Below are 422,101 nucleotides of genomic sequence, written 5' to 3' on the forward strand. Positions count from 1 at the left end.
TATTTTTAAATCTGAAGTTGAAGAACTTTTTATAAATGATAAAACTACGATCTTGAAGTGTAATCTATAATTAAAGTGTAGAATCATGGAAAATTGTGAAAAAGAAATCAATGGCGACCACAAAAATTATTGCAGAAAACCTTAAAAAAATCTGGAAAAGACGAAGAGATATTTACCAAAATGTCATTTATTAAAAAATTGAAAATAAACAAGACATGTACACGTTCATAGGTGTACACATAGATAGTAACGTGTATATACACTATTATATATGGTATTGTGCAGCTAGTAGTGATAGAAACACGCTCTCATATTTAACAGAAAACAATAATTTTCATATATCATTTGAGAAATTTCTCCAGGGTTTTTTTATTTGTTTGTTTTATTATATTTGTATATAGTGAGATAATACTTGTGTAAGTATTCTACGAAAACAACTGAAAAGTTACATTGGACCAAGATATCTTCGACGCAAGAGATAGAGGTCACATTACAAACCAGCAATACTCAAAACTAAACATTTGATTGGATCAAGATGGGAGCAAAATATTAGAACTGCAAACACCGCCAACGTGTACACATGTATTTCTAATTTGTTCAAGTTTCTACACGTGTACACGTCACAAGTGTACACACATGTCGTTTGTTATTATTGCTCAAAAACAAAAAAAATGGTGTTACATGTGAGTGTCTATGCATCGGTGTACACGTGGATACAATTATTCAAGTGAATCATTGTACATGATAGTAATATTTGTATGTACACATGAACATCATTTGGTTGTACATCATTTGGTTGTACACATGAACATCATTTGGTTGTACACATTTTGATGGTGTACATATGTACACACTGATGAATACTTTACGTAAGGTGGACAATCGTAGTCGTGTACACATGTGTACATTTGTGGTTATGTACATGTGTACAACCGTGATTATGTACAAGATTATATATTATTTATGTACACATAAGTTCGAAACATGCTTATTGCACATGTGTACTTTGTTTATCCAAATGTACATGAATGTTCGATATTCTGCATCTATACCATTTTATTTGTACATGATACACAAATTGAGTGATATTTCATGATTTTAATGTCATTGTACATGTGAATGATAAAAAAAACATCAGATATCATTGTAGAGTGTGTACATGTGTTTTTTTTATTATCCACATGTACAATGACATTAAAATCTTGAAATATCACTTAATTTGTGTATCACAAAAGCGTACACAAAATAACATGTGTACATTAAATAAGGTGTACACCAACATTAGAGATACACCTTCACAGATCTTAAAAGATAGATCGAGTGATGCATACAGAAGATTTCATAAAAAAAATTGAGAAAAGAAATTTAAGAATCAGATTTGAATTTTATAAAAAATAGAGAATGAAAGAGGAAGAAGACGAAAGAGAATGAAAGAGGAAGAAAAGAAAAAAAAAATATCTGAAAAAAAGAAGAAAATAATGAGAGAGAAGACATGGGTCCACTACTAATCATTTGATTTCAACTAGTAAACGTAATGAGAACACAAGAAAGTTAAGAAAAAGTGTCTCAGGAGCATAAACTGCTCTATTCTGTAATAAAAAATTTGAAACTGTCCTATGGTGTAATTGTTTCTTATACCTATTGGTTTAGGGTTACCGACATGGCGACATTGACCAGTGACACTAAAACACGCGATGAAGTAAAAGGACATTCAATGAGATAAACGGCTTACCGTAGAAACCGGTAAGAAAGTGAAAATTTAGAGCCGGGATCTTCTTTTACTTTTTGATTGGGTGGGACTCCATGCACATGCAAAACTCTAACTTTTGGATATATGATGCTAAATCGTAGTAAACAAAATATTGGTAGCTGTAAGAGTTAAACAGTGGTAACATTTTTAAAAATCTGTCTAAAATATTAAAAAATATTAGTAGAGGTTGCTTTTATCAGCGGTTTGATTAAAAATTACCAATGTTTTCACTCCTAAAATTTTTGAATTACAATTTCATAAAACTATATGAGTTATATATCTAAATTACTAAAAATGTACATAGAACTTTTATGATAATTATCTAAATACATTGGTAAAGCTTCATAAAATGGTAGTCACACATGAATCCTTAAAATATCAAATTAGTGGTGGCAAAGTTATTTATTATAATAAATTCATTTATAAGAAAAATAATAAATGAGTATTAAATTTTATAACAGTGAGAGTACAAAACTATAAGATGATTTCATTCTACCCATTCCGCCAGTTCTCTGAAATTTTCTTCGAACTTATCCTTTGGCTACTTTCTTCTTCTCCTTCATCTTATTGCCTGCGTACCCTGCAAAGAGATGAGTAGTGCGTTGGAGTAGTGTACCTGCCCAGTCTTAGCTAACAAAATGCTAGTTGTAGCCAGAGAATAAGTTGAATTGCTCAAAAAAAAAAAAGCCAGAGAATACGTTGAAAAATAATAAATGAGTATTAAGTTTTACAATCATTATTATATATATATATATATATATATATATATATATATATATATATATATATATATTATATATCCCTAATGCCTTTTTGGTTATTCAACGTTTAAAACACAAACTACAATTGGTAACAAACTTTTTAACACTTTGCGGTAACATATCATCGCTCTCTCCTCCGGTTATAAATAAGGAAACCAGATAAGTTCACAGAAGTAAGCAACAAGAGATCCAAGAAAGCATCTCAAAATGCTCACGACACGACCAACATTAGTCTCTGTCGGTTTCTTCCTCCTCTTCCTCTCTCTGCCTCTGATCTCCTCTTTCTCTCAACCATCAGTATCCTCGTCAGTCTACAACACATTCCTCAAATGCCTCTCGGAGAAGACCCAAACGCCGCAACACCAAATCTCCAAGATCGTCTTCTCTAAGACCAATCCTTCTTACACATCCGTCCTCCGCGCTTACATCCGCAATGCAAGATTCAACACTTCCTCCACTCCCAAACCGACCATCATCGTCACTCCTCTCACCTATAAGCACGTCAGCGCCGCCGTCGTCTGCTCGAAGCCTTTGAAGTTCGTCTTCAAGATCCGAAGCGGCGGCCACGACTACGACGGTCTCTCCTACATCTCCGACAAACCGTTTTTCATCCTCGACATGTCGAACCTCCGCCAGGTCTCCGTCGACATCGCCGATCAAACGGCGTGGATCTCCGCCGGAGCCACTCTCGGCGAGGTTTACTACAGTATCTGGGAGAAAAGCAAGGTCCTTGGATTCCCTGCCGGAGTTTGTCCGACGGTCGGTGTCGGAGGTCACGTGAGCGGCGGCGGGTACGGTAACATGATAAGGAAGTACGGTTTGTCGGTTGATCACTTCATCGACGGTAAGATTGTTGACGTAAACGGCGACGTTTTAGACCGGAAAGGGATGGGGGAAGATCTTTTCTGGGCTATCTCCGGCGGCGGAGGAGGGAGCTTCGGAGTCGTTTTGGGTTACAAGGTCAAGCTCGTTCCGGTTCCAGCAACCGTGACGGTGTTCCGGGTGGAGCAGTATATGGAGTCCGGAGCGGTGGACATGGTTCACAAGTGGCAGTTTGTTGGTCCGAAAACCGACAGGAATCTGTTCATGAGGATGCTGATCCAACCGGCGACTAGAAACAAGAAGAAGACGGTGAGAGCCACTGTGGTTGCTCTGTTCTTAGGGAGAGCAGACGACGTCGTTTCGCTGCTTAGTAAAGAGCTTCCCGAGCTGGCTCTAAAGAAGGAGGACTGTAAGGAGATGACTTGGTTCCAGTCCGCGTTGTATTGGTACAATTACTTAAACGCTACCGAGACCGATCCCAAAGTGTTTCTCGATCGGAATCTCGACTCCGCCGGCTTCGGTAAGAGGAAGTCTGATTACGTCCAGACAGAGATTCCAAGAAACGGGATCGAGTCTCTGTTCAAGAGGATGGCTGAGTTAGGAAAGATCGGGCTCGTTTTCAACCCTTACGGTGGAAGGATGGCGGAGATAGCGGAGGACGCGACACCGTTCCCGCACAGAAACATGCTTTACAAGATTCAGTACTCTATCAACTGGAAAATATCGTCTCCGGAGATAGAGGAGCGTTACTTGAAACAAGCCAGAGTGCTTCACAATTTCATGACCAGGTTTGTGAGCAAGAACCCTAGAAGTGCTTACTTGAACTACCGTGATATCGATATCGGGGTGAATGATCATGGGGCGAATAGTTTTGTGGAAGGAGAGGTGTATGGAAGGATGTATTTTGGTAAAAACTTTGATCGATTAGTGAAGATTAAAACCGCGGTGGATCCGGATAATTTCTTCTGGAATGAACAGAGTATACCTGTTGCTCAAAAAAAAAAAGAACAGAGTATACTTACATTGCCAAATAAGGTATATTATGATATGTATGAGACTTTATATCCGCCTATATTGCATGAGTATATGAGGAAGAATAAGGCTGCGGCGTGAGAGAATGATCAGAGTACAACTTCTAGAAGGACAGGTGGATGATCTAGAAGACTGATGTGGATAAAGAATAAGGAATAACACCTGGGGAGCAAAAGGAAATATATCACATGCTGCTAACGGTCTCTTAACCATGGGTGAGGAGCTGTGGTTGGCTAATGGTAATTTCCTATGTAAGCTCTAGTCTATCTTTGTAATATGTATCAAGTATATGATCAAAGTGATTGTAAGTTTCTCAGCCTTGTAATCGTTTGGATCTTAAAGAAGTAATCAAGGAGTAATTTCATGAGGTCTTTACTTTTACATAGAACTCGTAACAAAATTGGTATCAGAGCCTTGTACGTGACGGAAACTATATAAATGAAATTCATGCATATTAGCATATAAGATTTCAAAATTTGAAAATGAATGTTAGCATATATTTTTCTGCATTTCAATTTAAACAGTCGAAGGAAATTTTATCTTGATATTTTCTTATCTTTCCTGTCAACTTTTTAATTGTCCTCATTTATTATGACATGATCCTTTGACAAAAAAACCATATATTTTCCAAAAAGCAATAACGTAATAATAACCAAACAAATTATTAAGAAAGGATCAACGGCTAAACTAACGTACAGTTTATGAAGAAAGAGAAGAAAAGCAGTACTTTGGGTCTTATAACAAACCTTTTATTGAAGAATCGTATATTGAACAATACAATAACCTATAGGATCAACGGCTAAAAGAGAGGTAAGCTTGTAGGGAAACGAACTTGCATCCATTGCTTCTCATACGTAACCAAATGGCTCCAACCTAACTCCTCCAGCAAAACCAGTTTCATTTCGTACAGTTTCTTATTAGCTGTCTCGTTCTCATTTTGGATCATCTCCTCAAGTACCTTTACATATCATGTTATATTATCAATCAATTTTGTACAGTCATGAACACCGTTTGCAATTTTTCTTGGTAAATTAGAAGATTGGATAAATTTGTTTTACCTTCAATGCAGTCCCGGGTCGTGAGAGCCGTTTCTCTCTTAGAACAGAGAGAGTACAGAACTTGGATGATTTCACGTCTACCCATTTCGCCAGTTCTTTGAAATTTTCTTCGAACTTATCCTTTTGGCTACTTTCTTCTTCTCCTTCATCTTCCTTCTTACCCTACAACGAGATGAGTAGTGTAATTGCCCAGTATCAGCTAACAAAATGCTAATGACACATGTGTAGTTTCATACACACAAGCACCAACTAATGCATTAATATCTACAGTCAGATAAATTTATCAACAGTTTACGATGAGAGAAGTGAGATCAGTATTTGGTCTTGCCTTCAAATTCTCGAGTCTCGCCATGGCTAACCCTTTCTGGTATAGCGCTTCTGCCAGTTGGTCACGGGTCATCTCCATTTTCTTCTTTAAACTCTAATTTGAACAACAGGTGGTAATCAAGACGTAAATATGAATCTTTGTTAGAGGACGCAATAAATAAGACATCACACCTCTGCTTCCTCGTCTTCTGGTTCACTTTTTTGTAGCAAGAATCTCGCTAACTCGTCTACGTCAACGCTGCGTATTACTTCGTTTGCAGCATCTATAATCTGCAAAAAGACAATGGAATAGGATTTCAGCTTGCATTATAAATTTATCAGCCGTCTATAAACGGTAAAGAGATTAGTAATCTGAAGATTATATTTAATGCATCGGTAGAGAAAGTAGTGCATGATTTCGAGATTAGTAACTCATTTGAAACTTTACCTCTTCGTGATGGCTGATTTTGGTCCCAGCTTCAGACCGAGACAGCAAACTTTCTAAGATCTTAGCAAGCAATCGAGTACAGTTTGGGTATTCAGACTGCCAAGGAACATACGCTCACAGTTAATCTAAAAGCAATTTAGATTTGCATACTTTTTACAAAACTTTCGAGTTAAAGTGGCACAAAGCATTATTCCTAACGAAAAAGGCTTTAGCTCGAAAACCTTGAGACAAGAACACAACTTTCTCCACTCCGAACGATCTTCCTCAGTCTCTTGCTTTAGGTTCCCGAGAAATTTGATCTTTATGTCACGAACCTGATTACAAGGAAACGCTTTCGTAAAACAATAGTAGAAAAGAAAACTCACACCTTTATATTCACCAACAAGTACTCCAATCATTGATATAATAGGAGCATTTGACCATAACGTTGAGCAAGAGCCTATACGAAAAATGTTTCTGTAAATGATACCTCTTCTTCCAAGCGTTCTGAAACAGATTTACAGCTACTTGAAGCAGAAGCCGCTTTCTTATCTTCCTCAGGCTAAACAAAATAACAAACAAGTTCAATAAAACTGGAATACAAGGAAACAAACAGATTAAGCTAAAACAAAATTTGAGCTCTTGTAGCCAGATTTTCCAGCATTACTGCATCAAGTATCACAAGAGTATTCTAACCAGACAAGAAAAGATAGGCTTTTAAATACCTTATTTGGTGGAACCACATATGATATCGGATAAGAAACAGGATTATCCTTTGGATTCTTCCCTTCTTTATCATCAAAAGACAATTTCCCATATGAGATTTCTCCCACCAGCACAGATCCTTGTGGAGTATTCTGCAGGTAAAATCAAAATTGTACATTTGAAAGAGATACGATGGAATCAGAACATTAATTGTACAAACACTCTACTAAACCTTGGGTATCTTATCCTTTGTTGGTGGGCCCAGATAAAACGCCTCCTTCACCCTGCATGGTGATAAATGAGGAGAGGAACAAGTTCAGATTTCAACCAATGCAGCAGTCAGAGAAATATAAGCTAGTAAGTGAACCAAACGAGTACCCTGGCATTAGAACAGAAGACTTAAAGGCACCATTTCCTGTGACCGGACCATCTGGTTCAGAATGTAAGCTCAACCGAACCTCCTGCATCACCAGCAAAATCGATGGAATAATCAGCTTTTCGTGAATTCTAATGTTGCAAAAGTATCGTACATATATATATATATACACATCAGCTAAGCAAGAGTACTCCAACTTGGTTCTGTAGTTCTTCTTTCTTTCTTTCCCAGACAAATATTACATGTAACTATTCAAAACAAAGTATCTCACCCCCATATTTCTTTCAATGAACACAATGAGCTGCTTCAGTTTTTCCAGCAGCTGCACATTTTCATGCCTGGTGAAAGCAATTAGATTTTAGAATACGTAAATATGCACTGTGAAACAAGTTGTTAACCACATAATAATATCGTTTTAAGGAAGTTGTCAACCAATCATGTTGAAAAGATCATTTCTGCCTGGGGATTAATATGTACAAACTCTACCCTTCAATTTTTAAAATAAAGTGAAACCATCAAAGATTTAGCACAAACCTCAGATACAGCTGAAGTTTATATTCACCCTTGGGAAGTTTAGAAGACTCAGGATAAACGTCACCCATTGCATATACACGCTGAAAGTATGTCAGGACAGCGTGTTAAGGCAAAAAAATAAAATAAAATTAAGGCATAACCAAATTTGCTACACATGAAAGCAGAAAAGCGTGTTTAGTAGACAATGCCGATAATAATTTTACAAGCTTATTTATACTTCTACTACCTAGCGTTTTAGGTGGCAGTTAGAACAGTACCTTGTTGGCATCAGAGATCATATAGAATTGGGACTCAAATTTAGTGTCATATATGCGATTGTTCAATAAAGGTATATACGGTTTCACTTCAGCTGCATCCTCTAATTTGAACTTGTAGCTGCAGAAACAAAAGAGCTTGTTAACTTTAGAAGTTTTGATAAAGAGATAGGTAAGCAACGACAGCAAGAAACAAAAGTATAACTCACGTTAATGTCAATGCTAGTATCTGTTTGCCCGACAGTAGTCTATCGCGGCAAGTTGATAGAGTCTTAAGTTGTGCATCAACAGGTTGATAAGGAACTCGTATCTGCCGTCAAAACAAAACACTGTCCATAAGCAATTCTACAAACACTCACAAAAAAAAGGAGAAGATACCATCTCCAAATATACTGTACCTTGTTCAGAACAGCTACGGGAATGAGTTTTTCAGATGCCAATAGTGCTTCAGCTTCAACTTTTATTGGTGCTTCACTTCCATCAAGTATCAACTCTTCTTTATTGACACCAATTCCGTGGAATGCAATCTAAAATACCAAAAATAACTTGCATCAACTCATGTCTAGCAAGTCGCAATGTACTCAGTATAGTTAGAAGGCGTGAGCCACTTGAATATATAATTTCGTTCATAACATAGTTGGCAGCATGAATACTGACGAATAAGACACTTTTTATATATTCATCTTTAATTCGTTTCCATAACCATTCCTAAATGAGAATGCACTTGCAGGATTGATTATGGATACCAAAAACGTAACATCTAAAGAGAGGCTAAAACTGGTAAGGGAACCAAATTGCAGAAAGAAATAAGCAATGCGTTAACATGAACCAAAAGATACACTAGAATGATTAACTCAGAAACGTCAGGAAACCAGTAGGGGAAAAGGTGGGAACAAAAGACCTAAAATAATAACTTGGAGTTCATTATCTAACAGACGATGACAAAAAAAGACAAAACAAACACACAAATTTGATGTTAACACATACACGCACATATATGTATAACTCTGAGTTCCTACCTCAAAGTCAACGATAGTTGGTTCACGACTTCCAAGGCCACTGGACCAGAATTGAGCTAGAGCTAGTTCCATCGTTTGACCACTAACCACTGGAAACGCGAAGCTTTTCGCAGACGGAGATGCAAAAGTTGTAGCGTTCTCCCACTTGATAGGCCTTCGCAATGGGCAAATCTGCAAATCAGATAACATTAGAACCAGCAGCATCAAAGAGATTTGAATTTCCTTAAACGTGCCCTACCTGAAGCGTATCAATATAAAATCTCCGTGTAGTATCAAACCCTGAAGTTCGTATCGTAGCCTCAGCCCATGTTGCTCCAAGTGGTACCTCGATAAATCTTCGTTCAATGTGGCCTACAGTTGGAATTGTTGACAAAGAAAGTACCAAACATATATAACGGCTGCCATTTCAGAGGACGTGTTTGCTTTGTATATCACACATTACAAAGTTGACAGACGATAACCTGAGATGAAAGACATTTGTTGAAATGAAATAACTGGAGGTCGACTTTCCACAGTCTTGGGAATTATTATTGTTACTGGGATTCTGAAAACAGGACCACGCTGTGGAGCTTTGCAATCAATCCCATAAACTTCAAAGTAATGCACACCATCCTCCAAATTTGTGGGGTCCACAACAACGCTGAAAGGTGATAGTATATTCTTACTACAGAGATAATAAACCGAAGCAGATAGATACAGGATTAAGAACACTAACTTGAAGCTACGTCCGTTATGAGTGAGAAGGAGATAATCAGGAATCCGCACAACTCCTTCATTTGTGGAATGCAACTCGAGACATTCCTCAAACGGGACAAGTTCCTTTAAATTACTTGCACCTTCATGGAACTTCGGCTCAACTTGTACCGTCCACTGGGAAGTCAAAACGATGCTTGTTTCAGAATACAGATAGGAGAGATAGCAAAGTCTAAAAGTGAAATATACTACATTTGGTAGGACGTAAAGTTCACGAAGGAAAATTTTAACTCCATGACAGTGCATCTAAAGACCTTAATATTCCAGAGAAAAGGACAAAATGGCATGTCGTACGAAGATAATGATATATAATGAAAGTTAGCATGCATTTGAGTATATTCGTGTGATATAGCAACAGCTAACCTCAGTCGACTGTCTGGAAGCAGTAGCCTCCCGTAGGTAGATGCCCCGTGATGTTGGACCTGCGTTTTAAAGTTCATAACTCGTAAAAGGAAAGGTTCGTCTTTTATCCAAACACGAAAAATCAACCCCCCCCCCCCCCCTAAAGAAAAAGCAGGAAGGCCTTCAATATTAGCAGCTACACACACAGGAAGGCCTTTAATATAGCACTAAGATGCATTTGCAAAACGTATGATGGAAATCAACACATTTAGTTGTCCTGTTTATCTTCAATGAGAGCGTCAGGTTTCAGCAAGAAAGTTTCCAGTACACATCTACCTAGAAAACTTCAAAAATTGCTCAAGTTCTTTCTTGACATACTTGTTTTTCCCGAGAGATTGACCTTTGTCTGATAAAATACACATGGAAAATCCTTAAACTGCTTCAAGTATTCATATGCCCTGTCATTATAAAATAAATCAGAACTATCTAAAACATGGCGTTAATTTAATTACATGGTATAGAACCTTACTTATCAACTTGCATAAGCCCTTGTCCAGCAGATAGTTTATCTTCAGGTAGATCCCCTACAGGAGTTGATGTATTCTCAAGGGCCCTTCTCACACTGTATGGGCTAACTGGGATACCCTCAGCCTGCAGATACATTAAATCATTCCAGCAGCTGAAAGATGCGTGAATAAACGGGAAAGAAACAGATGAGGTAGAAGGAAAAAATAATGTCGAAGAAGAAACCTTCATCGCACTCAGAAGTAGCGCAATTGCTCCACAGGCAGAAGGAGATGACATTGATGTTCCATTCATGAGCATGCGTCTTTGAAGCGTCCATGTAGGAACAGGAGCAACAGCCCCACCAGCTGCACTTATGCAGACACCTAAATCTCCATCAGAGGTTGGCCCCCGGCTTGACCTACAATATAACAATAACTATTTCACGCTACCTATAAACTGCAACAGAATTAATCAAAAGAAAGGAAAAAGGTGAAAATACCAAGTATATTCAAGCCCTTCACAGGGAGGTTCGACTACCGAATGGGCACCAGCTGCCATTGCAGGAGAAACATATGCGCCAACACCAATGATACTGGAAGTTGTTCCACCAGGTGCACCAACTGTTGTTAATGCTGGGCCGTTGTTACCAGCACTACTTACAAATATTAGGCGTCTCTTGTTCACAGCCTAAAAATAGCAGAATGTCAACAAACGCAAGATTAAAAACATAAAACAAAAGCAACTAAGTGCTGCCTAACAAAGACAAAGGTTTGAATGATACTTCAGTAACAAGATCAACAAAGCGTCCGTAGTCTGGAAGTAATGCTGCCTCTCCATAGCTCATGTTGACAATATCACAATTATGCTGTGTCATTATAACAGAAGTCAGCGTACACACAAAAAAAATGTATTGACTTTTGTCAATGCAAAAGCAGTCACATATACTAGTCCACGCAGATATGAAATTCCTCCATACAAGCTGATGATGCAAAGTAGTTCAAGAGATAATAAGATACGATTTGCTTTGTTCAAACTTCAAAGGATATAACTTTAGGAAGTTACAAACAAGTTTTTGGCTAATGGTATGGTATACTACAATCAGTAAATAATTACCTCCAGGGCAGCTATCAGTGCCCGTGTCAAGCCAGTTCCGGTCTCCATTGACCCTAACCGCGAATCTCCAATTTTGCAAGATATAATCTGCGCACCAGGTGCCATCCCATTCAACAAGTGCTCCTAACACAAACATACCACAAGAGTTAATTGATTGCAAGAAATTATCAATATAAATAACTTATATAGTTGTGTTAGCACCTCGGGGTGGTGTGCGGTAGCTATCCCAGCAACATGAGTGCCATGTGGAGAACTATCAGTTACAATGCTTAGGACCTTTCCCTCATCATACACATTAGTAACAAAGGAGCAAGCATCTAGTCGGCTAAACACTCCGCACTTCCGCTCAATTCTGGTTTATATATTAGAATGAGATCAAAATAAGGTAAAATTTGTGAGCTCCCAAGCAAAAAAAAAAAATCCTAAATTTAATAAGGGATATATCCCTTAAGTAAGACTTGCCGGTAATTAGTCAGGGGTGTGAAGTCTGCTAGTTCCCCGCAATCTGGATCTTCTTCAAGACTCTGCGTATCAAGTGCAACCCTCCATACTTCCCCATCATGCCACACGACAGCATCAATAACAGGCCCTTTGTCTTCATAGTTCTACAGAAAAAAAAATGTATTTACAGCACAGATTCAAGAAAACAGCGGACACGTAAACAGAAATAATAAAGGAAATTATCTAAACTTACATCAGCTTGTTTCTTTAGGAAATCAACTCTGCTTTGGAGGTCTTCACGTGTCTTCTTCAGTTTCGTATCATCCACCTTGCTGTGCTTCTGGAGGCAAGAAATAAAAAACGAGGTCAAAATAAAATTTGAATAACACTGTCAGACTCGCAACATTCACCAATACAGGAAACCAGATTCAGCATCTCTGTAGTACCTGATCGAAGTCATACAGAATCTTGACAGCCTTTGCAATTTCTTCCTGATTCTTTTCATCCCAGGTTTTCTTTCTCTCTTTCTGTGTGGATAAAAAGACAGATAGAGGTCTTAGATTAGTTACGCAGAACTTCTGTGTGGGATTTTGAGATTTAATAGCTAATCCAACAGACAAACAAAAAGACCACAATTGCAATGGCTACCTTGACACGAGAAGTTAAGGTATCAGTAAATAGCTCGTAAACCAACTTGCAACCTACACGCCACTCTCCAGTGGGGTTCTTCCATGAAGAATTGACAACCAACGGTACCCCTGAAACAAATTTGTTTAAAAAAAAATAAAAAATAATAATCAACGTGTGTCAACAAGCCAACATGAGCGGGTAAACTCTCATGTGGAAATCCTAAATATCTCATTCTAGATCGATCAAATCAACAACCTGATGCTCCAGGAATAAGACCATCTTCATTGGCTTTAACCACTGTGGATGTATCTATATCCCCACTACCAGTGCTGAAAAATAAAAACAATATACAATCAGCACACAACCAGATGCATAATTCAAGTAAAGCATAAACATACCAGTCGATGACGTCCAAAACCTTGGGTTTTCCATCAGATGTTACATGCAAGCCAGCAGCAGAAGGATCAAAACCAGAATCTACAAAAAAAAACATACAAATCTCATCTGCTCAGTTCCTCGATCAGAATTTTAACAGCAAAACGTCTTCGAAAACGAAACAATCTCCCTATTGATCTGATCCAGTACAAACAATCTAACCAAAGCCTAATTGATAAGCATCCATAAACATAACAGACGATTCAACAAGTGAAGTGAAGCGAAGCAAAGAGAAGGCGAGAAGTACCAAAGATAGCGATGACTACGCCACGACCGTCGTACTCAGGATGAGCTTCGATGAAGCGATCCGCACCGATCTCTTTCTTAGGCATGAGAGAAGCAAGGAAGGTTGATTCGTTCAGCTTGAAATTATCAGTTCCAGCGACACCGCCTCCTCCTCCTCCTCCTCCGCCACAACCGACGCGAGAAGCCGTAAGAGTCTCAGAAGGCATCGCCGAGAAACCACTCCGTCTTACTCGAATTCGACGAGAGCGAGAGCAGCAGCTTCTTCGATGAAAAGTTAATGGAAGAGAGAGTGACGTGGACGAAGAAGCCCAATAAGAAGAAGAACACGACGGGCCTCCGAACAACGCGCCGTTAATCTGCAGACTCACGTCCATCTTCCAGATGTGTGTTTGTTTATTAGAGATAGATAGGGTTAATTTGGTAAATTGTCTGAGTCACTCTTGTGACTCGTGAGTGTGCTGTAGTATGTCAATGGAAGGTGGCCGTGGCTTACTCTCACTGGGTGGCTTTGCTTACTCTTAACAAAGATAACGAAATTATGTTGGGCTTCGCTTTATTTTCTTAGTTACATAGTTCGAACCATTGTGGTTGGTGACTTTAAATTGCACATCTTGGTTTTTCGCTTTGCAGGCCCCGAGATTTATAAAATTTAAAGCAACTCTTTGAGAGCGAAATATTTTGTACTTATGTATTTTAAAACATTTTTTTATAATTCGGAGATGTGCGGATCGAAACTCAACCAACTAATCCTTTGGAGTTTGTTTAATGGTACCGAATAGATTCGGTTGCTCGTAATTAGAATTAGATACTTATGTCGCTGTCAAATATCCACAAAATCTGAGTTTGATAAGTTTTGAATCCAGGGTGTTTAGTAATTTTCCAAACCACTTGATTGTAGTTTATTTTAAAACATTTAGAAACTAAAATAATTGATACATATTATTATATTAACTAGTAATTAATAAAGTCTTTTAGTCGGAAGAAAAAAACAACTATGAAATCTTGATGAGGATTAGGCACATGTGGTTCTGAATTTTTTTTTTGATGAATCTTTTATAAACAAATATGTGGTTCTGCAAAAAGGACAGTGGTGATGAATCTATTTATAAGAAAATAACATGAATTCACGTTTCACTAATAATTTAATGAAGAACAAAAACTGCTAAACCATATCATTATGGTCATCCTACCTAATTACTTTTAACCAATAAGAGATATCAGTTTACCATATAAGTATAAGCTTGTTCAAGATTTTTTCTCTTTATTGTATTTTTTTGTTAGGATATATAAATATCCAAAAGGTACGAATATTTTTATGATTATGTTCATGCGGTTATGACAACGACGGCGGATCCATTTGTAGCACTAATCATTCAATCTGGTGCGTCGTCACCAAAGACTTCCAGAACGTAAGAACCGGTGACACGTTAAGTATGACCGTAGAGTTGACATCAAGCCTAACGACGTTAACGCTTCGTTTCTTTTAACTCAACTTTATAGTTCTAAAAACAACTATGAAACCATTTAAAGCCCTTTATCAAAAACAAAAAAAAAAACTATGCAACCATGATAAGGATTAGGTACATGTGGTTCTGAAAAAAGTATGGTGATGAATCTAGTTTTGCTCTTCGTTAAACTATGAAACCATTATAAGAAAACAAAATGTTACACAAAAAAATCACGTTTCAAGTAACAACTTAACGAAGAGCAAAAACAATCACATCTTCGTGGTCATCTACCAGCTTGATCTAGACTAGCAGTTTTCCCTTTATATATATCCAAACAGCAAACATATACGAATCTTGATTATGATTCTGTGCATGCGGCTGTGACAACGAGGACGAATCCATTTTTAACACTAGTTATTCAATTCAAAGAATCACCAAAGACTTCCAGAAAGTAAGAATGATGACACGTACGTTTTTAGTATGCCGTAGAGTTGACATCAAGACAATGACGTTAACGTTTAATTTCTTTTTTAACATTATAAGAGTTCTCTTAAGACAAAATCAAACAATGAACAAAATATATGATATGGTCCATTATAATTTTTTTTGTCAACTTTATGGTTCATTGAATTCAAGAGTAACAAACGTTTACTTTTCTTTGTTTCACACTATAGCAGCTTTATATATTTTGGTTTAGTCCATGATTCTAGTATCTCATATATGTATAAACGCTTCTTATAAGCTTTTATCAAAGAAAACTTAGTATTTTAAACCTAAAATTCGTGGAACTGATCACACCGTTTACGTAGATTTTGAACTCAAGTCTAATTGGTCATTGTTAATTTAGAAGATCTTGTTATCCAAGAAGAAACACCGCAAAATAAGGCTATAAATTAGTAGTTTAATTCGTTTAAAACTTAAGTTTATTGTATTTAGGTAACAATATCCAGCTATACACCATGAACCTTGACAAACGACCAATCACTAGTCTTACAATATGGATATATAGCTGTAAAAGGAAAACCTATCAAAACGCTATTTTGGGCTTTTATTTATTGGTATCTTGGAGCCATGCAGGTATACAATAATGCGCAAAACTATTTTCTAGCAAGTAATATTATCTGTGTCTTATTATGTAAAATGTTTTAGATTTTTTTGTTTGTTTTTGTTTCATTTAGAACTAATCGGAAATATCTGGAAAAAAGAACTTACTAATCCTTCAAGAAAACAATACTAACATCTAGTATTAACTATTAAGTTTATTATTATTCCAATATTAATTTAAAAATTTATATTAAACTTTTTATTTTATGATACACTTTGAAATCCACTATTAATGAAAATATTATAAGTTCCCAGATGATTCTATAATGAATTTAGAGTGTTTTGGTAGAGTTTTTTAGTTAACAAACTAAAAATTTAAATATTATGATTTCAGATGAAACTTTAAAGTTGTTTAATAAAATTATATTATTTATTTAATTCACATAAAATTATCTAAAATTCACTAAAATCAAATTACTTCAAATCTAATAAATTGAATACACCTCTAATTTCTAACATGAATCAAATTCAGAATGATAAATTTATACCATGCCCCAAAGTAATGTCTATTACAAAGATATCACTATCTAGTTTCAATAACAATTATTGTCAAAGTATATACCCAGTATTTACAAAATTTAAATTTTGTATTTTTCTAGTAAAAACATTTTGTAAAATGGGAGGAGAAGAGAAGTACTTGACTCCACGTTTAGGAAACTGCAATATTTTGATAGAACGCGTAGTTCCCAGATATGGCTGTCACTATTCCACAATCACAAACTTTGAAAATGCCTACATTTTTGACTCTTGGCTTAACGTCTTAGTTTCAGCTACTCGTTAAAAATAATCTTATTAAATTTCTAGTGGCGTTTATTAAAATATTACATTCAAATAAACACCACCAAAACTGAAATCTATATAGTCTTCTTGATCCTTCTTCATTGCAACTCATCCAGTTTCTCTCAAGATCGCTCTCTAAACCAGACAGAGATCCAGAACACTATACTTCTTCTTTGTCTGAAACTTCAAACACAAGAAATAAACAAACATGAGAGACCTAGCTTTGTGTCTGTTTCTTTTCTTCTTAGCTAAACATGTCAGTTCTGTTCCCACAAAAGAACAGTTTCAAAGTTGCTTGTCGACAATCTCCAAAAGCCCTAGAAATCCCATCAAACACACATCAGATTCCAGACTCTACACCACCTCTTTGGAGACTTCATCTCCAGAGCCAAGCTTCCTCAACTTGAATTTCACAAGTCTGAAGCCTATCCTTACCCTCAAACCGAAATCCGAATCAGAAATCAAACAATCAATACTATGCAGCAAGAAACTTGGAGTGCAAGTAAGAACCCTAAGTGGTGGTCACGACTACGAAGGCCTCTCTTACCTCTCACTATCACCCTTCATAATCGTCGACCTAGTTAACCTCCGTACCATCAACATCAACCTCACTGAAGAAACCGCATGGATCCAATCCGGCGCAACACTCGGCGAACTCTATTACAAAATAGCAAAAGCCAGCAAGATCCATGCCTTCTCCGCAGGGATATGTCCAAGCGTTGGAGTTGGTGGACATATCAGCGGCGGAGGGTTCGGTACGATAATGAGAAAACACGGTTTAGCGTCTGACAACGTCGTGGACGCGCGTTTGATGGACGTAAACGGGAGAATCCTCGACAGGAAAACGATGGGAGAGGACTTGTTTTGGGCTCTAAGAGGAGGCGGAGCTGCGAGTTTCGGTGTTGTGCTGTCATGGAAAGTTAAGCTCGCTAGGGTTCCTGAAAAGGTAACTTGTTTCATAAGTCAACATCCAATGGGAGCAAGCATGAACAAGCTTGTTCATCGGTGGCAGTCCATAGGAGCAGAGCTAGACCAAAATCTCTTCATCAGAGCCATAATCGACAACAGTCTAGAAGGAGGTCAAAGGAGAGTGAAAACTACTTTCCAAGCTTTGTTTCTTGGTGGAGTCGATAGATTGATTCCTCTGATGAACCAGAAGTTTCCTGAACTCGGATTAAGAGCTCAAGACTGTTCTGAAATGAGCTGGATCGAGTCGATAATGTTCTTTAACTGGAAGTCAGGACAGCCGTTAGAGACAATGCTCAACAGAGACCTAAGATACGAGGATCTTTACTTCAAAGCAAAGTCAGACTTTGTTCAAAAACCAGTTCCTGAGAACGTTTTCGAAGAAGTAACCAAAAGGTTTCTCGAGAAAGAGACTCCACTGATGATCTTAGAGCCATTGGGTGGGAAGATAAACGAGATATCAGAAAGCGACTCTCCATATCCACACAGGAGAGGGAACATTTACAACATACAGTACATGGTGAAGTGGAAAGTGAATACAGTAGAGGAGATGAACAAGCATGTGAGGTGGATGAGAATGCTTTACGATTACATGACTCCTTACGTCTCCGCATCGCCGAGAGGAGCGTATTTGAATTACAGAGATCTTGATTTGGGAAACAACACAGGAAGCAAGACAAGCTTTGAAGATGCTAGGATATGGGGTGAGAAGTATTACAGAGGGAACTTCAAGAAGTTGGGTTTGGTTAAAGGGAAGATTGATCCAACCAACTTCTTCAGGAACGAACAGAGTATTCCTCCTCTGTTTTGATTTCTCATAAGACAAAACCAAATGTATTTATTTAGTAGATATGTACCCAAATAAACAGTCGATTAAAAGACCAAATTGAATAGCAAATAAACCAGTTTGATTTTAATTTTCTATGACCACACCATAAAACCGGTTCACACACCACTAGATATGTTCAAAATATGGTGATAGATCGTATACAACATCAGTTAAACAGTCATAAAATCACATGATGAATCAGAAGTGAGTTTTTGACACACTGAAAATGGCAAAACGATATCCGGTTTAGAGCTTCTTCTTCTGAGCAGCCTTTGTACCGGGAAGTGTTCCAAAGACTCTATCCCAGAGAGAAGAAGTGATTCCATATCCTTTGTCCTGGATTCTGAAGTGGTGGTTCAGATGGTACTTCTGTAAAGCGTATACCAAAAACTCAAATCAGAAATTCAAAGGAACAGCGACAAAAGAGATTTTTTTTTATTTATATGGGATTTGCTTTACCTTGAGATGCTTGAAGGTTGGTTCTTTAGGTTGACCGTGGTGTAGATAGAAATGAGTACAATCATACATCACATAGCCAAACAAAATGCCTCCAAGCATAGCAGGAGCTGTAGCAGGAGTAGCTATGAGGTGCAGAAGCTTCCATAGCTAAGACAAGGAAAGATGATGAACATGGATGTAAGTTCACATTTTGACAACAAACAAACGAATGAAAAGAAGACTCCAGATACTTACTGGAACCAAGAGGATTGCTGTTGCGGTGGGAGGGAAAACAAGACGAAGGCCGTCTTGTGGGTGCTTGTGATGGCATCCATGAAGAAGATAGTGTGCAGTGTTTGCCCTACAAAAAAAAAAAACAGAATAAGCTTCATGGAGAAACATGTTATGTTTATATTGCATTGATCACTGATATTGAACTAACCAGTAGCTCTTGGTTTCTATGTGGAAAAGGAAACGATGAAGTGTGTACTCGAGCAATGTCCACGTGAATACGCCAAATGCAACTATTAAACCCATCTGGGGAAATGTCAGTCCCCTCGCCGCGGAGATTGAAAGAACGTAGCAGACAACTGGAAGCCAGATAGTTGGGATTGCCCACCAAACCGTGCGAGTCAAGAACTGCTCAAAAGTTTCACAAAGAAGGATATATAAATCAAAAACATATACATTAAAAGAAGATGAATCTACAAAAAGAAGAGAGTTGATTGATACCTCCCAAAAATCACTCTGGAAAAAACGAGGACCCTCTACGCATACAATAGGTTGATGAATCCATTCCTGATATTCTTCCCCAAGATGACCAACCTGATGAGAAACAAAAGAGTTGATTTTTTTATCAGTACACTGATGGCTTTGAAGGTTGAAGAAAGAACGTAACGTCACCTCCTGTTTACTTTGTCTTTGATCAATGCAAATTAAAAAAGACTAATGACCGAAAAGAAGTGATAGAGGGGATCACCTGAAAGACAAGTGGCTTATCCAAATCGACAGTGAAGCGTTCTGCGACCATCTTTGCCACCCAACTGAGACTCTTGGCTAGAGAATAAAAGAAATGAGTAAAACTTAAATTTTTGCATACACATGTACTGCTGAGAAGAAACATAGAAGATGAACAGTATATAAATAATCAAAAGGTAAACCAAAACTCAAGACTACTTGTATTAAAATATGTAACTGGTAAGTCAAGGAAGAATTGGAACTGAAACTGCACTCTTTCAAATACAAAACAAATTGACGGCGGAAACATCACGCAAAACCCCTTCATTCATCTAACAAGAACATATAGAAAAAATAAGAACATATACGAATCCAAAGCTCGATTTACAGAAGTGAACACAAACAAGAATAGAATTTCATCTGAATGATCCAATTAAAAAGAATGTGTAATCGCAAGATCTTCCCTCCCTCATTCAACAACATACCTAAAGACAGAGCGAATCAACGAAAAAAAACAAGCTTGACAATGTGTTATTAAAAAGGAACGAAACTTTCAGAATAAGGAAACCAAATCAATCATCAGATTATCTCGGAAAAAAAAAAGAAACGCGTCAAATGAGAGGTGACGAAATCTAGAGGAGAAGGAAAAAGGCAACATTTTCCGGAATTTACGAAGAAAAATGTCCGATTTTTACGCGAGAAAAATGAAACGATCTGGAATCGAGAATGCGAAGAAGAAAGATCTGAGTAGCTTTTTCTTTACCTTAGAGGAAGAACAAACGCCTCTCTCTCTCTCTCTGGGATTGTAAGAGACTCGCTCGCTTGCTTCTCTCCAATGAGGGGGAAGGAACAACAACAACAGCAACACTCTGTCACACAACGATGGGTTTATTATGCTTCTTCTCTTGATAATGTTCGGCCCACGTTTTTCTCTTTTTTTTGCTTAATTTTCTTTTTTGTTTGTTCCATTTTTATCTGTCTAAATTAAAAAAAAAACGTTACAACAGATCATTATTGGCTGGCCAAAAAAATATAATTAAGGAATGGCTGAAAAAAGGATGATCATTTTAAGGAAATGTTGTATGAGATAATATTTTATGCTATTTTGTAAAACTTTTTAAACAAAATAGATTTTGACTGTATATAAAATGAATATCATTGGTTACTTTTTTAAACCATATATAAGGGAGAATATTAGTGGTTACTTTTTTTTGTCTGATTTTGTTAACCCCTTAATTAGATCTACTGAAAGTAGAATTACCGTAATAGTAAAATACAACTCACATGCCCATTGGTTTGTAAGGCAGTAGTTAGTTGGGGTATTAAATCTCTCTAAGTTATAAATAATGTTTTATATAATATTATAATATGAATATTCTACATGAAGTAAGTAATATATCAAGATTTTGATTTTCTTATTTGACCAAAAAAATGATTTTCAAAACAACATAACCTTTACAGAAAAACAGAAAAAATTATAAAAAATAAGGCTCATTGTTTTTTTGTCAATAAATAAGAGCATTTCCAATGTACACCTCTATATTTTCCTCTAAAATAGAGATTTTTATTATAGAGGTGGATTTGCTACAAATTTCACAGTAAGACATGCTAAATATTTTTTTTTATCTTTTACGTACAAACTATTGTTGTGAACTGAAATGCGATGAGAGAAGAACACGTTAAACTCTGATATAATCATATATAGAATATTAGGATATCATATTATATCAACCCTTCACAAACACTATACATGTTCGTCTCTCATCACTGCAATATAACCTATAAATCCATGATATGCTTCATTTGCATGCAGGCGCAATGCAATCGTTGCATCGTTGATTCGTAATCCAGACGACTTATGTGTGCCTAATTTTAATTAATCAAGCATTATATGTATTATTAAGTTCTTTACTTTGTTGAATTAGAGTATTGGTTAATTTTTTGTACAAGTCAACTTTTGTGTTAATCCAGACGTATTTATGATTTCTTAGAACCATTTGTCATCATCGTTTTATGTGTTTAGTTGCGATTACTAAGTTAATAAATACGAAGGTATCATATAATCCTTTGGCAATCATAAACTCATGCTAAAATAACATATATAGCAAATGTAAAGATACTATTGAAAAGAGTAAAGGGTCACTTATTAAACTATACAATACAGATGCTCCAACACACATTACCAACATAGTTGTGGGTATGATGTGTTGTTTCTAGAAAATAAAATAAAAATATACGCATACACATGGGGTCTTTAGACCCTCTACATTTGTTGGGAACTACTCAACTAGCAAGTCTATGTCTAATACATAAATTAATGAGTAGACATGACCACACATCTTAATGCTAGACATGATATAGCAACGAGGCTTTCAGCTATAAAACTATAGTATACATAATGCCCTTTGAACTAGGTTGAGATTTCAATCAATGCAATCCCTTCAAATAGCATTATACATATTTAATACTAGTAAGTTTTTGTATCTATAGCATGTTGTCACATTCTTGCGTATCTCGCAACCTATTTGTAATTTTTTGGGAACTACTCAACTATAAAGTACAGTAGACACAAATTAATGAATAGAAATAGCCACAAATCTTAATGCTAGACATGATATAGTTTCACCTACATAAAACTATAGTATACATATTGCACTTTAGACTAGGTCGACGTTTCAATCAATGCAATTCATGTGCTATTATATACTTTCGATTTTACAGATACGATTCCAAATAGAATAAGGAATCTTCTTCAGCATATAAAAAATCTCTCGATATATATATATATAGTTTCATAACCAAGTCATCTCTCTTCTTTCTCATTTTACTTTAACTTATAAGAATATAGTATTTGGAATCCGTATTACATGGAAATTATGTGAAAACTGTATAAAAAATGGAAAGAGCGCTCATGAACAGTTGAACATAGAAGAGTATAAAATCCTAAAATTAACACTTCTATTTTTAAATTTTGTCTTGTCTCTCCATCACTTTTGTATATGCACTTTTTAATTGTTGTATCTATAGCTGCATGTTGTTGAATTCTTGTTAATCGACCTAGCATATTTGTCTTTAACAAAGCAGTTTAAACAAGCTTTTCTAATAGAGATAAACTAAATGTGATATCTTATCCGCAAACTCGCTTAAAGATAAACATCAATGTTTCTTTTTTTTTTGGACGACTTAAATATCAATGTTTCTGCATCCCTTTTTTAAAAGTGTCTTCTTTCTAGAATGATTGGATCCAATATCAGAAAAGTTTAGCTTAGCAACTGTGGAAGACCCAAAAGAAAAGCTAAAGCCGCACGATGAACTCGTGAAGGAGACACATCCCATACATAACGCCATTATCAAAATCCAAGATTTATCTTGGATACATCGACTAAGTAAATTGGTCACGTCAGCACGTGGCTCCGTCAATGCAAAGCTTACAAAATTCTCTATCACAACCGTTCACAAGTTGCTAATGCTCTGTTTATTTTGGCCGACACCAACCTTAATGCTCTCTCTCTGCCTTTGGTTATTAATTAGTACTAACAACGACCCATTTCTCTTGAAAATACGAATTACGTTTTTTTTTCCTTGACAGTAAACAACAACTTTGACTCCTTGACCATCATATAATAATAACATATTCCTGTTAATAACATTTTTTAAAGAAAATTTACAGTTTCATAAGCAAAACAATTGTAGCTTCGAACTGCCAACCACCCAACCCAACAAACACTCCCGTCAACACCGTCAGTAACTAAACGGCGATCCGTAGGTCCCACCACTGCCACGGAACACAAACAAAAAAAGCAAAAAACTTACCAAAAGCAAGTTGTCAGAGTTCAGAGATAGAGAATTGTCAGAGACTAGTTTTGAGATTTGGAGCAGACCAATCTCAGAAACAGACAGGAAGAGACTGTCAGAACAATAGCTAAGACTTTCCCGCCTAACAACAACCCAGCAAGCGCAATCACCATCATCACCATCGCTTTCGTTAGATCCCCTTTTGGTCTTTCTTCTTCTTCCATCTCTTCACAGCTCTCCAACAATGGCGGATTCGAACCATTCTCGTACCTCTCGGAGATCTCGCTCTCCGTTACATCTTCGGAATACAAGCTGGATGCTTCCGTCATAGACGTAGACGACTCTTCTCCTTCTCCTTCTTCTTCTTGGAATATCTCAATCTCCACACCTCCCTCCGCTTCTTCTCTCTCTTTCATCTTCTTCAGCTTCTTCTTCTTCTTGTAACTCCTCAGCTTCTTCGGCACGATCTTCTTCACGATCTTCGATTTCAGCTTCGCGCTTTTGCTCTTCTCCTTCGTGAACGTCACGTCTCTTATCGTCAGCACCTCTCTCTCCTCCTCCTCCTCCTCCGCCACAGGTTGTTGCTTCTCCGGTGGTGGTTCAAACTCCTCGATGCAATCTCTCGGTTCTTGGAAGTTTTCGACGATTTCGAAGGAGACATTGTTTCTTGTTAATGGTGGTGGTGATGATGATTCTAGATTCTTTCCTATGAGCTTTCTGATCAATGAATCGAGCCGAGCTTGCGCGTCGGGGCAGAGATTGAGGAGCGTGAGGACACGCGGCACGGCGAGCTCGAGGAAGAGAAGCGCGAAGGCGGAGATAGTGATCCCCACGGCGAGTTTTTTCGTGCTCAAGGCGAGAACAGCCACCACGAAGACCTTAATCGCGACCACCATCAATACACAACATCCTCCTCCTCCTCCTCCGTCGCGATCACCGCCGTTTCCGTCGTCGGATGTTAAGCCACCGTCGCCACGGACGAAACTATCCTCGATCTTACTCTCCGGGAGGAGGTGATCCTCCGTAACCGACGCTGGATCGTGTTTCTGAGGAGGAAGGGGATGAGGAGGAGGCAGAGACGGAACACGTTGTTGTCGTGTCGGAAGAGGAAGACTCGGAGCGGTTTGTGTCGTCAGGGCCTTGTTGTTATTGTTGCGTTTAGAAGAAGATTTTTTGAGACGATCGCGGTTCTTGAAGAAGAGGTGGATAATGGAAGTTGGGAAGCCAGTTTCAACGACGAGAGACCCGCCGTGTTTGGGAGATTGTTGGAGGTCCGATACTAATTTGGAGATCCGACCCGATTTCGATCTCTTCCAAGGCAAAGGCATGGCTGAAGAGGCCAATGAAAAAGAAAAGGGGAGAAATGAATTAAAAAAGTTTTAAGCAATTAATGAGGGCTCTTCGAAGAACCCAGAGAAAGAGGGTTTGTCGAAGAAATAAAGGAGGAGATGAGAGGCATTAATAAGACATGGAGAAAGAAAAGGAAGAGAAGAACAATAAATGGAGAAGATGGACGCTTTTCTTTGCGCAGAAAGTGAAGGCGATTGAAAGAGATTGAGGGAGAGAGAAGGCGAGCGAGCTATATTATGAAGAAACTGCTATAAAGACATTTACACGACGACGCGTGCCTTAACCGATTATTTATAATTTTTTCCTTTTTTTATCTAATAACTTAGCTCACTTTTATTTTTTCATTATATGTCAGTGTGTACCACTCAGTACTACTAGTACTAGATGAACTGAACCAGTTGAAAAAAAAAAGGAAAAACTGAACCAATTCCAAATCCAAATTTAAACGAGTAAAAAACGAAAGGAAATTTATAATTAATGAGTTTATATATCTTTTCCTTTTAAACAAATGAGTCTAAATATCCAACTTAAATGAATTAAAAAAGCTTATAAAACTATTTTATCCAGTTCATTTTTACTTACAGTAATATATTTGTGTATAATATTTAATTCTTCTTCAATAGCTTTTCATTTCTGGTGTAAAGCACAAGCAAGTGGAACTGGAACCATTGATTAGAATTTCAAATTTTCAAAACTAATTTGTTATAGGAACTTTTAAAATTTTCTTTTACACTTACTAAATTTTCTTTTACACTTACTAACAAAAACATATAAAAATAAAATGAGCGATATTTTATAATATATATAATTTTTTATTTTATAACTTTGCTTATCGTTAGACGTTGGACAATGGACGGGTTCATAGTAACTTTCAAAATCATATTTTGTTTATTGAAATTTTTGTTTGTGTTTCCCAAACCCAAACTAAAAATCCATAATCAAGATTTTTTCAGACCATTTCGAATTAGATTTTGTTCAATTATATTAATCCGGACAGTATGTAAATGCGTCTAACTTCAACTAAACTAAATACCAAAATATTCATCAGCAAATCTGTAGTTATATATTTTATATGATTTTCGGACGTTGGCATGGTAGGTTGTAGTTATTTTAAGATTCTAACGGTTAGATATTTGTCTAACGATGAGTTATAAAATCTATATTAAGCATTTTTATGGGTTGGCAACTCTTGTCATTGGCCTGTAATCCATTTATTTCGAACTTCCATAATCAGCTAAGGTAGATTATTATGGGTGGATTTGCTTAATAAGTACATTCCTAAAAATGGTGTACACAGATTAATTAGTTCAAAACAGGAAAGGAAAATCTACCTAATCACACGCTAAATCGAATCTTCTAATCTTTAATTTCAATATCCAAGGAAAGAAAATGTAATAAAAAAAATTATAACTCAACGACCTAGGATACCAAGTGCAAAATAAAATAAAAACATTGTAAAATACTTGCCTTTATATTTTTTCACGAGACTTTCATTTCTATATTAATAAAAACAAAATATCTACACTAAAAAGATATTTTGTTTTGCCTCGGTGTCAAACAGCACATAAAAGAAACCAAATCGAAAAGAGAGGTAAAAACCATAAGGTACTATTTAAAAGATCAAGAAATATAAAGCCCCCATTACTGTAAATTACTAAAGAATTTTAACAAAAAGGGACGTAAACTATATATATACAGCAGATTACTACCCCATTCAAAAAGAATCCTTCCTTTTTACACCCCCTCCTCCTCAATCATTCAAAAACCTAAACAGAGAAGAAGCGAGTCGCCACATTTTCCCACATTTTCTCGAGAAAACACCTGCTGGAAAATTAAAAAAAAAATGAGAGAAATTCTTCACATCCAAGGAGGCCAGTGCGGGAACCAGATCGGCGCCAAGTTCTGGGAAGTAATCTGCGGCGAGCACGCCATCGACCCCACCGGCCAGTACCGCGGCGAAACGGATCTGCAGCTCGAGAGGATCAACGTCTACTACAACGAGGCAAGCGGAGGCAAGTACGTCCCGCGCGCCGTCCTCATGGATCTGGAGCCCGGGACGATGGATTCCCTCAGATCCGGGCCGTTCGGTCAGATTTTCCGGCCCGATAACTTCGTGTTCGGGCAGTCCGGCGCCGGGAATAACTGGGCGAAGGGGCATTACACGGAGGGAGCTGAGCTGATTGATTCGGTGCTTGATGTTGTCAGGAAGGAAGCTGAGAACTGCGATTGTCTTCAAGGTGATGAGATTTACGCGTTTGCGTTTAAGGTTTAGGAATCTCGTTTGCTATGATGCGGTTGGTGAGATTTAAACAGGCCGTTAGAGTTGACAGGCAGTTATTTTGATTAGTGACAGGCCGTTATTTTGATTGAATGATTGAAACAGGTTTTCAAGTGTGTCATTCATTGGGAGGAGGAACTGGCTCTGGGATGGGGACGCTTCTTATCTCTAAGATAAGAGAGGAGTATCCTGACCGTATGATGATGACCTTCTCGGTGTTCCCTTCTCCTAAGGTCTCAGACACCGTCGTTGAGCCGTACAATGCTACACTCTCCGTTCACCAGCTTGTCGAGAATGCTGACGAGTGTATGGTTTTGGATAACGAAGCTCTCTACGATATCTGTTTCCGCACCTTGAAGCTCTCTAATCCTTCTTGTGAGTTTGTTTAAAAAAAAAACATTTTTTCATCTTGTTTTTATGTGATTGTACTTTGACATTGTTCTTGTTTTTTAGTTGGTGACCTTAACCACCTCATCTCAGCTACCATGAGTGGTGTCACATGCTGTCTCCGTTTCCCTGGTCAACTAAACTCCGACCTTAGAAAGCTCGCTGTCAATCTCATCCCTTTCCCGAGGCTCCACTTCTTCATGGTTGGTTTCGCGCCGTTGACGTCGAGAGGTTCTCAGCAGTACAGCGCCTTGAGCGTTCCCGAGCTAACCCAGCAGATGTGGGACGCCAAAAACATGATGTGCGCAGCTGATCCTCGCCACGGCCGTTACTTGACAGCCTCTGCTGTGTTCCGTGGGAAGATGAGTACCAAGGAGGTCGACGAACAGATGATGAATGTGCAGAACAAGAACTCGTCCTACTTTGTGGAATGGATTCCGAACAACGTGAAGTCGAGCGTCTGCGATATAGCTCCCACGGGGTTGAAAATGGCGTCGACTTTCATAGGGAACTCGACTTCGATACAGGAAATGTTCAGGCGTGTGAGTGAACAGTTCACTGCTATGTTCAGGAGAAAGGCTTTCCTTCACTGGTACACGGGAGAAGGGATGGATGAGATGGAGTTCACGGAAGCTGAGAGTAACATGAACGATCTTGTTGCTGAGTACCAGCAATATCAGGATGCTACAGTCGGTGAAGAAGATTATGAGGAGGACGAAGAAGAGTATGCAGAGGAAGAAGCTTAAGAAAAACATGATTGATTACTACTTTTGTAAGGCTTCACACAAAAACAAGTCGTTGTCCTTTAATCGCTATTTTATGTTTGAATTTTCTTTCTTTTGTGCTTTGTGAGTCTTTTTAGAGAATCTGTTATAAAAAAAGTGAAAACTAAGATTTTTTCTAGTGTGTAATCCCTAATGCCTATGCTTCTTTGTTTTGTCTATGGTAGTATTTCATTGTCAAGCCTGTACAATTACTCTCACCAAACACTTGATAACTGGTACATTCTTAGATCCTAAACCTCTGCCTCTAAATCCTAAAACTCGTGCTCCCCAGAGATATTCCAGACCAAGAACGCAAATGCATTTTGCTAGGAAAAGTCAGCTTTTGAGAAGTGAGGACAATGACAACAAGTTCAGGGACTTGTATATAAATAAAAATACTTGCTGGGGCAAAAAGGTAATTCCTAACATTGTCAGTAGACTAGCCTAGAGACACTAAACAACATAAAGGTACCATTTTCTATGGTTAATAAACTGCAAAAGCACAAAAAGCAAGCTTTGAGGTTTTAATACATATCATCATACTGCTTGCAATATTCTCTAGTCCATACTCCCTAATCCAAAAGTAAGTTCCCATCAGTCTTTCTTTTCTCCACTGCCTTTCTTCCATTCCCATATGACTTTATAAGGCTGCATCGACCCTTCTGCAACATTCTCAACAGCCGAAGCTTCCCGTTTAAACACAGCTATCTGAGAAGCAAACCCTGGTTCCACTTCACCAGACCCACCAACACCGCTAAACTCAACGCTGTAGTTATGACGTTCCGCGAGTTTGGTAGCCCAGTGGTTAAACTGTTCCCTTGTCCACTCGAACTTGTGGTCATGGTTCCTGAATTTAGGAAGCTGCGGCTCAGAATTGGTTTCTTCTTGAGTGTCTGGTGTAGTAGACCGCTGGAGAATTGTGTTGTATTCGAAGTTAGGTGTTGAGACGATCAGGAGCTTCGGTCGGAACAAGCTTAGAACCTTTTCACCAAACTCACAAGCTTGCTCTTCTTCCATGTGTTCAATGACCTACATATTAGGAACAGATAATTTGTAACGCAAAACCAGACAGATAGCTTGTTGATGAACATGCACAAAAAATAATAGGAGGACCTCCAAGCAAGTGCCAATGTCAATGTCAAACAGCCTGGAGTCAAACTCGAGGATGGAACCATCATAAAGTGTCGCAGTGTTGACGTTGCAAGCTTCCTTGTTTAGTTTTACATGTAGCATCTAAAACCAAAAACACACAAGAGACGCACAAACATAAGTCAATCAACCATAGTCTCATCAAGATTAGTGCAAGGGTCTTGCTATTTAGAGCCAGGGAATAAGAAACGGTGGTTCATGATTTTGCATACCTTAGCAGCACGGGCTAGACCCTTGGGTGAGATGTCAACGCCGATAATGGTTTGAAGTGTTGTTGGATAGTCAAGTAGAGAGTCTAATAAACTACCAGAACCGCATCCAAAGTCAGCCTGCCACAATAATAGAGATTTAACAATATGAACAAATAGAGACTTAAAACTATCTTGAACAACCAAGAGAGCATACCAAAGTAGAAGCGGATGAATCTTTTATATGTTTCACCGCATATTCCACACGCTGTTTTGAAAGTGGCGGTTTGAAAAAAGCCGCCTCCATTCGCTCTTCACTAGGCCCTTTCACTCCCAACAGAATTATACTGTTAACAATTTGTGGACGTTCTGCGTAAAACACAAAAGGAAAGTTCATCTCTGTTGGCCTATTTACACATAGAATATAAGTGAGGTTCTTTAAGCAAGTCTTGGTAGTTACTATAAGACTATATATCAGAAGCATTACTTGATAAGAGGTAGCGGGCTCTCGCAGTATCGGTGGCAACAGCCAGAATCAAAGCTTCAGAAGCAGTACAGAGTGAAGTATTGTAAGAAGCAAATTCACCCACAGTCATCTGACTAACAGCTGATTCAATAAGTGAATCCATGGCTTTAGTCCCCATCTCAAACTCTATCTCTTCATGGCTTTCAATGAGATCTACCGAGTGCTCATAATCAGCATCCACCTCCGACTCCATATCTTCTTCGCTGACTTCTCCATCAGTTGAAAACTCAGGATCCACTTCCAAAGACAAAGAATAGCAGATGCTAACCACAGAACCGTTTGTTATAGTAGGAACACGCTTCTCTACTACTGATGGCACCACCTTCTCGGTCCCTGAGCTGTCTTCTACGTTTCCGAAATTCGGTGGGAATCTAAAAACATGAGTACCTGGAGATTTGGTATCCTCTTCATCATCATCTGTATCTGATCCATTCACATCCAAATCATCGAAATACTTACTAAACCACAAGAGAGCCTTCAGTGAAGCATTTTGAACGGCATCGTTTTCCTTCTCATAGAATTTTCTCGGTGAACACTCCAAAACCAAATCCTGAGACTTCGTAAGAACTTTCACTTCACATCTGAAACCATTCCCTAATCCTGGTGTATCCTCTTTTTCCTTACTCAAATTCTCATCATCGCCACCATCAGATCCTCCTGAGACCTTCAACTTCCTGTGAGATCTGTATATCTCAGCCAACGATTTCACAGGAGCCGTAGATATAGTGAAGACGGGGTCTGCTAGTCTATGCTGGTGGCAGAACATGGAGAGAATCTCCCTGGGGAATGGACCTCTCCAGTTAGACTTTGTAGTGAATGAAACAGGCAACTGCGCAACAAGTAGTGCTTGTCTAGAGATTTTGTAGATGCCATTGGGTGACATACCGCAACATATCCTGCATTACTTCAGAGTAGGTAGACGTAAGTTTTCAAAATCCTTATGTTAAAAAAGAAGATGCGAGCAAGAGTTGGTAGGTGGAAAGGGACCTGTAAAATGACTTTACAGTGACATCATCATAGTCAAGATCTTCGGACTTCCATCGGTAACCAACAGATGCCAAGACTGCATCCCCGTGGATCTCTTGACCACAAATGTAACTTGCTCGTGCATTCCGAGATTTTTCAGTACGAGTTGATTCTTCACTTAAGCTTTCAGAGACTTCCGAGGACTTAAACTTAGGAATAGGAGAGTACAATCTACACTCAGAGCCACATAAAGCTTTTCCAAAAGTCCTGTCAATAAACCAAAGATACTTTCATACAAAATTTACAACCGAGAAAGCATAACTTATTAAAAAAAGAAAAGCTAAATATAATCACCTGGATATCATCACTTGGTTGCCATCCTTCAAGCAGAGCCGTTCAGCAATACTATCCAAGTAATACCGGCCTGATGAAACATCGACAGAATCTAAGTCAACAATCTCCTCGCCTTTGCATGGTATATATGCAGCGTTGAATTTTCTGCTATCTAGGGAATCAGATACTTGAGTAGCTGCTAGTGCTTCTATGATTTCTGAAGGGTAAGGATTTTTCCTTCGGAGTGAAGCTTTATCCGGAGATGCAACAATGAAGTCCGGCAACTTTGAAGCAGCCTTCATGACATAGGAAATGACCAAGAAAGGATCCGATTCCACAGAAGGGTTGATGATTTTACAACGACTGTTAATCTTTGCATCAAATGTAGCAACGACGGAAACAGGAACGGAGCCGCAACAATCACCGTTCCTTCGCAGTGCAGCTCTAAGGTGAGCTCCCAGAGGATTTTCAGCTGAAAGAAACTGCAACCACAACACATTAATACCACTAACAACTTCATAAGTTATAATTTTATTTTGATATACTAACCTCATCAGAGAATATATACTTAATGCGTCCAACGAGGTCATCCCAAGCTTCATCCTCGGTAAGATCATCATTCTGAGGACGAATCCCTAGCTGCAACATGAGTAGTACTATCTTCGTTAACGCAAGAGATAACACATTAAAGACAGATTATATATTATATATAAAGAAAAAGCATACCTTGTCGAGAGCAAGCTCAGCAGCAGATTGTTCTGAATCTTTCTTCTTCTTACAGACATTTGAAACAACAGAAAAGTCTGGTAGCTGCAAGTGACATCTAAAGAGAGATGGACCTTTCTGAGGTATAGCCAATCCTGGACAAGCACTCTGAGAAGAGTCATGGACTTCCTCAACTGTATAGATTGCATTAGCACCAAACTTCTGATGTATAATTGCCTTTGGAGTAAGAGTGTGTTTCCCTCCACCCGCCATCACAAAAAAACGCAAATGTAGCTTCTTTCAATACACTGAGAGGAACAAAGGGTCAGTATAAATAGTGTCAAAGATCAGTAAAGATGGTAACTTTTGTGCAAAATATTGCAGGCTCCCTGTCATTAGGGTTCTATTTAAGATAAGAAGATAACAAATCAGTTACTGGTGGTGGTTTTAAAAGCACATGCGATGGAGAAACAGAGAGATCAAAACACACAAGAAACTGAGCAAAGGAACGATTTTTTGAGTATCGTTTTAAGACAAACGAATCGTCATGAACAACAGAAAGGATGAATAAATGAAATTGAATTTCAGGGAAAAAGTCGAGACCTTTGTAAGACAAAACACATGAAGAACCTAGAAATCAATTACATACCTTTTTTAACACTTCAGCGAAATGGCATGTAGAAAGAGAGAGCCGAGGAGAGAATCAGAGAACACAACAGCGAGAGAGAGAGAATTTTACCAAAAAAAAACAGCGAGAGAGAAAGAGTGTTGGGTTTTAGAGGGAGGAAAAGAGGGTGTTTTCGTCATTACATGTGCTGGAATCGTGCAAAAAGTCTTCTGTTTTTCTTTTTTTTGTTCCTTTATTCTTTTCTTGTATTAATTGTTCAAAATTTTAACATATTCCCCAATCCACTATCTCCTTTGTTCATGTCAAGATAGGAAAATTCATAAACTATTGAAGTCTCATAATCACTAAATATAAACAATACTCCTCCGTTTCAAATTAATCTATATTTTGAAATTTTAGTTTCTTATATATTTAAACCAATAAAATTTTGAAAAATGCAATTAATATTTTTAAAACACACATTTTTTTATTATTAATTGATAAAAAGTATATTGTAAATATGAAAAATACATTTTTTGTAAAACAATTTTTTTTCCTAAAACATCAATCTTTTTCTGAAACGGAGGAGTATACATTTGAGTAGTTCAATGGTTGAGTAGTCCTGATTGTTATCTACCTTCTTTTAAAAAAGAAATCCATTAGCTACTACTAACCTTAAAACTATCGAGAAGGTAGTTACAAAAAAAAATATCGAAAGTTTTAGACATTTAAGTTTGTAGGACATGTCCTGTCCATATGCTTGGACCCTTCTTTTTGATGAGAAAATAAAAAGTAAAGTAGCTTCTGTGCCCAACTTCTTCAGCTGATGAGTCTTTTGATAACCACCAGAAATAAAAAAAAGGACAAGCCGGTGCTAAGGGACTTTTTGGAAGAGAGATCAGAGACCAGAATGAGTTTTATTGATGAACTCAAAAGCCTACTCTGGTTCAATACTAGTCTTTATAAGGCTGCGAGGAACCTTCTGCAACCTTTTCAACAATGTTAGCCTTCTCCATTCGTTCCTCTGTTGGACCCTTCACTCCCAACAAAAGCACATTGTACTCCAAACCTGGATAATGGAGCAAAAGCAATTTCAGAACTCCCTTATCTTAGAGAGTCACATTCACAAATATATGTACTAATCAAAAGTTCATGCACTGTGTACAGTAGTGACGCTTTGTAAAAGCACAGAATAAACATTTGAGAAAAACCAAAACAAACAAATCCTACAGAACCGCAAGAGAGTTAGCAGAAGACTTAAAAGGTGTTGAAAGCAATACCTGACAAGAGAGTGAGAGCTCTCGCAGTATCATTGGCAGCCGCCAAAACCAAGGCTTCAGCAGGCAATCCAGTAGAGAAACGAACATGCTGACCCACAGACATCTGAGTAATGACTGATTCAAGATGTGGATTCATAGACCCATGCCCTACCTCAAACTCTATCCCTTCATTGCTTTCAATGAGTTCTTTCAACGATTTTCCCCTTTTTGAATCCTTTTTCAAGAACACAGAATAGCATATGCTCACCAAAGAACCGTTTGCTATTTTTTGAACACGCTTCCTTTCCCATGGCATACTCATGGACCTTGATCTATACAAATCTCCTTTTCTGATAATATCAGGGAGTTCATACACTCTACTACTTGGAAACGTCTCCTTAAAACGACTCCTCTGATTATACTGAATATCCAGGTCGTCATCTGTATAGCATGGTTCAAGTGATTCTTCATCCATGTCGCCGAAAAACATACTAAACCATGAGAGGGCTATCAATGCAGCATTCTGAACAGCATCATTTTCTTTCTCATACAACTTTTTCAACGAACAATCGAAAACCAAGTCCAGCGACTTTGAGAGGATCTTCACTTCACATCTATACCCTTTCCCTGATCCTGGCATCCCCGCTTGTCCTCTACTTGAATACTGATTATCTGACTCATCTTTTATCTTGTTGTAACAACTTAACACGTCAGACATAGACTTTGCAGGAGCTGTAGATATAGTAAAGACCGGTTCCGCTAGTTGTTGCTGGTGACAGAACATGGAGAGAATCTCCCTGGGAAATGGACCTCTCCAGTTAGACTCTCTGGTGAATAGTAAAGGCAGCTGTGCAGCAATCAATGCTTGTCGGGAGATTTTGTAGATTCCGTTAGGTGACATACCGCAACATATCCTGCACAAGCAAAAAGAACATGATAAGATACACAGAGTGGAAAATCCAAACATATAACAAAGCAAAAGTTGGTAAAAAGGACCTGTAAAATGACTTCAAGGTTACATCTTCATGTTCAAGATCATGGGACTTCCATGTGTAACCAACAGATGCAAAGATCGCATCACCATGAACATCTTGACCACAAACAAAACTTGCTTTTGCATTACGAGACTTTTTTAAATCACTGGAAGAGTTCAACTTAGTGATTGCAGAGTATACCCTACACTCATAGCCAGAGAAAGTTTTGCTAATCGCCCTGGATATCATCACTTGGCTAGCATCCTCCAGACCAAGCTTTTGAGCGATAACATCCAAGTAATACCTATCTGATGAGATATCAAGAACGACTGGCTCAACAACCTCTTCATCGCGCTTGGTACATTTTATATGTACAGCCTCAACTCGTATGTTTTCTACATGAGTAGCAAGTCCTTCTATAATTGCTGGAGGGTATGGATTTTTCCTTCCGAGTGAAGCTGCGTGCGGAGATACGACAACGTAATCCCATGACTTTGCAGCAGCCTTCATGACATAGGACATGACCAAGACAGGATCAGAGTCCATAGAAGGATGGATCACTTTACAAAGACTGTAAATCTTTGAGTCAAACGTAGCAATGGCAGAAACAGGAAGTAATCCACGACGTTGTTCACCATCCCTTTGCAGTGTTGCTCTAAGGTGACTTGCAAGAGGATGATCAGCTGAAAGAAACTATCAGGGAAACAGCTTAAAGACATTATTAATATAATGTATTTCAAAATCCCTGTTGAAACTAGTACATGGAAACCTGAATCTACTAACCTCGTTTGAAAATATATACTTAATGCGTTGAACAATACCCTCCAAACCTTCCTCCACGGTAATATGATCAGCATAATCATCATTCCGAGGCTGAATACCTAGCTGCAACATGAGTAGTATCGTCTTGTTCAACATAAAATAGATTTCAGAAATCTAGTAAACAACTACAGAAGACACATATAACAAAAAAAAAAAAACATACCTTCTCGAGAGCCAATTCAATAGCAGATTGTTCAGAATCCTGCTTTTCCTTGAAGACATTTGATACAACGGAAAATTCTGGAAGCTGCAAGTGGCATCGATAGAGACAAGTATTGTGAGAAGAAACATGGACTTCCTCAATCCTGTAACTTGCTTTACCACCAAACTGCTGGTGTATAATCTCCTTTGGAGAAAGAGCCTGCTTCTCCTCCCCACCCGTCATTAGAAACGCACGGTAGCTTCTTTAAAAACTGAGACAAACAAGAACCTCCTATTACTATTAGAAAGATGGTAACTTTTTTTGTGCAAACAGTTTATTTCACATAGTCCTGCCCACAAATAAGAGGTTTTTAAGAGATATACAGTAAAAAGATGACTTATTTAATCAGAAGGAAATTGAGTGAAAGCAACGATTTTTATTTCATTAAGAGTCCCAAACATATGAAGAAAACGTTACAATATCGAATTGTTATGAACAGAAACGAATCTATGGTTGAATGGAATCGGATTTCAGAAAGGAACCATGTAGATGAAAACCAAACAAGAACAATCGGCTACTTACTACCTCTGAGGGTTCTGTGAAAATGGCCAGCGTTGATACTAGTTTCAGCGAAAGAGAGCAGCAAAGACAGAGGTGGCTTGGGGGATTTTCAAATGGGAAGTTTGGAGGAAAGCAAGGGTGTTTTGGTCATTACATATTATGAAATACACCAGGATTGTTATAGCTATTAGGGTAAAGGAAATTTAAAAACTTAAGTAGGTTACATGATTCAAATTTTCAAAACAACAAAGAGTGTAATAAGGAAGAAAGATGGAGACTTTAAACTGAAGTAGCACAAACGAGAAACTAACAAACTTGTTCAAGAGTCAAGACTATTCTGGTTGATACTCTTTTACCAAAGACTAGTTCCTTTTCTCTCCCTCTGCTCTTGTCCACTCCCATATGACTTTATAAGGCTGCTGCATTGAGACCTTTTTAACTCCAGAGAAAGACTTGACTCTGAAAACAGCAATCTGAGAAGCAAACCCTGGTTCCACATTACCAGACCCTCCAACACCGCTGAACTCGACGCTGTAGTTATTGCTTTTGGCGAGTTTAGATGCCCAGCGGTTAAACTGTGCTCTTGTCCATTCGAACTTGTGGTCAGGGTTCCTCAACTTACACCGCTGTGACATGGATTTGTCTTTTGAGTGAAACAGAGAAGACTTATGAAGAATTCTGTTGTACTCGTAGTTTGGTGTGGAGACAATCAGAAGCTTCGGGCGAAACAAGCTAAGAAGTGTTTTCCCAAGCTGAAAGGCTTCATCTTCCTCCATGTGCTCAATGACCTACACACATGCGGAGCTGATTTATAAGCAAAGTCAAACCAGACAATGAATATAGACAAACTTTTTGACAAGACAAGAAAGTATGAGGGTCCTGGACCTCTAAGCAAGTGGCGATGTCTATGCCATGCAGCCTGGAATCAAACTCGAGGATAGAACCATCATAGAGTTTAACAGATTTGAGGTTGCAAGCTCCCTTGTTTAACTTTGAGTCTAGCATCTGAAATCAACAATATTTCATTCAACCATCTCTTACACGGCCTATGATTTGTGTAAATGCAATTATGATGGAACAAATATCAGGTTATTATATGCATTAGACTCATCAGGTTGTGCCTCCAAGTGGAATAATTACATGGTGGCGTGTGTAAGATTTAGCATACCTTAGCAGCACGGGCAAGAGCCTTCTGTGAGATGTCCACGCCGGCAATGGTTTGAAGTGAAGTTGGAACCTCCTCAAGTAAAGACTCTAGTAAACTTCCAGATCCACATCCAAAGTCAACCTGTAATAAAGTATATAGAGGATGGAATATTCAAAAAGAAAACCACAATAAACAGAAAGACAGTAATGATGGAATAAGAAACAAGAAGAGCAATCATCATACCAAAGTAGAAGCTGATGATTCTTTGATAAGTTCCACTGCATATCCCACACGCTTTTTCGTAAGCGGAGGCTTGAAAAAAACTGCTTCAACTCGTTTTTCTGACGGCCCTTTCACTCCCAACAAACGCACACTATATTCCAAACCTGCTGGGATTTCTAAAAGCAAAAAAAACAACACATCATCACAACTCCTCTAGCTTCGCTGGAATCTCTTATCTAAGCTCAGACAATGTTAAAGACTTACTTTCCCATGAATCATTATAAACATTTTACCTGATAAGAGTGAGCGAGTTCTCACAGTATCATTGGCAGCAGCCAATACCAACCCTTCCGCAGGCGAATTAGTTACAAAGCAAGCATACTGTCCCACGGCCATCTGAGTAACGACTGATTCAAGATGTGGATTCATGGATCCATTCCCTACTTCAAACTCCATCTCTACATTGCTTTCTATGAGTTCTTTCAAACATTTACCAGTCTTCGAAAAGTCAGAGTCTACCTCTACAGACACAGAATAGCATATGCTAACCAAGGAACCATTTGGTATAGTTTGAACACGCTTCCGTTTGCTATCCATATACATTCTCTTTGACTCAGACTTTGGCTGTTCATATCTTTTATTACTTGGAAATTTCCCTTTTATCATAATATTCCGTGTAAACATCCAATTCATTTGTCCTTTCGTATAGCAACATCCCTGTTCCGGGTCAGCATCCAGGTCATCGAAGAAGCTACTAAACCATGTCAAGGCTTTTAACGAAGCGTTTTGAACAGCATGGCTCTCCTTCTCGTAGAAGCTCCCTGGTGAACAGTCTAAAACCAAGTCCTGAGACTTTGAGAGGATCTTCACTTCGCATCTGTACCCACTCTCTAATACTGGTAGCTCCTCTTCGTCCTTGCTGTTGTAATGGTTGTAGGAATCATCTGATCCTGCGTACTCGTTTACACACTGATGGTTGCTATCATCTGACTCTGAGTCTTTCAACTTCTTGATGGATCTTAAGATGTCTGAGAGTGGTTTCACGGGAGCAGTAGAGACTGTGAAGACAGGCTCAGATAGTTGTTGCTGGCGGCAGAACATGGAGAGCATCTCCCTGGGGAGTGGACCTCTCCAAGTAGACTTCGTAGTGAATGAAAAGGGTAACTGCGCAGCAATTAGTGCTTGTCGGGAGAACTTGTATATTCCGTTGGGTGACATGCCGCAACACATCCTGCACAAGCCAAAAACAAAATGATAAGACAACAACTAAAAAAAGACATAAAAGAGAGCAAAATCTAGTAGTAGTAGTAGTAGAGACCTGTAAAAAGACTTTAGGGTTACATCATCATGTTCAAGATCATTGGACCTCCATGAGTAACCAACAGCAGCCACTATCGCATCACCGTGAATATCTTGACCACAAACATAACTTGCTTTTGCATTCCAAGGCTTATTAAAATGTGATGATTGATCTTCTTCATCAACTGGACGCTTTCCATAAGCTTTCGATGATTTATCAGGACTCAGTTTAGGAATGGCAGAGTATACTCTACATTCATAGCCAGAGGAAGTTTTACCAAAAGTCCTGTAACAAAAAAAAAAGCAAACAAAAAAGTTAGTAAACATCAGTTTAGTAAATAACGAGAAGGCTTCATTTAATAGATGACGATATAACCACCTACCTGGATATAATCAGTTGGCTGCTATCCTTCAAACCAAGCTTTTTAGCGATGATATCCAAGTAATACCGACCTGATGAGATATCAAGTGTGACCGGATCAACAACCTCTTCACCGCTAGTGGCACATTTTGTATACACAGCCTCAACTTGTATGCTTTCTCCATGTCCAAAAGCTTCTACAATAGCTGGAGGGTATGGATTTTTCCTGCGGAGTGAAGCTACATGCGGAGATACGACAATGTAGTCCGATAGCTTTGCAGCAGCCTTCATGACATAGGACATGGCCAAGATAGGATCTTGATCCACGGAAGGATTGATAACTTTACAGCGACTGTTGATCTTTGCATCAAATGCAGCGATGACGGAAAGAGGAACTGAACCACGACGTTCACCATCAGTTTGCAACGTTGCTCTAAGGTGACTCCCAAGAGGATGATCAGCTGAAAGAAACTGTAATTGGACATTAATATAGTAGCAAATAAACTTATGCTTGTTAACCATATAATGTAGTATCTGTATTAGTGAACTGACCTCATCAGAGAATATATACTTAATGCGTTGAACGATATCATCCCAAGCTTGCTCCACCGTTATGTCATCCTGAGGGTGAATGCCTAGCTGCAACATGGAAAGTATTGTCTTCTTTAGAAAACAAATACAGAAACAGAAGAGAGAGAGATGGTAGCAAAAGCATGTACCTTCTCGAGAGCCAATTCAGCAGCGGATTGTTCAGCATCATTCTTTGTCTTGAAGACATTTGATATAACGGAAAATTCTGGAAGCTGCAAGTGGCATCGATAGAGACCAGCGTTCTGACAAGGAACACGAACTTGTTCCGTTCTGTAACTTGCTTTAACACCAAAGGTCTGATGTATAGTTGCCTTTGGAGACAGAGCCTGGTTGTTCTCCCCACCCGCCATTAAACGTAACTTCTTCTTTTAATCACTGAGGCAAACAAAATGAACAACGTAATGCCTCAAAACAAATGTAGTGCAAAGAGATCAAGAAAAGAAAGTTTTAAACTTTTGCGCAAATAGTAAGCGGTTACCTACACATTAGGGTTTCTTACAGAGATATTAAAAAAGTAAATGACAGAGAAAAAAAAAAGTTTGACATCCTTATGAATCAAAAACGGTAAAATCAAAAGGGATAAATCGATTCACACTTTTACTACACAGATGCGACTGGCAAAAAAAAAGAGAGAAGTTGGTAAGTTAAAAGCAACGATTTTTTTGTGAGAATGAAATAGAAAAGAGTGTGTTAAAAGTAACACAAGGAAGAAACAAATCGTCAATAATACAAACGAAAAAGCCTTCAAGTAACGAAACGTATAGCAAGCAAAGCAAGAGTTGGCTACTTTTACCTTGGACTAGTGTTCTACGAAATGGGAGGAGGAGGAACAAAAAAAAACTGTTTAGTTTTGGACAAATAGGGGAAGATTGACTTCAAAACGACGGTGGTTTTGGTCACGATCCTCTGTTCCTAAAAGATTGTAGAGTATATTGTAATTTCCAAAAAAAAAACGATCAAGAATAATATCGAAACAAAAAAAAAAGGAAACTATTGATTGTCATGTTATTGTCAAAGGCAGTATAAAAATTTGATTCTGAGCTCAATGGGTCAATTGGTCGCTTTCAAAGCCAGGTCATATAGCGTTTCTCTCCATGGATGAATTTACAATCTTTTACTTCATGATACCACCATAATTATAGAAGATGTACATTCTTTTCAAACATTCAAATCCTAAACTAGTTATCTTGCAAAGTTTTTTTTTTGCTAAAGTTATCTTGCAAAGTTAATCAAATGAGTTATGAAAACAGATAAAATGGCATATTACATTACATGTCATGAGCAGTAAACCTTTAGTCCATTACCATAAATGCAAAGAAGAACATTTCTAAAAAAAACCATATTGGATAAACCCTTTGGCGTCCACCATGTCCACTCACTAATGGACTAAAACATGGCGGGTAATAAAAGAGAAAGAGAAAGACTGAATATTTCTCCCGCGAATCTTTTAGCCTTTTTACTTCTGAAAAGACTATGGAAAAAAGCAAACTATTACGTCTTTCTCGTGAATCCAACAAAAAAAAATTAAAATAATAATAATTTACCTCTCTTTACGGAGTCTTTGTCGTTCTCGTCACTGTCTAGCAATTGTTCCCATCTTTGCTTTTGTTTTAGCCTCCTTTAATTTGGTTCCTTCTTAAACAGTAACAGTGTGTGACTGACCCCACAACAAGTTTCTCACTTTCTCAGTGGCTCTCACTCACTCTACTGTGTCGAAGAAACCCAAATCCAAAAAAAAACTCCGTAACAGTTAGTGTGCATGAGCTAAGAAGGAAGAAACAGAATGATTCTGCTTCAAAGTTTTTGTCTTTCTTCTTCTTCAGCTCTGTCGGCATTGTTATTGCAGTGAAGCTTTTCCAATTTTTTTCATTCCGGTAAGATAAAAATCATTCCTTTTTTTCCTTTCTCTCTGCTTTGAGGTTAGGGTAGATCTTCGAATGGGACCCAACATTAAATTTAGTTTGTTCATTTAATGTTTCTTTCCAGCTGATTCCCTTCGGTTCAAGCTTGTCTCTTCTCTCTCTCTTTGCTACTTGCATTTCGTTTGATTGGGCTTGTTGTTCCTTCAAAGGTGAGATTTTTGTTCCTTCTTTTGTTATTGGTGTTCTGTTTTTTGGGGAAAGATTGAAACTTTCGTTAGTAACTTTGATGGGTTTTTTAACTTTGACTCATAACTTTTCTGTCAGATTGACTTGGGCTTCCATGAATGTTCTGTGTTTGTAGGTTGTTGAATTTCATCAAAAGACCGTAGCTTTGAGGGATGAGGATTTTGCTACTACTATCCATGTTTTTCATGTCTGCAATGGGGCAACTTCCTTCACAGGACATCATGGCATTGCTCGAGTTCAAGAAAGGCATCAAACACGACCCCACAGGGTTTGTCCTAAACTCCTGGAACGATGAGTCCATCGACTTCAACGGCTGTCCTTCTTCCTGGAACGGTATCGTCTGCAACGGTGGTAATGTAGCTGCTCTTGTTTTGGACAACTTGGGTCTGTCTGCAGATGCTGATCTCAGTTTGTTCTCCAACTTGACAATGCTTGTCAAACTCTCCATGGCCAACAACTCCATCTCTGGTGTCTTACCAAATGATCTAGGCGGTTTCAAAAGCCTCCAGTTCCTTGATTTGTCTGATAACCTCTTCTCTTCTTCGCTGCCTAGAGAGTTTGGTGGATCAGTGAGCTTGAAGAATCTTTCTTTAGCTGGTAACAACTTTTCTGGTGAGGTTCCGGAGTCTATGGGCGGGTTGGTTTCGCTTCAGTCGTTGGATATGAGTCGTAACTCCTTATCTGGACCGTTGCCAAAGTCATTGACAAGGCTTAACGAGCTGCTCTACTTGAACCTGTCTTCTAATGGTTTCACTGGGAAGATCCCAAGGGGCTTCGAGTTGATCTCCAGTCTTCAAGTGCTTGACTTGCATAGTAACTCGTTTGATGGTAGTCTTGACGGGGAGTTTTTCATTTTAACAAATGCGAGCTATGTGGATTTAAGTGGGAACAGATTGGTGACAACGTCAGGGAAGCTGGTACCTGGTGTTTCCGAGAGCATCAAGCACTTGAACCTCAGCCATAATCTGCTCGAAGGTTCATTGACTAGTGGGTTTCAGTTGTTTCAGAACTTGAAAGTCTTGGATCTTAGCTACAACGAGTTATCCGGAGAGCTGCCTGGTTTTAATTATGTCTATGATCTTCAAGTACTCAAGCTTAGCAACAACAGATTCTCGGGTTCGCTTCCTAATAACCTGCTTAAAGGTGACTCCTTGCTTTTAACAACGCTGGATCTAAGTGGCAACAATCTCTCAGGTATATGCTCTTAGCTCTATCTTCTACAGAGTGTTGATGGTGGCACCAAGAAAACTAAAAATCTAACTTCTATCGGTTTTTTTGTTTGTGTTGCAGGGCCAGTAAGTGATATCATGTCAACAACTCTTCACACCCTTGATCTTTCTTCAAATTCGCTGACGGGAGAGCTTCCTCTCTTGACTGGAAGCTGCGTCTTACTTGATCTCTCAAACAACCAGTTTGAAGGAAATTTGACAAGATGGTCAAAATGGGAGAATGTTGAGTACGTGGATCTCAGCCAGAACCGTTTCACTGGGTCGTTCCCAGACGTAACTCCTCAGCTTCTGCGAGCAAATCATCTTAACCTTTCCTTCAATAAGCTCACAGGCTCACTTCCAGAACGGCTTCCAACCCTTTATCCGAAACTCCGTGTTCTTGATATAAGTTCTAACAGCTTGGAAGGGCCAATCCCAAGTGCATTACTGTCCATGCCCACTTTGGAGGAAATCCACCTTCAAAACAATGGCATGGTAGGTAACATAGGACCCCTGCCGCCTTCTTCTGGTTCCAGAATCCGTCTTCTTGACCTCTCTCACAACCGGTTTGATGGTGATCTTCCTGGTGTTTTGGGAACTTTGACCAGTCTCCGAGTGCTGAATCTCGCAGCAAATAGCTTGTCTGGATCTTTGCCAAACTCCATCAATGACATGGTCTCTCTAAGCTCATTAGACGTGTCACAGAATCATTTCACCGGACCACTCCCCAGCAACTTATCTAGAAGTCTTATGGCCTTCAATGTTTCATACAACGATCTCTCAGGGACTGTGCCAGAGAATCTGAGGAACTTCCCACCATCTTCCTTTCATCCTGGAAACAGCAAGCTGATCTTACCTGCTGGTTCAAATGCATCAGAAAGTTCCAAGAGGAAGAAGCCAAGGAACTTACTTATTAAGGTTGTGATAATAGTTTCCTGCGCCATTGCTCTTATAATCCTCATCCTTGTGGCTATCCTCCTATTTTGCATCTGCAAATCAAGAAGACAGCAAGAGCGTGGTGTCACAGGTAAAGATATTAATAGGCGGACTCAAACAATCCCCTCAGGGAGTGGAGGTGGTACGGTTATCTCTGCTGAGGATCTCGCTGCTTCAAGAAAAGGCTCCTCATCCGAAATCCTCAGTCCAGATGAAAAGCTGCTAGCTGTTGCAACGGGCTTCTCTCCTTCAAAGACAAGTAATCTGTCATGGTCACCTGGCTCAGGAGATTCATTTCCAGCTGATCAGCAACTAGCACGGCTTGATGTTAGGTCACCAGACAGACTTGTGGGAGAGCTGCAGTTTCTGGATGATTCGATCAAACTGACTCCAGAGGAATTGTCTAGGGCACCAGCTGAAGTTCTGGGAAGAAGTAGCCACGGGACTTCTTACAGAGCAACGCTTGATAACGGAGTGTTTTTAACAGTGAAATGGCTAAGAGAAGGCGTTGCAAAGCAGAGAAAAGAGTTTGCTAAAGAAGTGAAGAAATTTGCAAACATCAGACATCCTAATGTTGTGACTCTCCGAGGATACTATTGGGGTCCTACGCAACATGAGAAGCTTATTCTTTCTGATTATGTATCTCCTGGAAGCCTTGCCAGCTTCCTCTACGGTAACACTCCTTTTAATAATACACTTTTCTAAATATCTTCACTATTTTTGAGTTTTTTTTTTCCATCAAGCTTACTGTTCTTGTTTGATTTCAGATCGACCAGGGAGGAAAGGTCCTCCTTTAGCTTGGATCCAACGTTTGAAAATTGCAGTTGATGTGGCACGTGGTCTAAACTACCTCCATTTCGACAGAGCTGTTCCACATGGTAACCTCAAGGCAACAAACATACTCTTAGATGGAGCAGAGCTAAACGCACGTGTAGCAGATTACTGCCTCCACCGTCTCATGACACAAGCAGGCACAGTGGAACAGATTGTAGACGCAGGCATCCTCGGTTACCGAGCTCCTGAGCTAACAGCTTCAAGGAAACCCTTACCTTCTTTCAAATCAGATGTCTACGCATTTGGTGTGATACTTATTGAGATCTTGACAGGGAGATGTGCTGGAGATGTGATCACAGGTGAGCAAGAAGGTGTTGATCTAACGGATTGGGTTAGGTTACGTGTTGCTGAAGGTCGTGGTGCGGAATGCTTTGACTCGGTGTTGACACAGGAGATGGGAAGTGATCCTGTTACAGAGAAAGGGATGAAAGAAGTTCTTGGGATTGCCTTGAGGTGTATAAGATCTGTGTCTGAGAGACCTGGTATTAAAACCATTTATGAAGATCTTTCTTCTATTTAGGAACAATGTTTTTTTTTTTACAATGTTTCGTAGGTTCCAGTGGAGTTGTGTTTATCTCCTTTGTCAAGTTCATGCTTTTGTTTATGGAGAAGCATGTTCTTTGGTTAAAGGAGGTTGTGTGTTGTTTCATCACATTTTCTTTGTAGAACAATGAAAGCTAGCTAGCTCATGTCTCATGAGTGGAATGCAATTTCATTTTAGTTTCTCTATTCAGTTACCTTGGAGTAAAGTTCATAGAATTTGTTGTTTTGAGATGAAAACTGTTGTTAGCTCTTCGAGACTTAGCTGAGAATGCCACTGCTTAGCTTAACTAAAAACATGGAAATCATTACAGGGAAGACACTAACTGTTGCCGTATACAGAAGCATTGATCAAAGGCTAATGGTGAAAAGAGTTGTTGTTGGGATGGTTATCGTTCGTATTAGCCGCGTTTGAAAGATGAAATGAAGGCTTCATCCATGGAATGTTAACAGGAAAGCCTTTACTCACCCTCACGTATAACGTTCATGGAGTGTCATCGACTGTTTTTAAGTTTTGAATATCTATCTCGCTGTTTTCTGGACAAGAACAGAGGGGAATATTAAACTATCTGTCACCACTATTTGATACTATATTTCTTTGTCTAAACTCTGTTTCTTTGGGTTTACTTGACTCTCTTTGTTCACTTTCTCTTTAAAGCTGACTCTCTTTCTTTGGGTTTGCTTGACTTGTTTTTGTTCAGTACGTAAACTTTGATATGTTTACTGATGATTCAAAACTCAGAGAATGTTTGAAAACTGATGGTTCAGGAAAGAACAGAGTATTTTTTTTCTCTTCTTCTACCATTTGACGTGACTAAGTCTATACTACTAGGTTGTAGAGTAGAGTGGGTGTAAGCCTTTCAGATACACGGTCTTATAATACGTTTTGCTTTTCTGCTTGGATACTTAGCCCGTTCAGGTTCATGACATATAAAAACTGGAAAAAAAACTCTTAACGCCCCGACCGTCCATAGGTAATGGGGTACCCACGTCCGTTCTTTCGGTTCGTATACCCCATTTCATCCGATCGATCTGTTAATTTTTTCAGATGTTTGAAATCATTGTTTACTGATCATGTAATCACCACATAATATTTTTGGTACTTTTCACGGTATCGTGAATCACTTCTCGATAGGTCACCCATCATTTTATTACTCTAGCTCAAATATGTTTAACTCTTGAGTTCTAAACAGTTGTGTGACGGAAAAACAAGTAAATTTTAGTGATATAGATAACTACATCAATTCTCTTAAGTTTTTTCACATATCACAACCGGAATGTTACAAAAACGTTGGCTATTTTAAGCTACCAGAACCTTAACGATGTGCAAGATCTGAATCCGTTGTCACCCCTCTCTTTGAGAAGATCCTGAGTGTAAGCGATGCTGGACGCATTGGGAGGATGGTGCTGCCAAAGGAAGGTGCAGAGGTAAATAACTGTTTTTGCATATGCAATTACAGATTATTAGCTCATACATGAGTGAAGAATTTGGGAATGTGACTTTCTGCTGCTTATATCAATTACCAAATCTACTAGTCATAATATTTGTACATTTTACAGTTCTCTCGACTTAACGAGGCATCTTTATGTAACAGGCTTTCTTGCCCCAATTGTGACTCTCACAGTACATGACTCATTTGGTCTTGCAACTAATATTTTTTTAAGTGTGAAAATTCCACAACATGGTTTGCTTTTATGAGAAACGAAGCGTCACGTTAAAACAGTTTCACATGTTGAAAAAGTGATTCAACAAACTTTTTATCTATGGTCTACATGTCTCAACCCAAGGTATCCCAACATGAAATGTTTTTGTAATAGGCACCTACTTACAAGTCAAAAGAACATATGCTAATTTTAAGGTATGTATTACAGAATGGGCAGTACCATCAAAATAAAAACCGATTGTTGATGTCGACTAAACACAGCATTTGACAAATATTTTGGATTTTTGTGGAAATAAAATAGTAATGGACAAAAAATAACTAATGGACAAAAAAACATTTTGTTAAGAGTATTGGATTTTTGTTGTTGAAACCAATCTGGAGATGTTCAACGAAAAGAAAATGTAAACAATTTTTTATTTGAAAATTTCTAAATTTCAATTTAAGATTTACAATTGCATAAATTATAATATTTATTTTCACATTTTGTAAACAAAATTGCTCTACATCTACATCCTCTTTTTTAATCCTCATTATTATTACTTTAAAAGTGTCATACTTACATAAGATGTAACCATACAACATAAAATATCAGTCTAGTGTGTACATAATAAAAGATAAAAACTTCCTAAAGATACATTTACAAATTGATTGGTGATGGGAACTAAATATTAATGAGCATGTCTGAATGTCGATTATGTTCGAGTGGTTCAGCAACATCCACGCATTGCCTTAGCGAAAAAGTTGACCGTACTATCCCCACCAGTCTCCATTTCATAAACCTTATCTCTCATCCTTCTTCTTTTTACATATATATAATACAATTTTTAAGTGTTTTCCCAATGATGGTATTCAGACAAAAATAATTTTTGTTCTACCGTGAGGAAATCATGTATGTGTTTAGATTCTGAACTTTTTGGTTACATAAAAGATATAAAATATGTCATATAAGTATGAACAATTATAGCATTTACATGTAAGTATGATTCACTCAACTTACTGGAGAAACCTTAGTAACTTCTATAAAACAAAATCTCAGTATACTATGTTGTGAGTTAATGTTCAAGCTAACTATTGATGAATAGATTCACTTATACTCTTTAATTATAAACTAACGTTGGTTTCTTTTTTGGTCAAAGTAACAAACTCTCATATAGTAAGTCAAGAATTATATTTTAAGACCATACCTTTTACTATATAACTATATGAAACATATATAATATAGTAAGTCAAGAATTATATTTTAAGACCATACCTTTTACTATATAACTATATGAAACATATATTAAAATAGTAAGTCAAGAATTATATTTTAAGACCATACCTTTTACTTTGTCTTACTTTGGTATAGATACCCCTTCCTTTACAAACCTTTTTTCACTAAACTGTTATTAGCACTAACTAATTATCATTAGGAGAAACGCAACTTAAACCAAGTAACTCCTTTCTTTATATATATATAATGTGTGTGTGTGGTTAATATTGATCAGTTTCATAGTATGTGAAACACTTTAAAAGAAGAGTAAAGAAACAATATGGACCAGAGGCGATCAAACGCAAATCAATCAAGATCTACAGATCGCAAAACGGTTGAGAAAAATAGAAGGATTCAGATGAAAGCTCTCTACTCAGAACTCAACTCTCTTCTTCCTCAAACTTCTAGGGTTTCTTCTTCTTTGTCCTATTGATCGATATGCATACATACATACATAGTCTTTGATTCCATGTTTAATATACAATAACCTTTTTCTTGTTTTAATGGTTATTAGGAGTCTTTAGCACTACCTGATCAGCTAGATGAAGCTGCAAACTACATCAAAAAGCTACAAGTGAACGTGGAGAAAAAGAAAGAAAGGAAGAGGAAACTTGTTGCGACTTCAGCTTTCGAGAAATTGAATTCCACTGGATCTTCATCGATGTCTTCGAGTGTGGACGTCTCTGTGCTAAGAAAGTTGCCAAGAATCGAGATTCAAGAAACTGGTCCGGTTCTTCATATCTTTCTTGTGACAAGCTTGGAACACAAGTTTATGTTCCATGAGATCACTCGTGTTATCACTGAGGAATCAGGAGCTGAGATCACTCATGCTGGATACTCTATTGTTGATGATGCCGTCTTTCACACTATTCATTGCAAGGTATTGTAAATCCTAGAAAAAAAATCAAAGTTTGCTACTGCTAGCTACTATGTCAAAAACAGGTCTAATCCACACTGTATTCTTGCAGTGGGAATATGATAAAAGTTAGTCAGTGAACTAATATATTCAACTTGGTAAAAACACACGTTTTTTTATCATTAGACAACGATTAATAAGTAGTTGTATATATACTTGCATATTATAATTGTATACTTTATATATAAATATACTCTTGGCAGACAAATATACATTGGTCCCATCTTATTGTAACTTGATTCCTGGTACTATCTATAGAAGTCCTTGGTAATATTCGTTGTTAACTGTCAATTATTATGTAATTTAATATAGCTGGAAGATTGTGATTATGGAGCTGGAAGTAGAATTTCAGAGAGTCTGAAGAAACTTGTGAACACTGTCAACTAATATTCTCTCTTGTGTACCATTTGGTCCTTCTCCTTGCAGCTTTTTCTATATTTTATTTTCTTTTTATTTTCTTGTTCCTTTTGTTGAATTTATCTTGTCATGTGAAAGCGATGTTTCTAATGTGATAATTTATCTTTTTATATCTCTACGATAAGCTGTGTGACATATATATGGATGTTGGGATAATGATATTTAAGAGCAAAGCCAAAAATATTCATCTAATTATATTCTCTTCAAAGATTTTTTTTTTTTTGCGTTTTCACGCATTTAGAAATACATATTAATATGCTAAAAAAAAGAAATACATATTAATATTTAATAGTAAATGTATTGTTTTCTAGAATTAACTGTACTAGTAATTTAATAAAAAATTGAAATTTGTTACATATTATTATTAACTAATAAAAATGCATAATTGTTAAAAACAGTTTTGTTGACAAATAAAAAATAATCTAAATATATGTTAAAACTAAAAGACATAAAATACCAAAAAATATCGTTAAAAAGACATAACGTTTTAGATTACCGAGTATTTGATCGAATCTCGAGTAAAAACTGGAATTGCCTAATACAGAATACTAAATTTTTTACCTGTGCGATCGCACGGGTATTAATTTTCACTTTTAGTTTTTATTTATTTATACAAAATAATATATTTATAATATTTGATCGTTTTATATTGAATAAGTTAGTGGTGGATATTTGGGTATCCACTCGAATTCGGTTAAAATCTATTCGGTTTGAGATTTTCGAGTTTAAAAATTCTAACTTTATTTGTGTATTTATAAATTTTGGTTCCGGTTTGATTTGGATTTTTGCGGGTTTGATAACCCGTTTAAACTATTTTTAAATTTTCAAAATTTATATATCTTTAAATATCTCTAAATCTAAAAATAAATAATATAACATGTAAATATGAGTAATGTAATTTGAGTAATATAAGCCAAAATACCTACATTAAAAATTAAAAATATGTTTAACTTGAATATTTGGATGAGAATAAATATATATTTTAAGTATTTTTGGTGTTTTGATTATTGTTTATCTATTTTAGATGTTTACTTTTGACTATTTTTTATATTTCAAATATTTTAAACAACTTTAAAATAGCTTATATCTTTGATATTAACTCTAAAAATAGCTAACATATTGAAGTATATAAATATGATTTAAATACATTCGAATATCCAAAATATTTCGTTCGGATCAGGTTTGGTTATGGTTCTCTACCAAAATGGTAAAAATCCGTTTGGATATTATCTAGTTTATCTTCAAATTTGGTAATATTTTTCGTTCAGATTCGTTAAATGAAAAGTTGATATTATAATTTCTATGAAAAGTTGATATTATAATTTCTATGAAAAGTTAATGGAGAAGTTAATGAAGTGTATTTAATTCAAATTTAATTTGGGAAAACACATTAATCTAACTGGAAAAAAACAAAGTATTAAAATAGTATTAAAATAGAAAGTATTATTTAATTGTGTATTTAATTTTGGGAAAACACATTAACTAAAGTGAAAAAGACAAGCATAAAAATAGGAAACTTAATTAATACTACAGTGGCATGAAGTGTAAATAAAAGTGAAAACTAAAGGGTATTTTTAAATGGGTATTTCTCTTTAATAAGATAGACTAGATATTGATCCGCCCTTTAAAGGGCGGGCATATTTATTTTTTATATTTATTCTAAAAATTTTAATTTTTATATTTATTTTTAATTATACTTGTGTAATATATTTTTTAATGATTATAAGAGACTTTAATAATTATATTAAAATAATTAGACCACACTTATATCAATATGTTATGTTCATGTTTTAATACTATTGATATATATATATATATATTTCAAATTTGTACACCCACATTTTTAGATAAGAAGTTAATGAGAAATCAGTTTTGAAAATATATTACAATATATGGAGTTTAATGAATAATTTTAAAATAACCAAAATAACTAACCTTAAAAATAGGAATGACATTTTTGTTAATTCTTTGAAACATCAAGGAGATGTCAAAATAAAGGCTGCTGTTTTAATTGTATTGATTAAAATAGAAAGTATTATTTAATTGTGTATTTAATTTTGGAAAACACATTAACTAAAGTAAAAAAGACAAGCATAAAAATAGGAAACTTAATTAATACTACAGTGGCATGAAGTGTAATAAAAATGAAAACTAAAAAGTATTTTTAAATGGATACTTCTCTTTTAATAAGATAGATGTATAGGCTATATCCTCCCAATTCCAGTTTTAGAGTGGATGATTCACTTCTTCGTCTTCTTTTTTTTCGAATTGCCATTTATGGTTTAATAATTTTGTTTAACGACTGAATATTTCTATATTATATATGTAACTCATATATAGGTTAGCAGTTTACATTCGTTTGTTCCCATTGAGAAAATGAACAGATATCTTCGCATGAGTAAAATTCATAATCAAGCATTAGTAGTGAGATTTTTTAAAAATATATTATATTTAAATATTATAAACAATATATATTTTGTTATCAGTAATCTTTTCTACATTTGATTATAGATTGGTATTGGGTACCATTTTATTGATTATGTTTTGTTCGGTTCAGATTTTTATGATTTTGATTCGAATCTTTAAAGGTTCGGTTTGGATTTAGGTTCGGATAACCCATTTTTAAAAAAATAAAGTTCATATACACTTTAAATTTTTCAAAATCTAAAAATAAAAATAATATATAACATATAAATTTGAAAACATGTATGCCAAAATATTTAAATTTAACATAAAATTGGTTTAGCTTAAATATTTGAATAGAAAATCAAAAGATACTTTAAGTATTTTTGGTATTATTTAGCTATTTTAAACATGTATTTTTTACTATTTTATATATTTCTAAGTATTTTGGACAATATAAAAACATGTTATGTATTTTGTATATTATTTTAGATATTGAATTTAAAAATAATTAATATTTTAAATACATAAATCTGGTTCAAATATACTCGGATACCTGAAAAATTTGAATTAGGATTGGGTTCAGTTCCAGTTTTGTAAATAGCAAAATTTTAAACCCGTTCGGATATGTAACTAATTTTGGTTAAATTTCTATACTACTTTTTGGATTTGATTTGGTTTGATTATTTGGATTCCGAATTTTTGCCCAATCATTAAAAATTGTTCAAGGCCCATTAAAGAAAAATGATGGGATGAACTAAGAAAATGTTATCATTGATCACAAAATTTTCAATGTGAGATTTTTACCTTTTTTATAATTTATAATCGTTTAAAAAAATAATTATAACATATAAGAACAAACTATTTTTTATTATATGCTTAGTGTGATTTTTTTTTTAATAATATAAAATCAAACAAAAACTTTTCCACATATGGTGTGATAAATGTAAAATCGAAACTATTAAAATATTATTACGAAAAAGAAAACTAAAAAAAAAATTTTAATAATGGCATATATGGGTAACATTTTGAATTTATAAAGGTTATGTTTGTAATTAAGAAATCATGTTATCTATTAATTGTTCTATTTTAAAATGTTTAGATATTTCCAATTTTTTTATTTATATGGTTTGTGATAAATATAAAAGGAAATAAAAATTTAAAATATTATTATGAAAAAATGAAATTAAATAAAAACTCTTAACAATGTTATATATATGTAAATTTTTTAATTTATCAAGGTTATGCTTGTAATTAACCACTCTTAGAATTAATATTAGCCAGGTCATTTTTCTTCTCGGTAAAAAATGTTCACATCGATTTACTGTTGAAACAGAAATTAGAAGACTCTTAACCAAATGTATCCAACTGTCTTCTCTTTTGTGTTTTTTACATCAATTTTTTTTTCATTTTTCCACCAAACTACTAACTAATAATCCAGCAATTGTAAAAACCATAAATTAACAAATCCCGCAAAGCCTCCTTATAAATATGTAATCCCTAAATCCCTCAATGTCCAAAACATACTCAAGAGCATTAAGCATTAAGCAAAATCAAAATCTCAAAAGACAAAAAAGAACAATAAAATGGACCAGAACACGAAAACAATTCTCCTTTTCGCGTTGTTCTCCTTATATTTATCTTTCTCTAACATTTCTGTCGCTGAAACACCTTATACGTACGATCAAAATCCAGATAATGGACCAAAGGGATGGAGCAAACTAGATCATCAATGGAAAACTTGTAACAACGGAAAACTCCAATCTCCGATCGATCTCACTAACGCAAGAGGTAGTCGTGTTCATAGTGAAGCATGGAAAATACACCACAAACCAGCCGAGGCTGTAATTATGAGCCGAAGACACGACATTATGGTAAGACCTTTAAGTTTATTTTCTTAACTATATTATCCTTATTATTACATTAAGATGCATGCTAGTTTCTAATAATAATTATAATATGAAACAAACAAAGGTATCATGGAAAGGAGATGCTGGAAAAATGATGATACATCGTACGGAGTTTAAATTAGTGCAATGTCATTGGCATTCGCCTTCTGAGCATACCGTTAACGGAACTCGGTTTGTGTTTTCATGTCTTCGTCTTCTTAACTAATGGTTCTTCTTCAGAATGTTAAAAGAATTAACTTTTATTTGTAAATGTGTTACAGTTATGATATGGAGCTTCACATGGTTCACACGAGTGCTGAGGGCCAAACCGCAGTGATTGCAGTTCTTTATAAATTAGGGAGACCTAATGAATTTCTTACAACGGTATAATATCAGTATCTATTATATATTTGAAGATCGTGTACTTCATAACCTTTCTACGTGTTATATTTTATTTTAAATGCAGCTACAAAATGAAATAAAAACAGTGGGGAAAGAAGAGAAGAAAATAGGAATCGTGGATCCAAGAACTATTGGGTTTCATACCGACAAATTCTATAGATACGTTGGTTCTCTCACTGCTCCTCCATGCACTGAAGGTGTTATCTGGACCGTCGTCAAAACGGTATATTTTTTTATGCTATTGTACATAGATTTCTACACATACTAATCTTTTCTATTCGTTACAAATGCATAATTTGGTAACTTTAGATAAGAAACTGTGTTTGTAATTAATGTAGGCGAACACAGTATCAATGGAGCAACTTGCAGCTCTGAGAGACGCCGTTGATGATGTAAGTGCTTGGAATGATTGCTAAATCGATTTCCTCAGCTGGTATAAATTTAATCTATTACTAATCATTTAATTAATTGAATAGGGGTTTGAGAGAAATTCAAGACCGATTCAAGACACAAATGGAAGATCGGTTTGGTTATACGAAACAAATGTTTGAGTTGTTGGATTGAACTATTTTGTAAGCTCCACATTGTATCGATTCATGTATTATGTTTTGAGTTTTTTCTTTTTGGGAACTTTATCGAAATTGAGAATAAAAAGAGTCAAGTCGCAAATAGTGAAATACAAAATACTCAGATATTACCAAGAATTTGAGATAATCTCACGTCAAAAGGGTCTATCATGACAAAAGCGCGAGTCCAGTGTTTGATTCACACTTTAATTTAGATCACTAGTTTAAAGTGATTTTCTTGATTAGGGGCGCGGATCTGAGATTTGGGGAGTTTAAAACATTTCTTAAGAAATCTAAAAAAATCTGGGGGTCAAAATCAATGTTTAAAAGTTAAAAAATCTATAAAAAAATATAAATTCATAATGTTAAGATGACAATGTTTATTAGTAAATCTAAAAATTAATAACTGTTAAAATAGTTATTAATTTACAGCTACATAAGTTATAATATGTTTTATTTTTTGTATAATAAAAAATAAATTTTCATAATTATTTAGACAACTAGATATGCTAGTTTTTCATGATTTTAAATAGGAATTCAATTCTTTTTATATTATAATATGATAGTTTTTCTTTCGTATCAAAATATTTTAAATTTGTACAAGCATTTCAAAATAAACTATATTGTAATGAAAAGCAAATAGTACAATTTTTCTGGATGTCTCGGCGGGCTCCCCAGCTATGCTCCGGTGGACGGTCATTGACGATAGTCGGATTCTCTCGAGGCTCCGGATAACAGGATCATCAAAAAAAAAGTACAATTTTTAATGAAAAGCAAATAAACTTTATAAATATCAGTTATTTAGTAAGAATTTTAATGGAAATATATACATAGAATTTTGTAAATTATTATTTTATCGAATTATAACATATTCTGAACCGATCTAATTTATAACATGTAAAAATAAATTAATTTATTAATGTATTAAATATCAGTTTATATTGTGTTTATTGGTCCTTGTCAGTCTTTTTATTGCTCATAAGTTTTAATAAAAAAAAGTATTTAACTAACCAAAATAAGAAAACTCGGGAAAACCCTAATCGCAAACATCCAATGGATTCAGCAACAAGCATCATACATCACCACCCTGAGGCGATACTGACGGAGATTCTAGCGAGGTTACCCTTAAGAAGCATCTCCAGATTCAAATCCATTAGCAAAACACTGAAAGCAACACTCGAATCTGTGTATTTCAGACGTCTCTTTGTGTCTCTACACAAGAACTCCTCTTCCTATTGGTCGTTAGGTTCACACAAAGGAGACGAACTGATAGGGTTCCATGGATGCAAGACATGGGATCTTCCAAAGTCTCTAGGTTCGTTCATCTCAGTGCCTCTTGGTTTTGAGTCTAAGGCTTCTTCCAATGGATTGGTTTTGATCCAAAGATATGATTGCTCCTATGTGGGCAATCCAGTTTTACAACAGTGGGTCAAGATCCCTAAGCCTCCACTTGATACTAAAGAGTTTGGTCTGGTGACTCGCGTGGACGAGGACGGCGTCGTTTTGGGTTTCAAAGTGGTTAGTATATCGAACAATGGTCCTCACTCCTATATCTTGGAGATGTTTGTGTATTCCTCTGAGACAGGGATTTGGACTTACAAGATTCTTCGATGCCCTTATCTAATCACCAAACTCGGTGCTAATGCTACGAATCTGAACGGTACTATTTACTGTGCCATTCTCCAAGTACCTGGACTAGTGTTAGCTCACGATTTTTATTCTGAGTCTGATCAATTCATGGTTGTACATTTACCGGAGCATTCCAACCACAGCAGCAGCAACAACGGAGCCTTGACTACATCCGGAGGGTTCCTCATGTATATGAAATCATTAGTTCAAAAGAGTGGAACTGTTTTAAAGGTTTGGAGATTGAACGACGATAAATCTTGGCAAATCTTGTGTGAGAATGGTATCTCGATTAGTGGTAGTTTTGTACCCATAGCGATGCATCCATTTGATAGTGATATTGTCTATCTATGGCACCAACAGAGTCCTCGTCATCTGGTATCGTGTAACTTGCGGACGGAAACACTCATCGATCCAGCTAGAGAATATCATGGAGATTTTTACATGAACCAGTCTGGTTTTGAGGAGTATATGGATTGGATTTGGAGAACAAGAGCATCAGATTTGTACGATATTGTTTCTACCGGGTTATTTCAATCCGTGGTCCCACGGTGGATGGAACCAGTGCCTCGTCCTCCCCAAGTTGAGATGATAAATACAACTTCACTACTTTCTCAAGTTGCATTGCGTGCTGCTTCACTCCACAAGAGAAGAAAGATGAAAAGATGTAGGGATATTGTCATTTAAATTCAATGATTCCAGTAGGGTACGTTTGAGGTTTTCTTCTTCTGTCTGTGGAATTGTTTATATAGCCATGTTAGCCCCAAACAAATGTTTAGGGTTTTATTTTGTGACTACTTTCTTGCTTCTGACAAAAGTTTTCATTAGACAAGTTGAAATGTGTTTTGTTAAAGTCGATAGGTTTTTTAAATAAAATTAATTAATAATAAGTAAATTGACATATATATATATGTTCAGTTTTCAATATGCCTTTTGTCTCTAATATGTTCACTTTTTGATCTATAATAGATCGATTTAAATTGCATGAAACAGGTTCTGATACCATATAAAGTAATTTATAACTGTATCAGATGATTTTATAATTTAAACAAATTGAAGATAAGTGATTTGAAAAATCTTTTATATATTATTAAAGATTTCTTACTACTTCCATGTACTTTGTCTCTAATATCTCAAAGTCATAGTAAAGTTTACATATTATTAGATGGATCAATAAGTAGCATGCATTTACAAAGTAGTAGATAAGATTAATAAACTCCTAAACATTTCATCTCATAAATATAAATCGTATTGCTTTGCACCGATGATAAAGTGCAACTAACAGAAATAGATCAACAACTCACCGTGTTACGTCAACGTTACTTAATACTGATACAGTCATACGTACGTCTGAACGGTTGGAACACATAAACATCTTTTTTTCATTACCGTGTACATGTGGACATTTCTTTACCATCCAATTAATACGGTTAATATGTTTTTTCTCCCAAGTGGATAATATTTTAACATTTCTCGAAACGCACCGTTCGTTGCCGCGATTACCTATTCGTTGAAGAAGCAAAACTGGTCACTGCAAAACACGTGTCACAATTTTCCGCACGTGTCACATACTTAGGCTGCCAGCTTCTGATATTGGATCCATAAGCTGCAACGTAGTAGAGAACCGACCTCTTAAAGACCCGCTGCAAAAAAGAGAAGAAAAAGGCATCTCGATTGAATTGAAAATCTTCATAGCAAACAAATCTCGAATATACGAATTGGAAGAAAACTCTTTTGTTTCTTGATTTGATGAATATGGCGGCCATGCAACTAACCAGAGCCACTCTCTTTGGACTATCAAAGGCTTTACCTGTTGTACGATCTCCCGCAACTCTGACTGCTTCGGCCCGGAGAGTCTCTCGCGTTTGCTTCGCCTCCTCTGTCAGCCATTCAGAGGTTACTTGCACAACTCTACTTCAATTTAGTCTCGTTATGAACTTTAGTATGTAGTTCTGAGGTTAACGTGTTGTACAAGTTATTAGCCCTAGTTTGAATATATACCTTGTAAAATTTGAAGTTTACGTGTTTGTTATTTGCCAGGGAAGAGATCCGGTAGAGAATGCCAGAGACTCTAGGGCAGATTTAGCTTACGGTTCTAAGAAGTGGAGGGAGGATACTGGAGAAAACTATGCACAAGCAGCCAAAGAAAAAGCTAACGAAGGAGCGAGCAAAGCTGCTGATAAAGCTAACGAGACCAAAGAGCAGGCAAAAGACACAGCCTATGAGGCAAAGGAGAAGGCTAAAGACACAGCCTATGAGGCAAAGGAGAAGGCTAAAGACACAGCCTATGAGGCAAAGGAGAAGGCTAAAGACACAACCTACGAGGCAAAGGAAAAGGCTAAAGAATACGCGGAACGGACTAAGGACAAAGTAAACGAAGGGGCCTATAAGGCAGCTGATAAAGCAGAAGATACAAAAGAGAGAGCCAAGGAGAAAGCAGAAGGTTTTAAGGAGACCGTAACAGGGAAGGCTGAGGAACTTGGAGAGAAGACGAAGGAGACGGTGAAAGGAGCTTGGGAGACTACAAAAAATGCTGCTAGGACTGCCACTGAAGCTGTGGTTGGTCCTGAAGAGGATGCAGATAAGTCACGGGCTGATATCGATAAAGGCGTGGAAGATCTAACCAAAAAGGCCGAGAAAAAATCTGAGAAGGAGAGAAAGGAGGATGAGTTCATAACATTTAACTAATAAGAGAGAGATCTATATGTTGTGTTTGGCTGTTCTAAAGTGTTTTATCTCTTTATATATTACTTTGTTGCTAGCTTATCTACGCTTCATCTTATGGATGTTAAGATGCATTAGTATATAAATAAGATAAACCTATGGTTTTGCCTTGAATCTTTTCATAGGGCAGTTCCTGTATCAATCTCAATTTCCAACAACATATTTGTTGTTTGGATGTCGTACTATTCTGTGGAGTTCGGTACTTCCATGAATCTATTTGTTTCCACAATATGTTTTTGCTTTCTAGCCAAGCTTGCTAACCGTTTCTACTTTTTGACTTCTCATTTAAGCTCTAAATGAGAGCAAGTTCATCCCCATCAGTAGTATTTCATCATTAAACAAATAAGATAAATATATGGTCTCTAAAATGTTGAGCTTGTATTTCTTCTATCAGTTTAAGTTACTACAGAAAACTGTTGAAGAGTTGTTTTGCGAGGATCATAAAACTAGATTACGCAGTGTGTTGTTCGGTGATAAATGTTTTTTGACCGTTTAGAGTTTTGTTGTGGCGCCATTTATCTAATATGGTAACAGAATAACCGTTATATCGGGGCGCCAACCCTTTTAATTGTGTGTATATTTTTTTTTTTTGACTAAAGGCTGATTGTGTGTGTATATGGGTACAATAGTATTCTATTTTTTCTTGTTCATCTGCAATTTGCAAATATATTTTGAGTTTCTATTCTTCCTTATTATTTCTCAGAGCTGTGATATCTCATTTGACCTCCCGGAGCATTTTTAATGAGCGTTTCTTATTTGTCAAACCATCTTAGTTTAATTTAAATAAAAGAATAAACATTACAATGTGGCGCGAACCTTCTCAGATAATATATAGACATTTGACTTTGGGTATATGTTCTTTGAACTTCCTTCAACACTCTTTGGGATTTATCTTGACTATAAATAATCATTTGTTAACATGCCACAGAGAGTGCTACGGAAACCTTTTGGTTATGAGTCTCTTTCTTTCGTGATACTCATTATTGCTCGCTACTCAGACCTTTCAACTCTCGCCAATAGTATCCATCTCGAAAATGGTCAATTGTTGTATACATAGATTTTCTGCTATTAATTAGTTTCTCACACGCATACACAATTTCATCCATTCTCTAAACAAATTACTACTGAAGATCTTTTTTTGTGTAAGTTTCTTGTATAGATTACTTATATGATATGTAAAAATATCTTGTTTTCCTGACTCATCACCTTCTCGCATCTTGGTACTTGGCATTGCAGTCTATTCTCACAAGATGTATCTTTATATATGCATGAAAAAATCTTAAAATATCTTTATATTAACAAATTCTTATGATGCGCCACTGCGCCATAAAACACACATATGAACCCACATACTCACACACATTGTATTTCTTCTTTAGCAAACCACAAACAACTGTTAATTAAGACTGAATCACTTAATAAATCCTTAGTAAAGTAAATTATCTAAGTGTTTTGTCGATTTCGAAAAATAGGAATTTCATATTAATGCTTAACTACATTTTTCTTTACATTATATAACTTTTTTCAACCAAAACATTTCAATGTTTTTATCTATTTAAAGATAATAAATCTTGTGAAGATTTTTCTATGGAAACAATTATTTTCCTTGCCAGTAAGACTGCGCGTGTAACCTCACGCGCACATATTCTCTTTCACAATAAACACCTATAAGATTCTATTGCTTTGCCTTTAACTGGCATTTCAATGACTCCTTGATCCTTTTTTATGTTAATATGACAACTCATTTAATCATATCTTCACTAGTGTTTAGTTTTCATATACATCCAAGAGTTAAGAGTAAGAGAGCCTTGGTTTTTGACTAATATTAGCCTAAGGTTTATTGTGTGGAGAGATCTTCGGATTTTATTAGTACACAACCTCTGACACGTTTTGCTCATAATCTGAGTCTTTTAAAAACAAAATGTATCTCTTCTTCAGTTTCCACGCACCAAGAATCTATATAAGTGCCCCTCCACAACACCAAAGAGTATAACGCCAACAATACACCAAAAGTAAGAAGAGCTCTTGAGAGAAATGAAAAACTTGAATGTTATCGTTAAGGGAAACCATCAAGTGAATGAAGAGAAGCCTCCACCACGAGTGTGTCCAAGGTGTAGCTCAGACAACACCAAGTTCTGTTTCTACAACAACTATAGAGTGTCTCAACCTCGCTACCACTGCAGGAACTGTCGCCGATTCTGGACTCATGGTGGAGCTTTAAGGGACATACCAATTGGTGGAAGGGCCCGCAAAATCAAGCGTAAAGGGATAGATCAGCCATCTGTTTCTCAGGTGGTTTCTGTTGTCCAACAGGTTAATAATCATCAACCTTTCTCACATGCTCAAGAAACCAACGAGTTTCTTGGAACTTTTGGTGGCTCTTCTTCTTCTGTTGCTGTTGTTGGGAACCATTTCAGTTCTTCGACTGGATCTAATGGTGTTATGGTGCCTCCAATTCGAAGTATTCCACCAATGGATGGCTTTGATGGATCGTTCAACCAAGGTTATTACGGTGCTGGATTCAATGATTTGGTTGGCAATCCTTTGATGAACCAATCATTTGGTGGACATGTTGGTAACTATAGCAGTTACTTCGTGAATCAAGAGGATCCAAACAAGGGAAACCAAAGCTTCAACAACAGCATGAACATGAATCATAATGCCAGCACTAGTGGAAGCAGAGGATACCCAGGCACTGATCACATGATCAACAACAACAAAGTCGGAAACACATGTGTGTTTAAATCCTCCTATCATTTGGAGAAGCATGGTCCTTGAATCATAACCATTTTACCCGCTTTCTCTTAAGCTATGTTTCAGCTTTTCGTTTATGTCTTCTGTTGGGTCTTTTTATTTAAGTTCTAAAAGTTTGCATCTTTGTATCAGGCATAAGTTATTCCGGTCTTTATATAATATATATAACTAGTTAATAATCACTAGGGGCGAGGCCCCGCGCAAGCGCGGGGTTGTATATGTAAGTTATTGTTCAGTCTATTAAGGAATAAGCCATGTTCGTAATGTTATTAAAGTCTGTTGGTGTGTTTCGCTGCACAAAGTTACATATGCAAAGGGGATATTATCAGCTTTGGTTTAGAGATTGTTGTAAAATGGTGTATGCAAAAGATATTAATAATGAAGGCAGTTAACATACGGGAAGTTTGTTGGAGACCGTGGAAAGCTTCTCAGCAGAAGATGTTGCCGTTGTGATTGGTCATGCCACCGTGTCTGGTGGTGTCCAAAATCTTCAGCTCCTTTGATGTAGCGACTTTGGATTATCTGACACTGTGTTTGGAGTGTGGCTTGGTGCTTAGGTTTCAATTTATGATTCTCAAAAGAAAAGATGGTTTGAGTAACCAAAATAAATAGAAAAAGACACCATTTCACAGCCCGTTTATGCTCTGTTTCTGTCATGTAAATTGTTAAACTTGTAGATAACAAAAAGAAAGTGAATGTTTCTTTTACCCTCACAAATAAAGCACTACTCTCTATTTCTCTGCTATTTTTTTCTCAGTTACTTTCCTTTGAGATGTAGCGACAACATCGGGTCTAGCAGCAAAATCATCCAATGAACTCCCTGCTTGCAAGTCATCATCTTCCATTTAAAAAAAACGAATTTCCTCGCACAAAAATGACAATATGGTCTTCATTGATTGACATTATAGTAACGTCTGTTGCTGATGGCAGAAGAAGGATTCCGCACCAAACTCTTGTTCTTCAATCCTTAATATTTTCTCATTTTTTGCATTTTGCTTATTTACGTTGCGGGGATAACCACGGTTCTTAGACTCTTTTTTTTTGCATTTATTCAAGAAATTCTGGTACATGAAAAGCATTTAAAGATTAAGGGAAATCTCAAAGCAAAATCTTTCTTTGAGTGTTTAAAAAGGACGAGGAATGAGGTTCACCTCTGGTTTTAGAATATCGATGAACAACTCCTTGGAGATGACAGAAAGCTATAACGTTAAGGATTCGTGAAAGCTCTGCTTTTGCATCATCTTCAGAGTATTTCCCTCCCCTAAAAGAAATTGTGACACAGTCAGACCAAAAGTTAATAAATTTCATGGCAAATGATTCTCTTTCTTTAAGTAGTAGACCTTGCTAGTAGCCTGTCAAGGATTTCACCACCTCCACATAACCAGAAAGTTCGAATAAAGTAACTGTTTACTCACAGTTCAACACAACTTTGAAGGAAGGCAAGTCAACAAAATAAGAATCTGATATGCTCTCCTAGTAGATTCTTACTCCATAATGATGTAGACGTTGGCATTGTCCTCAAACGCATATAGTTCCAACGACCCCACATCAATCTTATAGTTAATTAGCTCCTTCCTTTGCATCTTAATGCATCATCATTTCGGTGCTTGTCTTTCTCCTTTTCTATCTTCTGAAACAATATACACAAAATGAACATCGAGCTCTTTATTTTATAAACCGTCGTATTATAACCGATAAATAAAGAAAAGATTATGTGTAACTATCAACTGATAAACATGAGCTCACGTTAGTTTGAACATATAGGATCTGCTCACCGATAAAAGCTTGTTTTAATTGGAAAAGAATCATAACAGGTTTTGTCTCCACCGCGGCGATGATGGTTCTCGGGAAGGGCCGACAGGAGGGCTGTCACCGGAGGTGAATGATGACCAAAGAGTCGATTACGGCGAACCAGAGCCACCACCACATAATCATAAGTGGCTCCCATATCAACAGGACAACCAAAGGAGTAATCAGTGTGGATGCAACCACCAATCCTATCGCGTGATTCGAGAACAGTCGAGCTAAAAAAAGCTTCAGAGAGGTTCCTAGCAGCAGTGAGACCTGATATATCACTCCCAATCACGATCCCGGAAGGCTGCACCACATTGTTCTGCTTCTGGAAAAGCGCTAAGATCTTGCCTGCAAGACATGTTACAATGAATCATTCATCAGATCTCTTGCCAAATTAAAGGAAAAAAATTATTGTATCAGGCAACAATGACAATGACAAAATCAAAAAAAATATACACACCGGTTGTATAGCAATGCATAATCGCAATCACCATCAGGAAGATAATCGGTAAACGAAATCTTCTTATCCATTGAAGAAACTAAAGAGATTTCCAAAATTCGTGAGAAAATCAACTAAACTATCTGATAAAAGAGGAAATTGAAAATATGCAGTGATCGTAGCGAAGCTTATCAGATCAAATCATCGTATAAACGCGAGATCGAATTATTGAACACATTGATTCAAAAACGAATAGACCTTTGAGATTAGAGATCGAAAGACGGTAAGAGTGTATGGCTTCGTTACCACACAATTTCGTGATCGCTGCATTTAAAACAAATACAATGAACCACAAAGAAGATGAAGAGATAACAAAAGGAGAAGCGAAGAGATGAGACTATGGTTAGACCTAAAACTAATTTTGCAGACCAAACGCTAGAAACATAAATCAGACCAAACCCATAGGCCATTTAGACAAAATAAACCGGACATTTAATGGGTCCCACAATCTTAATGAAATGCTTACGTGGATAGCCTAAGGAGAGACTAAAGTGCCTCATTATATATATGATTCGTTTGTTGTGTGTTTCATAACTGATGAGTCAGAGAGATATTGAAGTGTTTATGTACTTCTCTGTTTTAAATAGGGCCTAATCACATAATGTGAGAAGTATTAGTGTACATATAAAGTGACTTCCAACCTAAAAACTAATTGGTGATAAATAAATTGATATATTCTTTTATATATTATTTTAGATCTTTTTAATTTCCGACATGAGATTGTCCCTAGTAGTATTTTTTCAGTCAATCAAATTTTACAAGACTGTTAAAACATTGTTGTTCGAAGGTCATAAACTTAAACTAAGCAGCCTGTGGTTCGGCGAGAAATTGCTTGGCCGTTTAAAGTTTTTTTTTTGTTTTTTAAAGAAGACCGTTTAAAGATTGTTTGAGCTCTTAATTTGTAAACCACCTTTATTTGATATGATTGTGGCGCCAACCCTTTCAAATGCATGTGGCTATTGTATTACTCTGTTTTCTCCTGTTCATCTACAATTTGCAACTATACAGTTCTGAGTTGCTGTTAAAAAAAAAGTTCTTTCATTTTACTTTTCGAATTTTTTTTCATTACCGTGGAGGAAAACTTGATAAACTCCTTATTGAGTGATTTATGGAGATGTATTAAAATAGGTTACTCGATATATCAACATTTTTTGGTGGTCAACTATATAAACTTTACTCTTATGGTGGAGTTTCATGTCTCCTTTGGAATTGATACCTTGAGACTACTTTTAACTAATGTACTTAAATATCAACAGCTTTACACACCATATAGAAAATGGAAGAAGGTAGAGAGCGAGGGGAACACAGCTTTAATGATCCTGAGCAGTTTATTTCAGTTTTTGATTGAGTGTTACAACTGTATTCCAAAATTGTGGGCCTTGTGGCTATATACACTGGACACATGCATTTGATTTTCAGACTCCATGTATATATACGCTACTCAATTCTCCTTGCCACCTCTTGGCTCTTGCTTTCAGCTTCACATTCCGATTTGGCCAAGGACGACGAGTGAAACAAGTTTGAGTAATTTGATGAACTACAGAGGTTGTTAAGCAACAAAGCACCAGTGGTCTAGTGGTAGAATAGTACCCTGCCACGGTACAGACCCGGGTTCGATTCCCGGCTGGTGCATTTCCTCTGAGCTATGAAGATAAATGGTTTAGCGAAGGCAACGTAGTTACGTAGCAAACAACATTGTATCCAACAAGAAAATGAATTAATTAAAATCTCCATGTTCCTTGAAGAACAAAGCAATCAAACTCACAACAACGAATTTAACAACATCAAACCAACACAAATCCAATCTCCATGTTCCTTGAAGAACAAAGCAATCAAACTCACAACAACGAATTTAACAACATCAAACCAACACAAATTCTTAGTATTGATAAATAATCGAAAGGTAACATATGAATTCTCAGCCTCATTTTAGAGTCTGCAAACCATCTCAGTTTGATTTGAATAAAAATCATACCCATTATATTGTGGCGCGAACCATTTGGAATAATAATAGACTTTTCTTTAACATAATAAAATAGACTTTTGAGTATCTGTTTTTGTAGAGATAGGTGCAGCTAGGGAATGGGAGATTGCACAGCAATTAGTAGAGAAGAAAGCCCAAGTCAAGGTCTCGGTGGCTTTGCCCCAGATGAAGGTAGTCGCTCAATCTGATGCGGCTTGGTCCAAATCATCACTCAATGCAGGACTAGGGTGGGTCGTTTCGACACCCGAGAATCACACAGAAGGAAGCAGAAGCGCTAGCTTCATCCCATCAGTGTTGATTGCAGAAGGACTGGCGCTTAGAGAAGGAGTTGAAGCTTGCCGTTCCCTAGGAGTTAAGGAAGTGAGATTTGAATCTGATTCAGCACAATTGATTAAAGCCATCAACAGGAAGGAACCCCCTTTGGAGATTTATGGTATTGTGTCGGATATCCTAGCTTTGTCTATAGAATTTGATGTTGTTGTTTTTGTTTAGAATTCTCGTCTGCACAATGTTGCAGCAGATGGTTTAGCAAAGAACGCCCTGAGTTTGTATGAACACCAGGTGGTTGGATTGGAGTTAATTCCCCCACCAAACTAGTTTGATTAAATGAAGTACTTTCGTGACAAAAAAAAAGTATCTGTTTTTGTCTTAAAAAAAAGAGTATCTGTTTTTCCCGCTTATTTCATCTCTATGAAATTAATCATGACTATAGAGATACATAACTCAAAGAGTGATAGAGGTGCTTTGTGGTTTTGCAGATAGGTTACTTGATATTGTGTTTTGTTAGCCGGTCTTGAAAAGTAGATGACTCTGACATATAAACCTTTTGTTATGAGTCTCTTGCTCTCTTGATACTCATTTGTTTGCTACTTAGACCTTTCAGTTCTCACCATTTGTATCCCTTTCTAATATGGTCAACACTATTCACAGACTTCCTGCTATAATTTAGTTTCTCACAGACATTTCTTTTGATTTGTTGGTATTTGGTATTGCCATCTATTCTCACAAGATGTTATCCATTCTATATATGAAAAACTCCTTTAATCATATCTATTCTCACAACAAAATTCTTATGATATGCCAGTATAAACATGTATGAACCCAGATACTCACACACATTGTATTTTTTTGGGAAAATTCCTTAAAAATACACAAACTGAATTTTTTTTTGCTGAAAAAATACACGAACTTTTTTGGCTTCCCAAAAAATACACAAACTAATTTTGATTGTCCATAAAATACACGAACTTTTGAATTTTGAAGGTTTCACACCTCGATTTTAACGGTGTAAACAGTGACTAACAGAATAGTAAGACGCCGTTAGACGCCGTTAACTCTGAATAAAAAGTTCATGTATTTTATGGACAACCAAAATTAGTTCGTGTATTTTTTGAGAAGCCTAAAAAGTTCGTGTATTTTTTCAGCAAAGGAAATTTAGTATGTGTATTTTTAAGGAATTTTCAAATGGAGTTTGGATATTTTATATCCTATTCAGATGCTAAATATCTGGATCCAATACAGATCCAAAATTTTATATTTGTAAACTTTCGGTTTGGTTTTGGACCGAATATTTTCGGATCAGTTCCGATCCAAGTTTTTGAATCCGGCTAAAATATCTAGACCTAATCTTGACATTTTAGCCGGATTCAAAAACTTGGATTGGAACTGACCCGAAAATATTCGGTCCAAAACCAAACCTAAAGTTTACAAATATTTGTTGGATCCAAAACTCTTCTACTTGAAAGAATTGAAACCAAAAAGAACTGATCTGAATAGACCCGGGCCTAATAAAATCGACACAAATATATTCAATCCGACAAGATCTTTCTGCTAACAATTTTGTTATTATTTTTGCAATATTTTTTAGTTTTGTTTTTGTAACAGAAACATTTTTAATTAATATGAAACTTTCAATGTAAAATTTAGAGTTGTTTGTGAATTTTTAGATATATATGATAGATTTCGACTAAATTGGACTCAACAAATATTTGTGAACTTTTGGTTTGGTTTTGGATAGAATATTTTTGGGTCAGTTCCGATTCAAGTTTTTGAATCCGGCTAGACATTAATTCGGTCCAAAATCAAACCGAAAGTTTACAAATATAAAATTTCGGACCTGCATCATGTGATAGAGAATGTGTTTTTTCAGGTCTTTGGGTCGGGTTTGGGCCGTTTTTTTTCGGATCTGGATTTTTCAGATCGAAATATCTGGTCCAAAACCAAACCGAAAGTTTACAAATATAAAATTTTGGATATGTATTGGGTCCAGATATGTAGCCTCTGAATAGTATATGAAATATCCAAACTCCATTTGAAAATTCCTTAAAAATACACATACTAAATTTCCTTTGCTGAAAAAATACATGAACTTTTTAGGCTTCCCGAAAAATACACGAACTAATTTTGGTTGTCCATAAAATACATAAACTTTTTAATCAGAATTAACGGCGTCTAACGGCGTCTTACTATTCTGTTAGTCACTGTTTACACCGTTAAAATCGAGGTGTGAAACCTTCAAAATTCAAAAGTTCGTGTATTTATGGACAATCAAAATTAGTTTGTGTATTTTTTGGGAAGCCAAAAAAGTTCGTGTATTTTTTCAGCAAAAGAAATTCAGTCTGTGTATTTTTAAGGAATTTTCCCTATTTTTTTCTCTTAATAAATGACAGCTAAATTATTAATTTAGTCTGATCTCTTAATAATTCACTAATAATCCCTACTAAAGTAAATTATCTAAGTGTTTTGTCGATTAAGAAAAAACAAGGACTTCATATTAATATTTGACTAAGTTTTTCTTCATATTAGATATTATTTTCAATTAAACATTTGATCGTTTTAATCTATTTAAAGATGGAAAATCTTGTGAAGATATTCATATAGAAAAAAATTATATTTCACCAATAAAACAGCGCGTGAGTTTACAAGCTCGCAGATGCTCTGTTTCACAATAAACACTTATAAATTACATTGATTTCCTTTAACTGGCATTATACACTCAATGCCCCTATATCTTATTATGTTTATATGACAACTCATTTAATCATATCTTAACTCTCTAATTTTCATATACATCCAAGATTTAAGAGTAAGAGAGCCTTGGTTTTTGACTAATCTTAGCTTAAGGTGTATAGTGTGAGGAGATCTTCAGATTTTGTTAATACACAACCTCTGACACGTTTTGCTCAAAATCTCATTCTTTTAAAGACAAAATTTTATCTCTTCTGCAGTTTCCACTCCCCCCAAGAATCTATATAAGAACCCCCTCCACAACACAAAAGATCACAACAACAAAACCTAGTAGAGCTCTTGAGGGAAATGGGTAAGTTGAATGTTAACGTTAAGGGAAACCATCAAGTGAATGAAGAGAAGCCTCCACCACGAGTGTGTCCAAGGTGTAGCTCAGACAACACCAAGTTCTGTTTCTACAACAACTATAGAGTGTCTCAACCTCGCTACCACTGCAGGAACTGTCGCCGATTCTGGACTCATGGTGGAGCTTTAAGGGACATACCCATTGGTGGAAGAGCCCGCAAGATCAAGCCTACAGAGATAGATCAGCCATCTGTTCCTCAGGGGGTTTCTAATGAGATCCAGCAGGTTAATCATCACGAACCTTTCTCACATGTTCAAGAAACAACCCAGTTTCTTGAACCATTCGGTGGTTCTTCTTCCTCTGCTTATTTTGGGAACCATTTCAGTCCTTTGCCTGAAACTCATCGTGGTATGGTGCTTCCAAGTCGAAGTATTCCACCAACGAATCGCTTTGATCTCTTTGATGGATCGTTTCACCAAGGTTATTACGGTGCTAGATTCAATGATTTGGTTGGTAATCATTTGATGAACCAATCATTTGGTGGACATGTTGATAACTATAACAGTTACCGCGTGAATCAAGAGAATCCATACATGCGAACCCAGAGCTTCACCAACACCATGAACATGAACCATAATGCCAGCACTAGTGAAATAAAAGGATATCCACACACTGATCCCATCAACATCATCAACAACAACAGCAACAAGTGTGTGTTTAGATCCTCCTATCGTTAGGAGAAGCATGGTCCTTGAATCATAACCGTTTTACCGATTTTCTCTTTTTATTATGCTAATAATGTTTCAGTTTTTTGTTTATAGTTTCTGTTGGGTCTTCTTGTTTTTCAGCTCTGTTGGGGTCTTTTTTTTTATTTGAGTTCTAAAAGTTTTGCATCTTTGTTTCCTTAAAGATTCAGACATAAGTTACTTGTCTGGTCTTTTTATAATATATATAATTAATCATCACCAGTTCGTTTTGTGTTTAGAAGAAATATCTATGTGTTTTCAATTATTTTTTTATTGTATTGCTCTGTTTTAGTACATACTCTGTTTTTTTATTAAACTCCTCACATACAATTTATGTTACAACCACTCAATAAAAGATGTATCAAAAAAGGTACAGTCCAAAAAGCTATTTGTCTTCCTTCTTTGACTCCAAAAACAAACATTAAACCCTTGCTTGCTCTTCTTCTCTGTTTCTCCTCTTTTAACGAAAGCAGAATATTTTCATTTTCTTTAGTGTAGTTATCGTTGATGTTTCTGGTTTAGCTACTTATACTCTGGAAATGAAGAAGGAAACTAGGGATGCGCATAATACCCGAAATGGGTGAGTTCGGATTAGTTTCGGTTCCTTTATAATACAATTCCATGTTACATCAAATATCAGGTTCGGTTCAGATAAAATCATATCTGAACCGAACTGATATGCACTTACAGCAATTAGAAGATGTAATTGGTAAACATGACTTAATCACGAAAAATAATAATTAAGTTGCTGGAAATTTTAAACTTTTGCATAATGAAAACTGCATAATAATTTTCTTGTAAGAAATGATAAACTATGCAGAATGACAAATACAAATTATATTGATCAAATATTTTATACATGATTTAATAATTACTAAAATTATGAAAATAAATTAAATTGTTTAAAATACTTCACTTCTTGGTATAGTTATTTAGCTTATTTGTATATGTTTTGATAAAAAAACAAAAGTAAATAAAAAAAACTCTTTTACAGAAGTTGTTTTGATTTAATAAATGTCTCTATAATAGAGTTTCTCTATATTTAGGGAAAATATAGAAAATGTTATTTTTATCCTTAAATATAAAGACAAAAAGTAAATTTTCCACATATTTTCTCTAAAAAAATCTGTTATAAAAATTATACATCAAAGCAAAATCAATTCATAATAGAAATCTCTATTTTAGAGAAAAATATACATTGAAGATGCTTAATTAACCATCCTTTAAATTTATTTTGAATAACATATTAACCATTATAATGTGGCGCGAACTATTTGAAATAATAACAGACATTTTTTAAACATAATATAGCAAACTTTTTGAGTATCTGTTCCCCCCCCCCCCCCCCCCCCCACCCCCCCCACCCACAACACTCTTTGAGATTTATCATGACTGCGGATGAACATTTTTTGAGATTAGAGGAACATTGGTTACACCCCTAAAAGAGTGATATATGGAGGTGCTTTGTGATTTTGGAGAGAAATTATTTGATAACGTGTTTACAAGCCTGTCTTGAAAAATAGTTTACATGGAGGTGCTCTTGCTTTCTTGATACTTGATACTCATGCTCCCTACCTAGGGCTTTCAGTTCTCACCATTGTATCCATTTCGCATTTGGTCAATTCTATACATATACTTTATGCTACAAATTAGTTTCTCACAGACACACCTTCTTGCCTCGTGGTATTTGGCTTTGCAGTCTATTCTCACAAGATGTATCCATATTATATATGAAACTCCTAAACATATTTACATCAACAAAGTCTTATGATGAGCCAGTAAAAACACTTATGAAAACCCACATACTCACACACATAGTATTTGCTCTCTTACTAACTTACAACTAAATTGTTAATTAAGTCTACTCTCTTAATAAATCACTAATAAATTCCTAGTAAGTAAATTATCTAAGTGTTTTGTCGATTTCGAAAATAAGGATTTCATATTAATGTTTAACTACTTTTTTCTTCATACTGGGTATGATTTTCGGACAAAACATTTCAACTTTTTATCTATTTAAAGATGACAAATCTGGCGAAGATTTCCTATTAAAAAAATTATCTTCCTCGCCAATGAGACTGCGCGTGAGCTTACACACTCGCACATATTCTCTTTCGTAATAAACACCTACAAATTACGATTGATTTGCCTTTAACTGGCATTATACTCTCAATGCCTAGATCTTTTTCTGTTTATATGACTTAACTCATTTGATAACATTATATATGATTCTTTATTTTCATGTACATCCAAGATGTAAGAGTAAGAGAGCCTTGGCTTTTAACTAATCTTAGCTTAAGGTTTATAGTGTGAGGAGATCTTCAGATTTTGTTAATACACAACCTCTGACACGTTTTGCTCAAAATCTCAGTCTTTTAAAAACAAAATGTATCTCTTCATCAGTCTCCACGCACCCACGTATCTATATAAGATACACCCTCCACAACACCAAAGAACACAACAACAACAACAAAACCTAGTAGAGCTCTTGAGGGAAATGGATAAGTTGAATGTTACCGTTATAGAAAACCATCAAGTGAATGAAGAGAAGCCTCCACCACGAGTGTGTCCAAGGTGTAGCTCAGACAACACCAAGTTCTGCTACTACAACAACTATAGCGTGTCTCAACCACGCTACAACTGCAGGAACTGTCGCCGATTCTGGACCCATGGTGGAGCTTTAAGGGACGTACCAATTGGTGGAAGGGCCCGTAAAATCAAGCGTACAAGGATAGATCAGCCTTCTGTTTCTCAGGTGGTTTCTGTTATCCAACAGGTTAATAATCATCAACCTTTCTCACATGCTCAAGAAACCAACGAGTTTCTTGGAACTTTTGGTGGTTCTTCTTCTTCTTCTTCTGCAGTTGTTGGGAACGATTTCAGTTCTTTGCCTGAAACTAATGGTGATATGGTGCTTCCGATTCGAAGTATTCCACCAACGGATCGCTTTGATCTCTTTGATGGACCGTTTAACCAAGGTTATTACGGTGTTGGATCCAATGATTTGGTTGGCAATCCTTTGATGAAGCACTCAATTGGTGGACATGTTGATAACTATAACAATTACCGCGTGAATCAGGAGGATCCTAACAATCAAAACCAGAGCTTCAACGACAGCATGAACATAAATCATAATGCCAGCAGTAGTGCAAACAGAGGATATCCAGGCACTGATCACATGATCATCAACAACAAAGACAGAAACAAGTGTGTGTTTAGATCCTCCTATCATCTGGAGAAGTATGGTCCCTGAATCATAACCGTTTTTTACCCGTTTTCTCTTTTTATTAAGCTAATAATGGTTCAGTTTTTCGTTTATGTTTTCTGTTGGGTCTTCTTGTTTGATTGGGTCTTTCATTTTAATCTTAGTTCCAAAAGTTTGCCTCTTTGTTTCAAGAGCAGAGATAAGTTATATGTCTGGTCTTTTTAATAATATAAATAGTTAATCATCTATGTGTTTTCGAGTGTTTTATGTATTGCTCTGGTTTAGTATATTCTATGTTTTTAAATGACGCCTAATCACAGAATGCGAGAAGCATTAGTATATACATATAAGGTAAATCTATGGTTATGTCTGAAATATTAAGCTTGTATTTCTTCTATCAGTCTTAATTTCTAGAGAAGTCTGTTGAAGATTTGTTGCTCGATGGTCTTAATTCAATTAAGCAGTGTGTGTTTCGGGGAGAAATGTTTTTTGACCGTTAAGAGTTTCACTATTGAGCTCCTTATTTGTAAATCATTTGTATTTATTATGATAACAGCTATGTTGTGGCGCCAACCCTTTCAAATGCGTATGGGTACTGTGGAACTCTGTCTTTTTTTTTTTTTATAGATATAGAGTTTTGAGTTTCAGTTCTTCCCTTTTACTTTTCAGTTTTTTAGTTATAAAGTGATTTGTGGAGATGTTTTAAAATAGGTTACTAGATATATAAACGTTTTTTCTTTTGTGTGGTAAACCATACAAACTTTACTCTTATGGTCGAGTTTCATGTCTTCTCGGCATGCCGATGCTTTGATAAGTATAATATTGTCAGCTAAAATGTCTTTACCATACCACTTTTTGTATCTATATTAAATACGGGAATCTTGTAACATATCTCTCGCTCTTTAAGAAAACTTATTTTCGCAATCTGTACGAACTTTTCCATTATCAATATTTAATTCAATATCTAGTACGTATAAATGTTTTTCGTTCTCTTCTGTCTACTTTGTATTCATTATTTTTTGTTTAATTAGCTTTTTCAAATTTCAAAATTTAAATTATTTTAAAGATATTATATTATAAGATTTATAATAATTGATTTATGTTCCATAAAGCAATGCATATACATATTTTTTTAAAAAATCAACTCTTCTTACTTTGTTACAAAAAAAAAATCTCTTCTTACTTTGAAAGTTATAGAAAAATCATCTAATCTATTAATTTAGGGATTATCTACTATTTGAAGTTCTCATTTAAATTTTGGACTCTTTCATAATTGTTGCTAGAATATATGATGTCTCCTATACAATGCAACCTACCAACTTAAATTAAACCAAATCTTAACCAACATAGATTAGTTAAACCTAACCAGTAACACTTTTATAATATTTTTGGTTAATCTCTTAATATAACTAGATCTAGGACTGGGCGTTCGGGTACCCATTCGGGTTTCGGTTCAGTCTATTCGGGTTTCGGGTTTTCGGGGTCAAAGATTTCAGTCCCATTCGGATATTTTTAAATTTCGGTTCGGGTTCGGTTCGGATTTTTACGGGTTCGGTTCGGGTTCGGATAACCCATTTAAAATGTTTTTAAATTTTCAAAATTTATTATATACTTTAAATTTTCAAAATCTATAAGAAAGATAATATATTACATATAAATTTTCATAACATATATGCCAAAATACCTTCATTTAACACATAAATTAGTTTTCTTTGAATATTTGGATAAAGAATCAATAGATATTTAACTATTTTGGTGTTTTCAGTATATTTTAGCTATTTTAAACATTTACTTTTGACTATTTGCATATATTTTCCGAGTATTTTGGAAAATTAAAAGGTATCTTATATATTTTTAATATTTTTAATATACATTATATATAAAATAATGTATATATATTCAAGTATATAAATTTATTTCGGATACATTCGGGTACCCAAAATATTTCGGTTCGGATCGGGTTCGGTTTCGGTTCTTTAAATACCGAAATTTTGAATTCGTTCGGATATTTAATCAATTTTGGTTCGGGTTCGGTGCTACTTTTTTGGATCGGGTTCGGTTCGGTTTTTCGGGTTCGGATTTTTTGCCCAGCCCTAATTAGATCATATAAAACTGAATCACTCTTAAATCAACGAGTTCTATATCATTCCAGACATAAGAGAAAAATATCCGACTCATTTTTAACGTAAGCATACAAAGACCGTGTATGCTTATGCTCATTGATCTTCCAAAAACCAAATAATTGTGGCATAGACCAACATAGGCTCATGTTCGTATCACTAACTTTACTTCCATATATTTACTCTTCACCTATATCATATCACAACATACACAGTTATACAAGAACATGATTTTTTTTTGTTCAAACAACCAAATAATGGTGGCATATGGTCAGTAGATTTTTTAAATATGTTTTTATATATTACATTTTACGAGACTATGTGTATACGTTTTTTTTTGAAAAAAATGCATAACTATGTGTATAAGTTAAAAGGTAAAAGGTGTGACAAGGCAAATTATTATACTAAAAATAAAAGAAGATTAAATACAAACTAATAACAAGTACAACACAAATTATAACACTATTAAATTCTATATATATTTAATAAAATATTATATATATGTCTAATATGTATATATATATATAAATGTTACACAAAATATATATAATATTATATACACATATTATATATACCATATATTATTAATTGAAATTTGACAAATCAATTTCCGACCTTTAGGGCGGGTCCTAATCTAGTTTTTCTTATTGCCAGGATTAGAGCGATTACTGATTTTTAATTAAATAATTTTACTTATAAAATTCTCAACTTGATATTTTTGTTAATTTATATTTTATCAAAGTTTCTATTAATTTTATTTTTGTTAACTACCTTTTGATATTTTTTATTTAACTACATAAATTGTGTATTTATATAATTTTTATCTTGCATAATTTTATTTTTTAAATAATTTCTCTGTTCATACATAGTACTGGTAGTTGATACTTGCAGTTTTTTTTTTGAAACAAGTTGATACTTGCAGTTTATGTTTATAATTCTGTATAAAATTGTCACTATTCACTCAATGTCTCCAGATTTTGTTTATGTTAAGCGACTGACTCATTTAGCAACATCTTGATTCTCCATTAATCATATAAGGACAAGAGTTAAGCGTAAGAGAGTCTTGGTTTTAACTAGGCACCCTAAGGTTTATGGTGTGTTTTATTATTACACAACTTTTGACACGTTGTTCTCAAAATCTCACTCTTCTAAACCCGAAACGTATCTCGTCTTCAATTTTCACGCCCTAATAGCCTATATAAGTAGACACCCCCACAACACCAAAAAATCATACCAACAACAAACATTATCATATAATTAAAGACTTGCATTAGAGAGATATGGATTACTCTGGTCTTTTTGTTCAAGATGACAATCAAGTGAACGAAGAGAAGCCTCCAGCGCGAGTGTGTCCAAGGTGTAACTCAGACAACACCAAGTTCTGTTACTACAACAACTATAACGCGTCTCAACCGCGCTATAAGTGCAAAAACTGTCGTAGACACTGGACTCATGGTGGGACTTTAAGGAACGTACCTATTGGTGGAAGAGGCCGTAAAATCAAGAGTACAAGGACTGATCAGCCTTGTTTTCCTCAGGTGGGTTCTGTTGAGAACCAACAGGTTAATCATCACCAACCTTTCTTACATGATCAAGAAACCAACGATTTTGTTGGATCTTCTTCTTCAGCTGCTGTTGTTGGTGGAAACCATTTCGGTTATTTGCCTGAGTTTCATGGTGATATGGCAACAAATGTGCCTCCATTTGGAAGTTTTCCACCAATGGAGGCCTTAAACATCTCTGATGTATCATTCCAACAAGGTTATTACGACTCTGGATCCACTGATTTGATTTGTAACCCTTTGGTCAACCAATTAACTGGTGGATCTGTTGTTTTGGGCTCTGATCAAGAGGATCCAAACATGTGGAACCAGAGCTTCAACAACACTTTGAACATGAATCACAATGCCAGCACCAGTGGAAGCAAGGGACATATCTCCAAGCACTGATGACATGAACGGAATCAGAAACAAGTACTATCATCTGGACCTTCAGTATCAACCGTTATTCCCGTTTTTCTTTTTCTTAAGCTAATAATGTTACAGTTTTTCTTATTGTGTTTTTCTAACTTTTTATTGTTTTATGTTGGGGTTTTCCTTAGTTATTAAAGGTTGCATCTTTGTGTCCAAAAAGATTCAGACATAAGATGTTTGTCTGATCTTTTTATATAATTATCTAGTCGTTACTTTGCAATCTGCCTCCTAAGTCTTGATCATATACCAAAGCGTTTTTCTGCTTGTTGATGTTGACCCAATCGTAAACTATTTCTTCAGAATCTTTAGCTAACATGCAAACTACGTCCAATATATATATAGATGTGTGTGAAACTCATGTAACCTCGATACAATATAAGTGAAACTCATGCATGCCACTTAACTTTTTTTTTTGAAAATTTGGATACTCTTACAACTATGAATGACCTTTTTAGCAGATATAATTGAGTTTCCATATACATTTGAGTTTCAGGTTTTCTTCTTTATTTAATGAATCCGTTGAGATCGAAGTTATGTTAATCTGGCTTTACAAATCAATTATTCGATGTGAATATAATGATAACCATAATTCAAAGCATGGTTAATACCTGAAACTACCATAATAATACTTAGGAAAAATTACAAATAAATTTTACATATACATCAAGAAGTCTACAAAAGTCAGTAAGTAAGTCCAAGTAAATTGTGTGTTTTCGTTAATTGATGACGAATCAATAAGGACATGACCTAATGATGTAATACAGTAAAATATTTGAAATAATATCATTTAAATATTAGAGAAATTAGCTTCTCTACCAAAGGGTTTTCCCATATTTAACTATCTACCAAAATTCACTATTCGCGAACTGTATATAATTCTTTATTACTCTGTTACCCCTATATCTATACCTCTGAACATTAAATCGAACATGCAGACAAAATCTATATTGATTTATTAAGATTTCATATGTTGTCAGCAAATTTTCTCATGCCAGACTAAATCTAAAACTCCCATATATCAATTTAAAATCTGCATTTCCCTTTTGCTTTCATCTTTACTATCCTCTCTGTTTTATCTCCTTATCCCTAGAAATTACAGTCAATTCATCCAAAAAATTGAGAACAACAACAGACGACCACCACACTGCCTCATCTCAAAGAGTTTTTCTTATTACGATATCTTGCAAGATCTCTACTTTCTTCCTTACCGGGTTTTACAGCCTATTACCTCATCTCCCTTTCATTTTGGATGATATTCTTGAAGCTTAGCTACATGATTAATGAAAAAATCATATTTTTTTTCTCAATTGCCTCTGTTTATAGATTTATAGTTGGAAACCAGACCTGTAAATGCTTGAAAAAAAGAAGATATTAATAAGTTTGGAGAAAAAATAGAGAACATGCTAAAAGCAAGGATGATGTTTCAAGTACTTATTTCAGAAGCTTCGTCACAAAGATAGATGATGTTCAATTCTAAGAAAACAATCATACCTCAGATCACCAGCTGAAACTCAAATGATGATAAAAATAAGGATATGTTTTTCACTTACACGGGTTATAAATAGTAAAACTGTAATGTAAATTATGTTAGCCGGCTACAATAATATTTTGGTACTATCACAAACCACAGTAGATGTGGTTAAATAAATTTATTGGCCAGGGTATTTAATGTTTATAGCTGGCTAACAATATTTGATAATTGTGGTTGTAAATAATTAAAAAAAAAATCAAGTCTATTAGAAATCTCATTGTAATGTAAATTATGTTAGACGGCTACAATCATATTTGGTATTGTCACAAACCACAATAAATGGTTATATAATTTATTAGCCATGGTATTTAATGTTTATAGCCGGCTAATAACATTTGATAAACGTGGTTGTAAATAATTAGCTTTATATTATAATAGCTATTCATATTCATATAGTTAGATATATCTATGAATTAGTTTTTTAGATTCAGTGTTAGTCGGCTAACATATTTAATAACATGTAACAACTTAGTGTTAGCCTTCTAATATATTTGATAACATTAAAATTCATTGTTAGACAGCTAACAATTGCAATAGGTTATAACAGTTTATTCACATATATATATCTATGAATTAGTTTGCGAGAGTCACTGTTAGTCGGCTAACATATTTAATAACATTGTTTGTTTAGATTTGAAATTCATTGTTAAACAACTAACATATTTAATAAATTATGACAATCCATTGTTAAACGGCTAACATATTTAATAATCCAATAGGAACCCCATAACCCAAACCTAATGTCTAATCCCTATTATGTTTAGGGTTCATAAATTAGACATTAGGATTTGGGTTCAGGGGTTTATCTTGGGTTTTAGGGTTTAGTATTTTGGTTTAGGTTTTAGTGACTAGGGTTAGAGTCTGGGTTCTGGAGTTCCTATTGGGTTTAGAGTTTAGGATTTAGTGACTAGGGTTTGGGTTCCAGGATTTCTATTGGGTTTAGAGTTTAGTATTTTGAGTTTTGGGTTTAGTATTTTGAGTCTATGATTTAGTATTCAGGACATTGAACTTTTTTTGTAGGGTTAAGCGTTTATTACCAGTATTCAGTGTTTGAATAATAAAATTTATTACCAGTTTACAAAACTGTTAACTGTAGATTTTATTCCATAAATGGTTAAAGAAATTATTATACCATAATAATGAATACTGAATAATTGAAAGTTTGGTTTCTCATTACCGTTAACAAACTATCAATCAAGTTACACATCTAACAACAAAAATGACAAGTTATTGTACTGTGCATGCCTATGCTTCTACTGTGCCAAAGATATGTTCCATAACCCATTCTTCGAAAGATCTTAATCATCAATTCACACTGAGAAGTTTCGAGACAAAATAACTCGTCATCTTTGACAAAATCTTTGAAGGAAAAAATGGTGGAGAAGAAGAAAAAAAGCTTCTTCCATTTTTACATGCTCTCTCTCTCTTGAGAGATCTATTAAAAATCTTTCAAGTATTTTTCCAAATCTCTTTGATATCTTTTTCACAATCTTTCACAATCTTTATGTTATCTTGCCAAATCCCACTCAATATATTGTGTCAGACAATAAATCCTAGATGCCTATAAACGGAAGATCGACTCACAAACCGTCGAGGGTAACGTTGTCTTTGTGACACCACTTTTCCTGCCACGTAGTATCATCTTTTCTCTCTTTGGTATATACCTAATATAGCAATCTTCTATTGTTTTTGACCTAAATAGCTCTAAATATTATTATTCAGTTCAGTATAACTCACGCGTAGCCTGAACACCACACATAGTAATATATACAGAATACAGTCTTCCATTTTCCTCCATTGCAGTCTTATCCAGGTAATGTGTCTAAAGCTAGTGAATATCATATCTCCAATTTCTAATGGTTGTTAAAAATGTGTATGTATGATTTTTAAAAAATGTAACTACGAGTATATGTAACTAAGAACTATAAATATAACATAACTTTGCCAAATAAATATAACAGAAATAGATAAAATAACATATATAGACCAAATTGTTCTCTCAGATTTCCTAGAGCCAAAAGGCCACTTTATATGACATTTTTGAAAAAATCTTTTATGAAAAATATGAAGAAAAAATCTAATGTTGACAAAATATGAGAATTTTTTTTTGATATTTAAGAAAATCAAAAACTATTACAAGGACATAGAAAACTCCCAGAATTTGCTGACCGACACGTGGATACGACCACTTAAAATCTACCACAAGTTTCAGACGCGGAAAAGCCTTGTTTTGTCAGTCATCGATTCCGACAAAACTGATATGACAGGTCTTCCACAGTTAATTTGACACGTTAAATCATCTATTTATTTATTTTTGTTAATATTTTTCTCTTTTTTCTCAACTTCATTATATATCCCCCTATAGACTAGTGTTCAAAAGTTGATAAATTCGTCACTATTTTCTATCTAGTTTCAATTTTCTTACTCTTTTTTTTTTGACAAAATTCAATTTTTTTACTTGCTATTGCTTTATTGCATGTAATTCGTGAGTAAGCAGTTAATCACACCTCATGAACGATTTGCTCAAAAAGAGGTTATAGAGAAATCCCGGAGTTTTGATTTTAAAGTTTTTTAGATTTTTTGAAACATAAACTAAAATCACTCGTGACAAAATCAATTAAGACATTTAGCAAAAAAAAACAATTAAGACATATAATACACGTGTCCATGCATTTAATAACAAAAGCTATTGACGGTACAAAACGTCAAAACAAATGCCCTTGGACGTGGGCAACTACACAGTAGTCATCTACATATATATGAGCTTCATATCTCAAGCGTTCTATAATTAAACCAAGAGATCTCAATCATTCCTTTGATTTCTTTACACATCGTTCTTGTTATATACTGATTAATCCAGCAAGATAATGGCTACTTCACGTCTAGCAAGGTTTGTATCAGAAGTGGCTCCGCCTCAATTCGTGACGGTGATGAGGAGACATAGAGCAGCGAAGCAGAAGCTGGACACAATCAAAGAAGAAGAGTATAAAGAAGATTGTTTCAGTGGTGGAAAGATGATGAAGATGTCTTCTAATAAGATGACAACATCGCATCATCATCATGTACATTCTTCTATCTCTGCCCCAGTTTCCAATTCTGGATCTACCTCTAAGAATTTTCTCGTTGACGTTCGAAGTTCTTTTTCTGTCTTTGAGAACTAAGATCTTTTATATACGCAAGACGGCAAGAGTTATATTATGTACTGATGGGGTCGATATTTTTGTGTGCACCCGGTTCTTTATACATTTTGCTTAATATGACCTTTTTATTATTATCTAAAAGGTCCAGATACATACATTTCACTGTTGTATTATTGTACCTCGGTTGCAACATTTCACTGTTGTATGATTGTATCTCTTAATGCTCAGTACATATTGCAAATTTCAATAAGGATGTTATTTTGTGGAGACGTTTACACACGCACACGCACATATATATGGTTTTCTTGGTTTTTTGACTTCTTACTGGATAATGATTATACTGTATAGTCCTACATATTCGAATATCAACTATAGTGTTGCAATTATATTTAAAATTGATTTTCCTAAAATACAACAGCACCGAATTTAAGTACTGAAATTTCCGATCAAGATTCCAATGATTGATTTTTTCCACAAATATATCCCTTTCTTCTAAACCGGCAACAAATGGAGACCTGGTAAGTCGAACCAGGTCAGATACTAGCCAACCATATATTGCTATCTACAACAACACTATTATTGCCTATCAACCACACAGATAGTGTTATGTACAATACCACTAGTGCCTATAGACTTGAAAGTATATCTCAATTGTATATCCTCAACCATATACATTATAATTCTCCAAAGTATATCCCAAATGTATATCCTCAACCATATACATTCCAGTTCTCAAATCGTATATCCTATATACAAATACATAGGTGTTCTTCCTTTCTCAACATAAATCACTATTAAGGCTCCAATAAATGTTATTGTTAATTTCAATAATAAATATTTATAAGATCTATAATAGATTAATATTTATGTATTTTGTCTAATTCAAATGAATTATTTCTTAAATGTGTTTATATTATGGTTGAACATCTACTTTCTAATTATCAATGTTGTTTCATATTAAGTTTGGTTAGTGGTTACCATTTATATAATTTTAGATTATAGAATTAAAAACAAAATCTATATAAAGAAATTTTATAAAGCGCATACGCGTGTGTGGATATTCTCTTTCATAATAAACACCTATAATTTATGTTTATTTTACTTTTTAGCATATCAAATTAAAAGTAAATTTTCATATTTTTTTATATGAGTTAAGCTCTGTTCTTTTGGAAGACGCAGACGCAGCTGCTTGCGGCTTAAAACTAAACATCAAAATAAAAAAAAATGGTAGAAAATTAAGCAAGTTGACGCTGGATTTATTTTCGCTAAAGTTTTTCGGTATCGTCACAGACGCCCTTAAAAGTAGTGGCAGTTACATGTTGCTGCGATTATTTTTGAAAGGCAAAAGCACAGCCGCCGGTATTACAGATCCAGATGCATGAACAAAAAACAGTTATAACATTTAACCGCAAGCCGCTGCGTCCGCGTCTCCCAAAATAACAGAGCTTTAACTCATTTTATCATATATTCTCTCTTTTCATTTACATCCAAGAGTTAGAGTTAAAAAGCTTTGGTTTTTGGCTAAGCTTAGCCTAAGGTTATGATGTGTAGATAGATATTCTGATTTTATTAGTGCAAAAACTTTGACACGTTTTGCTCAGTCTTACTCTTCTAGAATCCGAACTAAATTATAACAACAACAAGAATACTAATTGGTAGCTCTTAGAGAAATGGAGAACTTGAAATTTTTCCGTTAAAGGACACTCTCAATTGAATGATAGAAGCTTCCACCGCTAGTGTGTCCAATGTGTAACTCAAACAACACCAAGTTCTGTTCCAACAACAACTACAGCGTGCTCAACGCGTTACAACTGCAAGAACTGTCGCCGGCACTGGACTCATGGGAGAGTGCTAAGGAACATACCAGTCGGTGGAAGTGGCCGTAAAAGCAAGTATACGAAGAGAGATCAACCTTCTATTGAGATCCCACAATTTAATCATCACCAACCTTTCTTACATGTTAAAGAACAGAGTTTGTTGGCTTTTACTGTGATTCTTCTCTTTCTGGTATTGCTGTTGGGAACCATTTTGGTTCTTTGCCTGAAATTCATGGCAATATGGTGCTTCTATTTCGAAGTTTCCCACCAATAGGTAGCTCAGATTTCCATGATGGATCCTTTCAGCAAGATAATTTACGAATCAGTTGGTGGATCTCTTGTCATAACGGTTACCGCCACTTCTGTCTCAAATTATTTATGCACCATATTTGAAAAATATTAATAATATACTTGACGATGTATAGAGTAATGTTAAAAGTTAAACTCTATTTTAAAATATTTGACGTCTCTTTTGAAAATTTTCGAAATTATGTTTTTAAATTTAATAGTATATCTAAAATTTAAAGATTTAGATCATAATTCATATATTTATTTTAAAAAAAAATTCCTAATTTTTTAACTTAAATTTAAGTTCTGTTCGACCGCTCCACTTGTTCATACTAACAAAAAAAAAACATTAATTACTGCAATCTAGCTGATCAAAACTACTTGAACCAGAACTTCAACCAACACTATGAAAATGAATCATAGTGCTAGGCACCATTGGAAGCAGAGGATATTTGGGTGCTGGAAACATGAACAAGATCAACGCCAAAATCATAAATCCTTAGCCGTACTTACCCATTTCTTTTTCTTAATTTAGTTAAATACGTTTCAAATTTTTATGTGCTAAATATCTATATATTTATTTTTCTTATGAGTCGAATGACAGTAAGTTCAGTGGTATTTATTTAATTCTTATTTTAGTTATGATCACTTATCGTTATTATCTCTATAATATTATTTAAGAAGTCAGTTTCCTATGTGTCGCGCTCACGTTAACTCTCACGGCGGTTGATTACATTGATACCTTTAATAAATTTAAAATATTATATTTAAATACTATTATTTATTTTTTATTTAAATTTCTTTTGTAAGATTTTCCAATAACATGTATAATAAAAAGGAAATATTTATAAAGGTTATAAAGCGAATTTTAAAACAAAAACATATGTATAAATAATATGATTTCATTAAAAAGGAAAGTTCACCAAATAGTAATATTCTATTTAACAATATTTTTTGAATTACATAATATATACTAATAAAATACTTTCTTTATATTTTTCAAAGTAATATAGAATATTTTTACATATCTATCAATTTTTAGATGATTATATAAAATAATTAAGTAACATAAACTGATATATGTTTAATTGTCGAAAATAGTTTATAGTTAGTATTATTGAAATGTTATTTGTATTTCTTATATTTAGTTGACTATAATATCTTTCAATTACAAACAAAAATATCTATAAATTATATTTTACTTATATAATATGATTTCTCAGATTCAATCACAATTTTACTACTTATTTTTAAGAGATATTAAATTTTATGTTTTTATGTTTGTGCAACTTAATATAACCATATCAAAAGGCATACAATTAGTTAGAATTTATAAAAATATTTTAGTTATTGTAAATAGATGTAAATATTGATGTGTTCATGAGCATCTTTTTCTAACATATTTAAAAAACAAAATTTAATTTGGTATATATTATGAAAATACATGCACATTTAAACGATAAATAAAATTAATCTCACTTGACTTAATTATAATAAAAATAATTATACTTCAGCTTGAATTTGAAAGAATATATGTAACTTAATATACTCCCGACATGAGTGACTTGACAAATCCAACTTATATCTAAAATCATAGATTTAACTATAATAAGAAAATATAATTTTATAATAATAACAATTTAGTTTATAAATATAAATTATAGGATGACTCAAAACACATTAACATATGAAAATAAAATATTAACTAACTGTAACAATTTAGGTCTTTTGTAAAATTTATATATATGCATGAGACTTCAAAATATTATCTTTATATTTATTTACATAATTTTGATTCAAACACTTTAGTTTATTTTTTTTATTTGCAACAGCCAACCTAAATGCAAATAAGAAAATTAATTAAAATTTTAATAAATTTAGAATAAAAGATACTATAGTTTAATTCGTAGAAATAGATGCAATATAATATATCCAAATGATAACTAAATCGACTGTAAGAATAACAAAACCAACTAGATGTAACATATTTAAAATCATATTTTTATTAAAGTAATATAATATTATTAATACAAATTATGCATAAATTATAAATTAATTTAAAATTAAAAATAGCAGTCAACTATTATAGTATATATTTATTTTATAGATAGTATATATTTATTTTATAGATATTTATACCCGACGGGAAAGTCACCTAGTCTATCTATACTATTATTTGCGAAGTAATTTTTCGCAACGGAGCTCCCACGTTAAAAGTTAGAGTGGTTAATATCGATACTACCCTTAATGAATAAAATATATAACTAATCTAAAAATAAAAACGAAAATTAATTTATTTAATTAGATAATTGATTAAAATTACTAATAGTAAGATTTATCCAAAATCTAAAAATATATTAAAATATAAATATAATTCATATATGTATGTTGTGTTGTTATCTGAATTTGTTTTAAAAATATAAAGTTGAAAACATAAATTATATAACTAAATATTAATCAAATAATTTTTTTTTAATTTTGTATAATTGAAAAGAGAATATTAAGCTAAAAATAAAACGAAAATTAATTTATTTAATTATATAATTGATTAAAATTAATAATAATAAGATTTATCCAAAATCTAAAAATATTTTAAAATATAAATATAATTCCTATATGTATGTTGTGTTGTTATCTGAATTTTTTTTATAAAATATAAAGTTGAAAACAAAAAGTATATAACTAAATATTAAACGAATAAATTTTTTAATTTTATATATTTGAAAAGAGAATATTAAGTGACTTTCAAAATTTATTTCTATATAATAAATATGTGTACAAAGAAATTTCAAAAAAATATAATTAAAGTGTAAGAATTTTCAAATGAAATAAAATAATAATTTATTATCATAGTCTTTTAGTTAGTAACGCATATATTAATGAGTAACTATAAAATATTTAGTAATTATGATTTAATATAATAAAACCCAAACATAAAAATGAATTTAATCTTTATGAAATCAGATAACTCATTAAAACTGATATAATAAAAATATTATTAAAGTAAAAAAAATAATTCATATACATATTTTGTTATTATCCAAGAATATTTTTAGTAAAGATTAAAAAATGATTTCTATATATATATATATTATCATCTAAAAAGAATATCTTTCAATCATAAATAAAATTAGTTGCAAAAATATATAGTGAAAATATTTCTACTATATATATGAAAGCCTTCAAGAAATTAACGAAATAATGAATATATATATTTTGATACATAAATTTCATATATAAATAATTTGATATTCTATTAAAAAATTAAAGATCATAACCAATAACTTATCATGATATTTAGTTGGTAATTGTAAAATGATTAGACCCGCTTGAGCGGGCACAACACTTAGTAAAACAAATATAAACCGAAATCCATATTAAAAGTTTAACTTTTTTTTTTAGCAAATTTTTTTTTTAACTTTTGTTTGATTTATACATTGACCAAAATCTCATCTTACTATAACCAGATTAGGAAACAAATTATAACATCGATGATTTTTTCTGTTTAATCTCGAAATTATTATTTTTTTTTAAATTGAAAAATAAATTACCGAAGATGACTTTAGATTATAACCATTTGAAATATTTTTCTGTTTTCAAACTGAAATCCACTAAAAATACTCAATGAATGTTAGATAATGGAAAAAAAATGAAAGTTTGAATTAATTTTTGAATTTAAAAATGAAAAAGGTTCTTCCTTTTCGATATCTCCTCCATCCTCTTTTAGTGGGTTTGGTTCTCTTCTGTAATAGTTTGCTTCTATCCCTAGATTCAAGGAGATAAAACCGCTAAAATCAGATTTAAGATTTGCTTTCCTTCATATAGGCTTTAAAGCTGGTGACTTTCTCTCTGTTTCTTCTTCTTCTTCTTCTGCCAAAAGACTTTCGTGTCAAATTGAGACATCTGGGTTGATTTGATTGGGTCTTATAGACTCTCTTATCAATCTTCAGATCGTGCCAAGCTTTAACCTTTACTGTTTGGGTATTTCAAGCCGTTCTCTCTGCTGATTGGGTCTTATAGAATCTTGCTACATTTTAGATACACGCCATTTTTCAGAGTTTTGACTTGTAGTGAAATTAGCTTGACTACCTCAACAATGAAACGGGTGAAAAGCGAATCTTTCAGAGGTGTGTATAGTCCCAGGAGGTTCAAGTTGTCACATTTGTTGCTGGCTACAGCAGGGTTTTACTTGGTTTTCTTAGCGTTTAAGTTCCCACATTTCATCGAGATGGTCGCTATGTTGAGTGGGGACACTGCTTTAGATGGAGCGTTAAGGGAGGATAGTGGAGATGCTAGTTTAAGCGGGTCGTTAGATAGGAAGCTAGGAGATGAAGAGAATCAGAGTGGGCCTGCTTCTACTGCTCATAAGTTGCCACCAGAAGAGAAGATGAACGAGTCCAAACCAGTTCAGCAGCTTCCGTTTCGGTATGGTAGAATATCAGGAGAGATCATGAGACGTAGGAATCGAACTAAGCACATGTCACCTTTTGAAAAAATGGCTGATGAGGCTTGGATGCTTGGATCAAAAGCTTGGGAAGATGTTGAGAAGTTTAAGATAGAGAACATCGAAGAGAGTTCTGTGAACGAAGGAGTGGTGGTTGAATCATGCCCTCCTCAGATCTCAATGAATGGAGATGACTTGAGTAAAGCCAACAGGATCATGTTGCTTCCCTGTGGTCTTGCTGCAGGGTCGTCTATCACAATCCTCGGAACTCCACAGTACGCGCATGAAGAATCTGTTCCTCAGCGTTCGAGATTCACAAGAGGTGATGGAGTGGTTCTGGTTTCACAGTTTATGGTTGAGTTGCAAGGGCTGAAGACAGGGGACGGTGAGTATCCACCTAAGATTCTTCATCTCAACCCGAGAATCAAAGGTGATTGGAGTCACAGGCCGGTCATTGAGCACAATACATGTTATAGAATGCAGTGGGGGGTTGCTCAAAGATGTGATGGGACTCCATCCAAGACGGACGCTGACATGCTTGGTAAGATTTTTTCTTTGTGTTTTCTTTTTGTTCTCTCTTCCATCAAAGTAAATGTATATTTTTCCAGTTGATGGATTCAGAAGATGCGAAAAGTGGACGAAGAATGACAACATTGACATGGTGGACTCAAAGGAATCCAAGACAATTTCTTGGTTCAAACGGTTTATAGGACGTGAACAGAAACCAGAAGTCACTTGGTCATTCCCTTTTGCGGAAGGCAGAGTCTTTGTCCTAACTCTGAGAGCTGGAATTGATGGTTTTCATATAAATGTTGGAGGAAGGCATGTCACATCATTCCCTTATCGACCGGTATGTTTTCATCAGATGAGCATCCTACTACATGTTATATTCTTTATTTTTTTCATGTATATGTTGTGCTGACTTCTGGCTTCTCAGGGATTCACCATAGAAGATGCCACAGGGCTGGCGATAACAGGAGATGTTGATATTCATTCTGTTTATGCTACTTCTCTTTCAACTTCTCATCCGAGTCTCTCGCCTCAGAAAGCAATAGAATTTTCTTCAGAGTGGAAAGCTCCTCCACTGCCTGCCACTCCTTTTCGCCTTTTCATCGGTGTTCTATCAGCAACTAAGCATTTTTCTGAGCGCATGGCAGTGAGAAAGACATGGATGCAGCATCCTTCTATCAAGTCTTCACATGTAGTAGCCCGATTCTTTGTTGCACTTGTAAGTACTTCTTACCACCTCTTCTTATTGTTGAGATGTTATTGGAACATTGAAGTGGAGAGTTACTATTTTTGAAGAAACTGAGAAGTTTATTTGTTTGTGTAGCATCCAAGAAAGGAAGTTAATGCAATGCTGAAGAAAGAGGCTGAATATTTTGGAGACATTGTGATTCTTCCCTTTATGGATCGCTACGAGCTAGTGGTCCTTAAGACAATTGCTATTTGTGAATTTGGGGTATAGATACTTTCTCCTCTCTGATATGGATCAATCAGTACATCATCAGCTTCACCTCATTGTAGTTACCTTTCATGTGACTGATTGTGATAGTCTCTTCTCAGGTCCAGAATGTGACAGCTCCATACATAATGAAATGTGACGATGACACATTCATCAGAGTGGAATCAATCTTGAAACAAATCGATGGAGTCTCTATGGAACAGTCTCTCTATATGGGCAATCTAAATCTTCGACATCGTCCTCTTAGAACTGGCAAGTGGGCAGTTACATGGGAGGTACAGTGGCTTTGTGTTCTTTGTCTTTATACACTCTGTTATGTTTCACCAGCCAGATGCTAAATGTTGTCTGCTTATTTAACTGTAACAGGAGTGGCCAGAATCTATTTATCCTCCTTACGCCAACGGACCAGGATACATAATTTCAAGCAACATTGCTAAATATATAGTTTCTCAGAATTCGAAACAAAAGCTTAGGGTCAGACTCTTATCATCAGCATATCCTGAAAGTTTGAACTGACTTTGACCTAAACTATTTTCGATATTATTGTCACAGCTGTTCAAGATGGAAGATGTGAGCATGGGAATGTGGGTGGAGCAATTCAACGCCACGATGCAGCAGCCTGTGGAGTATTCACACAGTTGGAAATTTTGTCAATACGGGTGTACACTGAACTATTACACTGCACATTACCAATCTCCTACTCAGATGATCTGCTTGTGGAATAATTTGTTGAAAGGACGACCACAGTGCTGCAATTTCAGATGACCAGTAGTAGTCAGGAGATTTACATGATGATTACAGATTTGAAACCTCTTTTTGTATTATTTCCTCTTTGGTGCTAATTATTGTACACTTTACACAATCAGGATAACAGTTTCTTGTTGTACATTGGTGTCAAGTAATCTCAGAAAGAGTTAGAGATCTTTTGGCAATTAAACAAAAGACAACATTGACAAGGCAATGTCACTGTACTAGTACTACTCTGCAGGTCTTTGTGTTAAGCTTGAGTAATGATTATCGAGATTTAGCTTCCATCAAACTGCATTGGCTTGGTTATTTAGCATACAAGAGTCATGGATTGCTCAGGATCCTGAGCAACATTCATGAGCTGTGCAGGTTCATTAGCAGAAGGTCTTTTTTCTAAAGAAACTCAAAACTCATATTGCTTATAACAAGAAAATTGTAGCGCAAAAGATTGACCAACTGATCTTTTCATAATCAAATGGGTTTAGACAAATGCACTTTTTGTTTTTATGTATCACCGTGTTTAATCCTCACGCCAGACCTCATGGCCGTGAAGTTCTGATACACGGTGAGAATCAATCAATATGAGCAAAGAGACAAAGAGAAAAGTAGTTCGGTTGAGATGTACAGAAGCAAATACAATAAATACGTCACTTTTTGAGCCAGGAAGCAAAAACCAGAGCAAACATAAGAGCTTAACAAACAATGAGTCAGCAATCAAAACTCTTTCGCTTGATTAATCTATAAAGGATGCATCTTTCTTCGGACAGAACATAGCGGCGGCTGTCGAAGTTGCTTGAAGACACTGAGAAACAAGGGTTCTAGGTGGAAAGTTTAACATCTTTTTATATAATAAAACAATTGACGATAATGCCCACGCGAAACAGAGCTCAGAAACCTCTGTTCTTCTCCTCCTACTACTTCCAATGTTAGACAAATGCATAACTCTCTTGCAAAGCTACGGCCTTTCATCGCTCAAGAAACTCAAACAAGTCCACGCCTTTTCAATCCGCCACGGTGTCTCAATCACCAACCCCGAGATGGGTAAACACCTCGTGTTCTACCTCGTCTCTCTCCCTCCTCCACCTCCACCTCCCATGTCCTACGCCCGAAAGATCTTCTCCGCGATAGAGAAACCCATCAACGTCTTTATCTGGAACACGTTGATCAGAGGCTACAACGAGACTGGCGACTCCGTCTCTGCTCTTTCTCTCTACAGAGAGATGCGAGTCTCTGGTTTCGTCGAGCCGGATACTCACACTTACCCGTTTCTTCTCAAGGCCGTGGCGAAGATGGCGGATGTTCGGTTGGGAGAGACGATTCATTCGGTTGTGATACGAAGTGGGTTTGGTTCGTTGATCTTCGCTCAGAACTCTCTGCTTCATTTGTACTCTAACTGTGGTGATGTTGGTAATGCGTATAAGGTGTTCGATGAAATGCCTGTGAAGGATCTCGTCGCTTGGAACTCTGTGATTAATGGGTTTGCGGAAAACGGTAAACCGAACGAGGCGTTGGGCCTGTATAGTGAGATGGGTTCTAAGGGGATTAAGCCTGATGGGTTCACTATTGTTGGTTTGTTGTCTGCTTGTGCAAAGATTGGTGCTTTGGCGTTGGGTAAGAGAGTTCATGTCTATATGATCAAAGTGGGTTTGACAGGAAACTTACATTCCAACAATGTGCTTTTGGACTTCTACTCGAGATGTGGGAGAGTTGCAGAAGCCAGAACGCTTTTTAGTGAGATGGTGGACAAGAACAGTGTCTCTTGGACTTCATTGATCGTTGGTTTAGCTGTTAACGGTTTCGGAAAAGAAGCCATTGAGCTTTTCAAGGATATGGAGTCAAAGGAAGGGTTGTTACCGTGTGAGATCACCTTCGTGGGGATCTTATACGCTTGTAGCCATTGCGGGATGGTGGATGAAGGTTTTGAGTATTTCAGGAGAATGAGAGAGGAGTACAAGATCGAGCCTAGGATCGAACATTTTGGTTGTATGGTCGATCTGTTAGCTAGAGCTGGAGAAGTTAAGAAAGCGTATGAATACATTACAAAAATGCCAATGCAGCCGAATGTTGTTATATGGAGAACATTGTTAGGAGCTTGCACTGTTCATGGTGATTCTGATTTAGCAGAGTTGGCTAGAATCAAGATCTTACAGCTAGAACCAAACCACAGCGGAGACTACGTCCTCTTGTCGAATATGTATGCGTCCGAGCAGCGTTGGTCCGACGTGCAGAAGATAAGGAGACAGATGTTAGAAGACGGTGTAAGAAAAGTTCCCGGTCACAGCTTAGTAGAAGTAGGAAACAGAGTTCATGAGTTTCTGATGGGAGATAAGTCTCATCCACAAAGCGAGTTGATATACGCTAAGCTCAAGGAGATGAGTGATAGGCTGAGACTAGAAGGTTACGTGCCGCAGATAGCTAACGTTTACGTTGATGTTGAGGAGGAAGAGAAGGAAAGCGCTCTTGTGTATCACAGTGAGAAGATTGCTATTGCGTTCATGCTTATTAGTACACCGGAGAGGTCACCGATTAGGGTGGTGAAGAATCTTAGAGTTTGTGCGGATTGTCATATGGCGATTAAGCTTGTGTCTAAGGTTTATGGTCGAGAGATTGTTGTGAGAGATCGTAGCAGGTTTCATCATTTTAAAGATGGTTCTTGTTCTTGTCGAGACTACTGGTAATGTAGAAAATAAAATGATATGTTTTCAACGCAAATGTTCAAATGTACGGATCATATTTGAGCGGTTACTTAGCCCAACAAATTCAATCCAAAACCGAAATTCAAAGGGTCTAACTGGTGACCATCTCAGGAATAGTAGGAACAAAAAAGAAAAGAATTGATGGGAATAAAATTATGGGAATGATGAGGAACGGTTATTCCATATCAAATTTAGTGAGGAATAAATTTGTTCTTTAATTCTCTACAATAAAAGGAATGAGAAGGAATGAGAAAGAATGACTATTCCTAATGAATGGTAAAATTTGTTAGGAACATTAAGGAATGCATTATTCCTCTTCATTCCTTGGTCACCAGTTAGACCCAAAGAGTAGCAATATGTTACTGTAATTAAACCTTTGTGGGATTAATTTGTAAATTTATGAAGTAAGTGGGTAAAATCTGACAAACAAAACATAATGGGTTCAAATCTAAGAAAGTAATAAAATTTTAGGGGGTAAAAGAAAAACCTATGACCGCGTTTTGCACTTGTTTCTTTTGGCGCGGGACTGAAAAAATTGAAGTTGGCGGGGCTTTCTCATGGAAACGTTTTATCCACAAAAGCTTCACATGAAGGAGACACAGAGAGTCGCTTTCGTTGCTTAACGTATCAGATTGATTCGTTTCATTTTTCTCCGTTCAGTGAGAGGATCGAAAGCAGAGAAGATGGGAGACACAAGTCATCTGGAGAAGATGGGAAGAGAACTCAAGTGCCCTATTTGGTAAAAATCTCTTTCTACTCTGGGTTTGGATTACTCAACGTTTTTGTTTAGTTTTCTGGGTTTGGATTCAAAAATCGTGTCTCTTTGTGTAGCCTGAGTATTGGGTATCGGTTTCTTATTCTTAGATTGTAAATTTGTAAATGGATTCAACTTTTGTTTCAATTGCAGCTCGAGTCTATTTAGTTTTGCAGCTTCACTATCGTGCAACCATGTGTTCTGCAAGTAAGAACAGAGCCCCTCTCTCTCATGTTTTTTTTTTCCTAATCTTGTCAGTATTTTAATCGTGTCTCTTGATCTCTCAGTGAATGCATAGTGAAGTCCATGAAAATTGATGCTACTTGTCCGGTTTGTAAAATCCCATTCCATCGTAGAGGTATTACTTACTTCCCATGCTATTTAAAAAAAAAAAATTGATCTCAGTCTACTTTAATTTGCCCCTGTTCGCTAAACAAAGCTTTGCAATTGACTTAGACAACTACTTATGATGTTTGTTAGAGATTCGAGGTGCTCCTCATATGGATAGCTTGGTGAGCATTTACAAGAACATGGAAGATGCTTCTGGTGTCAACATTTTTGTTAGCCAGGATAACCCATTACCATCAGGTACTTATCAATATTAGGAACCAGACGTTATTATCATTCACTTCATTTTCTGTTTGTTAGAAGTTGACGCTTAAAAAGAGACAGTGGGATATGGCTTGGCCCAAAATGTTCCTCCTGATATGACAGTGAGTTAAGTGCCCATTTTAATGTGTGTTCTGTGACTTGTGTCTACAGAAAAAGAAAAGCATGTTGGAGATGCTTCCATTGAAAAGGCAAATGATAAGAATCATCAGGGATCTACTAAGGGCCGAACATCCAAGAAGAGAGGGTGTAAAAAAAACAACGACAAAGATCTAGATGCCCCTGGACCTATTGTTATGAAACCTTCATCCCAAACCAGGAAAAGGGTTCAGCTGCCGCAGAATCAATCTTCTAAATGCTTAACAGAATCTGTTGAGTCAGCTGAAAAACTCAAGGATTACACTGAGAAAACTGTGATTCGTTTGAAGGAGCATACGAGTCTGAATAAAGAAGATAATCTGGCACCTTTCTTTTGGTTGAGAGATGAAGATGATGATGATGGGGAGATCTTAAGTCAGCCAGCAGAAAGTGATCCATTTCTAGACGTTACACCTGTTGATGTTCCTTCTTTCAGCGACTTGAAGGACTCAGATCATGATAGCCCCTCGAAAGTGAGTACTTTCAAACCCAACAGCCTATTTAAATTCTGTCTTTTCAGTACTTAGACTGCAAAATATTGTTCTCTGATATTGCAACATGCTACACTTGCCCTTGCTTATGAGGTGTAGATTTTACTTGTGTTCAAAATGAATACTGCAATCTCCAAATCATCATCGTATCCTTTGATCTAACTTCTTTTTTCATGGTGGTGTTTCAGGCAGTTGAGCAAGAAAGGTCCAATCCAGGAGACATGTTTGACAGTGAAATGTTTGAATGGACTCAAAGGCCTTCTTCTCCAGAGATTCTACCTAGTCCTGTGAAGGCCAAGGTAAAGGAAATTCTTTACTCAGATACAGCCAGATGTTTGTTTTCTTTGATAGTTTCTTCAAGTCGGTTGAAATTAACTGAAAGATCAAATCAATTTGCAGGCCCTAGGTAGAGGTGAGAGTGATATTACTCAAAGGAATCTATCTAAAGGAGCATCATCCAATAAAAAACGCAAAGCAGGAACTGCAAGAAACACGGTTGCTAAACGGCGCGTTGGGATTTCCAAGGAGGACTATGTGGAACCGTCTGCAGTAGCAACTATTAGTGAGAAAGAAGAGGCTGGTGGGACTTCTGGTACATCTGCCATGAAGGATGAAAATGTGAAAGCTAAACGGGCTACAAGAAACAAGGGCCAGACTTCACGAGTTCAGGCTGGTGTAAATACACATGTGGAAGCTGAGGTAAAGCAGGGGACAAAGAGGAAACGATCTAGCGTTAAAGTCTCCCCGGATCCCCCAGTTGCTGAATCTAATGAGCTGTCACTTGGAACAGAAGATGTGGGAAAAGAGGATCAGGAACGAGCCCATGGTTCAGCTGATACACATCCTGAAAAACAAAGTCCCTCCGAGAAGTACTCTCTGAGAAAGAGAAGAAAATCCAGTGCATCTTCCTTACCAAAATGTTCTTCTGGGATAACTGAAAAAAAGACTTCAGAAAAGAGATCAAAACTTGATTCCTGTTCAGCTACACAACCGCGAGGCAAGAAAATCCTTAGTGAAGAGTTAAATCAAGTGGGAGATAGACAAGATTCAACTAACAAAAAGAAACCGTCTCTGGATAAAGGCATTGATACCATGCAAGTTTTAGAGAAAAGCTCAACGATGAACAAGCCCTTACTTGGAGCTAATGTACTTTTGCGACGATGTGATGGACCTCCAATAGAAAAATTCACATGCGCCTTTTGTCAGTCTTCAGAAGACACAGAGGTAGGATCGCTAAATGTAGACCTGAAGGTGATTTTTACCATTTTCTAATTGGAATGTTTATATTGACAGGCATCAGGAGAAATGGCTCACTACCACAGAGGTGAACCTGTCTCTGCAGATTTTAATGATGGGTCTAAGGTCATACATGTTCACAAAAACTGTGCTGAATGGTAAGAAATCTGAGTAGTAGTAAATGTGCATACATATTATTTTGATACTCGACTGACTGAATATAAGAAAAATCTATTACATTTTCAGGGCTCCAAATGTATACTTCAACAACCTTACGGCAGTCAACCTTGATGCGGAGCTGACAAGAAGCCGGAGAATAACTTGCAGCTTCTGTGGACTTAAAGGCGCAGCACTTGGTTGTTACAATGCGCGTTGCAAGAGTAGCTTTCATATTACGTGTGCAAAACTGAAACCAGAATGCAGATGGGACAATGTAAGTTCTGCATAAGTTATATAGACGCTCTATATGATAGTCCCTTATACGGCTCTTTTTAACACCTTTTCTTGTCAACAGAAAAACTTTGTGATGCTATGCCCTTCGGATGCATCCTCTAAGTTGCCCTGTGAAGAGACTAGTCCAAAAGGAAGAAAACGGAAGTGTAGGCCAGAGCACTCTCAGCTTAATCAAGTATCTCAAAAACCTGACATCACTGAGCTCCAGAGCAAGCCTTTTCACGGATCATCCAAGAAATTGGTTCTATGCTGTTCAGGACTTACAGATGAAGAGAAGGTGTGGATCTTTTCACTCTTTTATATCATGAAAACTTCTCCGCTTTAAAAATTAAATTACGTGGATGGCTTTGGATTGCAGAGTGTGATTTCGGAATTTGCTGAACTGTCTGGAGTTACCATCTTGAGAAAATGGGAGCCAAGAGTTACACATATTATTGCATCAATCAACGAAAGTGGAGCATGCAAAAGGACCCTCAAATTCATGATGGGGGTCTTGGAGGGGAAATGGATTCTAAGCATTGATTGTAAGTATTATCAATCTATCAGCAAGGAAACATGGATGTTTGTGATTGATCAAATCAACAATTTGTCGAACTGTCTGTATATCTTTTCTTGCAGGGATCAAGGCCTGTATGAGAAACACAGAATATGTAACCGAGGAGCCATATGAGATTTCCATAGATGTTCATGGAACACGACAAGGACCTTATATTGGGAGACAAAGAGCTTTGAACAAGGTTTAGCTTCGTTTCTCTCTATATATATATGTGACAACAGACTTGCGAATGCGTGCATCTAAATGATTTCATTCACTCATATGCAGAAACCAAAACTGTTTAATGGACTGATGTTTTACATAATGGGAGATTTTGAGCTTGCTTACAGAGGGTATCTTCAAGATATGATTGTGGCAGCAGGAGGAACAATTCTGCGCAGGCGACCCATTTCTAATGATGATAGTGAAGCCTCAACGATCATAGTGTTTAGTGTTGAGCCAAGCAAGAAGAAAAGTCTGACAGAAAGAAGATTTGATGCTGAAGCCTTGGCTAAGTCTTCTAGAGCAAGAACTGCAAGCAGTTCATGGGTCTTTGATTCTATTGCAGGTTGCCAAATTCTAGACTTGATATAATTAAATTGTGAGACCACATCTTTGGATATTTTATTCAGTATTATTCGTCTCTGGAGATGAAATTGAGTCTCATTGAATTTTGCATTTGAATTTGACACTCTAAAACTTGTTATTTGAATAATTGACCTTTAAATATTACTGTTTGGGTTTGCTAAAAGAGAACTTCTTCATGTTTGTAACAAAATCAAAACATACAATAAGAATGCTGCTAGAAAGAACCTTCTGACTTCTGAGTTACAACTTCCCAAGGTTTTATTGTAGTATGGTGTTTCTGATTTTAAACAAGTGTGTAAACTCGAAAACTCTTTCAACTCAAGTAACTCAACTAATAGAATACTCCCCTCCCTGTGAGAACACTTCGAAGTGGCTTAGTGAGGTTTTGGAACGAATCCATCAACTGCAAAATTCCTAGTGGCTGAAGGAATGGCTAAGCGTATTCCATCTAGCTCTGGTTTTGCTATGACTTGACATCCCAATCGCGACCTATAAACAACATTTTCAAGGGAACACATCAACAAACATTTTCAATGCAACCCAAGTGAAACCATTTAAAGAGTAAGAGAGAAAGAGAGAAAGAGAGAATGAACTGACGTTTCTGTTAACCCAAAAGCAAGATCCAGCATATCATTCTCTTCATCTGTTGGTTCTTCCAGTTTGTTGTAGTACTCCGTGTCCTATCCGTTGTTAATTGTTTAGTAAAACACACTTCATAATCAATCAATGTAGATGAGTAAGAGAAACTTTTACCATAACAATCACATGGCACGTGGAACAGGCTAGAGAACATTCACAAGCCCCTGAAGATAAGAGGAATACCAACCCACTCAGATACTTGGTTTAAGAGAAAAAAAAACATATGATCAGACAAAACAAAACAAAAAGAAAGATGAAATGAAATGAAAAGAGAATGGTGCCTTCGAGTTCGATATCGTTTTCATGAGCAGCTTCAAGGATGTTCATTCCAACTGGGACCTTAATATGAATCTCCTCTCCATCTTTATCAACAAAGATAACGTTTATCCTATATACAATTCTCGTGTTGTCAACATGATCTATTGTTTTGTCTGTCAGGAGTTGGAAATGTGTTTATGAGATGAATCTCAACTTACTTTTCTGTTTCAGAGACAGTGCTGAACGATGTACACCGATGATGATTATTGTTTGAGAAAAAAGCTTGCTGAGGTTGCCTCTGTAGTACAACAGCCTTATCAAAAACGAAAGAAAGAGAAGAGATGTCAAAATCAAGATGAAATTTTCTAAAGAGAGAAAAAATATGAAGCAAAAATCACCCTACTACTTTCGAAGCTAATTTAACTTGCGTAAGGCATAATAAGATACATAATCAAGCCTTTGGTCAGCAGCTCGTGAGAGCCAAAAAAACAAACTCTTTTAATCCTCTCTCACTCCGTAGCTCTAGTCAGCTATAATCAATTTTCACGAAAAGATAATATATCTAGAGTCTTTTCATAGTTTAGCTAGAATACAAAGCCAACATCAGTCTCAACAGAGCTTGTCTAGTTGTCTGATGAATAAAACAAGTAAGATAAGATGCATGGAGAACAGAGCTGAGACTAACCGAAGAAGATTGCAGATATTGAGCATAAGACCTTTGTAAAACCCGCATCCCACATACTGACAAATGCCTCTCTGCCCAAATAGGCATAAGTAAACAGAGTTAAAAAAAATCTCACATTAGCTTTGCGTCCATGACGAAAAGCAAAAGAGCAGAAAAGATAAATACCTCTAGGAAGCTGCTTAACAATGCGAGAGCCTAATCTTGATAGCCTATGGAAGAGCATGATTCTGGCGCCCACGAAAGCTCAGCTAAAACCTCGAGACCAATAGAAAAATTTAAACCAAAATGAGTGCAACCAATAATCTACACATCTGGAAAAGAGGAACACATAGAAGAAGAAGGAAAAGGTTACAACTTTATAGAAAATTCGACGAAAGGAAGATACTTTTTCTTAAGAGTGATTGAAGATTGATGGAGGAAAGAGGAACAAAGAGAGGACTTAGGGCGTCCTGCGTCGACAAGGACAACCTCCTCCTTTAGTTCGCGGTATCTCAAAACCGAACCAACCGAACCGGATCAGACCAGTTAATAACTTCAAATCAATCAGTTTGATTCTTTCAGAGCTATATGTATTAGTGCGTGCTTAATCAAAAAGCTAATGTTTATTACTTTATTTAATCAAATTCTACGTTGATTGTTTTTAATAGTTTTGAACTGGAGAAGTGTCACGGTTAAAAAATTTTTACTTCCAGTTGATAGTTTTTTTTCTGCTAAAAGGCAGAATACCAGAATGGTACTTTTCAGATGTCTGCTTTCTTATATAGCTATGTTTTTTTTTTTTTTGAAAACTAAATATATAGCTATGTTCATCATCTAACTATGGAAGATTTGTGTGGATGGATACAGGGAACAGGAATCTACAACATGTCTAATGGGCTCGGGAAGAAGGAATAAGCACACAGTTTCTCCTCCTTTCTTTTTTCTTATTTTTTTTTATTTTCACACTTTTGGAGGTTTCTCTATGTGTATCCTATGTATGGCATATAACATGGAAAGCAAACTGGTTTATTTTCTATTCAGTTTAGTCTTTGAATCGACTGTTATTAGGTAGATATCTACTAAAAAAAGAATACATTAACAAATACATATGGTTTGGTCTTTTGAGAAATCAAAACAGAGGAGGAATACTCTGTTCGTTCCTGAAGAAGTTGGTTGGATCAATCTTCCCTTTAACCAAACCCAACTTCTTGAAGTTCCCTCTGTAATACTTCTCACCCCATATCCTAGCATCTTCAAAGCTAGTCTTGCTTCCTGTGTTGTTTCCCAAATCAAGATCTCTGTAGTTCAAATACGCTCCTCTCGGCGACGCAGAGACGTAAGGAGTCATGTAATCGTAAAGCATTCTCATCCACCTCACATGCTTGTTCATCTCCTCTACTGTATTCACTTTCCACTTCACCATGTACTGTATGTTGTAAATGTTCCCTCTCCTGTGTGGATACGGAGAGTCACTTTCCGATACCTCGCTTATCCTCCCACCCAATGGCTCTAAGATCATCAGTGGAGTCTCTTTCTCGAGAAACCTTTTGGTTACTTCTTCGAAAACGTTTTCAGGAACTGGTTTTTGTACAAAGTCTGACTTTGCTTTGAAGTAAAGATCCTCGTATCTTAGGTCTCTGTTGAGCATTGTCTCTAACGGCTGTCCTGACTTCCAGTTAAAGAACATTACCGACTCGATCCAGCTCATTTCAGAACAGTCTTGAGCTTGTACTCCGAGTTCAGGAAACTTCTGGTTCATCAGAGGAATCAATCTATCGACTCCACCAAGAAACAAAGCTTGGAAAGCAGTTTTGACTCTTCTCTGGCCTCCTTCTAGACTGTTGTCGATTATGACTCTGATGAAGAGATCTTTGTCTAGCTCCGCTCCTATGTACTGCCATCGATGAACGAGCTTGTTCATGCTTGCTCCCATTGGATGCTGACTTATGAAACAAGTTACCTTTTCAGGAACCCTAGCGAGTTTGACTTTCCATGACAACACAACACCGAAACTCGCTGCTCCGCCTCCTCTAAGAGCCCAAAACAAGTCCTCTCCCATCGTTTTCCTGTCGAGGATTCTCCCGTTTACGTCCATCAAACGAGCGTCCACGACGTTGTCAGACGCTAAACCGTGTTTTCTCATCATTGCACCGAGTCCACCGCCGCTGAAATGCCCACCAACTCCTACGCTTGGACATGTCCCTGCGGCGAAGGCATGGATCTTGCTTGTCTTAGCGATTTTGTAGTAGAGTTCGCCGAGTGTTGCGCCGGATTGGATCCATGCGGTTTCTTCCGTGAGGTTGATGTTGATGGTACGGAGGTTAACTAGGTCGATGATTATGAAGGGGGATAGTGAGAGGTAAGATAGGCCTTCGTAGTCGTGACCACCACTTAGAGTTCTTACTTGCACGCCAAGTTTCTTGCTGCATAGTATTGATTGTTTGATTTCTGATTCGGATTCTGGTTTCATGGTCAGGATCGGCTTCAGGCTTGTGAAGTTCAAGTTGAGGAAGCTTGAGTCTGGAGATGGAGACTCCGACGAGGCGGTGTAGAGTCTGGAATCTGATGTGTGGATAGTGAGATTTCTAGTGGAGATTGTTGACAAGCAGCTTTCAAACTCTTCTTTTGTCGGAACAGAACTGACGCAATTGGCTAAGAAGAATAGAAACAGACACAAAGCTAGGTCTCTCATGTTTATTTGTTTCTTGTGTTTAAAGTTTCAGACAAAGAAGAAGTGTTTCTGGTTCAGAGAGTTTCTTGAGACGTGTTGACAAACTGGATGAGTTGCTGCAATAAAGAAGGCTCTAGCAGAAAATAAATATTTCAGTTTCAGGGGTGTTTATTTGAATTGAGAATTTTAATAAACGTCATTAGAAATATAATATGATTATCTTGACGAGCAGCTAAAACAAATGTTAAGCTAAGAGTCAAAAATGTACGCATTTTCAAAGTTTGATCTGATAGGTATAGTGACAACGCGTTCTATCAAATTATAGCAGTTTTCTAAACGTGGAGTTAAGTTTTTTTTTTTTTTTGAGAAGGGGCATTTTAATGATCTGGAACAGTAACAACTCGTTCTATCAAATTACATATTGCAGTTTTCTAAACGCGGAGTTAAGTATTTACTTGTTTTTTTTTTTTAAATAGTTAGTATTTTTCAAAAAAAAAAAAATATTTACTTGTTGACAAAAAAAAAGTATTTACTTCCTCTTCTCGTCACATTTTCACAAATAATTTTTATTGTAACATTTACATAAAACAAAACAATAATTTCTGTAACATTATGCATAATGAGACAAGGAATGATTCATTACACAAATTTATTTTGTTATAAAGAATAATTATTATGTTAAAAAAGAAATGAAGCGTTAACGTCGTTAGGATTGATGTCACTCTACGACCATACTAAAATATATGTCACAGTTCTTACTTTCTGGAAGTCTTTGGTGATGCGTTGAATTGAATGATTAGTGCTAAAATTGGATCTCTCGTCGTTGTCACAACCGGTTGTACAAAATCATAATCGATATTCGTATCTGTTTGGATAAGTATATATATAAATAACATGAACAAATACTTTTCAAGAGTTTTTCTACAATTAGCACTTCTCATAGAGCCGTTGGAAAAAAAGAAGCACTTCTCATAGAGTACTTTTATCCATTCATTTACATATAAGATCTCTTTATTACCATTTTGTAAACCATAAGCTTGTTTCTTAAATTTCATAAGACCGACCCATTTATTCTAAAAGCCCAACCCAAAGTCAAAAGAGGCTTATACGCACGACGTTGGTTCTTTCATCATCCTCCTCCTGAGCCGCGATCTCCTCCTCCTCCTTAAACTCCATCGTCTCTTGTCGATTATTTCTCCAAAGGTAAGATTTTGCGATTACCTTCGTACGCTAACCTTTGTCTTCTCATCTTTTCCAGTCGTGTGGTCTCGTTACTAAACCCTAAATCGTCTCCCTTTTTGTAAGATTCGTGTGGATCTCAGTGATTGATAGACCCCCAATTGCTCGAGGTTGTCTAACGTTGCGAGTTTTTTTTCAAAACTGTAGAGAAGGATGCCAAAGGTTAAGACAAACCGAGTCAAGTACCCAGAAGGGTGGGAGTTGATCGAGCCTACTCTTCGTGAGCTTGATGCCAAGATGAGAGAAGGTTTTGTTTATTCAGATGCTTAAAGTCTTTACCTTTTGAATTTTGATTGTCATCTTAAATATATTTATTCCTTTCTTTTGATGATGCAGCTGAGATGGATACACATGATGGCAAGAGAAAGTGTGAAGCTTTATGGCCAATCTTCAAACTCTCTCATCAGAGGAGTCGCTATGTGTACGACCTTTATTACCGCAGGAAGGAGATATCCAAAGAGCTCTATGAGTTCTGCTTGGACCAGGGATATGCTGATCGTAACCTCATTGCCAAATGGAAGAAAGTAGGTGCCTTGTAACCTCTCACTCTTTATATTCTTGAATTAGTTTAGATGATTGTCTAGTAGAGCACAATTGGTGGTTCTTGAAGCTGTTTCTCTTGCACTTGTGTGTCAGATAGACGTGTCTCTTTAGTTTGTTACTGAACTATATATGAATTCTCTGTGCTTTGTGGATTGCAGTCAGGGTATGAGCGTCTATGTTGCTTGCGCTGCATACAGCCGAGAGACCACAACTACGGAACAACATGTGTATGTCGTGTTCCCAAACACTTGCGTGAAGAGAAAGCGATTGAGTGCGTTCACTGCGGTTGTCAAGGATGCGCCAGTGGCGATTAGTCTCTCGGACTGTTTTCTTCACCACTGTCACTCTCTTGGATGTATTTCTATATATTTGTCAAATCTGGATTATGTACCCTGACTAATTTCCCTTTGAAGAACTTCTAATTGTCAAGTCTTTGTGTTGCTGTTGAGATTAGAAAGACGGTTTTCGGTTTGGTAAATAAAGGAATTATGAGAATGATTCTCGTTTCGATTCACGGCCTTATAAGAACCGAGAGATACACAAACTTGATTGGTTTACCAAATAGACTTAGTGAAAAAAATAATAGAAGAGATGCCAAAAGATAAATTTTAGCCATTAGGTAGACTAGTCTTTACATCAGCTTTCAAACTATGATGCTCCTTGGAGAATCGTTGTCTTGAAGCTCTAGGACTCTTGCCATTGCACTCTACGGGGTAAGAAGCTGCAGAAAGAAAATTTGTTGAGCTTCAAGCAAATTACTTAAAATACAAAGCATTTGGAATATATCCCCAGAAGCAGAAACAATATATCATCTCCTCCTAGATTCAACTCTGCAAAACTTCAGTTAAAACTACATTTATCATATCACAAACTAATACAAACCCCAATTCTCATATGAATTATAGTGATTGTTAGTCTTTATTGCTAATCACAGATCGCTTATCATCTGCAGAAGTTATACAAACTAGAGACCAAGGAAAGAGATATAAAAGAGCTAGCCAGAAACAAGAGGATGATTCCAATTATTACCAGTGACTTTCAAACTAAACAAAAGGTTGATCTGAAACTAACTCAAAATCTCAAAACAGACAAAAGTCGAAAAAGATTTAAACTTTATAAGCTTCAACTAGTTGTTCTTTTAATCAAAAGACAAACTCTCTAACCTCATTAAGATCATCTCAGCTTCTCTTTACTCGAACTCTTCTTATTAGCAGCATTCATGATCCTCTCCAGATACCCTTCAACAGGAGGCAACACCGTAGCCGCTCCCCGAATCACCGGAAACGGTGTCGTCGTATCACGCTCCAAAGCCGCCTTCTTCAGCTTCTCCGGCAACGCCTCCAACGCAGCTTTCCTCATCTTCACCAGACCAATCTCCGCCGCACGCTTCTCCCTATGCTCCTTCATAAGCACTCTGCTATACTCCTTCGCCAGCCTCTTCCCGTCCTCCACCGTCACCTTATACTTGGGCAACTCGTCCTCCGTGAAAATCCCCAGCGCGACGTAATCCAACCCCGCGACCCCGATCCTGATCGGCTCGTCGGTGACCCTGGCCGGGGTGAAAGGTCCGAGCTTTTTCTGGATGTCGATCTCTCGCTGCCTCGCCTTGCTGATCAGGCCGAGCTTCTCGCGCTGTGCCTCTCGGTCTCGGTCCTTGGGTCTGAGGTAACGAAACGGGTGAGGAGGGTTTATGCAGTGATCGGTGATCGTTGCTCCTTTCCCCTTACCGGCTTCCTCTCCTCCTCCGCCTCTTTTGGTGGTGGTGGCTTTGTGGCGCTTCAGGGCTTGGATTGTCTTCAGCTTGGACTTTCCCTTGGGGGTTCCGCTCGCGTGGCATTTCTGGAGAAGGTCGTGGCTTAGCGAGTCGAGTATAGGTTTCGTTCTTGTGAATCGGATCATGGCTGAGGTTTTTGATTCCCGTCGAGACCTCTGACCCTCCGATTGAAATGGAAGATGAAGTTTGAAATGAATCGGAAGGGGTTTAGGGTTTTTTTTAAATACGTCGCCGTTTAATCATAGTTAAAATTGAAAGTGAGGGTAATCGCCTGCCCAGTACGGTGTCGTTTAATAATAATAATAACTGGAGGGTAATATAAGTCGAGAAGCGAGGGTAAACCAGTCTAATCAGGTACTGTCATCAAGCTCCTCCCACACTCATTATTTTTTTTCAGCAGGTCTTCGTCTTCCTTTTGGTTCAAAAAGCCATAGATCGATCTCTCACGCCTTCCCTCAAACCTCAGTCTCCGTTGACTACTGAGACTCGCCAAACTGCTGGTAAACTCCCTTTTCCTATACGGATCTACTCTGATCTGTAAAAGATTAAGCTTTACGATCTCTCCGTTCGTAAATGCGGTGATTGTTTGAATTATTCTGATTTTTTGTGTGTGTTTTCTCTAATGCAGTGATGATGGCCGGAGGTCTCGTGCGATCTCTAGTTTTGATTCTCGCCGTAGCAATCTGCGGTGCTGCTTCAGTGTTTCAGCCCATCTCAGACTCTCACCGATCCGCGGCTCTCGATGTCTTCGTACCAGTCGATGGATCCTACAAAAGGTTGGTTTCTCCAGAAAACCCCACAATTTGATTTCGTTTCATGTCTTTTGCTGCTCGTTAAAGCTCAGGACTTGTTTGTTTAGTATTATATGATTTTTTTGGTACGGTTTTGGTTATAATCAGCTTGGAGGAGGCTTATGAAGCTTTAAAGACTTTGGAGATTCTTGGGATTGATAAGAAGTCTGATCTAAGCTCTGCGGCTTGTGAGAATGTGGTTAAAGTTCTTGCCTCGCCTTCTTCTACTTTAAAAGATGCATTCTATGCTTTGAGCGTTAATGGGATTCTCAAATGCAAATCTGGAGAAGATGTTCCTAAGGTTAACAATCGTCTCCTCCTCCCAGTAGTACCAAAAATTGTTTTGAACATTTTATGCGGCGAGAGTAACTTCATCTGTTCTTTCTTTTGAAGGACATTGTCTCTAAACTTCAAGCTGGCGTTAAAGATGCCAAGTTATTGCTTGACTTCTACTATTCCGTCAGAGGATTGGTGCTCGTTAAGGTAAATACGAGTAGACTTTTGGTGAAGTACTTGAGTGGGGTTGAGTATTAAAACTGTTTTTGCGGGGTAACTGTGATCGTGATAATTTTATTTTATTTTCTTCAATTCCATTGCTTTCTTTTCCTCTTTGTTGGATTCGGGCTTGACCTTGCTTTTTCCATATGTAGGAGCAATTTTCTGGAACTGATCTAAGTCTTGGAGATGCTGAAGCTGTTTTCCGTTCCGTTAAGGTTTGAACTTGTTTAGCTTTTCTAATATGTCGTTGCTGTTGAACTATCAGATGGTACATTGTATACTGTCTTTCTGGACTATCAATTATAGATTCTGGTAGAAGTGTATATCGCGCTGACATGTTTATATATACTCAAATTGTTTTTAGATTAATATTTGGCTCATGTAGTACATTTGTACCAGGCTCTTAGCCAGAGTGATGGAAGATGGCGGTACAGCTCCAGCAATCCCGAATCAAGCACCTTTGCTGCTGGTAAGTATTTCTTATTGGATTAACTTCCTACTTCACGATGCTAAACGTTAATAATGAACCTTTTAGATTATTAACCGTTCACTGCTTACTTATTTTGCTCTGTTTTTCCTTATTGCTTTCTTCTAAACATGTTTTTTTTTTATCTTCAGGATTAGCTTTCGAAACGCTTGCTGGAGTGATTTCATTAGCACCTTCAGAGATTGATCAATCATTGGTAAGTGAGATCTATGATATACAGTGTACTATAATAATGATTCACGAGAACATACTTAATGAGACATCACTACTATTTCTTAGTGCTGATTTACTTTTGGTTCTGGAGTCTCTCAGTAACTCTAATAACATCTATGTTTTGATCATTTTATATTCCAAGTCGTAAATTATGCATGTATATCTTCCCTTTTTGATCTGGTTATGCATTTTTGTCCTTTATTGGTAGTTTGTTGATATTACTTGGTCGTGTGATGATATCATCTTTCTTGTTTGTCATCTTGTAGATCCAGACATTGAAGACGGGTATCCTGAAGGTTTTTGACAATATCCGAAAATATGGTATGCAGTCAACTACTTGCTATATTATGTATATGCAAGAGATTTTCTGCAGTTACGTTGCATTTTTGTGGTTGATTAAATTTTTGGCCTTATAGACGATGGGACGTTTTACTTCGATGAAAGTGAAGGCCCGATCTCAACAACTGCATCAGTAATTAGAGGGCTCACGTCACTTGCAGCTTCAGATTCCACAGGATTGAACGTATGTAGTAACCATATTTCTTTGTATCCTGTATTTTGTCAGATGTGTTGATAACTCACCTTCTCCTATTCTCTCATGCAGCTTCCAGGTGATAAGATAGTTGGTTTGGCCAAGTTCTTTCTTGGTGTTGGAATTCCTGGTGATGCCAAAGATTTCTTCAACCAAATAGATGCCTTAGCTTGTTTGGAAGACAACAGGTAATGTTACTTTCATGCCCCCGTTATCCAATTCCTCTTTGTTTCTTAGACGAGATTTCAGGCTTTCAGTAACCTTTCAATTGAGTTGATTGATACTAGGACTTACTGTTACTTCCGTTCTTCCCTGCTAACAGTTGCTTTTGATAGAGGAAACTGTTTTTCTTTACACTTAAACATGTTCTGAAGGGATTATAGTTCTACATCCTATAATTTTGAACAAAATAATTGCGACAGAAATGATATCTGTAGAGAAGAGTAGAAGTTTAAAAGCTTGAACACTTGCGAAATTTGAAGCAGTTGCTCATTTGGAATGCTGTCGCTGAAATTTTGTCATGCTATGGGAGCAATAATATTTTCTATGATTTCAGGTTCTCTGTTCCACTGATCTTGTCTCTTCCATCTACTGTCATTTCATTGACAAAGAAAGAGCCTCTGAAGGTATCCCATCAAAGTTTTCATCAAGATGTGACTGGCATAGTTTGAGATGTTATTTTCTTTTATCTTCTGTTTTCCCGTATTATTTTATACGATTCCCTTTGGAGTTCTGACTGGTTATTTTAGAAAGGAAAATCTTCACAACCTTGAATTTTTAGCTTTTATTACGTGTTGGATAGTGATATTTTTAGTCGCGGTAGTCTTAAGTCTAGATTTTCTGGATGTACCGATTGGATATTGGATTTGTAGCTGGTAAAGATTGCTCAGTCTCATAGAGTTGCATGTTACTCGTAGAGATCTCTCATATTCGATAGCCACTCAATCATCTACTTTTAATATTTTGGATACTTATATTTTTTACTTTTGTATTCTCTTTGTCTGGAACTAGGTTAAAGTTGGCACTGTACTCGGTTCCAAGGCACCAGCTCTTAGTGTGAAGCTCGTTCAAGCTCTAAGTTCTGGATCAAAGGGTTCTTCTGTAATTAACAACCAGGTAAATAATGTAAACTCTGACTGTCTTAGCTCGCATTAGTGAATGTTCCCTTTTCTCTGCATTAAGCTGGTTTACATGTCTCCACTACATTTTTGGGTGCAGGAGCTTAAGTTCGACGCTGTCAGCGCAACATACTTTTTGGACTCCTTTCCCAAGAACTTTGATGTTGGAAAGTATACGTTTGTATTTGAGGTATTGCTCTCGTCAGTATATATTACACACACTTCATATACAGTGTATGTTAAAAACATGACAAGCTTCTTTTTCTGCAGATTTTGCTAGATGAGTCTGCAAATGAAAAAGCATACGTAACCGAAGCTCAAATAAAAGTTCCTGTAGCCACCACAGGAGCTATTACCATTGAGGATGCAGAAATTGCTGTACTTGACAGTGACGTTGGGAGCGTTGAATCCGAGAAAAAGTATGTCCCCTGTATCTTTGTACCATTTGTTGCTCACAATATATATATATATATTTTTTGCAACTTTCTGGTTGTGCTTATTATCATTCTGTTTCTTGGTTATCTTTTGCAACTACTGTAGGCTAGATTTAACTAAAGATGGAGCAGTATCATTATCAGCAAACCATCTCCAAAAGCTGCGCCTGTCGCTCCAGTTAACTACTCCACTTGGCCATGTGTTTAAGCCACACCAGGTTTGTTCATTTCTGCTTTAGTATAATGGTTATGCTCTGTTCACTTTCTTGACTTGCTTACTTCCATGCAGGCATTTCTCAAGCTGAAACATGAGTCACAGGTCGAGCATATCTTTCTCCTGAAAACTTCTGGAAAGAAGTCTGAATTAGTTCTAGTTAAGTTCCTTAAACTACATCTTGAATGGCTTTTGCCAAAAAAAAATTCTTTGATATATCTTCATTTTTCCATTGTCTAGTTTGGGGATCAATGATTACAATACTAATGGTTGATGTTATTTTTACCCTTCAGGATTTTCTTGGATTGGTTGAAAAGCTCTACTACCTTTCTGGCAAATATGAGATCCAGTTAACTATTGGAGATGCTTCCATGGTCAGTACTGTTCTTTCACGTCCAATGCAGTTATTTTCCGAAACTCTGAACAACGTTATTTTGTCCTTTCATTTCTCCAGGAAAACTCTTTATTGAGTAATATTGGCCACATCGAACTAGACCTACCACAACGTCCAGAGAAGGCGGCTAGTCCTCCTCTACAGCCTACTGATCCTTACTCAAGATATGGGCCAAAAGCTGAGATATCACACATCTTCAGGGTTCCAGAAAAGCTTCCCGCAAAGCAGCTTTCACTAATTTTCTTGGGTCTTATAGTTCTTCCATTCATCGGCTTCTTGATTGGGGTCAGTCTTCTTTCGCTTGTAAATATATCCAGAAACAACATTCTTCACAACTTACCGATCTTTTGTTTGTGTGTGTACAGCTTACGCGGTTGGGAGTGAACATAAAGAGCTTCCCATCATCGGTTGGAGCTGCAACATCCGCTTTACTTTTCCACGGCGGCATTGGAGCTGTTCTGCTTCTCTATGTGCTCTTCTGGGTGAAGGCAAGTTTTCAAAACCGGTTCTTGTTTTAAGATTATAAAAACCATTTGCATAAAAGAAAAAATCTAAAGCGCATCACAATAATAATAATTTGTTTTTTCTTTGCATCCTGTAGTTGGATCTGTTCACGACTCTAAAGGCACTGTCATTGTTGGGAGTATTTCTGTTGTTCGTTGGACACAGAACGCTGTCTCACCTCGCAGCAGCATCGAACAAGCTAAAATCTGCTTGAAGAATATATATATTATCACTATGATGGATCTTCTATGGGTTCATGTGTCTCTATGGAGCAGTTTCGTATTTCAGTTTTGTAGCAGTAACTTATATAGATTATGGTAATAAGACAATTCCAAAAGATTACAGAGTTTCAGTTTAGTCTTAAAGAGTTATCAAGAAGAGTTGCTTTCCTTACCTTTTTCGTTTAACTAACCATATTGATGAAAAGATTAAAGTAATTAGATCCATATCAAATAAAGCAAAGGAGATCCCACGTCATGGGTAAATAATCTAATAATTGTTGTTAGTTCATCTGAAAAGTTTGTGTAAGAATCATTCATATCTCTCTCTCTCTCTCCTCTGATTGGGCAATAAGACACATTCAAAGCCAATCTATATCTACCTATTCCAATTCCGTACATACTCTTCTTATTCCTTTGCATAATCTTTCTTCTTCGTCGGTTGTGTGCACCGTCAACTTTGAGCTTCATTCTCTGTAAGTTGTTAATGGTTTCAGGACTAGATAAAGATTCATTTATTGTTGTCTCTCGATTATTTTGGATCTCTTTCTCTATCTGGTATTGAAAAAAACGATATGTTCTTCTTCTTGGTGGTTCTGTGGTCGTGGTTTCTCCAAAATGTTTGGTTTTTGAAATCAGAGTTTTGATCTTTTTAAGAATCATGAAACTTTTGATTATTATTATTTTTTGTCTAACATTATTGTGCGTGATTGGTATATCTTTTGTTTCTGTGTAGGATCGTGTTTGAACGATTGGTAGCTTTTGATAAGAACAATGAGTTATTCTGCAGCCGGTAGCTCAGGTATATTGCTGGTTTACTTTATCAATCATTACTCTTTAAGGACTATTGAGTTTTCTTTTGTGTGTGTTCGTTCATAAACTTCACAAAAGATTTTGTGGTGTGAGGTTTATAGGTTTCTTCATGACTTGAGAATGATTCACCCTCTTTGCTTCACAGGTAAAAGGAGACTAAGTGATCTTTTAACTCAATCTGATAACCGAGTCTGCGCTGATTGTAGCGCTCCGGATCCTAAGTGGGCGTAAGTCCTTTCTCATAACGCAGCAATGTATCTGCATCCGTGTACCAACTAATGTTTAAAATGTACTATTACAGGTCAGCAAACATCGGAGTGTTCATATGCTTGAAATGTTGCGGTGTGCACAGAAGCCTTGGTACTCATATCTCAAAGGTGTTCTTCTTACAAACGCGATTGTGGAGATGTTACACTTTCATTATGGAAATAAGTAAACATGATCGTTAGGAATATAGTTTTACTCTTGCACAATCATATCTGCTTTCACTAAGTCTTCTTGACAAGAATCTTTTGCAAGTTCATTGATTCTATGGGGGGGTGTTTTGCAGGTCTTATCTGTGACATTGGATGAATGGTCGGAAGATGAAGTGGATTCAATGATTGAAATTGGAGGAAATGCCTCTGCAAATTCAGTTTACGAGGCATTTATACCTGATGGTTGCTCTAAGCCTGGACCTGATGCTAGTCCTGACCAACGTATGCAGTTTATCAGGTAGGTTTTGCTAAAAACCCTTATAACCTATTATTGTATAGTCTTAACATTAACTAATGATAATGTACATGGAGGAGTATTTATATACAGGACTAAACCGGATTACGGTTATGACTCAATATACAGACTCAATATACAAGTATTATATACAATAATATAACCAAATATTGTTAACATTTTATTGGAATCTCCATGTACTCAAATCTTTAATCAGGTCAAAATATGAACACCAAGAGTTTCTAAAACCAAGCTTGAGGATCACATCCGTGAAGGGCTCAAATTCATCATCATCACAACAGCCGGTAAAATACTTCTTTCCAGTAAAAACTCTATGGAACTTGAACATTGCTCTCTCAGTCTTTTGATGTCATGGTGTTTTAACAAACGGCAGCATCTTGAAGGCATGGTTGAGTTTATTGGATTGTTGAAGGTGACTCTTAAGAAAGGAACCAATCTAGCTGTCAGAGATATGAGGACAAGCGATTCTTATGTTGTGTTGACTCTCGGACAACAGGTAAAAAAAACCTAACTGAATACTTTGTGGATTCTTGTCTTAATATGTTCTTGTAGTGGTTGTTATGGCTTATCTCACTTGCTGATGTGTTTCATCATATTTACCAGACCGCAAAATCAACTGTAATGAAGGGCAACTTAAACCCGGTTTGGAACGAGGAACTCATGCTCTCTGTTCCTCACAACTATGGCTCAGTAAAGTTGGTAAAATGCTTGGACTAAAACATCCAAATCAGATTCTACTTTTAATGCAATATTCAATAGAAGTTTTGTTTTTCCAGCAAGTGTTTGATTATGACGCACTCTCTGCTGATGACATAATGGGAGAAGCTGGGATTGATATCCAACCTCTGATTACATCTGCAATGGCCTTAGGAGACCCTGAAATGTTTGGAGATATGCAGATTGGTAAATGGCTTAAATCGCGCGACAATGCTCTTATTGAGGACAGCATCATCAACATTGCAGATGGGAAAGTGAAACAAGAGGTTCATATCAAGCTTCAGAATGTTGAGTCTGGTGAAATAGAACTGGAACTTGAGTGGCTTCGTCTTGACCAATAAATGTAACAAACTCTGTGTGTTTGAGTCATTGCTTTTTGTGCACAAACAAAGTGAAATCTTCATTTAAAACCTAAGATAAGACGTTTGTATGATGCTAAATCAGGTTTCAACCCCAACTTCAACATTTCATCATGATACTTCATAGCTTTCTTCATCTCCTTCACACGACACAGCCCATGAATCATGATTGCAAAACTCCTGCTGTTCATTGTACTCATCTCTTTCATGTACTCAAACACTCCAACAGCCTCTTCCACCATGGTTCTTTGCCTCGTCATAAGCCTATCGAGAACCGCGTTATAAGCATTCACATCCAAGCTTCCTTTCATCTTCTTTATCTTCTCATGAAGCACCATCGCCTTCTCCAACTTCCCGGTTCTGCAATAGCGCTCCATCAGCAACCCGCACGAAAAGGAGTCGAAATAAACTTCCATTTCCATAACCGAATCAAGAAGCTTCTCTGCTTGGTTCCATCTTCTTTTCCTACACATAGCAGCTAAGACTTCTGATAGCTTTCGTGTACAGGGGACGTAACCACGGTTTATAACATCCACAAGCAGTTCCTCTGAGTTAGTATCATCATCATCATCATCATGATCTATGCATAGAGCATTTGCGAACTCGGTATAACAACTCTCATCATGTATCCAAACACCTTTCCGACAGATCATTCGGTATACATCAACAGCTTCTTTTCTTCTCCCGTTTCTAGACAGAGACTTCAACATACAACCGTACGTCTCATACCGCACTGTTCCAGCGTTACAAGCTCTGCGGAAAAGCATCTCAGAGGCAAACGTTTTCCCCATCTCGCAGAGCCTTTCGATGATCTCATCATCCACAATCGAACCATCTCTCTCTACCATCAGAACAAGAACCTTATCGATCAACTCGGCATCTCCAAATCTGCAGACATCATCCAACACGCATCCGTAAGAAGAGAAACTCAGCTCCAGTTTCTTGTCATCCATCTCGCGAATGAGGCCAAACGCCGCAACGAACTCCCCGTTTCTGCTGTAACACTCCACGAGACTGGTGTAGATCTTGCGGCTTTCAACACCTGTCTCCATCAGCTTAACAACACTCTTGTGTCTCCCGTGTTCACACAGAACCTGAGCTAATAAATCGTAAGTGAACCCATCGGAGACAGCCCCGTTTCGAACCATGGCACAGTACAAACACAAAGCCACTCCGAACTGCTTCTCTTTAACAAGAGAGTCGAGAAGAGAGTTATAAGCGCTAACCGAAAGCGAAAGTCTCAACCTTCTCATCGAGCTAAACACTTCCAAGCCGTTCTGGTAACTACTACTCTTTGAGACATAACACTCGAGAGCTAAGCTAAGAGAGACAGAGAGCGAACCTTCTTCACCTTCAAACCACCGCTGCATCGACCCAACGATCATAGACGCTGAATGGGTCTCAACCAGAGGACGCAAGAGAGCTTCTGCTCGCTCCAAGAGACCTGCTTCGGCGGCAACTTCGATGACGCGACAGTGAGACTTGAGATCAGGCTCGAAACGGAGATGGGTTTTGGCCCAGTCGAAGAACTCGAGAGCGGTTTTAGGGGAGTTTCGAGTCTCGCGGAGGATATGGAGGAACAGAGGCGGTGTGAGTGTCGCTCTCGGGAGCTTGGATTTGACGTAGCGGAGATGAGTGTTCCAGTTGCGTCGTTGTAAGAGGATGGAAGAGATCTCGGTGGCTGATCGGAACAGAGTCTGTTGGGTTTTCCATTCGGAAGCAGAGGATGTCGATGAGGTTGAGAATCGTTTGACAAGTCCTAAGCTTTTGTGGAGAAGAACCATTTAGTTGCTTTAGTTCTAGCATTAGCACTAAGGGTTTAACTAAGTTCGGTCAAGAGACAAAACCTTCGCTGACAAAAAGGACCAAACTTTTTAAACGCCACTTCTATTACCAAACACAAAAGGAGTAAAGGACCAAACTTTTTAACGGGAGCGATTGTGAAACGAACGATCTACTATTACCAAACACAACTGACATTTAATTCCTCTGGATCTTTGGTTTCTTTTAGTATTTATTTAAAAACAGTCAAATCTCATTACTCAATTTCCTAAACTAGCTACAAAACAATGAATGAATCATTGCCACACGTCGAGTTTTCATTGGTTTTGATGATTCATCTTCTCCTCGCTCCTTGATAAACCTCACTTGTTCTGTTCTTTGTCTTCTTCAATTTCGCAATTCGATTCTGAACTCAAAACGTTCTCTTTCTTTCTCAGTTACTGAGACTCAATTGAGGTAAAAAAAAAGTTAATTGCTTCCTTTATATCTTATTTGCTTCGTTATCGTTATCCGGACATGCAATCGAATTCCGGAATCATGTTTTGCTCTTGTATTCTCTTGATCTGTTTCATCTTTTGTATGGATGTAATGTTTAAAGATTGTTCCTTTTAATCAAATTTGCATGTCCTCATTGGCTGACAATCATGAGTTTTGATCTGAGGAAAACAGAACATGGGTTTTGATCTGAGGAACCTATCCTCATTGGCTGACTCTCATTTGTTAACGGAATAAAAATGGTTATTGCAATTAGCAGATTGAAAGCAAATGATAACGATGATTGATCTCTATTCCTTAGATTGTCATCAAATTATTACAAAGACCAATCTTTTTTTTTACCTGCAGGTTCTCTGATCTGATCTAAGAGGTCAAAAAAAAGATGGCAGAATCAGAAGAGAACGGAGTGTTATTCCCAATTTTCATTCTGACAATCATCGCAATTCCATTGGTGCCTTATACATTCGTGAAGCTAAGCCGCGCTTTTTCCAAGAAGCAAAGGAGCATTCATTGTCAGTGTCTTGACTGTGATCGTTCAGGGAAGTACAAGAGATCCGTCTCTCAAAGAGTTAGTTATCTTTTCTCTTTCTCTCCTCCCACCAAACTCCTTTTTAGATTAATGATTTAAACTATGTTCTTACTTACCTCTTTAAAAACTCGTTGGTTTCTCTCTTCTGCTGCAGGTCTCTAGCTTTACTTCATGTAGCAACTTGACGGTTGTGCTTCTCTGGTTTGTAGTGATCTTCTTGATTTCTTACACTAAGAACATCAGCCGTGAGGTAATGTTCTCTCTTCATGCTTACTCCCAGACTTCTTGTGGTTTTGCTTAATGCATTTTTCTTGGTGTTAAAATATCACAGAGTCAACTCTTTGAACCATTCGGTATACTTGGTTTGGAACCTGGTGCTTCAGATTCACAAATCAAGAAAGCATATAGAAAACTCTCTATTCAATACCATCCTGACAAAAATCCAGATCCAGGTCTTTTAGAATCCTTCCCTTTTAGCTCATTACATATCTCTTCTTGCTGCTTGTTGCTGATGTCTTGTATTATTAAACTATACAGAGGCCAACAAATACTTTGTGGAGTCGATAGCTAAAGCTTACCAAGCTTTGACTGATCCGTTATCTCGTGAAAACTTTGAGAAGTATGGTCATCCTGATGGCAGACAGGTGATCATCTCTTAGGCCTTACCTTTGGCTTTTGCACTAGTCTTTCTTGTCTCATATTGAAAACTGTGATTTTTTGCAAATGTGATTGATGCAGGGTTATAAACTGGGGATTGCTCTTCCTCAGTTTATCCTAGACCTAAATGGAGAATCTGGTGGCCTGTTGTTGCTGTTTACAGTTGGTTTCTGTATTCTATTGCCGCTAGTGGTCGCCTCGATCTACCTCTGGAGATCATCAAAGTACACTGGGAACTACGTCAAGCTCCAAACTCGTCAAGCGTATTATGAGTTAATGAAACCCTCTTTGACTACAAGCAAGGTTATGGAAATTTTCATCAAAGCAGCTGAGTACACAGAGATTCCAGTCCGTAAAACCGATGATGAATCTCTGAAGAAACTCTTTACCTCTGTCAAAAGCGAGCTGAGTCTGGATCCTAAGAAGATGAAGCAAGATGAAGCAAAGTTTTGGAAACAAGACCCTGCAGTTAGCAAGGTTGGTTTCTTTTAACACGTTATAACACAAAGTATATTGTATACATTTTGAAAAGATGCTAACTCTTTTGTTTTCCGTAACAGGCTGAGCTTTTGATACAGAAACAGTTAACTCGTGAATCAGCTGTTTTGTCTCCAGCTCTGCAAAGTGATTTCAGGCGTGTTCTAGAGTTTGCACCTCGTCTCCTTGAAGATTTAATGAAGGTCTTATATATATTCTCTATATTTTTATGGTTAGCACATTGTATTTGATAAAGTAAAGCCTGTTACAAAGTTGATGATGACCTGAACTTTATGATATTGTATCTTGCAGATGGCGGTTATACCCCACAATGAACAAGGGCATGGATGGTTAAGTCCTGCACTAGGAGTCATTGAGCTATCTCAATGCATTGTTCAGGTAATAAGCTTTCTTCAAGTATTTTTTTTACTTCTGCACAAAATATTTAAGATTCTTCAGTCTTGTTAATGTTATTGTTTGAATGCAGGCTGTTCCTCTTAGTGCGAGGAAGTCATCTTCAGAAGGCACTGCTCCTTTCTTGCAACTCCCTCATCTCAATGAAACCATCGCTAAAAAGATAGCGTTGCAGGTTGGATCATTCAAAGAGTTTCAAGACCTGAGCTTGGAAGAACGTTCTAAACTGCTTAAGGAGGTTGCTGGTTTGTCGGAAAGCGATGTTGCAGACATGGAGAAGGTGTTGGAAATGATACCTTCTCTGAAAATGGAAGTCACATGCAAAACAGAAGGAGAAGAAGGTATTCAAGAAGGCGACGTGACGACAGTTCAAGCTTGGATCACTCTGAAACGTCCTAATGGACTTGTAGGCGCTGTTCCTCACTCGCCTTACTTCCCTTTCCACAAGGAGGAGAACTTTTGGGTTCTTCTAGCGGATTCAAACAATGTCTGGTTCTTCCAGAAGGTTAGTTTCATGGATGAAGCTGAAGCTATAAGCACTGCTTCGATTGCTATTAGCGAGACAATGGAGAGTTCAGGAGCAAGCGTTGAGGCAAAGAACAATGCAGTTGAAGAAGCTGTTGAGAAGGTTAAAAGTGGATCAAGATTGGTGATGGGGAGATTCTTGGCACCTCGGGAAGGTACTTATAACTTGACTTGCCTCTGCCTGAGCGATGCTTGGATTGGTTGTGACCAAAAGACGTCACTGAAAGTGGAGGTTTTGAAAAGAACCCGTGATGTGGATGGTGAGGCTGGAGGAGAAGGTATGGAGGATGAGGAGGAAGAAGAAGATGAGATTGAAGAGGAGGATTATGAAAGTGAGTACAGTGAGGACGAGGAAGATAAGAAGAGAGGATCAAAGAAGAAAGTAAACAAGAAGGAATCGAGTTCTGAAGAGTCAGGATCAGATGAAGATTGAATAAACAAAAGGGAGTTTTAACTTTGATCTGAAACACATTAGTTTTTGCTTCAAAGCTCTTTACACAGTGATGATACTCAGAGTCAGAAAGATCCTTTGCTGAGTTTCTTTATCGTTTTGATATTACTTGGTGTCTTATTTGACTTTTCCTAAGCTCTCAAATCACTTTTCCATGCATGATCATCCAATAGTATATACAAAATCTTAAAGGCTCAATAAGTGAACACTTATAAGTCAAGAAGAATCCAAATGATCAAGACATGGTTCTCTAGATGTTCCAATCTGTCTTTGATTCGCGCCCAAACCTTCTTCTTCTTCTTCCTCTTCACTGTAATCATCACCATCTTGGTTTGCTTCCTCAACTGACAACATATCAGATTTACTCTCAATCTTGTCTTCGTCGCTGCTTAAGCCTCCTTCACCTTCGCTTAGCTCATTCAGCTGCTTTGCCTTGACCTTAACACGTCTTCCTTTGATATATCTGAACTCCCACTGCGGTGGAGGATACTTCTTCATCAGCTTCTCGTACTTATCATTCATCCCAAGCTTCAAAAACACTTTCCCAACCATATCCACAATCGCAATGTTAGGTTTCACTCCAAGCTCCTCCATGTCAGCAAACACCTGAGAAAAAAAAAACCAAGAATATAATAGTTTCAGACATCAACTTGTCTGAAAGAATACCTCTGCATTTTTACTATACCTCAAAGAGTTTGTGGTGCATGTCTCTCTTGTAATAGATAGAGATCATTTTGTTGAAGAACTTTCTTGGAGTTCCTTCTAAATGCTCCATGAACAATTTGTTCCACAGTTCCTCAGCTTCGTCAAGCCGGTTATCTTCAGCTAGAGCGTTTAGTAATGAGAAGTAAGTTCCCATTGTTCTTCCTTGGCCTTTACTCAGCATCCATTTTGTCACCTAAACACAATCCCAAAAGACCTTTTTCTTTTTATTCACCTATTCAGAGAATTAACAAAACAGCTCCTCTCTTGCTCACCTGAATAATCTTCTTCCATTCTCTTTCGTCTTCAAGAATAGCTAAAGCCTTCTTGACTATGACAAGAGGGAACTCTAACTCCCAGGCAATGAAGGAGTCAAGCGCTCCGTATACTTCTTCTTTAACGTTCGACAATTCTTTTATCTGCAGATGAAAAAACTCCACCATCTCACTCAGTAACAGCTATGAAAGAAGTTTAACCATTGACTCCAAAAAGAAGTTGTTATTACACAAGCAATCATCTTGGCAGACTTGGAGATACTTCCAATTCTCTTCCTTGTTTTCCATACTCGAGGAGATCGAGGTCTTGGACCTCTAGCCGCACAAACCTGAAGATTGATTGAGTTCAGACATTAAGAAGAAAAAAAATGTCTGAGAAAAGTTTAGTTGATTCCTTTGTTCAGATAGTTTAGCTAACTATTACAATACTAACCACAACATTGTTAGGCCTCTTGGAGAAGAGTTTAGTTGATTCCTTTGTTTGAGGAAGATACGGTAATGAATACCTCAAGCTAAGCATCCTCACACTGAGGAGAAGGAGAAGAAGAAGAAGAAGAAGAAGAAGAAGAAGAAGAAGAAGAAGAAGAAGAAGAAGAAGAAGACAGAATTTTAAAGCTTGTTCCTTTTTTCAGCAGACAGATTGAAAACTGAAGTTAACCACAAGAGTTATGTTGTGAATCAAAAGAAACCTAGTGTTGAAGAAGATACCTTTGGATTCGTCACAGTTAGGCAAAGAGTTGAAGATGATTCTTTTCTTCTTCGATGTCTGTCTGATGATATTTGCGCTTCTCTATCTCTGTCCCTCCAAGTTCCCTCCCTCTCTATGTCTGTCGGAAATCCTCATCCAGAAACATACGAAAACGCTGCGTTTCGGCCTAATGGAAAAGGCCCATTAGCCCGAATGTATTTTAACATCAGACGCATCCAAGTTTTTATCCGAAGAAAAGCTTTTCTAGTTAAATCATAGCATCATTAGTAAGATTATTTTTTAAAGAAAAGTTCTAAAAATGTTTCATGCAAATTATATAGATTATGAAAAAAAAATATTTATAAAAGATTTTTAGCATGATACACATAATGTACCATCGAACATGAACATAGATTTCATAGGATACCATCAAATATGAACATGAATTTCATAAGGGTTATTTCGAAAAATGGCACAGTCAAACATATATTCCTATAAAGTGATAAAATTGTTGACTTTATAATTGTCTACTTACTGTAATGATCTTAATCACTGTAATAGCATATTCATTAATTAGATGTTCAAAAAGACAAACTTTTGATGCGGGATGGCTTAGAAGTCTTTAGTCTAGAAGATATTGTTTAATTTGTGGTGACACATCTCTAGACTGTGAAAGCTCTACGCGATCTTTGGAGTCTCAAGCAGTCAAGCTCCTACCTACGCTCTTTCCTGCTCAGCTTAGTACACCTGGAATGGAGGTGGTACATATACAATCAACGTCTAGAGAGAAAATCGTTATAAATAATATTTGACATCAAAGAAAAGAATAACACTATGATTGATGCAAAGAAAAAAGAAACAGATCATCAGTTATCAGAAGAAAAGAAATGGCAAAGAGAGTTTAAGTTCAGTGTATTTAAGAAGAGATTTCGACACAACAAGTCTCTAAGTCTTTTTCTCTGCCTTCTCTCTAAGCGTTTTTAATCGGAGAATCCTGTTTCCGGCCGACGGATTCGGTTCTCCTAGCCGCCGCCGGTTCGGCCATCGTTTATATTTACCCTTTTTCCTGTTTTTATTAGATATCGGCCATGCATCTGTTTATTCGGTGGTGGGCCGCTCTAGCTTTTCCGGAAAACGGTGGACCTTCCAACCGGTTGTCGCCGGCTTTTGAATCTGGGGCTGTACCGTATCGTTGTCGGTATTGGTCGCCGGCTTTTGGTTCTCATGGATGCGATCGAGCTGAGGTTAAGAAGTTTCGTTCTGGTGGTAGGAAGTCAAATTCGGAGGAGATCGTGGTGTTTCCCGATCGAGTACCTCTGAAGATCAGACCTATGTGAATGACGCCGCAACCTATACCTCTAATACAGTTGTTGGAGATGGTTTCGGCGGTCGTGTGTCTTTGTCCCGATGAGTCTGGAGTTTGTGGTTCTGTTTCGTTCAGCATCGATCCCAATTGAGACGGAGTTGGTGATTCCAGTTACCGGTGAAGTGACGGTTTTATGGTCATGGCGGCGTGCTCTGGCCGTTTCGAGGCGAAGCTTCTGCGGTCTCCACGCGTCTCTGCGGTTTTGCAGCGTCAATACGTGGAGATGAAGTGTCGTGTGTGATCGGTGATGCTTGGATCTCTGGTTTTTCCGTGTTGGGCTTATAGCTCGTTTGCTTGTTTGGGTTTTTTCGGTTAGTATATTTCTGGGTCGGTTTGGGTCTCTTTGTAAAATATTTCATGGTTTATAATAATATTTTAGATGGCAAAAAAAAAAAAACAGATCATCAGTTATCTGTTAAACTGTCTGTTGGCACGTGGTTTTCGAACATTTCAAAGAACTATCTTCCAGTTACAGAAGTCATCAGAGAGAGAAGCATCGGGCAAAGATATGCATGTGCTTAAGGTAGTCACCACGTATGAACCGACAAGGTTTATGGGTAACGGTTATTTTGTTCGATTTTATTCTATATAATGACCACATGCTTTGTTTTATTTCTCTAATTCTATTGTCTAGGCTTTGTTTGGACCAATCGCTATGTTATTATATTCACATATAACTCAATTTAATGATCATACAACTCAGTTACGAGGCACCATATGGCTATTCTCTTTGAAACCTTTTTTTTTCCGTCTTTTGTTATTATAATAGAGGACAAGGTCCAAACAAGGTCCAGCCTAATCCGAAACAAAAGGCCAAACCGGCCCAGTTACAAACAAACGAAAAGCCCGACATAAAGGCATCTGAAACGGGCCTAACAACCCAAGCCCGAGCCATACGACACGTCTAAACGCCACGCGTCCACATATCATCTCCCACGCGTCCACGTGCTAACCATCACCGATCACACGAACCACGCGTCAGCCATCCACACCATCAGCAACCAAAGGTCGAGATCTTAGCCGAAGAAAAACAAAACGATAAAAGTTTCGCCGGAGCACGCCGTCGACAGATCACCGCACCCACCTTATCACCAATACTTTCACCGGAATCTCATCCGGGAATCACCACATCACGTCACGTCACTCACTAGACTCACGCTTCCAGCAGATTCAATCGTCTTCAATCGTCATCTTAAACAACGAGAATTGAAGTCAAGAGAGGAGAGTCGATTGCAAAGGGGAAGAACAGAAACGTCAGTCACCGAAATCGGGATAACCCCGGCGCAAAACCGCCGTCAACACCGAGAAGGCATGACACGGAATCAGAAGCCGGCGAAGCGGTGCTAAAGAAGCCGCCGCAACCCAGAAGCAAAAGCCAGCCGTTCGTCGTCGAAGGTGAAGACGAGAACGCCAGAAACAGCAACCGGTCAGATAAGCTTCAACCGGAGAACAAAATCCAGGAACTCTCTCACCCTCAACCGATCTCCCCTCTCTGAAAGATTTAAGATTGGTAAGAGATGCAGAAGAATCGAGAGAGAAAACCTCTCTCTAGGAGAGGAGAGAGAACCTTAAAATTTTCTCTTTGAAACCTACAATATAGCCTCGTTTGATTAAATCATCCGGAAACGGATCACTACACACCATGCTAATACTATGATGGTTAGGGTATCTCCAATCCAATTCTATTTTCTTTTTAAAATTGAGTAAAAATAAATATGAAATAAAAAATGTTTCACCCAACTTCATATCCCAGTCTATAATGAAATTTATTTTATAAATAGAATAATTTATTTTTTGTTTGTTTATTACTCCATTATAACAGAATAGAGTTATAATATTTTTACTTCATATTTACTTTTATTCAATTTTTAAAAAATATATAAATTTTACATTGAAGATGCTCTTAAACAGTTACACATTGTTCAAAAACAATATTCAAGTTCTATTTTAAAAAGTAATGATATGGTTTTAAAGTTAAATAAACTATTTATATATGTTTAATCTTTTAACTGGTATATCTATTTATATTAATTTTAGAAATATTTTTTTTTTTGCCAACTGAATTTATATTGATAAAAGGCCGAGGCCCAAAGGGATAAAGCCCATACAAAACTAAAAACAGTAAACAAAAGCCCAAACTAAAGGGCAAACTTAAAAACCGACAGGCCCACCACTAATCCCACCACAACACGCGTCAATTCAAAAAACTAAACCCATACATGCGTCGTCATCACACATACATGCGTCCAACCACGTGTCACAAATCCCACCATTACACCGCCTTGACTTCCTACGCCGGAGACATGATCGGCGATTCACGGCAAGCTCCATATCACACCGGAGACGAAACAGTTTCACGAACGTCCGTCATCTTTTCCGGCTTAAACTTCACCAAACCAAATAATTCTCCTGTCACCGGTATCACCGGGATCTCATCCACAACCACCACCACCGAAAATCCACCTCCAACAACTGTATTGGACGTATCGGATAATCTGAAGTCATAAACAGTGAGTTTCAGAGAACATCAATCGATGATCTTCGAGATCTCTCCAAACCCATACTCCTCTCTTCATAACCGCAGCCTCCAATCTAAACCCAGAAAAAGGTTCTCGGGAGAGCACCACCGACGTCTCCAACGGAACCACTTACTAAGCCGGATGATTTCACCTAGGAAAGCGCACAAACCACCGGAATCAAAAGCCAGCTGCACGGCGTCAAAGAGACCACCGTACACCGGAATCGATGTATGCTAGTAAGGGGGAAGAACAGAAACAGGGAACCACCGCGAGTTCTCCTTCTCTCTAGAAAAGTTTTAGGAGAGAGAAGAGAGAGAATCTACCATTCCCCGTGATTTCTCAGTCCAGAAATAAATTGTTTTAAGAATCAAAACCATAGAACATATTAAATTTAGAAATAAATTGTTAAGAATCAAAACCATATAACCATGTTCTATGGTTTTACTTACACGTGCTAAAAGACCATTTTACGTATACTCGCAGTAGTACGACGATTATTTGCAAGTAAAAAATTATTTCAGTGCTTCTCTTTTTTCCTTAGTCTTGCATATCGTGAGTTACAAGTTTGCAACCAAATCAAAATTTCTCCTATGTGAATATTTTTTGTTCATAGTAAATTTCAACACAATAGACAATAGTGCGAGAGGAAACTCTTTAAGATCATAATAATATATCACCGCTCAATATTTATAAGAGAAAACAAAAAGGTATATCTGATAGAATTTTACAGAAAAAGAGATAACAAATAAAGTCAATAGTTTCTTAAGAAATAATAAGAATACAGTGAGAAGACTGAAGAGCCTCCTCGTGAACAAGAACATCTTACGTCCATGTTCAGATTTTTTATAAAAAAAATTAATGATCAGTAATAATTTATATGCTTTCTGACAAAATATCATTTAAAAAATGTTCAGATTTAAAAAAAATAATAATAATAATCAGAAATAGTTTATATGCTTTCTGACAAAATATCATTTTAGTATAAAATAAAAACAAAAAATATTTTTATCCAAATGACGTTATTCTTTTAGTTTTGATGCAAAATTATAGAACAAAACATCAAACTTGATCATTTAACATTTTTAATATTAAATCTTTGACTAAATCATCAAAATTTATCATATCCACAATTAGAAGTTATAATCTATAAATATAACAGTGTATAAACCTGGATGGTGGTTAGACAAAAAGTTGTAGACTCTTGATTAGACAAGATTGTAGAGTCATCCTTTCTTCTTGTCTATAGAAGATGTAAGCTAATTTTCCTATTTATAATCACTAATAAATAAAAGTTTCCTGAACATAATCAAATTAGAATATTAAAATTGTATACTACCATCAAACACACACACTAATTATTTTTTACTTTCCATGATATATAATTGATATAAATGTTATATTACTACCTAATTTATTACATTTTTAGTTGGTTATGTAAAAAAATAAAAAAAAGTAATCTATTTTATGTTTATAGTAATTTCTTAACAAAAATGAGAATTAAAATTTAAATATAGTTATTCTATTTTTATAAATATATGATTTTAAATGTATAATTATTATTTAAAAAAATTATGGATCCTCAAAAAATTTAGATTATGTTTGACTGTTCCACAAGTACGTGATAAAAAATAGCTATGAACACCGACTGAGGCAGGATTTTTTTCTACTGAGGTCAATTTAATAAATTTACAAGGGTCAATAAGTTAAATTTTCGGTATTTCATCAAAATTTTAGAAGGAAAAATACAAAAATAAAATTTTCATATGGGTCAAGTGACCACTCTGGTTATATACCAGTTCTGCCATGGTTACTATATTAATTAATCAAACACGTAGACTATATACATACACATGAGATTATGGAGCATGGATGTTTTCCCAATCTGTGTAATAATGAACCCAGTATCCTCCTTATGCCCAAAGCACGTTTCCGAGATGTATGTGGGTCATCACTTCTTATTTCTTTTTTTTTTTCTTTTAGGTTAGACACTGATCAGCTAAGTCATAAACACTAATTACGGTGTAATTTTGAAGCTCCTTGAACGTATATACCGGATCGAATTTTATAGGAATGGTTCTAATTTAAAACTTAACACCAATTCTAAACACCACGACATAAAAAAATTAAAACATTAAAAGTTTGTAATATTTATGCGTCACGTACGGGAAAACCACTGGTCTATAGTGGCATAAAATATGTCCGACTCTGTAGCTGATCAGATAATCTAGTGCACAAGAAACCTGACACTATATGGTCTTTACCAAGCACCCACTGTTTAAATCTTACAACTTCGTGAATATATGTTTTTGTAATCTTGTCATTGTTTTGCTCATTCTCCCACTATATACCATGTCTGCCTTCTAAAGTTGGGTGAATAATAATGCTTTTGACGATTCTAATTCATTTTTTTGTTTAAAATCGCCAGATTATCTAGCTACCTTTTACTTCTATTTTTAATTGGTTGATTTTTTTTTAGCTGCATACGTTTTATACTTCCATCTTGGTTCAAGCTAAATGCTCTTTAGTTCAAAAATATCAGGATAACTAGCTAAGTACAACCCCTGGAGAATTGCCACTCACACGATCACACATTCAAATTAGATTTAACCTATTTTCTGTAACTACAATAAATGAAAAGCGCATTCTATCAACAGTGGTCGGCAGGCAAACTCATGGCGGTGGTTTGATTATAGATGTGACAAGTCGCACAATCGGCAGATCCCATTTATCCTAATTAATATACCTACTTACCAGTGCTGTTTTCCCATTTCGAAGTACATGATATTGATATCTTGACCGATCCATCTTGACTCTCTAAACTAATGGATATTTAATCTGATTAGACTGATTAAATCAAATCTTATGGGTTTAAAGAAAACTCGAAATCAAATCGTGGGTTAAACCGACAACTCTTGTTGAAAAAGAAGATTATGGGGTTATTGAATAGGAGGAATACACATAATAACTAAATACAGTTTTTTTAAAGAAACAAAATATAACTAAATACAGTGGTAAAATCTACATTTCGATTAGAATTTTATATAAAGAATATGCTTTGATCTGTTCATTTGGTTCTCTCTTTTTTGACGAGTTGCATGTTCAATTGGTTCTTGTTCCTCCAAGTCTATTCATCCTCGTCCGCAATACATATGCATATGCTACACAATAGATAAGGGACTCCCAATCCTATCTTCATCTGTTACATTTGCATATGTCTTCACATATATTATTAATTATTAATATATTATAATGAGGGAGTTCAAATGAAAACCAATTCATGAGCTGAAAAAGATTCACTTATATAACTAATATTATATTATGAGGAAGATAAAATGAAAACCAGTGGACAAAAGTTTCATTTGCACATAAATGTCATGTACCCACTGTGAAAGAATATTTTTTCACAAACAAAAGAAAATGATGAAAAAGATTTTAAAATCTTATCAGGCAATGAACTTCTTTTCGTAATTTGAGTGTCAAATTCCATCCAGATTCAACTCATGTTCATAAGTACAAATTTTGATATTTTTCGTTTCATAATAAATGATTTTTTTTTTAAAAAATGTTGTTTTAAAATAGATGTTGTTTAATATTTTTATGTTATTTTTAACTTTACCAAAATTGTGTAATTTTTAATCATTTATGTAATTGGTTAGATGTTTTTAAATTATATTATTTTAAATTATTTTTTACAAAAGAAAATTTTTTAATCTTCGTACATTAAAACAAAATATCAGTATCATGAAAAGGATGGACTATATGATTTTGCTAAGTTTTTCTTTAAATGGAATGATATTTTGATGAGATGAGGATGAAAACTAGGCACCACTCAAATAAATAAGCTAAAGTATAAAAACTGGTAGAGCCGACATCCGAGATCCTATGGGTTACATCAACATTATCATTGCGAACGATTGGACTGGTTTATCAATTTAGATGTCCGACTACTCATTTTACTTCAACCACATTCATATATAGATCTCACAATAACAATAACTCAAAATGATTGCAAGAATATCGATATTTATTATGATAAAAGACTTCAAGTCGAGTAGTTTCAAATATCAGTTAATAGCTGTGTTTGAGAAAAGAGGAAAGTACATTAGCGAGCAAAAAAACAGTACATTATTAATTGAAGGCCCAGTTGAGAAGTCGCGAGAACGAACCCGGAGGGCCCACGATTAACTCTGGAAATATCAATAAAAATAATTTTAAAATAATTTCAAGTGGTCCCTTTATAATTTGGTGCATGTTTAAAACTAAAAGACTTGGCAATTAGAAAACTGGCCGAGTAAACTCAGCGAACTTTTTAATTTGTTAAAAGTTTTTTTCTTTTCAATTATCTTTGTTTTTTTTGCTAAAATCAATTATCTTTGTTATAAACAGAGAGCGAGAAGTCGTTCAAAAAAAAAATAGAGAGCGAGTTATAAACTAATTAATGAAACATAAACTTGGAATATTGGTTTGTTAATTACAGTATGGTCAAATTGTCCAATTTCCTGAAATTAGATAATTTGGCTTAATTTGTGAGATCAAGTATAGGCGTCCTGGTTATCTTTTCTAATCCAACAATCTGCAACCTTTGTTTCTAGCCAAAAACCAATTAAAACACATCTGAGAATTCATTTTACCAACATTTAACGTGTGAAATGGCAAAAAAAAATTTTTGCTTCTAAACTCGTAAAATTCAAGGTCAGAATAAACAATAACTAATCTTCAAATTTAAAATTATGGTATAATCTTTTTGAATTAAAAAAAGTATTTTTAGTCGATGAAAAATTTTATATTTAATTTTTTTTTGTTTATAAGCGATAAATCTCTTTTTTTTGCTGCAGAAAATAATAATACCGGACTGAAAAAAATGATGATAATTTTTTTGTCTTTGAAGATGTTCAATATAAATAATAAAGAAAAATATCACAAAAATTATTGATAATCAAAAAGATTAAAAATATAGAAATGAATAGTGTTTAGATCACATAATTGGGTCAGAAGAAAAATAATTTTCTATTGGGATCTTAGAGCATCTCCAACCATGGAATGATAAGATGTTTCTAAAAAATATAATTAAAATAAATGAAAAATAAAAAAGTAAATGAATAGTGTTAAAACCGATTCTTGCGGAGGAAGAGTTTAGAACCTTTTATAAACTATATGCACATGACACTTGTTACTTTCTAATTGGCTTTAATTATTATTAGCAAAATAAAATACCTACACTTTGAACTTTAATTATATATTTTATATGATACTAAAAATATTTTTACATTTCTTTATAAATCTTAAAATACAATTATCTATGTACCAAGATTCATTATTCATAGATTAAAAAAAATATTAATACTAATTTAAAATGAAATGATTGAAATTTAATACAATAATATTATATTAGTTGTTTTTAATTAATATAATAGTACTATAAAATATAAATTTTGAAATTGAAAAATATATTACTAGATTTAAGATATAAAAATAATTATGTGTAATTATTTTTTACTCTATATATAGTTTTCATATTTAGATTATTAAATCTAATAATATTATCCTAAACAAACTTACAATAAAAAAAAAAAGTAATTCTATTGTAATGATAAGAAACTTAATGGATATCTACCATTGGAGCTAGTAAATTTAGTATAGTTCCTTAACTTAACTTTTACTTAAATTAGTAATATTATATTACTAAGATACTTAGTGAGTATCTTACCATTAGGGTTGCTTTTAGTTGTTGGATTTGACAGTAGAAAAGAAAAAAGAATTTGAAAGTTTGGTGTTCGAGTCTGATTAGAGAACAACCAATAAAAACATAAAAATTTGAAAATGAAACATGAAATTTCAAAATAGAGAAAAATGATGTAGTGTGAAAGATATTAAGAAACATAGATCAAGAGTGGTATTTGAACTAGGAGAGTGAAAAATATGTGAACCCTTATTTTACTGAAGGGATAATATTGCATTTGTAAAATTTAACATGATCTGAATTCGGATACTGAATCATGTTTTTATGTCAGGTCTCTCAAGTAGATTTTAGCCAGTGTATTCAATGATATTTTTTAGTTGTATATAGTTGCTGATTGACAAACTTTTATATTATTTATGATCATCTCTATCGCACAAACAAGCAGTAGACTGAACGCAGCATAAGCTTGACAATATTCTTGTTCTTTTTTAGTTCATTGAGAATTATAAATATGATGAAACTCTTTTTTTTGGTAAACTCAATTTGATGAAGTACATGTACACAATATGTAAAACTTGACATTTGATTATATGAAATATAAGTTTAAATAAGTATTGATTTTCGATAAACAAAAGATATTCGAGTATTTAAAAAGTTTAATCCGGATGAAAAACAAACTGCCCAATGATGATATGATATCAATAGAAATATAAATATAAGAGGATATGTTTTTGTTTTATTTGCTCACTCGAATATGACCTCTTACCACTACACAATCATTTTTATGTCAACTAAGAAAATTACATAATAGTATTTTTGACGTAACTCGAGATGTCTTTTTTTTTAATCTTTTCTAAAATTTGATTCCATAAACAAAGACTGTAGGAACCACAAAAACAAAGTCATGAGGAAATTAATTATCACTGAAAAGGATATGTGGACTAATCACCAAAGTGCCTTCCTCAGCTTACTTAAATCATCACTTTCTTGAATTACTGTTTGTCTTCACTTATCCACGTTTTTTTTTACGATAAACAAAATAGCATTGGTAATTACATAACCGCGTCCCCTTTTGGCTCTCAATGAGACAAATCAACGAGTTGTGCAAAACCCTCTTCTCATTTAATCAAGCTAACCACAAACTCCAGAACGTGAAAATTAGATGTTATTTACTCCCAAAACAAAGTAAACATGGCTCGCTTAAAAACTTCTAATCCTAAGAATTAATAACACAATGTTCTTGTATATATTTGTTTGGGTGTGAAAAGTTAATTTAGATGCTTGAATGAAAGAAAACAAGTGAATGTATTCTATTACATGTCGCGGCTGAGGTTTCTCACTTGTTATTTTTAAATGACTTTCATTTTGTAGCAGAATCTACAAAGATGATAATATAACTAATGCTGGACGGGTATATAGGTATAGAAGTTTTATACCTTGATTGGAAATTACTTACTTTTATGTTTAATTTAATTGTCGTTGTAAAATAAAATTTTTCGTTAAAACATGTGTTGTTTTATAATTTCAATACAAAATTTTGTTAGTAATATTTATTTATTTATTTATCTTTATTGGTTAAAATATGATTAGGTATATAAATAATAATGTTTTTAAAATAAAAATATATAAATTTAAATATTTTTCCTAGAATAAACCTAAGATAACAACTAAAACAAAACGGAAAAAGTTTTTCATTGAAATAATGAATCAGCTCTGTTAAGAAAAAAAAAACGTTACCAATGCAAATAGACGAGAAAGCAAAGTGAAGTCTTCGTGTCGCTTTGCTCAAGTAAAAATGAAAAAATAGCCGTGTCTCTTTTCTTGGACCCCAAGTTTCTAGTTTCTTGCTAGTTTATTTACATCTTCTAGATTAATGCATATTAAAAATGATTTAAAATTGCGGGTCTTATTAACTGATTAATACTGTAGTTGATTATGCTAAAAAATACTCAAAGAGGGATAAAAAATAGAAAACAGTACACCATAGAGGGAAGTGAAAAATAGAGAAACAAAGGACGGTGTCCAGACAAGCAAAAAAATTCAAACCTTTGAATATAAAACAACATCATGTTCTCCAAGACAGCCCCAACTTTGCTTAAATTATTCTACCATCACCAAATTTATTAATCTCTATTATCGTATTGTGTCCCCTATATGTCTACAAATATAGACATCATTCCAATATCATATTAAAAAACTTTAATTACTACTAAATGTTACATCTTATATATATGACTGTAAATATTGACCAAAATAATATGACCGTAAATATAATCTTGAAAGTAAAATTTTACTTTGATAAGTAAGTATCTAGTTTCCAATAATTGCTTTCCAAAATCATCATTTAGATGTTGAAGAAGAATTTGCATACTATATAAATGTATAATTGTCTACTCTTTTTTCTCTTAATTATCAGCTGCTTATTTAATGATACCAATTTTTGGTTAGACGAAACATTTTTCGAAGAACATTTCCATGTAACCGTATCTGATCTACACGAAGAAAATAACGTCTCTGATGCTTGTTCCTTAGCTAATCTATAATTGTTTACTAATTAACAATACAAAATCATGTTAAGTAATTAACAAGGTCAATGGGCGGCAAAAAAAATTTCATTTTTCAAATACAATCCTTTTTATTGTCAACATGGTATACAAAAAATCAAAATGTGAACTAATTGCACTTTTGCATACAGGTGGACGGGTATATAAATGTAAGAATTGTGTCTCTCATCACAACACGTATTTTGATAACCTTCACTTCCCATAATTCTCTCTAACTCTCGCTCCTCTTTATAGATCATTCTTGGTTGATTCTCATGGATCCACCGTTCAACGAGATGTACAACACCCTTTTATACAAACAGGCTACAAATACAGAAAACAATGTCCCCGAAGTACCCTTTAGCTTCTCTGTCACGGCCGTCATCGAAGAGGTGGAGCTTCCAGTTATTGACGTCAGCCTTCTGATGGATGGATCCGAGAAGGAGAGGGAGAAGTGTAAGGAAGATATTGCTAGAGCTTCGAGGGAGTGGGGATTTTTCCAAGTGATAAAACATGGAATATCAATGGATGTGTTGGAGAAGATGAGACAGGAACAAATTAGGGTCTTTAGAGAACCCTTTGACAAGAAAAGCACGTCTGAGAAGTTCTCCTCCGGGAGTTACCGGTGGGGAACTCCGTCAGCCACTTGTCTCCGGCAACTTTCTTGGTCGGAAGCATTTCATGTTCCCATGACAGATATTTCTGATAACAAGGACTTCACTACTCTCAGGTACACAAATATTGTTATTGATTAGACTTTTTAATAAGTAATATAATTCACTTATTCTGAATAATTTAATCGTATTCAAAATATATTTGGATAATATTTCCCAATAACATGACTGAAACCAAATTCTACCTAGTTTTCTTACTAACTTGAATGAGGTAGCTTCTAAAAACAAATCAAAGAAACTAGTTGTGTTTTAAGATTAATAATGTACTTTATGTTTACATATAATGAAATGCCTAGTGTTTGACAATTTAGTAACATAATACAGAGCAATCTAATTAAATATCCGAAGTTTAACATGGGAGACGAACGCTTTTTTTCTTAATTCAATAATATGGCGGTTTTATAATAGGGCTGCATTCCTATTTTACTAATATTATTTGTACATATATAAATAAAAATCCTAAGAATAAAGCAGTTGGACACTGGGTCAAAGATTTTTCTCCATCGCTCATGCGTTTCTATGTTTTCCCATTGTTTATTACTATTTCCGAATAAGTATATTTTTAGATAGCAAGTTGGCATGTGAAATACGATGATATTTAATAAATATTAATACTACTAAGCAAAATGAATAAAAAATATTATCTCTTTAAATATATATAAATTTAACATAGTTACTTAATTAACTTAGCTTGTTCTAAAAGTTATTTTGTTTTTATTTTAATTTATTTTTTTATCAGTTTATTATCGTTACTAAAATTTACGAACAATATATAACTAACGTTCGTTTTCATTGTTGGGCTCGTATTCCTAAGAATTTCTTCAACTTCAAAATGCACCAGCTGATACATTATGCAAAAATAAAATTGTATGTATGACTAATTGCTGTCATTTTATTAAATAAAACTGAGATGTCGACCAACTGATTTTGGTCGGTTTTTGTCGGAGATATCATCCAGAAAAATAAACCCTTTCTCAGAAAAATATATATCATCGAAAATCTTAAATCAACTCGTGGTTCGAAAAACCCACATCAACCAAGATTAAGTGACAGATCATCGAAAGATCTTTAACCATCATCCAAAGTACGTTTATACAAAAACGTTTATAAAATACGTTGATATATGCATGTGAATCTACAATACGTACACCGTTTTTCATCAATGATCAAATGTTTATTTTTTAAACCAAAATTCAACCATCATTATATATATTATTTAACATATCATATCTTCAGGCCCGGGTTAGCATGGAGTGCGGTCACTGCGACCGCCCCAGGGCTCACCTCAATTTTTTTTTATTTTAGTTTTTTTAATGATTTATAGTATACTAAATTTAAATTTATGTGGTATTATAAAATGTGAGTACAAAAATTTAATAAAAATTCAAATAAAAACATGCATATTAGTTAACTTATATAAAAATAACTTAAATATATTTCAAATTAGTCATTTTATTGAGCCTAGCTTTTTTTCTTTTTCAATATAGGGTCTAATTTATTTATTTTGTCCTAGGGCCCAACTTTTTTTTCTTTTTCAATATAGGGTCTAATTTTTTTTTTTTTGTCCTAGGACCCTTAATAGTGTTGAGCCGGTCATGCATATCTTAAGGTTATAACATTTTCCCCATGAAGGACAAAACTTCTTTTTCCTGTCAATGTTGATTAATTAATATTCTTAATTTCTCTTATGTGATATATATATATATTTACAAAAGAATTATTTTTACAAAACTGCTCAGAAACACTGACTAAGAATTTGTTATTTTTACAAAATTGCTCAGAAACACTAACTAAGAATTTGTTGACAAAAGACCATCTAAAACAGAAGTACGCTGCTTGAAACACATAGTACAGTTGATAATGTAAGTTATAGTACTATGAAGTGAGGAGAGAGGAGTCACGAGAAAACTGTATGTTTAGCAAGGGATAACGGAGAAGTACTCGAACATATGTACAAGGACATATATATAATCTTGTGATCAGTATGTATGTGTGCGCTGGAATCTGTACACATTCTTACATGTACTTGTATTTGCATGCATGTGGTTGTCTTACACATTTTATGCAGTTTCAGCTCATGTGTTTGTGAATGTGTACATATGTGACCACATCCGCTTGCCACCACCTTTCATAGCTGGCGCCTGGCGTCTCTTGATAAGGTCATAATCAGTTTACAATTTGACACCAGAATTTGGTCTTTCACTTAATAATTTCTCAACCGGATAAGTGAATAGTTATCATCGTTCTAATGATCAACGATGCAAATACAATGTATCCAAAAAGAGAAATAACATAGAAGACCCAAAAACTGGGAAATGGTCCCATGTTCCTAATAGGGAGGAGATATCTCTGTCATAGAGAACCAGTGGGTTTGACACGTACACGTACCTCTCTTTGCAACCTGATTAAACCATTTTCTTTTCCTTTTTTTTTGTGCACAAACCATTTTCTTTTCCTTTTTCTTCTTCTTCTCGTCTTGTTTAAAGTCTCTCCCCTGTCTTGGGACCCTTTGTTCATTATAACTAACATGCATGTCTCTGTCTCACAAACTTCCTGGCATTTCACATCCTTACATGTGAACTGCATCACGTTTCTTTCCCATCGGGGAAAGTACCTTATTTCTTTACTGTTGACTTTTGTACTTCACCAGTTCTGTCATGTAAGTTTTTTCAATGCATGCTCCAGCAGTATCATATACGCTAAGGTTTAGAATAACAGACACTTATACGGTTGTGTTTCTTGTTTCCCAAAAAATTATGGATTGTATTTAATGACAACAAATACTTTGTGTTGTGTCCCCTGGGTATTCTCGTTAATTGACGATGCAAAAGTATGGAGTAATATATATATGAAATAAATAGTCTTAGGTATTTTATCAAATCATGATGTCCACAATTTTCTACCAAATTGCGTCATTTTAGTAAAATAATAATGATTTATAATTTGTCATTACAACTTATGATTTCATGATTTTCAATTTTTGTGTTTAACCTACTATACAACCACCAATTCACAGGTTTTGCAAATTTCCAATTTTATTATTTTCCATTTCAAACTATTAAAACAACTTAACGTGGCTTATTACACGACTCTAGTATATATTTCACTTATCTATTATTACAGCTGGATCAGGTCAAAATGTTTATATTCTGTATCGCAGCTCAGCAATGGAAAGATTTGCTTCGGAATCGGAGGTTCTGGCACATACATTAGCTGAGATTCTTGCAGAGAAATCAGGACGAACATCAAATTTCTTCAAAAAAAACTGTGAAAGAAACACATGTTATATAAGGATGAACCATTATCCACCTTGTCCGAAACCATCGGAGGTGTACGGTTTAATGCCACACACAGACAGTGATTTCCTCACAATCTTGTACCAAGACCAAGTCGGAGGACTCCAACTCATCAAGGACAACAGATGGATTGCCGTTAAACCTAACCCTCGTGCTCTTATTATCAACATTGGTGACTTATTTCAGGTATAATTAAGCTATAAGAGTTCTTAATCATCACGGTTTGTTGGGTTTTAAGAAATATATTTATGTGGGTTTTGCTAGGCATGGAGCAATGGAATGTACAAAAGCGTGGAACATCGTGTGATGACGAATTCAAAGATAGAGAGATTCTCAACGGCGTATTTTCTATGTCCATCATACGACACTGTTATAGAATGTTTTGGTGATTGTCCTATTTACAGAAACTTCAGCTTTAGAGAATTCAGACAACAAGTTCAAGAAGATGTTAAGAAGCTTGGTTATAAAGTCGGCCTCCCTAGATTCATTAATCATGTATACTACTAATTTATATTTTTAATTTATTTTTAAATATTTGTAATTTTTTTTTACCTGTACTTTTTTCTTCTTCTATACTTTTATTGATAAATATGGTATTTTAGATTTTCTTTTTCTCCATTTGACCAAAAAAAAAGATTTTTTTTTTCCTCTGAATGATTCCATTGATTCAAACAGAACTTACACATGAGATGATTCTAAGCCAGCGAGTTACACACCCCTAGAGACTAAGCCAGCAAAAGACATACTCATCCTCTGGAGATAAAGGCCAGTAGAATTTATAAAATTCTCTAGAAACAAACATAAACACAACATATAACACAGGTTACCAAAAAGAACCAATACAAAATCTAGATCCATAAGAACAAAAAGCCCAAGTAGACAAATCGAACGAAGAAAGAAGGCATAAATAAGTGCACACCCTTAGACGAGCTTATTAGGGAAGAACCTGCATCTCAATATATTGCTCCACAAACAACCTGACGAGCCACGAGATATCACAGCGAACTATATCTAGGAGGATGAAGACTCAACATTTAACTTACATACCTCCAAGTCAAGGTGCAGAAAGAGCCGAAGTCTCCAAGTCCTTGAAAACGAGCCGGATGTACTTTCAACCCGAACTATATGGTATTCTAGATAAACATCTTATCTTAATTCAATCAAAATCAATTAGAAAAAGGAAGTTTTATTCGGTTTAGTTATAATTGAAGAAAGGAAAAGTAACTGAAATTAAACCCATAAAATCAGAGTACTATTGTAAGATACAAACTCAATCCGATTTCAAGAAAGTGTTTACGTATATCGAATGTACAATTTAAGACTTAAACCGGAATCCAAATTTTGATTAAAGTGATAGGTTAAGGTTTGACCAACTTGAGTCTTGCTGAAAAAGTTAAAGTTTCCAAGTAGATAATATGCGAAGGGACACCAAAAATAGCCAAAGATTTTTTTTTTAAAAAAATATTATAGAAATGGCCTGCCTCTCGGCGGTGAAGTTGCAGGGACGTCCACTACTGATCTCGTCCAGTCTCAACCCAAATCCCAAGCATGTAGGTTCGGATTCCGTTTCCTTAGACGTCCCCATACCTGACTCCGAACGAAAGCCTCGGAAATTCAGCTCAAGGCTGAATCGCTGGAACAGAGCACGAACCTTAAGATCCGGCGTGAAGCTGGACCGTACGATTAATAATGGATCAGACAGTACGACCGGTCCGATCGTGAATTTGAATCTCCCTGACAGTTCAACAGTGGAAAGTGACGTGTCATCAAGCGACGGAGATCACGAGACGGATTTCACGGCGGCGAAGTCGATTTACATAGTCTCTGACGGAACTGGTTGGACGGCGGAACACGCCGTTAACGCAGCTTTGGGCCAGTTCGATTATTGTTTGGTCGACCGTGGCTGTCCGGTTAATACACATCTCTTCTCAGGGGTACTCTCGACTTTCCCATCTCTCTTGTCTTAATATATTTAATTAAGTCTTGGCTATTGACCGAACCGATAAAAATCCGGTTTACGAATTAGATGACATATTATCCTGGAGGCTGTTTTTACTAATTTTAGCTAAACCGAACCGAAATCAATTTGGTTTTCTTTAAACCGAAATTGAATCATTTTGTTTGATGAATATGATTTGTGAAGATCGAGGATAGAGAGACGTTGATGGAGATCATAAAGCAAGCTGCAATAGAAGATGCAATGGTAATGTACACATTAGCTGATCCATCAATGGCGGAAGCAGCCATGAGAGCTTGCAAGCTATGGAGCATCTCTTCACTAGACATCCTAGGACCTATCACAGACGCAATCTCCTCTCACTTAGGAGCCAACCCTTCAGGTCTTTCACGTGGCGTCACAAACTCATCTCTCAACGAAGACTACTTCAAAAGAATCGAAGCAATCGAGTTCACAATCAAACACGACGACGGTGCCTTGCCAGAGAATCTTGAAAAAGCAGACATTGTTCTTGTAGGTGTCTCCAGGACAGGGAAGACACCGCTCTCTACTTACTTGGCTCAAAAGGGTTACAAAGTCTCTAACGTGCCGATCGTGAGCGGTGTGGATCTTCCCAGGACTCTGTTCGAGATCGATTCAAGAAAGGTTTTTGGTCTGATAATTAATCCGGTCGTGTTGCAAGGGATAAGGGAGGCTAGAGCTAAGAGTCTTGGTCTTGGTTCTGGTTTTGAGACTAAGTACTCTGAGTTGAGATCTGTTAGGGAAGAGCTTGAGCTTGCTAAGAGAATCTTTGCAGAGAACCCGTCTTGGCCAGTGATCGGTAAGACTAGATATGATGATGATTGATGAAGTTGTTGAAAAAAGGTGTTAATGAAAAAAATTGAATGGGTTTTGTATTGCAGAAGTGACAGAGAGAGCAATAGAGGAAACGGCGGCAGTGGTTTTGAGGCTTTACGACGAGAGACAAAGCAATCGAGCGATGCCTCGCATCTCTAAATGCTACTAAACTATTGGACGAGGAATTTGAATTAGTGTGGAAGAAGTTATAGAGAAAATATAGTTTATATAAAACCCCATTAGTCCATGTTATTGGGCCCAAGCTAAGTCCATAGAAATATATCCAAGTTAAAGAGAATTGAGTATTTTTCTTTCACAAACTACTAACATTAGAAATACGCAGATTGTGTAATATATGAAAATTTCAGTTTATTAATCATCAAAAATAAGATTTTTTTTCTATCAACTCTTAAAAAGTTGGATATGTAAACAGATTGTGTTACTTGTCATCGTCCAAAATTCATAAATGGGACACTATTACAAATTCGTAAACTATATCTCCTGTTTGTAATTATGTAATTTTATCACAGCCATTATCAGTACTTCTATTGAATGTTAGATATGCATGTTAGTAATATGAATACTAATAGCAATTGCAACAGTGTAGTTTTAGCAGTTGGTTAGTCAAGAAAGTTTAGGTGTGGTTTGACCAATGATACCATCATAGTTAAATCATTTGAAACGAATACTAGAAAATATCTAACTGACTAAAGTGTAAATATATTTTCTACTCTAAAACTCTGATTTTCATATCATCTCAGTTGTGATCAACTAATCACAACTTGTATAGGGGTTTTGGACCATATGAAACTCTAAAATCCACACCACAGCTTGTCTAGGGGGTTTGAACTTTGTTTGGCATCATTTCAACATCAAAGTTCTTAAATCACGTTTCAACTTTGGTTGTTATCAACAAATTCCTTGTATAATGTAAGTACATTGGCAGGTAATATACTCTTGCATTAGTGTGTGAAAAGGAGGTTTTACTTTATGACCCAGATACTTGAAGACACCTAAATATGGTAATAGCTTAGGTGAATAGCATGTGGTGATCCTTAGATGTTCCACGCTTGTGTTAGGTTCTAAACTTTAAGATGGTCCATATACTAACCGGAGTTTTTATTTTTTTTTGTTAAAAACTCAAAAGTACAGTTTGCTTTCTCTGAAAATGAATAAACAACGTTCATTAGAAAACATAAATAACACACGAGCGAAAACATAAACATAATGTTATACAACAAAAGAATCTGACCTTTACAATGCGATATAGATTTGAAGATAGCAAGGAAAATAATAGTGTTGCTTCTCTGTTAAAAAAGCACTTTGGAGAAAAAACTTGTATATTTTCTTCATATGCTGCTCTATGGTATTTGTATTATTTTATGTTTATTGTTTTATTGTTCTAACACGACTCAAATTAATTCTATGTGGACGGTGAAACCAAAGCAAAACTAAAAATCCTCACCAGTCACCACAACTGGTATATATGCACATAAAGAAATACAACTGATATATTACTAGGCAAAATACATTGAAAAAGAGAAATTAATTAAAAGGAACAGAAAGAGAAGATTCTCTGTCTTTGTCGCAACAGTCATAAACTCTTGTCTTAAGCTTTCTTTTCCAATATTCATATGATCTCGTGCGTGCCCACTTCCCACTTTCTCTTGATGTTTCCTTTTTCCATTTTAAAAATAAAAAGCATACAAAATAATTATTATCACAACCTTACGCTCTTTGTTTTTTTTGTAATGTTCTTCTGATTCATCTCCTCAAATGTAGGTCGGTGAGATTGTGGCATGTTCTAAAGCCACAAACTGAGGTCGGTCCATCTGATATATCTTCTTGTATTTTTACTATTATTCGAGAGGCATATCTCCGGGAGTGGACTTGCTGATCGAGAGAGTAAATATGATTAACAAGATTGATCCCATGCTTGACCTGTCACAAGAATTATCGTTCCATCAAACATATATTCGTCAAAAACAACTTTACTTATTAAATCGTGATAGATATTCCTGTTTTAAGTAGCATGTCGTATACCACATGATAGTTTAATATATTTCTGATTAAATCAGACTTTTAAACCCAATAGTGACTAGTGTTTCAAAAAAAAAAGTGTTTCAAAAAAAAAAATCCAATAGTGACTGAATCAAAAGAAGTTATTTACAATTTGGAGTAACAGAGATACTCTAAAAATGGTTTCTAAACAAAAAGCAATAATAACTAGAGATGTATCCATGTATTTTTGAGTACTATATTTTGAGACCTTATTGTGTTGTTAAACTTTTTTGTGTTTCGTAATGTTATCTTTCAGCTTGGGTTAACCGAATAAATCTCTCTTATTAAAACATAAATTTTTGCATCAACTGAACTTTGTACTACTACTAAATGTGTTTCTAAAAACACAATTACTAGTTTTGTATCCAAACAATATAAATTATTAAGTAACATTTTTGATAAATTTTTATTTATCTCTTTTTCAATGATTTGATTAAAACACTTAATTAATTTATTGAACAAATTCAAAATAAGTATTACTATCTTTCGTGGGTTTAGATTCTGTAAATAATTTTATTTAATATAAAATTAATTAGACTAATGGATTATTTTTTATATTTTTATAAATAAAAACTTGGATTCATTTAAACTTAATAAATTCCTTTTGTTAGATTCTTTTTCTAGATTCTTTTCATTAAGAACACATAAATATTCATGCGAGATTGTGCTTGGTTTAGTTAACATCAAATATATTTTATACAGATAAAATGTTAGAATCAATAAATTGACATTAACCAATTTTTATAATGTAAAATTTATCTTATAAATATATACAACATAATTAATCAAACCAATTACAAAGATTTCATTAAATATGTATAACAATCAGGTTGAAATAATTTAAAAACAAAATTAAGTAATATATAATTTTCATTTTTGGACACGTTATAATTTTCATATTTAGTATAAATACAAATAACATAACTATATAGTTTTCAAATACCTTAAAATTAAAAAATTGAACATTACTTGTAAAATATTTTAAAATATTAATTTTATAAGTTATATTTTGTTAAGAAATAATTCCGCGCTCAGAGTAAATTATTGAAAAAAAGAAGTGCTATAATTACTTACAAAGTTGCAAAGAAGAGGACTACTTTCTTGGGATCAAACAACCAAGATGTGTGAGAGCGTTTAAAACTCGATTTCCTCGCAAAACCAAATCTTCTTTCTCTATTTTGATCGGAGATCATATTTCCGGCGGTAGCCGCAGCCGTGGTAATGGTGATCTGATGAAGTGGCGAGGCTGAAACAGCGGTGGCTGTGGTTGTGGCTGAACCTGCATTATCCGTGGACCCCATGGAACTCATCTTTTCCGGCGTGCTTGTTCCTACAACTCATAAAAATGCCATACCACAAGATTTAGTTAATAACAGTAAACAAAGTTTCTTTTTCTTTATTTGATAAGGCAAAATAATATGGATCATAACGTATTCATTAGTAATTGTTATGCAGAATCTAATAATGATATGAGTGAGAGCATGCGGTGCATGAGAATAAAAAGTTGGAATATTGGTTTGTTCGTGGTCTGCATAAAGCTAAGTATAGCTAATATAAGTAGATATGCATGCAAAAAGAGAAATCAATAATAGAATTTCTCCTATTAATTGATCGATCGTCAATATAAATTATATAATGTGACTTAACAATTACATAAAATGTTTTACCACAGTTAGTAATATATATGGGAACAAGCTAATTTAAAGATAGATAAACCTTAGTTACGGTCTACAGCAAAGAACGCATGGGTTGGTCACATTAACTAAACCCCACCTAACACACGACCAAATCTTAACATAAGGCATAGACCGGTGAAACATTGGTTTTAGCTTCTAAAATTTTAGAAGTTTTCAACATAGTTATAAATTCCTAAATTTTGGAAAAGGAATCTTTTTACTTAAGCTTTTAATAAATGTTTCAAACATTCAAAATTGTAATTATACCTTCAAAAGAAAATACGATATATATTCAACTTTATTTAGATTAGGCAAAATTAACCTTCTTGCATTATTAAAAAGAAAATAGGCAGAAGCATTCCGCATGAAGATAGAGATTTAAAAAAAAAAACATTTACACCACAGAAAATAATAATTATTCGACTTGAATTATTAAAGTCCAAGATTTATTTGCTTTCATCCCAAAAACCCCACTAATTTTGTCAAATTTAAGATTTTTTATTACTCGCAGCACAGATAAGCACAAAACAAATTTATTACAAGAATCTGCTAGGTCCATTTGATTTTTTTTTTGTTCAACTATCATATTTTTATGATACTATGTCCATTTGATACTATTATTTTTATATTCTTATATCACATGGTAACAAAAAATGAAGATAAAAACAAAATGTACCAATGGTTTCTAGGAAAATGCATTTGTCCATATACGCGTAACGAAACGTTAGTTTAGTTCTTTACTTTATTGAAAACTAATCAATGTATCATGCATTAAAGGAAATAATAAATCAAGAATACGACATTTAATATATAAGTGTATATTAAAATTTATAAATTTGAAGAGTGATTTAAGTTTTACCTCTAAGTGGGGACTGAGGAAATGAGGTCTCGTTGTCATTACCATTTGCGTCACAATGGAGTTTTCTCTCGTTGTTGTTGCTTCTTGGAGACCCTTTCCTCGAACCACTTCTCTGAAGCTTTTTTCAAAAAAAAAAATCATTTTCTCAGTTACTTAATTTAATAATATAATGAGATCATTCAATTATTGAGATAAATATATAAATTAAACCATCTAAATTAGGCTTCCTGACAAATGCCAATTACTAGAAAAAATAACCAGATGATAAATCCCTCAGATGATAATAGTTCGAAGCAAGAAAAAAAATTTTTGATAAAAATCTGACACATAAAAGTCAACTTTCGATTAATTTTTTTTTACATTCATTTCTTTACTAGAAAAATAGTAAACGAAAAAGAAAAGAATTGAATCAACGTCACAAGAGTAGTTATAAAGGTTATGGGCGATTCTTCCATGATTCTCAACAAAATTAAATACCCAAAAGACAAAAGCAAAAAGAAGAAAAAAAAAACAGATAGGAAAATAGAATTATGGTGTTTCCTACCAAAACTCAATCTTGAAAACACAGTTCCTTAAACAAAGTTTAGATTGTGTTTCAGAAAAAAAAACAAAGTTTAGATTGTTTTAAAACTTACAGTAATTCTGGGACTTGAAGAAGAAAAGTCTTTGTTAAAAACAGGAGTGAAACTTTCGACATCGATCGTCACAAACCCATCTGGACTAACGGGCTTTTGATATCCGGACCCGGTTTCCTGAACTGGAACTGCTCCACCGGTTTCCATCGATCTTGGATATGAACAAACCTAGAGAGAAACATAGTAAGAGAGATGATCATCATGTTTATCAAGAAACATGGGTCAACTATTGTTCGTTTTGAGATTGTAATCGTAAAAATATATAAAAGAAGATGTGAGCAACTTACTTTGAAATCAGACAGAGGATTTAAGTGAGAGATTAAGACAGAGTCGAACGTCTCTGTTGTGTTCCCTGTTATGCTCTGTTTCACGATGACGAAAGGTTATAAAGGTTTGTTTGGCTGGAGACAAAAAGGGGAGAGACTCTGGGGAATGTCGAAACTGAAAGAGAGAAGAGAAGCCTTTTACTTTTTCTTTATGTGGCGCCTTCTTGTAAATGGGATGGTGCTCCTTTTTTATTTATGTATTTCTCAAAGCTAGTAGTAGTCACACGCACGAGAGATAGAGAGATAGACTAATGAGTAATTACTTATTCATAATCATCATTCCTATGTTTAAACTAAGATTAGTTGATCTTAGTGGGATGAAAGATGGAAGTATATATTATCTTTTCGGCTAAAATTTTATTATAAAATAAAAAGATTATCACAAAATTACATTTTTTTACATAAATAGATATGTGCGCATATGAAGATTACACTTCTGTAAATTACGGAAGAATATGTTATCTATTCTACATACGGTAACCTATTATTTTTAGTAAAATATTACAGATCATTTTGTTAGAAAATTGTAATATTGTTAGGTTAGAATTTTGAAGATCAAACTCTATAATACTCCATCAGTTTCCAAAAGATTTATATTCTGAAAAAATATTGTTTTTTAAAAAATGCATTTTTTATTTTTTTCAATGTATCATGAACAATTATAAACTTTTAAAAAGTTAATGGTGTTTATTAGATTTATTTTGACTAAAAAACTATGAAAATTGTTATTCACAAAAACTAAAGTATTTAAATCAAATTTTAATATATTTTCTTAATATATGTAAAAATATAAATATGTATATTTCTGAAACAGAAGAGTATATAATAATATGTGATTGAAGTACAATTTTGTGGGCGATTTCAAATATTATATCATCAGAAGTCCATCGTAGATCCCGTATGCTGTGGATTGAATTAGCCACGTATAGATAGAGCTTTCTTTTGGTTGTCACGGGCAGAATTATTGATGAGAATCAGGGTTTGAATTGCTAAATGATGTTATTTAATAATATGAAAACATAACTTTCTGTAAAAAAAAATTAAAAAAAGGAAAAATTTATGTAAAAGAAAAATAAAGTGTTGTTAAATTTGAGGAATATGCGATGACCAATCATTAAGGTGAGCAACTAACTTACCCATTTTATAATCTGCTTGCTTCGAAAGGTACTCTTTCTTTCTTTATCTTTTTCATTTTAACTCTACATAATTTTCTTCCTTGTATTTCAAATTTGTCAAACCCATTTTCCTACGTATAAGTAAATAATCTAAGTGTAAGCCATTTGATCTAGTGATTTGACCAAAAAATCATTAATATTTTATATTATAAATTTTCAGTTTCAATTCTAAAAACAATTATTTAAAAATTATAAAAAAAAATTTACAAAAATCTTCGACATGATCGACATGATGTAAATAAATTCGATTAAGAGTAAACTTTTATAGAACAATTAAATCTAAATTCTCATAAAACATATACTATTATCTGTTGTTGAAACTTTAATCTTTCCATAATTGTAATATCATAATAAATTAATGTTAAGAAACCTAAATAATTAATAATTCAAGAACAACTATTTTATTCAATCTGAGAATAACATTTTTGGAAAATATGGTAACTACGAAATCCACAGTAAAATATTATAGATGTTTTCCAACACCAACTTTCATTTTTTGCAGCCTAATAAGTAATTTTCTAAAAATTTGTAACCCTATAGAATATAAAAGTATGCATCAGAGTGTTAGTAGTCTAGTGATAATTTAAGGAGATTGATTTCTCTGTGTTCCGAGTTCAAACCAATTTTAAAACGGAGATTTATTAGTTATATAAAAAATTATTATATTTTCTTTTATGAACAAATCGCATGAAAAATACTATTGTTTACTGTTTTCCACCGGGCCTAAAGAATTACCGAAGTCTCTAAATAGTAAATTTCTCATAGAATGATAGAGTTTGCTGCTCTTCAAGATATTTTCTTTCAGAATTTGGGGTCTTGTGAGCGAAAAGAAAAACCTAAAACAAAAATGAGACACATAGGCGACAGGGAGAGGACTAGAGCTATATGACATTTTTTTGTATTAAAATCACAAATAATGAAATATGTTATCAAGTGTTTATGAGAATTTTTATGAGAATTGAGAAAAAAAATATCTGTTATCTAGAAGGCATATGGGCGTTAGATATTTTTGAAGGAATTGTGCTACTAGACATTATCTCCTCGCGTAATAGTTTCTTCCTAAACTACAAAGCAAATAGTCATGAGAAATTGCTAAAAATACCATTTTCATAGTACCACTTTTCATGTTTACACTAACCACTTTTACCATTACTTTTAATGAAGGGTGTAGATTTAAAGGTTTAGGATTTAGGGTTTAAATTTGATGTTTTAGGGTTTAAGGTATATAGTTTAGGGTTTAGAGTTTAAAATTTAGGATTTAGAGTTAAAGATTTAGGGTTTATAGTTTAGACTTTAGGGTTTAGGGTTTAGGATATTGAATTTAGGGTATATAGTTTAGGGTTTAGGGTTTAGAGTTGAAGATTTTGGGTTTAGGGTTTAGAATTGGAGGTTTAGGAATTAGAATTTGGGAATAGAATTTTGAAAAACATATAAAAACAAAGATATAAGAATCTTTACCATTTTAATAAATAAGGTATTATTGAAAATGTGTCTTTAGTGGTGGTAAAGATGAATAATGGTACCTTGAAAGTGGTATTTTTGAAAATTCCACAATAGTCATTTAGAAGACTTATGGGTATTTAGCATGTCAAAAGTGTGATATTGTACATTTGTACATCATTTATTTCTATTTTTTCAAAAGTATAATTGAAAACCAGTTGATTGGAGTTTGTAAGCGCAATGATTTATGAAACACTTTGAATACAAGTAAAAGGGGCAAGACATAGGCACTTTTTACTTGTTGGCTTTTAAATTTGGTTTGCACTTGTTATAAAAAAGTCTTTGATTGAATAAAATTTTACATTCACTAAAAAAAAATACAAGTAAAAGGTGCGACATATTTGAAATAATTTTATCGGTCTAATAATTTTGAGTCTCATGATTTAAAGTTGTTGATTTTTATCTCCGTAAAAGACATGTTATACAGAAAATATAGAAGAAGAATATATATGTTAATTGGTTTATAGCTTTATATGTTAACTTCACATGTTTTAAACAGGTTTATACTCCTGAAACAAGTAAACTATTATTTCTTTCTAAAAAAATTATTATTTCTGTTTTTCTCCAAAGTATTATCTAAAAAGCGGTTGAAGTATGTAACTACAATTATTTATGAAACGTTGAATATAAGTATTAATTTGTGACTTATTTGATTGATTATATCAGTCTAATTTTGAGTCACATGCTAAAAAATTGATATTTTTTAAGTACAGACATGTTATATAAAGAGAAGAAGATTAAAAGATATTCAACTGTTTAACACAGCACTTTTAGCAAAAATTCCATGGAGGTTACTTATCCACCCTGACTGTTTGCTGTCGAGGATTCTGATTGGGAAATACTGCCAAAACGCTAGCCTCCTACATGTCAAAGCGAACTCAGCTATATCTCACGGCTGGAAAGGAATCCTAGCAGGCAGAGATCTTCTATTGGAGCAACTGGGGAAGATTATAGGTAACAGTGACACCACTAAGGTCTGGGGAGACTCCTGGATATCTACCGATGCTCCCTTACGCGCTTTTGGACCTGTTCAGAATGAAGTCAATGACTTAGTGGTCTCGGACCTTATGTTTAGAGGATCAGGTGAATGAAATATTTAAAAGATACAAGAACTGCTACATGAACTTCTCGATGAAATCTTAGTCATCAAACCAAGTAAGACAGGAGCCCTTGATTCTTACATCTGGTATCCTTCAGCTTCAGGAGCATACACTGCGAAATCAGGATATGCTGTAGCGACTGAAATCAACCCTGAGAGACCACTCTTCCCAACCACAATCAACGCCATCAACTGGAACAAAGCTGTCTGGAACACGACCTGTCCCCCTAAGCAGAAGCTGCTTATCTGGAAAATCCTCCATGGAGCGATACCGACAGGAGAAAACCTTCAGAATAGGGGACTCCTCCTCAATACAAATTGATCTTACTGCGGAGAAGTGGAGACTATTGATTACCTGTTCATCCACTGTCTCCTGGCAATTCAGATCTGGGATCTTACCTCTCTGAGAACGGCCTTCTCGTCTACGTCATGCTCAGACTTCATCACTGCTCTCGAAATCTCCCAGCAATGGATCTGTCTGCCACCTACAGGTGTCCCAGAGAACATCTTCTTTTGGATTGTATGGACCCTCTGGACCTCTCGCAACCAGAGGATCTTCGAACATCGCCATTCAACGCCAACGGATATCATCACTAGAGCTTTCACAAACGCTCAGGAATGGTCTCTAGCACAGCACCAACTCATCACTACCGCCACCGCTCCGACGACTCTGCAGAGCCAACCGCCATTAATCCCTCCTGATACGATCCAATGTAACTCCGACGCGGCTTGGAACCATAGCACGAAAGCAGCAGGCTTCGGATGGCTGTTCTCTTCTCAAGACGCTCCTACACGACAATGCTTCAAAACCCATCTGCATGTCAAATCGGCGCTCCAAGCGGAAGCAATGGCGGTTCGTGCGGCGCTCTCACACGCCCTTCAACTCGGCTACACAAAGATATGGCTACGCTCAGACTCCTTAGGGCTCATCAAAGCCCTTGTTTCAATCATCAAACCGAAGGATATCTACGGGATCATTTCGGATATTGAAACTCTATCGTCTGCTTTTTTATTTTGTTATTTCTCTTTTGTTCCAAGAACTCTAAATGGGCCTGCGGATTTGGTGGCAAAATCTGCTCTTTATAACATTAACTCTGGATGGGCCTAGGCCTTTCTTCTTCTTCTTCTTTAATGCAAGTTTTAGTTGATCAAAAAAAAAAGAGAAGAAGAAAATAGAAGTCAATTTGATTCATCAGATTTATATGTTAATAATCTCAGGTTTGAAACATTTTATACTCCTAAGAACAAATAAATTGTTTATACGTTTTTCCTGATTAGGACACCTAAATTTTCTTGATTATATTACTATCACTAATTTATAAAAGAAAAAAGACAAAATAGTATCAAACCAAGTTTTTGTCACAAAAATAACATTATAAAGAGAAAATGACCAAAATAAGTTTTATTGAAGGGTAAATATGCATTTATTACCCTTGAATTAATTAATTTACGACTTAGGGTTTAGAGTTTAGAGTTAAGGGGTTGGGTTTTAGTAATATGTTCAAATATTTAAAAATAAAAAATAAATATTAAATTTTTCAAAACAAAAATGTGCTATTTTGGTCATTTTATTTTTTTGAGTGCTATTTTTGTGACAAAACTTTAAAAATGATATTTTAGAGATTTGCCCAATTTAAAACAGTAGTATTATTATTGTTTTGAAAATACAATGAGTTTACTTTTATTCTTGAGAAATTGCCAAAAATACCATTTTCATAGTACCACTTTTCATGTTTACACTAACCACTTTTACCACTACTTTTAATGAAGGGTCTAGATTTAAAGGTTTAGGATTTAGGGTTTAGATTTGATGTTTTAGGGTTTAAGGTATATAGTTTAGGGTTTAGAGTTTAGGATTTAGGGTTTAGAGTTAAGGATTTAGGGTTTATAGTTTATACTTTAGGGTTTAGGGTTTAGGATATTGAATTTAGGGTATATAGTTTAGGGTTTAGGGTTTAGAGTTGAAGATTTTGGGTTTAGGGTTTAGAATTGGAGGTTTAGGAATTAGAATTTGGGATTAGAATTTTGAAAAACATATAAAAATAAAGATATAAGAGTCTTTACCATTTTAATAAATAAGATATTTTTGAAAATGTGTCTTTTGTGGTGGTAAAGATGAATAATGGTACCTTGAAAGTGGTATTTTTGAAAATTCTCCTTTATTCTTTTGACTAATTTTCATACCAACCATATGCAAATTAACGGAAACGAAGCCAAAAACAGACAACCCGAGAGCAATAATACATGTCAACTAACTTTTAAAAGTTGAAATTTCACAATTTTTTTTTACAAAGTTCAAAATAAATTTAATTAATCGAGCTTTTATATATATTTTGTGGACTAAATATCATATGTATTTTCCCCTATCTTTTAACATCTGACCAAAATGTAGTTTTACAAATTGTTAAATATTTTCATTGACTTAACACATTTAGTCATTATGTAAGGTTACATTAATTCTTTTCAAATATTTACTAGGTGTTTTCCTGCACCATGTGCAGTAAAAGAATTTTAAAATATTTTTAATAGATAAATATAAATTATATTTAAATTTTTATTAATATTATAAGTTTTCTTTTTTCTTATCAATATTTTAATATAAATTTGATTTAACTGAACATTAAAATTAAGATAAATTTTTTTTTGTTTATTTTGAATTATATTTAAGAATATGCATGTATATATTTAAAATTATAATCTTAGGTAGATTTTTCTATCTATATATTTTAATTAAATATATTAAATAAATTTGTAAAATTGCATAATTGTCAAAAATTAAAATTAAACAATATTTATAAAATCTGTAGATATATATATAAGAAACTAATGATTTTACGATTTAATTTGACTTTATTATTTAATTTTATAATTTTCTAAAAATATGTATATATTTTTGAAATATTTTTAATTTAAATGATATTTCAAAATTTGAAATGCCATAATTGAATATATTTATTTTAAAGATGATTTATGAATTATTACCATATTTTTAAAAAATCCAAAAATATAAATCGACAATAAATATAATATATGAGTTATTACCATATTTTAAAAAGTTTACCAAAAATATAAATTAACATTAAATATAATTTTACATGTCATATTAATATATAAGACATGTCATCAATTTTAGTAGTCATGTCGCAATTATTAATCTAGGTGTTTTCCTGCACCATGTGTAGCTATGATTTTTTTAGCATAGCCATTCTTTGTATATCTTAGTTGAATAAAAAGAACACCCACTGTATATAACTTTCAGAGTTGATCAATAAATTGAATATTTCATCAGAAAAAGTGATGAATTTTTTAAAAGTTAAATTTTATATTTTAAAATATAATTTATTAATATGATATATTTTATTATTTTGACCAATAATTAATATAAATATCATTAATTAAGCATAAAATTAAGACAAAATATTTTTATTTTAAATTATATTTAAAAATATATATGTATATATATATAAAGTTAAAATCTTATATAAAAAATTATTTATTTCATTTGATTAAATGTATTAAATCAACTTGTACAAAATTACTATCATATAAAATTGTATAGTTATCAAAAATTAAGACTAAATAATATTTATATAATTTGTAGATATCTAAAAGAAACTAATGATATTACGATTTAAATTTTTTTAAAATTCAGAAAATTTAGAAAAGTTTAGATAATAAAAATTTTATAATTATAAAAGTAAAATTATATAATATTTCAAAATTCAAAATGTCATATTTGAATATATTTATTTTATTGATGATTTATGAGTTATTACTATATTCTACAAAGTTTACCAAAAATATAAATCAATATTAAATGTAATATATGAGTTATTGCTATCAACTTGTACAAAATTACTATCATATAAAATTTTATAGTTATCAAAAATTAAAACTAAATAATATTTATATAATTTGTAGATATCTAAAAGAAACTAATGATATTACGATTTACTTTTTTTAAAATTCAGAAAATTTAGAAAAGTTTAGATAATAAAAATTTATAATTATAAAAGTAAAATTATATAATATTTCGAAATTCAAAATGTCATATTTGAATATATTTATTTTATTGATGATTTATGAGTTATTACCATATTCTACAAAGTTTACCAAAAATATAAATCAATATTAAATGTAATATATGAGTTATTGCTATATTCTAAAAAGATTTCCAAAAATATATATCAACATTAATGTAATTGTCCATGTCATATTTAACCATATGACATGTCATCAATCTTAATAGCCATGTCACAATTTTTTTTGTGAAAACGATTGTAGAGAAGACATGTGGCAAATCACTTCTCAAATATAGACTAGGGGATTACACATCTTTACATTTGCATATGCTAGTATATTCTAGATAAATTGATTAAACTACCACATTGTTAATATCGTTTTTCATGTTTATCTCAAATATTTCGTGTTTATCTCAACAACATTTATTTTTAGTCGTAAAGAAGTAAAAATATACTTATATCCATAAAATCAACTAATATCAATTTAATTTTTAGATTTAAAGAGTGAAGTTAGGGAGGGTGAAGTTTATGATTTTTAAAAATAAACAAATATACTTATAATTCGTCTGGATGAACTCGGGTCGTCATGAATTCGCCACGTGGCAACTCTCTAGTGATCCGTTTTTTTTCGGAAAAAAGAAAAAATAAAAATAAAATTAAAAAAGTAAGAAAAAAATAAAGTTGTGAACCTCGTGGGGGTTCACTGATGTTGATGCTCTAATAAAAGTAAAAATGAAAGTAAAATCCTCCTATTACTCTATACGCATGCTTGCATTATTACATATTGTTTTGATTCGTCTTATTATTATATCAGTAGAAAAACTAGGATGCATCCAAGCTTTTGTTGTTCGAGATTTAATCAAAACTAAGATGACCTGACAGAACCTTATGCTTAAAATTGACTGCAAAACACTATAAGATATAGGTATTCTTATACTCCCTCAGTTTCATAATATTTTATATTCTAGAGATTTTTTTTGTTTCAAAAAAATTTTCAATGCATATTTCATTAACTAATTGCAAACTTAAAAAAATTGCACTGATTGAATTTCCAATGACTTAAAATTATGAAAAAAAATATTCACAAAAAATAATGTAAATTTAATGTGTTTTATTAAAATGTATGAAAAGTCTAGAATATGTAACATTTTGAAACGGAGGAAATAATAAATAGGAAAATTATGTTTCTTAATTACATAGTTTACTGAGGAACTAGTTAATTACCTTAAGTAAGATGACTTCTAATCACAAGTAATTACAACCATGTATTGTGTTTATCGAATTTGATAAAATTTCTTACTTTTAAGAATAAACCGGAGTATTGTTGTATCCACTAAACTATGGCTGTTCAATCCGCATTTCATGAGGAGGGTCATGTTGCTCTTTTGAAAATGTTGTTCAAACTGATTGAGTATTTTGAAGAGGTTCTATCATAGTTTATCTATAACTCTAGTAATATCATCAGACTTTTGAGGCTTATCTAAAATTAGTTTAAAGGTTTGTATTCATTATTCATAAAGTTGATAAAAGAGAATAGGTTTAAGGATACAACATTTGTCCAGCATCACTAACCCAAGACTCAGTTGAAAAAGAAATAAGTTAAACAAATCAAGCATCTCTATCTTAGATTATTAATTTTTGGACTGACCATCAGAAAAAATAGTATATGGTGACTACCATAACACCATGCAAGAAAGAAAAAGCTAAACATGGTGGACCGCAAATATACGGAAGAAGATTAGAGAAAATAGAAGAAAAGCCATTTGATTGATTAAGGCTTAAGAGAGTGTCATATTGAATTGCAGCCAGAGAAACTGCCTCACTAAAATAAACCCTTTCTCAAAAAAAAAAACTGTCTCACTAAAATACATTTGAAATTAATTATGAATAAATGCAACGCACACCCATTACGTATAGTCCCATACTAATAATACTACCAAATAAAATAAATATCTAACTTCATGTATTTAAATAAAGAGAGAGAGAATTATATTATGAACTTATATTATATAGGCTCAATAATTCATTTCCTGCTGTACTTTTAACTTTGAAGTTTTAAACCAGTTAAGTCGGCCCCGACGTTAAAAACAAAACATGTCCTTCCTTGAAGACATTCCAAACAAAACTACATTTCTGTCTTCTCTTTTCACTGTCCTTTCTTCTTGCATCCTCCTCAATATGAAAATCAGTAGATAATTCACACCAAATTTTAACTTGATAGTTGTTTATTTAGCTTTAAGCTTTGTGTTCTAACATTGATATCCGTCATCTTCGACGATTTTTTTTCATTAGGTTACTGATATATATGTATACTCATCATAAGAAACACAAAAGCATAATTAATGAAAACCCTAGTTAAAATTTACATGGCAAATACTCAGTTTTATTACCTCAGATTCATGATTCAGGTTTTCCTCTTGTTCTAAATCCTATATTGAACAATCCGCTTTCGCCACTAATGATCTAAAAGAAAGTTTCGTATCAGTTTCTTGGAAACCACTTTCTTAGCTATGTTTCAGTGATATTGTAACTTGTAACCACACAAAAAGATGTTTGCATTACCAAACCGCACCAAGAAACGCTTTTCGTTAAACCGGTTAAAACCTCTTAGTACCATGGATACAATGGAGACATGATCTCTATAACAGACAGCATCACGTCCTCCTAAAGCTACATAGTAACCAAATCTACGGAATATGTTTTTGACTTTTTGAGTCTTAAATTGTCTCTTTCACTGGAACCAAAAAGGTTCAGATTTTGTATGTTACTGAACCAGCGATGCCGACTTGACCACAAAGCAAGCAACAGTTTTCTATGATCACATTCTGACCTATCTGCAAAAGGAAAAAAAAAACAAGAAAGTAAATAATTGATCACCTTGTGACCTATCTCAATCAACGGTTTCTAAGATAGAGAAACGGTGGACTTAACTTCCAATACCACCACCGGTCTCTAACCCTTGATAACAATCTATCAACACAACCAACACTTAACGTGTAGACAATTTTATTACACTATAGCATCTTAAGACTTAGGTGCAGTAACGCACAATTTATTATTACACATTCATTGAACCTACAATTAAACATTTAACGTGCCGACAAATCTGTGAGAGAAACATCATTAACAGAAACCGAAAACGACGTTGATCTTCTGAAGAAACCAGGCTGTGATGGCTTTGGAAGTTGGAGAGACTCAGAGTCAGAGCTAAGCATGGAAACAACTGAATCCATTGTTGGTCTTCTTCTAGGATTCTCTTGAACACAAGACAGAGCAATTTCTAGGCATTGCATTGATTGTTCCTTAGAGTAAGATTCCAAAAGAACATGATCTATTAGATGCATTGGTGTTCCTTCAACCCAGTTTTTCCAAGCCTGAAGAAACAAAAAAATTAGAGACAAATATTACTGAACTAATCACTTTTTTAGATTTTGTTGATCCTTATTTCTATGTTTCTTATCACTTACGAAAGTTGGGAGATCTGTGTCTTCACTAAACCCTAATCCACTGTTTCTTTTACCTGAAATGATCTCAAGAACAAGAACACCGAAGCTGTAAACATCAGTTTTCACAGAGAATCTACCATGCATTGCATACTCAGGAGCCATATATCCACTACATAAACAAAGAAACAGGAGAGATTGATCCTTGTTTGTCTCCTTTTTGTTAGGTAAATTATGTTTTGAGGACTTACTAAGTTCCAACAACTCTTCTTGTTATTGCCTGAGTCTTATCGAAATCATACTGTCTTGCCATCCCAAAATCTGATATTTTTGGATGCATTTGTTCATCTAAAAGCACATTTGAGGACTTGAGATCACGGTGAATTATAGAAAACTCTACGCCTTCATGAAGGTAAAGCAATCCCCGGGAGATTCCTATGATGATGTTGTACCTTGTTTCCCAGTCTAATTGCTTCCCCTTGATGGGATCTATCATTCATTAGCAGAGTAAAGGAACTGAAACAGAGAAGTTTATAAGGACTAGTGCAAAATCATTGAAAGGAGAGACTATATATAAAATACCGAACAAGAACCGATCAAGACTTGTGTTAAGGATAAACTCATAGATAAGAAGTCTTTCAGATTCCTTGATGGAGAAGCCAAAGAGTTTAACAAGATTCTTGTGTTGGAGCTTAGTCATAAGGAGCACTTCTGTCTTAAACTCGGCATTGCCTTGTCCTGAATGTATCGATAACCTTTTCACGGCTATCTCTTTCCCATCTTGAAGACGACCCTGATAGATTTTAGTTTCATAATTAGTAGTATTGTTGATATGGAGATTAGAAACAGAGCAACGAAAGATTATGCTAAGACGAATCAACCTTGTAGACATCCCCAAAACCACCTTCACCGATCTTATTCGTTAAAGAGAACTCATTTGTTGCTACTCTTATGGTCTCAAAATGAAAATGCAATGAGTATGTACTGTCTATTTCATCTGCAGATCAAGAATAGGGTTTTAAGCACCATCAATTATCATTAAATAGGCTTTACAAACTTACTTTCAGTTTCTTCCATTAGAGTTTTCTTCTTATTCCTCCTCCTCATTAAGTAGATAAAGAGAGAAATAAGAACTAAAACAACAGTCACAATTGGAATCACTGCAAAGACTAGAGTTTTAGACCCGTTTCCTGCAAGTAACAACACAGAATCAAAAGGTAAACCCTAAACATCTAATCCTTTTCATGACATCAGCTTAACTTGTGTTACCTTGATCACTTCTTTTGGTGTCATTGTTAGGTGGAGAAAGAGGCGGTTTGTCTTCTGAAACAACAGAAAGATCGAAAAACGGATGATCTTCAAACCTAAAGTAGCAACTAGGATTCATCCACCATCCACCTGACTTGCCATCACAACAAGTAGGAACTCCAGCAAAGATCTGTGAAAGACAGATTCTACAATCTGATTTAGACAAATCTGGTGTACACTGAGCCAAGGCATAGATTGTCCCTTTCACTCCTGCTGCAAACTTAACCTCTTTGGTCTCATACGCATCCACTATTTTTGACCCTAATGAATCCAGTAGTTCACCTAACTCCTTGCTGAAACCTTCCTTGTCCGTCACGCTAACGTTGCTTGATGTGTAATAAAAAGGAACTGGCTCCATCAGACCTAATATAGTTCGACTTGTGTAACGAAACATGCATTTTTCTAGCCATATGTCCGCTTCCACGACGTTTGGACAGCTTTCTAAGAGCTGTTTTGCTGCGTTTGTTATGCAGTTGATGCAATCTCGATTTGGTTTGAGATCTCCTCTGCATAAAGCTATGGCGTTGACTTCGCCATCGATGGAGATATTGTAGAAGCCGTTGATGGTTGGAGTTAGATCGGGTTGAGAAGAGATCAAACGGTTGAGATTAATGGAATATGAAGTGTTGGATGTGAAGTTGCCTCCTTCGTAGAAGCAAAAGGTGTGAACGGTGACGTTTTGCTGAGCGTGAGTCGATAGAAAAGTCAAGATTAGAAAGAACAACACAAAGGAAAGCATAATGAAGAAGAGAATCATTGATTGAAAAGACGATGAGAACACATAATTAGAAACAGAGTACATATTAAACTATGACAGTGACAGTCTTGTTATTACATAATTCTCGAAACCTTTGACCAAATTGTATTTTTTTAAAGTATAAATTAGATGTCAACTAAAGGACACGTTGTGTCTTGCACTGGAGTCTGAAACGAAGAAAAAGTTAATCACATGCGTTTGTTACGCGCTGATGATGCGCGTCGGAAATAGTTCTGTGGAGAGTAAAAGGCTAAGCTATTTTAAGGCCCTTAACAGGCTTATTTCATAAGTTATTCTTAAGGCCCATAACAGGCCTAATTTACCGTTTTATTAAGGTCCAATACATAATGTATTAACTATTAAGCGCCCATTCGTAGATTCAATGTATTAATTACTTCTTTTGTTTAATTTATTTATAGTTTCTTACACTAATTTACTATTCTACTACAAATTATAAAAAATATTACTTATTTATAATCGGTAATTTTAATATTTTTAAATAAAATTCAAATATGATAGTTTTTACGTAGATATCTTATGAAAATCTACATTTAATGGTTTTACTTTCACTATATTAAAATCTTATGTAATATTTTTAATAAGTTTATATATTCCCTCCATTTCATTTTAATTTTTGTTTTAAAGTTGGACACACAGATTAAGAAAACATTTAATTTTATATATTTACTAGATGAAAAATCATTACTAATACACCCAACCACATTTTAACCAATAGAAAATTTATTAAAATACAAAGTCAATAAATTTTGCATAAAAATTATAAAATGCCATTTATTTTGAAACAAAAATTTTGTTTTACAAGGACAACTAAATCAAAACCGAAGGAGCAATTGTTAATAAATCATCTTCTCCTAATTTAAAATTTCAGATTTCAAGAGCATTAATGAACAAAATTTTCTGATAAAGAAACATTAATGAACATCAGTCAAAATATGGACTAAATGATTTTCACATTTATTTATATATAGATAGAAAATAATTGTTTGTAAATATTTATAAATGTATTTATAATTGTATCAATGTATGTTTATAAGGATTTGTAAATCATATAAAATTATTAACTTTCTCGACCATAACATATATATATATATTAGATATTTTTATCAATAACCATATATTGCTGATTAATATTTTCGAGATGAGAATTTCATTATTAACTTTCTCGCCCAAAACATATATATATATATATATATGTATTTTATTTTAAATTTTTTAAATTATACATAGATATTCTGGTCTCACACAAGTGGTCCAGACTAGTCACGTTTTGCTACGTATCGTTTTCATATTTTTAACGATACGGAAATGTTAATTCTCCAGTGGCTGTGATTCGAACCAGGAGCTAAGGAAGTGAGAGACATGTGGGGTCAGGTGATCCCAGTAAAATTTGAGGAAAAAATTGTTTGGTGTATTTTTAAAAAAAATCTATAATATTTAGCTAAAATTTAGTATTTGACCCCATTAATCTATGTAAAATTTTATCTGCCCCACTAGTTTAAAAAAATAAAAAAAAAAATTGTTATAATAACATAGAAAATCAGCAAGATATGGTTAATGAACTTGTAAATCATGTTTGCGGTTCTCCCATCTTTTGTTTCTCGTATGTAAAAATACAAACACATAAAAAATGGATTAATAATTTTTCAAAAATAATTAGTGGGTACAAAGTTGAAATAATCTATGATAGAGAGACTATTTATCAAAATTTAGTAAACTATATGGAAACGTCTAATACAAATGGTCTAACTCTAATTAACCACCACAAGAACACAAAGAATGAATAGAAAAAAATGAACGATAAAATTGTAGGAATAAAATGAGTAGGAATAAAATTGTAGGAATGATAATTTTTTATCAAAATTAACGAAGAAAAATATGTTTTATAATTTTCTACGATAAAATGAATGAAAAAGAATAGAAAGGAAAACTATTTCTCATAAATGGTAAAATATTTTAAAGAATGTTAAAGAATATAATGTTTCTTTTCGTTCTTTGGTCACCATTTAAAGTCAAATCTTAACTTGGAATTGACCTGACTTTCTCATCAAGACCCATCAAATACATAGTTCAGCCGGATATCAGTGAGCGAGTTGGTCCAAATAACTCGATCCAGCCGAGTTAGATCAATGGCGAGTTAAGCGTTTTGGGACGAGAAGTATAAAGAGGGAAGGAAGAGCAAAGGTGAGGAGATATGAAACCAAAAAGGACTAAAATCAGGGTTTATCATCAATAAAATGCAATTCTTGAAATCCACAAATCATTCTTAAAACTCCAACAGTCCTACAAAACACTGATTAAATATGTCTCATTAAATATTCTTCTTCTCCTTCTCTTATCGTTTTCCCGAGAAAAACTTTTCTGGTTTTGATCATCAGCGAAGGGACAATGGGGCAAAAGCAATCGGAATGGGAATTGCTGTATCAGCAAATGAGCTACCGTAACTCTCAAGGCATTCGAGCTCTTCATCGCGAAGGAGCAGACCTCGAGGTTCAATAATTGATTGTTTGAATTTCTCGTAAATTATGGGTTTTTTCGTAATTTGTGTGTGATTTGGTGATGTAGTGCATGGATAGAAAAGGCAGAACGCCTTTGATCATGGCATGCATGAAGGACGAGCTTTGTGACGTCGCCAAGACTTTGATCGAGTTAGGCGCCAATGTTAATGATTGTCGTCCTGGTACTTAAAGGATTACCTAGCATCAGAAAGAACGTTGAGTTATAAGCTAATGTGGTCTCTCTTGTTGGTTATCAGGTCGCCATGCAGGGACTCCTCTGCACCATGCTGCTAAAAGAGGTCTTGTGAACACTGTTGAGTTGCTTCTTTCACATGGTGGTAAGTGTTTGCTATCATCTCTTACATACAGCTTGTTGACTTTGAGTTTAATATCCTATCTTTTATCTGTTGCTTTTGGCAGCAAATCCAATTGTTCTCAATGATGATTGTCAGACACCACTTGAGGTCGCTAGAGACAATGGGTGTGGTTCTGTCGCGGGTGCTATTGAGGTATCTTCATTTTGTTGTTGCTGAGTTGTAAGCGATGGATATGTGTTGATTTGTGGATTGTTAACTATTTTGGGTTTGTAGAGACACATCTGCTTGTTCTCTGGTTATATGTGTCAGTTTTACGGCTCTGACGAACGTCGTTCAAAAAGAGTGTGAGTATCCGTTATACGTCATTTTTAGCATCTGTCTTCGCTCATACGTGCAGTTAACTCTGTTATTATGCACACAAAAATTCGAATCATCTCTAAAGCTTAATGATTTGCAGATGGGTAGTCGTCGTACCAACTGGTTCAAGAAACCTTACGGAGCCTTTGAAGTTGGAAGTGGTTGTATATGATCTTAGGCTGGTAAGATGATCACTAATATTAACAATTGAGAGAACAAGTTCAGGATGTTTAACTTTCAATGTGTTTTGATAGGGTAAACATGATGACCAGCCACAGACAGTGATGCCATTGTGGAACGCAAACGTGGCCATGCTCATTGACAAAGAACCAATAACGAACCAGACTGAAACTTCAGTGATGATCACTGTTTACGACTCCACAAGCCGCTGGAGACAAATACTAAAACGTAGGCATCAATTGGGTAAGTCTACAACCATCCTTTGTTCATATCAGAAACTTTTTACCTTGGTGACCTAAATAGATCATTCTATTTTATCTGCTCTTGCGTTGAAATATTTTGCAAGCTTTTTTCTCTTTTATTACAGAAACATATATTATACTTGGCCCCTCCATTAAAGGGGACGAACAACAACTTAAATGGTTTTGTGATGCATGTAAAGGAATTCCTCAGGTAATGTTCAATTTAATGTTTCATTTCATCTTTCTTTGTATCATATAATGAAACTCTCATGGAATCAAATATACAGCCAACACATCCTTCAAAATTTCTCCAAACAGCACCGTCTGCACCACCACTTATGAGTAAGACACCAAATAACAATCACCATTCATTGGGTGAAACAAGTTCCTCAGCTTCACCACCTCCACCTCCTCCTTCCTCAGGAAAAGCAAGCACCTCGGGTTTCAGTAGCCATGAAGGTGTTATTGTACATGAACCTTCACCATCAGCTCCTCCATTGACAGACTATGATGTAAAAATCCTAGAGGAAGGTCCAGTTCATTACCCAACAATCGATTCAACACCTGTCGATGTCCCATCTTCTTCTCCTCTACCAGCTTCAGCGGAGGGTGAAAAGAAAGATGACGGGAGCGCTGGACAGTGTTCTATATGTCTAGACGCTCCACCTGATGCTGTTTGTGTCCCGTGTGGACATGTCGCAGGATGCTTGTCTTGCTTGACTGAAATCAAATCCGAGAATTGGGGATGTCCGGTCTGTCGCGCCAAGATCGACCAGATCGTTAAACTGTACCGTGTCTGAAATAGACAGGTACTACATGGGATCATATCTCTCATTCATTGTGTTGTGAGATTAAAGCTTTCCAATTGAAACTATCTTTCTCTATTACTCAACCAAGATCAAGAACTCTTTTTCTCTGTTGTTGTTAAACAATACTTTTATACATTGAATTCTAAAACAATACTTTTATACATCGAAATGTTGGAATGAAAACCTTTGTTAAGATGGAGAAAGTGTTTAGAGTGTTTGAAGAGAAAGAAACTTTGTGAAGAAGAAAGCTTTTATAAGCTTAAAAAATGATTTCTCATTGCTTATGAGTTTTCTTACAAACTTTGATTCTTTCTTGATGATACAAAATGAGAGGAGAGTGGAGGTATTTATAGACTCCAACATACAAAATATCTCATATATTTTAATTTTAAATCTAGAAATTTCTAATATAATATCTTGATTATTTTATCCTAATTATCTAGATAATTCTATAAGAATATCTAGATTTTTATTCTAAGGAGGTGGAAGATTATTCTAGATATTGGGCTAAGTTTGGGATAAGCATGATTAGTGAATTATTAGCCCAATAATACTTGATCCAAATCAAGTTTATTTCTCAACACCTCCTCTTAAACTTGATTTGGTTACTCCGAGTAAGCTCCTCATCTTGATGAAATCTTCTCGCTTAAGTGGCTTGGTAAAGATATCAGCTACTTGATCATTTGTCTTCACATACTCCAATTGCACATCCATCTTAGTAACACATTCTCGAATGTAGTGATAACGAGTGTCGATGTGCTTACTTCGATCATGGAAGACTGGATTTTTCGCCAATGCTATTGCCGACTTGTTATCCACAAAGATCTTCGTTGGCTCCTTTTGTGGTAGACTCAACTCCTTTAGCAAGTTTCTTAACCAGATAGCATGGCAAATACATGAAGTAGCTGCCACATACTCCGCTTCACAAGTTGAAAGGGTGACTATTGGTTGCTTCTTTGACATCCATGTAAAAGCGGTTTCTCCAATGAAAAACACGAAGCCACTTGTGCTTTTCCGGTCATCTACATCTCCACCCCAATCGCTATCGCTATATCCAACAAGCTTGTAATCTTCAGAGATAGAGTAGTACAAGCCAAAGTTGATTGTACCTTTGATATAGCGTAGGATCCTCTTAGCTGCCTTGAAATGAGTTGTTGTTGGATGCTCCATGTATCGACTCACAACTCCAACTGCGTGTAGGATGTCGGGTCTTGTGCACATTAGATAGCGTAAGCTTCCAACCAGACTCTTAAAGAGTGTTGGATCCACACTCTCTCCTTCTTCTTCCTTTGATAACTTAACTCCACATTCCATTGGCGTGCAAACTGGATTTGAGTCATCCATCTTGAACTTCTTAAGTACCTCTTTCGCATAGCCTTCTTGAGTAATGAAGATTCCATTTTCTTCTTGCTTTACTTCAATGCCAAGGTAGTATGACATCAATCCAATATCAGTCATCTCGAACTCCTTTGTCATCTCTTTCTTGAAATCTTCAAACATAATCGGATTGTTGCCGGTGAATATCAAGTCATCCACATACAAGCATGCAATCAATATATCATTGTTTTGTGTTTTGATATAAAGTGCATGCTCATATGGACACTTGATGAAGCCTTTCTCCTTGAAGTACTTATCAATCCGAGTGTTTGATGCTCTTGGTGCTTGCTTTAATCCATAAAGCGCCTTCTTCAGCCATAAGACTTTGTCTTCTTCTCCTTTGACTATGTAGCCTTGTGGTTGCTCAATATAGACTTCTTCCTCAAGGTCTCCATTTAGGAATGCTGATTTGACATCCATTTGATGTATCCTCCAACTCTTTTGGGCTGCCAATGAAATGATTAATCTAACCGTTTCTAAGCGAGCAACTGGAGCAAATACCTCATCATAGTCGATCCCGGCTCTTTGACTATAGTCTTTTGCCACCAATCTTGCCTTGTACCTTTCAATTTCTCCTTTAGAATTCTTCTTTGCCTTGTACACCCACTTCACACCTATTGCTTTATGCCCATTTGGAAGTGAAGCTAGCTCCCATGTATCATTCTTTTGTATGGACTTGATTTCTTCATCCATTGCACTTCTCCATGACTTCTTTTCTTGAGCTTCTTCAAAGTTCATAGGCTCACAATCCGCAAATAGACAAAATATAGTGAGATTGTCTTGATTTTCAGTTACCTCGTAGATGTCTTGTAGACTTCTGAAACGTGGAGTCCTTTCACTTGAGCTTTCTTCTCTTTGAGAACTTGGTGTTGGTGAAGTTGGCGGTGTAGCTGGATCTTCTCTTGGTTGCTCCAAATTATCTTCTTCAAAAGATGGAAAGAAGTTGTAGTCTTCATTATTTGATCTCCAATCCCATTCTCCTTCTTCATCAAAGATGACATTCCGGCTGATGATTGTCTTCTTTGTTTCAGGATTGTAAAGCTTGTAGCCTTTGGAGTTAGCGTCATACCCAATGAAGACATACTTCTCACTTTTATCATCTAGTTTGCTCCGCTTTTTATCTGGAATATGAGCGTGAGAAATGCTTCCAAAGACTCTTAGGTGTGAAACACCGGGCTTCCTTCCGCTCCAAGCTTCTTGTGGTGTCTTTCCTAAAACACTCTTTGTTGGCGATCGGTTTGATATATAAACCGCACACGCCACTGCTTCTGCCCACAACTCCTTTGGTAGCTTCTTACTCTTGAGCATGCTTCTTGCCATCTCAAGTATTGTCCTATTCTTCCTTTCTGCTACTCCATTTTGTTGAGGGGTTCTCGGCACCGTCAACTGTCTTCGGATGCCATTATCTTCACAATACTTCAGAAACTCCTTGGACATGAATTCTCCTCCTCGATCAGATCTCATGGACTTGATCTTAAGACCACTTTCCTTCTCAACATGGGCTTTAAACTTTTTGAAATTTTCAAACACTTCTGATTTTTGTTTCAAAAAGTAAACCTATGTTTTTCTTGAAAAGTCATCAATAAAGAGAAGGAAGTAGTTACTCTTACCAAGTGAACTTGGTTTGATCGGCCCACATACATCTGTATGTATGAGTTCTAGTGGCTTTCTTGCTCTTGTCTCTGACTCCTTTGGAAAACTCATCTTGAATTGCTTTCCAAGTAGGCACCCTTCACACACTTGATTTGGATGGTTGATGCAAGGTAATCCTTTCACCATCTCTTTCTTGGAAAGTAACTCTAAGCCTCCAAAGTTGAGATGCCCAAATCAAAGATGCCAAAGCCAAGACTCCTCCTTGTAGCACATCTTGAGACACCGTGCAATGTCATTTTGAATGTTTAGGACAAACATTCTATTGCTTGACATTGGCACCTTTGTGATGAGATTATTTGCTTTATCTCTTAAAGAAAGGCTATTATGCTTCAGTCGAATGTCATAACCTTTCTCTAAGAGTTGTCCTAGGCTCAAGATGTTGGTCTTCATGCTTGGAATGTAGTAAACATTGGAAATGAACTGATGATCTCCATTCTTCAAGCGGATGAGAATATTTCCTTTACCTTTCACTTCCATCTTTGATTCATCTCCTAAAGCCACATCAGTTTTCACCGATTCATCGAGCTCCACAAACATGCTTCTATTCCCACACATATGGTTGCTTGCACCACTATCAAGGTACCACTTGTGAACCTCATTTGGTTCTTCCTTCTTGTAAGCCATCAATAGCATATCTTCTTCTTTACTCCTTTCTTCAACATAGTTGGACTTCTCTTCAACTCTATTGTTGTTTGGAGTTTTGCATTCAGAAGCATAATGTCCAAACCTTTCGCAACTATAGCATTTGATGCTTGATTTATCGTACCTTGATTTTGGATTTCCTCTTCCACGACCTCTTGATGAATTCTCTCCTCTTTGGTTGAAGTTTTCTTCATATGGTCTCCAACCTCGTCCATTGACACCACGACCTCGTCCTCGGAAATGACCACCACCACGTCTCGGATGATTTCGGCCAGCTTCTTCCTTTTGATCAATTTTCATTTTGAGAACTTGCTCCACAATATCTTCTTTCTTCTTCTTCTTTTCTTCATAAGCTTGTAGTGATCCAAGAAGTTGCTCCATCGTCATAGTCTCCAAGTCTTTTGTCTCTTCAATCACGGTAACAATGTGCTCGAATTTCGTATCCAACGATCTAAGAACTTTCTCCATGATTCTCACCTCATCTAACTTCTCACCATTTCTCTTTAGGTTATTAGTAACCGTCAAGACTCTTGAGAAGTAATCTGAGATGAGTTCTCCTTCCTTCATTTGTAATGCTTCAAATTCTCCTCTTAGAGTTTGAAGTCGTACCTTCTTAACTTGTTCCGCTCCCTTGTAAGAAGTCCGAAGCTTTTCCCATGCTTCTTTGGACGTTTTTGCACCAGCAACCTTCTCAAATGTATCTTCATCTAATCCTTGATAGATTAGACAGAGAGCCTTCTTGTCTCTCTTCCTTGAATCTCTCAAACCATCCTTTTGAGTTTGAGATAGACCACCATCATTCTCCGGTTCATTGAACCCTTTCTCAACTATCTCCCACACATCATGTGCTCCTAAGATAGCCATCATCCTAAGACTCCAATTATCATAGTTGCTCTTAGTGAGCAATGGAACTTGGAGGGGAACACCATTGTTTGCCATCTTCAAAAGGAACTTGTAGCTCTGATACCACTTTGTTGGAATGAAAACCTTTGTTAAGATGGAGAAAGTGTTTAGAGTGTTTGAAGAGAAAGAAACTTTGTGAAGAAGAAAGCTTTTATAAGCTTAAAAGATGATTTCTTATTGCTTATGAGTTTTCTTGCAAACTTTGATTCTTTCTTGATGATACAAAATGAGAGGAGAGTGGAGGTATTTATAGCCTCCAACATACAAAATATCTCATATATTTTAATTTTAAATCTAGAAATTTCTAACATAATATCTTGATTATTTTATCCTAATTATCTAGATAATTCTATAAGAATATCTAGATTTTTATTCTAAGGAGGTGGAAGATTATTCTAAATATTGGGTTAAGTTTGGGCTAAGCATGATTAGTGAATTATTAGCCCAATAATACTTGATCCAAATCAAGTTTATTTCTCAACACGAAATACCCCCGGTTGAAAGTTATGACAAAGGAGACAACTTCATTTTCCAAAAACGAAACCTTTTATAGTTGTTTTTACAATGGAAGTATGGTTGACATGTATGTTAGTCTTTGGCATGGTAGTGTGTCTCATAGTGATTGTGTTTGCTTTCCTTAAAGTGATCGGCTTTGAGTTTACCAAGAATTGTAACTATCAAATTCTTTTCAAGGTGGTTTACTCTTAAAGTCAAGTCGAAATTTGGAATAAAAATCCTAATAACTGATAAACAAGAGAAGGTGCAGACAAAAATAATGAATGTTGTCTATAAACAAGTTTTTTATAATATTCCGTAGTCAACGATACGTGATATTAATCTACATTTTACCCAATAAAAATTTGAAATTTATAAATTGTTACAGTTATTTGTTTCTTCTATTACCAAATAAATGGTGATGAATTAGGAGACCGACTGTAGTTCACCACAAACCAGTTTTCACACTATTTCGATGACGGTATGTAGATTTAATATTATTTTATGCTCAATAAAAATTAGATATTTATAAATCTATCAAATTATTTTATTCCTTACAATTGCTTACAAAATTTAATAATTTTTGCAGGTTTCCATGAATTTTTTTTCTTAATCGAGAATTGTACTTCTTAATTTATATTATTTATGGATAATATTTCAATTTTTATCATATTTTCTTTAAATATGTCACTGTTTTTTAAAAAAATATAAACATAAATATAATATTCACTTAAAATATACAAGGGCTCCCCAATATACAATTATAACATACTAGGTGGTTTACCCGCACATGCGGGTATAATCTTCTTATGAATATCTATTAGTTTATATTTTATTAATTCAATAAAAATCAGTATGATAAATTATTATTTATGTTTTTAAAAAGAATTAAATTAAACATCAAGTTATTTATATATGACAATTTTTTTATCTATCAAAAAATATATATGCTTATTATTGTGTTCAAATTTTAAAAACATTTACATATTAAACATATTTTAGAAAATATCTTTATATAAATGTTTTTGTTTGATTATTGTTTCACTATAAAATGTATTATATCATTATTTTTTTAACTTATATTCAAAAATATTGTTTTCAGATAATAACACGTATATCTGAGAATAATCTTACTTTTAAAATATATTTTTAACAATTTATTAAATTAAATTATAGTTAATTATCTAATATAACAGATAAATATAATATTAGTACTATAAATTATTTTATAATTATATAATAAATTAAATATAAATTTATTAAAGGTAATATTGATATTAACCACTTTAACTTTTAACGTGAGATTTTATAATAGAAAATATTATTTTCAGATAATAACACAGTATATCTAAGAATTATCTTACTCTTAAAAATATATTTTGACAATTTTATTATATGAAATTATAATTAATTATCTAATATAACAGATAAATATAATATTAGTAAAATAAAATTCTTTTTAACTATATATGAATATTCATTAAGAATAATATTAATATTAACCTTTCCAATTTTTAATATGAAAATTCTGAAATCACTTCGTAAATAATAGTATAGATATACGACACAATTTTACTTGTAATAGTTTAAAATACGTAACTTCCAAAACAATAAACTATGCCCGCATAAGGACCAGTCACCTAGTAAATTTATTATTTGACTTACTCATTCCTGTTCCATGAAGTTCACAGGGGACGCTTTCTTTCTTGTCCCATTCTTAAAAAACAATTTGAAAGCAAAAACGTATATATACTAAAAACAATATAAAACGCAAAGACATCTGTCTGAATGATCAAACGCATGACACAATTATTCACCACGTCAAATTCTCAAACCATTAGATTAAAATTGAAACAGTCCTTAACAATGTCACATGACGCATTCTCCAGTTTCAGACGACAACTGTTACTTCTTCTCCTACTTACAGAACTGTTCTTCATCTGAATATTTCCACAGATCACAGGTAAATGAATGAATCTGATCTTTTTATATCATTGTTTAGTGCTTAAGTCAATGATATTACTTGCAGCCTACTCCTCCGAAAGCAACTTGCAAAAATTGTAATGTGCTCACCACTCTTTTGAAACCTTCAATATAAACAACAACAATGCTTTCATTAGATCACAAGCAAAACAAGGATCAGTTTCAAGCTTTAAGACAAAGAGAATGAAGACCTTTTTCGTTTTCCTTCTCCTTCTCGTTTGTGCTTTGGCGATCAACGCGAATCAACAAGAAGAGAACCAACCAATAATAATATCTCATAAAATTCTCCACAGAGTCCAACAATGGAGAACTTCTTTGAAAGAATCAAGCGCTCAAGAACTCAAGCTATCTTCAGCAATCATCGTGGCTGGAGTGTTATGCTTCATGGCTGCCTTAATATCGAGCGCAGGTGGGATCGGAGGCGGAGGTTTGTTCATTCCAATCATGACTATAGTCGCAGGGTTTGACTTGAAAACAGCTTCAAGCTTCTCTGCTTTCATGGTCACCGGTGGTTCCATTGCGAACGTGATCAGCAATCTCTTTGGTGGTAAACCATTGCTTGACTACGATTTAGCCTTGCTTCTTGAGCCGTGTATGCTTCTCGGAGTGAGCATTGGTGTCATCTGCAACAGAGTTTTGCCTGAGTGGCTCATCACTGTTCTTTTCGCGGTGTTCCTCGCTTGGTCTAGCTTGAAGACATGTAGAAACGGAGTCAAGTATTGGAAAATTGAGTCTGACGTTGCCAGAGGGAAAGGACATGAGAGGCCAGAGAAAGGACAAGGCGAAACAGAGGAGGATAGTAAGTCTCTTAAAGCACCTCTCCTTGAAGCACAAGAGAATAGAAACAAGACAAAGCTTCCGTGGACGAAACTTGGTGTCTTGATCGTTGTTTGGGCGTCTTTCTTTGTCATTTATCTTCTCCGTGGTAACAAAGATGGAAAGGTAAATGACATATAACTCTATATATAGATTGATGTATCTTTATCAATTTTGTTACGGAAGAAGCTACTAATTATGTATAATGTTATGTGCAGGGGATCATAACGATAAAGCCTTGTGGTGTTGAGTATTGGATTCTGCTTTCACTTCAGATACCTCTTGCTTTGGTTTTCACAAAGCTTGCTCTTTCGAGAAGCGATAGTCTCCAAGAAAGATCCTCAAACAATCAGGTAAACGCAACAACAAGCTACATATCAGATTGAATAATTCAGACAAAATACTAAATATTATTATCTTATACATGGGCAGAAAGATCAAGAAGGTACAACAAGACTAGACCAGTCCACACGGTTTATGTTCCCGGTAATGTCATTTTTAGCCGGTTTGTTGGGTGGTATATTCGGTATTGGTGGTGGAATGCTTATAAGCCCTCTTCTCCTTCAAGCTGGGATACCACCACAGGTATATATATATAATAAAAATAAATCTTTAACCAACTTTTTGGTTTCTCCAGAAGTGTTTTGACCGAATATATATGATATGGTGCAGATAACAGCAGCAACAACATCATTCATGGTGTTCTTCTCAGCAACAATGTCAGCAGTGCAATACCTGCTACTTGGAATGCAAAACACTGAAGCAGCTTACATTTTCTCCTTGATCTGCTTCTTTGCTTCCCTTCTCGGTCTTGTTTTGGTTCAAAAGGCTGTAGCTCAGTTTGGAAGAGCTTCCATCATAGTGTTCTCTGTTGGAACGGTGATGTCTCTGAGCACAGTCCTTATGACTAGCTTTGGAGCTCTTGATGTATGGACTGATTATGTGGCTGGCAAGGACATGGGGTTCAAGCTGCCATGTTAAGACATTGTTTCTCATCCCAGATCACGAAACAATATCAACAGTTTTTTTTGTTGGTCTTTTTAATTTGTTTTCTGCAACATTAAAGAGGCTCTAAATTGCTCTCTATGTAAGAGGGAGATTTGGAGCAAATTGGCTATGTAATGTTTATATGTTTTTTTGTAAAATTTAATAAATTTGTGGATGTACCTATAGTCAAAGACCTTGACTGGAAACAACAGTTTATGTGTCGCATTTAAGTAGCTGCTCATGTTTTGAATCTTGTGTTAAGTGTAATGTTCGGTATGCAAATAAACAAGAATGATAACTTGCTCTTTGAAGAAAAAAACATTATATCCAATAGCAGAAAATTATGTTTTCTCATACCACATGGAGAAAGGTACATCGGTAAGACAGTAAGCTGCTCCACAATCATATAGTTAGTAAACCAGTTTTTAAGAAGTTATAATAAAAGAGAGAGAGTTGTGTCAAAACCACAAGAAAATATCTTTTGAGCATTGTTAGCCAAAACTTAAGCGAGAGTCAAGAAGCTTTGCTGGCACAGAGACTATCCAGAAAATGAGTAAATATCACCAAAATATATAAATTTCAAAAGCATCAGGTTTATTTGGACCGATGAACTAAAATAGTTGGCCCATATAGCCCACACTGTTTTAAGCTCAATCTATCATCTTTCTCTCTCAATCTTAAAAGCGATCGCGATTGGTTTTGACACCTCGTATGTTGCTGGTGCGGAAAAGAACAAGAAAGCGGCAGAGTGAATAGGAGGATCATTGGACATGTCAGGTTTGTGAGAGGATAGACTTGTAAAAATTTTATTATCTGTCAGAAATGGTATTCCCACAGCACGTGACATCGTTTTGTGCACCAGAGTCTTTCCACGACAGTTTTCTATCTCGTCAATCGATGAGAACCAACCAACAACTTCACAAGCTGCTACCGAAGATTATGGTATGAAAAAGACCAGATTTACTACAACCTCAAAGATCAAGGCATGACAGAAGAAGAAGCGATCTTGATGACGAGAATGAGGATGATGTACACTAGGTTTGACGATTATATTTTAAATCTTCATGATTCTCTATACATCCCCTCAAGCTCAAGACGATAATGAAGTGACAGCTGAAACTAGGCTTGAGATTGAAAGATAATAGAGCAAGACGTGGCGGAGATCGCAATGGTGGCTAGAAGCTTGAGGCGGAGATCCATTGACGTCAAATTATTCTTCCAATCTAGTTATCCATTCTTCTTGATTCTCTATATGGATCATCGTTCATATGCTTATTTTAAAATTTATTGTTTCTCTGCTTATAGTTTGATGTTGGTATCTAAAGCTTCAAATTTGTTTTAAGACCTATGAGCTGGTGTTGCGTCAGAAGCAATCAAAGTGGTCTCACAAATGCTGATAAATAAAGATGCTACGCTAATCAAAAAAAAATTAAGACCAATTTATTTCTGGAATTCATTAAGTTTAACTAATTTAAATTCAATCAAAGCAATTGTTTTAAATTTTCACATTTCAAAACTGATTAACCTGCTTTTATGTGTCATTTTCGCTTTCATCAAACTGCAAATATATCAGAATGTACAAAGGGTTTTGGCCGTCTAAAAGTATTAACTCTTACATAAACTGTATCAAGTAACCATAAAGCATTTAATTATTGAACTTGTAAGTTGTAATAAATCAACCTCTTTCTATATAATCTCTCCCATCTAAAATAATAATGGGCCCATATATCTAGCCCATACTGTTTTAATCTCGATCCAACATGGTCAGACACAATGAAGACCATGATATACGTGGCTGTAAACTAGTGGTTAAAACCATATCCGAATAATCGAAAGTGCAGATAAGGTGTTCTTTGTCTGAAAACGAAACCAGACAACCATATATTCACAACCAATAATCATCACTTCAACTTTCGTCTCTAAGAAACAAAAATAAAAATAAAATGGCTTCGATGGGTGTTGGCTTACGTGTCACATCTCCTGCCGTTCTCGAAGGAAGCGTGAAGATCAGCGGCTCTAGCCGTCTGAACGTAACCGGAAGAGTAACGGTGCCTCAAAGGTCTGGACTTGTCGTAAGAGCTCAGCAGAGCAAGGCGGCTCCGGAGACTACTCGAAGGTCTGTGATTGGGCTCGTGGCTGCTGGTTTAGCCGGTGGCTCGTTTGTTCAGGCTGTACTCGCCGATGCTGTCCCTATCAAAATTGGCCCTCCTCCACCTCCCTCCGGTGGTCTTCGTAAGTTCACTAAACTGATAAGTACTATTCAGAGACATCGAGTGATTAGGACATAGGCAGTAGATGATAACAATGTGTGTTATTGTTTGGTGAGCGCAGCTGGGACAGATAACTCAGACCAAGCGAGAGATCTGAAACTGGCGTTGAAGGAAAGGTTTTATTTACAGCCATTGCCACCGACGGAAGCTGTGGCTAGAGCCAAAGAATCTGCCAAGGAGATCGTGAATGTGAAGTCATTGATCGACAAGAAAGCTTGGCCATATGTTCAGAACGATCTCCGTCTCAGGGCTTCTTACCTTCGTTATGACCTTAACACAATCATCTCCTCCAAATCAAAGGATGAGAAGAAGTCTCTCAAGGCGCTCACTGGAAAGCTCTTTGATACCATCAACAATGTAAGCTTCTCACCTGACGTTCTTATTAATAAGGCCTCACTCACTGATAAAGCTTATTCAGTAGATTACTTGGGAAGCAAGTTTGTTAATGAGATTGATTTATATCTTGTATAGCTGGATTATGCGGCGAAGAAGAAGAGTACTCCGGATGCTGAGAAGTACTATGCAGAAACTGTCTCTAGTTTGAACGATGTTCTTGCCAAGCTTGGTTAAACCATTTCAGTGCTCTGCATTTTTCTTTGTAAATCTTATTGTCTCTTGATTTTTTTTTGTTTCCTGAGTACTTAAACTCAAATCCCTGAATCCGAATTTGTGTTTCAAGTTTTTTTTTTAACCCCAGAAAATGGCAATTTCTTGTGATGCATTAGCTTTGCCTCCACCAAATTAAATATTAAATTTAAATTGTTCCATCAGGGTTCAGCTATAAGATAGTTTTGTTTCAATATGCACAAATTGACGTTTTTATTTGGAACACTAGATTAAAAGGGCGGGTATATTTTTTGTTTTATATTTAAAAAAAAAAGTTCTTTTTTATTTTTCCTTTTTAAATGATTAATAAGAAGTTATAATAATTGTAGTTTTTACATTTAAAAACTAATTTTTCTATTTATGTTTTTAATTATATTTGTTTTTTTTAATTGTATAATATTTTTAAATGATTAATAAGACTCTTTAATAATTATATTAAAATAGTTGGATCACACCTATATCAATAGGTCATGTTCATGTTTTAATAGTATGAATCATATTTAATAAGTATTTTTAATCGAATAACCTATTCAAAACCCGTTAAACTGAATGAGTTGATATGAATATTTATTTGTATTAAAAATCCCGTTAAACTCCGTTAATCATAAAAAAGAAATATCATTAATAACCCGTTTCACCATTAATTAATTTTTTTTGTAACACCATTAATTAATATTAATATTAGTTATCTCTATTAAAATTTCATTTAAAACCCACTAAAACACATTTTAACATCATATGCTTTGTTAATCTATAAATTTAATGTATGTGTATAACATTTAAAATTTGAATAAATTAATGTCTAGTTAAATAAATCCTAAATTCTTGGCTGAGATGTAAATGTTGTTGTTATAGTGTGATAATGATTTTTGTATAAAATATATCAAAGTTAATTATAATCTTAAATTATACTGTAATTTTTGGTGGAAATAGTATATATTTTATTTTTAAATATCAGAGATAGAGAATAAAAAATGAAACTACTATAAATATTTTATTCTGTACTATTTTTAGCAAATATAAAGTGATTATAAGTCTTTTTACTTTTTAGCCGATTATAAGTAATCATAAGTTAACGTTAATAATCAAGCTTTCCTCGTATTTGTTTCTGCGCATTTGCTTAGAAGTGTAGTCTTCACTTGCTGAATTGCAGAAACCCAGTGATCAAACTGTCGGTAATATTTGTTCGTGTTTTCACTTGTTGGATTTGATAAACCCAAAAAGAAGGAACACTTATTATACATAAAATTTTCGGTAATATTTGTATTAGAAAGAAAAGGTGGTACCGAAATTTTAGGGTTAGAAGTTACAAATGATGTTTTGCCTAATAAAAAGTAATTACAGTTATATATTATTAGGTAGGAATATGTGTTGGTTACGTTAAGGAGACAGTTAAATTAAAAAAAAATTTGTATTGTTGAAATAATAATTGGACACAACCTTATATCAACTGGTCATGTTGAAGAATTAATAGAATAGATGGTACTGGATTGTCAGATTCAACGTTTAGTCCACTAATCCAACAATAAATTGTATTTATAGTGTTAATTAAAACACAAATGATATTTGTGTGTAGTTTAAACAAAGACTTTTTCGATGAATTTGTCTTACTTCTAGCTTAATCCTCTGTAATTATGTACTCAATGACAGTGATTTTAACTTTAATTGGGCCTGATTAGTGCGGGCTCATGAGGCCCATGTCTCATGTTTCTTTTCATATTCGTTTGTAAACTCTACTTCTTCGTCTACCCTAATTTCACCGCGCGCCATTTCTCCGGCCATTTATCCGTCGTCACTCACTAACACAGTGAGTTCCCCGATGACGAGTGTAATCATTATTCCTTAATTCTCCTCTTTTCGTATTATTCGATCTTCTGATCGGAAGCAGACACTGATTGAGCGTTTCTGTGTATCTCCTCCGACAATGAGTATCTCCTCCGTCGCTAAGCGGTTCTCGCCCCCAATCCGACATTCGTCTCAATTACTCGGAGAATCTCTCCCTCGTCGCCTCTCATTACTTCTACAATCCTGCTCTGCCCCAACCCTGCTTCGTCAAGCCAAGCAAGTCCACGCCTTTCTTATCCTAAACAGAATCTCCGGCGACGAGAGGATCCTGGGGATGTACGCAATGTGCGGAAGCTTCTCCGATTGCGGCAAAATGTTTTACAGACTCGATTTGCAACGTCGCGGTAGCATCAGGCCGTGGAACTCGATCATCACCAGCTTCGTTCGAGTTGGTTTAATGAACCAAGCTTTGTCCTTTTACTTCAAGATGGTGATGTTTGGAGTTAGTCCCGACGTGTCCACTTTCCCTTGTCTGGTCAAAGCTTGCGTTGCGTTGAAGAATCCCAGAGGGGTTGAGTTCCTTAGAGACACGGTTTCTCGTCGTGGAATGGATTGTAACGAGTTCGTGGCTAGTTCTTTGATCAAAGCTTACATCGAGTATGGAAAGATCGGTGTCGCGAGTGAGTTGTTTGGTAGAGTAGGGAAGAGAGACTGTGTTATATGGAATGTGATGCTTAATGGGTATGCAAAGTGTGGGGATTTAGATAGTGTTATGAATGGGTTTAGTGGGATGAGGATGGAGAAGATTAGTCCCAATGTTGTCACTTTCGATTGTGTTTTATCGGTGTGTGCCTCTAAGTCGTTGATTGGTCTCGGAGTTCAGCTTCATGGTCTAGCTGTTGTTTCCGGTTTGGATTTTGAAGGATCTATCAAGAACTCGCTTCTGTCTATGTATTCGAAATGTGGGAGTTTTGATGATGCGTGTAAGTTGTTTCGGATGATGTCTCGTGCTGATACGGTGACATGGAACTGCATGATATCGGGATATGTTCAGAGTGGGCTAATGGAAGAAAGCTTAGTTTGTTTCTCTGAGATGGTATCTTCAGGTGTCTTACCTGACGCTATCACATTTTCTAGTTTGCTTCCATCAGTCTCTAGGTTTGAGAACCTCGAGTATTGTAGGCAAATTCATTGTTATATCATGAGACATAGCATACCGTTGGATATCTTCTTAACGAGTGCTCTTATTGATGCATATTTCAAGTGTAGGGGTGTCTCAACGGCGCGAAAGATTTTCAGACAGTGTAACTCAGTCGATGTTGTTGTGTTCACGGCAATGATCTCCGGGTATTTGCATAACGGCTTGTATACCGATGCGTTAGATATGTTTAGGCGGCTGGTTGATTTGCGAATATGTCCTAATGAGATAACTCTGGTGTCTATTCTACCGGTAATTGGAGGTTTGTTGGCATTGAAACTCGGGAGGGAGCTTCATGGTTTCATCATCAAGAACGGTTTCGATAAGAGTTGCAATATAGGATCAGCTGTTATCGATATGTATGCTAAGTGCGGAAGAATGGATCTTGCTCATGAAATCTTTAGGAGACTCTCTAAGAAGGATATTGTTTCGTGGAACTCGATGATCACACGTTGCGCTCAGAGCGATGATCCAAGTGCGGCTATTGATGTTTTCCGTCAGATGGGAGTTTCGGGAATCGGTTTTGATTCTGTTAGTATCTCAAGTGTCCTCTCTGCTTGTGCCAGCGTAGCTTCGGAAAGCTTTGGGAAAGCTGTTCACTGTTTCATGATAAGGCATAGTTCACTTTCTTCTGATGTATATAGCGAGAGTACGTTGATAGGTATGTATGCTAAGTGCGGAAACCTTGAATCCGCAATGAATGTGTTTGAGAGGATGGAAGAGAAGAACATTGTCTCGTGGAACACCATCATCGCTGCGTATGGTAACCACGGGAGGCTAAAGGATTCTCTCCGTCTGTTTCGTGAAATGGTTGAAAACAACGGAGTACGTCCTGATCAAATCACGTTTCTTGAGATAATATCTTCGTGTTGTCACGCTGGAGATGTCGACGAAGGAGTTCGTTTCTTCAGATCAATGACTGAAGAGTACGGAATCCAACCGCAGCAGGAGCACTACGCTTGCTTAGTTGATCTGTTTGGAAGAGCTGGTCGGTTAAACGAAGCTTATGAAACCGTCAAGGGAATGCCGTTTGCTCCAGATGCAGGAGTTTGGGGAACGTTACTTGGAGCCTGTCGGCTTCACAAGAATGTGGAACTTGCTAAAGTTGCTTCGAGCAGGTTAATGGATTTGGATCCGGGGAACTCTGGTTATTATGTTTTGATTTCGAATGCACATGCTGATGCTGGAGAATGGGGAGGTGTGACTAAAGCAAGAAGTATAATGAAAGAGAGAGGAGTTGAGAAAGTGCCCGGTACTAGTTGGATCGAAATCAACAAAACAAAGCGTTCGTTTGTTTCCGGCGATGAAAATCAACCTGAGATGCATTCTTTACTAAATTTACTTCTTGAAGAGCTGAAGCTAGAAGGCTATGTTCCACAGCCTTACCTTCCAATGCATCCACATTCATCGAGAAAACTAAATCCAGCAGAGAAAGGAATGGTAGATGCAAACAACGTATAGGTATAATATTATATCTTTTAGTCAGATTTAAACATTGGGTTAAGTTTAAAAAAAAAATGTTTATTCAAGCATGGCCTGTGTGTGTCTGTTCTCGTGTTGAAGCAGTTGCAGAGATGTAGTAAGCAACAGCGAAAAGGCCGTGAATGAAACAGAGGATTCCTCCTATGGACAGAACCCGATGATGTGAAATCCCACAGCCTCTCCTCGATCTTGAGTTTGCCATTGTCCCTACGATCAACATGGAGAATGCAATTGCCAGTATGATCCTGAGAACACACAGATAAAAAAGGTCTTGAGTCAAATCTCTCTGCATGTTTCCTCTTCACACAAGAAGAATTTATACATTGTTTTGTATATGTAGTGTTTGGAGTTTGGACTAACCAGGAGAATATCAGTGAGGCCACAGCTAGCTGTCTGTTGGCAGAGGATTTTTCAAGGTCTTGTCTTGAGACAACACAGAGGCACCCACCAAGAAAATTAGCCGTTACATGGGCTAACACTAAAAGGATACATGCAGCTAAACCGTACTTGAAGGCTGTGTGACTTGGGTCTCTACACTCGAATATCCACATCTTCAAATGCTTCACCTGCACCCCCCAAAACAAACAAATTAGCTGAAATCCGCAACTACTATCTAGTTTTGGTGTGTGTGTGTGTGTGTAATGTACCTTATTCTGAGCTACTTCGGCTTCAATGCCGAGAATGCCAGCTGAAACATCCATGGCTAGGATCAAGAAGCAGATGAAGAACCCTACATTCCTCGACATTTTTCTTCTTACAGTTTTTGATCTGCAATGAAACAAGTTCTTACCAGCAAACAAAGAAGCAGAAAGGGTTGTTTTTGTTGTTGAAGTAGTAACTTGCACTTTGTATTTATAGCAGATAGAGTTTTAAGCTTTACATTCTCTAGGTTGGATGGAATAAGAATAAAGTGGAACATAAGTTTCCTCTCTTGCATTTTTACTAAAGATCATGTTAGAGAATAAAAGTTTAGCTGTGATTCTTGGTGTAAAAACTTCTTTTTTTTCCAATGATATTTTAACTTTTTTGCACTTTTGTTTGAAGGACAAACAATGCATTAAGCTTATTATTCATGAGATAATCGAAATGAATTGTTTTGAAAGAACAAACTCATATTTTAAAGGCATAATCAATGAAATTTATTTTGGCTAGTTGTTTAATTATATGCTTTTTAAGCCAGCTGCTTAACTGTATTTGTGTTCTTTATTCCTCCCTTCCATGTTCATGAAAAAAAAACTTTTTAATATTCGGATTCTTGACAAAGCAGCCAAGCAAAGAAGAAAAACTTTTGCGGTTTTGAAACGCTTTATTTCGCCCAATATTAGTGTTTTGCAGTTGATGTGCCCAATAAATTAAGATGGGCTGAATGGCCCAAATAAACAGGCTTCAAACAAAGCTAATCACGTCTCGTTGGCCATGTCGTGGCTAACGTCAAAAGCGTAACGGATTCTGCAAAGCACGAGAAGGCGGTGATGACATGTCTTATGTTATGTGTTTCTTTGATGCTTTATGAGACTATTGTGATATATGGCCTTTCTCGTAAAACTCTTAGAATGTTACAACAACCTAGTGATGTAGCGGAAGCTACGATAACACAATGAATCCTATTTAGTCTGAGAATACCTAGGATCAAAGTCTTCTTGATTCGTTGAGAACTCTCGAGTTCTAGCCGTAACAAGGAAACTAGATTTTGACCCGCGCTTCGAAAGCGCGGATATTATTTTTTACTTTTATGAAATATATTATTTGTTTGTAATTATTGAACATATTTATTTTAGTAAAATTTTCTTTATAATAAATTTGACACACATAGTGTCTCTGGTAAACTATGTGTTTCTCTGACTTTGTTTTATTCCCTCTCCAATCAACATATCGAAGCGCGGATATTATTTTTTACTTTTATGAAATATATTATTTGTTTGTAACTATTGAATGTATTTATCTTAGTAAAAATTTCTTTATAATAAATTTGACATATAGAGTGTCTCTGGTAAACTATGTATTTATCTGGCTTTATTTTATTCCTTCTCCAATCAACATATTTATTTGGCTTGTTGTTAAAATAAATGATTTTAGAACGCAACTGTTTACTTTGATATTTTGTTTAAACAATGTGACATATTTCTGTATTAATTGTGTTCAATTAAATATTTACATTGTAATTTAAATTTGTATACAAATCAACATATTTGTGTAGTTTGTTATTAAAAAAATGATTTGAATCCAAATGTAAGTACTCTTATAGTGATTTTTTCAGTTCATATAATTTTTTAAAATATATTTATTTCAACTGAACCAATTAATATTTTGTTAAATTGGCCCGTGAAATATATTTTTATACATCGATATTCAAAAGATCTGGTAACTAACGATACTCAAAAGATCTGGACCGAATCAGGTTATATGGTTATTTTTATTACAAATATCCGAACCCGTTTTAGATACATTGGTTATTTAGATATTTTTAGGTTCCTATACATCAGAACCGAATTCATCCAGATCTAGAATGATCCAACTCAAAATCCACACATAAGTTTATAATATTCAAGCGGGACTTGGTTACCAAAAAAAAAAGATACCCGAAAAGAACAACATGTACCAATAGACAGATAATGTTCATGTCTAAATGATTATATAAATTAATAAAAAACTGTTTTATGTGTTTTAGCCTTTGCTAAATTAAGTGAAATAGAAAGAGTTTTTTATCAAGTAAAATAATTATATGGAGTGGAAAATTAAGTGACAATAAATGTAGGACATTTTAAGTATTTTGATTTAAGTTATTATTTTATTCACAAAACATATTTTTGAACTATGTTTTTGGGTACGTAATTTTCCACCGATTGTAACTAAAATAAAAATATTTTAGTAAAATAAAATAAACCAAATATTTAATCATATGTAAAACCTAATTATTTAGCATTTTTGATTTTATAATTGGCACAAAGTTAATATTGATTAACTAATAAATAAAAATATGCACTATTATTATTATGGTAATATAATTAATGATGTAATTTATTATTAAGGTAATATAATTAATTAAATTGTTAAACTAAGTGAAATATGGAAATACAATTAATAGATACTACTATTTAAGTTTCCAAACACTCCATTTTTTATAGCTATAACCAAACACACCAAAAAATTTTATTAATCTTATCCAAGTATCCAAACGCACCGAATTTGTACTTCACCTTTAATAAGATAGATAAAAGGATTTCAAACCTCTCTTTATAAAATATCAATATCAATAATCTGAATACAAACGTAAGCCTAGACGGCTATATATAATAAAACCCAAAAATCCTAAATAATAAAGATAATTAGCTAATTAATAAAATCAATAATAAGATATTTGTAAATATTCCAAATATCTATCTACATCATTTTCTCCGGGTTGGAGAAGATTCGTCCTCGAATCTTGATCGTAGTCTTCGAATCCAAAACGTTTTCCCATGAAAATTCTTCCTCGAATCTTCAATAACATGTTTTGCACGATCTTTGCACGGATTTGCTTGTAACTCGAATCTTCATAAATCCGTTTTTTTACAAAATTTGCACGCAACAAATTATTAAGATCCTGCACAAAATCTTCATCAATATGATTCTGCCCTCTCTTTATAAAATATCAATATCAATAATCTGAATAATCTGAATACAAACGTAAGCCTAAACGGCTATATATAATAAAACCCAAAAACCTTAAATAATAAAAATAATTAGCTAACTAATAAAATCAATAATAAAGTATTTGTAAATATTCCAAATATCTATTTACATCACCTAGTAAAGTAATGTTGCTGTTCTTGGTATGATTAAGAGCTTCACTGACTGAGACATTTGAACAATCAAATAAGCAGTAGATTATCATTTAATCTATGAATACATGGCATCATTTCTGTAAATATACCCTTTACTATTCAGGTAAAACTTCTCATCTTTTTGATAAATATAGTAGTGATATAGATCTCTACCTACCATCATCAATAACCTAAATTTAACTAGATAGCCATAGTTCTCCTTGGACACTTAACTTGCATCTCACGAAAATAGAAAATTTTGTTCTCTCTCTGCCACCGCAACACACACATCATGATTATATTCCAGTTTTTTATTTGTAACTATTGTGACCATAGTTGTCATAACTACATTCTAATTTTATCTAATGCATAACTATCAGGACAATGACACCAACCTTTGTGCTTCGTTTTTATTTGCCGTTACTAGTTACAAAGTCTATTTTCTGTAAGATACAATCAGTATGTGTATTGGTTGGTTATTCGGACAGCTTTTGGAACCAAAATTTGTTAATCAGTTTATCTTAAACACATTGGAGATTGGTCTATAAACCCAAGAGAAAGGCTTGAAGAATGTTATCAAAGCAGAGTTTGTGAAAAGAACTCTGAAAATGAATGGTTCTATTAGATTGTGTTTTGTTGCTATAGCATTTGGTTTTGTGTTAATCATAAATGGAGAGCCTAGCTTTGCAACAACACCTGAAATTGCCGATCCTCCACAGACACCAATCGTGGCTGACTCTCCTGCTGAGTCCCCAGAAGGCGATATTATGCTAGATGTATGTAGTCTAATGGTTTTGGATATGTGAGGAACCAAGATTGTTTTAATTGCTTATCTGTTCATTAATTGCTTTCTGTGTTCACCCTACAGATGGGAGACGATATACCAGATGCTCCCCCCGCCCCACCACCTTTCGTCCCCGAGTTCCCGGTATGTAGTTTAAGGCCATCAGCATCTCTCTGTATCTCATTAAATGAACCACGTTACATCGCTGTGTTTACATCTGTTACCATATCTGTTCTTTTTCACGTCAACTGTTTCGATAAAAACAGGTTTATATATTTTACTTGGGGGAGAGGAAACACGATGATCCTCAGTTGGTGACTCGATCACATCTTGAAATCTTGAAATCGGTTCTTGGAAGGTAAATGAGTGGTTGCATTGAAGATTCTCGTGTATACAACTTTAGCTAACATTTTTGTTTGAATCTAATGTTACAGCGAAGAAGCAGCCAATAAGTCAATGATCTACAGTTATCACCATGGCTTTTCCGGCTTTGCAGCCAAGCTCAATCCAGCAGATGCAAAGACACTGAAATGTGTTATACATATCTCTCTCTTGTTCACGAGTTATGCAAAAGTTAAAACACCGAATGTGGTTTTGTTAAATTGTTTTTTTTTTCCTGTCTACCAGATCATCCTGAAGTTATTATTTTTATCGAAAACCGAAAACTTGTGATGCAAACAACAAGGACATGGGATTACTTAGGTCTTTTTTCAACTCCAGCTTCATGTGAAGGTCTTCTAAATGAGACCGACATGGGAAGTGGGGCTATTATTGGCGTTATTGACTCTGGTATTACATCAATCTCTATGTCAGTATTGTTACATTCTCAGATTTTCTCAGCAGAACAGTAACAATCTCGATATTATATGAGCAGGGATATGGTCAGAATCAGCCGTCTACAACGACAATGGATATGAACCAATACCAAAACATTGGAAAGGAGAATGCGTATCCGCGGACCAGTTCTGTCCTTCAGATTGCAACAAAAAGCTTATCGGAGCTAAATACTACATGCATGGTCTCAACGCAGATCTCAAAACAAGTATCAACAGTAGTGTGGAACATCTATCTCCAAGAGATCATAATGGCCACGGGACTCAAGTATCCTCAACGGTAGCTGGTTCTTTCGTTTCTAACGTGGCGTTTCCAGGCCTCCCACGTGGTTCAACCATGAGAGGTGGCGCTCCTAAGGCGCGTATAGCCATGTATAAAGCATGCTGGGACGTGGAAGGAGGATTGTGTTCGGTTGCTGATGTATGGAAAGCTTTTGATGAGGCCATTCACGACGGTGTTGATGTTTTGTCGGTTTCTATCGGCGGTGCAGCAAAGATCAAGTCTCTTGACGTTGAAATAGATATCGCGATTCCAGCGTTACACGCCGTGAATAGAGGCATTCCTGTTGTTTCTCCAGCTGGTAACGGAGGACCTCGTAGTTCGTCGGTTATTAACGTTTCTCCATGGATATTAACTGTGGCTGCAACCACCCTTGACCGCTCTTTTCCCACACTGGTCACACTCGGGAACAACAAAACGTTGCGGGTATATATATATTCACATTCCAACTCTAGATTTTCAACTCAGGTCGCAGTGAAACATTGGTTTTGTCCCCTAAAATTATAAGAAATATTTGTATGAATATAAGTTTTTTTCAAATATATTTTATTGAAGTTCTTAGTAAATTTTATAGTCTCCAAAATTTCAGAACCGATGCAAAGTGCAAAGATAGTTAACTTTCTTTTTTGGTTTGGTTTGTTTTTCAGGGTGAGAGTATCTACACAGGACCTGAGATTGGCTTCACTGAACTGCTGTTTAGTACGGATCATAAAGACATTACTATAGCCAAGGGTAAAGTTGCGATGTACTTTGAAGCAGATGGAAAGGTGCCTATGCCAGACATAGTTCAGGAAAATGGTGCTGTTGGTGTAATTTATGTGAGAAATATGAATGATCTTCTTGAATGTCCCGTCAACTTTCCATGTATCTTCATGGATTTCGACACTGCCTCCGACATATATTTCTACATGGAAACTACAACCAGGTTATCTTCACATCAAAAATAACATCTAATTTTCTCACATATGACACATGACATATGAGTATCTGACTTGTTGTGTCTTTGTTTGCAGCACACCCAAGATTAAGATAAGTCCATCCAAGATGGTAATTGGTGAACGTGTAGCAAGTAGAGTGGGAGTAACATCGGCGAGAGGGCCTAGTTCCATTTCACCTGCCATTCTTAAGGTTTTGTTTTCATCTCTTTTGGATCACTCCAAATCCTACATATTTAACAAAAAATTGATTCTTTTATTTTATTTTAATTTGTTCATACGTATTAAAAATACAATAAATTTTATCTGCTTATTAGTTTTTAATAAATTTAAATAAATAGTAATTTAATAAATTCAACTATTTAAAAAAAAAAGATTATGGTCTACTACTATTAAATAACATAATTTTTCTATAAAACATCTTAAACAAATTATTTTTCTAAAATATTTATCTTTGTAGAACAAAAGTAGTAATAAACTTTCTTTTTCCGTGTGATGCAGCCAGATATAGCAGCCCCGGGTGTGTCCTTACTAACACCTAGAATACCTACAGATGAAGACACAAGAGAGTTTGCTTACTCAGGAACATCAATGGCAACTCCTGTTATTGCTGGAATCGTAGCACTTCTCAAGATTATGCATCCTACTTGGTCTCCTGCTGCAATCAAATCAGCTCTTGCCACAACAGGTTTAGTTTTGTTTATATATTTATTTTAAACCTCTTTCTCAATATACGAACTCAGCAGTTGACCATACTCTCCATGTGTCAGCCACAAGAACCGATCCACACGGCGAGATTCTAACCGCAGGTGGGTCTGCCCAAAAACTAGCTACTGCATTCGATTACGGAGGAGGTCTTGTGAACATGGAGAAAGCCACAGATCCTGGTCTTGTTTACGACATGGACATCAATGGCTACGTACAGTACTTATGCTCCGAAGCTCTTTACACAGACAAGAGAGTTTCTGCTCTAACTGGAAACGTCATTAAAAAGTGTCCTTGCTCAAGTTCGTCCATTCTTGACCTCAACGTACCGTCTATCACCATCCCAAACCTCAAGGGGCACGTCACAGTGACACGTACCGTGACCAACGTAGGCAACGTTGACTCGGTTTACAAGGCCGTGGTCGAGGCTCCACTTGGATTCAATGTTATGGTTTCACCGGAGAAGCTAGTGTTTGACAACGAAACCAACAAGGCTGAGTTTACAGTGTGTGTGAGTTCGGGTACACATAGGGTGAACACTGACTTTTTCTTTGGGAGTTTGACTTGGAGTGATGGTCTTCACAATGTCACAATCCCAATTGCTGCGAGGACACGTTTCATCGATAATTTTTTCCTTTAAATTGTTATTATATCCTAGTTATTAATAAGATAATGTTCGCACATAATACATTTGTGTGTAAGAGGAATGAACAAATACCGTACATGAATATTGAGAAAAGAAGTTCAAAAAGAAAACAACGAATACAGTTTTAAGAGAAGAAAAGTTAAGAAGTTCTGATTTTCTTTAATAAGATGCTACCTTCAATCAAAAAGTATCAACTATCAAGCATCAGTTCACTGTATTGTTTGGTTTTAATTAGGGATGTTTTTTCTTTGTCACACTGTATACTGAGCATTTGGTACGAAGCTGTATTTTGAGTTCATTTGGTATCACTAAAGTTTGACGATTTATTTGTTGTTTCAAATATTAGTAAGATAAATGAAGATCATATATATATTTGAGAAATTGATTAAGATAATTGACCAACATTTTATTATAGTTATTTTACTACTACTATTCACCAAATATTCTATCATTAGCTACACCTGTTCTGGTTGGGGTGATGGGAGGAAATTGATCACCTATCCAAACATTTTTAGCGGCCGAAGCAGAAGCACTTTGATAAGCAACCATTCTATGGTTTTCTTGAATGTAGTAGAATCAAAGAAAAAATGCAGACCGGATTCATATGCCAATATCAAGTTATCTGCAAGACATAGTTAAAGTCTTTAATATTTTTACTTTTTCCTTTTGGCAGATTAGTAGAAATGCTGGTAGTGGTGTTGTCGAAGCTTAAATAATAAACAGAGACATGTAATTTTATTAATGAAATCTGTTGACGATAAAATAAAAGGATCATGTGCAATACTAAGGGCATCATTATCGCTACGAACGTTCACGAATTCTTAGGAATTTTTTTTTTAAATTTTGTTTTGTCTGGAAAAATAAAACCAATCGTACACTGACGTGTGTCGGTGGGGTCCATGAACAGTTGAAAATTCCTCTGAATTTGTTTTTTATTTAACGATTTTTCGGTTCGTTTTTTATCATTTTGTGGTCTTCTTGTGATCCCGCTCTTAAGAAGCGACGTAAGAACTTACCATAAGAAATTTAAAGAAAATTTTCTTAGGGATCATATTATGGGGATGGATTCATCAATTAAGAAATGGGGTCATATACTAGAGTGATGAACTATTTATTTTTTTCTAAATTATCAACTGCCTCTTTAATGAGCTATAAATAGCTCTAATGATTTTTGTAGGGATTTTTAAAAGATTATTTTCTTAATTTTATTTTAATTAATTATTCTGAGAAAAGGTTAAATTCTCTGCAAATCATTAACCTAAGCGACGCCTCTACCTATCCTCTGTTCTTTTCTTCTAGTTTCCACTCTTTATACATTGAAGTATTTGCTAGTTCTTTCATCTCTTTTTTCTACTCGCTATAGTATTTTGATGTATCTAATTTGCAAACGTATTCGTAGTTCCTACTTCCTACTAAGCCCTGATTGAGTAATTGCTAGTTCCTAGTTCCCACTACCAAGAGAACGAACGAACCCCACAAAAAGGATTATATCAAAATAATATCATCACAAAACCTGTCTTTTAAAAAATATATATTTTTTGGATGTGCAAATGTATATTTTAAAAAACAGAGATAAGAGATAAGATTTGTTGGAAAGAGCTGTTTTCAGAACAGCTAAAAATATAACAAAAACTTAAAATCAACAGGAACTACTACAAAACTGTTAAACCTATATATGGAGAGAGAACTATCACATTGGTCTGGACTTTTTAGTTTGTAATTTTAGTTAATTTTGCTATGTATTATGGTGATTGCTTTATTGTCAGAAACTACCAGCTAATTCATGTCTGTTTCTTGTTCTGTAAGTTTCTTGGAAGTCTATTTAAGCATAAAATGCAATTTCAATTAAAAATATCCCAAAAGATTAAAGAAAAACATGGGATCTGTGAAGGGAAGTTTCAAAGAATGTCTCTTTATTGGGGTCTTGTTCCTTCTAAATTGTGTCTTTGCTCAAGAAAGCAGCAATGAGGAGACAAAGGTTTGTAAAATGTTTTTCTTTTCCTTTCTTCTTATGTTCTTTCCTTGGTCATGTTATATTTGGTCGACTAATGAATTTTTCTTCTGATTGAGGTAGGCTTATATAGTTTATTTAGGCGAGAGGCAACACGATGATCCTGAGTTGGTCTCTGAATCACACCACAGGATGTTGGAATCAGTTTTCGAAAGGTATATTATAAAATAAACAGGTTCTTGATTTTGTTTTTTTCTGTTGATGATGATGGTGAATTTCTCAAATGTTTTCAAACTGGTGATTCTGTTGTTTGATTTTGATTTTATGAAGCCCGGAAGCTGCTAGAGACTCCATCATCTACAACTATCACCATGGATTTTCCGGGTTTGCAGCCAGGCTTACAGAGTCACAGGCTAAGAAACTTTCAGGTTTGTCTTTTTGAATTTTAATGTAATTTTATAAAGCAAAATAGTTAATAAATTCTAAGAGCATCAGCATTGGTTAAGAATCTGCATGAGTCTCTCAACTTTTATTTTTAAATAATGTTTAGCCACTAAAAATTGATGCATATAAAAAAAAAGTTTCTTAAAAAACATAGTCTCTCATATGAAAGACTATGAGAGCTCTTGTGAGGAAAGACTTTTGTACACTTCTTCTAACACATTATGTGGGTTTAATTTGTTTCATGTCATTATCCAGACCGTCCTGATGTTTTCAGCGTGGCCTCAAACCAAAAGCTAGCGTTGCATACCACTAGGGCTTATGACTATTTGGGCCTTTCGCCGATTCTTCCCAAAGGACTCCTGCATGAAAGCGACATGGGAAGTGAACTTGTGATCGGTTTTCTTGACTCAGGAATATGGCCGGAGGCTCGAGCTTTTAACGACGAAGGGCTTGGACCAATACCAAAACACTGGAAAGGTGAGTGTGTAGCCGGAACTAGGTTTGACCCAGCAAAGCATTGCAACAGGAAGTTAGTAGGAGCAAAGTACTTCCTTGGTGGCGTGCATGAGAAAAATCCAGGTGTCGAACTCAGTGGGTCTGATTTTATGTCAGCTAGAGCTATATCAAGTCACGGAACGATATCCTCTTCGGTAGCAGCCTCTTCGTTCGTGCCTAACGCTTCATACAAAGGTCTGGCACCTGGACTCATGAGAGGCGCTGCTCCAAAGGCTCGTATAGCTATGTACAAGGTTGGCTGGGTGATTGAACCTTATGGTGCTGCTATGGCCGATTTTGTTAAGGCATTTGACGAAGCCATCAAAGATGGGGTTGATGTATTGTCGATTTCCATAGGCGGAGACGCACCTCCTTTCCGTCCACTTAACGCCGTTGAGCAAGATCTTCACATTGGGTCGTTCCATGCGGTGACTAAGGGTATTCCTGTTATAGCTTCAGCTGGTAACGGTGGCCCTGAAGCTTACTCTATAAGTAATGTAGCTCCGTGGTTATTCACAGTCGGTGCAACCAGCATTGACCGTACTTATTACGTAGACTTAACTTTTGGAAACAACATGACCATGATGGTACGTAACGTGCTTCTTTTTCTTATATTTTTTTCTTCAATGGTGTTGGAAACTTACTGTCTTTGTAAAAACTGTATCAGGCTCAATCTTTGTATATAGGTGAGGGATTATTTGCTGAATTAGTTTACGTGGAAGATTGGGTACATGACACGTCTGATCTGAAGGGAAAAGTTGCCTTAACGTTTGCGAAAAATGATGAGGATGTGACGGGTGTTGACGACAAGTTAGGTTGCAAAGCGGTGATCATTGCACGAAGTTCTGATTATCTAACTGACGTTTTCGTTGATTCGTCTTCCAGCATCGCCGTAGACTATGAAGTCGGAACTAAGATTCTACAATACATCCGCTCGTCAAGGTGTTTCTTTTTACTTTTCGAGCAGCTTGGTTCTTGTGCATAAGTACATAAACATTGGTTCTGACTCTCAAAACTTAAAAAATAAAAATAATAATAAACCTCAACAATTAATTTAAAATTAATAAAGTTTTTATTAAATGTTTATGACCTCTAAAATCTCAAAGACGGTTGTGCTTCCTAGTCACATAGTAGTATGTTAAAAAAAACTGATTGTTTGTTTACTGTTATGTGTCTCTTCAGTTCGCCAACGGTTAGCATGAGTGTTGGTAAAACGTTCGTGGGGCGTCCTAAATCGACTACAGTTGCAGGATTCTCATGTAGAGGGCCTAGTGCACAATCTCCTGCCATTCTCAAGGTTTTTCTTTACTTCTTGCGAAACAAAGTTTTGGAATCTTGAGTACTGTCGTTTTCAACAAGGCTGTATGTTAATGTCGCAGCCTGATATCGTAGCCCCTGGTGTGCTGCTTCTAGCAGCTGATATTAATGACACCCTGAGATCTGATAAAGGTCAATCAGATTTCAGTATAACTCAAGGAACATCCGTTTCCGCTCCTCTTGTTGCCGGAATCGTTGTACTACTCAAAGCTTTACACCCTGACTGGTCTCCTGCTGCTTTAAAATCAGCTATCATGACTACAGGTTCTTGAAAACTAAACCCTCTTTCTCCTCACCATAGAAAAACAAAAATAATATTAAATCAGATGTACTTCTAACTTAAAACCAGTTAAAGCATAATTATCTGTTAGATACAGTGACAGTTTCTAACCGAAAAAAGAAATTAATGTTATATTTGTTTTGTTATATTTAATTTTCTAAAAACCAATTGAATTGCTAGTAGAATGATAAGTCCTTGTGGGTTTACAATCGATTCTTAAAAATACTTTTTTTTTATTTTTCTTACATGATAAGAACTCTCTCTAATACTGCTATTGGAGCTACTAATTTTGCGGTCTCTTGTTGTTGTTATAGCGTGGAAGACCGACCCATTCGGGGAACCTATGTTCGCGGAAGGGTTACCAAGGAAACTGCCAGATCCATTTGACTATGGTGCAGGACTCGTGAACCCGGAAAGAGCCAAAGATCCAGGGCTAGTTTACGACATGAACCTCGACGATTACATCTTCTACTTTTGCGCCTCTGGTTACAATGATACTGCAATCACTGTACTCACTGGGAAACCAACAAAATGCTCGTATCCGTTACCGTCTGTTCTTGACGTTAACTATCCAGCCATCACGATTCCAGAACTTGACGGAGAAGTGACGGTCACGAGAACGGTGACTAACGTTGGACCTGTGGACTCGGTTTATAGAGCCGTGGTCGAGGCTCCGGAAGGTGTGAAGATTGCTGTTGAACCGGAGACTCTAGTGTTCAACTCGAGCACGAAGAAAATTGGGTTCAAAGTTAGGGTTACGACGAGTCATAAGAGTGACACTGGTTACTTCTTTGGTAGCTTCACTTGGACTGATGGGACTAGAAATGTTGTCATTCCTTTGTCTGTTAGGACTCGTGTTTCGATGCTTTGATAAACAAGTTTCCTCAACTTCTTCATAAAATGTTATTATCTTTTTTTTTTTATAAATAAAATAAACAAATAATAGGAAATGTAATCATATTCTCTTTCTTTGACTCTAACTGAAACCACATCAATAATAACAAACTGAGACTAAAAGATTCCCTCTCTCTCTCTCTCTCCCACATGAGAAGCAACTATATAACTCATGTCTTTTAACCATTACAACATAAACAAGAAAAAGAGAAAACATTTGTCTGAAAATTATCAGAGAAGAAGGGAAAATAATGGGCGGAGGAAACAGATTCCAAGAACCAGTGAGGATTAGCCGTAGGAGACAAGTAAGGAAAGAGAAGGAAGAAGATGAAGTCAACGAAAGCTTCAAATCGCCAAATCTTGAAGCTGAGAGGCGTAGAAGGGAGAAGCTACATAGTCGGCTCATGGCTCTGCGATCTCACGTCCCAATTGTCACCAACGTAAATCCGAAATCTCAGTTTTTATTTTAATTTGTGTGTGTTTGTGTGTGTTTTGGTGATGATCGTTGTAGTTTTTGTTTTATCCAGATGACTAAAGCAAGTATTGTTGAAGATGCGATTTGTTACATAGGAGAGCTTCAGAAGATTGTTCAGAATCTTACAGAGAAGCTTCATGAAATGGAAGAAGGTCCTCTTGAGATTGATGAACAACAAACGGATCATATTATAAAACCTGAAGTTGAAACTATTGTTCTTAAAGAGGAGATGAAGAAATTGGGAATCGAGGTTTTTTTATTTCTCAGCCGGTTCTTGGTTCGTTTTTTTTTAAAAATCTTTCTTAATGATTTTTTTTTTTTTGTTATTTTGGACAGGAGAATGTGCAGTTGTGTAAGATCGGGGAGAGGAAATTTTGGTTAAAGATCACAACAGAGAAGAAACCTGGGATCTTTACTAAGTTCATGGATGTTATGAGTTTTATGGGATTTGAGATCATTGACATTACTCTAGCTACATCAAATGGTGCAATTATTATTTGTTCCTCTGTTCAGATAATTCAGGGACTTTGTGATGGTGACTCTGTTGATCTTCAACAGACAAAGGACTTTCTCTTGGAAGTCATGAGGAGCAATCCATGAGTGATAACATCTTGGAAAATTTCGAGCTAATAAAGATTTCTATTGATTTAAAAATTTTAATCCTAGTTTTATTTGAAATGATTCAGATGAAACAGAGCTTTATCTCATCTCATTTGTTTCTGCAAAATGTTGTTAATTATCCTCTGTTTCTGCCTCAGTCCAGTGTTGATTGAACCTTCTAGTTAGTACAGAGGCTTCTCTTTTCCTTTTCATTTGATGCTATGACGTGTGAGAAAACATAGATTGTTGCAATTTCTTAGAAACTTGTAGTGATCTATAAGTGTGACTAAAAAATTGAACTAAAGCAAACTTCTCAGAACAAAAAGTTTTAACAATATTCTAAGAATCAATCTAGGCAGCAGCAAAGCATCCCTATAATCGCCAAATCAGATATAAATAGCAGCAGCAAAGCATCCCTGTAATCGCAAAATCAGATACAAATGGAAAGAGTTTTTTTAGAATGATTTTTGAAAAAGGTTTGATGGTAGTTTTGGGTTTTTTTTATCAACTAGAAAGATAGATAAATGGGTTTTTAGGGTAAAACAAAATATAAGGAAACATAATTTCGCAATTGTTCAGGTAAAGAAAGGAAATCACCAGATAATTAATAATTTATATTACCATCCGACCCGAAAATGGGCCAAATTCGACAATAGGGCTTAATCATAATTGAGCTTTAAATGGGCCAAATTCGAGTTGACCCTACTTTATAAATTCCTACTATTTCAGGGAAGATTTGCCCAAGCGATGTTTACTCTTTTATTTTTAAAATTAAAAACACAACAGAGCTAAGGTCAACAGACAAATATAATTTGTTATAAAACACTTTTGACCTTCCTACTCCACGAAATATTCAATTAACAGTATATTTTTAATACTCCCTCCGTTTCAAATTATATGTCGTTCTAAAGCAAAATTTTTGTTTCAAAATAAGTGTCGTTTTCGGTTTTCAATGCAAAATTTATTGAAAATATTCTCTATTCTATTTTTATATTGGTTGATGTGTATTGGTAATAGTATTTTTATTTTGGAAATATGTAAAATTAAATGTTTTCTTAATCTGTGTGCAAAGACTTAGAACGACAAATAATATGAAACGGAGGGAGTATATATAACGTATACTGTTTACCATGGAACGAAAATATTACTTTTACAAAGCCAAATGACTTAAAACAGCAACAACTCTATATGCTCTTATGAATTTTGGTCTTAAGATTCTAATTCTATTGAGCTAAGATCCTATGAAAACGAATTTAAAATTAATTAGTTAAATGGCAAAACCAGTTAACGTTAATTAAATGATAGTTCTCATAAATAACAGTTTAATTTGTTGAACTCCTTTTATAAAAGGTGGTGCTTAACCTAATTCACTATGACAAGACAACAAATGCTAATATATATGTATGTTATGTGTCAACTAAACAAATAACTAAAATCATTGGTGGAGTCAAACCATATGACATGAGCACACATGTATGTGAGGAAAAGAAGATTTTGGGAGTCTTTCTGAAATTAAAAGAAGGTAAAAACTAAACAACGTCCCAAATAAATTCGAGTGGGTACCTATATATGGCTTATTTCATATAGTATATACATAAAAAAGATATACTTTGATAGTGGTCATATATACTGATATACCAACAATTCGTTAGTCATTTCCTGATAGAAACTCCACTTATAATCCAATGCATTACGATCTCTAACTATGTATATAAATATATTAGCCGGAAACAAGAAACTCCACTTTTGGTTTTTGTGTGAGCGAGAACCCTTTTTGCCAATGGATTTGGTAATGTTGACTTTCTTTTTATATATCTTTACCAATTTATGTTGTATGTACGTGTTCATATACCGAATACATCTATCTTTATATGTGAAACGGTGACATCATTTTTGTTAAGATTTATGTACAAAGAAGAAATTATCTAATTATTTGGATCATCAAACCCCCAAAAAAATTCCATGTAGGATGTATTCTCTTTTAATTTTGCAAGAAAAATATATAGAACACATCATATATGATTATTGATTAACTAGAAATACATGCACGTACAATTGAATAAAATTACAATATAACCTGTTTTTCTTTACTTTAGACAATTTCTTTTTTACTTTAGACAATTCTACATGCACACTAAACATTTTTTCGTCAAATACATCCAACCTAAGAGTACTACCATCACTCCAAATTTAGTAGCAATATAATTAGTTTAATAACTAATTGAAATTTTTTTAAAGTATTGTGTATGTATAATGGTAGAGAAATTAATATGGTCACTCACATTAGCATTATGCCTTGAATTACTAAATCAAAACTAAAAGTTACATTTTTTTTTTGCTAAAACTAAAGGTTACATTTTACGTACCTAATTTTGTGTCTTAACTTATTTGCTTATGACCTAATTTCCTGGCCGGTAAGATACCTAATTTTGTCGCATAATTATGGATTATGTAGATTTATCTATTATCAACTGAGTATATATATATATATATATAGACTTTTTCTTCACCAACCAATAGGAAGTTGTCATTTTAAATCTAGTATTTTTTAATTAAGGAAACAAAATAACTTGTCAAATTATATTATACTTTTAAAATAAATAAAAAGATTAAATAAATAAAAATAACAATAGTTCTAAAAATATTATTTTTAAAAAATATTTATTTATAAAATTTAGAGTTTAGTGTTTAAGATTTATAGTTTAGAATTTATCCAAATGTTTATTGTTTTTCCAAGGGTTATAGTTTACCCAAGGGTTTAGGGTTTACCCAAGGGTTTAGGGTTTAAGATTAGAGTTTAGGGTTTAGTGTTTTGTTGACAACATGTTTAGTGTTTTTCCAAGGGTTTAGGGTTTATCCAAGGGTTTAGGATTTAGGATTAGAGTTTAGGGTTTATTATTAGAGTTTAGGGTTTAGTTGACAACATTAATTTTTAATTCGTTTTTATATACTATTTTTATTTATTTTTAAATTTTATTTTGAAAATATAATATACTTTGACAAGTTATTTGTTTCCTTAATTAAAAGATACTAAATCTAAAATGACAATTTTCTATTGGTTGGTGAACCTTTAGGTTCACCCTATGGAGTGAACCCAAGAATAACTCATATATATATCGATGACGTATAAAATTACTCTTGCGACTCTTATATAAATAAAATATTCCCAAGTTTGTTGACTAAACCTCATCGTCACCTATAAATGCAAACCCATTATCGACAATCATAATCTTCATGCAAACTCCAATATTTCGAAGAAAATAAAAGAAACAAACCTAAACCAAATAACTTACTTAACCAACAAGACATGACGGAAAAATTCGAAACCGCTGGAGTTTGTACCGGAACATGGTGGAGTTTCCCCAACGGCATGTTCTCCGACTTCTCTCAGCCACGTTCTACTGAAATATCCATCGATATTGGCGGATTTGAATGGCATAACATTGATGATATCGATGTTGAAACCTATGACAAGAGCCATACTTCTACATTATCAAGCAGTGCAAATCTTGATTCCACCTCACAAGTCAATGTTTGGAACCAACATTATAACCAGTAAGTGGTTACTATATACACGCATATATATCAATATCTGATGTGATGCAAAAATCATGATTTTGAGTTTTAACCTTCTTTTTCCAGTCGTGAAGAAGAAAGATTCGATCCGATAAGTAGTTTCTTAGAAGGATTGTTTGATAACAGTGAGCAACTATCGGTTCCTAGTGTGAAACCAGAACTACTCGAAAGCTTTCACTTCTTCGATGACGTTTTCTTGGACGAATCAAGAACTGTATCAGTCTTTGATAACGAGATTGGAGACAAACATGAGGAAGAAATACAAGCAAAGAAGAGTCTAATTACTTGCAAAGTACGTAAACGTGTTTAGCTTCTTCTTCTTTTTTGTAACTAACGTGTTTAGCTTCTTTCATAATAGAAAATTTCCAATCTTTCCTTTAGATTTTAATGTTGTGACTATTTCAGAGAGCTAGTGAAAAAACTGAAGACCTCGAAGATAATGAGCCACTACAGCCATCAAAAAGGCCAAGACTCGAGACCCTATCACAGTTTCCGAGCTTCAAAGTTAGTAACAAAATTTATTTCACGCACAATTGCACAAATTTATTTGATCCCTTTTTCCTTATTTAAACTTTAGTTTCAGTTATTTATATAAACGCATGTAAAGACAAAATAAGTTTGGAAATAAAAAATAAATATAAGTACTTCATAAGAAAGATACAAGTACTTTGTTACATTTTAGTCTTTTCTAAAACCTTACTCTTAAACTTTATTCTGATGAACTATTTTGATTGAGAAGGTTCGTAAAGAGAAACTAGGAGATCGAATCACCGCGCTTCAACAGTTAGTTTCACCCTTCGGCAAGGTTGGTGTCCTTCATCATCAGTTATATATAGGCTTATAGCTTGTACTAATATTTGAATTAATTAACCACATATAGTTTTTTTTTCGAAAAAATGGCTTTTATAAAAACCACATATAGTTAAATAACATTTTTTAATCATTTCATTTATTCATTTATTATAATTAGTATTATTGATTTCTGATTATTTCTGCAGACAGACACTGCTTCTGTCCTACATGATGCTATAGAGTATATCAAATTTCTTCAAGAACAAATCACTGTAAGTTTATCTCATAATATATAAATTACTCCCTCCTTTTCAGATTAGTTGTCGTTCTAGAGAAAAAATTTCGTTTTAAAATAAGTGTCGTTTTCGAATTTCAATGCAAAATTTATTAACAAGATTCTTCTGTATATTTTTTTATTGGTTAAAATATGGTTAAATGTATAGATAATTGTGTTTTTATCTTGGAAATATATAAATTATATGTTTTATTAATATGTGTGCATAAGTCTAAAACGATAATTAAAATGAAACGGATGGAGTATTTGTTAACATTTAGACCAAGAAAGAATATATGTTAACTTTTATTTACTCTTGTATAGAACCTAATTATTGCCGTTTAATCATTTATAACATGAATAGGTCTCGAGTAATCCACATCTGAACTCTAGAGGATCTGGTGAACAGAAGCAGGTACTTAAGTTTTATGGTTAAACAACTCTATAATCTATATTTTACGTAGTAGTTTAATTTTTGTTCTTTTGCTTTACTGTTCTTTTGCTTTACTAACCATAAGATTTTTTTTTTTAATTCTAGTGTTCATACAATGACCCTCATGCCATAGACTCTAGTCCAAGACAAGATCTTCGAAGCCGCGGTCTTTGTCTGATGCCGATTTCAAGTACTTTCTCCACCTCTCCGCCGCATTTTGGACTCATCTAAGTTCTGAAATTAAACTCTTACAGTAATCCCAAACTATAATTATTACACACATGTCCGAACATAAACTTTGTTTTGGTAAGAACTGTAAATTAAGTTTGTTTAAGAAATGTGTTATATTGTTGGCTTACTTACTACGGTTTAGTTGTATCACCAGGAAAGAAAGAATTGATTTCGTGATTTCGAGGATTTTTCGTTACCAACCATGCTATTTTATGTTTAGATTCAATTATTCTGTCGTTTTAACGGCAGAAAAAACAAGAATGCGTGATACTAGTTAGGCTACTATTACTGTTAAGTGCATTTTTTCACAATTCGTGATTCCACTACACAAATTATTATTTTTCCACAGTCCGTGTCCGTGAAACCTGTAAGAATCTAGATAAGGAAATGGAATATTGTGGATATTTTGATAGACAAATAAAATGGTGTTTTTGTCAACTAAATTAGATAAGTTAGAGAATTAGCATTGATATATTTTTATAAAATATAATATTAGTATAACCTATTATTCAATTAAATTTTAAAATAAAAAGTTAGATCAATAATAAAGAGACAAAATTTCCAAGAATTGTGTGACATTTTTAATAGTATCTTTTAAAATATTTTAATTGGATCTTTAAATTATAAATCTTTCTCAATTGTTATCTCTTCTCTTTTTTTTAATCATTTTCATATATTTTATTTAATTTAATTTTTTGGAAAAGTTCATCTAGATACTATTGATCAGGATACCCTTAATATCTCAACGAAAGAGATTTTCAATTTAAAATTCTCTCTTTAATAAAGCAGCTCCTTTTGATGATACTCAAAGGACACAACTCTGTTTTGTTTTGTTTGTGTGCCCTCAAATCAAGGCATATGATTGAATAAAAAAACATACAACAATCATTTTTTTAAGCACTGTTTCCGAAGAACAAAAAGAGCAAGAGTCAACAGAAAAAAGAACACCTCTTTTTTTTATTTGTAGAAAGAAATCATTGCAGACGATAGACGATATGCTTTTGCTACGAGCACGCCACAATTTTAACTAAAAAAATAACTCCAATTCGAGTAGACAAGAATCATAAAGTACACTAACTGGTTTGTCTCAGTGACTGTTGCAGTACAAAGACAGGTTTGTCATGTGGAATCATCAACGTTCTTAGGATACTAACAAAAAAAAAGATTGGAGAATATGGTTTCTTGAATCCATGAATGTTTACACAAAACCAAATAGATCAATCAAGTGCTCAGAATAAATTGATTTGTAAGAACTAAGAAGCAATGATTGTCACTGTTTCTGCATATACCAACACAGTGATTCAACTAGCAAACAGTATGCACCCAAATTGAGTGAATCAAAAACCAAACAAAAGTGCAATAATCACTACTGTTGCTATTCATTAGAAATCATGTAAAAAATTTAGGCACCACGATACCTGAACTTGACCCGTTAAAGGCAGTCTCTGTCGGTTCATGTAAGAATAACTTGCAACAAAAGGGTTGGATTCAACATGGAAGGGATTAAACGCTATGGAAATGAAATGCTTCACTGATCAAAACATTAAACGTTTATGTAAGTAAGAAAGAATAGTTACAACAACTAATGGTTGGCAACAGAGAAGACACTAAACGCTATGAAAATGGTAAAAGATTACAATTTTCTTGAAAATAACTTAACTGTATGATCCTTTTATTTCTTTGAATGTACATAAAACGAAAACCTTAAGAAAGCATTTGCATTTTGCTTTGTTGAAAACCTAAGCCTTTTGTTTTGTTCTTCCTTTCATTTGTACATGAACTACAAGAGGAGAATCCAGCACAGCAAAAACCTCCCATCTTAACTCCATATTCAGACCAGACCAGACAAACAAAACAACACAACTTTAATCCCCAAAACCACCACCGACGATCGAAGACCTGATCCTTTAAACATTTTCCACACTCCCAAAAGTCAAGAATCCATTGGATTCCCAAGTAGAGTATGAACCAAGTTAGTAGCATTCCTCCTGATTTTCTCACTCTCATTATCCTCCAAACCAAAGCATATCTCAACCACACCTTCTCTCTTAACCTCATCAACGATCTCTCTGCTACAACAACACAAGCAGTTGAGGATAAACAGAGAATACTGAATCCCTTTCAAACTCCCATTCCTCAAAACGTTAACCAACACCTCAACAAACCCACTCACTCTACTCATCTCCTCTCTCCCACCTCTACACTTGACCAAAAGCCCCAACACCTCCACCGCTCTCTCCAGCCCCGAATCCGCCGCCTCAACCAGTATCCCCACCGACCCGCAATCCACAACCCGTTTCCTATTATCCGGAAACGAACAGAGAGCGTAAAGAGCCGTCGCCGACTCCTTCCTCTCCCGCTCGTTCCCGTCCCTCAGAAGAGAGACAAGAGCAGAGATCGCATCAGGGTACGACCCGATAGTCGCTTTGTTCACCTCCACGACGGCCAAACTAGTCAGCAGAGTCGCTGCGACCGCTTTGCAGTCGGGCGACCCGACCCGCAAAACCGCCACGACGCGTCTCACCACGCCGTCGGCGACCAGACCCACTTTGTTATCGTCTTCCAGACTGAGATTGAGAAGCAAAGACAGAGACTTTTCCTGCAAGACCATGTCCCCCGAGTCAACACAGTCGAGAACCGCGCGGACCGCTCCCGACTCGGTGACCTTCCTCCGCACGGAGGAGTCTCGCTTCGTGAGGCGGACGAGTCGGGTCAGCGACTCGAGACGCGACTCGTGGGAAGAGGATCGGGAGACGAGAGCGGAGATTAAGGAGTGGGATTGGGAGTGATGATCTTGATGCTGCTTAGGGGAGACATGAGCGAAGTTGGAGATTAAGCTCCTGAGGGCGTGGTTGGGAATCAGGGAAGGGTTTTCAGACAAGGGGAGCTTGGTGATTGGGCATGTCCGATTGCCGGAATCAATCCACTTTTGGATGGAGACCCGGTCGAAGGTGTGACCCGATTGGATGATGACCGGGTCGGACATGATCTCGAGGGAGATCGGGCAACGGAAGTCGTTTGGCAAGTCGAACGCCATTTATTCTTTAAAGGTGGAGCCTTTTTTTGCAGGGGTGTTTCGAGTGAGGGAAAGAGATAAGCTTTTGAAGAAGAAGAGACAGAGTTTAAGGGTTTATAAGAGATTCCCAGAGAGAGAGGGAGAGGGAGGCTCGTGTTGTGGACCGTGAAGCTTTTTGTTTTGCAGCAATGGTTTTTTTTTTGTTTGAGTTGACGATTTTGCCCTTTGTGTATGTTTTTTTCGGGTCAAAAATTTAGGCACATCACGTGATTCACGACTAATTTAAAGCATAGACTTTTTTTTCTTCTTTCTCAAACTATGTTTATATATATATATATAGGTTAACTTCTTAGCACTTTCCTTTATGTTAGTTCATATATTATCAAAAAAGAACTAGACTAAGTACAAACGAAAGTTTAAAGTTATAAATTAAATAATTGTGTAACTATTAACTCATATTAATTTTATTTTAATCATCTAAGAAGTGTGTTAGGAAAGGGATGAAGTAGAGTGCTGGAAAGCTAATCTTAACTGTGTTAATGTGATATAGATCCCCGTGAAAGCGCTGAAGGTACGGATCCTTGGCCTAATGTCCATAGGAGCATAGTTTTGTTTGCTTTACAGTGCTCTAATCACCTACCCTACGTTCGTTGTTATTTACCAAACCAGACACTTGTCTTAAACAGTTTGACAGGTCTATTCAAAAAGTTATTTGCCATTTCAGTTTAAAACGTAAGATGAATTTTTTTGAAAAGATGCAGGTTGATACAAGTTTGCATTGTTGTTGCATTTAAATGTTGTACGTATCACCCTTTTATACGAACATATACTCACGACTTTTATGTTTATACTTGGACAAATTACGTGTGTTCTTTGATCCAAAACCGATTCATGCATGAGACATTGTGAGTTGTCGAAAATCATGATTCGTTGATCAAATTGTAGAACGGAAACATATAAAATGAGTACAAATTAACTTAAAATGGACCACAAACCAATATGAAGCTAAACTATTGGTTAAAAGTTAAAGGAATTATAAATTTGAATCACTAAGAGATGTTTGTCTTCTAAATGAAAATTAATTTAACATAGTTCGGATCTAGTTCTAATATAATCTACTAGTCATTTTAAAATAAAAAGGAAAATTGGACCATGTAATCAATCTTTCCTATTGAGACATACATAGAAAAATACTATGCAAGTTACAAACAATGCTAGACAGTCGATACTTGTATCACTTGTCTTAATCATTTTTGACAATACAGATTGACTCAGCGACGCTCAGATCACCGAGGGTCAATGACCGATACAGTCATTTGGTTCACAGACCAAGATTCATCATGCCGCTGATTACTCGATGATGAATCAGTGTCAAGAGGACTTCTCCCAACGCAATAACCTGGCTGTTCAGGCTGAGGAATAGCCGTTGTTTCACTTCCTAGCATCATAACTACCGACGACATCGTTGGTCTGTCGCTTGCACGTTCTTGAACACACAAGAGGCCAATCTTAATGCATCTTAAGATTTCAAGTGGACGGAACGTTGATGGTGAAGAATCTAAGATGATTGGATCAACGATGTCTAGCCCTTTCCCTTTTTTCCAGTTCCTCCACACCTGTAGTGCACATAGATTGAATATATTTTTTAGGTTTAGCTTCAGAGTGCGTTGCAAAATAGGAGGACGCTAAGAGGTTTTAGATCTTACACAACCAAGAAGATTAAGGTCATGGTCAGAGTTGTAGAATCCTTTGTTCCTCTTGCCACTTATGATCTCAAGAAGCAAAACACCGAAGCTGAAAACATCAGATTTTGTAGAGAATATTCCATCCATCGCATATTCCGGGGACATATAGCCACTACATAACAAAGATTGAAATCATTTTTAAATTGGTTGTGAGAAAAAAAAATCTATTTGTTGTTTAGAGAATAATTACTTACTAAGTTCCCACCACCTTCCTCGTATTAGCTTCTGTCTCATCACGTCCAAAGATCCTAGCCATCCCAAAATCCGAGATCTTTGGAGTCATATCTTTATCAAGCAATACATTGCTCGCTTTCAAGTCTCTATGGATAATCCTAAACCGTGAATCTTGGTGAAGATAAAGAAGTCCTCTAGCAATACCATTCGTTATATCAAACCTCTTCTCCCAGTCTAGCTTACAGCTTCGAGTCTTGTCTACAACCAATCATAACCGAAAATGTGATAACTTATTTCAAAAGATTCGAACAAGAGCAGTAAGAAATTGTTGCACTAACCAAAGAGATGAGAATCGAGACTAAGATTCTCCAAATACTCGTAGATCAACATCTTCTCACTCCCATCGACGCAACACCCAAGAAGACGGACAAGGTTTATGTGCTGAAGCCTTGCAATGAGTTTCACCTCATTCTTGAACTCATCTGTCCCTTGCACCGACATCTTCGAAAGTCTTTTTACAGCGATTTCTTGCCCGTCAAGTAACCTTCCCTACTACCACACATGCTCATTAACGACAGTCTTTTTCACTGATAGATAATGAATTAAGTTTTCAATAATGTTTACCTTGTAAACTATACCGAAACCCCCTTGACCGAGCTTGTTAGCATTTGAGAAATTGTCAGTGGCAATGGCAACAGCTTCAAAGTCCATTAATGGCAGTTCGAGATCATCTGTTTTGTTTTCTCTAAATATATGTCTCCTACTAGGCATTACCACTTCGTTCATTAGCAAATCTTGGCTCCTCATTTGATCACCTAGTTCATCCACACAGAGAAGCAATCAGATATATAATTATCACAACAACAAAAAAATCATACAAACATAAAAGGAATTGAAAGTTATTGATTTACCAAAGGGTGTTTCAATTGCTATTGATCGCTTCTGCTTCTTTTTCCAAAGACGAAAGATGATGAAACATAAAAGAAGCAAAACGCTCACTCCAATGCATGAGCCAATGATTTTTGCATTTCGGTTCGTCGTGTCCTCTGAAGTAGAGAAAGAGGTACTATTGTTAATAATCCTATCATAGTTAACTAAAAGCAGTTTCTTTTTGGTATTGGATCTTAAACCTTACTAATAATATTGGGGGTAAATAAGTTTTTTTTTGTGAATTACTGTATATGGTAAGTTGTAAAATTGTTAAAGTTCAATTGACTCAGATTCGTGAATAATATGGTAAGTCCGAAAATATATTTATTAAGGTATGAACTATTATATTAGACTAAGCCAAGTTACAAAAAAACACTATTATATGGATTACAAAAGTCTACGCATATATGCAAGGACCAAAGACGTCAACATCTCTACCACGTTTAACAAGATGGGAATGAAAACACTATTAAACTAAAAGAATGTTTGGCTAAATTCAAAGTCTGTTAAACAATAACAATGTAACTTTGACTTGCAATATTCAATGCTATCACGCTTTACCGAACGCAGGAAGAAAAAACGCATTATTCACAAAAACTTAAACTTATTTAACTCTATCAACCGTTACTAAAAATGACAAATTATTTCATTCTATCAACCGTTACTAAGATATACTATATCGATTGTAAAAAATGAAAACCATACGTATATATTTGTACTCTTTTTTTCTATATGATTACCATCTTTTCTCGATGTATTATTTCCTATGAAATTTTATGTTCCACATCTATTTAGATAAAAGAGAAGGAACTAACCGAGATCACTAGCAGCCAACTTAACGTAAAGATCCTGACCACCCTTAGCATAATTCCGGGTATCAGAAATCTCTCCGGTCCACACAACGCAACCCGATCCACCACCTCGGATATCCGTATTAGCAAACGCCGTACAATTACAATCATTTTTGCACTTCTCTTCACATTCTTTAATACCTATTCCTCTGTCCACACTAGTCGCCGCAGTATCCGGCAATTTCATTTTCTTCAACCGCACAAACCCATCTCCACCGTCACAACTCAAGGCCGTCTTCCTCACGCAACCATCAGACCCATCCCTTAACCCCCACGCCTGTGGATTCCTCGGCTGAAACCCTCTCATACAGTTACAAACCGGATACGTGTTGGAATCGCAGTAACCGAAAGTTCCACACTCTTTGTACTCATCACATTGGTCTTTTGGTGCGAACCAGAACTGGTTCCAGTTCTGCACTGCTTCAATCCAAGTGAACCGTTGTAACAACCCCGTGGAACTCAAACTTAACCTCGAGTACATGTTGTTTTTGGTGATTTGGAATGAGTAAGTCACTTCTTGATCACTCGCTGTGAAGTTGAACTCTATGTAGTCCAGCAGCTGCATTTCCGGTACACCGCTAAACCGGATTCCATTCCACGGACCGCTCCGGTACACTCGCGTCGCTTTGTTCCACAAGAAAGCCTCCGGAAACCCTCTGGTCTCGAGTTTGAACGAGAAGTCGCCGCTTGATGGATCATCTGAACTTTTCCAAGATCTCAAGAACCGGTTAAACCCGGTTTTGAGATCCCAGCCGAGTTTCATCTCCGGGAGTAAAGTATCTGTCGGATAATCAAAACTCTGCCACAAAACTCCGTCTGCGTTGTCGTCGTTAGAGTATCTGAGAACGAAGTTACCGTTATCAAGAAGCTCTGCAACCACCGGAGATGTCACATCTCCTCCTCCGGTAAGATTCGTCGACCAAACAGCTGTGTCGGAACCATCGACAACGACGAGGTTACTGTCGGAGATTTTGAGAGTTCCGATGGAAGTGGAGAGAGGATGGTCTCTGTTTGCGACCCAAACGTAGGTTCTCTTGGAGATTGCCTTGTACCATATCCCGAGATACCAACGAGAAGACAAAGAGGGTTTGAAGAAACCAAGCTCGAAAATGTTACCAGGAGACGAAATGGTCTTGTTGCTTGAGATGGTTAGAGATTCGGTGGCCGACAAAGTGTTGGCAGAGAATGAGAAAGCAGGGAACAGAAGTAAGACGGAGAAGAGTACACCTCTCATGTCTCCACACAACATTCTTGTGTTCTTGTCTTTTCTCTCTCTCTCTTTGTTGAGAAAATTATATGTAAATTTTAGGATTTGTTTTTCGTTGGAGATATCGGACATGTTTCGTGTTAAATGCATGGACTTTTATTTACTGGTTCTATCAACATAAATTCCTTTCTGTGCCTTTTAAAATTTTCTTGGTCTTCCAGGTTTGAACATATCTGTTTGTAGTTACGTTATGTACTAATGTACAGTCGGATTCAGAGTTGACCTACGTGTTCAGAAAGTTTGTTTTATTTATTTTGTCAGGCTTCTTTTCATTTTCTACGCGTTATCTTTGTTAATAAGTTAAATTCACAGTTATTCAGTTAACATAAATGACTTTACTTCCTTTTCTGATTTTTTTCCCAGCCAATAGTCAGTCAACCGGTTTGTATGTGTCTGGAAATTATATAAGAGAATCCGTTACAATACAAACATTGTTTTTGTAATAAGTTCAACCTCGATGTCTAGAGACGGTATTGAATTTCTTAAAGTTAGAATATTTACATTTTAATTAATAACCGTTGACCACTAAAAAGAAGCCATGAAAGAGTTTCTAAAGTTTTAAAGCAAATTTTACATAAATGATAATTAAATGTTAATAAATCCTAAAAATATGAAATACTCGTTTAATATTTAATTGGTTTTTGTACTGCAATAGTTTTTTCGTTTTGTGACGTTTAAATGATCTATCAGAAATCTTTATTGGAGATGCTCTGAAGAGCTCTTTTTCGAGAGTTTTGTTTCCTTCCCAATGAATAGAAACCAAACTTTAATTTAATTCACCAAACAAACCAAACTTTAATTTAGTTCCGCATTCCCCGAAGACAAAATAGAAGGGTGTGGTTCCACGTTTACCTTGACTATTCTTCTCTCCTACCAGCCTCCATTTGGTTCCTTCCAATTAATTTTACAATGGAACTTGCTATGTTTATCATATCTGAACCGAATCAGAATAAATTTAAACCGAGTCCAAACCAAATTTTAAAAATATTCGAAAAGGCTAAATTTTCTACCTTAGAATAACTGAATTCCGATTAAATCTAAAACAAACCCTGTCGGATAAACGAACATCCATGCCTACTAACTACTTGGTCTGAATTATTTATAACCAAGAACACCCTTGTTCTATCAGATAATTTCATAAATTAGAGTAAATAAAGTCGTTGGGCTGGAACTTTGAGGAGAGAAAACTTATGATAAAACGTTTTTATGTCTATTGTTATAGATTTTATATAAATATATGAAGGCTCAACTAGTTTAGGTATGAATGTTAAGAATGAAGATTCGACTTTATATCATCTGTAAATGTTCACCAACCAAATAAACTTTTTTTAAGAAAAGAAGAATGTCGAAAGAGGGAAAACTATCGAAGTTAGGCGTTACAAAGTCTTGGCTTGGAACAGCCTCATGATTTTTTATTCCATAACAGTATATATATATATATTCAAATCACATTTTAATCAAACACAGAAGAACCCTGCAAGGTCTAGAGAATATATATTATTTTTTGTCGCAATGGTTATGGTGAACAACAATTTTACAAAATCTATATAAGGAACTGTTGTTTAAAAACAGTCGAATGGTGTGGTTCGAACGAGGATATCATAGTAAATCCCATCCATACATTTCACTTTATCAACACACATAAATTCAACCAATAACATTCTATTATCCTAACTAACCCCAGAAAAATATCACAAGAATTATATCAAACTTTACAAACTTGAAAAAAAAAAGAAGAACTCTATCGACCAAGAACAACGGTGGAAGTGATCTCATTAGAAGAAACAATATATTGTTGGCTTGAATCAAGAGCAAAGTTGACATCTATGGAGTTCCTTCTGGTGGAAGTAGTAAACGTTGGTTGTTTTGGCACAGATAGCGTCGCTGTGTCACTCTCTAACATCAACAAAACTGCAGCCATGTTCGGTCTCTCCGCAGCCGAGTCTTGAACACATAGCATCGCCACATGTATGCATCTCAAGGCCTCACGCTTATTGCACGTGGCCCTTATCTTTGGATCCACAAGCTCCTCTGATCTCCCATGTGTATACAGATACCAAGCCTACAACATTTTCAGTTTCCACCATTAATTAGACCATATAAACCAAACCAAATATGTACATATATAAACCGATTAAACCAAAATACCAAACCGAAATTCAAATAAAATTTAAGAGGATTAATCATTGACTGAAAGTGAGAAGAAAAAGAGTCTATACTACTTTGTTTTGGGAAACTTACATAACCAATGAGACTTCCATGTTCAGAAGATCTAAGACTTGTGTTTCTCTTCCCACTTATGATCTCTAACAACAAGACACCGAAGCTGTAAACATCGGACTTCACCGAGAAAAGTCCTTCCATAGCATATTCTGGAGACATGTATCCACTACATTTACATAAACCAAAAGTAAGTAAATTGTTAAGATCATGATTTCTCCACAGAATCTTTCTTGAGAATGTGTTGTTACTTACTAAGTTCCAACAACGCGAACAGTGTTAGCTTCATTTTGGTTACCACCAAAGATCCTAGCCATACCAAAATCTGAGATTTTTGGATTCATCTCTCCGTCTAACAACACATTGCTAACCTTCAAATCTCTATGAATGATTCTCAATCTTGAATCTCTGTGAAGATAAAGCAACCCTCTTGCTATTCCTTCAATGATCGCAAACCGAAGTTTCCAGTCTACCAACTCTTGTTTCGTTTCATCTGTAACATTCAAAAGAACAAAGAATAAGAAGAATGTCTAGAAACAAAAGACTTACTTCTTTAACAAGAAACATACCGAAGATAAAGAAGTCTAAGCTTTTGTTAGGCATGTACTCGTATACAAGCATTTTCTCTTCACCCTCGAAGCAACAACCAAGTAACCTCACAAGATTCCTATGTTGAAGCTTTGCTATGAGAATGATCTCGTTCTTGAACTCATCAACTCCTTGTCCAGATTTACCAGACAATCTTTTCACAGCTATCTCTTGTCCATCTTCAAGAACGCCCTAACCAAAAGAAAAGAAAACATTTTCAACACAAATCTGAAAGACCAGAGACTTAGACTAGAAACAGGCCTATTCAACCGACCTTGTAGACTGGTCCGAATCCGCCTCTCCCTAGCTCATTCTCTCTGCTGAAGTCATTAGTAGCTTTCACTATAACTTTCAAACAGAACACAGGCAACTCTGATGTGTTTACTGCTTTTCCTTCGATCATTATGTCCACTGATCCTGTAAACGCCGAAGTTGTGTCTTTGGCCTTGGTCATATCAACAACCACAACCGATGTATCGGCGTCATGACCACAATATGTTCCTGAAACATCTGTAGATAAACAAGATCAAGATCAACTAAACTAGCCATGCAGTTTCGGTTTATTTGGTCGGGTATTTGCAGTTTGTTTCGGTTAATTCGGTTTGGCCATAGTTTCACCGACTTAAAATGAAAAAGTTGGTTCGATTTTCGGTTCTAAATTCGAGTCCGGGTTAGATTTCTTTTATTTATAAAAAAAAGAAAACTGGATATTTCGGTTAATTCGATTCGCTTAATTTCTGGTAATTCATTAAAAAAACAAAATTGGAGCCAAAACCAAAGTATTTGCAAAACCTTTCCGAACTAACCACTCGAACTGAAACCGGAACCGAACTGAAAACCAAAAATTTTGATTAGGTTCGGTTGGCTAAACTAAACAAAGAAATCGAGAAAGAACAGAAGTTAGTACCTTTCTTTCTCTTGAATCTCCATAGAAGCAGAGCAAAGACTGCTAACAAAACCACACCAGCAAGAACAGCCACAATCACCACAATCTTGGTTTTCTTGCTCTCCCCAATTTCAGAATCAGCAAGACGGACATGAAGAGAAGATCCACCAGCTTCAAACTGCTGTAAATCAACTAAATCTTGGTTCCAAATCATGCATCCAATACCATTAACAAAAGAAAAAGCAGTGCAAGAACAGTTGTTCAGACACCTAGCTTTACAATCCTCAGGATCAGCAAGGCTATGCTCAGGAGTCTCAAAATCAGGCAGCTTCACAGACTTCAGAGTCAAGTACTCATCCTCTCCAACATTATTACTAACGTTCCTCTCGCACTTCAACGGTGTCCTCCTCCTACAACCTCTACTCCAGTTCCCTACGGAAACTGGCTCGTACCCTTTAACACAGCTACAGATTCCATTGTCTCCTCTCATGTTACATATACCGAAACTCCCACAACGGTTGTACTTATCACACTCGCTCTCTGGAGCAGACTGAAACTTAGTCCATTTCCTTGAAGTCTCGTTCCATCTCAGCTCCTCTTCGGTCCCGTTATGAAGAACCTTAAACCTAAGCAGAACCGTTGGGTCAGAAGGAACATACGTGAAGTACACGCTACCTGTTTCATCAGGAGGAGAAGAAAGCTTGAACCCGTAAAGATAGTTCGTCAACAGAGCCATGTTAGGTATCCCTGTGAAGATAGCTGAGTTCCACTGTCCGCTTCTCCATCTCCTCGTCTTGTTGCTTCCCCAGAGGACAATCTCTGGTGCTCCTGAAGGATCAACCCCCAACGAGAAGTTACCAGGAGAAGGGTCGTTCTCTGATCTCCACGACACGAAAGCTAGGTTATCTCCGGTTTGGGGGTTCACACGAACTCTCATGTTAGGCAAGAACGTGTCCGTTGGGTGATTGAAACTCTCCCAGATGGCTCTCTCTGAGCTAACTTCTATCAACTCGAAGTTCCCTGTATCACGTATAGCTCCGACTCTGTTGTTGTTGCTGGTCGATGTGATGTTTGAAGACCAGACAGTTATGTTTTGTCCGTTTAGTAACACGAGGTTACCGTCGTTGCTTATGGTAAGAACTCCGGATTGGTCTGAAATAGGGGTTTCTCTGTTTGCTACCCAAACGACAGCTTTATCTTCGATGTTTCCGTACCAGATTCCAAGATAACGACCAGTGGAGGATCCAGGACTGAAGAAACCGAGCTCGAACGTCTTTTGTGGAGAGACTAAAGGTTTGTGATTAGAACCGTCTCTAAGAAACTCGTCTCTTCTGATTGTATCTTGAGCCATGGAAGATTCATAGAGGGACAAGAAGATGAAGAAGAAGAGAGAAAGAGAGAGTGGAGTTCTGCTAGAGCTTCTCATTTTACTGATTTTAGCAGAAGATAACCCAAGTGAGGATGTTTGTAATAAAGGTTTTGGTTTCGAGGATATGCTTAGAGAGGAAAGGAAGAAGGATAACAATGGTGGAAACTTCATTGGGTATTAAAAGTAAAAGAGAGGTGACAAAAGGAGAATAATACAAGAAAGGGACGGTGGCTGTTTGTGCGACTTAACTGTTTAATAAGAGAAGTTTCCTTTTCTCGTTTTCAAAGTTTGAAAGTTGGACCTTTGGTCGTTGTCATCTATCATTCTATTGGGTAAAAACAATATAAAAAGTCAAATTCCTTGGATTAAAAGTCACCTTTTTAATTGCATTTCATTTCTCTTCTTTTTTTCAACGTTATACAACCTGCAGACATGTGTTTTGGGTTATGACCTAATTTCAACAAAAAGAAATTTACATCTAAGGTTTTTTAACAGTTGCAGTTTAGGTGATTGATTAGAGTTTAGTATGATTAGTATGAATTACATTATTAATATTTGGAAGAAAGTAAGAAGTGCCACACAAGTGGAGCAGGTCAGCTTTGTACATTAGTTTATTGCTTTATGATATTTTTTTAAAAGGCTTGTTGGTGTTTCCGTTGGCCGCCACATTGACTCATATGGTCAAATAATCAGCACATCGGATTTGGATGGTCTTGTCTCTATTTTATAGCACGTGAAATATTTTACTTTTACTTTATATTCATTCATTTAACTGTTGTTTTATCACCTAAACCCCAATGATACGCAAAACTTAAGATTCTATTTTTGCATGACGTTAAAACTATCTTTGCAAAAGAATATCGATGAAGCCAAACATCAAGTGGGATATACACTGGCAAGTGGCGGCAAAGCATATAATGATACAATGCCAGATCGTTTTTTTTTTGTGGAGTTCGCATTATTGATTAATTTTAGTGGATTAGCTGAATCAAAAGTGAATAAGGTTAAGGTTAAGGTTAAGTATAATAAAGAGAATGTGTCTACTAGGCTATACCCATTAATATGTATAGATATAAATACTCCAGAAGGGTCCACCGTCCACAATGCGGGTCAAGAGTTCTTATCATTACGTTATTTAGGGGTTTAGGATAAAGACGATTAAATTCACCAACACTGTTTTGTCTTTGATATAGACTTCTACTAACCTAAACGTTGTTTTACTCGTGATACAATTATGTATGATGTTCACATTTATACATATTTGATTGTTATACACGTACTCTTTTTTTTTAAAGTTATATGTTATAAAATTTCGAACCTAGTAAAACAATCTGTAATTGAAAATATAATATTTTCCTTTTCCTTCCTATTTTAAATAACGTTTAAGCTGCAGTGTTCTAGTAGAACCTTTGGGGACATATCCGTAACTCTAATTTATAGACATTTCTTTGAGAAATTGAAAAAATAGGATTGATATTGGCTTTGCAATTGTACTTCAAATTTTAAAATAATGTTGACTTAACGACTTCCTCAGTACTTCAGAAACAATTAAGGTTAATAATTTTTGATTGATATTGAAAATCAAGCCAGACTGTCTGAAAAATCATACAAACAAAACCCATTAAAAGACTAAAACAAAACAATCAAACTTTCTTTACAGATTGAAGCTTGTTAACGAGGAGATAACTCAGAAACAGTGACATCATTCGACGAACTTTGTAACCCTTCAGTCGAAGAAGAAACATTCAAAGGTACCACACTTTCCAACACAAAAGCAGGCCTCGAAGGTGTCGGGAGAGTAAAGGAGTTGCTATTGAGCATGAGAGCAACCGAAGCCATAGTTGGTCTAGTCGCTGCACTCTCTTGAACACATAAGAGACCAATGTGTATGCATCTCAAGATATCGTTTCTTGACCCCGTGGTTAAACTTGGATCGATCACGCTTAGTATAACGTCTTCTCTCCAGCTTCTCCATACCTTAGAAGACAAAAATGAACATTTAACATGATTACAAAAACCCGAAACACCAGTTTGGTTCTGTATAGGCTGTCAAATGGATAGGAAGACCATGGATCGTCTGTGTTCAAATCTAAACGGGTCAATTTGTCCATGGACAAAAGTGGGTGTGACTATGTACATGGTCGGTCAATTAATCTAAATTTTTTTGACCTAAATGAGATTGAAATCTTTTATTTTTTGCTAAATCCATAAAAATAAAATTTTCACCAAAACCATCAAAATCATACAATGAAAATTTTCACCAAAATCATAAATGAGTTTTTCCACAAAAATCGTGAAAATAATATATCTACCAAAACCGTAAACTCGGATTTCCCCGCAAAATGCAAAACGAGTTTTTATATCAAAACACCACAAAATATTGTAGTCTCTCCAAAATAATAAAACAAGTTTTCGAGCAAGAACTTCTGTGTACTTACCCAACTAAGAAGATCCTCTGCATCTTCATCATCATCACTTCCTCGACCATTGTTGTTTCTCTTACCTGTAATGATCTCAATGACTAACACACCAAAGCTGAAAACGTCTGTTTTCACTGAAAATTGTCCGTGTATTGCATATTCTGGAGCCATGTAACCGCTACAAAGATGAAATGAAAATAAAAAGTTTAAACATGTGTTTTTTACGACTTAATAAGCTAGCAAAGATTAAAATTTACTCCGTTCAAAAAAAAAGATTAATATTTACTTACTAAGTTCCAGCGATCCTGCTTGTGAATCGATGTGTCATGGTTAGCCCTTGGTCAAAAAGCTTAGCTAATCCAAAGTCCGCGATTTTCGGATTCATTTCTTGGTCCAAAAGAATGTTGCTAGCTTTAAGATCACGGTGAATGATACGGTAACGAGAGTCTTCATGGAGATAAAGAAGTCCTCTAACAATTCCACCAATCATTTTGTGACGCACTCCCCAATCCAAAACTTGACGCTTCTCAAGATCTGCAACGGTGTAAAGATCAATACAGAGGGAAACAACTAATGGTAGGGGATCATATGGAGGAGAGTAAAATATTATACCAAAGATGAAATGGTCAAGACTAGCGTTCTTGATGAACTCATAGACAAGGAGTCTTTCTTGTCCATGTATGCAGAAACCTAAAAGCCTAACCAAGTTCCTATGCTGAAGCTTTGCAAGTAGTAATATTTCGTTCTTGAATTCGAGGTCTCCTTGTCCTGAAGTTCCTGACAATCTTTTCACCGCGATTTCTTGACCATGAGAGAACACACCCTGAGGTATACATAGAGTCCTCCAAGTAAGCAAAAACCAAGGTTATATTGATAAGAAGTCTTGTCCAAGGAACTTTACCTTATAAACTGAACCAAACCCACCACGTCCAAGTTCGTTTGCTGGTGAAAAGTTGTTTGTTGCAGTCTTAAGATTTTCGAAGTCAACTGATAGAGAATCTGTGTTTGAGAACTCATCCTCAGCGACTGATCCGGACAGAGGTGAACTCCCAAGAACTGAATATGCGGACAGTAGTTCTCAGTAACAAGACTTTTACTTCTTAACAGCATAACATCAACAAAAACAAGAGCACTGTGTTACTATATACCTTTGACTCTATCTCTAGACTTGTTCCTCTTCCACTTCAAGACCAAACATAGACAAATAGCAAATAAAGCAACAAGAACTATTGGAATGACTATCGCAATAACGACTTTAGATCCACCTTTGCCCTTTCCTGCAATAAAAACATTCACTTACTTACTCTTAGAACACACAAGAGACACATTCAAACACTTCTATGTTACCTGTCTTCTCAGTTTTTGCAGCTGGTGTTGGTGAACCAGAAGTACCAGGTGGATCAGGCTCTAGGTCTGAGTCAAGCTCATAGAATCTCCACGTCTCAAACCGGAAGTTACAGCTAGGACAAGACCACCTTAGACCAATCTCACCATCACAACAACTAGGGATGCTCTCAAACCCATAAATCAAACAGTCATTACAATCCTCTTCAGACAAATCAGGCGTGCACTGCGCACTTCCGTAGAATCTCCTATACCCCGGAGAAGCCGAACTGTTCCCTTGAGCGTACTTCCTGTTCCCCCCACCACCAGCCGCAACCCCTTTGAGCCTATTCAGCAGCTCTCTCTGAAGACGCTCAAACTCGTCTCTGTTCGATGATATCGTCTCACCCGCACGAAAAGACAGCGTCGGGTCTGTTTCTTTCCTTCCGTAGATTGTTCTGTTAGAGTAACGAAACATGCACTGCGTGTACCACACGACAGCTTGCTTTGAACGTGGACACTGCTCGGTGAGGTTTCTTGCAGCTGTCTGGATACAGCTGAGACAGTCATCTCTTCTGACTTCTCTTCTACAAAGACCAATCGCGTAAGCCTTTTCTCCAGAGGATGAGTCTCCGGAGGAGAGGTTGTAGAAGCCATAAGGTTTTGATGTTAGCGAGGAGAGTGAGGAGACGAGGCGGTTGAGGTTTCCGGCAAAGGAGCTGTTGGCTGTGAAGTTTCCTCGGTCTACACAGTTGAAGTCTGGATCAAACACGTAAGTATCTACCTGAGCTAAGGCCGGAAATGGAACAGACGTTAGGACACAACAAGCAAAGAAGAAGCAGATAACTCTGACATGTTCCATGGAGAGCTTGAAGTTTTTTTTTTCTTTTTTTTTGCTGTAATGCGTTTAGATATGGTTAAAGCCGTAACGCTCGATCTTATTTGACCTTGCAGAGTGTGTGTTATTGGCACTATTTCAAAATCGGACAGCGGAAAGCACACAACTTGGTGATAAAAAAAAACATTATAAAATAAAAATACAGTGGCAGACACAAAGCGGACAAGGTTTGTGAGGTACTTGGGTCCCCCCCGCATGATGATAGATTCATAGAACTAACTATATAAAACTAACGAGTTGCTGCAGTGAATCAGCCAATCAAGTCAGCGCCTCAACGGTCTGTTAAAAAACGTTATTTAAATAAGAAGTGATTAAGATAGTTAATTAATCGCCCTAAAACGCTCTCAAAAAAGGGGATAGCAAAGGCGATTAGGGTTTCACCACCCTTTCGCCGCCGTTGATTTCGCCTCACGCTTATCAACGAGAAGCTTCTTCCTCTTCCCTTCCTTCCTTCCTCTCCTTCCATGGCGCCGCTTGTAGCAGGTCCAGCTTCCCTTTCACGCCCTCCCTCAGACCCACCAGATTCGAGTTTGAAGGTTGCTCTCCCGTTAAATCCTCCAGATCCGCCGGTTCCTCCTGACCCTCCGCCTGATACATTATTTTTCACGGGTTTCCTTCAGTTGTACGATCTATGGGTCGCAGTTACTTTTCCCCATAAGTTCTCAGATCCAGATCTATGTTCGATAATTTCATATGAACTAGTTTCGTTGGATCCGAGCTTTTCTGTGTTAGTTCCGACTGTTTCGGTTGCATTTCGTTATGCTGCCTCTGTTGGCACTTTTGTGGTCTATGAGTGGTCCTTTACTGCAGTATGCAGGTGTTGTCCATTTACTGCAGTATGCAGGCTTACTTCCACCTTTGCTCTAATGGCTTTTGCAATGATAAGGCATTCTCTCCTCTTGTGGCAGCTTGGAGTGAAAGTTCTTAAATTATGTATCCTTCCAGCAAATCTGGTTTGTTTGGGCAGTAATTGCCTTTATTTCTCCTTTAAGGAGTGTTTTGTCCTCCCACATCTATCACTTGTTATTAGTGAAATTGTTATAGGGAGTATTGTTTTGAAGATGGTTCTGTATGAAGCAGAAGCGAAGGTGTTTATCGTCTCTCGTTTAGATGGTGTCAACTGTCTGACCTCTTTGACCATGGAGGTTTTCATCTCTCCCCTTTATTGTTTCGAACAGGAATGTCAAGTTGAAGAAGTTTTCTTGTTTGACTGTCCACTTTCGGAGACAACGGTGGTTGAACTTGTGATATCACCTTTATCTTTAAGCTTTTATTTGAGTACTTGTTTAAGCTTTCTCAATTGCTTGTCCAGTGTATTGGTCTATGATTTGGTTTGTTTGGTTCCTTGTAGCCTTATTGTATCCTCCATTGATGGAGTTAAACTCTTTTAAGTTTCAATGAAAGTTGTTTGACCAAAAAAAAAAAAAAATAATAAGTGATTATTGCTTTCTTCTTTCCTCGTAAAGTGCCAATAATGAACTGGAATAAAAAAGAAACTGAAAATCTAACTTTAAATAGTTTTTCAAACCAACTAAATATTCAAAATAATCTTTACTATAGATAGTAAACGCAGTTATTAAAATAGCCCACAGACTCCATCAACTATCAGGCCCGGACCAAAGTCGAAAAGATCTTAAACATACTATATAACCGGGATAAACCGAACCAAAAAACTTGTCCAAGTAACTGTTCCTTCCACTTTTTAAAACTAACGAATGGGAACAGTTTGAAAATCCAGTTTCATTATTGTACAAAGCAGAAACAGGGCAAGTGTTTAGAAATGTCCGTTAGTCACATTGTTCAATATGTTTCGTTATGTCCGTGATCATGGCTCTATTGGAAAGAAGAATGAAATCTGATCATCAACTCACGTTTCGAATATTTTTCTTAATGGTTTTGACTTTGATCTGCTATGAGTTTCTTACTAAACGTAAACAGAACCAGTAATGGTTCCTGAGAATGTAAGGTAAACTCTGTTTTTCTCTCTTCTTTAATTCTTTCTTTGCTTGCACGTTTCTAAACCAGAGAGCAAAAAGAGATCCCTCCTGAAATTTAGGAGAGACGCCCATGTAATTTAAGGTATAGGACAAAAGTAGACATTACTGTTTCAGGTTTCTCAAGGTTTTCTTTCTTCATAGAAACCTCTTCTTCTTCTTCTTTAAATCTCTCTATTAAATCAGACTAATTTTTTTAACATTTCTGAGTTTACTGAATTCTGCAAACTTTCCTTCCCTTTCCTTTTTACTTAAATCCAGGATCATTCTTTGGTTTCCTTGCAAGGATCATTTATCTAACAAACCCTTCCTTTACATATTTTTTCTATTCTTCATTTCCAATCTCCCATAACATGATTATCTTATGCAACAGTCATGAAGATTAGAGCAGCAGAAACAAGAACCTGATTTACTCCAAGATTTCTTAAAATATCCTGCGTCATCAGCTTGAAAGACAATGCTAGCTTTCTCAAAGATAGCTAGGTTCCCAGGGTTGCTTCAAACTCGAGCTACCGTATTCTTAATCAGAAACTACCATAAACAACCTATCGAAGTTGTCTGGAAGAAACCAGAACACGGATGGACAAAGCTAAACTTTGATGGGTCAAGAAAACAAGGACAAGCCAGCATCGGAGGAATATTCAGGAACCACAAGGCTGAGTTCCTTCTCGGATACTCAGAACGCATAGGAGAGGCCACAAGCACCGTGGCAGAATTCGCAGCACTCAAAAGAGGGCTAGAGCTGGTCCTAGAAAACGGATGGACTGATCTATGGCTCGAAGGAGACGCCAAGATCATTATGGATATCATCTCCAAGAGAGGGAAATTGAGATGTCAAGAAGCAAAAAAGCATGCGAATTACATTAATGTGGTTATGCCTGGTCTTAGCAACTGCGTTCTGAGCCATGTTTACAGAGAAGGGAATCGAGCGGCTGATAAATTGGCTAAGTTAGGACATCAGTTTCAGGATCCTAAAGTCTGGAGACTTCAGCCCCCAGACATAGTCCTACCGATTATGCATGAAGATGCACAAGGTAAGATTGTTCTTAGAACAAAATGATCCCAAAACGAGTAAATAAATTGTGTGTATATATCATCAGATTTTGTCAATAACAAGCTAACAAATGTAAATAGTTATTCATTGTTGTAACATCAAGATATTTCAGACTTTTGTAACATGTAAATTGCAGTATATATCATTAGATCTTGTAGAAAGCAAGCTCAAATGTGTAAATGTTTTAAGAAAAGGAATCAGTTGAATATCAATGCTTCTTTATTATTCAACACCCGGCAACAATCTAAATGACAAATGAATCCCCCCCCCTTTTGCTTTCTTGTTTGTTTATTTCTATATATTTTTAACATCCTGCTCAATGGTCAAGAATCAAGATTTGGTACCTCTAGTTCTAGTTATAAATCTCGATGCAGCGCTTGAATCTGAAGATGTCCGCTCCCGGATTTCCTTTATAGCTTCGCTGACTTTATGGATCGCCATTTTCTTCACCTGGATTAAGCAGAGCAATACATATACATAAGCATTACTCCATTTCTATTCGATCTTGTTTAAAACCAAGGGGAACTTACCTCAATCTTGTTTGCTTTCGTTTTGAGGCTCTGGGGAAGTTGATTAAGCTCGTCCACTCGTTTGATAGATTCAGTAACGTGCTCAGGTGAAAGAAAATTCAGGACCGCATTTACGCAAGACTAGCAAAATATGCAAAAGCTGTGTTAAAAGAGAGTACTAACTTTGTGATTATAAACAAGGCAAGAGCATGCTAAGTGCTAAAAATACCGTGTTCTTTCTATTTTGGTATGGACATCCAGCAGGGACGATGACTGCTTCCCCAACACATTGATCAAAACTCCATGGTTCAACGTCTGAAGAAACAGAATAAGCGGCATGAAAGTGAGTAAGTAATAACACAATGGTAAGATAAAGAAAAATAGAAGAAATGAGGATGTGATACTTACCAAATTCTTCTTTAAGCCTTGCTTTGTGATACTCATCAAGGTAGTAACTCTGCTCAAGTAATGGATGACTTGCCTGCAACAATGATACATAAAAAATGAACGATTGTTATATTGTAGAAGTGTTTAAACAATCAACCCAAAAACTTACTTTTGTTTTGGTGGAATCCATGGATGCTAGCTCAAGATAATGGTTGTTCATATAGTCAAGAAGTTTAGAAACATCTTGCGTCCGGAATACATCCCATTGTGCACCACAAGAGTTGCTTAGGCTTTCGTCTACACAGGAGTCATTGGAACTTTCTCTTTCCTCTACCTGAAACTCACTGCCTAAACAAAGTTGTGAAGATTCTGAGTCAGAACTAGAATAGTCGTCCGGCAGATCCATCTGAACATATGAAGCGTCATTCCTATCTAGTCTGTTTCCCCTACCAAATCTGCTCTCCTTGACCTTTCCTGGGGTTTTAGATCTTACTCTTCCGATTTTTCTCATTAGCTTTCTTATTCTGCAGATCTGTTTTGTGGAAACTTCTGTTTCTGTGACATGCAACAAGATATCGACCTGCAGAGCAAATCAAAAGCTTGAGCAAAATACAACTAGATCTGAAATTTAAACAAAGAAAATGTACCTGACCTCAGTTTGCTATCAATGTAAATCTTTAATGTGTAAAGCTAAGAATTGTGACGGAAAAAAGGGAAACCTCAGCCAGAAATGAAATGACTCAGAAAACTTACCGTGTCACAAGTTTCAAAACCTAACTTCTTCACATAATCAGGCTTTGCATCCTCACCACTCCTGTAGGAAATACTGAGGCATGGACCTAGCTTGGGTGTCTGGATACTGTCAGGTAGGTCGGCAGCCATATTTAGTAGACCACACCTCGGATCCATGTAATGAGGAAGTGGTAATACTCTCAGTATTTCAGCATAATGGTTTGGGAAATGTTCTTTAAACAGAGAAGATGAAAGCCATCCATCCAGCTTCAGTCTCTCTTGACAAGTATTAGTCTCAGCCTTTCCTCTCAAAGACCCAAGAAAAACTTGCTTTACCCCAACTTCTACCTGTCATTGAATAAGAATCATGCCACAAAAAGGGTATCAGAATCCATAAAGAGAAAGAGCAGAGTTAATATTTACAGAACATAAGTCACCAACCTCAAACCAATCCATGCAATCAGTTATATTGCCGATTTTTCTATTGCTGTTCCTAAGATAGCTACAGAACATGGCTACTGGATCCCAGTTAAGGGTTGAGCCTCCCTTTAACACACTACGAACTATAACAGGATGCCCTTTGCTCCAGTGTGTCTGAAAATGTTCGAGATTGTTTTGCTGAAAACCCATCACTGTGGGATAGTACAAAAAGTTACCAGTCACGTCATCACATCTCCTGGATGCTTCTTTCAAATGGCTGTCAGTACTATTAGCAGATTGCTTTTCTCTTCCAAGACAAAATGGGCATCCCAAGTATCTATCTAAGACTTCAGGCAACTCATAGCAACTGACTATTTCCTCTGCACTGGTCTCTAACTTTCTTGTCAGCTCCAGAGAGTATAAACTTCTCAAGGAAAGGTTATTCCTGCGGCCTTTGACTTCTTTCAGCTTACAATCCGTTAGAGCTTCTTTTAGAGATTGATCCCAAGCATCAGATAAGGGTGGCTTACCAGATTCTATACCATTCGAGTATTTAACTAACCCAACCTTTCTGGACAAGCTCCCTTGACTCCTGTCTCCATCAGAACTCCGCCTAAGAACAGAGGAGCTGCAGGTGCAATTTTTTTGAGAATCCACAATGGCAGAGTCACAACTGTTTCAATTCGGACAGATATTAGTTGTAAGATAAAAGCTCACAGCAGATAACATGATATGAAAACCTTAGCAGTAGAAGAGAACAAGGTAAAAGAGGGAGCACCAGGGTTGTTGATCATCAGAGGTTAATTCAGAGCTATGGAATTGCCGTTCATCTAGATTTCCCCCTATCAGAAAATCAAAAGATAGGAGTGAATTTAATTTAAAAGAACCGTCGGATCCAGAATAAGAGTCTAACTATCTACACACCTTTCGTTTCTGTGCCATTTTCGACCTCTACATTGTCTTCTGAGTTGATTCCTTTCAATACTGGAAGAAGCATGCACACAGCATAGTGTAGATGCAAAACCCTGTCAATATCATTCCTAACATTCCGAGAATTCTGAAAACAATGTTAAAGAAGTAAATATCTGCAGGAAGACGAAAAATAAGAATGCAAACTATTTAAAGGCTAAATAACACACTATCAGATAGTCAGACCTTACATTCAGTGACTCCAGACAGAGTGGCTAAGCAAGACTTGCACCTACATGATCCACAGCATACAGGGCATTTTTTCTCAACTTCTTCTTTTGATCCCTTGTTCCTAGTTCATTCCAAGCCACCACAATTCAATAAAATGACTGATTACAGAAAAGAGTATCTGGTAATACATCCAAACGTTTTACGCCACTTAATTGTGGAGTAAGTAGAGACGAAATCTAAACAAGCCGGGAAGTAAAATACTCTCTACGCAAATAAAGCCTCCCTGTATCCCCTAGGTTAACAAAACTTATGGAATCTAGTGGGGATTAACCTTACCCCTTAGTAGAACTATTCTCTAATGCAATTCTTATTCTAGATGCTGATTCACAAACGCTAAAGAGACCATTCAGCAAAAACAAAAAGACCAAGGCTTTCTGTAAACAATACAAGTAAAGCAATCATGAAATGTACCTTTTCTCGATACAATCAACGCAAAAGAAGTTTCGTTCACAACTCAGACAGCTAATCAAGTCCTCAGATCCTCTGGTTCCACACCAATGACACCTCTTCTTTGCATTAACCAATTTACCCTTGAAAGGAACCGCCTTTACAGAAATCACACAAAACCCAAATAATAAGAATATATATATATATATGGATACACAAAGTGTAAAGCTTTCTGTTACCTGCATCTTCCGAAAAGGAAAACGGTCAATGTTCTTAGACCTGAATCTTCTACTAGTGATGGAGATAGCTTCTTGTCCTACTTTAACGTCACAAGGAGATGAGACATCGCTTGTAGTGGGAGAAGGTGGAGAGATAGACATAATGCCATTAGGTAGAACCTTCGTTAACTCTTCCCCAACAAAACCATTAAACCCTTTCTTCTTCTTCTTCTCCTTCTTCTTTGGTATCTTCTTTGGTATCTTCTTCTTGTTCTTCTTCTCAGCTTCTCTCTTCAACGCCAACCCTATCAAATCCAACTGCATCTTCCTCACCGCTTCGTCATCATCAGCCTCCTCTGCTTCTCGCTTCCTCTTCTTCGATTCCCCCAATTCACTATCCCTAATAATCCCTCCTTCCTTTGAAGACGCCGATTCGTCTCCTTTACTTGATCTAGCGAGCTTCATCGTCGACGACGCAGCAGCAGCAGCAGCAGCAGCTTTCTCCCTGTCCCGCTTCAGAGTGAGCTGAGAGGTGTGAGTCTCGCAGAGCTTCTTCCCTTCCAAAGCCCGTCTCTTGCACCGCCATTGCTTCCCGTCTGAGCGGTTGCACCGGAACTCGTCAGGGATCGCCTCGTTCGCCGACATTCTCGAATTACAGTAAAAAAATCTCTGAATTTCAGATGAGAAAGTTCTCCGGTGGAATCTCTCGTGATCGTGAGTTTAAGTGATCTGAAACCAGAGAGGACGGAGCTTTGTCGAGAGAGAGAGAGAGAGATAGACGGGAAAAAAAAAAAAGGAGGAGCCTTTATGAAGAGGGAAGCAAGTGGTAGTTTTGTGATTATGTGAAGAATGAGGGTCTTGTTTTCGTAACGTAATATCGCAAATATCCAGAAGATCTTCCGTTTCTATTTTGTTTTTTTTATTTTTTTTTTATTATAAATGAACGAATTATATGCTTCGGGATTATAGGAAATTTTACATATTTCATCTTTTTTACCTAGTTTTCTCTTAATCTTTAATGGTTTCTAGTTTTACATATTTTTCAGTTGATTTCATATTGATTCAATTGGACAAAAATGTATCTTTAACATTATACTTATATATTGTAACAATATAAAGATGTACTTTTGTAGTTATCATGCTAATTATATGATTATTTAAATGTGAAGTAAAGATAACACAAGTTTCAAATGTATTACCATGTTCATGTTTCATAGAGTACCAGCTATATTATAATGAATTTTAAGATTGATAATTATTAACTTTGACCAAACAAGATATAATTATTTAAGATATATCATACAATACGTTATCACTTTAACAAAACAAATTATTTAAAAAAATCTATGTTTTCCAAAAAAAAAAAGTATTTTAAAAATGTTGTATAATGTAGATATATTTTTAGGTGCAAAATAACAAAATAATATTAAAATATTTTGTGTTACAAAAAAAAAAAATATTAAAATATTTTCAAATGTTAAAAAAAAATAAATATGAACTTTACTGTAAACAAAAACAAATTATACGATGGTTGTTTAATATTATATAAATTTTATATACTTGAATTATTAATCTATGTTTATATTGGAATTATTAACTTCGACTCCTACAACTTCTGATTTCTAAGATACCGATTAGTTAGATTGTGGCTGTAGAAAAATTACAGAAGAATTTAGACTGTATAATTTTTTGATGTAGATGTATCTAATGTAGCTGTAGAAATTAAATAACAGAAATGATGAAAAGAAAATATTCCTACAGCAATATTTTTAAAAAGAAATAATTTCCTATATCCATATTGTTTTGTTTTAGAAAATAAATTTTTTACAACCATTTTTTTATTTTATCGACTTTGGCTTTAAAAACTATTTAAAATACGATTGGTAATTTAAGTGGTTGTAGATAGAAATTTAACCAAAAGCCACTAGTTATTATCCAATCAATCACCCCCAATATTATAGAACCTAAGGTTGTAGGACTAAAACACTATAACTAATCTGACTGGAAGTTTATGGTCAAGTGGTAAAATAAAGAGTTTAAGATGTATCACATTTCAGGTTTGATCTATTTTGTCATACGAATTTAAATCACATTTTTTGGTCACTCTACACGTATATAGACTACTGCTTTTCAATCTATTTGAATATCCATGACATGGTATATCTATGGACTACATTTCTCATCCGAAGGTTGTGTCATAAATTCGGGTTTAACCCTTTTTAGTCAGAAAAAATCAGTATAATTAAAAAAGTTTCCAACGTGTGAATTGATTTAATAATATAGGGCTTGTACTTCTGTTGTTGGGCTTTTAGTTCGATTTTATAAACTTTACTAAGCCCGTTCCGAGTTGTTTGGCATCTTTAAATTATATAAGTGCTATATTCTTTTGTTCTACACAACACATCTCCTTTGTTGGCATGGAAGCTTTTCTTATTGGGAAAGGGTCGATCTCTTTTTTTTCATAACACCAACATTGTAAATTTCCATTATTGTCAAATATTATACATGATATAGAGATAATGATGTGTATTATAGAGATAATGATAGAATCTTAGGTTGTAGTTATCTAAACACAGAGTACTCTTGTGATAAGGACATCATCTCTTGTATATATTGTTGTACTCTATGATCAATACAACACACGCTTTTACATTCTATTATATGGTATCAGAGCAAGTCCAATCCTAACCTAATTTTATTTTGTCCATCTTCTTGCTCTACAAACCGCTACTACTTCTGCTCATATACTCGCACGCTTTTACATTCTATTATACATGAGGATAAACGTAGAAAATGTCACAGTGGATTTTTGGAATGTAATAACTTTTTTTACATCCTGATTGTTATTCATTTTAACCATTAAATACACAAAACCTAAAAAAATATAAAACCTTTCCAAAGTCAGAAGCAGACAAGGTAAACATTGTGGGTGATTGGTTGGACTTTATCTCCTTAATTTAGCTTTATTTATTTTTAAATCACCAAATTTTACCAATCATGTTGTAGCTTAAGTTTTAGTAGTTAAAATCTACATCAAGTTTCTATATTGTTTTAACAATCATGCTTTAGCTTTATTTTTAAAGCTACATCAAAAAAAGTTAAAGCAATTTTTTTTCTTATGTGTTTTAAGTATAAAATCTAAAGCTCTCTTTTGTAGACGGTAGAATCTATAAAATAAGAAAAACTATCTATAATATAAAATAAATTAGATAATCATAATTAAACCATCTTTAAATGTTTAATTTATTTTTCGTTGTTTTCTAAATTGATTAAAATATTTTAAATAACATCGTTATTATTTACATATCACATTTTAAATAATAGTAAACTTTGATAATTTATAAAAAATTAATATAAATTCTTTAACTGATAAAAAATAATTATTTTATATGTACATTACATACTTCACATATTTTATTTTAAAATGTCTACAGTTTATAACTTACAGCTACAACAAATTTGACTACAACAAAAATCTCTGCAAAAAATCTATAATAACAACTATACAACTACAACCAATTTATCTACAGCTAAATTTGTACATCTAAATTTTTAAAACCACAGCCGAACCAATCATCACCATTATCATTCGGAACCAACATAAGACCAGAGACGAAGCTAGCACGGTTTTGATTGGGTGCAAAATAACTAATAAAAATAGTGTCGGGGCAATTGACCAAATTACCCAATTAACCGCTTACCACTTATTTATCCTATGCATAAAATAAAATATTTTAAATATAATAGGCGCACATGCACCCATAATAAACAGTATAGCGTCATCCATCCTTTTATAGGACACATCTATACTATTAAAACAAAATCTCTCATAGGATTCTGCCCTTAGTTTTTGAAGTTATTTACAAAGTTATGCCATTATTTTTATTATCTTTTAAAAATGAATCTCGGCCACATTAATTGCGCCAATCATAATCAAGTGTTTTAAATGCAATTTAATGTAATTTAGGGCCAAACATATTTCAGCATATTTCGGCAATAAAGATGAGAGATTTTCAAACCCATTTTGATTTTAGATAGCCACTAAGATTTACCATAAACAATTAGAGAGAAACAACTGAAAGTCTAATACGTGGGCAACTTTATATTATTTCATCAATTGAAGAAAGTATACATTCTTATAATAGAATTAAATAAATATCCACTCATTTTAAAATTCATAAAACTTACATTTAGCGTTATTAATTATAAAATTAATTATAAAAAGAGTTATTAATAATAAAAAAATTGGCAAATATCATTGGTAGATTTTTGTATAAAATAATTTTTATTATAAAACCAAATAATAAGAAAACATTAATACTTTAATAGCATTGTATTAGTTTCAACAACAACACATATAAAAACACATTATAATATTTTTTTCTTTACAAAAATTTATATGTAAAAATAAATATGTTATAAAATATAATATTCAGAAGAAACAATCCTGCGCTTTGAAAGCACGGATCAAAATTTAGTAACCTAACTTAAAAGAAAAAAAAGATAGCTAAGTACTTTCGTAACAGAACAATATTTTTCTCTTATATTGAGTATTTTTCAATGTAAGAGAAAAGTTACAACTAATTTTTCCATAGATATTTAATTTAACAACTTCCGCTACATTATACATATATTTCATCTTCAATAACTAGAAGATTACACAAGTTAAAACGCATGCTAATCTCCGGAATTTAGAATTACTCTGGCAGTTCACATTGTAAAATGAAAAAGATGTGTACTATACCGGGAGTTAAACTTGGTCCTAAATCATCATAATAATTCACCGTTATCAAAACCGAATCCATAATTTATGAGACTACAAAAAAATTTAGATTAATTTTAATAAATTTTCCTATAACTTGAAAATCATGCATCCTATGTGAGGTATCAAACTAAATTCACATCGAATAATTAGATGATAAGAAGTGTCTAATATATAAAGAGAAATTTAACTCTAATTAGTATGAGACATTTTGAGAAAGAAACCAAAAATAAATTCATGTAAATCAGCCTATTAAGTCGAAAGTTGACAATATAATACTAATCAGATAATATATAATTAGATATAGACTTACATATGATAGCGATTAAAAAAATCCAGGATCAAAACGAGTGTTTATCCGGTTGTATACATCTTAATCAGGTGTATTAACGTCGTTTTCGACTATCAGTTGTTCGCGAGAACAATCGCCATGGGAACAAAAATGAAGCTTCTCTTCGGGTCTCTTCATTTCGCTGAGCTTGACTCGCCCCAAGATGGCTTTATCTTTAGATGTTTTGTGCTGTTTATTAGCTCTGTTCTTCCGTCGAGCTTCCGGAATATTCTGCTTCAGTTGTTAACTTTGTTGCTCTTTGAGCGTTTTAATATAAATTATGTCCGTGACAACAAAAAAAATACACCATTACTTGTTAGTTCCTATAATAGTTACATTAATGCAATAGATAGTTTGACAAACTCAAAGTCACATTGCTTCAAAATCAAGTATGAAACACACAGTAGTGCTACGCTATGCGTGCAAAAGAAACAATTTTTACTTTAGAGGTGCTAATCTTAACTTTTGAAATTGACTTTATCCGGATTTTTTTCCCTATGGACGGCTGGGACTTTATGTCCATGTGTGACTAAATTGGTCTATAAACTTATGATAGAAGAATTAAATTATTGTTTCCTTTCTAGAGATTTTAAAATTGAGCTTCTGTTGTTTTGCTTTTCTTACAAGAACACCATTTTCAAAAATTTGATTAATATTATACTATGGGCCAACCATCATTGGATAATGCTACTTTTTATTTGACTTTAAAGATCTATGTTCAGGGTTCGATTACAGAAGAAAGACAAGCATTAGTCTCGCAGTTCTCAATCCGGTAGCACAAACGGATATGTTAGCTGTTCTTACACATATCGATAGGTTTTCAAGTATATCTATATGCTTATATGCAATAAACTTGATTACAATTTAACTTAGCTTTTGGTAAATGCTAAATTAAATATTCTTAACTCTTTAATTAAAATCAATAATTTAAATTTTGTACGATGTTATTGTTTATTGATACAATGTCGTCCAAATATATTTAGTTTTATATATCAGCATTGCCACTCTCTAGCTAGTATATAATCAGTAATATTTCATTGTTTAAATGTCTCATAATTTGTTTCATTTATAATTTGTTTCAATTACTATGATTTTTTTCTTCTTTGTATGATTAGTGTGGAAAAAGTGGACAACTCATATTGATGTATGAATGACGTATGGAATACGTGGCCATCGACCATTACAATGACATGTGATTATAGAAGCTTCTTGTCGTACGGTGGACAATTGTGAACTATCAAAGTCCAGTAAGTCTACTTTGTGGTGACAATAGTTTAATTGTTCGCACTTAATACATAGATAGCTTTGGGAAAATTCTTTGACTAGTGAATCATGTAATGAAATATCACAAATTAGACCATATGGATGATTCTTATCACAGATTTCAAAACCGGCTTATATCTTTGATTAGATTAAAACTGGGCCCGTACAAGTAATCTACACTGACCGAAATTTTCAAATTGTTAACCATTTAGTGGAGAATTGGTGAATACCAAAAAAGCAAAAATGATGAAATTAGTTGTCTATTATATATATATATATATATATATATATATATATATATATATGAGTAATTAGTATATTTTTGACCAAACCAGAATGGTAATATATATAGGAAACGTACTAGGTAAACATTCTAACCAAATTGTTGTACTTAATTTGGTTTTGTGTGTTTGTCGAGGTTTGCTATCGATTTCAACTAATTTTTCTCATTTATTTTAAGAATAATTGAGTACTAATATTTTGCATTGGTCGTCAACATGATCTAATACGAAACACATAACTTTATAAACATAATTGATAACCAAGTTGTCTTGGTCTAGTGATAAAAGAGCTCTGGCTGGAATTTCCACTCTGGGTTCGATTTCACTTGGCCACCGGGGCTAGCATTAAATCGCAAGAATACGTGGATTGCCGTCGGCTTCAAGAAGATTAGTCTTGGACCTAGAAAGCCTTTGGATCACCCCCGGTTAATCAAAAAAAAACATAATTGATAACTTTGAGTGGGTGTGTTTTTGCTTAAAGGCTTTCAAAATAATAACTCGAGTGTTACTCCAAGTCTCCAATTATCTAGAAAACTTAGTAGAAATAATTAGATATTGAATTTTGGAGGATATTAATTTAGGTCAACTCTATTCATGAACCTTCAAATTTGACCACAAGTTTTTGCTTTCATGATCAAAGTGGCTACATATAAACACAACACGAATTGTATACGAGAAAAACACGTTTGTTGTTTTGTCATGAACATGGAGACACACAAACACGAAAACAAACGGGAGCATGTAAAACAAAGTTCACCTTTTCGTTGTGGGTCTGAAATTCATTTTGGCAACCGCCCAAATGTGTATACAAATTATTGGTAAACTTTATCTGAAGTCAATAGATTACATTTTGTTTAAATTTGAACTTTTTTTACGACAAATGGTGTCTTTTGGGATGTCAAGCATAGCAACACAACAAAAAGTTAACATTAAGTTTAAGAATTCGGTTATAGTTTAACAATGTTCTTATTTGTTGCGATTTAAATATTTTGCAGACAATATAAAAGTTTTTAATATCGGGTTTATATAAGCAAATCTACTCTTTGTGTTTATCTTATAAATTATTGGTAAGATATTTCCTTAACACGCAACTTTTAGATCAATTATGTAAAACTCTAGCGCACACAAAAAATGAGTTTACCTTATACTAACCCCTATAAAGTGATAAAAAACCCATTACGTACATGTAGAACTTTAGCAAAAAAAAAAAAAAAAAAAAAACCAAAACCCATTACGGTCTCTAGAAGAAGGATGGAGCCGCCAAAAAAAAAGTCATCGTCCAATAAATATTTGACAGAGATAAATGTATACCTTTTTGGATGGTCCATTGAAAAACTATACTTATGAGAAAGAAAAGAAATGCTACTAACGTATCCAAGTCATAGCATTTATTCAGTTACAAGTATTTATGTTATTAAAAATGTTAATTTTATTATATTTTTAAGAAAAATACAGACAAACCTAACTGTTTATGTCCAATCCAGCAGTCAAAAAATAACAGCTCATCCAAATAGCGGGACCCACCAATCTATTATTGAGTTCCACGTGTTGCTGGTCTTAAATGGTGTTTGATACCTACGCGTGTAAAGTGATTACAACTCCAATAAAAAGAAAAAAAAGGAAAACTACGCCGTGATTTCAATAATAAGGAGGCTTTCTTTTCTTTTTCGTGGTTACTTTTTGCCTTAATTACATGCAAAGCCATCGACGTTGCTGGACATGTGTCTTTGATCCATTAGATACTCCCATGAAACAACAGTTATGTGACTTATTATGTCTCCTTTAACTTCTGCACGTAAAGGTAAAGAACACCTTTACGCACGTGAACTGCACACGCCGGTTACTCCCGCCTGTTCCGGGTTTAACTAATGGGTCTCTCTTTTCCTTGTATAGCCAGCTTCTATAGTGATATTTGTGTCTCTACGGAAAGAAGTAACATATCACTCAGTTCTTGATCATGAAAGCTCCACTCTAACTCTCTGTAAAGAGTTGGAACACGTCCAGTGGATCGCTGGCAATAAAAGAGGTATTTCATAAATTAACTTTTAGGTACTATGTAAACTCAAATTTTACATGATATATATATATATATATATATATATATATATATATATATATATAAAAGACTTACAACAATATTCTGCCTCATAATCTTGTTGAGAAGAGATGATATAATGCCAATACAGTTATTGATAATTTAAAAATTTCTTAAGATCTTGCTTGGAATGCATGTGGTGGATCTTATGATCATAAAAATGAAAAAGTATACAGGTCATATGGTGAATCATTTGGACTATAATGGTTTGGCTCTGCCTCTTACGTTTCCATTAATACCTTTTGGGGAACATGACATAAGTCAATGATGTAATTATTAAAATATTTATACTAAGAAATTTTAGCACCTCATATCAGTTACGCATATCATTGAGTCAAAATTATATCGACAGGAAACTATGCTTGTGTAGAAAGTAAAGCCGGTCAAATATAATACTTAAATATGTACTGGATATATCAATAATGGAAACTCCATTGCTAAATATGGTCTTGCGTACTATTAAGTATTAACTCTAAAACACAAGTTTTGCACCAACAAAAAAAAACTCTAAAACACACAAGTAAATAAAAATAACAAGAACAAATTGTATTTTACATGTAATAGATCCATTAGAAAACAAGTCTTACAATTACAACAGGTAAAACAACCTATCCCAATGGATTTTTATCTTGCTCTTAAAATTATATGAGAAAATCATTGACATCCAAGAAATCGGGAATATCGAACTTCATGAGATTACTGCAATAGCTTTCTATTTCATCCTCAGTGTTGTAACTGCTACTGTTGATGTAAGTCGTAGAACTGGAGTGTAATGTAGTCGGGCTTGAGGATGGTGTGTTCAAGACCGAATTAGCGAAGCTAAAGCTCTTGTCCGAGTAAGAAGGATCTAATACAAAACCAGAGTTTGCATAGTCGTTGAACGATGGAATATTGCAATCTTGAACTGATGTATTCGAGGTTGAAGCGAGATTTTGTTCTCCGAAAATATTGAACTGATGACCCATGTCGTTGAACTGAGCTTCATTGGGGAATGGCGGCATGCAAGATTGGTAATCTTGATGGTCGGTTTGGTACTGATTTACTCCAGCTTCGTTAACATCTTGGTGATAAACCGAATGGTGCTCTTGGTTATTTGTGTCATGATCCACCACGAAGTTTTGGTTTTGGTTGTGATTTTGGGTTTGGTTTTGAGAAAATAGAGAGGTAGCGAGTTTGAGTATCTCGGGGTTAACTAACGAATGTTGTTGTTGCTGACGATGAGTATCCATCATGAGTCTTGACATGTTCACATGATGTGAAGAGGAGTTGCATAGTGATGATGCCAATATGGATGAGATGTCGAGGAGATCAAGTCGTGGACTGTGAGTCACTGGATCGATTCCCATTCTAAGCAACTTTTTTCTAATATGTGTGTTCCAAAAGTTTTTGATCTCGTTATCGGTTCTTCCAGGCAAACGCGCCGCAATAGCGGACCATCTATAAAAGGTTATTAAAGCGAAACACATAAGAATCTTTGGACTAATTCATTATTAAGAAAATGTCGTGTAGACAAAAGTAGAATTATTTTTTTTTGTAAACAACAAAAGTAGAATTATGCTCACTTGTTTCCTAGAAAGCTATGAAGATGAATAATAGTTTCTTCTTCTTCCAAGGAGAATCTTCCCCGTTTTATATCTGGTCGGAGATAATTAGTCCATCTTAACCGACAACTCTTGCCACATCTCTGCAAACCTGATAATTAAGGGAAAATATACAAATTTTAAATTGAAAAGTTCAGAAAACGTCATTACTAAAAGCATGGTTTAAATGCTAAATAAGAGACTAACCAGCATTTTGGGGGAGAGTTCTCCAGTTACCATATCCATGTTGCTGGATATAGTCAACAAGCTTCTTGTCTTCCTCAGACGTCCATGGCCCTTTCTTGAGGCCAGTCTTCTCGCAGCAAGGTGATCTTCCCATTTGAGTTTTGTCGATGGTTAATAATTAATCACAAAGAATTGGTCAATGGTTTTTTATCAATAATGAGCTAATGAGAGAGTTTTAAGGAAAGTAATGGAGAAGAGAGAAACAAAAGGCCGTAGGGTCCGTAATGGAAAGTACCAAGTATATATAGGGATTGAAGAAGAGGGGAAGTCAATCTGGTTCGGTGCCGTCCTCTGTTTCCCAATTGGTATACGTGTCCCTTTTAATAAAAAAATAAAAATAGAAATCGAATATTATTACGTGTTTATATTTTATACGATTATTTTATCTCTTTATTATGTCATTTCCTTTTCTTTTTTACTTTTGCTGGCTTGATGATTTTTTTTTAAGTTTGAGTTTCTTATAGTGTTTTACGAAGATTTTCTGTTTGATGTATATTCAAGAAAGTGTAAAGATTCTTAGTGTGAATTTCGTAAAAGACTAAACAAACTCAAACTCAAAAGAACGCCGACCATGTTACAAGAAGGATTGTGAAAATATTCTTAGTGAAAAGTACAGTCACTTTTTTCCTCTTGAGTATTGCTAAACCTTTGATGGAACGGTGATAAACAGTTTGTTGAAAATATAATAAACTGTCTTATTAAGCTTAATTACAAGCTTTCTTGTTATATTGGAACTTTGATGACTCTTTAAAGTACGTAGCTGTAACGTTGAAAAACTGGAGTCTTTTTAAAGTTCTATTCATCATGATCGTGATCATATGATATGAGCCAATCAACCTACGAAAGAAAAACAAGGGTAGCCTTTCTCATTTCTCAGCAACCATACCGTAAATCTCCAAAATGGTTATATCATCAAGGAAATGTACAAAAACTATAAAACTGATTTCTTGCTCTAGCGTGTGAGATTCGGATTCGATGTACCATTATTTTTGATGTATACATGATACTCAAGTCCTGAAATTTGTAAAATAATTACGCTTCAATATCTCATATTCAGATATCTCCTTGTTAATGTCTTGGATAAGGGAGTAATTAACATGTTCTAGTTCTTGGCTAACGCATAATATTACCATGAAAACGAAAATTGTATTTTATGGTACTTTCTTATGCAATGCACTAAGAAAATAATTTGTTCACAGCTTTGCTAACACATAAGTTTTGGATTACTGTATTAGTTAGATAAATTATGAATAATTAATAATTAGAAAAATGAAAACAAATTCTGATAATGAAAGTAACACAATCAAAGGGGTGACGATGAGGAAAGAGCGTCGCTCTCCAAGCTTTGTGGGATGGTTTCACATTAGCTGTCGCCAACATGAAGATGCCACGTTCGTTTCCTTTCTCAATTTCAACTCCTATCATGTTTTTCATTTGGACTAATTTTCAACTTTTACAAAAGATAAAGCAATCAATAATAATAAAAACAACAGATGCGTTCCAAATACAAACAAAATTTTCACCCCTAACTCTTCTTGGCTCGAGCTATATACTAAGGTACTTAGCTTTTTTAGATTAAGAATCTAATCTATTAATTTAGAGTCCTGTTTTTTATCTACTTATAAATGTTATCACTTAAGTTTTGGACTTATTCATATTTCATTAGAAATAAATATAACAGTTCCTATAATTCAGTTACATATATACATTCTTAATAATTGGTTACACAATATATGCCGTCGGTATTATATTCTTTTCTAATAGATTAACTGACTTATACTAATATGTTATGTACCAAACCAAAATAATTTCAGTATGTCGTGTGGATAAACAAAAAATAGTCACCATAAATTGTTTAAAATGAGGATGTGTTATGTTTACTTTCATAATTTATTTTCTATAGTATAGATTGGATATATGCATTATTACATTTTGTAAACCAACATCCACCGAAAAGTCTTCTCAAAAATAAAACTTTCTATATAAATATTAGCTGATATTAGTTTATAATAATTGTGAAAATATGATATTCACATATTTAGAGAAATTTATATGTTACATAGTCATTTTCAACTACATAAGGTATAATTGATATGTGATTAATTATTAGATTAGATTTGTTCTATCCTTGGAGAAAACGTATTCTAAAAGTTTATTTCATTTGTTAGTTAATTGGTATAATCACAGCGGTTACATATGTGGTTGTGGATGTTTACGAATGTGGATGGTTGCGGCTTTAAATAGTATTAAGATATTTGTACGACTGATACAACAGTTAGAACTTGATGCCTCAGCAAGATACTTATGACCGATTTACCATCAAATACATCAGTGATTAAATAATACATTGAAAATATTTACATTTTATATAATTATAAAAATATTTTTAGTCATAATCATCAATGTAAATTTTCTTAAAACTAATTTACATCTAAAATGTATATCTACAGGCAAATTACAAATTTAAAAATAAGTTTCGTATAAAATATATTTCACGTATAAAAAAGGTCGATATATAAATGTTGACGTTTTAGTCATAATCATCAATATAATTTAAAAAAAAAAAAATTTACATCTAAAATGTATATCTACAGGTAAATTACAAATTTAAAAATCAGTTTCATATAAAAATATATTTCACATATAAAAAGGTATATATTTAAATGAGATAGACACTAACTCCAACATAATTTTTCAAAAAGAAAATTTAAAATTTTACAAATACATGAACAAATGTCTGTAAAAATGTTAATATTCATAAACAAATAAAAGAACTTTATCCGCGTTTCAACGCGGGTAGAATTCTAGTTTAGATTAAGACTCATGTAAAAAATAAATTTTGCGTATTGATCTTCATTTCTTTTTTTTTGTTCAACTGATCTTCATTTCTGTTTACACAATTTTCCGTATATTGCTATAGTGATACAGTTCACTGACTTTTTGTATGTATAGTTGATGGGTCTAAGGAAAATATTTTAAAATGAAAAGAATAGTTTAGTTAAAATATTGGACCAACCGTTTCGCTTGAATTGCAAAGGTCTAAGGGGAAATTTATTAAAGTCAAATATCTACTGTGCACACAGCATGATAGAGAGAGAGGGAGAGGATACCGCATTTAATTCGAATGACAATAATGGAGTTTGGCATTTGCCGAAATTTAGAAAACATTAATTGTGGATATGTATTTATATTATATACACTCTCACCATATTACATAGCTGTTGCTATCTGTATGTTTGAAGACCAATATTTTGTACCTATTAGCTTTTCCTGTATAAGATTTTGAATCCAAATTAATTAATATAACTATAGCATGGTATGTAAATCATTATTTAAGTACATTTTTAACAAATTGTAATGAGGAAAACTAAAAGGACGAGTGGAAAGAAAATTAGACAAGGAGAAGCCATAGCCGGGGGCATCGCAGCAGCAGGCTCCAGAGAAAAAAACGACTCACTTTAAAAAGAAGCTCACGTGCTGAATCAAGGGCAATATCGATTGGTGCATCATGATGTGAGGACCATCGGCCGCTTGTTTGGACCACTTGTTTTACGACTCGTGTTCACTTTTATTTTCCTTTAATTGTCATACGAAATTGAACTTTGATGTTTGTGGATATTGAATTTCATGGGACGAAAAAGATGTTTCACAGAGATATGTGCGTCTCCTTTACCTCGAGTATGAACATATAGAAAACCAAGTGCATCACGTCTGAGACCATTTTATTGGTGTATAGTGAATAAATATACAAAATAAACGTTAGGGTTTCTTTTATATGTTACTACAATAGTATAATAATACATACACACAAATTAATTAGTATTGATCAAAACCTTCAAATAATTGTAAGTAACAATAGATTTTATGAAAAGTTAATTGGCATTGGGAAGGATAGTGGAATCACTTTCAAATGTATGTTATTGAGTTACATATAGCCACGGAGTACTAAATCTAATGTAAGCATCATATAATTATATATACTAATCATCTTATTCTTATCGGTCCAAATTATTAGGAACATCTCACACATACTAAAATAGAGTTACTCTTATGTAACCATTTCTTCCGGAGGTCTTAACCTACGTAAGTGATTATTTTTAAACAGGATAAATTAAATAACATAAACGATCCGTAATATTAGGGTTATGTCTCGGCTTTTGGGATTGAAGAATCTATCAGGTCCAACAACAAATGAAATCGCTATAAGGTGCGTAATTATGCCACTGAGCCAATAAATAAATAAATGAGTTGAACTAAATTAAAAATTAAGATTAAGATTAGGTGTTAATGCTATATTAGGCTATAATGTCAAATTTAGCTAGGGCTTTGCTTCCGCATGATGGATCATTTGCCACAACGAGTAGCCCACGTGTATATATATTGTAACCAAATCTCATTAGCCGATATTAACGTTTTCACAAATTAATCAATTGATTAATTATACACATGTGTGGTCCGGCTGTCTACATGGTTTCATTATATTAGATGCAACTAAATATCGCAATTAAAAAAAATCGCAATTAACAACGTTATTCAATTATACGAAGACACATACTTAAGAAGCCTTTTATCTTCTGATGTTCTTCTTTTTGGTTAAACTTCGAATGTTCTTTAAAATTATCTTAAATAACCATTGTTTTATACAACACAATGGCTTTTATTATGTGGTATTGTCTTTCTGGAAATTTCATCCAAACGCAAATGCAATCACCGTCAAACTTCGAGTAACGACGGACAGTTAGGCAATAGTAATTAAGAGCCACACAGGTACATTAATTATCAAATAATTCTTCAAATAAAATATGAAAGAGGATATATTAATATAAGTATACATGTTCCAGTATAGATTCATTATAATCATTATTTCATTATTCAAAGTTTTCTGATTCGTAAAAACAATAAATTGTGAACCCTAAACAGTTGAAAGGAGCAGAGTCAGCAGACAATGACCAAAGATCTATTTGTCCGTATATGAAAAAACGATATAACTTGATACGAAATCGTAATGGTTGTGCAGTTGATGTTGCCACTTAAGGCACTTACGTAAGACTCCATGCAAATTATATTTAATATATATAGAAGTTACGTATTAATCTGATTATTAATTGGTCAATTTTGTGGGATTTGTTCGATAATAGAGTTGATTGATACCTAGATAATATTAAAACTTATCCTATGAATTTTGGAGGAAAGACAGCAAACGCACTCGAGAACTCTCTGGAAAATTTAAAAGATTCGTTTTTTTACTAATTCATTTCATGATTAGTTGATCAAATATCTTTGAACTACATATAAATGCTGCCAAAATTACAAATGATTCATATTTGAAGTAGTTTAACTTTATAATACAAGTACGTCCGTGATCTCGGAGTTTACTAAAACTATTTACTTATTTCAATCCATATTTATTAATTACATATGACATTGTATATATTGATAAAATATACAAGATCAATATGAATACTACGCTGCTCGTATTTTACGAGCAAATTATCTTAGATTTAAGGGGAATTTTCAAAAATACCACTTTCAAAGTACCATTATTCATCTTTACCACCACTAAAGACACATTTTCAATAATACCTTATTTATTAAAAAGGTAAAGACTCTTATATCTTTGTTTTTATATGTTTTTCAAAATTCTAATCCCAAATTCTAATTCCTAAACCTCCAATTCTAAACCCTAAACCCAAAATCTTCAACTCTAAACCCTAAACCCTAAACTATATACCCTAAATTCAATATCCTAAACCCTAAACCCTAAAATCTAAACTATAAACCCTAAATCCTTAACTCTAAACCCTAAATCTTAAACTCTAAACCCTAAACTATATACCTGAAACCCTAAAACATCAAATCTAAACCCTAAATCGTAAACCTTTAAATCTAGACCCTTCATTAAAAGTAGTGGTAAAAGTGGTTAGTGTAAACATGAAAAGTGGTACTATGAAAATGGTATTTTTGGCAATTTCTCTAGATTTAATCCAATGGTTTATTGTCTGTACTATCTATTTTAGTGATCAATTAGAAGAAGTACCATCCCCTAGTCTATATTTGAGAAGTGATTTGCCACATGTCTTCTCTACAATCGTTTTCACAAAAACAATTGTGACGTGGCTATTAACATTGATGACATGTCATATGATTAAATATGACATGGACAATTACATTTAATGCTGATATATATTTTTAGAAATATTTTTATAATATGGCAATAACTCATATATTACATTTAATATTGATTTATATTTTTGGTAAACTTTGTAGAATATGGTAATAACTCATAAATCATCACTAAAATAAATATATTCAAATATGAGATTTTGAATTTCGAAATATTATATAATTTTACATTTATAATCATTAAATTTTTATTATCTAAAATTTTCTAAATTTTCCGAATTAAAAAAAAATTAAATCGTAATATCATTAGAATCTTTTAGATATCTACAAATTTTATAAATATTATTTAGTTTTAATTTTTGATAACTATATGATTTTATATGATTTTTAGTAATTTTTTACAAGTTGATTTAATACATTTAACCAAACGAAATAAATAATTTTTTTAATCTAAGATTTTAACTTTATATATATACATATATATTCTTAAATATAATTTGAAAAAAAAAATATTTTCTCTTAATTTTATGCTTAATTAATGATATTTATATTAATTATTGGTCAAAATAATAAAATATATAATATTAAGAAATTACATTTTAAAATATAAAATTTAACTTTTAAAAAATTCATCGCTACACATGGTGCAGGAAAACACCTAGATTAATAATTGTGACATGGCTACTAAAATTGATGACATGTCTTATAGATTAATATGACATAGACAATTATATTTAATGTTAATTTACATTTTTGGTAAATTTTTTTAAATATAGTAATAACTCATATATTATATTTATTGTCCATTTATATTTTTCGACTTTTAAAAAATATGGTAATATGGAAGCCCCTTTGGTCCAGTGGTTTGACTAAGGGTTCAATTGCTTCTACACCCGGAGGTTTGGGGTTCAAACCCCAGAAAATACCAAATTATGCAGATTATGGAGAAACATGTTACAGGAGATCTTCAGCTTGGTGCAGGGAATATCATCGAACATGGATCTCATAGGACAGTTTAGAGTGGTGCAGTCAGACGTGTATTCTCACAGTGTGGTAGAATTGTCGGCTGTAGAATTGTCTTTGTAATATTCTCATCGTTGTAATAGCATAATTACTCGATAATAATCTATTCAGACGTTAAAAAAATATGGTAATAACTCATAAATCATCATTAAAATCAATATATTTAATTATGGCATTTCAAATTTCGAAATATCATTTAAATTAAAAATATTTCAAAAATATAAACATATTTTTGGAAAATTATAAAAATTAAATCATAATATTAAATTAAATCGTAAAATCATTAGTTTATTATATATATCTACATATTTTATAAATATTTTTTTATTTTAATTTTTGACAATTATGCAATTTTACATATTTATTTAATATATTTAATTAAAATAAATAGATAGAAAAATCTACCTAAGATTATAATTTTAAATATATACATGCACATTCTTAAATATAATTCAAAATAAACAAAATTGTTTTTATCTTAATTTTAAAACTTAATAAAATATTGATAAGAAAAAAGAAAATTTATAGTATTAATAAAAGTTAAATATAATTTTTATTTATCTATTAAAAATATTTTAAAATTCTTTTTATGCACATGGTGCAGGAAAACACCTAGTACTACCATATCCCCAATAACATTTATTGATACATCCAAAAGAACAGGGGCATAATCAAAAGCGAATCTCACTAAAGTCAAAGGCTCTAACCGGTGATCACAAAAAGAATAATAGGAATAAAGAGGAATGAAATGCATAGGAACAAAATAATAAGAATATTTATTTCTTCTGTTCTTTGCCAGATTTTATAAAGAATACTTTTACTCTATAATTCTTTAAATTAAAATGAATAAGAAGGAACATTAAGAAAATAATATTCCACATGAATAATGTAAAATTTGAGGAATGAAGAGGAATTACCCATTCCCACTCATTCCTTTAGTCACCATTTAGAGCGTCACCATTTAGAGCCAAAGAAAGTTTAAAGAGTCGTTGGTGAAAATCGAACTCTAGTTTTGGAGGAAGGGGGTTAAAAACCATATTTACCAATTGTGCTACTAATTATTTGACAAATTCTTATTAAAAAAATCACATCTTATTGTATTTTTGTGGTGTCACGTGACTTAATAAATTTTCAAGTGGGTCTGACCCTGCCAAGAGATATGTACATGGGAAGGAACATAATCAACATTTGACACAAGTATACCAGCAGATAAAATGTTACAAAAGTGTTGGTAGCATAGTAGCTTTGTACATTAGATAGGTTTCTGTGTCTTGAATTCAAATCATCTTTGATACAAGAGATTATTTTTTAGATTGAAATGTTTTAAAGGTTGACTTCGAAGCTAGGACATAAGATCTGGGATTTTCATTGTTAACGACAAAACAAATCAGCAAATAACATTTTCATTTTGAGAAACATATCCCTAATAAAGAAGCTTCAGGTAACTTAGACATTCATTTTCTGACAACATATATCTTGATATACATGTTCTCCTCCTTGATTGATAGCCTAAACCAATTCCGAGGATTGACTTTCAAGGCAAACATATTTACCCTTGAGAACCACAACATTTGAAGAAAGAAAGAAAAAAAGAAAGAAAGAAACCAGCGCCTTTGCTTATAGAAGTGGCATAGCTTTAGGTAACTTGATACAACCTGATTTGATCCAAAAGTTTTTATCGATCAGAAAGACCGCAATGTATCAGAAAGACCGTAATGTACTAATGCTTAGTGTGTTTTATATAAACATTTTTATATCTACAACACATTGCATCTATATTGAGATTCAGAGACATTTTTTTGTCAAGAACTTTTTTTTACTCTGATAAGATTTAGCATGATGATAGTTTGTCAGTTTCGTACTCCGAATACTAAAGTTACGTTTACCAGTAAAAAGTATTTGATCTAGTGACAGTGTTTAGTATACTATAAACAAACACGAGAACCTATATTTGATATTTTGATAAAGGTCCATTTAATAAAAAAAAAACGAAAACGCCCAAAACAACCCCAAAGGCCGAAACACTAAAAGGCCCAAAATACCAAATCATCATTCACCACTAAAATATTCTAACACAAGAAGCAACAAACATAACGGATAAGTGTTACTGTATTATCCTCTTCTTCCTCTTCAAACTCATCTGAGAAAGAAAAGCAAAGGGAGTTTAGTATCACCATGAACACTGCCACTTATTATCATCACTCAAACGTCATCCTTAATCCTCACATAGACAAGAGTTTGGCGAGGACTCGACAAAGAAACTCAAATAATATTACATTCATGGCAAGAACACAAGGAAGAAGAAGAAAGATGGGAATGTGTTTGGTAAAAGCATGTGCCGGTACGGGAGAAGAAGAATCCGGAGATCAAAGCAAGACCGAAAGAAGAAGTTTCTTGACCTTAGCAGAAGCCGGTCTTGTCGAAATCTCGGGCCTTGGTGCACACGAGAAGTTTCTCTGTCGATTAACGGTAAATTAAACTATACTCCCTTTTGTTTCGTGTGTTTATGGCTTATATACTTATAAGAAAAGTATTTGCAATGCCAATCTCTGATTCAACTTGCTGACTTTAACTAACTTTGTGGTATGAACTAGGAGATATAACATCAACTTTATCTAATTAGGATACGTTCATGTTTATGAAACTAAAAAGAATTCTTAAAACATTCATATTCAAGAAACGGATGGACAATAATTAACAATTTAGCATCTAATAGTATTAAAATGTATATTGGTTAAATGACTTGGAAAAATATGTGCATTGGTTTTAAGACGGAGTTTCGCATTAATTTAGGCTATATTTTGGAACTGGAATTGTACAGATATCTTCGTTGAACTTACTAAGAGTGATATCAGAGCAAGAAGGATGCTCGATAGAAGAGTTAAATGCTGGGAAAATATGCGATTGGTTCTTTAAAGATAAGAGCAGAACATGGAATCTGCCGTTCTTCAATGGGATGATCCCGATTTTCCATTTTAATACTATCGTACATTTTAAGGTGAAAAATAGTATAAGATTGCCCATTGAAAAGGTTGAGTCGAATTTAAGATCTTAGGTTCTTCGTTTTCAACGTGAATGTTGAGTCAGACTGAAGATATTAACTTCTTTTAACGTTTTGATCTGCCTAGGAACCCAAATATAAGGCCCATTGTTATAATTATGTTTCACATTATCCTAAACAAACAAGTTTAGTTTGTTGATCGCTCCACATACCTTGTTCAAAACCAACTATTCTACTCAGTCTTCATGACTTTAATTTCTCCGACCTGTTAGTATGTTCTGTTCGGAGCGTAGAAGAAGCGTTAAGATGCCATGCCACTCACACTTATTCCAAAAATTTGTAATTGTTTGCTCGGCTTCCATTTCCCACCACAAACAGGTTTCAATCCCAACCTTAACCTAACAAAGTTGGCACTTATCTTACACCATCTCCAACCGATCTCTATTTTAAGAGTTTTCTATCATAAAAGATAATATAAAGATGAAATGCTTCTATTTTAATTTATTTGTGTTGTACAGAAAGAAACAAAAATGGTAGAGGGTTAGATTTGCTCTTAGCTAAAATTTTGTTTGACTCCATAAACCACAATATTGAAGAAGGATTTGCAGCTTCCTCAAGAAGAACTAGAACTTTTTGACATGAAAGAAAATAAAGAATTCGAATTATTATCCATGACTATACACTAAAACGTGTTCAACAGTTCTGAATATTATCCATGACTAAAATGGCTTGAAAGCAAACATTAAACAAGCAAAAAAAAAGATTTGAAAGAGAATCCAAACAAAAGTTAGTAGTATATAAAAAAAGACTTTGGAAGAGAACCCAATACGCTACCGTTTTTTCAATGTCACTGTCGCTTTTAATCCCATCCCCACTCACCGATTCGATGTTCTTCCGCTAATCAAGCACCCAAACACACAAGTCGAATTTTCTTATAGAGACCTTAACCTTTATACTAGATTTTGACCCGCCCTTAAAAGGGCGGGTATATTTTTTGTTTTATAGTTTTTTAGAAATCTAGTTTTATAATATATGTGTTTTTTTGTAATCATAATGTTTTTTCTAAATTATTAGTAAGATATTTTGATAATTGTATTGTATTTATGATGTTGTATAACTATACACTTATGCCATAACCATTTCACACATTAATCTTTTTTGTGGGATATATATGCGGTTTTTTGATGAATTAGATATAAGCAGTATTTTCATACTCGATGTAGACCCGCAGTTAAACCGATATATATAGTCGTAAAATATATATTTAGTAGATGTTTTTTATTATTATCTAAAAAATTATCATTATCTGAAAAAAATATATATTATGTTATCCAAAAATATTTTACTTAATAACATAAAGAGAACTTGTATTCTGTTTTTTTGGACGAAAGAACTTGTACTCTGTTTATATTTTCCAAGTTCTCGTATTTTTTTCAATAACCGGTTTGTTTGCTTCTGCTTTCCATATCAGATGATCATGAATCATGTGTAGGATCAAAAACCAATAAAACCAACTGGTTTACCCAGAAGAAAAGTAACAGGCAGAAAAATAACAGTTATGTAAATATAAAACGTGGTTAGATGCAGTTATATAAAAATCAGTTTATAAAAAAATTAATTAGACACAATATATATAAACTGGTCATACTTGTATTTTAATAAAATAGATATTTATATCCAAAAATCCTGATTCGAAATCGACTCGAAAATCAAAATATCATACTCTATTAAACATAACTTATATACTCGAGTGGTTCTTAATAATTGGACTAATCATTTATCAATTGGTCACATGTGTATATTTTTAGTGACTATTTAAATTTTTTTAATCATTTATAATTTTGATTTGAAAATACCTATTTAAAAAGTTTATATCATAGTGCTTGAGTAAAAAATGTAAATCATTTATTTTAGTTGTTTTCGTATGTGGTTGTCCAAAAAAATCTGAAAGGAATTGACATAATCTGCAATTTAAAATGTGCATTTAAATATATAATTTCTTGAAAATATTACAATGATATATTTATCAATATTAATTATTCAAAAATATATTTGAATAAATTATATTTTAGTTACAATACATGAACGATTGGACCCGAAAGCTATAGTTGTATTTTGGAATGTCATAGATTAGAATCCTAACTTTCTATTATGATATTATACATACAGACTTGTATTATTTTGTAGGTGTTGTTCTATATAGTAAAGTGGTATCGGGTATGAAAAAAAAATGGTGCTAATAGTGAAAATGTTCGCTGTCAATGATTTTATCGTGAATAATTTTAGATGTAGTTATAATATATGTTTAATGGAACAGTTTATGATCATATTTTTTCTTTGCTCGTATATAATAAAATATATGTGAATTTAGTTTTGTATAAATGAGAATAATTTATGAAAGCCAATATTTAAAAAAAAAAACAGAGTAATGGGGCCTAGAATTTAGGAAGCAAGAAGAGGAAGTTATAAAAAGGGGAAGAATAGTATATGTGAAGTGGAAGTTATAATAATAGCTCAAAGTCACGTAATAGTATATGTTACTAATGGCAATTAGTTAGTAAAGCATGAAAAATATAATTGGATACAACCTTTTATCAATTGGTCATGCTTCAAAATTAATAGAATAGATTATAAAAAAAACCATATTATATCCAAACCACTAAGCGAAAACACGGACGCGAAATCAACGACTTAAAATCCACTTTCTATCTCCCTCTCGCGTCCGATCTCCTCTCTCTCTCTCTCTCTCCTCTCTACAACAAAGTCAACTCTTCCATCTGTCGGAAAATTGCATGTCCTAACTGCGACAAAGAGATGACTATGACGACGACAACAGAGGAGAAACCATCTTCCGATGGCCGAGGAGGTTGGGGTTTCTTCAAGATCCCGTTTCGAAACTCTAGCGGCCGCGGAAACGCAGCATCAAGTGCCGCCGCCACGTCTTCTTCTGCTTCTTCTACTACATCTTCTCATCTCCATAACCACCATCATCACCACCACCACCACCACCATCATCATCAGCTTGGCTATAACGGGCCCCATGGTGATGGATCGGGTCAAAATCAACACCCGACTCCTTCTCCTTCGGTATCATCGGTAGCTAAGTCGTTTCTGCCTACGAAACGTAGATTGAAGCTTGATCCGTCGGAGAAACTCTATTTTCCTTGTGAGTTTTTTTTTTGTTTCGAAATCTCTCATATGGATCGGAATCGTAGGGGTTGTTTCTGCAACCAAACTAAAGTTTTGATCTGGTTTTGTCTTAAATAGTGAAATAAAAGTTTTAAACTTTTATCTTTGGTTCATTTACTTGTGAAAAAGAGTTGACTTTGACCGGATTGTACTAATCTTAACTCTAAAGATGACATTTTTCAGCATTTTTAACTTAGGAAGATTTTTGGTATGTATTTATGCTGGCCATGAATGTGATTTTGTTACTTGTGATTATGTTAAATTAGATGAATATTTCTTGATTACTGATTAAGATTATTTACTTTTTGTTAATTGAAGATGAGCCTGGAAAGCAAGTGAGGAGCGCTATTAAGATTAAAAATACCAGCAAATCACATGTAGCCTTTAAGGTATGTTTTTTTTCTTTCTTATCTAAGCGTTTTTGAATTGTTTGTTTTGTATATGATGTGCTTACTCTCTGTTGCTCTATTATCAGTTTCAAACAACTGCACCGAAGAGTTGCTTTATGCGTCCACCGGGTGCTATTCTTGCTCCTGGAGAGACTATTATCGCCACCGGTAAAATTGCTCACTGCATATTCTTATTCTTCTTTATTGAGGCTATTAAAGCAGTGGTTCGTTCTAAAAGATATCCTCCTTTGTTGTAACGTTACAGTGTTCAAATTTGTTGAGCCTCCTGAGAATAATGAGAAGCCAATGGATCAAAGGAGCAGAGTTAAGTTTAAAATCATGAGCTTGAAGGTGAAAGGTCCGATGGACTATGTTCCTGAGCTGGTATGTTCATTTTATCATTTGTTGTTTGAACTGGTAGTAACAACATGTTAGTATCCTAATGGTACATATTATATCTAATCCATCTCCCAAACATAATAAGAGTAGAGACTTCCAGCTAAATTTTTAAGCAGAGACATATAAACCGAGCGTGTTTGATATTGCTTGTCATGTTCTTACATTTCTGAGACTCCACCGAATCTTGTTTTCCGCAGTTTGATGAGCAAAAGGATGATGTGTCTAAGGAGCAAATATTGCGAGTTATCTTTCTGGACCCAGAACGCCCCAACCCTGTGAGTGTCTGAATCAGTATGCTTGTGTAAAATGGTTCTATAATAAAACCGAGCCTTTTCTTACGAGCCCTCTCTCTCTCTCTCTATAATTCATCTATGTGATTCATCAAAATAGGCACTGGAGAAACTGAAGCGCCAGTTAGCAGAAGCGGATGCAGCAGTGGAGGCAAGAAAGAAACCACCAGAGGAAACAGGTCCAAAGATGATTGGAGAAGGACTTGTCATCGATGAATGGGTGAGTCACACTTTGCTATATATCTTTACAGACTCTTTTCTCTTTTATCTCTCTTCCACTAAGATGAAATCTGACATTGTTGTGGTCTCTTTAATCTTATAAAACACAGAAGGAGCGCCGAGAGAGATATCTTGCACAGCAACAAGGCGAAGGAGTTGACTCTGTCTAAGAACTAAGAAGATCCTTCTCAGGACACAAAAAAGAAAACAAGTGCGTGCTTGTGAAGAAAGAAGAAGAAGAGGCCAAGATATTAAATTTTCTCTACTAACTTCCTCATTCATAATGCAATCTTAAGGATCATGTTGGTAAAGAAAAAACAAAGAACGAAACTTTTTTCATGTAAAAAAAAAAAGAAAACTTGGGATGGGGGTGGGGGTTTGTTAATGAATTGTTCATGGTAAGACTTAAAACTTAATAAAATGTGACAATGGATGCTGAATCAACTCGGCTGATCTAATCTTAAACCGGAATCTCCTTTTACTTAAACCGTATCAGGACCCAGAATTCAATACGAATGTTCGGTAGGACCGGGGTATCGAACCAGGAATCTTTAAATCGAAAGATGCTAAAAGGATCTAATCTTACGTGTACAACTCCTCAACCTTTCTTCTTCTTCACCTCTGCTCTCTGCTTCGTCGTGTCCTCCCTCTCATTTCGTTCGCCGGAGTTAACGAGCTTAGTTCTTCGATCGTACGGATTGTAAAGTTTACATAACAGTATATAAATGTCTGTGAGCAATTCCTTGAAGAAGCTCTCGTCTTGTGTTCTTATTGATCTCGACGGAACCCTAATCAACACAGGTATCTCTACTTGTGTTCAGCTTCTCTTCTCGTAAGATATTATTATATTCGAATTGATTTGTGGTCTGTCTTGTAGATGGTGTGGTTGGTGATATATTGAGGAAGTATTTAAGTAAATATGGGAAGCAGTGGGACGGAAGAGAAGCGCTTAAGATAGTAGGGAAGACTCCGTTAGAAGCTGCGACTACTATTGTCGAGGATTATGGACTTCCTTGTGGTGTTGATGAGTTCAATTCTGAGTTCTACCCTTTGTTCTCTGCTCAGTAAGTTTAAAGTTCCCTCCTTTTTTTTAATTTTGTTTTTATGGTTTTGAGTTTGTTTTTGTGTGTGGTTGTAGGATGGATAAGATCAAGTCTCTTCCAGGTGCTAATAGGTTGATTAGGCATTTGAAAGGGCATGGTGTGCCTATGGCCTTGGCTTCTAATTCCTCTAGGGCTAATATTGAATCCAAGATCTCTTTTCATCAAGGTAACAACTTTTTTTGGTTTATGAGATGTTTACTTAGTGAAGAGTAATAATCTATGTATCGTTCTTTTGTTTGTGTAAAGGTTGGAAGGAATGTTTCTCGGTTATTGTTGGTAGTGACGAAGTTTCTAAAGGCAAACCTTCTCCTGATATGTAAGAGTCCCATCTCTTGTCTAACAAAATACTGGTTAGTTACAGTGCTAATGACGCTGGTCTGACTTTTTGTGATTAACAGTTTTCTTGAAGCAGCGAGAAAGTTGAATAAAGATCCAGGAGAGTGTTTGGTTATTGAAGATTCTGTGTGAGTTTTTTTTTTACTTTTAGCTTATTGTTTTTGTAGCTGAGCTTTTGGTTTCTCTCTGAGTAAGTTTGAATTTGTAGGCCTGGTGTTTTGGCTGGTAAAGCTGCTGGGAGTTATGTGATTGCTGTTCCTTCTCTGCCTAAACAAACACATCTTTATACATCGGCAGACGAAGTCATCAATTCTCTGCTTGACATTAAACCTGAAAAATGGGGTCTTCCTCCGTTTCAAGATTGTAAGGAAGCGCACTTCACGAACTAGTCATGTTTACTTCATAGTTTTTTTGTTCATCTCAATGAAAAGGACTTTGATTTGCGTTTTGCAGGGATAGAGAACACTTTACCAATTGATCCTTGGCGTATTGGAGGTCCAGTTATCAAAGGATTTGGCCGTGGCTCTAAAGTACTCGGAATTCCCACAGGTCTGTACAATTCTACCATTAGGCTCTTCTTTCTCTTCACCTTTGTATATGGTAGCCTCTTTTCTTATTGCCGGGTTTTGTTTTCAGCGAACTTGTCAACGAAGGATTACGCGGAGGAGCTAGTGGAGCATCCTTCGGGAGTGTACTTTGGTTGGGCAGGGTTAGCAACTAGAGGTGTCTTTAAAATGGTCATGAGCATTGGTTGGAATCCTTATTTCAACAACACCGAGAAAACTATTGTGAGTTTAACCTTTTAAAACTTGTTCCCTCTTGAAGTTATTTTTAAAAACTTTAGCTATGGTTTACCGTAGGAGCCATGGTTGCTTCACGATTTCACTGAAGATTTCTATGGAGAAGAGCTACGTCTTATAATTGTTGGCTATATACGTCCTGAGGTAATCTTATTTTACTTTTTTTACTATCTCATCTATTCTTCGTATGACTGTGAAGTGATGCTCTTCTTCTCTGCAGGCTAACTTTCCTTCACTGGAGAGTCTCGTAGCAAAGATTCACGAGGACAGGGATGTCGCAGAGAAAGCTCTTGATCTTCCATCGTATGCTAAGTTTAAGGATGATCCTTACCTGACTAAATATGATTAAAGTCATTTATGTAAAGAATCAAAAACTTTGTTTTTCTCACATTCTTGATTATGAATTTGATTTAATAACCAAACTCTCTAATTGTTTGTTAAACTCGAATAACACTTCTGTCTTTGCTTTACTTACTGTCAAGTTTGCAAAACAGGTTCTTGCATTAAAGAAAACAATACTGACTTTTGATTCGAACAAAACAATGTAAGTCAATTTATTACATTCTAGTTTTGTATGTCCACTAAACGTAAACACAGCACGTTACGCTCGCCCGATATTGCGAACTGGCTCAGCGACTCTGCGAGCAAAGTATTTTCGAGTTTTTCAAATCCTTTGACAGACATTTTGGTTTGACAAGTGTCAAGCGTGTGAAAACTAAAAATCAAAACAGAAAAGCAAGGCCAACTAGGTTAGGGGTTTTGAGGGTCCAAACTCCCAACAAGAGAGGAGTAACAGAAAATGCATGTCGTTTTTTTTCTTCTTCTTGTGACGGTGTAGTACTGAAAGAGACAAGACGAATCAAATAGTCTTGTAAATGCTGGTAAATATTTAATGCATATTCTAATCGAGCTGTATGCTGCTCTATATATAACAAAATGAATGTGATGAGTCGGTGTTTGTATAATTGTATAACGCAAGACTGTTGTTACCTACTGGGTTGTCGCATTTCTGTGATTGCGATTACACTATACCCGTCCCATTTTTTGTAACTACCCGTCCCATTTTTCTTTGCCAACAAATGGTTTAGATAAGTATGGCTTAAGGTTTTTGCACACAAATTAAAAATATTTAAATTTATTGTTTATTTTTATTTAATGTAATTTTTTGTTTGGGTTTTAATAATTAATGAATTAAACATAAAACAAAAATAGGATATTTGTCTAAAATATACATTAGACAAATATCGGTGTAAATATAAATCACCAGATCAAACAATTTTTCACAAACGCCGTATCTAATTAATTGTTGACATGTCTTCATACATTTCACATGCTAAATTAGAGTTCGAATCTTTTGTAGAAGTTCAGAAACTGAACTAATCCTCACATTCGCATAAAAACGAGCCAATACTGATTCTTCTTCTTCTTTCTTTCTAATCCGGCAAAAATCGTTATGGAACTGTTTTTAAAACACTGAAGTCGTTATATAAAACATTGGAAGCAAAAAAAAAAATATATAAAACTCAATTCTCACGAACGATCAAGGAAAAAGATCGATCTCGATCAAACCTTCTTCCTCTGCATGAAAATCCAACTCCGTTTGATTCTGTTTCCTCTTCTTCTTCTTATACTCATCGTGTAGTTTAATCTCGATCAACCCCGCTGCTCCATCGTCCTCCTCCTCCTCCTCTTCCCACCTGTACCCCATTTTCTCCGGCGACATCCAGCTACTCATCTCCGGAAAAGTAAACTCCGACGATGAATCCGAATCCGATCCTGAATCAGTTTCCGGGTAACAGAGCGACAACGACGGGTATCTCTCGATTTCTCTAAACCGGGTCGGATTCTCTTCTTCGTCCTCTTCGTAGGCTTCGTGTATCACCTCCAACGGCGCTCTCAAGTCCCACTCCACGAACTCGTGACTTCTGTCGGAATCTTGTTTGTCTCGTTCGGACAACGAACAAACATCGAACAAAACATCAGATTCTTCTTCTTCTTCTTCTTCTTCTTCTTCTTCAGTAGTCTCCTCGGTTTTACTCTCTCCTTCTTTGCTTTTACCGGGTCGGGTAACCGGTTCTCGGGTGGTCGTCGATCCGAGGTGGAGAAGAGAGAGGAGAAGGGCTCCGGAGATGAGAAGAACAGGGGAGAGATGAATGATGGGAGAATAGATGAGAATCAGAGTGGAGAGAGCGATGAAACAGGAGAAGAGAGATGAGAAGGAGGTTTCTTCTTGTTCTACGTTTTCTTCCATAAGGGCGTGAGCGTGACGATGTGGTGGAAGCTTGGGGAAAGAGAGAGAGAGAGACTTTGGTGGTCGTTTACTCGCATTTAAAAGCTCCCCCGAGGAGGGTTTTTGTCTTTCTTTTCTTTATTGTTTTTTTCTTTTTCTTCTTAAACAGTCAACATATACCAGTGACAAAAAAAATAACAGTCAACATATACTTAATTTGTTCATTTAATTTCATTGTTGAAACGTTGAATTTACTAAAACTGTTGACAGGATAAAATAATTTACTTCCTTTTAGTAACAGAAATTTTTATATTGTCAAACTGATGCGTCATTGTTTTATCAAGTGAAGATAAACATTATGAATAGTTTGGCTCTATTTCTTTTTTTTTTGTAACTGACTCTATTTCTTTTTCTGTTAAATTTTATCTTCTATCATTATTATTGGATTTTATATTTATATATAAAAGATTTAGATTTAATATAAATGAGAAGATTAGATCCGAGCTCTACTCGACTTACATCTTATTCTTAGTATAAATACACAACTTCTTAACATGAAAAAAGTAACATTTTATTTTCTTTGTCAAACAAGAAGCTTGTTTGCTCTCGTGTTTCTTTGTTCTCGGCTAGAATTTAAGATTTTTCAATTTTTTTTTAAAAAAATTGATCATATAAATTTACATACTAAATAACATCTTCGTGTTACTGTAACTTTCGCTACATCAAAAAAATAAATCTATTATATTTATGAAATGTAATAAAATCAAAATACTTATTTTTATCATACTTAACATTTTTTAAATTCCATTTGAGCATCGCTTACCCGTTTGAGTCTGCTTTCTTTTGCATTTGAAATACGTATCCTGTTGTCGAAATTTTTAAAATCACATCATAAAACGAAAGAGTGTAGTGTTTAGCATTGAAATTAGAATACAATTCTTCTAGTTTAAGAAACAGAACAAAATTGGTTTTTCAATGTTTGTGTTGTGATTTAGTGAGTTTTATTGCTTTGAACTCTTTATTCGAGTTTTTATATTGTTTTCAGATGTTTTTGGATCAGATTCATTACATTTCATTTTTTTTGCCTAAATACATTTCATGTTGAGTTAAGAATGTTATTTATATATTTATACCCTTTTAAAGCCTGGACATTGAATTACAGGATCTTTAGGTAGACATAACACTGACCATTTATCGACCTTTCTCATGAGACACATGGTTCATAATAGTTTGGCACAACTAACGCCCACTATCAGAACAAGTGGATCTGATGCGTCAATGTAAATGATGACACCAGTACCTTAATGGGAAATGTTCATGTTGTACCACATGACGCAATCGACTTTGCTCCCATGCATGTTGCTTTGGAGACCTCCACAATGTGATTAACACAATGATGCGAAATGCCATCCACAAAGAAGTCTCCCTTTTGGAAGATGTGTATGTAACTTTCTCTATATTACTATATATGTCGCGTCCCACAGCACATCACCTTTCTTTTAGGTGGTGTGTATATAAACTGTCTCTAACGCATAAAATAGGTTACGATATCGCAAATATGATTATTCAATGTATGGTAAACAAATTAATCCAATTGTTCATGTTTAGTGAAATCATGATTTATTTAGTAGCGGAAGAATATTTAAATGCTAACCCATACCGACATCATGACACGTACTGCCTAGATTCTTACAATGGAATTTAGAACCGATTTCTTGCTTTTGATTCTTGGAGTGTTGGTTAGGGAAGTGCGGAAGCTTTAAAGTGCATAGATCAAAGGCAACGAATATTAAAAGAAAATTTAACGAAGTGAAAATTATATAATTGACAAAAAAATGAATATAAAGTGCAGACGAAATTGGAAAAATTTCTGATATGATGATATCACATGACACAAGTTCTGTGTATTTTTCTAGTTGAACAAAAGTTTACTTTTGTATGTACCGCTCCGAGAAAAAGAAAGTACTCCATGTTTTTCCTGTTGTAATTTTGTTATAAGATGAGTCTCGCTAAAGGTTATCTTTTATTAAGATTAAATTGATGCTAGAAGTTTTACAATCAGAGTATACCTTTCGATGAAGATTAGTGGAACTTTGATTTGGCATATAATCAGGCAATGATACATGTAATCTATCCAGTAACCAGATTAACTAATTTAACTGTTTAGATACCGAGATGATCGTTTGGTCCCCCAACAAAGGCTACAAGAAACTTGTATTTAAAATTTCAAACTAATGAACTTCGTAAAATGAGCTGAACTATTTGTCAAAAAGAAAAAAAACTGAACCATATAAGAGCATCATTATCGTGGGCTCTAATGCTTGGTCCTCCAGTATTTTGGGCTAAAAATAAATGAAAAATGCTGAATAAACTAAGAGACATCGATGAAAATCTTTGGTTTGGATACATTTTGGGCTGGTCCTTGGGACAGGTGGCAGGATGAAATTGGACAGAGCAACGAGAGGTAGCGTGGTTTTTGGCTTGCTCGGTTTTTTCTTTCTCTCGGTCGAAACCTCTCGTCCTCGACGGTGACGTCTGTCTTCGGCATCCAATCCCTCCTGCAGATATGTCTCGTCGATCCTTCGGTGGAGAATCTACAAGACGAGCGAGATATGATAGAGGAAGAAGACGTCGACGGAACCGCGGAGTCTCTGGTGGAGTTCGAATCTTGACAAGAACCAAAGCTTGAATCGGATCTTGTAGGAGAAGCCATGGAAGTTGAAACCGATGCTACGAAGGGACAAGAGTCGATGCAAATTAGAGACGAAGTGGACAGTAGCAGCCGCCACAGTCCTCATGCTAATTCTGGTAACTCCCTCATAGCTTAAAAGTTTCTTCCTTTATCCAGTTTTGTTGCTTGATTGCGTCCTCTCCTCGTTTGTTCTTCAATCATGCGTGTCTTTGATTAGGCTTCTTTTTGTTCTGATCGCACATTTGATTTGTCAGTCGTTTCGATTCTCTCTACGACGGATGAATCAAATATGTTTTGTGAGATGGATGGATCAAATAGGTTTTGATTTGTTCTGTGGAAAGAGACACAAGGAAGGTTCATCGAATAAAGGACTCCAATTACAGTACAGGTTAGTGTAACTATTTCATCTGGTCTGAACTGAAAAGAGTAGAATTGAATTAGCTTCTGTGATGAATTGGTTTGTATTCTTGTGTAGTGTCTTTTCTTGTGTCACGGACTTGTCACAGTGGAAGAAACTTTGTAGTCTTGTGTACTCATGTGTATTCACGGTCTCGTCACAGACGAGGAAGCTTTGTAGTCTTGTATGTTTGTGTAGTCTACTACTTGTGTTGTTTAGTTACTGGCATTGTTGTTGGATTTTTCAAATGGGTTTTGAAGGAACAATAGTTCCGAGGAGAGTACAAGTGGCTCTGCTCACGTTCTGTACATGTACAAGCTCCTCTGCTCCCATGGCTTTCCTTTTCCTTATTTTTCTCCTTTCTTTATGAGGTACCGAATACTCCATTTGGTTTGGTTGAATGATTTTGAGCTATTATTAAAGTTTGTATCAAGATTATGCACTACTGAGAATGATTTGGTTTTGGTTGAATGATTTTAAGTCTCTATTATTAAACTTGGTTGAATTTACTATTTAACTAAGAAACAACAAATGTATCTACCAATAATCTACCTTTTTACTCAAGTATCTTAACTTTATCTCTTAATCTACACTAGATCATGACCCGCTCGACCGAGCGGGAATCAAACTTTTTTATTTTTATTTGTACTAAATGTTATACATGATTGCAAGTGTATTAATATAAAATTTTGATAAATACAATGTGTACTAATGTGTTTAAATAAACAATGTGTTTAATTACTAAATTTGATTTTTAAAATTTATGATAATGTAAAGTAGATTTTTTATATATTATTTTAAATATATAGTGCTATATTTTGTATTTTCAATATTTATAATACAAAACTTACATTGGGGTATTATTTATATGAAAATATGTGTAACATAATATATTTATATATTATATATAAACATATCTACGATTTTCGCAAAGGCCATGCGCACCCGCACGGGTTTTATTTTTAAAATGTATTCTGTATTATTTAGTTTTATGTAGTATCGAGTTTGTATAATTCAATTTTCTGTTTAAAGAACAATACCAAAACTGTCTTTCGTATGTAAAAATAATATTTTGCAAGCACGAGTTATGTCTTTTTATTGTAACACAAAATTTGATATAAAACTTATGTTTTTGTACATTACGGAGTCTAATTTTTTAAAATAACTATTACATAATTTGAAATTGAATTTTATCACTGAGGTCTAATATATTTTGTCTGTAATGGTTCAAAGCATTTTCGATATATATTATATTTCAGTTTGGTTTGTTTTTAGTATTATTGTATAAGTATAATACTATACAATATTACTATATTCTATACAATATATAAAGTTATGTGTTATTTGTTTTAGAAAGTAGATTAGGCCCAAAGTAGTTAAAAAATAGTCAAATCTTTATGTATGTGTCTATGATTTATCTACCTAATGTTATTCGTACTAATAAAATCAATATGGCCAATGAAGTATACTGATCAATTTAAAATGAATTGTATAGGGTAATTCTAGTAAGATTAATATTTTTATTAATTCTTAGTATCTATCTTATTTAAAACGACATGTAATAAATGTGAAATTATATATGGAATATGGACAAAAAAATGAATTATATTTAAGGAAATACATCAATGCAAAGTTAGACTATAGTACGTATTATGTATAAGGAATGAGACATTTAATTTAAATATATGAAGTTCACTTTTAAAATCTACATAGAAGAAGTTGTAATGTTTCTGATTTAATAAGATAGATATATTAATAAACTATTCTAAGATACAAAATTTTGGTCCTACCAATAAGAATGCTCTAATTGCACTATATTGCTGCTTTTTTTTTTTTTTTTTGGTCAAACGCACTATATTGCTGCTGATGTTTCAGTTTAATTAATGACCTTGACAATAAAGAAGATAAAAAGTAATGACTCACTAATAAAAAACACATTGGAAGAACCAACATATTTTTTTGAAGTATTACCAAGATATAGTTTCTAACTTTTTTTTGTAACTGTACTTGCGTTTCTAGCTTTCCACAAATAATATGCAAAAATAAACTAATCACTCATTTGTTAAAATACAACCGAGTATATACTATTCAGCATATTGTCATCAATTTATACTGTTAAAGTTTCTACATTTATCCGTTATATTTAATTTAGTTTATTAATAAAAATATAGATATTGTAAAATATTTAAAATAAATATCCATTAAAAACAAATCACAAATACCAAAATTTTAAGAAACGGATATCAACTCTTCTTCGACAGATATATAAATATATGTATGTCTTAATTAAATTTAGAGTTTTAAATGCATAAGTTTATATAATTACTGTTCTAATATATGGTTTAATAAAGTCTATTCACCTTAATACTTCATAAAATATTAAATCGAAAGAAAAAGAAACTTTTTACGACAGTTATAACTTTTTCTTAAGTTTTGTATTATCATTATATTGGAACTAAATTTAAAATTTTAAAATCATGTAGTTTCACTGATTTTTTTAATTTTTAATTTTATATATCATGTAAAAGATATTTTAAGAACAAATTTGTATCAGTTTCTCTAAATTATTTGTATGAAGCAAAACAAATGAAATATCTCTTAACACTCGTAAATATCCATAAATATCTATACATTTTTGAATATTCAATTTTTTTATATTCATATTTTTCTGAAGTAAATCAAATAAATATTAAAATATCCGTAATACAAAAATCAAATTGCAAATACCAAAAATTCTACTACTATACTCCGTGCCCACCTCTAATATTATAAGATACGAATCATAAAAATAATGAAATTGCTAGATTATCAATGTTCGATTTGATTTTCTTATAACTATTATCGAAGAAGTTCCCAGTGTTACTCCCATACTCAGCACACACAAATATAAATAGATTGTTGTAATTATTTCCTCAACCAATTTATTTGAATTAATGTTGTCATTTCTTTGCGTTCATATTTTCATCACACAATATGTCTGCTCCATCCTTTTTCAATAATTTTTTCTCTACATATGCACTTTTAATCCTGTTTCGTTGTTTTCTTTCTATAAAGTTTAAGTAATAATGAATGATCAAACAAAGATAAAGTAGTTCCGCTTTATGATTGTTGAGATAGAGAAAGGCGAAAGCCTGAAAGGTTGTTGTTGTGGCAATTCTTTTGCCCATGTCTTCATTTTTTTCGTGTAGCTAGTTTTCCTGATTTTTGTTGAACTCGGAAATTTATGTTTTCTTTAACCTAAAAAGGTCTGTGAAAGTCTATACTGAAACGTTGCCAGTGTTATAAATCGAATTAAATACTTTGGTTATAATTAATAAACAAGTTTGGACATAAAGCTTTTGGGGTTCTTACATTATTTTAAGTTTGAGTTTCATGATATATAAAGGGTTATTTAAGCAAGAAGCAAGGACTTTATATAAAATCGACAAAAATAATCAAAGTTTTGATGATTAAGGAGAATGGACCCAAAGGACATCACAAACCACGTGACTTGATCCATTTTGGACCGACCCATCCATCACTTAGGCTTGACTTCCATGTAATGATTCTCAAAATTGGATGTCCAAAAGTTTTAAAAGCACATGAACAGTTAGTTTTTAATCTGATAATAAATATTAAAGATAAATTAAGACATCACTTTTCTTCCTCCTTTTCCCCTCCTTTATTTCTCGGGTCTCTTTCAAATTTCTATGTATGGGTCAAAGTGGAAACAAAGCTGTTCCATTAGATGGATAATAATGAGAGGTAGAGATGCATATGGACTGTCGACATATGGATAAAATGTTAAGCTTGAGAAAAAATTATTCATATGTTATATAAATCATCTGGTGAAAGATGTACTTGGAGTTGGAAAGGATTCGGCTACACTTTTACGGTTGGTTTCGGGTTAATTTGGCAAATAATATCAGTGGTAGAAACATAAACTAAGGATCTAGCATGCATGAGAGAGTTTATTTTAAACATTTCTACTCTTATCGTGCTCCATATTAAAAGTTTGACTATATTATAGATGATTAGATATTTAACGAACAAAATATTCGGAGGTGGATAACTTTATTATAAGATAGTCTTCCTTTGATACTACGGTGCAAAATATAATGAAAAAATCTATTAGATCCATATAATAAGAAATAAAATATAGTTTGAATATTTTATAGTATAAATTATAATTATGTTAGAATAGAGAGTAATTATTAATGTTACTTAAAAGATGAAGTACTAAACTATCATTTTGGATGTAAGCACTTGTAACTCAGAAAGAACTGTTAATGTTTTGGCAAATGACAGATAATGACAACGTTGGAGACATTATTTCAGATTTTTTGTAGTCATGACTACTGGCCATCGTGTATATCTGAATCTAATTTAGAGTAGGTTTTGTTTTTATTTTTTAGAGGGATGAAAAGACTATCTAAATGATTATAGTTAGATCGTTGGCAGGCTAATTCTTCCCTAATTAATTAATATGAAAACAATATAATTGATTGATATCGAATTTAATGAACGAGGTGAAAGCACCGGACTACATCCATCCAATATATCATATAGTAGTTATGGCAACAGTATAATTGATTGATAGATATCCAGTTAATTTAACCTTAAACCAACAATGTGAAAGCACTGGACTACATCCAATTCCATATATCATCAAATAGTAGTTTGTATGATCAAAGTTTTGTATATAGAAGATGATTGATGACAGAACGCATGAACAAATTACAATAGATCATATTTTTTTTCTCTCAACACAATAGATGATAATTACTTTGAGAAAAAGATCACTATAACACTGAACTTTTAAATTAAAGAAAAATAAGTCTTCAACTAATGTTTAAGCCAAAAAAAATTCCAACTTTCAAAAGTTGGTCATTTTAACTCTTATATTTTGTTGATTCAGCCATTTAAAAAATTCGAATAGTCAACTATTAAAATCGATTAAAAACAAACGACGTTTTTTGCTTCCGTAAACACTCAAATTTTGTTTTGATGTTTTGATCAATTTTTAAAATAATATCGTTTAGATAATTAACAAACATTTAGTTCTAATCGATTTTAACAGTTGACTATTCAGATTTCTTAAATAGCGGAGTCAACAAAATATAAAAGTAGCCAAATAATAGCAGTAGATAATGTTAGAGAAATATGACTACAGTTCATTAGACATATACTACTATTAGAATTGATTATCTTTATTGCACCCCTAAGACAAAAAAAACAAAAACAGAACCTTGGATACTCTGACTAAAAACCCAAAAGACTGAAATACATTAAAAAAAACACCATTTCAGTTCCCCAAGGTATGCAGAAAATGAAACTATACAGAACCCAACTCTAGAACCCTAAAAAGCTTCCGAATCAAAATGCATACTAATCTTTTAAAAAAGCTATTAACCGTCAAAGAGACTTTAACAGTATAGTCATCAAAGTGCATAACACTTAGGGACTCGAATCCCACCCATATACATATCTCATCATCATTTTCAAGTAAACAATGCCACAGAGACATTAGACAGCTTCTCTTTCCTCTTAGCGTCGGTCCAACGATGGCGGCGAACCGGTGCGTTAGGAGGCTCGACATCTTCCACTTGCTGGCTCAAATCCTCAAAATCTAGTTGGTTTCGAAAAGCGCGAGTCTTTTTGGGTGTGTTATATGAAAAATGTAACTCTTTTGCTACCAAACTCTGTTACAGTGTCAAATTTGGCAATAAGAATATATTGGAAATCAATCAAATAAAAAATGATTGAATTAATTGAACTTACAGCTTCTCTGATTGATTTAGATACAATATTTAGACTATTCAGATCATCATGATCCACGCCACAGACCACTCTAATCTGTAAAAAAGAAAAATCTTTATTGTTAAATCATATCTAATCAAATCTAAATTTAGAAATTTAATTTTAGAGTAACATAAGGTTTACCAAAAGTTCTTGGGGCAGAGATTCAAGGCGAGATCTCTCAGAAGACAACGAAACATTACTAGTTCTGCTTCTTTGTCTCTTCACCGGCGTCGTCGATTCAGTTGCCGGAATCTCTCTGCTTGAAAACAAAACCCTTTTTCTCCCTAACCCTCTCGTGAACGTAGTAACTGAACCTAATCCTAAATCTAACTCCTCTTCCTCTGACTTCACTATTTTTGTTAACGCCATTGTTGTTCTTCCACCACTAAGAAAGTTCTTGTCAAACAGAGTCTCCGAGAACCAGTCCACCACTTTTACGACTCTGCAGAACCAAAACTCACCGATCAAATGTAGATAGTGAATCATCAGAACGCAAATGAAAAAGAAGAGAACTAAAACTGCAGAGAACTGAAACATGGAGAAAAAAATATTATAAGCTCGGACTCCAGAGATATACACGTGGATGTTTGTTATTGGTCAGCCGTAATGGCAGTTTTTGTTTCAATGACTCCAAGTTGAGGAGCTCTCTGTACAAGTTAGTGCGTTTTATTCGGGGGAGGGAAAATCGGGACCGTGCGTGTGGTTTCATGGGATCATCAAATACTAGATCTTTGCCACGTGTCGGATTTGAGAAATTTGAACGGTGGTACGATGAGGAGTTTAGTGATTAAAAAAAACAGAGAAGTGAGACATTGGATTCTAGATAAGCATCATAGGATTTTGGTAATCTTTTATTTTTCTAATGAATGCATTGCATAAGAAAGAGAATATGCCTAACATTTTCATTAGTTGGATAAGACTAAATAAACATTTTTTTTAAAAAAAAATTCTTTTTAAAACACTAGAGTGTAAACAATAAGATCTCTCAGATATTTTTTTTTTGAATATCTTTCAGACTTTTTCTTCTTCTCCAGTGACAATGTGGCGATGAGAATCACTTGCAAGGCCATTGTTATGTTCATCAGAAGTGTTCTCCTCGGACGTGACGTAGAAGCTCCACAGAGATACACAGTTTTCATCAGCTGTATGCCCAAACAACGAGAATATAAATACTTTATTTTTTTTTGCGTCTTTTAACATTGGCAAAAGAGAAAATTTTTAACATGTATGAAGTTGAACGGCGGAGTTGGTGCAAATGTACCTTTTAACTCAACATCCTTCTTATCTCCATCGTCATCATCTGGAACTGTAAATCGTCTGTGACCAGAAGATGTAGCAGCCATTGGAAGGTATGGGTGGAAAGAAAAAGCATTGACAGTATCTGTAAATAGTATTATATAAGTTATACGTTAGGATCCTCATCTAGAAGTTGAAAGAAAATCTATTCAAGAACCAAATGCAAGCTTATACCTGAAGCAGCTTGATATCCAGAGACCCAGTTTCCAGTTTGTAAATCATACATGTGAACGAGACCATCCTGTAAATAAATATAGACAGAATTTTAAAAATGGTTAATCAATGTTACTCTTAAGTTGCTTTTGAATACTCTTAAAACAGAAACCTAGTCTTCAGAAAGAGTAGGAGTCCTATCGATAATACCTGACCACCGGTGCCAAGATGTCGTCCACACGGCTCAATATCAAAGAAGACACGCTGGTTTGTGTTCTCTGTTGCTCTGTACAATCTGATCACATATAGAAAAGATCCATTCAACACTTTTTCATTTGGACTTAAAAAAGTAGTTGAAAACTAGTATAAAATCCAACCAAAGTAAAAGAAACTTAATGCTCACTTATAAACTATCTCAACCGATTTCCGCATATCCCAGCAAAGAATATAAGGATCCTGAAAAGAAGAAACAACTTTAGGTAAGGTTACTGGAAACATGATTCATAATATAATACTTTAGAATCTCCCAACAGACCATACTTTTTTTTTCACCTAAAAGAGGTCATATTAACTTGGAAATCAAACAGGGATATATATATGCTCAAGACAACAATCAAAAGGTTACCTTGCGACCTCCTGTATATAAATAGTTCCCATCCTTTGAAAACTGAACCTGATAAAAAGCAAGAAAAAGTTTGAATTTTATGATATATCAATTTCCAAATTCACAAAACAAAGCACCAAGTTAATGACTTACATGTGTAACGCCACCTTCTTGACCATGTAAAACATACAACAGCTCCATGTTGTCTTCTCTATAAATCCCAGTAGTCTGCCCGTAAGATCCCACAGCCAACATTCCAGAATTAGCTGGAGAGAAAGCAAGACTAGATAGTATACCTGCAAATTACAAAACCAGCAAATGCAATATTTGTTTATGCATAATCTGTACTACTAATGATATATGCATCGTACAAGACAACAACCTGCTTGGCCTTCTTTATTTTTCTGTAGAGTTGAATACTGCCCAAAATCTCTACCGGGACGATGAAGATCAAACACTCTTATAGAGCTGTTATAGCCAGCATAGATCCTAAAGACACATTCACACCCAAAACGAATATAGATGACTGTTACTCAGATTGTCTACCATGAGCGAAGAAGATGGATGAAATTTAGAAGACTCTTTTGCTTACTTGTTGCCATTAGGATTGAATCCAATTGAAAAGGCAGCAGTTATTTCATCCATAGCATCATAGGCCCGGTACGTGCATCGAAGCTGCCATTGTTATATTCAAATATAAATAACCAGAATACACACTATACGATAGCGATAACAAAGAAAACCAATATGATAAAGCACATGAACACTCTTTCTCCAGGTTCAAATTAATAAATAATGACAGCAACAACGTTAAAGTTAACAAAAAAGGGCAGATTCCATGAAGGAAAAAAATCAGCACCTCACCAGAAGAGCTATCCCAAAGATGGATTGGATGGTCTCTAGTTGTGGTAGCAAACACGCATGTTAATGGGTCTGAATCCATCACAACAGTGAACAGCCAAGATCAGTCATTCGAATAATGAAATCATTAAGCCAAAAAAAGAGAAAGAACCCTCATTATTTAATTACCTGAAACTGACATGTATGGATACCAACAGAAATCATAAACAGATTCACCCTCATTCACAAGGAGACTCGCACCATATGAATCTACAAATCCCAAAACGAATCACAAAACTACTTCTTCACATTTAAAGCAATTGACACAACATAAACGGGCAAAGGCTACCTACCTTCTTCAGGGATTGTCACTCCATAACTATTAGACTCCTCTCCATCTTGAGGCCTAATGCACAATTTTACAAAACGAAAAAAGACTGACCAGAGAACTAAAACAAAACCAATAGGCTACATAAGAGTGTTGAGAGTTGAACTTATTAAACTTACAGATAGAAGAGACTAAGTGTATTGTCCTCAGAGCTTGCAAGGAAACACGAACCATCAGGTGACCTGTAAGAATCAAATTAAAAAACCCAAACTTTAAGAAGAAAAAAGAAGGAAACTTTAAGGCGAGAGAAAGAGTGAGACAAAAAGGGTTACCATTTAAGACCCTTGAGGAAATTGTTAGGGTTCCGAGAGGCCCTGAACTGCTTGGAGAAATGGTGTGTTCTGTAAGGAGAGACATCGAATCTCATGGTGGGCCATGAGGATTTTTGCTCTCCTGAGTCCACTAACATTGGTCCGCCGTTTTCTTCCGCTATTGCTTCTCCTTCTTCACCCATCGTCGCCGTCGTCGTCGTCAGTGAGAGAGGTTTGTTTTGTGTGGGGGCAAAGTAAAAGCAGAGAAGAGGTTTACTTCTGCTGCTCTAAACCCCAGTCAAAAATCTCCTAAACCCGAACCGGGTTCATCTGGGAGATTTCGTAAACCGGAAATTCGAAAACCGCAGTCAACATCTCCAAAAACCGAACCGGGGTTTTTAATCTCAATCCTAATAATTTAACCGGAAAACCAAAAGTTATAAACCAAAAAAAAAAAAAGAGATCAAACCGAACATTAGGTGTTTTATTGGAATTGAGAAGAAAATCCCGCCAGGTTTTTTTTGTCATAAGTTGCGTTCTCTCTCTTTCTTCTCCCGGCGGATTCCGGCGACCGCCGTCTTCTCCTCCCGCCTTGCCTAAATTCACCCTCAATACCTCTTCTTTTTCTGATTCCTTAGTTCCCGTAGCTTTACAAGAAGTCGAGACTTCCAAAAACCCCTAATTTTGTTTTCTAGTGATTATTTTACTTTGTAAAAACATCGGGATTTACGGAGATGGAGAGTGAGGAAGGTGAAAGTAGCATTCCTTTTCAGCTCCAGTTCGACAAGCCCATTCCCTTTCAGGTTTTGCTTCTCTTCTTGTTCAAAGTTTGTAGCTTTTTTTTTTTTTTTGTGATTTTTAAAGATGGATTTGCTTTCTTTTCTTATGGTGGGAAACTTAGAGATTGGTTCGATGCTTTTGTAGATTAAGATAGCTGAGTGGAACCCTGAGAAGGATTTACTGGCGATGGTTACTGAGGACTCCAAGATTTTGCTCCATAGGTTCAATTGGCAGAGGTTATGGACTATTTCGCCAGGTGAAAAACACTTGTCTTTTATTCACCTTTATTTAACTTTTAATACAAGATGGGGTTTCTGGCTCTTAACTATGTTCTGCAATTAAAAGTTTTACAGTGTGAAGTAGGGACTCTACTCATTTATTCAGATTTTTTTTTCCCTGGTAATAACTAGTAAGTCTATTTTCCATTTTTTTTTTGGGTTTTAGGAAGACCTGTTACTTCTTTATGCTGGCGTCCTGATGGTAAAGCCATAGCTGTTGGTCTAGAGGATGGAACCATTGCCCTTCACGATGTTGAGGCAAGTTTTAGAATTTTTGAAGCTCATCCATGTTTTTCTACGATGATGTTGTTGTTGATGGACTAACGATTCTTTTTAAGCGCAAAGGAAAAATATCATGATTTTGTCAGAATGTTGGTTAATACTCTTTTTTCATGTAGAACGGGAAGCTACTAAGGAGCTTGAAGCCCCATGATGTAGCTGTTGTGTGTCTTAACTGGGAGGAGGATGGGCAATCCAATACAGTATGATTTCTCATGTGTTGGTTTACATCAAAGGATATTCTTTCGTTTACGTGAGCTTGTGCTTACTCTACGAGTTTGGTTTTCAGGATGAAATTGGGAAAGTCTCAGTTTATGAGGACCGTACCTCACGTTTCTTCCCTCCTGCTCCAAGAGCTCCGAAGATGCCTGGAGTTGTAGCTGGTGACTCCAGTTTCATGGATGATGGTGAGGATTCTTTGGCAGAACTATCTAATGCCTCATTCCGGAAGTTTAACGTTCTCTGCAGTGGGGATCGAGATGGGAGCATATGCTTTAATATATTTGGAATATTTCAGATTGGGAAGATTGTAAGTCGCTCTTTTAATTTAGTAAGACATTGGTGTATCATGCTTGCTGATGGTTCATCTCCTGCCAACTGTGTTTGCATATAGAGTTTCAGCGTGCTTAGTGATTTTTCAGCACTGTTTGCATATGTAAATTGTCTTCTGAAATCTTTAGTGGCTCCCCTTATCACATATGTTTCGAGTAATAATCTTTAATGCTCATCTGTCCTGGAAACTCATGATCAGAACATACAAGAGCTGTCTGTTCCTGTGGCCTCTCTGGATGGGCATGCCTCTTGCAAACTATTTAATGCTACTATTTACAAGGTACTCTCATCCCTTACTTAGCCATGCTTTTCAAATGATACAAATGAAATTTCTTCAGTTTTCATGTCTCTGAGAGTTAATGTCCGTGGAGGAAACTAAGGGATGAAGAGTCTTCATATTCAAACTAATTACTGTTAATTGCATTTCTTAGGTTGCTTTATCAAAAGACCTCTGTCGCCTGGTGGTAATGTGCACTGGAGAGCTTAGGGATTGCAGTATCGAGCCAAAGGAGGAAAAACTAAGTGTTGAAGATCTGCATGGTTTACATTGCCTTGCAATGGACACATCTATATTTTGGAAGAGGTAAGCTTTCTGCAAAAAAGTATGAGTACACACCAAATTATCTATATTTCTCTGCTGCTCCTTTCGTTCCCATCCTTGTCATTATTTTTAAGTGTATATTTCAATACTAAATGACACATTTTTGCTCTGCCTTGCATCTATTTTTATATTTGCTCTGTCGTCAAAATTATGTTTCAGGAAAAATGAGCTGCATCAGGTTGCTCAACAAGCTTCCAACATCGAAGATTTGACTGAGGTTATTCGAGAATCCCTATCAGTTATGAGTAAACAATGGGCGGATGCCATGAAAACTTTCCACGACAAGTTTCATTCTCTTTCCACCTTGATCACAGATAATGGTATTTGCCACTTCCGCTTCTGTCTTGAGTTTTTTCTCGTTGGCTCTCATAGATTCACAGGCTGTGTTACTTTTCTCCCAGGACTGGAATCATCTCCTCAAGAAGAATTCCTTAGCCTTTTGGGTGGTGCGCGAATAAGCCCAGCACTTAATCAGTTCTTAGTTAACTCTCTTGGTGAAGTGGTAAGCTTCCCTTAGCTTGATTATCTTCAGGGTGCTAGTTTTTATTCTATCCCACTAAGTAGTTATCTTGTTTAGTAGGGTGTGAAGCGTGTTTTAAAGTCAGTATGTGGTACAGGAAAAGAGCTTCAGCTGGTTGTCCTTGACCATCTTCAGGTTTAGTATTCTTCACTCTCTAGATCTATGTATTGTTAAACTAAGTAACGTTTACTTAGATTGCAAATAACTTATAGATAGAGCTATGTCACGAATTGTTTTTCTTTTCCAGCCTGCAGCAGAAATCATTGGATTCAGGATGGGTGAACTAAAAGGTCTCTCGAGGTGGCGTGCACGATACCAAGGCATTGGTTTGGATGAGAAACTCCTTGATGAAGCAACTGAAAATGCTGGTCTTGTACTTGTTCAAGTGCAACGGTTTATGATGGTACTATCTTCTGTTGTCCAACAGGTACAGAAGCGTTCAGCCCTTGAGACAATAAAATTTTTAGTTATTCAGAATAATATCTGTGACATGTTTCCCACGCGTTGTCCATTTCAATAATATTATAGTCTTTTTGTTTCAGTTCTCAAATTTCTTCAACTGGCTCCTCAAAAGCATAAAGTATCTTATGCAAGAACCAAATGATCAGCTTATCTCATACAACAGGTATGCACGTTTGTTTCTGTGTTGTTTATGGAATGGTGTTGAAAGCCAAATATTTGTAGTGACATGGTTTACTTCCGTGGCAGTGAACTCCTTGTGGTATTCTTGAAGTTCTTATACGATCAAGATCCGGTGAAAGACCTCGTGGACTTTTCTGAAGCTGATGATGACATTGAAATTGATCTGTGGGTTACTACTTTCTCTATCTATGCTTTTACCTATGTTTTTAAGTAATATCCTTTAGTCGATTGGAATCGACTTCGTAAAGCATCCATAAGCAGATTCAGTAGAGTAGCACATTGTGTTCTCACAAAAGCCAATCCATGAAGGTTTCTTTAATCACTCTAAAAGCAAATTCAGATTCGTTTCTGTGCTTCCATGAGTGTTTGTCTGCATACTAGTCTTTCAGCATACATGGTTAATAAATGACCACAAAAAGCATTATCATATAAACGAACGAAACATGAAGTCTATTGAATGCCGTCCATTTCATTACATTTTCCTCTAATTCATACAAAACTCTTGGTTTTCATGTTTCAGCAAAACAAGTGAAAGAGTCAAACAGTTAATTCAGTTTGGAGGGTTCTCAGACACTGATTTTCTACGGAGAACATTGGCCAAGGAATTCCAACACATGGAGTCTAGGTATTTTTTCATTACGTTTTTCCACATTCAAACACATCAGTATTATTGCTGAACAATGGTAGAGACAAACGTCTGATGCCATAGCCCTGTCATTTAATAGTAGTGTTGCTGAACTATACTGTGTTTTGGGGGTTTTACCTGCAAAGCAAACTATGCTGGGTTTTTAATATCTGATCATACTCTCTTATGGATTTCTTTCAGTGACTAGACATCAAAATTTTGATTTATTTGCTTTAACAATTTTTAGCTTCAAGGGGGCTCTACAGATGCCCTTTACAACCATATCAAAGAAGATAACATGTATGAAGTTGTTGCCGCTTTGCCCTCTTCAGTTGTCGACAACGCAGACGCGTACTACCATTCCAATGTCTCTCTCATTCTATAAGGTATTTGCAGCATCAATTCTAGCGTCCATTATTATAAATCCCATAGGAGATGCTTTGGGAAAGGTTATTGCGTATTGTTCGTTTCTGTTTCTAAAACTAAAATTTGCTTCTGCGTCCTGACATACATAAACCTTAATCTGCTTGCGCAGGATGAGCTTTGTGCTGACACGCCTTCTGAAAGTGGGTACACTGATTACATATCTTTTCAAGTCCCTGACGAATCTTTCCCAGATATTCAGAACTGTATTGGCATAGCTAAGGGGTTTAAGCAAAACACCAACAACCAAACCAATGATTATACTTCTCTGGAAGCTGTCTTGTTATCTGTACCAAATGGCTACCACTGTGTTGATTTATCTCTCTACAAGGTGAATAATACTCATTCACTTCTGCAGCACTGGTTGATTTTATTTTATATCTTTTTGTTTCACCCTTTTCATACGCAAGTCTTATATTGAAATAGGATAAAGAACTGGTTTTATTAATGAACGAAACAAGTACAAATCCGGAAGGCTCAGGAGAAGCCTGCATGATGGTTGTTCAAACTGGTGATCTTCCATTCATTTCCATTTCAAGAGACAGTTGTCTAAATCAATGGGAGCTAGAGGATTTGAAGGTAATGCTACCAGTGTCATATACATTTTGTCAAAATTAACTACTCTCTGCGCTCCGACTGAGGTTATTTAGATAACTTTTTTTATCTTGAAACGATCTTCTTTACTAAGAATCTTCACAAATGTTGTTCCTGCGTGCAGAGCTCCATTGTTTGCCTGGAAATGGAGAATGAAAAGGTTCGCAAAGTTCCACATTCTACCATTGCTCCTCTAGCAGTAAGCGGTAAGTTCCACATTTCATCATGTTCTAAAATCTTTTAAAGGTACTGCAAACTTTAAAGGATAAGAGGTTGCCTGGAGTACTGTCACTAACTCTAGTACTAGGTTTAAGAAGCAAACAGAGAACTTTACTCAAAGACGCTGATCAACATACTTTTTGTTGGAAATATTGTGCTTAATAAACTTTTAATTAACAGCTTCAAGAGGAGTGGCATGCGTTTTTGCTGAGAGAAGACGTGCCCTGGTGTACATATTGGAAGAAGATGAAGACGACGAAGAAGAAGTGGCTGAAGACAAGTAAACCCTCCTCCAAATGCCTGGCTTTTGAATTTTTTTTCTTTTCTGTAGATCCATTTACTTTCAAGTTGTTTAGAAAGAAGAGACTTGATAGAATTAGAGTAAACAGACGGCGACGTTTAACTGGTTATGACTTTGTTCACACTTCACATGTTTCTACTTTAGTAATTGTTTACTATTTTTAGTATTGAATCTGAATTTTTGTGGTTTGGTTAAAACGCGTGAATTGATTTAATGTTTTTATTTAATTAAAAACTAGAGGAACTAGGCAATTGATCTCCTGAATAATTATGATTGACAAAGAAAAGATTTACACACATGAGATGTAATGGAAAAGAAACATAACGAATGTTGTTGGCAAATAGTATATTAGCATTTGCATATGACTAAAAGTAAAAAAAGGAAGATCAAACAATAAAAAATGATGCGACATATCAGTGTATTGATCAGATAATATTATGTTTATCATATGGTCTCTCTGATGGAATTTATTTTGGACCTACCAAGCTCATGATGACTTGGCGTTAAATATCATAGAGTATTGAAGAAGAGAGAATAAAAACGTAATAATAATTAGGAAAGAAATAAAAAATGTGAAAATAGCTTTCCTTTTCTGTAAAATGACAGAGAGAGAAAGAGAGAAAGCACTTTTGAGAGAGCAGAGCTGATCAGGCAAAAACACCTCACTACCTTTTTTTCTCTCTTCTCTTCGCCATTTTCCTCTCTCAGCTTAACGCATTTTTCTAGGGTTCGATGCTTCCCTTTCCTTCTTCCTCCTCTTCCGTGATGGCTTCTTCCTATCCCACTAGATTTTGCTTCAACCGCGAGTGTCCTGACTTCAACCGTCACGAATGTTACCGCCCTGGCTGGCGTCTCCGTAACGGCGATTTCGCCGACCTCTGTAGCCGTTGCGCGTAAGCAATCTCTCTTCCCTTTTCAGTTATCAGTAAAACTTTTCGAGTGCTTTGTTTGTTTATTTTTTATTTTTTTTTTTTTTTTTCTGTAATTTTGGGGGGGGGGGGGGGGGGGTTTATGATTGTAATTTTCTAGTTAGCGTAGTGTTTGTCTTCTCACTGGTGATAGATTTTGAGACCGTGATTTCGGATTGTTACCGTATCTCTTCTCACTGGTGGTGGGCCTGGTGACTGGCTACCATCCGAGAGATTAGAAGCCCATCTTTTTGTTGTAATGTTGATAGGGAAAAGCTTGGTGCTGTTGAATCAGAGATAGGATCGTATACAACTTTGAGCATTGTGGTTTCAAATAAAAGTGTGTTGTTGTCTAATTGTTCATTGTGGGAGCTGTTTGCCAAGGGGAGAGAGAGAGAGAGAGAGTCTATAGAGGTCTAACGTCCAGCTATAGAGCTAAGAGATAGAAGACATATGTATCAAAGAAATAGTAGGAAGCTACATTGCATTCCTAATCACCACAATGGAGAGTTTGTCCACTAGTGGTTTTTTTTTAATCAATTTTTAATGTTCCGACTGCGTCGGAGTTAGATATTAATTATTATACGTGATTGGGTTTTATTACGCTTACTTTGTGCTGTTCCTGAGGCGTCATTTTGTGAAATATACGTAGTTGGTAAGTTAAATGTTCTATGTAAACACAAAGGTTACGTTCATTGCTTTGCAAAGCCTTTGAGTGTCAGGGTTTTGCGACCTGCCATAAAAAGATCAGATGTCAAAAAGACAGTTTGTTTCTCGCATGTCTAGATTTGTTCTGTGTTTGATAGGTTTATATGGGAAATCATTTGTTCAGTTTGATGCTAATGATGGCACTTCGTTGATTTTGTTATTGAATCATCAGTTTTGCAAATATATATTGATGACTATATTCTGGTTACAGCTCTGCCTATGAGCAAGGAAAGTTTTGTGACATTTTTCACCAAAGGGCTTCCGGATGGAGGTGTTGTGAGTCGTGTGGAAAGGTAAAGACATTGTGCGCTGATTACCTTTTTTTTAAGTCTCTTCTGCATCACAAAATCCTGTGCGCATATGAAATTTCTCATTATTGAAATTCTGTGCAGAGAATTCATTGCGGTTGTATTGTTTCTGCGTCTGCTTTTATGTTGCTGGATGCTGGAGGAATTGAGTGCTTGACTTGTGCACGAAAAAAAGTTTCTGTGGTGAGAAAGGATTTAACTTTTTATCTCCTATTATAGAATTCCATCCTTATATTATTCTGGGAGAGTGATGTTACCTGAATCAATATGGTTCAGCAACTCTCCCTAATCTTTAGCAAACTTCAGCTGTTCAAAGGTCCTTTTCATGTGTTTGAAGACCAGTTTTCTGATGTTCAAACTTATAACTGTCTGTTTTATGCGTTTCAGGGTCCTAATTTTAGGCCACCACCATCCTTTCTTTACCAATCTCCAATTGCTGAGAAATTCAACGACATGTCGCTTGATTGGAGTTCTTCAGCCAGAAGTTATCGGCCTCCTAATTTATCAGGTCCTTCGATTCTGCAGTATAATCTGCATAATCGTGGAGATGGCTATGAATTTAATCAACCTACTTCTAGAGACAAAGCCACTGCATATTCCACGGAGAAACAAAGGGGAATGAATGACTTGATGGGGAAATTAATGAGTGTAAACTCGAACAATCACTCAAGCAGCATTCTTTATAATCAGAAACCAGGTCCATACTCTTATATAAAAAGTTTTTCCTATTACTTCTATTGCAATCTCATTTATGTATTCTGGCCGAGGGGATTTTCTATTATTACTCGAAGCCGGCTGCTTACTAATGAATCTTTAACCGCAGGACCTAATTGTAAAGTACCTACTTGTCCAAACGTCAATGCATATCAGCCACTTATCTCACTGAAGGAGGGTCCATTGGGGACACAGCGTGCTTTTCCTGTAACAACACCAATTGAGACAAATGGTCACTTGGGACTAGATGAAAGATATTTATGGCATAAAGCTAATTCTTCTCCACTGAGTCACTTACACAATGACTTGAATAGTGTAGCACCACTCGAAAGCAAGAATTTGAATTTCGGGATTCATCTTGATACGCCAGGAAAATATCAGGTGGTTCCACGATATTGTCCTAAGGTTCCATATAAAAATCAAGTTCTGCAGAATCTGTCCAACGAGTATCCTTCTTGTCTTTTATCCATACTTAAGTGTCCATTCCTCTTGCTTTTTTGTTACTTCTCTCTGTTAGCTTTTGACGTGAATAAGTAAGTCTATACTAGGTTGTAGAGTAGGCCCGCTCAGGTTCATGACATATTTAAACTGAAAAAAACTTCACTATTTATAAGCTACCTAAACCTTAACGATGTGGAAGATCTGTATCCGTTGTCACCCCTCTCTTTGAGAAGATTCTGAGTGTGAGTGATGCTGGACGAGTTGGGAGGATGGTGCTGCCAAAGAAATGTGCAGAGGTAAATAACTGTTGGCATATGCAATTACATATTCTTATCATCTTAATTAACAGTTGATACATGTGGAAAGAATTGGGGATGTGACTCTCTGCTGCTTATATCAAATACACTATTTTTTGCATCATGAATCTACTAGTCATGATATCTGTAAACTTTACAGTTGTCTCGAATTAAACGAACAAGGCATATATTATGTAACAGGCTTTCTTGCCCCAAATTTCCCAAACCGATGGTGTGCCTCTCACAGTACATGACTCAACGGGTAAAGAGTGGACATTTCAGTTTCGCTTTTGGTTCAACAACAATAGCAGAATGTATTTTCTAGAGGGAGTAACTCCATGCATACAGAGCATGCAGTTGCAGGCTGGTGATACAGGTAATGTCATTGGTGTTTGTTTACCATGTAATTAATGCTTAAATTTGTTCTGTTGGAAGCATTATAGTGAATATCTTTTGTCAAGCATATTACACCTTCTGAGTTAGTGTCTTTTTTAGACCTTATGCTTGGAAACTGAAATCCATTATGTTTTTTTTTTCCTAGTCATATTTAGTCGCGTAGATCCAGAAAAGAAGTTAATCATGGGGTTCAGAAAGGCTTCGGTCGCTCAATCGTCTGATCAGGTTACTTTCTAAATTAACTAGATAGCTTTATTTTGTAAGTACTTTTGGTTTGCCAAAATTACAATTTTAGTTGAGTAGCCAACTAACTGTTAGTCTTAAGAAGCTTTCCTGGATGTTAGCTGCATTTTGTAAAATTGTCAACACACAAATAAGATAAGACGATGAAGCAATAATGAGTGAAAATACATTGTTTATATGAATTTATGTTAGAAGCAGAACTTTTTCCCATTGCGAAATGGGCTTGTTTCTAGATTTTAGCAGAATATTTTTGATTGAGCAACTTATGACTGATGGAAATACTACAAGTCTAGAACATACTGTTATTTTATGAATTGTCTTTGCAGGAAACTGGCTTGAACAACAATCGTGAGAGTTCCACAAACGGAGATGTAAGTGTTCACAGTTCACACGGACACCCTTTCTTGACAAGTTAGCCTGTGTGAGTAAAGTAAATCTCTTTCGACATATGCATTAGCAGGCTGAACCGATTGATAAACATCCACCTACGGAGAAGAAGAAAAGTAGCATGACGACTACAAGAAGCAAACGTCAGAAAGTTGAAAAGGGAGATCTCAGTGAGCTGAAGCTAACATGGGAAGAAGCTCAAGGATTTATCCTACCTCCTCCCAACCTCACTCCATCTATAACTACGATAGAAGGCATTGAGTTTGAGGAGTATGAGGTAAACATTCATATGATTTTTTTGCTTAACTAATTTGCATTTGTGGTCTATGACTCTTTAGGATCTTAGTGTTCTTTACGTAGTCTTTCTGGAAGGCAATATTATTTCATGATATTAAAATGTAACCTGATGCTCAGCCGGATTTTGAAATCAAGCTGTGTGCTCATGCTAGAATAGACACATTGGGTGCTAGAAATTATTCCCTCAAGCATAAAAATTCCTTTATGTAAGGATAGTCGACTTGACTGCTCTTGGCCAAACAGAAAGATAGATGAAGGTGTAATATCCAAATTACTTATTTACTTTTACTGAGAATCTTGATTAACTGTTATCCTTCTAGATGTAAAATGTTATAAAGACAGCGACAGACGCCTGACTTGATTAGCCTCTCCGTTTGATTTCCATGTCATTATGTTTGTTATCAACCATCGTTTGTTTTGTTATGTTTCTCTATTCCTGTTTACTTTTGGTTATGTTTCTCAGTTCCTGCTTTACTTCTAGTAACAGAACACTCACTGAGTTATTTCTTTCTATATTTCTTGTGTCAAAATAGGATGCTCCGGTCATCGGGAAGCCAAATACTGGGTAAATTGCCTAATCTCGAATCCTCGAAACCCCGTACATTCCTTTTTGGCTTTCCTCTTTGCTTTTAGTTGTTTGAAATGGTAACTCTTATCTTTGATGATGCCGGTAGGATTCAAATTAGGTGTACTAGTCATGGTCTAAAGGCATGTTGCTAGATATTGAAAAGTATCTCCTAGCATTAGATAAAGTAAATGGTTTCTTTAAGCTCATTCACTTTATGTTTATTGTTGTTTTCTTTGAATTGTGTCTAGTCTCGGATCAACATACTCTGCAAATGGAAGACTCTCAGCTGAACAGGACGATGAGGAAGCCAAGGACGAAGCTGAAGGACTCTTGACGTCACCCAAATCAACCTCAAAGCACCCACGGCACAGAAACGGCTGCACTTGCATCGTTTGCATACAGTCCCCAAGTGGAGCGAGTCCTAAACACGGCCGACGCTGTTCTTGCACGGTCTGCGATACGGTAAGGCGCCGTAGGGAAACTCTGTTGCTACGGAAAAAGAAGCAGCAGATTGAGATAGAAAACAAAGCACGCAAGGAGCTGGAGTCTCCAAACTCTGATGAAGAACTTCGCCAATCTGCTAACAACAGTGGGACCACCAGTAAGAACCATGAGCAGCGTCATGCACCGCCTTCAAAAGCACAAATAGATTTGAACTTCCAACCAGAGAGAGACGAAGAATCTCTTTCCCCTTCCAACACAACAACCAAGGACAAGTCTCCGCATCATGATGAAACTAGCTGCAAGCCACCAAGCTCATCAAGTGTTCATAGCAGACACCACCACCACAAGCTCCATGTAGATTTTGCAGACTCCTAAGGTGAATAGATTAAGATGGCAGAAACCAGAGAAAAAGCTTCTAGTAATTACCATTTTTAACCCCACAGGCTTGGCGCTTTTTGGATATAAAGGGTAGTTTTAATATATTTACGGATGAAAAGCTCATTACTTTTTCTAAACTCGTAGTAGCTAATCACAATGAGCAAAATATATTTTCCTCGAACTTCTTATAATTGGCATTTTGATTCGTCTACAGAAACAGGTCATTGAACACTTGCATTTAGATAAGTGTAGAACTTGTTCCTATGCGAAGATTAATCTTTGGAATGAGCAAATCGTCTTAGATAGTAGAAACTAAAGACACAACAAACATTTTAACAAGAAAGAGCCAAAAGAGCAACAAAGTAGAGTTTAGATTCATACAATTCAGAAAGAAATCAATGCTCTGGTTTGGCATGATCTTTTACACAAGAAAAGAAAGGTCTTACACAACATTCATCTCCAGGGTGTGTAGCAGCAGCAAACAGTCTTGAAAACCAAAATCATTATCCTAAAGCCAAAGTAGTAACTAAACAAAAGTAACCAAGCACAACCATCATCACATTGGGTTAGTTACCAGCGTTAGGCAAAGCAGCCATGAAGGAGTTATAAGAAGACTCGAGATCAAAGTGAAGCTGCCTAGCCTGCTGCTCAGTGAGCTCATCGGAAGCTCCCATCTTAGACAACCTCGAAAGCCACTCTTTCATCTTAATCTTCCCTTCAAAATCCGGCGGCAAAATGCTAAGTTTCTGAAGCGAAGCAGAGAGATCAGACAGCAACGGATACACCTGATCAACCGCCACCATGTTGAGCTTCAGAGAATCCATCGAAGTGATGAAGTTCTGAACACACTCGGCGACAACGGAAGCAGAGCTGGAAGTAGAAGCCATCGCAGCAGCTCGGTGCTCCACAGTAGCCGGAACACCAGAGGTCACGAGCCGGTACACAGCAGCGGAGCAGTCCATCTTGTACGTCTCGGCGAACCTCTCGATGCTAGGCACCAGGTCCCTGAGCGTTGCGGAGAGAGTCTTGAAGTGGACGATGAGCTTCTGGCACTCGGTCTCGTAGTCGGAAGGGGAGATGAGGTCGCGGATGTAAGCCTTCTCGAGCTTCTCGGTGGCTTTGATGATGGCGTAGAGCTCGGCGAAGTTCTCGTACATTTCTCTCTCGCGCTTATCGTTCCACAACTTGACCTCCATCTTTTTTTTTTGACTTTAACGAGAGAACTATGGAGAAGAGAATGGGACACGCGCAAAAAAAAGAAAAGTTTCCTCCTCTCTGTAACAGAATCACATGGGAAGGAGATTAATTAGCATGTAAAGTCTCAAACTTTTTGATTAATAAAAGGATGAATCATGTAGAGAAAACAGTAACAAGCAAACACAAAGTATGCAACTTTAGAGCAGATTAGATCACAATCAGTGAAGCGAGAAACAGAGGAGAAAACCCAAATCGAATTTTACCCCTAAATCATGCTAAATCAAACATTCAAAATCCCAAATTTATTCAGGTTCTGAAGCAAAAGCTATAAATATATATACAGAGAGGGGAGAGAGAGACGAAGATACTCACAGGAAGCAAGATTTGGGGATTTCGATGGAGGAATGGAACAAATCTCCAGATTAGAGGAGAGAGAGAGAGAGAGAGATGGGAGATGAGATAGCGTGTAGGGAGAGGGGACTTTTATGACGATGATGACGAAAGCTTCACGCGGGGGTATGAGAGCTAAACAACACGGCCCGCAACGAACTCTGTCTTCATCAACGAATCAATCATCATCGATTATTTCGCCAATTAATTCTTTTTCTTTTTATTGGTGCCGTGGTACAAAACCCAAAGCCAGTTTTATTGAATTTTATTACTAACAGATTTCGAAAATAAATCGATTTAAAAACCCTAAATCTAAATTAAACTCGTAAAAAAGCGTATGGAATTTAGGAAGCTGACCTGAGCCTGGAGGACGTTGACAAAGGGGAAAGAGAAATATAAAAAAAAGGGATTTTTTTTTCAGAGAGAATCGCTCGAGCAGAGAGCAATTAATGAATGGTATGATCTGTTGTCAGATTTTCGAGAAGAAGAAGAAGAAGAATCTGTCTGGGCTGGGCTGCGTGTTGGAGTTGCGATGATCTGAATAACTCTTTGTCTTGTCTTTTCCTACCCCCTTTCCCCCTTTCCCCCTTTTTTACGCGCTCTTTTTTTTTTTACCCTCTCTTCTTTTTTTTCTTTTACTTATGCCACTTTAATAAATAAATTCACTTTATCCACCAGTACATTTAAATATAAAATTTAAATTAAATAAATAATTTTTAAAAACTGTTATATCAATATGTTTTAATTATCGATTTTATAAATAAAAATTTTAAATTTATTTTACAGTGTTAAATATATTCAACATTCCGATTATGTGAACAAAATAATTTTTAATATAGACATTATTCCAACTTTTCCATCTTTTTCAAAAATATATTAGTGAGTGATTCTTTCTTTGTTTTTGAATTTATTCTAATCAACCGGGTAACAAAAGAAAAATCAATTCCAATTTTTTATACATACACTTGTTGTTTACTAACACTGATTGGTTACCAAAACAATAATATCATGAAATAATAAAAGTAAAACAGATTGTTTGCTTCTCTAGTTTATTCAATTGATGAAAACATACATGAATTGCTTTCACATTGGTCGTAGGTTTTAACATCATCTTGAATCAAATCTTATACTATTTGGATATCTATCTATTTCTGATGGCTAAACTCCTACCTGAACCAATGTTAAAAACTCCTACCTGAATCAATAATTTTAACAGTGTTAAGTACGAGTTTGCCAAACAAAACTTGAGAAAATAGTGTGGTGGTTTTAACTTTTAACATTATTGTCTGATGATGATATCTCAAAACATTATTTTATCGTCTCTTATCCCAATCGTGACAAGCAAAAGTTTCAAGTCTCCAAAACACCTGAACAAAAAAACCAGTCGATTTCCCGTTCTAACCGGGGGGGGACAAGATATCACTCTGTCTTTTTATCGAGTTTCTGCTTGGTCTCTCCGCTATAAGGACCAACATGATAAGCATGCTTCTGAACCGCAGCGAAGATAACCATCTCTAAACATACCAACACATTCTGAATAGCTTCCTGGATCTGTTCCACCTCCAACCAGAAATGGTGAGACTTGATCACTCCCATTGCCACCAGAATGTCTAGTGCTATCCCCTGCAGTCTCTCACAAGAATCTCAATGAATATTTTGAATGCTTTGAGGGGTTTAGTGATTAAAAAGAAAACATTAAACTACCTGCCAGAAGCAGAAGAAGACAATCCCTTTGATGCAGAGGAACTTTGCGAGTGGATTGTGAGGAGCAAGCTCCTTAGCAAACACGTGGTAGAATACCACAAGTGAATAAAGCGCCAGAGAGACAGAGAGGTTGAGAACGATAGTGAACGTCCAGCTCAACCAAGAAGGATAAAACCCGATGATTTGTAAAGCTATCATCAAGATGGAGCACACGGGTCTGATGACCACGAATTGCCACGTCCAGTATTTCAAAAGTCTAAGAGTTCGATGATCCAGACGAACTACATGAGGCTGCATAGACATAATCAAGTCAATGATATATAATAGAAGGAACCTTGCGAAGGAAGATAGATAAGAGAGAGACAAAACCTGGAAGAAAGTCATAGGAAAAGAATGGTGAATCTCTCTTCCTTTGATTCCATCAGGGACAATGTTTTTGCTGATAGAAATGTTCAAGTAACTATACATCAACGCCAAGAACTTAGCAATGACCTGCAACACACCAACAAATCAAGAACTGGTTAAGCATCTCTATATTATGTTATGAAGACTAACAAAATAAAAGGAAAACTCACGAGTGCTTCGTAGCATTCTTTGATGGATTCAAGGAAGAGGAAGAAGATTTCACTTCCTTTGACATCTAACAACCCAACAAAGGAGACAACGGCGTAGATAGGAGCCATGAGAACAATGATGAGGATCGCCTTTTGCTCCTTGGGGTTCTTCCAGTGAGAGAGATGCTGAGATACAAGCTGTAACGTCAACAGAACCGTGACGAAGACGGAGAAGGCAGAGCAGTAGAAAGTGATCTGTGGAGGCTTCAGCTTCGTTAGGTCCATCATTGCAAATGCTTAAAACCCCCAAAAACCTGTTATATCATCATCAGAGTTTTCACACACACACACACACGCTCTTTAGCATCAAAGAAGCTACAGACTTTGCACAAGTATTCTACATCTGAATCTTCAACAAACAGCATCAAAATTGAATCTTTTTACTATTCTCAAATCTAACTATCACTTTTGTAGAGATGAAAAAGGCAAACACTTTAAAGAGATCTAAGACTTGCTAAGTTCGAACTAGAACAGTATCCGATTACACATATAGAAAGCTCTAAACTTTTTGATTGATTGAAGAAAACAAAGAGAGTTATAACCGATGAACAACACTCTAAACACAATCACACACCCATCTTGGAAAGGACGGTTTTTTAAATATGTTGTAATATTACAATACACTGATTCGAAGCTAAAGAAACAATGTAAATCTGATCAAAGCTAAAACATAAAGAGCTCACCACCAGACACAGACAGGGAAGAAGAAAGAACTAACCAGAGAAGAAGAGGAGCTGAAGAAGAGACGATGAGAGACTGTGAGTAAAATCTCAGATCAGGGAGAATTGAGGGAAGGGAGGAGCCATTAATGGAGTCGCAAGCAAGTGGGTCCTATATTAAATACCACGTGAGACGACCACGAGTCCACGACGTAACCATGTCGGCATGGATCCCCCACCTTTGAGTCGTTCACACGTTCTTGTTTCGATTTGGTTAGATTAAAATAGTGGAACGCTTTAAACGTTTTTTTTTTTGTAGTTAGGGGTGGTTTTGGATTTGTCAGATTAAAATATGAGACGCTTCAAACGCTTTGGTAGTTTTTGAATTTTTTGGTTTGGTTTCATAAAGTTTGATTGATTGATGACTGATTGGTAAACATCGAGTTTTCTTCATTCATTACGTCATCGCTTAGCATACAACCCAAGAAAAAAAAACTAAAAACAAAATGAAGGATTTCTCTATTTGTGGAGCCACAAATGGGCCATTACCAGTTTCTGTTTACAGTTTTTTTTTCATTCGTGAAATGAAAAAGCCCATAAGAGTCCGTTTCAACTTCTATTCCAATGGAAGGTTTGATTCTTGTAAGAAGGGAAGGTTTGATTCTTCTTGTTTTTCGCTAACCTTCTGTGTTTCTAATTAGTGTAAATTATATCATAATGAATACATGTTTTTGTGGGATAGTTTTTGAGATACAAACGATTTTAATATGGACATAGTATCTGTGGGATAGTATTTGAGATACAAACTCTAGAATCTAGTTTTGTTTTTTATTTTCTTCCTTTCTACCAGATAGTCAGATAGTGCACTCTCTCTCTCTATATATATATATTTTATAGAAGATAGGTCATATGGATGACAATTTCAATATAGTAGACTTGCTGTGATTGGTCTGTGTGACATGAACTGCCATAGCTTGTTTTCTTACTGCAATTTTAATATGAAAGCCTTTTTTTCAGAAAGAAAGAAAAAAAGCACACTTGAAGACTGCCCTCGTGAACCCGATCTTCATGGATTAGTCTTAGAGAGCTTAGTTTAGTATGTTCCTTACGTTTTTTGCAAACCATTTTTTTTACTCGCTGATTGTTGCATTATCTCTGTATTTTGGCTCCATTATTAAAAAACAAAGAAAACTATTTAACGGCCAAGATTGTTTTGGGTAGTTTCTGTGGCTGTGATGAAATATACCGAAACCCTAGTTGTGTGCCATATGTATTCATACATATTTCTCTCCGTCCCGACACAAACATGCACAACTCAATCATGAGTACGGGAGAAGAAGAGTTAGTTCCCATCCCGAATGATCTCATCGTCGATATATTCTCGAGACTGCCTGCAGAGTCAGTAGCCAGGTGTCGTTGTCTGTCGAAGCTGTGGGGATCCATACTCCACCGTCCATATTTCACCGAGTTGTTATTGACTAGGTCATGGGCTCGTCCACGTCTCTTATTCGCCCTTAAACGACAAGGCTCCTGGAGCTTCTATTCTCTGCCTCAGCTTCGACAAGATCTATATCATGACAACAAGGCGTCGCCTCCTCTAGTAGCCTATCCAGATTTTCATTTGAAGTTTCCCGAACACATTTGTCCAGAATATCATGGCTTTACCTCTGGTTTGATCTTTTTCTCTAGCATGCGGATCACACCGAAGGTTCGTAAGGAGGAGACTGTGATCTGTAAACCTAGAACGGGGCAATATGCGAGCGTACCTAAACTGTTAAGGGATGGGAAAAGCTTTTTAGGGTTTGATCCTATTGGCAAGCAATTCAAGGTATTGTTCATCGATCAGACAGTTACATATTCTCCAGATGTTAACAGAGTTTTGACTCTAGGAAATGGAATAATGGAGTGGAGGAAGATCAATTGTCCCTGGTCTTTATTTCAATGTGTTTTGGATGAAGGGATATGCATCAATGGGATTTTGTTTTTCTTAGCCAAACGACGTCATTTTGGGCCGTGTGATGTGAATATAGTTTGCTTTGATGTTAGGTCTGAGGAATTCAAGTGTACTGGTGTAGTAGAATGGGATAGTAGCTATGCTAAATTGGTGAATTACAAGGGAAAACTAGGTGTGGTTACTTGGAAGGGACTGTATGAGTTAAGTATATCGGTTCTAGAGGATGTTGAGAAACACGAATGGTCTGAATATGTCTACACTTTGCCGGAGAATAACATCCTTGATTCCTTCAATTATTTCATCGCTGGAGTGACAGCTACGGGTGAAATTGTTTTCTCGAGGAATGTTACACGTGGACCGTTTTATGTTGTCTACTTCAGTCTCGAAAGCAGCACTCTACAAAGTGTTGAAATCCGAGGTTTGGAGAGTGGTCATAGAGTTTGCGCTTATGTAGACCTTGTAGAGGATATTTATAATGTTAACGATGCAAAGTACCTCAAGTCAAGCCCACGCCTAAATGACGTCATTACCATTAGGCCAAAACCAAAAAAGCTCAACTCTGCGCCGTCGTCTGTGAAGAACGAGCAGTCGGCAAGCCTCCTCCTGCAGAACAGGCAGTGGACAACCCTCCTTCAGAACAAGTTAGATATGTTAGCGAACTTCGACGACTGAGAAGAGGTGCTGCCTTGTTGTTGGCTATGTTTATCAAGTTCATTTCCTAATTGTGTTACTCATTACTTGGGGGAGCAAACAAAATATGTTTAGTTTCTTTTTTCTTTGTCTGCATGCATTTTATTTAAGTTGGGCTAGAAGAGAGTGCTGGGAACAAAAAATAGGGTAACTTTATAGTTTTATGAAATATATTAAGAAAACTATAATTATTTCTAAATGTGGTTATGTACTTATGTTAAAAACACCAAAAAAAAATTGATGGCATCATTCAAGAAACTCAAGAACACAAGAATCAAAACAATGACACAAGCAGAATAAAACATGAGCAATTTGAGAAACACGAGTCTACAAGTTCGGAAACACAAAGTGATTACACATGAACTGATAAAACACAACACACTAAGAAAACACAAGAGAGAATATTAGAAGGAAGAGACTGATAAACAGACACACTCCCATTATTTTCTTCTCACCATAATAACTAGAAGCATTCTTAAAGAGACTAAGAAAACAAAAGAGGCTAATTAATTATTTCAAGACAACAAAACAGCCTCTGAATCACCCTTCTCTATAACACTTTTATTTGGTCTTTGTGACATGAACCATAGCTTGTTTTCTTACTACAATTTTAATATGAAAGCCTTTTTTCAGAAAGAAAGAAAAAAAGCGCACATTAAGACTGCCCTCGTGAACCCGATCTTCATGGATTAGTCTTAGAGAGCTTTAGTATAGTATGTTCCTTTCGTTTCTGCAAACCATTTTTTTTTGACTCGCTGATTGTTGCATTATCTCTGTATTTTCGCTCCATTATTAGAAAAAAGAAAACTATTTAACCGCCAAGATTGTTTTGGGTAGTTTCTGTGGCTGTGATGAAATATAAAATCAGGAGTATGTTTTTAAAGAAAAACTAGATTAGGACCCGCCCTAAAGGGCGGAAATTGATTTGTCAAATCTCAATTAATAATATATGATATATATAATATATGTATATAATATATATATATTTTGTGTAACATTTATATATATATATATATATACATATTAGACATATATATAATATTTTATTAAATATATATAGAATTTAATAGTGTTATAATTTGTGTTGTACTTGTTATTAGTTTGTATTTAATCTTCTTTTCTTTTTAGTATAATAATTTGCCTTGTCACATCTTTTACCTTTTAACTTATACACATAGTTATGTCATTTTTCAAAAAAAAAACTTATACACATAGTAAAATGTAATATATAAAAAACATATTTAAAAAATTACTGACCATATGCCACCATTATTTGGTTGTTTGAACAAAAAAAAATATGTTCTTGTATAACTGTGTATGTTGTGATATGATGTAGGTGAAGAGTAAATATATGGAAGTAAATTTAGTGATATGAACATGAGCCTATGTTGGTCTATGCCACAATTATTTGGTTTTTGGAAAATCAATGAGCATAAGCATACACGGTCTTTGTATGCTTACGTTGTAAATGAGTCGGATACTTTTTCTCTTATGTCTGGAATGATATGGAACTCGTTGATTTAAGAGTGGTTCAGTTTTATATGATCTAATTATAATAAGAGATTAACCAAAAATATTATAAAAGTGTTACTGGTTAGGTTTAACTAATCTATGTTGGTTAAGATTTGGTTTAATTTAAGTTGGTAGGTTGTATTGTATAGGAGGCATGATATATTCTATCAACAACTATGATAATATAAACTATGATTTGGTATGTTGGTTGGTTAATTTAGTTATGTTTGTAGGAATCTATGTGTTATACAATATTCTACCAAATGGGTCTTATCAAATCGAAGTTTTTAAAATAAAAAAGGGATTTATACGATTCGGTCTCATCCGATCTAAAAAATCTTATTTTTTTGAATATGAAGAAATAAAGAAGCCATTGCAAGTGCCGGAAAGACTAGGCCTACTAAAGGCACAAAAATAGAGGGTAAGTTGTTGAAAGTTGTCATAAAATGGGGTACCTCAATTTAATATTTGTACCTGTTATTGTTATATTCTGAATTCTAAAGATATCTTAGAATATCTTGTATTTTTATTATTTCTATTATATATTATATAATTATACTAAGTATCTTTAAGTAAATATATATCCAAAATTTAAATGAGAACTTCAAATAGTAGATAATCCCTAAATTAATAGATTAGATTAATACCGAAACCCTAGTTGTGTGTCATACATATTTCTCTCCGTCCCGTCAGAAATATGCACAACTCAGTCATGAGTACGGGAGAAGAAGAGTTAGTTTCCATCCCGAATGATCTCATTGTCGATATATTATCGAGACTGCCTGCAGAGTCAGTAGCCAGGTGTCGTTGTCTGTCGAAGCTGTGGGGATCCATACTCCACCGTCCATATTTCATTGAGCTGTTCTTGACTAGGTCACGCGCTCGTCCTCGTCTCTTATTCGCCCTTAAATGAGAAGGCGCCTGGAGCTTCTACTCTTTGCCTCAGCGTCGACATGATCTATATGATGACAAGGCGGCGTCGCCTCCTCTAGTAGCCTATCCAGATTTTCATATGAAGTTCCCCGAAGACATTAACACAGAATATAATGGCTTTACCTCTGGTTTGATCTATTTCTCTAGTATGCAGATCACACCGGAGAGTACTCAGAAGGAGGCTGTGATTTTTATACCTAGAACGGGACAATATGCAACCTTACCTAAACTGTTACGGACCAGGTATGGGAAAATCTTTCTAGGGTTTGATCCTATCGGCAAGCAATTCAAGGTCTTGTTCATCATGACTCGTACAGATTCTTCTGATGCTCACAGAATTCTGACTCTAGGAAATGGAATAATGAAGTGGAGGAAGATCGAATGTCCATGTTCTTCTTTATTTCGTGATCATGTTACGGATGAAGGGATATGCATCAATGGAATTTTGTATGTCTTAGCTAAACGACCAGCTTGTTATTTTCAGCGTGATGATGTGGAGATAGTTTGCTTTGATGTTAGGTCTGAGAAATTCAAGTCTATTGATGTAGAACGGGTTGGTAGTTGTTGGGATGTTAAATTGGTAAATTATAAGGGAAAACTTGGTGTGGTTACTCGGAAGGAACTGTATGAGTTGCGTCTATCGGTTCTAGAGGATTTTGATGAGAAACAAGCTGAATGGTCTAAACATGTCTACACTTTGCCTAAGAATGATATCATTGATGATCCCTCCAATTATTTCATCTCCGGAGTGACTGCAACAGGTGAAATTGCCTTCTCGAGGAATCACACAAGTGGACGACCGTTTTATGTTGTCTACTTCAGTATCGAAAGCAACACTCTACGAAGCGTTGAAATCCGAGGTTTGGAGAGTGATCATATCGTTTGCGCTTATGTAGACCTTGTAGAGGATCTTAATGTTAACGATGCAATGTACTTCAAGTCTTGCCCACGCCTAAATGGCGTCATTACCAATATTAGGCCAAAACCACAAGAGCGCAGCAACTGTGTTCCATCTGTGAAGAACAACAACCAGCAGTCGGACAAGCCTCCTCCTGCAGAACTAGCTAGCAGTCGACAACGCCTCCTTCAGAACAAGTTTGATATGTTAGCTAACCTCGACGATTGAGAACAGGTGCTGGTTTGTTCTGTTGGCTAATCTCTATCTTTGGGCTTAGTTATTTTGTTCCTTTTTTTTGTTATCAAGTTCATTTCCTAATTGTGTTACTCTTTACTTGGGAGCCAAAAAAAAATAAATGTTGAGTTTCTTTTGTTATCATCATTCAAGAAACTCAAGAACACAAGAATCAAACACAATGACACAGGCAGAATCAAAACATAAGCAATTTGAGAAACAAGAGTATGCAAGTTTGGAAACACAACATGAACTACTGATAAAACACAACACACTAAAAAAGTCACACGAGAGAATATATCAGAAGGTCCTGATAAAACAGACACACTCCCATTATTATTTTCTTCTCACCATAATAATAACTAAGAAACATTCGTCAAGACACTAAGAAAACAAAAGAAAGCTTAATTAATTATTTCGAAGACAACAACAAAACAGCCTCTGAATCACACCACACGTGCACATACATAGGGTTCCATAGATCATCACTCTTCTTCAGTTTCAAGCATTTGCACAATCTGAGTCACTCCCTCTGCGATTTCATTGCGGATCAAACTGTCTGGCATATCGAATGTTCTTCTCCTCATCGACAGTGACTTCCCCTGCGGCTGCGGGTCTACAACCTCCAACATTGCTTCCAGCTCATCCACCATCGATCTCTTTGCTCCTCTAACCATCACATCAACTCCCTGATACCCAAAACAAACAAACAAAATCCCAAAGGTTTTTTTAATATAATCAACAACACCCTTCAAGAGTGTGTCATTCATAACCAGATTGATTCAAGTACCTCAATGGCATCAACAGTGAGGAGGAGGACGATAATCTTCTCAGAGAACTTCTGACGCTCCTCTGCATCACGAGAGATCACGCGACGGTAGTTGAAGTTGTGGAAAGAAGCTCTCAACTCCTTGAGTTTGGTCTTTGCGATAGCTAGATCACGAAGAGCACGTAACGCCTTTGAGCGGCGAATCAGATAGGCTCTGAAAGCCCTCTGGATCATCGCAGCCGCGTATTCAGGTGGCATTTCCTTGTTCTTCCCTTTCTTGCTCCTAACTGCTCCACTTCTTCGTGAATACGCCTTTTAAAATAACCACAACCATTAAAGATAAAACAAACAGATAGTAAGTAACAAAAGCACGTAAAAAGGTTCAAATCTTTGAAACAGACCAATCTCAATCATGCCAATCAATATCAAACTACTTTTCCAACCAACTTCATAGACAATACAAACTAGTCTTCTAAAAATCAATCTACATGCCCCACCTAATTGAAACGAATTTTTTTTTTAAACTATTTTTTACCTAATCAATAATCTCCTATAAAACGTTTATTTGCATTTTTTTGAACATTTAACTTCATAAACAGAATATAACCAATACCTTCCTGAGAAGGATAGCTCTATGTTCCTCCGAGTCATCTTCTTCTTCTACTTCTTCATCCTCCTCAATCACTACAACGCGTGGCTTCTCCTTCTTCTTGATCTTCTTCACCTTCTCCTTCTTCTCGGCTCCTCCAGTTGAAGCTTTGATGGTGTAAGTGTGCTGCATCTCTCCGTTCTCCCTCTCTGACTTCAACTCCGTCGTCCAACTGTAACTCTTCTTCTTCTTCTTCGCCGCCATCGCCATTGCCTTCTTCTTCTTCTCCTCAGCAGCCTCAGCATCAGCTTTGGCCTTCTTCAGAACAGCTACATCCTTCTTCTTCTTATTCCCGCCTTTAATCTCGGTCGTCCACGTGTACTTCCTGTCCCCAGCAGGACCATCAAACTCAGCTTCCCACTTGTACTTCCTCTCTTGAACCTCGGCCTCCCATTTGTACTTTCTCTCTCCAGATCCCTTGAACTCCTTCGTCAGTTTATACTTCCTGTCGGAATCGCCACCGCGTTCTCCTCCGACCAAACGGTCGAACTTGGTTTCCAGCTCGGAGACTCGGTGGCAGAGATACTGCAGAGGATACTCCTCCACCACCCTGCGGCGAACCAGCTGGTACTTGCAAGAGGAAGGAGATTTCTCGATCTGGACCAGATCCTCGAATAGATCAGGTGGTGAGAGTGCGAAAGGGAAAGCCAGATCTTCTTCGACATCGTCGTCGTCGTGGTGGATGAAGGAAGGAAAGAATGAGGATGAAGGTTTGACAATGGAGGTTTCTCGGACGACGAGAGGAGGAGGAGAACAGGTGGTGTAGTAGGGATCGATGAGGTCGAGTCTACGAATCCAGCTCATGGTTTGAATCGCGGGGAAGGTAAAAGAAAGAAGCAGTCAAGCCAAAGAGAAGATGAGATCTGTCAATAATGGAGTCTCGCAACTCGCGAGTAGGTGGGTCCACCTAGTGTACAGAGACAAAAGTGATATCACGTGAGTCGCACACGACGATTTGCATAAGTACATTGTCGGGACATTGGATCCACCCGTGAGTCTATGATTAAAATATGGACGCGCTTTTAAACGTTTGCTTGGTAGATACGACTAGGAGTTGTTTGAATTTTGTCAGCTTATAATATGAAACGCTTTAAAACGCTCGTAACTTTTGATGTTTTATCTTTAGTAGCAACACTGATGTGAACTAATAACTGGTGTAGGATGATTGAGTATGAAGAGATTGAAACTAAAGATGTGGAGACGTGCAAGATCTGCTTATATGTATTCTGAAACTTGTGAATTTACATTGATCTACGTTTTTTTTCACTTCACTCGTGATGGTTCTGAGACTTGACTGTTTGTCATTTCTTTTTTGTCTTAACCATACATTGGTAGAGAATGAATCATCAAAATTCTCTTTTTTTTTTGCCAAAATATGGTTGCTCGCTGCACGGATCTTGGATTTAACAAGGAGTTATGCTCCTGGTGATCTCGGGGAACTCAACTGATTTGCATATGGGTAAAACTAGGGGTGAACATTTTATCTGTTAAATTTGATTCGATTCGTTATTCGTCTCGATTCGATCCGAAAATTCCGAATATCCGTAAACGTCGAAGCAAATCAAATACTAAAAATCAGTATCCGTTGAAATCGAAGCGAATCACAAATATTAAAATTTTGGGAAGCGGATATCCGATCCGATCCGACTATATATAAATACATATATATCTTGATTATATTTAAAGTTTTAAATATATAAAATTAGATAATTATTTATCTAACATATGATTTGAGAAATTTTATTCACATTATTACTTATTTAAAAGTATTACATAAAAAGAAGAGAAACAATTTATGACAATTATAATTTTTTTTTTCTTAAGTTTTGTGTTATTATGATTGGTAACTAAGTTTATTTTTTTTTTAAATATGTAGATTCACTACTTCTTTTAATTTTTATTTTATATATCATGTAAAAATATATTTTACAAAACAAATTTGTATCAATATTTTAAAATTATTTTGTACTAATCAATAAATTTGAGATATCCGTAAGTATCCGTAAATATCCGCAAATATCTATTTATTTTTTGGATATCCGTTTTTTGAATATCCGTATTTTTCCAAAGCAAAAGAAATCGAAAAATTAGATATGCGTAACATAGGAAGCAAATCACAAATACCTTCGAAAACTGGGATATCCGATCCGCCCGCAGCAGCCCTAGGTAAAACTGTTACCAGATCAAACCCAAAAGTTTATTACTTTCACAGTTTTACTCGACTAAAAAGTTTAAAAAGCGTGGTCAACACTTTGACATGTGTTTGCGCCATCCATCCGTCAATAGAAAAAGAGAAGAAGGTTTTGATACGGAAGGCAGAGAGAGAGAATGAAGGCGATCGTGATCACGGAGCCAGGAGCGCCGGAGGTTCTGCAACTCCGAGAAGTGGAAGACCCGGAAGTGAAAGAAGACGAGGTTCTCATCAGAGTTCACGCCACTGCTCTGAATCGCGCAGATACACTCCAGAGACTGGGCTCTTACTCTCCACCACCTGGCTCTAGCCCTTACCCTGGTCTCGAGTGTTCCGGTACCATCGAATCCCTCGGAAACTCCGTCTTCTCTCGTTGGAAGGTCGGAGACCAGGTATGATTATTAAAAAAGATCACATCTTTAATTCCCTTTTTTTTTTCTTGGGATTTTTAAGGTTGGTGCTTAAGTTCTTGTTGTTCATCTGTTTAGCTGTTGAATCCTTAGTACAGTTTGTGTTGGGTTGCTTTCACTTTCTATACTTTAGGCTTATATTAAAGTTTTGAACTTTTTGATTTTCTCTCTGTCTGTCTCAGGTGTGTGCTCTTCTTTCTGGAGGAGGTTATGCGGAGAAGGTTGCTGTACCCGTTGGACAAATCCTTCCAGTCCCTGCTGGTATCTGTCTGAAAGATGCAGCTGCTTTCCCTGAAGTGGCTTGCACTGTTTGGTCTACTGTCTTCATGATGGGCCGTCTCTCCCCTGGTGAATCCTTCTTGGTATTTCCACTCATCCTTGCTGCTGCTATAAATATTGATTCTTTGGGCTATGATTTATAAATTATAATAATGCGTATTACTGGAAACTATTAGAAGCTTTCATCAATTACTTCACTTTCTGTTTGTGTGTGTCTAGCTCCTTGCTAAATGTTGGTAATTGCTGAGATTTCAGGTTCATGGAGGTTCAAGTGGGATTGGGACATTTGCAATTCAGATGGCTAAACATCAAGGAGTCAGAGTATTTGTCACAGCAGGTTTTTGTCTAAAGCAGCGTTCATTTTATCATCAGTACGCTCCATGTTCTCATTTGTTCTAACTTTTTCGTTTTGACTGACAGGAAATGAGGAAAAGCTAGCTGCTTGCAAAGAACTCGGGGCTGATGTTTGTATAAATTACAAAACCGAGGACTTTGTTGCAAAGGTGAAAGCTGAAACAGATGGGAAAGGTGTGGATGTTATCTTGGACTGCATTGGAGCGCCTTATTTGCAGAAAAACCTCGACAGCTTAAACTTCGATGGAAGGTTATGTATCATCGGTTTAATGGGAGGAGCTAATGCAGAGATAAAACTAAGTAGTCTGCTCCCGAAGCGTCTCACTGTCTTAGGTACTCAATGAATCATACCTTAAGATCAAAAACTCAGAGACCCTATTGAAAATCTTGATATGTTTTTATTGTTCCTACAGGAGCTGCGTTAAGACCAAGAAGCAAGGAGAACAAAGCGGTTGTTGTAGCGGAAGTGGAGAAGATTGTTTGGCCAGCGATAGAAGCAGGGAAGGTAAAACCGGTGATTTACAAGTACTTACCATTGTCGCAAGCAGCAGAAGCTCATAGTCTTATGGAGAGTAGTAGCCATATTGGTAAGATTCTGCTTGTGACTTGATTCTCTTGCAAAGGGAGAAAGAAAATGTTCAGGAGACATACGAATCATGGTGGGAAAATAATAAAATTTGGTGGATTGTGTTCATAGATGTATTAAGAGGTCTGTTTGTTCACTGGCTTTTATGTAATCTCTATGTTTGGGACTATGTAACTATGGAATATCAATAAGCTGTCAACACTAAAGTATTATGTTTACTTCTTCATATTGGACTAAATATATTATGTTGTACATTCAAGAAACTATATAGTCAAAATCAGTAATTTGTAACTAAACAAAAATGAGATACTTATTTTTTTTTAACAAGAAGCCATATTGGGGCTATGGAGTGCATGAAAGTTTTGCACTTCATTGAAGTGGTTTTTGCAATTAACCGATGAAGATAATGTTTACACTCAACGGAATGACCTGATTTGTTTTTTTATATAGAGATGAATCCCCTAGACTATATTTGAGAAGTGATTTTATATTTGAGAAGTGATTTTGCCACATGTCTTCTCTACAATCATTCTCACAAAAATAATATGACATGGCTACTAAAACTGATGACATGTCTTATAGATTAATATGACATGGACAATTTTTGCCACATGTCTTCTCTACAATCATTCTCACAAAAATAATATGACATGGCTAATAAAATTGATAACATGTCTTATAGGTTAATATGACATGGAAAATTATACTTAATGTTAATTTATATTTTTGGTAAACTTTTTAAAATATGGTAATAACTCATATATTACATTTATTTTCGATTTATATTTTTAGACTTTTTAAAAATATGGTAATAACTCATAAATCATCATTAAAATAAATATATTCAATTATGACATTTCAAATTTCGAAATATCATTTTAAACTAAAAATATTTCAAAAATATATACATATTTTTGGAAAATTATAAAAATTAAATCATAAAATCAAATTAATTCGTAAAATCATTAGTTTCTTATATATATCTACAAGTTTTATAAATATTTTAATTTTAATTTTTGACAATTATGAAATTTTCATCCCCTAGATTATATTTGAGAAGTGATTTTACCACATGTCTTCTACAATCATTTTCACAAAAGTAATATGGCATGGCTACTAAAATTAATATGTCTTATAGATTAATATGACATGGAAAATTATATTTAATGTTAATTTATATTTTTGGTAAACTTTTTAAATATGGTAATAACTCATGTATTACATTTATTGTCGATTTATATTTTGGACTTTTTAAAAAATATGGTAATAACTCATAAATCATCATTAAAATAAATATATTCAATTATGACATTTCAAATTTTGAAATTTCATTTAAATTAAAAATATTTCAAAAATATATACATATTTTTAGAAAATTATAAAAATTAAATCATAAAATCAAAATTAAATCGTAAAATCATTAGTTTCTTATATATATATATATATCTACAGATTTTATAAATATAGTTTAATTTTAATTTTTGACAATTATGAAATTTTACATATTTATGTAATATATTTAATTAAAATAAATAGATAGAAAAATCTACCTAAGATTATAATTTTAAATATATACATGCACATTCTTAAATATATTTCAAAATAAACAAAATTATTTTTATCTTAATTTTAATATTCAGTTAAATCAAATTTATATTAAAATATTAATAAGAAAAAAAAACTATAATATTAATAAAGATATAAATATAATTTATGTTTATTTGTTAGAAAATATTTTAAAAAAAATTTACTGCACATGGTGCAGGAAAACACCTAGTTTCAATGATGCAAAGAGTTGGTTACATAATAAATAGGGATGAATCAACGATGTAAATAGTTCGTCCATAACTTCTTTTTGAAACTAAAGTTCATAACTTTACATCAAATATCAGCTCCTAAGTGGTTGAAGTTTGCTTTCATATAATAAGAAAAGGAAAAACAAAAGGTCATATGGTAGTGAACAAATGATGAAATGATATGAGAATTTTACTATATAGTACAAATGATCAAAGACTATGTTATTTCATTTTATGCCAATTGGTTTTGAAACGAATTATATATATATATTTACTTTGAGCTTATTCGATGATAAGAACAAAAAAAGAGAGTAGATTTTGAGCTTAAATATAAAAATTTCCAGAGCCGAGCAGGTGAACCAATTGTGGAAGAGCAAGATCAAAACTTTGTGAAGGTATATCTCTTGACACTTTGACTTGTCGTTCTGAATCGGTCTTTACGATGAAACCCAGTTTCTAATTTAGCAAAATCGTACAACAAAAGAAAAACCTTTGATCAGTGTAAAAAAATCGAAACTTTGAAACTGTTTTCAGAATGAAATCGTCGCTGCTGCGACTGTGGTTTGCGAGAGTAATCGTGCTTACACAGCTCATCCACGGAGCTTTGAGCTGGGGCAAAGAAGGTCACTACACCGTCTGCAAAATAGCCGAGGTAATATGTCTAAAGAGATTACTTACTGTTATGCTCAAGTCTTTGCTTTAAAGCTACACCCTTGTTTTTTTTAGGATCAGAGATGTTTCTTTTGTTGATCTCTGATGATAATGACGTTTTTTTTTTTTTCTGTTTCTCAATGCTCTTTAAAAGAGCTACTTTGAGGAAGAAACTGTAGCTGCAGTGAAGAGACTGTTACCTGAATCAGCTCAAGGAGACTTAGCATCTGTTTGTTCATGGCCTGATGAGATTAAACACCATTGGCAATGGCGTTGGACTAGCCCTTTACACTATGTTGACACTCCTGATTACAGATGCAACTACCTGTATTGTCGTCCGTTTCATTCTTCCCTCCCTATCATCTTTTCTTTCAAACACATCTCTGTTCATGTTTCAGAGACTAAATCTATGTGTGTTGTGTCTCTGTGAAGGGGATTGCCATGATACTCATAAGCATCAGGACCGGTGTGTGACTGGAGCCATTTTTAATTACACGATGCAGCTTATGTCTGCTTCTGAAAACTCCCGGAGGATAGTCCACTGTGAGTGAGATTATAGTGAATACAAATGATACTATGCTGCAGTTTTGAGTTCTGACTAGTTTATTTTTTGTCTGTAGACAACTTGACAGAGGCTCTCATGTTCTTATCACATTATATCGGAGATGTTCACCAGGTATAATACATTTTGTCATTTTAAATGACTCATATCAGAACATGTTCTGAGTTTATATATATATGTTAATTTTACACAGCCGTTGCATGTTGGTTTCCTGGGAGATGAAGGTGGAAACACGATAACAGTGCGGTGGTACCGTCGGAAAACAAATTTGCACCATGTATGTGTTTGTTATCGATGATCATATTGATGCTCAGAAATGTTAATCATTCCTGATGAGTGGGTTTAATCTTTTTGAATCATTTGGAAGGTGTGGGATAACATGATAATTGAGTCTACTCTTAAAACATACTACAATAAAAGTCTTCCGCTCATGATTCAAGCACTTCAAGCCAATCTCACGGTACAGTTCTTACTTTCTTTATGGAGAGCTCCATTGCCAGTGCGTTATAACTAAGTAAACTCACATTGATTCTCTGCTTTGAATTGCTGTATGGATAAAAGCATGGCTGGTCAAACGATGTTCCGTCGTGGGAATCATGTCAACTTAACCAAACGGCCTGTCCAAATTCGTAAGCTCTAAGATCAGCAGAGACATCTCGTTTATAGCCTTTTTTTATTTTTATCTTTTGCTAGTTTACATCTTTTGGTGATGCAGTACGGTTGTGGATGTGTTCAGGTATGCATCTGAAAGCATAAGTCTGGCTTGCAAGTATGCTTACAGAAACGCTACCCCAGGGACTACTTTAGGAGGTATACTATATATATATATTCTCACTGATCATTTCAATTCCAAGTTTATTTGGAAATATTAGCCTTGAAGTTTTGGACCATCAGTATTCACTCTGAAACAAAGATCTTTAGCTTTCTCTGCCCACACATGTTCGTCTTTCCCTTCTCTCTCTGACGTTTGTTCTTCTGCAGATGACTATTTTCTCTCTCGGTTGCCTGTTGTGGAGAAGAGACTTGCACAAGGTGGGATTCGCTTGGCGGCCACTCTTAACCGTATCTTTTCTTCAAAACCTAAGCTTGCTGGAGCTTGAAAACTAAGTAAAAGGGATGCTCAGTATGATGCAGTCACACTCTATTAGCTCATTAACTCAAAAAAATGTTTTTAATTACGTTTTGTGCCATGGCTTTTGTTTTAGTTTAGTTTAACTAGAATAAGAAGTAGTCGATAGCATGCATCAAGTAACTTTGTAGAAAACAGCATATTTCACTGAAATCACAAATCTTGATTACAAGTATTTGTGTATAGTGTGTGATGATGATGATATAGAGATAGAGATTTATATCTGGAGTCTGACATCGAAAAGAGGAAAAGGAAACAGAGCCAAGTTCAACTTGCCGAACACCACAATCAAATTTTAGACTTTTGGTGAAAATCGGCAAGTCATCCTTGGCTCAACTTCATTCTCTATTCTCTCCCATGCAAGACCCTCTGATACAGCAAGAGAACTCTCGTAATCATCATGAGCATATCTTCGTTTTCTATCTTCTTCCCTACCTCTCCCTCTCCTCTTAATTTATCTTTGTCATGTCAGAGCTGTTTCTCGTGGTGAAGGTATTTATAGGTATATAGGAACAACATGTAGAGGAATGTGTGGACTAATTTAATTGAGAGAATTAAAAGTTAAAAAAAAATTATTATCATGCATGGTTTTAGACTTCTAGTACATACAAGCAAAGAAAACGAATGGAATTTTGACCACAACCGTATGTTATGAATAATTAACATTCGTACCATCACCTTTGCAAAAAAAACATTCGTACCATCACTATTACTACTCCAAAAGTCCAAAGGCATCTCCGACATAAAATCCACGTGTCGCATGTTTTTTAGGACTGGAATCATAGTTTTGTGTGGTTGATACACAAAAACAAGTACCGATAGTAAGATTCTTGATAGTGTTTATACTCTCTGTTATTTTCAAAGAATTTGCCAAGAATATCAAATTTTCGGATACAATGGAATACGAATGAAAGAATCTTTAGATTTTCCTTTGGGTTGAGAATATTAACACTATTATCTGGAGACTCATCATAACGCTGTGAAAGGAGCACTATAATACATGTGATCCAACTAAAGCTGGTATCTTATCTTCCTTTCTACCATTACATAAAATAACCCTCACGAAACCTTAATGGTTTCCAATCCACTGGGCCGTAGCCCAAAAAAGTCCCGAGCTATGACAGAGCCTTAAAACGACACCACTTCGCGCAATTAGACTTCATCAATGGATCATTTATTATGCGATTCAGTATTTCGAACTGAACCTTCCTCCCCCCCTCTACATTTATTTTATAACACTCATGAAAGAAACTGTAAAGGAAAGATCATTGGAAAATGCAGTGCAGAATCAGGCATGTGAGTGGATGGTAGTGGATACAACCGTCTTGTCAGTTTTTTTATTTAAATTTTCATTAACCAAATGAAACGTGGGAAGCACCTAGGAAGCCGAAGCACATGCTGAAGTATTTTTAGTTTTTTTTATGTCTAGAGATCACACACACCCCAATGTAGAGATAGAGAGCAGAGCAGTTGAAGCAAAGCAGAGAAGCACAAAGATCAAGGTTCTTTTTGAGGTAACTCGTTTGACTTTTTAAATATTTTTCTTCTTGAATCGTTTTCTCTTTGATTCGACGACAAACCCCACTGAGAAGTTTATTTTCAGAATGAGGTTGTCGTTGAGACAGTGTTTTGCGAGTGTACTCGTGCTTACACAGCTTGTACATGGAGCTCTATGTTGGGGGAAGGATGGTCATTACACCGTCTGCAAAATAGCCGAGGTTAAACTTAGTTTCTGTAACCATAGATACTAAGGGGCTGTACTCTGTTGGTTGTTGTGATGCTTGAGAGTGCTAATCAGTTTTAGGAGGATTGGATCTTTGATTAAGACTTGATATTTTTTTTTCAATTTGTTAATCTTCAGGGATACTTTGAGGAAGAAACTATAGCTGCAGTGAAGAAACTTCTCCCTGAATCGTCTCAAGGAGGAGGAGATCTAGCATCTTTTTGCTCATGGCCTGATGAAATTAAACACTTCTCACAGTGGCAATGGACTAGCGCTATGCACTATGTTAACACACCTGAATACAGATGCAACTACCGATACTGTCGTGGGTCTTTTTTGCCTCTCTGCTTCAAGATATATTTATATGCATTTCCTGTTAACTTTGTTATGTGCTACGTCATAATCTATGTCCTTTAATCTTTTGTGAAGGGGACTGCCACGACAGTCATATGCAAAAGGACTGGTGTGTTACAGGAGCAATCTTCAATTACACAAGGCAACTTATGTCTGCTTCTACAAACTCACAGACTTTAGTCCAGTGTCAGTAACATTTTAGTAATGTATCAGTTTACTAATGTGTAATAAACGTTAACATACTGCTGACTGTCTCTCTTTTGCAGATAACTTGACAGAGGCTCTCATGTTCTTATCACATTATATGGGAGATGTCCATCAGGTTAATTAAATCCCTTTTGCAAAATCCAAATAAATCATATTAGAAACCGAGTGATGTTCGGATATATATATGAACCAGCTGCTATTAGTGTATAACAACACTTGGAGTATTGCTAACATCTATTATTGGATTTCAATTTTTCTCTTTTCACAGCCCTTGCATACTGGTTTTGGTGGAGATCTAGGTGGTAACACAATAATAGTCCACTGGTACAATCGCAAAACAAATTTACACAATGTAAGGCGTTATGTTTTTTTTCAAATTCATATTGATGTTAACAAGTATATTTTCTGACTTGAAACTGGAACTATATTTAACTTGAAGGTATGGGATAACATGATTATTGAATCTGCTCTCAAAACATATTACAATTCAAGTCTTCCAGTCATGATTCAAGCCCTTCAAGCCAAACTCACGGTACCTACCGTCTTACTTTCTTTATCCAACTTCAGCACACTACAACCTTATCCAAGATAAGTTGACAGATATAATTTGCTTTAAACTGCTGTCTTCATATAGAACGGCTGGTCTAATAATGTTCCGTCGTGGGAGTCATGTAAACTTCACCAAACAGCATGTCCAAATCAGTAAGAAACTGTCTTTATATGGAATTTGTTTTTTTTTGTAACCATCATCTTAATTGCAAAAAAAAAAAGAGAGAAAAGTCTTTACAGTTGCTGAATAGCAGAGTGCTCTGGTTTTAGCTGTCATATCATTATTATGTATGTGTTTTTGATGTGTCAAAGGTATGCATCTGAAAGCATACATCTTGCATGCAAGTATGCTTATAGGAATGCCACCCCAGGAACTACTTTAGGAGGTATATACTTAAATCTCTGAGCATTCAAATGATCAGTGTATAACACATTTTCTTTCTGCAGATGAGTATTTCCTCTCTCGGTTACCCATTGTAGAGAAGAGACTTGCACAAGGTGGGATTCGCTTGGCGGCAATTCTTAACCGCATCTTTTCTGCAAATACAAAGCTGGCCGGTGCATGAAGCTAAGAAAAAAAGTTTCATGGAGAACCACAAGTTATCATTGTGTCTCCTCCCTCCCAACTTACAAACACTGTTTTTCCAACTTTCAAGCGCTAGGCCAAGTTTACAGAGATGCAATCTTTTTGAGACTCTAAGCATGAAACCAAAATGTTTGGCCTAGTGGTAGTAGTACAAGAGGGTTGATTGTTTATGCCCCGAGTACAAACTACAAACCACCTTTGGTATGGATAATTATTCATTAAATTGGAATATTTCAACGTCAACTTCGGAGCTAGGAGAAATTATGAACCTAAATCACGAAACTTCCACTCAGTGCCGTGCGAAGCGAAGACAATTTTAAAATCAGGGGCCTTTAACATTATCAATCAATACTATTAAAACAGATCTATTTCAAAATTATTTACAAAGCAATGCCATTGAATATATTTAACATATGCTTTTGATTAAATGTTTGTTTTATTTTTTTAAGAAATCGTGAGTGTATCTGTTTCCTTTATTTTGTCCACTCTTTTCGGAAATGGTTACGTTATAGAAAACGTTATTAGTCTATACATATATATATTTATCCTATCTTGTGGCTATTATTAAATATATAATGAAATTAACTTTACAACATCAATAACCATCTTTCTCTGTATCATAAACATTACGTAAGCAAAAAAAACAGGAGCTTCACTCAAATATCATTAGTTTCCATCAAACTGTAAATGTTTAGATAATTGCCAGAGTTATAGCTGCACGGATTCAACACTAAACAAACAACCTTATGCAGATGAACCCTAAAACCAACTAGGTTTTTTTTTTTTTTTTTAACCAACTAGGTTTTTTATATCAATGACTTTATTTATTGTTTTGAATTTACATAATAAATTTAGCATTCCTCAAAAAAAAAAATTATCAAGTCACGTCAGTTTATTAGATAACAATATTAACAAATTAAAAACTGCATCTCATATTATACGGAATCATAATGGGAAAAAATCCTAACTAAAATTTTACCTCTTATCTAAATTGAACAAAAATAATATATTGTTCTAACTAAATAGATATCTCATATCGTATATCCCTAGAATATACCTATTATTGACAGATATTAATGTTTTTTTCATCCGAATAATTAGCCAGCTACAAGTAGTATGTATATATAGCTAATGATACACGGAAAATATATTCGAAATCTAAAATCTTTATACCGTGAGATAAAAAATATGGATTCCAATCTCGAAATCAGAATGTTATGTGTTGTTCATCCTTTCAAAACTGAATGAAGGGTACAAGTGAAAGTGATGCATATGTGGAATTCATTCAGCTCCCACACTGGTTCTTCTCTTCATCTCATTGCGGTTTTCTCCATATCTCCTTTATATTTCTCATAGCCTATGTAAACTGTTGAAAAAAAAATCATGCTGTTTACATAGTATCACTACTATATATTCATTAAAAAGATAAGTGTTGTACTAAATAGTGAATACAATATACACTATTTTATATATATTCATGGTTTCATTGAAAATGTATTTAATATTGTAGTTATTCCGTGCTTTTCAAATGCAAATCTTTTTTCAAAAGGTTTTTTTTTAAATATATTAATCTAAACAAACACTGTCACAAAATCTCAACTACATTGACATATCTTTTTCAGATGATTTTTTTTTAAATTATATATTAATCTAAATAAACATTGGTATAATATCCAACTAAATTTAGCAACTTAAATCATCGAAAATTATAAATAATATATGGTTGTAACTTAAAAGATCTACAATAAGGTATATACCTAAAATACATTTCCAAATGTAACTTAATTTTTTTATATTTTTGTGATTTCAGAAATTTACCAGCAATTACAACTATATAAATAACAAATCAAACACGGCAAATATTATCATACAAATTCTCCAAATTTTCCACCGTGATCTATTATTATAAATTCCATACTCAAAATCGGCAACAAAACAGTCCTAAAGAAATCCTAAAGAAATCTATTTAATCCAACAATATATTAAATTTTTAACCAAATCTACTAATCCTAAAGAAATATATTTAATTCAACAATATTTAGTTTTAAGCTTTCTTAAATAACAATATAATCTCATATTTTAACTAGCCCTTAGTTTTAGGATTGATTTGTTTGTTGTATAATTATTTTGATCTATTTTCCAAACTTAAAATTATTTTATCATATGAAATTAATTTATAATTAAAAACTACGTGAAGAAAATTTCAATATTTTAAATATTTATATATGTTGGAATTATCATTTAAATAACCACATAAATGTTTATTTTAATTTTTTTTTTAAAATACAAAGATCACATTTAATAAATAAATTATAAACTTTAAACAAACTATTTTAAAAAATATTACCACTACTCATAATATTGACACATATTATAAGATCATAGAAATAATTATTTTCTAAATCAATATTACATATATTTACTAAATATATACGCTTAAATTATAATTTTACATAAATTTTAAATTATTTAAAAATCAATATTTAAAATTTTAAAATAAATTTGACTTTCTAAAATGAATCTATAATTAATGAGTAGATTTGTTTTTTCTTTTTTTTGTCAGCAACTTATGTATCAAATACAAACGGGTCTTACAAATACATTTTTTATTTATATTGTGAGCTAACAAATGGGTTAATAATTTTATCAAAAAAAAAACGATTCCGTACTTTCAAATTATAGATAGATATATTCTTATATATGATACCAAGTGGTCCTTAAATAAATAAATAAATATATAAGTTATATATATATATATATATATATATACTATTAAAGCAAACGACTATTTATGAATCTGCCCCTGAAATTTCTAAGTAACTACAAAAATTGCATGTACCTTTTTTCCAGCATTATTTGCAACCAATCAAAAGTCATTATTTTGCAATTACATTAAAGATTATTTAATATAATGCAGTTCTTAGCATTTTTGAAAATTTTATTTCCTAAATGTTTGCACCATACCTTTCCAAAAATCTTTCACATTATTAATTATTTGAAATTATTTATTAAATGAAACTTTAAAATAAAATCAAGTTGAAATAAAAAATGATTAAATAAACAAAATCATAATACAAGTCTCAATTATCTCAACTACTTTAGAAAATAGTTTCATTTAAAATAAAAACTAAATCACATAGACTAAACTTAATAAAATTATAGAAAATGTTTTGAAACGCACAAATGAAAATTTCAATACAAAAGTGTTGAAGATAAAATATTTTATTTAAATTAAAAAAGCAGTGTAAAATAAGTTTAACTTCGGTTTAAATAAATAAAATCATATTATGTGTTAGAATTATTTAGAGTCTTCTAAAATTTAGTCATATTAAAATAAAAAATAAGTCATATAAGTAAATTTAAGATAAATTTCATAAAAAGTTAAATATATAATTTATAAAAAATCATAATTTTTATTATATAAAATAATTTTCCAAAAAAAATATACCCGCCCTCTTTAAGGGCGGGTCAAAATCTAGTGTAGTTTTTAAAACAATAAAAATTCTGTAAACAAAATCATAATCTTAAAAACATAGTATCAAGACATGGATGAAGTAATTTATAAAATATCTTCAGCGTTATTATTTGAAGTTTCCACGTTCATAATAGGCCCTTCATAATAATGTGGAAAGTATATCATATCATACACACATTTTAACATTCATTGAAAATTTAAAAGATTAGTTTCATTTGCTTGTCCTGTTGATCTATGTAATGATAAATAAATAAATGTCTGGTGAATTATGAACGACATATGTATTAAGTTTAAAACACGTTACCAGTACTAAAGCATATATTTCCTGACTTGGAACTGGAACTTTGTTTAACATGAAGGTATGGGACAAAATGATTATTGAATATGCTCACAAAAAACATATTACAATTCAAGTCTTCCACTTATGATTAAAGCCAAACTCACGGTACAATTTTCTTTATCCAACTTCAGCACACTAAAACCATTTATATCCAAGATAAACTGCACACTGATTATGTGTGTCTTTGATGTGTTAAAGGTATGGATATGCATGTCAAAGCATAGATCTTGTCTGGAGGTATGCTTCTAAGAATGCCACACTAGGAACTGTGTATTATGTCTGTTTGTAAGTTGTAACTTGAAGCATGAACAAATAAAAATTAAACGACAAGGAAACAACCAGAGCCTAATATAGTTTAGTGCATGATTTGCAGATTGAATATTTGTTTAGTAAGTTTGAGTCTATTTTGTAATCTTAAAACAAATGTAGACTGTTGAAAATCGTCTCACAAGTCTAAACTTAATTATTTAATCATGATCTGGATATTGCTTACTTTTAATTAACATTTTAATATTATAATTTTATTCTAGATAAGATCATACTAATATATAAAGTTAATTAATGTTGATAAAGCGAAAACAAAGAAAGGAAAGTGCTAGAGTTTCCTTTTCCTTCGAGAAATAAACTGACTTGACGATTTCCTTTTTTTTCAAATACTAGGTTAAGTAGGATGCTCCAGCTCGTATATATTTAGACTCCCATATATTTATAGAATATTGAAAGTTTACCGTTTCAAACTTATATGCCACTCTTGATCAATCAGTCATCAGAGACTACGAGATACCATGTTGAAAAGATTTAGCTCGAGTGTAGAATTGCTACCACATGATGTTGTAGAGCTCATACTAAAGAGACTTCCGGTCAAGTCTCTACTGAGATTCATGTCTGTATCCAAGACGTGGAAACTCACAATCGAGACACGAAGTTTCCAGGAAAGGCAGTTGATCCATCATAGCCAATTACGAGGTCCGGATATCCTTTTCGTGTCCTTTGGTGATGATGATGATGGTTTGAACACAGATCCTGGAAGACACGTGCTTGACTCATCAATAGCAGCTTACACGCTCTGGTTCCCTACTTTGTGCATGTCAGTCTGCCATGGAAGTTGTGACGGTCTAGTATGTCTCTACACTGTCTACAACCCGAGTGTCAGTGTCGTGGTAGTGAATCCCGCCACCAGGTGGCATCACAGTTTACCTCTTGCCAGAATTCAACAGCTCTCTATCGAAAAGATTACAAGTGGATCGTTTGGCTCTGCATGTCCTATTCTTGGATTTGGTAAAGACAAACTCAGGGGCACGTACAAACCGGTTTTTTTATATAATTCATACGGACTGGGCCTAGACAACGTTACCACTTGTTGTGAAGTTTTTGATTTTAGCACTAAACTTTGGAGGTACGTTCGCACTGCGGCTCCTTATGGGATAAATTTTCACCATGACCCCGTGCACTTAGATGGGTCGCTTTACTGGTTTACGTACTGTGCCGAAACCAAAGTATTATCTTTCGATCTCCACACGGAAACTTTCCAAGTCATCTGTGAAGCTCCCTTTTCTCATGTACATGATCCTCACAGCGTCAGCATGTGCGTCCTCGATAACTGCTTGTGTGTATCCACGAGTAACTGGCCGACCCAAGATATTTGGTCGTTGGATTCTTCAGGCGGCAACATGAAGACATGGAAGAAAATGTGTTCGATAGATCTCACCACTACTCTTGATTGGTCCGGGAAACACTCACTCTTAGCAATAGCAATTTTGGATAAGAACAAGTTATTACTTCGTAGTCGTGGAAACTATCAACCACTGGTGATACATGATCTCAATACCAAATCTTATGAGTTACTCTTCAGACCTGACAGTGGTGTAGGTTCTGTTTGTTATTTCCAAACTTTGTTTTCTCCATTATGAATTTCTTTTTTTCTTTTATCTTTTTTCATCTGTTTATGGAACCATTGTAATTTAACCTCTTCTGCAATTTATAATTTACTAATGTTGTTGTAGCTATAGTTAATGAATTTTATTTAGTTAATGATCTTGATTATCGTTTTGTCTGGATTCGAATGTAGTAAGCTTTTATATGCATAGCTAGCTATATGGTTTGTGGTGAATAAAATGAGGAAACTTAATCAAAATATGATTTCATCTTTATTATTATAATAATGATCTTGAATACACACTTTTGAATAGAGACTCTCAAGGCTTGGTCATGATCCTTGTCTGAACAGAGACAGGGATTCTAACATCATGAACACCATCAGTCCAAGTCAAGCTTCCAAAAAAGTAACCAGTGTTGACTTTATGACTCGTTTTAGCCCTCACCTTGAAAGAGAGCACCTGTCCAGAGCCAAACACGAGCGTGGTCGGGGAGACAGTGAGAGTAATACCGAGAGGAGACTCGACCACAGCTTTGTAGACTGAATTTTTTGGTCCAACGTTGGTTAAACTTCTCGTGAGTGTGACTTCTCGATCAAGATTCGGGATGGTGATCGAAGGTAAGTTGATATCGAGAATCGATGATGCCCCAGGAGATGATGGACAGTTAGTCTTTTTACCGAGGACACGAGAGATAGATGTGTCGTTGTAACCAGCTGAGCACATGTAACTGATGTAATCTTTGATCCCCATATCGTAGACAAGTCCAGGGTCTGCGGCGCTCTCAGGGTTTACGAGACCTCCTCCGTAGTCAAATGGATCTGCAATCTTCTTGTTTGATCCTTCGGCCAAGATAGGTTCTCCAGACTTACTTGTCGTCCAAGCTTCAAAAAAAAAAGATAAGTTTAGTCAAAAGAGAGTTGGTGACATAAGGAGAAGATGAAGAAAGAACCTGTTGTGACCAAAGCTGATCTAATAGCAGCAGGAGACCAATCAGGGTGTAGACATTTGAGGAGAGCTGTGATTCCAGCCACAACGGGAGTCGACATTGATGTCCCTGAAAGTAGTCCAAATCCGTTGTGGCTTTCAGGATCAAGAGGACTTAGTGCCGCGAGTATGTTCACACCAGGAGCTGCTATGTCAGGCTACAATAGTAAAACACTTGATCAGTTATGTGTATCATAAGGTTTCAACTAGATACAGTACAATGGCTTTAGTTATAAACCTTGAGAATGGCTGGTGAGACAGGGTTAGGACCTCTAGATGAGAACGCAACAACCTTTGCAGCTTCAGGGGGACCGGTTAACGTCGTAGCCGCGCTTATTCTCACAGTGGGTGATCTGTGGTTTTGACAACAGATCAATGATGTTTTGTAAAAAAGAGAGACTTTACTTTTAATAAACAGAACTTATGTGCTTCAACATAGAGAACCTGGTCGTGCGGATGTATTGTAAAATGTCGACTCCTTGCTCGTAACTTATTAAAATGTAGGGAGAAGATTCATCAGGAACGTTTTGAGCTAAGATGACTGCTACTACACCTTCGTTTGAGACGTCTTTATCGAAAACAAGAAGTGTTTTTCCCTTCACATTAGTTATTTTGCCACTGCGTGAATCGAAGAAAGCTAAACCGGTTGTAATATCCGGCCCAGTGAACAAAGATTCACCCTAGTTTAACAAAACAACAAGACATCAAGAAGTTAAGTTTTTAATACTAATGTGAGTTTTTGACTTTGGTAGTAAAAGAGAGACAAAAGAAACATTGTATGAAACGTACGTAGTAGGTTTGGTTATTGCCAAGAGTGATCTTTGTAGGAAAAGACCGGTCAAGAGTAGTTGCAGCAACGGTCAAGAACCAAGGAGCAACGTTCGTAATAAGCTGAGCACCAGGACCGTGGTTTCCAGCCGCAGCCACAACCGGAATCCCTTTAGCCACCGCGTGAAAAGCCGCTACAAAATGGACTTGATCGACCTCAGAACCCTCAGGAACTTTCCCTCCTATAGAAACCGACAAAACATCAACACCATCATGTATAGCATCATCATAGGCCTTCCACATATCAGCGCTTGAGCATCCAAATGTGATCCAGCACACCTTGTAAGAAGCTATACGAGCCCGAGGAGCACCACCTCGGACCGTACCTGAGAAGGAAGGAAACAAACTAACGTCTCTTAAGAACGGTACCTTGACTCTCAAGCTATTCTTTTTTTTTTTTTTTGCAGACTAGGGTTAGGTATATATTATTTACCTAGAGCTAGACCATTGAAGCTCGCATTTGAAACAAAGGATCCACCAGCTATTGTGGCTGTATGCGTGCCGTGACCCTGTGCATCTCTGTTGGATTTGAAGTCTCTGGTCATGAATTTGAGATTTCCTCCTAGCTCAGCCATTAGGCCCTTTATGTAGTACTTAGCTCCTATAAGCTTCTTGTTGCAATGAATCGTGGCGTTAAAGTCTTTTCCTGATTTACATTTTCCTCTCCAACGCTTAGGTATTGGTCCAAAGCCTTGATCGTTGAATACCTCTGACTCTGGCCATATTCCTATGTTTACATACATGAACATGATGTGAGACAAATGTGGCATATATTAATAGAGAAGAGAGTGTAGAGAGAGACCTGTGTCCAAGAGGCCGATGATAGCTTCACTGCCCATGTTGGTCTCTTTGAGAAGACCTTTCACAGATGATGGTGATGAAAACGAAGATGGAACTTGAGATTGAGAGAGGCCAAGGAGATCCCAAGTTCTAGTGGTTTTCAGTTTTAGAATCCGGTTTGGTATCACATGGACTACTGATGGATGCTCTGTGTATATATATAAAAGATTCCGGTTTAGATTACTGTAAGAGGCTAATGTGATCACAAGTTTCCGGTTCAAAGCTCAAACATATATAATTTATCTTAGATGTGAGTTTTGTTGAGTACCTGAGATTTTCTTTGCTTGGGAAGATGTAAGAAGTGCAGCGAAACCAGAGAATCCATGTTGATAGCTGTAGATCATTGAGTTATGTGCGTCTTCTTTGCTGTACATAACATGAGAGATAAGAAAACAGAGTCAACCTGAGTTTCTTGGGTAACAAGAAAGAAATGTAAGATATTATTAACTTATTAAGATTTGATGAACCGGTTCAATATGTATAATGCCTGTACCATCTATAAAGACATGACCGTTTGGAGATGATTAAAGTAAAAGTACCTTTCATGCAGAGATTCAAGCATTTGATGATGAGTAGCTGTGACGAGTTCGGGATCATCATGTTCTCTTTCTCCAAGGTAAACTATATAAACCTATTTAGCCCGTCCAGAAAAAAACATCTAGAAAAGTTAAAATCAGTACACTCTTAGCGGTTTTGAAAATATACATTGCGTTACATACCTTGCTGTTATTTTCTGTGGCTCTTGCAGATGCAAGAAAACTCAGCTCCGTGCTAAGAAATAGGGCCAAAGAAAATGAGAATAGAAGCACAAGTCTGTGACTTTGTAAAGAGTTCTCCATTTTTTCTGAAGTGAGAAGTGTGTGTGGCATAGATAAGCTCTATGGTTATTTATATAGAATGAGTGAATAATTCATGGTGAAAACTAGAGGTGGAGTTTTAGGTTAGACTCAAAATCGGTTTGGTTCGGTTTTGATCTTGGTTATGTTTGGGTTTGTCTCTTCTTGTATGGGTTATTACCCCCACAAAAGAAGCTTTAGTCTTCTTTCTTTAAATCCCCACTTTTGTTAAAAGGGTTATCAACTTGTCATTTGTTAAAATTGTTTACTTGCTAGAAATACCTATATGATTATTCACCTAATGTTCTATAAGAGGATATCAATCATATGAATCATGTCTTAAACTATGGTTAAGATTCCTAGCTTAGGAAGATGTTAGACAATGAGTCATGGTCCATGACTGACCCAATTAGTTAGAGATAATTAGTCTTGATAGAGACCTCTAAACCAATATATTGGATCATAGTGGAGGAAATCGATTCCAACTTTTGCATTTATGGGAATAATAAGTTGACAGAAAGAAGAGTGAGTTACCAGTGAGTGTGTATAACAATATAATAAAAATGTTTTTCTGGTAAATTTCTATTCAGATCTATGTTCTTAATTACATTCAATTTGTTTTATTCTCTTATCTGCCATTTAGATCCAACCAATCCAATAATGTAATTGAAACTTGTCAATGAATCACTCACCGTCTGTGTTACGTTTATATACACATATTTTTCAGTTTGAAAATTTTATGCCAAGATATATTTTAAATTGTGATGTAATCGGGTGCACTGACCTAATATAAAGACTTGACTTTGTTTTCACACATATTTAGATCGACTGAACATGAAAATTCGATAAATGAAATTAGCAAACATTAACGGTTGTATAATTGTATTAGCGAGTAAGAAACCCACTACGTTTCAAACCTTGAAAGCCTTCACACATACGAGTGAGGGGAAAGAAAAGGCGAACGTCTGCTCATGCATGGTGATTTTCTTTCTTCCCGGTTTCACCGTCTCATTGCTCTGTCGGAATGAGTTGTCACCTAATATGTCTCCTAATATCGGATGTGGTAAATAGATTTGAAAAAAAAACAAAAATGATATGTAAATTATATGTTTCTTGGAGTTCATATGCCAAAATGTGAGACACCACACTCACATGTAAGAGCACCTTTATATTTCAAGTTCTAAAACAAGGCAAGAATCATGGAACGATCTCAACAAAAACGATGTTGCTTACTCTTTCAGTTTTACAATTCAGGCTTTTAGACTTAAAATTTGTGCAAACAAGTGTTTTTTTTTATTTCAAGTGACATAGCATTTAGAATCCATAACATTTATAGGTTTTTATAAACTCAAAGATGTTGACAAAAAAAAACTCAAAGATATCTTTTCTATGCATCTGCCTTCCTCCTTCAAGCTTATGTAAAAGCTAACACATTCTCAGGAGAATGAATCACTCTCTCACACACACACGTCCAGATTCCGGAGTTCTTCCATGAATTGAAAAGCTTTCTCAAAATTTGAAATCTTTCTTCTTCTTTCCTTCCTTATCACGCTTCCTTTTCTTCGAATTCTGTTACACCATTCCACCAAGTTAAGAAAAAGTTAATCACCACATCCGTAGTGTTATAGCAGTTTATATATCGGAAGTCATTTAATTACCTCTGCGACCATGTCACTGAAGTCCTCTGGCTTATTGCGAAGTTTCTCCTCTTCTCTCGCCTCCTCATACCTTCCAAAATCAAAATGTAGGTAAAGTTAAGAACAGTATTCTTTACTTATGAAGTCACATGTAGATATATACAATCATGTTACTACTACTTACTTGGCAGGTAAAACATTCTCCAAGGCGTCCAGCTCTTCTGGCTGTAAGCTGACGTCCACACGATCTGTCTTTTGTCCTTTAAGCAAATCAACCTGTTCAAAAATAGACACAATTGCATAAATTTACGACTCCTCATATACCAAAACTTCAGAGACACTACAATAACTTAATGTCTATACCTAATACCGGCTCAAAACAACACATAAACTTAGGAGACTAATACTAAACTAACACACAACCTCTTGACCAAACAATCCAAAAATATCAAAAACTATCTAAATTTTCTAGCCTCATTTCCAACCAACCATGAATTGCTTCAACCATGTATCTGGAAATTAGGTGATTGTCCACCTTACACTATCTACCAGTCCTTTAATTAATGAACAGATTTTGGTAATTTAAGTATAGATTGCTTACCCTTTTAGCTCCCGCCTTGTCCTGAGTACCAGTTTTAATGACGTATGTGTGTGTGGTTCCCAGCACTGTTCCAGGAGCAACACTCTCTCCCTTCTCTTCAAGTACCTTCAGAAATAAAAAGAACCAACCACAAGAGTTAGTTTTGTAATTTCGCTTCACATCAAAATAAGAGAATACTTCCACTAGGTGGAAGATAAAGTGAAGATGCATTAATAAAAAAAAATTAGGTTCACTACCTGATATAGAGCCCTATCGGGTTCCTTTCTCTGTTCCTTACGAAGCTCAATTGCATCCGGTGTTTCAATGCCAGTTGGAGTGCTGAAAAGGGGGAAAACAATTAGTTTCATGTGTTATATGATAAGCAAACAAAGACAAATACACGTCGTCGCTAAAAGGTAAAATAATACCTTGACAGTGTATCGACCGATTCCATGCCGTCTTCTAGTTCTTCTTCATCCATCTCCTCTTCTTGTTCTTCCTCCTCCTCTTCCTCTTCTTCTTCTTCTTCCTCCTCCAAATCACCCCAGTGCTTACTCTTATCAATAGGCTCATCCTATTATCATGACAAAGGAACAATAAGCTTATGTATTCCTTCCACGTAGAATAATATAAAATTCTAAACAAAACATAGGGAATAAAGAACACTCACCTCATAATTGGGCTGATCTTGTTGCTGGACGCCAAAGACATCTCCATACAATGGACGTCCAAACTGCATATAACACAAACGATGGGAAGCAACAAAAATGTGTTAGTGAATGGCACGGAAAATTAACTGAAAGAAGGATATAGATAAACATACTTCATCAACTGGAGGTTTCCCCCAGCCACCAGCATGATAACCAAAGCTAGCTCCATGCGGAATAGGAGCATTAAGACCAGGAATTTTCAGATGTGGGTAAGAAGGGGGAGGACCATATCGCTGTTATAGAAGGATTTTTTTTAGTAAACAATTACATTTCAATCAGAATAATAATCAATAATCATGAAGACAAGTCATAATAAATTCACCTGCATATTGATTAGCCATGGGGGAGAAGCACCTTCAGCCATACCAAGAGCTTCTTTCAAGTCATGTGACAATGTTCCTGGTTTCGTTTCCCTCAGTTTAACCTATTTTCAAATTATTGCAATTAGATTCAGGTACACAAAGCAATTAAACCAAGCAGTGTAATAAATGATAAAGATGCAAAACATGTCACAAAGTACCTCAAATTCTTTCCCTTCAAAATACAAATCCCCAAGCGCTGTCAGCTTCGGCTTTGTTTGGTATTTGAAGAATGCATCATGGAGAACCTGCGAAAGGAAGGTATTATTTCCACTTATCAGTTAAAGAACAGACATCAACAAATGCACAGTACAGAGAAAAATTATAGAGGGAAACCTGGTAGTCAATGTCCATTTTTCCCATCTTTGGTTGCATACGCTCCCGTTGCTTTTGCTTCAACTTTTTACCATCTTCTTTCTCAATGTAAGCCTAAACAACAACAACAAAGTAATTAGCTCTGACTAGTAGAAGCAATTTAGGACTTACACCTAAACACATCAAACTAAAACTGATAGAGAACCATCTGATTTGAAAATATTATATGTTAACAAGAACGAATGGAAGTATAAAACAGATAGTGTAAGAGTGAGATTGACAAGAAAGAGAGTTCCTCAAAAGCACAGAAAAATGACAATTTGCATCCAGAAATCTAGTAGAATGAGTAAAAAAAGAGAGACCATTGCGTAGAGAAAGCTTAAGTTTAGTAAAAAAAATTGAAGAAGGGAAAGTAAATGTGAAACATTAAGATTGTCAAAATTTTATAATGATAGCATTAGTTCTAATAATATATTTAGTATTTCTACAAAACCAAAACACCTCACCTACAGAAGGAAATATGTGCAGGTCAACAAAAAAAAACAAGATAATGGAGTTCATTGTCCAAAAGAAGATACCTGTCTAATTTTCTGAATGCCGGTGGCAGCAATGAAATCAGGAAGATGAAATGGCAGCTTCTCTATACCACGCTTTCCCTGCAAAAATTAATACCCCGCTGAGATGCCATGGCATCAACTTAAGAAAGAGAGAGCAAGCAACACAATAGCCCAACCGCAAAGAAACATGACTGAATTCTATGAGTAATAGATAACCAAATGCATCGAAAAGCAAGATCACTAAAATGCATACAAAACCGGATACATCTAAATGATACATAAACAATTTTCCTCAGAGACGTATCAAACGTCTTCAAAGACTACACCAAATAATTCATGCATAGAAGGAACCAAAAAAAGAGCCCTCTCCAGTTACACCTACAAGTCCAGGCTCCAAGGTTTATCACAGACGTTCTCCTGCAAGAGGCACATATATTGGTATAAGGAAACTTAAATGGCATGATGATCTCTATCCCTACTGCTATAAGTCTCCTATGTGACACACCCACAAATCACAGAAACATAATAATTAGCTACAGCACCATTACTAGAAATAATACAAACCTGCAAATACTTTCTCTTCTGGGACCAATGTCTTGGCACAGGAACTGTATTCCGGTACGACTTCAAAAACACCAACAACTTAGGATCCGCTGAAGTAGCATCCCAGACCTAAAAACATTAAAAATAGAAGTGAGAAATAAATAAAACACCAAAACATATTACAGAGAGCTACACAACGAGAAAAGGAATTTCTCATAGAAAGATATGGGACGGGATGAAACTGAGACATAGCATAACACTATATTGGGAAGAAAAAAAACTTCTAAGCTATTAGCGGATAACCATAACAAAAAGGTACAAGGCGACAGCATTACTACTTCAAATTTATAGATTGTAGATCAATTACGGCATACCAGACAAAAAAAAAACCATTGACGCATCATATCAATATTCTTAACCTATAGTTCAACGGTGAGAACAGAAAATATGAATGCAAAGTACGGAACTCATGAGTAAAGCTAAGGAAAATCTGAGATGTTACTCAGAGTGAGAGACAAAAGGCACTAGAGATTTATAATGCATACGAAAGGCTAACAAAACGAAGACTATATGCGGGTACTAACAATAGCAACAAGAAAACATGGGAAAAAGCTTCAACTATCCATATCTGGAACTAATAGAAAAATATAAATGCATACTTACCTCAACGACATCAGGCCTAGCCGATACCTGCTTCAGCTCAGCAATCTTCATCCTCCGTTCAAGCTGAAAAAAAAACAGAAATTTAGTAAACCGAGCTAAGAACAAAGAAGGAACTAGAGTACGCGCTATCTTATCGAATGCAAGTAATGAAAAACTAGGAGATATGAATTAGTTTTGAGATTAGAACCTTCTTCTGCTTGTTAGAGATTCCCTTCTCTTTTTGGTCATTGCCTTGATCTTCATCGTCTGCCTCGGAATCCGAGTTAACCTTCTTTTTCGCATCTTTGTTCTCCTCAGACTCGTCCTTCTTAGCGTCGTCCTAAGTCAACCAAAAACAGTATCATTAAGATTTAAGCATTAACAAACTTTCTAACTCACCCCAAAGAGCCAAACTAAAAAAAAAGAGTCTTACCTCAGAGGCAACAGGCTCCCGAAAGCTGAACTTCTCAAAAATCTCCTTAAACTCATCGCTGAAACCATCTCCAAACTCGGCTTGTTCTGGAACATACTCTATCACAATCTGCTCAGAAGCCTACGAGGAAACAAAAGATCATCACACATCACTAACCAAATAAAATCAATCGCAAAACCCTAGAGTGCGAGAATAAGAAGACAAAGCTTACCTGTTGCTGCGGATCTGCGTTCTCCTTGGAATCAGAAGCGTCCGCTTCTTCTTCTACGTCGGCGTGGGATGCTTTTCTGTTCTTCTTCTGCTTCCGCCTGCGGCGGCGACGGTCGCTCTCGCGGGATTTCTTAGAGGAAGCGGTGATGTTACCGTTGGAAGCATCTCCGTTAGTAACGATGCTGTTATCGTGTGCGGCGGTTGCTGTTTCGGCGGTCATTATTCGGTGAAGTCTCGCAATTAGCGCTGCGAAGAGAGAAAGCAGGAGAAGAGTAGATGATTAAGGATATCAACGATGGATGAGACTGATATTTATATTCGATTCTGTATTTGGGTCGTTGGTACAATTTGGTTGATTGGTAAGTCGGTTCCGGTTCATTGAATAATCGATTTGGGTCGAAACTAGTAATTTGAAGAAGTAATTTAAGGACATGGATGGGCCGCCAGGCCTGATACATCTTATTTGTTAATAGATTATACAAAGCATGTTTTTTTTTTTTTTTTTTCACAAAGCATGTTATTTGTTAACTAATCAAATATCACATTGTTAACATTTACATAATTTTTTTTAGGGAAATCTAGTTTTACCGCAAACCTAATACTATGTTTCAAATTTAGTTTTATATAAAAATCTTTTTTATAAATACTATATATTTATTTGTAAATATTTTTAAAATTGGCAATTTCAATTTCTATCTATATTGGGATGAATCTTATACTATTATTTGCGAAGTAATTTTTCGCAACGAAACTCTCACGTTAAAAGTTAGACTGGCTAAATACGATGATACCCTTAATGATTTTATATATAATTTATTATATAATTAAAAACGAAATTTATGTTAATAATATTATATTTATATGTTATGTTATATTAGATTATAAATTAATATTGTCAAAGTTATAAAGATAATTCTTATATATATATTGTGTTGTTATCTGAGAGTAATATTTAAAAAAAAAATCAAAAAGGAATTTTAAGTTAATTTTATGTTAATAATATTATATTTATATGTTATATTATATTATAATTAATACTGTCAAAATTATAAATATGATTCTTATATATATTGTGTTGTTATCTGAAAGTAATATTTAAAAAAAAAAATTAAAAACGAATTTTAAGTTAATAGTATAGATTTATATGTTATATTAGATTATAAATTAATACTGTCAAAATTATAAATATAATTCTTATATGTATTGTGTTGTTATCTGAAAGTAATATTTAAAAAAAAAAAGTTAAAAACGAATTTTAAGTTAATAGTATAGATTTATATGCTATATTAGATTATAAATTAATATTGTCAAAAATAAAAAATAATTCTTACATATATCAAGTTGTTATCTAATAATAATATTTTTTAATTTTAAAATTTGAAGTTAATAGTATTATATTTATATGTTATATTAGATTATAAATTAATATTGTCAAAAAGATAATTCTTATATATATTGTGTTGTTATCTGAAAATAATATTTTTTGAAGTATAAAAGTTACAAAATTAACATATAAAACTATTTAAAATTAGATACTATTCAATCAAAAACATTTGTATAAGTTTGTTTTCTAAAATACTTCAAATATGTGAGTGTTTTAAAATTCCAACACAATAATAAAAGTATATATTTTTATGAATTTTTTATCATACATAAAAATGATGTTTAATTAATTTTTTGATAACATAAATAATAATTTATTATTATAATTGTAAATTAATAAATATTTGAAATAAAATTATGCCCGCATGTGCGGGCAAACCACCTAGTCAATATATTGAATTCTAATCTAAAAAAATATCTAAATCTTTTAATATGGGATTTGGTCCATGTCAAAAACAAGAAAAAAGGATTTGAATTCTATAATATAATACAGATACACACTTGAAGATCATTAGGAAAACCTTTGAAAAATAAAAAAATCGGTGTTTATGTTTTCTTCGTATTTTTCTATTATCTTTATATTATTTTAGTTATGTTTGTTATTTTCTTATCCTAAGTATTAAGTATACATTGTTACATTCGTTGTCAAAAAAAATTGTTACAATATAAATAAAAAAGTTGTTAAAAAGACACAAATTTGGCTCTTTTTGTTGCATAGAAGAAAATTTGACTAGTAATGAATGAAATGAAATATATTTCGTTTCCATTAAAGTCAATTATATGTTTTTTTTTTAATTATTCCGTCAATACTTTATTATGTTTACTATTTACAATGTCTCTTGTTTTCCTAATCCTTCCCTTTAAAACCCACTGAATGCGTATTCGCTAACCCGACTATTCGCTCGTCTCTTGATCTTAAGGTCTCTCCTCTCCCAATATCATCCGCTTCTGAACGAAAATCCCCCCACCCCTCAATAAAAACTCTCTGCATTAGCAATAGATTCATCATCATCACTCACTGGAGAAGACGAAGCATTAGGGTTTTTTCTCGTTTGTTGATTCACCATTGGACACAAAAAGAAACTAACTTTCAGTTCCTTTCATCTACCCCCATCTATCAAAATCGATTCCTTTTCCCTTGTTTTCGATCAAATCGAAGCCAAAGGGATTTCGAATAAAGTAACTAACTTTGAGTTTGAGACAATAAAACAACATCCATTGATCCGTAAATCTCTGATACGGACTGCTTAACAAAGAAGAAGGATATGTATAACAGTAACAGAGTACAAGTGTACCATGAAGATGTGAGGGTTGGGGAAATGGAGATACACCTTCCTCCTCCAAGGGAAGACGACGTGATGAAGGAGAGAGTAATGGAGCAAGTGAAGATGGGTATCAGAGTTGGCCGTTTTTCTCAACCTAGCCAGAGGTGTACTCCTCTTTCAGTACTTACTACGATTTCATCTTCTGGACTCTGTTTCACACTGGAAGCTTCTGCTTCAGCTACTCCTGCTCATGACCCTCTCACTTTCTTCCACTCCTCATGTCTTAGGGACAACAAGGTATACTATACCTTGTGGTGGAACATCTAGACGCCCTACTCAGACTTGAGAAAAAACTTATGAACTAAAGCTATAAACACATATGAAACATCTTTTAATGCCAGAGTTGCATAAAGTTTGAGGCTTTAGAGACATCTTAATGTCAGAGTTGCATAAAGTTTGAGGCTTTAGAAACATCTTAATGTCAGAGTTGCATAAAGTTTGAGGCTTTATGATCCTTTCCTGAACTAACTTGTGATTGTATATGAGCTAATGTTATCCTCATAACTGTTATTTTTGGATTATTGGTTTCTTGCAGACTGCAGTAATGTCCCTTGGTGAGGAAGAGCTCCATCTGGTTGCCATGTGCTCGGAGAATATCAATAACTACCGTCCTTGTTTCTGGGCATTTACTGTTCCTCCTGGAGTTTATGATTCCTGTCTTGGCATGCTCAATCTTAGGTGTCTGGGGATTGTCTTTGATCTTGATGAAACCCTCGTAGTGGCCAATACCCTGCGCACATTTGACGTTAAAACTGAGGGGTTGCTGCGGAGAATAAGCTGCGAGATGGACCCTCGACGCCGTGCTGTTATGGTGGCTGAGATGAAGCGTTATCAGGATGACAAAACTCTGTTGAAGCAATACGTTGAAAGTGACCAGGTTGTTGAAAACGGGGAGGTGATTAAGGCACAATATGAAATTGTTCCTGCCTTGTCTGACAACCATAAGCCTCTTGTTCGTCCTCTGATAAGGTTGCAAGAGAGGAACACTGTCCTGACTCGCATTAATCCAATGGTGTGCAAGTTTTGAGATTTAGTATATATGTATGTTTATATTTTTGGTGCTTACGACACTTGACTCAGTGTCTATATTTACAACACACAGAATCGTGATACAAGTGTTCTTGTGAGGTTGAGGTCTTCATGGGAGGAACTTAAAAGCTATTTGACAGCAAAAGAGGGCCGCAAGCGTTTTGAAGTATATGTTTGCACAATGGCTGAGAAAGATTACGCCTTAGAGATGTGGAGGCTCCTTGATCCAGAAGGGAATTTGATAAACGCAAATGACTTGCTCTCTCGCATTGTTTGTGTGAAATCTGGTACACATTTTTCTTATCCATGCTTATTATTTGTCATGGTATCTTTTCTTACATGCTTGTAAATTAACCACCGCAGGTTTTAAGAAGTCACTGTTCAATGTGTTTCTCAATGCAACTTGCCATCCGAAGATGGCAATGGTAATTGATGATCGACGGGAAGTTTGGGATGAGAACGATCAGCCGAGGGTGCATGTAGTTCGCGCATTTTCTCCCTACCATTCTCCTCAAGCTGAAGTAAGTATAACTTTAGGAGGAAACAAATCAAAAGCCTTCTATGTTCTAATCCATAAGCTAGTTTTTGTGGTGAGGTCAAGGTCTTTGTAGATTTGGTTTGGGTCCAATTCGTATCAGAAGCCAATCCATAGTTTTGAATACTTAAAAATGATTGGTCTTACATATTAGCTCATTTACTTTTCTTTAGGCAGCTGCAACACCGGTACTGTGCGTTGCCAAAAATATTGCTTGCGTTGTCAGAGGTGGATTTTTCAAGTAAGATGTAAATTCTGATAATCCACGTTTGTGTCCTTGACATCTCTACTTAAGTCAAAGGATGCTTCCTTAGTACATTCTGACGGTGAAGTTGTATTTGAACTTGGTAACAGGGATTTCGATGATAGTCTGCTACCAAGGATTGCTGAAATATCTTATGAGAATGATGTTGAAGATATTCCATCACCGCCTGATGTAAGCCACTACTTGGTGTCTGAGGTTAGTTGTGATACTTGTTAATGATTGTCAGCAGTTTTAAAAAGTTATGTTCTTCCAGGACTGCTTCCCAGTAGCTTATTCTCTTTTTCAATATAGGATGAAACAACGGGTTTAAATGGGAACAAAGATCCACTTTCTAGTGACAAGATGGCTGATGCTAGAGTAGGAAGAAGACTGAAGGTGATTACATTTTTAGGCTTGATCCATTAAGGATACCAATTACAGTTGACATGTTTTCTGTTCAATGATGAGAATTAAATACATTTTTCCCTTTTATTCAGGAGGAAATTGGTGGATCTTTAGCTGTCTTTCCGGGGGTAAACATAGAGCCAAGAATAGCTGCTCTCGTTCAGCAACCAATGGTTTCTGCTTCTTATGTTTCCGCACCAGTACCAGTCCCAGTCGTGATACAAGAACCGCAACAATCAGCTATCGCCTTTCCAAGTATTCCGTTTCAACAACCGGCAACAGTAGCTAAACACTTGGTTCCTTCAGAACCAAGCTTGCAAAATTCTCCCGGTAGTGAGGAAGGTGAGGTACCTGGATCAGAGTTAGATCTATATACCAGGAGGAGGCTCCTCATATTGCAACATGGACAAGATCCTAGAGATGCTGCTCCAGGTGAACCTTCATCTCCAAAGAGACTACCAGTTCAAGCTCCACCTCCACATGTGCAGCCAAGAAGTAGTTGGCTTCCTGCTGAGGAGGAGATGGATCCAGAAATAGAGAATCCAGTTGGATTGCTACATAAGATTGCTACTAAATGTGGAACTAAGGTGTGTGAGTGATCAGGATCATGAGTAGTTGTTTACCATTAATTCCATTCGCGAGTCTATTCACATATATATATGTTCCATGACATTGTAGGTGGACTACAAACCGGGTTTGGTTGCTAGTACAGATATGCGGTTCTCTATTGAGGTACTTTTAACACTTGCTACTTATATCCTGTTTGCAATTACCAGCCTTTCGCTCTTAGATGTATGCTCTGTAATTTTGATGGAACCTATGCTCTCTTTCCTGAGATGAGTTACTTTTTGTTGACTATGCATTTAATCTATGTTTTTTTTTGCAGGCATGGTTTTGTGGTAAAAAAGTTGGAGTGGGGATTGGCAAATCAAGACGAGAAGCCCTGCAGAAGGCTGCTGAATTTTCTATCCAGAACTTGGCTGGTAAGACTTTCTGTTTCATGAAGTACTCGCGTTTTAAATTTTGTTGCGAAACCATCTTCACATTGTTGGTACCCTAAGCTAAGGGTGTAGACCTCAATTTTTCATCCAAGCTGTATTTTGCAATAGTTCGTCAACCACTCTCAAAAGAGTGGCCAATGCTTATTATTAGACCTATATGAATGAGTATGATAGTTGCCACCACAGATGGTTGCGTGTCGGTATGATATCACGTTAACAGATGGTTTTAGAACTTAAATGTATCACAAGGCTGTGGGTCCCTTGAGACAGACAGCTCTTAGATATGTTAACAGTTGGCTTAGTATTAAATTTTGTGTTACTACTCCTTTTCTGCAGATATATATCTGTCCCATGTAAATGGTGACGCAGGGCCAAGTCACATGGGTGCAGGCCCCCTTACTAATGGCAATGTGGTCATGGGAAATGCAAACACGTTTGATAATAAGCCATTTGCCCGAGATGAAACAGCGATGCCGGTTACATATACAAGATTAGAAGGCTCTATTAGGCACACAGGCTCCATTCCTACGCTTAGGGAACTGGTATGCATCTCCTTAAATCTGGATACTATTGCTTTCTCAATTTGCTCATCTTTTGATATCTGCCCTTAACCAAATTCCAGTGTGCATCGGAAGGTTGGGAGCTGTCTTTTCAATCTCAGCGTCCGCTTCAATCTGACATGGTCCACAAAGATGAGTTTCATGCTAAGGTTGGCACACTTATGAAGATTATAACAGAGATGTTGTTAAATTTTATTGAAATGGTGGATAGAAATATTCTCATTTCTAGACTAGCCAGCAGTGACTGAAAGAGAAAAATTCATGACATGTTTTGTTCTTCCCGGCTTATCAGTCTATTCAAGTTGGTTTGCAGTATCTGAAGTTGAGAACCTTCTTGATTCTTTGTGTACTATGTTTCAGGTTGCAATAAATGGAACTGTATTAGGGCAAGGAGTTGGATCAACATGGGAGGAAGCTAGAATTCATGTAAACCAACTAAATCCTTACCTCTGTTCTGATCCCATTGTTTTTTTTTGTCTGATGTTTTTTTACCTTTAGGCTGCTGAGAGAGCACTGGGTAATGTGAGACCATTGCTTCAACGGCAACAATCTTCAAGGTTTGTTCTTGTTATTTTTAATCACTGAATTAGATTTGTTAATACTCGATACATATCTTAGAACCTGTTTTCTCATGTTGACGTTCAGATCGTTCGGCGGGATGTCAAATAAGCGTCTGAAGCCAAACTTTCAACGATCCATGCAACGGATGCCATCTTCATGAAGAAACTCTTAGCAAAAACCATTGTCTGCATTTTAATTCCATCGTCTCTTGCTTTCAGTTAGCTACCTAGAAAAACTCTTTGACAAGTTGCCTTGTTCGTTAAACAATTAACTAGTCAGATAAGACACGTATTTTGCTTTTGTCTAGTGTGTAAGTACATGTTTTAACTCAAGATTTTTTGTGTACTTTATCAGACATTCTGAGTAGAAGCAACAGCTTGAGAGGCAAAGACAAGACCTCTAAGCATATGCTTGTTTGGCTTCTTCTCAGGCTGTAAGTTGCTCAATAGAAATCAGTAAAGTTGATTTAATTGTTTCCTAAAAGCTTTTTCTGCAGTTTTACAATTAACACCTCCAGTGCTATCAAATGTTTAGGCTTTGCCTGATTCAACGTTTTATCAAATGAGTAGCCAACATATTATTTTTATGTGAGAAAAAATGCACAAACTTGTTTTTATTTAGAAACATGAACAAAACTTTGCACAAAAACGTATCCCAAAAAGAAAACCACAAGACCAATGTATGACATTACAAGCTCAGCTTTGGACATTTTACTGTCCATAGCTTCACAGCGTAAACCCCCAAAACTCTTAAGCCTCTGACTCAGACCTCTTCTTCAGATGTGGACTCACAGAAACTTGCTTCAGACTTAATATACTTATACCATTTAGCACAAACCAGGTAAACCACAAAATCAGCTGCTGTTAGACCGGCTAAAAGGAAGTAGAATCTGTCCAAGTGTCCTTTGTTGAGGTTCCCAGGGATCCAACCAGGCAGATCATCTCTTGTAGAGATGCTCATGACGATGGAAACTAGCAGACTACTTACATAGTTCCCAAGCGATATTGAAGCCATACATAGGGCGCTTGCAAAGCTCTTTAACCCAGTTGGAGCTTGGCTGTTGAAGAACTCGAGCTGACCAACGTACATGAATACTTCTGATGCACCTATCATCATGTACTGAGGTACTTGCCAGAATATGCTCAATGAGCTTGAGTTCGAAGCAGTTTCTTTGTATTTCAGTCTGTATATCTCCACTACTCCTGCTGATATCATCGCCATTATCGCGATCACGAGACCTATCCCCATCCTCTGAAGCTCAGTGAGACCTTTGTTGGGTTCTGTTTTGTTAAGCCTTGCAAAGAGTGGGTCTAGAAACCTCCTGTAAGCGAAGATGAACAAGGCGACGCTGAGAATGTCGAAGCTAGACATGCTTGAAGCTGGAATCTTGAAGTCTTTGATGTTTGTCTTCATCGCTGCGCCTTGCTCAACGAACAGTGAAGCCATCTGAGTGAAAACCACAGAGTAGAGAATGGTGCAGAGCCAGATTGGTATGAGTCTGAACACGCATTTCACTTCTTCAACTTGAGTCACCGAGCAGAGTCGCCACGGATTGTAAGTTGAACCGCTCTCCACCTTCTCAGCATCATCATCAGGTGTAACAATCGCAGCTTTATCCAAGAATCTGCATTAGACAAGAAAAGAGAATCAAAACCTAATCTTGAAGATAGTTTCAGAGATTATACCACCACAATCTTTAAAGCAAGTATCTACCTGAAGCCACTGGTATGGAGAATCTTCTTATCTCCCGTTCGTTGAGTCTCTGAATCGTAGAGATTCATGTCCTCGTAGTTCACATCAATCTTGGCTTTTCTTGTTGCAGCAACCAAGACTTGGCAGAACCTAGACCAAGGACTTTCTCTAGGTGTAAAGTGTCTGTACTTTGGCGTGCCAGCCAAGAAAAGCACTAAACCAGCAAAAGCAGAGCCCGCAGACACCCAAAACCCTAGCGGCCACGCCCCTTGGTCCTCGAAGTAACTCAAGACTGTGTTCGATAAGAGCGATCCGAGATTCAGAGCCAAGTAGAAGTAACTGAAAAACGAGATTTTTGAGTGTCCTTCAACAGAGTCCTCTTCATCAAACTGATCAGCTCCAAAGGTAGCTATGTTGGGTTGGTAACCACCATACCCTAACGCGATCAGATACACTGATAGGTAAAAGATAACCGTCTTGAACGTTGAGTGTGGCTTACACGGCTTCTCTTCAATACCACAACCACTTGGTTCAAGTAATAAAGCAGCGGTAGATAAAGATAACATCACCAACCCCTATAACACACATAAAGCGACGTTAACTTGTGGGGCAAGAAACAAAACCCTAAGATGAAAAAGTGTTGAAAGAGACTTACAGCAACGAAACTTGCTTGAAAGATTGCACAAGTCTTGTAACGTCCCCAGTAAGAGTCACTGAGGAAAGCACCAAGCAAAGAGAAGATGTAAACAGTTCCTGTCCATTTACTGACATTATTGGCAGCTTCTGCATTGCCTTGTCCCATCACTCTCGTCAGAAACAGAACCAAGTTCACTCCTACACCGAAGAAGGCAAGCGTCGCTAGCCCTTGGTTCACTATATTGATCAAAAAACCAAATCTCTTTAGAATCTCAAACACACAACTTCAAGAACATAGAATATATATATGTATTGATAGACTTACCAAGAATGAGAATGGCAGTGAGCCATTTGCCGGTTTTGGCTCGGACTGCTGGATTTCCATGACGATCAACGCTTCCATCTTGAGTGCAAACTTCAAACTGTCTTACTTTCTGATCCATCTATACAGTTTCGTGTGATAGTATGCAAAGATATTTTGATTTGCAGATAGAGAAAGAGAGTAAACCAGGATTGAGAAGAAAGAGAGCAGCAACCCTTGGATCAAAGAAGAGACGAATACAGGAATCAAGGAGAGTAAAGAAGAGAAAAGGAAGTGAAAAAGAAACTCTTTATTTGGTGAGATTTTTAGTTGCAATGAAAGTGTGAAGGAGAGATGTATTATTTATAGAGCTAACGAAGCTTTGAGTCAGGAGAGATCCTTTCTTTGACGTCTCTTTCTTTCTCTGGTCATTAATATAATTATTCTTTAGAAAAAATTAAAAGCGAGCTGCCAAAAAAAGTATATATATATTCGGTGGATTTCTCAATTTTTCAAAAAAATATATAATATTTTCTTTTATAAAACTGGTTAATGTATTTTAACTAGTCATGTGAATAGATAATTAGTAATGATCTTATCAAAAGAATTTTTTATCCATTATATAAAAGTTAAATTTTATTATAAAAAATAAATTTTAAGAGGACTTACTTGGGAAATATTTGTTTTGCTATCAATCAAGTAAAAAGAACCAGAAATCACTAATAAACCGATATGGTATAAAAATTTATAACTCCCCAAAAATATTATTGAAAATATAAGTATACTAAAACATAAATAAATATATAAAGAAAGAAAGAAATAAAGAAATAAAAACACCTGGTAAAAGGTAAGCCAAGCTAATGTGTGACCAGTTTACACCTGGAGGGCTGCTGGAAGAGACTGAAAAAACTTAAAAACATTAGGGGAAATTAAGTTAAACTGTAAAACAACAAATTAAAATACAAAAATAAGCAAATAAAATCAAGTGGGGAAAAAGTGAAAGTAAGTATGTTCCCCGTTAAAACAGGACTTGGTGTCTCTTTCAGGCACGCAACGCTCGTGTTTAGCTGTCTTTGATTGCGACCTTCTTCAGTCCTAACTCATATTTTAATCATCCCCTTAATAGGTTCATTTTTCTCTCGTTTAATCCAAGTTTTTTTTTAATCCAAGTTTTAATCCCTAATTTATGTCCAAATTTGAGACGCTTTTATATATTTTTTTGTCATATATGTTTTTATCTTATAGACAAATAATTATATTTGACTGGATATTTAGATAGATGAACAAAAACATGTTTGGTACTGATGATCAAAACATTGGTACCAATTCGTTGATTAGTTGATATTTAATAAATAAAGATACAAAAAGTAGCATTCAAACGTTATTCGAATGTCTAAATTCATAGAAGCTGTGAAATATGTTCATAAATTCTTCGTGTGGGTTGACAAAAAAATAAATTTTTTTTTTTGTCAACCCAAAAAAAAAAAAAAAAAAAAAAAAAAAAATTTCTTAACCAACGCGTGTTGGCCTAGTGGTAAAGGAACTCCGGCTGGAGTGTCCGTCCTGGGTTCGATCCGCGTTGGCCACGAGAATTTTCACATGGGTTCCTTTCGTCCTCCAGATCACTTCGCGTAACCAGGAGTCCTTAAGTGGAGGTTTAAAAATCCTGTAATGGCATGGGCTTAGGCCCGGTGGACTAGTCGATCACGCTTAGTGGTCGGATACTGAATTATCAAAAAAAAAAAAAAAATCTTCGTTAGTATATCATATAACTGATATAAGTAAATAAATCCGAATCTATACTCTATTTTTATACAGTTTGTGTCAATTGAATATTTGGACTATATTCCGATAATCTCCCAAGACGGTCTTACTGAATTTAACCATTAAAAAGGCTATCACACATCTTGGTTAAGAACATAGCTTAACTTACGGTTTCATGAATCAGTCGTTGAAGTGTCAATATCGGTTGATTAAAATCTACTTTGCCAAATTTACTAAACGATTGATTAAATAAGCAAGTTCTTTATATATATGAGTTGCACAATTCTTTTTTTTTTTTGAACATTGAGTTGCACAATTCTAATACCTTCTTTTAATAGGACCCAATAAGAGTTACTATAAATTCCTAGTTCTCAAAGTATTTGGAGTTTTTCTCCTTTTGTATGTACACAATTTTAATTAAAGTTGCTAATATTAAAATTTTTCTTTTAGGTTTTCAGCCTCTGCAGTCCGATTGAACTTCTCTTCTTGCCAGACCTTTTTTAAGTTTGTTTAATCTCGTGCTTAGTTTAGTTCATGGAATTGTTTGGAATGTATCTGTATTTTCAGCTTAAAATACACTAGCAAAAGATGTAAATCGTCACGTAAAGTATGTGATGCATGTCAGCATGTGTATACACTATGTTGAAAGCGTAAAAGATTGCCGTCTGTTGGACGTAGTATTAGGGATAATGTATCCCACATCAGAAATTCTAAGAAATACAAATTAATATATAAAAGGTTAGAATCAATACACTAATCACCAATTGATTTTAAATTGGAAACCTATAATTAAACTCAAATCTAACACAAAGTTTTTGGAATGATTGATTATATATATATGCAAAAATGACATTTAGTTATCAAATAACTTTTTAACAAGATATATAGTCTAATTAAAATTGCTAGATTAGATATATATGACGGACTAAGCAGGTCTAATCCGACCCAGATTTTTCTGTTTATTTTCACTGTTAATAGCCAAATACTAAAGAAAAGACAAAAAGAGATGAGTCTGGCATATGTAATATTTAGTGATCGATGAATATCTCCCAGTATGTGTAAAAAAAAATCTCCCAGTATCACCACAAGGCAAAGGTAATCTAGCAGAAATGCATACTACTACAAAATATGGATGTGGAATACAGGTGAAAATACCACTCGTTTAAAGTAAAGGCACTTCGATTAATTTTGGCGTTTGTTTTATTCTTTGGAGTATTTATGGATTGCATGCATGGGCACGTCGGTATTTGGTCTAAATCAATTTCTTTTGGGATGTTAGTCAAAAAGAAAATCATGTTCTTGAATTCAGCATAAGTTTCTTAAAATCTGACTCTTTGCTGGATCTTTTATTCGTTATGCGGTGGGTAATAGAAAGACTAGGTTGTTTTTGGTTTTTGATAATTGTTTCGGTGTCGATCACCTTCATATATAATCTCATTCAGAGTCAGTCTTCCGCATAGCTAATTGAAATATTGATTTTAAATTCTCCAAAAATTGAATTTATATATATGAACAAAAATTCTCAAAATTGTTAAAAAAAAAATTGTAAAAATCTTTACTAAACTGTTCATCTCTCGTAAAATCTAAAGACCGACTATGATCTCGTTAGCTATACGAGAACGCACATTTTGGGGCGGGAGGGGGGTGTATATAACATTTGTTGAAATTTTCACTGGTAATATAGAAATAGAACGATGGCTAATTTGGGGACATCGTGGCCACTGGCCAGGTCTTTTGGTATGTTGATGTTCGTATTTCTCACGCCCATCCTTCCACTCATATAGCTGGTCGGGCAATTCTTTACGCCCAAGATTAATACATGTAAAATTTATGGACCAAGGCTACATGGAATTAGTTTCTAGTGCGCTACCAATCAAAACCAAATGGAATCGTAAAAGTCCTAGGTTTTAAGGCAACACCGGATTGGGTGATACGTTACTGTGTAATCATACGGTCATTCTCTAGTGGTGGCTCTCCAAACTAGGTGGCGATGATATATATGTCCTGGCTTACGGACTAAGTTTTTTTTTTTTAATATTTCGTAAATGATTCTTTTTTGTTTTGTTTAGTCAATTAATTTAAATGAGTAGCAACATTCGACGGATCATATTAGATATAAGTAATTAACTTCAAAATTACATATTAAGTTTACATACCTAACCACTAAACCTAGAAAAGTGTACAGATCCAAGTCCAACCAATCCCACTCGTAAAATATATGCCCCACCACATAATATGACCTTATTTTAAATAATACAACCTTGAAAAATACATGCAGCTAAAAATCAGTTCAAAAAAAAAAAATACATGCAGCTAGATAGTTATAAAATACACCATAAATTCATATAAAACATCTTCATTTTTGGTCTAAATGTTAAAAAAGATCTTCATCGTTTGAAACTATCCAATCCGATGATTGTTGATAATATAAGCGAAATAAATTATTACGAGTTAGCAAGAATAAGTTGATCACACGAAATCTTCTGAACAATCACAAAGTTATGGAACACGTAATAACAATTTGATTCATTTTCCGCCTGTTTTTGAGCAGGCAAATTAAAGAAATAAACTCAAAAGAAACACGCTAAAGGTTTCTCACGAAATTAACGTGGACCATTAAGGCAAATGCAACAACCAACTTTTATATAACGACAAAAATATAATATATTATATCTTAAAATGACTAACAAGTGACATTTCTTAACTTTGAATTATATGCAGATATGCTAATTGAGCAGCCAATTTGAGGAATCAAGTGGTAGCTTGAAGGATGTTGTCCTATGCAAGCTGTTCTCCATATTTACTTTGAATACTTTTTAATTCATCCAACCAAGAAGCTTTATGTCTTCCAACGAAAACGACATTTTGAAAATCAAACCTTTAATAGACAGGTTTTTATAATGATTTTTAATTAGCAAATTCGTGGCTAGAAAGTAAAAGTTAATAATATATAGACCTCAGTTTTGAGTTTTAACTTTCATATGGTTTTTTATTCTCAAGAATACGATATTTTAAAATATTTTGTATCTTTCAGTTTATAAAATATTCTATAAAGTTGTATGCGGATTTTATTGTAATTTATACTTTACTTTTTAGGGAGAATTACCAATTGTGACTCAAAACTTGGAGTCAAATCCAAAAGAATACCCCAACTTGGGTCAAAGGCAAAAGTAACCTAAAAGGCTATTGAAATTACAACTATCTCCTTGTGAGCAAACAAAAAAACGGATTTATTTTTACGTTTCTACCCCTCGCAAGTCGTCTGTAAACAGACGACTTGAATATAAGTCGTCTAGACGACTTAACTTAAAGTCGTCTGTACAGTTATTCTTAAACATAATTTAAAAATTTTGTAAAAAATATTTTGATAACTGAAAAATTGGAATTATGTAATTAACATATGTCTTAAGAGATATAAATTACTCCCTCTGTTTTTTAAAGATGTATGTTTTGGAGTTTTCACACATATTAAGAAAACACATTAATCATGTATTGTTTTTAGAAATTATCAAACTTCAATGCATTTTAACCAATAGTCTTTCAATAAATTCAATTAATTTTATTGAAAATTGCAATTTTTATATAGAAAACATAAAAATACATCTTTTTGAAACAAATATTTTTTCCAGAATATACATCTTTTAAAAACAGAGGGAGTAATATATAACAAATTTCAATTGTTTTCAGCCCAGTTGAGTGAAAGTAGTGAGTCGTGATATTCTTTAGTTTATGTTTCATCAACATATGTTGTAGTATTGTATGTGTTCTTAGGATTAGATTTTGGAAAGCATTAAAACCGTTTTTGAAATTTTTTAAAATTACCTAAGCGTGTTCATTTTTGTGTATAGTAAACACTATTGAAGTATAATTTGATTTTATAACGTGGTTAGTAAGTTAATTTAGTCATTTTAGTTTAGGGGTTCATTTTAGGGTCTAGGACGACTTAATATTTAGTCTTCTGTGCCCAGACGACTAAATATTAGGTCGTCTGATGTACATTATCAACTAAAATAAGTCGTCTAAACCGGACCAAACCTTAAAGTTTACCAATGTACTTTTAAAGCTAACCGGATCATTTACCCAATATATAAGGTGATTTTTTTTTTTTTTCATTTTCCGCGAAATTCAGAAACCCTAACAGTTCTCTCTCACCGGCGATATCAAAGGCGATTCGAATTCCCACTATTTTCGAACAACCATCGTTCTCAACGTCGGCTATCTATCTCACTTCATCCTCACCGTTGTCGCCGCAGCTTCTTCTAACCCTAGCGCCGCCGATTCCTCTAAACCCTAGCGCCCCCGCTTCCACTATTTCCGAACAAACCGTCGCCCTCGCCACCGTGCTCACCAACGTTCTCACCGCCGCTTCCTCTAAACACTAGCTAGCACCGCCGCTTCTTCTAAACCCTAGCGCCACCGCTTCTTCTCTGTAAACCGTAGAGCCGTTTCTCTGTAAACCCTAACGCCGGTAAGTCATCAAACTCGAGGAAAAGATGAACATAAAACGTTGTCTCTTTCAATTTACTCATTCTCACCGTTTTACGTTTATTTTTTCAGATCTATAACCACAATGACGAGTACTCCAAATCCTTCTGCGACTAATCAGGTCCGCTTGAAATTTTTCTAATGGAAGACTTGTAAGTAAGTCGTCTGGAAAGTCTTCCAACTGGACGACTTAGTAGACGACTTAAATATAAGTCGTCCATTTGGAAGACTTTCCAGACGACTTAAATATAAGTCGTCAACTAAGTCGTCCAGTTGGACGACTTTCCAGATGACTTATATTAAAGGCGTGATTGATTTAGCTTGTGTTCTGACTTCTATTGTTGTCTTTGATTATTTTGCAGACAAAAAGGATGGATATTCCAGAACTCCCCCGTAGGTTATACACTTTAGGGGAAGAGCCAGAAGCCCACAATAGCATTTCGTATCATACGGATAACAAGAAGTTGCATACTGCTCTTAGGGAAGCTCTCACTGATGCTGAATTTGAAGAGCTCAAGGAGTCGAGATTGGGAGTTTTCATCAAGTTCAAGGAGCAGGGATTTGGTTGGGCTTCAAGGCTGGTTCACTACTTGCTCAGTTTAAAGCTGGACATTAAGAAGAAGTACGAGATGTGGTGTCTCGTTGGTCCAGAACCTGCGAGGTTTTCACTGTTAGAGTTTGAAAACATCACTGGTCTAAACTGCGAGTACATCGAGGACCTTGAGACACCAGAATGTGAAGTTACCCCAAAGATGGTTTCTTTCTGGGGGATGATGGGAGTTCATCTGGAAGCTGGGCCAACTACTGATCAGATAATAGCAGCACTGAAGAGATGCGGGGATTGGTCCAGGGAAGATCGCAAGCGACTTGCGTACCTTTCCATCTTCACTAGATTCATTGAAGGGAGAAAGTTTTCAACCGCTACACGAGCTACTCTGGCAAGGCTAGTGATGGATTTAGAACGGTTTGAGAATTATCCATGGGGGAGAGTCGCGTTTAAGGTGCTGATGGACTCTTTGTGGAACAAAGATATTACTGGCTGTTACACCGTGGATGGGTTTATACAAGTTCTTCAGGTCTGGGCGTACACAGCTATTCCGGGATTGGGTGCTAGTATTGGTAGTCCCAGAGAAAACAGTTCGCTTCCACCGCCTCCACCGATTCTGGCTTACGATGGCAGCAGAGGCCGCAGATCCATGAAAGCTGCTATCTTGAGTCAGGTACCTTTCCATCTTCACTTAATTAAGTCGTCTGGAAGGTCTTCCAGCTGGACGACTTAGTAGACGACTTATTATAAGTCGTCTGGAAGGTCTTCCAGCTGGACGACTTAGTAGACGACTTATAATAAGTCGTCTGGAATGTCTTCCAGTTGGACGACTTAGTAGACGACTTATTATAAGTCGTCTGGAAGGTCGTCCAGCTGGACGACTTAGCAGACGACTTATAATAAGTCGTCTGGAAGGTCGTCCAGCTGGACGACTTAGTAGATGACTTATAATTAAGTCGTCTATTTAGTATTTTGTTTCAAATATCTAACTCGATTCTTCTTCTATTTACTGCAGACCCGCGTGATCAACTTTGTTGAGAAGAAGGACATTAGTGAAATGTGGCCAAAATGGGACTCTGAGGTTGAGGACGTGCCCGCGGAGAACATCATTAAAGTCATGTATGATCGGAGACCGTGGAAGTGGACCATGGATTGCTGGGAAGTCACTGGTACAAAAACTAAGTTTGTGACTCCATCGAAAAGAGCCAAAGAGATGGTTGTGGTGGAGGTGGAGGAGGAGGAGGAAGACAATCAGAGACCTCGGAAGAAAGCTCGTAAAGAGGCTCCTAAAGAGGCTCGTAAAGAGGCTAGAGAAGAGGCTAGAGAAGAGGCTAGAGAAGAGGCTAGAGAAGAGGCTAGTTGGGTGACCAGAGAGGAGTTGGAAAATATGTTCAAGGACTTAAGAAGTGGCTTAGGTGACATGATGAAAGATGGGTTTAAGAAGTGCATCAGGGAGATTAAGAAGTTGTCCGATAGATTGGAAGCTGTGGAGAAGAAGGTTGGTGTCACCAATCAGGCCCCTCAAGCCAAAGAAACCGGGGTTAGTAATCATCCTACTCCTCAAACCCAGCCTACTCCTCAAACCCAGCCTACTCCTCAAACCCAGCCTACTCCTCAAAAGGATCAGCCTACACTTCAAACCAATCATCCTACTCCTCAAACCAGACAGCGTACTCCTCAAAAGGCAAAGCCTACTCCTCAAGCCAAAGAAACCGGGGTTAGTAACAAACAGCCTACCCCTCAAGCCAAAGAAACCGGGGTTAGGAACAAACAGCCTACCCCTACTCCTCAAACCCAGCCTACTCCTCAAAAGGCAAAGCCTACTCCTCAAAAGGCAAAGCCTACTCCTCAAAAGAAACAGCCTTCTCCTCAAACGAAACAGCCTTCTCCTCTGCCCAAAGAGGTTAGTATCAACTAGTCGTCCATACAACTTTTATTTAAGTCGTCCAGGGTTAACTTGTGTGCAACTTTTATTGCAGAGATTGTTGCCGGAGGATACAGCAGATGAGGCGATCTCGGTATATAAGATCTTGCCGGAGGATAAAGCAGATGGTGTCACCTCCAAAGAGATTGTTCCTCTCACTTCCACTGACCAACCGAGCTTCGCTTCTAACGATCAACAACCGAGCTTCGCTTCCAACGATCAACAACCGAGCTTTGCTTCCACCGATCCAAGCGTTCCAGTTTCAGAACCGAGCCTGGTTGTATTGGACAAAACAGCTCCCACTGCTTCTGTGCGTGCAAGGAGTGAACGAACGAAGAAACCTGCTCCCACGCAGATATCTCCTTATACGGCAGGGAGAAAGAAACTCCTTAGAGTGGGAAAGTATAATCCATTTCCCTCACTAAACAGCCGTAAGTTGAAGGAGCTCGCTGATTGGTTGAAAACTGATCCGTAAGTGATTGCTTTACCCATAATAGCTTGATTTAGTCTACCAAAACTGATTGCTTTTTTGTTTGCAGTGATTATTACACTAAGCTTGAGGACAAACCACGTACATCACCAACTTGGTGGTATCATAAACTCCGGACACCCAGAGCATGGCTGGAAGACGTAGTAAGTCTTCTGCTTATCTTTGTAAATATATAAGTCGTCTGGAAGGTTTTCCATCTGGACGACTTATTTGTAAGTCGTCTGGAAGGTTTTCCAGCTGGACGACTTACAAATAAGTCGTCTGGTAGGTTTTCCAGCTGGACGACTTACAAATAAGTCGTCTGGAAGGTTTTCCAGCTGGACGACTTACAAATAAGTCGTCTGGTAGGTTTCCAGCTGGACGACTTACAAATAAGTCGTCTGGGAGGTTCTAACTTGTATTATTTTATATGCAGCATATGGATGCTTGGATGAATGTGCTGAGGCAGAGGTATCAGGAGAATCCACAAGCTTTCCGGAGCGAGCGAATGTGCTTCCTGGATCACAACTTTTCCCATTCTTGGAGAGAGCAGTATCTGTTCTTCAAAGCATCGGCACCTGATCACAAAGGTTTAGGAAGAATGCTACCTAGTGGGGCGGCGTTGTTTTATGACGGATCAATGCCTTCATTTTGCCAATCAAAGAAGAAATGGGGGGAGGACATTGATGATATCTATGCGCCAGTGAACTTGAACAACAAACATTGGGTTGCTATCTGGATATCGATCCCTAAGAGGCACATAGTCGTCTGGGACAGCATACCTTCATCTAGCGTACCAGAAGCATGGGATGAGATAATGGAGCCTTTTCTCGAGATGGTCCCTTATATGCTTGTTGAGTGCGCAGCCACCGAGGAAGAGCGGGTCAAATACGGGTGGAGCGATACACATATGAGAGACTGCTGAAAGATGTACCCACGGCCAACAATGGTGATTGTGGCGTGTACGCTCTAAAGTACATTGAATGTCATGCTCTTGGGTCCCCTTTAGCGCTAAAGACTTTGCTAGGTCCAATGCGAAGACTATGAGGGATAATATGGCTGTGGTTATATGGACGGAGCTTGTTGATCAGCATTTGAAAGATAATGAGGATGGTGGTATGTTCGGGGCATGTATGATTAGATACACAAATCTAACTTGTATAGATTTTCTAACTTGTGTATGGCTTTGAACATGTCGTTGTATTTGTATTTGTATCCCTTGTATATTTGTGTATTAAAAATTGAACTTGTGTATGATTTATGACTTGTGTATGATTTATTTGTGTATTTGAACTTGTGTATGATTTATTGTGTATGATTTATTTGTGTATTTGTGTATGATTTATTTGTGTATTTGAACTTGTCGACTAACAAATAAGTCGTCTGGAAGGTTTTCCAGCTGCACGACTTACAAATAAGTCGTCTGGAAGGTTTTCCAGCTGGACGACTTACAAATAAGTCGTCTGGAAGGTTTTCCAGCTGGACGACTTACAAATAAGTCGTCTGGAAGGTTTCCAGCTGGACGACTTACAAATAAGTCGTCTGGAAGTTTTCCAGCTGGACGACTTACAAATAAGTCGTCTGGAAGGTTTTCCAGCTGGACTTACAAATAAGTCGTCTGGAAGGTTTGGACGACTTACAAATAAGTCGTCTGGAAGGTTTTCCAGCTGGACGACTTACAGATAAGTCGTCTGGAAGGTTTGACGACTACAAGTAAGGTAGTCTAAAAATAGTAGAAGGTAGTCTAAAAAATAAAATACACTGGACGACTTCGTTAAAGGTCTTCTAAAAAAAATACACTCGAAGGGATAGTAGAAGGTAGTCTAAAAATAAAAAAATACACTTGAAGGGATAGTAGAAAGTAGACGAAACACTGGACGACTTAAAAATAAGTCGTCTGGACGACTTAACAATAAGTCGTCTGGACGGGTAATCAAGACTGGACGACTTAAATTTAGGTCGTCTGGACAACTAGTCAACTGGTTGTGTACATTGTGGTTTCGTATTGCCAGTTTCCTTGCAGTTTGAGCATCTCCGTGCCCTGTGTTTCTTCCTGGGTTTGTGTCCTCTCATCCTAGATAGCTCCAACCAAGATTGCCATCTTGATTTCTTCTGTCTCCCCGGACCACGCTTTACGTTTGGAGGAAAGCATTCTCGTTCCTCAATATGTTGTGACACGATAGGATATATATTCTCTGAGTATCCTGCATACAGATGATTCTTTGAGTAAAGTGGACATACAAGTGTGTCGATATGCACACCAGCATGTGTTCCAGCTGCTATAGCATGAGAGCAAGGTATTTTCTCCACTCCATAGACACCACAATCACACTTTACATGTTCCAAATCAACCACACAGTCTATTGTGCCACCTTTGACAAGAAACGCCATCCATCAATTGGTTCGACCGTCATCGTATCCGCTATCTCTGATCGAACAGCAAGCAAGTATTCAACACCCCGGCTATGTTCAGTTGGGAGACTCAAAGCATCTTGTCTCCTTTTCCAATACCATTTTCCTAACTTCTGCCTTATGAACTCCAGCAGGAACGGAATCGGAAATCCTCTTGCTCGCTTCAGTGCGGAATTAATAGATTCAGCGATGTTGCTTGTTTTTATGTTGAACCTGTTCCCCTTACAATAAACCCTTGACCATAGCCTGGCGTCGGCCTTCTCCAAATACGTTGCAAGTTCCGGGTTTGCACTCCGTATCTCAGCCATGTACCGGTCAAAATCGTAAACCGTGTGCGCATAAGCAGCCCCTTTCACCAAGTACATGAGATGTTTCCCTTTAAACTTTTTGACAATGTTATCTTGAAGGTGATATTAACATATTCCTCGGGTTGCCCAAGGAAACACCTTCTCACACGCACTTTTAATGGCCGCGTGCCGGTCAGAGACTATCACCAGAGGCTTGTCATGAGATATACAACTAGCCAATTTTGTGAAAAACCATTCCCAAGAAGGTTCATCTTCAGCATCCACGATCCCAAAAGCCAATGAGAATATCTGAAAATTGCCATCTTGTGCGGCTGCAACTAACATAACACCTCCATACTTTCCACTTAGGTGAGTTCCATCCACCACAATGACCCTTCTCTGATACTTAAAACCTTTGATAGAAGCTCCAAAAGAGAGAAATAGATACTTAAATCTTTTCTTAGAATCAAGTTCTATAGCCGTGATTGATGAAGGATTTGCAATGGAGATTTGCTCGAGATATGAAGGCAGACGCGAATACCCTTCTTCTGCTGATCCTCTCACCAATTTTTGTGCATATAACAGTGCTTTGTATGAAGTGGTGTAATCAAGCGTCATGCCAAACATGTTCTTCATTGCATCAGTGATATGCTGTGGAGTTATCCCGTCAATGATCCCAACACGATCAATGAAAAGACTACCAACATACTTTGGAGTACAGTGTCTCCGCTGAGCGATTCGGTCTCCAATTGAGCATAAATGTTTTTCCACATACTTTGTTACCCAAAACGTGTTTGGCCCATGTTTCACACTCGCTCTGATCTTCCATCCACAACCGCTAACCCGACATATTGCCACAAGGAGAGTTTTTGTTGATTTGTATATTCTGAAAGAAAATTTACTCCTCACTGCTGTCAACCGCAGCTCTGAAAGCAGTGCATCCTTGCTAACAAAACTCTGGTTGACATAGATGCTGGTACTATCCGATTTTCCTCCTTCAATAGCATTTGTCTTAGCATATGTCTTTTCAATTTCTTCAAAACAAATATTATCATCATCTTCCTCGTCCTCATCTAGAACCTTTCCATAAAGACTGTAATCCCCACCATTCTGATCCGTTTCACCAACAATAGTGTTATCAGCATCCTCCTCCCCATTTTCCTCCTCCCCATTTTCCTCCTCCCCATCTTGATTTTCATCTTCAACAGACTCATTATCACCAACATCTTCAGAACATTCATCAGCTTCATCATTATCACCAACATCTTCTTCCCATTCACCAGCTTCATTATTATCACCAACATCTTCTTCCCATTCACCAGCTTCTTCTCTTTTCTCTGAAACCGTTTCCACCTTGCTGCGGCTTGATACACAAAGACATACTCTATGCGTTTTGAGTATCTCGAGCAAGTTTCGAACTTGTCTATCACTTGTAACATGAATGGGAGGACTGCCTGGAGTCATCATCATTTCTGCTGGTAATGAGTAACTAATCACCACAGTCACTGATCTCATGTCCAGGTTATAATCTTCTTGAGCCATTGCAACAAGTTCAGCATGTGTTGAATCTTCATTCAATAAAAACAATCTTGCTCCTTTGAGATCATCAACCACAAAATCCCAACGGAAATCTCTCAACAACCATTGTCCATACACTGCATGTAACTTAAAAATCATCTGCAAATATTCAAAATAAAACACATTAGTAAACATAGAGAAAATGAAGAAGTTCAATAAACATTATCGCAGACGACTTATAATTAAGTCGTCCAGAAGACTTAAAGGTAAGTCGTCTAAAGAGGTCACTTTTGCAATTGAAAATTAAAAGGGACGACTTAATTCTAAGTCGTCCGGCTTTGTTTGTTAAAAAAAAAAATTTCAGACGACTTATATATAAAACGTCTACGAGAAACGGGCTAGTTTTGCATTTGACCGAATCGTGTCAGATCTTTGACTATTTCTGGACGACTTATAATTCAGTCGTCTCTGGAAAGTAAAAATTTCAATATTTTATTCAAACTAGACGACTTACATGTAAGTCGTCCTAGGTTAGTTTTGTAATTGAAAAAATAAAACTTGAAATTTAACTTTCTCCAGACGACTTAACTAAAAGTCGTCCAGCTAGACGACTTAATTTAAGGTCGTCCGGGATAAGCAAGGTTTGACCAGAAAATTGGGAAAAATTCTGGACGACTTTGCTTTCCCCGGACGACTTTAAATTAAGTCTTCTGACGGGACGACTTTATATTATGTCGTCTGGTAAAAGTTAAATTATGAAGTTTTATTTTTCAACTACAAAACTAACTTAAGACGACTTACACGTAAGTCGTCTAGTTTAATAAAATATTGAAATTTTAACTTTCCCAGAGACGACTGAATTATAAGTCGTCCAGAAATAGTCAAAGATCTGACACGATTCGGTCAAATGCAAAACTAGCCTGTTTCTCATAGACGACTTATATATAAGTCGTCTGGAGTTTTTATTTTCAACAAACAAAGCTGGACGACTTAGTTTAAGTCGTCCGTTTGACCAGAAGACTCAGCAGTAAGTCTTCTACATACAGTAAGACTTACAAGTAAGTCTTCTACGCGAACAGATTTTGAAAAAAATTCAAATTCGTACCTTAAACTAGGTGAGATGACTTCGTTTGCACACATGGTCTTCTCCAACCACCCAGAACCTCAAACGAAAGCAACCGTAAGTCAAAACGAAAGAAATATGGCTCTGTCAACCATCGCCCATATTTTGAATCAAAAGCTTGAGTTTTTTGGATGAATATGGAGAGAAAGTGAAAGAAATGTTGTTTTTAGTTCATAACAATTGAAACAGAGAGAGTGTTAAGAGATTTACGTGCATTAAAGGGCATTAAAAGCTCCAAACAGTTCGTACAAGGTTGTTCCCACTATTCATGGCAGTGGCAATATTGTAAATACTTGAAGAAAATGTGGTTGAGACAGTAAAGAAGCCATTTTCGAAAAAAAAAAAAAAAAATAAAAGGTTAATGGCATTTTCGTAGATAAAATGCAGATGTGGGGTTAAAAACTCAAAAAAAAAATGAGTCAAAAGAAAATGTTAGTTTTGTGTTTGACTTCAAGTTTTGAGTCACTTTTGCAATAAGCCCTACTTTTTAATTGTACAAACTTCTTGATTAGTTGTGGAAGCCCCCTTGGTCCAGTGGTTTGACTAAGAGTTCATTAATGCTTGTACACCAGGAAATCTGGGTTTCGAATCCCAGTGAAAACGAAATTATGCGAATTAAGGGAGAGAAGACTTACAAGAGGTTATGCAGCATGGCGCAAGGAGTACCGTCAGGCATAGATACAATAGGGTGGTTCAGGTGAGGTGATGCAGTCAGTGACGGGTAGAATTGTCGGCTATAAAATCGTCTGTAACGTTCTCATAGTTTGTAATAGCATAATTATCCAGAGTTAAAAAAAAAACTTCTTGATTAGTTGGATTGTGAAGTTTTACTACATGAAGGATGTTTTCTTGAAAATATATTTTCTTAACTAGTTTTTGTTTTTTCACATCATATTTTCTTTAACTAGATTTGTTGTGCACCTTTAACTAGTTAGATAAACAACGTTGAGAAATTTACCTTCGGCACTTCTCTCTCTAGCTTATCTTGCTCAGCCTTCTCTCTAGAACCACAGCCGTGATTTGCATCTCCGGCTGGCGGTTTTGGCTTTCGCCACCGCCGGTCCAGCCAAAAAAGTTCTATAGGTTTTTTTCTTTCTTTCTAGCTTTGCTTATCGACTTTATCTACGGATTGATTCGTTATCTCTCCGTTTTTTCCTTGTTTCCGGCCATGCATCGCTTTCTCCGGTGGTGGTCCGGCTTTTGCTTCTGGGCCGTACCGTTTCCTTTTTGGTAGTGGTCGCCGGCTTTCGACTCTCGTGGATGTGTTCGGGCTGTGGAAAGGTGTGTTCTTTGCGGTGGTTTGATGGCCGAATTTGGGTGAGATCTCGGCGTTATCGAAGGATACTCCCTGAAGGTCAGGCCTTTATGTGAAGACCCCGAGTCCTTTACCTTCGTTATTGTCGATGGAGGTGGATTTTCGGTGGTCTGTTTCGTGTCCTGGTGGTTCCGGAGATGGTGATCAGGTTCGTTACAGCGTCTACTTCTAGCGGAAAGGAAGCGGTGATTCGTGATTCCGGTGAGGTCGGATTTCGGTCCCGGCGGTGGTTTCCAGACGTTTCCGACGATGACGCTTCGCTGTCTCGCCACGCGTCCCTTTGGTGGTTTGATCTCACCACGTGGAGCGGTGTGTGGGCCTGGGTTGGGTCAAGTTTTCTTTCGGTTTGGGTTTGGAAATTGTTTTGGACATGTTCGGCTTGTAGTGTTTGGTTTGCCCGGTTTTGAGCCTTTGTTTGTAGTTTTAATGTTTTTCCCTTGGCCTTTTTAGGCTTTATCAATAATATAAGATGGAATAAAAAAAAATTAGTTGGATAAACAAACTTACATAATAAAATAGAGAGAACATATCTGATTTAATCAATATAATAGATTGTTAAACTTTTAATAGAAAAAATATATCGGTTTGTAATGTATAGTATTGTTATCCAAATAAATATTACTGCTACAAGCGTTAGTCCCCATGTAAATTTGTATACTATATAGTTATTACTTATTAGGCGTCATATTTATATACTACTGTTACCAGCTACGATTTTGGTCGATCTATTTAAATAAAAACAATTTGGCCATTAGTGATCGGCGACTACGTGGAAACTGCAAGAGATGATAAGAACAAAATTGACCAAAGACAAAAGGGGCAGCTTTGACTTTGATTCCACAGCTAGAAGTTTGATTGCGTTTGCAATTTGGTGTTTTGGCTAATAGGTGTAGCTCTCTAAATAAGTAATAAATGTGAGATTAGTTATTAAACCACGGGATTATGATAGTGCTTATGGTCAATACATTATAAGCGCTTTCAGTTATCTATTCTGTTTTGTAGATCGCATATCAACTTTTATCATCATAAGTCTAAGAAAATTGTCAAGCAGCCCAAGCAAGTTGCTTCTACTTTAGTTATTTATTATCACAAGTTATGACCCAATTTCCACATTTTTCGAGTATTTTATTGTTAGAGATCACTCCAGAGTGACATCGCGGCGATTAGTTAATGCTAACTGATAAGCAATGCTTAGAATATCCTTCAGATACTCCCTCCGTTTCATATTAAGTGTCGTTGTAGAAAATTTTTTTCGTTGTAAAATAAGTGTCGTTTTAGCATTTCAATGCAGAATTTATTAATTTTATTTTGTATTTTATTTTTCTATTGGTCGAAATGTATGGGTAATGATGTTTTTGTATGGAAAATATGTAAAATTTAATGATTTCTTAATCCGTGTGCACAACTCTAAAATGACACTTATTCAGAAACAGAGGGAGTATTAGGTAACATGTATAAAAATTTGAGGTATATGATAAGAATTTATATAAGACCACATGTTTTGAAGAGATTTTATATTATAATATACAATCCGTTATTCACTGATCATATTACCAAACGCATAAACCATCTAAATCGTCACAACAAAATAATTTGGAGCGTAAGCATCTAACATTTTAACAGATGAAAAGAGTAGCATAAGTTGATGAGTGTGTACCATTAAGAACGTGGTTTAGATTGTTTGCATAATTCACATGTTTTGTTTCAAATTTTTTCACAGAGTAACAAAAAGACTATATAAGTTATATATGGTCATATTTATATAGCCACTGTTCTTTGGTATATTTATCATAAACATTTACACGAACTTGTCTATGTTGTGGACAGATTTAACAAAATCGTATGAACGTGAAATAAGTCTTCGTTCCCAGCCACCAGGAGATTAGCGTGTATGAATGTATAAAATCAAATGATATCGGGGAGAGCTTATGTCGGAAAAACGTGGTCGTTCTAATTATCAATACCATTACTATACAATTGGAGCTTATTGTCAATCTCATACATCTTAATCAACTTAATTAAAGAAAAAACAACTTGTTCGATGTTTAAACACACACACGCACATATATATATATATATATATATATATATGTTAGAAATTAATGTAATTGCCGAAGTCTTTTTTTTGTCAACATTATATCTTATCAAGAAAGCCATGTGATTACATAGTTCTGTTTGCTTATCCTAGCTTTCTCAGCTAATACATCAACACAAGACAGCAGGTTCCTTGGTACATGATAGACAATGTAATTGCCGAAGTCATTAGATAATTTTTCTTTACATTTTAAAGATAAGTATAAGAAGCAATAAATGGTAAATTTAGCTGACGCCGTCGTTATTAACTGCTGTCTTGATTCGGTGAATGTATTTGTCAGGTCATATATAACTCAAAAGAACCGCATGTTGAAACCATATCAATCTCTAGAACCTTCAGAAATTCCTGACTTTTATGCCATTTAATACGTTTATAGCGATCAAGCAAACAAACTGAACTGAAATATAGCAGTATGTTATTAGATGATTATTTTTTTGGTCTATCAGATTACATGATTTGTTCTTCCAATCCCTATAAATCACAGTCCAGTATTATGTTTACGATTGATATACAATGTTTTCTTCTCAAAAATTCAGAACTAAAACTATACTTCATAATAATAAGATATACAAATGTTACAGATTTCAAAGTAAGAGTCTAAGATTTTCCATACATAGAATAATTAAAGAGGTTAATAAGACTTTTCGTAAGTTTTTTGGGAGATTAGCTGGAATGAATATAAATAAACTGATCTAAGGTAGAGCTTATGTAAAACGAAATGGACGTCTTTGTTGTTATGGGCATGGAGCTTATTTTCCACCTCATGCATCTTTATCCACCTAATTAAAAACGAATCACTTGCACATTTTTAACGCACACAAACATGTATATTCTCGTTCGATCTGTAGTTTACAAAGTCAACTTATATTTTTATTATTTTTTACCATTTAAAAGGATAAGAAGAAGAAGTAATGACAAAATGGCTGATGTTAGATTTTTTGACTTCAGTGTTACTTTAGTTCGGTGATGATGAATTTATTAGACTATATATCGAGGAGAAGACGGCTTATATAGCTGATACTTTTCTAAAACGATCAAGACACGACAAAATATGGATATAGAAATATCTCATATTATAAGCACAATGTATTATCCCGTCGACGAATCATTCATCTTATCGAACTTTGTGTTTTCTTTTCTTTATCCTCATATAAGCAAGTTGCAATTTAGTTTATAGATAATATCATTGTTCCATTCACTAATGTAGTTAAATCTATTAGAATTGTACACACATTTGTTTTGGGTAATAGTTGTATATATTATGGAAAAGTTAATTTTGCTAAGTTCTATTCAAAATTAATAGGCAGTAAATAGATTAGTTCATGTCACTAATTTACTAGATAAGATTTTTTCAGATTTCTAATATGAACTTTGTTTCTAATATGCTCTTTTGAATTTATGATTTTTGCTATTAACTATGAACTAGATTTTGACCCGCGCTTTTGAAGCGCAGGATATTTTACGATGAAAAATTTCACTAATAATTTAACAAATATTTTGGTTATATTTAAAAAGTGTGTATTTAAAATATTTTTGCATTTAAATCAGTATTTTTAAATTCAACCCGATTGTGATTATACCGGTTAATCCTGAGATCTGACAATTCAATTTATGTTTTTAAAATATTCATATTAAAAAATCACTAAAACCCGAGACTAACCGATTGAACTGATGGATGACCAATATGTAATCTAATTGGATTTAAATTGTAATAGTTTCATAATTTGTAATCTTATAATCGAAATTTTAAAGTTTACTATTTTGCAATTTATGAAATTATGACGTTTTTACAAAATTTTAAAGAGAAAATGATAGATATAAAATAACTAAGATTAATTATTGTATTATTTGGAAACATTGATAGTAGTATAAAAAATATATTGTTTGGAAACATTGATAGTTGTATAAAGAAATAAGTATATTGTTTGGAAACATGGATAGTAGTATAAAGAAAGAAACATTAGTGATTTAATGTATGTTTAACTATAAAATATAAAAGTGTATTTAATTTAAAAACTTACAAAATAAATGTTAGGTCCAACAGAATGTTTCTATTTTAATAAGATAGATATATCGGTAATGATCTCAAGTTTTGGACCATATCGTTATGGATCGAATTTTATATAGTTCTATTACTTGTATAGATCATGATACTATAGTAAGTTAGAAAAACTTTCAACTCAGTTACTTGAGAATAAATAGCGTATATCACTTGTATTAGTTGATATCTCTTCCCTTTCTATTTAGATATGGACTTTGTGCCTAATAAATTTAAATACTGACATTTGCTTGAAAACCAACACTTCTCCTGGATAAAATACTACTGATTTGCCTTATTGGTGATTAATACTGATATATACGTCCATGTGGATGAATCTAGATTTGTATATCACGTCCATAAACATATATAACGAGAAGTGTAATTAGCACAAACAAAATGTAAAATCGAAGTAGTCCACAGGCTCAAATAAGCTCAGGCGAAAGACGTAATGACAACTGAATCCTAGACTAAAAAATGTCTCTCGAGCCCTGGGAAAAATCTTACTAAAAGCCCACTCGTTGCAGGCCCATGCCAACATCCGAATTAATAGCTTACATTTCTTAAGTATTTCCCAAATTCTCGATATTGTAAATTATAAATACATAAATTTACCAAGTAATTAAAAAAGGCACAACACTGAAGCAAGCCGGTCCGGATCTTAAAATCGCGAAAAGAGGAAAGGAGGAAGGAAGAAGAAACAGAGCATGTAAAAAAGCTTCACACTTTCTCGTAAAAATGGCGACTTTTCAGCCTCTCTTCTTCTTCCTCCTTCTCCTCCTCCTCTTTCTTCCCTCCGCAACTTCCCTCACCGTCTCGTCCCTAGTGAACCCTAACCCCTTCAACCCCCCTCGGATCCTTACTCCGATCACTGCAACCACATAGTCCCCGAGTCTCCCACCGACCCTTCCCCCTCCGCCTCCTTCAGCCCCGCCTCCCTCGCCTTCGACGTCAGCTTCTTCTCCGGCGGCGACTCCTTCTTCAATAGCCGAACCTCCGACGTCAAATCCGCTACCTTTCGACCCAAATCGATCCGCAAAGCTCTCGGAGACATCGGAATCTACCGAGTCGAGGCCAGATTGACTTTACAGATCTCCAGAGCCTCCGCTTCCCACGGCGGCGGACAGAAGCTTCAGGTGACGCAGATCGACGGCCGCAGGATCCCGGTGAGCTTCATGGGCGGACAAAGTTTCGAACTTTACGGGTTCTGGTCGGAACGTACGGGACGAGTCTGTCTGGTCGGATCGGCTCAGGTTTTATCCGCGTCTGGGAGTTATTATAAGCCCTTCGACGCTCGGCTCGTGCTTAGCTACTCCAACGAGTCTAACATCTACGGGAGTCTTGTGAAGGGAGCGTTGGAGAGCGTGAGTAACCAGAGCGGTTTCGAAACGGTGTCGATTCTCGGCGCGAGGAACACTCCTTTGAACTACGAGTACAAGTTGCTAGAGCGATCGAGATCGGAGTGTGGGGCCAACAGTGAAGAGAGTTTGTCGGGGGAGAGTGTTGTGGGAGGTTTGTGTAAGGTGTTCGAAGGTAGAAGTCATATGTACAGAACCGACGATTGTGGGAGTAACCACCGTAGTTGTGGTGTGGAGTACGTGTCTCTCTTGTCGTTGCTTTGTGATGGTGAGAAGATGCGAGTGGTTTTGTCGTTGAGTAACGCTAGCAGCGTCGGGAGGTTGTTTTCGTTTGATCCGAGGAGTGCTTTGGTTGCGGAGGGAGCTTGGGATGTAGAGAGGAACAGGTTCTGTGGTGCTGCGTGCAGGATCTTGAATTTCACTGATTCTCTGAGTGATGCTGTGATCGGTGACTGTTCGCTGAGGTTGAGTTTGAGGTTTCCAGCTTCCTTGTCGATTAAAAGCATGGCTCCAGTAGTTGGGGAGCTTTGGAGGAGTAATAATAAAACAAGAATCGAGTTCAAGAGCGTAAACGAACCGTTGTGGCGTTTCTCTGGTCTGAGGTATGAGTATACAGAGAGGGAGAGAGTGAGTAAGCTGTGCGAGAGCCGGTCCAAAAGCAAAGGGAAGAAGCATTACCCTGACGCTCAGACTTCAGACATGAGGTTCGTCATGTCGGTGAGATACTCTGGAGGAGGAGGAGGAGGAGAGAATGTGTTGAGATCTGCTCGTGCAAGCCCTTACTTCGTTGGAGATAGACTGTACCGTGATCTCTTGGTTCGTGGGCAAGGTGCTGCTGGGGTAATAAGTGGAATCCCTGTGAATGTTGTCACCAAAAGCTTCACCAACATCACTTACAAGATCCGTTTCTTGAATCCTGTGTCTGAATCTCGTGGAGATATCTACGCAGAGGGAACGTATGATAGGGACACAGGTGAGTTATGTATGGTTGGATGTCAATCGGTTAAGCTAATAAACAGCACTGTGGAGGATTGCAGTCTCGCGATCAGGTTCAAGTTCTCTCCGGTTGATTCGAGAAGCGATGACCGGTTAAAAGGAACCATCGAGAGCACACGGGAGAAGACGGATCCGCTTTACGTTGGACGAATGGAGGTTGTGTCTAGGTCCATCTACGTTCATCAAGCTAAAGAGTCTGTTTGGAGAATGGATTTGGAGATTGCTATGGTTTTAATATCCAACACACTGTCTTGTCTCTTCGTGGGGTTGCAGCTCTACCATATGAACAAACACCAAGAAACGCTTCCTTTCATCTCCGTGACGATGCTGACGCTTCTCGTCCTCGGTCACATGATTCCTCTTCTGCTGAACTTCGAAGAGCTCTTCAAAAGCGGTAATAACCAGGAGAGCTTGTTCTTCGAGAACGACAGGTGGCTTGAAGCCAAGGAGATCGTGGTGAGGATAGTGACGATGATTGCTTTCTTACTCGAGTGTCGTCTTCTCCAGCTAGCTTGGAGCGCTAGAAGAACACCGGAGCAGCAGCAGCACCGTGACAACGTGTGGAACGCAGAGAAGATGGTGTCTTACGTGTGTTTGCCTCTCTACATCATCGGTGGATTGATAGCTTGGTTGGTGAACCGTAACAGAACTCCTAAAAGAGTGGTGTACATAGGGAAGCCGCGGTCGTCACGGAACCTCTTGTACCGTCCCTTGACGTTAAAACGCTCTTTCCAGCGTCCTTCTCTGTGGAAAGATCTGAAGTCTTACGGAGGTTTGATGCTTGACGCCTTCCTTCTCCCTCAGATACTCTTCAACGGGTTCAGCAACTCGGATGCAAAGTCTCTTGCCGCTTCGTTTTACGTTGGACACAGCTTCGTTCGGTTGCTTCCTCATGCTTATGATCTCTACAGAAGTCACAGCTACGGGAAGATACTCGACTGGTCGTTCATCTATGCAAGCCACAAAGTGGACTACTACTCCACGGCATGGGATGTCATTATCCTCTGCGTCGGTTTCCTTTTCGCTGTTTTGGTTTTCTTGCAGCAGAGATTTGGTGGTCGTTGTTTTATCCCTAAGAGGTGGTTCACAGAGGATGTGAGATATGAGAAAGTTGTAGAGTTACAGCAAACTGGTGAGCTACACAAGTCCAATGATTTTTCTTGATAATATACAGGCAGATACACAGTTTTTGTCTTTTTATTGTTTTGTTGGTTGTAATGTGTGTCCAACTTTTTTCTTTTGGTGGGGAACAGATTGTTACAGAGTGAATATAAACTTGCAATAAGCATGTAACCAGATTGCTGAAGCTAACTTTGCTTATAGTTTGATTTAACATTCATAGCATTTGATTTCTCAATGGAGAAGTTATGTTGTACGTTGAAAGCATATGAATGCAGCTTATGACCTCCTTTATCAGTTGCAAAAATAGTAAACATGAATACATAAAAGATAGTTATTGGGGAAAATGATTTCATAAGCTCCGTCACAAAAGATATAGGAATTCAAAGAAAATTAAAGTATATTGGACTAGGTTTGCAACACAAGCAAGATGATTCTATTTCTAGTTTCCCTTTTAATACTTCATCTTCTTCGTCATAATCATTTTATTCATGTCATAACCTCTTGCTCGGCTTCAACGCAGTCATATGTCTTTTGAATATGACAATTATAATATTTTTTCAAGAGACGAAACCATCATAAACCACCTAAAATAAGAAGGTTTTAATTTCCCATTTTTTGTTATCTTTTGGAGATTTGTCCATTACTTATTTTGAAAAACGTAGTTGATAAATCTGATATAATATCAATTACCAATTTTTTGGAAACTATCTACTAGTATTTAAACTGCGCCTCGACTTAGGTTTTTTTTCCTCTGTTTTGTTTTTGGTTATAAGAACGCCTTGTGTTCTACATCTATATATTGTTGTATGGGGGATTCAATCAGCGGTTTGCCAGATGAGATACTTGGCAAAATCCTGTCTCTAGTTCCGACAAAAGTGGCTGCTTCCACATCGGTTCTGTCCAAGAGGTGGAGGAATCTGCTGTCTCTCGTAGACAGCCTTAGTTTCGATGAGTCGATGGTTGTCTATCCCAACGAAGAAGAAGCAAAAAACGGTACACAACGCTTCTCTGATTTCGTAGACAAAACACTTGCTCTGCTACGCAACTCTCCCGCCATCAAGACATTCTCTCTGTGTCGTGTGGTTAAGACCAAGAGTTACAAGGATGAATCCGCCCTTGTCAACCGTTGGATTTCGACTGCAATGGAACACGGCTTATTGGAACTACACTTGTACGCCCCAAACCTTGGGTCTAGTGTTTCCTTAGATTCTAGGTTATTAAGGAGTAACACACTGGTCAAGCTCACAATCACCGGTCATTATGATATTTATGAAACTCAGCATGTGTTTTTCCCAGCCCTCAGATCACTTTATCTGATGGTGTTTGTGCTTGATCTTAACCGCTTTGGACAAATCCTCGATGCTTGTCCTGTGCTGGAAGAGTTAACCATACGCCGTGGGGATTTTCCAGATATGCCGGCAATTTCGGTTGGTACGCTTGTGGAGCACGCATCGATCAAACGTCTTGTGATTGTTACGGATCATACTGATCATCATGCAGACTACCATCTCTCGTTAGATTATTTCGATATTGCTATTGGTACAGTTCGTTTCCGAGCACCGAGTCTTGTCTACCTTGATTATTCTAGTTTTGTCTTTAAAGAGTATGACGTTGATGATTTTGATTCTCTTGTGGAAGCGAGGCTGAGTCTCAAGTTATGGATGTCAACTAGTGATTATGATTTCGATGATGTTTATTATTACGGTTCTCATGGTTTTCTTTATGATGAACCAAGACCGCCTATATTCGGTGATGTTACAGGTCTAGTCGCGGCTATAAGAAACATTACGACCCTTCACTTGTCTCCTGATTCCCTTGAGGTGTTTCATTTCTGCTGTGAATCCATGCCTATGTTCAACAACCTTCTAAATTTATCTATTAAGAGTAACAAGCAAAAAGGCTGGCAAGGAATGCCACTTCCACTACAAGAAAACTGCTCGATTCCCAGGGAAGATATCCTCGGAATGTCGTCGGAATTCACGTATTCCGACGACAAACCCAGGAAATGATCCGTCGGAATAATATCGTCGGAATAACGTAAGTCGTCGGAATTCCCTCGGAAATTTGTGACGAAATTCCGACGGAGACTTTTTCCGAGGGAATTCCGAGGAACACCTACGGTGATCCCATTGTCGGAATATCCCTCGGAATTTTCCGAGGGAATGTCCCTCGGAAAACACTGTCGGAAAATTCCGAGGAACTCTCCCTCGGAATATTCCGAGGGATATTCCCTCGGAAAATTCCGAGGAAATTGTTCCTCGGAATTTTCCGAGGGAATATTCCTCGGAATTTTCCGACGGAAGACTCCCTCGGAAAATTCCGAGGAACACTTCCCTCGGAAATTTCCGAGGGCCTTCGTTCCTCGGAATTTTCGTAAAATATAATTTATATTAATAATCTGGTCACTAGAATCCCTATAATTTTTTAAAAATAATGAATTAAAATTAATAAAATTTATTTTTTAAAATATATATTTATAAATTATAAAAACAGCTAAAATGATTTATAAATTAAAAAAATGTCTTAAGAATTATTAAATAACTTATAAATTATTTATAAATTTCAAAATATCTAAAAATATTAAATGACTTTTAAAATTATTTATAAATTATAAAATTTGCTAAAATAATTTTTAAATGACTTTTAAAATTATTTATAAATTATGAAATTTGCTAAAATAATTATAAAATGACTTTTTAAATTTTTAAAAATTTTGAAATTAACTAAAATAATTATTAAATGACTTATAAAATTTTATAAATTATAAAGTAGCCAAAATAATTACTAAAAATTGAAACCCTAAAATTAATCAAATCTAAAATCAAAACCTAATCAAACCCTAAAATCTAATCAAAACTTAACATCAAAACCCTAATCCTAATCAAAACCCTAATCCTAATCAAACCTAATCAAACCCTAATTCTAATTAAAACCTAATCTACTCAAATTCCCTAAAATCTAACAAAATTCCCTAAAATCTAACCTAGAACTAATAAGAGAGGGGGAGAAGAGAACTTACATGGAGGAGGGAGAGATTAGGGGAGTGGGGGTGGAGGGGGAGCCCGAATATCAAGAGGGAGAGGAGGAGGAGCCGGAAATCGCCAAGGGAGAGGAGGAGGAGCCGGAAATCGCCAAGGGAAAAGAGAGAAAAGAGAGAAATGGGGAAGAAGATCCGCAGATCTGGTTTTACCCCGAAAATTCCGACGGAAAATGAAACCCTCGAATTCTGTCGGAATTTTCGGTTTACGAACCGGTTTACCAGAATTCCGACGGAATTCCGAGGGATTCAGGAATTCCGTCGGAATTCCCTCGGAATTATGGGTTCCTCGGAATTTCCTGGGAAATTTCCCAGAAAATTCCTAGGAATCCTATGGTTCCTCAGAATTTCCTGGGAAAATTCCCAGGAAATTCCGAGGAACCATAGTTTAGGGGTTCGGGTTAATGATTTACAAACTTAGACCGTTCCTTGAACAATTTGGCAGTTTTCTCAAGACTTATATTGATAGTACATGACAAATAAACATTCAAATTACAAAATGATTGAATCGAGTATAAGTATTGTCGTTTAGGTTCATTAAAGTGTATAAGTGTTTATCTTGCATTGCTGTTTGGGGATCTCGGTGCAACAATCGGAAAAGTGGCCATTAATTGGTACAACACCAATGTCTTGTCCCATAATCAATTGAAGACACTTACTAAGGCTTACGTAAGTCTTCTGGGAACCGTAAATTGGTGTTTTCGATTCTAAATCCTTATTCCCTAGGAATTTCCTGGGAAAATTCCCAGGAAATTCCGACGAAATGCTGAATTCCTAGGAATTTCCTGGGAAAATTCCCAGGAATTTCCCACGAAATGCTGATATCCGTCGGAATTTTCTGGGAATTTTCCCAGGAAATTCCTAGGAATCTATACCCTAAAATCAAATCCCTAAAATCTGATTTTACAAGGTAAAATTCCGAGGAAATTCCGAGGAAACCCTCAAGATCCTCGGAATTTCCTCGGAATTCTGAAAAAAAAAAAAAAAAAAAAAAAAAAAAAACTATACTACTCTCCAATCTCTGGTTCATCCTCTGAACCCGAGTCACCATCATCACCACCAGATGAATCTGAATCTGGATCTTGGTGAAACTCTCCAATCTCTGGTTCATCTTCGACGTGAACAACGGCTTCGTCTCCAAAATCGGTGAAATCGATAACAAGATCAACTGCAGCTACATCTCCTGCTGCACTTAAGTTGCCGGATGTGTTTGGTTGGAGTGGGTCTTCCAACTCAGAACTTCCTTGAACTCGGCTTCTCGGGTTGAGTGCTGTAACAGTAACCCATGGATCATCTCTGTTCGTAACCCGGGGGTATTTGATATAACAAACCTGTAACATTTTTAAATTTGTTAATTAAGTATGAATGATGATGAAGCAAATATTGAAAATAATTGACATATATATTTTTAATTACCTGATCGGCCTGAGAAGCAAGAATGAAAGGATCATAATATGGCAGTTTTCGCCTCGAATGTACTGATGTGACACCAAATGCATCTGTTCTGACACCTCGATCCGGAGTGTTGTCGTACCAGTCACAATAGAAAACTGTGCACCGCAATCCAACCATGCCCGGATACACGATTTCCAAAATCTCGCGTATGTTTCCGTAGTATACATCATCTCCAGCTGCAGAGCAAACGCCAGCATTATAAGTCTTACTCGAACGTCTCCTCTTAGAAGTTGTGAATGCATATCCCCGAGAAGCAAATCTCGGATATGACTTCACAACATACTTTGGGCCCCAAATCATCTCGCGTAGCCAATCATTAATTGTTTCACCTCTGGCCATACCATCAGACACCTATTAATAAAACATATGTTAGTATAAAATTTGGTAAATAGTATAAAAATTTATTTTCTGCACTCACATAAGTACGCATCCATCCAGCAAATTCTCTCATCTTCAGTGCTTCTAGTTCCTCCTCTGTGGCGTGTCTATATTCGAACCGCTTTTCCGCCATGAAAATCCTGTACATATTATGATAATATAAAAATTTGAACTTGCTAAAATAAATATTAAAAATAATATTTAAATTTTGTACCTCTCGTATTGAAAAACATCTTCGCAGTTGGTGAGCAAATATATTTGCAATTGACTGTGCTCCTCTTCAGTAAGTTGACGGTTCTTTGGTTTTCCGCTGAGTCGTCCAACATCTGTGAAGATGTCTGGAACCGTAACATAATATGTTGCCCTTTCGCCTCTATCATCATGCCGAGCGGGTTTTCTGCTTTTCGTCTGCACTTCTCCTGGAAAGTAGTGCTCCGCAAAGTTTGAAGTTTCTGCTCTGATAAACTGTGCCACTATAGAACCTTCTACCCTACTTAAATTTTTCACCATTTTCTTTAGATGAAACATATACCGCTCATACAGATACATCCATCTATACTGAACAGGACCACCAAGTTCCAATTCTCTTGGCAGGTGAATAACAAGATGCTCCATAACATCAAAAAATGAAGGAGGAAATATCTTCTCAAGGTTGCACTTAATCACGGCTATGTTAGTCTTCAAGTTTTCAATACATTCAGGAGTAACTGATCTCGTGCATAAATCTCGGAAGAAAGCACTTATCCCGGCAACTGCTTCATAAACATTCTTTGGTAATAGTTCCTTGAAGGCGAACGGAAGGAGGCGCTGCATCATTACATGGCAATCGTGACTCTTTAAGCCGGTAAACTTTCCTTCCCTTCTGTCGACACAGTTACCCAAATTAGATGCATAACCGTCTGGAAATTCCACATCCTTTGAAATCCAATCAAAGAACGCATCTTTGGCCGCTGCATCAAGTCGGTATATGGGAAAAGGAGCCCTGCCATTCTCATCAACATGAAGTTCTTCACGAGCACATATATCGACTAAATCCAGTCTTGACTTCAAATTATCCTTGGTTTTACCTTGAACGTTAAGGATCGTGTTCATCAGGTTGTCGAAAAAGTTCTTCTCAATATGCATGACATCTAAATTATGCCTCAGCAGATGATCCTTCCAGTATGGCAGATCCCAGAAAATACTCTTTTTGTGCCAGTTATGTAGATCTCCAACAGCATCTACCGGATAATGCACATGTCCACCCACGTCTGGGGTCCTTTCTGCACCAAAATCTCTTAGTTGTGTCAACATTTCTCTCCCACTGATTTCCGGTGTTGGATCATCAAACACCCTCTTGTTCTTCGTAAATAAATTCCTACTCCTGCGATATGGATGATCTGGTGGTAGGAATCTCCTGTGACAGTCAAACCAACACGTTTTCCTTCCATGTTTTAGTTGGAAAGCATCAGTGTTATCTTGACAATATGGACATGATAGCCTTCCATGTGTTGTCCATCCAGATAACATACCATATGCTGGGAAATCACTTATTGTCCACATAAGTACTGCCCGCATTTGGAAGTTTTCTTTACATGAAACATCGTACGTTTCAGCACCTTGACCCCATAGCTGTTGCAACTCATATATTAGTGGCTGTAGAAATACATCAAGTGATCTCCTAGGATGCTCTGGTCCGGGAACAAGAATGGAGAGAAACAAAAACTCTCGACGCAAGCACAAGTTTGGCGGTAAGTTGTATGGTGTGAGAATGACTGGCCATAGAGAATATTGTCTCCCATGCTTCCCAAATGGGCTGAAACCATCCGTACATAATCCAAGGTAGACATTTCTTCTTTCATACGCAAATTCTGGATAGGTCGATTGAAAATGCTTCCAAGCTTTTGCATCTGAAGGATGTCTAATCTCACCATCCGTTGAATGCTCCGCATGCCATCTCATTGGTTGCGCTGTGCGTTCGGACAGATACAACCTCTGCAACCTTTCCGTCAATGGCAAATACCACATCCTTTTATATGGCACTGGAACTCTTCCACCCGTATCTTTATAACGAGCCTTTCCACAAAATTTGCATGCATCCAGCTGCTCATCCGCCCTCCAATAAATCATGCAGTTATCCCTGCATACATCTATTACCTGGTACGATAAACCAAGACCAGCTACCAGTTTCTGAACCTCGTAGTATGAACCAGGAGCAACATTATCCTCAGGTAGAACACCTTTTACAAAATCAGCAATCGCATCCACACAGTCTTCAGCCAAATTATAATCGGATTTAATGCTCATCAGTCTTGTTGCAGATGATAAAGCTGAATGACCATCTCTGCAACCTTCGTACAAAGGTTGCTTTCCAGCATCCAACATATCATAAAATCTCCTAGCTTGTGTATTGGGTAAATCTTCCCCTCTAAAATGATCATTTACCATCTGCTCAGTACCTACACCATAATCTACGTCCATTCTAATTGGTTCTTCTAACCTAACCGCAGGTTGAGGTTCGCTAGTACTACCATATTCATAATCAGTTTCCCCATGATGATACCAAATTTTGTAACTCCGTGTAAACCCTCGAGTATATAGATGAGTCCAAACATCTAACTGTTTTATAACCTTCCTATTTTTACAAGTAGAACAAGGACATCTTAACATACCTGATTTAGCTTCCGGTTGGTTGAGAGCTTTCCCCATGAATTCCTTTAGACCATTTTCGAACTCTGGCGTAAGCAATCTCGTGTTCGGATCCATATGAGGTCGATCTATCCAAGAGCGATGATAATTATAAGAAGACATGATTTTTTCAATCAGATTCGTGTGTGCAAAATAGAATGAGAGAGGATGAAGATATGTAGTGAATGAAGAGGATGAGGGGTGCTTGCATTTATAGATTAAATCTGCCGATATTTCCCACGACATTCCCAGGAAATTCCGACCAACTAGCCGTTGCCGTCGGAATTTCCTCGGAATAATCAACGGCTCTATTATCCCTCGGAATTTCCTCGGAAATTTCCGAGGGATCTACCAGTCCGTCGGAATTTCCTCGGAAAATTCCGAGGAAATTCCGAGGAAACACGAAAATTGTGTTTCCTCGGAATTTCCTCGGAATTTCGTGGGAATATTCCGACGGACACATAGTCCCTCGGAATTTCCCTCAGAATCCGGCAGTTTTCTAGTAGTGTTCTGCTCAAGTCTTGTCCAATTCTACAAACTTTACTCTTCAAGGTATATATATATCAGTTACTTTTCTGTTCTTGTTGTTGCCATTGATTGATTGATTGATCTTCAAGGCATACATGTCTTAAACCGGTCTGTTTTCCAGGGTCTTGTTCACAAAGTAACAAATAGATGCGGAGATGCATGCGTTTGCAGTCCAAGTCCAAGTCAGAAAAAGATGAAGATGAAGAAGAAAGTAGAATGTTGTCTATGGACATGTCGAGTGAAAGTGCTAGAGATTTCAGACTATGGAGGTCGTTTTCGAGAGCTGAAACAAATGAGACATTTTTTGGGAAATTTGGAATGTCTTGAAACTGTTAAAGTTGGTGTTGACCCGGACAAGAATAGTGAGTTCGTGCGAGCTAATGTAACGGCTCTTCCCAGACTTTCATCAAAGTGCACCATTCAGTTCACCTGACCTTTTCTTTCCTTGCCTTGTTCTTGTAGTGTTGCAACATTGATATGATCTTATTATCACTTTAAATATCTTTCTTTCAAGTTGCTATAATAATCTCTTTAAAAGGATTATAATTGTAATCTCTTAAAAAGGATAATAATTGTAATCTCTTAAAAATGATAATAATTGTTTTCACATTGCCCTTGTGATTCTCAAGAACGAGAACTCTTAAAATGTCAAAACAAGAAGTTATTCTCGATGGTCCAGGTGGATTTTCTCACCTTGTTGCTCAATTTCCACATGAGAATAATAATAATAAATGAAGTTTGAAATATTATCATATACTTCCGTAGTTTTAGTTGCATAAGAAATACTAAATAAACGTTACACATTCAAGTTTGAATTATCACAAAGATGCGAGCAAAGAGAACAAGAGAGCTCAAATTTTTGCAAACTCAGCGAGAGTACAAAGCAACTCACTTTCTGCCTTTTAGCATTTTTTAAAGCCTTTAGTGAGCACCTGGTGAGCATCCGTGGTGCAATCGCCATTGTCATATACAGGCAGATACACAGTTTTTGTCTTTTATTGTTTTGTTGGTTGTAATGTATCCAACTTTTTCTTTTGGTGGGGAACAGATTGTTACAGAGTGAATATAAACTTAGCAATAAGGATGTAACCAAATTGCTGAAGCTAACTTTGCTTATAGTTTGACTTAACATTCATAGCATTTGATTTCTCAATGGAGGAGTTATGTTGTACGTTGAAAGCATATGAATGCAGCTTATGACCTCCTTTATCAGTTGCAAAAATAGTAAACATGAATACATAAAAGATAGTTATTGGGGAAAATGACTTCATAAGCTCCATCACAAAAGATATAGGAATCCAAAGAAAATTAAGTATCTTGGACTAGGGTTGCAACACAGATGATTCTATTTCTAGTTTTCCTTAATGCTTCATCTTATTCGTCATAATCATTTTATTCATAACTCATAACCTCATGCTCGGCTTCAACGCAGTCATATATTTTTTCAAGAGACAAGAAATCATCATAAACCACCTAAAATGAAAAAGTTTTAATTTCCCATTTTTTTGTTATCTTTGGAGATCCGTCTATTACTTTTTGAACAACTTAGTTGATAAATCTGATATATCAATTACTAATTTTAGAAATCGAATTTTGTATTAAAAAAAAGGATATAACATACAAAATAGAAGAAGAAAAAACGTGATATTTGGAAACTCTCTTACTAGTATTTAAACTGCGCGTCAACTAGGTTTTTTTCCTCTGTTTTGTTTTTGGTTATAAGAACGCTTTGTGTTCTCTATCTGTATATTTTTTTTATATGAGGGATTCAATCAGCAGTTTGCCAGATGAGATTCTTGGCAAAATCTTGTCTTTAGTTCCCACAAAAGTGGCTGCTTCCACATCCGTTCTGTCAAAGAGGTGGAGGAATCTGCTGTCTCTTGTAGACAGCCTTAGTTTTGATGAGTCGATGGTTGTCTATTCCAACGAAGAAGAAGCAACAAACGGTTCACGCCGCTTCTGTGATTTCGTAGACAAGACACTTGCTCTTCTAAACAACTCTCCCGCCATCAAGACATTCTCTCTGTGTCGTGTAGTTAGGACTCAGAGTTACAAAGATGAATCCGCCCGTGTCAACCGTTGGATTTGGACTGCAATGGAACACGGTTTATTGGAACTACACTTGTACGCCCCAAACCCTGGGACTGATGTTATTATAGAACCTAGGTTACTAAGGAGTAACACGCTGGTCAAGCTCACAATCAACGGTCATTATGATATTTGTGAAACTCTGCATGTGTTTTTCCCAGCCCTCAGATCACTTTATCTGATGATGTTTGGGCTTGATCTTCTCCGCTTTGGAGAGATCCTCCATGCTTGTCCTGTGCTGGAAGAGTTAACCATACGCTATGGGGATTTTCCAGATATTGCAATAATTCCGGTTGGTACGGTTGTGGAACATGCATCGATCAAGCGTCTTGTGATTGTTTCGGATCTTCCTGATCATGCAGACTACTATCTCTCGTTAGAATATTTCGAGTTTGCTATTGCTACAGTTCGTTTCCAAGCACCGAGTCTTGTCTACCTTGACTATTCTAGTTTTGTCTTTAAAGAGTATGACGTTGATGATTTTGATTCTCTCGTGGAAGCGAGGCTGAGTCTCAAGTTGTGGATGTCAACTAGTCACTATGATTTCGATGATACTTATTATTACGATTATCATGGTTATCTTTATGATGATGATGAACCAAGCCCGCCTATATTCGGTGATGTTACAGGTCTAGTTGCGGCTATAAGAAACATTACGACCCTTCACTTGTCTCCTGATTCCCTTGAGGTGTTTTATTTCTGCTGTGAACCCATGCCTATGTTCAACAACCTTCTAAATTTATCTATTGAGAGTAACAAGCAAAATGGCTGGCAAGTGATGCCACTTCTGCTCGAGTCTTGTCCAATTTTACGAACTTTAGTCTTCAAGGTATAATATCAGTTTACTTCTCTTTTGTTCTTGTTGTTGCCATTGATTGATCTTCAAGGTATACGTGTCTTAAATTGGTATGTTTTCCAGGGTCTTGTTCACAAAGTAACAAATAGATGCGGAGATGCATGCGTTTGCAGTCCAAGTCCAAGTCAGAAAAAGAGGAAGATGATGGTTGTGAAAAAGAAGAAAGAAGAATGTTGTCTACGGACATGTCCAGTGAAAGTGCTAGAGATTTCAGACTATGGAGGTCGTCGAGAGCTGAAACAAATGAGACATTTTTTGGGAAATTTGGAATGTCTTGAAACTGTAAAGGTTGGTGTTGACCCGGACAAGAATTGTCAGTTCGTGCGAGCTAATGTAACGGCTCTTCCCAGACTTTCATCGAAGTGCACCATTCAGTTCACCTGACCTTTTCTTTCCTTATAGTGTTGCAACATTGATATGATTCTTTTATCACTAAAACAAGATGTTATTCTCGATGGTCCAAATGGATTTTCTCACCTTGTTGCTCAATTTCCACATGAGAATAATAATAAATTAGATATTGACCCGTGCGACTGCACGGGTATTAATTTTCACTTTTAGTTTTTATTTATTTATACAAAATAATATATTTATAATATTTGATCGTTTTATATTGACTAAGTTAGGGGTGGATATTTGGGTATCCACTCGAATGCAGTTAAAATCTATTCGGGTTTGAGATTTTCGAGTTTAAAGATTCTAGCTTTATTCGCGTATTTATAAATTTTGGTTCCGGTTTGATTCGGATTTTTGCGGGTTTGATAACCCGTTTAAACTATTTTTAATTTTAAAAATTTATATATCTTTAAATATCTCTAAATCTAAAAATAAAAATAATATAACATGTAAATTTGAGTAGTGTAATTTGAGTAATGTAAGCCAAAGTACCTAAATTAAAAATTAAAAATATGTTTAACTTGAATATTTGGATGAGAATAAATATATATTTTAAATATTTTTGGTGTTTTGATTATTGTTTATCTATTTAAGATGTTTACTTTTGACTATTTTTATATTTCAAATATTTTAAACAACTTTGAAATAGCTTATATCTTTGATATTAACTCTAAAAATAGCTAACATATTGAAGTATATAAATATGATTTAAATATATTTGAATATCGTTCGGATCACGTTTGATTATGGTTCTCTAGATACCAAAATGGTAAAAATCCGTTTGGATATTATCTAGTTTCGGTTCAAATTTGTTAATATTTTTCGTTCAGATTCTTTAAATGAAAAGTTGATATTATAATTTCTATGAATTGTTTGTCCAATAAAAATGTAATATTTTTTAATTTGAAATTGATTTAATGGAGAAATTAATGAAGTGTATTTAATTCAAATTTAATTTTGGAAAACACATTAAAACTAAGTGAAAAAGACAAAGTATTAAAATAGAAAGTATTATTTAATTGTCTATTTAATTTTGGAAAACACATTAACTAAAATGAAAAAAACAAGCATAAAAATAGAAAACTTAATTAATACTACAGTGGCATGAAGTGTAAATAAAAGTGAAAACTAAAGAGTATTTTTAAATGGGTACTTCTCTTTTAATAATATAAAAGATAAATGAAGTTTGAAATATTATCATATACTTCCGTAGTTTTAGTTTGGGTCATAAGAAATACTAAATAAACATTACACATTCAAGTTTGAATTGTCACAAAGATGCGAGCAAAGAGAACAAGAGAGCTCAAATGTTTGAAACCTCAGCGAGAGTACAAAGCAACTCACTTTCTGCCTTTAGCATTTTTCAAGCCTTTAGTGAGCATCCGTGGTGCAATCGCCATTGACATAAGCTCTTGGAAGAGTAACTTGCAAGCATATGGAATGTGAACCTGCGGAGATTAGTAGATGAAAATTCTATCAGACAAATGAGGATGAAAACCAAAGTGGTTTAAACACAATTAGGAAACTAACCTGAACAATGTCTGTTTTGTTCTTGCAACCTCTGCATTCGAAAGAATTCTTCTTCAGGTTTGCAATGGCGATGAGCCCACAGGTTTCACACACATGTACCCTATACGCATCGCTCTGATCAAACAGCCTCTCTTTCAGAAAGTTGGCAGCTCCATGTGCAATCATGCAGTCGCGTTCCATTTCTCCAAAACGGAGACCACCATCACGGGATCGTCCTTCAGCCGGCTGTCTTGTTAAGATTTGCACCGGACCTCGTCCACGCGAGTGAATCTTGTCATCAACCATATGCTTCAACCTTTGGTAATACGTTGGTCCAAGGAATATCATAGCTGTGAGTGGTCTGCCCGTGTGACCATTGTACATTCTCTCAAATCCACGCATCTGGTACCCACATTTATGGAGAGCTTTGCTTATATTATCCACCTAAACACACCACAGTGGTCAGAGTTATACTAAGTCATAACTAACCAAGCAGCTAAGGATAAATGAAAGTTACCGTGACATCTGTAAAAGGGGTAGCGTCTCCTTCTTTCCCCATGTGAGCTGCCACTTTCCCCATGATGCATTCAATCAGCTGTCCAATTGTCATCCGAGAGGGAATAGCATGTGGATTCACTATAATGTCAGGAGTAACGCCTTCAATCGTCCAAGGCATGTCCTCCTGTGTGTACGTCATGCCAACAGTTCCCTTCTGACCGTGTCTACTACTGAATTTGTCTCCAATTTGAGGGATACGAACGGATCTAACCCTCACTTTCACAAACCTCAAACCATCTGCATTGGTGGTTAACAATACCTACAAGAAGTTCACACGGTATAAGGTTAGAGAACTTTCACAACCCCAGCTCAGATTCATAGCCCAGTCATGAAACTTTCGAAACTATTACTGCAAGGAAATACCAAAGTTACCTGATCAACCATTCCAGTTTCACTATGTCGCAAGCTTATACTATGATCACGTCTGGTGTATCGTGATGATTGTCCTTGAGCCTCATCTTGAGATATGGGAGTGGTTTTCCCAATGATTACATCTTCACCTGAAACTCTAGTACCCTATACCCAGAAAGAAAAATAAATTGTATGACATGCATTCTTGTACTAATCGCCTAAGCATATCAGACATAGCCATTAAAGGAACAATAAGTCTTTAACTTACAGGAGGTGCAAGACCATCATCATCCAGTTTCTCATAAGAACCATGTCGCATACCCTGCATCAGAAACCCAAAGTTTTAAACTCCAATAACAAAAAGCACCACAGAAATGCGAAAGAAAAAGCACCACAGACATATGAACCGCAAGGGTCAACTTATGTCTTACCATCGTACTTGCCCTGTCTGGGCGTCCAAAGTCTTCTTTGACAAGGGTCCCCATTTTTTTCTCTTCGTCTCTGTCAGCAGAAAGATTGCAGTATAAATAGCTGGAAAGACCCAAAGCGAATCTCCACATGTATGGTATCCTCACCTGTATGACCGAAAGAACAAGGATCTAAAGAAACCACGGTCTATTGAAGACTGATTCATGATGACAGAATCTTCCTGATTATATCCAGAGTAGCAAGAAATGGCAACAATAGCATTCTACACAAGAACGAAAAGGAATTTGAGAGAATTGATGGAAGAGTAGACGGTGAATTAACTTTAAGCAAAATAACTCACAATCCCTGCTGGAAGTTGCCTAAAATGAAGATGCTCCATAGCTCTTGTGGTAACCAGAGGCTTTTGAGGGTAATAGAGAACATAGGCTAATGTATCCTGGTTGATAGAACAATCAAAATAATAAAGCACGTAGTGTTATAACAAGAGATGGCAGGAAAAGACAACAAATTAAGAGCCTAGAACATACCATGCGAAATTGGTAGTTGGTTACATATATTCCCATAGCTTGCTTTCCCATAGCAGATTGATATGTATTACGAGGTGACTAATTCATCAAAACGCAGAAGTGGCAGACAAAAAGTACACGAGATAGTTAGCATAAATTTTGAATTTATAGAACTAAGTTACTTCTCATTGACAAGTCAATGAAAGAGAGAGAAACCTGGTTATGGTCGGGAAATGGTATAATTGAAGCACAAACGCCCAATATCAAAGAAGGGTGAATCTCACAATGTGTGTAAGTTTCAGAATATGCCTCGTCAGGACGGAGTCTGGCTTGAACCAGATCCTGAAACAAAATTAGGATTGAGTTTTCTGTACAAATGAGTGCGTAAAAGTGCATTTATTCACATCTTCAAATCAACCTTCGAACATTGTACTACTCACATTGATAGTCATGGATATCATAGTCGTCTCCTCTTCCTCTGTGTCTACGTATTCTATAAACCCTTTTGCAACTAGATGATGCCAACCATCTTCTTCTGCACTTTCCTGGGTTATTAAAACGAATATGGGCACAGTGAGGTTATATAACAAAACGTACTTTGAGAACAGAAGACTAGAACTTTACCCTTTGTTGCAGAGCATAGATATCTCTCTTCTTTATCAACAGCCTCTGGTTATCCACAATAAACAAGGGACGACTACAACGACCATAATCAGTGTATATCCGGAGCTCTTTCAGACGAATATCTCTAACAACGCCAACTTCAGTGTTAACATCAACCTGCAAGGGAAACGTAATATATCAGTTCTACAAAAATTTGGAAACATGAATGATATTGCATGCTTACCCTTCTCCTCAAACGTCTCAACGTTTTCACCAACATGTCAGGATCTCGATGAACTCCAACCCACATTCCATTAACAAAGATTTTTGTCGCTTGGGGTATAACTGATGGAGAGATTTCCTACAATTAAGTTAAGACCTTTAGTAAACCACAGGAAACGAAGTGTCAGAGAAATAGCAAGAAACTGACTGCGAAGTGCTACAAACCTCAAAATTCTCAGTTCCCCATTCTTCCAGAAATTCCAAGATGGGATAAGCAGCTGACCCAACTGTAATATAGACCATGAGCGCCAAGTTTTTCACTAGACCACAAGCCTGGCCAAAGCAAAGCCACAATAAGCAATGGAACTAAATGGAATCCAAAACATTATTATCTCTATATATACACAACAAGTATACCTGTCCTTCAGGTGTTTCAGCAGGGCACATCATACCCCACTGTGAATTGTGCAGTTGTCTTGGTTTTGCCAATTTTCCTGGTATATAAGAGTCGATTAACGTTCAAATGGAAAAACCAGAACTACAAGCCGATCTAACTTGTAAGGATGTGGAAAATAAAGAGAACCATGACCGAACTGTACCAACTGCACTAAAAGATAAACTGAGACAAAATAGAAGTGCAGGAAAAGAACGAGGCTTTACCTTCACGCCCAATAGGAGAATTGAGACGCCTCAGATGTGACAAAGTGGAAGCATATGTTAACCGATTTAGAACCTGGTGAAAGTCGAGACTTTTTAGAACCATGTAAATCATGCAATAAGTCATATAATAAATTAATAATAACATCTACGAAGAAATTATTTGAGCTGAAAAACAGAAGAGCGAAGAAATATCCTCACCTGAGAGACTCCAGCCCTTGTGCCAGCAGCGTTTGCCTGGCCCCAGTTCCCAGTAGCAAGAGAATATTTCAGGCCAGAGGTGATTGTTTTAGCTTTAATGGCAAATTGAAGATTGACTTCTTTGCCATTGTCAACGCACTATTAAAACGAGATGAATCAGACTTCCAAACATATAATAACCAAAAATTCAAGTCCTTGGCTCAAGAAAGAGTGACTATGTAAGAGACCTTCTGTACATAAGATCTCACATCCCTCGTCAGCTTTCTGAAAAGCTGCATTAAAGATATTGGATCAGTACGAATCAACGAAAATGATACTTAAATTCTATAAATTTTCTCAATAATGCACGACTGTGGGCCGTTAACAAACCATTCTAAAGAGCCCTCCAAGTAAAGGACCAGCAAGATCAAGCCTTTTGTTACCATAATGATCCCGATCATCTTCTGGCCTTCGGCCAAGTGCACAAAGCAGCAGCCGGTGTATAATATACCTGAGGGTTATTGCATAATATGAGTAACACAATAACGTATGAATCTAAGAGAACACGAGTGAGCTGAATACGTACCCGAAATAGTAAGCTTTCTTTGTCTCACAAAACTCCCCAACTCCTACATGAGGAAGCATTTCTTTCTGAAGGATATCTTTTGCATACCTGCAATGATAATATTGCAATTGCAAACCTCCAGTATCAACATCTCAATAGTTGACATCTTAGATCATAACACCCACGTAAATTGGTTTAAATGATCACATACTTTATCCTCTTTTCCTTGGTTACACCAATAGTTGCACCACGTTTCCCAATATAATCGAGAGCAACCTGAATCATTATGATGAGAGTTATCAACTGGTTGCAGGATCAAAATTTCAAGCAACCAAAAAGCCAGAACAACAAGATATTTAACCAAATTACAGGATCATTTGTTACCTGCTGATTTTGAATAACAAAAGCTTCTTCTAAGGAAGGCCTGAGCAACTCCATCATCTGAGTATCGGCAAAGTCATAGCAAATGTGTTCCAAAATGTCCTTATCGGCAACAAATCCCAATGCACGAAATACAATGATAATAGGAATTTCTGTTTTGATGTAAGGGAGAGTACACCGAATATACTGTCCAGATGAACCCTGCATCCATTTGCCACATAGGATGTAACTTATTTAGCATATTCTGGAATTTACAGACAAAAATACTGAGGAAGGATATCGAAAAGGTTACGACTATAAGCTTTTTTTATCTTACCCCTTTTGCACTAGCACGAGCAAGCATGCGCACGAACATTGTGCTTGGAGGCCTATTTTGGTTCTCCGCCATGGAACGGACTTCACCAACATAAGCATACTTATTTGGCTGTCTCTTCTTAAAAACATAAACATGGTTCGTGCTCATCTTCTCCTGAGCAATCAGAACCTTTTCACTGCCATTGATAATGAAGTATCCGCCCTGATCATAAGGACATTCTCCAAGCTCTGTCAGATCTTTCTCCGAGTTCTGAAACAAGGTACAGTAACTAGACCGGAGCATGATGGGAACCTAGAAAAATTCAAAGAAGAAGAAAACACTTCCTACTGTTAGAACCTTATAGTAGTAGATGCAGCTTTATTAAATCTTGAACAAAAACAGACCTTTCCGATGAAAACTTTGGTAAAATCCTGTGTCTCCGTAACTTCCTCACCATCATGCCCTTTCTTTATAACTCTCTTAGAAACATCGACATACAAAGGAGCTGAGTACGTGAGGTTTCTCAGCCTTGCAGCTTTAGGGAACAAGGTGGCAGTCTCTCCATCAGATTCCGTCATCATGGGTTTACTCAGATAAATCTGTCCAAAACTAATCTTGTAGATTGTCTGCATAAAAAATGAGAGTTCTATCAGAGGTAGAGCAAAAAAAAAAATAACCAACACACATATGATCTCAGCATCATTCATTGCAACTCAATGAGACCAAAGGGCAAACCCTAATTGCAATTAAAAAAACTGTACAAGCTAATTCCAAAACACTTAAAAACAAGGCCACAAACACTAATAAAGCTAACATAGGATTCCAATTTTTTTAGAAACCCTAGAAATGAAAAACCGAGGAAGGAGGAGCTAAAGTAAAAAGCACCTCGGCGAAATCAGATTGGTGGCCAGGATTGTGCTGGGATTCAGGTCGGATCTCGATATCAGCCGACTCGTCAACGATTTCCTGCATAGTGTTCTGGATGAACTCGTCGAAGGAATCGAGCTGCTGGCGAACGAGACCTTTCTCTTCGAAATAGGCAGAGATAACCGCCCAGGCGTCCTCCTGGGTGATCTCCTCATCGTCATCTTCTTCGATGTAAGTCGGTTCTTGTTCGTATTCGTTGTTATACTCCATCTTCTTATCTGGAGAACACTATTCTCAACGGGGAGAATGAACGAGCTTTGACTGTTTATAGAAAGGTCTCAGAGAGAGTGAGAGTCGGCTTGCTTATTTATGGAAATAACCGGTTCGATTCGATAACCGGTTTCAGACGATTTGATAGAAACCGGCCGGTTTGATTAAAAGAGCGCTTAGTCTGTCGAATGACGAAAATACCCTCAGTATATAAACAAACGAAGTCACAGTCTCCTTCGGCGATACTCTCGGGAGAGAAGGACGACGGAGAGTGGAGGGCGGAGGAAAGAGAGAGAGAGAGAGAGATGATACCGCAGCAATGGACACCGCCGTGTGGGAGTCAATGCACGCATAAGTATGCAGCTCTTACGCAGATTCCATGTATGTATTCTCTCTCGATTCATTTGATGTTGGATTCGATCCGCAATGGCTCACTCAGATTTATGTTCTATGGCTCGATTGTTTTAGTTCTCGATGATAAGATCGAGAATGTGTGTTGAAGCTGGTGAAGTTCTTTATTGTTGATTAGATTTCTCGTTTGTTGATGACAGTGAGAATCGTCGGGGTTTTTCATTTTCGTTTGGAATTGAATTGTGAAACTGTTACTTGATTAATTTAGGTCTCAGTGTTCATTGTTTATGAACCCTAATCTACTGTCAGCGAGTCTTGCAACTTCACTGCGGTGGTCCTGAGTCAACACATAGCTGCAAGTATCAAACGCACATTCTTGATTCTTGCTTGCTTCTTGGCTAATACTGTAAACTGTAGGATATGGCATGTCTCTACCGAATAAGAGTAACCTTAAGAGGAAGATAAGAAGAAGTGTAGTAAAGATGCTTCCTTATCCATGTTGCTTCTCTGAACTATAGACAGATATGTATGCTGTAGCTAGTAAAAGAGCTTGGTTTGGCTGTTTTAGATATTTATGGTCACAGAAGCTAGATGAATTTCTATTTATCATCCTTGGATTTATAGCAATCCTTTTTTTTGTTGCTCTCTTTTGATTTTATTCATCAGTCTAATGATAATCATTGATCCGTGTAGGGAGAGTGTTCTGCAAAAAGGGATGTGATGCCGATAGTGACTCATGGGAAGATTGTAAGCGTTTCTTTTTAATCACTCAAGTCCATAATGATTTTTTTTTATCGGTTAGAGGAGCAGATACATCTGTCTTCTCCTACATTTTATATTATATGTTCATGAACATATCTTCTCCTTTTTCAGGTTTTAAGTTTTCAAGTTATTGAATTGGTGTGATAGTGTGCTTTTTATAGGTGTATCAGATTGCAGTGAGATATGCTACAAAGACCCTGTGCTAAAAGACCGACAATGGAGTGCTTATATAGATCGTTCTCCTGGAGCTGCCAGCTACTCTGAGGTATCCACCCTACATTAAAAGCAAACCCTGTTCATAAACAGAGAGATAGACCGAACTGTACAATACTAACTTGTTTTACAATTCCTTTCTATATTGTAAAATTCAGGAATGCTTTCACGCGTGTGTCGCAGGCTGTGGTTACAAGGTTTTAGTATATCCTTGTTTCAACCTTCATTTTGATGCGATTGCAGCAAGTTCTCTTTTTCTTAACGGTGTTTGCTGCGTCAACATGCAGTTTGAAGTTGAGTCGGAGGAAGTCGATAAGGTGAAACCAAAGAGACCACCGCCACCACCACCAAAGCCACAGCCACCACCGCGAGCTAAAAGACCAATGCAACCACCTAGTGAGGATGTTCCTGGAACGTCTGCTTGACATCATTGTGAACTCAACTAACTTCTTCAAACTCCTCATTTTTTTTTGGTAACCTTACATGAGAAGGAGTATTGATATTCAGAGTAGCAAACCTCGTAGCAGTTGTTTCATATTCATGAGAAGGAGAGTGTATTAGTGGAACTAGTCCCATGGATGAACCTTGGGATCTTTTTAGTCCATAAGGCAAATCAACGAACAGATATTTGATATGTGGTTAGTCTAACATTCACTTAACGCTAAAAGAAACCTCATAATCATTGAAAAAACATATACGGTAACTAAACTTTTGTAAGCGTGGAAATTCATTTCTTCTCGACTAAGAGTTGGTGAGTTGGTGCTATCTTCTTTGTCGATTCTTTTTCCCACTAGTGGCTGCTTTCTTTTCTGTTACCACTTTTTCTCTTATCAACATCCGTGATGAATATTTGAAAAACACACTCCGACTATTTAAAAGAACCCCACATAACAAACGGTGTCGTTGAGCTCATCACATGTACTTCCATAATAAAGCTACTTTACTAGTTTAACTAGAAAAAAATAAAACAAAACAAAAGTCTCTCTCTCTCTCTCTCTCTCTCTCTCTCCCTCACATGGCTCTTGTCTTAAACCGCGTTAGATCGGCTTCGGTCTTCATGTTCAACGTAACATTCCTCTTCATCTTCGCCGAAGGCCTGCGACCTTCCGATCATGGCCTACAGTATCAATCAAGCTCACCACCGACTGAATCTCAATCACCTCCCGGTAAAATGATGTCCTTCTTCGGAGATTCCCGTTCTTCTCCTCCTCCTTCTCAGCTCCTTCCCAAAGCTACGGATACAGACGGCGGAGACGACGACACCTGGTGGCGTGACGGAGCTGCCAACAGACGCGAGCAAGTGATGAGGCACGTGTTTCTTGCGGCGAGCATCATATGCGGCGTCTCCGGCGTTGCGCTTCTTGTGGTTTTCACTTTGGTTTACTTCTTTAGGTATCGGAATCAGAATCAAAATCCATCCAACTTACCCTGTTACTGATTTAAAGTAGATACTATTCGATTTCTGTATACATGGATTGTTTCTATTATTTTATATATATATGTAGAGCATTTTGCTTTATTTCAACGACTTTTATGACTTGTTGCGATAGAAATTTAGACAACTGTTACACACACACACTACACTGACCCACATATCTATCCTATTAAAAGTGAAGTACAAATATGAAATAACTCTGATTTCACATTAGTATTTACGTTTTCTGCCACTGATATTAACATAACACTTTTCTAATTATTTTTTATTTGTCGCCAAACATATCAAGGCCCATTAAACGTTTTGTCCGCATGAAACTATTTATAACCATGAGCACTTTTTCTAATTATTTATCATTGGTCTTCATTTACGAAATTTAACAATTTAATAACATTTTCATGAAATATGTGTACTAATATAACATGATGTACTAATATAACAATTAGTGTTTACCACCTGAATTGTCTTATATCTAATCATAAATTTGGTTTCATACTTATATTTCACAGAATCACATTTTAATATCTACATGAAATTGTCGTCAATGGGCTTTTAAATAACAGTAAAACATATAACTGTCACGTATATTGTAAATCTAAATAACATAAACAAACCGGATTTTATTTATTACATCAGTTTATATCCCGAATTAAAACCTTTCGTTTTGATTAAACCATTGCCAAATTCTTATTAGATTATAAACCATTCAGGTTTACTGATATTTTAATAATGGTTCAATATTACTCTTAGGGCTGGGCAAAAAAACGAATCCGAAAAACTGAACCGAATCCGATCCAAAAAAGTAGTACCAAATCCGAACTGAAATAAATTAAATATCTGAATGGGATCAAATTTTTGGTATCTAAAGAACCGAAACCGAACCCGATCCGAACCAAAATATTTTGGGTACCCGAGAACTAAATTAATATATCTATATATTTTAACTATTTTTAGATTTAACATATATTAAAAAGCATCTAAAAGATATATAATACTTTTAAATTGTCTAAAATACTTACAAATAATATAAATTGTCAAAAGTACATATCTAAATATTTAAAGTATACTCAAAACACCAAAAATACATAAAATATTTATTGATTCTCTATCCAAATATTAAAATCAAACCAATATATATGTTAAGTTTTCGCATTTTGACACATTTTATTTAAATTTATATGTAATATATTATTTTGTTTATAAATTTTGTGAATTTTGAAGTATATAATGAATTTTAAAAATTTTAAAATAATTTAAATGGGTTATCGAACCCGAACCGAACCCGAACCGATATTTTTAAAAACCCGAATGGAGCTGAAATCTTTAACCACGAAAACTCGAAACCCGAATAGACCCAAACCGAAACCCGAATGGGTACCCGAACGCCCACCCCTAATTACTCCATATTTAGATAATATCACAGATTTCAAACATAAAATTGAATGAGAAAATTTCACATTGTTTTCGTTGCACCTAGCATTAAACATTATATCAAACAAAAAGGATAATATAAATTTAAAATTCTTAACAAATCAACTAATTATTCCTAATATATCTAAGTATCTTATTTACTTAATGAATCAATCCCATGCACTAAAGATATCACATTTCTAATAAATATTAATATACTGTACTTGCTAATTACGAATTTATATAATCGATTGATTACAAAAGATTTGGTATATTTAAGACTTTAATTCTAACTAATTATGTAACCCAAAATATACCCATTACTTCTTTGCTAAATATTCCAAAAATTTAGTATATTCCTTATCTACACAACTTGATCACCAAGTTTTCAAATAATTAGTTTAAATTTATTTTCATCGATATCTCACTTATACACCTATATATACATTTTATTTTACATTCACAAACAACATTCTCATTCATATCGGCCAATGAAAGTTTCACTCCTCTAAAAAAACGTGAAACCACTTAAGAATAAATAGAGATCTCAAATCAAATTGATTCATTCTTGGCAACAAAACACCTCATTCGATGGAGAAACACTTCAAATGGTTCTAGCTGTGAACATGTAAGTTTTCAAATAACATTTCCCTGCGTAAAATAGTTAAACATCTATTTGGGCCTTTTTATTTTAAAAAGTCCCCCACAAGTAAAAAAACAATTGATTAATAGTATAATGCTTTAAAACTGTTAATTATTTGTTTACATAAATAAAAATGTTCATATTTAAAAACATTAAATCTTATTTTCTCATATTCATATAATCTGTCCAACTATAGTTTATCTGTAACTAAATAATGTTAATAACTTAACATGAACGTATGCATTTCTAAATATATAAAAAATATTTTAATACATACAAATTAATGGATATAAATATATATCAAATATTTGTTCTTATTGATTATATAATTTACAAACTACCATAGACAAACTCTAGGTTTAACAAACATCGGTTTAAACAATCTAGATATAAATTAAAAATAATTAATTCATGAATCAATATTTATATCACCATATAACATTTTTTTTATATACCACTTACAACCTTCGATAAGAAATCATAACATTGCAAATTGAAAACAAACACCCGCGCGGGCGCGCGGGTCAGAGTCTAGTTGTTTAATTATTGCTGTATAGAAAATATAATATTATTTGATGCTTCGAGTTTGATCTAATGTCAAAAAAACAAAAAAGAACAGTTGTTTCTAAGTAGAAGTGTCCTGTGTCCATCTCATTGTTCAAGATGTTTATAGATCATTTAAAGCAATCCGATGTCTCTGTTTTGAAAATCAGCTTGGTTTGATCCCTTTTTTTATGATGAGAGTATTGCAGTCTACTTGAGAGTTCTCTAGAGGTGTATTAGTGAAGTAATTAGAATAGTTTTCAGAATGGTATTTTATTGTGGGTTGTGTAGGTTTCGGTATAGTCTCCTACTCTCCTCCTTGTTGGCCTGTGATATAGTTCAGCCTTTGGAGCTTAGTGGGTTGTATGTTTGTATTCTAAGCCGGTTTGACTATTCTCCATTTTTAATATTACATCCAGACAACCAAGATGGTTTGTTCATTTAGACAACTTATGGAAATGGGAGGCCCGCCTCGTAGGGAAAATGGCTTATTCCCTTACGAACTAGTTGTTCCCGGCTTTTTCACACACGAACTTTTAAACCATGCCAAAAACTACACGAACAACGGAAATATTGCTTATTCCCTTATGAACTAATTATTTCCAGCTTTTTCACACACAAATTTTTAAACTTTGCCAAAAACCACATACACTATGCTAATTTTTGAATTACATACACAAACTATCAATTTTAAGCTAATTCCTCTAAAATCGTAAATTGTTTTATTTAAACATTAACTTAGTTTATAACAGGTGGATAGCCCATTTAATTTGGGTTGATAAAAAGAATAATACATCGTTTTGTTTTTTTTTTTGTATCAACTGCTCTTCTTCTTCAAAAATCGTTTTACTCTTCATCATCAATTGGGAATTAAATTTATTATTTTGTAAAAGATTAAACGTTTTACATGATGCATAAAGAAAGAAGAACATCAACATAGCGGATTGGTAAACTAGTAGTTGCTGCTCTCTTTTTTTATGCATCATGTAAAACATTTAATCTTTTACAAAATAATAAATTTTATTCCCAATTGATGATGAAAAGTAAAACGATTTTTGAAGAAGAAGAGCAGTTGACGAAAAGAAAACAAAAAAGAACAAAACGATATATTAACCTTTTTTATCAACCCAAATTAAACCGACTATCTACCTATCATAAACTAAGTTAATGTTTAAATAACACAATTTATGATTTTAGGAGAATTAGCTTAAAATTGATAGTTTGTGTATGTAACTAAAAAAATAGCGTAGTTCATGTGGTTTTTGACAAAGTTTAAAAATTTGTGTGTGAAAAAGCTGTAAATAATTAGTTCATAAAGGAATAAGCAATATTTCAGTTGTTCGTGTGGTTTTTGGCATGGCTTAAAAGTTCGTGTGTGAAAAAGCCGGGGACAACTAGTTTGTAGGGGAATAAGCCATTTTCCCCCCGCCTCGTACGTGCCAGAAAAATTAAAACAGTAATTGATGGAAATAAAAATTCGTTGCCAAAATAACGTTCTACTAGTTAATATTTGATAACTAGAAGTTTAATGTTTAAGTCAAACAATCACTTAACGTAAAATGCAACAGATGGATAGTTTTACTTATATTGTATATATTTTGAAGCATGTGATATTACTAATGTTATATGTTCTGATTTTAAGTTTGGAAAGATATCAAACCTTTTATACTATAATTAGAAAAAAGCACCCAGCTCGCTAATCCACTGTCAGCTTATGAACTCTCTACCACAGTGTCACATAAACATAATAACTAAAAACTAGCCAAATAAAATAAGAACTCTCTTTTTTTTTTTTTGGATCAAGAAATAAGAACTCTCTTATTCTTCCAATGTAAGTGGTGGGGGTTGTAGTTGTTAAGCATGTTCGATCAAACCAGCTTGAACGACTTGCTATCAGGGGCGGACGCAGGTTGAACAAGGGTGTGGCAAGTGCCCCATGTTCTTTTTTTATTTTCCTTAAGCAATTAGTTCAAACTTTATTTATATGTCCCTTACTTAAATATATGTTACACCAAGTGCCCCATATTAAATAGAACTCTGGGTCCGCCCCTGCTTGCTATAATGTTTACGTAAGGTTAAAGGAGAATGATTAACGGTTAACTTTATTTGTAATCATAGCAACTGAAATGGACATCAATGCAGAAAAAGAAATAGTTTACTTACTCTTGCGACATACCATTCAATTTACTTTTTTTTTCGTCTTAACAAGCACAATCTAATTTATATAATACATACACTTTATTTACGTGAGCCTTAAACTATGTTTAAAGATGAAATAATCGTTTGTTCGATGGCAGCATTAAATTAGATAGATGCGCCATTTTCTAATACTCCTAACAACAGGACCCAAATATCTGCTCAGATGTGTTTTCTTTTCTAGTATTGTCTGGCAAAGGTTTGCTGTTACAATAGCATGTGGTAGCCCCCTTTGATTTGCGACTACTAGCTAATTTAGGATAACACACGTATCCGATAAAAAGAGTATTTACCATGTTTGTGTTAAAGTATTTTGACTGGCTGTTTCTATATAACTCAATCATCAGGGTATACAAACTGTAAGCTGAAGTCCTCATGAATGTTTAACATGTTGTGGGCTGTATCAATAGTTCTGGAGATCCTGTTAGATTAGACCGACTATTTGAAAACAGCGTGATCAATTAAACAAACATAATATATGATACTGGAGACAACGCTCTAACATTTTAAATTTATTCACATTAAATCAAGAATATGATTATAAGTTTCCATTGTTCTTGTTCACCTCTCAAAGTGTAAAGAATAGGCAACCAAAAAAGGATTTTTTTTAAAATTGCAGAATAGATTGAATTGAAACGAATTTTGAGAGAATTGAGTAAAGACAGATGATCACGGTTGGTTATTTACTCATTACCTATATTAATTACGCTCGTAAATAGTTCATGTTAGCAAATGTATGGACCATATATACTTAGTCTGTAGCCTGTATACGCTAGTCCAAACCAACTAAAAAGAATGACCTCCAAAAGCGCGTAGCTTCCCCTAAGCTCTGCCGAGTGCCTCGCTGATGTGTAACACGGAGCCGCTGATGTGTAACACCGAGCCAGAGCATCTTTTTACGTATGTTTACGCATCGTTCCTGAGCAGACTCCACGCTGGTTCATCCTCACTCTCCTAATTTTAAGCCCTATCCAGCCAAACCCTAAACAGGCTCCGAATTCACTTCGGATTATATTAGATTAAACTTGAAATACTCCACAGAGTTACAAAGGTATCAATCCATATTTCTTTTAATAGAGTTAAAGGCATAACAGACCAGACCTTAATCTCCTCACAATATTACCAACACCACCACGAGTTCAAAAATTTAGGCAAAAGACATCACATAGACATAACAACTAAACACTTCCTGCAACCCAAAAACTAAATTTTATCCTGATTTCTCACACGTATATACCGTTAAGGTCTTATATGCTGCGTCTGTCTATGTCTATGTCTGAAATTCATATCTCATCTCTTTCTCAGTGGATGGAATGCTTTTGTATATAAATTGTAGATAAAAGAAAACTTTTTGAAACCACCCCAAAAGAAAACTATATATGATCATTTTTAAGGTGTTCCTTTATCTTTAGAACATGCATTTTCCTTCATCTTCTTTTCTTTTGCAAATTGTGAGTTTAAGTTCCTATGAATATTTAGCATGCATATATTGTGTGATATTTTAAGAGTTGTTATGTAGATAATGCTGGAAAGCTCTGAACATATAATTATATCATATTAAATTGAACATTCATGCAGAACAACAAATGCTTGGTTAAAAAAAAAAAAAAAAAAAAAAAAAAAACAAATGCTTGGTTCTTTATAAAAGACATTTATCGAATATCGAGTGACTCCTAGGACAACTCAACTCTCTTTACTTTTGCTATTTCTTAACTAGCATAATATTTTCTATTTTTTTGTCAACTGGGAACAATATAATCTATAATGTTCTACATATAATTGGTTTTAGTTCTATAAAATTATTCTAGAAGATTGTATAGTATCTGTTTAGGTGGCAGCATAATATAACTAAGAGATGCTTCAGTTTTTACAAGTCTCCTAGCATTGGGACTCATATATCTGATCAGATGGTTTGTCGAAGTCAAATGTTTGGAAATTGTCTGTTGTTATGATATCATGTGGTATCCCTTTAATTTGTAATCACTTTCTAATTCTATATTACGATTTCGAAGTTCATGTCTGGCTATTTCCGTGTTCCCAAGTCTTGCATCGATCGTACTCAAATGGATCTCCAGTTTCCGTAATGTTTTTTTGCAATAGTTTAGTGACACTAGTAAAAAAGACAAGACAATGAAATAATTTGTCAAATTAGGACTACGTCAAATTAGTCCATCACAACATTCTATCTACCATTAGTATAAATATTAAGTTTGTAAGAGTCATATTTTAGAACAAACACTAAACACTACAAAAAATATGTACATTCTTAGCACAAGAAATATGTTATAATAGGTCTTTCATAGTGAATTCATAAATGCTATGATATCGGCAGCTATCGTAAGTACCTCTTCTATGATAGCATTTTTGAAATGCTATAAAATATGCAGATACGATAACAATACCCGAATGCTATTATTAACATAACTGTAACACTATTTTTTGTTACAAATTCATTATTATGTGCTATGATAAATCATTATACAATAAATCAAAAATAATATAAATTAAAATACAATAATAGATAATTATGCCGAAATATTGTTTTATAGTTAAAAATAAAATAATTTTATTTATAGATTAAAATTGGTTTACATATACATTCCGGTTTACACAACTAAACCAAAAATTAAAAAACAAAGTCAAACCACTCTAATTTTAGGTTTACACTAAACCAAAAAAAATCTAAACCTAAAAAAAAAAAAAACTCCCTATCTTCTAACTCAGCCGCCGTCAACCACCAAGTCCATTGAGCTTCTTCATCTTCCTTCACCAACGAAACATGAAGATTGAGTGGTGTGGCCACCGCGTCTTCCTATTCTTTTGATCCTCACCGGCGGAGTCTCTGATTCGTCATAGGTCCACTTCCGGCGACTCTGCTCAGGGGCTGCTCACGACCGCGCTGCCCACAACCGCGCTGGTCACAACCGCGGACCAGCATCTCTGCTCACGACCTACCAGAAAAAAAAATTAGATTCAATAGATAACAGAGAGAGAGAGAGATAACGAGAGAGAGAGGGCGAGACAGAGAGAAAAAGAGAGAGAGCGGGACATAGACAAACAGAGAGAGGGATAGAGAGAGAGACATAGACATAGATAACGAGACAGGGAGAAAGAGAGACAGAGAGAGAGAGAGAGAGAGAGAGAGAGATGACGAAGAGAGTGATATATACAGAGAAGAGATTTGTGTGTGAGATGAATCGTGAGAGAGATGAAGAGAGTGAAATCTGAGATTTGAAGAATGGACCAATAAGAAGGAAGTACGAAGATCACAAAAGAGTGATCTTCAGCCTTTGGATCAAAATCAATCAAGGGCCAAAAAGAACAAATAAAAACAATATTTTCCTTTATCTATAATTATTTAAAAATGACTAAATTAAATAACTATATATAAAATCTGAAAATAAAGTTTGCATTTAAATTTTTGTGGTTATGTGATCTAAAAACTGATTTGATAAAAAAGATTCAAATGAAAGTATTTCTTGTGCTTTTGTGTGTTTATTGTTTAGTGGTTTTATAATATAAAATTTATGTGTTGGAGTTTATAATATAATTAAATTGGTATGTTTACACATAAATCTGATTTATAATTTGTTTATAAATATGAATATTTGATTCAAAAGTTGAAAAGTTTGAAATTTAGATTTATGGTTTATAAAAAGTTATGATTAAGAGTAAAATTTAGTTTTTTGATTTAAGGTTTGGTTGTTGGAATATGAGGTTTAGGGTTAATTTTTAGCAAATATTTGGATTAAAGTTTGAAAAAGTAGATTTGAAAACTATATATAAGATTTGTAGTTAATTTTTTAATAATTTTTGAAGTTTTATTTAGAGTATGGAATGTGTAGTTTATGTTTGAAGTTAGGAATTTGAGTAGAGTTTGATTAACGATTAGATATTTGTGTTTAGAAAATTATAGTTTAAAATTAAGAAGATTAAATTTTGAGTTTAATTTTAAGATCTGGAATTATAATATGAAAAGATTAGAGTTTGAAGAGTTATCTTTAGAGTTTAGGGTTTAAAACATGTTTATGGTTTAGGGGTTCAAATAACTTTTCTTAGCATTAGAAAAACGCTATTATATGTTTTTCATAGCATTGATGAAGCCGCTAAAATGATGTTTTTTGGCGCTTAAGTCTAATTTCGCAGTAAGTATTGGCGGAATTAGTGCTTTTATTTTCCCGCTCGCTTAATTTTTAAAATAGCATTAATTAAGTGTTATTTTAGGTCCAGCTCTATTATAGCGTTTATCTAACGCTAGGGATGGCAATCAAGGACCTGGACCGCGGGCCTGGCCCGTAAAATCTTGATGTGGGATGGGATTGGGCCTCTATTTGATAAGCCCGCAAAATTGCGGGCCTCGCGGGACGGGCTCAAAGCGGGACGGGCTCAAAGCGGGACGGGTTCAAAGCGGGACGGGTTAAACCGCGGGATTTTGAAGATCCGCAATACTAAGTCTCCATTTCTGCTTTCACCGGAGAGAGAGAGAGAGAGAGAGAGAGAGAGAGAGAGAGAGAGAGAGAGAGAGAGAGAGAGAGAGAGAGAGAGAGAGAGAGATTATACATTGTGGAGCTCATGGTTTCAGGATCGATGATGCTTTCGGTCTCCCAAACGCCTCTGATCTGCAACGGTAGAGCTTCTTCAAACCATCATAAATGATAATAAAAACATTTGTTTTGTATAAGTTTAATGTATTGATCTTGTAAGAGTATACTCGATCATGTGCAAGCTAAAACTCAATGCTTGTCAATATTTATTTGTGCATGTAGAAACAAGCAATGTAATATTCGATGTCCCGCGGGACGGTTCGCGAAGGCCTGCATATTTCGCGGTACGGGATTGGGCAGCTAGTTTGAGGACCGCATCCCGCGCGGAACAGGCCCGCCGTGTACCGCCAAAAGCAGAACCCGTAGCGGTTTGGGACGGGACGGGACGGGAGAGCCCAATTGCCATCCCTATCTAACGCTATGATATAATACGGAAAAAATTATATCGTCTACGATAGCAGTTCAGTAAAACGTGCTATAATAATGTGCTATCAATGTAGACTTTTTTGTAGTGAAACAATTCAAGTCAATCACATAGAGCATTTGTATTCCTTAATTGTGTGTAAGTGTACAAACTATAGACCGTTCGCAAGAATTGTGCTGTATTTTTAGAATCGTAGGGCTTATCTTTAAATGAAGACTACACACTGCGTCTACAGATTTTGTTTTTCTTCACTGAACTGAATGCTTGATCCTTTCATTGACCACACTTATCATAGAAACTGAATACAGCTAACAAACAGTAGAATTGTATAGATGACGATAAAATACATATAGATTCTCAAACAGAAAACACAAGAATTGTCGAGAAATCGATGAATGGTAAAAGAAAAACGTGGGTTGAACAAATAGTTGAAATTTGCATTGTCTAATCATCACAATATTCATGCATAGACAGTTGTTTACCGTTGACTATCATACTGCTTCAAAACCTAGACTTTCCTATTTTTTTTCTTAGGAAGTTACTAAGTAGCTGGTAGTAGATTGATATTATAATACATTCTTGGTTGAAAAAAAAAATTAAACATCTCATTTACATCATTAAATATTTTTTTTACATCATTAAATATGTTATTCTGTAGGATGAAAAATAATGCTGATGTATTACTAATTGTCTATCTATCTTATTAAAACAGAAACATTACAACTTATTCTAGGTGGATTTAAAATTGGACCTTATGCAATTAATGTTATATTAATCTATTTATTATTATACATGCCTTTTTATAAATAATTAATATCAACCATTACCATAGTTTTTCACTTCTTACCTTATTATTATATCCACTACGCATGTTTCCTTATATTGCATATATTTTACTATAAGCTAGATACATCCACTAGCATATTATACTATAAGATAAATTATTAATAATACATCTACTAGCATATAATACTATACGACAGATTACTAATAATACAATATATTATATATATTCATTAACTTGCATCTATCAATATTAGCAATACTATAAAGACGACTATACTTTAAACCTATAAACCATGATATACTAATTTATAACAAAAATGATATTACTGTTACAAATTAGTTTTTATAAAAATTATTTATAGCAACAATTTTTTATATAAGATAAATTTAATCAAGACTCAAATCTTTTTTTTCCTGTTCAGAAAAAAAGAAACCTACGAATATATACCATTAAGTTAGCAAAAAAATTTCCGAATAAATAGTAAATCTCACCAACCCAAAAAATGAATTAAAAATATAACAAAAGATATTATGTTTGAAATTTAGCTCATTGGGTCGGGTATAAATCTGTTCATTTCAGGTATGAGTTCTTCGAGTTCTCAACATTTGGATCTAAGTAGGTATTTGATTTTTTTTGTCCGGGTCGATTTTTTTTGGTTCCAGATCATTCTAACTTTTTTATTTATAAATCTTAAACAATATACAACATATATATAAAATATGTGAATCAAAATATAAACCCGCGCAGGCGCGCGGGTCATGATCTAGTACAACTATATTAATCATGATTTTAGTTGATAACTGAAACAAACATCACATTATCAACATAAATAAAGATTTTACCTAAGATAAATGGAAGTAAGATTACTGATAGAAAGTGTGTGTTTTTTTAATAAAATCGCAGATTGACAACTTTTTTGTGCACAAATTATATGTAAGAAGTTATACAAATGATAAAAAAAAAACCACAAATTATGAAGTCATTCCGCGTATTACAGTGTTTTAAATGTTATAGTATTGCAACTAGGCAATGTTTATCTATTATCTGAATAGAATAGACTAAGATTTTCTTGTTGGATAAATTATTAACATAATAATTATATACAAGTAATGTCATGGTTCCCCACTCTCTTCAAGCCATGCTTCTTCGCCCATTACCATCACAATTTTTCTATACCTTGATATTTTGTTGTATATTATGTTTGGGAAATTATATATCATCGAGGCGCTTCTCCATCAGACGAAAGAAGAGCTTCCCTCATATTTGTTTCCCTCACATAAAAACTAAAATCGAGTGTAATCTGCAGGTACTATTGATCTTAATGAAAACTCTTTTATACTTCTTCATGATAAAAATCATTTATTATGGGATTCGTATGTCTTGTTTGATAGTTGTAGTTTTGTCCCTAGATTGTTGAAGTTTGAGGGTTCATAAATTAATGTAGCAATCTGTTTCCATGGGATAAACCATCACATGCATAATTTCCTTGCTTTCTTTCTATATATGTTTTCTACTTTTCTTATATTCTTTATTAACTAATGAAACTTATTTATTATTTTCTTACTTTTGTAATAGATAGGGAATAGTGCTTGTTGTACTGAGCTTCTTATGGTAGAAATAGAACTTTCATAAGCATTTTGGAGTTGGCTTGTGATCTTCTCCATCAACATTCAACAATGGCAATGAAGATGAAGGGCATCTACAAAAGCTTCAAAATGGTCTCTCAATTATTTGGTATATGTTTACCATATTATCAGTTACTTCTAATCTTACTAAACTACATTATAATCTATCAAACTTTCTCGCAACTTTATACCATATAATCAAACTTTATAAGTTCTAGCCATGAAATAACTTATTCAAATTAATTTTATGAAATAAGAGTCTAAATTTCTAAGTTCAAGTCTTCCCTAAGCCAAAATTGTTTTCCGGTTCATTCTCGTAGCCATTATGGTCCATGTTACGTTATTCATTCACGGGAGCATTCAATTATATCTCAGAGATGTTTAATGTGTTGAAATTGTTTATTGAAGAAAAAGATTCAATTTGGTCAACAGTTGTGAAAGAACGAGACATGGAAATTGGGCACCCAACAGAAGTAAAACATGTGAACCATGTTGGCTGGGAGGTATCCTCTGGCAGTGCACCTGCTTGGGTAAGCTTTCTCCTTATTTTTTTTTCCTGTCCCAAACAAATATGTAGACACCTAATATACTCATAGTGATATTTAGTTTCTGCGCTGATGTTTATTTAAAATTTAAATCCTTTGGGTGGGTGAAGTTAAGTGAGTTTAAGGCAGAAGCGGAACCTTTGTCTCCAATACCATCATCTTTTTGTCATTCAAGCAATTCGAAGTCTGTATTGACCACTTCTTCATCCACTGGTAATATTTTTACTTTTGAATTAAATTAGTTCCGTATAAGAATTCTAGTTAGAGTTTTAATTAATCAATGGGATTGAATATTTATATTTCTGCGAAAATGCAGATTTTGATCAGAGATCAAGCCAACCATTTATATCAGATAGGCCAAGGGATGTGCCTCCCGTTCCAGTAGGTCTATCCAAGATTCAAAGTAAGAGCAAGAATAGGAGAAAGTATTCATCTTCAACATCATCGCCAAATCCAAATTACCATCTCCAAAATCTTCAAGATCAACGGGTATCTAGATATTCCTTCAAATCAATGACATGTCGGTCAAACTCTAATGCTTAAAGGTAAATTCAAAGGGGCAATGAAAAAAAGAAACAAAGCTTGTGTTTGGTATCTCTCTTGATTTTCATTTTTCTCAAAAAATTTGTGTTGTAGTTCTGGGATTTGAACAACTTCTATGTACATTGCTAAATGAAGTATAGAAACGGAAAGAATATTAATTGTAGTAAGAAATTATTTAGTTAGTTTTTTTATCAAAGAAATTATTTAGTTAGTTATAAGTTATAACTAGTTTTTCCATTCTTATCTGGGAAAAATATTAAGCTATATTTAATAGCAAAATAAGAAAATATGTAAAAACATGTTCTCACATGAATTCTTGGTTAGGCTCTTTTTTAAGTCTTGAATTCGTTTCAAGTTTAATGTACTTCAAAAAGTGGATATACAATACAAATTCTATAAAATATTAATGTTAATTTTTAATTGTTAATTTTAAAATATACTTTGTATGTAACATAAAATAATTGATTAAAAAGTAGAGATGGATTACATTATGATTAAAACAAACAATATAACATTTTTATTTTATATATTAGTTATTAATTAAATAGTATTATATTTTGAACTGATTAAATTCAAAATCAATTAAATTTATCAAGTTTCGTGTGTATAAATATTGATTTATAAAGTTTCTATTTCTCTTTGATATTGGAAACGTCGTGTTATCTTAGTTTTACCAAACACATACACCATACATATCTTGTAGACAAGTAAACTTTTAGATGTAGATAATCTTACAAAGAAACGTAGTATGTAGTGGCCCGATACGCCATCAAAAACATGAGGCACAGGCTTAGAGTTTTGACGCCCAATACAATAGTCTGTTCAGGGCCGACTCAACATCCACGTAGGCCATTGGTCAAAAACAAAAATTTTGGACCCTATTAGTATTAATCTTTAGTATTTTAATTATTATCAAATTTATTTTTAAAACAAAAGTAAAAGTTCATATATTTTTCTTTGTTTTTGATTAGTATGTTACATATTATTATATTTTGTAATACTATTTAAATTTAATTCTAATACACATATGTTGATAAAAAAAAGAAAACAAAAAAAGAATAAAAGTTGGAGTGGGTCCTGGAGCGGTTGCACTGCCCGTCCGGTATACTAAGCCGGCACTGAGTCTGTTTCCTGCTGGAAGCACATCTCCGAAAATATACTCTATTTCTTTAAATTTGAAATTTGCAAAATTTTATATTTGAAATTTTAAATTAGTGTTCTACAAAATCAAAACTTCAAACTTAACTTCAAAAGAATTTATATTTTGTTTTATTGTCTTTATATTTATGATATTTAATGTAAATTCTAAAACTTTATAAATAAATAGTATATATATAAGATATCATAGAAATATTAATTAAAATGATATAAATAAAATATATAATTTTACATAAAAATACATAATTAAATATTAAATTACAAGTAAATTACTACATCATTCTATAAATTAGTACATTTGTTAAGTTTCTTTTCTAATGTTGTTGTTATCTAAATCTAGTTTTGAAAAAAAAAGTTTAAGTTTTGATTTAAATTTGTTTAATTTTATTTGTAGAAAATAAAATTATTAAAGCAAATTTGAAATATTTATGAGTTATAAAATTTTGAAGGATTAAAAAGATTAAAGGACAAAATATTTTAAAATTATAAATATAATATATAAATGTAAGGACCAAGATACAATGAAAAAATTGAAACTTAAAATTTGAAGTTTTGAGTAGTAATACTCTATATTTGAAGTTTCACTAATTAAAATTTCAAATTTGAAGTTTTAAATTTTCTTTTTAGAAAACAAAATACTTCATATTTAAAATTATAGAGTGTCTTTTGGAGATGCTCTAAGTGTTAATTTAGAGTTTTTTTTCTTAATCACACAAATTGTTCTACGATACCAGTGCAACTTATATTTACTTTAAGTTCAAAATTAATTACAAAATACATTGATCTTATTAGTAAATTTATTTATATAAAATATTAATAATTAAATAAATGACATTAATGAAAACATATATGATTTTTAGTCAATTTTTTAATATGTGTAAAAATATTTAAGTGATACTCCTTGTGAAACGGAGAGTTCATTTAAAAGTGTAGAAATGATTGGAAATCGAAGGAATTTTTAAGATGACCAAAATAGTTTTTATCATAAATATATCTCTATAAGAGTTTTTTTTAACTTTATAAGAGTTAACTAATATATAATTAAAATTTAGATTTGAGGAGGAGTTTTGGAGGAGGACGTGGAGTTTAATTTTTTTTAAATAAATAAATATTCAAAATTTAAAATAAAAGTTTTATAAATAATTTCAAAAGAATTCCGGATTTCAAATTAAAAGTTTGACTGTTTGAGTTTTAAAAATAAGATAAAAATTAAAAAAAAAGTTCTAATTCAAAACATATTATTCAATTATACGTAAGGGTGTCAAATTAAGATTTTTTTTAATTTATAATCGTGATGCCGTGAATTGATAAGTTGCTTTTATGATAATCGAGGTCAGTATGGATATTGAAACTCTTAACTTATTCTATTTAACTTGCACCAATCATAGAATCTTACTTTGAGATAAAATAATTAAGACCCAAGAATGAGTCTAGACGTACAATGATCTTGCTGTACTACTTAACCTTGTCACTAATGAACTACTATGAAAGAAACTAACACTAATAGTACATGCAGGTTTCGATTAAATTTAATTAAGCTCAAGATTATGCTAATCTATACAAATTTCAAGGAATCAGAATCTCATGATGCATTATATATTGACTGACATATTTTCACTAACCATAGAAAGCGTTTTTATGTCCACAAGTTATCTTGGACATATAAGTAATTAATGTGCAATATGCACAACATTTTTTTTGTAACATCAATATGCGCATATAAATACAATACTTATTAGTTATTAATCTGATATAGATACATGTAATAATAAAACTATAACCATGAACACATATAATAAGTTAATAACCCTGAAATGGCGATCATTAAAAAAAAATCGTCATCCTCTATTGTTTTCCTCAACCTACGAGAATTCGGTGAGGTCAAAGATAAACAATGAAGTCTTCTGTTAACTTTTGAAAATTGATGAACTGAAACTATCTCTCTCTAGAAAAATATAAGTAGTGTGAATTTTCTCTCACTGAAAGCATTAATGGACCTTTCGATAATCATAAATGCAATGCACCCTCTCTATGTATTTCGCAATAACTGCGTTCCCTTCTGCCACATCCTCACGTCACCTCTTTCTCTTCTTCCTCCTCTCCAATATCTCCATTTGTTTTTTTTTTTGGTTTTTGAAAGATAATTCTCCATTTGTTTCTTTTATAACAAAAATTCTCCCATGTTATCCTTTCTGAATCGTGATAACATCTTGCTGGTTTTAAGAGAATCGTCTGATAACCACCGGTTATGTCCTGACTGTGATTTATAACGGTGCCCTTTTGATTTTCTCATATCTCAAAGTCCATCTGTTTTTCTTCACAAGAAGATGATTAAAATCTAGAAGAGGCTCTGAGCTAGGGTTTCACTGTCACTGTGTGTCCAAAGGTAAGACCTGTCTCTCTCTTGAAATATAACTAATACTTGTATATATCCATGTGAATTTTTTTCTTCGAGGAATGTATTCTACATTGCATTGTTTTTTAGATATTTTCAAGATCTGCATTTTCTTGTATTTTGGGAAAACTAGTGACAGTTTTTGTGACGATCTAAAAACAAGGGTTACAAAACATTAAACCTCTTTGGAGTTGTAAAAGAGGTTTCGACGTTTCGTGTTGACGAATTTTACTTTGTTGTATAGAAAAGGCCATAGACTTAATGTCAACTCACATGTGTACACATTAATTTCCTTAACTAATTTTTGTTTTTCTCAGTTTACCTTTTACCAATTAGTTTTTCACTGAAAACGTTTTTTTTTTTTGTGTTAAGCGGTGACCAAGATAAACTGAAATATATTCCAACGATTGCAAATCATCTAAGTTAGTGTCTTTTATGTAAGCTAATTGAAAATTAGGGTTTCTTGGATCACAAATTCTTCATCCGTTTCTTCATAAGTTTTGTCTACCTCTGCGTTTTATTGTAGATCTGATAATATTTGTGATAGTAATATCCAAGATTAATTACATCCCAAAATTTATGTTGCTGACAAAAAAAAAACTACATCCAAATTTAGGTTTGTCTGTTTTGTGCATATGTATCTATAGCTGTAAACTGGGCGAGTCCACGTCCATTAGCCCGTATCCATTTGTCCATTTATTGTTTGTGGACAAAGAGTGACTATGTCCATTAGAACCATGTCCATTAAGAACCATATCCACTAAAACCCATATTTTTATGGGCTGCCATAGAGTCCATAATAGACCATATAAGAAAACTTTAGATTTTAATTTATAAGCCTATAATTTATAAGCCTATAATTATAAACTTTACGGTTTTGGCGGGAAAACCCGATTTTACGGTTTTGGCGGGAAACCCGATTTTTCGGTTTTGGTAAGAAAACTTGATTTTACGGTTTTGGCGATTTTACGGTTTTAGCGGAAAACTCGATTTTCCGATTTTGGCGGGAAAACTAGATTTCCCGGTTTTGGCGGAAAAATCCGATTTCTCTGTTTTGGCGGAAAACTCGATTTCTCGGTTTCGGCGGAAAAACCCGATTTTATGGTTTTAGCAGAAAACTCAATTTCTCGATTTTGGCAGAAAAACTCGATTTTTTCCGGTTTTGGCGGAAAAAATCGATTTCTCGGTTTTGGCGGGAAAATCTAAATTTTCAATTTTCGCGGAAAATCCCTATTTTACAGTTTGTGCGATTTTACGATTTTGACAGAGAAAATTCAATTTCCCGGTTTTGGCGAGAAAACCCGATTTCTTGGTTTTGGTAGAAAAATTCAATTTTTTTTTTTGAAACTCTAGATTTTTTTTGTCCATTGGACAACCCATGTCCATAAAATCCAAAATCCGTAAAGACCATTTTTTAAATGGTCATCCATATTTTGTCCATTAATAACCCATGGAAAAAATGGGTGTGTCCATATTAAGTCCATTTAAATATGGACGTGGACGACCAATGGACGACCCGCCCATTTGACACCTATATATGTATCTATAATCTAATGGATAATTTTTTTAACAACAATATAATGGATAGTTGTGTTCTTGAATTTAACTAAAAACGGCATGTCTTTATATATTCATCATTATACCTTTTTACTTCAATTTCTCTCTAATTTTCTTATCTTATTTCTCTCTAATTTTCTTATCTTATTCAACATTATACTTTAATATTCATCCGAATTTTCGTGTTCTATATTTATAAGTTGAATTTCGCGATGAATTTTTTTATATGCAACAAGGTTATGTCATGTAGTGGGGGCATTTATATCCAAACCATTTTTTGATAGGATGATAACATTGTAAATAACCATGTAAAATAGATAAGGTCAATAGTTTGCCTTTCGGTTACTTATGAAATGTGAAAACGACAATATAAATATACACATTGAAAGTATGTATAGTTTCATAATATCTAAAGGATTACTTTCCATAATAACAAGATACATCTTCCGTTACTTTGATCCTCGTATATATAAACATGACCATTTAATCTTTGATTTTGGACAGTGGGAGATACTTGGGAGTAGAAAAATAGATATAAATCAACGAAAATGATTTGGATATATAATCATCTTGTAGATTTGTAAGGAAATCAAAAAGCTCAAGAATACTCCAAAAGCTATATAAGGATCAATACTCATCAACATCATCATGTATAATCCAAACATGTTCGAGTCTCATGATCAACATATGTTCGATATGACCCCAAAAGAGTCCGACAACGACTTGGGTCTTACGGGGAGCCGGGAAGACGATTTCGAGACCAAGTCTGGCGCTGAAGTCACCATGGATAATCAGTTAGAAGAAGAGCTTCAAGATCCTAATCACCGCCCTAACAAAAAGAAGCGTTTCCACCGTCACACTCAACGCCAGATTCAAGAGCTTGAATCGTAAGTAACATCTCCCACTTGAAAATGTTTCTGATATTTAATTTGTGATTTAGGGCTTATGTTGGTTTGGATTTGTACAAGGTTCTTTAAGGAGTGTCCTCACCCTGACGATAAGCAAAGAAAAGAGCTGAGCCGAGATCTAAATTTAGAACCTCTTCAAGTCAAGTTTTGGTTCCAAAACAAACGCACCCAAATGAAGGTATATACTAACGCTAATTTTGATTATTGTCTCATTATGTTCGTTTGATTTGCCTAAATTGATCTCTAAATCTCCAAATTAATTGTTTATTCTCATATTAATTAAATGAATTTTGGGTTTGATTCGATTATAACCATATGAAGCCTTCTTTGAACAAATGTAGCTAACTATATTGAATTATGTAATAAGTCCAGAATGTTATTAATTAGGTTTATCTATTTGATATGCTTTGTTCACTCGATGATATCAAAACTAAAGAAGAGAATGTTGTGTGTGATCTTTATAGGCACAGCATGAGAGGCACGAGAACTCGATTCTGAAGACAGACAACGACAAGCTCAGGGCAGAAAACAATAGGTACAAAGATGCTCTAAGCAACGCAACATGCTCAAACTGTGGTTGTCTATCTATAGGAGAAGTGTCATTCGATGAACAGCATCTAAGGATTGAAAACGCACGTCTACGTGAAGAAATCGACAGAATCTCGGCCATGGCTGCTAAATACGTAGGGAAGCCATCGTCATCTCATTCTTCACCTTCCACTCAGCTCACTTCTTCACACTACATTCCCTCGCGCTCCCTTGATCCTGAAGTCGGTAACTTTGGCACTAATAATAACGATCACCAGACAAGTTTCGTAGGGGAAATGTATGGAACAAGTGACGTTATGAGGTCGGTTTCTATCCCTTGTGAGGCTGATAAGCCTATGATTGTTGAGCTAGCTGTTGCAGCCATGGAAGAGCTTGTGACAATGGCTCAAACTGGTGATCCCTTGTGGGTTTCAAGTGATAATTTGGGTGAGATTCTCAATGAAGAAGAGTATTTTAGAACGTTCCCTAGAGGAATTGGACCGAAGCCTATTGGTTTTAGATCAGAAGCTTCAAGAGAGTCTACGGTCGTTATCATGAATCATATCAATCTCGTTGAGATATTAATGGACGTGGTATTAATCTTGTTCCCCTTTTAACTCTTTTATTTTCTCAAACTTCAACAAAGATCTACGTTTTGGTTAAAACTTTTTTTTTGTATAGAACCAATGGTCTAGTGTGTTCTGTGGGATTGTATCAAGAGCACTGACGCTAGAAGTTCTATCAGCTGGCGTCGCAGGGAACTACAATGGGGCACTACAAGTGGTATGAGAACATCCATTCATTTACTTGATCCACAAGCTATTACTCTGAATCATGTTTTGATCAGTTAACTTCCCGTGTGTTTGATATTTTTTCATGTATGTGAAGATGACAGCTGAGTTCCAAGTCCCTTCACCGCTTGTCCAGATACGTGAGAGCTACTTTGTGAGGTACTGCAAGCAGCATGGAGACAACACTTGGGCGGTTGTTGATGTCTCTTTGGACAGCCTAAGTCCGAGTCCGATCACTAGAAGCAGGAGAAGACCCTCTGGTTGTCTTATTCAAGAACTGCAAAATGGATATTCAAAGGTAAATATTTATAAGGTTAAGTGATATTTATTGAAAATACATAAATATTTTTTTATTGGCATTTGTTGAAGGTGACATGGGTAGAACATATGGAGGTGGATGATAGCTCGGTTCACACCATGTATAAACCGTTGGTTAACACCGGTTTAGCCTTTGGTGCTAAACGTTGGGTAGCTACACTTGACCGCCAATGCGAACGGCTTGCGAGCTCCATGGCCGGCAACATTACAACTGGTGAACTTTCCGGTACGCTATTATTATACACATCAAATCAGTTTGGGGCCATTTTGATCAATTCGTAAAGGTTAGGATTAAAATCGAGAAAAAAGTATTTGCTAATTGGGTCCTTCTATTTTGTGATAATTATGTAAAGTGATAACGAGTCCTGAGGGGAGGAAGAGCATGTTGAAACTAGCAGAGAGGATGGTGGTGAGCTTCTGTAGCGGAGTAGGCGCGTCGACTGCAAACGCATGGACTACATTAACCACCACAGGATCCGACGATGTTCGAGTCATGACCCGGAAGAGCATGGATGATCCGGGGAGATCTCCGGGTATAGTCTTGAGCGCAGCTACTTCGTTTTGGATCCCAGTGGCACCAAAACGAGTGTTTAATTTTCTCAGAGATGAAAACTCTAGAAGCGAGGTAAAAGAAAACAAAACCTCTTATATATTAATTTTTTATCAAGAAAAAAAGAAAACAAAACCTTCTTTTTTTTTATGTTTCTTGATTGAAAGATCTTGATTGTGTTTGGTTTCATAGTGGGACATACTTTCAAACGGAGGTTTGGTTCAAGAAATGGCTCATATCGCAAATGGTCGGGATCCTGGGAACAGTGTCTCTTTACTCCGAGTCAATGTAAGAACGTTGACTTTTTCTTGTATGTGTGTTTGTTGTGTTTGAACAAGCGTCTTGAGATGTCGTTTTGTTTTAAAAAAAAAACAGGGCACGAACTCAGGACAGAGCAACATGTTGATCTTACAAGAAAGCTGTACGGACGCGTCAGGATCGTATGTGATATATGCACCAGTCGACGTAGCGGCTATGAACGTTGTCATGAATGGTGGGGATCCAGAGTACGTGGTTTTGTTTCCATCCGGGTTCGCTATATTGCCTGATGGGTCTACAAGAGAAGGTGGAAACGCTAGTGCTGTAGCTGGAGGAGGAGGAAATAATCTTGAAGTGGTTAATTCCGGTTCACTACTAACCGTGGCGTTTCAGATACTTGTAGACTCCGTTCCAACCGCTAAACTCTCTCTAGGGTCAGTGGCTACAGTCAATAGTCTGATCAAATGCACCGTCGAACGAATCAAAGGTGCGTTGGCATGGGACGGAGCTTGATTGATGTTTTTCAGGTAAGCAGTTTTCTCTATATGCTTATTATTCGGATAATCACATCTTCTCGAACAATTGAACAATTACACGAGACTAAATTTTTTTTTTTCATGGAATATTCGTGTTCTTGTTAAAAATAGTCTTGTGAGATCCTCCAAAGGAAGTCAAGAACGTACCATTTTTTGCGTTTGGTTTCTTAGTGAGCCAAGAAGAGGGTTCTGGTATTGACTTCTGCTGGAAACCAAAAAAAAAAGAAGAAAAAGAAACGGCTTGTTGGGTTTCAGGCGGTTTAGTGTTTTGCGTTTTCTACGTTATTATTTTATGTCGCTAGTGAACATCAGAACATGTTAGCGTTTTTGCGTATTGTGTCTTCTTTCAAAGGGAATGCTGCACTCTTGTAGTTCAGATATTATAAGATTGTTTATGAAACTGTGTTTATTAGTTTGTATTTTTTAGGAATACTCTATAAATACTATGCCTTTTTGTTCCAAACCTAGCGTTATTAGGCTCTTTAATAATACACCAATTCTAGCATTTAATTTTTTTAATTTTCTCTTCAGGGAATTTCAGAATTCACAATAAAATTCATAATTTGGATTGTCGTTTTGTTGAAGACGATAGTGCTACAATAATATTTCTAGTCATGTGTGATACATACGTGCTTTGTTGCTACTGGTAATTTAAAGATATCGTCGCCGTCCTGGAAATCTCAAGTCATTTTCTTTAGAAGTGACCCATGACATAAATTAATGGATCAATCATTCCCAAACAAAAAAAAAAAGATTTGGTTGGTTCATCCAGATCTTGTATACGATTGCCAGTTTTCATCTGTCAGAACTTTTAAAGTTTCAAATCAAGTAGCTCTGAATTGGTGAAATATCATTATCAAACAGAAATGGCACAAACCCACTAGTTTTCATTTCTCCATATAACATCTACTCTATAAATACAGCAAGTGAACGCCCCACCCCCACCCCAAAAATAATCGTTCGATGGAGACCAGACCATCAATGCACCTTTATATGATACCATTCTGGTTCCTCTGCTTCGCCATTATAACCTTGGCCTCATCATCATCAACCTGGTATGATGATCATATCTCACTGAGAGAGGTTAGCCAAGAAGAAAATTTCGATTTTGGAAAAGACTTCCTCTTTGGCACTGCTTCTTCGGCTTACCAGGTTCTTAAGCCTAGCTTCTGTTTCTCTTTTTCCAAACTTTTTTTTTAACTTCAATGCTCAGTTATTAATAATCTTAATTTTTAACATTTTGTTCTGTTTGCTCATACAGTACGAGGGAGCTTACTTAACCGACGGAAAATCCCTAAGCAATTGGGACGTTTTCACAAGCATCTCGGGTTAATTAGATCTCATGAAACCTTTTCGTGAATTGTGAACTTAGCTAAAATTAAAAAAAAGTTTCAAACTTTTAGGGTTCCGTTGCCATTCTTGTTGCTCAAGTCATCTTAAGAAACTTAGTTTATTCTTGATATCTCAATGTATAGGGAAAATTGCAGATGGAAGCCAAGGCAAAGTCTCTGTCGATCATTACCATCGATATCCGGTACATGACTGTAATTCTATACGTCGGATATTGATCTCTTTCAATACAAAAAGTGTGAAAAGCTCCAACATTGGAAATTCGGATGGACATGCATAATATATAAGAGATTTGGATCATTTTATTTGTGGCCAACTGATTTTAAATTAGAAATTCATAAAACCTAAGTGATATCAGAACCAAACATACACTTCGTAACTCGGACCAAATTTAATAATTGACATAACTTGAATTCTTCCAACCAGTATGACCCAAACATAAGCTTATAATGAGATATTGTCGAGATTAAAGGTTATACAGAAGTGAAGACACGTGAAAGTAAATTATGTGATTTTAATTTTACCTTAACAGGGAGACTTGGATCTGATGGAAGATCTTGGAGTTAACAGCTATCGATTTTCGTTATCGTGGGCTCGGATTCTTCCAAGTGAGAATTTTTGTTTTTGATCTCCCTTGATCTAAAATCTTTTTCATTCTTTTTTCAAAACCCTTTTGTGTTTGAAGAGGGAAGATTTGGAGATGTGAACATGGAAGGTATTGATCATTACAACAGAATGATCAATGCTATTCTCAAAAGAGGTAATATAATTGATAGATTCTCTTGTAAAAAAATACAATCAAAACTTAGCTCAATATAATTCACAGGGATGGAGCCATTTGTCACGTTGATACATTATGACATACCTCAAGAACTCGAATATAGATATGGAAGTTGGCTAAACCCCCAAATCCGGTAATTAAGTATATGTTACACGTACGCCTAGGTGAATACACTGACCAAAATATAATATTGTCTTTTCCAGGGAAGATTTCGAACATTACGCAGAGATTTGCTTCCGACACTTCGGGAATAAAGTTAAGTTCTGGACTACGTTCAACGAACCAAACGTTCAAGTGATTTTGGGTTACCGTAAAGGGACTTACCCGCCATCACATTGTTCTAGGACTTTCGCAAACTGCACATGGGGCGGTTCTGACATAGAGCCACTTGTTGCTGCTCACAATATTATCCGCTCACATTTAGCGGCTGTCAGTTTATACCGGGAAAGATTTCAGGTAAATCAAGATCATAACCGTACCAGAAATTACAGAACGGTTTAACTCAGTCAGCAGAGCCGGTTCCGGACATTATTGGATAAAACATTCACGTTAACCCTAAACTTTAAAGACATATTAGGGCTCTAACTGGTGACATAAGGAACTAAAGGAAATAGTCAATTCCTAACCATTCTTTTAAAAATACACCATTTACGAGGAATTTTCGCTGCGTCTAATTCTTTACCAATCCTTGAATTTTAAGGAATTATAGAAGAAAAACATTCCTTATCAAAATTGATATGGAACAAAAGGAATAAATATTTATTTTTATTCCTTTGATTTTGTTTCTATTCATTTCTTTCATACTCATTTATATTCCTATTTTAGTGGTCACCAGTTAGAGCCGTAGATTGCGTGGCGAATGGTCTTTAAATAATTATCTTTTGGAGAAATTCTATAAAGATTAATTTAATAATATTATGTTTATGTTTATAATATAGGAACAACAAAGAGGAAGATTGGTATTGTTATGAACGCGATCTGGTTTGAACCGGTTAGTGATTCTTTGGCAGATAGATTAGCTGCTGAGAGAGCTCAAGCTTTCTACTTGACTTGGTAAGATTCTGACTTCAACATGTAACTAAATACCGGACTTCTTAACGTATCGAAAGAGTGCAAAAATGTAGGTTCTTGGACCCGCTTGTGTTTGGAAAATATCCAAGAGAAATGCAAAACATTCTTGGAAAAGATCTTCCTAAATTCACAAAAGATGATCTTAAAAGCTCCAAGAATGGATTAGACTTCATTGGGATTAATCAGTACACAAGCAGATACGCTAAAGATTGTCTGCATTCCGCATGTGAACCGGGGAAAGGAGGTTCCAGAGCTGAAGGTTTCGTCCATTCAAACGCTCTTAAAGACGGTTTAGCTTTAGGTGAACCGGTAATACGTAGACCAACCAACCAGTTCAAAATTAAACCTAGTAGTTTCAGCAACACCTTTGAGGTATATTTTTTGTTTTTGTTTTGTGTGGTAATTATGATGCAGACGGGAGTAAACTGGTTTAATGTTTATCCACAAGGGATGGAAGAAATGTTGATGTATGCAACAGAGCGATACAGGAACATTCCATTGTACGTAACAGAAAATGGTAAAGGATGTGCCCTAAGCCACTAGCTAAACTGTGTGTGTATATGATGAGCTTGTTTCTCAATTTTCACTTTTTGTAGGTTTTGGTGAGAACAGTACGGGAGTATTTTTAAACGATTACCGGAGAGTAAAGTTTATGAGCAACTACTTAGATGCACTCAAAAGGGCCATGAGGTAAGACATTTGGTTCTTGATTCTTGGAGCCCTCTCTATATATAAAAGCTAAATTGGTGAAGAACAGGAAAGGAGCAGATGTAAGAGGATACTTCGCATGGTCTTTACTGGACAACTTTGAGTGGATATCAGGTTATACCATAAGGTTTGGTATGTACCACGTCGATTTCAACACTTACAACACTCTAGAGAGAACTCCGAGACTATCAGCTTCTTGGTACAAGAACTTCATTTCCAACCACATAAGCTCTCGATCTAAAGATGATGCATGAAACAAAAGGAAAGACCCATGTTGTTTGTATTTCTTGTTTGATTTCTTCAACAAAGCAAATAAAATATTGTTACAACTTCCAAATAAACAGAGACATTTTCATTTCTTATAACAAAAAAGAACAATTCTCCACCTCTAATCTGCATGACAGCGAAGATGACATAAGCTCAAGGAATTACAAGTGAGAGTTGTTCATGGAGTTTCCCTAGCCTCTACTCTACCCTTACAACCAAGATGGCTACATAGAGATTCTTGCTCGATCTTTCTCTCAGCCACTTTGTCTGCTCCTACTGTTAAAGAACATGTGAGGTATAGAGATTGAGTCTATCGTGTTTCATCTCCACCAAGGAGTCCCAGCTTCATAGAAATGCTCTCCATCATCATCCTCCCACGAGATTTGACAAGCTTGAAGACCTATTCCAACCTTCGGTTCCTTCCCATGCCTCTCAATCCATTCAGAAACAGCGGTCTCCTTATCATTCTCCTCCATTGTGCAATGTTCATTTCCTTTCCCGTAAGGGTTGATCCCAGGACTCACCGTCTCTGCTATTGCTGCTGGCATGTACATAGAGTCACCAACCAACGGTGCTCCACAAGCTGCAAGCTGGGCCCGGATCTGAAGAAAACCATTACACATGTGTTCAGAAGAGATTCATGTTTTCATGAAATGGTTAAAAAAAAGTGTCAGATGAACCCAACCTGGTGAGTCTTCCCTGTTAAAAGGTTTATTGTACATTCGTAAGCGGAGTCTCTTGAAGTCCATCCACAGTCTTCAATACCATGTTCCTTCTCAGTAGCTGCATCTGGCCAAGGTATCTTCTTACATTCTAGAATCTCAAGTTGACACAAGTGCCAGCCTTTGATCGAATCTGCAACTCAAAAGAATATCCATATGTTAGGAAAACAAAACACAATCACATACTAAATTTCAAATGGAAGTTACCTTGGGATACGAGTCTTGGAGCCATATTAACAGGGCGCATATAATGTGAGATTATTCCACAGGGAAGAGGTGCAGCAGCAAGAGCACGATAGAGCTTCTTCACTTCTTTATTCTTTAATTGAAAATAAGTTAAAAAAAAAAATATATATATATATATATATATATATATATATATATATATATTTAAACACGTCTTATTGGTTTTCCAGTCAAACTAAGTAGAGGCAAGCAGGCAAGCAAGGAAACTCACTCTTATCTTTGTGTGGAAGACAGAGCAATACTCTTTTGTCCTAGCAAAGATGACACTACAGAGAAAGAAAAGAAGTAAATGAGACCTGTGGTAACTTCCAGATGCTAAATTTACAAAACTAAAAGAACAAAAGTTTTAAAAAGGGAAAGTTTTAAGTACCAGCCTTCTGTGCAGTTATCAATCTGATGTGTTGTTTTCAATGGTTCAGCCAAATCTAATGCACGCGAGGCAAATGTAGCACAGCTCTCCTCTATGTTATCTGTCGTTCCCCCAACCTGTAGAAAAAGTAGTTAATGTGGATCAGCACATATAGAAAGTACTTCTATACAAGAGCTCTAGTGAAGCTACAGTGGTCATGAAACTATTCATTGATGAATAAGAGAGTACCGTAGTGCCGGCAGGTTTATCCAAAACGACATAAGAGTCAGTCACAGCAATAACCCGCGACTTCCAATCAATTTCATAACACCTGACCACAATCAATCAATCATGTGTCAAAGTGAATATTAATTATCATCAAAAGTTTTCCTTACAAATATGCATTTTTATCTACCTCGGGGAGCGTTTTGGGTGAACGTGGACACGCAAGTAAGTTCCAGCTTCAACAAACTGATTAACATGAGTGACACGAAACGTTTTCTGAGCTTCTCTAACGGTTTTCCCTTTGATGGAAGTTCTCTTGCTCAGCACCGAAGGAGAGGTCACTTCTTTAAACAGCTTAATTTGCTCAGGAGTCGCGGTGAGTGGAGGCTTAGGGCACACAAGAGCGTAATGCACAGCTCCAAATTCGATAAGGTCTGCAACATATCTTCATAGAATGAAAAACTTTAAATATAACATTTTATATAATTTTTTTTCTTTCTAAACATAATGAATTACTTACAAAGGAGGTAGATTCAATTCCTTAGAGATGTAATCAGCGACACGAACGTCTTCTAAAACAACCATGTGCTCGATCCTTGGAGGAAAGTTGTGCGCAGGACATGGCACCAATCGATTGTAATCGAAGTGTCTGAAAAAGGGCAAAACATCAAGACATAAAGTATCGAACTTTGAATGAATTGAAATGAAAAAGAATCGAACTTTAAGCAAACCCATTACTTGAGGAAGAACATGAGTATATAAAGTATCCAACTTTGAATTGAGTTGAATGAAAAAAAGAATCGAACTTTAAGCATTACCCAGAAGAGGAGAGTGTGGTTTGATTCGTGGAGTCGATTTGAAGTGAAGACAAGCAAGTGAGTCTCCTCGAAGAAGAAGAAGAAGTGAGACGTGGAGAGTGTTTGTAACGGAGCAACGGGGTGGTGAAACGGGTGGATGCTAAAGTGCGCAGGAGAGAAACCGGGGAGGTGAGGTTCCGGTAACCGGTTGTTAACGCCGGCGACGCCATGGTTAGTTGATTGGTTGGTGTTGTGGTAAATGCCCTAAAGAAGAATCGTTATCGTTATCGCGCCAATCTAAAAATGGGCCGAGGTGATCATTTGGTTGGGCCGAGACGATCTTGGGAAGAGATAGGATTTTTTTGGTTTAGTATAAAAGAGAAAGTAGAAAATATAAGATGACAATTATAAACTATAAAATCTATACAGAATTTAATAATGCATGAAATCAAAATACATGTAATGAAAAATGTGATTTTTATTTTGTGTTTTATAGTTTAAGATTTTATTTACTTTTAAAAATTACACATTTTAGTTTACTATAATGATTTATTGCTGAGTTATAATACGGATCTCTAAAAAAATATAAAATTTAAAGATTTATTTATGTTTGCATATCACATAGATCCTAATTGGATTGAAATTATTATGTTCCTGACTTTAGGGCAAATAAAGGGAAACATATTAATCTAAATGAAAATCAATCCACGGCATGATAGAAGGAAAAGTGATTGAATTAATCTCATTATGATTTATAAAAAGAAAGATCATACTTGTGTAAATACTAAAAATGCTATGCCTTTAAACTTTAAAGGAAAAAAGTTTGGTATCCAAAAAAGTCGGGTTCTTCGAATATTCTGAATAATTTAAAATATTTATCAACCGAATAATATTTTGTCTTCTCTCCAACAACCTTGTGGAATTACAGAGATGATCATTGCTTTGTCCATTCTGCAACAACATGCCTTTGTTAAAATCTCTATTAATGATTCATATTCTAAGAACTACGTTTATTATAAACAGCCGCCTCAAATGTTGATAGGGTATTAGTTATTTGTAAAAGTTTAAATTGAGATTAACTGGATATTTAGAACATAATTAGTCATTCAAATACAGTAAGAAAGAAAATAATTAATAAAGAAATAGATGACCAACCAAAGTAATCATATAAAAAGAAGAAACCATTTTCTATAACTTTAGCTTCAAGCATCTCCACATCACTTCATTACCACTTTATAGACAATAGAACAAAAGAAGCAGAAAAAAGACAGAAGCTGCTCACAACTCACAGTCCTCTCTATCAATGGCTGCTCAAATCCCCATAGGGACACGAGGAACTATTGGATCGCTTGTCCGTAAAGAAATCGACTACTTCAAAAACTTCAATGCATGTCCCCGGTATGATCCAGGGAGAGGTAATTCTGAAGAAAACACAAAGGGTTGTGAACGAAGAGATAGCTCATCACGGCTGAGTTCTTGGTTCTCCAGAACAAAGTGGAGTAAGAAGAAGAAGCGGCAGAGTTGTGGTCGTGGTACTTTTTTGCCGGGTATGTGCTCGGCGGTGGAGGTTTCCGGTGAGAATCGAGTTCCCGGTTTCAACTATAGGATCTTGAAGAATGATGAGAAGGGCTTGCGAGCGTAGAGGATTATTTATGTGGATCACGGTAAAAAACAATGTGGATCTACATAAAAAAAAAACTTTTGATTTATGTGTTAATTTGTTACATTTTATTATGTCAATTAGCATATTCTGCTTTTCTTTTACCAGTGTAAATTAAAAATTATTATTTTATATATGTCACATATGCATGCTCAAGGATTTTCTTTTTGTTTGGTGGTATGATGACCTATGACTATGACGTATGCTAAAGACTAAATTCAATCTGGTTTGGTCAGATTCAATAATTCGGTTTCGGTTATATTCCCGGTTTGAAAGAAACCCCGCTCAGTAATTCAGTATAAACATGGTTTAATGTGAGAGGTTTACATGACAAACATGGTTCTGAGAAATTTTGGAGGAGGATGGATGCAGAGAAATGGGTAAATGTTTCGTAGACGTGTATTTGTTGGTAGATTGTCTTCGATACATAGTTCGTTTTTTTCCTTTTTTTTTTGGCTCAAACTTCAACTTTGTATTCATCCAAAGAGTAATACATGATTTCAACCACACTCACATACAAAATGATATAGTATCATGTATGGATCCATAATCGATACTTTGATGTAATTCTGAAAAGCATTATCACCCGAGACTAACCAGTTCTAGTCAGGATTAAACATTTAAAAATAAACATTGGTAGCCATAGGATGAGAGGTCAGCGTTTGGATCAATGTATCATCACCGAGCGGTACAATCCAGACTGGACCAAGCGTCATCAGGCTCTAATGGCTCACTTCACAGCCGGAGCGACGGAACTCGTCCGTACTGAAACAAAAGCGAGCCTTGACGACAGCAAACAAAACACAACCGGGTCAGCAAGCTTAGTGTCCAATGGCGTGGGTCCGTATCACCCACGAGGCAGAGATGACGCGCGCCAAGACTCCAGTGACCAGGTTCAGGTAGCTCATTAAGCATAAGCACCATCATCAATATATTCTAGTGTAGTGGCTTATGAACATATTTTTTAAATGACATCCTGAGTTTTGTAGATTAAAACTTTCTACAGGATTGGAGGATTCTTTTGACCTTGGTATATCTTCATGTATGAACCAAAAATTGAAATGTTGCAACATCATTTTCATGCCAACTATATCAAAAAGGACATAATCACCTTAGCTGCTTTGATTGGAATTTTTTACTCCTTGGTTACAATACAGTGCATTGTATTTTATTGAATTTTCGGGTTGAATTTTACCCTAAAAAAAAATTCGGGTTGCTTTACTTACTATCAATTAGCTAGGTCTGGTTGAAGCAGTATACTTGGATAGGAACGTGAAGCTATACTAAACTCGGTGGCTACACAATATACCGCTCACATAAATTGTTTTATCGAAATTTTAAGTTAACATTCAAAGCAAATTAAAAATGTTTTTAAGTCATAAATCGTGCTTGAATTGTGCTTGAATTTTAAATTACTCAAAGACTTCATCTGTCATAAAAGTCTTAAAATATTCAGAGGACATGTGAAGGAACAAGTCAGCAACAAACACAGTGTCGAAAAAGTCGCATCGTTCTCTACCGTTGGATCTTCATTTCCTTCTTCTAAGTTCTACTTCCTCTCTCTGCCATCTGACCTGTGGTTTTTTTTTTTGCATATATACAAAACAAGTCATTTTTCTCTGATTCTCAAATCTCAAGAGCTGCTTTGCGAAGTGATATCCAGCATTCCCAGCAAAAGATAGCACAAAACTCTGTCACGGCGATGGCTAATTGGTGGGACAATGTTAACGAGTCAACTCAGTGGCAAAATGGGATCTTCTTCTTTCTTTGTGGAGCTTATGCTCTTGTTTCCGCCTTCGCTCTTGTACGATTATCTTTCTCTCTTTTCACCGCTCAAAGTCGAACCTTTTTTCTTCAAGTGTCTTCTAGGTTCATGTTTTGAAGGTGTCTAGGTCAAACTCTTGCGTGCTTGAACTGTCATTCCTCTTTTCGTGGTGGTTTGCTTTCATGAGACATCGTTTTTGTCATAAACCAATATAAAAAAAGAGGGAAAATTATTTTCAAATAGTATATCATTAATTTTGAGAAGATATGAAAATATAAATAGTATCACATTGAACTTGAATTATACACTATTCATTACTTTATTTTGTGTTGATATTTTTTATTTATTTACAAACTGGTTTTTAAAATTTTACATATTTTTCTTTTTATCTAAAATGATTAAATAAATATGTTTAATATTTAAAATTACTTATACTTTCATTAATACAGTTAAATTGGTATAAAATATAAATTATTGCATATTCTATCAAAAACTAAATTTATGTATATAATAAAATATAGTTGAATACAATTTATAAGTTTTTAAAATTAGAAATGAAGGAACTATTAGTTGACCAGCTTGTATGAATTGGATTGTCTTTGCCAGGTCCAATTGGTGAGGATTCAAATGAGATCGCGTGATTATGGTTGGACCACTCAGAAGGCGTTTCATCTTATAAACTTTCTCGTCCATGGAGGTGATGATAATCTTTGTTTTCTGTTGACAAATGATAGGTTTTGTGTGTTTTACCACTCAGAAGGTGTTTCATCTTATAAACTCTGTCGTCAATGGAGGTGCTGCTGATCATCTTTTGTTTCCTGTTGACAAATGATTGGATTTTGTGTGTTTTCTTTTCTTGTTTGCTACTGAACCTTTAGGATATATTTTTTGACATTTTCTTTGATCTTTGTGCAGTTCGTGCGGTTCTATTTGGATTTCACCATCAAGTCTTTCTCATGCATCTCAAGGTGAGAGTCTGCATATGGTTTGTCGTTTGAGTGAAACCACCTCTAATATATTTATTATTTTTTATATCCTTTGTAAAAATAGCATTCAACAAAATACTCACATTTATTAATTAAAATCACTAAATTGCCTTATATCATAAAGTTTACCTTAAACATATCTCATAAATAATAAACCTTAAACTCTAATTAATAAATTCAAACATAAATAAAAAAAAATAAAAAAAAATGTCTTTTTAACTTTTAGTTAATGTTGTTATAGTGATTTTCCCAGTTGTGTTCTAAATTTTAACACAAACTTTATTAATTGCTATTTAAGGGTATAAATTGAATATAGCATTTTTTAAGTATCTAATGTTGTTAGTTGACTTGAGGTAATGCAGGTTTTTTGCTGGATATTACTGGATCTTCCGGGCCTCCTCTTTTTCTCGGCGTACACACTGCTCCTTCTCTTCTGGGCACAGATATATCACGAGGCAAGTAAACTATCTAAAAAGATTTTTACTTGATGTACGTAGACTCTCAATTTAACCAACCACAGACAAACTCTAAATATACATTTTGTTGCCACTAATGAGCAGTCAAGAAGCTTACCAACGGATAAGCTGCGGAAAACATTTATTGCAGCCAATGTGGCTGTATATTTGGCTCAGGTTCATGTCTGATTCTCATTGTTTTCTCCCTCGTCCTTGTCTTCTAATCTTGTTGTTGTTATTTACTACAAAGAATCTGTTTGAACCTTTCTCACTTCACTTTTGTAGAAATTTATTGGTAAATCAAAAGACTAAGTTTGACCTGTGAATGATGTCCCTATCAGGTTGTTATCTGGGTATGCATCTGGGTGAATGATAAAAGCACTGTGGATTTAGTTGGAAATATATTTATGGCAGGTAGGTTCTTGCGAAGCAAGTTTACTTCTAAACCTATTTGCTCAGTTCTTGCGAACCTATTTGCTCACTCTCTATTGAATTGTTTTTTTTCTATTGAATTTGTTTGTTTGGGTATTTTCTATCTTCTTCTAGTTGTGTCTTTCATCGTTGCGTTAGGCTTCTTGCACCACGGAGGAAGGTATGCTTTTTTTGTGTTCTATTCTGCTTATCTACTAATCAAAGTGTCTGAGAACTTATTTAACTAATGGCTTTACTGGGGTTGTCCTTTCTCATGTGTTTTTTTCGGTATGCTATATAGATTGTTTGTTATGCTAAAAAGGTTCCCTATTGAGTCAAAATCGAGAAGTAAGAAGCTCTATGAGGTAGTCATTGTGCTTGTGCATCTTTGTTTTTGCCTTGCCTTCATTTAAATTCATTGTTTTTCATCGATCGGCCTTTGTAATTGAGAAATCGTATTCGATTACAGGTTGGATCTGTGACAGCCATATGCTTCACCTGCTTCCTCATAAGATGCATTGTGGTAAGCTCTCGGATATAGAATGAAATCTTTATGATCAATTATGCTGATGAGTGATGAGTGTTTTAAATAAAAAAATATTTGATCTCTTGCAAAAAAAATTCCAGGTGGGTGTATCAGCTTTTGACAGGGATCTAAGGCTGGATGTTCTTAATCGTCCAGTTCAGAATTTATTCTACTATATGGTAAGTAACTAAGACCTTATCTTTACCATATTTAAATCTCTGTTTATGTATGTTCACTAACTGGAAAATAACGGAATTACAAAGGTGGTTGAGATAATTCCATCGGCACTAGTCCTCTTTATTCTGCGTACGTAAGCTACCTCCAAAGAGAGCACCAGTTCAATACCATCCGGTCCAGTAGAAAAATCTGTGGAAACTGCGTGAGTTTATTACTGGAAGACGCGTTCATATATGACTTTTGGTTTGTAAAATTATTGTTATATTTGTCGTAGAAGTTACATGTTCTTTTGCTACTTCGGATGTCTCTTATAGTTTTATGATTTGCTGGTGCGGATGTTTAATATATTGTTTATGTTCTGTCTCGGTTCAACTTTGAAAATAATACAAATTGTTGTCTTTAATCTCTCATCTACTTTCCACCATGGGGACAACGTATGAACTAATATTTAAAGGTCAAATGTTTATAAAATTTCAATGAATTTGTTTATAAAAACTATATATAATAACTGATCTAACCATACTAAACTGAATGAAACTGTAAAATAAAGTTGTTGAATTGTAAGCGAACAGAAACTTGCACCTCAAGTTCTTACAAAGCAAAATATTTTTCAAGACAGATTTTCTCTTCAAACAAATTTTATTTTGTTTAGTAGAAGATGTTCAACATCTCTTCTTTTTCTTTTTTTCCGAGCTAATAGTATACCCTTTCAAGTTTATGTTTCTCATTTTCTGGAATTATGCTAAGCATGAACTCTTTTAAATATACCAAAATTGAAACATTTAACTTGAAAGTGTGCTGTTATAGAGCGGTTACTAGGTTTTTGAAAATTATATGCCTTCTTCCCTCACCTCTTGCTTCGTCTCCTTTGCTTAGCTAGCTACCTGTGATATAAGATTTTCGTGTAGAATTTTTTCAGATGAGTATGAAACTGAATATGCTGGATTTGGCATGATTGTTGTTTTTTCTGTCTTGCAAAGAACATTGTGGAAGAGAGAGTTGTACGTAACATTATAAATCTCGAAAATTAAGTTGTCTTTCTGCATAATAAGTTGTACGCAACATTATAAACCAAAAAAAGAACATTGTGGAAGAGAGTCATAAGCTGGTTGACTCAGTGGACAAGCTTCGTGTTAATGGCTAGCAGCTATTCCTCTAATTTCAAGAAGAAGCCTGTCATTATTATTGTAGTTGGAACCTTGACCCTGCTGTTATGTCTCAGCCATTTGGTGCCAACATCGATATAAGGGAAACGGTCCAAGTATATTGCGAACTATGGACTTTATCAAGTTGCTCCAAGTGGTTTTGTCTGTGTCCTTGCCTTGTTTTAACCGTTGTGTAGTTCAATCAGATTTCAACTACAGCAAGATGCTAAAAGTGATCTATTCGCTATCTTCGGTAATGCTAAAGATTTGTCTGGTTCTGAGGAATGAAGATAATTTGAGGTTGAAATGACGCACCCACATGGACCGTCAATATCTAAATCACTGAAATTTTGTTTATTCAATAAACATTGCATGTTTTTTTCATTAGCCTCTCTGATGAATTCCCAAGTGTTTCTGTTTGTTCACTAGAGCAGCAAAAGTGTTTCGATTTCTTTTAAAATGATTCGAAACTTTAATATGTAAAAAACACACGTGCATTTGATGTCTAACATTCACGGATCAAGCGGCCTACCTATAATACTCCCTTCTCTTTTCCTACTGCTCCTTTTTTCTTCTTCTAATACTCCCTTTTTGTTATGGAACATTATCTTAAGGGTTAATTGGTTTAATAGCCATATTTTGGTGATATATTAGAGAAGTAGACATGATTTTGACATAATTCAGTCTCTGTCTTTTTGGCTCTCTTTCATCCGGTTATATCCCTCTAAGTAACAGGTTACCGATTTCAACACATAAAGCAAACAACGTGGTGAATTTCTATCCCATAATAATAATGACATAATTTAGAAAGTACGTCACAAAACTTTATTCAAAATCAAAGGAAGAAGAAAATGCAGAAAGAAGAGAAGATAACAATTGTAAGTATAAAAAAACAGCGTTAAACAAACGGAGAAACCAAGATTGTAGTTCCATACTATGTATATTAGATAGAATAGTATAAATACAAATGTAATTCCAATTGAAAGAGCAGTTACATAATATAGCGACAATTGAATAGCATAATGAATTGAGGCATGTTAATACAATAGCCTTTGTTAATTACTTGAAAATATAAACCCTAATCTAATGTTAACCCTAATATTCCATAAACTAAACCGGAATTTTCAAATTCGAGTAAGATGTATTACCATTCTGCATGAGACATAGAATAGAAAATGCGAAAATGTAGTTAAAATTCATATATCATCTTAACATATTTGTCAAATGTTGTTATGTCTATGGTTTTATGGAAGGTGGTAATACTTGCCCTAATGTCAACCCCGATCGTACATAAACTAAATCTTATCAACTAATCACTAAACCCTACACGGAAATATAAACCCTAATCCAAGATTAACCACAATCTTCATAAACTAAACCATAGTCACTAATATCTAAACCCTATAGGGAATTATAAACCCTAATGTAAATTCTTAGTTTTGATCAATATGCATAAACTAAGATTCATAGAAATGATACAACAATAAAACATAACTTATGCTTAGGCACTGTAGAATCATATTTCTATTCTATTTTCTGCGAATAGAATAGAATAGAATACAACAAATAGCAAATATCATATATTCTATTTCACATGAATGGTCTTTCCATTTTACGTACACACGATCGATTAGTTATATACGTATTGCATCATTACATATAAATGAGAATATATTTAACAGATGGTTCAAATCTAGTTTCGAACAATTTAATTGGCAACCTAAATCTTCCATTTGTAACCTGAGAAACAAAAGCAAATTAAAGATAAATGTGTTAGGATCCATATAACAAAGTAAATGTAAAATAAATTATATAGTATAACAATCATTTGGAATGGAAACCATGTAAGATGTAACAATATGCATAGCTCACGATCTTAAACCACACATAGAATATATGAAACCCTATCAACTAATCACGAAGTCATGCACGGAAATATGACACTTAATCCAATGTCAACCCCAATCTTGCAATGATGAATTCAATATTCCAGAAAATAACCTCTCTCCAATCATCACTAAACCCTACACGAAAATATAAACCCTAATACAAGTATAAAAATACGTAAATATTAAATACAAGTATAATTTCAGAAGCTAAATGAGGTGATATTAAACGTTCGAATCTATTTCATTTCAAGTCAAATAGAATATAAATTTCTGTATTTTATTCTATCCCAAGTCAAATGGAATATACCTAAATAAAAATAAAATTTAAGAAAGACTACGAACAACCAGAAAACCACAACCGAGTATAAATCAGATCCGACATTCACCATCGACGATGTTGTAGATTTAACATTTATGATATCCTAGTTCCGAGTATAGCCAAAATAGAAAAGAAAATAACAGCAGTAAGACAATCGGGTGGAAAACATGAAAACTTACCGTAGTTGAACAGATCCAACAAGAATGGAGTGTGGGAAGTGGAATAAACACGACGTGTTGATAAACGTCGCTGCAACTTTTTCGCCGGCGAGAGGCGTCTGATTTCCGAAACGAAGAAAAACAAAAGAAAGATGTGAAAGGAGATAAGCCACAATCTAACTTTTACGGATAATATTAAAGATTTTAATTATTTTTTGGTTGCAGGTTTCACCGGTTGACAAAAGGGATAAAACAGTATTAATATGGAAAAGTAACGCCGTATATAGGTCTGTTAGGGAAATTGGTTAGTCTGTGAATTATACGTTTTTGTGTGGCTAGACAGCCTAATTTCCCTTATCTTAATATGTTTTTCAAAAAAAAAAAAACATTATCTTAATATGGCATGTGGACACTTTCTATCAAAACAATATTTTTTTACTTTTAGTTATTCGTCTTTTATAACTTCTAATATGAAAAAAAAAAATTCTAATATGCATGTAACATTATTTTGATGGAAGTTAAAAAGCATGATCTTTAATGGAAGTAAAAGGGTAACACATTGTTGGGCTCTTTTCATTACATCTCCTTTATCAGAAATATGCTTTATATTAGCATAGTACATGTTTAAATTTGAATTTTACTCAAAGTAGTTAACATATAGTGCCAAAAGTAACATATACTTTATGAATAACCTTTTTGAAATTAACATTAAAGATCCTTTTTAGACTAGTCTTGTGTTAAAATTTCTTAGTAAGAAATATAGATATATGAATTTCAACAATTCTCAATACAAAATAAGAAAAAGTTAAACTCTTCATCTTATCATTCAACTTCCTAGAAATAACTAAAATAAAACCGATGACTAAAACTATTCTATTAATTGGGAAAATCCCAAAATCATACAGAAAAAATCAACAAAAATAAACCAAATAAAAATCTATAAAATGTTTTTTATTGTAAACTCTTTACTTTGTAACAAAATGTGTTTTGTAAATTAGCAAAAAAAGAAAGTTTTGGATTTTGGGGGTAAAAAAATCCATATATATGTAATTTATTGGTGTGTTACAAAAAAATAATAATTTATCGGTTAATATAAAAATCATAAAATAGTAAGAGGACGTGTGAAGATTGAAGAAGGAACAAGGCAGAAGCTACAGGCAACCTACACAGTGTCGAAAAGATCAAAACTTTCTCAGCCGTTAGATCTTCATTTCATCTCTCTTTCTTCTTCTTCCTCTCACTCTCTCTCTGTGCCATCTGACCAGTGGGTTTGCAGATATTCAAACAACTCACCCCTCTTTTACTCGCCTCTCTCTCCGATTCTCCAGAGCCGATTAGGGTTTCTGGATTCCGATTGAAAAACCGTTCCTTTTCCTCGATTCCAGCGGATTGAGTGTGCAATCCATCCTCACCCTGAAAAGGTAGCAGAGAAACGAGGTGGAGGATGACGGATTCGAGCGCGGCGATGCCGTTGGAGATGGCACAAATCTTCGCGACGGCGATGACGAATTGGTGGGACGAGGTTAACGAGTCAACTCGGTGGCAAGATGGGATCTTCTTCTCTCTCTGTGGAGCTTATGCTCTCGTCTCCGCCATCGCTCTCGTATGTTTACCACCGCTCAAAGTCATCGTCTTTACATCAAAATGAGACCTTTTTTTTGTTTGATGATTTGAAGTGTCTTTCTAGGTCCTTGATTTGAGGAGTGTCTTAGGTCAAATGTGTTACGTGCTTGAACTGTCTTTCCTCTTTGGTTAAAAAGAAGATGCTCTTGGAATATATAATCTGGTGGCTGTCTTTCTTTTTTTGTTTTTTATCGTGTTCGTTTGACGTATGTCTTAATCACGGAACTTAGTAATACTGAGTGATTGAGAAAGTTATATACCTTATGTTCCGGTAGATCAGTATATGTTGTTGACCTTGTGTAGATTCATTGTATTGTCGTTGGCAGGTCCAGTTGGTGAGGATCCAAATGAGGGTGCCTGAGTATGGCTGGACCACTCAGAAGGTGTTTCATCTTATGAACTTCGTCGTCAATGGAGGTGCTGATCATCTTTGTTTCCCCCGTTTGATTAGTCATAGGAATTTGTAGTTTTTTGTTCCCCTTGTCTACTCCAGAAGCTTTATGTTACGTTTTTGACGTTTGTTTCTCTCTGTGTGCAGTTCGTGCGGTTCTATTTGGATTTCACCATCAAGTCTTTCTCGTGCATCCGAAGGTGAGAGAGTCTTTGAGTGATGTCTCGTGTTGCCTGTGAAAATTCGAGTTTTAGAAACTAAAACTTTAACATGTTTATGTCAATTTTATGTCTGTCCTGTATCTCTGCTCAACCCAAGTGTTCTCTCACGCAAGTTTTTTTCTTTTTCTGTTTGATCTGGAAGCATGATATATTTTAGGCAACTAATGTTGCTTGCTGAGGTAATGCAGGCTCTTTGCTGGATATTATTGGATCTTCCGGGCCTCCTCTTTTTCTCGGCATACACCCTGCTTGTTCTCTTCTGGGCTGAGATATATCACCAGGCAAGTACCTAAAGTTTTTTTCTTTTTTTTTTTCATGTATGCAGGCTCTCTTTTTAACCAATTCTGAATATACATGTTGTTTCCACTAATGAGCAGGCAAGAAGTTTACCAACTGATAAACTGCGGATAACATATATTGCAGTCAACGTGGCTGTATATTTGGCTCAGGTTCGTTCGTGTCTGATTCTTATTGTTTTCCTTCCTCGTCATCGTCTTCTAATTTTGCTACAAAGAATCTTTGTTGAATTTTGTTGGAATTTTTTAGGTGAATCAAAAGACTTACGCTTGACATGTGAATATGTGATTGATGTCTCTCTCTCTCTCTCTATATATATCAGGTTGTTATTTGGGTATGCATCTGGGTGAATGATAACAGCACTGTGGAACTAGTTGGGAAGATATTTATGGCAGGTAGATTCCTTGTCTAGTGAAGCAAGTTTGCTAAGACGTTACATTCTCAATCTTATATAAAATTTGTATTTAATATTTTTGGGGGTATTTTCCTTTTAATTGTAGTTGTGTCTTTCATCGCTGCTTTAGGCTTCTTGCTTTACGGAGGAAGGTATGCGTTCTTTTCATTTCTGTTTGTCTCGTAATCAAAAGTGTCCATTGAGGTTTTTCAGGGCTTTATTGGGGGTTGTCTTTTCTCACGTATTTTTGTGCTTGTTTGTAATGGTATATAGATTGTTTATTATGCTGAGAAGGTTCCCTATTGAATCAAAAGGAAGAAGGAAGAAGCTCCATGAGGTAGTCTCATTGTGCATGTGCATCTTTGTCTTAGTTCCATTGAACTTTAAGCATAGACATATATTTTTTTTGGCTTTCAAATTCGCTGTGTTTCATGGAGCAGCCCTTGTGTATACTGAAATGGTATTCAATTGCAGGTTGGATCTGTGACAGCGATATGCTTCACCTGCTTCCTCATAAGATGCATTGTGGTAAGCTCTCAGATATAGAACCTAAAAGAATGAAATCTTTATGATCGATCAGTTATGCTAATATGAGTGTCTTTTTAAAATGTTTCTTTCTTGCAAAAAAAAATTCAGGTGGGTGTATCAGCTTTTGACAGAGATCTAACGCTGGATGTTCTTGATCATCCAGTTCTGAACTTAATCTACTATATGGTAACTTAAGACTTTCATTACTTATCTATCTCTTAATCTCTGTTTCTGTTTCTTCACTAACCGGTAAAACAAAACATTACTTAGGTGGTAGAAGTACTTCCATCGGCACTAGTGCTCTTCATCCTCCGGAAGCTACCTCCAAAGAGAGTATCAGCTCAGTACCATCCTATCCAGTAGACTTTTTTTTTAGCTGAAGCCATCACACGGCGACTCTGATGATGTTGCAAGAGAGACAGTAAAGATTCAGTAAAGAAAATATGGTCAGGACAGAATTTTTAAGAGTTGCTGGCGGATGTTTGATTGTCATGTTATGTCTGGTTGAAAATAATAACCAATTGTTTTACCTTTTTTTTTTCCTTCGCAAATGACACACTGTTCTAACCATCTTAAACCGAGCATTGGGTATCACATGGACGGTTAAATAACTTAACGGGCCTTGGGCTGATCAATCAAGGCCTTATCTCCGTTATTCTTTCTTATAAAAATAGGAAATTGTTAGTGATTTTAGAGTGACGGACAAACACGAATCAAAAGACCTAACTCTGTGTTGCTCCGCGTCAAGGTCTACTCTCTCTCTCTCTCTCTCTCTCTCTCTCTCTCATCTCCGTCTTCCTTTTTCTGTCCAAAAGAACGGAACTTTTGTATATATTCGCAGGCTTCTATGCTTAATCATTATGCCATGCTTGTGTTGAATCCTTTGGTTATCGAATCATCAGCAGTTTTTAGTTCATATAACCGATTAAAAAAAATACCCTTTCAAGGTCATGTTTGTGTTTCTCGTTTTCTGGAATTATGTTGAGCATGAACTATTTGAATTAATCGGAAGTTTAAAACTTTGAACTTGAAGGTCTGTCTAAAAGTGTCTGTAGAGAGGTTACTAGGCTTCTCTGAAAATTCTTTACGTCGACGACTCGTCTCTTGCTTAGTAGACTACCTGTGATATAAGTGTTTTTTTTTGTGTTAGAATATTTTTCGGATGAGGAAGAAACTGAATATGCAGTGTGTTGGGATTCTTGGCAGTTAAAAATCACACAGGAAAGCAAATATTTCTGTCACTGATGGATCCCATGGAATCGTCTGGTGAAGAGGTAATGTGGTTTATCTCTGTCGATGAAATTCAGTGAATTGTTTATATGTTACATTTGTGTTACAATACTAGCCTAAGTTAACTGCAAGAAGAAAAAAAAATAGAGTGATTTTTTTTTTGGTCTTGCATAGAACATTGTGGAAGAGAGTCATAAGCTGGTTGACTCATTGGACAAGCTTCGTGTTAGTGCTGGCAGCTCTTCCTCCAATTTCAAGAAGAAGCCTGTTATTATCATTGTTGTTGGAATGGCTGGTACGTAATGTTCTCAAAAACTCACTGTGTTGAAGATAATATAGCTGATGTGAGCTTTTTGTATGCTATGCGTAGGCAGTGGAAAAACTAGTTTCCTTCATCGTTTGGTCTGCCATACCTTTGATGCAAACAAGCGTGGGTATGTGTTGAACCTTGACCCTGCTGTTATGTCTCTACCTTTCGGTGCCAACATCGATATAAGGGACACTGTCAAGTACAAGGAAGTTATGAAGCAGTATAATCTGGGGCCTAATGGTGGTATTATGACGTCACTCAACTTGTTTGCTACTAAATTTGACGAGGTAACAATGCCCTGACGTGATGTTAGTTCTCTCGGTTTCCTTTTTTCTTTTATTGATTGTTCCGTCTTTGTTTGCCACTTTTTTTTTTAGGTTGTCTCTGTGATTGAGAAACGTGCAGACCAGCTTGACTATGTCCTTGTGGATACTCCTGGTCAGATTGAAATCTTCACATGGTCTGCTTCTGGGGCTATAATCACTGAAGCTTTTGCTTCAACCTTCCCAACTGTTGTCACCTATGTGGTTGATACTCCACGTTCCACAAGCCCAATCACTTTCATGAGCAACATGCTCTACGCCTGTAGTATCCTCTACAAGACCCGGCTGCCTCTTGTCTTGGCTTTCAACAAAACTGATGTGGCAGATCACAAGTTTGCTTTAGAGGTTCTCTCTCTCTTTAACTGTTTATCAGTGTTGAATTGATTGGTCATCACCTAGCAGAACTCTTTGTTGATATGAGTTTTTAATGCAGTGGATGGAAGATTTCGAGGTGTTTCAAGCAGCGATACAGTCTGATAACTCGTACACATCGACCTTGGCTAACAGCCTCTCCCTCTCACTCTACGAATTTTACCGGAATATAAGATCTATTGGTGTTTCTGCAATCACTGGTGCTGGAATGGATGACTTCTTTAAAGCCATTGAAGCAAGTGCTGATGAATACATGCAAACTTACAAGTAATGATTCTCTTCTGTATTTACTTTCTTTGCAGGACCTGTCTACAAGTTTGATGCTTATGATTTGTGTTTTATTTCTTCTTCAGGGCTGATCTTGACAAGAGAAAGGCGGAGAAGGAGCAGTTGGAAGAAGAGCGAAGGGAAAAGGAAATGGAGAAACTGAGGAAGGATATGGAGAGTTCTCAGGGAGGGACTGTGGTTCTAAACACTGGCTTGAAAGATAGAGACGCAGCTGAGAAGATGATGGTTGAGGAAGAGGATGATGATGACTTTAAGATTGAAGAAGACAGTGATGATGCCATAGATGAGGATGAGGAAGATGAAGAGATGAATCGTTTCTACGTATAAATTAAACTCAAAAACTAAATCATTCAGACTTTATCAAGTTGCTTCAACTCGTTTTGTTTGTGTCCTTGCCTTGCTTTCCCCGTTGTGTAGTTAAAACCATGGAGCCTGAATCTCTTTGTGAGACATGGTCTAATGATCTAATGATTATCATAAACTAAGAGTGTTGGGAGACTGTGTACACAGTTTACGTTCTTATATGCACAAGGAGGTAAACACATATATGTCAGACAAAGGAGAAAACAAAACTAACAAAAACTTCCACATTATCAACAACTATGTAGAACAAGAGTCGATGAGTGAGTTACATCATTTGCCCTTTTAACATGATCTGAACAGACTTGAACTGTGTTTGTGTGGACAATCAAAGATTCAGTCTTGGTGGATTTCATCGAAGGGAGCATGAGCAAACCTCACATCTTCTGGCCGTGCAACAACAACAGGCTCGTCAGCGAATAGGGCTTTGAGGAAAGATGGAGTCTTCAAGGGTCGTCTATCAGTCATTCGTGGATACACAAATGCCAAGAAGTAGTACGCGTGACCTGCTATCATTCCCTGCATAATGGATACAGCTTAAGGATAATGATGATTGCAAAGAAGGGAAGACTAAATGGAATAAAGAGAGTGTGTGTGTACCAGTAAATCCCCCCAGGGACTTGCACCAACAAGGACAGAGAACCCAAGAAGCACCTGTAATGTCCGCATTTTCAGAAAGAGATGATTTTAAACTATCGGCTCTAGTCAGCGAACTCCAAGAAGAGAATGAAGAAAGTGCAAACTCACCCATGGTAAATACGCTGCAGTAAAAGTGAAAAGGCCAAGGAAACTCATGTGGATGTAAGGGTTATGTTTGCTCCATACATAGACCTGAAGAAGAGAGGAGGAAAAATGTTGAGATTGTGTTAAAGAAATGGTTTGGAAAATGCTGCAGGATTGAGATGTAGGTAGAAGGTGTTAACCATCATGAAAGTCAAAGAGTTGCTGAGGAAGATGATTTTGGAGAAAGAGACGGACAAGTAAGGTATCATCCCACCAACGAGAACAATACCGGTGAGAACAGTTGCCCCGAATAAAAGCATGTAAAGGAAATCAGCAGTCTTTCCCCTGAAGGAGTTTTCTTCAAGGAGTTTGCAGTATCTAGCTAGAAAGAACATATGGAACAAGAAGTCCAAATCTGCAAAACAAAAGAAAGTAAGTGACTTTCAACACAAAAAAGAAAAAAAGAGAACAAAAAAAATTCAAATGATCCAAGGAGAGACTAGTAATAAAATAATGTATGCAAGTCAAGAAGAGTACCCATGTTACGGAAATAAAGGAAGTTAGTAACGAGGCGCCAGAACTGGTATTGCTTCACCACAAGGGTAGGGTTTAGGTATAGGTTATAAGGAGATATTATCTGCAAAAAAACATTCCACAGAACATAAGCCACGAAACACACAAACGCTTGAGCTCATTAGCCACACCCACATTCAAAAACAAAGACATTTACCATCAAAACACAAACACACACATATGTATATAAAGTAGAAACCAAGATTAAATTTTTATTCAACAATTCAAAAACATAATTCTAAACACATCCATGTCAAATCAATCCACATTTCCGGAGAAACAGGGGAAAGAAGCATACAATACCTCGAGGGAACATCCGACGGTGGTGACAACAGCCGCCGTCAAATACGACCGGGTTATGATCGGCATCTGTTTGTACCATTCTTCTACAGCTTGAGCCATACCCTACCGATTCAATCCGACCACCACGAGACAAATTGAACAGAGATTCTTACAAAATTTGAAACCTGATCGAATCTCTAGAAGCTTCAACGTTGAAAATGAATTTGAAGCAGCTTTGAATTCACGAAAGCGACTGATTATTTTCTTTCTTATCGAGATGTTTTTCTTTCTGCACATTTAAAAAGACAAAAGAAAAGAAAAAGACACCGTCTGATTATAGTTTCAACGAATAACGTAGCGCGTGTACTACACATACCAATCAAAAGAGTCTCCTGACGCCAGTGTCTCGACGAAGCAAAATTAACGTCCCGCCGTTTTTATACGTTTGAGAAACGGCATGATTTCGTTACGGAATAAACTAAACCGGCACGATTTCAACTAAATAGTTCACCTTGCCAAGGGTTTCTACTAGAAACCCTTGGCAAGGTGTTTGGATTATGATCATGAGACTCGAACATGTTCGAGTCTCATGATCAACATATGTTCGAGTCTCATGATCATGAGACTCGAACATGTTTGGATTATACATGATGATGTTGATGAGTATTGATCCTTATATAGCTTTTGGAGTATTCTTGAGCTTTTTGATTTCCTTACAAATCTACAAGATGATTATATATCCAAATCATTTTCGTTGATTTATATCTATTTTTCTACTCCCAAGTATCTCCCACTGTCCAAAATCAAAGATTAAATGGTCATGTTTATATATACGAGGATCAAAGTAACGGAAGATGTATCTTGTTATTATGGAAAGTAATCCTTTAGATATTATGAAACTATACATACTTTCAATGTGTATATTTATATTGTCGTTTTCACATTTCATAAGTAACCGAAAGGCAAACTATTGACCTTATCTATTTTACATGGTTATTTACAATGTTATCATCCTATCAAAAAATGGTTTGGATATAAATGCCCCCACTACATGACATAACCTTGTTGCATATAAAAAAATTCATCGCGAAATTCAACTTATAAATATAGAACACGAAAATTCGGATGAATATTAAAGTATAATGTTGAATAAGATAAGAAAATTAGAGAGAAATAAGATAAGAAAATTAGAGAGAAATTGAAGTAAAAAGGTATAATGATGAATATATAAAGACATGCCGTTTTTAGTTAAATTCAAGAACACAACTATCCATTATATTGTTGTTAAAAAAATTATCCATTAGATTATAGATACATATATAGGTGTCAAATGGGCGGGTCGTCCATTGGTCGTCCACGTCCATATTTAAATGGACTTAATATGGACACACCCATTTTTTCCATGGGTTATTAATGGACAAAATATGGATGACCATTTAAAAAATGGTCTTTACGGATTTTGGATTTTATGGACATGGGTTGTCCAATGGACAAAAAAAATCTAGAGTTTCAAAAAAAAAATTGAGTTTTTCTACCAAAACCAAGAAATCGGGTTTTCTCGCCAAAACCGGGAAATTGAATTTTCTCTGTCAAAATCGTAAAATCGCACAAACTGTAAAATAGGGATTTTCCGCGAAAATTGAAAATTTAGATTTTCCCGCCAAAACCGAGAAATCGATTTTTTCCGCCAAAACCGGAAAAAATCGAGTTTTTCTGCCAAAATCGAGAAATTGAGTTTTCTGCTAAAACCATAAAATCGGGTTTTTCCGCCGAAACCGAGAAATCGAGTTTTCCGCCAAAACAGAGAAATCGGATTTTTCCGCCAAAACCGGGAAATCTAGTTTTCCCGCCAAAATCGGAAAATCGAGTTTTCCGCTAAAACCGTAAAATCGCCAAAACCGTAAAATCAAGTTTTCTTACCAAAACCGAAAAATCGGGTTTCCCGCCAAAACCGTAAAATCGGGTTTTCCCGCCAAAACCGTAAAGTTTATAATTATAGGCTTATAAATTATAGGCTTATAAATTAAAATCTAAAGTTTTCTTATATGGTCTATTATGGACTCTATGGCAGCCCATAAAAATATGAGTTTTAGTGGATATGGTTCTTAATGGACATGGTTCTAATGGACATAGTCACTCTTTGTCCACAAACAATAAATGGACAAATGGATACGGGCTAATGGACGTGGACTCGCCCAGTTTACAGCTATAGATACATATGCACAAAACAGACAAACCTAAATTTGGATGTAGTTTTTTTTTTGTCAGCAACATAAATTTTGGGATGTAATTAATCTTGGATATTACTATCACAAATATTATCAGATCTACAATAAAACGCAGAGGTAGACAAAACTTATGAAGAAACGGATGAAGAATTTGTGATCCAAGAAACCCTAATTTTCAATTAGCTTACATAAAAGACACTAACTTAGATGATTTGCAATCGTTGGAATATATTTCAGTTTATCTTGGTCACCGCTTAACAAAAAAAAAAAACGTTTTCAGTGAAAAACTAATTGGTAAAAGGTAAACTGAGAAAAACAAAAATTAGTTAAGGAAATTAATGTGTACACATGTGAGTTGACATTAAGTCTATGGCCTTTTCTATACAACAAAGTAAAATTCGTCAACACGAAACGTCGAAACCTCTTTTACAACTCCAAAGAGGTTTAATGTTTTGTAACCCTTGTTTTTAGATCGTCACAAAAACTGTCACTAGTTTTCCCAAAATACAAGAAAATGCAGATCTTGAAAATATCTAAAAAACAATGCAATGTAGAATACATTCCTCGAAGAAAAAAATTCACATGGATATATACAAGTATTAGTTATATTTCAAGAGAGAGACAGGTCTTACCTTTGGACACACAGTGACAGTGAAACCCTAGCTCAGAGCCTCTTCTAGATTTTAATCATCTTCTTGTGAAGAAAAACAGATGGACTTTGAGATATGAGAAAATCAAAAGGGCACCGTTATAAATCACAGTCAGGACATAACCGGTGGTTATCAGACGATTCTCTTAAAACCAGCAAGATGTTATCACGATTCAGAAAGGATAACATGGGAGAATTTTTGTTATAAAAGAAACAAATGGAGAATTATCTTTCAAAAACCAAAAAAAAAAACAAATGGAGATATTGGAGAGGAGGAAGAAGAGAAAGAGGTGACGTGAGGATGTGGCAGAAGGGAACGCAGTTATTGCGAAATACATAGAGAGGGTGCATTGCATTTATGATTATCGAAAGGTCCATTAATGCTTTCAGTGAGAGAAAATTCACACTACTTATATTTTTCTAGAGAGAGATAGTTTCAGTTCATCAATTTTCAAAAGTTAACAGAAGACTTCATTGTTTATCTTTGACCTCACCGAATTCTCGTAGGTTGAGGAAAACAATAGAGGATGACGATTTTTTTTTAATGATCGCCATTTCAGGGTTATTAACTTATTATATGTGTTCATGGTTATAGTTTTATTATTACATGTATCTATATCAGATTAATAACTAACACTACAAGAAAACAAGGCGATTCTGACGGACATTCCGACGGAAAATGAGATCCTCGGAACATTCCGAGAGATTTCCGAGGAAATTCCGAGGAAACTCAAATTTTGAGTTTCCTCGGAATTTCCTCGGAATATACCGACGGAATTCCGAGGAAACAACATTTCGTCGGTATTTTCTTATGAAATACCGAGGAAACAATATTCCTCGGAAAAAAACCGACGAAAATCTGAGGATATATTATAGCCGTTAGAGAGCCGT

At 35.4% G+C, this 422,101-nt stretch overlaps 87 protein-coding genes, 1 long non-coding RNA gene, 1 other non-coding gene and 3 pseudogenes across 117 annotated transcripts; 58 read left to right on the forward strand and 34 right to left on the reverse strand.

Moving 5' to 3' along the window:
• The first annotated feature begins 2,616 nt into the window (after positions 1-2,616).
• On the forward strand, positions 2,617-4,736 carry LOC108821803 (berberine bridge enzyme-like 21). Its single transcript, XM_018594800.2, has one exon. It carries the CDS (start codon positions 2,719-2,721, stop codon positions 4,444-4,446), a length of 1,728 nt encoding a protein of 575 aa, XP_018450302.2. The 5' UTR covers positions 2,617-2,718; the 3' UTR covers positions 4,447-4,736.
• A 232-nt stretch (positions 4,737-4,968) lies between these two features.
• Positions 4,969-14,083, reverse strand: LOC108842708 (tripeptidyl-peptidase 2). Its single transcript, XM_018615700.2, has 34 exons — positions 13,513-14,083; positions 13,229-13,307; positions 13,086-13,159; positions 12,849-12,958; positions 12,647-12,727; positions 12,454-12,540; positions 12,222-12,364; positions 11,961-12,111; positions 11,760-11,882; positions 11,428-11,511; positions 11,146-11,333; positions 10,890-11,064; positions 10,669-10,790; positions 10,518-10,597; positions 10,161-10,219; positions 9,760-9,914; positions 9,506-9,684; positions 9,283-9,395; positions 9,045-9,215; positions 8,424-8,552; positions 8,235-8,335; positions 8,029-8,146; positions 7,772-7,851; positions 7,509-7,575; positions 7,240-7,322; positions 7,094-7,145; positions 6,882-7,013; positions 6,647-6,718; positions 6,399-6,491; positions 6,178-6,273; positions 5,922-6,020; positions 5,752-5,844; positions 5,424-5,585; positions 4,969-5,323 (listed from the first exon to the last, which is right to left on the reverse strand). Exons 1-34 carry the CDS (start codon positions 13,883-13,885, stop codon positions 5,165-5,167), a joined length of 4,083 nt encoding a protein of 1,360 aa, XP_018471202.1. The 5' UTR covers positions 13,886-14,083; the 3' UTR covers positions 4,969-5,164.
• Positions 14,084-16,934: 2,851 nt separating this feature from the next.
• Positions 16,935-18,726, forward strand: LOC108843385 (berberine bridge enzyme-like 22). The gene has a single exon (XM_018616575.2). The coding sequence runs from the start codon at positions 17,052-17,054 to the stop codon at positions 18,618-18,620; it is 1,569 nt and encodes a 522-aa protein (XP_018472077.1). The 5' UTR covers positions 16,935-17,051; the 3' UTR covers positions 18,621-18,726.
• LOC108843386 (dihydroceramide fatty acyl 2-hydroxylase FAH2) lies at positions 18,701-20,951 on the reverse strand. The gene is made up of 7 exons (XM_018616577.2): positions 20,797-20,951; positions 20,056-20,132; positions 19,809-19,901; positions 19,519-19,715; positions 19,332-19,437; positions 19,098-19,244; positions 18,701-19,007 (listed from the first exon to the last, which is right to left on the reverse strand). The coding sequence occupies exons 2-7, from the start codon at positions 20,104-20,106 to the stop codon at positions 18,885-18,887; spliced, it is 717 nt and encodes a 238-aa protein (XP_018472079.1). The 5' UTR covers positions 20,107-20,132; positions 20,797-20,951; the 3' UTR covers positions 18,701-18,884.
• A 2,629-nt stretch (positions 20,952-23,580) lies between these two features.
• LOC108829318 (uncharacterized) lies at positions 23,581-25,417 on the reverse strand. Its single transcript, XM_018602983.2, has one exon. It carries the CDS (start codon positions 25,154-25,156, stop codon positions 23,891-23,893), a length of 1,266 nt encoding a protein of 421 aa, XP_018458485.2. The 5' UTR covers positions 25,157-25,417; the 3' UTR covers positions 23,581-23,890.
• A 1,483-nt stretch (positions 25,418-26,900) lies between these two features.
• Positions 26,901-28,784, forward strand: LOC108842051 (tubulin beta-9 chain). Its single transcript, XM_018614858.2, has 3 exons — positions 26,901-27,415; positions 27,562-27,831; positions 27,910-28,784. The coding sequence occupies exons 1-3, from the start codon at positions 27,022-27,024 to the stop codon at positions 28,587-28,589; spliced, it is 1,344 nt and encodes a 447-aa protein (XP_018470360.1). The 5' UTR covers positions 26,901-27,021; the 3' UTR covers positions 28,590-28,784.
• A 183-nt stretch (positions 28,785-28,967) lies between these two features.
• LOC108842047 (small RNA 2'-O-methyltransferase) lies at positions 28,968-33,239 on the reverse strand. Its single transcript, XM_018614854.2, has 10 exons — positions 33,124-33,239; positions 32,496-32,782; positions 32,319-32,408; positions 31,791-32,251; positions 31,458-31,703; positions 30,432-31,366; positions 30,162-30,313; positions 29,969-30,085; positions 29,721-29,840; positions 28,968-29,636 (listed from the first exon to the last, which is right to left on the reverse strand). Exons 2-10 carry the CDS (start codon positions 32,745-32,747, stop codon positions 29,202-29,204), a joined length of 2,808 nt encoding a protein of 935 aa, XP_018470356.1. The 5' UTR covers positions 32,748-32,782; positions 33,124-33,239; the 3' UTR covers positions 28,968-29,201.
• Positions 33,240-34,034: 795 nt separating this feature from the next.
• Positions 34,035-36,986, reverse strand: LOC108842050 (small RNA 2'-O-methyltransferase-like). The gene is made up of 6 exons (XM_018614857.2): positions 36,864-36,986; positions 36,300-36,549; positions 36,098-36,199; positions 35,337-36,007; positions 34,362-35,254; positions 34,035-34,150 (listed from the first exon to the last, which is right to left on the reverse strand). The coding sequence occupies exons 2-6, from the start codon at positions 36,519-36,521 to the stop codon at positions 34,035-34,037; spliced, it is 2,004 nt and encodes a 667-aa protein (XP_018470359.1). The 5' UTR covers positions 36,522-36,549; positions 36,864-36,986.
• Positions 36,987-37,014: 28 nt separating this feature from the next.
• On the reverse strand, positions 37,015-41,398 carry LOC108842048 (small RNA 2'-O-methyltransferase). The gene is made up of 10 exons (XM_018614855.2): positions 41,253-41,398; positions 40,588-40,834; positions 40,421-40,507; positions 39,891-40,339; positions 39,527-39,793; positions 38,502-39,439; positions 38,230-38,384; positions 38,008-38,127; positions 37,725-37,844; positions 37,015-37,627 (listed from the first exon to the last, which is right to left on the reverse strand). The coding sequence occupies exons 2-10, from the start codon at positions 40,807-40,809 to the stop codon at positions 37,202-37,204; spliced, it is 2,784 nt and encodes a 927-aa protein (XP_018470357.1). The 5' UTR covers positions 40,810-40,834; positions 41,253-41,398; the 3' UTR covers positions 37,015-37,201.
• Positions 41,399-42,142: 744 nt separating this feature from the next.
• Positions 42,143-46,278, forward strand: LOC108842823 (LRR receptor-like serine/threonine-protein kinase GHR1). Of its 2 annotated transcripts, XM_018615856.2 has the most exons (5): positions 42,144-42,333; positions 42,446-42,530; positions 42,683-43,761; positions 43,858-45,384; positions 45,479-46,278. In XM_018615856.2, exons 3-5 carry the CDS (start codon positions 42,720-42,722, stop codon positions 46,063-46,065), a joined length of 3,156 nt encoding a protein of 1,051 aa, XP_018471358.2. In that variant the 5' UTR covers positions 42,144-42,333; positions 42,446-42,530; positions 42,683-42,719; the 3' UTR covers positions 46,066-46,278. The 2 variants fall into 2 exon arrangements, with proteins under 2 accessions (XP_018471359.2, XP_018471358.2); XM_018615857.2 differs by lacking the exon at positions 42,446-42,530 and having other exon boundaries at positions 42,143-42,333.
• Positions 46,279-49,222: 2,944 nt separating this feature from the next.
• Positions 49,223-54,570, forward strand: LOC108840281 (transcription factor bHLH162). Of its 2 annotated transcripts, none has more exons than XM_056991514.1 (3): positions 49,223-49,410; positions 49,516-49,881; positions 54,433-54,570. In XM_056991514.1, exons 1-3 carry the CDS (start codon positions 49,282-49,284, stop codon positions 54,460-54,462), a joined length of 525 nt encoding a protein of 174 aa, XP_056847494.1. In that variant the 5' UTR covers positions 49,223-49,281; the 3' UTR covers positions 54,463-54,570. The 2 variants fall into 2 exon arrangements, with proteins under 2 accessions (XP_056847494.1, XP_018468619.1); XM_018613117.2 differs by lacking the exon at positions 54,433-54,570 and adding an exon at positions 50,230-50,438 and having other exon boundaries at positions 49,224-49,410.
• LOC108841437 (alpha carbonic anhydrase 4-like) lies at positions 54,324-55,646 on the forward strand. Its single transcript, XM_018614195.2, has 6 exons — positions 54,324-54,611; positions 54,712-54,818; positions 54,908-55,010; positions 55,093-55,251; positions 55,367-55,420; positions 55,505-55,646. Exons 1-6 carry the CDS (start codon positions 54,324-54,326, stop codon positions 55,577-55,579), a joined length of 786 nt encoding a protein of 261 aa, XP_018469697.1. The 3' UTR covers positions 55,580-55,646.
• An 899-nt stretch (positions 55,647-56,545) lies between these two features.
• Positions 56,546-58,054, forward strand: LOC108839441 (F-box protein At3g26010-like; annotated as a pseudogene).
• Positions 58,055-58,864: 810 nt separating this feature from the next.
• LOC108841509 (late embryogenesis abundant protein 1-like) lies at positions 58,865-60,080 on the forward strand. Its single transcript, XM_018614268.2, has 2 exons — positions 58,865-59,116; positions 59,261-60,080. Exons 1-2 carry the CDS (start codon positions 58,970-58,972, stop codon positions 59,906-59,908), a joined length of 795 nt encoding a protein of 264 aa, XP_018469770.1. The 5' UTR covers positions 58,865-58,969; the 3' UTR covers positions 59,909-60,080.
• A 1,898-nt stretch (positions 60,081-61,978) lies between these two features.
• On the forward strand, positions 61,979-62,604 carry LOC108841461 (dof zinc finger protein DOF4.4-like). The gene is given in 2 exon segments (XM_018614217.2): positions 61,979-62,554; positions 62,557-62,604. Coding segments are annotated over 2 exon segments (624 nt in total).
• Positions 62,605-63,278: 674 nt separating this feature from the next.
• Positions 63,279-65,362, reverse strand: LOC108824767 (uncharacterized). Of its 5 annotated transcripts, none has more exons than XM_018598160.2 (6): positions 65,190-65,362; positions 64,953-65,031; positions 64,474-64,840; positions 64,187-64,328; positions 63,850-63,959; positions 63,279-63,759 (listed from the first exon to the last, which is right to left on the reverse strand). In XM_018598160.2, exons 1-4 carry the CDS (start codon positions 65,259-65,261, stop codon positions 64,322-64,324), a joined length of 525 nt encoding a protein of 174 aa, XP_018453662.1. In that variant the 5' UTR covers positions 65,262-65,362; the 3' UTR covers positions 63,279-63,759; positions 63,850-63,959; positions 64,187-64,321. The 5 variants fall into 5 exon arrangements, 3 of the variants coding, with proteins under 3 accessions (XP_018453662.1, XP_056859086.1, XP_056859085.1); XM_057003106.1 differs by having other exon boundaries at positions 64,114-64,328; XM_057003105.1 differs by having other exon boundaries at positions 64,039-64,328.
• Positions 65,363-66,267: 905 nt separating this feature from the next.
• LOC108838069 (uncharacterized) lies at positions 66,268-67,467 on the forward strand. Its single transcript, XM_018611051.1, has 2 exons — positions 66,268-66,277; positions 67,055-67,467. The coding sequence occupies exons 1-2, from the start codon at positions 66,268-66,270 to the stop codon at positions 67,465-67,467; spliced, it is 423 nt and encodes a 140-aa protein (XP_018466553.1).
• Positions 66,553-66,623, forward strand: TRNAG-GCC (transfer RNA glycine (anticodon GCC)). The gene has a single exon. It is a non-coding gene; the product is annotated as a tRNA-Gly (tRNA).
• Positions 67,468-70,275: 2,808 nt separating the features above from the next.
• LOC108841459 (dof zinc finger protein DOF4.4-like) lies at positions 70,276-71,227 on the forward strand. The gene has a single exon (XM_018614215.2). It carries the CDS (start codon positions 70,291-70,293, stop codon positions 71,023-71,025), a length of 735 nt encoding a protein of 244 aa, XP_018469717.1. The 5' UTR covers positions 70,276-70,290; the 3' UTR covers positions 71,026-71,227.
• A 2,276-nt stretch (positions 71,228-73,503) lies between these two features.
• Positions 73,504-74,411, forward strand: LOC108841448 (dof zinc finger protein DOF4.4-like). The gene has a single exon (XM_018614204.2). The coding sequence runs from the start codon at positions 73,532-73,534 to the stop codon at positions 74,285-74,287; it is 756 nt and encodes a 251-aa protein (XP_018469706.1). The 5' UTR covers positions 73,504-73,531; the 3' UTR covers positions 74,288-74,411.
• A 3,039-nt stretch (positions 74,412-77,450) lies between these two features.
• LOC108841456 (dof zinc finger protein DOF4.4-like) lies at positions 77,451-78,308 on the forward strand (annotated as a pseudogene).
• A 4,422-nt stretch (positions 78,309-82,730) lies between these two features.
• On the forward strand, positions 82,731-83,024 carry LOC108839442 (uncharacterized). The gene has a single exon (XM_057004324.1). It carries the CDS (start codon positions 82,731-82,733, stop codon positions 83,022-83,024), a length of 294 nt encoding a protein of 97 aa, XP_056860304.1.
• Positions 83,025-88,788: 5,764 nt separating this feature from the next.
• LOC108842788 (hydroxyproline O-galactosyltransferase GALT2) lies at positions 88,789-91,938 on the forward strand. The gene is made up of 7 exons (XM_018615812.2): positions 88,789-90,093; positions 90,161-90,402; positions 90,490-90,780; positions 90,886-91,014; positions 91,119-91,292; positions 91,384-91,491; positions 91,570-91,938. Exons 1-7 carry the CDS (start codon positions 89,205-89,207, stop codon positions 91,780-91,782), a joined length of 2,046 nt encoding a protein of 681 aa, XP_018471314.2. The 5' UTR covers positions 88,789-89,204; the 3' UTR covers positions 91,783-91,938.
• Positions 91,939-92,406: 468 nt separating this feature from the next.
• Positions 92,407-94,476, forward strand: LOC108842789 (pentatricopeptide repeat-containing protein At4g21065). The gene has a single exon (XM_018615813.2). The coding sequence runs from the start codon at positions 92,688-92,690 to the stop codon at positions 94,440-94,442; it is 1,755 nt and encodes a 584-aa protein (XP_018471315.2). The 5' UTR covers positions 92,407-92,687; the 3' UTR covers positions 94,443-94,476.
• A 533-nt stretch (positions 94,477-95,009) lies between these two features.
• LOC108821245 (protein BREAST CANCER SUSCEPTIBILITY 1 homolog) lies at positions 95,010-99,332 on the forward strand. Its single transcript, XM_018594294.2, has 13 exons — positions 95,010-95,199; positions 95,368-95,421; positions 95,502-95,572; positions 95,695-95,802; positions 95,977-96,434; positions 96,641-96,751; positions 96,852-97,676; positions 97,746-97,846; positions 97,935-98,121; positions 98,203-98,418; positions 98,500-98,665; positions 98,760-98,878; positions 98,965-99,332. The coding sequence occupies exons 1-13, from the start codon at positions 95,144-95,146 to the stop codon at positions 99,268-99,270; spliced, it is 2,778 nt and encodes a 925-aa protein (XP_018449796.1). The 5' UTR covers positions 95,010-95,143; the 3' UTR covers positions 99,271-99,332.
• Positions 99,333-99,376: 44 nt separating this feature from the next.
• On the reverse strand, positions 99,377-101,354 carry LOC108821256 (adrenodoxin-like protein 2, mitochondrial). 2 transcript variants are annotated; one of them, XM_018594305.2, is made up of 8 exons: positions 101,202-101,354; positions 101,012-101,094; positions 100,847-100,917; positions 100,380-100,474; positions 100,185-100,291; positions 100,018-100,067; positions 99,862-99,944; positions 99,377-99,753 (listed from the first exon to the last, which is right to left on the reverse strand). In XM_018594305.2, the coding sequence occupies exons 2-8, from the start codon at positions 101,067-101,069 to the stop codon at positions 99,639-99,641; spliced, it is 579 nt and encodes a 192-aa protein (XP_018449807.1). In that variant the 5' UTR covers positions 101,070-101,094; positions 101,202-101,354; the 3' UTR covers positions 99,377-99,638. The 2 variants fall into 2 exon arrangements, with proteins under 2 accessions (XP_018449807.1, XP_018449815.1); XM_018594313.2 differs by having other exon boundaries at positions 101,012-101,101; positions 101,202-101,339.
• A 481-nt stretch (positions 101,355-101,835) lies between these two features.
• LOC108840197 (berberine bridge enzyme-like 22) lies at positions 101,836-103,645 on the reverse strand. Its single transcript, XM_018613030.2, has one exon. It carries the CDS (start codon positions 103,515-103,517, stop codon positions 101,955-101,957), a length of 1,563 nt encoding a protein of 520 aa, XP_018468532.1. The 5' UTR covers positions 103,518-103,645; the 3' UTR covers positions 101,836-101,954.
• An 897-nt stretch (positions 103,646-104,542) lies between these two features.
• LOC108841735 (protein BUD31 homolog 1) lies at positions 104,543-105,707 on the forward strand. Of its 2 annotated transcripts, none has more exons than XM_018614489.2 (4): positions 104,543-104,699; positions 104,883-104,982; positions 105,072-105,259; positions 105,437-105,707. In XM_018614489.2, the coding sequence occupies exons 2-4, from the start codon at positions 104,889-104,891 to the stop codon at positions 105,590-105,592; spliced, it is 438 nt and encodes a 145-aa protein (XP_018469991.1). In that variant the 5' UTR covers positions 104,543-104,699; positions 104,883-104,888; the 3' UTR covers positions 105,593-105,707. The 2 variants fall into 2 exon arrangements, with proteins under 2 accessions (XP_018469991.1, XP_018469992.1); XM_018614490.2 differs by having other exon boundaries at positions 104,600-104,796.
• A 33-nt stretch (positions 105,708-105,740) lies between these two features.
• Positions 105,741-107,263, reverse strand: LOC108841734 (uncharacterized). The gene is made up of 2 exons (XM_018614488.2): positions 106,442-107,263; positions 105,741-105,999 (listed from the first exon to the last, which is right to left on the reverse strand). The coding sequence occupies exon 1, from the start codon at positions 107,175-107,177 to the stop codon at positions 106,452-106,454; it is 726 nt and encodes a 241-aa protein (XP_018469990.1). The 5' UTR covers positions 107,178-107,263; the 3' UTR covers positions 105,741-105,999; positions 106,442-106,451.
• Positions 107,264-107,392: 129 nt separating this feature from the next.
• Positions 107,393-112,630, forward strand: LOC108841736 (dolichyl-diphosphooligosaccharide--protein glycosyltransferase subunit 2). Its single transcript, XM_018614492.2, has 20 exons — positions 107,393-107,552; positions 107,681-107,828; positions 107,952-108,144; positions 108,237-108,326; positions 108,494-108,556; positions 108,741-108,810; positions 108,960-109,024; positions 109,308-109,362; positions 109,458-109,564; positions 109,646-109,761; positions 110,130-110,199; positions 110,585-110,689; positions 110,792-110,881; positions 110,962-111,110; positions 111,232-111,343; positions 111,415-111,498; positions 111,633-111,713; positions 111,794-112,018; positions 112,099-112,221; positions 112,335-112,630. The coding sequence occupies exons 2-20, from the start codon at positions 107,683-107,685 to the stop codon at positions 112,449-112,451; spliced, it is 2,061 nt and encodes a 686-aa protein (XP_018469994.1). The 5' UTR covers positions 107,393-107,552; positions 107,681-107,682; the 3' UTR covers positions 112,452-112,630.
• Positions 112,631-112,751: 121 nt separating this feature from the next.
• On the forward strand, positions 112,752-115,193 carry LOC108841739 (ADP-ribosylation factor GTPase-activating protein AGD12). The gene is made up of 9 exons (XM_018614495.2): positions 112,752-112,931; positions 113,192-113,257; positions 113,414-113,495; positions 113,570-113,645; positions 113,819-113,982; positions 114,197-114,284; positions 114,374-114,496; positions 114,604-114,699; positions 114,777-115,193. The coding sequence occupies exons 2-9, from the start codon at positions 113,230-113,232 to the stop codon at positions 115,056-115,058; spliced, it is 939 nt and encodes a 312-aa protein (XP_018469997.1). The 5' UTR covers positions 112,752-112,931; positions 113,192-113,229; the 3' UTR covers positions 115,059-115,193.
• On the reverse strand, positions 115,023-117,014 carry LOC108841738 (pentatricopeptide repeat-containing protein At4g21170). Its single transcript, XM_018614494.2, has one exon. The coding sequence runs from the start codon at positions 116,858-116,860 to the stop codon at positions 115,118-115,120; it is 1,743 nt and encodes a 580-aa protein (XP_018469996.1). The 5' UTR covers positions 116,861-117,014; the 3' UTR covers positions 115,023-115,117.
• An 89-nt stretch (positions 117,015-117,103) lies between these two features.
• On the forward strand, positions 117,104-120,563 carry LOC108841737 (dnaJ protein ERDJ2B). The gene is made up of 9 exons (XM_018614493.2): positions 117,104-117,314; positions 117,702-117,921; positions 118,037-118,132; positions 118,214-118,334; positions 118,420-118,526; positions 118,621-119,016; positions 119,100-119,219; positions 119,329-119,415; positions 119,504-120,563. Exons 2-9 carry the CDS (start codon positions 117,736-117,738, stop codon positions 120,386-120,388), a joined length of 1,998 nt encoding a protein of 665 aa, XP_018469995.1. The 5' UTR covers positions 117,104-117,314; positions 117,702-117,735; the 3' UTR covers positions 120,389-120,563.
• Positions 120,390-122,250, reverse strand: LOC108841740 (pentatricopeptide repeat-containing protein At4g21190). Of its 3 annotated transcripts, none has more exons than XM_018614496.2 (6): positions 122,092-122,250; positions 121,817-121,910; positions 121,614-121,712; positions 121,384-121,527; positions 121,092-121,304; positions 120,390-121,012 (listed from the first exon to the last, which is right to left on the reverse strand). In XM_018614496.2, exons 2-6 carry the CDS (start codon positions 121,901-121,903, stop codon positions 120,623-120,625), a joined length of 933 nt encoding a protein of 310 aa, XP_018469998.2. In that variant the 5' UTR covers positions 121,904-121,910; positions 122,092-122,250; the 3' UTR covers positions 120,390-120,622. The 3 variants fall into 3 exon arrangements, with proteins under 3 accessions (XP_018469998.2, XP_018469999.2, XP_056859087.1); XM_018614497.2 differs by having other exon boundaries at positions 121,817-122,005; positions 122,092-122,230; XM_057003107.1 differs by lacking the exon at positions 121,817-121,910 and having other exon boundaries at positions 122,092-122,229.
• A 12,139-nt stretch (positions 122,251-134,389) lies between these two features.
• LOC108843127 (gibberellin 2-beta-dioxygenase 8) lies at positions 134,390-138,768 on the forward strand. Its single transcript, XM_018616231.2, has 3 exons — positions 134,390-134,909; positions 138,014-138,335; positions 138,414-138,768. Exons 1-3 carry the CDS (start codon positions 134,455-134,457, stop codon positions 138,654-138,656), a joined length of 1,020 nt encoding a protein of 339 aa, XP_018471733.1. The 5' UTR covers positions 134,390-134,454; the 3' UTR covers positions 138,657-138,768.
• Positions 138,769-139,581: 813 nt separating this feature from the next.
• Positions 139,582-141,342, forward strand: LOC108843126 (pyruvate, phosphate dikinase regulatory protein 1, chloroplastic). The gene is made up of 3 exons (XM_018616230.2): positions 139,582-140,083; positions 140,293-140,926; positions 141,009-141,342. The coding sequence occupies exons 1-3, from the start codon at positions 139,622-139,624 to the stop codon at positions 141,110-141,112; spliced, it is 1,200 nt and encodes a 399-aa protein (XP_018471732.2). The 5' UTR covers positions 139,582-139,621; the 3' UTR covers positions 141,113-141,342.
• Positions 141,343-142,364: 1,022 nt separating this feature from the next.
• On the reverse strand, positions 142,365-146,761 carry LOC108843128 (uncharacterized). The gene is made up of 5 exons (XM_057003108.1): positions 146,462-146,761; positions 146,175-146,342; positions 145,540-145,657; positions 144,079-144,334; positions 142,365-142,884 (listed from the first exon to the last, which is right to left on the reverse strand). The coding sequence occupies exons 2-5, from the start codon at positions 146,319-146,321 to the stop codon at positions 142,803-142,805; spliced, it is 603 nt and encodes a 200-aa protein (XP_056859088.1). The 5' UTR covers positions 146,322-146,342; positions 146,462-146,761; the 3' UTR covers positions 142,365-142,802.
• Positions 146,762-157,285: 10,524 nt separating this feature from the next.
• On the reverse strand, positions 157,286-159,839 carry LOC108833530 (cysteine-rich receptor-like protein kinase 27). Of its 2 annotated transcripts, none has more exons than XM_018606940.2 (7): positions 159,009-159,838; positions 158,801-158,929; positions 158,621-158,736; positions 158,322-158,532; positions 157,991-158,228; positions 157,764-157,911; positions 157,286-157,670 (listed from the first exon to the last, which is right to left on the reverse strand). In XM_018606940.2, the coding sequence occupies exons 1-7, from the start codon at positions 159,802-159,804 to the stop codon at positions 157,386-157,388; spliced, it is 1,923 nt and encodes a 640-aa protein (XP_018462442.2). In that variant the 5' UTR covers positions 159,805-159,838; the 3' UTR covers positions 157,286-157,385. The 2 variants fall into 2 exon arrangements, with proteins under 2 accessions (XP_018462442.2, XP_018462443.2); XM_018606941.2 differs by having other exon boundaries at positions 157,515-157,670; positions 157,817-157,911; positions 159,009-159,839.
• A 2,019-nt stretch (positions 159,840-161,858) lies between these two features.
• LOC108833531 (putative E3 ubiquitin-protein ligase XBAT35) lies at positions 161,859-164,404 on the forward strand. Of its 2 annotated transcripts, XM_056993809.1 has the most exons (10): positions 161,859-162,006; positions 162,201-162,312; positions 162,388-162,502; positions 162,578-162,658; positions 162,741-162,829; positions 162,911-162,981; positions 163,095-163,176; positions 163,249-163,417; positions 163,542-163,627; positions 163,704-164,404. In XM_056993809.1, exons 2-10 carry the CDS (start codon positions 162,211-162,213, stop codon positions 164,214-164,216), a joined length of 1,308 nt encoding a protein of 435 aa, XP_056849789.1. In that variant the 5' UTR covers positions 161,859-162,006; positions 162,201-162,210; the 3' UTR covers positions 164,217-164,404. The 2 variants fall into 2 exon arrangements, with proteins under 2 accessions (XP_056849789.1, XP_056849790.1); XM_056993810.1 differs by having other exon boundaries at positions 161,859-162,312.
• A 6,863-nt stretch (positions 164,405-171,267) lies between these two features.
• LOC108842005 (sulfite exporter TauE/SafE family protein 5) lies at positions 171,268-173,260 on the forward strand. Its single transcript, XM_018614805.2, has 4 exons — positions 171,268-172,220; positions 172,313-172,447; positions 172,527-172,679; positions 172,767-173,260. The coding sequence occupies exons 1-4, from the start codon at positions 171,462-171,464 to the stop codon at positions 173,073-173,075; spliced, it is 1,356 nt and encodes a 451-aa protein (XP_018470307.2). The 5' UTR covers positions 171,268-171,461; the 3' UTR covers positions 173,076-173,260.
• Positions 173,261-174,973: 1,713 nt separating this feature from the next.
• LOC108834846 (oxygen-evolving enhancer protein 3-1, chloroplastic) lies at positions 174,974-176,072 on the forward strand. Its single transcript, XM_018608166.2, has 3 exons — positions 174,974-175,313; positions 175,413-175,708; positions 175,823-176,072. The coding sequence occupies exons 1-3, from the start codon at positions 175,025-175,027 to the stop codon at positions 175,919-175,921; spliced, it is 684 nt and encodes a 227-aa protein (XP_018463668.2). The 5' UTR covers positions 174,974-175,024; the 3' UTR covers positions 175,922-176,072.
• A 1,690-nt stretch (positions 176,073-177,762) lies between these two features.
• Positions 177,763-181,453, forward strand: LOC108834844 (pentatricopeptide repeat-containing protein At4g21300). 2 transcript variants are annotated; one of them, XM_057003110.1, is made up of 3 exons: positions 177,763-180,401; positions 180,504-180,690; positions 180,763-181,453. In XM_057003110.1, the coding sequence occupies exon 1, from the start codon at positions 177,882-177,884 to the stop codon at positions 180,399-180,401; it is 2,520 nt and encodes an 839-aa protein (XP_056859090.1). In that variant the 5' UTR covers positions 177,763-177,881; the 3' UTR covers positions 180,504-180,690; positions 180,763-181,453. The 2 variants fall into 2 exon arrangements, with proteins under 2 accessions (XP_056859090.1, XP_056859089.1); XM_057003109.1 differs by having other exon boundaries at positions 177,767-180,401; positions 180,507-180,690.
• On the reverse strand, positions 180,455-181,203 carry LOC108820080 (protein DESIGUAL 2). Its single transcript, XM_018593064.2, has 3 exons — positions 181,070-181,203; positions 180,783-180,988; positions 180,455-180,667 (listed from the first exon to the last, which is right to left on the reverse strand). The coding sequence occupies exons 1-3, from the start codon at positions 181,166-181,168 to the stop codon at positions 180,466-180,468; spliced, it is 507 nt and encodes a 168-aa protein (XP_018448566.1). The 5' UTR covers positions 181,169-181,203; the 3' UTR covers positions 180,455-180,465.
• A 3,233-nt stretch (positions 181,454-184,686) lies between the features above and the next one.
• LOC108839445 (subtilisin-like protease SBT3.1) lies at positions 184,687-188,402 on the forward strand. Its single transcript, XM_057004326.1, has 11 exons — positions 184,687-184,696; positions 184,781-185,005; positions 185,101-185,153; positions 185,276-185,367; positions 185,444-185,541; positions 185,637-185,798; positions 185,884-186,548; positions 186,770-187,047; positions 187,136-187,250; positions 187,559-187,745; positions 187,828-188,402. Exons 1-11 carry the CDS (start codon positions 184,687-184,689, stop codon positions 188,400-188,402), a joined length of 2,460 nt encoding a protein of 819 aa, XP_056860306.1.
• Positions 188,403-190,491: 2,089 nt separating this feature from the next.
• On the forward strand, positions 190,492-193,766 carry LOC108839446 (subtilisin-like protease SBT3.12). The gene is made up of 7 exons (XM_018612207.2): positions 190,492-190,574; positions 190,690-190,787; positions 191,059-191,885; positions 191,966-192,240; positions 192,481-192,595; positions 192,678-192,879; positions 193,210-193,766. Exons 1-7 carry the CDS (start codon positions 190,552-190,554, stop codon positions 193,764-193,766), a joined length of 2,097 nt encoding a protein of 698 aa, XP_018467709.2. The 5' UTR covers positions 190,492-190,551.
• Positions 193,767-193,952: 186 nt separating this feature from the next.
• Positions 193,953-195,074, forward strand: LOC108840308 (transcription factor DYT1). Its single transcript, XM_018613141.2, has 3 exons — positions 193,953-194,229; positions 194,317-194,514; positions 194,601-195,074. Exons 1-3 carry the CDS (start codon positions 194,041-194,043, stop codon positions 194,862-194,864), a joined length of 651 nt encoding a protein of 216 aa, XP_018468643.1. The 5' UTR covers positions 193,953-194,040; the 3' UTR covers positions 194,865-195,074.
• A 598-nt stretch (positions 195,075-195,672) lies between these two features.
• LOC108843054 (transcription factor bHLH103) lies at positions 195,673-200,277 on the forward strand. The gene is made up of 7 exons (XM_057003113.1): positions 195,673-198,419; positions 198,507-198,732; positions 198,846-198,944; positions 199,180-199,245; positions 199,439-199,504; positions 199,871-199,921; positions 200,045-200,277. The coding sequence occupies exons 1-7, from the start codon at positions 198,172-198,174 to the stop codon at positions 200,168-200,170; spliced, it is 882 nt and encodes a 293-aa protein (XP_056859093.1). The 5' UTR covers positions 195,673-198,171; the 3' UTR covers positions 200,171-200,277.
• A 1,425-nt stretch (positions 200,278-201,702) lies between these two features.
• Positions 201,703-203,368, reverse strand: LOC108843053 (U-box domain-containing protein 8). The gene has a single exon (XM_018616141.2). It carries the CDS (start codon positions 203,205-203,207, stop codon positions 202,104-202,106), a length of 1,104 nt encoding a protein of 367 aa, XP_018471643.1. The 5' UTR covers positions 203,208-203,368; the 3' UTR covers positions 201,703-202,103.
• Positions 203,369-204,258: 890 nt separating this feature from the next.
• LOC108843052 (receptor-like serine/threonine-protein kinase SD1-8) lies at positions 204,259-208,221 on the reverse strand. Its single transcript, XM_018616140.2, is given in 9 exon segments — positions 204,259-204,802; positions 204,893-205,043; positions 205,126-205,363; positions 205,444-205,654; positions 205,730-205,920; positions 206,017-206,151; positions 206,851-207,450; positions 207,453-207,501; positions 207,503-208,221. Coding segments are annotated over 9 exon segments (2,538 nt in total). The 5' UTR covers positions 208,136-208,221; the 3' UTR covers positions 204,259-204,472.
• Positions 208,222-209,770: 1,549 nt separating this feature from the next.
• Positions 209,771-213,383, reverse strand: LOC108831829 (G-type lectin S-receptor-like serine/threonine-protein kinase B120). The gene is made up of 6 exons (XM_018605337.2): positions 211,869-213,383; positions 211,236-211,471; positions 210,943-211,153; positions 210,629-210,866; positions 210,395-210,542; positions 209,771-210,215 (listed from the first exon to the last, which is right to left on the reverse strand). The coding sequence occupies exons 1-6, from the start codon at positions 213,271-213,273 to the stop codon at positions 209,895-209,897; spliced, it is 2,559 nt and encodes an 852-aa protein (XP_018460839.1). The 5' UTR covers positions 213,274-213,383; the 3' UTR covers positions 209,771-209,894.
• A 1,381-nt stretch (positions 213,384-214,764) lies between these two features.
• Positions 214,765-218,113, reverse strand: LOC108831832 (cysteine-rich receptor-like protein kinase 29). 2 transcript variants are annotated; one of them, XM_018605340.2, is made up of 7 exons: positions 216,984-218,103; positions 216,785-216,913; positions 216,538-216,692; positions 216,249-216,459; positions 215,927-216,170; positions 215,655-215,814; positions 214,765-215,193 (listed from the first exon to the last, which is right to left on the reverse strand). In XM_018605340.2, exons 1-7 carry the CDS (start codon positions 217,819-217,821, stop codon positions 214,888-214,890), a joined length of 2,043 nt encoding a protein of 680 aa, XP_018460842.2. In that variant the 5' UTR covers positions 217,822-218,103; the 3' UTR covers positions 214,765-214,887. The 2 variants fall into 2 exon arrangements, with proteins under 2 accessions (XP_018460842.2, XP_056859091.1); XM_057003111.1 differs by having other exon boundaries at positions 215,927-216,459; positions 216,984-218,113.
• A 1,809-nt stretch (positions 218,114-219,922) lies between these two features.
• LOC108831835 (uncharacterized) lies at positions 219,923-221,113 on the forward strand. The gene has a single exon (XM_018605343.2). It carries the CDS (start codon positions 220,309-220,311, stop codon positions 220,909-220,911), a length of 603 nt encoding a protein of 200 aa, XP_018460845.1. The 5' UTR covers positions 219,923-220,308; the 3' UTR covers positions 220,912-221,113.
• Positions 220,986-225,548, reverse strand: LOC108831834 (lysine-specific demethylase JMJ28). 2 transcript variants are annotated; one of them, XM_018605342.2, is made up of 13 exons: positions 224,780-225,548; positions 224,565-224,698; positions 224,109-224,214; positions 223,878-224,010; positions 223,732-223,795; positions 222,975-223,626; positions 222,555-222,881; positions 222,252-222,381; positions 221,971-222,149; positions 221,823-221,895; positions 221,644-221,729; positions 221,436-221,555; positions 220,986-221,355 (listed from the first exon to the last, which is right to left on the reverse strand). In XM_018605342.2, the coding sequence occupies exons 1-13, from the start codon at positions 225,401-225,403 to the stop codon at positions 221,236-221,238; spliced, it is 2,748 nt and encodes a 915-aa protein (XP_018460844.1). In that variant the 5' UTR covers positions 225,404-225,548; the 3' UTR covers positions 220,986-221,235. The 2 variants fall into 2 exon arrangements, with proteins under 2 accessions (XP_018460844.1, XP_018460843.1); XM_018605341.2 differs by having other exon boundaries at positions 221,971-222,381.
• Positions 225,549-233,991: 8,443 nt separating this feature from the next.
• Positions 233,992-235,519, reverse strand: LOC108840124 (transcription factor MYB102). Its single transcript, XM_018612948.2, has 3 exons — positions 235,278-235,519; positions 235,053-235,182; positions 233,992-234,927 (listed from the first exon to the last, which is right to left on the reverse strand). The coding sequence occupies exons 1-3, from the start codon at positions 235,408-235,410 to the stop codon at positions 234,132-234,134; spliced, it is 1,059 nt and encodes a 352-aa protein (XP_018468450.1). The 5' UTR covers positions 235,411-235,519; the 3' UTR covers positions 233,992-234,131.
• A 9,021-nt stretch (positions 235,520-244,540) lies between these two features.
• On the forward strand, positions 244,541-245,668 carry LOC108840323 (uncharacterized). Its single transcript, XM_018613157.2, is given in 3 exon segments — positions 244,541-244,931; positions 245,284-245,380; positions 245,383-245,668. Coding segments are annotated over 3 exon segments (450 nt in total). The 5' UTR covers positions 244,541-244,637; the 3' UTR covers positions 245,442-245,668.
• Positions 245,669-248,125: 2,457 nt separating this feature from the next.
• LOC108843069 (vesicle-associated protein 4-2) lies at positions 248,126-250,389 on the forward strand. Its single transcript, XM_018616156.2, has 7 exons — positions 248,126-248,629; positions 248,971-249,041; positions 249,128-249,209; positions 249,307-249,425; positions 249,638-249,715; positions 249,831-249,950; positions 250,060-250,389. Exons 1-7 carry the CDS (start codon positions 248,278-248,280, stop codon positions 250,117-250,119), a joined length of 882 nt encoding a protein of 293 aa, XP_018471658.1. The 5' UTR covers positions 248,126-248,277; the 3' UTR covers positions 250,120-250,389.
• Positions 250,390-250,534: 145 nt separating this feature from the next.
• LOC108843068 (bifunctional riboflavin kinase/FMN phosphatase) lies at positions 250,535-252,669 on the forward strand. Its single transcript, XM_018616155.2, has 10 exons — positions 250,535-250,750; positions 250,827-251,013; positions 251,088-251,218; positions 251,299-251,368; positions 251,451-251,516; positions 251,597-251,751; positions 251,842-251,937; positions 252,025-252,176; positions 252,249-252,332; positions 252,409-252,669. Exons 1-10 carry the CDS (start codon positions 250,675-250,677, stop codon positions 252,535-252,537), a joined length of 1,146 nt encoding a protein of 381 aa, XP_018471657.2. The 5' UTR covers positions 250,535-250,674; the 3' UTR covers positions 252,538-252,669.
• Positions 252,670-253,386: 717 nt separating this feature from the next.
• LOC108840470 (uncharacterized) lies at positions 253,387-254,556 on the reverse strand. Of its 2 annotated transcripts, XM_018613300.2 has the most exons (2): positions 253,758-254,556; positions 253,387-253,647 (listed from the first exon to the last, which is right to left on the reverse strand). In XM_018613300.2, exons 1-2 carry the CDS (start codon positions 254,437-254,439, stop codon positions 253,640-253,642), a joined length of 690 nt encoding a protein of 229 aa, XP_018468802.2. In that variant the 5' UTR covers positions 254,440-254,556; the 3' UTR covers positions 253,387-253,639. The 2 variants fall into 2 exon arrangements, with proteins under 2 accessions (XP_018468802.2, XP_018468801.2); XM_018613299.2 differs by having other exon boundaries at positions 253,387-254,554.
• Positions 254,557-262,678: 8,122 nt separating this feature from the next.
• LOC108840015 (F-box protein SKIP27) lies at positions 262,679-263,970 on the reverse strand. Of its 2 annotated transcripts, XM_057003114.1 has the most exons (4): positions 263,866-263,970; positions 263,430-263,730; positions 263,268-263,342; positions 262,679-263,188 (listed from the first exon to the last, which is right to left on the reverse strand). In XM_057003114.1, exons 2-4 carry the CDS (start codon positions 263,655-263,657, stop codon positions 262,988-262,990), a joined length of 504 nt encoding a protein of 167 aa, XP_056859094.1. In that variant the 5' UTR covers positions 263,658-263,730; positions 263,866-263,970; the 3' UTR covers positions 262,679-262,987. The 2 variants fall into 2 exon arrangements, with proteins under 2 accessions (XP_056859094.1, XP_018468329.2); XM_018612827.2 differs by lacking the exon at positions 263,866-263,970 and having other exon boundaries at positions 263,430-263,857.
• A 232-nt stretch (positions 263,971-264,202) lies between these two features.
• On the reverse strand, positions 264,203-267,096 carry LOC108839809 (uncharacterized). The gene is made up of 14 exons (XM_018612584.2): positions 266,842-267,096; positions 266,689-266,751; positions 266,535-266,587; positions 266,371-266,451; positions 266,201-266,274; positions 265,934-266,016; positions 265,724-265,830; positions 265,495-265,637; positions 265,363-265,410; positions 265,141-265,193; positions 264,948-265,032; positions 264,759-264,825; positions 264,550-264,669; positions 264,203-264,430 (listed from the first exon to the last, which is right to left on the reverse strand). Exons 1-14 carry the CDS (start codon positions 267,021-267,023, stop codon positions 264,300-264,302), a joined length of 1,290 nt encoding a protein of 429 aa, XP_018468086.2. The 5' UTR covers positions 267,024-267,096; the 3' UTR covers positions 264,203-264,299.
• A 211-nt stretch (positions 267,097-267,307) lies between these two features.
• LOC108826887 (anaphase-promoting complex subunit 4) lies at positions 267,308-272,823 on the forward strand. Its single transcript, XM_018600233.2, has 19 exons — positions 267,308-267,623; positions 267,745-267,856; positions 268,045-268,136; positions 268,277-268,360; positions 268,447-268,686; positions 268,909-268,989; positions 269,141-269,292; positions 269,470-269,630; positions 269,712-269,812; positions 269,891-269,965; positions 270,078-270,257; positions 270,373-270,455; positions 270,539-270,637; positions 270,993-271,097; positions 271,345-271,483; positions 271,633-271,851; positions 271,947-272,099; positions 272,239-272,320; positions 272,514-272,823. Exons 1-19 carry the CDS (start codon positions 267,555-267,557, stop codon positions 272,615-272,617), a joined length of 2,331 nt encoding a protein of 776 aa, XP_018455735.2. The 5' UTR covers positions 267,308-267,554; the 3' UTR covers positions 272,618-272,823.
• A 386-nt stretch (positions 272,824-273,209) lies between these two features.
• On the forward strand, positions 273,210-278,906 carry LOC108842730 (B3 domain-containing transcription factor VAL3). 2 transcript variants are annotated; one of them, XM_018615729.2, is made up of 12 exons: positions 273,210-273,527; positions 274,462-274,543; positions 274,643-274,741; positions 274,946-275,255; positions 275,382-275,718; positions 275,913-276,009; positions 276,211-276,385; positions 276,551-276,630; positions 276,975-277,019; positions 277,106-277,312; positions 277,866-277,897; positions 278,149-278,906. In XM_018615729.2, exons 1-12 carry the CDS (start codon positions 273,367-273,369, stop codon positions 278,717-278,719), a joined length of 2,196 nt encoding a protein of 731 aa, XP_018471231.2. In that variant the 5' UTR covers positions 273,210-273,366; the 3' UTR covers positions 278,720-278,906. The 2 variants fall into 2 exon arrangements, with proteins under 2 accessions (XP_018471231.2, XP_018471232.2); XM_018615730.2 differs by having other exon boundaries at positions 273,212-273,527; positions 277,109-277,312.
• Positions 278,907-279,035: 129 nt separating this feature from the next.
• LOC108842732 (vacuolar protein sorting-associated protein 28 homolog 1) lies at positions 279,036-280,864 on the reverse strand. Of its 3 annotated transcripts, none has more exons than XM_018615735.2 (2): positions 280,667-280,864; positions 279,036-279,997 (listed from the first exon to the last, which is right to left on the reverse strand). In XM_018615735.2, exon 2 carries the CDS (start codon positions 279,916-279,918, stop codon positions 279,289-279,291), a length of 630 nt encoding a protein of 209 aa, XP_018471237.1. In that variant the 5' UTR covers positions 279,919-279,997; positions 280,667-280,864; the 3' UTR covers positions 279,036-279,288. The 3 variants fall into 3 exon arrangements, with proteins under 3 accessions (XP_018471237.1, XP_056859095.1, XP_018471236.1); XM_057003115.1 differs by lacking the exon at positions 280,667-280,864 and adding an exon at positions 280,292-280,604; XM_018615734.2 differs by lacking the exon at positions 280,667-280,864 and adding an exon at positions 280,183-280,269.
• A 689-nt stretch (positions 280,865-281,553) lies between these two features.
• On the reverse strand, positions 281,554-283,601 carry LOC108817567 (uncharacterized). The gene is made up of 5 exons (XM_018590297.2): positions 283,346-283,601; positions 282,589-282,881; positions 282,383-282,505; positions 282,014-282,304; positions 281,554-281,932 (listed from the first exon to the last, which is right to left on the reverse strand). Exons 2-5 carry the CDS (start codon positions 282,853-282,855, stop codon positions 281,729-281,731), a joined length of 885 nt encoding a protein of 294 aa, XP_018445799.2. The 5' UTR covers positions 282,856-282,881; positions 283,346-283,601; the 3' UTR covers positions 281,554-281,728.
• Positions 283,602-284,529: 928 nt separating this feature from the next.
• Positions 284,530-285,912, forward strand: LOC108839447 (F-box protein At3g57590-like). The gene has a single exon (XM_018612209.2). The coding sequence runs from the start codon at positions 284,593-284,595 to the stop codon at positions 285,910-285,912; it is 1,320 nt and encodes a 439-aa protein (XP_018467711.2). The 5' UTR covers positions 284,530-284,592.
• Positions 285,913-287,664: 1,752 nt separating this feature from the next.
• LOC108839448 (putative F-box protein At1g30920) lies at positions 287,665-289,501 on the forward strand (annotated as a pseudogene).
• Positions 289,502-289,703: 202 nt separating this feature from the next.
• On the reverse strand, positions 289,704-291,817 carry LOC108843022 (BAG family molecular chaperone regulator 7). The gene is made up of 3 exons (XM_018616098.2): positions 290,890-291,817; positions 290,298-290,588; positions 289,704-290,196 (listed from the first exon to the last, which is right to left on the reverse strand). Exons 1-3 carry the CDS (start codon positions 291,727-291,729, stop codon positions 289,993-289,995), a joined length of 1,335 nt encoding a protein of 444 aa, XP_018471600.1. The 5' UTR covers positions 291,730-291,817; the 3' UTR covers positions 289,704-289,992.
• LOC108843023 (uncharacterized) lies at positions 291,777-292,316 on the forward strand. The gene is made up of 2 exons (XR_001948292.2): positions 291,777-291,916; positions 292,086-292,316. It is a non-coding gene; the product is annotated as an uncharacterized LOC108843023 (long non-coding RNA).
• Positions 292,317-293,178: 862 nt separating this feature from the next.
• LOC108820677 (uncharacterized) lies at positions 293,179-294,969 on the forward strand. Its single transcript, XM_018593680.2, has 5 exons — positions 293,179-293,508; positions 293,709-293,888; positions 294,061-294,142; positions 294,226-294,492; positions 294,573-294,969. The coding sequence occupies exons 1-5, from the start codon at positions 293,254-293,256 to the stop codon at positions 294,767-294,769; spliced, it is 981 nt and encodes a 326-aa protein (XP_018449182.1). The 5' UTR covers positions 293,179-293,253; the 3' UTR covers positions 294,770-294,969.
• Positions 294,970-296,756: 1,787 nt separating this feature from the next.
• On the forward strand, positions 296,757-299,058 carry LOC108839972 (endonuclease 4). Of its 2 annotated transcripts, none has more exons than XM_018612773.2 (10): positions 296,757-296,936; positions 297,076-297,193; positions 297,347-297,527; positions 297,625-297,735; positions 297,813-297,868; positions 297,948-298,031; positions 298,122-298,214; positions 298,316-298,383; positions 298,470-298,564; positions 298,736-299,058. In XM_018612773.2, the coding sequence occupies exons 2-10, from the start codon at positions 297,077-297,079 to the stop codon at positions 298,852-298,854; spliced, it is 924 nt and encodes a 307-aa protein (XP_018468275.1). In that variant the 5' UTR covers positions 296,757-296,936; position 297,076; the 3' UTR covers positions 298,855-299,058. The 2 variants fall into 2 exon arrangements, with proteins under 2 accessions (XP_018468275.1, XP_018468277.1); XM_018612775.2 differs by having other exon boundaries at positions 296,769-296,936; positions 298,491-298,564.
• Positions 299,059-300,259: 1,201 nt separating this feature from the next.
• LOC108840397 (endonuclease 5-like) lies at positions 300,260-302,628 on the forward strand. Its single transcript, XM_018613227.2, has 10 exons — positions 300,260-300,397; positions 300,487-300,601; positions 300,745-300,931; positions 301,036-301,146; positions 301,227-301,282; positions 301,436-301,519; positions 301,607-301,699; positions 301,802-301,869; positions 302,029-302,102; positions 302,164-302,628. The coding sequence occupies exons 2-10, from the start codon at positions 300,488-300,490 to the stop codon at positions 302,280-302,282; spliced, it is 906 nt and encodes a 301-aa protein (XP_018468729.1). The 5' UTR covers positions 300,260-300,397; position 300,487; the 3' UTR covers positions 302,283-302,628.
• A 4,222-nt stretch (positions 302,629-306,850) lies between these two features.
• LOC108839450 (F-box protein At1g11270-like) lies at positions 306,851-308,087 on the forward strand. The gene has a single exon (XM_018612212.2). The coding sequence runs from the start codon at positions 306,903-306,905 to the stop codon at positions 308,025-308,027; it is 1,125 nt and encodes a 374-aa protein (XP_018467714.2). The 5' UTR covers positions 306,851-306,902; the 3' UTR covers positions 308,028-308,087.
• A 179-nt stretch (positions 308,088-308,266) lies between these two features.
• Positions 308,267-311,490, reverse strand: LOC108840194 (subtilisin-like protease SBT3.13). The gene is made up of 10 exons (XM_018613027.2): positions 311,366-311,490; positions 311,186-311,277; positions 310,915-311,012; positions 310,609-310,794; positions 310,240-310,533; positions 309,768-310,132; positions 309,423-309,658; positions 309,217-309,331; positions 308,944-309,136; positions 308,267-308,875 (listed from the first exon to the last, which is right to left on the reverse strand). The coding sequence occupies exons 1-10, from the start codon at positions 311,483-311,485 to the stop codon at positions 308,313-308,315; spliced, it is 2,262 nt and encodes a 753-aa protein (XP_018468529.2). The 5' UTR covers positions 311,486-311,490; the 3' UTR covers positions 308,267-308,312.
• Positions 311,491-312,684: 1,194 nt separating this feature from the next.
• On the reverse strand, positions 312,685-317,744 carry LOC108842825 (uncharacterized). Its single transcript, XM_018615859.2, has 17 exons — positions 317,470-317,744; positions 317,259-317,378; positions 317,034-317,165; positions 316,847-316,909; positions 316,205-316,312; positions 315,662-315,739; positions 315,105-315,197; positions 314,930-315,016; positions 314,732-314,833; positions 314,523-314,642; positions 314,370-314,432; positions 314,128-314,273; positions 313,957-314,038; positions 313,721-313,825; positions 313,304-313,395; positions 313,141-313,210; positions 312,685-313,051 (listed from the first exon to the last, which is right to left on the reverse strand). Exons 1-17 carry the CDS (start codon positions 317,686-317,688, stop codon positions 312,992-312,994), a joined length of 1,740 nt encoding a protein of 579 aa, XP_018471361.2. The 5' UTR covers positions 317,689-317,744; the 3' UTR covers positions 312,685-312,991.
• A 2,016-nt stretch (positions 317,745-319,760) lies between these two features.
• On the forward strand, positions 319,761-325,008 carry LOC108819470 (RNA polymerase II C-terminal domain phosphatase-like 1). Of its 2 annotated transcripts, XM_057003117.1 has the most exons (16): positions 319,761-320,413; positions 320,712-321,188; positions 321,279-321,492; positions 321,569-321,726; positions 321,914-321,981; positions 322,095-322,200; positions 322,297-322,380; positions 322,482-322,976; positions 323,068-323,121; positions 323,276-323,372; positions 323,727-323,809; positions 323,906-323,932; positions 324,013-324,099; positions 324,311-324,376; positions 324,449-324,507; positions 324,596-325,008. In XM_057003117.1, the coding sequence occupies exons 1-16, from the start codon at positions 320,117-320,119 to the stop codon at positions 324,669-324,671; spliced, it is 2,448 nt and encodes an 815-aa protein (XP_056859097.1). In that variant the 5' UTR covers positions 319,761-320,116; the 3' UTR covers positions 324,672-325,008. The 2 variants fall into 2 exon arrangements, with proteins under 2 accessions (XP_056859097.1, XP_018448016.2); XM_018592514.2 differs by having other exon boundaries at positions 323,727-323,932.
• A 70-nt stretch (positions 325,009-325,078) lies between these two features.
• Positions 325,079-327,485, reverse strand: LOC108819479 (protein NRT1/ PTR FAMILY 7.2). The gene is made up of 4 exons (XM_018592524.2): positions 327,165-327,485; positions 326,859-327,076; positions 326,225-326,778; positions 325,079-326,135 (listed from the first exon to the last, which is right to left on the reverse strand). The coding sequence occupies exons 1-4, from the start codon at positions 327,280-327,282 to the stop codon at positions 325,274-325,276; spliced, it is 1,752 nt and encodes a 583-aa protein (XP_018448026.2). The 5' UTR covers positions 327,283-327,485; the 3' UTR covers positions 325,079-325,273.
• A 20,251-nt stretch (positions 327,486-347,736) lies between these two features.
• Positions 347,737-350,804, forward strand: LOC130508022 (uncharacterized). The gene is given in 2 exon segments (XM_057003118.1): positions 347,737-347,970; positions 347,973-350,804. Coding segments are annotated over 2 exon segments (2,778 nt in total). The 5' UTR covers positions 347,737-347,855; the 3' UTR covers positions 350,636-350,804.
• Positions 350,805-351,303: 499 nt separating this feature from the next.
• LOC108842843 (F-box/LRR-repeat protein At1g48400-like) lies at positions 351,304-359,121 on the forward strand. 2 transcript variants are annotated; one of them, XM_057003120.1, is made up of 4 exons: positions 351,882-352,132; positions 352,355-352,510; positions 358,639-358,682; positions 358,780-359,121. In XM_057003120.1, exons 1-4 carry the CDS (start codon positions 351,910-351,912, stop codon positions 359,089-359,091), a joined length of 735 nt encoding a protein of 244 aa, XP_056859100.1. In that variant the 5' UTR covers positions 351,882-351,909; the 3' UTR covers positions 359,092-359,121. The 2 variants fall into 2 exon arrangements, with proteins under 2 accessions (XP_018471384.1, XP_056859100.1); XM_018615882.2 differs by having other exon boundaries at positions 351,304-352,510.
• LOC130508023 (uncharacterized) lies at positions 354,473-357,058 on the reverse strand. The gene is made up of 4 exons (XM_057003119.1): positions 355,678-357,058; positions 355,504-355,603; positions 355,047-355,436; positions 354,473-354,961 (listed from the first exon to the last, which is right to left on the reverse strand). Exons 1-4 carry the CDS (start codon positions 357,018-357,020, stop codon positions 354,638-354,640), a joined length of 2,157 nt encoding a protein of 718 aa, XP_056859099.1. The 5' UTR covers positions 357,021-357,058; the 3' UTR covers positions 354,473-354,637.
• Positions 359,122-360,379: 1,258 nt separating the features above from the next.
• Positions 360,380-362,092, forward strand: LOC108841087 (F-box/LRR-repeat protein At1g48400-like). The gene is made up of 2 exons (XM_018613865.2): positions 360,380-361,575; positions 361,666-362,092. Exons 1-2 carry the CDS (start codon positions 360,418-360,420, stop codon positions 361,984-361,986), a joined length of 1,479 nt encoding a protein of 492 aa, XP_018469367.1. The 5' UTR covers positions 360,380-360,417; the 3' UTR covers positions 361,987-362,092.
• A 1,082-nt stretch (positions 362,093-363,174) lies between these two features.
• LOC108842684 (DNA-directed RNA polymerase II subunit 2) lies at positions 363,175-369,472 on the reverse strand. The gene is made up of 25 exons (XM_018615667.2): positions 369,140-369,472; positions 368,659-368,880; positions 368,276-368,566; positions 367,963-368,160; positions 367,790-367,854; positions 367,600-367,686; positions 367,404-367,524; positions 367,262-367,306; positions 367,035-367,172; positions 366,837-366,909; positions 366,594-366,670; positions 366,402-366,509; positions 366,199-366,315; positions 365,976-366,131; positions 365,792-365,896; positions 365,568-365,693; positions 365,373-365,450; positions 365,186-365,281; positions 364,992-365,107; positions 364,848-364,917; positions 364,685-364,738; positions 364,438-364,581; positions 364,025-364,324; positions 363,529-363,951; positions 363,175-363,446 (listed from the first exon to the last, which is right to left on the reverse strand). Exons 1-25 carry the CDS (start codon positions 369,389-369,391, stop codon positions 363,339-363,341), a joined length of 3,570 nt encoding a protein of 1,189 aa, XP_018471169.2. The 5' UTR covers positions 369,392-369,472; the 3' UTR covers positions 363,175-363,338.
• Positions 369,473-369,564: 92 nt separating this feature from the next.
• On the forward strand, positions 369,565-371,351 carry LOC108841267 (uncharacterized). Its single transcript, XM_018614042.2, has 5 exons — positions 369,565-369,772; positions 370,436-370,489; positions 370,666-370,769; positions 370,876-370,914; positions 371,005-371,351. The coding sequence occupies exons 1-5, from the start codon at positions 369,580-369,582 to the stop codon at positions 371,140-371,142; spliced, it is 528 nt and encodes a 175-aa protein (XP_018469544.2). The 5' UTR covers positions 369,565-369,579; the 3' UTR covers positions 371,143-371,351.
• Positions 371,352-371,564: 213 nt separating this feature from the next.
• On the forward strand, positions 371,565-372,247 carry LOC130508024 (uncharacterized). The gene has a single exon (XM_057003121.1). It carries the CDS (start codon positions 371,733-371,735, stop codon positions 372,153-372,155), a length of 423 nt encoding a protein of 140 aa, XP_056859101.1. The 5' UTR covers positions 371,565-371,732; the 3' UTR covers positions 372,156-372,247.
• Positions 372,248-384,375: 12,128 nt separating this feature from the next.
• Positions 384,376-385,514, forward strand: LOC108841266 (CRIB domain-containing protein RIC11). The gene is given in 6 exon segments (XM_018614040.2): positions 384,376-384,433; positions 384,757-384,854; positions 384,980-385,082; positions 385,186-385,313; positions 385,316-385,359; positions 385,361-385,514. Coding segments are annotated over 6 exon segments (483 nt in total). The 3' UTR covers positions 385,413-385,514.
• Positions 385,515-388,633: 3,119 nt separating this feature from the next.
• Positions 388,634-394,874, forward strand: LOC108841259 (homeobox-leucine zipper protein MERISTEM L1). 2 transcript variants are annotated; one of them, XM_057003123.1, is made up of 11 exons: positions 388,634-388,956; positions 391,027-391,409; positions 391,491-391,608; positions 391,895-392,551; positions 392,640-392,741; positions 392,847-393,047; positions 393,119-393,293; positions 393,421-393,692; positions 393,810-393,905; positions 393,993-394,402; positions 394,523-394,874. In XM_057003123.1, the coding sequence occupies exons 2-10, from the start codon at positions 391,171-391,173 to the stop codon at positions 394,386-394,388; spliced, it is 2,256 nt and encodes a 751-aa protein (XP_056859103.1). In that variant the 5' UTR covers positions 388,634-388,956; positions 391,027-391,170; the 3' UTR covers positions 394,389-394,402; positions 394,523-394,874. The 2 variants fall into 2 exon arrangements, with proteins under 2 accessions (XP_056859103.1, XP_056859102.1); XM_057003122.1 differs by having other exon boundaries at positions 391,099-391,409.
• A 319-nt stretch (positions 394,875-395,193) lies between these two features.
• LOC108841268 (beta-glucosidase 47) lies at positions 395,194-398,575 on the forward strand. Its single transcript, XM_057003124.1, is given in 13 exon segments — positions 395,194-395,563; positions 395,673-395,739; positions 395,887-395,945; positions 396,294-396,369; positions 396,447-396,521; positions 396,588-396,675; positions 396,746-396,998; positions 397,481-397,493; positions 397,496-397,595; positions 397,667-397,922; positions 398,028-398,130; positions 398,210-398,303; positions 398,371-398,575. Coding segments are annotated over 13 exon segments (1,578 nt in total). The 5' UTR covers positions 395,194-395,374.
• Positions 398,576-398,595: 20 nt separating this feature from the next.
• LOC108841260 (RNA pseudouridine synthase 6, chloroplastic) lies at positions 398,596-401,198 on the reverse strand. The gene is made up of 9 exons (XM_057003125.1): positions 400,949-401,198; positions 400,651-400,779; positions 400,321-400,575; positions 400,155-400,236; positions 399,927-400,042; positions 399,768-399,822; positions 399,518-399,629; positions 399,274-399,443; positions 398,596-399,190 (listed from the first exon to the last, which is right to left on the reverse strand). The coding sequence occupies exons 1-9, from the start codon at positions 401,155-401,157 to the stop codon at positions 398,909-398,911; spliced, it is 1,410 nt and encodes a 469-aa protein (XP_056859105.1). The 5' UTR covers positions 401,158-401,198; the 3' UTR covers positions 398,596-398,908.
• Positions 401,199-402,111: 913 nt separating this feature from the next.
• LOC108841269 (uncharacterized) lies at positions 402,112-402,750 on the forward strand. The gene has a single exon (XM_018614044.2). It carries the CDS (start codon positions 402,231-402,233, stop codon positions 402,567-402,569), a length of 339 nt encoding a protein of 112 aa, XP_018469546.1. The 5' UTR covers positions 402,112-402,230; the 3' UTR covers positions 402,570-402,750.
• A 1,373-nt stretch (positions 402,751-404,123) lies between these two features.
• Positions 404,124-407,310, forward strand: LOC108839451 (tobamovirus multiplication protein 1-like). Its single transcript, XM_056993229.1, has 11 exons — positions 404,124-404,391; positions 404,959-405,049; positions 405,268-405,320; positions 405,701-405,793; positions 405,899-405,970; positions 406,135-406,207; positions 406,340-406,385; positions 406,506-406,569; positions 406,674-406,727; positions 406,832-406,909; positions 406,994-407,310. Exons 1-11 carry the CDS (start codon positions 404,290-404,292, stop codon positions 407,042-407,044), a joined length of 777 nt encoding a protein of 258 aa, XP_056849209.1. The 5' UTR covers positions 404,124-404,289; the 3' UTR covers positions 407,045-407,310.
• A 4,247-nt stretch (positions 407,311-411,557) lies between these two features.
• LOC108841262 (tobamovirus multiplication protein 1) lies at positions 411,558-414,442 on the forward strand. Its single transcript, XM_018614037.2, has 11 exons — positions 411,558-412,021; positions 412,368-412,458; positions 412,580-412,632; positions 412,842-412,934; positions 413,031-413,102; positions 413,273-413,345; positions 413,451-413,496; positions 413,618-413,681; positions 413,819-413,872; positions 413,981-414,058; positions 414,143-414,442. The coding sequence occupies exons 1-11, from the start codon at positions 411,863-411,865 to the stop codon at positions 414,233-414,235; spliced, it is 876 nt and encodes a 291-aa protein (XP_018469539.1). The 5' UTR covers positions 411,558-411,862; the 3' UTR covers positions 414,236-414,442.
• Positions 414,443-414,538: 96 nt separating this feature from the next.
• Positions 414,539-416,880, forward strand: LOC108841261 (GPN-loop GTPase QQT2). Of its 3 annotated transcripts, none has more exons than XM_018614035.2 (7): positions 414,539-414,620; positions 415,023-415,146; positions 415,277-415,397; positions 415,473-415,699; positions 415,790-416,080; positions 416,169-416,374; positions 416,461-416,880. In XM_018614035.2, the coding sequence occupies exons 2-7, from the start codon at positions 415,117-415,119 to the stop codon at positions 416,720-416,722; spliced, it is 1,137 nt and encodes a 378-aa protein (XP_018469537.2). In that variant the 5' UTR covers positions 414,539-414,620; positions 415,023-415,116; the 3' UTR covers positions 416,723-416,880. The 3 variants fall into 3 exon arrangements, with proteins under 3 accessions (XP_018469537.2, XP_018469538.1, XP_018469536.2); XM_018614036.2 differs by having other exon boundaries at positions 414,550-414,620; positions 415,079-415,146; XM_018614034.2 differs by lacking the exon at positions 414,539-414,620 and adding an exon at positions 414,670-414,819 and having other exon boundaries at positions 415,079-415,146.
• Positions 416,881-416,898: 18 nt separating this feature from the next.
• Positions 416,899-421,481, reverse strand: LOC108841264 (derlin-2.1). 3 transcript variants are annotated; one of them, XM_057003128.1, is made up of 7 exons: positions 421,194-421,481; positions 418,355-418,622; positions 418,016-418,115; positions 417,679-417,893; positions 417,503-417,586; positions 417,356-417,409; positions 416,899-417,274 (listed from the first exon to the last, which is right to left on the reverse strand). In XM_057003128.1, exons 2-7 carry the CDS (start codon positions 418,451-418,453, stop codon positions 417,092-417,094), a joined length of 735 nt encoding a protein of 244 aa, XP_056859108.1. In that variant the 5' UTR covers positions 418,454-418,622; positions 421,194-421,481; the 3' UTR covers positions 416,899-417,091. The 3 variants fall into 3 exon arrangements, with proteins under 3 accessions (XP_056859108.1, XP_056859106.1, XP_018469540.1); XM_057003126.1 differs by lacking the exon at positions 421,194-421,481 and adding an exon at positions 418,710-418,853; XM_018614038.2 differs by lacking the exon at positions 421,194-421,481 and having other exon boundaries at positions 418,355-418,854.
• Between the last annotated feature and the right edge of the window lie 620 nt (positions 421,482-422,101).

This window comes from Raphanus sativus, chromosome 2, assembly GCF_000801105.2.
Source record: "Raphanus sativus cultivar WK10039 chromosome 2, ASM80110v3, whole genome shotgun sequence".
Classification (NCBI taxonomy): domain Eukaryota; kingdom Viridiplantae; phylum Streptophyta; class Magnoliopsida; order Brassicales; family Brassicaceae; genus Raphanus; species Raphanus sativus.

Coding starts and splice junctions, on each gene's coding strand:
- LOC108821803 (XM_018594800.2), top strand. CDS start 2,719: ATGCTCACGACACGACCAACATTAGTCTCTGTCGGTTTCTTCCTCCTC.
- LOC108842708 (XM_018615700.2), bottom strand. CDS start 13,885: ATGGACGTGAGTCTGCAGATTAACGGCGCGTTGTTCGGAGGCCCGTCG. Junction 10,220..10,517: donor CAATCTCTCGGGAAAAACAA/GTATGTCAAGAA, acceptor TTTAAAACGCAG/GTCCAACATCACGGGGCATC. Junction 5,324..5,423: donor GACCCGGGACTGCATTGAAG/GTAAAACAAATT, acceptor TGATATGTAAAG/GTACTTGAGGAGATGATCCA.
- LOC108843385 (XM_018616575.2), top strand. CDS start 17,052: ATGAGAGACCTAGCTTTGTGTCTGTTTCTTTTCTTCTTAGCTAAACAT.
- LOC108843386 (XM_018616577.2), bottom strand. CDS start 20,106: ATGGTCGCAGAACGCTTCACTGTCGATTTGGATAAGCCACTTGTCTTT. Junction 19,438..19,518: donor ATAGAAACCAAGAGCTACTG/GTTAGTTCAATA, acceptor TTTTTTTTGTAG/GGCAAACACTGCACACTATC. Junction 19,245..19,331: donor CAGCAATCCTCTTGGTTCCA/GTAAGTATCTGG, acceptor TCCTTGTCTTAG/CTATGGAAGCTTCTGCACCT.
- LOC108829318 (XM_018602983.2), bottom strand. CDS start 25,156: ATGCCTTTGCCTTGGAAGAGATCGAAATCGGGTCGGATCTCCAAATTA.
- LOC108842051 (XM_018614858.2), top strand. CDS start 27,022: ATGAGAGAAATTCTTCACATCCAAGGAGGCCAGTGCGGGAACCAGATC. Junction 27,416..27,561: donor GAACTGCGATTGTCTTCAAG/GTGATGAGATTT, acceptor TGATTGAAACAG/GTTTTCAAGTGTGTCATTCA. Junction 27,832..27,909: donor GAAGCTCTCTAATCCTTCTT/GTGAGTTTGTTT, acceptor CTTGTTTTTTAG/TTGGTGACCTTAACCACCTC.
- LOC108842047 (XM_018614854.2), bottom strand. CDS start 32,747: ATGGCGGGTGGAGGGAAACACACTCTTACTCCAAAGGCAATTATACAT. Junction 31,367..31,457: donor ACTGTAAAGTCATTTTACAG/GTCCCTTTCCAC, acceptor GAAGTAATGCAG/GATATGTTGCGGTATGTCAC. Junction 29,841..29,968: donor GTCTAGCCCGTGCTGCTAAG/GTATGCAAAATC, acceptor TTTTGGTTTTAG/ATGCTACATGTAAAACTAAA.
- LOC108842050 (XM_018614857.2), bottom strand. CDS start 36,521: ATGACGGGTGGGGAGGAGAAGCAGGCTCTTTCTCCAAAGGAGATTATA. Junction 36,200..36,299: donor TTGAATTGGCTCTCGAGAAG/GTATGTTTTTTT, acceptor CTCATGTTGCAG/CTAGGTATTCAGCCTCGGAA. Junction 35,255..35,336: donor ACCTTGAAGTCATTTTACAG/GTCCTTTTTACC, acceptor TTGCTTGTGCAG/GATATGTTGCGGTATGTCAC.
- LOC108842048 (XM_018614855.2), bottom strand. CDS start 40,809: ATGGCGGGTGGGGAGAACAACCAGGCTCTGTCTCCAAAGGCAACTATA. Junction 40,340..40,420: donor AGTATATATTCTCTGATGAG/GTCAGTTCACTA, acceptor GTCCAATTACAG/TTTCTTTCAGCTGATCATCC. Junction 39,794..39,890: donor AGCCAACTGATTATATCCAG/GTAGGTGGTTAT, acceptor TTTTTGTTACAG/GACTTTTGGTAAAACTTCCT.
- LOC108842823 (XM_018615857.2), top strand. CDS start 42,720: ATGAGGATTTTGCTACTACTATCCATGTTTTTCATGTCTGCAATGGGG. Junction 43,762..43,857: donor AAGTGGCAACAATCTCTCAG/GTATATGCTCTT, acceptor TTTGTGTTGCAG/GGCCAGTAAGTGATATCATG. Junction 45,385..45,478: donor CCTTGCCAGCTTCCTCTACG/GTAACACTCCTT, acceptor GTTTGATTTCAG/ATCGACCAGGGAGGAAAGGT.
- LOC108840281 (XM_018613117.2), top strand. CDS start 49,282: ATGGACCAGAGGCGATCAAACGCAAATCAATCAAGATCTACAGATCGC. Junction 49,411..49,515: donor TTCTTCCTCAAACTTCTAGG/GTTTCTTCTTCT, acceptor AATGGTTATTAG/GAGTCTTTAGCACTACCTGA. Junction 49,882..50,229: donor TTCACACTATTCATTGCAAG/GTATTGTAAATC, acceptor AATTTAATATAG/CTGGAAGATTGTGATTATGG.
- LOC108841437 (XM_018614195.2), top strand. CDS start 54,324: ATGGACCAGAACACGAAAACAATTCTCCTTTTCGCGTTGTTCTCCTTA. Junction 54,612..54,711: donor GCCGAAGACACGACATTATG/GTAAGACCTTTA, acceptor AAACAAACAAAG/GTATCATGGAAAGGAGATGC. Junction 55,011..55,092: donor CTAATGAATTTCTTACAACG/GTATAATATCAG, acceptor TTTTAAATGCAG/CTACAAAATGAAATAAAAAC.
- LOC108841509 (XM_018614268.2), top strand. CDS start 58,970: ATGAATATGGCGGCCATGCAACTAACCAGAGCCACTCTCTTTGGACTA. Junction 59,117..59,260: donor CCTCTGTCAGCCATTCAGAG/GTTACTTGCACA, acceptor GTTATTTGCCAG/GGAAGAGATCCGGTAGAGAA.
- LOC108824767 (XM_018598160.2), bottom strand. CDS start 65,261: ATGCAGCGATCACGAAATTGTGTGGTAACGAAGCCATACACTCTTACC. Junction 65,032..65,189: donor TTCGATCTCTAATCTCAAAG/GTCTATTCGTTT, acceptor AAATCTCTTTAG/TTTCTTCAATGGATAAGAAG. Junction 64,841..64,952: donor TATGCATTGCTATACAACCG/GTGTGTATATTT, acceptor CATGTCTTGCAG/GCAAGATCTTAGCGCTTTTC.
- LOC108841459 (XM_018614215.2), top strand. CDS start 70,291: ATGGGTAAGTTGAATGTTAACGTTAAGGGAAACCATCAAGTGAATGAA.
- LOC108841448 (XM_018614204.2), top strand. CDS start 73,532: ATGGATAAGTTGAATGTTACCGTTATAGAAAACCATCAAGTGAATGAA.
- LOC108839442 (XM_057004324.1), top strand. CDS start 82,731: ATGGCTACTTCACGTCTAGCAAGGTTTGTATCAGAAGTGGCTCCGCCT.
- LOC108842788 (XM_018615812.2), top strand. CDS start 89,205: ATGAAACGGGTGAAAAGCGAATCTTTCAGAGGTGTGTATAGTCCCAGG. Junction 90,403..90,489: donor CATCATTCCCTTATCGACCG/GTATGTTTTCAT, acceptor CTGGCTTCTCAG/GGATTCACCATAGAAGATGC. Junction 91,293..91,383: donor AGTGGGCAGTTACATGGGAG/GTACAGTGGCTT, acceptor TAACTGTAACAG/GAGTGGCCAGAATCTATTTA.
- LOC108842789 (XM_018615813.2), top strand. CDS start 92,688: ATGTTAGACAAATGCATAACTCTCTTGCAAAGCTACGGCCTTTCATCG.
- LOC108821245 (XM_018594294.2), top strand. CDS start 95,144: ATGGGAGACACAAGTCATCTGGAGAAGATGGGAAGAGAACTCAAGTGC. Junction 97,677..97,745: donor AGTCTTCAGAAGACACAGAG/GTAGGATCGCTA, acceptor TTATATTGACAG/GCATCAGGAGAAATGGCTCA. Junction 98,419..98,499: donor GACTTACAGATGAAGAGAAG/GTGTGGATCTTT, acceptor TTTGGATTGCAG/AGTGTGATTTCGGAATTTGC.
- LOC108821256 (XM_018594305.2), bottom strand. CDS start 101,069: ATGCTCTTCCATAGGCTATCAAGATTAGGCTCTCGCATTGTTAAGCAG. Junction 100,918..101,011: donor TGTTAAGCAGCTTCCTAGAG/GTATTTATCTTT, acceptor CTATTTGGGCAG/AGAGGCATTTGTCAGTATGT. Junction 99,754..99,861: donor GCTTTTGGGTTAACAGAAAC/GTCAGTTCATTC, acceptor TGTTGTTTATAG/GTCGCGATTGGGATGTCAAG.
- LOC108840197 (XM_018613030.2), bottom strand. CDS start 103,517: ATGAGAGACCTAGCTTTGTGTCTGTTTCTATTCTTCTTAGCCAATTGC.
- LOC108841735 (XM_018614489.2), top strand. CDS start 104,889: ATGCCAAAGGTTAAGACAAACCGAGTCAAGTACCCAGAAGGGTGGGAG. Junction 104,983..105,071: donor TGATGCCAAGATGAGAGAAG/GTTTTGTTTATT, acceptor TTGATGATGCAG/CTGAGATGGATACACATGAT. Junction 105,260..105,436: donor TCATTGCCAAATGGAAGAAA/GTAGGTGCCTTG, acceptor TGTGGATTGCAG/TCAGGGTATGAGCGTCTATG.
- LOC108841734 (XM_018614488.2), bottom strand. CDS start 107,177: ATGATCCGATTCACAAGAACGAAACCTATACTCGACTCGCTAAGCCAC.
- LOC108841736 (XM_018614492.2), top strand. CDS start 107,683: ATGATGGCCGGAGGTCTCGTGCGATCTCTAGTTTTGATTCTCGCCGTA. Junction 110,690..110,791: donor CTTCTGTAATTAACAACCAG/GTAAATAATGTA, acceptor TTTTGGGTGCAG/GAGCTTAAGTTCGACGCTGT. Junction 111,714..111,793: donor CTATTGGAGATGCTTCCATG/GTCAGTACTGTT, acceptor TCATTTCTCCAG/GAAAACTCTTTATTGAGTAA.
- LOC108841739 (XM_018614495.2), top strand. CDS start 113,230: ATGAGTTATTCTGCAGCCGGTAGCTCAG. Junction 113,496..113,569: donor GCTCCGGATCCTAAGTGGGC/GTAAGTCCTTTC, acceptor GTACTATTACAG/GTCAGCAAACATCGGAGTGT. Junction 114,497..114,603: donor TGTTGACTCTCGGACAACAG/GTAAAAAAAACC, acceptor CATATTTACCAG/ACCGCAAAATCAACTGTAAT.
- LOC108841738 (XM_018614494.2), bottom strand. CDS start 116,860: ATGGTTCTTCTCCACAAAAGCTTAGGACTTGTCAAACGATTCTCAACC.
- LOC108841737 (XM_018614493.2), top strand. CDS start 117,736: ATGGCAGAATCAGAAGAGAACGGAGTGTTATTCCCAATTTTCATTCTG. Junction 118,335..118,419: donor TGACAAAAATCCAGATCCAG/GTCTTTTAGAAT, acceptor TAAACTATACAG/AGGCCAACAAATACTTTGTG. Junction 119,220..119,328: donor TCCTTGAAGATTTAATGAAG/GTCTTATATATA, acceptor TGTATCTTGCAG/ATGGCGGTTATACCCCACAA.
- LOC108841740 (XM_018614496.2), bottom strand. CDS start 121,903: ATGCTTAGCTTGAGGTATTCATTACCGTATCTTCCTCAAACAAAGGAA. Junction 121,713..121,816: donor AGAGGCCTAACAATGTTGTG/GTTAGTATTGTA, acceptor ATCAATCTTCAG/GTTTGTGCGGCTAGAGGTCC. Junction 121,528..121,613: donor CTGCCAAGATGATTGCTTGT/GTAATAACAACT, acceptor TTTCATCTGCAG/ATAAAAGAATTGTCGAACGT.
- LOC108843127 (XM_018616231.2), top strand. CDS start 134,455: ATGGATCCACCGTTCAACGAGATGTACAACACCCTTTTATACAAACAG. Junction 134,910..138,013: donor AAGGACTTCACTACTCTCAG/GTACACAAATAT, acceptor TCTGTATCGCAG/CTCAGCAATGGAAAGATTTG. Junction 138,336..138,413: donor ACATTGGTGACTTATTTCAG/GTATAATTAAGC, acceptor GGGTTTTGCTAG/GCATGGAGCAATGGAATGTA.
- LOC108843126 (XM_018616230.2), top strand. CDS start 139,622: ATGGCCTGCCTCTCGGCGGTGAAGTTGCAGGGACGTCCACTACTGATC. Junction 140,084..140,292: donor ATACACATCTCTTCTCAGGG/GTACTCTCGACT, acceptor TGATTTGTGAAG/ATCGAGGATAGAGAGACGTT. Junction 140,927..141,008: donor CCCGTCTTGGCCAGTGATCG/GTAAGACTAGAT, acceptor TTTGTATTGCAG/AAGTGACAGAGAGAGCAATA.
- LOC108843128 (XM_057003108.1), bottom strand. CDS start 146,321: ATGGAAACCGGTGGAGCAGTTCCAGTTCAGGAAACCGGGTCCGGATAT. Junction 144,335..145,539: donor TCCTCAGTCCCCACTTAGAG/GTAAAACTTAAA, acceptor TATGAGTTGTAG/GAACAAGCACGCCGGAAAAG. Junction 142,885..144,078: donor GTCCTCTTCTTTGCAACTTT/GTAAGTAATTAT, acceptor TTCTTGTGACAG/GTCAAGCATGGGATCAATCT.
- LOC108833530 (XM_018606940.2), bottom strand. CDS start 159,804: ATGATTCTCTTCTTCATTATGCTTTCCTTTGTGTTGTTCTTTCTAATC. Junction 158,737..158,800: donor TCTAATGGAAGAAACTGAAA/GTAAGTTTGTAA, acceptor CTTGATCTGCAG/ATGAAATAGACAGTACATAC. Junction 158,229..158,321: donor TCTTGATCGGTTCTTGTTCG/GTATTTTATATA, acceptor AATGAATGATAG/ATCCCATCAAGGGGAAGCAA.
- LOC108833531 (XM_056993810.1), top strand. CDS start 162,211: ATGGGGCAAAAGCAATCGGAATGGGAATTGCTGTATCAGCAAATGAGC. Junction 162,313..162,387: donor GCGAAGGAGCAGACCTCGAG/GTTCAATAATTG, acceptor TTGGTGATGTAG/TGCATGGATAGAAAAGGCAG. Junction 163,628..163,703: donor CATGTAAAGGAATTCCTCAG/GTAATGTTCAAT, acceptor TCAAATATACAG/CCAACACATCCTTCAAAATT.
- LOC108842005 (XM_018614805.2), top strand. CDS start 171,462: ATGAAGACCTTTTTCGTTTTCCTTCTCCTTCTCGTTTGTGCTTTGGCG. Junction 172,221..172,312: donor GTGGTAACAAAGATGGAAAG/GTAAATGACATA, acceptor TGTTATGTGCAG/GGGATCATAACGATAAAGCC. Junction 172,680..172,766: donor AAGCTGGGATACCACCACAG/GTATATATATAT, acceptor GATATGGTGCAG/ATAACAGCAGCAACAACATC.
- LOC108834846 (XM_018608166.2), top strand. CDS start 175,025: ATGGCTTCGATGGGTGTTGGCTTACGTGTCACATCTCCTGCCGTTCTC. Junction 175,314..175,412: donor ACCTCCCTCCGGTGGTCTTC/GTAAGTTCACTA, acceptor TGGTGAGCGCAG/CTGGGACAGATAACTCAGAC. Junction 175,709..175,822: donor TCTTTGATACCATCAACAAT/GTAAGCTTCTCA, acceptor TATCTTGTATAG/CTGGATTATGCGGCGAAGAA.
- LOC108834844 (XM_057003110.1), top strand. CDS start 177,882: ATGAGTATCTCCTCCGTCGCTAAGCGGTTCTCGCCCCCAATCCGACAT.
- LOC108820080 (XM_018593064.2), bottom strand. CDS start 181,168: ATGTCGAGGAATGTAGGGTTCTTCATCTGCTTCTTGATCCTAGCCATG. Junction 180,989..181,069: donor CCGAAGTAGCTCAGAATAAG/GTACATTACACA, acceptor TGGGGGGTGCAG/GTGAAGCATTTGAAGATGTG. Junction 180,668..180,782: donor GCCTCACTGATATTCTCCTG/GTTAGTCCAAAC, acceptor GTGTGTTCTCAG/GATCATACTGGCAATTGCAT.
- LOC108839445 (XM_057004326.1), top strand. Junction 185,006..185,100: donor CGATATTATGCTAGATGTAT/GTAGTCTAATGG, acceptor TACAGATGGGAG/ACGATATACCAGATGCTCCC. Junction 185,799..185,883: donor TATTGGCGTTATTGACTCTG/GTATTACATCAA, acceptor TTATATGAGCAG/GGATATGGTCAGAATCAGCC.
- LOC108839446 (XM_018612207.2), top strand. CDS start 190,552: ATGTTGGAATCAGTTTTCGAAAG. Junction 191,886..191,965: donor GAAACAACATGACCATGATG/GTACGTAACGTG, acceptor AAACTGTATCAG/GCTCAATCTTTGTATATAGG. Junction 192,241..192,480: donor CAATACATCCGCTCGTCAAG/GTGTTTCTTTTT, acceptor GTGTCTCTTCAG/TTCGCCAACGGTTAGCATGA.
- LOC108840308 (XM_018613141.2), top strand. CDS start 194,041: ATGGGCGGAGGAAACAGATTCCAAGAACCAGTGAGGATTAGCCGTAGG. Junction 194,230..194,316: donor ACGTCCCAATTGTCACCAAC/GTAAATCCGAAA, acceptor TGTTTTATCCAG/ATGACTAAAGCAAGTATTGT. Junction 194,515..194,600: donor TGAAGAAATTGGGAATCGAG/GTTTTTTTATTT, acceptor TATTTTGGACAG/GAGAATGTGCAGTTGTGTAA.
- LOC108843054 (XM_057003113.1), top strand. CDS start 198,172: ATGACGGAAAAATTCGAAACCGCTGGAGTTTGTACCGGAACATGGTGG. Junction 198,420..198,506: donor TGGAACCAACATTATAACCA/GTAAGTGGTTAC, acceptor TTCTTTTTCCAG/TCGTGAAGAAGAAAGATTCG. Junction 199,246..199,438: donor TAGTTTCACCCTTCGGCAAG/GTTGGTGTCCTT, acceptor TTATTTCTGCAG/ACAGACACTGCTTCTGTCCT.
- LOC108843053 (XM_018616141.2), bottom strand. CDS start 203,207: ATGGCGTTCGACTTGCCAAACGACTTCCGTTGCCCGATCTCCCTCGAG.
- LOC108831829 (XM_018605337.2), bottom strand. CDS start 213,273: ATGAGAAGCTCTAGCAGAACTCCACTCTCTCTTTCTCTCTTCTTCTTC. Junction 211,472..211,868: donor GAGATTCAAGAGAAAGAAAG/GTACTAACTTCT, acceptor GTTTATCTACAG/ATGTTTCAGGAACATATTGT. Junction 210,543..210,628: donor GTTCGCGTTGTTGGAACTTA/GTAAGTAACAAC, acceptor ATGTAAATGTAG/TGGATACATGTCTCCAGAAT.
- LOC108831832 (XM_057003111.1), bottom strand. CDS start 217,821: ATGGAACATGTCAGAGTTATCTGCTTCTTCTTTGCTTGTTGTGTCCTA. Junction 216,914..216,983: donor TGCAAAAACTGAGAAGACAG/GTAACATAGAAG, acceptor TTTTTATTGCAG/GAAAGGGCAAAGGTGGATCT. Junction 216,693..216,784: donor GTCTAGAGATAGAGTCAAAG/GTATATAGTAAC, acceptor CCGCATATTCAG/TTCTTGGGAGTTCACCTCTG.
- LOC108831835 (XM_018605343.2), top strand. CDS start 220,309: ATGCTAGCTTTCTCAAAGATAGCTAGGTTCCCAGGGTTGCTTCAAACT.
- LOC108831834 (XM_018605341.2), bottom strand. CDS start 225,403: ATGTCGGCGAACGAGGCGATCCCTGACGAGTTCCGGTGCAACCGCTCA. Junction 224,699..224,779: donor TTCCTTTTCGGAAGATGCAG/GTAACAGAAAGC, acceptor ATTTCTGTAAAG/GCGGTTCCTTTCAAGGGTAA. Junction 221,730..221,822: donor AAGGCTTAAAGAAGAATTTG/GTAAGTATCACA, acceptor CTGTTTCTTCAG/ACGTTGAACCATGGAGTTTT.
- LOC108840124 (XM_018612948.2), bottom strand. CDS start 235,410: ATGGGAAGATCACCTTGCTGCGAGAAGACTGGCCTCAAGAAAGGGCCA. Junction 235,183..235,277: donor AACTCTCCCCCAAAATGCTG/GTTAGTCTCTTA, acceptor CTTAATTATCAG/GTTTGCAGAGATGTGGCAAG. Junction 234,928..235,052: donor CATAGCTTTCTAGGAAACAA/GTGAGCATAATT, acceptor AACCTTTTATAG/ATGGTCCGCTATTGCGGCGC.
- LOC108843069 (XM_018616156.2), top strand. CDS start 248,278: ATGACTATGACGACGACAACAGAGGAGAAACCATCTTCCGATGGCCGA. Junction 249,210..249,306: donor AGAGACTATTATCGCCACCG/GTAAAATTGCTC, acceptor GTAACGTTACAG/TGTTCAAATTTGTTGAGCCT. Junction 249,716..249,830: donor ACCCAGAACGCCCCAACCCT/GTGAGTGTCTGA, acceptor TCATCAAAATAG/GCACTGGAGAAACTGAAGCG.
- LOC108843068 (XM_018616155.2), top strand. CDS start 250,675: ATGTCTGTGAGCAATTCCTTGAAGAAGCTCTCGTCTTGTGTTCTTATT. Junction 250,751..250,826: donor CGGAACCCTAATCAACACAG/GTATCTCTACTT, acceptor TCTGTCTTGTAG/ATGGTGTGGTTGGTGATATA. Junction 251,517..251,596: donor TTGGTTATTGAAGATTCTGT/GTGAGTTTTTTT, acceptor TTGAATTTGTAG/GCCTGGTGTTTTGGCTGGTA.
- LOC108840470 (XM_018613299.2), bottom strand. CDS start 254,439: ATGGAAGAAAACGTAGAACAAGAAGAAACCTCCTTCTCATCTCTCTTC.
- LOC108840015 (XM_018612827.2), bottom strand. CDS start 263,825: ATGTTTCAGTTCTCTGCAGTTTTAGTTCTCTTCTTTTTCATTTGCGTT. Junction 263,343..263,429: donor CTCTGCCCCAAGAACTTTTG/GTAAACCTTATG, acceptor TCTTTTTTACAG/ATTAGAGTGGTCTGTGGCGT. Junction 263,189..263,267: donor CTAAATCAATCAGAGAAGCT/GTAAGTTCAATT, acceptor ACACTGTAACAG/AGTTTGGTAGCAAAAGAGTT.
- LOC108839809 (XM_018612584.2), bottom strand. CDS start 267,023: ATGGGTGAAGAAGGAGAAGCAATAGCGGAAGAAAACGGCGGACCAATG. Junction 266,752..266,841: donor TTCCTCAAGGGTCTTAAATG/GTAACCCTTTTT, acceptor TGATTCTTACAG/GTCACCTGATGGTTCGTGTT. Junction 266,017..266,200: donor GGGATAGCTCTTCTGGTGAG/GTGCTGATTTTT, acceptor TAACAATGGCAG/CTTCGATGCACGTACCGGGC.
- LOC108826887 (XM_018600233.2), top strand. CDS start 267,555: ATGGAGAGTGAGGAAGGTGAAAGTAGCATTCCTTTTCAGCTCCAGTTC. Junction 269,631..269,711: donor CACCTTGATCACAGATAATG/GTATTTGCCACT, acceptor CTTTTCTCCCAG/GACTGGAATCATCTCCTCAA. Junction 270,638..270,992: donor GATGACATTGAAATTGATCT/GTGGGTTACTAC, acceptor TTCATGTTTCAG/CAAAACAAGTGAAAGAGTCA.
- LOC108842730 (XM_018615729.2), top strand. CDS start 273,367: ATGCTTCCCTTTCCTTCTTCCTCCTCTTCCGTGATGGCTTCTTCCTAT. Junction 274,742..274,945: donor CACGAAAAAAAGTTTCTGTG/GTGAGAAAGGAT, acceptor TATGCGTTTCAG/GGTCCTAATTTTAGGCCACC. Junction 277,020..277,105: donor AGAGTTCCACAAACGGAGAT/GTAAGTGTTCAC, acceptor CATATGCATTAG/CAGGCTGAACCGATTGATAA.
- LOC108842732 (XM_018615735.2), bottom strand. CDS start 279,918: ATGGAGGTCAAGTTGTGGAACGATAAGCGCGAGAGAGAAATGTACGAG.
- LOC108817567 (XM_018590297.2), bottom strand. CDS start 282,855: ATGATGGACCTAACGAAGCTGAAGCCTCCACAGATCACTTTCTACTGC. Junction 282,506..282,588: donor AAGAATGCTACGAAGCACTC/GTGAGTTTTCCT, acceptor GGTGTGTTGCAG/GTCATTGCTAAGTTCTTGGC. Junction 281,933..282,013: donor TCTTCTTCTGCTTCTGGCAG/GTAGTTTAATGT, acceptor GAGAGACTGCAG/GGGATAGCACTAGACATTCT.
- LOC108839447 (XM_018612209.2), top strand. CDS start 284,593: ATGCACAACTCAATCATGAGTACGGGAGAAGAAGAGTTAGTTCCCATC.
- LOC108843022 (XM_018616098.2), bottom strand. CDS start 291,729: ATGAGCTGGATTCGTAGACTCGACCTCATCGATCCCTACTACACCACC. Junction 290,589..290,889: donor GAGCTATCCTTCTCAGGAAG/GTATTGGTTATA, acceptor TTATTTTAAAAG/GCGTATTCACGAAGAAGTGG. Junction 290,197..290,297: donor TCACTGTTGATGCCATTGAG/GTACTTGAATCA, acceptor TTTGGGTATCAG/GGAGTTGATGTGATGGTTAG.
- LOC108820677 (XM_018593680.2), top strand. CDS start 293,254: ATGAAGGCGATCGTGATCACGGAGCCAGGAGCGCCGGAGGTTCTGCAA. Junction 293,509..293,708: donor GTTGGAAGGTCGGAGACCAG/GTATGATTATTA, acceptor TGTCTGTCTCAG/GTGTGTGCTCTTCTTTCTGG. Junction 293,889..294,060: donor CCCCTGGTGAATCCTTCTTG/GTATTTCCACTC, acceptor CTGAGATTTCAG/GTTCATGGAGGTTCAAGTGG.
- LOC108839972 (XM_018612773.2), top strand. CDS start 297,077: ATGAAATCGTCGCTGCTGCGACTGTGGTTTGCGAGAGTAATCGTGCTT. Junction 297,194..297,346: donor CCGTCTGCAAAATAGCCGAG/GTAATATGTCTA, acceptor GCTCTTTAAAAG/AGCTACTTTGAGGAAGAAAC. Junction 298,215..298,315: donor CACTTCAAGCCAATCTCACG/GTACAGTTCTTA, acceptor TATGGATAAAAG/CATGGCTGGTCAAACGATGT.
- LOC108840397 (XM_018613227.2), top strand. CDS start 300,488: ATGAGGTTGTCGTTGAGACAGTGTTTTGCGAGTGTACTCGTGCTTACA. Junction 301,520..301,606: donor GCAAAACAAATTTACACAAT/GTAAGGCGTTAT, acceptor TTTAACTTGAAG/GTATGGGATAACATGATTAT. Junction 301,870..302,028: donor CAAACAGCATGTCCAAATCA/GTAAGAAACTGT, acceptor GATGTGTCAAAG/GTATGCATCTGAAAGCATAC.
- LOC108839450 (XM_018612212.2), top strand. CDS start 306,903: ATGTTGAAAAGATTTAGCTCGAGTGTAGAATTGCTACCACATGATGTT.
- LOC108840194 (XM_018613027.2), bottom strand. CDS start 311,485: ATGGAGAACTCTTTACAAAGTCACAGACTTGTGCTTCTATTCTCATTT. Junction 310,133..310,239: donor CTTCAATGGTCTAGCTCTAG/GTAAATAATATA, acceptor CTTCCTTCTCAG/GTACGGTCCGAGGTGGTGCT. Junction 309,659..309,767: donor GCAATAACCAAACCTACTAC/GTACGTTTCATA, acceptor TTGTTAAACTAG/GGTGAATCTTTGTTCACTGG.
- LOC108842825 (XM_018615859.2), bottom strand. CDS start 317,688: ATGACCGCCGAAACAGCAACCGCCGCACACGATAACAGCATCGTTACT. Junction 317,166..317,258: donor GGGAGCCTGTTGCCTCTGAG/GTAAGACTCTTT, acceptor TGGTTGACTTAG/GACGACGCTAAGAAGGACGA. Junction 316,313..316,846: donor CTAGGCCTGATGTCGTTGAG/GTAAGTATGCAT, acceptor TAATGTTTTTAG/GTCTGGGATGCTACTTCAGC.
- LOC108819470 (XM_018592514.2), top strand. CDS start 320,117: ATGTATAACAGTAACAGAGTACAAGTGTACCATGAAGATGTGAGGGTT. Junction 321,493..321,568: donor CATTGTTTGTGTGAAATCTG/GTACACATTTTT, acceptor TAACCACCGCAG/GTTTTAAGAAGTCACTGTTC. Junction 323,933..324,012: donor TTCCTACGCTTAGGGAACTG/GTATGCATCTCC, acceptor ACCAAATTCCAG/TGTGCATCGGAAGGTTGGGA.
- LOC108819479 (XM_018592524.2), bottom strand. CDS start 327,282: ATGGATCAGAAAGTAAGACAGTTTGAAGTTTGCACTCAAGATGGAAGC. Junction 327,077..327,164: donor CACTGCCATTCTCATTCTTG/GTAAGTCTATCA, acceptor TGATCAATATAG/TGAACCAAGGGCTAGCGACG. Junction 326,779..326,858: donor TTCAAGCAAGTTTCGTTGCT/GTAAGTCTCTTT, acceptor TGTGTGTTATAG/GGGTTGGTGATGTTATCTTT.
- LOC108842843 (XM_018615882.2), top strand. CDS start 351,400: ATGGGGGATTCAATCAGCGGTTTGCCAGATGAGATACTTGGCAAAATC. Junction 352,511..358,638: donor AGGCTGGCAAGGAATGCCAC/TTCCACTACAAG, acceptor TTTCTAGTAGTG/TTCTGCTCAAGTCTTGTCCA. Junction 358,683..358,779: donor TACAAACTTTACTCTTCAAG/GTATATATATAT, acceptor TCTGTTTTCCAG/GGTCTTGTTCACAAAGTAAC.
- LOC130508023 (XM_057003119.1), bottom strand. CDS start 357,020: ATGCGGGCAGTACTTATGTGGACAATAAGTGATTTCCCAGCATATGGT. Junction 355,604..355,677: donor GATGTTTTTCAATACGAGAG/GTACAAAATTTA, acceptor TAATATGTACAG/GATTTTCATGGCGGAAAAGC. Junction 354,962..355,046: donor TTGCTTCTCAGGCCGATCAG/GTAATTAAAAAT, acceptor AAAATGTTACAG/GTTTGTTATATCAAATACCC.
- LOC108841087 (XM_018613865.2), top strand. CDS start 360,418: ATGAGGGATTCAATCAGCAGTTTGCCAGATGAGATTCTTGGCAAAATC. Junction 361,576..361,665: donor TACGAACTTTAGTCTTCAAG/GTATAATATCAG, acceptor TATGTTTTCCAG/GGTCTTGTTCACAAAGTAAC.
- LOC108842684 (XM_018615667.2), bottom strand. CDS start 369,391: ATGGAGTATAACAACGAATACGAACAAGAACCGACTTACATCGAAGAA. Junction 368,161..368,275: donor CTCGTGCTAGTGCAAAAGGG/GTAAGATAAAAA, acceptor AAATGGATGCAG/GGTTCATCTGGACAGTATAT. Junction 363,447..363,528: donor ACAAAACAGACATTGTTCAG/GTTAGTTTCCTA, acceptor TAATCTCCGCAG/GTTCACATTCCATATGCTTG.
- LOC108841267 (XM_018614042.2), top strand. CDS start 369,580: ATGACGAAAATACCCTCAGTATATAAACAAACGAAGTCACAGTCTCCT. Junction 369,773..370,435: donor AGCTCTTACGCAGATTCCAT/GTATGTATTCTC, acceptor TGATCCGTGTAG/GGAGAGTGTTCTGCAAAAAG. Junction 370,770..370,875: donor GAGCTGCCAGCTACTCTGAG/GTATCCACCCTA, acceptor TGTAAAATTCAG/GAATGCTTTCACGCGTGTGT.
- LOC130508024 (XM_057003121.1), top strand. CDS start 371,733: ATGGCTCTTGTCTTAAACCGCGTTAGATCGGCTTCGGTCTTCATGTTC.
- LOC108841259 (XM_057003123.1), top strand. CDS start 391,171: ATGTATAATCCAAACATGTTCGAGTCTCATGATCAACATATGTTCGAT. Junction 393,048..393,118: donor TGCAAAATGGATATTCAAAG/GTAAATATTTAT, acceptor CATTTGTTGAAG/GTGACATGGGTAGAACATAT. Junction 393,693..393,809: donor ATGAAAACTCTAGAAGCGAG/GTAAAAGAAAAC, acceptor TTGGTTTCATAG/TGGGACATACTTTCAAACGG.
- LOC108841260 (XM_057003125.1), bottom strand. CDS start 401,157: ATGGCGTCGCCGGCGTTAACAACCGGTTACCGGAACCTCACCTCCCCG. Junction 400,043..400,154: donor ATAAACCTGCCGGCACTACG/GTACTCTCTTAT, acceptor CTTTTTCTACAG/GTTGGGGGAACGACAGATAA. Junction 399,191..399,273: donor TAACAGGGAAGACTCACCAG/GTTGGGTTCATC, acceptor GGTTTTCTTCAG/ATCCGGGCCCAGCTTGCAGC.
- LOC108841269 (XM_018614044.2), top strand. CDS start 402,231: ATGGCTGCTCAAATCCCCATAGGGACACGAGGAACTATTGGATCGCTT.
- LOC108839451 (XM_056993229.1), top strand. CDS start 404,290: ATGGCTAATTGGTGGGACAATGTTAACGAGTCAACTCAGTGGCAAAAT. Junction 405,971..406,134: donor TGGCTGTATATTTGGCTCAG/GTTCATGTCTGA, acceptor TGTCCCTATCAG/GTTGTTATCTGGGTATGCAT. Junction 406,910..406,993: donor AGAATTTATTCTACTATATG/GTAAGTAACTAA, acceptor GGAATTACAAAG/GTGGTTGAGATAATTCCATC.
- LOC108841262 (XM_018614037.2), top strand. CDS start 411,863: ATGACGGATTCGAGCGCGGCGATGCCGTTGGAGATGGCACAAATCTTC. Junction 413,497..413,617: donor TTCTTGCTTTACGGAGGAAG/GTATGCGTTCTT, acceptor AATGGTATATAG/ATTGTTTATTATGCTGAGAA. Junction 414,059..414,142: donor TGAACTTAATCTACTATATG/GTAACTTAAGAC, acceptor AACATTACTTAG/GTGGTAGAAGTACTTCCATC.
- LOC108841261 (XM_018614034.2), top strand. CDS start 414,720: ATGCTTAATCATTATGCCATGCTTGTGTTGAATCCTTTGGTTATCGAA. Junction 415,147..415,276: donor TGGAATCGTCTGGTGAAGAG/GTAATGTGGTTT, acceptor GGTCTTGCATAG/AACATTGTGGAAGAGAGTCA. Junction 416,081..416,168: donor ATCACAAGTTTGCTTTAGAG/GTTCTCTCTCTC, acceptor TTTTTAATGCAG/TGGATGGAAGATTTCGAGGT.
- LOC108841264 (XM_057003128.1), bottom strand. CDS start 418,453: ATGGCTCAAGCTGTAGAAGAATGGTACAAACAGATGCCGATCATAACC. Junction 418,116..418,354: donor CCGTCGGATGTTCCCTCGAG/GTATTGTATGCT, acceptor GTTTTTTTGCAG/ATAATATCTCCTTATAACCT. Junction 417,410..417,502: donor CTGCAGCGTATTTACCATGG/GTGAGTTTGCAC, acceptor CGGACATTACAG/GTGCTTCTTGGGTTCTCTGT.